Below are 556,874 nucleotides of genomic sequence, written 5' to 3'. Positions count from 1 at the left end.
CTTCCACTTTTAAAACGAATTTCTCTAGTGGATTTCGTTTTCAAAGTAAAAACGGCCGTAGTAAAGCATTCTTCAAAAATTCCTCTTAAGAGGAAAATCAGTATCTATCACTAGTAATTAGTAAAGTGGCGTATACGAGTGATTTTTGACGAAAAGCAATTAAAATGAGATATTTTCTTAAGGCAAATACGTCGAAGATATCAGTAAGAATAATTTAAATGTAAAGACAGCCGCTAGAAATAAAACAGCAAAGTAAAGGGCAACGCACATGTGACACTCGTGGAGTTGCAATCGTCCATAAGCTACTGTGGCCGTTGGCCGTTCAAACGCCTTTACGGTGCTTTTTGCTAAGATCGTCACATGTACTGAATTTATAGAAATACTAATCTTATAACTTTAACCTTTTGGACGCCAATGACCGATATATCCGCACCGTATGTTCAATGCCAAAGACCTATGAATCGGTCACAGACCACAGAGCAACATAGACCTACGTGCATATGCATAAAGTTCAATTTCAGTTTCGACACTTCGGTGACGTGGCGTCAGCGTGACAGCTTTTGTGTTTGACACGGCGTCGAAAAGGTTAAACGAGCAATTCTTGTATATTTATTTATTTATATGTATATATATTTCGGGGATCTTGGGAACGGCTCTAACGATTTCGTTGAAATTTGCTATATGGAGGTTTTCGGGGGCGAAAAAGCGATCTAGCTAGGTTTTATCTCTGGGAAAACGCGCATTTTTGGTCGCTCGGCGCTCGGTCTCCCAGATAATTAATTTAATTTCATGTGGCTGTCTTTACAGGTATTTAAAGATATATTTATATATTCGAAAGTCGGTCGGTCGGTGGTCAACTTCGTGACGTCCGTGACATTTGACGGTTGACATTTTGACAGGTCAAAATTGTCAGAATTTGTAGTCAAAGATGTTTATTATCCAATTTCGGTGACAATGTAATGGCACCATCAAGCTGGTCTGATGGCGACTGAAGCTAACAAAAATTTTGTAAAAAAAACGGCCAAGTGCGAGTCGGACTCGCGTTCAAAGGGTTCCGTACATTAAGGCCGATGCGCTTGACTGCACATTTCTAATAGGTTTTCCTGTCATCTATAGGTAAACTACTAATTTGTGTATTTTTTTCAAAATTTTAGACCCAGTAGGATAAGGGGGGAGTTGGTCGGACAGACAGACGCACGAGTGATCCTATAAGAATCGTCTCGATTAATACTAGTTGAGCGGCTTAAGAAAATTACAGTCGGGGATATAGCTTGTATCCAAAATGAAATTTTGACCAGAAATGACTATACAAAAATCAATTTTGAAATCATCTAATTAAATATTTTATGCTCAAGGTTTTTATATTGTTGTGAAATCAATTTGCTCAGATCGGTTAAAACCGATTGTTGAAATTTTAATGTTCCTGGCGTCTATAGGCTATATAGAGGTTTACTATAAAGCCGTACGCTTGTTTGCTACATATGAAGAAAACTGTAGATCAACACAAATTTTATAATATACAATATAAATATTATAAAAAATCAATTTATGAATAAACCTGTATGAAATGTCAACCGTCATTAGTCATGGCCACAATCCAATCACATTATATATTTGACTGTGATGCCTTTTGCTATGCCATAGTGTTTGTTAAGACGTCAACGCACATGTGACACCTTCATAAAGTGAAACTATTGATGATTTTGAATAAAAAAACCATTTGTTGATTGTGTAAGATGAGTGAAGTCAAAGACAAAGTTAGGTTAGATATTTTGCAAGCGTCCATATCCTGCGGTGTCCGCTTACTATAACACGGGCCCGTACGAAGAAAACTTAAGTAAATTGAAATCTTTGATGAATTTGTAAAAACGAGTGAATTTTGATGAGATGATCTAGAATGATCTACAAGTGAACACTATGGCATAGTGATGAAGTGTGCCGTTGGGCGATTCTAGTATTACTGGGACTATAGTCAGGGCGCTGTTCGTGTCAACTGTAGGTACAGTCGGCTACAATTTACAAAACCAGAGATAAGTTAATTGAGAAGACTGATAATCTCCAGTTTCCAATAATCGAATTTAAACTGTTGTGAGACATGCTAACATTGAATGCAGTTTTTTCATTGAAAAATACAGTAAAAAGACAAATAAATAACTTATGAACTAAATACAACTATGAATAATACTAAATTAAAACTAACAATCCTAAATATATCTAAAACACATTGAATAAGTCTAAACCGTAAAATTATTCAATCTCCAGTTTAACCGTTTCGTTGCGTGTTCAGTTTTCGAACACTTGGCTGTGGCGGCGAATAATTTTACGACAGGCGTGCCTTACGCCATAGAATATGATGGCACGCCTGTCGTGTCATACGCCACACGTTAGAAACATTGATGACACACCTGTCGTGCCATCCGCACCGAATCGGTTAAGTAACGCGAGTCACGATTTTGAGTGTTTATTTTGAAATGAAAATATAAGTGTTGATTTATCTTTAGATAATTGTTCGTATTTTATCCTTGGATATGTCACCGTAAGTTGTAAACACTCGTCAGTTTATAATCTCGCTTAAATTATAAACTGACGGTAGGGAGATTATAAACTAACCTAACCTACGTTAGATTGTAAACTAACGGGTTCACAATCTTACGGTGTCACATATATTGACTCTCAAAGCGTCATTACTCATTAATAAAATAAACTAAAAACTTGAAAAAACTGTGACTCGCGTAATTTTTGAAGTGAAAACTTCTTTAGCGGCGCTGTGCACTTTTTGTGATGGGGAAAAAATGTTAAACTCGCGACAGGTCACGTGACCGTATGATTCGTAAGACGTAAGACGGACACGTGACCTGGTCGAAAAACTGTTACAATGTCATTGAGTTTTCACTTCTGCCGGAACTCCCGGAGTGCAACCCGTTGTTTTTTTTTTTTAAAGAATGGCCATACTCCGCTGTATGATCATTGTTGTATATGGCGCTATTAATTGTGTATTTTAGCTTTGTGTGAATGATATCTGTCATTTATTCAATTACTTAGAATAGAATAGAATTTGTTTATTGTTTACCGTCCCAAACAAGATGTTAAAATGATACATAGTCACAACAACAACAACTTCAACACAACTTCAAAACATAAACTTTGAACTATCTTACCGTTTGCCACAGGCGCAAAGTTAAAATGTTATATATATAACTAGCGACCCGCCCCGGCTTCGCACGGGTTAACAAATTATATAAACCTCTTGAATCACTATCTGTTAAAAAAAACGCATCAAAATCCGTTGCGTAGTTTTAAAGATCTAAGCATACAGACAGACAGGGAAGCGACTTTGTTTTATACTATGTAGTGATTTTGTTTTAAGCATGATAATAGCGCCATTTAGTAAATAACAAAGGAAAGACAGAAAACTTAAATTTCTTGCCATTGTAAAAACCAAAATTAATATAAGATTGAATTAAGAAATCTCTGTCAAGAAACCACAAATATTCATATAGTCCAATGAAAAAAAACTAAAGTGTATTTCCAAAAGTAAAATATCACCTGATTTTGACAGCTGTCTAAAACGTTGACAGATGTCAAAGAAGTTGACACAGACAGCGCGTGTAGGTATATAATTGAAAGTAAAATAATACGGTTGTGCGTGACGTGAGTGAAAGAGAGAGAGAATGGTCATTTGTTCTGGTTTGTTGAATTTGACAGCTGTCACGAATGTTATGTAAAAAACGTGTTTCTTGTTATTATTTACTTAAATGCATTTTTACAAGATTTAATTAAAAGGAAAGGTTTAGAGAATTTATCAGTATGGTATGTCAGCTGTATCATCAAAACTACTGAGCCGATTTCGATGAATTAGGGGTCAAATGATTAGTTTTTTGAACCTAGGAACGGGCTACATTTTTAACCGACTTCCAAAAACAAGATTACAAATCTTGAAATGAAAAATAAGTGTTAGTTTTTGTCTAAATAATGAGACACATGTTTTTACATGCATTCTGTACAGTTGTCATACGGATGTAATTGTATGAAGTGTATCGTCGGACGAAATCGCGTCTGACTGTACTCTTGAAAGCAATTTAAACGATTTTTTGTTGAAATTCGTTGTTTCGCGTTTTAGCCACAAGTGGTCCAATCAAATAATTCCTGCAGAGATAGGTGACCCCCCTGCAAACAAATTTCTATGCAGGGGGGTCACCTATCTCTGCAGCTGACTGTACTATTTAGAGAAACTTGTAAAACTCTTTATTTACTATCAGCAACGAGTATGTGACACCTCTGAAGTTGCTAACGTTTGTAAGTTGTGGGTATTGCTTATTTACAGGCGCCGTACGCTCATTTGCCACAATCATGGAATAAAAATACTTTACCATCATAAAAAAACTACTGTATATCGTATTTGACATCTTTCAGTACGGGGGGCCTAGCCAAAATGACAATAGTTTGCAGAAAACGTATCGAAACGCTATTATCTCTGTCACTCTTCCATATTAGTGCGATAGAGACATAGCGTTTTGTTTCATTTGGCTAGGCCTTGTTGGGTTATTATTAAAACCCCTTTGATTGGACTACGTTGACTGGGCTACGAGCGCGTTAGTGTATGAATCTCAGTTAAGGGGCCTTTATATTTACGTTGTAAGTCACACGGGTCTATTGTTGACATAATAAAACTAATGCAATGAACTTATGGTCTATTGGGAATAGGTCACAGAACGCCATTGGCATCTATTATGGTCTATAGCTCAACATTTGAAGCCACTATAGTTGTCAATAAGGATCTAATTTCAATAACATTTAGCGCTGGGTGCGTAGCCAACATGCCAATCGTTTACGCTCCGTAGCGAACAAAACGCAAATATCACTGTCACATCAATATGGAAGAGTGATAGAGACACAAAGCGTTTTTTGTCGTAGCGCAAGCGATTGTCACTTTGGCTAGGCACCCAGGCGTCGAATAGAAAATTATGTTGTAAATACTGTACTTTGGGACAGTACGATATTTCTATTCATAGAGCGAATAACACACTGAAGTCGCGATCTGCCAAGTAACCACAATAACACTTATAATAACAATTTGTGTATGACACTGATTTAAACTTTCACGATTTTCACATATTAAATTGTACAACGGGACTTAATCGCGTATCTAAGTTTTAAGATTTACCTCCGACGTTTCGAGGACGGCGTTGTCCCCGTGGTCTTCTCCGAGACAGTGGTTCGTGGTCGTCTCGGAGAAGACCACGGGGACAACGCCGTCCTCGAAACGTCGGAGGTAAATCTTAAAACTTAGATACGCGATTAAGTCCCGTTGTACAATTTAATAATATGTATATGGCTCCCAGCAGATTGCGTGTGGTGTGTATATCGCTTAAAAATACAATGAAATTTAATATACCTGTTTTCTTTAGACTTGACAGTGGAAAAGTATAATGTTATATATCAGTTATTTCGCTTATGACATGTTTTGGCAAGACAAAAATAAAATAAACACACACCGACAGGTCGCGGGTTCGATCTAGAATAAGCATTTTAATAAAATAATACATTACAGCCTTCGTTACGCCAAAAACCTAAAAATAATTATAATTATCATATTTGCGGTCAAAGTAACAAAGTTGTTGGCGTGTGACTGACATTTAAATAAGAAAAAGATGAAAGCGTTTGAAGGGTTAATTATTGTGTAGTTCTTTTTAAACAGAGATGTGTATAAGGTATTTTCGGGTAATTGCAGAATGTCGGGTTATTTCGAAAATCTGTCATATACCATTCCATCTCATTAGAGAGCCCTTTCGTAATTAACTAATTACCCTAATTCACCTTATCTCTTGTCAAAACGTTGTCATTTGTGAAATATAATATTTACGAATCACATGAAATGGTAGATTGTAATTTTGAATAATTACTTTTACATTATTTCAGTGTTGTGTGTTGACTCGAAACTGTTCTTATATGGATTATATTTTACGCGCATTCAGTGCGGTTTATATACTTCGTAATACTTGAATTTACATAAATCTACAAAAATCTTAAAAGGGTCGGCAACTCCAATGTGTCACCTCTAAAGAGTTGCGAACGCACTTAAAGCTGTGTCCAGACTAGACAATTTTTCGCCAATCTGATGTAATTGTCCGATCAAATCAGGACGTGCGGACGCAAACGCCAATTTGGCTCGCCGATTATGACCGATATTACCGATAAAATGGGGTGCGGACGCAAGAATACCAATTTCTAACGTTATGGAGCATTTTTTTAACTTAGAGGGCTTAAATATCACCATAAATCTTAAATTGGTGATTAAATTGGAGATTGCCGCCAATTATTTTCCTGAATCGGTCGATTTGCCCAGCCCGTCTGGACACAGCTTACGGCTACAGAGTACTATACTTGGTCAACCAGATCTTGACAGTAGAAAAAGGCGGCAAATTTGAAAAATGTAGGCGCGAAGGGATATCGTTCCATAGAAAATTTGAATTTAGCGCCTTTTTTACTAACAAGATTTAGTTGACCAGCTATATTAACCCTTCGTACGCTTAAACACGGATCCGTGCGTGAGAATTTAAATCTATTGTTTTAAATGTCAAGGTCACTTTTTCAATTATCAAATTAGACGGGCCGCATACGAGGGGTTAGACGACCCGTGCGCTTGTTTGCAACCATTGATAACTTGAGATAACTTTGGAGGTATTTCATCTAATATAATAATAACAGTTTAGAGTCAACGTAACATATATTATAAAACCATTTTGTACATGTTTATTTTTACTAAAATATTGCATTTTATTTGTTAAAATCATGTTGTTTGCCGTTTGGATGTTTGCCGTTTGGGGCGTTTTTGGCCCCGAGAGTATCTCTGTATTAGATCTTATGTTAACGTGTTAAGAGTCATTTTCTAATGGCACATGTTTTATAGTTACTTTTCGTGGTACAAACTTGGTTGCTGAAACAGTAAAAATACTTTCAGATGCATTATAGGTACGTACAGTTATACCATGAAAAGTAATTTTTGAAGAACACCATTTTGAATAGAATCCCAAAAGGTAAAGGGACCATAGAGTAAACGATATTTTTTTTTTAACCCAAACGCTCCGACTTTTGCCTGTATCTTAAAACTGCTCGAATATAATATAGAATCTCTATAAGATCTGTGGTCAGAAAAATGTCGCTAATATAATAATAATATGTGACGTTCCATGGATAAAGGTACCTTATGGCGGTTGACACGCAATTATTAACGAAGCTCCAATACTAATGCGGTGCTACGTGACGTAACGAAGCGCCAACCGCCATAAGGTACCTTTTCTCTTGGAACGTCACATATTTACAGTACATATGGGTTTACTTTACGTGCCCATTTTGAAAATGTAAAGGGCCATATATAATGTAAAACGTACGTACGTGTATACGTGCGAATTTCCTACTTTTCGCAGTTGTATCGTAGTGTACTATTCTTGGCAGTATGGTAAAAGTTTTTCTGACATGTATGGAAAAAGTATATAAAGTCTTTAAAGATAAATAAGGTAAAACTAATATCTGTCAAAACTGTCAAATAATCACTATTTACTTAAAAGGCTGTATATACTTTTTAACCGCATTTTTAAATGATTGTCAGTAAATGAAATTTGTATGAAATGCTCATGTCGAGCTAAAGTGAACCTTGTTGTGTGGTGTTAAAGTCGAGTGTTGGGTCTCGAGTAAGCGTAAGTGAGTTCCATGAGCAGACTTGAGTCACGTGCAATATATAGCATAATTATTATTTTGTTTCCAATAAAATATTAAAATCGAAGCTCTGTTTTATTTTATTACATAACCACATATTATCAAACCTCAACAAATTAAACACTTAAACCTTCCTCAAGAATTACTCTTCAATCATTTAAATGGGTAAAATAAAAGTTTTAACACGCACGAAGCTAATATTATTATCACCACATAGTATAAAACAAAGTCGCTTCCCGCTGTCTGTCTGTCCCTATGTATGCTTAGATCTTTAACCTTTTGGACGCCAATGACCGATATATCTGCACCGTAGGTTCAACGCCTAAGACCGATTAATCGGTCACAGACCACAGAGCAACATAGACCTACGTCCACATGCATAAAGTTCAATTTCAGTTTTGACACTTCGATGTCGTGGCGCCAGCGTGACAGCTTTTGTATTTGACACGGCGTGGAAAAGGTTATATAGATGTGATTCAAGACGAAGGTTTATGTATAATTTGTAACCCGTGCGAAGCCGGGGCGGGTTGCTAGTAAATTATAAAGCAACATGAAACCAACCAGTAGAACCAGTTGTCAGCTTATGTTGGTGTTGCCAAAGTGTTGCACTAGACTTGGTTCATTCTAGCGACATCTATCATCTCGCTAGAATGAACAAGTCTCTACTCAACTTATTCGGGAAATTCAGTTTTTCAATAGACTATGCACTTGAGTTAATGGTCAATAGATGGCGTTCTGCTCAAATGCCAAACTATAGAGAATTATTCGTCAGTAGCGACATTACAATTCCAATTCCTGCATCCATTGCCCGAAAGATTGTAGATTGCACTAATTTAAACCTTAAATCCTACTGATAAAGTTAAAATTATATTGGCGCGTATGCGGTATAAATCGTACTATGCCTGGAAAGGGTTAAGGTGGAAAGGTTAAGTATTTTTTCAAGATTAGTAACAAAAACAAAACAGTAGGTAATTAGGTATACTTTTATTAGACACTTCTATATAACTACCTACACATGAGATGGCGTTAGCGTTAGTTTTTATCAATACCTATATACCTACGCTAATGTTTAACCTTTTAACCGCCAGCAATTTTTGATCGAGCGTGCTCGTGTCGCCTCCGACAGTAATTGTACCACGCAGAGTAAGGTTGGCATAGTTACGGGAGTTATAAATGTGCTGTAAAAACCAAATCAGATCTTTGTCTTATTTATCAGACTGTGGGTCACTGTGGCGAAATGAGCTGGATATGTAATGTGTTATATGTATATATCAGACTCTGGCGGTTAAAGGGTTAAATATAATAACGACAACATTAAGATTTAATCATTTGCTAACAAATAATTTCAAATTGCAATATTTATCCAAATATAGTGCTTGCTACTTGACGCTAGATGGCGATATTTTTCAGCATACAATAAAGACACTTTCCTAAAGTGCATGACATGAAGCTAAACATTTATTTTGCTTTGGCAAGAATATGTAAACTATGTGTACGGTCAGCAAAACTATTAGCTGAGCAGCTCTTCATACAAATGTATGTGCACGCAGAGGGGCAAAGCTAATAGCTTTGCTGACCGTACCTACAGCAATGAAAACACTGATATTTTACAATTTAGACTACATTTTAGAGAAAATAGGTTGCGTACTGACTGGTACCCACATTTAATTTTTTATACATAGTGATTTACTTTTTTACATTCAGGTAGGTATCAATATTGAAGATCCGTTCAAGGGCATACCTACAATATAGGTAGGTATAGGTAATAATCGTATTTCGACTATGGAAAAGTAGAAGGTCACTTTTTGGCGCAAAATAATCCAAATAGGCGACAAACCCCTATATATTTTTATACAAGAGTGATACCTCAATTATTATAGTTTGCATATACGTCCGAGAATGTCGACAATCGAATTTATCTTGAAGACACTACACCACTACACACGCACGACAATTATATCCACACAATACGAATAGTTTTTAATATAGTGCCACTACTCCGCAATAGATGGCGCTACCAATCCTACTGTTGTTTTTTTTAATAGTTAGCTTTTAGTATATTCTAGAAGGCTTTGTGCGTTTTATTACATACGTACATGATGCGCGCTTTACTTATTTAATTATCATTAATAATTCATACATACTTTAGAATTTATTAGACAATAATTTATAATAAAATATAATTTGTTTAAAAAAAAATAGTATTGAAAAGAAAGCAAAAATCCATACGTTCAAAGTTAGTTCTGTTTATGGTTAAGTGAAACAATATTCTTGTAAAAACAACATTATTTCCTTTATAAAGCGAGATTTTTTTTTTAATTAAATCATAACACTTATTATTAAGTACCTACAAGTTAACACTTAATACGATATTATGATATGATATTATAATATTTCCTTATAAATAGTAATTAAACTAGAGCTTATATCTAATTTATTTATTGGAAGACCTTTGTGATATTGTTTGTCGTGATTATTCTTGGTTGTCGTAAATCTATCCATTTACACACTCAGGCACACTATTAATTTAATTAAAAACATATTTTAATTATCTAAACTCATTGTTAAATAACGTTAAGTTCTATTATCAATTAAGAGTCACACGAACTCACCGGCCAAAAGCCGCTCCCATGTAATAAAATTGAAGTTACGCTCTGGCCCCGTAGCCAACATGCCAATCGCTAATGCTCCGTAGCGAACGAAACGCAACTGTCACTCTCACACTAATATGGAAGAGTGATAGAGAGATACAAAGCGATTCGATGGCGAAGCGATAGCGATCGTCACTATGGCTGGGCCGCCGATTTTAAATCGACATGGGGGGCGATTTATGAATTTCACGCGCCCGATTTCGTCACTCGAAAATCTGTGTAAAACGCAGAAATGCAAATTTTTGTAATACTTATGAGAGTTATATAAATTAGGAATCTAGTGGTATTGACCACTTGTTTTCAATTCTATTAGTAGAATTTAAATGCCGAGTTGTGGAGACAGCATTTGTGGAGCTACACGAAATCGAGGGCTAAAATTCAAAAGTCGTCCCCATGCTCTGTCATGTCTGGTATTTATTTTTAGTTGCTAAAAATAGTATACAAAAAAATACAGCTCGCTATTACGATTTTTAGCGTCCACTTACAATTGACACTGAGAATAAGACAAGGGCGCGACATTGGTGTGTTGATTTTAATTGGGATTGCAACTAGATTCATTAATAGTTATCAGGATAAGAGACGTTAAAGAACGTGTAGACATGGCGTCTGGCGACGCGTCGGTCTAAAATATCACTAAATTGTTAGGTAAACTAATTTCAAGATACTTATTGGTTGCTTGGCTAAAATAAAAGTGTAGCTTCCATAAATAGTAACAGGTTTAAATTATTAAAATAATATTTACCTGCTCTTCTCTTTCTACAAAATAATTAATCATACCACACGCACAACCCGTCCACATCCATACCTTATTCTAATTTTATTACTTACCTATGGAAGACTTACGAATATTTTTTTTTATAAAATAACTTCTTTGAAATAAAATAAATTATGTAATAAAACTATTAAACCGGATTATATCGCGTATATTGAATTTATATTACATCCATAGGGTTCGAAACGTCCGGATGTAGTATAAATTCAATATACGCGATATAATCCGGTTTAATAGTTTTATTTCGTGAATTTCACGAGTAACTATCGCGGTTACCGAAGACAATATTAAAATAAATTATTTTTATACTTATTTCTAGATTTTCTTAACTCTACGTCGTGGAATGTCTATATCTACCGTTAACAAACTAGACATAGACATATTGATGTTGTTAGATACTTTTAGTTTAGATTAGAAGCATGATGTGCTACTACATGTAGTTTTAGACGCTTTGGAAATAGTACGAATAAATCATTAGTGGATTTATAATGTCAAATGATGTAAACGTAAAGTGAGTGAATAAAATGTAGTGTATTTTGAGACGTAAATTGCAAACATTTAATATTAGTTAGTTGCTTTATGAAATGTGTATAATTTTGATTCAATATTTTTATAACTAGTATTTGAAGTTTAATGCACATTTTTGACCGTGAGAATTTATGTAAGTATTTCATTTAAGTAAGGATACCTACTACGGACTTGAACGAAGGATTTTAATTATTAATATTTTTTGTCGGCACTGTAGCTGGGTAGGTACATGTAGGTACGTTTCGACAATGTTCTTAGGTTATATTTAAAGATATATTTTAGTTATATTTATACAAAAGTGTAAATCTTTCAAACTCTACCTAATTTATTTTCTTAAGTGGATACTTATATGTTTACACTCCTGTATTATTAGTTATATTCGGTACACAGGATGTGGCTCCCTACTCTACATTTCGAACTGCATTTTTTTATAACCATATAAGTTAATTTGATTTTCGTCGAGCTAGTTTGATGATGGACACAGGAGGTGGCTTCAGGAACTCTGTGATAAAACAATGCAACCTTATTGCGTTAGAAATGTTAGAATTTGTTAATATTGTCTTGATAAGTATTAGTTGCCTGTTGGAAGAAAGAGGTACTCACTACTAAAAGTTTGTATCAAAAATGAAAATATTGACAAAAAAACTATTTTTTTTTATTGTTGAGCTACAACCTCTATGAAATATCCACTTAAGAATTTTACATTTGTATTTCCTACATAAACTGCTGCTTATTATTACATTACTAAAAATAAAACAAAAAATATACTAAAACTTGAATTTACAGGAGGTAAATGAGATGGTATCCATTAATGTATTTATTTTCTATTTAGTACCTATATCGCAACTTGGTAAGTGAATAAAGTGAACTTTTAAACTCAACTATTATTTATTGGTTCTAATTACTCAATTTATTTAAAAATCAATCAAAATATTAAAAGAATTTTTTTATCGTTAACACGGCCTACACACAACGACATCTACTTAACGGCATCTCCGTTATTAAGAATTATTAAAATTGAAGAATTTAGGGAGTCAACTTAATGTCTTAATTGACTGGTAGGATTACAAATTATAAATAAACAAAATAAAAAACCAAAATGAAAGTAAATATTTAATAAAATAATGGTTAGAACACAACATCTAAGTTACATTATGAATAAACGTATTATTACGTTATTCTTTTTAATTATTAATTTATATTGTCCTTCACACAGTATTTTTTATTTATATTATCATACAATTAAATGATATAATGTTGCTTAGCGTTATTCTTACTCTAGTGGTTACATTTATTAAAATTACAGTTTTAAATGATTAGTTTAGGTTTAATATGATTAAAAAATACATTTTAATATGTCAACGAATACTGATCATGAAAAATATAGTTGCTTAGTTCTTATCCTTACCTACATTTTCTTCAAATATAAAATATAACTTGTATAAAGTTGTTAAAAACAAAAAATAACTTATCCGTATAACGCAAAATATAATTAAAAAGAAAATAAAAAACAAATGGTCCTCGATCCAATGCACCTTTTTTTCGTTTGGTACCTAGGTACTCAATATAACGAACAAAAAAGTTATTATTGTTACATATATTTAAAATATATAATATTCTATTTAAAAAATAAAAACATATTGCACATAATTTCATTAAGCACCTAAAAAAGTGGCATGTTGTGTTGAAAACGTATAAGTTTTGAACGTTCTAGTTAATATGCTATTTTGTTTTAATTAAACAAGGGGTTGAAATTTTGCGTCAATAAACCTTAAATGGTTTAATAAATATTCAAAATAAAGACAAATAATTAAAATAATTGGTTCCATGGTTAACAGACTTATGGCTCTTGTGGCTACATGAATACACGGTGCCATGTTACTCGTACAGTCCACGTACGACCTCCATTGATGTTTGAGCTGGCAAAGTCATTCACCGAGCACGAGATATAAGGGACACGGCAGCGACAGGATTTTTCAAACTTAAACCCAAACGTATCCCTATTCATTTTCACAGACGATTGGGACACTAGCTAGAGGTGAATGTTAAATTGTTGGTTACTCTTATTGAAGGTTGGTCTTACGGGAGGTTGTTTACGGCTGGTCACCGCTGGCATGCCCTCCCATTCCGAAGGCCGTATAATTCTTTTTAAATCGATATCATAGATGGCGCTATATGTCACAATCGGCGATAACGAAATTTTTATCTTACAGATTAAGATGTATTAAGAGACATTTAAAGTGTCATAAATTAAAAACATTATAAATGAAATACAAACATTAATAACAACACGAATTCAATGCATTCATTTTCAAAATTTGAAATCACAATTATATCGCGACTGACTACGTTATGAACAACAGCGCAGGACAGTTATGTGGAGCTGTCGAAGTAATATTGAATATTGTCACTAGATGGAGCCACCACGGTTCTAATATGTGGAGTTTGATTTAGAATAATTACATTTGAGTTATGAAACTTATGAATTACGAAATTTAGTACATAATGTAAAAAAAATAGATCGGTCGATAAACATGCCTACTCTAAATGAGTACCTATTTTTTTTAAAGTAGGCCTGACGTTAAAATATAAATTTAAAAAACTCGTAAGCCGATGTTTTTCAAAAGAAATGAATGCTTTATTTTTAAATACAATGCAAGTTTTTATTTCGCTTGATGTCCAAGTCAAACGCACATTTTACTCCTTTATTGACCGACGCGTTTGCGAAGGTCTCCGTTTTAACTCGGGCCAAATTTCGTTTGAGGAGAACGTTCTCCTCGGTTTAATTCTCAACCGATTCTCATCAAATTTTGTGACCAGATTCTAGGATAAAATAGTTTTTTTTTTCAATGTGATTATTTCAAAATTGCGGAAACAAATATGTAGTCGTATCAATATTATAAGAGCATTTCTTTTCTTTTTGAGATATATTTACAGTGCTTGGCAAAAATGTAGAAATGTTGTAATGGTATAGGCGGTATTTAGATATGTATGTAGGTTTTTACTCGAAAATAAGTAGCCAAATTTCGTCAAATTGGCTAAGTGCTATCATGGCGCAGTTTGCAAACAGTTGCTTTGATGCATGGAGGTTCCAAGTTCGAACCCCAGTAAAGTGCGCTGCTAACTTTTTGTAAATTTTTACACTTATATTATTGTATTATTATTTGTGCAAAGCACGGGTTAAACGTATTCGTTTCATTTTTCCAATCTTTTATTAAACTTTTTGTTAATTTAGTTTTCCTAAATAATTCTAAACGGCGTACCCATATATTTTTTATTCAGTTTTAAGCTATGCTCGCGAGGTCTACAGTTTATTAATTTCCTTGTTGTAAACGACGATCGGCTTAAACCGCGAAAATCGAAGTTTGCAAACTTCATGAGGTAGAACAAACTAAATTGACAGCGATTTTGATAACACAGACTATGCAAGTGTTCTTTTAATTACATAATCTAATAGAAGTTTGATGTTTAAAATAACACTAATAAAATATGCTTGGTATGACTCATGCAACTATCTCTGTCACTCGAATTACAACTTAATGTTAGTAAAAGAGCCCAAAATTTGCAATATTCGGTGTTCGCGGGTCGCGGGGCCTGCCTAGTCGAATTTTTGTTGACGGACAAACTCCGACAATGACTGCACTCATGACTACGACGGGAAGTATGGGGGTGGTCATGATTTGGTCATGGACTGGCCACGGTGTGACATGCGAGTTACCCTTGAAAAAAATGCTACCTAGGTGTTCGTATTTCCAATGCAAGGTCATGACCGCCATGACTGGTCAAAAGTCGATGTTTCGTTTCTAAACTGAACACAGTGCGCGTTTGCAAACTTGAATTGACAATACGGTGTGTTATATCTATAGGTTTGTATTTATTTTTAATTTAATACGAGTACTTATGTTCTCAATCGCTCCAGCGTCTCAAGGCCGCACAGCGACGTGCACACGCACACTCGGATTAAGTACTAATTGTAAGGTGCGTCTGTGTGCTTACAAAAACTACCATACAACTAGGTACATAGGCGTGAACGGCCACAGTCATTCGTGCCGTCCTCTTCTTCTTTCTAATAGGAGCGACAGGGACAGCATGCACGGTTTGAAACTTCTAACAGTTCTAACCATGTTAATAAAAGAGGGACGGGCAATATATCTCGCCGCGAGATACTGTCGTGCCTATCATGGGCTAGCCCGGCTGTAAATATTTGTTTTTAGTGCAAATATTTCCTTTTTGTATTTTAAAATACTACAAAATAAATCGTGTTACTGCCGTTTGTACGAGAATGTACATTTTTAACATGAAATAAATGTTTAATAAATAAATAAATATTATAGGGACATTCTTACACAAATTGACTAACGATACAAATGTGTAATATACAATTAATACTTAAATACATAGAAAATATCCATTACTCAAGAACAAATATCTGTCTCATTATATAAATAAATTACACTTTATTTTCAATATAAAAAAATCGATCGAGTAGGTAATTCAAGGTCACTTTTTTTGTAACGTTGTGGACCTGCTACTTACGGGTTAAACACCCTGACCATGGAAACCGGCATACCCTTATTATTTTCCCTCCTCTTTTTTATTTCCGAGACTTGGTGCGCGACTGACACTATCAATAGCTGGCGCGCTCGAGTAACATTTTTAATAACTAATCCGTTTTGTATATATGTTTTCTTAGGTACAGTCAGCACCAGAAGTTGCTAAGCGGGCGAGGCGTTCATAATTACCTTGACGCGCTCTTATTCACTTAACAATAAAGTCGCGTCAAGATTATTTTGAACACCTCGCCCGCTTAGCAACTATTGCTGCTGACTGTACATGATAGGACAAGTACGGCTACCATTAATTGACATTTGACTTTTACGCCACCGACTGCGTGAACTCGATCGCACCAATACATCAATGCGAGTGCGAGCGAGATAGACTGCGATCGACTTCATGCAGTTGCTAGCGTACCTAAACGTCAAATGCCAACTCATGATAGCCGTAGCGAATAAGCTACAAAACTTTTAGTAGCTAAATAAAAAAATGAATAAATCGGAAATACAATTAGTTTATTTATTAATTTAAAAGCATGGCAAAAAAAAACGTTACACACATTTTTTATTGCAATATTACGAAATAGAATGTAAAACACGCAAAGCAACGTACATATATGGGGCATTATCTATGAAAAGGGACCTTATTGTCGATGGCGCTTACGCCGCACAGCGTCGCGCGGCATTGTATTTATATCAGAGCATCGTTAATAACGGCGTAAGCGCCATCGACAATAAGGTCCCTTTTCATAGATAACGTCACATATGCTACTTAGGGCGGTGCGCTTTTTTAGTATGGGATTGGCGGATTGGGTATCTGCATGTACTATGTAATTATGTATGTACTAGTATTTTATGGGGCATTATCTATGAAAAGGGACCTTATTGTCGATGGCGCTTACGACGCACGGCGTGGCGCGGCATTGTATTTATACCGGAAACCGGAGCATCGTTGATAACGATGTAGGCGCCATCGACAATAAGGTCCCTTTTCATGGATAACGTCACATATGATCTGTGATCCTTACAAAATACTTACTCCTTCCTTTCCTATATACATGGTCTTTTTAGGGTTCCGTACCCAAAGGGTAAAAACGGGACCCTATTACTAAGACTCCGCTGTCCGTCCGTCCGTCCGTCCGTCCGTCTGTCACCGTGTCACCAGGCTGTATCTCACGAACCGTGATAGCTAGACAGTTGAAATTTTAACAGATGATGTATTTCTGTTGCCGCTATAACAACTTAACAACAAATACTAAAAATAGAATAAAATAAAGATTTAAGTGGGGCTCCCATACAACAAACGTGATTTTTGACCGAAGTTAAGCAACGTCGGGCGGGGTCAGTACTTGGATGGGTGACCGTTTTTTTGCTTGTTTTGGCTCGACTCGATATTTGTTTATGGTGCGGAACCCTCCGTGCGCGAGTCCGACTCGCACTTGGCCGGTTTTTTATTTCATAATAAATCTAAGAAAATACCGCGTAGTATTATATCTATATCTCTAGGTACTAATATGGGGCATTATCTATGAAAAGGGACCTTATTGTCGATGGCGCTTACGCCGCACGGCGTCGCGTGGCCTTTTATTTATATCTGAACATCGTCAATAATGGCGTAAGCGCCATCGACAATAAGATCCATTTTCATAGATAACGTCACATATAAATTTAGATTTTAATATGCGCATATTTTTTCAAGTTAATACTTTCGATTTTATTTAACGGACGTTAAAAATAGATTGTTTCGTCGGCGCGACCTTGGGCTTTGGGCCTCTCAAGGCCATGTGGACGGCACGCGGCAATGCAACGCTTAGCTCCAAGAATTATTTTATTAAAACAGATCATACCGCAATGCCGTGTTCTTTCTGCCCTAATGTGAAGCATAGGTACGTGCTAGTAGTAGATACCTTCAAACCAGCATAAGAGTCCTCTTTGATTATGCATTATTATTGTGTATCTCAAAGTCACAGTTATGCTGGTTTACCCGAACGCTTGTCGTGCCGATTTGCCGAAGCAAGGTAAGCGATAAGAATACGACAAGAATATTTACAATACAAAAAATATAACAAAAAATTAAAAAGTCAAATTGATTTCATAATCGTAAATTATTTCAAAAAAAATAATAAAAATAAATAAATTTCAATTTTGTCGCCGATGGCTGAAACGCCCTCTAGTAATGATTGACCTTAAAAATGAATGTGATGTGTAGGTTTAGTGCGTGAAAGCTACAACAGATGTCGCGCGAGAGGTGTTTTGACGCCATTTCAACGCATGTTTGTCGTAAGAGTTTTATTAGCTCCGTGGGGCTCCGTGCGCCATCTAGTTTGTTACTGTGAACTAAAAAATTGCCTACAAGTATTTGCTACTTAGGACGGTGCGCGTTTTTAGTATGGGATTGGGTATCTGTACTAGTATTATATGATCTGTGCCGCTGGTGAAGTGTGCACCTATATGCATAACGTTGGCGTCGGTTGTTATCCTTATAGGAACTGGTTAGTTGTTTGTCGCAGTTGCAAGCCGGCCCGCCGTGTCCTTGCCTGCTGCGCTGCATGTTGCGCTGAGGTCAGTTGTTGGTTACCGGTTACTACAAGGGCTGGTTACTACAAGTGCTGATTACTACAAGGGCAGGTTATGGGAAGGGCTGGTTACTGGAAGGGCGCCCGGTCGCAGTTGCAAGCGGCCCCGCCGTGCCCCTGCCGGCATTGCACGTTGCACCACGCCGTCCAGCCATCGGTAGTCGACAACAGGAAGGCGGTTGCCACAGAACGGCTGGTTGCAGCTGCGGTAGGGGTCGTGATGTCGGTGGGACAGGCTGGACAACCTGGACAAAACCAAAAGATTTACACTTCATAGATTTAGACATATACTAGACACAAGATAAGCAGCTAAATATGATTTCTCTCATCTCTTCAAGTTGTTAAAAGGATCTCGCCTTTAAGTTTCCACTTGTCAACGGCAAAAGCCGTGCAGGCGATACCCAAGCTACCGATGGCTGTTAAGTTAGTAGGGCTACATATGTATAGTTCTCATATTGTGAAGGACCTCACCTCTGAGCTCATATTTGTCGGAGCAGAAAGCAGCACAGACGACGTCCCAGGCTACCGGCAGCTCCCCACTACTGCACGCACACAGCGGCTGACCTGTTTGACAAAATTGCATTATAATCACAAAGATGACAAACTAATTTGACAAATCGATCGAGATTGAATGGGAGTTTCATTGTCATGATCATACCTAGTAATTTGCTAAAAGACCCCACTGCTCTCCAAAAGTCTCCAATACGATTGATCACGAACTGCCCACATCCAACTATTTCCTACGGGTCTCTATTGTTTCCCATAAAGTTTTAAGTCATAATCCGCATTTTCGTTAGTCATAATTTGGTTTTTCTCAGAAACGCGTATCTTCTTTTCAGGATTGCCATAAAACAAACCTAACCTAACCTATCTATAGGATAACCTTACGAAAATCCTGAAAAGTTAATAACGGTTTCAGAATTATGACTAATGATAATCTGACAATCATTACATTATTACTTTCAATCATTATTTCAAACAAAGGGATCCAATTCATTACATAACCTACATTCTTGACCATATTGTTCTTACACTGCGTCGACTACTGTATGTACCCAAGCCATATTGATATATCTGTGATTTTGTCGTGTGAGTTTATCAGGTGGGTCTTGACTCAAGACTCAAGACTCTTGAGGGCCACGAGTGGTACTATAGAGAAATATAAGTAAAGAAAGAGGGGTACCTATATAACTCCATACATCCGTTTTCTTACGAAAACGCGAGTTATTTCGTAGTTGACATCTAGCGCCAAGTAGCGGACATTATCAGTTCTGTTAGTTCAATAGATGTTGCGGCAAACTAAAACTCTAATGCTCAACAATTTTCAGCTAATATTTAACTTACCCAGTCCGTATTGGCACAGTGCGGGACACACGGCCACACGAGGCTCGCCATATTCAGCATCTGTTATGTTTTCGTGTGGGTCTTCCATCAGGTGGGACTTGAGACCCACTGGAATCATGTCTGCGCATGTTTCGCCGCAGGGAAGCCCGCCCAGCCCTGTATGCAGTTATATAATAGTATTTAGACATCTTTACTTTACAATTGCTTTAATTAATTATTATTTTTTATATCTGGCATGTAATTTCAATTTAATTATACCTTAATAAAGATTTTTTTTATATATAGGTAGTAAAAAAATAGTCGAAAAACTAAGTATTCGAAACAAAAATAGTGACGGGTCATTGACTCTTACCTATTATCACTTTAGATTTTATATGAAGGTATTTGTTACAAAGTAAGATAAGTACACAACCATATTAAATATATGTATGTAGTTACGTAGTTGTAGATAGGAGGTGCATACCTATAGGCGTCAAGAACCCGAAAAACTTCAATGAATAGGTATGAAACTTGAATAAAAAGTTAAAAAAATAAATTAAGTAAATAGGTAAGCAGAACATTTAGGTAGCAAGAAACACGTCAACATTATTTATAAGTAATTGATTTTCTTATATTATGTATTATGTTTTTCGGATTGCTAGTGTGAAGATTTGATTTGATCAATTTGTCCTAAATAATCTGATCATCTACAGAATTTTGCAGCTTGGCACCCATTTAGGTTTCAAGTATTTGGTTGGTGATTTTTTTTATTAATTTATTTATTTATTTAAACTTTATTGCACAAAATATATACAACAATGTACAAATGGCGGACTTAATGCCAAATGGCATTAATGGCATTAATTATTAAATTTAATTACCTATTTCTATTAATTATTATAATATTCACATTGATGTGTACTTGGAGTTCAGTGTAGGTAGAATACGTATACAATTAAATTCATTAATAATTGAATAAGTTGAAATATGTAGTTTTAAACCATTCATTTAAAATAAAATAAAAATTAAAGTAAAAAAAATGATAAGGGCGTATTGAATTACACAAAACAAAAGGTTCCGTAGCTGCATAGTACGAAAAAAATACCGAATTAGTACGTTATTCATTGTTTCTCGTCGTTTTGGTATGCACTATGAAATATTATCAAATGTCCATTCATTATAATTCGTGAAAAAGCGCTGAAAAATCATAATTCATCTATGGGACAACCTTAATTATTTTTAACTTTATTTGTATTTTTGACGTTCTTCGAGAATTCGGAATCTTAATTCAAGATTTCGATTCTCTTACAACTATAGGTATTCTAACTCTAGTTGTAACTCTATTCTGAAATATAAAATACTCTTGATTAAACGTTATTGCTGTCTGTTTTTGGTCAACTAACACTTAGTTTTTAATCTTAATTGTTACTAACCATTATGGGCCATTGTTGTCTATTAAATAAATACATTGAATTGAATTAAATTAAACTACCCGTTAAAATGTCATTAAATAAGCGCTTAAAAACAATTAATTTATTGTAACCATAAACATCAATCATTAATAATCTAATAACCTATTATAACCGTTGCTAATAAATATTTATTTATTTATGCATGTTGATTTTAAGTACTTCGTTTTTATTATTTTAATGCTTCGTAGTGTAGATAAGTTCGATCTTTTCATAAAACTTCTCTATTAAAATACATATGTGTACTTCATTTGTTTTTATTTACAAACGTGTGTTAGGTAGCTAAAAGATTTGAACATACCCAAAAAAAACACATAACTTACCGTTTCCATAATCTAAAACAAATTTCCACAAACATAAAAACCATAAACACAAGCACTCACATCACTTAACTGAAACCACAAAAAAAAAAAAAAAAACCTGAGTGGCACAGGTCCGAGCACAGGTTGTCTGTGGCAGGCACTGACGGTGCCCAGCGTCCTTTGTTCTTGCGGAACTGCGCCAAATATATCCTATTCAGTTCCCCCCGGTCATATTTCAACTGCAGAACCACCTCCGGCGTCTCTATCTGCCTCTTTCCCTCGCCGAATAGCTGCTCGCTGATTGGCTGTCCCTCGGACAGCTCGAGCTGCGATTGGTTGGCGCGCGCCGCTAGGGGTAGTAAAACGCCCAGTATGAGGGTGGAAAGGATCCTCATTTTTATCTGTAAAGAGTTTGTAAGTTTTGGTTTTTCGGAGTTTTCCGTTTTCATGGATGATTTGGTTAGCGTGACGTGATTTGAATATGGTGGTCAGTTTGAGTAGGAAACATTTTAATGCGTATTTTCAGCACAATATATTTAAAGCAGCTAATTCTGCAACCAAATTTAAAACTTTCGCCTTTTTGACACAAAATTCGCGTTAGACCCGCTAAAATCATAATTTAATATCGGTTGACATGATATAGGTATCTTTAAAATTGAGACTAATTTTTATAAATTTTGCGTTTAGGTACTAGGGTAGTTAGGTCACAGATTATATAATAGTGTTAGGTACGGAACTTAGGGTGGTTGTTTCCTTTACAGTATACGCCACCCGCGTATGAATTAATTTTAAGTGAAAACTTTTTTCCCGTGGAAGGACGAATTCTAAAAAAATCTTCGTTCTGTAAAAACGATGGACTATTTTTAAGGCCTAGGTCAGTGGTTCCTAACCTGGGGGTAATTACCCCCGTGGGGGTAAAACTGGTATTTTACGGGGGTAATAAGCTAACCTAATTTAACAATACAACAAACGTACACGTTTTATTTTTTATTACCATTGGGAGGAGGGGTAAAATCAGGTTCCCTAGTTAGTCATAGGGGTGACCGGACTGAAAAGGTTAGGAACCACTGGCCTAGGTGAATAAGTAAAAAACTGTACTTTTTAGTACATATTTTGACTTAAACCATCTGTTTATAAATTAATACGACTAATTACTAAATTAATATCCTAAAGTAAATTCTGTTTTATTAATTAATCCACAAGATAATAATAACAAGAAAATAAATACTTAGGTCAATGGCTTCTTAAACAAAAGAAAATCATAAAATAAAAATCTCAAGACATTCTTTAACTCGTCGGGGTTGGACTTATAAATAGGTACATACTTACAACTCGCCTAAGTCCCAACTCAAAAGGCGAGATTAAAAAAGCTTGAACCGCCATCTTGGAATCACAAAGGCGTGTTTAATTTGACCTACTTTTGCAGATTAATTCCTCTTTATCTGACTTATCTTATCTTATCCGAGATGGAATTGACTGGACCACTTTAAAACTTACATTTAGCTTTATTCTTTCTTAATTCGCAATGTTTTCGTAATTTGAACTTTGTCTAATACTGAAATAGGTACCTATATACTTCAGCAGGTTGTATAGATTCGTTTATATTACACATAGGTACTTATATATAGGTACCTACAAACCCTTAATAAATCTTGAATTATTATAAAAATACATAAGTCGTAATTAACAAAGGTAATTGAAAACGAACGGCGTATGTCTCACATGAACTCTTACTCATAACTAAACCCTTAAAGAACGACAACGCGCATGTGCTACCCTTAACCTATAATTTCGTAATGCATGAAAAGTAAGTTAAGCGTTTTTCTACATTCTTCTAGACTAGAGGTTCAATGGAGATGAAAGTTTATATCGGAACAAATGTTTTTAACAAGCTTTTACTAGGTCGACCTGTATGTAACTAACATGTAATGGAATCTAAGGTAACTAATTTAACCATCTTCCAAGGATCGTAGCGTCATGAAAATTGGCAGCTGTATGTAGTTCTGATGACAATACAATAATATGGTACTGTCGAACTGATCTGATGATGGAGACAGGAGGTGGCCATAGGAACTCTGTGATGAAACAACGCAACCTAATTGTGTTAGGGGTTTTTAGAATTGTCTCGATGAGTATTAGTTGTCTGTCGTAAGAAAAGTACAGTCAGCGATAAAAGCTTGTACCAAAAATTTAATTTTTGCCAAAAACTTATTTTAGTTGTGAGCCTTGAACTTTCGCCGAAAGGCTTTCGTCACTTTCTACGAAAAATCATTTCTTAAAAATCTCTTTTTATTGTCCGTGAGTGTACTTTGAAGATGCGACCCGATAAAGAGAAAACTTCAGAAATATATTCTGGTGAGCGGCGAGCGAAATTGGTAAAGTTCTCGCGATTGTGAACATGCGATAAGGGCTGAAATTATTTGTCGGTTATCTTGGTCGTTGGGTCTGAAATAAAGTTGGCGAAAACTTGGTTCTTTTGTCGATATGGGTCGCTTTAGGCATGCTTTAGACATATGCTAAATCTAACTTGCTAAAAAATAAGTAATAATAATAACATTCAGCATATAAATTATAATTATTCAACATATAGTATTATGTCACTACTTGCGAGTTCCTATAATTGGCTTCCTGTATCTACTATAATCTTTATGTTAATGTCACAGCTGTTAGATCTCCAAATATGTAAATAAAATAAAATAATAATAGTAAAATTTGTACTTAAAGTACGAGTAAAAGTGCCATTTAGAAAGAGTTTAATTATTCACCAAAAGGTCCAAAGTTGGGCAATTTTGCTAAGCGCCACTTGCACCATTCATTAATCCGGGGTTAACCGGTTAAACCTGGAGTTACCATGGTTACCAGTACGATTTGACACTGGGTTAACGGTTTAACCGGTTAACCCCGGGATAGTGGGATGGACTCACGTTAGACTTACCGGGCCTTGTCCGGGCCGGAGCTTCCGGTGCTTACTCTTCTATGACAGATGACAGGTGATCACGTGATGCCTTTCATAGAAAACTAAGCGCCGGAAGCTCCGGCCCGGACACGGCCCGGTCTAACGTGAGTCATCCTTAATTGTTGCTACGACGTGGCGTAGACCCACTACGCTGAAGCTACGGCTACGGCATCTAGAGTCAGACCTAACTCTGTATGGACGTTTTATTAACAAAGTGTGTAAGTGTCGTTATTAACGTCAAACTTCTATAAATATACACGAAGGGTTTTTAATAAGATAATTTGATTTAGTACATACTTAACACATTCACCGCTGAGCTTCCCTCATAGCGCTACGTCGTAGCCAACAATCTTACATGACTTTTTATTGAAAAACGCTTTAAAAAATTGAAACTCGACCGAAGGGATTCGAATTACCTTTTCGCACGTGTATTGTACAACGTTTTACAGTACATATGGCCCTTTTAATTTTCGACACGCACAAGGGCGGTAAAGTAGCACCATACCTATGTAGGTACTGTAAAGAAAATACGAAACCCTTTCAAAATACAACAAAGGAACAACAAAGGAATTTCAATTGTCACTGATTGTGACAAAGACTGAGCCCTTATTTCAACTAGTACTAACAACATTACTAAATTAGCCATAAATAGACCTTGTTCCCTTGCAATAAGGTTCAAGACAGTAACTGTACCGACGATACATAAAAGCTAATTGCGTCAAAGCCTTCTACACAGAGAGACGTTAGAGTGAGACAGGTGTGCAGTATCGATCCGCGCTGCTATGTAATGTCTATGTGTTGGTTATGTATTAAGCGTGGGTTGGGTTGGGTGTTTTCACCGACTTATTTTGTCATTAGGATTAAATATATCACGTGTAGGTAAATAAAGGTGGTATTCTGTTCATAAAAGATAAGGGTTATAGTCTTTGTATTTATGAAGCTTTATAAATTCTGGGTTCTCAGTATAAAATATAATTTTATTAAGGTTGAAGAAACATAGAGGCTGGTAGTAAGTGAAATGAAAATCTTTAAATAAAATCTAGTTTTATGATTTACCTAATAAGAGTTTAATATGAAATCTATACCTATTTGAAATACTCGAGGGCTCTTTCACATTCTCAATAAAACATTTACTTACAGTGACATCATTTTAGTGACATGAAATATCACAAATAAATCTAATAGAACCCATCTGATCAGACGAGGGTTGGTCTCTTGGTTTTTAAGTTTTTTAGTGTGAGAGTACATTTAGTATCACATAACATAATATCATACACCGACTGTGGAAGGCAATCATTCACCGTCTCCCAATACTTCAGACACTCACGGTACCGTAAACCGGGGTTACTTTGATTTGCGGGTCGACTTTGATAACAACTTCCATCCGTTACTAAAGTGCTTGTTTTAACTAGTTGAAAAACACCTTAGCAGTTATTTTTTCTTTATTAGAAACACTGATAGTTGCTTCACCGCATAGTGACCGGATGCGCATATACAGGGTGTCCCAAGAAGTAGTGATATACTGAAGCTGGGAGGTAGAGGGCGTAGAGGGCTATCTGAATCACCCCCATGTATGTTCCGCGATTTTTCGTATTTTCGGAGTTATGACTTTTTTTAATTTTTCACCTATCGCCGAGTACGATGAGATTTTTATTTATGGTGACGTGAATTATTGCGGTAGATGCTTGATTTTTTTTGTGTTCTAAGCTGATAGATAGGCCAATTCAGTATGGTAACATTTACTATCGTTAGATCTCTGAATGGAATTAAAAAAGAAATTAATGCCAAGAAAGATAAAATTACCCAGTATGTTCACAAATTCAAGGGCGCTTAAAAAAATAAAACATACTGGGTAATTTTATCTTTCTTGGCATTAAATTTTTTTTAATTCCATTCAAAGATCTAACGATAGTAAATGTTACCATACTGAATTGGCCTATCTATCAGCTTAGCACCCAAAAAAAATCAAGCATCTACCGCAATAAATCACGTCATCATAAATAAAAATCTCATCGTACTCGGCGATAGGTGAAAAATTAAAAAAAATCATAACTCCGAAAATACGAAAAATCGCGGAACATACATGGGGGTGATTCAGATAGCCCTCTACGTCCTCTACCTCCCAGCTTCAGTATATCACTACTTCTTGGGACACCCTGTATTACTAGGTACACAGTCGTCCATCAACAAGCAAACAAATCACAATCAGGTTCTGACGTCAGGAGCGTGAACATTGGCAAGTAAACTATAGGGACCCGTTTAACGTTTATTAGTCCGCCGGACGATATCGGCCTGTCAGTTGTTCGGACTGTTCGGAGCTGTCACCTTTTGGGTTTAATTGACACCGATATCGTCCGGCGGACTGATAATCAGTGGGCCCATATACGGCCGGTCTTACTAAATAGGCTTCATTGGTGGAATCACCCACTATACCACGCCAGTTGCAGTACATAGTACCGAAGTTCCCAACTGTTCAGTAGAATACAGTCCGCAGCTCACAGATACAATGTAATATTCAACTCTATCGACGAGGTAATAAGAGCTATGATGAAGGCTTACTTTTGTCGCTGACTGTTCAATAGTTCGAGGTGACGACGAATTGCTCGGAATTATACAGTTGTATTTATTGAATAGGTACTCGTACCTACTCTTGGAACATGGTGATAATTCTATTGCGAAATTGCAGTTTAAGTAAAATTAAAGGTACTAAAGTCTATTTTTTAATTCGGTAGACGGAAATGACAGTTCATAGTATGAACATAAAATGTAATTTCATACTATGAAATGTCATTTTAGTCTACCGAATAAAAAAATACACTTTACTTCATCGACTCATTAATGCAATGGACACAAACAAACTTGAATTTTTGAGTGATTTGGTGGAAACACTTCGTTATTCAAAATTTATACAATTATTAGGTACCTAGTGGTAGGAATCAATTACATAGGTATATATTTTTTTAATAAAAACTAAACTTGATTACTAAACCTAAATGTATCTAAACTTAAACTACTTAAATTAGAAGGATATGTATAATTTATTTTTTAGTTTAATATTAATTTTATTCTGGAACACTTTTAGGTACAGAAATTAAATTAGTATAAAATAACTACGTATTCAAACCCGTCCCGGGCTGCCCCCGACGCAAAGGTGCCTATCACGCTCGCTGCGTTGCCGCGTTTGTACCTATCAGGAAAAACCTGGAACGGGGGTCAAGGCCCCTTTCTAGCAGGCGAGGATCCAGTTCCCAGAGGTAGGACTTTTTTTTAATGTATAAATAACTTATTTCTCACCTCATCTGCGTCCTTCGCGGCGGGCATGGTGACACTGAAAGGTTTTAGAATCAAAATACACCACTTCATATAGTATAATAGATTGTAGTTTAGATAATATACAGAGCTTTCATGAATTGATAATAAAGCTTTTTAAACGTAATGCAAATGAAAATCGTTTAATATACATACCTACATTATATTAGTTAAGTTAGTAGTTAGTGGGTACCTATTTTACAAGTAATTTATTATAATTGAGGGTTTTTCACGATACTGAATTCTGAATAGTTATGACAATTACTTATACGTTTTTGTTTACGACTTTTACGTAGGTACAGATTTTTTTTTTTAATTTTTTAAAGGTGATGCCTTGAAAAGTTAATTAAACTGCCACTCATCCAGGATATAAAAGTAAAAAGCTCTGTCATTCAGCGTTACTCTGAGCTTGCCAATTTTGTCCACTTCATGTTATCACAGACGCTTTTCGGCTTATCTGATATCCAGTCCATATCGCTTTTACAGTTAATTTGTAAATCAATAACCGTAGCGTAAACAAGAGGCGTATGATAATACAGAAGTCTGAGTAGGTAGTCTTTTAGAAATACTACTTAGCTATGACCGCGGCTTGACTCAGGCGGGGATCGGCCCTTGCTCTTCCTCTCTAGTGTGATTCCCAAAAATAATTTGTCTTCGGGGCTTAAGCTTAGAAAGCTGAAGAAATATTTTGTCCTAATGTTAAAATATTTCAATTCAATAAACAAAGACGTTCGGTCCAGTAGTTAGTTAACGTTTAAATGAGAAATTTTCGGAAACAGCTCCGATTTCGATGAACGATATAAGGGGCATTCCACGAGAATGTCGCTTACGTAACGCTTTCGCCTTGTATGGCAGCTACCTTAATCAAATCCCTAAAGTTCTAGAATATACTGCCAATTTCTTAGCCGTCGTGAAATATTAACAGACCCAATATAGCTTACTCAGCATTTTCAGAAGTATTAGATTAGAAAAATGTCGTTACGTAAGCGACATTCTCGTGGCCCCATAAGTTCTCCGAGCAAAGCTCGGTCTCCCAGACGTTAATCATGAAAATGCAACAGCAAAAAAGATTCTACTTTCTTCTATTACAAATTTATTTCTTTTCTTGTCTTCTTCTTGTCTTGTTATTGTCTCGTCTGTTGCAAATTGATTTCATTATTAAATCATGTCTTGCTTTCAATTTGTCCATGAAATAATTTACATGCCAGATTACACAAAAGGTAGTAAGCGCTTTTAAAATCCTGTGAAGTTCCAACCTTCTTACCAAAGCGTATAAGGCTGTATCGACCGAGTAGGCGTGGCCTTGCTGACGTCATTTCTTCAGGCAGCCATTTTGTTTGACCAGAGTATACAGAGAATGACAGTAACCCATCTCCAAACACTGAGGACATTCCATTCTCGGCCGTGTCTAAGAGATAAAAAATAATTTATTCATGCAACAACAGATAAAATTACAATCTAAAATTAAAAACTAAAGTTAAAAATAAACTAAGTACTTACTTAAAATAAAATTAAAAACTAAAGTTAAAAATATACGAAGTAGGTACTTATAATAAAAATTAAAAACTAAACTAATCTAAATAAAATAAAAAACCGGCCAAGTGCGAGTCGGACTCGCGCACGGAGGGTTCCGCACCATCAACGAAAAATAGAGCAAAACAAGCAAAAAAACGGTCACCCATCCAAGTCCTGACCCCGCCCGACGTTGCTTAACTTCGGTCAAAAATCACGTTTGTTGTATGGGAGCCCCACTTAAATCTTTATTTTATTCTGTTTTTAGTATTTGTTGTTATAGCGGCAACAGAAATACATCATCTATGAAAATTTCAACTGTCTAGCTATCACGGTTCGTGAGATACAGCCTGGTGACAGACGGACGGACGGACGGACGGACGGACTGGTTGTATCGACGAACTTTTTACAAAGTTTTTTGAAAAGAACATGAGCGCTTGGACCCAATCACGGCCCCAGAGCCTCGGTTCTACTGATCCAGGTTTATTTAGGTTGTTAGGATTCTTGCGTGCGACCCGCGAATACGCCTTTCTTGGGGGATAGACTACTCTTTAAATGTCTATCTTGGGTTGGGGCCAGATTACAGATGTGTTCAGACTGAGGAAGGGTTAAGCCTTTGAGAGGTGCATTTGTAATTTAGTGTCTTCTGTATGCTTCTGTATATCAGAAAGGGTTAAGAAATACATAGAATGTGAGGTTAAAATCAAAATAAAATTTAAATTAAAAAAAAAACCAACGCAATGAAATAGGTGGATGAACAGATTTTGACAAAGTATGTAATATGTCTAAGAACCACCGCTAAAAATCCTGCTTTCAAATAAAAAAACGCATCAAAATCGGTTCATCCGTTTAAGAGCTACGTTGCTCGGCGCCACAGACAAACACACACATATAGCGGTCAAACTTATAGCACCCCTCTTTCGCGTTTTGGGGCTTAAAAATATGAACACATATTAACTCACATTTATAGACGGGTCTAACGCGAAATTTATTCAATTACCTTTATATACCGACGTTTCGACACAGGTTTCACTGGCCATGGTCGCGGCCAACTGAAGTCCCAGCAAAATGTCAAAACAGATTAAATGTGAGTTAATATGTGTTCAAAACGCGAAGGTTTTAAATATTAAAAATATGAAGTCGTAAATTTCAAATCAGTGCCTAAAATGATCCAGCCAAATCCCAGATCAATTAAAATTCAACAGAAGTGACATTTAATTTCATTCTAACTTCCGATAGGTAGGTATAAAGGTATCGTCTTGGGTCGTCCCATTCGTTTTTCGTCAAGTCATAGTTATTCTGCTTTCGTCACCCATTCTACATTGAACACTACCGACGATTGTGACGAATGTAGAATGGGTGACGAAAGCAGAATAGGACTTATTTAAGAACTTGACGAAAAACGAATGGGACGACCTATATCTTGGAGTGATTTTAATCTTAAACATACAATAATATGCTTAAAATTTTAATCATTTCTACATATGTACATATGTTTTTTGCATGCCTGTTGGTCAAATATAGCGACACCACTTATTATAAGATTACCATCACTGTATGTACTACCTATATTTGCAAATAAAACATTTTGAATTTGAATTTGAATTTGACCTAAGACGATACCGGTATAAATGAGTAGAACCATGTAGAACAGAGCGTTGGGCCGCTGCGCTGCCAATCCGAAATGAGTGGGTAGATGTGTAAAGGTGATGTACGAGCGAAGCGAGAGTTCGAACCAAAATAACAAAGTCTCTACATACAGATTGGTTTTGCTATGTCTGACCGTATTTTGAGAGGCGAATATGTAGGTCAGAATACTGATTATGGTACATTTTTTATTAGGGGACCAAATTCGAAATGGCAAAAAAATTAGCTGTTCCATAAAAAACATTGACATCTGATCAACCAAAATGTATGAAACAGCTATGTTGTGTCGTTTTCGTAGTTGGGTCCCTAAAAATTTGCTCAGTTATGACATGACCAACCTCTCAGAGTATCAATCACAATATTGTTCTGTAAGAACATATCTACAACAACATTATAATATAAACGCATGTCAAAATTATATATACTGTACAGAATAAATAATAGTACTAGGTACAGAAGATTCACTCTCTAACAAAACGCGTCTATAACGAGAGCAGGCCAAGCCCGAGCTGGCGTCCGTTCCACCAAAATTGGTGCGGGCAGCATGTACTTGTAGGTACTTGTAGCAACGCAATCCAATCGCAATCGCAATCTTTGGTTTGTAGCAATGAAATCGCGGAATGTGCCACGCCTGGTACTGGTTTGCGTAGGCGAATGCTTGGCAAGGGATCGAAGCATCAGGGAAGGTAATATCGTGGGCGGGCGTGGGCGACTGACACTTCGGGTTGTGACCTTTAGTGAGCACCTCCCACGCTTTGCAAACTTTGCAATTACTGTTCAACCGGCTTTCATTGCAAGAACCAAGAATAATCTCTACAGCAGCCAGACAGCAGCCTAAAAACTTTTCTCTTTAAACATTTCTTTTTTAAAAGATATGGCTTTAAGGAGAAAGAACTGAAGAAAACTGCACCGACTGCAGAAGATATCAAGTTACAAATATAATATTGTATAATAATATGTATATGTATATATATCTATCTAATACCTTTAAACGAGCAATTCTTGCATATTTATTTATTTTTATATATATATATATATATATATTTCGGGAATCTCGGAAACGGCTCTAACGATTTCGATGAAATTTGGTATATGGGGGTTTTCAGGGGCGAAAAATCGATCTAGCTAGGTCTTATCTCTGGGAAAACGCAAATTTTTGAGATTTTATATGTTTTCCGAGCAAAGCTCGGTCTCCCAGATATTATACTCCTTAATTGACCCCCAATCGCGTATCAATTAAAAGAATAATAATTAAGTACTTATACTTTCAATCTGGAGGTCGTGGGTTCATAAACCCTTAGTTCCTCCTAATGAATTCTTCGAAAGGGCGATTTTGCTGTTTTCAGTTGAAAAGATTCTTACAGGACAGGTGAAAGTAATTGAGATATTAGAAATTAAGGGCAGATTTATAAGGGTTTTATTAGACGTAGGTGATACGGTTTTTAGCATGTCATGAAATGCAGACGTTTAATTAGGACCACTGGGGACAGCTGTTGGATAAAATAAAATTTATTTTGGCGTTTCAGAATCAACATAAATAAATATTATTTGCTGACCGCAGTTTACTTTACTTGCTGCTTACTTACTTTTACTTTACTTTTATAAAAAATTCAAGTGGGTAAAAATCCATTTAGGATTTGATATTATTTTATATTTATTATTAGGATTACTGACATTTATTTTTGATTAATGTTTAAAGGTAAAAAAGTTTTTACAACTATTTAACACGCAAAAAATGTTCTAACTAAAGAAATAAATTATTGACAACATATTATATATCAATAATATGTTTATTTAGCTTATACGTACAATATATTTTAACACATCTTGTCTTGTTGGAAAAAAAACGTATGCTATTATCTCAACAATAGATAAGGCAATCGATATATTACAATACAAAATGCCAGAAAACATATATGTACTTAACTAACTATCAAACGCCCGTCATATTCATACGTACATACCCCGTTTCCGTATCGATCCCCAAACTAGGGGGTGACCTGTATCTGGCCCTCCCCCATCCCCCCCCACCGCGCGCAGGCGCCACCAACAACCCCTGGAAGCCTTCGACCTACCCCCAGTCTCGCTCCAGTCGTCCCCAAGTCTGGGAACCTCACCAGCTTCCAAAAAAGCTGAGTTTCTAAAAGCTAATTTAAAAAATTAAACATATATGAAAAACATATATAAAAAGTCGAAATTGCGCGAAAATACGTTGTATATTTACAATTATATGAACGATCCCATCTGCCATATAGTCATTTGTTTCTCCACTAAAAATATCTCGTACAAATAGTGCTCGGCTTAAACTCGTAAATTAGATTTAAATTAAACTAGATTAAATTTAAAGTAAATAGATTTTCGACACTTCGAGTAAGGTTCGTATGTTTTAGACTAATATTTTATGTTAGATTATATCATTGTAGCTATATAGATTTTTTTCTAATTTCTCGTCATTGTATAGCAAAATGTCATTTTAAAGTCCATACCTATATACGGTCCCGAAGGCCGTTTGACCTTAAGTATGGATTTTTTGGGGCATGCGCAGAATGTCTGTGCTGTATATACCTATTAGCCTAGCTGTCATATTTCGATTACAAGGCCAACCCTTACCTATTATTAAAAATACTTGAATATAACTATTTTCCTACCTTTAATTAAGGATTAATGTCGTAAACTATTAGTATTTTGCATTTAAATTCAAACTAACTAAGGAATAGAATTTTATTCCGCTTTAATAAAATAAAATTTACTTTAAATTACTTTTTTTATTAATTTAAAGCCGCAAAATGCATCATTAACATACGTTTTTCTTTTTCCAGAATAGATAAAATGTCAAAAATCTCTCTGGACGGCTTTTTTTCCTACTGCAAGTCAATAGCTGAGCATATGCAACTGGTTCGTCCATTTTTATCCACCATCTTGTTTGGCCGCCATTTTGATTTTACGCTTTGCATGACTTTTGACATTTTAATGTTTCATAGCACGATTATTTATTTTCTTTTCTATTTTTTATGGATAGTTGTATAGTAGGTATGTGTTTTTAGATACAGATACATAATGCATTTCATATTCATGATTGAATTTGATTATGAATCTAATTAATTTTTTTTTTTACATTTTAGTAATTTTAAACAACATAAAGTAACCTAAATAAAATTAAAACTACCTAATATTAAATTTACGCATGAACGTTTCGAATCATTAGATAAACATTCATTAAGGTATAACTGACAATAATTTTATTTTTAATACGTTTAATGTTTGTGTTGAATTAAAATTAATGACAAAACGATAAATTACATTTTATAATTGTAAATATTACATGTATTTCAAATCAAACTGTAGAAAGAATTCTCGTAGCAAGAGCTACGAGTCTACGACCGCCGTAGCTCGCGGCCTAGCATCGAAACGTATATCGGCCACACTGACTTACTGCTCGATTCGAACTTTAAGATACGTCAAATATTACGTCTAGATACGATATGGATTAGGTATATCAGTGTCAACGTGTGACGTTTTTGTTTGAAGAAACGTCACTTTTGCCACTGATATATCATATATCTAATCCATATCGTATCTAGATGGAATATTTGACGTATCTTAAAGTTCGAATCGGACAGTACTCTATTGAAACGAATTAAGATCTATTTTAGTGACTTAAAAAGAGTGCCTTCAATTTACAGTTAAACATGAAAACGAAACGACTAATTTTATTATTTTAGCCTAATTATACCAATTTACATTTTAAGGTTATTTAAGGTTAATGATTGTATTTGAACAGCTCGTTAAATTTAGATTAAGGGCAACTATTGCAACAGTGAAAATCCTTTAAATGTAACGAATAATTGCATATTTTAAGCAGTAGGCCTCCATAACAGCTGTGAATAGGTACTTTTTGAAAAAAAACTCCATGATATTAGATTAGATTTATACGTTTGATGAAAATTATTGTATAATCATGCTAAATCTTATTAAAATATGTTTCTATTTGCGCAGGGCGAGAGAATGGCGGCACTTTCCGGACAAGGGACCCCTAGGCTGACCTCCTCCGTAGGCAACCTCTACTATGACTGTGAGTACTTAGATATATGTATGTACTATGTATAGACATGGTTTGTCTTAGGGTTTGCACGACGGATCTGAAATGTATGGGAAGATCAACGTATCCGGATCCAGATTGGGATAATTTCATACATTTCGGATCCGGATTGCAAACCCTTGTTGGTCTATAAAATAATAATCCAGCCTATATACAGTAGGCGCCCGATTTTTCCCCCTTTGCCGGATTGTTGGAACTGCCGGATTAGAGGGTTTATATGGGAAATAAAAGCAAACAAACATGTGGCACTACCGTACAATGCGATCGCTCTGTAATCCGGCGTATAGAGCAGGCCATCTAAGACGCTAACTGTCTGCCGGACTGACCATCGCCGGATTACCGAGCCACACACAGACGTCCTCTCATGCACTTAGGTTATATAAGTCTCCACGCTAGCTCAATACGAGTTGGGGACTTTACATACACCTTTGAATTTCTTCGCATATGTATGCAGGTTCCTCACGATGTTTTCCTTCACCGAAAAGCTGGTAAACAACAAATGATAAGTCGTAAGTTAAGTTACTTATCGTATGTAAGTTCCAAAAAACTCATTAGTACGATCCAGTATTTGAAACCCCGCTTCAGGGACTATTTCAGCTACAGCGCCATCTATTTTAGCTGCAAAATTTTTTTGCTACAATACTTTACAGCTTTAAAAATCTTAGTATTGTTTTGTCTAAGGTGCCTACTGAATATACTTAATATCGAATAACATTTCTTTTTTGACATCTGTTAGTTGAATATCCCTCTACCCAAATCATACTTATTACTTAACCTAAACCCACGTCATAAACCCACGGAACCCATTTGGAGTGAGTAATGCCAACAAACGTAAGCCACTGATCCCTAATGCTGGGGACAAACAGAGCTCGTAAAAAAACAATCTGTGTCTATGCGCGGTAAGCCCCGAATATATTACCTACTCATAGACTAGACAGGGATGTTAGGGTCCTGATAAAAAAAAAATTGAACTTTATTGCTCAGTAAACATTGTACAAAAGGCGAACTTAATGCCAGAAGGCTTGCAAAAATCCGGACATCACCCTAAAAAAATCCTTACATTACCGTGACAGTAATTCTATAAATATTGCAACATTTCAATCTCACGAAAAAAAGAATCGTCATCTTCCAAAAAGTTCCAAGTAATTAAATATTTACCTATTTCCTACTAACCTATATTCTTCTTATTATATCCGGTTAAACACATTTGTTGCAAAGGCGCCAAATTCAAATTTTATATGGGACAATTAGGCTGCGCGCCTACGTTTTTTAAATTTGCCGCTGTTACGTTGTTAAAATAAAAGAAATTCAAAAATCAGGATACAAATGGGCTACAAAATGAATAGGGATGATGACACATGTTGAATTTTATAACAAAATCTAGTAAAATAGATAGCAAATGTCTTTTGAAACTTTTAGGTCCTGTATTTTTGTAATTTTTCAATATTTTATTATAATGTAGATATTATAATAAAATATTGAAAAATTACAAAAATACAGGACCTAAAAGTTTCAAAATTTAAGTTTTTTTTTAACTTCCAAAAACGATAAAAGTAAGGACACCATTCGATTCCTTACATTTCATCCAAAAAAAAATTGTATAGCAACTATATACACAAACGCAATATTCCACGGACAAAAACGCAATTTTCTTGTTTTGTCCATACTACAAGATGGGCTCCCAGAGACCTTGACGTCACGTTCCCTTATCGTTTTGTTTAAGGCGTTTCGCGAGTGAAGTGCGACTGTCGGCCTTTGACTACAATCTCTGACTTTTGTGTTACTTTAATGCAATGGGTCCCATATAGACATTTGATCCTAAAAACAAACCCGATCGATTGATACCATAAATGAAAATTAGTCATGTAGCCTATTCTGTTCAGTTTTTTTTACGCAACTCTCTCCCTCGTGGCAACTCATTTTCGTTATCTACGGTAACTCGAGAGGCGTATTATCTATTTCCGCCGCTAGATGGCGGTAAACGCTGTCAGGAAACGGAAACATGCGCACGCGTCGGGAGGGGACGTTGAATAGGTTTAGGGTTGCGTAGACGTTCGACAGACTGCTTAAAGTTGAATATGATTGTAGAACTTTGTATTTAAGCCTCTAAAGTCACCAAAGTGGTATAAGTAGTACAAGAAATACCTAAAATACAAGATATTACAAATACAATTAATTGAGTCCCAGAGTAAGGAATAGGGTATTTGACTGTATTTAAAATAAATTATTTTTCACCTCAGCAGCTCGAACAAGGGTACTTTGCTACTTAAAAACAGTGAGCAAAATCGCATTTTGCTCACTGAGTGAGACAAAATGGGCAAAATGCGATTTTGCTCACTCAGTGAGCAAAATTCGATTTTACTCACTGTTTTTAAGTAGCAAAGTACCCTTGTTCGAGATGCTGAGGTGAAAATTTAATTGTTGGCATATCTTAAGAAAACATGAGTGAATAGAGGTAAGTGATGAAGAAGGAATACATTTTTCGGGTTCTCTAATATGTTCTCACTGCTGAGGTGAAAAGTTTTGTGAACTACACGAGATCAAAGTTATTTACATCTCGTGCGCTTTTGAGTCCCTTACTACGCTCAAGATTCTAAATTAGATTCACTCGCTACGCTCGTGAATCTATTATAGAATCTTTCGCTTGCACGGGACTCAAAATAAGCACTCGAAGAAATATCAAACTTTGATCTCTTGTTGTACAAATAACTATTACACCATGCATGAAATAAAGCACGGAAAGATTAAGAGAGAAACGTAGACGGCAGTTATTTTTCGAGACAATTTCTATTTTAAAACCGGTATTAAACTATAAATAGGAGGTAATTTGATTGTGACGTCACATGCTAGTGTTTCATATAAATTCCATAGTAGCAAAATCGTTTTGACAGTTCGAAAAAAGAAACTGATTTGACTATTAGTCAAATACCCTATAATTATGCACACAGAAAATGTCTAATTTGAGAATTCTAAGATCACTTCCTGATTAGGGCTCTATTTCTAAATAGTTTCTCGAAAATTTGCATGTGCAATCTTAAAAAGACTAGAAGTCTTGAGCTGCTCGTAGTACTTAAAAAGACAAGGTTATATTTCTAAAGTGCTTGTAGTTATCCACTAGAATGAAGATCGAATAATTTGAACTGTTGAATCTTTAAAGTATTCGTAACGATATAACTATGTATAATTAAATTACCAGAACATGTAGGTAGGTATAAATGGTATAATATTTACCTACTGAAGGTGAGAAAGAAATATCCGTGCCTATTTACACAAAATATGAATATATATTGAATATGTTTTACAAAAAATTCTAGCTCTTAGCTTACTTACCTCCATGTTTTATAAGACTATTTGTTTATAAATAAATAAGAAAAAAACGCTCTTACCGGGATTCAAACCCAAAACCCTAGCTTCGCAACAGTTCGCAACCAAGGTCGCTATCAGAACTAAAAATGCAGTTTAAAATCACTTTAAAAATAAATTCCCACTTCGCTCATAAACAGCATCCCATTAATTTTAAACGCTAAATTCATCAATTAATCACCAAACTTCAGACCCCTAAGCTGGCCCTAAAAAACTTATCAATTAGGGTACACGGAACCCCACTCGCGGGTTCGATCCCGGGCGAGGCACGTTCATTAACAGGGGCGCATGCGGAAAATACGGATAGATTTGGAATTGGTATTTTTACTATGAACATTTTGTATTTTATATTTAATAGTAGTTCAACGAATTTACACAAAATCTTTACAAATTATATTTGCACCAAAACCTTCCTCAAGAGTCACTCTATTTACAGGTGAAAACCGCATGAAAATCCATACAGTAGTTTTTGAGTTTACCGCGAACATACAGACAGACAGACGCGACAGGGGACTTTGTTTTATAATATGTATTGATATTGATATTGATTGATGTCATATTTAAAATTTGATAAATTTTTAGTCTCTTCTAGAGTGCAGTTTTCTTGTGGGACATATTGATATTAAATTGATGCCTTTTTTAAATGTGACTAATATGGATTGATTCTCCTATGTTAAAGACGACTAAAATGCGGCGTCTTAAGGCATATTTAATCCGATTGTATTTTATTGTATTTATTGCAGTTAATGCATGTTAGACACTAAGCATGCAATGTAATGCCAATTAACACGTAAGGTTTATCTGTAAGTGCTGATTGATTGAAGTGAATAAATGAAATGAAATGAAATATTTCCCTGACCCTCCATATAATATTTCTTATACTAGATATATTTGTATTAAATACGCACTTCTAACCATGGCTGATGGGCATACCCCGGCCGGCGAGAGCAAAAATGCGTCTGCTCCTAGTGCTTAATTAAATATCGACTATTCTATCGACATATGGATGTCGATAGAATAGTCGACTTTTAATTAAGCACAATTTTTTTTTTTAAACTGAGCCATTAGTATTTGTTATTTCAACTTGATACCTCCACGCGTTTCTAAGAATAACCCTAAAACAATTTTCTATCAACATAAAATTATTATTTACACACACACATTTCACATTATTATTTTTAAGCTTATATACTATTTCAATCAACTGATTACAATTATAATCAATTTATCATACTCACGGGAATGTTCGTAATAGATAAGAGTGACAGTTGTAAATAGATACTTTTCACATACTCGTAACTAATAGACCTCTTTCATATTATTTGTGTATTTCGCGATTATAAACAACTACTATTTGACATTGACTCAAATCAATCGGTGTCAATCGTAGAAATTACATTGAGACAAATTAATTTACCATCATTTAATTCATTTATATTATCGACCCGCCATGCCAATAGCCGATTACGCGGAATATATAGAAGATCGAACTGAACATTTATTTTGTAAAAAATGTGAAATCACAATGTTAAATTCCAAATCTTCCTTACAAAGGCACATCAGAAGCAAAAGGCACTGCGGCGTTTCAACAAAAACACAAAATTTATTCAATCTGGAACTGTTAAAGTTTATTTTGGCTTGCAACATCCCCTGGACCCAAATTAAGAACCCCATTTTCAATAATTTCATTAAAAATTGCATATCCGGAAAATTTTGTAAAGTTTGTATTCCCGATGAATCTTTTCTGAGAAGAACTACTTTGGACATTGCATATAAAGAGAAAATGCACCAAATCACGACTGAACTTGCAAATGCTAGAATTTACGTAAGCGTAGACGAATCCTCAGATGCAAACGGACGTCAAATCGGTAATGTAATGGTTGGAGCTTTATTAAAAGAAAAGATAAGTACCCCACACATCATATCGAGTTTTTGGTTAGACGAAGTTAATAACGTTACTATATGAAATGGATTTTATCGGCAAGGCGAAGGAGTTTAAAATCAGAAAATTTAGAAAAAATGCTAATTGTATATTACGAAAATTACATAAAATACTGAATAAATACAAACACTTGGTTTTAATTTTGTTTACAACAATAATTAATACTTCTGCATATCATAACGGTGGTCCAGTACATCGTGTTGTTTTTATCGACATCGACCAAAGTGTGTGTCCTCGCACTATTAAGCTGTCAACGCATTTTTGCTCTCGCCGGCCGGGGTATGCGTGATGGGCCTGCTGCGCTGAGGTCCCTATTACAGAACGGCACAAATGTTGTGAATGAAGCTGGGGTAGTTACTGGGCTTTACCTCTACAGGAACGGCGAGCTGGAAATTAATTAAACTTCAAATATAAATCAATTAAATTGGGTACAAGTAAGTAATGGTTCGCCCATCGTTGTAATGTTTATGGGGTGCTTTACTTTAGAATTCTTTGGATAAATGTGCATCAACATCGTAGTTAACTTAACGGTGGGAGTATTTATCAATTTGACCTATAAAAGTTATAAATTTAGTTCTGTTCGTATAAAATATACAAATACGTCCATAAATCCAATTAGAAATAAAATTAAAAAGCTATAATATGCTGAAAAGTGTAGGTATAAAATAAGACAATACATTCACTTCAAAACACTCCATCTGACAATAAAAAAATACATCACATTGATAACTTTTAAAGAATATACTCAAACCCCAATATTCTACATTTAATTTATCTTTCCCAAAAGAAAAACCCTTGTCTATCAAATCCAGCCAGTATCGTTTATCAATTGTAGGAGGGGAGAGCCGGGCAAGATGTAATGACCGGGTTTACCCGGGCCTCATTTGCGGGCTCATCCGGCTCCCTAAAGTGGAGTGGGACTTGTTTAAAACATTAGGCATTAATAACAGAAAATGTTATAAATGCACCCGGACGGGTCTGTGCCTTCGAATCCTAACCTGCTATTCCTGCTAAAACAAGACAATATGGTGAACGAATGTTTGAAATGTCACCGTATTTATTTAAGAATTATTCCGCTTAAAATTTAGTTTTTTCTTCGCAAGTGCTGATGAAAAATATTGTGTGTAACTCCGGGGGTAAGAATATTGATACTCGAGTCTTTTATTTACTCCAGCCTGCAGCTGTCGTGAATATATAGACTCTCGTACAATATTTCACTTACCCCCCCCCCCCCCCCCCCGTTGTCATTTTGACAATGTACTATTGCACACTAGTTGAGTGTGCAATAGTACATTTAATTTAAAAAAAATCAGAGTCCATTTCCACCCTATTTTGATAAAAAGCCCATAAGCCCACATGAGCCGCACTCTATCAAGCGAAGCCCGAGCGAGCGAGTGATCTCAGCCAGGGGGCTGTTTAATGCCTCAGAATAATGACGCGAATTCCGAGAAGAGCGCAATTAGAAAACTCCGTGATTGGCACTAATTGCGGATTTAAGACGATTACCTATACGACTTTTATTTTTATTTTGTTTTTGTTAAAGTTTCTGCCTCTGCGATGGACGTGTATTATACGTTAATCCCATTATTGTAGGTTAATTCTGAGCGCTTAATATGAATATATATTAAATCACTACCTTTAACTTTGAAGTTGACACATTTCTTAAGTAAGTAAAGCTTTTTCACACAAGATTTTTTTTAAATTCGCCCCAAAAAGGGTTAAAAGCTTAACGATTTCTACGCGGAAAATATTGTGGGCGGAAACTACCCACCAGCTCAAAAATGACCCCAAGTGTATTGTACCGCGAGCGACTCAACTGTACTGCGCGCAGCTTCACAACGTCAAATATTGTAATGCCGCGCAAGATGTTTACATGTAGAGTTTTATTTTTAGCCGTTAACTTCTGTCAAACCTTGCCAAGCAAAATGAAATTTAATTTTGTCAACACAAAGTTCAAATTAGAATGGAACAGGAGACCTTTTTATAGGTCTCTGGGCGGCTAGAGGTTAACCTCTAGCCTGCAAGTGGCATCGTAAGGACTCGATTCTGAATATTTTTTTCAGCCGTCGAATTAGGAGCGTAAGTTAAGTTATTCAGATTTTGAAGTTTTATTTTTTTCCAAAAAATCTGTCTTGAACGCCCGCAAATGACCTATCTATCTTGAATCAGCATGGTCTGCTGACATCGTTCTGCAAGTGGCATCGTAAGGACCCGATTCTGACTATTTTTTTCAGCCGTCGACTTAGGAGCATAAGTTGAGTTATTCTAATATTTAAGATTTATTTTTTTCCGGCAAATCTGTTTTGATCGCCCGCAAATTACCTATCTATATTGAATCAGTATGATCTTCTAACGTCGTCAGGCAAGTGGCGTCGTAAGGACCCGATTCTGACTATTTTTTTCAGCCGTCGACCTAGGAGCATAAGTTGAGTAATTCAGATTTTCAAGTTTTATTTTTTCCGGTGAATCTGTTTCGAACGCCCGCAAATGACCTATCTATCTCGAATTAGCATGGTCTGCTGACATCGTTCTGCAAGTGGCATCGTAAGGACCCGATTCTGACTATTTTTTTCAGCCGTTGACTTAGGAGCACAAGTTGAGTTATTCTAATATTTAAGTTTAATTTTTTTCTAGAAAATCTGTTTTGAACGCCCGCAAATGACCTATCTATCTCGAATAAGCATGATCTGCTGACATCGTGCTGCAAGTGGCATCGTAAAGACCCGATTCTGAATATTTTTTTCAGCCCTCGACTTAGGAGCGTAAGTTGAGTTATTCAGATTTTCAAGTTTTATTTTTTTCTAAAAAATCTGTCTTGAACGCCCTAACGTCCTAAACTTCTAGTGAATTAATCACAATTTTTTATAGCGGTATTGGGAGTTTCAATCGTCTATAATTAAATATAAATAATATATTCTTTGCTGGAAGCAACTGGAAGCTAGTATGAAAAACGTTTGGAATACCTACCCTATTATACTTACTGACCCTAAGTTGTTGCTTCGAGAATTCCATGGAATGCAATGTTGGCTGCATGTTGTCGGAATGTGGAATTAATATCGTCGCTCGCCAAATGCAGCTGCGACGCGATATATCACGGCCGTATTGCACGCGACAGGACACAGTCTATTACAGACAGTTCACTTCGAACAAATCCCTGCCCTGATACCCTACCCCCTAAGAAGACCCCCTCCTATACCTTAGCTTGCCTAAGAACCAGGAGGTCCCGGGTTTGAATCCTGGTAAAGGCGTTTATTTGTGTTTATTACAAATATTTGTTTCATCATCATCATCACATATAGCTATATGTTTATGAATATACATATAGCTATATGTCATGTATTCTGTGAGTGCCTACAGTACAAAGCCTTATTGTGCTTACTGTGAGACTAGATCAATCTATGTAAAATTGTCCTTTAATATTTATTTATTTAAATCAAACCTGCAATATAATGTACAGTCAAGTGTAAAAATATGGGTGCACGCATCTTACTCAAAAATAGCTCTTATGTCAGCGAATTAAGAACTATGGGACATATTTTTGAGTAAGTTATATGCACCCATATTTTTACATTTGACTGTAGGTAAGTACTTACAGCTGTGGTTTCGCTTAGGTGGTAGCTCTTCGCATGCACCAATCAGACTGAGCAATCGTGAAAGTCGTATAAAAATAAAATCAAAACCATAACAATTTATAAAATCTGAATCAGGTTCCAAGGTTACGATCCCGAAAAAGACATTTACCTAATTGTATAATAACGTTTAAAACTTAAAAAGTATACAACTTCGTCTCATTTAAAATTAATATATTATGAACTAACCGTTGCACTGCTGTGGCCCTGTGAAGTGTAACTAATCGGCAGGGGGAGGGTTAGGTGTAATTAAAACAACACCGCTAGGGTTACTGGCTCTGTTCGGAATGTCGCATTTGCATATAAATCTATTGCTATTGGTTTTATTAAAATTGATGGGTTTGATTATTCGTTTTGTCAAAAGAGTGTTAAATTCAAAATATTGGTTTAAGTAAATCAAGAGTTTTGTTTTACGAAAATTAGTTTATTAAATGTTTAGGAGGTACATTATAATACAATTTTTTAATCAGTTAAAATATAATAATCTAAATATAAAGTAAGCTAGGCAGAATAGTTTTAATGCGAATAAGTAATACATTAAAATCATTAAATGTAACACCTTAAAATGTGCGTTGATTATACCAAAAACATGTAAACAATTGTGTCTTGTGACCTTAGCTTGCTGTATATCTAATTAAATGTGACGTTATCTATGAAAAGGGACCTTATTGTCAATGGCGCTTACGGCATTATTGACGATGCTCCGATATAAATACAATGCCGCGCGACGGCGCGACGCTGTGCGGCGTAAGGGCCATCGACAATAAGGTCCCTTTTCATAGATAATGCCCCGAATATTATTTCCAAATTTTATTATTCCTTTCATTCAATTTTGTTCTGGCAAAAACTTGTATAAATAAGAAGATAAAAGACATTTTAAATTCGTCATGATCATAAACATGTACGAACATATACAAACAACAAAAGCAGGGTATCACAAAATAGCCAGAGAGAAACGGTAAAATCGTCATACAATATCTCCAGCCTGTTTGTCCGTATATCATACTTCTATCAGATTGCAATAGACATCAAGGGCCCGCATGTTGATATTTGCTCACACTTGTCGCCCCAAAAGCACAGTTCGCTTACAATCAGCTTAAACACTTTGAAACACTCTTCAAAAAAACACATTCCATCCAAAACACAACCCTAATTCAAAGAGTGACAACCCTAGTTGCAATGCCGCTTTGTGAGGAACCACAGAACATTATACACAGTTAAATATCAACTCTAACGTGAACACCTTAAGGTTGAAATTTCAATGACTATTTATTTTAGTGAGTCGTGGGTGAGGTAAGCCAAGTCAGTAATGCGAAAAGTGTATATTTTATTGCGATATATTTAAGGTTCATTTTAGAATAGTTGAACTTTTCCTTATTTTGGTGTTTCCTAACATCAGGAATGCGATGTAATGCTTGACAAATACTGTCAAAGTGCTTTTACTATTTGGTCTGTTGTGTTTAAAGGAAATTGGATCTTAAGATTTGGCGGGGAGGGTTGTTAATATCTCTTCGGGTTTATAATCTGTGTTTAACTTGTTGGATTTGGCATTACTCGAGCATTAGTTTTAGTTTTGGGGTTCTATATGACGAATTTATGAAACCCTCGTACACGTAAAACATTAAATTTTAAGCCAGTTCTTTAAAAGGTCTTATTTGTTTGGTGGTTTTGTACAGTGGTATCCACATTGAATAATTAGTTAAAAAATTATATTACTGTAATTTTTTTTTAAGAATTATACATACTTTTTGGCCGAGCGCTTTAGTCTGTCCGCTTGTGAAACCTTTCTTCGCTACAGGCTACAGGGCGCATTCTCGTGATTTTTTTTTGAGCAGGTTCGATTATTAATCTATATGGATTTTTTTATCAATTCAGTTTTTGTAAATTAACTGATTTGGACTCATAAAGTCCACAGAGCTCACAGACCCAGTCATATTTTCTTGATTCTACTATACTATATTTCGTTTACCTACATACATTAAGATTAGTCCGTCCTTAGTCTGGGACCGGTCTGAAAACCAGCGCCGGGCACCTAGGCCCGGCACACGCTGAGACTGGAACCCTTTGCCTAATACAAACATCTTCTCACTTTTGTTTTGTATATGATAACAACTGTTTTATTTTATTATGTAAGTAATTCTAACTCTATTTTATGTTCATGTATGTGGCAATAAACAATTCTTATTCTTATTCTTATTACTACTTATTACTCTTATTAGTCGTTTTTTACAATTGCTAACCAAAACATTTCTGACAGGAAAGATATTTCAATTTGAATTCCCACATCTGTTCCATCATCCTCATCTTATATCTATCCATGCGTTTGACAGGCCACCTTTCCCCGCTCTCCCCTCGCTAAGCGGGTTAAGGGCTTAGGGCCGAAACATTTGCTGAGGGCTTTTAGGGCACTTAAATAAGTGCACAGTTCAACTTTCGGACGTCAGTTCATTTCCCATTTGGATTTTCACACGGTTCTATGATTTTTTTTTGTCTTTCCAAATTCCAAACAACAGGTACTAAAAAAGTCTAGCTTTATTATTATGTCACATCACATATACATTAAGGATTTATCATTACATAAAAACTATTGAGCGATTCATTCGGCTTCAAATCGAAAAGAAAACTTAAAAGGTTAGAAAAATGTGGAGTTTGTAAACACCATTAAAAAAAACAACGGGTTGCACTCCGGGAGTGCCGACAGAAGTGAAAACTCAATGACTAGTCCAAAATGTCTGCAGCACTAAAATACGTGTTGGACAAAATGCAAATTGAAATATCATTTGGACGAACTGCGTATTGGACGTACAGCTAACAAATCGTATAATTGACCCATCCTCCTTTCTATTGAATAACTTTAGTTCAGAAATTGCTGGTCAGTGAGCTTAAATTTGTAGCGTTAATTGTTTAAAATTCGAATAGAAATTTTAAAGTTACCTTGCAGACCTCGCATCTAAATATATTTGGTCATGATATTTTGAGTTTTATTCACCAGTACTAGAGTTCACTTTTATTAGCGATTTCATCAAAATGTTAGCTTTATTGTAATTATATTTGAGTGATATAAAGAATTAGAACTGTGAGATCCTCGTATTTCAGCCCGTACAAGATTGGAACCTTTTTCATGTAATGTCATTGAGTTTTTCTTTATTGATTTAAATGTCATCTAAATGAGTGGTCATCTAAACCTTACAGTCACGTGATCGCCTTACGGTCACGAGATCGCCTTACGCTGTCTCGAGTTTATCATTTTTTCCCCACCTCAAAAAATGCCCAGCGCCGCTAAAGAAGTTTTCACTTCAAAAAAAATTAAATTGTTTGTAAACACCATTAATTTTTTTTTTTATTTAATAATATTGTAATTTATTAGGTGTAGTAACATTAGATGTCATTCTGATATCAGTGTACGTTCGAATTGACCTATAATACCTATTTAACTGAAGCAAAAATACAGATATCTTTGTTTTATTAAAAACCCTGTGATTTATTAGAATCAAAGAAATGAAAAACATTTTTGAACCTGCAAAGATCTGTCTATTGTTTTAAAAACAAAACATGGTCCTAACTTCTGAACATACAGACAGATTTTCCGCTACATGAGACTTATAGAAAAACACACAAAACCTTAATCAAGGTTCCCTAGTCCTATCTCGTTTTAATCCGTCAAAAGGGCAAACTCCAGACTTTGACTATCTCTTTACAATACACAATCAACAATTGTTGTTCATTTACAAATAAATTTCAACCATATGATGTAGAACATAAAGTTTAAATTCAAATAGAGACGTGGGCAAAGATTTTCAATTTTTATAAAGCTGATTTCAGCTTAAAAACGTCAAAAATAGAGTTGAAATTCCAATAACATTGTTTTCACCCCTAAGTGTGCTATACAATTTTATTGAAAACATTCTATTAAAATACCCGACGTCTTTACTGATAAAAATCTAGAGTTGAATTTCGTTTGGCAATCGTTTTACCAACGGCATAGCTTTCATTGTTGCCTCTTATATTGAAAATCAAAATGTACGCATTGTTATGAGCGGACCTTCATAATATTATAACAATTTTCCATTTGTCTTTAAACTCTTTAGATGACCACTCTATTTCAATGTACTTAGTACTATTTTTGCTAAACATTGACTCTTCTAGCGACTTTCATTATGTTGCATTAGCACCAGGGTAAAATGCGGTTGGTTTTTTACATGTGGACCTTACGTTTGATAAAATAAGGGTGATGTTAGCTTGGGTTTTATTATGTGGGGTGTTATACAGGTGAAGTGTAATTTGGAGCACAAATCACGAGCATCTGTGGACGGAAGTCACTGCAACATGATGCCAGGAATGCTGTTATTAGAAAAATAGTCATAAAAACTTCAGCAGAGCCATAAGTTTGGTTCCGTATTGTTCGATATAATCAGAAGTTTTCCATTTTTTCAAAACCTCCCAACTATGCATGGTCCAAAACTATAACTGAATGTAGGTTTTTTAAACAGTGGTTACTCATAGGAGTACATCTGAACGTCTGTCAAGTCAAGTTAAACCAGTTTGACAGCACTGGCTTCCCTCGAATGACGACTAGACGTTTAGATGTGACTATTAAAATTCTATAAGTAGGCCAAAGGTATGGCGCCATCGTTCGAAAAGATTGCACCATACCTTTGGCCTAGTCTCGAGTAGATGGCGTTAATTTTTGACATTTAACAAACTGACACATATCAATGAAAGAATAAGGATCAAAGTTAAATGGCGTTCTAACAGTTTTAATCTTCTGTCGACAGATGGCAGTAAACTTACTGTGGCTGCATAATTTACTTTGACAATGCTCTAAATCTAAATTCAAATTCTCTTTGCTTTAGCTTACTGGCTTAGACGGACTCTAGATTAGACATGTGTCGTTCGCGAGTCAGTGATTTAAATGAGCTATATCATTTGATTCAACTCGCTCACTCTTCAACTCACTGATGATTTAACTCGCTCAGTAACTCAGTCGCTTAGTGCTCCTTGCGCGCTCTTTCCCACTCATGGTTTCGGAAAAACATGGCGGGATCGTATCGCGTGATTCGCCATCTTGGTCGCACTTATGGCTGTATGTATCTGATTGATTGACTCTCTCTCTACTCACTCGGGAACAATATAGTCTACAGAGCCACTGAGCGAAATGAGCGAAATGAGCGAAATGAGTGATATATATCACCGCGAGCGAAGGATATGAATCACTCTTTTCAACTCAGTGAACGGTTTTGCGCATTTCTACTCTAGATTTATCAGCCACAAGCTGTTATTCAATGTTACTTTTCATCTGCAGCCATCCTGCCGTACCGCGAGGACTCCGGGCCCCAGACACGGGAGTTCCTGGCGCGCGTCGTGGACGTGCTGCTCGACTTCGTGCAACAGGTCAACGACCGCAACGAGAAGGTAAACATCTCTCTCTCTCTCTCTCTCTCTCTCTCTAAACCCGAGAGTTATGAGTCGACGAGCTGGTCAATGGCCGCAACGAGTAACTGTCATGGCGACCCTGCCGCCGCATGTTCAGTCAACATCAATTTAAATCAATAATAGCGAATGATTACAATAACGTAACGTAACGTAACATTAGGCAAGCCATTCATTTTCCCTGCATTTTTATGAATCAATTTATTCACAAATAAGATTACAGTCTTTGCCTAGGCATTTACAAAATTAAAAAAAATAATTAAAATACTTTTATTTCGGACCAGGGGCCGATTGCATAACAACTTGTAACTAATAATAATTAGCGGAAGTCTCTTTTCCATTCCTTTGATTAGAAAGAGACTTTCGCTAATATTATTAGTTACAAGTTGTTATGCAATCGGCCCCAGGTATCCATATTTCGTCAGGTGACAAGCAAAAGTTGTTTTAAGTAATTTTATGTATGTTTTAAGGTAATTTTAAGTATTTAGTTTTTAAGATTATCATGCTATACCCTATTCAGGGTCCATGCTGTTACAATTTAAATGATTATAACACCTATATGTACCATGGATTGCAGTAAATAAATGAAATGAAATGAAAAAAAAAGTCACTAAGTACCTCCACAAGTTCATAGCCATAGTGAACCATATTAGTACGAAAAGAAGGTGGATTTTTGTTTAAATATTTTATTTGTAATTAGTGACTTTTGCTTGTTACTGACTATTTCATACAACACAAATAAATTTACAAAAACAATACACTAACATACAACTTTAATAATTACATATAGTATTCGGAATGAGAATTAAATTATTGGAAATATCCATAGACGCCTTGCCTTATTTTCAACGTCTTTTCGTCATTGACTATCAAAATTCTGATTGTTTTGTTCTTCCAGATCTTGGAGTTCAAGATGCCTGAAGAGATGCAGAAGTTGCTAGACCTGGAGCTCAGGGACGAGCCGCTGCCGCTCAAGCAGCTGCTAGAAGATTGCAAGATCACCCTCAAGCATCAGGTCAAGACTGGTGAGTTTATTGTTGTAAGCTTTCAGAATCTACGAGTACCATCTTCACCTTGATAATAGCCTTACTGCTTCGAGAATGCTACTTCTCCCGGTCCTAGAGGAGACAACAACAACAAACATCACCAACAAACTGTTTTACAGTTTGGCGAAACTTTACACACAACATTCAACAAAAACAACATTCATCGCCAACAAACTGTTTAATGGCTCCTCTACACGATGGGCCAGCGCCGGCCACTCCAAGGGACGCAGCCATGCGGTAGAATGAGATAGCAATATCACTTGCTCCCGCTAACGCATAAATGCGTCCCTTGGAGTGGCCGGCGCTGACCCATCGTGTAGAGGAGCCATCAAAGCGGCCATCATGTATTTTGCTCCACTTGCCGTCACTTTGCCTGGCAACATGTCCCGCCAAACTCTATTTTGGTTGGATGACGCCACTCATTTCGCGCACTTGGTAGAAGTGAAAATTAATCGAGATGATCAATGCCATCGAAAAGTCACAGTGATAATGTCTATTTATTAAAGTTATGATTAGCGTTTTCTTAAACAATTGTCACTAGGCTAGCCTTTGTTATTTGCGAAGTCTCTAGCTAGCCTTTGTTATTTGCGAAATGGCTGTAATGATGACAGATGCGAACATGATGTGATCATTTTCGTCTATTAACTTTGGCGTTTTCTTGAAGTAGTTTGGTCCCTAGGAGCTACAAAAAAGCAATTTTCTGATTCTACAGTAATGTAGGCGCAGATTACTCCGATCAAAGATCACCCTAGCCTAGCCCAGCCCTACCCGCACGGAAGCTGCAATTTTCCGAGGCGTTGGCTCTCGTGCATGGACGAACATCGCTTGTTTGATGGCGGGTCGATAAGCGGCGATTTTTGAGTGACGAGACCCTTTAGAAATATAAGTGTGTATATGGGAATAATAAGGCTCTTGCATTCTTTGGTCTCTTTGTTATCATTTATTTTTGCTTTTGGGATAAGGAAATCGTTAAAATTGTAGATATGATTTTTCAATGTATTTCAAGATAAATATAAATGTAAAAGTCGTCGTGAAGTAACATCGCGAGGAAACTGTGGTGGTATGAACAAATAGACTTTTAATTATTAAATATAAGACTTTATTTATGAGAACACTGTAGGACCGTGACATGATAGAATAGACAAACATAGAGCATCTGTCATAGATAAACTAGAGTGTCTTAATATAGTATTAACATCAGTGATACCACCATAACATCCCCCTTATTTTATACAAAATTGCCACTTAGCCTCTTATACAAAATATGCATTAATATTAATTATACCAGTCAAATTACAAGTTTAGTTTTCTAGGTGGTTTAATTAATCGACCAAATCTAGAATAATTAGATGCAGTAGTCTGCGATGCAGGAGTCGGTGTAGTTGTATACTCTGCCTGACCCGTTGCTGACTCTGCCTCCTGGGATTGAGTTTCCTGCCTAGCTGCCTCTCGTTGTTGGGATACCTGCTTAGATGATGGTGATACTGACCTTGATTGTGGTAGAAGTATGTGCTGTCTGTTGCGTCTACCAACAAATCCATCTGGACTGCTCACGATATAGGACCTTGGTTCCGGACCGACATCTACTATTTCTCCTGGCACCCATACACTATCTGGACTCTTTTTATAGTACACTTCATCTCCTTTTTTAAGCTCTGGCAAACTTTTTGTATTTTTATTATAATATTTTTCTGAAGTTGTTTGATTTTGTTGTTTGGTAGTTAGATGTTCCTCAAACCTAACTGTTTTAGGCCTTAACTTTTCTGCTAGGGTAGGTAACTGAGTTCTAAGACTACGTGACATCAGCAATTGAGCTGGAGAAGCTAAATTTCCTCGTGGAGTGTTCCTGTATTGGAGAAGAGCAAGGTAAAAGTCTGCACCTGACTCATCACATTTAGTAAATATTTTTTTACATATTTTCACTCCAGACTCAGCTAAACCATTTGACCTGGCTAAGTATGGACTAGAAGTGGTATGTTTTATGTCCCATTCAGAGGTAAATTTTTTGAACTCAGTAGAGTTAAATGGTGGACCATTGTCACTCACTATTTCAAATGGAATACCATGACGGCTAAATATAGGTTTCAGTGTATTTATCAGAACATTCGCGCTAGTTGTACTAACACTACTAACTTCAATGTAATTTGAATAATAATCTTCAATTACCAGGTAGGTTTTATTTTTATAATACATGAAATCAATTCCAAGTTTTTCCCATGGAAGTCTTGGTAAAGTATGTGACATTAGAGGTTCAGGAGGATTGGAATTTCTGTGTTTTAGGCATGTAGGACAAGACTCTACTAAATTTTTAATGTCACTTGACATGAAAGGCCAAAACACGCTTCCTCGAGCAAAAGCCTTTGAACGCTCTATCCCTAAATGCCCACTATGTATAATTTTAAGAATATCTGGCCTGATTTTCTTGGGAATAAGGATACTGTTACTCCTAAACATGAGATCATTTTCAGTATGCAAGTCATGTCTATATTGCCAATATTCTTGTACTTGTGGCAAAACTTGCGATTTTGTTATAGGCCACCCTTCAAAGTAATATTTTTTCAGAATTTGCATATCCTCATCTGCGTTCGTGGCGTCCTTTAGCCATTGAAGACGCTCAGGCGACACAGGTAACGATTTCGTTAACAAGTTGACATGGACCACTATGTCCTCATCAAGCTCATCAACACTAGTTTCAGATAAAGCAGCTCTAGATAGAGTGTCTGCAATGAACATGAGTGTGCCTTTTTTATATATGACATTGAGACTATATGCTTGAATCTTAAGCATCATACGTTGTAAACGCGTTGGTACCTCTGCAAGTGGCTTTTTGAAAAGTGTTATTAAAGGACAGTGATCAGTTTCTACAGTTACTGTTTGGCCATAAATAAATTGATGAAACCTAACACACGCGAAGACTATTGCATAAAGTTCTTTTTCTATTTGAGCCATTCTTTGCTGAGTAGTTGTTAAGGTCTTAGAAGCATAATATATTGGATGGTTATTTTGCAATAAGACCGCACCGACCGCTGTACTACTCGAATCTACCGAAAGAACTATCGGGACTTTAACATCAAAGTGCGCTAGCACTGGCGCATGACAAATGAGATTTTTAAGACGGTTGAAAACTGCCTCATAGTTTTCATTCCATGTGAAAACACTATCTTTTTTTAAGAGATCCCTCAGGGGGGCTACTTCCTCAGCTAGATTTTTTATAAATGGACCTAAATAATTAATCATGCCTAAAAACCTTTGTAGGTCTTTAGTACATGTAGGTGACGGCATTCCTTTTATGGCTCTAATTTTTTCATTATCAGGTTTGACACCTTCGGCTGTAAAAATGTGACCTAAGTATTTGACATTTGTGACTGTAAATGTGCACTTGACTTTATTAAATTTTATATTTAATTGCTGAGCTCTCTCAAAGACCATGGTTAAACGTTCATTATGCTCATTTATTGACTTGCCCGACACTAATATGTCATCACTATATACTGTGACACCCGGTATATCACTAAAAGCTTCAGTCATCACTCTGTGAAAATACTCTGGAGCACAGCTTACTCCAAACGGCAAACGTTTAAACCTGTACCTTCCGAAAGGCGTATTGAAAGTTGTCAGATAGGAGCTTTCTTCATTAAGACGACACATCCAAAAACCACTGCTAGCATCCAAAGTGGAGTAATATTTAGCTCCAAGCACTTTGGAACGTACTATGTCTACAGTTGGTATAGGATAGTGACTACGACAAATGGCTTGATTTAAATTTCTAGGGTCAAGACATACCCTTAGTTGACCATTTTTCTTTTCTACAAGAATTAAAGAACTTACCCATTTAGTAGGCTCTGTGACTTTGGCGATGACATCCATCTGCTCCATCTTATCCAATTCCTGTTGAAGTTTAGGATAAAGTGCAAATGGCACCTTTCTTGGAGCATCTATCCTTGGCGGCACATCTGGATTGACAGTTATGTTACACTCACCTGGTAAACATCCTAGACCGACAAAAACATTATCATATTTTGACAAAAAGTTTTTCATAAACTTATCATTTGACTGTTTTGACAATTCAACTTGTGACTTTGACATAGAAGTTTTGCTTTGACTGTTTGACTGTGACATTTCATCATTTTTGGTTTTATTAGATTGACCTGACTTATTTTGCCATTCCAAATCTACATTATGACTTTCTTCAGACTCAATACAATATATTCTTTGTACTAGACCCAGTTGACGACATGTTATTCTTCCTAAGACTGTAGGAGAAGTTACATTTGCAATTACAAATGTTATGGGTCTTGTTACACACACATTATTCACTAACAATTTGCATAGAAATGTTTGCTCACCCAAAATTTCTATATTATGACTACCATATGCTGTAATCCTGTACGGATATGATGGTCGTTCTTGTCTACGTGACAGCGTGATAAAACGGTGTCCGTCACTTTCTTTCCCACGGTGTTAAACAGTGACAGTTATTTTATCACGTGGATAAAGATGGATAAAGCTATCCATAATAGGCTGGCTGGTCTGACACTTATCTAACTTTGTCTTGAGGTTGAGACTGTTGTAATCTGTAATATTCATTACATCTGCACCACTCCCGGTATCTAAAAGACAATTGATATCCACATCTTTTATGGTTACCTTGATTGACCATTCTGCTTCAGATTCTGATGTACTTGCTTTGATGTGTCCTATGAAGAAATCTGATGATGTAGCACCAACCTCTGGTTCTTCCATTGTTTCGACATAGTGAACTCGATTGCCTGATCTGCACATTCTTTTGTAATGACCTATTTTGTGGCAATTCAGACATTCCACAGTAGCAGCTGGACACTTGTATCTATGAACTTGACCACATTTACCACACAACGGCTGATGTTGTTGACCTGACTGTGCTTGCCATTGCCGACTTGACTGTTGCAACTTGTGCTGACTTTGTTGTGAATGTGAACGCTGTGGCCGTTGACTTGAAGATGACGACGTATATTTTGCTGGCGTTCGTGACCTAGACTTGTTCATATACAAAACGGTTGGCTCTTGCATTGTTTGCGCCTGTTTCTTGGCTGCAACCAGGCTCTTTGCTACTTGCAGTGCTGTATCTAACGTCAACTCGTCTTGTATAAGTAACTTTTCCTGTACATAGTTATATTTACTGTTCATATTACATATAAACATCGACTTGATCAATGTATCTTGTAAGGTTGAGAACTTACAAGTTTGACTTTTTGCCCTTAGGTTAGTCACAAACTCGTCCAGTGTTTCTTCATCACCTTGCTTGTAGGTGAAGAAATTATGACATTCATATGTTAAATTGGTCTTCGGAATGAAATAATCTTGGAATAGTTTCAATAAATCATCATATTTTATTGTCTCCTCATCTTTTTGGAATGAGTTAAAGATCTCGACTCCCCGTTCACCAATCATATGTAACAACAATGCGACTTTACGCTGATCTGTTTCGTCGTCTAACGACGATGCACGTAGATACAATTTAAATGATTGTACCCATTTTTTATAGTTCTCCGCCATATTGCCGGTCGTGCACATAGGAGCGCACCCAAGAATTCCATGTCTTCCTTTTGTTTTCGTTGCTACGACCTCTTCTGACATTTTTCATGACTTTATTTAGTTCTTTGATCACTTCTGACACCATGTGGTGGTATGAACAAATAGACTTTTAATTATTAAATATAAGACTTTATTTATGAGAACACTGTAGGACCGTGACATGATAGAATAGACAAACATAGAGCATCTGTCATAGATAAACTAGAGTGTCTTAATATAGTATTAACATCAGTGATACCACCATAACAGAATCACATCGGGTCACCACTTTCCCGAATGAAGGTTGAGGGAGGCGATGGCTGAGATACGCGTCGTACTCGTGAACGGGTGCTGTTTGTGGAGACGGGTCTGTTTAAGCTAACACGAATATATTTAGTAACTTTATTTTTTAATTTAATTGCAGTGAGACGCCTCATTCGGTTCTCGTATGTTTTTTTTTTTCTCGTAATGTGTTAATCATACAGGATTGTGACTCTTGGAGACCCTATACATCTCTAAGGATAATTTGATAAACTATGTTATTTTTTAGTTCTGACACTTAGAGACATTTACACCTCTAAATAAGTTTAGATTTTTTTTCCATGTATCTGTTTTGTTTTTATTTTAATATTATTATTATAGTTTTTTTATGTAATTCGACATTAAGAGACCTTATACATCTCTAAGTAATTGTATTACGTTAGTTTGATTTGGTAGTTGTAGTTGTATTTAATAATTGTTGATGTATAATTATTATTATTTTGCTTTTATGTAAATTCAATGTTGACGTGTAAAAGTGCCCTTGTGGCCTATTTGCTGAATAAATGTTGAAGTTGAAGTTGAAGTTGAAGAAACCAAGTACCCAGAAAGACTAATTTAATGCAAATATTATATTTTTATATTTATTTATTTCAGAAACAAACAGTCTTTTACAAAAAAGAGAATACATTTTTTTAAATATTTAAACTATATCTACAGATCTACACGCCAATCGAAACTTAAATGTACCTATCACTAGTATCGTAGTGATACCTTATGAAACAAAGTCACCCGCCGCGTCTGTATGTTTGTGTGTTTGTATGTTCGCGATAAACTCAAAAACTACTGAACGGGTTTTCATGCGGTTTTCACCTATCGATAGAGTGATTCTTGGGGAAAAATTGTGTATAATTTGTTAAGCCGTGCAAAGCCGGGGCAGGTTGCTAGTACGGAAATAATTAGTCACGTTAGTCACGTACTTATTCCTAGCATCTGTCGTCCTGATTTTTTTTCTTTTGTTTGGCGTTTGTTGATGTTCGATTGACATGTTGGCTAGACCCCAGGCCGCGTAGCCAACGTGCCAATCGCTTACGCTCCGTAGCGATCGAAACGCAACTGTCACTGTCACACTAATATGAAAGAGAGATAGAGAGACACAAAGCGATTCGATGGCGAAGCGATAGCGATTGTCACCTTGGCTAGGCCCCTGTTCTGTTTCAATGGTCTCGTACGATTGTAATTCCGTTTGCAACAAACAGCTATTAATTCCAGCATCCACGGAGGGGGCTTCCGCGCCGTTTGGCCACATGATTGCGACTCAATAGCGGCAATTACATCTACACACACTTATTCAATACTGGGGTTTTATAGAGTGTATTATTGGTGGACGAGGATGACGAACATTGTGAAACAACGCTATATGTGATACGTGCTACGCCGTACCGCACATTCAGTGCCAGCGCTTGCTACGCGCTACGAGCGTAGCCGATAACATGGGAAAAACCGTATGTAGCGAAAAGCGACTACGAACAGTGCACCCGCCTGGCGGGTTGCTGGTAGTGAATGCGTTAAAAACAAATATTCTTGCTATTGTAGATGTGGGTATGTGTTGACGCCTATTCGAAGTTTTACCATCTTAACTTGATGTGCTATTGACATATGCTGTATTAACTCATAAACAGGTTTTAAAATCATTTACCTGGAAAGAGTTTTAAAATATGTAATTTAAAACATAAAATAAGAAGCAAAATGCATGCAACGGGATATGTCCCTATACTTAAAATTGTGAAAGTTGAAATCAGTATCCCAGGGCGGACACGCCATACATCAAAAATGATTTGCGTTTATATGTACGTCTGTACACGCGTCATTGAGTTTCTGACGGAATCCTGACATGCTCTCAGTAGAGCGACTTACGCACACATTCATGTCGCGGCCTGTCGCGGGCGAGGTAATCCGAATCGGGGCGGGGCGGTGCGTGTCCGTTCTGTATGATAATACTATTACTTATTCTGTGTCAGTATGTATACTTACCATCAAGAATCATATCAACTCAGATGTACGACCCGTACAAGGTTATTATTATTATACTTATCATAATAGCCAAAAGAAGTGGCTCTATAAGGAGATACTCGTATGTCCATATCTTCAGATAACAGCACAAAGGACCGAACCCGCGGTCTATAGAATCAATCCGCGATGATCCATCATGGTAATCCTACTGGATGGGATGGGAGAGTAGGGTGACCACGAGAGGAATATTTAGCGGGAATTTTACATAAATATCAGTACTTACAGGCTTTAAAATTACTTGATAACATACGTTGAAGGAATAATTTCGCGTTTGTATAAATCATAGGTAGGTTTAGTTGTGTTTAGTAAAAAAAATAGTAGAGCGGCATTCATGTTACTGCTGACATTTCGTTTTAGGGCATCCTTTCTAAGAACCATTTGCGCCTTTTTACTTTTGTATGTTGTGAAGGTATCTTGATTCGCTATTGAAATACATATTTCTGTCAGTGTATCTCAACTAAGGCAAGCGTTAAGTTCGTGGAACTAACATCATATCAACAAAGAATTAGAATAACATTTTTTTATATCAGAATGCCGCTTAGATACTTACTTGCAACACTGCTGGAAATACATATTATTTGTGCTACCATCCTGGTACGTACAACCCCGATCTTTATCTATATCTCCTAGTAATCTAGAAGATTTGGTACCCTAGCGATAGAGACAGGAAATGAACTATCCTGTTACAACACATTATTTGGCCACCCTATTCAATAGCGCCATAATCCTGCGATTTGGGCACTCTTGTAAATCAAGGGGGCTCACCGGCTTTAGCTTATTTATTGTTTTAAACACACAGACCGACAGTCATTGCCGAGGATATGCTTTTCATTTACGTAATGATGATGGGATGGTTCCAATTGCCGAGGGTAAGATTTTTGGGAAATATGATTTTAAACAATGCGCAAAGGTGGATCGATAAATATGCAAATCTAGGTTAAAGTTAGGTTTTCAGTTTCATACTCTTTTTCTGCTTTTGACTGATGAAACAGACATGCATAAATTGATTACTTTTTACTTCCCAAATTTTACCCAGTAGATGTTGCTGTTTAATGATAAGAGAAGTTGTCTATATCGAGTATTGTTTTTGTGTACATATTTAATAGTATTTTTCTTTAATTAGTGATTTTAACGAACACCACCGAAATATACCCATAAAATATACTTGGTCATCCAGATCTTGACAGTAGAAAAAGGCGGCAAATTTGAAAAATGTAGGCGCGAAGGGATATCGTCCCATAGAAAATTTAAATTTTGCGCCTTTTTTTACTGACAAGATTTGGTTGACCAACTATATATAATTAATTTAAAAAATTTGAGCATGAAAGACCGTTATCCCGTAGTAGGGTAATTCCTTGCCATATTTGCCTGACTATTGGTATTTATCATGAACGCATCGCTAAAAGCAATCACAAGTATTTCCGAACGCGACCACAACCACGGCTGCCGATGTTAAATTTCTGAATGCACCACAACCGCTGACATTTCGCAACAATGGCGGCTGATGGCGCGCCACGCGCCTATCATAACCTCTAAACATCAACGCCGGGAATTAGTTTTAAACACACAATGGAATGTTCGGTGTATACTTGATTAGAGAGGGTTGGCCATAGAATGTTATTAGCTATTAACGATACGTGTAGGTATTACACGATAAGAAGAAGCCAAAAATACACGTCATGTTCCTATAATACATATATAAATAGACATCAGACTCATTGAAAATTTAAAAGAAATCTTATCTCCATAGACTCTGACCACGCTAACATTTTATTTTTGCAAGAAATTAACAATTCTAAAGAATATTACTTTTATAACTAACACGCCTTCAGTCTGCCTGTGACCATGAACGTAACGTCACGTTCGAAACGTCAGGCCATAAATAAACGTGTCTTACGCGATTAAGTCCCGTGTTAGTTATAAAAGTATGAGTGAGAATCGTGTTAGTTCAAATCAATATATTTATAAAATCGGTTAAAAAATACCTCTCATGTGTCGTGCCATAGGGTCCCGGTGCGATCTAAAGCTATTCCACTATTATCTGTAAAAAAATTCGATACCCAGGGGACAAGGGTGATACTAAAAAGAGACAGATACAGAAGGACCACTTTACAAAATTTCTAGTATATTTTTGCGCACAACGCGTCGATATGTATTAATTAATGAATTTACTTCTGACACAAAAATAGCCAACAATTTTAGTGTTAGTCTTTTTTTACATTTTTACATGTTATAGTAGGTAGCTGAAAATACTAGTATTTGATAAACACATTAAAAGGTCCCATAATAACGGAAACACCTAAATCAGAATGCTATACTCTTATGGGTTGATTTGTGCATGAAGACATTTTGGAAAAGCAAAATTCAACATTTTATTTTGACTTCATATCGGTGTAACACAAGATAGCGACAGAAAACAGGAATAAATAAATCATTCTGGACGTGCTGATGTTATGTGCCAAATAGCCGGTGTATGGGTTTGATTGAGGGCTGCCCCCAACGTTATCTGTCTATAAAAAGTGGCGTAATTTCCGCACAGACTTCGCGGACGTGTAGAGTATAGAACTTTACCCTCCCTCGCGTCAGTCGGTTATTTCCGTGGAGATTTCGCGGATGAACCAACAATGGGCACGTGATGATAAGATAGGTTAATGATTTTGTTATCAGACTTTTCAAAGGACAAGGGTCTTGTTTTACTTACTTATTATTTTTTAGATTGTGATGCAATAATATTGCAGTGTTTTGAGATTTTCTTTACTATTTATTTACTATTTATTTATTTTAATGGTTTTTTTTTTATGTAAATGTCATACTTACCTATTGATCTATTGTTGACATTATTATTATTGTTGTAGAAGTATTAAATTTTATTATTATATCAATTGAATTGTGTATGACATATTTTAATGGGAATTGTATGCAACTATTTTAAGGCCTCTTTTTTCAATATGTACTTGGTAGAGATAAGATATATTTGACCCAAGTTTTTAATGTTTTTAATGTATGTACTAATTATATGCATGTATTACTATTCGACACAATGTATATTGTTTAGAATTAAATGAAAATAAATAAATAAACTATAACTTTCAAATAAAAATTATACGTTTATTACTCAAAAACCCAGCATTACATAATATGTAATGTAATAAAAAGAAAATATAAGTAACTGCGTTTTCAGATTAAATTTAACCAATGTAACTAAAGACATACTAAAACTAAGTACAATTAAAATAACTAAAACTAAAAATTAAAAATACCTATCAAAATTTGGTGCCCTCGGGAGGGTGCCCAATACGCAGGCAGCGTTCCCGCGCTGGATTGCGATTGCAATTCTCTGCGCGAGAAAGCTGCCCGCGCGGGGGTCGCCCGTTGCCTCCCTCAGCCGTTTCCCGAGCTCCTTGTGGAGCATCTGTGCGCCTCTGCCCCACGAACCAAGCGTCTCGACGCCAAATGTAACAAAATAGTTTATCATATTTTACCAATATTCTACTATTTTTAAATCCATGTGGTATGATAGATATTACATTTTGTATTTGTTCCATAGGCTTCTCAATACCAATCTGGCTCAATATTAGTGCCTAAAATCATTAATATAAAAAAAAGTAATAATAACCAAGATGATAAAATATCCCATCGTATTTAATGTCACAATGCACCATTATTTTTAGATTCAATTTTGGCTAAACCGCTATCTATAGACCCGACACTTTCAGCACTCTCATGGGACGACCTTTTTATTATTTATCTTATCTTACTCACACTTTCAATGGGGGTATAAACACAAGGAAATATTCTTAAAATATGAATCGAATCGTCCTGCCGTCGTAAATTTGATGATGTAAGATTTATATTTAATCGTATTTACATTAAAGGAAAAATGAAAACAAAACTTTTTCCAAAGCGATATTTTTTTATAATAAAATAGTTTATTTCTAATGTCTTTCTCCTTACTTTTTTATGTTTTTTCGATACTTTAAATGAAACAAGTTTCCGTGTTTAAAATAAATTTAGAATTAATGCTAAATTACAAAATAAAATAGTAAAAAAAATATTAAAAATCAAAATTGTTAACCAAAATCTTATTGACACTCACTCCCCTCCGCAACTAATTTGAATTCCTAAACCAAATTCGATTTAATTCTGTTTACTCGCATGTGCGATGCGATAAACCGTCCCCTGGGCGACTCGTCCAGGGGACGTGAGCCAGGGGACTCCATCGTTTGACACTTTTAGCCCTGGGGGGGGGGGGGGGCATTAGAGGCATATTCAGTGGCAGTTTATATTTGATTAACATATGCTACTTGTTATCAGTTGTTGTTTAAGCCTTGCGCTTCATGAGATTTTAAATAATTTACTTTTGTTTCTGGGTGTGGTAATATAAAATATATATTTTAACATGTAAAACAAAAAAAACGGCCCTTTCAATTTATATAAAAAAAATAGTGAAAACGCTTAATTTTTTGAAAAAAAAATATTTTTACATAACATGAGATTGATTTTATAAAAAAAAATATTTTTTTTTAGTTTTATATTTTAATAGCCGACTTCGTTTTTCATTATTTCTGAGATTCTACATTAGGATAGGAAGTAAATAAAACATTATGTAAACATTTAAACTATTTCCATTTTGGTATTTTCATATCTGTAAAGACAAAAGTATTATAAGTAGACATGTTTCATGGCCGCAGTAACGCAGTCAATATTAATTTGACTAAAATGAATAACAAAAGGACCACCATAATTCCACCATTACGTCCATCAAAGTATTATCCGGAATTATTATCCGTGCCCCAAAGCCGAAAGCTAATGGAGGCGCTTGGAGCGCGCGAGTAATCCTGCCAGACGCGAATAACACAGGTGTTGCCAGTGCGGAATAATCTGCAGGGCAATGCAGGGTTGCCACTATGAACCTGTATAATTTTCCAAATGTGCATTAATCACAATGCTTCGTTTAAGACTATGTTGACCGTCCAGTGGCGCCTTCATTAGGGGAGTTGTGTTTCGGTAATGTTTTCTAATAAACCAATTAATTTATCTATAAATTGGTCCCTATATTAATATTCCTACTGATTCCTCAGCACGTTGCATCTTTTTCTCATTTTCAAGCGTATACTTGCCTCCTGTTACGGTTTTGGCATTATGATATTTGATACGGCCACATACGGTTCTAGGAGGTCGATTCTAATTTAACAATCTGTCATGGTTTGGAGTTGGTTGGACCTAGACCACCGTCTTGGCGAATAGCGCGCATCTCATGCACGATTTTCACTTCATTTCGTATGGATCAATCAGCACGAGAATAATATTTTAAAACATTTCACTCTACCACTACCTACCTTAAATATGGGTTATTAACACTCTAGATAATTATTTTCATATACACTACAGTAGGGTAAATATAGGGATCCTGGCTCACTTTAGGTATTTATCTTTTGTGGCTATTTCTATGCTTGTTTTGTATCGGTACATGTTCTGTATCACATGGGATGTGCCTCAACTCATGGGCAATTGAATCAGCTAACTTTGAATATGTGTTTCCATACAAGATTGTTTGTTTATTAAGGTAAATGTAAGACGAGTAGCTCATTATAGGTATTTTCAAATACGTTTGGTAGGTATATGTATTTCTGCGGTTGTTTTGTTATCAGTACATGTTTCCGTGTTCTAATATCTTTGTGGTTTTCATGTACTCGCGGACAATTATAAAACAATTAACTTCGAATACTTATTTCCATACCAGATGGTCCATTTTTGTTGCGTTCGGGTGTATGTGCGGTGAGCCTGTACTCGTGGGCAATTAAAACGACTCACTTTGAATACTTATTTCCATACCAGATGGTCCGTTTTTGTTGCGTTCATATGTACCTTTGTTTTAATCAAATATAGCGTGGGGGGTTGATTTGGCCTATTCTGTTATCAGTTACTACAACACATTTTATTCGCTTATCTAATTGCGTAATTGGGTCACTTGTTCCTCTATTTGCATCGGATGTGTTCTAACAATTTATTGTCTTCATTATTTTATAGACCAGCAGAGGCTGTGAACGTCTAAATTAAAATACCTACATAAAAAATGGATTACGCGATTGGAGTTTGCGTGCGTCTTTGGTTTGATAACGAAGGCATAACTTACAATTTTAAGCGTGCTGGAGATAACACAGAAAGCAATATACTCTTCATATCGAGCGTTGAGGCGCTTGCTCCGGACATGGACATTAACAAATGGGGCGCGGCGCGGAAGGAGCTGAAGAAGGTGCTGAAGGAGCAGCTGGTTGAGCATCCTGCGGTGACGCTACATTCAGATTATCACGCGGAGGGGATCCTGCGGGAGATACTGGTGAAGCATCAGATTAGGACATTCCTCGCTGTCCCCTGCCGGCAAACGACTACCATATGGAAGGAAGGAGCCATATGGTTTATGGAAGTCAAGAATCCGCTAATCGTCAAGAAGCTATATGTGTTTGTGGACTGTTAGGGTATGTGTTTGTGTGCGTGTGTGTATAAGTGCGTAATATAAGTTAAATAAAAGCGTAAGAGTTTTTAGCATTTATTTATTTTATAATGCCCCCATGCTAGGGTTTTGACACCATCATCTAAGATGAATCTCTTTTCATCTCTGCCACAGAGAATTTTTTTTCTTTTAATTTGAGTGAACATGTTATGCTTATCACTAATCAAGTTATACAAGTTATCATACAGCGGTTTTTGACTTAAATCTAAACATTTGTAGTATTTCTTAAAATTTAATCGTCTAACGGCGGCGGCGCTGACACCTTTGTTCTTTTTTATACACTTTCTTTTATTGTCCTTGGTGTATTCGTCTAATATATAAGCATACATTTTCGATCTTAATGCTACAAATTCTCTCACAATTATGCCTTTGTTTTCATCTTTCATCACGCCTACAACTTTTTTATTCACCTGTGGTAAGCCATAGACATTATTTTCCGCAAAGTCCGAAGTGTCAAATCTACTTTGTAAGTCTGGCTTAATATCTTCGTAAAAGTTGTTTGTTTTTATATCATAAACAAAAGAATCGGTGTCTGTGTATAACAGCCTCACCTTTTCACCATACTTAGGTAGCATATAATCATAATGAAAATTATACATTAAAGTTTTACTTAATTCTAGCACGGTAAAACCAACATAAATGGGTTTGTTATAGACAATTTTAGATTTCTTTAACTGCACTGCCACTAGCTCTTCGGAGAAAATAGAAGCGCTGTGGAAGTTTGGTTTTGAAATATAACGTTCCAGGCCATATTTACATTTTTTTCCTGTTTTTACACTGTTCCAACGGGTACACAACTTGACATCGACCCTTTTCTCAACATTTTCAATTGTTTTTCCAAATATAGAGTTATTCATTAGTTTAAAAAAATCCTTTTCAAAAGTGTTTTTCGCCTCTGTTCTCATTTGAGAATTCAAATCAATGTATGATTTTAACCAAGGTGATTGATTGAAAGTGAGTACTCTGTGAATTTTCTTACATATCAAACCTTTTTCAATACACTGTTTGAGGTTAGCGCAGTGTATGACATAGTTGGATTTGTTATCTAAAGTAAGTAATAACTTTTTAACTTTGCCTTCAAATGGTATTTTTGTTTCGGCACAGAAAGGGTAATCATTGTGATAATCATGTAATATGGATGGATACTCTAAGTCAACTTCTAATATATATCCGATATCAGAATCTATCGGATGTGACAATATATCAAACTGCTTAATCTCTTCTTCACTCATCCACCTGAAGTTATTGATTGGGAGTGGGCGTCGCATAGCGTCACCGTAAAGATTATTTATATCTAAATAGATAATAAAACTGCTGTCCTGGTTGATGTCATAGTCTTCCATAAATGTATTATTGGCTTTACCGTAACGATTTGACGCTTGGCTAAGCCCACCTCTAATCCCTTTCTTTATAAATTGAATAATTTCGTAGTCGGTAAGCAATTCAAGACATACATTGGTATGCTTTAACATTGCATCCCAACTCAAACCTGGAGCTGTGACATATTGGCAAGGATCTAGTTGGTAAGTATCTATGCACACTTGACGAAAGTTTTCAAATACTTCTGCTAACAGCAAAACGTCTGTTTTGAGGTATAGATCAGCGTACTCTCCGAGAGACTTTATGTTGAATTCGCGCCATACATTCTGCGCGTGTTGATAATCTTCAATGGAGACGTGTGAGTCGGTGAGTTTATTATAGAATGCAGAAGGCTCAGGTAATGAAGTTTCTTCTAACTTACCCCAGTCGCTCACATACTCATAAGGGAAAACCCCTTTGCGTGTTAACAGTTTCATATGTTTGTCTTGTTCGCTTTGATCGTGAGACGGCAAGAAATTTGGAAGTATATTGAACTGTTCACGTGAAAGGTTTTTAACTAATGTATCCAAGCTACTCGGCATAAATTTATACGAGTCTATAAATCTTAGCGCATAATCACCAATTCGCTTATCGATTGAAATGTATTTTTCCTTGTTGATGGGGATGCAATCCAAGTTTCCATCGGCCTTGGCTAATTCTTTAATGAACAAATGGCAATCGTAGCCACTCAGATTGTGGAAGATCACCGGTATAAACTTTGCTATTTTAAAATTTAAATTACACGAGTTATGTGCTTTTCCCCTAACTTCACCTGTCAAGTGACAGTGATCAATCACGTGAACATCATCTTTTTCTATTGTTTTGCTGCAGATGTGGCAAATGTCGGGAGCAACACCCCCATCATCCGGACTATTATTATTATTCATTTATTTATCTTTCCTCTTACGTTAGGTTATTTATAATATGAATATAAAAGTAAAATATAAAAACACTTACAAAACAATAAAAATATTATTATTATTATTATTCTTTATAGGTATGACTTTTTGCAAAACTTCTATAATCCTCCCCGCGTCTTCATAAATGCATTGTATGAATCGCTCTACACAGTCTTCACCGCGATAAATAACAAATTTTGATAGGCTCTTATCAAAATCGCAATGAAGATAGTAAGAAAAACTACACGGTACGTGTTTATGGGTGTTATAAGTAGTAGCAGTGCTATCACTGTTTCTATCTAAGGGAACTAAAATTGACTCAAAGTCACCATAAATTACGAATGGTACTTTCATCATATTTTTAAAGTTTTGAAAGCGCAAGAGTTTGTCACCTTCCTTAGGTAGCTCTATTAGCGAATATCCACAACCAATCGTCCTGTGAAGTTCAAGTTTGTTTTCACTCGGGAAGTGTTGTAGACATCCGCGACATAACCAAATTTTATTTTTACTTTGAGTTATTTGCGGGCGCACCAAGCGAGGTAAGTTCTTAATCCAACAATAATGCGCCAATGTTCCCTTCTCATAATACAATAAATCCACATAACGTTCGTAAGATACATCCGAAATTCTTAAAGGTACAATTATCAAATCTCCACCGTCCTTTTTAGTAAACTTTTTCTTAGAGTCAATACCGTACACATTCACACTGATCTTATTCAATTTTTCAAACTTTTTAATACCTAAATGGCAAACCGGAAGTTCTATACCGTTAATTTGTAAAACGTCCTCATGACACGGATACGAGGAGGGTCGATCACCATTTTTGTCCACGGGATATAGGGCGCTAACAACAGCCCAAAAAAAGCACTTATTGTCACTATTTTTCACATTAACACACGCTTTTTTCGCTTGCACTGCTTTCGGGAGGGGTATGTATGAAGATCCTTTAAGCGGTTGGTATTTGTTGATGTTGACTTCAATAAACTCAATTTTTTCAAGCGCCCACCCGCTGTCACGCTCTTGAAAGTCTTCGCACTTTTTTAAAATGCATAAAGTGATGTGTTCATAGAACGATGGGAAATCTACAGCATCCTTATGTAGACACACATTTTGGGTATTAAATGACTTCAAATCGCGTATTATCTCCCCTTCGGGGTCGGTCTTCATAAAAGTACAAAATAGTTCCACGTTCACTTTTACGTGTTTGTGGATTTTTAATTCGATATCAATCACTTTCTTAATCTTATCTCTAATATGTAACAAGTACATTTTAGGATCCAGTATTTTTGAGCTCCCATTAATTCGGTAACTCACAATTCTACATCTGAAGGCACTATTCACAATGTACACGGCGCAATCGTCAGACTTTTCTTGAGTACACAGTAACTTGTGACGTTTAGTTCTCGAATGAGCTATGAGACGGTTTGATAAAACATCTTCATTACAAAAGTCACAATGATGGTATGAGGATGACATGGCGCGCGCGCGATGTGTGTGTGTATGCGTGGATCAAACAAAGGTTTATTTGTATATAGGCATGAGCGCACACATCACCACACTTTTATAACCCAAAAAGTTACCTAACCATTTTGTGGTGAGAGCCAATAAGGGTTTCTATGCTAAAATAAATAGGTCATTTTTTTCTTAATCAGTAATTTATTTTATCTAACCGCAAATATTTACCATTGGAAAAAGTAGGTATTACATAGAAGGTCAGCAGCGTAACACTTTATTTCCGAGTCAACAACATCGTTAATATTGCACAATCCATGTATAATGTTGCGTGCCTCTTGGACGTTGGTGGGGCAGCGTGTCTTAAAATGCTTCTTAAAGAAGTTGAGGCGGTTCTCGTAGGTCGACTTTAGCTTGTTCAAGTATTCAATTCGAGCGTTAATACACTCCATAACGCGTTCAATAAGATGCCATTCCACGTGATTTATTACCAGAGGGTTATTTGAGTTATATGCAGTTTCCGAATCAACGAGGAAAATCACTGGTGGAGAGATGCACATTCGAATACGATGACGACGACGATGATGATGATCGCACTGAATCAGCTTTGGCGGCACACTTAATGGGTCTTGATAAAACTTTCCAATGACGGTAACTTTCTTCGCAAACATCGTGTCCCATTCTTCAGATGTAAGTTCGTGTTCTCCATTTAAATTGACGTAGGTTTGTAAGCTCATTTTACCTTCAATAAATTGCAGCTTCAAATATACATAGATATTTTTAATTAGAGTATGATGATGATGACATTTCACCTCCAGATTGTAAGCACTTTTACTCAGCTCACACCCGTTGCCATTCTCAGTGAAATCAATCGATGGCGTGTAAGAAGGTAAATAAATATTTGAATTATTCATTTTTATATTGTTTTTTTTTTCACACACACACACACACACGTTAACGCTTGCGGATAGTTAGCGGTGGAGTGCAGTGTGTGTGTGTGTGTGTGTGTGTGTGTTTTTTCTTTTACTGTATAATTTTACGTGTGGTACTCGTGAGGGCGTTGTACTCAAACAACGAATCGTTTATAATAAGACAGTATGCTGTGGTGGCAGCGGGTATGTTCTCTTTAAACTCCATTTCCAATTTAATATCGATAGCTCCCGAGTTGAAGCTATCACACTGTCTTGATGTGTCAATGACTATTAGTGGAGATTGTGTCTTGTAATGAGGATAATTTACTTGAGGGCTGGTATGATCACGGTTGTAGTACGTTCGTTGGAAATTGGTATATGCATCATACAGGAGCGCATAGTTATTGGTTTTAAATTCAGCCGAAAAGGGATCGTATGGATAATATTGAGCGTTCAAATACGCCCTGCAATTGGTTAGATTACAATGGTCGAATATACTCATATCTTTGGTCTTATCGTTCCTACGAGCCGTTTGGAAACCGACAATGAGATAGCGCGGTTTCTCCAGCTGAGTACTGGTCTTGATGCACCAAATGTGACGTTCTGAGGCAGGTAGTATGGGATATTCATACAGTTCCCACGTGCGAAACGCTATCTGAACAGGTATGCTCCCCTCAACGTATGACATTAAGCGCAGTTTCTCCTTATCAGATACTTTTATGACTGGCATCCTCCATATGATACGGGTGATTTCAACTGTCCCATTTGGAACCGGCGGTTTCGGTGTCTTATCCGGATCAACGGCTGCTAAATCTAAACAGTTTACATCTGTACTGGCTCGGTTTAATATCAACTCGTGTTTCCCATTCATTATAACCTTCTTATAGTCCTCGGCGAAACCCAAGAAATGAGATAGCGGTATAGTTAAAGTAAACTTATCATGTATCTTTTTAGCACCAACTTCCCACCCCGCATTCTGAAGACTATAGTCCATTTCCTTGGTGTATGAGACTAGCCCCTTCATAGTGGATGTGATACCGCAGTTTCTTGCTCGATCAATCTCCACACCGTTCAGTTCATAGCGAATGTCTTGAAATAAAAATGCCGCACCATTGTTGACCAGTAGACATCCTTTCTCCACTGTACCCTCCACTAATATTTGACTTTGACTCGGTAGTAGGATTAGATCTTGACGGTTGATGCATATGTGGACGTTATCATTATTTTTGAAAGAGTCATTGTACGGGGTGTAGGGGTGAAATTCTATACTTTCTATGGAGTCATCAAATGACACCCGCTCACCAATGTCTAAGATAGATGACGAGGACATACTTTAAAACCGATACTCTGTAAAAATGTGCTATTTTCTCTAGTCAATTTCTTTGGTTGTTGTTGTTGCTGTTGTTGTTGTTGTATTAGTGTCTGCTGCTGCTGTCTTAGAGGAGTAGTTTTCACGTCGAGAGCAAGACCTCGACTGATAGTGTAGGGGTTGTTACCTGTGCTTATATTCTTATTATGAATAATCATTTTTTTTTTACTTTTTACGAATATGCAAACGAAGCGAGATGTTTTCACCTCGGAAATTCACCGTATCACCGGACTCGTTTACTATGCGCACTTCAATGTGTTGTAGGTTGGTGTTACTCTTCTTGACAGGTAGATAGATAATGTTAGATGGTTGTTCAATTATTTGATAACCGGGCGGGACGTCAGGTGAAAACTCGTGTATTACATGCGACGGCTTGTTGTTTACAAATGAGCCCTCCACAATATTACACTCTATTCTTATAGTGTTTGTTATGAGTATGTTGATCGATTCGTCTGACCAATGCACTGTCTTGGCTTTCAGCGTTTTTTGTGAATAACCAAAGAGTGATCCGATGCTGTTTGGTTTATCCAAGTGAATATCTAATTTTGGTGAGTACATCATACACTTGGAGGTGTTGCTGTTTACAGAGATATCAATCAATTTTTCACCGTCACCATTGGCCAGCTTTATCATTTCGCGGTTCAAGTGATTTATTATATCATTGAGCTCGTACGAACCTTCTGGAATCGTGATAACCTTATCTCCATAATGAAACAGGTTATTGGTCTTATCAACATTTGGAATAGAGTTGAAAGTCTTAAAGTACACTAGCGCGCACTCATAAAAACCATCATTGTCCAATTCTAGAGCCGGTTGAAAGTCTACATTCAAAATGGACTCATTGCTGTTAAGACTTATTGTGAATGAGGTTAATGTCATGACGATGATAACAGTTGTCGTGGTGGTGGTGGTGGTGGTGGTAGTGATGGTTTACAGGCAACGATCTTAGCAAGAATGAAACCACACGTGTAATGCCTTTGGTATTTATTTAAAACAAACGCTTAGCGCTCTTACATAGGAATTCCAAACATAAATGTCCGCAGTTTACGGTATTAAATTTCTGTAATCGATTGTAATTATAATCCACTTGCGTGTTGATGAAAGATTTCTTAATATAATCAATAAACTCTCTAGGAGGCCTCAAATCGCCAAAGCTGTCAAAATACAAGCAATAATCACCCTTCTTAACATAAGCGCACCAATGTGTACCCTCCCCCTGTTGCGTGTCCAAATTAATAATGCCAGTTTCATAGTAGTGCGGTTTCGATGGAAGATTATCTCGCATGAAAACACCTCTAAAGAAGGGTATTTTCTCTCTACGCGCACATCTTACTATATCCAGATCGGTGAGGGCTTTACCTTTTGGCGGTAAATCTAAGTTCTTGTTTTTTTTTTTTTTTTAGCTGCTGCTGTTGCTGCTGCTGGTGTGACGTAAAGTCCCATACCACGTTTATATGGTGCTAAATATAAACCTTTACCGACAATTTTACTGCCATTATTATTATTATTATTATTATTGTTTCTATTCTTCACCATTTCATAGATATTTTTAGCGGCAGTAGTGACTCCACCGGCTAAAGTTCCCGTGGCTGCTAAAGCGCTCAGTAGCGGTATCAAAGGTAGGAAGCCACCACGCTTGGGTATCGGGATGACTCGTTGTTTGCGTTGTTGTTTTACAACTTTCCCTTTAACATATTGTTTTGCAGCTTTCACACCCACTTTGAGTAGTGTAGTAGGAGTAGTAGTGGGTTTCTTTTTTGCAATTTGTCTTTTAACCGCATCACGGCTCGCTTTTATAACCTTCGAAATTGGAACCATGCCCATTCCGTGTTTGACTTTAAATCTCATAATCTTATCTACCGCCAAAGAGGCTATTCGTTCACCGATAGAACTGTCAGTGGCGCTCGTGCGATTTCTAGCAGCTTCAGCCAATCGCAGGTCGGCTTGATGGCGTCCCTCTAATGTTTTGTCACGTGAGTAGGCAATATCGTGTAATTTGCAAGCTTCGTCGAGCGGGTTCACGCCTGGATCGTTACGGGCCAATCTCTCCTTTAATCTCGTACCGGGACCGCAATAATTGTAACCGGGTATGTGAACTTCGAATGGTAGATTATTAATTAAATTATTAATAATACCACCACCACTGCTGCTGCTGATGCTGCTGTGATGAAGATGACGATGAGATGTAGATGTCGCTCGATATCTCCGTCTTCGCTGTTTGGAATTATGATTAACACTAACCCCCTCGGTGTGTGTTATCATATTAAGTATCAATAATCGACTGTGTGCACATACAACATGTTCCCGCATATATATATATATCAATCACAACACACACACACACAGTCATCACAATAAAATAAATAAAAAAAACACTCACACAACACTCTCATTACATCCACCTGATGATGATGATGATGATGATGATGATGATGATGATGATGATGGTAATCCTCGCACTCTATCTCTGGCTCCGTCTCCGTCTCCGTCTCCGTATCTAGATCTAGCTCTGGCACCGTCTCCGTATCTAGATCTAGATCTAGCTCAATCTCTAGCTCCGTCTCCCGCTTCGACTCCGTCTCCGGCCGCCTCCACCGTCGCCGCTGCTGCTGTTCATCATTTAATTCTTGTAATGATGATGATGATGATGATGATGATGATGATGATGATGATGACATGTTTGTAAGTATGTATGTATGTATGTATGTATGCGTGTATGCGTGTATGTGTCCGTGTATATATATACACGTCTTTAAGATTGAATAGATCATAATAAAATGAAACTTAAAAAACAAAACACGTCGCTTACGGTAAAAGATTGGACAACGTCAGATGATTATGTGAAACTATGTAGTAATCAATCTACAAAAGCAGCAGCTGAAACCCGCGTCTTCAAACATGGACCGTTGTTGGCAAACAATATTAGATGTCTCATCTGTGGACCCTCCAACTGTGGCAAGACTAATGTCCTGTTGTCTCTACTTTTAGATCCGAACGGTATAAAGTTTCATAATGTTTATCTTTATTCGAAATCATTAAACCAACCGAAATACAAGTTTCTGAGTAAAGTTTTAGAGCGGGCGGGTGACATACCGTTTCACACATACAGCGATAAGAGTCAAGTTGTCCCACCGGCGGAAGCCTCGGAAGACAGCGTCATCGTGTTTGATGATGTAGCGTTGGAAGATCAAGATGCTATTCGTCAGTACTTTGCCATGGGACGTCATCGATGGCTAGATTGTTTCTACTTGTGTCAGACATACAGTAGGATACCTAAACAATTGGTACGTGATAATGCCAATCTTATATTGCTATTTAAACAGGACGAGTTGAATTTAAAACATGCCTATGATGATCACGTGAACACCGATATGAGTTGGGAAAAGTTTAAGGAAGTTTGTTGCGAGTGTTGGGAGAAAAAGTACACTTTTTTAACAATCGACAAGGAGAAAGACATTAATAAGGGTCGATATCGTAAAGGATTTGACGTTTTTATTATTGTATAAAGTTAAGTGTCATCTACGGTTTATTATCAGTTTTATGTTGTCAGCTACTGAGGAACAACCTCTTTTTTTTTTAATTTATTTATATACCTATAGTAACAACAACAACAACAACAACAACAACAACAACAGCAGCAGAATCAGCAGCACATACCTACACTAAAAAGAAAATATGTTTGGTAATAAAAAGTTGAAACGGAAACTCATAGATTCCATTGAGAGTGTAAAGAAAAAAGTAAAGGCATTGCGGGCAGATAAGTCATCTCTTGACACATCATTGGCTCAAACCTTTGAACCAATTACAAAACCGCTCAACGTTTTAATGAGTAAAGCGTTAGAATCTAAAGATAATAATGACAATGAAAATGCTAAACCAGCAGCAGCAGCAACAGCGCTAATAATGAATAACACCCCTCGTCGTCGTCGTCCTCATCCTACCATGTTAATAAAAAAAACCTCCACACCATTACCAACACCACAATCACGTAAAAGGATATATCATATGAAAACCGGAGTAGAAGAAGAAGAACCCCATAGTAAACTGATTAAGTGGAACGATAATCTTCAAACTAAAGCACAACAGTTGGATTATGATGATGATGATGATGATGATGATGATACTGATGATGATGATGATGAGGATGAGGAAACTATGAAGTCGGCTCTCGAGAGTGATGATAATGATGATGAGAATAAACATAGCAGTGTATTAGATCAAAGCGATTATCAAAAATATCTTAAACACTTTTCTAAAACACTGAAAATACCATTCGGTGTTTATCTCAAAGAAAATAAAATGTATATTGGAGATAGCCAAATTAAAATAATCGATGATTTGATACACATCAAAGATTCAACCTTCAAAATGACACCAGGGCTAGGTGAACTCATCTTTCAAAAAATACCAAACAAGGATATAATTTCGAAAGACGATGTAAAGGATTATAATAAGATTTTAGACATTACAAACGCTCACCGTAGAGGATTCACACCAAACGGTCAACTGAGCGGTGACAAAAGTTTAAAGTATAAACTTTTCATTAAGCATTCACAAGAATCTAAGCGACATAAAGAAGGTGGATGTTTGAACCCTCGTAGAAGCGATATATTGACTACTAAAACGTTTTATCCTAAAACTGATTATATCTATTGGGATGATCCAAACGAACTGGTTAGCCGTTTACAGCTTTTGGTCGCATCGCAGAGCGCCGGTAACACCTCCCATGCCAACGAGATAAACGCGATAGTTGAGGAACTGACTGAGGGTGGTATAATTTTAAAGTAAGAAATAGGATCCGAGGAAACAGACCCTCTTCTCCCGTTAGGAAACCTGTTCATCCGATCGGTTATCTGTTCTAAGCAGATCAGTTATCTGTTCATGTAGGCTAGGTACTCTATCTGATCTATATAAATATGGCTGAGGGTATCCTCCATTATTCACTTTCACAATGCCTCTTAACAAGTTTGGACAACACTTGGGCAGCAGCAGCGGCAGCAGCGCAACTCGTGACAAAATTAAAGTGGAAAAAGATTTAGTAATTTTTGAAAACAGGCGGTTGAGTGGAATTCAAAAAGCAATATTCAAAACGGATGCCATCAACAAAGCTCAGTTTGATGAACAAATAATATTATTACTTGGAAAGATAAAGGGCAATCGTGCTGATATAAGAGAATTACAAGCAAAGCTTGAAAAGTTATCAGCTAGAATTTCTACACCTGCACAGCAATCAGCATCATCATCATCATCAACCATACCAATAAAACGTATTACACCTACACGCATAAGAAACATCAACAACAACAACAACAAGGATGAGTAAAGCTCAAGTAGTGAATGAGATACATAAGTATGCGAGAAAAACATTTCCGCGACGCCGTTTCATTCAGAGGGGTCTCGATGATACATGGCAGATTGACTTGATCGATATGCAAAAGTACTCGAAAGCTAATAACAACTACAAATACATTTTAGTGTGTATTGATACCTTCTCGAAATATGCTCGGCTGCAACCGCTTAAATCCAAGAGCGCTGAAGATGTTACAAAGGCGATGCGCAAGATTTTAAGTGAAAACGAGAGAAATCCTAAAAATATTCAATCCGATGATGGAAAAGAATTTTTCAATGTCAAGTTTCAATCGCTTATGACGCAACATAATATTAATCACTACTCTACATTTAGCGTTATGAAAGCTTCCATAGTGGAGAGGCTAATTAGAACCTTAAAACATTGGATTTGGAAACAATTTAGCTTGAATGGCTCGTACAAATGGACACAACTGATAAAGGATGTGGAGTATTATTACAATAACAAACCGCATCGCACTATCGGCATGGCGCCAGCAAGCGTGACTAAAAATAACTCTTATCAGTTGTTACATAATGTTTACAATAACATTAAAATCAAACCACGTGCCAAGTTTAAGGTCAATGACCCCGTGAGAATTAGTAAATATAAATCAACTTTCGCTAAAGGCTACACCGGTAACTGGACTACGGAAATATTTAAAGTGCTCAAAGTGCAAAACACTAACCCAGTGACATATTTACTTGAAGATGCCCATCGTCAACCTATTTCCGGGTGTTTTTATGAGCAAGAATTGCAGAAAACTAAACATAGTGATATTTATCTAGTGGAAAAAGTATTGAAACGACGTGGGAATAAAGTCTATGTAAAATGGCTTGGCTTAAATGAAAAAAGTTGGATAGCTAAGGATAGTATTGTTTAACTATTTTCTTTTTTAATAAATAAACTAACACCTTGTGAATTAATTGGGTTATATTTTAATTAAAACACCCCTATTTTTATGCTGTATATATAAGATTTATTATACAAGAGAATATAAATGATTACAATTAAAAATGTACACTCGCAAAGGCAGCATCAGCAATTACATTGAAAAAATTACCTCAATATTCATCAGCATCATCATCATAATCAGGTGATGCTATGATGTGTGGTCCAATCACACAAAGTATCACATTTAGTAGGTAATTAAATGATTTTAATGTAAACATCACACGTGAAAACACTTCCGCTTCAATACACTCCAACAACACAATCCAATCTTTATAATTAATTAATACACTTCCCACCATCCCTCCCAATTCTTCATGTATATCATCCCACATTACAGTCATCAGGTAAACATGAATGTCATCGAGGTGTCCTTCAATATATAGACGCTTTAATAGCGTTGAAACATCCGCTCTAAAAATATGTAATGGCATTCGGAGGCGCCATCTACTCATCAGCATATTTGTATGGAACGCATGTATCCACTTGTCTTTGTTTCTTTGATTGTATGACCTCCTCCTTGCGGGGGTGTCACTCTCATAAGCATCTTCATCACAGTAGAGTGGGTTAAGATTTTCTTGCGAACTGGTGGTGGTGGTGGTGGTGGTGGTGGTGGTGGTGGTGGTGGTGGCGGAAGGCATGACGAGTGCTAGAGGTGCTTCCGCTGCTGCCGCTGCTGATTGTGGATGCTGCTCTGAAGAGATGATGAGGTGGCTCTTAGAGCTACTTTCATTGCTGCTGCTGCCATTGTTGGTGGTACCCTCGTTACCTGTTGGAGGGAAATAAAATAAAATATTATTATTATTATTTTCTAATTCGCTATACTTTCCAAAATGCTGAGGTAGGACAAGGTTAAAAACTAAACAGAAATTTTAATGTCTTAGGTTGATACTATTTAAATGGTATAAATATAAAGAAACAAAAATCTTACATTTATCATTAGATGATGGGGAAGAATCCATTTTAATATTATTATTATTATTATGGTAACTCGAGCAATCTGTAAAAAGAAAAAGACATATTACTTACATATTTACTTCGCACAGGTAAACTCGAACAGCCATGTCTTATTTTTTGGCCCCATACACACAATAGCCATAAACCCCTTCTTCAACTCTTGGACAGCATCATCCTCTAAATCGTTAAATCTACAAGGCAGAGTTAAATGTCCCTGTTGCAAGACAACTATAGTTTGCATCTTTTTATCATCAAATTGCGACTTCTTTTGGTAACAATCTAATATAGGATATGGTTGTTTTACCAACAAATTTTTAGGTTTAATCCAATTTACAACGTCATTAGCGCGCTCGTTTAAAAGATTCACATAGTTATTATTAGACATAATTATTATTTTTACGTGCTTACCAACGTGTTAGTAGAAGGGGTATGGCCAATTGAAAGAATCTATGACCGAATCTGCTTTTTATAGCGAAAAATGATGGGAACGATTTCATATGTGGTTTAGAACCGGAAGATATACCAACCAACATATTACTTCTCACGTGATAGTCTGATAAGAGCTGTTATCGAGACGATTGCGGTTTACAATTTTATAAAACATTTTTAAGTAGAAAAGAAAAATAAAAAAACGTACCTTGGCGCGAATTTCATTATTCTCTCCGTGCGGGTTTAGATGGCAGACGATCTTTACAGTAGAGATCTGCATTAGGATCTGATGATATAATAGTCATTTCTTCATCAGCCCACCGCCGCATATGCTCTAACATATACTCATACTGCTGACAGTCTTCACTCAATACTATAGGCTTCAGAGTACTTGTTGTTGTTGTTGTGGTTGTTGCAGGTGATGAGTTATGCCTAGTTGGGGTTGTATTGGTGGTGGTGGTGGTAGCAGTCATTGGTTCAGGCGTGGTAACACTTAAAAGAGTGCTTGAACCCTGTTTCTTTTTCATTACTCGGACAGTCATCTCTATTCCATCTCCATCTTGAATGACTTGATAATATTCGTTTTCCGTCCATGATTGTTTGACACTAGTTTCACGTCTTACTCGTCTCTCATGCACAATAGAAGATGAAGCATTCTCTATCGGCTCTTTTATGACCTCCATTTTAAACATTATCATATTACCATCATTGCATAATGGTAGGTCTACAATTTGATTATGTCGCACAATTTTCGATACGGTTTTTGATGTAATTGTTGTACCCCTTACTCCCATAAAAAACTTTACATACCATTCAAAAGAAGCCGCGTTGGAAGATGTACTTTCATCGAATACAATAGCCCTTTGGATATTCCAAGCACCCGCAGCACATGATGGGAAGTAAAAATCTTCCTTGTACGGTGATAAAGTAATATTTCTTACATTATTATCATATACTGCATGTAATTGCAGCATAACACTTAGATGTAAAAAATTGGAAATGAACATTATATTATATAATGTTATGTCCGTATTGTATTGAACTATTGCGTCTCCTCAGAGCTCCTAATTCATACTGAGCTTTAGTTATTTTATTAAAACCTAGATCAACTTGCATAAATGCATATTCGATAACAGCCATAGACCTTGATCTACCGGATACGCCTACATTTTAACTATAATGCAGTAGATGCAATAAACAATTTAGATGCGTATTGATGGATTTGCAAATAACATTACCGAGTCTACCATTTCATACATCAAACAGCAACAATGTAACTGATAACAGAATAGGTCAAATGATTCCTACGCTATATTTGATTAAAACAAAGGTACATCTGAACGCAACAAAAACGGACCATCTGGTATGGAAATAAGTATTCAAAGTGAGTCGTTTTAATTGCCCGCGAGTACAGGCTCACCGCACATACACCCGAACGCAACAAAAACGGACCATCTGGTATGGAAATAAGTATTCGAAGTTAATTGTTTTATAATTGTCCGCGAGTACATGAAAACCACAAAGATATTAGAACACGGAAACATGTACTGATAACAAAACAACCGCAGAAATACATATACCTACCAAACGTATTTGAAAATACCTATAATGAGCTACTCGTCTTACATTTACCTTAATAAACAAACAATCTTGTATGGAAACACATATTCAAAGTTAGCTGATTCAATTGCCCATGAGTTGAGGCACATCCCATGTGATACAGAACATGTACCGATACAAAACAAGCATAGAAATAGCCACAAAAGATAAATACCTAAAGTGAGCCAGGATCCCTATATTTACCCTACTCACTACCTATATGTAATATACACTACGTATTCACCTGTAAATGTTTTTGTAATTTGTACTATTTTCAAGATCAATTACTAAACAGTAAACACGTCTGACCTACATATAATTTTCTGTTCTTCCAATAATGAGTGCCAACCCTAGCCCCAGAGGCTGGGGGCTGCCCACATGTTGGAATTCGGGGCTGCTTGATTAAAAAATGCCTCGACATTTCCAATTTAAATAGTTTGAATAGCATAGACAGGGATTAATATATTATTCTTCCTCTCCTATTATAAGACATATTTGACATATTTCCGAATCTGACACAAGATTGCGTGCACAATCGGATTTGCTTGAGTGACGATTTTGAGTTATTAAGTTTAATCGTAAATATTTTAACAAATACTTATTTTACTCGTAATTTAACATCACGATACCACCAGAGATTAATATCCCTATTTTTTAGTCATAAAATCAGGCTATAAAAATTGATTTACGCCATAAAAGACGTCCGCGGCAGACGCGCCATGATAAAGTACCCAGTAATGGCCGCCTGTCAAAATGGGCAAGATGGCGGCCAAAATAGGCTAATGGCGGGTTCGAGGAGGATTTAACTTGTAAAACAAGCAATGCTGTCATAATGGGCATTATCTTTAACAAAATGAGATAGAGGTAATTTCATAAAAGGCGTATAATAAAAATGTGACAGGTGTGTTTCGAGGGTTCATTTTGTTGAGCTGCAGGTATTATGGATGGATCCACGTGAGAAAAAATCACTTTTTAACACAGCGTGATTGAAAGTGACGGATACGCTTTTATCACGCTGTCACGTAGACAAGAATGCCCATCATACCCATACTGACGTGATTAGATTAGTATTACTATAGCCAATGTCGTATCAAAACCAGTTCAGACACGTAACAAAATTTTAAATCCGAATCGGACTCCTGGAATCGTGGTTTTTTTTCATACAAGGAGTATAACATTCCGTTAAAATGGAAAATAATACAATTTGCAATTTTGTATATCAAAAGCCACAAAATGAAAAATGATTTCTACTGCTGCGGTTTTCCTAAATGATGTATGATCGATGGATCCGAGAACCACAGCCCCTTGTATTACAACTGAAAAGAACCTCAAAACAGAACTACATCCGGCATTCCTGTACCGGACACAATCGCGGTGTAATGGCGCTTGCTATTACTTCCGGGCGGGCCGAGGACCGCGAAATTGTAGGGGGAATTCGAACGGGACAGTGTTTGGAAATTGTTGATTGTTTTTTTATACATTATTATTTTTCGTCGCATTTCAGTCCTTCCGGTGAAATCGTGGCGTGGGTTAATATAATTTTATTTATACTTATACATGTTTCGGATACATAAAAGGTCAAAGTTTGTAAATAAGGTTAGCCGCCGAAATGTTAGTGGGAGTTCGCGTCATTTGAGTCTTAATTTGAAAAACTGGACTCGTTTTCAAGACCACACTACGAGTCTTAAGTCCTGATTCGAGCCTTTTATTGACTCTACTTTAAACGCAACTCAAAAGGCCTCTCGCTTCCGAATAAAGACCCCGTCAACAATTTTGTAGGTTGTATGATATACTTGGTCAAGCAAATTTTGTCAGTAGAAAAATGCGGCAAATTTGAAAAACCGCGGGTTAGCAACACTACGTTTGAATTGTTCGAAAATCGCGTGTCATTTATATCTTATCTGTAGAACTGTTTTGTTTACATTTCATCGTTGTTCGACATACCTTCCTAGGGATACCATTCCTTTAGTTTGCTTTACATTGCTACTGACATATCCGGCTTGACAAACTATATCTAACTTATTTGAATCTTACATGAACACAATCTATTTTAAAGTTTTATCAAAACTTCCTTGTCTGCAGGCCACCCCCACTTCTTCAACCAGCTGTCCTGCGGGCTGGACATCATCTCCCTGGCCGGCGAGTGGCTGACGGCCGCCGCCAACACCAACATGTTCACCTACGAGATCGCCCCCGTCTTCATTCTGATGGAGAACGTGGTGCTCGACAAGATGAGGACCATGATCGGGTGGAGCGATGGCGATTCTATCCTGGCTCCTGGTTAGTGCAATATGTTTTTGTAATATGTTGCTCTATTCGAGATCAAAAGACGGATTTTATAACGGAAGTCTTTGTGTCACTGGACTGGGTTGTTTAATAGTTTAACCCTTTAACGCGCAAGACTTAAAAAATCTTCAATTCAAGCCTCATCAACAATCTATAGTCCGAAATATACTGTACAAGAAAAAAAAATACAAAAAGATGATGTTATAAGGTGGTCTTTTTTGAGCCCTATGCTAGATAAAGGACGGTTTATATTTGTATTGCCCAAATCTTTGTTTTGACACTTTGCTGGGACATCAGTTAGCCGCGACCATGACCAGTGAAACCTGTGTCGAAACGTCGGTAAATAAAGGTATGTGAATAAATTTCGCGTTAGACCCGTCTATAAATGTGAGTTAATATGTGTTCAAAACGCGAAAGTTTTAAATATTGTATTTATCTTTTTCTACACCAGCGGCGCTTCAAAAAGGGATAGAAAACGAAACCTACAATGTGTAACAAAATATCTCGACTCTTAGAAAGTGTCTGTAAAGGTAAATTTAGTAAGGCCTAGACTTTTATAATTGTTTACAGGTGGTTCCGTGTCCAACCTGTACGCGTTCCTGGCAGCGAGGCACAACATGTTCCCGCAGTACAAGGAGAAGGGACTTACCAGCATCCCTGGACATCTGGTCATGTTCACCTCGGATCAGGTCAGTTTGCCAACATTTTATTAAAATATTGTTACAATGGGGTTGGCAACTGTCAAAGGTTTGCATAGATGGCGCCATCATAGCTTGCCCCTTTTTCTATGATATTTGGCTTAAAGAGCTGGCATCCAAGGCATTAAAAAAAATTGACACAATTCTAGGGATTGACAGGGCCAGCTACAATAGCGCCATCTGCTAAATACTTCGACCGGCCAACCCCACTTATGTTTATGATGATGCTAGCTATGCAGTAGACACTGTTACTCGCCAAGTTTAGTCCGACTACTTTTACACACTCTTTCTGTAACAGTGTCATTACTCCGTGAAGTCCTGCGCGTCGGTCTGCGGTCTCGGCACCGACTACTGCATCGCCGTGCCTTCTGACGAGCGCGGGCGCATGATCCCGGCCGAACTGGAGCGGCGCGTGCGCGAACATAAGGACAAGGGAAACGTAAGTTAACTTACCTATCATATAAGTTTACAGTCTGAATCAAAGAAGACCTGTATGTAAGAATTTGTGATTTACTTAGTTATGTTCTGGTTATTCAATCAATTTCATTCGAATAGTAAAATAAGATATTATCATGTCTGCATAATTATTTTGCGTAGAAATTGCTGTGCTTACCTTTTATTGGAACTTAATTGGATCGATGGTAAATTTTTCGATGAAAGAATATGACGTGAAACGTACCTATTTAAGATTTTTTAGGTAAATTAGTGCTGAGCCAACAAAAATATTGGTCATACATAAATATGGTATACCTACTTTCCGTCCATGGCAAAGAATATGTGCATGGTATTAATAAACTAATAGGCACTTAGACGAAATCAAAAACAATAAGATAGACGAACTAGCCAAAACTAGCCTTACAAGTATAATTTCCAATTTTTTTAATTTGTTTTTGTACAGGTACCATTCTTCGTGAACGCAACATCAGGAACCACCGTGTTGGGCGCGTTCGACCCGCTGCCCGAGATCGCTGACATCTGCCAGAAGTACAACATGTGGATGCACGTCGATGTAAGTACCATCAGCCACATTTCGTAAGCCATATTGCAACGATGGACTCCTAGCCAGAGGTCGGTAAACCCCGGCTCGCGAGCCACGTGCGGCTCTTCAAGTTACTCAAAAAATGAAGACTTGAAAGTTCTCAGACCCCTGAAATAAACATTTGCGGCTCTTTGAGCTTTATAACTGGTGATTTCTACTGCTGTTGGCTCTTTTTATCAAAAGTTTGCGACCCCTCCTAGCCTAGTCGATAGTAACCCTGTCTACTAAGCAGGAGGTTAATAGCATCAATGATAATAAAACTAAATTAATACTAATAACTAAATAAAACTAAAATACATCTAGAAAGTATCTAAATTAAAACTAATAACTAAATAAAACTAAAATACATCTAGAAATAATGGCCCCTTTGGCATGGTGTCGAGGATGCTGGCAGCATTTTCTCGCTGTATTCATATTTAACTATGTTGTCCACAGGCTGCCTGGGGCGGAGGCCTGCTTTTCTCCAAGAAGTACCGTCACCCGCGTCTCACTGGCATTGAGAGGTTTGATTATTCATCTATTTATTCTATTTTATTATAAACAAATGTATATAATTGACACCACGCGATTGAAAAATATGTACATGGTCTTCACGCTGCGCTGTCACGTAAATAAATGTGACCATCGTGCTTATCTGTACTGGTAATTAAAAAACCTACTATCTGAGGCTAGATAATTAGTGACCCAAAACATATAGGGTCTGTGCGGAAAGAGAGAGAAGAGAATACATTCCACGACTCTTCTCTTTCCACACAGTATTTATTATGTTTAACCTCCGATCTTATCCTATTTAGTCAAAAATCTACACATACCTAATAATCATTATTATCTCCGCGAAGCAGTGGTTAACTTTTAAAGCTAAATATGATGGTTTTAAAAACCTCATGTCTATTTTATTAGCTATAAGTTTACAACCTTGGTCTTAATCATTCTCCTAATTTCCGATGTGTTATTTTTCACCCTTATTCCACTGAAAGCTCCGGAATCTGAATGAACCATTAGCAGTGTTTCAACACGTCGAGGCATTAACGCATCGATCAAACGCTAACAGCCGCGCCCGCCGAACCGTGTGACAAGCCAATAGGGTTGCCACCGTTTGTCAGTTTTAAATTATAAACTGAAATAGACAACAGTTAACATTACTGCATAATTACCCTCTGCATAATAAATAAGTTTAAACATGTATTTCTCAGTAAGTGATTATTATTATAATATTTTGAGAAATAAATATCTTAAACCTAACAAGCCCTCCGGAACTCTTAAAAACACGAATCTAAAAATATATAAAATAATTTATTATGTTTTTTAGTTGTAGCTTTAAATTAATTAAAAGTCCTATTTCATGAAGATCCCGTGATATCGCGTGATAAATTACTAAAATTAGGGTTAATTTAAATTTAAAGGTTTTGTAGAAATAAGAGCCAAACAAAATGTTTATAGGTACTGGGACTACAATCATACTACAATATAACGCACTAACATTGTCTGCGTCGATAAAAACTTTTATATGTGCTTTCTCGGGTCTCACAGAATGTATATCTCAATACCAAATTTCATCTAAATCGGTTCAGCGGCTTAAGCGTCAAAGACAGACGTGCGGATTGCCAACCCTAGTGTGGATTAAGCCGGCAGCAGACGGTTCACACGTCACGTCAATCCCGAATGGGGATTCCGTGTACCGATGGGAACTGTCAATCTGTCACGTCACACTCTGAATACTCTGATCCCAATGACAGCCTATATTAATAGCTATATTTTTCATATAATTGCATTTAATAGCAATTTCGATAAGGTTTGTCAAAAAAAAAACAATTTCTCGTCGACTGGAATTTCCTTCAATTAATTACTTTTTACTGCTTACTCAACAAATTTTAAAATCTGATGAATTGCTGATGAACCAATGAGTTGCTTAGTTTTATAACAATCACATGGCTATCTTCGATTTTCAGTTTCACCATCAGATCAAATGTAATTATACTTAATATTGCATTGTTCCTCTTTTACATGTACTAAATTATTAGGTACATTACAATTTTTAAGCGACCTGCCTTCATAGTTAGGTACCTAGGCGCTCACTGCAATCCAAATCAAAAACTTTAAAAATAGGTCAATACAATTATACAACAATACGGCACAAAATTCACTTACGTCGTAGCACTTCGTAGCACAGCGGTGTTGTAAATATTGAGTTCGATTCTAATTTTACATTTTGTTTAGAACTGGTTTTGATACGGCCATGGCGAACGTCGTAGCGCATGATGCGCATCTCACGCTTTTTCTCGTCATTTCGCGTGCACCAATCAGCGTGAGCGATCTTCAAGGTCGCAATATAAGATCAGAACCGTAACAAGTTAGTAAATATGAATCGGGCTCAACGTTAATCAAATTCGTTTAACAACTACAGAATAAAAATTAGATGGCTCTTAAGAACCTAGCTTTTTTAGGGTCCCGTAACCAAAGGATAAAAACGGGACCCTATTACTAAGACTCCGCTGTCCTTATATACCCTATAGTCTTAGGAGCAGGACTCTGCTGTCCGTCTGTCTGTCTGTCTGTCACCAGACTGTATCTCATGAACCGTGATAGCTATAGGCAGTTAAAATTTTCACAGATGATGTATTACTGTTGCCGCTTTAACAACAAATACTAAAAACAGAATATAATTTATATTTAAGTGGGGCTCCCATACAACAAACGTGATTTTTTTCTGTTTTTTGCGTAATAGTACGGAACCCTTCGTGCGCGAGTCCGACTCGCACTTGGCCGGTTTTTATAGCACTCTTCCCCTATTAAGGCCCCGCTGTGCAAACATTCGAGAATATGTTTAAAGTTAAGTGAAACCCCCGGAGGGCCCTCGGCATTCATTAAAGCCCTATTATGTAAAAAACAAAGCCCGGTTCTCATCAATCACGCCGCGCTCACACCACAGCGAAATATTTCAAAAATGTTTTTATAAAATCATTTTTTTTTTTCAGAATCAGGTCGCTTTTTTTGGATTTAGATGTCCGTTTTGGAGGATTATCGTGTAGTCCAGATGTTTTAAAATATAGTTTGTCAAAGGACTGTCTCATTTCAAACATACCTAGACGAGACAATCACACTAGCTTTGTCTTACACTAGTACTAGTATCCAAAAGAAAAGGATGAGTATTAGTTTCCCTGGTTCTTACTGACTGACAAATTGGTTTGACCAACTATAAATAAAGGTAGGATAATAAATAGTTATTATTCTACCTTTATTTATTTTAAATACCTATTAGGTACTGTACGGGTCGTACATCTGAGTTGATATGATTCTTGATGGTTGATTGCAATCTTGATGGAAACACTGATTTCGGTATATGTATTTATTGATAACCAAGGTATATAAGTAAGCACTAGCTATAGGAGCACGTATAAACGTAAACTAAATTCATAATTCATAAATCGATGTATAGCATAATCGCAAATACCTACAGAGCAATTATTATAAAGTCATTAGATTTAATGCTGATGCGAGAAATGTTCGATGCTTGCATTGTACAGGTACATATTGAATTCTGCGTGTTGTAGAGCTCTACTAAAATATTTCTAAATAAAAAAAAATGAGGCAACACTCATTTACGAAACTTAAATATAAATATAAACTAAATAATATGTATAAAATAACTACCTTCTGAGGGCGTTCCGGGCTGCCCTGCTCCCGAATAAAAATGCATGCATGTCTCAAGACGATATACGAGGGTGAATCAAAAAGTCCTTAGAAATACGGTCAAAAACAAACGAATATCATTTTTATTTTTTTTACTTTTCAACATAATTTCCTTCTTGTTCTATACATTTATTATACCGTTTTTCAAGTTTTTTTAATCCATCATAAAAAAACGATTTTTCTTGAGCCTCAAAAAACTCCTCTACGGCACCCATGACTGCGTTGTTGTCGTCAAATTTAGTTCCGCGAATGTGCTCCTTTAGTTTCGGAAACAAGTGGAAATCACTAGGAGCTAAGTCTGGCGAGTAGGGCGGATGATCAAAGATCTCAAAACCAGCTTGGCGGATTGCAGTGAGAGCCATTTGTGATCGATGAGCCGGAGCATTATCATGGTGAAAAAGCACTCCCGCACTCAATTTTCCTCGACGTTTTTCTTTGATTGCTTGACGCACTTTTGGTATCAAATCGGTGTAATATGCACCTGTAATGGTTTTTCCTTTAGGCAGATAATCAATAAAAAGGATTCCTTCTGCATCCCAGAAAACTGAGGCCATAACTTTACCTGCTGTCGGAAATACTCTAAATTTCTTTATTGGAGGGGAGGATGGCCGTTTCCAGGACATGCTTTGCTTTTTTGTTTCAGGGTCAAAATGGTGAACCCATGTTTCGTCCATTGTTACGAAACGACGATAAAAAGTGTCCGGATCATGCAAGATTTTCTTTAGATTCCGCTTCGAAACTTCTAAACGCAAGTCTTTGTTAGCCTGCGTTAACATTCGCGGAACCCATCTTGCTGACACTTTTTTAAAACCCAAAACATCGGTTAGTATTGAATGTACGCTACCAAACGAAATCTTTAGAGTCTCTGCTATGTATTTAATTGTTAGTCGCCGGTCGTCCAAAACCATTTTCTCAATTTTTTCAACGGTTTTTGCGTTAACTGAGGTAGATAGCCGGCCGGAGCGGGGGTCGTCTTCGCAGCTAGATCTGCCTCTTTTAAACTCGGCAACCCAGAAAGCGACGGTGGAATAGGGTACAGCACTAGTGCCTACGGTTTGCTGAATATCCAAAAAAAATTCCTTGGTAGTCATTTTTTTCATACACAAGTACTTTATCACGGCACGTAACTCATTTTTTTCCATAATGGGACGTTTTAGTCGACTTATTTCGCAAAATATTGATTTACCATGTAACGGCGGGAACAATTCGAATGAAACCAACTGTCAAATATTACGTTATAATGACAGTTCAAAATAAAAAAAAAACTTCATTTAAAAACTTTTTATAAACAGCCAGTTCTAAGGACTTTTTGATTCACCCTCGTATCTATGAGACTTTTATAATAGATATTGCGCCATCAATTTAAAAAATAAAATAAATCATTTATTTCAAGCTACAAGGCTCATAATAGTCATAATCAGTTTAAAAGAGTTTTCTTATTGCTACGGCACAGAATACATATATATCATTCCAAAAATAAAATAAAATAAACATTAAAATTGGTAATTGGTATTTTAGATAATATGAATAATTATAAATAAATAAAAGAAAAATTTTGATGCCTTTAGATTGTTAGGTTACGGTGTGACAGACACCCTCAGCTTCACGTAGGGTTGGTCTCGTCTGAGTCAACACAGATAGAGCTGTTCAACCCTACTGGCACCTCGCAATACGTACTTAGCTCAAACAAACAAATTTCCATAAAAAAAAGTCTAAACTTACAAATTATTACTGGCCCCGAAATTCAATTTCTTTAATTTAGGCCTTAAATATAATGCACATATGGGTGTCAAAAAAGGACATTTGCTCAAAACCTTCAACAATACGAGTAGGTATAATAAAAGTTTTTGGCAAAAAAATCATTTTTGGTACAAGCTTTTATCGTTTTTCTTTCCACACACAACTAATACTCATCGAGACAATTCCAAAACCCTAAACACAATTAGGTTGCGTTGTTTTATCACAGAGTTCCTATGGCCACATCCTGTCTCCATCATCAGATCAGCTCCATGGTACCATAATATTGCTTTGTCACCCAACTGTGGGTCCGAGAAGTGGGTCAAATTTAACTTGCAAGATCGATCAGCCTGGGGCGTACCTCTAAGTATATATTTTCTCAAAAATCAATGGCAATAAATCTGAAGGTGTACGCAGAATGGCGATTGATCGAGCCCAGTAACAATAACTCGCCATAATCCGAGTCAACATTGAATTATCTCGCCACCGCCCTGAGGGTGGATTGCGTACCAATGGCGGAAGGGTGCCAATTGATTATTAATACAATTTTAGAGTCGCCACAATTTTTCGTATGGAACGTGCCTTAAATTCTACTTAGAAACGAGCGTTTATCTGTTTAAAATTCAAGTTTACTTGACTTGACTCACGCGTACAAATAAGCGCGAACGATCATTAATTAAAATTAGATTTTAAATATTGAATCCTTCCAAACTGGCACATTTTTGTTTCCATAATTAACAAATTAATGTCACTAACTTTTGAAAACGTTCTACAACGCATTCTTGAGAACATCTTTACGAGTTACAAGAGCTGGAATCAAACCCACAACTCGCCTTGATCCGAGTCAACATTGAATTATCTCGCCACCGCCCTGAGGGTGCATATCAATGGCGGAAGGGTGCCAATTGATTCCTGATTGTGAACGGATTGTGGCTTATGCCCTTAATGTGGTTTAGGATAGTCAAAGGAATACTTGCGCCGCTGTTAAAACCAGAGAAAAGTGATCAAGAATACATACATACATTACCTACAATGACAGCATGTCTCATTAGTCATTATACATATTGTTGTAGAAATTAAGATGGTGCTCTCGCTTATAAAAACTGTTTAATTACCTATATCAGGAGATTATTTTAAAATTTAAGATAGCGCCATATAGTTGTAGACAAATTTTCACCCTCTCGAAAGGTATTAACTACTTTGATCTCAAAGACTTCTTACCAAAATAGGTATTTAAAAATGTGGCCGTTGTGTAGTGTCAAAGGTCACTTTTTTCACTTTCTTAAAACTTAAGAAGAAATTGCCGTGATTCGTGATCCTATTAGATACCTTACCTCAAAGTTATGTTCTACGTGCTTCCTCCAGTCTTTATAATATATGCGTACCCATACCATCATAACCATACTGTTCTACCTTCGGGATGGCCAGGGGGCGCCATAAGCCTTCAGCAAGAAATGCAAATACTTGGTAAAATTCTACCTATGCCGCCGTGACCCGAATGGTTCAGGCACCTGCCGCGATAGCAGAGGACACTGGTTCGATTCCAGCCTGGGGCACTGGAGGCCTTGGTCACGTTTTCTTAGTACCTACTAGCGACCCGCCCCGGCTTCGCACGGGTTAACAAATTATACATAAACCTTCCTCTTGAATCACTCTATCTATTTAAAAAACCGCATCAAAATCCGTTGCGTAGTCTTAAAGATCTAAGCATACATATGGACAGACAGCGGGAAGCGACTTTGTTTTATTCTAATGTAGTATTCTATGTATATTACATTTATTTCAGTTGGATAAGCTTGTTCTTGTTGCTAATTTATTGTTTGTATTGTCGGCAGGGCTGACTCCGTGACCTGGAACCCGCACAAGCTGATGGGCACCCTGCTGCAATGCTCTACCGTGCACTTCAAGATACCCGTAAGTTCTTATTTCAACTGTCACGGTTTTCACATATATATTTTTGACTAAACTAAATTAAAATATGACTAAACAAAATCTAAAATAACTTATAATAAATCAAATAATGGCCCCTGTGGCCTGTGGCGTATTACCGAAGACGCTGGCAGTATTTCCTTGCTGGATTGTTAGTACGTTGAGCGAGGAACCTGCCAGCTTTTCGGTCTCCCGGCGCGTTTCTGAATCTCTTCGATTTATACATATTACTATAGGTATATTTACTATCCACAAAACTGGGACTTAATCACTTATAAATAAATCCGAAGCCACAATGGACTATTTTTGTGTGTGTGGTGTATGTAGTCCACGTAAGTAGTCTACAAATTTGTCGACTTTAAACACAAACTATTCATTATTGTCACAATACCAAAATGAATCCCGAATTAGCTTCATCACATTAAACACAAATTATTCGCGTCACATCAAACGCAGCAAACCTGCAACTAATATCCCTTTATATTCACTAAAACACGCAAAAACAAACTTTAACACAACCACAGAAGCTCCAACGTGAACGCAAATGAGAATAATAAAACAAATGATATTCTAAAATTTCTAAATGAAAAGCAACCTTAAGCGGGTTATAAAAACTCCAAAACCATTTGGCTGTAAATGCTGTAAATTCTTCAAAAGAAATTGAGCTTTGCGGTAAATTGGTAAGGTTGAGTTTTGGTTGGGTGGGGAGAGGAGGGTGGATTGGCAACATATGTTTGCAAGTGTCGGCGGAATTTCATTAAATGTAGCCGTTAGGGAGGGGAGTGTCGATAAAATGTTTATCGATAAGACTTGGCGTAAATACGTTTATTTTTCTTAGGTTACCTGCTAACGAGAATTATTTAAATTCTCTCACTGTTATTTTTATACGGCGTTAAAAGAGAGCTGTATAGGTACTGAGATAAGGGATCAGTGGGCAACCGAACCGGATATTAAATTATAACTGATTTGTTAAATTATTTAGTTTTACTTATTCTTAGGTTTATTTTAGTTTATAATTTGTATGTTTACTCAATATGTTAATAAAACTGATTTGACCATATTTTTCTATCGAGCCGATTTCATCCAATCGTGTATTACCAGGCGTGTCTCACTCCGCGATTTCGTCGCTTTGCTACAGGTAGCTAAAAGTACATCCGTTCGGCCCCAATTTTGGGGAAAACCATAAGCCGCGCGTGGCGCTGTCGCCACCTTGTGGCCATATCTGTGCTGATCGTAACAGACGCGTTTTGTTAGAGAGTGAGTCTTCTGTACTTAGTACTATTATTTATTCTGTGGTATTACTGGCATCAAATTAATGAACTGATGACCATCCTCCAGCCTAGTCGGTACGGCAGTGCAAAGCAGAAGGTGCACGTATTTGTGTGTCAGGGACATATATTTGTTCACGAGTTATGTATTAAAGTATTTATCGACATCTGTCTTTTATAGTTAATCGTCGTTTAATACCCAACCCACAACACAAGGCTTATTGAGCTTATAAGCTCAATTTTCAATTCAATCAATGTTCAATTTGTGTGAGCAGTACAGTATAATGTTAGACTAGGCGTAAGATTATCATTTATTTTATTTATTTATTATCTTAAAAGTCTTTCAACGGGCTCACTTAAATGTCTAATGACAATTTTATCGACAAAACTATTTCCCCACCCTCTCTACTTCATAACTTGAGGGGGCGGAGTTGCAAGAATTTATTATTCGGCATACTGTTCTGACATTTACAAGCTCTCTCTCATTACAAGGCAATTACCACCTTAACTCTTCGTAATAAGACTGAAAATATAATTGATACTTTATTTGGATGTGCATTGGTCTTATTTTGAATCGTATTTGTATTACATTAAGGTTTATTTTAGAGTAAATGTGTGTATTGGAATGTCCTGTAGGACTACAGGAGTAATTTAAAGTAGGGAACGGTTTCAATAAGAGAGATGATGCGCTTAAATTGTTTGTATTCAATTATTTGTGACTGAAAAATGGTAGCTGAGGTTTTATGAAGCAGAGGTGTTATATTACTGCTGAGAAAACTTTTGATAGTACAGCTTAGCAATTTAAACGAAGTTTGTTTTAATTTAATTGATTAAATTGAAAAAAAATACAGTACCTATATATTACAAGACCTATCTTATGCAAAACATTAAGGAGGTTTGTGTGCTGATACTGTATACATCAAACAAATTGGGTTATTTTAGAGGTAATCTAACGGCAATTTATTTAATCAGAGGTATTGAATTATGTTCTTTCAAAGATCTTACTTTTTTTTTTCAAAATTAGATTTCATTTATTTATGCGTAATTCAGATCTTACATTGCTCATGACCACAGGGAATTTCTTCAATATTGTTTTACCTAAGTTATACTTACAATACAAGAACCTCCCTAAGATACTTTCGCAATACAAGAAAAATAAAAACTAGTCGCTTTAAAATTGAAATTTAATACATATTTCGTAATATATGCGGCTGCATGAAGTCAAACAGACAGATTATGCAGACGCTATCTGTCACGGACAGATGTTTGCGGAGGGGACAACTGACATGTCTGCATGCTCTGATTTAGTGCGAGCCAAGTCTATACAAGTGTGAAACGACCAGATTATTATTCAAATTAAGATTTATAGTTTAAGCGCATCACATTGATTTACACGTTCACGAATTTTATTCATTTTTTAACTATAACACGGGACTTAATCGCGTATATTTAAGTTTTAAAATGTACCTCCGACTTTTCGAGGACGGCGTTGTCCCGGCGTGTCCTCGAAAAAGACTAGCTGAATTACTTTTTTAGGGTTCCGTACCCAAAGGGTAAAAACGGGACCCTATTACTAAGACTCCGCTGTCCGTCCGTCCGTCCGTCTGTCACCAGGCTGTATCTCACGAACCGTGATAGCTAGACAGTGGAAATTTTCACAGATGATGTATTTCTGTTGCCGCTATAACAACAAATACTAAAAACATAATAAAATAAAGATTTAAGTAGGGTTCCCATACAACAAACGTGATTTTTGACCGAAGTTAAGCGACGTCGGACGGGGTCAGTACTTGGATGGGTGACCGTTTTTTTGCTTGTTTTTTTTGTTTGTTTTGCTCTATTTTTTGTTGATGATGCGGAACCCTCCGTGCGCGAGTCAGACTCGCACTTGGCCGGGCTTTTATCAGCTTCAACGTTTATTTGCGCACAAGGGATGTTAGTCGGTCGACACATAACACTAACAATAACAATATTATATTTTTCTCGACTGTCGATATTCGTTTCTGCTTACATTTACTAAAATTACTAATTATACAAAATGTATCAAGGTCGGCCCGCCATCTCCGTTTGGGTGTTTCTCTGCCCCGAGATCCATCTGTAGGATCCAGCCTATGATGTGTATGGGCCCGATTCGGATTTTGAAATAGACATCTGTTAGATATCTTTTAGACATCACCAAGATACGATAACGATATGTTTAAGATCTAACCCGTCAAATTTGACATTTGCGCGATTCTGGAGATACTCTTGAACGATTTCCACAAGATATGGCTTAGAGATCCAATTCACATCTAATAGATATCTAACTCTATCTAACGTAAAAGTGACATTTGTTGCCCGAATTGCGCTGCAAAAGAGAACTAGTTGAAATCTAAACTATAACGTATCTAGAATGAATCTAGTACGTGTCGTCTCTTGTGAATATCTTGAAGTTCGAATACGGCAGTATGGCTAGTTTTGCCCAGTTGGTAATCCTAATCATGTATTTTCGTCATCAGGGCATCCTGCTGAGCTGCAACGAGATGGCGGCGGAGTACCTCTTCATGACGGACAAGATCTACGACCCTCGCTTCGACACCGGCGACAAGGTCATCCAGTGCGGACGCCATAACGACATCTTCAAGCTGTGGCTGCAGTGGCGTGGAAAGGTAGGCAGACAAACAGATACTGGTGACAAGGTCATCCAGTGTGGGCGCCATAACGACATCTTCAAGCTGTGGCGTGGGAAGGTAGGCAGACAGACAGACGGACAAACGGACAACCAGATAGACAGACACCGGCGACAGGGTCATCCAGTGCGGACGCCATAACGACATCTTCAAACTGTGGCTGCAGTGGCGTGGGAAGGCAGACAGACAGACAAACAGACAACCAAACAGACAGACACTGGTGACAAAGTCATCCAGTGCGGACGCCATAACGACATCTTCAAACTGTGGCTACAGTGGCGTGGGAAGGTAGGCAGACAGACAGACAGACAAACACAGTTGTCATGACGGACAAGAGCTTTAGATCCTCTAGATGGTCGTAACGTGGTCGTAAGGTCGCTAGGCACCCAGCTAGCCAAGATGCCAATTGTTTGCGCTGCGATAACAAAACGATTGGCATCTTGGCTAGGCATCCTGTACATTTAACCGCATTGCGATGCACTTCTTAAATTAACAACATAAATGCATTCCAATATTAATGAATTTACATAGGTAAACCGAACTTTAAAATTGATTTCGAAATTTCCCCAGGGTACGTCGGGCTTCGAGCGCCACATGGACCGCCTGATGGAGCTGACCGAGTACATGGTGCGCCGCATCCGCGAGCAGAGCGACAAGTTCCACCTCATCCTGGAGCCCGAGCTGGTCAACGTCAGCTTCTGGTACCTCCCGCGCCAGCTGCGAGGAGTGCCGCATGATCAGAAGAAAGAGATCCTGCTTGGAAAGGTACATATATACTGTCACAGAGTAGTTCCACCTCATCCTGGAGCCAGAGCTGGTCAACGACAGCTTCTGGTACCTTCCGCGCCAGCTGCGAGGAGTGCCGCATGATCAGAAGAAGGAGATTTTCCTTGGCAAGGTACATATATACTGTCACAGAGTAGTTCCACCTCATCCTGGAGCCCGAGCTGGTCAACGTCAGCTTCTGGTACCTTCCGCGCCAGCTGCGAGGAGTGCCGCATGATCAGAAGAAAGAGATCCTGCTTGGAAAGGTACATATATATACTGTCACAGAGTAGTTCCACCTCATCCTGGAGCCCGAGCTGATCAACGTCAGCTTCTGGTACCTTCCGCGCCAGCTGCGAGGAGTGCCGCATGATCAGAAGAAAGAGATCCTGCTTGGCAAGGTACATATATACTGTCACAGAGTAGTTCCACCTCATCCTGGAGCCCGAGATGGTCAACGTCAGCTTCTGGTACCTTCCGCGCCAGCTGCGAGGAGTGCCGCATGATCAGAAGAAAGAGATCCTGCTTGGAAAGGTACATATATACTGTCACAGAGTAGTTCCACCTCATCCTGGAGCCCGAGCTGGTCAACGTCAGCTTCTGGTACCTTCCGCGCCAGCTGCGAGGAGTGCCGCATGATCAGAAGAAAGAGATCCTGCTTGGAAAGGTACATATATACTGTCACAGAGTAGTTCCACCTCATCCTGGAGCCCGAGCTGGTCAACGTCAGCTTCTGGTACCTTCCGCGCCAGCTGCGAGGAGTGCCGCATGATCAGAAGAAAGAGATCCTGCTTGGAAAGGTACATATATATACTGTCACAGAGTAGTTCCACCTCATCCTGGAGCCCGAGCTGATCAACGTCAGCTTCTGGTACCTTCCGCGCCAGCTGCGAGGAGTGCCGCATGATCAGAAGAAAGAGATCCTGCTTGGCAAGGTACATATATACTGTCACAGAGTAGTTCCACCTCATCCTGGAGCCCGAGATGGTCAACGTCAGCTTCTGGTACCTTCCGCGCCAGCTGCGAGGAGTGCCGCATGATCAGAAGAAAGAGATCCTGCTTGGAAAGGTACATATATACTGTCACAGAGTAGTTCCACCTCATCCTGGAGCCCGAGCTGATCAACGTCAGCTTCTGGTACCTTCCGCGCCAGCTGCGAGGAGTGCCGCATGATCAGAAGAAAGAGATCCTGCTTGGCAAGGTACATATATACTGTCACAGAGTAGTTCCACCTCATCCTGGAACCCAAAATGGTCAACGTCAGCTTCTGGTACCTTCCGCGCCAGCTGCGAGGAGTGCCGCATGATCAGAAGAAGGAGATCCTGCTTGGCAAGGTACATATATACTGTCACAGAGTAGTTCCACCTCATCCTGGAACCCAAAATGGTCAACGTCAGCTTCTGGTACCTTCCGCGCCAGCTGCGAGGAGTGCCGCATGATCAGAAGAAGGAGATTTTCCTTGGCAAGGTAATACACCATCACCATAACCGAAATACCTTCATTAAATCTGTTTATATAAGAGGCTGCGCCGTTTTCATACTTCCTTTCAGTAGGAACGTCACGGCCATATGGGGTCGGCATCTAGTATGACCACAATTTTAGAAAAACTTTTATAGATTTCTTAGCAAGAGCATTAATTAAACAGACACTAAGTGGTAAGATGATCACAGGAGATCCTTCTTGGCAAGGTGTACATACACATATCCACCTCATACTGGAGCCAGATCTGATCAATACTAGCTCCTGCGAGGTTTTGCATGATCAGAAGAAGGAGATCTTGCTTTGCTTGGCAACGTCGCCTTGAACTTTTGCTACAGACCAGGCTTTTCTTTCTCCAGGTATGCGCCAAGCTGAAGGGCCGCATGATGCAGGCCGGCACCATCATGGTGGGCTACCAACCGGACGACCGCCGCCCCAACTTCTTCAGGAACATCATCAGCTCGGCCGCCGTCACAGAGAAGGACGTGGACTTCCTGCTGGCCGAGATGGACCGGCTCGGGCACGACATCGTTGTGGACTAAACTAAACTGGCAACGCTAGTCTTTCAACGGACCGAGGTTTTTTATTTTCTTCCACATGGTTAAGGCTTTCTATTAAACCGCTCTTGGGTTACCAAGATTCAGTTAACCGTTTCGTTGCGTGCTCCATTTTCGAAAACTATTGGCTGTGGCGGCGACAATTATTTCATGACACGACAGGCGTGCCTTACGTCATAGAATATATAAAGTGCTAAAGTTTGTCTTGATTTTTCTTCTACGAATATCTTTGAACAACGCTAGTTAGGCACTCTGTTGGGTTACTGGGATTCAGTTAAGGCCTCTACTGGCTCTACTGCGGCTTTTGAATTAATTCAATTCGTTATGCATACCTATCGTATGCGATTTGTTAAAACGTGAGTGAGGCCTTTAAAAAGAAACATGAGGTTTGCTCCTACAAAACTGTTTGCTGGACACTATTTAAGCGATTTGTAGGTATGCAATTGTATCAATAAAGCAAATGCGTTTCAATTGTTAATTATTGCAAAGTCTGTCAATCTAAAAGTCGGTCCGTTGAAAAGAACGTCAATAACTATGGTTTCCTTTCCAATGAATAAGTAGCGTTTGACTTGTATTTACAAACGTTAGTTTTTTCATTAGTCAATATCGGTCAATGCCACGAAATCGGCTACAAAATAGAATATTACCAAATATGTGCTAATCGTATCTATCTACCAAAGAAGAATGTTTTTTTGTTCTTTATTTGTTATAGAAGAAAATTGTAACAGACAATCGATCGGGGCACGAAAGTTTGACATCCGAACTAGATGGCGCTCTACGGCGCCATATGTTTTGTGGCGTTGTTAAAAAACTTTATAAACTAAATATAGCTTTGTGTTGGGTGTTGACTCTGACTTTGTAGACGTTGTATGATAAGCTTTTGGTGCATATTTTACGGGGTATTGGCTGTATTGCCTCCAGTAGATGTCTTCAGAGCTAAGTACATTGTAATACATGTAATGTAGTATTTAAAGTCGAAATTAACCTTCGTTTAAAGACTAGGATTGTGAAGAGAATGGTTTAGATGCGCTATTTTCAGGCAGATCCTTGTTAAAGTCTATAAATATATCGCTAAAATGTAATAAAAAATATATAAATACAATTCAAAAGTTGATACCGACATATAATATACATATATGTATCGTTAAAATAAAATTCGAATATATTGTCGTTATTATTGTTGACATAATGTATTTGACCTGTTTAATATTTAAGTTACGCCTTTAATTATTTTTACAACTATAAATGCTTGTATTATATATACATATATGTATGCTGCCTGAAAATGATACGATTGAAATTGCTGTAATATTAAAAGATTGGGTTGAAACTGCTCAAAGTGACACTGGATTTAAAAACAAAGTTGAAGGAATTGCAACGATATAGTCAAACACTTAGAGGTCCAATACTTGTTTCACGTTTAGACCTTAAACTCAGAACACTGTATTATGCCTAGCATTTCCAAAAATAACAAAATCTACTTTTATAAATCATAAAAGCTGAAGCTATATAGTAGTATGACACTAATATGGCTCTTAAAACCAATAAAAAATATTAGAAACGGTTAAATAACTTTTAAAAACATATCTAGTGTTCCAAAACTTGCATTTATTGATTGTCTAGTAGGTTCTATGTTATATTTGGCTAACATTTATATGAACCGTCTATTAAATATATTAGAATTAATTAATCATAATATTCATGAATCATAGACTTATTATAAATGTTCTAAATGTATTCCGGTAAACTAATTCTAAATGTTTAAATTGTTGACAATGGAAATATATTTTCAATAGTTAAGATGTTAAATAAAATTTAATATATGTATTGTAATTAGTAAGAAATTTCCATCATAAGGCCTAAATTATTTTTCATTTGCAGATTAATAATTTTCAATGTGCTAGCTGAAAGCATATTTATTTGCTTAAAATATATTTCTCGTTCGGAAAAGGTTGAAAAAATTACGCGTAGCGTGGCCTAGATATATTTAGAAATAAAATTAATATAATGATGTATCAGTCATATATATGAGACATATCTCCCATTTTGCCAATTAAAAGTATATTTTACATGTTGTGTCGTAGTCGCCATTTGGAATTAAATTCTTTGTTAAATATTAATTTAAGCTCATCACACATGGGATGACATTATTAGAAATTCAGCACCTGTATGGTCACTGAATTAATTCAAAAATGAATAGGGATTTTTTCCTTGCAAAACAGTTGCTATAGTAAATAATTACCTGAATTTATGACCTCAGAGATTTCGGCACTGATAGTTTCAGCCTATATGCGATGCGCCTTAAAAAGTCTTGATGAATTTATTTGATGCTTAAATCATGTCCTATTATAATAAAAATTGTGATCATCAATATCATCATTGTTTATTGGCTATTTATAAATTTATATTTTCAATGATACCTATAAAGTTTTTAAATTTGAACGATTGAATCTATCGTTTGACAATGTTAGGTAAAGTGTAATAAATAAATTATATTATTGTGTAAAAACGCAATAAAAAATAATAATAATAATGCATTGCGCCATCATTCGCCAGTAGATATTATAATGAAAAATAGATATAAGTAATAATTACGATATTGTATACTTTTTCCTTAAAAATAAAATGGTCTTTCATTTTGAACAATTTCAAAATTAAAGACCATTTTATTTTGGTTAATAATATTTTATTGTTTAAATTATTTTACAGTACCTACATATGGGGCTACTTTTCCGCACTAGTGCGTAAAATAGCGCTTTTCGTGCGTATGTCGAAACTTTAAAGTACCATATTATGTACTGTAAAACGTTGTTCGATACACGTGCGAATAGGTAATTCGCAACTCGTGTCGATTTAAAACACTCCCTTCGGTCGTGATTTAATTTATCGCCACTCGTTTCGAATTTCCTCTTTTTCGCACTTGTATCGAAAATAACTATTCCCCAAGGCCACTATATCTAAAACATTTTTTTAAACCACAGATAGATTATTTTTTTATAGTTTTTTTTTATAAAGTTTTGTTATTTCTCGCGGCGCTGAGTTACCCTTATTTTCAGTGTTATTCTCTGACATCAAACATTTTAACCTTACTATAGGATAATATGTAAATATAAGACAATACGAAATGTGACGATGACAATAGTAACAGTAGAATAGAAGAGTGAAGGAGATAATTATATGTATGTAACTCTGTCTGTATGTTGTCTCAATTTTTGGCTATCTTCGTGTTGTTGATGTATATTTTACTTTCTCAAATGTAATTTTATTTAATACTCGATGTATTTCTGCTACAGTAAGCTGTGTTCCCATTAGAACACGTAACTCAATAATAATACAGCTATAAATGAGGACATGGCATAATGTATGCTTCATATTTTCAACTGGTAGCGCCATCTAGTGGCCAGTAGATGAACTAAGCGTTTCGTTTCTTTGAACTAAGTGTTTTAGATAAAAACAATAATTGCGACTAAAAGTCGTTTATTTTCGATTGTTACGATGAAACTATCTGTCAAATTATAAATAAATTAAATGTAAATAGGTAGTGTGCCTGACGAGTGCGAGGGTGTTAGTATGCTAGATATTTAAATTTATTTTTGCGAATGTTTTATTGTAATAAGTTATTGCTAGATAATAAAAACTATGAGTATTATTGAAAGTATTAAAAGCATATAGTGTTTTGATTGAACATAGTATTACAAAAACATTTCTGCTTGTCGACAAAGGAGGGCGCTAAAGTCACTTAATTTTTAAAATAGTTTTTTTTTTACCAATACGGTACGGAACTAGAAGAAAGAGTAACACTTCTAATGCAAATAAACTAAAATAGTATTTCATAATCTAAGTTTCTCAATTAGGTATAATCTAAGTTTCTCAATTAGGTACTACTCAACAATAATTAATTATGTATTTATTTGCTGTTATGCTAAGGTAATGAAGTGTTTCTGTGTAAAAGAAAATATATTTTCAATGTCAAATTGAATAAATGGAATTCAGCAACAAAATACAAAAGTCTTCCATGGACGTCTTCCATTTATATTAGAGTAAGCGACCGTTCTGTGCTGAAAACTTCTAAATCGTACCGCTACTCGCCGGTAGATGGCAGAACTTTTAAAATTTAAAGCACTTGGTATTTTACAACGGTCACACCAGAGACACGTGATTAATAAGGACTGCTAATGTTCACTTAAAATTGCTTTGCTCTGTAATAAGTTTGTTACTTATTAGGTATCAGAGCAAATTTTTTGGGCCGCATAATTTGAAATTTTATATAATAGATGGGAGAAACGTAACTTCTTGTTGCGATTAGCAGTCTATTCTTTACACGTCTTTGTAATTATTAATTATTGTGATATTTTATGTTCATCGAATACTTAATCTAGACGTATGTTAGTGTTTCGACAAGTTTAGCGTTTAGAAGCATATACCTACCGTTCACTACGTCACTGTAACGTGTCACAGTTAGCCAAAATTGAATTATCCTGATTGTTGCTATATGTAAGAACCTGTATAACCAATAAATGGTATTGTTGTTAGTTTGTCGTCGTTTCATTTATGAGATACTTACCGTAAAACCAGTGGGGAGACTCCTGACTTCGGGCAAACTCGGCTCCGTTCGGCCATAGAGAAATATAAGTAAAGAAAGAGTGGTAACTCCATACATCAGTTTTCTTACAAAAACGCGAGTTATTTCGTTGTCGACATCTAGCGTCAAGTAGTGGACATTATCAGTTCTGCTAGTTGACAATAAATAGATGTAACGGCAAACAAAAACTCTAAGAATTGCTCGACAATTTTTGCTAATATTATAACCGGATTAACTGGAACTCTATTTTAGTAGTACATTTTTCGTCAGTAGCGAAACTTATGCCATCTGATGTCAAGTAGCGGTACTGATAGTTCCACTGCCTTGACTGACGAATAATATACTGCTAATATAATATAATTTACAACTAATATTATAAGCGGAAGGAGTTGAAAATAGAGTTATTCAACTAGCGCCACATGGTCAGTTTAGGAACTAAACATAAAAACCGGCCAAGTGCGAGTCGGACTCGCGCACGGAGGGTTCCGCACCATCAGCAAAAAATAGAGCAAAACAAGCAAAAAACGGTCACCCATCCAAATACTGACCCCGCCCGACATTGCTTAACTTCGGTCAAATATCACGTTTGTTGCGATGGGAGCCCCACTTAAATCTTTATTTTATTCTGTTTTTAGTATTTGTTGTTATAGCGGCAACAGAAATACATCATCTGTGAAAATTTCAACTGTCTAGCTATCACGGTTCGACAGATACAGCCTGGTGACAGACGGACGGACGGACGGACGGACGGACGGATGGACGGACGAACGGACGGACGGACAGCGGAGTCTTAGTAATAGGGTCCCGTTTTTACCCTTTGGGTACGGAACCCTAAAAACTAAAGTGCTGTCTATGACAGCAGCCAAATCAGCCAATATCAAATTTCTATATTCAATATCAATGGTACACCTATTGTTATGCCTTCAAAATGGGGCGAGATCAAAAAAACAGTGTCTCTAAAATAAGTCTTTATTACCCTTAGCAATACAATTTTTCAAATTTTGCAAAACATCAAAATTACTTTACTAAATAACAAAATCTTGTACAGTCAGCAGAAGAAGTTCCTAAGCGGACGAGATGTTCAAAATGATCTTGACGCGACCTTATTGTTAAGGGAATAGGACATGTCAAGGTCATTTTGAACACCTCGCCCGCTTAGCAAATTCTGCTGCTGACTGTACTAAAGCTCCTTTCACATCGAGAGCAAGGCTTCTGAAGTGTTCTACTGTGTCAATGAATAGGGAATATTACGTAAAACTCTGCATAGGGGGCTATTCATAAATTACGTCATTTCAAATTAGGGGGGGGGGGGTCTGGACATCGGATGATGGTAGCATGACGTAGGAGGAAACGGGGTCTGATTGTAGGGGGGGGTCAAAAATCGTCAAAAATAAATGACGTAATTTATGAACAGCCCCTAGGGGGCGCCACTAGCACAAACAGTAAACAAACCAATGCATCAATAGGTATCATATTTATTCCTAACAAATAATCTGTGAAAAATTGACAAAAATTAACAGTTTACGGCATAATAAGTTAGTAATAGGCATGATTTATTTAGATAATAATGTAACATTCAGACACAATTGTATTGTAGTTAATGAATAAATAAATGAAGTGAAATTACCTACTCTATACCTAGTTTACTGTTTGTGCTAGTGGTGCACTCTGGCGGCAGAACTTTGCAGTAATAGTCGATCCCTATTAGTATGGCGTCCCGACCAAGGTGACCTCGACCTTGGACCGTCGGAAGCAACCGTTTGATCGCCACGCCGCGTGCGGCGCGCCATCGTGAACCTTATCGGAATGCACGAAGGTTGATATTGCTCTGTAGCCGCGCGCGTCACTTGACGTCTGTGGCGTAAGGCCCGTAAGGGTCACAAATAGGGTTTGCACGACGGATACGAAATGTATGGGAATATCCGCGGATCCGGATCCTGATCCGGATAATTTCATACATTTCGGATCCGGATTGCAAACCCTAGTCACAAATAAGACGATAAGCTGGCTTTATAGCTAGCATTATGCTGAGTTGGGTTCATTTCGTGATGCACACATTAATTTCTTCTTTCCTTGCTGTTGTTATTGTCTGTACATGTCCGTGCATGTTTTGTGATCGTCACGAATAAACATCTTTTATCTTATGTTGTGGTCTGAAGGTTCAGTATTGACGTTCGACGCTGGAATAACCGTCGCTATTAAAACGCACCTCGACGACGTCCTGAAAAAAAAACAAATAACTATAATGTGATATATATAAGTATTTATCTATATAAGGTGTTATAAGGGTTTTTCATATGCCGAAGCATTACGGGCGACATTTCATTTTACCCCAAGCATAGAGAAATATAGTAAGACAAGAGTGCTGACTCCATACATCAGTTAGTTAGACTATTAATTTCAGAGTCTACATCTAGCATCGAGTAGCGGAACTATCAGCACTGCTACTTGACAATAGATGTAGCACCGACCGGAAAGTCTTATCTCAACAGCATAAGACTTTCCGGTCGGTGCTACATCTATTGTCAAGTAGCAGTGCTGATAGTTCCGCTACTCGATGCTAGATGCTAATAGTCTTTTTGGTACTAAAACTGATGTATGGAGTGAGCAATCTATGTATTTTTTTCTCTATGCCCTAAGGCACCTTACGTATGTATATCATCGCCTAGCACCCATAGTAAGCTTTGTTTAGCTTAGGTCGATCTGTGTAAGATTGTATCCAACTATTTATTAACTTAATTAAATTTTAGAACAAATGAAACACATCGAAGGCAGTAATACCTAGGTATAGTAAGTACATTATTGCAGAGGCCAGGAAAGGGCAATACGTGTAAGAGATTTGATTTTGTCGGACGACGCAACGCGGAGTCCGACAAAGAAGACGAATCCACGAATTGCTATTCCTGCCGAGGCATATATAGTGCTTTTCTCCAAACATGCGAGGAATTAAGGTAAAATAAGCATCAAGTATAACTCATTTTATTTTTTAACAAGCAGAAACGTCTACGAACGATGCTATTAAGCTTAGAATAAATTTAAAAGTGGAAAAATTACTGTCTTGGGTGAGACTTGAACTCACAGCCTCTGGAGTTCAAGTCTCACCCAAGACAGTAATTTTTCCACTTTTAAATTTATTCTAAGCTTAATAGCATCGTTCGTAGACGTTTCTGCTTGTTAAAAAATAAAATTAGTATGGGTAGCACATCGTAACTGGTGAATTTCCAATATGACTTGGAACTCCGGTAGCCGTTTAAGAAGTGTAATACTCTTACGGTAGATGTCGCTACGGTCCCCTTGACCCATAATATGGTGGAAAGATTTGCTGGCTATGGATGAGGTCTTGGTGGCTCAGATGGCAGAGCGCTGGAGTATCTATCCAGAGGCTGTGAGTTCAAGTCTCACCCAAGACAGTAATTTTTCCACTTTTAAATTTATTCTAAGCTTAAGTATAACTCAAATCGAACCTTCACATCAAAAATGTCAAAAACAATTTCCCTCTTTAGTTAATTTTTAACACGCCTTTATTAGGTCGACCTGTATGTAACTATGTAATGGAATCCTGCAAGTTAAATTTAATCCACTTCCCGGTTTCCGATTGAGCTGAAATTTTGCATACACATGTAAGTCGGGTGACAATGCAATATTATGGTACCATCGAGCTGATCTGATGATGGAGACAGGAGGTGGCCATAGGAACTCTGCGATGAAACAACGCAACCTAATTGTGTTAGGGGTTTTTACAATCGTCTCGATGAGTATTATGTAGTCGTCTGTCGTAAGAAAAGTACAGTCAGCGATAAAAGCTTGTACCAAAAATGAAAAGGCACAAACTTATTCTGCCATTCAGTATTCGTTCATTCAATATAATTGTGCAATACAAAATATTAATTGTGCCACATAAGCGTATAGCCCCCTCCACACACGAGTGCCCTTACCGGGAACTGATCCCGAGACCGTCGGCGACTCGTGTCGATTTAAAACACTCCCTTCGGTCGTGTTTTAATTTATCGCCACTCGTTTCGAATTTCCTCTTTTTCGCACTTGTATCGAAAATAACTATTTATTACAGAACCATTTTCTAAAATGGTGTACATATTTTCTATAAATATATAATTATATATGTAGGAAAATGGGGACTACCTACATTTGTATACAGAACAGAGCGTCCACTTTCCTCCCAAACGGTTTAAATCATAGAGAAATATAAGTAAAGAAAAAGTGGTAACTCCATACACCTAGCAGAACTGATAATGTCCACTCTCGCGTTTTGGCAGGCGTGGCTCACTCCACTATTTCGTCGCTTTGCTACAGGTAGCTAAAAGTACATCCGTTCCGCCCCAATTTTGGGGAAAGCCATAAGCCGCGCGTGGCGCTGTCGCCACCTAGCGGCCATATCTGTGCTGATCGTAATAGACGCGTTTTGTTAGAGTGAGTCTTCTGTACTTAGTACTATTATTTATTCTGTGGTTATGATAAGAAAACTGGTGTATGGAGTTACCACTCTTTCTTTACTTATATTTCTCTTTTTTTTTCTTCCTCGCGTTATCCCGGCATTTGCCACGGCTCATGGGAGCCTGGGGTCCGCTTGACAACTAATCCCAAGAATTGATGTAGGCTCTAGTTTTTAAGAAAGCGACTGCCATCTGACCTTCCAACCCAGAGGGGAAACTAAACCTTATTGGGATTAGTCCGGTTTCCTCACGATGTTTTCCTTCACCGAAAAGCAACTGGTAAATATCAAATGATATATCGTACATAAGTTCCGAAAAACTCATCGGTACGAGCCGGGGTTTGAACCCGCGACCTCCAGATTGAAAGTCGGACGTCATATCCACTCGGCCACCACCACTTCAACTTCACTCCATTTCACTTCACTCACATCTTCACTTCACTTCTTCTTCATTTTTTCACTTCATTTTCTATAATGTTCAAAATATTTTCTATAAATGTATATGTAGAAAAATGGGGACTACCTACGTTTGTATACAAAACAGAAAGTCCCTTCTCCTCTCAAATAGTTTAAATTAAAAAAAATAAGTACCTTGTAATCATCTGCGTCCCCGTAAAAGTCCCACCGGCTCATGGTGAGGGGCAGCGGCATGCGCAGGAAGGTGTCGGCGGCGAACTTGTGGTCGCGCCGCATGTCGCGCCGCGCCTGCGCGATGCGCCGCACCGCCCACTCCAGCGCCGGACAATCCGACAGGTCCAGGGACTGGACACAGTTGCGCACAATAGGGATGATGACACATGTTGAATTTTATAACAAAATCTACTAAAATAGATAGCGAATGAGCAATTTATCACGATACATTGGAAATTTAAAAAATATATGGGTATAATGAAAAAATACGAGGCCTTAAAGTTTTTTAAAAAAATTGTTAACTTCCAAATAGGCAAACGATAATGATACCATTCGATTCCTTACATGTTATTAAAAAAAAATTGTACAGCATATATACATAAACGCAATATTTCACCGACAATACAGGTTGAGCTCCAGAGCGGCACGGCATGTCTGTCAATAGTTACCAGTAGTTTGGGGCACGCGTACACACAGGCCGCCACGTCGTCGTCCGTGAGCAGGCTCTCGGCCAGGTTCAGCTCCAGCAGGCGCGGCCCCACGTGGCGGCACAGCGCGTCCAGACCGCGCCGCGTTATGTCTGACAATAGTAATATAGTTGGTTCATAAAAAACATATAAAGATCCAAAACTGCTGGGACAAGAGGCCTACACTTCACCCGAAGAGACCCCTTTTCAAAATACGAAAACACAAATTATTTGTTATTTTTAATCTTTTTTTTTTATTTTTTGGGTTCCATATATACCTGAATGAAAAAAACGAAACCCTCTGCGTCTGTCTGTCTGCCCGTCCGATCTCCCCCCCCCCCCCTCCCTTTACTTATAGATGACAGGAAAATCTATTAGAAATGTGCAGTCAAGCGTGAGTCGGACTTAATTATTTAGTTTTTGATCCGACCCCTAAGGGTTTTTTAAAGACATTTCATACAAGTTCCACATAAAAAATACATTGTTAAAAATTTAGTAATGTACGGAACCCTTGGAACGTGAGTACGACTCGTACTTGACCGGTTTTTATTTTACAGTGTAGAAGAATGAAAAAGGCATTTTGTTTTATTTATTTTAACCTTTTCCACGCCGTGTCAAATACAAAAGCTGTCTCAGACGCCACGTCACCGAAGTGTCAAAACTGAAATTGAACTTTATGCATATGCACCTAGGTCTATGTTGCTCTGTGGTCTATGACCGATTAATACGTCTTTGGCGTTGGACCTGCGGTGCGTATATATCGGTCATTGGCGTCCAAAAGGTTAAAGAACCATATAATTTAGATGCTAATAGGGTTAATCAACTTTTTCTTGTCACATGTTGCTATGGTTACGGTCTCCTGAGTCACTCTTAAAATTCTAGGTTTTTCGTATTTAAATGAACCAAACTTGCATTTTATGGTAGTTATAAGACCTTTTCATAATGGGACATCTACCGAGCATGTTAGTAGAACATGGTACAGCAGTTCTTCTAACAATCTATGCTACTATTGTCTCCTCGCTAATGGGACAGAATAACAACAAGAAATAGTTGATTGACCCAATAGTATAGGAACCATCGCCCACACTGTTAACTGACAGTTCATAAACCTTATTACAAAAGGCATAAGGTCCACCGATGGACAGTTAAGTGTTGTTTCTTTCTACTCACGATTGCATATCAAGTCGACTGCCATCAGTTCCTTACAACTGCTCGCTAAAGCCTCAAGATGGTTGTCCCACACTTGAAAATTCGCGTTCACACGACCCAACTTCTTCAGTCTACATATCGACTCGAAAAACACATTGCTCTCTGTCCGACGGCGCTCTTCGTCCGGCCTTCTCAGCATATCGTAGATTTCTATATCTATTTCCCTCAAATAAGGCATTTTCTCAAATAGCAAATGTAGTTTATCCCTAATTTCTATTTTGCTACGATTCCGTTTCCACAGCTCCAATACGGTGAGGTTGCTTAAACGATCTGCGACGGAGAGCAGAAATGGAAATCTCAAGGCCCTACAGTGTTTTAATGCGAGACTTTTCATGTTATTAACAGGTTTCAAATTGTTAAGAAATCGCCCCGTGACTCGCTTGTTATATGTAATTCGTAATTCCTCTAAGCTATCCGTTAAGAATTGACTGACGCAATCGTCTGTCACCTCCTGAAACAAATGAATAGTGTTTTTTTTTTTCAAACTCGGCTCCGTTCGGCTCAGCATTGCTCCGAGCAATTATTAGGGTTGACACAACTTGACGTCCCTTTGCGCGCACGACCACAGATAATGACTTGAATTTTGACAACCCTAAATAGCTGAAAGGGATAGTGCCATAAGTTAGAAAGGGATATCATGATTCGACCCTGAATCGCTGACAAACTTCGGTTTTGTAGGAAGTGTCCTTTCTGTACGGTAGTACTATTACTTAATCTGTGCCACGGTTCATGGGAGCTTGGGGTCCGCTTGACAACTAATACCAAGAATTGACGTAGCACTAGTTTTTACGAAAGCGACTGCCATCTGACCTTCCAATTCAGAGGAGAAACTAGGGTTTATTAGGATTAGTCCGGTTTCCTCACGATGTTTTCCTTCACCGAAAAACCAACCGGTACATAGGTTCCAAAAAACTTATTGGTACGAGCCGGGGTTTGAATACGCGACCTCCGGATTGAAAGTGGCACGTTCTTACCACTAGGCCACCAGCACTTCAAGTTCGCATATAGGATCTAGAAAGTAAACTCATAAGTGCTTGTTGCTAGGCCTACATGAATAAAGTAAATACCTATATTTTGAACTGAATTGAATGAATCAAATCGCAATACGGTACTCACATCGCAACAGTCGAATACGAGCCATTGAAGTTTCTGAAAGTGGAGCGCGTTGGTCGGCGACAGTTTCTTTTTTAACCTGCTCAGCTGAAAATAAATTAACATAAGTAGGTTTTTAAATAAATTTTTTGATACTTACAAGCTTTTATCGCCGACTGTACTTTATTTTCTTACAACTACATAATACTTATCGAGACAATTCTAACAAACCCAAACACAACACAATTAAGTTTAGTTGTTTTATCACAGAGTTGCTTGAAAGTAAAATACAGACAGTGATAAAAGCTTGTATCAAAAATTATTTTTTTGCCAAAAAAACTTATTTATACTGTACATATATTACTCCGTAAAGTGTCATTCTATGGAACTTGCTAACTATGTAAACAATCCACCATATTAAAATTGTGTCTGAATGTCAATTTACTAGTGACTATTGTTTACAATTTACATAGTTAGCAAGTTCCATAGAATGACACTTTAGACACACTTGTCTCAACTTACCTTAAGGCCTAGTAAATTCGGGCAGTAGTCTCTAAGGGTCTCCACGACATCCTTGTAATGTTTACAGTCCATGTCGAAGTCCTGGACGGAGCGGCCACATTTCCTCGCCCATCGTTTGAACGAACACCAGGCGTCACTCGATTGTCTTAATATTAGGGTATTCTCGTCTATTTCCATACTGTGGATAACGATTGGCCGATCTGTAAGAAAACATATATATAAAAAAACAGGTTTTTAGGGTTCCGCACCTCAAAAGGAAAAAACGGAACCCTTATAGGATCACTCGTGCGTCTGTCTGTCTGTCCGACCAATCATTCCCCCCCGCTCTTTAGTTCTTTACCTATCGCCAGCCGATGCCCTAAAGAGATTTAAACTAGATTAGTACAACTAAACCATATGATAATAATAGATTCTTACGTGATATGTGATCGAGCATCAACTTCTGCCAATCTCTGCATGTCAGCTCGGTCTGCAGGAGCTCCTTAACTGATAGATAGTCTAAGATGAGGCGCCAGCAGTCCGCATTCAAGGAGTTTATTATTGCACTATTGCTACGTTCTTCTACCTGTTGAAATAGAGATTGAGGTCTTTATTTGTGACCAATGTCTTTTGGCCCTAAGACTGACTGGTAGATATTACCAGGCAACCATAAGACATTCAATATGCCTTTTAGATTTATATTACTATAATGAAAAGGTAAAAACTATAACATCACTAACTTGTTGAATTTGAATATCCATTTCCAGTTCTGAGTCTGTTTCCTGTTACTCCATGAGGCACAAAATCTTCTATGTACTTACAAGCATGCTTATTTATGAAATGATATGATGAAATGTTGTAAGGCACTTGGATTCACACAATTATTTTATCATACACGGAGCAAATTTAGACTTCTACCTGTAAAAAAATATTATCATGTTAAGATTATAAGTATGTTGATACTTGCAAACGAAGAGCTTGTAAGTAATACGTTTTTTTTATAGTTTTCTACAAAGTTAGAACATCGAGTGCGTGTTGACTAGTTGGTTATTGGAATAAAGACTGATACCTAAATTCTATAGAGCTAACCCCTAGTTATATATACAAGCATATTAGCAAATTTCACAAACCCGTGTTATTTAAATGAGGTAAATGAGTTAAAAACTTACAATTCAGTTTCAATCGAGTCGTCGAGTTCAAAATATTTATTATTTTGACACTGACACTACTGACAGTGACAATTAACAGCTGTTTTTTTTATTATTTATTACGAGCAATGGCAACTTGGCCATCAGGCTCAAACATAAAACATAATAATAAAAAGAAAAGTTGCGTCGCGATATGTTCGCTCCGCGAAGTCGCGCCGCGATTCACGCACAGTCTGGAAGCGGCTTCTAAGTTCTAAGCCACCAAAGGACTCCACACTCACGTTCGCAGCTTCGTGTCGCGATCCACGCACGTAGTCTGGAGGGGACTTTATAGATCGACAAGAAGTTGTGGAAATTAGAAAGTGGCAACATCGTAGTGTCGTCCCTTTCAAATCAATCTAAGAAAACGGGACGACACTACGATATTGCCACTTTTTAATTTCCACAATCTGTCGGTCTACTAATCGATTAATCTAAAAACCGTAAAGCCTCCACTCGCGTTCGCGGCTTCGCGCCGCGATTCACGCACATAGTCTGGAGCAGGGATGTTGCGAACATCCGCATCCGCATCCGCAACCGCGGAACTTCCGCATTATTTTCAACATCCGCATCCGCATCCGCATCCGCATAAAATCGATGCGGAGCTTATGCGGATGCGGATGTCGAACAAGTCGGTACAGGAACGTCTTAGCGGCGGCGTAAGTGCTAGGTTATAGGTAATTTCGTCATTACCTATAACGAAATCGTCTAGATCCAGAAAAGTCGGCGAAGTTACTGTTTATTAAATATAACGCACCTATATTCTTGCTCAAATACTAAACGTTTCGTTTTTTTTTTAATAAAAATATACTAAAAATGTAATATTGGACGTTTTCTAAGTACCTAATCTTGACATCCGCATCCGCATCCGCATCCGCGGATGTCAAAAAATCTGCATCCGCAACATCCCTGGTCTGGAGGGGGCTTAACACGTACACTACCGCATCGCACGAAGGATATTATACTACTCTTTGCACCAAGGTCACGATGCGGTGCGGTAGTGTGTTGAGGCTATTACCAGTTAGACTACTGAGCGCCTACCGCGAACCACGTTCGACGTGTTGCCTCCCTGTCGCACTTGTAAATTCGTACGTAAGTGTGACAGGGAGGTAACACGTCGAACGTGGTTCGCGGTAAGCCCTCTGGTTAGCCAAAGCATCATATTGATCATCATATTAAAAAAACTCACCTAATTGTCAACTGTCAAAACATTTTGAAATATTTTGTCATTTTTTTCATGTAATTTTGTTGCGAGATGATTTAAAAAATTTCGATACGATTTGTTAGATAAAAGCAATCACATATTACATTACCATACATAAAAGCTAAAAAAGTGTTTTGCTTGTAACATGGAATATATGGAAGAAGACCCAGAGCTGGGAATGGTGGGTATCCGCTTAACAAGTACTTTCTAAACAATTTATCTCAGCTTTTATCTAGTTTATCCTTTATGGCTGCTATTAACGACCTTGACAATGCCGGCAGAAAAATAAACTTTTAATTTGAGGCCCAGACCAGTGTAACTTCTTATTTTATTTAATCTTCAAACCAAAGTACTCAAACAACACTTATGTTTTGTAATTTTATATACTAATTTACTAAATCACAGATTGTGGTGTAAAACAGAATATTTATTACTGAAACTGTCCCATCAGACTATCTTTTAATTTTTCTTGTTTATTGATGAAAATGATTTTTTTTTTATTTCCTTATTAAAACTTAATCTACAAATTGCCATCAGTGGTTGGGTCTTCCTTTTAGGTGAATGAACCTGTATCAGGATGCCTCGCTCCTCCATAACTAACAGTCTTGTTGTTTTAGGAAATATTTTACACATGAAAGTAATTATAAACTACTTATATAATTTTATTTATAAACTACTTATACCTAATATTGTTATAATCGGTAATTATTAATTTTCCAGGTATCAGAACCAGAATCTAACAGCGCAATAATAAACTCTCTAAATGCGGACTGCTGGCGCCTCATCCTGGACTATTTATCGGTTCAGGAGCTCCTGCAGACGGAACGTACCTGCAAAGACTGGCAGAAATTGGTGCTTCATCACATATCACGTAAGCATAGAGAAAAAAATACATAGATTGCTCACTCCATACATCAGTTTTGATACCAAAAAGACTATTAATTTCAGTGTCTACATCTAGCATCGAGTAGCGGAACTATCAGTACTGCTACTTGACAATAGATGTAGCACCGACCGGAAAGCCTTATGTTGTTGAGCATCGGTTTTGTAGAAAATGTCCTTTCTGTACGGTAGTACCATTACTTATAGTGCCACAGGCCTCGTCTTGTACAAAAAGGATTCAGCTATAATCTCCACACTGGCACAAAGCGGGTTAAGGGGTATACTAAACTTCTTTACAGATCGCAGAATTATGATTCAAGAGAGTGAATGTGACGAAAATACTTTGATATTAAGAAAGTCAAGCGACGTATGGCCATCGTTCAAACGTTGGCTCAAAAAATGTGGACCTTCAGTTCAGGAGTTTGATGCCGATGGCCAATATTTCAGGGGTGTGATGGAGGTTCTCAGGGACACCTGCCCGAACCTGGAAGTCCTCAGGGTATGTTCAAATTAAGCTTAAAATAAATCACGGCCTTAAATTTTAATTATTAACAAGCAGAAACGTCTGCGAACGTTGCTATTAAGCTTAGAATAAATTTAAAAGTGGAAAAATTACTGTCTTGGGTGTGACTTGAACTCACGGCCTCTGGATCGATACTCCTACGCTCTGCCATCTAAGCCACCAAGACCTCATCCATAGCCAGCAAATCTTTCCACCATATATGGGTCAAGGGGACCTAGGGGGGGTCTAGTGACATCTATCGTAAGAGCGTTACACTTCTTAAACGACTACCGGAGTTCAGAGTCATGTTGGAAATTCAACAGTGTAACGCTCTTACGGTAGATGTCGCTAGGGTCCCCTTGACCCATATATGGTGGAAAGATTTGCTGGCTATAGATGAGGTCTTGGTGGCTCAGATGGCAGAGCGTTGAAGTATCGATCCAGAGGCCGTGAGTTCAATGAAGTCTAACACAAGACAGTAATTTTTCCACTTTTAAATTTATTCTAAGCTTAATAGCATCGTTCGCAGACGTTTCTGCTTGTTAATAATTAATATTATGTTCACATTATTTAAGGTTCTCACTATTTAACCCTTTGACTGCCAAAGACGTCAAATGACGCGCCCATGCATTCCGACAAGGTTCATGATTAAACAGTTTCATTTCGTTTGGAATAAATTCCTCTACGTGTTGGCTTCGGCTCCGCGCACGCCTCCCAAAGATCCGGAGCACCATTGTTCCGTGATGGGAAAGACATCGCAATATAAGAGAGATTTTTAGAAATGAACAAACTTAATTCTTAAATTTTGTTTTCAGCTGACGAATTTAAAAAAGAAGTTGTCGCCAACCAACACGCTCCACTTCCAAAAACTCACGTGGCTCGTGTTCGAAAATTGTGATGTAAGTTTGTATTATACTATTTCGCGGCTTTGTCCACGTAGAGGTCATTAACCCTTTGAACGCCACGCCTATCGTGTGCGCGTCATTGTGAACCTTGTCGGAACGCACGAAGGTTGATATTGGGCTGTAGCCGCGCGTCATTTGACGTCTGTGGCGGTCAAAAGGTAAGGCCCCTCACCTTTTTGTATGAGTTAAAGCACCACTCTCTTCAGCTGTCAAACTTCCGCACCCAAAGGGTAAAAACGGGACCCTATTACTAAGACTCCGCTGTCCGTCCGTCTGTCTGTCTGTCACCAGGCTGTATCTCATAAACCGTGGTAGCTAGACGAAATTTTCTCAGATGATGTATTTCTGTTGCCGCTATAACAACAAATACTAAAAAGTACGGAACCCTCGGTGGGCGAGTCCGACTCGCACTTTTCCGTTTTTTTTTTTAGATTAAAGACATTTGATATAATTAACACCTAATATTTTATTCGACGTGATATGACGTCCTTGGCGTTAAAATAGATGTATTTGTTTCAGGAGATAACAGACGATTGCATCAACCAGTTCCTTACAAGCGATATGAACGAATTGGTGATCATATCCAACAAACGCGTGACAGGCAAATTTCTAAACAATTTGAAAGCTGGTCAAATGAAGCGTCTCATACTAAGAGACTGTAGAGCTTTAAAATTCTCCTTCCTCCTTACTTACGCAGATCGTTTAAAAAATCTGACAGATTTAGTGCTATGGAAGAAAAATCGTAGTAAAATTGAAATTAGAAGCAAACTTCATTTGCTGTTAGACAAAATGCCTAATTTGGAACAGATAGGCTTCAGTGTTGTGGACATGTTTAATAGGTATAACGACCAGCAGTGTCTTGAGGAGAGTAATGTGTTTTTCGAGTCGGTGTGTCGACTTGAGAAGTTGCATCGGTTTAACGCGAACTTCGATATGTGGGATCACCATTTGGAAGCGTTGGCGAGGAATTGTAAGGATTTGTTGGCCTTGCACTTGTCCTGCGACCGTGAGTTTGCACTTCACAATAAGCTCTATTTTTAACACACTTCCCTATAATAGGCTACATGACTAATTTTCATTTATGGTATCAATCGATCGGGTTTGTTCGGGATCAAATGTCTATATGGGACCCATTGCATTAAAGTAACACAAAAGTCAGAAATTGTAGTCAAAGGCCGACAGTCGCACTTCACTCGCGAAACGCCCTATACAAAACGGCCAGAGGCCGTGACGTCATCGCCCATCTTGTAGTATGGACAAAACAATAAAATTGCGTTTTTGTCGGTGAAATATTGCGTTTATGTATATAGTTGCTATACAATATTTTTTTGGATGAAATGTAAGGAATCGAATGGTACCCTTACTTTTATCGTTTTTGGAAGTTAAAAAAAAAACTTAAATTTTGAAAATTTTAGGTCCTGTATTTTTGTAATTTTTCAATATTTTGTTTTAATATCCACATTATTGTGATAAATTGCTCGTCTGCTATTGCTATATATTTTACTAGATTTTGCTATAAAATTCAACATGTGTCATCATCCCTATTAACTTCACTTGTTGACTGACACCATGCAGCATTTTGAGTGTGTCATAACCGCTACTAGGTGATAGATTGTTATTACTGTCTGTTTTTGTTCCCATTTAGTTTTTAATCTTAATTGTTACTAACCATTATGGGCCATTGTTGTCTGTTAAATAAATAAATTGAAATCGAATTGAAAATGTAATCAAAACTTGCTAATCGATTTTAACTTACCTACTTCTAATATCCGTATTTGTTTTGGGAATTGACTCGTGTACCTATATAATACAATAATCTGGTATAATCTATTTATACACTTCAGTGACTGCATATAGACCCCTGAAGACTGGGCTCATATAGAGATGTGTAACTATGTAACCGCCTGGGTAAATGGGAGTTGGCTTATGTTTAACAGATTACGGACCGAGCATTTAACCTTTTGAACGCCACAGACGGCATATGATGTCAACGTGAGATCGTGACAACGACGCCAAAGACGGCATTTGACGTCGATCGTTTTTTGATGAAAATCTACTGAAAAACACCGCACTTTTAGGTTGGCATTATTTATTCACAAAACTAAATTTTACCCCAGTGGCGTCAGTGGCACGGCAAATGGATGCGCCGTTTGGCGTTCAAAAGGTTAACCAGTAATTAAACCTTTTTTTTGCGTTCCTCTAAATTTGTCCATGAGTATATATATATCATTTTCCTGGATAAAGATAAACGTATAAGAATGTGCTATATAATTTAATTATCTACAGAAATAACTCGAGAGGGGCTGGACGCGTTATGTCGTCACCGGGGCCCCCAACTTTATGAGCTGAACTTGTCGGGCAGCGCGCTCGTCGATGACGACATAGTCGCGTGTATCTACGCCTGCCCTAAACTCCTGGTAATTATGCTGAAACACACTCATTGTCAGTAGAAAAAGGCGCGAAATTTATTTTTTCTATATGGGATGTCAAGTCGCGCCTACAATCTTTTAATTTGCCGCCCTTTTTCTACTGACTTAGGCCGCTGTGCCAGAGTTTATACGTATCATCTTCCTATCATTATCGCTTTTAGAACCTGAGTCTGTTCGTCCTTCGACGTGATATGACGTCTTTGGAGCTCGAAGGATAAATGCATACTAATATTATAAATGCGAAAGTGTGTCTGTCTGTCTGTCTGTTACATCTTCACGCTTAAACCGCTGAACCTATTTAATTGAAATTTGGTATGAAGATAGTTTGAGTCCCGGGGAAGGACATAGGATACTTTTTATCTCAGAACTCACCCCTTAAAGGGGTGAAAAGGTGGGTGGAAATTTGTATGGGCAATCAATAACCGCTGAACCGATTTAGTTGAAATTTGGTATGGAGATAGTTTGAGTCCCGGGGAAGGACATAGGAGTTTTTATCCCAAAAATTTCCCTTGGGGTTGAAAAGGGGGGTGGAAATTTGTATGTGGAATCGTTAAAAAGCATATTGAGTAAAAATAAGCTACCCAAATTACTAACTCCACGCAGACAAAGTCGCGGGCAAAAGCTAGTATAGACATCTACAGGGTGTAATCTAAAACGTGATACAAGAGAATCAAATCTGAATCTTTTCATGATTTTGAACAACTTTTACTATGGGGTCAACTTTGTAAATTAACAATAAAAAAAATCTTTGCCATACATTTTTGTCTACCTCTCCTTGACCATTTCTATGTTACAGCTCAATTATTTTTTAATATTACAAAATTGACCCCATAGTAAAAGTTGTTCAAAATCATGAAAAGATTCAGGTTTGATTATCTTGCATCACGTTTTAGATTACACCCTGTATAAACGTGGTGCCATCGGCACGACCACTTCGACGTGATATGACGTTGGGTGTGTGGTTATGTTTTCTTTACTACAAACTTATTTATTGTATGTATGGTTCGCAGTGGTTAGACATTACCTTCTGCCATATATCGGCGGGCGCGGTACAACGCATCGCGAGCGCGCGGCGCGACATGCGCGACAACTTGCGCGACAGCAAGTACGCCAGCAACGACCACAATAACCTCTGCTTCAAGCTGCTGTTGTTCATATATCGGCGGGATTTTAACGGGAACGAGGAAGATTTTAAGGTATACGTTCTGTTTATAGTTAGACCACAGAATAAATAATAGTACTAGGTACAATATAACACTTTAAACTCTCGCGTTTAGTACACATATAATCAGCTGAAACGTCGGAATTAAAGGTAAAAACAATTAAATTATATCGCGGTAGACCCGTTTGTGTAATTAAATATGAGTACCAGGTACAGTCAGCAGCAGAAGTTGCTAAGCGGGCCAGGTGTTAAAATGCTCTTGACGCGACTTTATTGTTAAGAGAATAAGAGCGTGTCAAGGTAATTTTGAACACCTCGCCCGCTTAGCAACTTCTGCTGCTGACTGTACAGAAGATTCACTCTCTAACAAAACGCGTCTATTACGACAGATATGACCGCTAGGTGGCGCAAGCGCGAGCAGGCGTCCGTTCCGTAGCGGTGCGCGGCAACTGCTATGGCTAGACACCAACATTGGTGTGGGCCGCATGTACTTGTAGGTACTTGTAGCGACGCGACGAAATCGCGGAGTGAGCCACGTCTGGTATACAGGGTGGAAAGATAAGTCGGGCCCTGGAGGGAAACTACCTTAAATCCTTAAGCTGGCTCATTTTACTTAAAGGAGGCATTCCTTTATTTTAAAAAAGAAACAAAACTGCATTCAAAGATTTTCTAAAACTCGCTTGCCTCGCCCGGGACTCGAACCGACTAAAAATTCCAAAAAATAAAAACTCGCAATTTTATTCTACTAGTCGATACAGTTAATGTTAATGATAACATTTCTCCAAGAAACATTAGGTCTTACACAGCTTACACTCGTCTGTCGTACAAAATATCCATAAAATCTAATATTTAGTACTCAAGATTTTTTTAGACAAGCCAAATTGAAGAAAAAAAGAAAAATACTTTGAATGCAAACTGCATTCAAAGTATTTTTCTTTTTTAAAATAAAGGAATGTCTCCTTTAAGTAAAATGAGCCACCTTAAGGATTTAAGGTAGTTTCCCTCCAGGGCCCGACTTATCTTTCCACCCTGTATAGTGTTATTTTAAACGTCCAAGCTTATTTAATGGTTATGGCTTGGCTTCGACTATTGAGCGACTTGCGACGGCGGCAGCGATAACCATAGGTTGGAGCGAGACACAGCGATCGGAACTTTAGTTCCCACCTGTTCAAGCTGTCAAAAAGTGACATCCGCTTGTATTACAGGTTACAAGCTTTTGAGAAACGGGCCCCTGGCCCATTAAAAAAAACGCGTAATAAAAAAAATCTACTTTTTCCTAATAAATATGCCCTACGGATCCCCACTAGTGGCAACGCCACGCCAATTCCTGGGATTAGTTGCCAAGCGGACCCCAGGCTCCCATGAGCCGTGGCAAAATGCCGGGACAACGCGAGGAAGATGATGATGATGAAACGGATCCCCACTATTTTTGTTACACCTTGAGTATACATAGTATAAAACAAAGTCGCTTCCCGCTGTCTGTCTGTCCCTATGTATGCTTAGACACAGAATAAATAATAGTACTAAGTACAGAAGACTCACTCTCTAACAAAACGCGTCTGTTACGATCAGCACAGAATCTGCTGATATGGCCGCTAGGTGGCGACAGCGCCACGCGAGGCTTATGGCTTTCCCCAAAATTGGGGCCGAACGGATGTACTTTTAGCTACCTGTAGCAAAGCGACGAAATCGCGGAGTGAGCCACGCCTGGCTTAGATCTTTAAAACTACGCAACGGATTTTAATGCGGTTTTTAAGTTTTTTAAATAAATCGAGTGATTCAAGAGGAAGGTTTATGTATAATTTGTTAACCCGTGAGAAGCCGGGGCGGGTCGCTAGTTTATAATATATGTTGATTATTATTTCAGGATGTCATCGATCTGCGATACAAAAACTACAGAGACGATGATTACACCAGTGATGATGAATATTAAGAGGAAACATTTATAATTACTCACGTTATAGCATGTTTCCTCTCTGAATTCTGACCTAGAGAGTTTAACCTTTTCGACGCCGTGTCAAACACGAAAGCTGTCACGCTGACGCCACGTCACCGAAGTGTCAAAACTGAAATTGAACTTTATGCATATGCACATAGGTCTATGTTGCTCTGTAATATGTGACCGATTAATCGGTCTTTGGCGTTGAACCTACGGTGCGGATATATTGGTGATTAGCGTCGATAAGGTTAAGAAGTGCAGGTTTAAAACTTTTAGTTTAGTTCACGAGTGATTCGTCGGCTGTGATTTAGTTATTATTTGAAAATGTTTAGATTGTTACTTATTGTTACCTCGAGGACCATTGCATAGGTTAAATAAAATATTCTTTCAGACACTGGTGTATTATTATTCGTGAAATTCATCAACCTACTCAATATACATACATATATGTATAGGTATATATATATATTTATGTTGAAAATCATAGAAAGTAGGATCCTATAGAAGGGACAAAACATATGTTTCATATGATTGGTCAAATTTATTTGTTGCCCACCATAATACATAGTAATTTATGGTGGGGAATAAAAAAAATGTGAGACTGTGACAAGGACAAACAATAATATCGCTTTCGCTGCTACCGTAAGAACTATTATATAATCTGTGCTGCTACTCCTACTGAAAGATACATAAGACTATCCCGTTCGGTCATTTCCCCCTACCCTTTATGCCTGGTCTAGTTAAAATACTAGGTTTATGTTGAAAATGGGGGGTTGACTTAAAGAGCCGGCATCCAGGACATAATTCCATTAAAAAAACAAAAATTTGACAATAGGGATGTTTCCTGTACTTAAAATAAATTATTTCAAACCTTCGATCAACACGGAAGGGATGCGGCATTCGCACTATTTCCCCTCTGCCTAGGTACAAGATCAACTGATCTAGCGCGGGTAATAAAACTAGTTGCGCTCGGATTTTTAACTAGACCGAGTCCAGACGCGCGAGTGAACACAGCAGCAGAAAAAATGCCTAATTGCTCAGTTTTTTGTTGTAAAAAGAGGTCGGGGACATCAAATTCACAAAAAGAAGGTGTTACATTTCACAAGTAATATTTTTTTTACATGTCATACGTTTAATTACATTTAAATACAATTATTATATTTTAGTCTCATGTAAATGTTGGATTTATCGATTTTGCTCGCCCAGTACAAATTGCGGATCGGTCGAGCGACAAATCCGACTTCTCATCTCTCAGAAAACGATAAAATTCTTTGACGAAAATGTGTTAGTGTGCGTGTTGTGACTCGTCCGCTCACAAAAACAGATCGAGGTGTGCACAGAGGCGTATTTACAAATTTGGCGCCCCGGGCCATTTTGATTTGCCGCCCCCCTTCATCAGTGACGATAAAGTATTTTATTTAGGAAAAAACCTGCAACAAGTACCTTTGGGGTGTGAATAGGGCTTGCAAATATTCGAAACTTTCAGATATTCGAATATTCGACTTTTCTGACGACGTATTCGAATATTCGAATAATTATTCGAATATTATAAAAAATAAGAAAAGGAACGAGAAATCCGTTTATTATTGTTTTATTCAAAAGCTTTTTTCACATATTGCTAAAACTAAGGATATTTGGCAGAAATCCACTTAATTGACTAGATTTATCATCCTACTATTAATAAGATGCCCACATTTATAAAAACAAGTAAAACGCCAAAATTAGACGTATTTAATATTTCTAGATAAAACTTATTATAAATGCGTCGTTGCGTGAAATAATATAACTTTAACCATCCAAACACTTAGGTATGTAAGATATTTTTTTAGTAGGTAATTATTTTCCGATTTAAATTAACTTGTAATCACTCAGAGGCCTGTAAAAAGGCCTTTAATTTAATTGTATTTTGAATCTTTATTGACTTTATTTGTTTTGGCAAGTTACTATTCCTAATGGTCGGCTAATTATATAATATTGGAACATTTAAGGGAAAAAGTTAGTTGAGTACTGGGTGAATTATTCGTCAGCTAAAGGTGCATGGTTAGATTACCAAGTTGGGCAGGTTTGGTATGATTAAATTTGAGAATTGCGATAAGTGGCAAGGTTTAGACTTCAAAAATTCGCTTAACGTACGCTTGTACTGAATAAACAGAATGACCCTTTAACTTAAAACTTACGCACCGTAAAAATAACATACTTTTTGATTTCGTTTTCTTTTAAATTGAGTTAGGTTTCACTGTATTCACGAAGAGGAATACAGTAAAAATATTATTTCCTTCGTATTTGGGTACCTACCTACCGTTCCTCATTCACTGTAAATACCCGTAAAACATACAGAAACTGTAACTACAGCGGATGACATAGATTTTTTTATAGTAATAAAAAATATTCGAATATTCGAAACCTGAGCGGCCGAATATTCGAATATCAAAACAGGTCGAATATTCGACAAATTCGAATATTCGAATATTCGAATTGCAAGCCCTAGGTGTGAAATAAAAAAAAACTAAACATTTACTCACATAGGCATTTACATTGTTTTCCTATGTACAAATTGGTTGATGAAATCATCAATGACGCTGTCGTAATTTAAAACGTTTGTCAGCTCAGCTTCTATATTAAGAAGAGCTAAGCTATTCAGGCGCTCTTCGCTGATGGGCCCGGCCACATGTCAGCGGTGCGACATCAGCGGCGCCGCAAACCGCTCTGCGGCGTCGCCCGCCGCACCGCAAAATTTAGCAGTGCCGCCCGGCGGCGCCACGGTGCCGCCGAGCGGCGTGCGTCGCCACGTGCGATGCCGCGCTGCATAGTAAAGAATAAAAATTCGACTAGGTACCAGTTGTTTGATCAGACATGAATCCCTTCACACGTGTTCTGCTCTTGCTGTTGTCGAGGTGATATTTTGCTTAAAAGTTCTTCAAAACACGGCACAGACATTCGAAAATATCTAGTTATAAAATTTATTTTCAGTCATCTTCAACGCCTCGTATTTTCTTTTGAAATGATTTCCATCTTCATTCATTATACGAAGATATGGGTTCACCCAATTTTTTCTTTTCAATTGTTTTTTTATTTCTTCGCCTTCTTAACAGCAGCAAGAGCAGAACACGTGTGATAGCGCTGGCAGTACACCGAGAAATTCAGTAAAATGCTGCAAATGATGTTAAATGTATGAAAATCGGTACGATTGATCTTTAGGACATTTGAAACAATTTGACCCGAAGCACCAACAAATAAAAAAACGAGATAAGGACGTCAACTATTTTTTGTATGGAATTTTAAAAAAATGTTTAGAAAGCTATCGTGTGTGCTATTAATCGAAAGGGCTTTCTGAGCCGATTCTAAAAATATATCATATCATTACACTTCAGTCATTTTTTTTAATTATAATAAAAATAATTTTCAAAACATACCAATAAGTTTGGGCTTCTCCAGATACAATACCATTCAATATTTTTTTGTAAAATATACCTCAAATTATACCTAATATGAGGATATTTAAAAATTAAAAAAAAAACTAAATGTAAATATTTTCAAAATTGCTTTATTAGGATTAGACATGTGGATATTAGGTATAATTTGAAGTATATTTTACAAAACAATTTTAACGGTATTGTATCTGGAGAAGCTCAAACTTGGTATGTCTTGAAAATTAGTTTTATTATAATTAAAAAAAATATATGTACTCAAATGTAATGATGTGATATATTTTTGGAATCGGCTCAGAAAGACCTTTCGTGTAATACCACACACGATAGGTTTCTAAACAATTTTTTTTTATTCTATACAAAACAAGATGACGTCATAAATCCTCTCGTTTTTTTTATTTGTTGGTGCTTCGGGTCAAATTGTTTCAAATGTCCTAAAGATCAATCGTACCGATTTTCATACCTTTAACACCATTTGCAGCGTTTTTTGGCGAACCGCTATCGCTATGAAGGGATCCATGTCTGATCAAACAACTGGTAGTCGAATTTTATATTTTACTATGCAGCGCGGCATCGCACGCGTCGCCGCACGCCGCTCGGCACCGCAAAGTTTTGCGTGCGGCGGGCGACGCCGCGCGGCGGCGGCGGCGTCGCACCGCTGACATGTGGCCGGGCCCTGGAGCGTAGATAATTTTTTTATTCTTTTGAGTGCAGAAAATGATCGTTCTGCACTGTAATTAGTCACTGCGGTGCAAAGAAAAATGCGCAATGCAATTTCTACATATGGGAATGCTTCTTTAAGGCCCTTATTTTTTATGAGTAAGCTTAGTTGCCTCAAGCTCATTTTATTTTCGTAGGCGGTGATCACGCCCTACATGCGCCGTACTAATACTTCTTGAACGAAAATGTTGCTTAATTTAGGTACTTGTTGGTAGATATTTTAAGCAATTGGTGGGGTTTGATGCGTTCGTTTGTTTATTAATTTAAATGTCAATTAAAATATAATAAAAAATATAGCTAAGTTTGATTATAAAAGGCGCCCAGAAAAAGCCGCGAGGAGGCGGTTTCGCCGCCCCCCGCGGTCTGCCGCCCCGGGCCATGGCCCCCTTGGCCCTAGGGTAAATACGCCCCTGGGTGTGCAAGATTTGTCTGTGTAGGGTGTCATTTTCTATGTATTTGTGTCGTCATTACAGATTGGATTTTATGTGTGTGAGAGGTGCGATTGTGTGCACGTTCCCCCCGCGAAAAATGGCAGAATGATTTGAATGTCAAGATATCGCTTGGGCCTATCCCTTCCGACGTGTCGGAAGCCCGTGTTGATCGAAGCCTGGTCTAGTTACAATACTAGGTTTATGTTGAAAATGGGGGGTTGACTTAAAGAGCTGGCATCCAGGACATAATTCCATTAAAAAAACAAAAATTTGACAATTCTAGGGATTGACCGGGCAAGCTATGCTGCTGGCGCCATCAGGGCAAGTTATGATGGCGCCATTGCTAAATACTTCGACCGGCCAACCCCATTGAAGCTCTAGGGAAAAACCATATAACTGCGAATGTGCAAGAAGTTTACACGATGGACCCTTTTAGTGATACACAGACGAATAAGAGAAAAGCCATACTCCTGTGAAACATGCAGCAAGCTAAGTAGGTAAAAGTACTTTTTTAAATAAAACTTATTTTAACTGTACTTATTTATTCATTTTAAAACATGACACTTTTTTATTATTTACTTATCAATTGCTACAAAGATATCTAAAAACGTCTATATACTTTTGTTACTCGCACCGATATGACGAAAAGTTTACTAGTTTATTTTTTCTTTCCGCAGACTAAAATGACAACCACAAATGTCAAACGTAGAAATAATGTGACCAGCTTAAAACATATAGTGCTGACCTTTGATTTCGGTTTGTAAATAACCGATATATATTAAATTAATTTTATATTCAAAATTAACAATAAATGTAAGTAATCTACTCACTACTAATCTACTCGAACATTAAAAAAATTACATTGACGTATCGCCGACCTGACGCAACGCCAAATCGCTTTAAAATATTAGAAATATTGTGTACAGACCTGGATACAACATTTCTAAATACCTCAAAATGATGACATTTTTACCTACACTATTTCACATTTTTAATACCTCTTCCTAGTGTCCCCTTTTAGCACGTCACGGGTTATCCATTCATTGTGTTACAGACTTACAGACACTTCATCAACGAATATGTATATGTACCTCCCAATAGTTTATTTTCGGTTAGTACCGGTTGTAGCACATCACTATTTATAAGACGTAAAAAACTAGCAACACATGAAATGTCGTTTTAGTCTACGGAAAGAAAAAATAGACTTTATGTACTATGTAGCACATAATCTGCATATTATGTTTTACTAGGTTAAATCTTTCTTGTTACTCACATCATATTCTTCCACATCACATATATCACTACTCTCAATGACTTCTTTTTTTACATCAATTTCAATGTAGAGTTCATTTTTTTCATCCCTACAAACTTTAGGCTTTTGTATTCTAGTTGAACCTATTTCAATTGTATCTTTAACTATAAAATCAAGCTTTTCATCATTATTAACTTCATTGTCAAGTGAATCTTCATTTTTTTGTCTTTTAGTGCCTTTAGCTTTCTTCAGGTTTCTATCTGCCACTTTAACTTTCCTTTTATTATTAAAAGATTTAATTGTGTCTTCAGCTACTTTTATTAATTCAGCTTCATTCGTATCATCAACTCGCACAACAACATCATTTTCATTAACTTGTTCATGTGTTGGTGACTCATCTTCAATTTTAACATCTATAGTATTTTCTTCATCTATATCTTTGCTATTAATCTCATCTTCTTGAATTCCATCTTCATCAGTAACATTGATAAGTGAATCCTGGGCTGCTTTGACAACGTTAACAAAATCAGCTAATTCTTGTAACTTAACATCACAATCTCTACAAACAGTTTTCGGCAAGTGATCATTACTGAAGTCTAGGTTTACACAGATACCGTTTAAGGTAAATTCGGTCTTATTGTTGTGGACGTAAGGCTTGTTATCGATGTAGAGGCAGTTTTTGGAAAAGTCGCCGCAGAAGCGACACTGCTCGAGGGACACTAATGGCACCAATTCGACATTGGTCACTTCTTGATCTGAAAGTAAAAAAAAACTGTATAGGTATTATTTCTTATAAAAAACATTCAATATGTATACATGCTTGGAGTAAAAGAATGAGTCTCTATTAAATATAAATAAATATTATAGGACATTATTACACAAATTGACTAAGCCCCACGGTAAGCTCAAGAAAGCTTGTGTTGTGGGTACTCAGACAACGATATATATAATATACAAATACTTAAATACATAGAAAACAACCATGACTCAGGAACAAATATCTGTGCTCGTCGCACAAATAAATGCCCTTACTGGGATTCGAACCCAGGACCGCGGATTCACAGGCAGGGTCACTACCCACTAGGCCAGACCGGTCGTCAATATTGTTTCCCAAATGTATTGTTTGCCCGTATTTTCGTTAGTCATAATTTATTTGGTTCAGAAACACGTCACTTTTCAGGATTGCCATAAAACAAACCTAACCTATCTATAGGATAACCTTACGAAAATCCTGAAAATTCAGTTTTAGGACGATAATATGATAAACACTACATTATGACTTAAAACTTTATGGGAAACAAAGGGACCCCAAAAAATTCATGATTTTTTATCGGTTGGGGGGCCTCCATTAATTGCGTGAAATGTTTTTGAGAAGTTTTTGATTCTGCTGTTCTCTACAGGTGAAATTTGTTAGCAGGCGGCCTAGCCAAGGTGACAATTAATCGCTTACCGCTCACCGCTCAATGCTCGCGAGCTCTTCAACAACACATCTTATACAATCAGTTATCTTTGGATAGTTTGGATGAATACTGGTGTGCCATCGGTCATATTATGAGTATGTATGAAACTGGTATGAAATATGTAGTAGTATATTAATTATATATATTCTAGTGTTTTTATTTGTGTATTCTACATGTAGTTTATCAGAATTATTAATTGTTTAGTTGTTTACTAAGTTCTAATAAGTAAATTCCTTTTTCTCATTGCACCAATTTTACATGTCTCTGTTTGGCCCGATGGTTGACTGGTAGAGAATGCCATTAGGCATTAAGTCCGCCATTTGTACATTATTTTTATGTATTGTGCAATAAAGTTTAAATAAATAAAAATAAATAAATATTTTGTTTCCTGTTAAATTTTCCTAACAGTTCCAACTTTTTCGAAACTTTCCATAACTAGTACCTAAAGTCTATTTTTTTATTCGGTAGACTAAAATGACATTTCATAGTATGAAGATCATGTGTCATTTCATACTATGAACTGTCATTTTAGTCTACCGAATAAAAAAATACACTTTACATGTATGGATGAACATACACATTTAAGAATAACCTGGCGCCACCCATAAGTTCTGTACTAAAGCTACACAAATCAAGCCCAAACATGATGGCAATCAAAATTTACAATAAAATCAGCGACGACCTTAAATTGCAAACTTCAGACGCGCTATTCAATAAGCAGTTGAAGGACTTTTTAATCAACAAATGCTATTATAATCTTTTTCTACTCCAGCACTTAAATGTGTCAATTAAATGACTGACAGTGATATCTAAAGCAATGTCATTTGAATGATTTGTCTATAGGCTCATAAGATGACTGCTAGCAGTCATCTTATGAGTATAATACAACTGCTTTATTTTTTTTAAAGATACAAGTTCCGATCATCTTGATTGAAAGAGGTATGTTTTCATTTACAATAATAACTCTTTTTTTTTTTAAATAATAACTCAATTTTTTTTAAATAATAACTCTTTTTTTTTTAATTATAACTCTTTTTTTTTGCTGCAGCTGTCATAGAAAAAGTAATGTATGCAACAGCTCATAATTGGTTCTTAAAATTCTCGGGTCTTTTTTTACAAAACTCGACTACGTCTCGTTTTGTAACTTCGACCCTTGAATTTTAAGAACCCTTATTATATCACTGTTGCATAAACTACTATAATGACTTCTTGGAAGATGAAATGTAATTATTATGTAGTTTAGTAGGTATATTTAATATTTATTTAGAAATTAGATTAAATTAACATTATATACCTATTGATATTTAAAAAAAAATAAGGATTTTCAATAAATTGCCAAACCACATAAAAAATGAGCCCAACCGAACGAAGTTCATAAAAATTTTAAAACAATTTCTTGTGGACAAAACTTATTACACAGTTGAGGAATACCTAAAAGACAATAATGACAGTAACTGAATCATAGTCCAAGCATGAGATAGTTCCATAATTTTAATTTTAATGCCCAATAATGACATATTAGTAATAAAGATAAAAATAAAGATTTCATGTAAGTCGGTAAAAGCACACTATTAATGTTTTATTATTATTTAAATTGTATTATTAATTATTTATATTTTATTAGTTTAGTTAGTTATTAAGCTAATTAAGAATGTAAATTGCAGTGCCCTTGCAGGGCTCATAGCTGATCTTGTTTTGTTGTACCACCATGTAATGTACCTATGAAAGCAATAAATTACTGAATTACTGAATACCAGAGCTGTCCGAGTCCTGCCAGGGAAAAGTTTCCGGAGCTTTCGTCGGGACGGACGGACGGACGGATTGTGCGTCCTTCCTAGTCATCTGTAAATAAACAGAGACACCTTAGCATTCAGTTTTCAGTTGTCGATTTGATGAAGCCTAAAGGCATCAAATTTTACAGCGAGTGCAGAGCGAGAGCGCCCGCTCTACATACAATACAAATAAGGATATTAAAGGAAAAAATGGAAAAAGTTACGCTTCCGGCAGGACTTGAACCCGCATCCTCCGCAATCCGTGCGTTGCTCTTAACCAATTGAGCTACGGAAGCCTACCAGGACCTCGCAAATCTTTCCATTCCTTCCCTTATGTATACACGATTACACGCCTTTGGGGTGGCGTAAAGCGACATCTGCCGAAAGACGATTACAACTTTTAACGGCACCAGAGTCTCAAATTGCAACTTTACTTACCCATTTTTTCCTTATATTAAAGGAAAATTTGGAATAAAATTAAAAATACTACAAGAATACATCCTAGACATACATCATCATTACATAATAGTTACTCTGGTGGTCAAAACTTAATGTTTTTTTTTGTTACCTAAACTCTTTAACTTTAGCTAACCCAAGCATAAAGGGAACCATTTGTGATGAATGAACTCGAACTTGCCGGGATTCGAACCCGGGACCTGCCTCGTGCTACGCTAGGAGGCCGTCAATTCGTCAGTAAAAGATGTGTAGTCTAATAAAAAATTGTATCTCGAATATAATAGCCGAAGGCTGAAGTAGATGGTGCCATAAGGCCCCATACATTTTTGGTAACTTTGACTGATAAAAGTTCACGTTCGACAAACCCTTTACCTTTAAAACAGGAACGGCTGTGCTGTTAAGTTTGGCGATGCCTTTCCGCGTCGTGTATTTGGATTTCTCATCGAAGTGTTGCGAGCAAACCCGGCTGTGTCTCGAAGGCGACCAGTCCGGGTCGCTTCGCTGCTTCCGAATTATCTCAGTCCATTTTTGATGCATTGATTTGTTACTTGGGAACCTGAAACATATATTCAGAATCAACGTACTATACTCTGTATATTTAGGTACTTAAATAAAAGTAAACAAATAATTTGTACATTTTCTGGTAGTTATTACATTTATTGATTAACCAACCAAATACAAAACCACCTGGATCTGTCACTGATCGACCTGACTTTAACCTACATTATTTGATCGTGTAATGTTTTCATCTACCCTCAACCGCACGGCTAGCACATGATTATCCGCGGGATAGCTCGCGCCGCGAGAGACGGCAGTCGCCCGTCACAAATTTCTATCTCTATCTGTCAATTCCTCGATTTTGGCAGCATGAGTTCGCACATCGAGAAAAGAGTTCCACGAGAGAGAGCCATCCCGCGCGCGACTTAGCCAATGTGGCCATTTATACATGGAACAAACTTTTCATTCGTGGCAACACTGAATCGGTAAAATAATAATCGGATAAGTAATTAATAGTCAGCCTTAGAAACGGAGCGTCCCTAGTCACGATAACTTTGTCTCTTTCTCGCAGTATGAAGAGTAAGAAATAGCAAATATTATTTTTAAGTCGAAAATGTCAGTGTCAATAATGTCAATCAAAAATTGATTCGCTTTGTCGTTACAAGTTGGAATATATTATTATAATTATCTAAAGATTACCTACCTATTCATTAAAATACAACTCCTTACGAATAATTGGCGTTTTGTTAAAAGTTTTGGCTAACAAAATACCATCTTTACGAAGAAGTCAAGTTGTAAGTAGTACACAATTCAATCTTCATAAAGCTCTTTTCCGTTGTCTTTTGCAAAAAAAATACATTCCTTTTAAATCTTATTTACAGACTAAATATCTTATGCTAATCCCCGACATATCTCCGTTATGGCTGGCTAGCCACTGCATTGCTGGCTTCGAAGATAGATTGAATGACAATCATGCACAAGCCTGTCATCAAACACGGAGGTATTCTCTACACCTAAGCATGCTGCTGCTAACCGCAGCCCTCCTGCCATCACGGAGGACATAGAAGGGCTCAAGTTGGGAACCTACTCCGTGCAAGGACAGTCGAGTGTTGATAACACTTCTCAAATAATGTGACTTTTAAATAAATACTACCAAAAACTTTAAATGATTTTATTTACTTTGACCTTTTTGAGATAGGTACTCAGATTTAAGTACGATTCGTCGGAGTCGGAGCGCATTTCACATTTGTATGCCCAAAGCCGGTCGGCTGCTTGCGGATCGGATGGCTCCGGACGGATTCTATCGCTTCTGCCACACATTATGTAAATAGGTACACTGAAAAAGCACTCCGGCGCGGCCCAACTCCAGCCGGTCGGTGGGAATCGTAACTTAAGGATTAGGCTAGTACCAACTCGTACACTACAAAGTAAGTATTACGGCTGTGGTCTTCTGTGAGGTGGAGGTTGAGTTGAGCTGCCAGATTCATTATTTGCATTCTTTGTGGAATGATGTTTCACAAAATTTCGTCTAAATCGGTTCGGCGGATTAAGCGTCAAGAGGTAACATATAGTCAGCAGCAATAGTTGCTAAGCGGGCGAGGTGTTCAAAATTACCTTGACGCGCTCTTATTCTCTTAACAATAAAGTCGCGTCAAGATCATTTTGAACACCTCGCCCGCTTAGCAACTATTGCTGCTGACTGTACATAGGTACAGATTCACTTTTTCATTTACTTATTATAAGTAAGGTTGATGCAATATTCAGGTCGGGATTGTGTTGTTTATATCCCACAATGAATGGAAACACCTAAGGAGCGACATAATATAGGTTGTCAACAATAATTGCATGTAAAAATACGCGTGTAAGTAAATATAACGAGTTAGCACTGATTGATAGCACGTAATTGTTTCGCGGATTAGCAATGTAATATTTTTGTATCAATTATTTATGTTTCTATTAATTATCCCCCGGTCAATTCGCCACCAACGGTTTGCTTTGTTGATGAGGTCGTGATCGTACAATCTTAGGCTTAGATTTTTTTCTATCGGATTTTCGTTTAACTTAAGAGAACAAACAAGTCATTGTGAAAAAATATAATCATTTTGATATTAATGGCATGATCATGAAACTCAAGATTCAAATTATACTTAAACAAAAAAGTGTTGTAGTATGAAATAAATATAAAATATGGAAAATTATCTTTCTTTTAGAACAAAAGTCAACAAAACTTCGACCAAATGCGCTTGTCGCGACCCTCTAGCCTCGAAGACAATTTCTCTCATTTTGACGTTCAAACGCGGGACATTTTGTCTCCCATAGTACACTCGTGCTACGATTTTCGAGAGTATCCCGCGTGGAACTGTCAAAGACAAAATTATGTCGCTTTGACATTTGTCCGCGAGACAGCGGGTTGTCGCGCGGCTCTTATGCTACCGATTCGCGAGAGAGCTCTATGTCGCGGCATTTTCTCGCCTGTCGACTGTCGCGCCCATCATGTGCTAGCCGTGCTGCCTTAAGAAGCCATTTGAGGGTAGATTTTTTTTACTCTTTTTTAAATACCTAAAGATACAGACTATAGAATAACTTTAACTTCAGAAGTCTGACTGAAGAGCGTTCGTGGCCTAGCGATAAGAGCGTGCGACTTTCAATCAGGTTCAAACCTTGGCTCGTACCAATGAGTTTTTCAAAATGTACGAAATATCATTTGATATTTACCATTCGCTTTTCGGTGAAGGAAAAAATCGTGAGGAAACCTGCATACATCCATGAAGAAATTCAAAGGTGTATGTGAAGTCTCCAACCCGCATTGTGCCAGTGTGGGGACTATAGCCCAAACCCTTTCACGCATGAGAGCAGGCCTGCCCTGCGTCCAGCATTGGGACGTATATAGGCTGAATTATACCAGGATTCGGACCCCGGACCTCCTGTTTCATAAGTAGGGTCTCTACGCTCTCTACCAAGCAGGCTAGGAGGCCGGTATATATACCTAAAAACATATAAAGTTAGACCAAGATAAGTCTGCAACGATTTTGATAGCAAACGCACTGGCAAAATAACACTATTTTAAATGAATAATCTTCAAACTTCTATTAAATTATGACGTATAAAATAACACATGTGCTGCGTGTCCTATCGTTGTAGACTCACCTTGGTCTAACTCTAGCTATTTATAATCTTACTTACGAATGATATGTGACGCCGGCTGCTTTGTTAGCAGTTTGCGGGTAGTTGCTGCACCACCGCATCACGCACGACGGCATTTTGGACACTCTTGCTCAAGTTAGTGACTCGCTCGTTGGTAACTCACGCGAGGGTAACGCGTTGGTGACTCGACACGTCCGGTACACTGCCTCGTTCAAGCGCTAATGAAACAAAAAGCAAGCAGTGAGGACAAAGTCCCAAAGCTTTACCCAGATGGCGCTGGTAGAGTCAGACCATGATAAATCTGCAGCGATTTTTATAGCCTAGGCTGTAGACATGTTATTTTAAACGTCAAACTTCTATGAAAATGTGTGGAAATGCAGCCTTTAGGTGCACTGCACGTGGACTGTTGTTATCAGTAATTAAGCTCCGGAACCTCTTTGGTCATAGAATAAATTCAAACATCATCTATGTATGATTTGTCCATACAAAAACACAGGTGCCAAAAACTAGCCCATGTGTGTTGCACCTTACAGTTAAAATATATCCCAGAAGATTTTATGTTTTATTAAGTATATTATACTTTTTATAAACAAGGATTAACTTAATTTGAGTAATATTATAATAATTTCAAATAAACGAACACCTGTGATTTAATTTAATTTTGATAATTTTACTTAAAATCGTAATGTAAAAATCTTGTCACATCCTTCTAAATATTGATGACAACTTATTTTCACAACTTTTTTGATGGCCTCCTAGCCTAGTTGGTAGTGACCCTGCCTACAAAGTAGGAGGTCCTGGGTTCAAATCCTGGCAACGGCATTTTTTTGTAAGTATGTTCATCACAGATAGATAGAATGTATTATATGTATAGGTATATTTAAGTATTTAGGTAGGTATATATATCCATTATAACTCGGAAATAAGGAACATGAGTTGTTAATAAAATTATCACTTAAAATTTGTTTTAAGCAATAATTAAATGTAATTTGAAATTACTTACCGATGAAATGTGATCCCATCTTTCTTTTGAACCTTTCTAAGATTGTTTTTACACCATCTAACGGCGCAACTGGCCATTATTATATTGTGCTGCGTGACTTGCTACGAATGGCTCCAAGACTGCAAAGAGCATTTATTTATATGATGATTGTGATAATTCACTACGTTCTATAAAACTGGCTCGCACTGGTGAGCAGAGTAAACGCAATTTACTCAGTAGTGCCCGTAAGGCCAGCTTTACGAAGATATAAGTTAATGTTTGTTTGTGATAAGGATTTACGGCAATAATAAATTACATTCATTAATGACACTTGACAATGACATGGCATTGACAACTGCACGTTGATTTTTAATTTAAGGTGCATTCGTGTATTGTCATAACTAAGTTTATTTTTTTTATTATAATTATAGCTGGTCAACCAAATCTTGTCAGTAAAAAAAGGCGCGAAATTCAATTTTTCTATGGGACGATATCCCTTCGCGCCTACATTTTTCAAATTTGCCGCCTTTTTCTACTGTCAAGATCTGGTTGACCAAGTATATATCCATTATAGTCATAACTATTATACATATTATACTACTTAATAATTATAAACATTGTATCTAGGACTAATTGTAAAAAAACTAACATTTGTATTCCGCGGTTAGACCCCGTTTCGATGTGTGGACGAGACAGCGCTATGCAGTTTATAGCTGTCCTGCACGCACACCGGACGGCTTCAATGCGGACAATGCGGCATACGGTTCCGCAGTAGAACAAGGTAATAATACCAAGACCGAACGAAATAGTCTTATGGAACTTACAATAGGTGTGAAGAAGGAAGCATTATAATCGATTGTCCTTGTCAGTCTCATTTTTTTTGCGGAAAAATCTCATACCATGCCAAGCTTTGGTGGGGAACAACGTCCCCAGTGTGGGAACAGTGATGTCTATAGTTTACATGGTGAATTTGTGTTTTTGCTTACAAAAATTATAATAATAATCAAAGAAATTACAAAGTTTTAACGAATTAAAATGGTTAGTTGCTCAATTTTGCACTGTGTTAGCGATAATCGGCAAAAACACGAAGACGTAACCTTTCACAGGTAATTTCAATATTTTATAGCACTTACTGCTTACTACGTTACTACACAATCATTTTAGAGACCGCATTTTTCGCAGTAATAATCAGAAAATCAAGTGTTTTCTGCCAAATTAACCTACTAAATTATGTACACTGTCGACAATAAGACAAATATTATATCTATGACAATAAGCCGTCAGCCATTTTGAAACGCATACGTAATTTAGTCGCATAATTACGTTTATTTTAGGGATACCAGCCAGCTATGCTTATAATTACCCTAAAATTGAGGTAGTTTCTACTATTTAGATTTTCAAGTATTTGGAAGATATTGAATAAGTACAAGTTGTTATAAACTCGCCTATGCTATTAATATATAAGTATGTATAAGTATTTTGCTCATCTTATCTTGCGTTTTACCGGCTTTTGCCAAGATTTCGCGCTGGCACTCGTTTTTACGCGAAGCGGAAGTTCGGTTTCCTCCCGATGCATTCCCTCACCAAAAACCGGCTGGTAAATGGGTGAATCAACTTTTTCTTGTCACTCGTTGCCATGGTTACGTTCTCCTGGGTCACTCTTTAAAACCTGATTTTTAAGCATTTAAATTCACCAAACACGCTTTTTTGTGAAACTTATGAACCCTTTCCATTGAGGGTCGTCTATGAAGCGTGTCAGAAGGAGGTGGTGTACTACTATTGTCTCCTGGCTGACCGGACAGAATAACAACAAGAAATAGTTAATCGACCCAAATATCACGTTACGTGTATATTTTCCAGATTTCCACGAAATAAAACAACATGTCAAAAGTGGACAGCGGCTACTGGAAGAAAAAATTGGAAACCAGCTAAGAACAGCCGCATATGCTCCAAGCATTTCGAACAGTTTCATTTTCGCAAGACTCCGCGAAAAGTATTCCTGTGGAAGTATGCGAGCCCAACGTTGTTGACACCGGCACCGGTAAGTGTTTATTACAGATTTTGAGTATAGTCGTTAGTTTGAATAGTTTGACGACTATACCTAATATTACATAATAATATATAAATATGTATAGTTGGTCAAACCAATTTGTCAGTAAATAAGAACAAAAAAAAGTATACTCATCCTTTTTTTTGGGTCTTAGTCTGTTTGATTGAAATAAGATGAGACAGTCCTTTGACAAACAAACTATACATAGTTTAAATAAATAAATTAAATCGCCAAATATAGGGTAAATTTTACCAACATGGTATCCCAGTAATTACGTTACCCTGCTCATGCTGTACTCAACATAACAGGAACGAGCGGGACGGGCATATGCAACAATCAATAGGTGTGACAGAGACAAAGGAAGCTATCACGCATGAGTGCGTAAGAGACAGACTACATTAGCGTCCTAACGCCCTTTATAACCTTATTTTAAATTTCGAAAATGTATTTGGAACAAAACTGATAATGATAAACCTATTGCAGTCAACATGGTGTCTTGTTGTGTGTTAGATTGTGATGTAACGCCTCGTAATAATCCAAGGGATTACTCATTTCACAGGTAATTATGATTATGTCGCAGTCGGATCGTATAATCCGCCGTATTACATTATGGCTAGCCGTTTTGAAATGCGGCGGTTCGACGATTAGCCTATGCTATACTTACCGGTCTAAATTCTGTCAAATGCATAGCGTAAATAGTGTATTAAGACTTGATTAAGCCCGTTTATTTAAATGTAAGTTTTTCTTTCGTAATGTGCTAATTCAATATTATAGATAATTTTGAGCAAAAAAATAAATAAATAAATAAAAAATGTTATCATACGCTAGGGCTTGACAACATGAATGACTAATGTGTATCGATATCGATGACTCCGATGACTCGTGATTTTTTATTGAAAAAAATCATGAAATTCGTGTGATGTAATTTATGGATGACCCTTAATTTCTCCTTCTATCGGACCGCTTTCTCTAGTCTCCTATAACCTGTCTTTCTCGGTGATAAGGGTCAATTTTGATTACCAAAAGTGACGGTTTTATCCGATTCTATATACATCCATGGTTGTACCCGACTTTTTTCCCTTCCCATTCCAGATTCCCCCAGAACCCTGAATTGCGCCAGAAATGGCTGCGTGCAGTCGATAGGAAAACCTGGACTCCCCAAAAATACTCCGTCATATGTTCAAAACATTTCGAACAAAAGTATTTCAGGGGAAAAGTACGAACTAAACTCAGAATCGACTCAATTCCGACGTTGTTTGTACCTGTACTAGTAAGTATTCTTATGATATCTTATACTCCCAGTCCTAGTCCTAGGGTACATTACCTACTGTTTACAATGTTTTAACATTTCTTATCCTCGCACGGAGGTCGTCCGCGGACTAAACTTGGCGTGTCCGAACCGTGACCCGACGAAGCGTCGAGGTCGGCCGTCGCGTCTGACAGTGACAGTAGTGACAGTCTGACAGTCCACGCGCGTCAGTCGTTGCAGCCGGACGTCCGCTATAACTATAATATATAAATGCCTCGTTGCGTGATTATTAACTGCAACAACCCAACAACTGTGACCCAAAGGCAAGGACATATTTCCTATCACAGGTAATTAATTTTAAAATCATATTATGCGTAAATTCATTTTAAAACAATCTTTTAAATAATCCAAGTTATGTTATATAATATAGTGACAGTCAGTGGTCCTAACTACTATCATAAAAATATAATAATAAATGATTAAGTTGTGATTCCAATAATATACCTAAGTAACTACAGATTAATGTTACAAAACTATATTTAAATTAATTACATGCCGCGTTTGCTTTGAGCGTTTGATCTGACGTTGTGTGTTAAGAGACGATGATATCGGAACAAGCGATACTGTCGCGCATAGCCTATACTTCGTGGTACAGGACATTTTTTATCATTCGTCTGTCAAATTTAGCGACTAGTGTTGTCCTACAACATATATCAGTAATCGATTCTAATCGATATCGGACAGATGAATGATATTAACTATTTATAAAAGGTAGGGTCAATGACTGTGCTATACTAAATTCTAAGAACATTAAATTTGTAACACCATGATTGCAATTTGCAGCTAACATATGATTTATGATTTAAAGAAAAACTAATTTAGTAGATATTGATAAAAAAAATCCCCATCATCCCCAAATTTAACACGACAGCTTTAAAAAGGAGGATTATTTGAACATATACGACAGTATGTTTTATACGTTTGGTATGTTTATAAATTTATATTTTGATTTATAAAGCTTTCATTATTTTAGTTTCCCACATGACCCAGTCGTAAAAGAAAAATGGATTGCAGCCACGGGACGGAAAGACTGGTTCCCGACCAAACACAGTACTATTTGTTCCGTTCATTTTGAAAATACCAGTTTCGTTGAAGGGAAAAAGTTGCGACTGTTGAAAAAAACGGCATACCCCACTATTAATATACTAAAACTCATTGACAATGATGATGAGGTTAGTGAATTGTTGTTTTTTTTTTAATTCAGGCAACAAGGCCCATATTACATATAAACTAACATACAGAGGCGTATTTACAAATTTGGCGCCCCGGGCCATTTTGATTTGCCGCCCCCCTTCATCAGTGACGATAAAGTATTTTATTTAGGAAAAAACCTGCAACAAGTACCTTTGGGGTGTGAATAGGGCTTGCAAATATTCGAAACTTTCAGATATTCGAATATTCGACTTTTCTGACGACGTATTCGAATATTCGAATAATTATTCGAATATTATAAAAAATAAGAAAAGGAACGAGAAATCCGTTTATTATTGTTTTATTCAAAAGCTTTTTTCACATATTGCTAAAACTAAGGATATTTGGCAGAAATCCACTTAATTGACTAGATTTATCATCCTACTATTAATAAGATGCCCACATTTATAAAAACAAGTAAAACGCCAAAATTAGACGTATTTAATATTTCTAGATAAAACTTATTATAAATGCGTCGTTGCGTGAAATAATATAACTTTAACCATCCAAACACTTAGGTATGTAAGATATTTTTTTAGTAGGTAATTATTTTCCGATTTAAATTAACTTGTAATCACTCAGAGGCCTGTAAAAAGGCCTTTAATTTAATTGTATTTTGAATCTTTATTGACTTTATTTGTTTTGGCAAGTTACTATTCCTAATGGTCGGCTAATTATATAATATTGGAACATTTAAGGGAAAAAGTTAGTTGAGTACTGGGTGAATTATTCGTCAGCTAAAGGTGCATGGTTAGATTACCAAGTTGGGCAGGTTTGGTATGATTAAATTTGAGAATTGCGATAAGTGGCAAGGTTTAGACTTCAAAAATTCGCTTAACGTACGCTTGTACTGAATAAACAGAATGACCCTTTAACTTAAAACTTACGCACCGTAAAAATAACATACTTTTTGATTTCGTTTTCTTTTAAATTGAGTTAGGTTTCACTGTATTCACGAAGAGGAATACAGTAAAAATATTATTTCCTTCGTATTTGGGTACCTACCTACCGTTCCTCATTCACTGTAAATACCCGTAAAACATACAGAAACTGTAACTACAGCGGATGACATAGATTTTTTTATAGTAATAAAAAATATTCGAATATTCGAAACCTGAGCGGCCGAATATTCGAATATCAAAACAGGTCGAATATTCGACAAATTCGAATATTCGAATATTCGAATTGCAAGCCCTAGGTGTGAAATAAAAAAAAACTAAACATTTACTCACATAGGCATTTACATTGTTTTCCTATGTACAAATTGGTTGATGAAATCATCAATGACGCTGTCGTAATTTAAAACGTTTGTCAGCTCAGCTTCTATATTAAGAAGAGCTAAGCTATTCAGGCGCTCTTCGCTGATGGGCCCGGCCACATGTCAGCGGTGCGACATCAGCGGCGCCGCAAACCGCTCTGCGGCGTCGCCCGCCGCACCGCAAAATTTAGCAGTGCCGCCCGGCGGCGCCACGGTGCCGCCGAGCGGCGTGCGTCGCCACGTGCGATGCCGCGCTGCATAGTAAAGAATAAAAATTCGACTAGGTACCAGTTGTTTGATCAGACATGAATCCCTTCACACGTGTTCTGCTCTTGCTGTTGTCGAGGTGATATTTTGCTTAAAAGTTCTTCAAAACACGGCACAGACATTCGAAAATATCTAGTTATAAAATTTATTTTCAGTCATCTTCAACGCCTCGTATTTTCTTTTGAAATGATTTCCATCTTCATTCATTATACGAAGATATGGGTTCACCCAATTTTTTCTTTTCAATTGTTTTTTTATTTCTTCGCCTTCTTAACAGCAGCAAGAGCAGAACACGTGTGATAGCGCTGGCAGTACACCGAGAAATTCAGTAAAATGCTGCAAATGATGTTAAATGTATGAAAATCGGTACGATTGATCTTTAGGACATTTGAAACAATTTGACCCGAAGCACCAACAAATAAAAAAACGAGATAAGGACGTCAACTATTTTTTGTATGGAATTTTAAAAAAATGTTTAGAAAGCTATCGTGTGTGCTATTAATCGAAAGGGCTTTCTGAGCCGATTCTAAAAATATATCATATCATTACACTTCAGTCATTTTTTTTAATTATAATAAAAATAATTTTCAAAACATACCAATAAGTTTGGGCTTCTCCAGATACAATACCATTCAATATTTTTTTGTAAAATATACCTCAAATTATACCTAATATGAGGATATTTAAAAATTAAAAAAAAACTAAATGTAAATATTTTCAAAATTGCTTTATTAGGATTAGACATGTGGATATTAGGTATAATTTGAAGTATATTTTACAAAACAATTTTAACGGTATTGTATCTGGAGAAGCTCAAACTTGGTATGTCTTGAAAATTAGTTTTATTATAATTAAAAAAAATATATGTACTCAAATGTAATGATGTGATATATTTTTGGAATCGGCTCAGAAAGACCTTTCGTGTAATACCACACACGATAGGTTTCTAAACAATTTTTTTTTATTCTATACAAAACAAGATGACGTCATAAATCCTCTCGTTTTTTTTATTTGTTGGTGCTTCGGGTCAAATTGTTTCAAATGTCCTAAAGATCAATCGTACCGATTTTCATACCTTTAACACCATTTGCAGCGTTTTTTGGCGAACCGCTATCGCTATGAAGGGATCCATGTCTGATCAAACAACTGGTAGTCGAATTTTATATTTTACTATGCAGCGCGGCATCGCACGCGTCGCCGCACGCCGCTCGGCACCGCAAAGTTTTGCGTGCGGCGGGCGACGCCGCGCGGCGGCGGCGGCGTCGCACCGCTGACATGTGGCCGGGCCCTGGAGCGTAGATAATTTTTTTATTCTTTTGAGTGCAGAAAATGATCGTTCTGCACTGTAATTAGTCACTGCGGTGCAAAGAAAAATGCGCAATGCAATTTCTACATATGGGAATGCTTCTTTAAGGCCCTTATTTTTTATGAGTAAGCTTAGTTGCCTCAAGCTCATTTTATTTTCGTAGGCGGTGATCACGCCCTACATGCGCCGTACTAATACTTCTTGAACGAAAATGTTGCTTAATTTAGGTACTTGTTGGTAGATATTTTAAGCAATTGGTGGGGTTTGATGCGTTCGTTTGTTTATTAATTTAAATGTCAATTAAAATATAATAAAAAATATAGCTAAGTTTGATTATAAAAGGCGCCCAGAAAAAGCCGCGAGGAGGCGGTTTCGCCGCCCCCCGCGGTCTGCCGCCCCGGGCCATGGCCCCCTTGGCCCTAGGGTAAATACGCCCCTGCTAACATACATATAATTTTATAAACTTAAAAACTAAACACTATTTTGGCGACAGAACGGCGTAGCTCCGTTGAATCGTCTGCTCTTGTGTCGGATCAGTTTGTATTTTAATGTGTAACTGTTTTCTTTTTATTATTAGCGTAAGTATAAACTAAAGTATCTGATGTATATTCATTTGTGCTTTACAGAATAAATACATATACACCGCAACAACCAAGCCCTTGTATTGGGCGATACGAGATTTTTTAGCATTTTATTTAATACTAATCTTTCGTGTTTCAATAAAATATTAACGAATATATTTTAATAAACTACTTTAAAATAAATAATTAAATATACATTACATTAAAAACTTACTTAGTAAAAAAAACGTACTATAAGTTAATTTTTTTTTACCGGCAAAGATTGACTTTGGAAAAAAGGTAGCAGGTACAGTCCGACAAGGAATTGTAGAAATTAAAAAGTAGTTTTAAGAGCAATATACTAGCATGAGTACAATAAACAATTTTGACCTGTCCTCACATTGACACTACTCGATTTTTGGCGTGGTTCACAGGGGAGCGGGGAGTGAGCGACCGAGACCGCAGATATAAAAGCTATGAGTATGACGAGCGAGACAGTTGCATCGTCTTTGAATCGGTTTAGATTTCCCATCACTAAATTTTAGCTGTGATGTCACATTAGGTGGTAAAAAGCCGTCGCTTGATTTTAGGGCGTTTTTTTTTGGTTGTCCCCTACACTTTCTTTTTCAAATTTGGGATTTTTTATGTTATTTTTACTCAGAATCACGAGCTCTTTCTATCCTAATAGGAGAAAAAAAGTGTCCTAAGGTTTTTATTTCCATTCCGTCACCATTTTTCATAGACTTTGTATGGCGGTCGCGTAATGGAAAGATCGAAAAATGTATGGAAATTTTGGGACACTTTTTTTCTCCTATTAGGATAGAAAGAGCTCGTGATTCTGAGTAGAAATAACATAAAAATCCCAAATTTGAAAAAAAAGTGTAGGGGACAACAAAAAAACGCCCTTTAACACAAATCGTGATATTTGCTTATCGCGAAATTCAAATTTTCTATGGGTCGATAAACTATGTAAACCCAGTCCAGACAATTGTTCCAAATACTTTTTCTCTGTCCCTCTCATCAGAAAGTCCGGCGACGGGATAAATGTACTTAATAATCCCCTTATTCAAGGATTTATATGTATGTATGTCTCTTTGTTTCAGGTAAATACGGATGATACAGAGCCGGGTCCGTCGAAGAGGACTCGACATGATTCAAACAGCTCAACCGACTCGGGTAGATTCCTTTTTATATTGTGCTGATCATAATTTAATATACTACTAACTCTTCGAACCTCACGGCATCCATTTAACCATACAACTTTTTTATTTTTTAAACAACAAATAAATAGGTACATAAGTAAATGCCGACAGTATTAGGAGAAAGCTCAATAAGGCTTGTGGGCGGTTAATTTTAAGGTTGCATTCCTGAGCTTTACTTTTATATATTTATTTTTGACTTTGCTCATCGATAAAAAAATTGTCGATGTTTCATTTTGTCAATCCCTTATTTTTAGTTATAAGTTTTTAAACTTTACTTATTAAACTTTGTATTGTTTTACTGATTTTAATCAAAACCTTTAATTTCAGATTCTAATGAGAAAATCATTGAGCAATGTCGCTTCTGCGCAGAATACAGCAACGACTGCATGGATACATGCTACATACCATCCCTTATGGAAAACAAGGCCTCCATAATCTTCAACGATCTAAGTGTAAAACTGGACTTTACAGATAATAATCTACCACAAACAGTTTGCCCTGACTGTAACAGTAAACTTCAAGAGATAATAAACTTCATTACACAAGTAACAGAAGCGCAAAAGAAATTCAAAGTTGAAGCTAAGAACAATAGAAAAGTATATGAATTCAAAAACGAAACAATCAAAAAGAAACAGACAAAGAAAAATAAACAAGCAAGTGAAAAACATGATAGCACCAGAGATGCAATTAAAAAAGAAACAATTATAAGAAACGATGATGATGATGAAGATACCAGAGATGCTTTTGAACATAGAGATATTAAAGTAGAATATGAATCACCAACGGATCAAGATAATGTCAGAGATACACATAAAATTAAAATTGAACCAGAACCAGATGATAATACAGAAATAACAGATTCGTTACCCGCCGAAGAACCTGTGCTCTTTAGAGGGTTGAAAAGAAAAAATGAAGATACAGCTGAAACGAAGAAAGCTAAAGTTATTTGTAAAGAAGAAGTTACATTTGATATGGATATAAAAGAAGAAGTAACAAATGACGCAAATGAAGATTATCCTGAAGTTCAAGTACAATATGACAGTGGGATAGCTACAACTGAGATTGGTACAACTGGGACTGTCACTACTGAGAATGTTACACCTGGGACAATTACGACTGGGATTGGTACAACTGGAACTGATTCAACTGGGATTAGTGCGTCTAATGCTTTAAAATATATTACTATTGATGGAAGTACTGGAAGATTTAGTGTTCAATCTGGAAATAAACGAAAGGATACACAGTGAATGAGAAAAAAAAAGAACACAAGTGAAAACAAAATAGTTTTGTGAATATAAAAAAAAAATAACTTTAATTTAGTGACGAAAATCGTTGGCCAAACTGCATGTATGCATGCAGTGCACTTATTTTTAATTTACTGATTTTTGTCAAAAAGATGGCTTGTACAAGCCATTTTTTTCTTCACCAAGTTTCTGTGCCTATTTGCTTGTGAAGTTAAGTAAAGTCATCATCTAATAGTAGGTACTAACAGCCTAAGCGGCGAAATACGTATGTATGTTAATGTTATGTTGCAACATAATTACTGTCTATTTGTCTTTATTTTTAATGGTCCAGGTTTTGGTCACTCCCTTGTAAATGAAGATAATCTACGTGTGATGGTGCTCGCACATGTTATAATATAACATCGTGTGATAGGGACAACACGATAGTATTAATAGTGTTTTTTTATTATGTTGTCCCTGTCACACAATGTTATACAATATTTTATAACAGCCAATGTGGTAGCACCATAATGAAGTACTTACGTACTATACCGTTCAGGACAGACATTGGCCGGCAGGTGTATTATACTTCGTGTTTTAGCACTCATTTTTCATTTATATTTCTGAAGTTCAGGTATAAATATAAAATAAATCAAATTTTTGTATGAACAACATCATTTACTCATTTTGGACATAAGTCTTATCTCATCCTAAGAGTATTTTAACATCCCAATTGCAGTAAGATCCACACAATATACCTTTTGTACCTTATTGTGTTAATTTTAGTCAAAACACTCTCTACTACTAGTTTTTTTCTCTTTAACGTGTATATCTTTTTGATACTCTAAATCAAGTTCTAACTCACCAGTCCCCGTATCACTAAAATCAACACTATCTTCACTATTTCCGTCATCATTGTCAACTATTTCTTCTTTTATGTCAATTATTAATTCAGTAACTAAATTTTTTTCACTTCTCTCTTTTTTCACTTTCTTCAGCTTTTTATCATCAACTTCATGTTTTCTTTTATGAGTTTCTTTCAAAAATACCGTTTCAGCGAGAGTTAATGAATCTTCACGAATCTCAAGTTTACTTTCACGTGAATCTTCATCCGTTGGCTCAAATTCAGCTTTGACTATGTGACTATCAATTTCTATGAATTGAAAGTCACTGTGATATTGGGCCGAACTGTGTGCATTTATAGCATTGTTTGGGCAGACGGTGACTAGTGAGAATTGTGCAGTGTTAACTTGTTTGATGAATTCTAAGGTGTCTAGTAGCTTGGTGTCGCAGTCGCGGCAGACGGTTTTCGGAAGAGAGTCTATGCCGAAGTCCAGTTCTGGAAGCAGGTAAAAAATAGTAAATATAAGTACAGTGAAAGAATTTTACTTTGGTGCCACGTCATACCTTGTCACGTAATAGCAACGAATCTCATATTTTGTCACTGTGTTTTACAGATGTCAATTGTACACATACCTAGGGCCACTTGCACCATCATCCCACTAACCCGGGTTAACTGGTTAAACCTAGAGTTACCACGGTTAACGGGGTAACTAGGGGTAGTGTCAACTTTTTTCTTTTTTAATTTTATGGCCTGGACGCTAGTGCAGCTAGCTAAAACTAGAGAAAGGTGTAACCTATTATATAAATTATGTAAGTGTGCCTTTTTTGAGGACCCACATAGCATCAATTCATCGAAAAATACCCTAGAGGAAGTTTATTCCTTCTGTTTGGTGGTGTCAGATACTTCTAGTGAAATGTGGGCTAGATAAAGATACGTACCAACTCGCAAATGATTGAGTGCAAGAGTAGTCTTGTTCATGAAATATGGCTTCTGAGCGACCGGGGAGCATTCCTTGTAGTCCCCGCAGAAACGGCACTGCTCGCCTCTGTTTGACTCTGGATGTGAAGGTTCTGGCCGTGTTCGCGTGGTGGAGTCGGAATCTGGAGAAAAAAGTAAGATATAGCTTATCACATGAATATAACTGTGGCGCAACCCTGGCGCCCACCACACACATTTGCACACATTAGTTTAAGAGTTAGACCAAGATAAGTCTGCAACGGTTTTGATAGCACACGCAGTGCAAATGTTATTTATACGTCATAATTTCATAGATGTTTAACGTTTAAAATAACACTTGCACTGCGTGTGCTATCAAAATCGTTGCAGACTTATCTTGATCTAACTCTAGTTATACTTAATACTAGTTGTGTTCATTCATGTGTTCACATTCACACTTTTGTTTGTTTGTCTTTGTACTTATACATACTACTGCTAATGAATGTGTAAGGACGATGTAATTTACGGAATTGTAGTCAAAACTTATAAAGTTGTTTATAAAATATATTACCTATTTTTTTTAAACGTTAGTTGTTTATTTTTGAATCAAAATAGCCTTTTTTTTAAATAGCCTATAATATAGGCCCTATATTGTGTCCCACTTTACTCATTTAATAAAAACGAATACAGAATGAATAAAACATAATCTTCACCTTTACATCGTTCCACCTTAGCCGAAGCCTCAACACCGCACCACACCCGTGACACTGCACGAAAAGTATGCCCCGTAAACAATTTAGCATCCGGCAACTTCAAAAACTCCGCAATCTCTCTAGGCATCGTACTAAATTTGTTTATCCCAATCACTTGGGCACGGCATTTGCCATTTCTGAATGCTTGAAAAAAGCGATTACTTGCTGAAGCTACACGTAAGTCTTGATATTTTTTAACTATATTATAATATTTCCCTTGGACTGCAAAAGAGTCTTGTAACTTGTTTTTGCTATGAGCTTTTATGATGAACATTTCTCCATGGTTCTCTATGTGGTTTGTTGTGAGTTTCGATAGTTCTTGCCGCCTTAGGCCCCCAGTGGCTCCAAGAATTAGGGCTACCTGTAACAACGAAACAAAAGAAAAATGTGATTACTGCTACGATTGTAAATAGGTTTTGTACTTGTTACTATACTGGCACTTAAGATGATTTGACAATAAACGTCAGTCAGCAATAAACCGGCTTTCAATTACTACATTGGCGACAGGATTTCGGATTTTATTTGTGTTTTCAGTTAATATATCGTGCTAGTTAGTACTTCAAAATGCCCTTCGGGAAGTTAGAACCGTTTGACTTGACATCTAAACAGTGGCCGGCATATATCCGCAGAGTGCAACAGTATATGGTATTAAATGAAGTCAAGGACGAACTGAAGGTGCCTCTGCTGATAACAGTTGTCGGGGAGGCCACGTATGCTCTTATGAGTGATTTGTGTTCGCCGACACTTCCTGAGGCCAAAACATTTGCAGAGCTGGTAAAGTTATTAACTGATCACCTAGAACCGCAGCGATCAGAGATCGCCGAGCGGCACGTCTTCAGGCTGCGCCGACAGCGAGTCGGCGAGCCGCTCGCCGAATATTTGCAGAACTTAAAGCATTTAGCGAGCACTTGCAGCTTCGGCACCTCGCTCGAGGAGAATCTGCGCGACCAGTTCGTGTCGGGACTGGCAAACGAGGCGATGCGATCTCGGATATTTGCTGAAAAAAATATTCAGTATAAAGAAGCGGTGGAGCTGGCTCTCGCCCTAGAGGCCGCAGAGAAGCACGCGGAGGTGAGCGGCGCGGTGGCGGCGCCGGCGAGCACCTCGGGCGGCGGCGGCGGCGATGTAGGGGAAGGTTTGCATCATGCGAGTGCTCGGCGCGACAGGCGCGGGCCCGGAGCCGGCGGCGGTGCGGTCGCGGCCCGGGGCGGCACGGCGCGCGGCAACCAGGCGCAAACGGCGCAGTGCTGGCGGTGCGGGAAGGCGCATCGGCCGGACAAGTGTAAATATATGCATTACAACTGTGATGAATGCAACACGCGCGGTCACTTGAAGGTGATGTGCGGCAAAGGACGCGATCAGGCTCGTCGACAGTTTGGACGGCAAAACTACGTGGATGAAGAATGAATGACGGACAAGATGTTGTTTGTGAGATCGATACGGGTAGTCGTATTTCTGCTATTAATGAGGACTTTTATAAGCAGAAGTTTGCTCATAAAATAATTAAACCTAATGATAGTTTCTTTCGCGGCTACTCTGGGTCACCAATCGAAGCCCTTGGATACTTATCGGTTGACGTTGCGCTAAACGGTAAGAGAGCAACTAACTTGCCATTCTACGTCATTAAAAACGGAGGGCGGCCTCTTTTGGGTCGTGAATGGTTACGTGCTCTTAAGGTCAATCAAATAATTATAAATGAGATCGTTGAGGAGGACAGACTGGTGACCCAGCTGTGTAGTGAGTTCCCAGAGGTGTTCGCGGATAAATTAGGCACGTGTAAAAAAAGCATTCAATTACAGCTCACAGACAACGACCCTGTTTATGCTCGCGCGAGGCCGGTACCGCTCGCGTTGCGCGAACGAATTGAACGCGAACTTGAACGTCTGGAGCGCGACGGAACCCTGTGCCGAGTTGATCATTCTGACTATGGAACCCCAATAGTACCGGTAGTTAAGCAAAACGGGGAATTGCGCATTTGTGGTGATTATAAGGTGACTGTAAATCCTAAACTTAAGCGTGATTATTATCCTTTACCTCGCATAGAGGAACTCTTCGCTAATCTTAGCGGGGGGCAGCAATACACTAAACTGGATTTACGTCACGCTTACGAACAGTGTTTGTTGACGGAGGACTCGCAGCCGTACACTGCAATCACCACTCATGTGGGTACTTTTGTGTACCGTCGCACACCGTATGGGCTTTCGTGCATTCCGGAGAAGTTCCAAAAGCTTATGGAGGAAACTCTGCGCGGGATTCCTAATTGCGTTGTTTTCCTGGATGATATTTGCGTGACCGGGCCTAATAAACAGGTGCATATGCAAAACCTGCGCGCTGTACTTGGACGCTTACGCACCATGGGAATGACCTTAAAATTGAGCAAATGTAAGTTTTTACAAGATAAAGTCAATTATTTAGGTTTCATTATCAACAAACATGGCTTACGGCCAGATCCGACTAAGCTAGAGGCCATTTCCAATGCTCCAGAACCGAAAGACGTAACGCAACTTAAAAGTTTTCTCGGGATGTTGAATTATTACGGAAAGTTTATACCAAATTTAAGTACTTTGTTGCATCCGTTGCATGCGTTGTTAAGAACCGGAGTTGAGTGGAAATGGGATCCCGCTTGTAAACAGGCCTTTTTAGAGGCGAAACAAGCTTTGTTAGGCAAACGCGTTTTGGCGCATTATGAAGAGGGGCGCGAACTCGTTTTGGCAGTTGACAGCAGCGCCTATGGCCTCGGCGCAGTGCTTGCGCACCGGTATGATGATGGCTCCGAGCGGCCCGTTAGCTGTGCGTCGCGGACGCTTAATGTACATGAGCGGAACTACAGCCAACTTGACAAAGAGGCTTTAGCAATATACTACGGTATTACTAAACATCACCAATACCTTTTCGGAAGACGCTTCACACTGAGAACCGACCATAAGCCGCTAAGTTATATTTTTGGAAAAAAAAGTGGAATTCCTCAGACGGCTGCAAGTCGTTTGCGGAGATGGGCTGCGCGCCTAGCGGCTTACGACTTTTCAGTAGAGTTTGTGCGTTCCGTAGATAATGGGCCGGCCGATGCTCTCTCCCGACTGCCACTGCCATGCGAGGGCCGCGCCTCGGACGCTGTAAGCTATGTTCAATTAGTTGAAGACTCGTTACCAGTTAGCTACAAAGAGGTGGCTAAGGAAACACAGAAGGATTCTGTGTTAAATAGAATTTATGGTTGTTCTGTTTGGGTGGCCGTCTGTCGCGAGCTGTGAGGAAGAGAAGGCTTATTTTTCAAGGAAAAGTGATTTGTTCATTGATATGGGTTGTTTGGTTTACAAATACCGCGTAGTGATTCCACTGGTTATTCGGAAGCGGGTGTTAGATGAGTTGCACGAAGGGCACTTGGGTATACACAAGATGAAAAGCATTTCTCGTCATTACGTATACTGGCCGGGTATTGATGGAGATATTGAGGCGGTTTGCCGCGCCTGCAGCGCGTGTCGCGCGGTGCGGGACGCGCCCCCGCACGCGCCGCTGCATCCATGGGAGTACCCGTTGAATCCGTGGAGTCGGCTGCATGCGGACTTTGCTGATTGTGGCGGTAAGCGGTATTTAATTGTAGTTGATTCACATTCGAAGTGGATAGAAGCTATTTTGATGAAAAACACGGACGCTCGTACAACTATTCTAGCGCTCCGATCGATATTTGCGCGGTTTGGTTTTCCTGAGCAGCTCGTGACCGACAATGGTCCGCCATTCTTATCTAATGAATTTCAGATGTTTTGTGTAGAAAATTGTATTAAGCACGTTACGTCAGCACCATACAGGCCACAAGGCAACGGTGCCGCTGAAAATGCGGTTAAAACAATAAAAAAGGCCATTAAAAGAGCTCTGCACGAAGGCGTGGACGTAACTACCGCTCTTAATATGTTTCTTTTCCAATATCGTAACTGTGAGCATGCGACGACTGGTGTGTCTCCGGCCGTAGCCCTGATGCGGCGGCGGCTGCGCGGGCGGCTGGACGCGCTGCGCCCGGACCGCGCCGCCGGCGTGCGCGCGGCGCAGGAACGCCACGTGACGTCGGCTGGCGGCACACCACGCTCCGTCAATGTAGGGGACGTGGTTTTCGCGCGTGACTACACTTTAAGAGGGGAGAAGTGGTCGGAAGGTAGAGTCAAGTCGCAAACTGGTCCGGTTTCTTATACGGTTGATATGGGCCAGGGAGTCGAATGGCGAAGGCACGTCGATCAAATGATTCCGGCCAATAAAGATCGATTCTCACTTTCACGGGCTAGTGTTTGTAATCCGGACGAACAATTTAATTCATCAGTTAATATACCCGAGGTGGGTGCTGACGAAGCGTTTGGGGATGCATCGGACGGTGAATTTCAGGCAGCACTAGAGCAGCCTCTGACGGAGCACCTTCCCGCTAGCGCGGGTGTCCGTACGCCACAGGTGGATGCTCCGGCCGCGCCACCGCCCGATGCTTCCGCCCGTGCGTTGCGCGCTTGGAAACGGGCCCATAGATCTAGCTAAGTGTAGTGCTAGCCAGAGTAGTCTAGGTACGTATTAGATGTATTGAAGTTTGTTGTTGTGTCCTACTGGTTTTTAAGTCGTTAAAATGTTTAGTTAAAAGTTTATTTTAATATATTGGGTAGCAAGCTTAAGGGGGAGAGATGCTACGATTGTAAATAGGTTTTGTACTTGTTACTATACTGGCACTTAAGATGATTTGACAATAAACGTCAGTCAGCAATAAACCGGCTTTCAATTACTACAATTACTATGTATACAATGCATACAGAGTTACTGCATTCCATCACTTTCAACTTTGAGTATCAGTGTGAGATTCGAGATTAATAATAGTTTAAATTTCATTGAAAGTAAATTGTACTAGTATCGGATTGCGGGACGCTAGAGGTTAACTTAAAAAGAATAATCTTAGATAATTCAACTTACCTTGGTGGCAAGATATTTATCATCGGGCGCCTCATCTATAAACTTCTCAACATTCTCGAATGTGAGCACTTTCTTCACTTCCTTCTCATACCCTTTAGATAATTTCTTCAAGAACGCGCGTAATTTGGAATATTCTTTAATATTAACATTATGCCTGCGTTTCAAACCACATTTCAACATGGAGTAAAAAGCCCATAAAGAAGTAGGTTTATATTTTGCGGATATTTCTTCAAAATACAACAATAATACATCCTCACAGAACGAAGTGATGTTCTTTTCTTTTCGCCAAGAAATAAAGTTTTCGTATGTTGTGATATACTTTTCTTTCGACTTCGTCGGTAATCCATCGGATGACATGTTTCCGAGAGATAAAAGGTCAAACACAGACACGTTTCTTGTTTCAAGGTAATGTAAATACAAATTCCAATGAATACAGCTTATAACGACGTTTATTAACACAACAAATGCAATCCAATAACAGCGATAATATGGCGATAAGCGAAAATATGGCGATAATGGAATGTGACTGACTGACATAAGAGACATGACATACTGACATATGCCACAGATAGTGTGAAGGTTTCGTTCAGAAACATAGCGGTTTGTCAAAAAAAAATAAAAGAAATGTCGCCAGCATCCTTGGTACAATGCCTCAAGGGCCTATTTTAGATTTAAGCTAGTTTTTAATTTCTTTTAGTAATACCATAGAATTAGAATAGACAAGAACAACTGTCAATCTTCAAAAGTGCGACCAAAAATGAAATGCGTGTGCGTAAATTGTCTATGTGAGATCAAAAATAGTGATGTCATGTTACAACATATTAATAATCTGTCGGTGTTTGATTGCTTTATCGACTACTTTTTCAAATGTGTTATTTTAAACGTTAAAACTCTACGACATTATGATGTATAAAATAACACCTGCACTGCGTGTGCTATCAAAATCGTTACAGCCTTATCTTAGTCTAACTCTTACCAGAGAATAAATAATAGTACTAAGTACAGAATACTCATTCTCTAACAAAACGCGTCTGTTACGATCAGCACAGATATGGCCGCTAGGTGGCGACAGCGCCACGGGCGGCTCATGGCTTTCCCCAAATTTGGGGCCGAACAGATGTACTTTTAGCTACCTGTAGCAAAGCGATGAAATCGCGGAGTGAGACATGCCTGCTCTTACTGTGTTGGAAAGTGAAGTTTAAATTTATTGCTAAACACCTGCACCTTCAAAAAGGGTATAACAATCGTTATTATTTGAAGTCGGTTATAAAGCTTAATATCTTAATTATGTCTTGTGAAGAAATGATTACATAGCTATTAATATACCGACAAGTTATCGATACTGTCATCTGAACATTTTGTCAAGCCCTAGCGTAAAGTAACAGTTTATGTTTTTACACAAAATATTTTAAATTATTGAGTAATATGATAAAATATTAGCACACAAAGGAAGAAATACTTATAATCAACTGTATAAACCGGCTTCTTACACTTTTTATGCTGTTAATTTGACAAAATATCGTTAAGAAAATTTCGCTCGGAATATCATTATTCCTCTGAAATGAGTATTTGCTAGGTTTATTTGGCCCCGTGACACTGAAATCCGGTACACTACAAGACACTATCTTCATTGTATTACTTTATCAAATAGTTTTCTTCCGAATTTGTGTATATTTTTCAAATTGAAAATTACGATGATACGCTCTTGGCCGTCCGCGGCCGTCGTCAAACTCAAAAATGGTCACGTTTTCTCATTTGTAGTCTAACTCTTTCGCACTCATGCGATGTTCATATACGTGATGGCTTCCCTTTCGCACACTTCAGCTGTCTGTCAAGCGCGAGCGCGAAAATGACAAGTCTGTGAGTAATACACTGTATATATCTTGTTTTGTAAATAAATGATTATACCAAAAAGAAATTGGAATTTATACTCAACACACCCAACTTGTCACTAGAAATAGGCACGAAATTCAAATTTTCTGTGGGAAATCAAGCCTTATTTTTCAAATTTGCAGATTATTCCACTGACAAAGTGGCTGTGCCAGAGTATATTCTATTTGCCGTCTGGGCCGGTTGACAGGAAGTCAGGGCATGCACTATATTATATCCGCTACGCTAGCTGGCGCGGTTACATGTACATGGAGCCGGTTAACGAAAAATAGTATGAGCAAAGCAACGCTAATGTCGCGAACGCGTGCGACGATTTTATTTTACTTACAATAAGTAATTACAATGGCACCCGCGTGCGTGCGCCCCATAGAAATAGTATGTATGTTAATGTTATGTGTCCATAAAGTATGTCAAGCGTCAGCGATGACAATGAGATGTCTGTGGTGCACCCGCGCCAGCAAGCAGACGCCGTTACTATGGTAATTTCAACTTTGGGGCTAGATCGATTTATGTAAGATTGTCCCCACATAATAAGTGGTATTTAAAAGATTTTTATCAGTTTATGCTCATATTTTATTGTAAAATCAACGAACGTATCGATTAGGTATATCAATAAGGATAAATCGGTTAACGGAAATTAACAAATTTAAAGTAAACATCAAATAGAAAGGTGACGGCCGAACAGGCCAAAATATATCGTCGCTTTACTTACTCAACCTCATATCTGCAACAATCGTTTGATGGAAATGTCGCTTTTCTTTCATTCGGAATACGGGTGTTTTTGTCATCAAATGAGTGTTGCAGATACGAGGTTGAGTAAGTATAGCGGCGATATATTGTAACACACTATTCTCCTTCGAAATAAGGAATGTGTTCCATGTGTTGGGATAGGAGTCCCTTTCTTTCACATAAAGTTTTAAGTCATAATGTATTTTTTGTCATATTATCATTAGTCCTAAAACTGAGACTTAACTAAAAACAAATAAAAAAAATACTGAGAAATAAGAGACTTTCTTGTCTTTTGACAATACTGTTCTAATTATACCTATTCGAGAAACTAATACTTTCTTACAAGAAGAAATAACTTATATTATTATATTAAAAGTAACTAGATATGTACATTTTGTGTTTCATTATCAATTATCATATTTCAAGACAATTGTCATTGTATTAAGTAAAGAAACTAAACAAACAAAATTAAAATATGAAGGAAAAATTCAGTCTTATACTTTTTTTTATGTATATTTTATATTCTCATGTGTTTGAAACATACTTCACCTACGTTATTTTAGTTTGGGACTCATCAGTCCTAGTTGATATTTTTTAGTTTATCTCATCCTAAGAGTACATTATTTGTAATATAATATGTACAATTGTGTGTAGCTTAACTACATTACATTTTGTACCATAAACCTTTTTTTACATGAAACATTTTCCACATAAAATGTTCTCTGGCAAAAGGTACGATTTTGTTTATTTTTATACTATAAATTTTGAAAATGTAAAATAATTAAAGAAATCACCTTATTTACATTACAACAAAGATAGACTTATTATATGAGAACATCAGTAACTTTAGTTCAAACCATCTTATTATGTTAATTTTAGGCAATACACTCTTCACCACTAGACTTTTAGCCTTTAACATGTGTATCACTAAATGTCTGCTTGTCGTTTTGATACTCAACAGAACTTTCTGCAAGTTCTAACTCACTAGGTTTCACATCAGTCCCCGTATCACTGAATTCAACGCTATCTTCACTATTTCCATCATCATTGTCAATCCTTTCTTCTTTTATGTCAATTATTAATTCAGTATTTACAATTTTTTCACTTTTCTCTTTTTTCACTTTCTTCAGCTTTTTATCATCCACTTCATGTTTCCTCTTGTGAGTTTCTCTCAAGTATATTGTTTCACCGAAAGTTAATGAATCTTCATGAATCTCAACTTTACTTTCACGTGAATCTTCATCCGTCGAATCATATTCAGCTTTGACTATTTGAGTATCAATTTCTATGTGTTGAAAGTCGGTGCGATTTCGGGCCGAACTGTGTGCATTTGTAGCATTGTTTGGGCAGACGGTGACAACTGAGAATTGTGCAGTGTTGACTTGTTTGATGAATTCAAAGGTTTCTAGAAGCTTCGCGTCGCAGTCGCGGCAGACGGTTTTCGGGAGAGAGTCTATGCTGAAGTCCAGTTCTGGAAACAGAGGTAAATAGGTAAAAAAAATAAAAAAACCAACATGATTTCACAAAACAAGAACAAACAAGCGAGTTACTAGATGTATAAAGACAACCGCTGAGTATTATAAAATTTATAAATCAAATTTAGTGAACTGTTCTGACAACATGTGATATCCCCAAAAAAAAAGTTTAAACCCAAAAATACTATGGAAATCACCCGTCCCTCGTGTGATACGTACCGACTCGTAAATGATTGAGTGCCAGTGTAGTCTTGTTGCCGATGACATATGGTTTCTGAGCGACCGGGGAGCATTCCTTGAAGTCCCCGCAGAAACGGCACTGCTCGCCTCTGTTCGTCTCTGGAGGCGACGGCTCTGGCTGCGTTCGCGTGCTGGAGTCCGAATCTGAAGGAAAAGAAAGTGTGAATAAGATAAAGTCATATAAATATAACATATAAATATACATGTATATGTATATTGTTTACCAGTGGTACCTACAGAGAAAAAAAAATCCCACCATTTACCAAACCGAGTTTGTGGTAACTACTGGGATTTTTTTTCCCAGTAGTTACCAGTGGTAAAAGGTGGGGGTAAAATCCTAGTATGTAGTTTTTTTTCAGACCACTGGTAACAACTTGGTGGTAACTAGTGGGAATAACCCTAAATACCACGTCGGTGGCAAATCAGCATATGGCCCGGCTGATGGTAACCGTCACCGTAGCCTACGGACGCCTGCAACTCCAGGGGTGTTTCATGCGCATTGCCGACACATTCATTTAGTTACAACAGTTGTTTTAACTATTTGAGTTTTAATAGTATGAAGAATTCATTCCAAGAGAGTTCACTTTTCTATTGGTAATGGACATAATGGTAACGAGTAAGGACAATGAAATACTACTTAAAATAATGTATATGATAGTTTTTATTACTGTTAGAATTTATACAAAATTCCAAACTAATACACATTCACAACTTAACTCATTTAACCCTTTGACCGCCAAAGACGTCAACTGACGCGTGCAGCTACAGCCCAATATCAACCTTCGTGCATTCCGACAAGGTTCACAATGACGCTCCGCGCACGATAGGCGTGGTGTTCAAACAGTTAAGAAAAACCAATACAGAATGACGAAAATATAATCTTCCTATCCCATTCTTACCATTAACAAATGGTTCACCCGCACACCGCTCAGTTTTATCCGAAGCACCCACACACACAGGCACCCGCGACCCCGCACGTAAAGTATGCCCCGTGTAAGACTTGGCGTCCGGCAACTTCAAAAACTCTGCTATCTCTTTAGGCATCTTACCAAATTTATTTTTCCCGATCACTTGAGCGCGGCATTTACCGTCTCTATACGCTTGGAAAAAGCGATTACTTGGAGCCGAAGCTACACGTAAGTCTTTATATTTTTTAACTGTTTTATAATATTTCCCCGGGACTACAAAAGAGTCTTGTAACTTGTTTTTGGTGTGAGGTATTTTTATGATGAATAGTTCTCCATGGTTTTCTATGTGGCTTGTTGTGAGCAATGATAGCTCTTGCCGTCTCAGGCCTCCGGTGACTCCAAGGATTAGGGCTACCTGAAATTGAGTAAGATGGTGATTTAGTTAGGATCAAGTAACATAAGAAATTACTATTTTTTTTGTAGGGACTGTGTTCAACTCATTTTATGTTAATTCATTTAAATTCACAAATTTTGTGGTATGTATGGGAAAGGTTAAGTATTTTGTTATACCCTTACAGGGTTCATGTGGAACTGACTGTTTTAAGAACTGTATACTAAACAATAAACAATTTTAATTTTGGAATAAATAGCTCCAATACAATAGTAATACTTTTTACATATAAAATAACAAAGAAAATAAGAAGATAATGACTTACCTTTGTCGCAAGATACTTGTCATCTGGAGCCTCATCTATAAACTTCTCAACATTCTCAATTGAGAGCGCCTTCAGCTTCTTACAAACATATCCCTTATTCAAGTTCCTCAACAGCGCCACGACCCGCCGATAATTCTCCATACATATATCATGGTTGCGTTTCAAACCACATTTCAGCATGGAATACATGGCCCACAACGTAGAAGGCTTGTATTTAGCCGACATCTCTTCAAAATAAGATAACATTATATCCTCATTCAATGAATCTGTATTCTTATCTTTTCGCCAAGTGAGAAAGTTTTCGTACGCGTAAATATAACGATCTTTTGATTTAACCGGATATATATCGTTTTTTGTTGTGTTTACGGATAGCGGTTCGGAATCGGAATCGTCGGACGACATTTTTAGTTTGTAACAACAGTTGCTGCTGCCTCCGAAACAATCTTTTCTTTTACAGTAACTTCAATTTATTGAAAAAACAAACTACACTAAATATGCCTTAGAACAACAAGTAAAAATTAACAGTACTTGTGCAAAGAATTAACAGAGCAGAGCGAGTTTAATTAGCACTCTTAGCAGTAGCCAACTAGCAGAGACAGAGAACTCGAACTGTCATAAATGTCATTGATCCCATACCACAGAGTGAAAATGTTTCGTTCGGAAATATGAGACGAAGTCATTGTACTTATGGGCTTGCACCAGAGTAAAAGTATGAATGCTTGCACGCGGCAAAATTATAGAATTTGATAAGACATTGAAGATCGCTCACGCTGATTGGTGCACATGCGAAATTACTTGTAAGCCGTGGGCGAGATCCGGCCAATCACCAAAAAGATCGTCAAGGTCATATAAAAACCATAGTTAGACCAAGCTAAAGCCCTTGCTACACGGTCGCCGACAAGCCCCTCAGACCGCGTGGCCTTGGTCTGGACGGACCGTGTAGACAGTTGTTTCCAACAAAATTTGACCAAAACTGGCCAAGGTCAGACCAAGGACAGACGGTTAGAAGGCTTGTCGGCGACCGTGTAGCAAGGGCTTAAGTTAGTCAAACACACGCTTGGCTTTGTTTTTTTGGTTATACCTTCCTATTACCACCACGGTGGCACATTACCACTAGCATGTTACTGGTAGTAACAACCGAGAAAAAGGTCTGCAGTAGTGGTCACAGCAGAATGTTGACGGTAGCAGAAGAAAATAGCCCTTAAACAATATTGAATAAGACTCAAAATTACACCAATAAAAAGCCGCTCCTTACCCATTGGACCATCTGTACAGAGATCAGCACTCAGCAGCATCCTTGGGCATTCAGCAGATGACGATGCTTTGCGAAAAGAATGGCCCGTGTATGCATTGGCATCCGGCAAATTCAGGTACTCCGCTATCTCCCGAGACATCGACCCAAACTTATTCTTACCAATCACTTGCGTACTACATTTACCGTTTCTAAATTGTTGAAAAAAGCGGTTAGTTGGCGCTTTCGTTGCGCGTAAACTTTGGTATTTTTTAACAATTTGGTAATATTTGCCTTGGATCACGAAGGAGGCACGTGATCTGTCTTTGGTGTGGGGTATGTTTATTACAAATACTTCTCCGTGGTTTTGTATGTCATCAGTTGTCAAGTCGATGAGATCTTGCTGTCGGAAGCCACCAGTGATTGCGAGAATCAGAGCTGCCTGTAATACATATAAGGTACTGATTTAAAGTTTCACGATTTTTACACATTATTAAATTGCACAACGAGACTTAATTGCATATCTAAGTTTTAAGATTTACCTCCGACGTTTCGAGGACAGCGTTGTCCCCGTGGTCTCAGAGAAGACTTTGTGGACTTGGGCATCTTAAAACTTAGATACGCGATTAAGTCCCGTTGTGCAATTTAATAAGATATAAAAAAAAATAGGTACATGGATACACCATTTAAACTTCTTAGGTTTTTAGATATGTAATCAAAAGGGCCACTTGCTCAGAGTAAACTGTTTAAACTCACGAGTTAACAGTACAGTTTAACCTGTCTGTATAAAAAGTTAACTCCGAGTTAGTTGGCTAGCCCTGGAACGCGTAAATGACCCTAAATAATATTTGATAATTGAACTTACCTTGGTAGCAAGATATTTATCATCGGGCGCCTCATCTATAAACTTCTCAACATTCTCGTACGTAAGCGCCTTCACTTTCTTACAAACATATCCTTTAGACAGTTTCTTCAAAAACGCGCTTAACTGGCCATATTCCTCCATATTAATATTATGGCTGCGTTTCAGACCACTTTTCAACATGGAATATATCGCCCATAAAGATGAAGGTTTATATTTCGCGGATATTTCTTCAAAATACAACAACAACACTTCCTGACAGAACGAAGTGGTGTTCTTTTCTTTTTGCCAAGAAATAAAGTTTTCGTATGTTGTTATATACCTTTCTTTTGATTTCTGCGGCAACACATAAAACGACATTTCGTCCGAGTTTGAGATGACAAGCCTCAAAAAGTAAGATCTTATTTGATCAAGTACAAATTTCAATCGATACAGCTTAACAAAATATTAAAATAACACAGTAAATAATGTAACAACGTCTCACGTCTCACTGACAAGACAATGACATTGATTGCATACCACAGATAACGCAAAGGTTTCGTTCAGAAACATGATTCTATGAATAAAGGAACAATTATATTTCCCGAGATTAAATCTTTACTATACTTGGTCAATCAGATCTTGACAGTAGAAAAAGGCGGCAAATTTGAAAAATGTAGGCGCGAAGGGATATTGTCCTATAGAAAATTTGAATTTCGCGCTTTTTACTGACAAGATTTGGTTGACCAGCTATAACTACCAAAGAATATCTAACTACACTCTGGCAAACCCACTTTCAGTAGAAAAAGGCGCGAAATTAAAAATTTCTAAGAGAAGTCAACTCTTCGCGCCTACATGTTTTTAAATTTGCCGCCTTTTTCTACTGAGAAACTGTATGTGCCAAAGTATACAAAGGAACTTAGATATTTTGCCTTCCTGCCACTATTTCCTTGAATAAAAAGAATGTATACGCATTTCAGTTATATTTTGCGGAAGCTTCATTCTAAAAGTATCGTTCTCAGCACAGTCCTCTAACTTTGGAGGAGAGAATCAGCAAGAGTGGTGTGCACATTAGCCATATACTCCCTGACAAAGCGGATGTGTGTGTGATGTATGAGGCTCTTTAGCGATAAGGTCGCCTTTTGTTTACCTCCGTCTTTATGTATGTGTGTTTCCATTAAATCATACACGACTTGAATTAAACTATTGTACTCACTAGAAGTTAAAGTAGCATCACTTTTTAAGCTATTCTCATGTTGTTCCAGCGCGTCACTCACTAATGCTTTTCTCTCTCTCTTTGCAGCGGCGGTGCGGACTTTAGGTGTCTTATTACGGTTCTGACAGTCAAATTTTGACGGGTAGCTTCCGGGTTTTACCTTAATTTGAAGAACGGAGCCCATAACATGATAACGCATGTAATTTTCCATATCATTTGGTAGCTAGAAATCAGAAAAGTTGGCAATGAATAATTATGCTAATGTCTAGAATAAGGAGTAGTAAATTGACAGCTGTATGAAAAGATATTTGAGTATTTAAGTTAAAATATGATTAAGATAACTTAATTTTACTCTTTAATGGGGTTATTCAAGTCTCGTTGCCTCTTTTAAAGTGTGAAATTCTGTATAAGATAGTAAATGATATCATAGGATGGTTATTTTTGCTGTATTATAACTAAGTGTGCCACTGAGCCCTATAAAGGGTTATGACATAAAAAAATATTAGTATTTATAAGATAACACACTACAGTTATCTCATAAAATAACATGCAATACCTAGTCAGTTTATTAATTATAATTTTGCAGTATTCATAAGCACAATTTCTGATCACATCCTGAATTTGATTTGTGTTAGGTTAGACCTTTATAAACAGACACACTATTTCATCTCAAATATTTTGAATTACTCCTTATTCATAGAAAATACTTACATCAAAGTGATCTTCACAAAACCAAATATTTCGCGCTGGGTCCTCTGGGTCTCGGTGAGCGAGTGATAACCACTTTTTTCTTATTGTTGTATTTTTTGGAATGAGAATAAATATTTTTTTAGGTGTTTTTGTTGTTGTGTTTTTGCACAGAGGGACCCCGCAACACTTGTAGTGAATTTTAGTCTTTTTGGAACTCATTTTACCAGCGAACATAAAAATATTCAATCACGACAAATCTATGAATGCGGCAAAATATAAATATACCCAAAGAGAATAATAATTATAATCATAACGTTCTATACAAGTATACCTTTTTTTTTTTTTTTGTTAGAATGGCTTAAGTATACCTAACCTATATAATTAAATTAATTGACATTGACATATCTCATTGATCATATTCCTTTTCGTTTCACGCGGCATTCAAACTGATTCAAACACATTTTAATATTATTTTTATTTATACTGGGTCAAGCAGATCTTGTCAGTAGAAAAAGGCGGCAAATTTGATCTGTTTGACCAAGTATAAATATAAAAAAAAAATTGGTTGTCTTTAAAATTATTTAATTAATTAAAAGTGCTAACACACTATCGCACCGCACCGCGACCTTGGAGCGGTTCTAGGAATACCTCGTACTGGCGTGGACTTCCACACTATCGCACCAAACTGTCAAAACGGTGCGATCCTAGCTTACCTGCCACTGCGGACGACCGTCCTCGTGGACAGAGGGCCTACCGCGAACCACGTTCAACGTGTTGCCTCTCTGTCGCACGTGTAAATTCGTACGTAAGTGTGACAGGAAGGCAACACGTCGAACGTGGTTCGCGGTAGGCCCTCTGTTTTCTCATACAATTTGGCGATGCGGAGCGATCCGCACGGATGGTCCGTGTTACACTGAAACCAGCCCTAGGTTTTTAATTTTTACCCAAATTCAGTAGTTTTTTTTTCTCCAACTCGCGACTCAATTATATCAGCCCAACGCTCTACCAATTGAGCTACCGAGACTTACCCGTTGACGTTATGTCCTTTATATTCTTCATATGCTATGAATCCATACTAAATATTATAAATGCGAAAGTGTGTCTGTCCGTCTGTCTGTTACCTCTTCACGCTCAAACCGCTGAACCGATTTAGTTGTAATTTGATATGGAGATAGTTTGAGTCCTGGAGAAGGACATAGGGTAGTTTTTATCCCGGAAATCACCCTTTAAGGGGGTGAAAAGGGGGTGGAAATTTGTATGGGAAGTCGATAAAAAGCAGATTGGGTAAAAATAAGCTGCCCAAACTACTAACTCCACGCAGACGAAGTCGCGGGCAAAAGCTAGTAGTATTATACATGTCATTATCATCACATACCTGAGCTGTCTAATATCCTGGGCTTCTGTTCATCGCTTGACGGCTGCTGATCCTACACGGAAAGGAAATAAAAGTTAACGTTGGCGTGGCGTATCCTCATATCGTGAACCTTATCAGAATGCACGAAGGTTGATATTGGGCTGTAGCCGCGCGCGTCACTTGACGTCTGTGGCGGTCGAAGGGTTATAGTTATTTGTACAACAAGAGATCAAAGTTTGATATTTCTTCGAGTGCTTATTTTGAGTCCCGTGCAAGCGAAAGATTCTATACTATGATATTCTATACACGAGCGTAGCGAGTGAATCTAATTTAGAATCTTGAGCGTAGTAAGGGACTCAAAAGCGCACGAGATGTAAATAACTTTGATCTCGTGTAGTTCACAAAACTTTTCACCTCAGCAGTGAGAACACATTAGAGAACCCGAAAAATGTATTCCTTCTTCATCACTTACCTCTATTCACTCATGTTTTCTTAAGATATACCAACAAATTAAGTTTTCACCTCAGCAGCTCGAACAAGGGTACTTTGCTACTTAAAAACAGTGAGCAAAATCGCATTTTGCTCACTGTTTTTAAGTAGCAAAGTACCCTTGTTCGAGCTGCTGAGGTGAAAAATAAATTACCTTGTTTTGAATGGAATTGTCAATGTAGTCTGTAACGACGCTCGTCCATTCTACTCTCATGACAGGCTTCTTTAAGGCAACGATGTCGCCTCCTGTATAAAAAAAATAGAGTTAGACTAAGAGGCAAGAAACATGACATGACAAACAATTTGCTTAGAATTCGTGAGTAACCCGTTTTAATATATTTAACACTAGCGACCCGCCCCGGCTTCGCACGGGTTAACAAATTATACATAAACCTTCCTCTTGAATCACTCTATCTATTAAAAAAATACCGCATCAAAATCCGTTGCGTAATTTTAAAGACAGACAGACAGTCAGCGGGAAGCGACTTTGTTTTATACTAAGTAGTGATGTCTTCTGTTACTAAGGCTACGTTTCCACCAGAGATGTGCGAGGATGCGTAGCGAGGGATGTGTTTGTCAAGAACCAATAGAATCACTTCATTTGTTTTCCTTCCTCGGCGTGTATCTATCTAATCTATCTATCTAATACCTTTAAACGAGCAATTCTTGTTTATTTATTTATATAAAAAAAATTAAGGTGTAAAATTAAGGGATCGAGTCCGAAACACCACGCTGCGCTCTAAGACTCGAATAATGGACGTAGCTCGGAAAGCGGCTAAGTTAAAATGGGACTGGGCTGGTCATGTCTGCCGAATGCCTGACGACTTGTGGGCCAAGTTAACCACAGAGTGGGAGCCCCACGAGTCTAACCGGGGAGCCGGCAGGCCTCGTCGGCGATGGCGGGATAACTTGGACTCCTTCTTGAGAGGCTGGCCAGATATTGCACTAAATAGAGACGAGTGGAGGAAGAGGGGGGAGGCCTTTGCCCAGCAGTGGGACACAGTGGGCTCTGAATAAATTATTTATATATATATTTTGGGGATCTCGGAAACGGCTCTAACGATTTCGATGAAATTTATATGGGGGTTATTTTATTTATTTGGGGGTTTTCAGGGGTGAAAAGTCGATCTAGCTAGGTCTTATCTCTGGGAAATAGCGTATTTTTGAGTTTTTATATGTTTTCCGAGCAAAGCTCGGTCTCCCAGATATTATTTATTTATTTATTTATCTCTGATGGAAACATTGAAAGCACTGCCTAAAATTTACCAACCTGCATCAATAAGTAAGGTAGCCGAGGTTCTCCGGAAGCAGTGGCCAGTATACAGCTCCGGGTTGGACAACTTCAAGTATGTTGCCACCATTTTACCCATATTGCCAAAATGGTTGATCCCCACATTTTGGAACGAGCACTTCCCTTTATAATACGTTAGAAAAAAACGCTCATTTTTACAATTCTTCGGCCTGGTGCCGATGAATTTTTTCACTATGTGATAGTATTTACCGGTGATGGTAAAAGTTCGGTCTAGTTTTTTATTTTTCATTATATTGACAAGTAGCATTTCGTTGAAATCTTTGACATCTTTGAACAGCAGTCTTTGCAGTTCCTGTCTTCTGCAAGCACCCAGCACGCCGAAAATGACTGCTACCTGAAAAACGACTAATACTTATAGTCTGCGTTGACATAGAGAAAAAAATACATAGTGCTCACTCCATACATCAGTTTTAGTACCAAAAAGACTATTAGCATCTAGCATTGAGTAGCAGAACTATCAGTACTGCTACATCTATTGTCAAATAGCAGTACTGATAGTTTCGCTACTCGATGCTAGATGTAGACACTGAAATTAATAGTCTGAACTGATGTATGGAGTGAGCACTCTTATGTATTTTTTCTCTATGGCGTTGATAAATATTAGGTAACTAAGAAGACATATTACATTACTTCATTGGTTTGCCAACTCATCATCATCTTCCTCGCGTTGTCCCGGCATTTTGCCACGGCCATGGGAGCCTGGGGTCCGCTTGGCAACTAATCCCAGCAATTGGCGTGGGCACTAGTTTTTACGAAAGCGACTGCCATCTGACCTTCCAACCCAGAGGGTAAACTAGGCCCGTATTGGGATTAGTCCGGTTTCCTCATGATCTTTTCCTTCACCAAAAAGCGACTGATAAATATCAAATGATATTTCGTACATAATTAAGCTCTGAAAAATCTCATTGGTACGAGCTGGGGTTCGAACCCGCGACCTCCGGATTGCAAGCGCTTCTTGGTTTGCCAGCAAATTAGTAATATTATATTGAAAAATAATTGTACCAAGCACTAAGCCCTAATAAGCATATTGTTTTCATAAAGTCAAAACACAATAAATATGGGCCATTTCCTATCTCCTTCGCACGCGCATATGCTTTCCCGCTCGTACCGTGTCATTAACTGCCATCATGGATGAGACAGCAATATAATTATGCGTGTGCGACTGAGATAGGAACAGGGGGGTCAATTATTTGTGCTCATCATCCTTACTTTAAATAAACTAAAATATTTATTAAATACAAGATGATGATGATGATGATTTATCACTATCACTACATAGTATAAAACAAAGTCGCAGCCCGCTGTCTGTCTGTCTGTATGTATGCTTAGATCGTTAAAACTACGCAACGGATTTTGATGCGGTTTTTTTTATAGATAGAGTGATTCAAGAGGAAGGTTTATGTATAATTTGTTAACCCGTGCGAAGCCGGGGCGGGTCGCTAGTTAAATACAAATGTTAATGTTACCTTCACCATAAGAAAGACTTCATCAGGTGCTTTCCTGATAAACATCTCAATTTCCGAAGGCGTAAATGTTTTCGACTTCTTAACTTTATACCCTTCTGACTTTTGCTTTAGAAACCGTAGTAGCTTGCCATATCTGGATATATCTGTCTTCTCATACAGCTTCAATGTCGATTTGATCATAGAATACTCAGCCCATAGCGACGAAGGTGCATATTTCGTGCTCATATACTGAAAATAGGCCAGCAAGACTTTTTCTGAAAACGATGATATATTTTCCTTCTTCCGCCACTCCATAAACTTGGTGTATCTTTTTTTGTATACCTTTTTAGTACCATCTGCAATATTTTCTATTTCTGGTGGACTCGGCACATTGTCATTATACTCATCAATAACGATGTGTTTATTTTCAGTTAGTAAACAATTTTCATCGCTGTCAGTCATTTTTAATTTCTTCTTTATAATAATATGTTTAGTATACAAGCACAATCCAACTGTATCAAAACTTTTGTGAATGTGTTTTTGCTCGGTACACACTGAGAAAATCGACCACAATAATACTTATTAAAGCTTAAAGGTAGTAATAGTCCTTAAACTATGTCGTATAGGTTAGTTTTAATATGTCCGTCGAGTATTCCCATCTCCGGTTATGTACTCATGTTATTATTGCGTTTATAACAAGAAATGGCCAGAATAAGATATAAACACAGAATCAAAGCACATTAAACCCAAAACATCGCGAACACACATAGAAGGCAAAGAGAATATAACCACTACGTTATAGGAGGTAGCATCCTATAGAAGTGGTCTAGACTCTACGCGTGCCTCCGTGAGGGACAAAACATAAAAGCGGTTTATAGCCGGTTTTAGCCAACTTAGACTCTCGCGCGAGCCACGAGACGAGCCCAGGGGGGGGACAGTCGCATATAAAGCCCTTTATTCAAAAAAAATAGCGCCACCTTTATCATTGAACAATAAACTTTTTTTTTAAATATGGCTACATTTTATTTCCTCAGAACGTCTTAAAAGTCTCGTATCTAGGACATGCAACAAACAAAAAACATTTAATAGAACAGAGTATTTTATGGCCTCGGAATAATAAACCAACAGGAACCGCCATTAACAGGCGTTCCCCTCTGCCAAAAGTCGGCGGCCGCCGGTCAAGGAGGTTATATAAAACTAGTTGCCATACGTCATACGCCATTCAGCAAACGTCAGTCTAAGCGGAATGTTAGGAGCAGAAAATGCCGAATTGTAGCGTTTTCTCCTGTAAAAACCGATCGGAAACATCTAGCGTACTTAAAGAACACGTTTCTTTTCATATGTAAGTACTATTACATGTAAATATTATCAAATAGTGCACTAATTTAGCAAAAAACTAAAAAACATTGTCAATCTGAAAGTGATACCACTTCATGGTACTAGATCTAATTTAGGGTAATATTTAAAGAAGACTTTCTAAATATTCATTAGGTATACCTAACTTCTAATTTGCGTTGCTTATTATTATATAATTTATATAACACATTATTTTTCTATAACACCTTATTTTTTATATCAACATAATCCATTCAATTAAATAAATAGTATAAATCATAAATAACGTGATATTACCGATATAGGGTCATTGTGCTTGTTTCCGTCCATGCTCTAGTCTCTAGTTTTCGTCCACATGACAGATTAGCAAATAACATATTTGATATTTAATTTGCTACTTGCCAAATACATTTTTTATGTAGATAGATACTCATATATTGTCTCGACATTAAGGATTGCATTAAGTCCAAATTTGTGCAGCAATGTAGATTTATATTCAATTTCGTCAAGTGGACGAAAACTAGAGATGGACGAAAACTAACGCACCTACCCTACTACTGTTTGAAAATTAATTTTTCTCTTAGTTTCTATCGTATATTTTTTATTTGACATGTCCAATATTTGTATTGTATTTTATTTATTTTAAGGTATTTACTGCCGTCATTTTCCATAAATAGGCACTTTTAATTTATTACTCTGGTATCACTCTACCATAGTTAGCGATGGGACACCATAAAAACCAATATCGATAAAATCTATATGAACATTATAAATATAGCTGGTCAACCAAATCTTGTCAGTAAAAAAAGGCGCGAAATTCAAATTTTCTATGAGACGCGATCCCTTCGCGCCTACATTTTTCAAATTTGCCGCCTTTTTCTACTGTCAAGACGTTTTAAAGATCTAAGAACTGCATAAGTAAGTTTGTAATTCCATATAAATATATGCTATTACAAAGTTACTGTTGCAGTTCCTACAAATAGTAGGTAAAGTAAAGGTGCACTACGATGTATGTACGATGTGAGTATGTGTTTAGTTATGATATATGTATACATAGTATGGGTATGAGTACCCGAAAAGAAGGACTGTCTACAAAAAATGAGATCCCATCAAAAACATTACATATAAAAAGGTGCAAGTCTCGCAATAAAAAGTTCTGAGATGTAACGTGAAACCAAGTCGGTTATTTTAATCAGTGCCAGGGGGTGTTAAAACCGTATCAATAAGATATCTTTAATTTGTAATACATATAATGACTTGGCAATCGCACATAATGCTTTACTCGTACCGTACTCGTAAATATGTGTAATGCTCAAACTGCAATTAGCGCTAGCGTTATGTTCAATTAGAATTATTTTTAATAGGTGACGATGATCCTTATGTCATTATGCAGCCGTGCGATGGCCAAGTCATTATACGTATTACAAATTAAAGATACCTATCTTATTGATACGGTTTTAACACCCCCTGGCACTGATTAAAATAACCGACTTGGTTTCACATTAGCATTACATCTCAAAACTTTTTGTAGTAGAAGCGTTGCGAGACTTGCACCTTTTTACATGTAATGTTTTTGATGGTTATAATTGACTAAAGCAGACAGTTAAAATTCAGTCAATAAAATATCGACAATATTATCGACAAGTCCCTCGCTACGTTTACTTAGAACTGACATCATCTCGTTCACGGACAGGGTTGTCTGTGTTTGTTCTTGTATTTGTGTGAATATAGTTTATGCTAGTGTTTGATAATTTTGTCGTGTGCGTGTGTAGCGACGCATGCAAAAAATGCATTAGTGTTTACATTATTTGTGTGCGTTCCTCGCCCCCCGCGCCGAAAACGGCAGAATTTTTCACATAGAAATTAGTGCGTGTCACCACTCCATATTGGATTATTCCTCCGAGTTTATGGCCATCGATGCCATGGAGGCGATTGTCACAATAAAAAACATCTTTGTCAAATAAAACTCAAAATATAAAATTTGCGTATTTATTGTACTACAACATAATTCAGATAAATAAAAAATACTTTCGGTTATACAATATTAAAAGAAACAAAGTTTTCATACGCCATCACAGTCGCTGAGAACTTTACAAGAAAATTCAGAAAAAACCATGGCGGGTAGATTCCCGACCTGCTGCGTGTAATTGTGTTTCGTGGTCAATTGTGTGGTATTTCAGCCGTGTAGGTTACGAGAGCAGAGAGGTCTCCACGAAGTCCACAATCAATTTATTTCAGATGCGGTGATGCACGTCTGTCCAAATTCAGACAAGTACCCTGATCGTTTTAAAGTTTGGGTTAAGCTTATTGGGGGCAAGTTGGATACCCCGTCAGATTATGAATTTTATAAGAAGAAGAGGATTTGTGATCTTCATTTTACATATGAACATAAAAATCGCTGAATGCAATATCAGTACCAACGCTATGTCTACTTGGTAAGTCAATTAATCAATGTGTAAATAGGCCCTGTAGAAAATCAGAATCAGAAATTATTTATTTGCATATAGGTATGAATATTGACGTTAATGTTTTGTGTTCAGATTTACAGATGGCGCTTCATAATGGATACAAAAAAGATTCGCGTACGAGTGTGGAGGGCCCTTTATGGAGAAATATATTGTCAATGGAATCGTGGCGGAGTTTGTGAGCAAACTAGCAAAGTCTAACTAAATGAGAGTCGGCTGTGGCCAGGGGGGTGTCACTCCGCAGTTTAGGTACATTTGGCCGGCGCGCCCATCGGACAGGCGTATCAGTGTTGCCAGATCGTACCTTTTAGTACGGTTTTGCGTACTATTTTGGATCCTTGCGTACCTTTTTTGTACGCAGCGTACATCGTACTAAATTCGTACCTTTTGAAGTACGATAGTTATTAAAAATTTTTTTCGATATGTTGGTTAATTCGGAGCAGAATTTCTAATTTGAAAATAATGGCCAACATAAAAAAGTACCATGTACGTGTAGGTACTATAAGAAAATTAAAATTATAGACAATATACGTCCAAACAATGTACTTACGTAATTACAAGTAGCAGTTGCAGTCGGCAGTTGTGTCCAAAGAGAATATAATCACTACGTTGTGTCTTAACAAAACTCAGATAGTCAAAATTCGGTTTTTCATGTATATCAATTTAACTTTGTTTGACAGAAATACTTAAAACAAATGAGTTGTATTGTGTACTTTAAAATACTTAGTTCTTTTTTTTATTGCAAATTGCAATCGCAAAATGTAGGCAAACACTGATGCTGTTTTATAATATAACCTTTTTGAATCTGAGGGCCTACCGCGAAAACCGAAATAAGCAAATTGCGGGGATCTTTCTTTTTTACTCCAATGAAGGCGTAATTAGAGTGACAGACAAAGATGCAATTTGCGAATTTTGATTTTCGCGGTTATAGCCCTGAGGGTCAACCGCGAACCACTTTTGACTTGTGGCCTCTCTGTCCCACTTATCAATTCGTACGTAAGTATGACAGGGAGGCAGGAAACACGTCGAAGGTGGTTCGCGGTAGGCCCTCTGGACTATTCAAGTTATTTTTTTTTTCCAAACAGGGCTATAACCGCGAAAATAGATGTTCACAAATTACGGGCATCTGCCTCTGTCACTCTAATTACGCCTTCATTGGAGTAAAAGAGAAAGATCCCCGCATTTTGCGAATTTAGGAATTTGCGGTAGACCCCCAGATTCTTCAGAAATATTATTTCTGTAAGAAATTTATCCTAAAAAAAATCCGTACTTTTTTTACCCAAATCGTACCTTTTTTGACGTACCTACGTTCAAAAGCTGGGAGCGCTCTGGCAACACTGAGGCGTATGGCAGTGGGCTGCCGCTCGGCTCGCACGATAGTCGTGTCACGTGGCGCTCGCGCAAAATTGAAAATACACAATGGCTTCGAAACTTACTTCCGTGAGAATCAGACATACTATCTCCGGATAAAAAATGTATGTTTACATAATCAAAGCTTGTAATTCCTACATATTTATCTTAAAAATAATAAATCGGTGGGTATAAAGTCTATTTTTTTATTCGGTAAACTAAAATGACATTTCATAGTATGAACATCATGTGTCATTTCATACTATGAAATGTCATTTTAGTCTACCGAATAAAAAAAATAGACTTTAGGTATAAAAACTTGTCAAGTGATAACCCCGTGCCGACACTCACAGCTCGGTCATAAAACTGCGGCGCGCAAAGGAGATTCACGGTTCGTGCGCGGTTATAAGTTTCAATTTTGCTTGCAGGCAGCGATATAGGTGTAATTTTATACCTAAATCTGACTTTTGTGAAGGAGTGAATTTTCTGTACGGTAGTACTATTAGTTATTCTGTGCTGTGGCTCCCGGTCCTCAACCACAGAATAACTAATAGTACTCCTCAACTCCTCATCCATTCAAGACCATCAAGTACTGCGGCAAGCGGCAAGTGACGAGCATACAACAACACAAACAACAACTTGCAAACAATACTGAGAACATTTATGAGAATGGCACAAGTCTAGTCAAGTTCTAATTATAACGCACTGACTTAATATACTATATCAATGTTATAACGTTATAAATTTCAGTGTATTTTTCAAATGGTGCACAATAAAAAAACCGTTTGTTTACTATATTTTGTTATTTGTATTGTTTATAATAAAAAAAATACATATGTATTTTAACAAAATCATCACGTGTCATTTGGAGATATGTCTTAATTAAACAATTTTGTTTTACTTACCTACATAAAAAACCTTTTAAAGAAAAGCAACAAAACGAGCAAAATCTTTTTGTTGCAAAATCCCCCAGATTACAAAACAAAACAGAAAAGCAAATGTCCTAAAACTTTACTGACATTTTAAAACACAATAATTACCTAACTTGAGAAACAACAAAGAAAAATACTGAAACATATTTAACAACAATTTGTTATCCAGTATTAATTTAATTAATTAAAATCACTTCGTGCTTATCAAACTAACAATAAAGTTCAGTCATTTTGTGTTATGTTTAAAAATTCACATCAACTGTTTTCATCGATTCTCATTTTATGCACAAAAAAACGTTTTGCAATTTTTTCATCACTAGGTTTATTTGTTCTCGTGTCACTATTAAACAAGCCTATATTATCATCATCATCATTTGTGTCTCTATCATTAACTTCTTTTCTATCACTCATAGTTTTAGTTTCATTAGCACTTTCACTTTTAGCAACTTTAGCTTTCTTCGGTTTAGCAGCACTTATTGCGACCATTTTCCTTTTTTGATCATTTCCTTTAATATACACAGTTTCTCCCGCAGTGAATAAATCTACTATTCCATCTTTTCTCTCTTCATCACTGTCTTTAAATCTATCATATGATTCATATGTTTCATCATCTTCATATTCATGTTTAACTTCTACCATCTCTTCCCCATCTTCAACATTCATTAGTAACTCTTGCGCAGCTTTCGCATATTGAACAAAATCATAAACTACTTGTAGTTTCACATCACAATCTTTGCAGACAGTCTTCGGCAAGGTTTCACTGAACTGTACAACAATATCGTTGAAAGCTAGTTTGGTTGTGAACGAAGCTAGATGGGTGGGAGTTATAGGAATGCAATCTTTATTGTATTTGCCGCAGAAGCGACATTGCTCTGTGTCTTGTCTCAGAGGGTCTTGCTGCTTTGTTGACGCGGTGGAAACTGGAACTTGTTCTAGAGGGACTAGCGGCTCTTCTGTTGACGCGTCGGAATCTGAAAAAAGCGTTTGTTAATAATACAAGACTTTTTATACATAGTGTTCCTTTGTCCATAATTTTAAATTGTTTTCTCTCAAGTGCTCAAAGGTTGACTGGAAGAGATCCCTAATCGAAATCTTAACACATTCAATGCCGAAAACCCGACTATCGGGTATTTTATGATTTTTCGTTCCCAGGCCGGACGACCCGATCCCGATAGTCGCGGGATCGTTGGTACTGTAGTAGCTGTAGCTTTATATGAAGAAATTGTTGTGGCCTGGCGCGGATGTCTTGTTTGGCTGGGTGGCAATTAATGTGTTAACCTGTCTTATGTAGGTACATCTACAAGTAGCTACCTATAACTACATCTACATAACAAGCAGTTAAACTTACCCCAGGTATCAGTATAAGGGCTCTGGCTGGGGCCTGGCGAATATTGTGCGATCAGCGGCGCTGTTGGTTCCGTCTGAAAAAAATATCAGGCATAAATATCATTCCAGACTCGTATAGTAGGTCAAGTAGGTGGCTAGGTGCAAGCACACAAGACCCTTAACCGCCCTCGCCTTCGCCCTTAACCTCGTGCCGCCACCATACAAAATTATAGCCAAGCAAGTTTGAATTCTGTTGTATTTTCAATTGGGTTGAATTTCCTTTGTTCGAAAATTTTACGAGACAAATGAAATGCTACCTACTTTTGTTTTTAATTAAGGTTGACATACCATCGAAACCGAGTGTGCATCCTAATGTACATTGGGCGGCACGAGGTTAGAGTTGGTCAAAGGTGCCTAGCCTTCCAAAGATAGCATACACCAGAGAAATTGGGACGGGTACAGCCGTGGCTGGGTGGTCTAGTGGTCAGGACCAGGGATGTTGCGGATGCCGATTTTATGACATCCGCGGATGCGGATTTTTAAAGGCTCACATCCGCGGATGCGAATGTCAAGATAGTACCATAAAAAAACGTCAAATATTACATTTTAGTAATTTTTATTTCAAAAAACCGGCCAAGTGCAAGTCGGAATCGCGTTCCAAGGGTTCCGTACATTAAGTCCCACTCACGCTTGACTGCTCATTTCTAATAGGTTTTTTTGGTTAATAACTAAATTACCTAGCAGTCTAGCACTTACGCCGATGCTAAGACGTTCCTGTACCGACCTGTTCCACATCCGCATCCGCATTAAATCCGCATCGATTTTATGCGGATGCGGATGTTGAAAATAATGCGGAAGTTCCGCGGTTGCGGATGCGGATATTCGCAACATCCCTGGTCAGGACGTTAGCCGCGTAAGCTGAAGACGCGGGTTCGATTCCCGCCTCGGCCACCGGTGGACTTGGTCCCTTTTTCTTTGGTTTCTTTAAAGGATTTTACAATAAAAAACAGAGGCATAATAGAGTATTATTTATTCATCATTGTATTTAATATGTTCAATTTCAATCCAATGTATAAAATAAGGTTCTCTGAACTCTTTGGGGCTTGAAAATGCTTAAGATAAAATGATTTAATTAACATTTTCTATCCCCACTTTTATGTACACTACGAGGGGCGGCTGAAAAGTTCGCGGACTTAAACAACAATTTAATAAGTATTAAAGTAAATGCACAGAATAAATAATAGTACTAGGTACAGAAGACGATCAGCACAGATATGGCCGCTAGGTGGCGACAGCGCCACGCGCGGCTTATGGCTTTCCCCAAAAGTGGGGCCGAACGGATGTACTTTTAGCTACCTGTAGCAAAGCGACGAAATCGCGGAGTGAGACACGCCTGGTAAATGTTAATTATTAATCGTTAATAATCGTTACTAATGGCGGGCGGCAATAAACTGCCAAAGAGGCGGGGAAAAAAATAGGCATAGTTTTTTTTATATACCTATAAAGATAGATGGCAGTAAATTTACTGTGACTTCAAAATTTACTATGACACCCCTCTATAGGTACTATATATTCTCTTTGGCGAAACTTACCCTCAACTTTCCAGTCAAACTATCATTTTCCGTCTTCAAAGTATTTGTACAACTCTCTGACAATGGCGGCCAACTCTTTCTCAAGTCAACCGAAGTCCTTTTAAAGCAATGCCCCGTATACAACTCTGGATTAGACAGTTTTAACTCTTTAGCGACAACTGTCCCCATAGCCCCAAACTTGTTGATTCCAACCTTCTGACCATGACAACGCCCATCAAAGTATCTCAAAAAGAAACAATTGTTTATCTTTGCTGCGCGTGGGCGTAAATCCATATATTTCTTGCAAATGTCGTAGTACGGTCCGCTTATGGTGAATTTACGATCTATTTGGTTGGTATTACAGTTCACAATACGGACAGTGAGCGTGTTATGTGAGTCGATGACGTCTTTCGCTTTTAGATTGTAGAGTTCTTGGCGACGGCATGCGCCCATGATGCCGAAAATCACTGCCACCTGCAACACGAAATCTGTACTTATTGCAGCTTTTAGCAATAATATCTGGGAGACATATAAAATCTCAAAAATTTGCCTTTTCCCAGAGATAAGACCTAGATAGATCGATTTTTCGTTCGCCCCCGAAGACCCCCATATACCAAATTTCATCGAAATCGTTAGAGCCGTTTCCGAGATCCCCGAAATATATATATAAATAAATAAACATACAAGAATTGCTCGTTTAAAGGTATAAGATTAAACCAAACTTAAATCCATTTCTATTATTATTATTCCGTTTTAGACGGCTTTACTACGGGAGTGCGACACACGCTTGCGACGTATGATTAGGCGATGTACGATTATACGACATGTCATTTGTGGGAATTATTGTTTGTGCGAAACATTATTAGGCGATGCACGACTATACGATGTGCCGTTTGAGCGAATCATCGTGTGTGAGAAATATAAATCAATATGTAGGTTAGGTTCGTTAGGTAGCTTCAGATGCCCGAAGGGCAAAGCGCCCAGAAATAGGAGCCCCGCGAAGCGGGGCTCCGTCTTGTTCAGTTGTAAAGGAATTTTTTTTTGAGAAGAAACAGTGTAAGTTCTGAGACCATGTTAAAAATAAATTACCCGTAGACCCACAAATACTGTCGTGCACTAGAAGTATTGTCGAGCCGTAATATGTCGCACAATTTAACTTCGATCAAAAATACTGCCGGACTATAGTTTGGTCGAATAGTGATATGTCGATATGTCGCACAATATCACTTCGCAGAATTGCAGTGTCGTTAAAAAAAATATGTCGCACAATCGTGCATCGCACACTTGGGGTCGCACTTATGTAATAATACCTTTTAGACAGGCAGCTGATGCTGGTACGTCTAAATCATATAGAATAGAAATATAGAATAGAAATTTATTTGCTAGAAATGTGGTAGGTATAGAAATTAGGTAGTAACATGCAATTTAGCGAGTTCAGCACATTTCGCCAATAATCTAGGCGTGCAAATTATGTTTTGTTTTAACCTATATTGTACTATACATTATGTACAAACTATTTACATAATATCATATACTCACCATCGCATTACAGTGGCAAATATAAATCACTAATATAAATCTTGATAAAATATTTCAAATTAAGCAAAAGTCAACTATAATAAAATAAGAATAAAAATAGTTCTTAAATGTCTAAAAATAACTCCTGGACTGAATAAAACGCTTTTTCCAATAACCACTTATGCAATTTTGATAGTTCACTTAGCACGATTTTCCTGTTTAGAATTAGATAGTTTGTCCAGATATTAGATCCACTTTTGGTGGGAATATTCTTCTCATTTCTAGCCGGGCTAGCACATGATTGGCGCGACAGTATCTCGCGGCGAGATAGACTACCCGTCCCTCTTTAATTAACATAGTCTATCTCGCCGCGAGATACTGTCGCGCCAATCATGTGCTAGGCCTACAGGAGCATAGATAAACAAGTTATTCTAGAGTGCTTACTCCATACAACTGGTTATTAGCAGTGAAAGCATGTTATTAGCCCGAAAGCTTGACATAATCATAGAGAAATATAGTACCTAAGCATTAGAGTGCTCACTCCATATATCCGTAAAGATGTAGTATCAGAATTATCAGTAGGTATAATTTAATATTTTTTATGCAGGGAGTGGCACGTGCCGTTTTACTTAACAATAGACAAAAGGATAAGCCGTTTGGGGCCTGCTTCAAATCTACGGACTATACCGCTACTTGATACTAGATGTCTCGAGTGTCTTTTTGGTCTATATGGGTAGTTTCACGACTTCGGTAAGGATAAAAACCATAAATAAATTACCTTAATATGTAGAAAAAACTGGTCAGACGCTTCTATAATAAACTTTTCCAATTGATCCTTGGTAAAAATCTTCGCTTTCTTCGCCTCAAAACCGTTACTCTTCCTTTTCAAGAATTCCGTCAATTTCTTATACTTCGATATGTCTATTTGATTATAAAACATCAAACACGACTTGAGCTTCGAGTATTCTGTCCAGAGGGTTGTTGGCTTGAATTTAGAATCCAGGTTTTCGTAATATTTCAGTAATACATCCTCTGAATACGATGTTATGTTGTTTTCTGATTTCCAAGTCATGAATGAGTCGTAGGACTTTTTGTATTTATGGCCGGACTTTTCTGGCAGTATAATTGCTTTAGAGATTGTATTGATGCTGTCCATTTTTGTTATGCTATTTGCTATTTTTTTTTCCATTAATTCTCTTTACACTCTTGTAATCTTCACGTTTGGTTGATTTATTTCCTTCTCACTCCTATAACTTTAGATTGGGAAGTATTTAGGTGTACTAAGAACAAATTAAATTACTTTCTATGAAAATATTTTAATTTGTGTTTTTCAAGTAGACACCTAGAGGTACTATTTATTTCGGTTTATTATGCACCTAGCATTGGGATAACTTCGAAAGCGAGGGAATTTTGTAAAATGGCAAATATCCTTGAAACCAGAAGCGCTTTTAGAAGATATTTGCCATTTTCCAAATTACCCCGCTTGTAACTTACCCCAATGCACCTTATGGCGTGATTGTAGTTTTTGGGATACATTGCTGACTAAGTACTAAGCTACAATGATTTTAATCGATCGATCAAATGCCGAAATATATCAAAGGTCTCAGTCGGGTTTGCTGAGCCCATTAAATTTAAAAAGCTCCTAATTCTAATCTATATCTAATATATATCTAATCTAAAAAATAAAAAAATATGCCCCTTATCGCCGCTTCGGGGTAATCTTATCCAAATTAAGAGTGACGGCCTAATAGGGATGGCCGGTTGAAGTATTTAGCAGAACGCGCCATCATAGCTTGCCTGTAAATCCCTAGAATTGTGTAAATTTTTTATTTTTTAATGCCCTGGATGCCTGCTTTTGAAGCGAAATCTCATAGAAAAAGGGGCAAGTGATGATGGCGCCATCTATGCAAACCTTTGACAGCTGCCAACCCCATTACTTCAGCTTTTTCTATTCTAAACACTTTCAGTTTGCCCCACGTAGAAGCGGTACTCCCGCTACCTCTTAATATCACTATTCACTACAAGTATAAAACAAAGTCGCTTCCCGCTGTCTGTCTGTCTGTATGCTTAGATCTTTAAAACTACGCAACGGATTTGTATGCGGTTTTTAGATAGTGTGATTTAAGAGGAAGGTTTATGTATAATTTGTTAACCCGTGCGAAGCTGGAGCGGGTCGCTAGTAAAGTATATAAACTTACAGGGAAGATAGAAGGCACAGCATCAGGTGTGACCTGTGGCCGCAGACCAGAGAACGTAAGCTCTTCAGGCCTGAAGTGGGAACTGCACACTACCGCATTTTTCCTTTTCGGGACATGACCAATAGCGTCTATCCACTTTTGTCTGATTGGTTCTTTTTTAGGGATACTGAAACAGAAAAATTAATACTTTAGACCAGCGGTCGGCAACCCGCGTCCCGTGAACCTGTCACTTGCGGCCCGTGAACCTGTCACTTGCGGCCCGCGAGCCTCCCTGGTTATTTTGTATGTAATATTGACACACGAAAATGTCTAGTCTAGTCATAAATATTAACAAAGTGCGGCCCGCGTCAACTTCGTTAACTACTATGTGGACCTTGGCTGCTAAAAGGTTGCCGACCGCTGCTTTAAACCACTGAAAACAACACTTGCGGCTGTTTTAGCTTCCTTACTGGTGATTTTTTTTATTACCACATCGGTGGCACACAAGCATACGGGCCGCCTGATGGAAAGCAGTCACCGTAGCCTATGGACGCCTGCAACCTCTGCCTGATTTCTACTGCAGTTGGCTCATCTTCTCAAAAGTTTGCCGACCCCTGTACTATGCTATACATTTTCCATGGGCAATATTATAACATTAAACAACACAGACTAAAAAGTTAAAAAGTAATACAAGCATGCATTATTAGGAATGGTATGATAAGGTCTCTAGCATTCAACCAAAGGATAGGGGATCAGACCTTACTCTATAGCCGGGGTCACCAAATAGAGGACTGCGGTCCGGGTCTGGACCTGACCTATTTTGTGCTGTGCATTACATTTTACTTATTTAATAAACTCAACTAAAAATGGAAAGCGATGGTAATTTTTTTTTTTTACCGGACCATTGCAGAAACTAATTGGTGACCCCCTGGTCTAGTGTCTGTATCAATATTTTTCTTAAACTTGTGTATCAATATCAGGAGTACTCTCATGAAGGATATCTCTCAACAGAATACAGACTTTATTGGTAAATATAAACATATAAGTTTTTGTAAGTGGTTTTGTATTTTATTTTTATATCCATGTTATGAAATAACCTAACCTAAGCTTAAAGACAAATAAAGATAAAACAAAAATAACTTACCGGTAAAATGATATGCCGCATCCACGAAATGATTCGCTTCTACAGTATTTAATGCAACAGGCCCTCATGATATTATACTTTAATAATACATATATTACACTAATAGATAGATAGTAGTGTTTCTACTTGAAATAACAACAAATTAAAATATTTTCTGAAAAATAATTTAATTTTTTGTAATATAGTAAAGTTATAATCCAAAATAAATGTAACAATGTTTAATAATCAATGTTAAAACTTGTTTTAAAACTTTTTTTCTCATTTGTCATTTTGGCGCCCCCCTTGCCATCCGGCGCCTAGAGCGGCCGCTCTACTCGCTCTACCCTAGATCCGGCCCTGCATAGGACTATAGTAAGTACGCGAGTTTACGGTTCCAATTTCTGCCTCCTAAGACCCTAAAAAGATCGCAGGTTTCAGCTTTTGTTAATGCTTAATCAACCCTTTTCAAAACAACCTGTGCCCTGTTTATCAAAAGCTTGTAACTTGTAATACAAGTGGAAGTGACATCCGCTTGTATTACAAGTTACAAGCTTTTGAGAAACTGGCCCCTGTACCTTTACAAGTGTCTAATTGATAAATAAAATTATGCTGATACCGTATAAGTAGGCGTATTCAACAATCTATTGATCAGAAATGCGATCGCTAATAAGCTAAACGAGCACTGTAAATTTTTGTTTTTAGTTCGTTAGATAACTTTGTATTTTTAACTTCGTAGCACTTATGAAGTGTGTTGTAATATCTGCAGTTTTGTAAATATGTTATTATTGCGTAAATGTAGAATGAAAATGCACTAACAACTAAACGGACTAAACCACAATACAAGCACAATAATATTTACGCATGGTATAATAATTAGACCATGATATTTACGAGAATTTAGATTTTTTAAATAAATATTGTCACTGTCACTACTGTCAGTGTCAATTGTCAACCAGTGTTGACAGAGCACATAATGCATAGACACATATATATATATAGTGTGTCAAAGGTCTGTTTGATTTCAAACATAGACAGAGTGAATCATACTATCTTTGTCTTACACTAGTACTAGCACCCAAAAGAAAAGGATGAGTATAGTTTTTTTTGTTCCTATTTACTGACAAGATTTGGTTGACCCAGTATAGACATAAAACTTGATTGGTTATATCCTCTTTGGATTTGCCATGCAAACATGCCATGCAAACATTCCATTGCTAGACAAATAGCATGTTATTGTTGGATTTGTTGGTACTTACTGCGCAGCGCCTTTGTAACGACATTTCAGAGCATATTGGCTTTTACGTTTTCGCTTCAACCTCAGTGATGCACTAGGTTTTCGCCCCTTCTTGTTTCCCATTTTTAACGCAATAAACAAAACAAACAACACAATGACAAGCAAAATTGGCAACAGAACAAGTCTGGCAAAAGTGGCAAGAAGCGTGTCGTCGAATGTCGAACAATGCACGAACTTGCAACGTCGCTTTATAGATCAGTCAAATCTTACAAAAAAATCTCCTTAAAACATTGCGTGATGTAATTCTATATTTTTGTGTATGTTGTTTGGAGTCCTTGGAGGAATGTGACACTATGTTTTGCAAGCAAAAAAAAGTTGTGCTCCCTTCGTAATTTACAAAAAACTGCAAAAATTTCGGACTTTTTTCAGTTTTTGCACTTTTATTATAAAACTATGGGTTTTTGGTCAAAGCTTGCTATGTAATGTTGAAAGAACATTAAATTTGAAACAATTTAAGCTCATCTACAGCGCCGTATGTCAAATAGTTCATGAGATATGGAACTTTAAAAAAAAGGGTATTTTTTTCCTTAGAATGAAATTTTTAGTTTTTCCTATATTTCAGGACAAATATCGGCACAACTGCTCATGCTATGAGATATATTGCGTGAATAAAGTTGTAGCAAATTTAATCACCTTTCATTTAAGTGCAAGAAAGGGTTAGTAAGTTCTACAGTTCTCTAGTTATAGTAAAAAAATGAAATTGCTATAATGAGGAAGGCAACTAATGTATTGTTTAAGGCATTGTCAAAATCCCTACAAAAGGCAGTAAGTACCATCGACGAGAGTGCCTTCTACGCTTTTACCGGCCTTCTCCGATAGCAGCAGAGCGATGTTAGAGATCAACCATTTTTAAAATGCACTCCCCTCTTACGAGTAAGCACTTCATTCATTCAGTAATGAAATCAAGATACAAACTGTAGTTTGGCTTGTTTTTCGGCTCTACTTTTTGGTCGTAGCCATTGATTGTAGTCCACGATACCGATTCTTATTTAAGAATTAGTTTTCGTTTTGATCTTGTTTTGATACGACCTTGACGATAGTTCACAGTGATTGGCGTGGTATTGGCGAAACGCACTGGGATCACTGGAAGTCGTGTCATTAGATGTCTAGCTGTCGCTTCTTGGTGCTCTTGAGTGTACTGTGAGTCGTGTTAATACAAGATCACGATAATATCCTAACCACAACAAATTGATACATCAGTATCAGCTACCATTACCCACATTAGGTATATGTTTGTGCTATACCACTATATTATAACTTCTTCAGTGGTTTACCGTATTTACAAACAATATTGCAAATTCTTTTCCAATGGCTGTTAAGGCTAAATCTATGTAGAGCTACTGCTCAGTGAGTTATCAATCCACGGGTTGTGACCATAAATACTTATTTCAGTCTTTACTGTACACATGTATTTATAGTCTGGACCAATTCAAAATTAGAAATAATTGGAAAATGATTGGACTAATTTGTCAATAGAAAATACGGCAATTACACATAATTTTTTGAGTTACAAATTAGACAAGTATTATTTGGCATAGTACAGCTATGTGTAATTCGTAACCAAATATATCTCAATGTTAACATGATTAACTAATTATGCCAAAAGAATGTATCATTGCTAGAAAGTAACAGATGTATGCAATCCGCCCGGCTTGGCAGATGCACACACACACACACTTATCTATACCTTACTGAGGTAGATAGGTGTTTCCTTTAGTTCTTCTTCTATTCCCGATTTGGTTTGTCAATCTATACACCTATGTATGTAGTTAAGACTCGTAGTAATAGGATAATAGCTAGTTAAAACCCGTAGATTATAACACAAACGTATACCTAGAGTGGGTAATGGTAGCTGATTCTGATGTATCAATTTGTTATGGTTAGGATACTATCGTGATCTTGTATTAACATGACTCACAGTACACTCAAGAGCACCAAGAAGCGACAGCTAGACATCTAATGACACGACATCCAGTGATCCCACTGCGTTTCGCCAACACCACGCCAATCACTGAACTATCTATCGTCAAGGTCGTATCAAAACAAGATAAAACCAAAACTAATTCTTAAATAAGAATCGGTATCGTGGACTACAATCAATGGCTACGATCAAAAAGTGGAGCCGAAAAAAAGCCAAACTACAGTTTGTATCTTGATTTCATTACTGAATGAATGAAGTGCTTACTCGTAAGAGGGGAGTGCATTTTAAAAATGGTTGATGTCTAACATCGCTCTGCTGCTATCGGAGAAGGCCGGTAAAAGCATAGATGGCACTCTCGTCGACGGTACTGCCTTTTGTAGGGATTTTGACAATGCCTTAAACAATACATTAGTTTCCTTCCTCATTATAGCAATTTCATTTTTTTACGATAACTAGAGAACTGTAGAACTTACTGACCCTTTCTTGCACTTAAATGAAAGGTAATTAAATTTGCTACAACTTTATTCACGCAATATATCTCATAGCATAAGCGGTTGTGCCGATATAACTAAATATAAAACTAAAAATTTCATTCTAAGGAAAAAAATACCCTTTTTTAAAGTTCCATACCTCATGAACTATTTGACATACGGCGCTGTAAATGGGCTTAAATTGTTCCAAATTTAATGTTCTTTCAACATTACATAGCAAGCTTTGACCAAAAACCCATAGTTTTATAATAAATGTGCAAAAACTGAAAAAAGTCCGAAATTTTTGCAGTTTTTTGCAAATTACGAAGGGAGCATAACTTTTTTTTGCTTGCAAAATATAGTTTTACATTCCTCCAAGGACTCCAAACAACATACACAAAAATATAGAACTACATCACGCAATGTTTTTTTATTGTAAGATTTGACCGATCTATTAGAAACATCAGTCTAGTGATTATATGCTCTTTGCATCAGTCATTCGACGAAGCCGTTTCTAGACAGGGTAATCGTGCGGGGTGTGAGGGGCGAGGGGTGGGTCGCGCGCACCCGAGCCCGACAGAGCTGCATAACATCGCCATTGTTAGTAGCTCGGTACTACTTACAGGGCTAGCGCGTTTTCAGGTGTCTTATTATTTTAAGTGTTTTGATTTCACAATTAAAATGGTGCGAACGACATGTGCTGTGCCAGCATGCAAGTCGTCAGCTTACACTATTAAAAAACTACGATTTCATCAATTTCCACACTCGATAGAAAGGTAATAAAATGGTTAATATTATTTTATAGTGCAAAATTTATTTTCAGTGTCTCTATTTTTTACCAGTTTCCAACATGTCTCCAAATAAAATTTGTATATCGGTAACGTCGTAATAGAAAACTAGTAGCTGTACGAAATATTGTATTAATAAGAAGTTGACTAGGAACCCTTACAGTTTCGCCATGTCCGTCTGTCTGTCTGTCTGTCCGCCTGTCCGAGACTGCTTCGTGACCGTTAGTGCTATAAAGCTGTAATTTGGCATGGATATATTATAAGTCAATAAATCCGACAAAGTCGTAGGGTGCATTGGGGTAAATGTGAAGGCGGGGTAAATTTCGAAACTGGCAAATATCTACTAAACTAGAAACACTTCATACTTTAGCAACACTTACGCCGCTGCAACGCTTACATGGCATCTTGCGTACTGTTACTGTTGCTACAGTAGAAAGTGTTTCTAGTTTAGTAGATATTTGCCAGTTTCGAAATTTACCCCGCCTTCGCATTTATCCCAATGCACCCTACAATAAAATCAGGAAAAAAAAAATACTTGTAGGGGTACAAAGTGGGGGTGTAATTTTTTTTCGCTTCAACCCTATAGTATGGGGTATCGTTAGATAGGTATTTCAAAACGAATAGGGGTCTACAACAAACATTTTTTGATAAAGTGAATATTAACGGAAATAATCAGTCCGAATAAAAAAATTGGGTCCTCCCCTAATAGTCCCCTCTAAATTTTGATCCATGGGCCATGGGTCAAAAAAAATAAAATAAAAACCGTAGATATATAGAGCTTAAGAAAGACAAGACAGGCAATAAGACAGCATAATAATATATTTATTATTAATAATATATTAATATTATTAATGGCTGTATATTTCCATTTCAGATCCAAATTGTGGGCGGAAGCTTGTAGCAGACCTGATTTAATTGGAAGAACTATCGAGAGTCTGAAGAATACATACATTTGCAGTTTGCATTTCGAAAGGCATATGTACGGCAAGAGAGCACTAAAGAAAACGGCTGTACCAACTTTACTTTTACCAAAAGACTCAACCCAGACTGTTCCTAAAGTCAACATTTTAGATGATGTAAGTATAGTTTGTATTAGCTTTCTAGTAGAGCCCGAAGGCTTATCCTATTGTCTATTGTTCAGTAAAACCGCACGTGCTACTTACCTGCAAAAAAGGGTCTTCATTATTCTATCTGGCACCTGAGCGCGGGCTAGTCCAACGCTCAAAAAACCAGTGTAGGTGCGCTCTCCGATAACGTGCCTTTGTTACGCATCTCGATGACACATTTTATACTGGTTCTGTAGCGTCCGACTCGCCGGCACTCAGTAACCGAAGTACCGATTTTTTATGCAGGTGGTTGTGGCACGTGGCACGAGCGGTTTTTCTTAACAATAGACAATAGGATTAGCCTTCGGGGTCTATTAGAAAGCTACAAACTATAATATTGGGTTCCCCGCGACAAACGTCTTATTTAAAAACTAAAAGCCGCACAGAGACTTGTCCAAAATAAGTAAAAAGCTAAAATTAACTGAAGAAAAATGTGAAGAGGTGACTGAGATTTAATTTTTAAAAGACTGCGATAATTTTTATCGCCTAATATCGCGATCCAGCAGTTTGTTTGCTTCTTGTCTTGAAGCTTTGAAGTTCGCTCATTTTATCACATAATAAAGAAAAAACAACGGGTTGCACTCAGGGAGTGCCGGCAGAAGTGAAAACTCAATCACTATTGCAAAATGTCTGCAGCACTATGTATAATTGAGGTTAACGCCATCTAGCGTTATTTCGTCGCATTACTTGAAACCCCTAAGCACATCACTGTTAGTACTCGAGTTATATTCATACCAGTTAGAACGAAAATCACTAGATGGCATTTAAATCAATAAAGAAAAACTCAATGACATTAGGTACATGTAACAGGCCCGTCTTACGGCCACGTGACCGTCTTAGTGTAAGGCCTAAGGAGCGATCGGCGGGGCGTGCAGCGTGGCGTCGGGCTCACAAGTGATTTGGGCAGCGTGCACTAAGGCCGCTCCTATTAGCAAGGTGCGCAGTCGGTGGAGGGGGAAGTGGCGCTGATCGTCACAGACACAGGTAATCTTATGGAATGTCTGACATTAGTACTAGCGGCACCCGCTTGAACTAATTTTACTCCATAAGATTTAACGTAGAAAGTCTGCCAAAATGAGGACAGCACCAGTCGTGGACCTAGCGAATAGGTTTGCATTTGTTTAACATGGACGCCGCACGCCCCGCCCCGCTGCACGCCCAACTCGAGCGTCCACTCAGGCCTTACACTTACGGTCACGTGATCTCTCGCGAGTTTTTTTTTTCCCCACCTCAAAAAGTTCACAGCGTCGCTAAAGAAGTTTTCACTTCAAACAGAAAATCAAATTACGTATAAGAAGATTCGATTATTAAATTATTTATCCTTATTGTCTTTACTTGCAGATGAACGAGCCGAGCGCTCAACCTTTGCCTGACCCGGGCAGAGTTCCGACTACGCAAACCTCGGGTAAAGTTCCGAACTCAGATTAACCAATCAGGTTATTAAGCTATCTTTTCGTGGGACATTTTCTGCTGAGAAATACAGAGAAAGGTTACGTCATATTTGGATAGGAATTTGACGTTCATGGTTGCAATGGGGTTGGCCAGTCGAATAAAGATGGCACAATGGTGCAATTAAATTACCTATGGGTAGCGCAAACAGAGAAATTACTCAAAAGCTGCAAAACTTTGATACATTTAACTATCAATTCAATTTATTGTAAAAAAAACATATTTTTCCAGGTAACATCGTCTTATCCAAGGATCAAGACCTTCTTAGCAGAGGCACAATCGACCAATGTCGCTTCTGCGGCGAATTCACCAAATGCGTCCCCGTTGCCAACAAGCCATATATCTCCAACAACACCACACTAGCCTTCAACGACATCACCGTACGACTCGACTTCAACGACGAAACATTACCTAAGACCGTCTGCCAAGCCTGCGACGCAAAACTAAGAGAGATGTACGACTTTGTGAAAGTCGTCAAAGCGGCTCAGGAGTCGCTGATCAATGTTGCAGAACCAAGACAAGTCGATGTTGAAATAGACCCTAGAGAAGATTATGAAACGTTAGTGGTTAAAACTGAATATGATGATGATGAAGGAAAAGATGAAGATGATGAAAGTATAGATGGAACATTAGATTCGTCGGCAATTGGTGAAACTATATTTATCAAAGAAGAAATAACTCAAAAAAGGAAAAGTAAAACAGCAAGTCCTAATAAGCCGAAGAAAGCTAAAGTGACTGAAGTTAAAAGTGAGAATGAAAATGAGTTGATAATTGATATAAAAGAAGAAGTTATTGAGAGAGACACAAATGATATTGAAAGTGATACAGGATGCTCTGTTAGTGATACAGAAACAGATGCTAAACCTAGTGAAGAGGAACTTACGACGTGCTTTAGTTTTTGAAATGAGAAGTGATGGTAGTGGATATGGTTAATTAGTTAGGAGAAATATGAAGTGTTTTTTTTACTTGATTTTAGTTAGATATAAGAAACGGAAGTACGACATTCAAATGTGTAAATTTATGAATTAATGAGAAAACCGGAAGCTGTGAAATATTAAACACTGAATAATAAAATCATATTTTATTTATATTTTTAAGAAACATGCTCTTATTGCCAAATAAAAAACAAAACACTCGGGATGATGTAAGAATTGTATCAATAGGTACATTTAGAAGTTATGGCAGATCAAACGCACATACATAAATAAATACAAGCATATTTTACATATGTATATGGAAACTAAAAACATTACCCTATTTTTTTGGGCACTGGGCAATTGTGTAAAAGTCTGTGACAACCCTACCGTGTTCTTGTGCGGTGTCGGTAAATTAAACATCAATGGCGTCGGTTCACTGTCCACTGTTACTTTTTACACAGTGCTAATAATGTAGGTTCTACTTACTTTGCAGCAACACCATCTGCTCGTTTACGAGCGGCTAGGGCGAACCCTTGCCGCTTTCGCAACATCCTGATCGAAACACGTGGTTTCCGTCCCTTTTTGTTCCCCATTTTAGGAATTACTTAGGTATACAAAATACGCACTAAGAGGCGGCGAGCGGCGACGATAGAAAAAGTACCTACAGTCACCGATAAAAGCTTGTACAGTACAGATGTACAATTTTTTAAATAATAAAACGCCAAACGCAAAATTGTATTTAAATAACACCTGTCAGCGTACCCTGTCAATGTACGCTACTTACAAAACCTCTTTTTCATATCAATTTGTACTTTCCTGTATCTTGTATTAAATTAAAAAAAAAAAAACAATATTTACGCATGATTTACGCTAATCCTAAGATTTTAAAACCAAAAATTATACCTTACAACATTTTAGAAAACAGCGGATACTCTTCAAATTGCAGGATCGATTTTTATCAAACATAGCTAAGAACTACCGCAAGGAGACTCGCTAAATTCGCTCTCACGAGAAAAAAAAGCATCGTAATCGGTCCATCCGTTTGAAAGCTACGACGCCACAGAGAGACAAATATTGGCCTTAACATTTAACACCCCTCTTTTTGCGTTGGAGGTTAAAAATACAAAATGAAAAGAGGACAAATTATTTTCTTTATTAGGTTTAAGGTTTAAAATGTAAAATAAACACGACTTGAACACGAATGTTCTTGACAAACACGAGACAAACAATGATATTTGAATTATATTCATAATTCATACAAAATTCTACAAACATAGTAGTTTGGAACTTGAACAAAACATTAATTCAAATAAAAAGATAATTTCTTGATAAAAGACAAACACTTCATACACCTAACTTAATTCAGTAAGTCAATGTGGCTAATTCCGTCATAGGGACTATTCCGTCCACGAGCGAATATTTCTTTGATTTTAAATCGTAGGAAAAAAAACTATCTGCTTTTGATTGCTGAAACTAAAAGCAATCGCTGCTTTGTCGATGAAATTATAAATTTAATTCGATGTTCGAGAAAAACGATAGTATACGGAATAGTCCCTACCTATGTTGAATTAGGCACATGATGAGAAAACAAATTGTTGCAATCTCACTAAGGTCAATGTGGGGAAGAACGAGATATAAAATGTATTGCTGGAAAAACCGTCATAGGGCAAGTAACTACTACGAGTATTTGTATACATACGTCTCGCTCGGACACGGTCAGAAAGGTAGAAATTAGTTCGTTCTGCTCTACCAACCTTCTGTAAGTGGAGTATGTGTACAAATGCAAGAATTAAAAGCGATGAAAGAGCTTGTAGACGGTCTTACCCACATTGACCGTACATAAAAGTCATAAAACTAAAAATACTGAACAAACAAAAAAATCCAGATTCTTGCTTTGATAGCCATTGAGAATTATAAATTGAGTACCTATATAAAGTAAAATAATCCAGGATTATTACAAATTACAAAATTTTCAGCTCATACTTTTTGCCAGTATTATATGAACAAAATCAATTAAACAGCATAAGGCAAAATGCACTTCCTTTTCTTATAATCTAACTAAAACCAAGTTTTAAAAAAAAACCACTGTATTGTTTAAAAAAACACTTCATCTTTTTCTTTAACTATATCCATACCCACTACCATCACCTCTCATTTCAAAAACTAAAGCACTTGTTGCAAGTTCCACTTCACTGGGTTTAGCATCCGTTCCTGTATCACTTACAGAGCATCCTGTATCACTTACAGAGCATCCTGTATCACTTACAGAGCATCCTGTATCACTAACAAAACATCCTGTATCACTTTCAATATCATTTGTGTCTCTCTCAATAACTTCTTCTTTTATATCAATTATCAACTCATTTTCATTCTCACTTTTAACTTCAGTCACTTTAGCTTTCTTCGGCTTTTTGGGAGCTGTCTTAATTTTCCTTTTTTGAGTTACCTTTTCTTTGATAAATATAGTTTCTCCAATTGTCAAAGAATCTACTATTCCATCTTTACTTTCATCATTACCATCATCATCTTTTCCTTCATCATCATCATATTCAGTTTTAACCACTAATGTCTCATAATCTTCTCTAGGGTCTATTTCGACTTGTCTTGTTTCTGCAACATTGATCAGCGATTCCTGAGCCGCTTTGACGACTTTCACAAAATCGTGCATCTCTCTTAGTTTCGCGTCGCAGGCTTGGCAGACGGTCTTAGGTAATGTTTCGTCGTTGAAGTCGAGTCGTATGGTGATGTCGTTGAAGGCTAGTGTGGTGTTGTTGGAGATATATGGCTTGTTGGCAACGGAGACGCATTTGGTGAATTCGCCGCAGAAGCGACATTGGTCGATGGTGCCTCTGCTAAGCGGGTCTTGCTGCTTGGATGACACGTTGGATTCTGGAAAATAAGTTTATTTTGGAGAAAAATGCATAGTTAAGAAGGGAATCACTTCTTGATACAAACGGACTACGTTTATGTATGGAAAGGCGGTTTCGGAGCTGTCGCTAACTTTCGTTAAGTTTACTAAAGTTTTACCCTTTTCGAGTAATTTCTCTGTTTCCGCTACCCAAAGGTTAAGTTCGTTCTGTAGCGATAAGACTGCCTGTTATCTGCTTCTATATTTACTCAATTATTTTTCCGAAAGCTGTATATTTTACTAAGGTGCACACCAAGGTGTATAAAGAGTATCTACCTACTTAGAGTCGGGCGAAGTTGCTCTGCTCAGGGCTCTGACTTTGCAATGACGGCACGCGGAATGGGGTTGGCAACTTGGCAACAGTTTGTATAGATGGCCTCAGCATAGGTTTTCCCTGTGAGATTTGGATTAAAGGGCATCGAGACCAAAAAATTCTTAAATAAAACGAGTGTTTGCGCCATTTGCAAAATAAAATTTTGACCCACCGACCCCATTGTAAATATAAACGTCAAATTCCTAATATGACGGAAGCTTTCTCTGTATTTCTCGGCAGAAAATGTCCGCCGAAGCATAGTTTTATATTGATTGGCTAAAGAGTTCGGATTCTTTAAGGAGTTTAAGGCATAACAACTTACCCGAGGTTTGCGTAGTCGGAACTCTGCTCGGACCAGGCAAAGGCTGCGCGACCGGCTCGTTCACCTGCAAGTAATAAAGAGAGATAGGGATAAATAATTATAGAATAGCATCCACTGGACCCAAGACAGCTTGGAAAGCACTGAGGGGCTACCGCGAAAACCGAAATTGCGAGATCTTTCTCTTTTACTCCAATGCAGGCGTAATTAGAGTGACAGAGAAAGATGCCCGCAATTTGCGAAATTCTATTTTCGCGGTTATAGCCCCAGGGCTATACCAGCCAGCTCTTCACCAGTGAAGAGTGTTCACATTCGACACGTCCCTCAGCCAGAATACGACAAGGAAGAAAAATAATAGAACCTTTTTCTTAGTCGTATTTCTTGCTGAAGGCATTGAAGTATAATGTACTACGTACATAGAACAGACGGCACGAACAAAATCTGGGTAGCAAGACTAGCAAGCGCGGCAGTGCGGGGCGCGGGGAGGGCGGCTAACTGTCATACGATGTCACCGTCGCAGACGCGACACTTGTATACATATATTCTGCCTATTTAATTATGTATGTAATGTATGATACTTTTAATATTAAGTTATATGTATTAAAATATTGAAATAAAACTATTAAAACGGAGTATAACGCGTATATTGAATTTATTCTACATTCCGACGTTTAATAAATGTAGAATAAAGTCAATATATTATATTAATATTGTCTGTTTATTGTCGGTTTCTTTTTTTAGGGTTCCGTACCTCAAAAGGAAAAAACGGAACCCTTATAGGATTACTCGTGCGTCTGGCTGTCCGTCTGTCACTACCTATTTTCTCCTAAAGTTCCTAAACTACTGCACCAATTAAGTTGAAATTTGACACACATGTAAGTTTGTGATCCAAAGATGGACGTGTAACGTGAATAAGTGAATTTTAATATGGAGGCCATTTTTGGGGGGTAAATGAGAAAATAAAAAAATAAAGTTGTTCACACCGTATCGCGTTACACATATCAAATGAAAGAGCTCATTGTAAGAATCTCAAATATATATTTTTTTATAATTTTAGGATAAATAGTTTAGCAGTTATTCAAGAAAATAGGCAAAAAATGACCAAACTACTAGGTCTAAAATTTTGAAAAAAATACACAAAGTAGTTCTTTAGGTACCTATAGATGACAGGAAAACCTATTAGAAATGTGCAGTCAAGCGTGAGTCGGACTTAATGTACGGAACCCTTGGAACGCGAGTCCGACTCGCACTTGTTGTTTATAAAAAATAAATGGTCAATTTTAATTAGGTAAGCGTAATAAATATCCTCCGAGGTATGTAGTCGCCATCAGATATATCGGAGCGGCCAGGGTGCTCACAAACATCTTAGCAGGCCTCTACTGTCATGGCGTTAGAGTGCATGTTCAGATATTTTTGAGCACCGTGGCCGCTCCGATGTATCTGATGGCGACTGTACATAATTATATTAACTGGTTCAGGGGGGTCATGGAAAACCTTTTGCTTTCATAAAAAAAAGCCGTATAGTTTTGTAGTAATATTATTTTTATTTAATTAGTTTAATTACCTTTAAACAATATAAGTTTTGTTAACTTTTGCCGCTTTGAGAAATAATTAGTTGTCTGATCAGTTTTAGCTTCGTGTTTCAAGCGAATAGATGTGTATTTATTTATGATGGCCCGTATCAAATGTGTTCGGTGATTTAAGGTGCTTGGTTGCCTGGTGCATGTTGTGATTAAATTGGCCTTCGTTTCAGCCGTTATGCCTGCTATTAAAAAGTAGCCCACAGGGAGCTTCCAATTTTCGGTCATCGATACCAACATAAACACTTAAGGCCTGAGACGCTACGTTATCTTTAACATCACCTTCTTGTGGGCCTGCCCCAAAATTAACGGCTCCGAGTTTGTGTTGGTTGTGAAGTAGTTTTTGCGTACGAATAGCCATCTCGTCGAAGACTAAATTGCACACGATTCACGATAGACTTGTTACTTGATGCACATTTTAGTTTTAGAGCGTCAAACGCTTCATTCGTAAATCCTGGCTCAGCATCAACAGTTCCATATCATCGGCAGAGTTCTTGGACTTCTTGGATGTGGAAGGACGTTGTTGTAAGTATTTCTCACATATTTGTAGGCTGCTGGCGAATAATAATTTAATGTTAGTGCGAACTTACGTAGTGCCGGTGTAAATTTTAACGAACTTCTACTCTGTTTATTTTTCTTCATGAGTCTTTTCTGTACTTCTACCAACTCTGCTTTAGCCAGCAAATTATTTTGGGCCATTACATAAAATGAAAATTTAGTTTTAGGGGATTTCACGAGATTTGTCAGAGATTCACATTTCTTCTTTAGCTTTCGGTTTTGGCGTTGGACTTTTTTAATTTTATCAGTTAATTTTTTTTTAGCGATGGTCATGTCATGTATTTTCTTCTTAAGAACAATTTTTCTCGGAGAATCAAAAATTTATTCAGACTCACTAACAGACTCAGAAATTTGTTCCATTGTTCCAGTGCTACTGTGACCAACTCTCGGCTAAAACAAACATAATATAATGTTAGTGGCGGCAATGATATTATATAACTATAGATAGGTTATACTCATACTTGAGGAGCACAAAAAATACTTCCATATTTATTTCTGTGCCTACGAAGAAATCTGTTATTTTTGATTAATTTTCTCATTCCATCCATCTTTGTCACACTCGTTGTTAAACATAAGGTCGTCTCTTTCTCTTTCGGTGTGCGGGAGCTCGTTAGCACGTGCACATTTCTCGCTTGACCAGGTGCGACTAAAGGCAACTTGTCCAATTTCTCACAAGTTAAGCGCTTCAATTTTGAAACGCCTATAACCTATCTTGAGTTATAAATCATTGAGTGGCGGCTGAAATAACTACTACTTTAATTAATGGTTACCTACTATTTTCATTTACCCTTTAACCCCCAGAGTCTGATATATAAGACATTACATATCCAGCTCATTTCGCCACAGTCTGATAAATAAGACAAAGATCTGATTTGGTTTTTACAGCACATTTATAACTCCCGTAACTATGCCAAACTTACTCTGCGTGGTACAATTACTGTCGGTGGCGACACGAGCACGCTCGATCAAAAATTGCTGGCGGTTAAAAGGTTAATGTTTTAATGTTACTTACATCAATACAAGGTACAGCAGACTTCTTCAAAAAACGCCTTCCCGCCTTTGATATATATATATCCTCTTCGCGAAAATGCAACGAACATACATAAGTATGATCGGACGGTAACCAGGTCTCTTCGCTGCGGTTGTTTTGGACAAATTTTATCCATTTTTCCCTATCTTTGCGCCCCAGACGTGGAAAACTTGAATAAAAAAGACAAATTACCTATATTAAAGATAAATTATCCACACAATGTCACATCTCTTAATTTTTAGTCTATGACAAATGACGCAACATGGCGTCCACTAATCATTTTTCTCGAATTAAGATTTAAAATTATTATATAGTTACTTACCGATGGAAAGTTACTCCTTTGCACTTCGACGTATTGCATGAATTATTAGTGCAATATCTCAGCACACACGAGGGCATATTTAATGAGTTTTTACACCGTTTCGTTTTAAAACAAATATGACTGCGGCGCATTAGAACTCGCAAGCGACTGAGTCCGAGTGACGTGCGGCCGGCCGGCCGCAGTTGAACGGAACACAGTAGTGATGGGCGATGTCTTCTCTCATATATATAATATATTTAAAGATGGACTCTAAGCGAGCTGTCACTGTTACCACTTTTGTTTAGTGTACGATTAAAAATGTGAATCCACCTTGCTGTAGCCATGTCGATAAAGTCATATCGATAAACTATCGACATTTCTTGCAATTTTAATTTTACTTGAAAGGTTTAACGACAACTAAAATAAACAAAAAACGCTTCTATTCTTTATGGAGGTTATCCGATCACGATTTTATCGTCACGCCACAGCAGGGAACAAAGGGAAAGTTCAGATTTTTAATTACAATACACAAATACCTACAAAAATATGTGTTCCGCAATAATTGAATTATATTATGATATTATAATATATTCATTATCCATTAGCATTTCAATTATGTTTATTTTTAACGAAGATATTGATGCTTCAATTAGTCGCTATTTCGTTCCGCTGTGTAGCGTTTATCGATATATAACATGATTAAAATCGACTTTTCACATCCCTAAAAGAGCACACATACGTTTTACGCACACATACACAACTTGACACCACCTAAAACGGTAACACCTTGATTTGAAGTCCATCTTGTTAACAGTATGGTTGTCCTTTTTTGACAAACGGCATTTTCACAAGAGCGAGGAGAGAGAAATGATACTAGTTGCTGCGCCGTCAAAGAGAACAGATAACGTGGGGGCCTTGTGTTCTCTATACGTTAGTAATAATAGCTCATTGGCTGAAGGCCCTGAAAACGTTATCTTATCCCCTGAAAGTATTTACAAGTTTCATACGAATTTTTGGCCATGACTAGATAAATAAAAGTAAACATATTTATTATCATATTTATTAGAAAACAAGAAGACCCGAAAAAAGGTAAGTTCATGTTTGTCGTTGCCACTTTGAATACTTAGTTTGAATCCAGCGGGCTCAGCACGGTTCCATTTTTATCGACTATCACTATGCCCGTCACTTTCGCACTTACATACTTGTTAGAACGTGACAGGCATGGTGATAAACGATAAAAATGCGACCGTGCTACTAGGGCAGGTCCGAGTTTTTTGTGATTGTCGCGGGGTGTAGAACAAGTACCAAGTACATTCATTTCCTTGCATGGTATTGAACCTTGTAGCACTGTATCAATGTCAATATCAAATTGACACCTTAAACTTGAAAACAAAACCTGAAATGCAAACATAACAAAAAATTTAAAGCCAAGATTTACGTTCTGTTGGGATTATGTAAGCTCCATTGGAAGTTTTTTTTAATACCATGTCGTTGGCAAACAAGCATACGGCTAACCTGACGTTGAAAAAAATTTTTTTTTATTTTATTTTAATGTCAAAAGGCAAAAGGCATTCTCTACCAGTCTAGTCAGTCAAGTTTAAGTCGTACGAAACTTTTATTTGTCTTATAATACTCGTTTTCTGTAAAATGAACACTACAGATTCGCGTGGAACGTGGAACGGCTAGGGAACCATGGTTCTTATCTAAGGACTCTGTTAATTAAATTAGGTATCAGATACAAAAAACATTGGCATATCCTAGTTAGAATTCATTCACAAAACGAATTGATTAAGTGACAAAACGGAAAATCATAGGTATTTCATGTTTCTTAATCTAAATAAAAAAAAAATTACACATTCGCATATCAAAACCAGATACAAATAAAAACAATCTTTATTTTCAAACTGTTAAAGCTTACCGTCTCCTGTTTAACAATTTTCAAATGTCCAAAAAACGCCTCCATATCGTCATTATCGAACACAGTTTGTCTAATGATATCCCCCGCCTTTCGTTGTACAAATAACAGCTGATGTCTATTCCTGAACGACTTGAGCCACTCCATACCGGCCATTTTAGAATTTACCCAACCCTGCGGTATTTTTTTATTAATAATTTTCGCCATTTCATAAGCGAGTCTTCGGCAGTCTCTCGAAGAAAAGCCTTCGGCGGTCAAACCTTTGAATTTCTCTGTTCCTTTTTTAATGTATTTCACTAAATAATGTTCCTCTTCAGCACTAAACACTCTGTTAACTGCGTAGTTAGGTGTTAAGCGAATGGGTTTGCCGTCGTTATTTTTCAGTGAGACTAAGTATCTGCGAACGGTGGCGTAGCTCAAGTGGCACTGCGCGCTGGCGTGTCGAATGCTTACGCCGGAGTTTATGAGGTTGAGAGCCGTTCTCATGTCGTCTTCATTGTGGTTGCCCATTTTTCTAACTCCTTTTCTAGCACGGCCCATCTGAAATACGAAATATTGAATTATTTATCAAACACACACACACAATCGTTAATTCAGATTTTTGATCAAGTTATTTAGTTACTAAGGTTTAAGGTTGCCTGGAAGAGATCGCTTCGCTTGCAGCGATAAGAACGCGAGAAGAATTTATTTACATTGTAAATCTGTTTTAAAATTTGTTTTCTATGTGCTGGTATAAATAAAATTTACTTATATTATTTATGTTCGAAGTCGGTCTAATAATCTCCAAGTAATCGGTGAACATGATATGATATTAAAAAAAAGATTAGGTACAACTAATTGAGAACCACCTCCTTTTTGAGAGACCTTATTTTCTTTCTCTTTAAGTACTCCTCTTACTATTAAAAACCACTGATCAACGTTACCAATTTTCGTTTTAGTGATATTTTCATTTAGCTAACGCTATCAGTAAATGTAATAATCTATGGTAATAATCAATAAGTAATCAAAAAATACTTACGTTTAATAATTCACAAACACAATCTAAAAATAACACTCAACACAGCTGACGCAAGGCAGGCACGCTGCCAACTGAGAGGGCAGCGGCCATTTTGTATCTCGCACGGAGTGGCAACGTCGCGGTCCACTGTGTACCACTGGCTAAAGTACGACGCACACGCGCCGACCGCCAATTCGGATAGTGAGTTGTCGATGAAATTGGAAATAATAATTTCGTGTCGTAATATTAATACGTGGTTTTTAACTTTTTATGACGCTGATTGTTATGAAATGCATAAGAATACATCGTAAATTCCTAAACATCTTAATTTATAAGAGGTTCTAATAGAAGCTCATTTGAACCCCGTTTTATTAATAATCTTGGTAAATCACAAATGCGATTTCTTTTTTGCGGTATTGGATCTTCATGCTCTTCAGCAGCTCTTTTTAAGGCGTTTAACGAAATTTCTGATAAAAAAAAAGTTTATTCAGAAAACTTGCTCTATAATTGAGTATACGTGGCATTATCATCTCTTCGTGGTTTCTTTACTGCTACAACTGCATCATATATGTAGTCTATATGATTTACATCTCGTTTTCGTGATGTTCCTGGCATATTTTGTATATCGTTGGGATCTTCATTTATTATATCTATTCTAGTATTGCAAGGTTTTTTTGAGCAATGTTCGGCCGAATCGTGAAAATCTGTTTCTCGTTTCTTAGGAGAACTGGGGTTCAATTTACTATCTAAATTAGATTGCTAAAAATTTAAAAATAAGTATATGATAAATTGCACAACATCACTTAACATGAACTTCATAAACCTGTTAAGACACAATACCTACTTATTATAATTACATTTATGTATTATAAAACGGGACTTAGTCGCGTATAATTAAGTTACTTAAAGTTAAAAAAAATAACATCTGTACCCATGAGTAAATTTCGTTCGATAGTGTTGAACATTCGAACGGACGTACGCGTTTGCGTTAAGTTTCATTTTGTATGGGATTTGGCGTATCCAAAAGCTCCTGCTTGGTGCGCTGTTCAAAATCATATACAAAAGAGACTTACGCGTACGTCCGTCATGATATCTAATGAAAATTGCACTAAGGGTTCTGACGTATGTAAAGGGTAAACGCTTATAAACTTATATGACATGTATACTTACGTTGATTAAGGCAACAATGTTTTTAGTTGGAACCGCCATGTCTTTTGTATATCTATAGCCCTTTTCTGATATGAAAATCTCATTCTGACAAAAATGTACCGAACATATCGTGCTCGTTCTTGTTGGCATCCAGTTCTGCCTTCCAGTGGCATTAATCCATTTACCTTAACGCAGCGAGCGTGATGGGCACCTTTGCGTCAGGGACAGCCCGGGACGGGTTTTAGTAAGTATGTATTTATTTTTTATATTTTTAGTTTGTATTTATATTTAAGTTTTTGCAATAAATGTTCTTATTGATTTACCTTTCTGCCACGGATCTTTTGGAAATCTAAATAGATAAACACAAAATCCTTTTAAAAGATGATTTAAATTTCCATTTCATAACAAAAATAAAGCTAATAAGGTGAAATTTCGATATTTCGAATACCACAACAATATTGTTTTGTAATGGCGCGAAATAATAACGTGCTAGCCAATATTTTTATTAAATCAAATGTTCTTATTCTCCCACCGCGATGCGTGTGTGCGTGCGTGAAAAATACGCAAGTTGCGTATTTTTTACCTGCAATATTCTCACTAGATGCGTGCGTAAAAAATACGCAAGTAAGTGTAATGAATTAATATGTAAGTGTAGTTAATAACTGTTCACAATACTTATTAACTAGCACGTTATTATGTTAAGGCATAACAAAGCAATAATGTTGTGTCATCCATCAATATGAATCTCCGATATAAGCTCGTATGCAAAATTATTAAAAACCGCAAATTAAAAACAATGGAAATATAGCTGGTCAAGCAAATCTTGTCAGTAAAAAAAGGCGCGAAATTCAAATTTTCTATGGGACGATATCCTTCGCGCCTACACTTTTCAAATTTGCCGCCTTTGTCTACTGACAAGATCTGCTTGACCATCTATAATTCTATATTAACACTATTTTTAGCACTTAGACGGTTATCATTATCACACTAATGCGGATACGAATGCCGCTCTGATGTACGAGCGAGATAGCGCTATGCACGTTTTTACCGGAGCATGGTGCGTAGTACGCACTGCGTACTCGCATCCAATGTGAAGACCTCTTTAAGATTTGTGCAAGAGTTTGGGCGGGCTTTAATAGGGCAAATACCCGGTAGTAAAATTATTGTGACCGCTTAAAACTGACACCTTACCTACTCGTATTTGATAGAGAAAATTTACAAATATGTATGGATACAATACTATAAGAAAAACTTTAAATCAAATAATCCATTGAAAGTAAAAACATATTTTGTACATAATATAAAATGTGCATAAGCGACGACTTTTTCGATATGATCATCCAGAGGCAAAACAAAAATAAATTATTAAGAACATGTATGAACATAAACAAAACGAACTGTGTATTTTATTTATACATGATTTATACAAACATCGACATCGATAACTTTTTTGATATGGTCCTCGCACTGTGGCCGAATAGCGCACCCGTACATGACTTTTACGCTAAGTAGATATCAACCTTATCTCATTTACATAAATTTGATTTTTGTACTAAACAATCCAAAAATCCTTGCGGAAACCGAAAATGTAAAAAATATTGAAATATTACATGAAATAATACTTACCGATGATATGAAATGCCATGTCTAAGATTTTTTGTCCCGCTAGTGTTTTTACACTCCAAAATGGAGCAGCACGGCATAAATTATTTGTAATTTTAACTGGAATCGTTTTCACATCTGACATGTCATAAGCGCCATACTGAACATCTATGGGTGAAAGTGAGTGCAGCTAATCTAATGTTAATGTTGCCACACGCTATATAGGTACACGTACGTTTCACTTCTATTACTTCTTTGTTTTGTGATTACCAAGAATGCCCTTAGCAGGATTTAAACCTGGGGCCTCCTGTTTCCTTTTAATCCGGAAGTCGCGGGTTCGAACCCCGGCTCCTACCAATGAGTTTATCGGAACTTATGTACGAAATATCATTTGATATTTACCAGTCGCTTTTCGGTGAAGGAAAACATCGTGAGGAAACCGGACTAATCCCAATACGGGCCTAGTTTACCCTCTGGGTTGGAAGGTCAGACAGATGGCAGTCGCTTTCGTAAAAACTAGTGCCCACGCCAATTACTGGGATTAGTTGCCAAGCGGACCCCAGGCTCCCATGAGCCATGGCAAAATGCCGGGACAACGCGAGGAAGATGATGATGAGTTGGTCAAACCAATTTGTCAGTCAGTAAGAACCAGGAAAACTATACTCATCCTTGGGTGCTAGTACTAGTGTAAGATAATAATCAGAGAGGTAATTAAGCTCTCTGTCTATGTTTGAAATGAGACAGTCCTTTGACAAACTATGCCTACTATGCTAGGAAGGAAGCCCTTAAATAATAAGTTTAATATTGCCACAATTTTCTTTTACTTACTATAGACATACTTACTTTAAAATTATACACCTCAACAGGTTCAGGTACAAATTCTTCACCGGTAACTACACTCGGATTGAATGGCCACACTCCGTTATCACTGAAACACTTCACTATCTCCTTCTTTGACGGCATCATTGCACATACGATGTGTGATATGTCACAGCCGGGCTCAAACAACACTTTTTGGGTAGGTTTTTTAATAAACTTTGCTAATTTCAATAATGGTTTCATACAGCCTTCGCTCTTCGGAATACAAAGGAGTGTAATCGAGTTTTGTTTAGCTTTCTTTAAAACATTCATATCAACATATTGGCAGTTGTCTATTAGCAACAGAACGGGATCAGCTACACACGGTTTAGTGCGGTTTATGAAATGGTTTAAGTATCTTGAGTCGGTGGCGTTTGAGATTTCCGTTTTACTTTCAACACAAATATTTGATTTGTCTTTCAGTTTGTATTCTTCCTTGTTCATCATAAACATCGGAGTCACAATGTCTCCTGAAGCATTTGCTGCCATAACCATACATACTGGTTTTAGGTCAGCCACACCTGTGTCGTGAATATATTTGGCTATTGGAACAGTAATTTCTTCTAAATAGTAAATTCTTGACGGTAAAAACTTATGTTTGTCCATTAATTTGTCCAAAATAGTGTAGAAATTCTTCATCGACTTTCCTTTCAACAACTTCACAGGCAAATTGTGCCTTTTTACAAACTTGTCGCCCCAATCTTTGCTAGCGGTACCATTTTTGACCCAACTCTCAGGTATCACATATTTCCATCGTCTTGCAAATTGGAAGGAGAGTTTTCTGACTTCATCTACAGATAATCCGCAGAAAACTTTAGCGTATTGGGCTAGTTGGTTCACGATTTCTTGTTCTTGTGAAGCGGTGAAGAGTAGCTTCGGTTTATAGCCGACGGTAGGGTTGTCACCCGACTTCAGTTTCTTTATGAACCGGAAGAGTGTGGCGTGGCAGATGTTGAGGGCCTTCGCTATTGCCCGAAGACTTTTCCCCTGATGCATGACAGCATGGGCGGCTGTCTGCATCAGTTCTTGAGGAGTTCTACCCCGGTTCGTTTTTCTTACATAATACCGCATTCTAGAAATATAATGGAAAAAATTAAGGTGGTTTAACAACAACAACATTTTTATTGGCAATAAAAGTTTAACAGGCACGTTAGGTATGGAAATAAACACAAAATATCGAGATTTCAACATAAATTAACCGTTAAGTATTCAGTTATTTATAAAACGTACTTGCTTTTATAACGCAAACAAATAACATAACATAACATAATTTATAATTGCTAATAACTGCCCAAAACTCAGTAGCACTAACAATATCAAGTACCTGGTCGTAATTATCGATCAGCATCTTAACTTTAAAGCACACATTGAGTCTCTGACAGCTAGAGTTAGAAAATTAATTTATGTTTTTAAAAACCTCAGACATGCGGCAAATCGAACTCTTATTAAATCCGTTTATCTTGCACTTTGTCAATCACTGCTAGTATATTGTATCACGTCCTGGGGAGGGGCAAACAAGACAATGATCATCGACGTAGAAAGAGCTCAGAGGGCAGTCCTTAAAGTTAGCACTTTCCGTCCCTTTCGCTATCCCACGACCCAATTGTTGTCCGAGTGTAAAGTTCTCAGCGTTCGACAGTTATTCGTCTTGAACACAGTATTTAAAAAACATTTACTCATACCCTATAACCCCCAGATTTTATCTGACAAGCGACGTGCTGACATCGTTTGCACCAAAGATTCATTCCGCTCCGCAAACACACGTAAGTTTTTCTGTTTCCTCGGCTCTTTCCTTTACAATAAATTCAATCTGCTATTGAATATTTACCCAATGCCCAGTAAAGTCTGCATAAAAGCGGTACAAACGTTACTCACTGGCAAGTCGTACGAGGACACAGAAAGGCTACTAGAAATAGTTACTTAGAAGTTAAGAAAAATAGGAAAGATTTATATGTACAAAAAAAAAAAATTGTTAAGTACCTATGCCACCACTTAGTGTTCTAAAGAGTAGAAGATAATCATAGTATATTAGTTATTGTTATTATTATGTAAATAATCTTTTTGTTGGTAAGCACTTCCCCACTTACACATTGACCTACAAAAAGTGCATACCTAAGACACAAGTAAATGTTTACTTAGTTTAGGTATTGTTATCAAATTTCCATTAGCGACAGAAAATACACATTTGTCCGGTATTTATAGTTCTTAACATGACCTTTACTTATTTTAAGTTGAATCTATGAATGTACTAGTATTTAAGCATAAATTGGATAATTACCATTGTATATCAATCAAATTAGCATACGTTTTAAATGAATAAATATTATCTTATCTTATCTAATTAACAGCATATACTTACACTACGTTTTAAAATGAAAAACAATGGAAAAATACAAATTTATAAGGCACATAGGTATACTTACGTTTTATATTCAGATAACACAGGCGTAATTAGATATCGTTTTTTTATGTGTTTTTATCACATATTGTTTCTAGAAATCCAAATTATACACAGTTCTTCCGAAATTATATTGCAGCGATATGTCAATAACACAGACCACCTATTTAGATTTTAGACGCCGCAAACATGCTCAATAATAGTATGGGGACCGAGCATGTAAATTTTTTGATGCCTACTATGATGTCACGCAAGCGATAGTGATGTGCAACGCTTACCGCCATGGTGATCCGATTCAAAGGCGTAGGTAATAAATCGACGTTTTTATGATTAATTTTCTATCGATTCTTTTATTAATTGTTTTTACCTGCCCTTCACTCATTATCCGAAGTATTTTTATGGTCGGAACTGCGGTTTTCGATAATTGGCGTCGCTTGTTTGTGCCACAGAAGTCATTTTTATTAAAATGTTCCGAACAAATCTTGCTAAACTTTGTAGGAAACCAATGTTTATTCCCCGTTGCGTCAATCCATCTTTCTTTTAAAATTGGATCATTTGGGAATCTGAAATATATATTTTTTAATATGAAGAATAATAATATTATATAATTTCTCACTTTATACTTAAACTTCATAAAGATATTCGTAACGTAACACGAAACCGTCACAAAAATCGATTATAAATCGAATTGCACAGTGATACTGCATGAAACACCGCAGTGTACAACACTAGTGGCTTAAAATCGACAGAATCCCTCCAACCATGCAACTAAACGATGTACGAAAGTATCGGCATTTTATTTGTAGGTCGCAATGGACAGCTCCATTGCGACTTGCGACCTACAAATAAAATGCCTTTATCATCACATCACGCATCGAATATAAGCCGCAATGGATGGCGATGGCGCACACTTCGTAAGGACACTATCTTTTGAGTATCTTGGTAGAAAACGTCACGAAATCATTACAAATTGATAATAAATTAAATAAGGCGATATCCAATACCAAAATTACTTACTTATGAAAAGAAATGTCACCTTTCACACGACTAACCACTCTCGTCGTATTCGTACAGTTAATTATGCAACAATGAGGCATTTTGTTGCGTGGCAATAAACGTCTGACACTTGGGATGTCATGAGCACCACTGAGCGAGAAGTGGTGCACTGCACTACTTAAAAACTCGCGCAAGTCTTGTACTGGCGGTGTCTAGTTAATCCTAAATCTGTGGTCAATACTGTTAGTAAACTCAACGTTCGGTAGATGCTAATAACGCTCAGAGCATTTTAGACATAAGAAATGTTTTGTACAAAAATGAACCGAAGCACTCCACGATAAGGTTCAATGTGCAATAACCCAAAAAGTATTAAATTATAAACATCTACGTCACTACGACCGATCACAACTCTTATAGCTAGTTTTCATTGCCCGGCGCAAAAAAAACATGATTGGTCGAACACAAAATGCTTGGTCGTAATTCGTGCTAAAGCTGACAATCAAAATGACAAGGGGGTTTAAGGGCTACTGAAACTGAATCGCATTGTTAGGGACGGTTTCATGCCATATATAGCGAGCAGTTTTTATAAATACATAAATGTTGTAGAGTAAAATTTCAAAAAAATTGTCTTTTTATAATAATGTTGGGCCTGTCTTATTTCAAACACAGATCTATAGAGAGAATCTATCACTAGCACACGAAAAAAAAAGTAACTAATTACTTAGCTTTAGTTTTAGTTTTTGTCAGGCCTTACTGAAAATCAGCGTCTCGTTAGGTATATATTATAAATGTCTTTCCCAATTGTAGGTACAGAAAACCTAACTTAACCTCCTACTAACCAGAAAATAAAATAAATCAATTTCTTGCACAGGTTTAACATTTTCATGATTGCCGCTACATGTCGGGACGTCTTCTGGTACTTGAATTTCATTATTGTCAAAATGTTCACTGGAGTTATTGCGAAACACCATCTGAAATTTACGAGGTTCTCAGTACAATTCTACTATTATATTATAATATATTACGGGTTGAGCGGTAAGCCATCGAAAATGCATCGAAATCAAGAAACGAAACTCGCTAAGAATTTCAACAAGAAAGGCGGTCATATGGAATTATGGATCAATTCATTGTCCGTTTGTCTAGTGGATAAAGCAGTGGTTCCTAACCTTTTCAGTTCGGTTACCCCTATGACTAACTAGGGAACCTGATTTTACCCCTTCTCCCAATGATAATAAAAAAATAAAACGTGTACGTTTGTTGTATTGTTATATTAGGTTAGCTTATTACCCCCGTAAAATACCAGTTTTACCCCCACGGGGGTAATTACCCCCAGGTTAGGAACCACTGGGATAAAGGGTTAAAGTTGAAACTAAGCTGTCTATCTTCGAATTAGACCGTCTTTTTGTAAATGTTATTGCGTTTTTAAAAGCCTTTATACGCATAACGCCAAATACGCTTTATGACATAAACGCAAAATGCCAAAATACGCATAATGCCAAAAACGCAGAAAGACAAAAACGCTTACATATAATTATATTATGTTAACAGGAACTATATATAATAATTAGGGCAGTATGGGCAATGGGCTTGCATGTTGCGGTAGTTATATGAAAAAACATTCGTTATTTATTTTTTAATCGAGGAAGGTGTGAATGGTGTGATGTGAAAATAATAGAATAACAAAAGTACAAAGCCCTGTATTCGACTTAGCTAGGTAACTATAGTTTGTCAAAGGACTGTCTCATTTCAAACATAGACAGAGAGAATCATACTATCTTTGACTTAAACTATTATTAGCATTAGCACACAAAATAAAAGGATGAGTACTTATAGTTTTTTTTGTTCTTAATTACCTACTGACAATTTTGTTTGACCAACTATATGTAATTATATAACAGATTAAAGGTGAACCAGGATCTATTGAGGGTGCACCATGTTGCGGAATTTCACTGGAACTAATTTTTTCATACTACACTGAATTGTCACCCTATACATGAGAATAACAGCGCCCTCTTGACAATTATCATATATTACTGGTCTGGCTATACATTTATGTGTGGAAGGTTTTGGATGATATCAAATAATTTGTTGGGTGTCATTAGCTTTTGGCATTATGCGTATTTGGTTTTTATACAGCTTTGGCATTCCACGTGTTTGGCATTAACATAATTTGGCAATACACGTCTTTGGCGTTTCGCGTATGAATGGCGTTTTGCGTTTTTGGCATTATGCGTCTAAAGGTTTAAAAGTTCTTTTAATTATGCCATTTGCTGTTAGAACCTAAGTTAACCTAACCTTCTTGCTGTACGTACTGGCAATTGAGAATTCGCGGTTCATATTTGATTAGAATATGACTTGGACAGGGATAGGTTTATGCCATACATTGAAGAACCAGTAAAATACACATATAATAATTTTGTGCAGATTCAAAGAAACTAGTTAAAATGTTGTTACGAGTGTTGAAATGAGTATTACTAACCCAACATAAGTAAATATTAATTGTTGTGTAAACATATTCCGCTATAATAAGTATTTTTTATGGCTTGACTAATTTTATTCAAAAATTCAAAATCAAAGTATTTATTTCCTTTAAAGCTTTTTGACAATATCAGTAATATGACAATAAAGTAGAGACTTCTTATTAGGTAAATAATACCTGTATCAGGAAATCCCGCTCCTCTATAACAATTCATCTAGTTATTATCAATCTGTATGGCATTTATACAACATTTTTAACCTTGAAATGTGATCAGGAATGCGCTGTTAGAATCTTCAGGGTTCCTCCCGAACACCAATGTATAGCACTGGTTTTTGGATTATATTATGGAAGATCGCATCTATTGGAATCCATAAGTGATTACTTCTTGAGTTATATTATTTCATCGAAAAAATACTTACAGTACAAATAGGTACAGCAGTTTTATTAAGCTGCGTAAACCCTTTTTTTGACAAGTAGAAATCTTCATCTTTGAAATGAATAGAACATATTTTAGACGTCTTGCCAGGCCTCCAATCCATATCATGTCTCTCTAATTGGACAGCTTTTATCCATAGTTCTCTGCGAGTAGCATTTTGTGGGAATCTGAATGGAAAGTATAGCAAATACTACAATGTAAATGACAATACCAAATTTGATTATTAATTTTAAATAACCAGCCATTATTATTATTATTATAGCTCCATCCCGTGGAAGTAAAAAGGAAAATACAAATCTGTAAGAAGGAATTTATTACAATATGTAAAATATCTAAATCAAACATAAGTTAATAAACTAGTCTACCTACTTCATTTGGCATAACATCATCCCTATTATCCTCGTAATCTAAAAAGTCGTATGTTGTTATGAAAGTCGTATGCAGTTGTTACGTTTTAGCTTAGCACGGTAGTATTGAAAAAATGTCGTCATATTTATTCCAAAATTTACTGAAGTTATCTGTCTACTTACACGTGAAACGTGATTCCACTTTTCTTGTTATGAGCAGAATAACTTTTGCACCACTTAACGGCACATGAAGACATTTTTAATTACAAAAAAACGTAGTTTTTATAAACCAATTCAGCCATCCGTCACTGGCTGTCATCTCGGCCGAACTGAAGTTGCCAATCGAATAGTCTGTAAGCACCGCCTACAATCGAATAGTTTACGTTGGGTCATAATTGAGCGGACAGTATGCTTCCATGGTTATATTCGTTCACTGATAATTTCAACGAGACTCGGTGGCTCCAACTGTGCCCCACCACATCATTGAGGGCGTGGCCAGACAACCAACTCACGCGCTGTGATTGGCCGAACCGCGCGGGGTAAAGGACAAGAGCGGCGACGCTAGAGAGTAGGACAAGTCGATAAATTTACAACAGCTATCGATATTTTGTATTATGTTCTAAACATGACTTTATTGTTTTGGCATTAAAATGTTTTAAGTAATAATTGCCATTGACTTAATTTATATATACCTACCTTTAAACATTTGACCTTATTTGCGAGTTAAGGTTTTTAAGGTACGATTAAGGTATATTAATTATTATTCGATCCATAAAGTTCTGTCACAAAGGTTTCTACTGATAGAATGTCATAAAAGCTTTTAATAAAAAAATAGCAATGATTCCAAAGCTTGTTATATGTTTATCAAAACGTACCTAACATAATTGGTATAAAATTTAGTAACGATTTTATTTATTGTTTGTTTATATTGTTTACTTTGGGATTGTCGTTAGACGCGAGCAGTCGCCTGGATTGTGAAAAATTAAACTCGTAATTAAAGACCATGAGTCTTCTCCGAGACCACGGGGACAACGCCGTCCTCGAAACGTCGGAGGTCAATCTTAAAACTTAGATACGCGATTAAGTCCCGTTGTACAATTTTAATAATGTGTAAAAATCGTGAAGTTTTAAATCAGTGTTAAATAATATTATTTTACACGATTTACTCTTATAGTGAACTCTCTATCGTATCGTATATATCGTATAAATAAGATATTATATAGTCAAAAACTCACTGCGATATTTTCCTTTGTTGAACTTGCAAGACCTAAATTAGAAGAATCCCTTACTAAAGTATCAGGGTTTGATAAATCCTAAAAGCAAAAAGAAATCTTAATTGTGTAAATAAATATGTAAGATATATTATGTTAAATTACATATACCATAACGACAGAGTTTAATAGTGTTGAACGTATAAACGTATATTTTAAATTTAAAATGTTTTTATTTACTACTTACCGAGACAAACACTTGACGGGTTTTCAACATTGGTATTGCCCAATCAAAAAGTCTGCGGCTTTTATTATGTAATTGGAAACATTTTTCTTGAAAATGATCCGAACAAATAACACTTTTCTCGCTCGGAAACCAGTTAGGGCCTCTACCTGTAGCATCTATCCATTTTTCTTTATTACTGGGATTTTTCGGGAAACTGAAAAATGACAACGATTTTTTTTGTATGAAAAATATTTTTGCAAGCATGAACATATTTGATCATACCTAGTGCAGTTATTAAAATCGTTGCTAAGAACCAGACTTTAATACCTATACTTATAGGTATAAACTACAATGTAATAAATAATATTTAAAACAGTTTTTTCTTTGACGTACCTACTGCATTTATATTATGCAGTATAGGTGCCTGCATTAATAGGTGTACTACTACAAAATAATAGTAAAATTGTAATTGAAAAATAATTACTTCCATACACACTATATCCAGATATTTTTATCGATAACGCTTAAACATCAATTATGCACGAGCGCCACTCTAGTTCCTTGCTTAAAGAAGGGAACCGGTTAGCGGTCGTACCAAGAAACAATAATGCCGTTGTGGATATCGTTAGCGGCTTAATGCATTGCGCCGTTGCCTAGTACACTACAAATAGTTTTCCATGCTAAGCCGTCAATGTAGAATGCATATTCAAATTGCCACGCGTTTGTTTGGCAGAATGGCCGACTCAGTAAAATCATTATGTCACTGGATTTATTTGTTAAAATGTGTTGTTTTATTGACTGATACGTAAAAAATGTACTCACATGTGGTATGTAACTCCATGATCCCTATAGTTTTTGCTAGCACTCCTATTTCTACACGAAACAACGCTACAAACCGGCATTTTGCCACGACAGCTAAATTGCGACTGTCTTACCGGTCGTACGGCGGGAAGAAAAATGGTCAGCCAGACCATGTTGCGGCGACACGCGCCACGCCTCCGTCAGATATCTAGTCTAGTACCTTCTATGATCTGAGTGTGCAACGCTACCGCCCTTGGAGGATATAATCAAACGGAGACGCCATGTCTGTAATTTTCTGTACAAAACAGTCTGCCGATTTTTGCGGGGGAGGGGAACGTCAAATGTATGCGTAACGTAAAAATAGCCATGTCAGATAAACGTCAGTCCATACATTGTGTATGACCGTTGGCCGCCTATTTTCGACAGAGGGGAAAGCCTGTTAATGGCTACTCCGTTTAGTTGTATCCTACAAGCCTATAGGTATCAACGGTTTGTTTCATCCTCGCCGCGCCGCGCCGCGCCGCCGCCGCGCCGCGCCGCGTTCGCGCGTTGTTGTAGCGTTACTCCAATGACTGCGTAATTAAAGTGACAAAGAAAAATGCTCGCAATTTGCGAACTTCGATTTTCGCGGTTATAGCCTCGTCGTCTACGTAGATGCGTAATAGAAATAATAGTTCAATGACTTCAAGTCTCCACGCGATACCTACAGCTTTTGAATAGCCATAGTCGTCGTAAGGCACGGCACCATTCTTGAGATACAGGCGACCTGTCTTTGTAAAGTATTTGTCTTCACTTCTGAAATGATCTGAACACATAAGTGTATGCTCGGTTGGTAGCCAGTCTTCGTCGCGGCGATTTCTTTGAACTAATTTAATCCATGCTTCTCTTTTTTCATGACCAGGTCGCGGAAACCTAAAGGAATACCATTCACTGTTACGTCATGATTTTTTTTAACTTAGGTAAGGTGACACTGATCATCTCAATACAAATTATAAGCTGAAAGGTCGTTTCATCTATACCTAATTTGTATTTTTATGACACGTGTCACCATACCCAACCTATTAAAATTACAAAAATACAGTCGAGGAAATTGGCGTTAGTATTTTTTACAGAAGTTCCATGCATTGTTAGAGCGGTTTCGCACTACGTCCGATCCGAATCCGTGAAAATATGGTCCGAAGTAGCCGTAGAACTATTTCTATGGTAATTTACGCACTCCGTCATCCGATTTCGGAAAGAAATCAGACGGATCTTTTTTTTATACCACATCGGTGGCAAACAAGCATACGGGCCGCCTGATGGTAAGCAGTCACCGTAGCCTATGGACGCCTGCAACTCCAGAGGTGTACGTGTATCTAGTGCGTAAATTACCATAGAAATAGTTCTACGGCTACTTAGGACCATATTTTCACGGATTCGGATGGGACGTAGTGCGAAACCACCCTTAAGTGGGTACCTATGGGTAGGTACCGTGTCCTATCTGTATGTGTCACATTTCACAATCTATGATTTCAAACAAAATGGCGGCATTCAGAAGAAAATAATATAAATTTCGGTTGGTTTTAGTTAACTTACCGATGATACGTAACGCCACTAGCTTTTTTCTTCCCAGTGGATTGATTTCTACAAGTTCTTAGCACGCAAGACGGCATTATTGCGTCGTTTGAGGCTCGAGTGAGGCGCGCGCACGGGCGTATTCTAAGACCGACGGCCGGCGACTGAACGAGTTGTTGCCGCACTTGCCGGCCAATGACCTTTACTTACATCTATGTTGCCGGCCGCATGGCGCAATAGTCAATAGTCAAAATATACTTTATTCATGTAGGCCTAGCAACAAGCACTTATGAATCGTAACATACTTATAAATTATCTTAAGCTAATTATCAGAGCAATTTATTGATGTTATTATTCCATAATAATATTGGATTATTATACAAATAAAATTTAACACAAATTTAAGAATTTCACAAAAGGATCGTCAAACATGAAAAAAAAATTGTATAAAAATACTAGTCTAGAATGTTTCTAGAATAAAATCTAAATGTCAAATAAATAAATAAAAAAGACAAAAGAAGTACAAACATCGGAATATCAATTTCCTCATCATTAATCAAATATACTTACCTACCTAATAAATAAATAATCATTTCGAATAACAATTAATCCCACGTTGTTTTATCATTCATGTAGTCTTGTGTTGTGTGGTATAATACGCTTTAGAAATAAGTTTACGCTTTACATAATTCTTAAATTTATTAATAGATAATTCAGTAATATGGTTTGGAAGTTTATTATAAAATCTCACACAATTACCCATGAATGTTTTTTTAATTTTATGGAGCCGAGTGAAGGGCACTGCGAGCTTATGTTTATTTCTAGTATTAATATCATGAATTTCACAATTTTTTCTAAAATCTCAATTCTCAGTGCCGGTTCTATACGTAGCTCGTATTTCCAACATAGAGGGAGTCACACTGTCGTTGTCTTACGCTAGTACTATGTAGCCTCGGAGTAATAATCCAATAAGGAGTGGAAACACGCACTAATTTCTATCTGAAAAATTGTGCCGTTTTCGGCGCGGGGGGCGAGGAACGCACAAAAATAATGTAAAAACTAATGCATTTCTTGCATGCGTCGCTACACACGCACACGACAAAATTATCAAACACTAGCATAAAATATATTCACACAAATACAAGAACAAACACAGACAACCCTGTCCGTGAACGAGATGATGTCAGTTCTAAGTAAAGGTAGAAGTGCGAGGGACTTGTCGATAATATCGTCGATATTTTATTGACTGAATTTTAACTGTCTGCTTTAGTCAATTATAATAATATGTAGTTAAATATCAAATCTTTGTACGAGCAATTTACTAACTTTCAATGTTTGTACTTATTGTATGCATGTTAGTTTGTCTATTTTAATGTGAAACTTTTATTCAATCGCTAATAGAACAGTTATTTAACCAGTAACGAAAGCCTTTTCGTTCCCGGGCTTTGAGTATATAGTATGGAGATGTGATAACGTAAACTCTTCGAACAAATTTTTTCGCCACTTTAAGCGGGCGGCGAGGTAAACACCTACAGCACACCACCAAAATATAAGTACCTAACTCAACAGACACAGATTTTGCTGTTGCGACAAACGCACACTACAAAAAAAATTCAACACATCAAAAATTTCACGCACATAGACAGAGTTTTCACATAACTATGCAGCATACACACGAACATGATAGTGATGAGTCACATCACATCTAAATAATGAGTCAAATCAGTTTAATAATGAATGAACTGAATTGTCTTATACTATTTATTGTAAAAGTGAAAATTCTGTATATTGAAGATATTAAGGTACGCAATAAAACATAAATGATTGTTTGTATGTATGGCTGTCTGTATTTATATATATTTCTGTCTTAGACCTCACACACAGCTAAACTGTGGAATGAAATTAACTGTCGCCCGCGGGTTTTCCGGGCTGATACATAGGTAAAGATATTAAAGTAGATTGGTATTTGTAAGAATCTATCTATGTACCTACCTATATGAAATTATATTATAATAAGGGTCATCTGTCATATAATAGTAGTTTATGTGTACCACAGACCACAAACAAGACACCCTCTAGAATGAGCATAGTAACTCTACCCCCTCTGCCACTATATACGGTAGTTTTACTCCATCTTCGAGTCAAAGTGTCAGAATCCCGTGCCGTGATTTGTCCGTGTCTTTGAACGGACCAATCACGGCACGGGATTCGCTCATCTCGTCCCCCCGCACCCCCGTATTTTTGGCAGCATCGGTTTCATGAAATAATTGCTCTAAAGTCTAAACTCCGTCTAGAGCAGCGGTCGGCAACCTTTTAGCAGCCAAGGGCCACATAGTAGTTAACGAAGTTGACGCGGGCCGCACTTTGTTAATATTTATTGACTTTATCAGACATTGTCGTTTGTCAATATTACATACAAAATAGCCAGGGAGGCTCGCGGGCCGCAAGTGACAGGTTCACAGGCCGCATGCGGCCCGCGGGCCGCGGGTTGCCGGCTTGCCGCTGGTCTAGAGGATTCCTAGTCTATGATGTGTACTACCATGTACTAATTATGTACATGACCTTATAAAAACCGATAATGTTATAATTATAACATTAAAGTACAGATTTTACCTACTACCACAGATATGAAAGTTCTCATAGTAAAATTGGTTGGTTGTAGTGGGTGTATTGGTTGGTTGTTGATTGGTTGTGTTATTGTGTATGCTGGTCATTTCCTACGGTTTGTGAACGTATTATAGAGCACTAATGATATTTACTCACTCCACAATGATATTTACGGCACTCCATTATATCACCAATGTACTGAATGTACCTTTATGTACCTTTATATTATTGAAATATTTTTTTTAAATAAATAATAAAGTAAGTGTGAGCATTGTCACCAATATAAATAAGTACTTATTTTGTGAAGCTAATGACAATTGTCACAAGAAACACGATAATTGTCACGAATTTCCGACACAGAACCACAGGGCGGACACGCCATACATCAAAAATGATTTGTGTTTATATGTGTGCGCGGCACGTCTGTACACGCGCCATTGAGTATCTGACGGAATCCTGACATGCTCTCAGACCTCTCAGTAGAGCGACTTACGCACACATTCATGTCGCGGCCAGTCGCGGGACGAGGTAATCCGAGTCGGGGCGGGGCGGTGCGTGTCCGTTCTGTATGATAATACTAAAATTACTTATTCTGTGACAGAGCTTTCAAACATTTCCTGTCAAGAATTTCATGAAATTCTTTGAAATCTTGTGACAATTGTCATAAACATCGCAAGAGAAATATCTGTTTTTTTCCGATACAATAAACATTTTTTAAATAATACAATGATGGTGGCAAACAGGAATACGGCCCGCCCGATGGTACGCAGTAACCGTTGCCCATGGATGCCTGTGACGTCAGCAGTAGTGATGTTTTACAATTCTCGCACCTGTCACCGTGGTGAAATAGGGGCCTGGTGTAATAGTTGACAGTCACATCGCACAAGGAGAACATATCAGTACCTACACTTTCCATGGTAAATCCACCTTGAAATCAAATCATTCCACAGTATGATTTTCTGAGATGTGTCCAATTACTTGTCACCATAGACTAGGAATCCTCTAGACGGAGTTTAGAGCAATTATTTCATGAAACCGATGCTGCCAAAAATACGGGGGTGCGGGGGGACGAGGTGAGCGAATCCCGTGCCGTGATTGGTCCGTTCAAAGACACGGACCAATCACGGCACGGGATTCTGACACTTTGACTCGAAGATGGAGTAAAACTACCGTATATAGTGGCAAAGGGGGTAGCGTTACTATGTCAGTCTAGAGGATGTCTTGTCTGTGCTTGTCACTTACGCTCTTTTAGAGTGACGAACTTTTGAAATTGATTTTTGAATTATAATATGGAATATTTTCTAAAATAAGTACAAAAAACGGGGCAATATTTAATTTTTATCCTTAATTTGATTTTATGGGAAAAAAGCCGGGTAATAAATTAAATACCTACTAGTATATTGAAGCAGTCATAGAAAAAAACACAAATTACTCACCAAACAAGGACAAAGTCGCAAAGAAGGCATTGCACCTTCAATCAATGTCTTTCTGTTATTAGCATTTCTGTAGCTTTCCGGAGTAAAGTGCTCCGAACAGATAACACTTGTACGTGTAGGTTTCCAATTATCGTTTTCGTTATTACAAAATTTTCTCCATTTCTCCTTTATATAGGGATCTTTTGGAAATCTAAAAGGACATACAATTATATTAAATAAAGTATATACATAATAGTATATGCATAACACATACACTCATAGTCCCGCACTAAATCTACCTATTCCTTTTATCTAGATACATTATATTTTTTAACCAACAATTATTTTCATTTGCAGACTAAATTTCAACATCGTATGTCCAGAGAAAAGTAATTTTTCTAATTCACCTTACAAGATTTAAATGTAACATACATCTCTTATACCTACTATTTATTTAAACAGGACTCTTATAAAAAAACTGATTATTAAACAAACTGCAGTGATTGAATGAATGAATGATTCATTCAAATGTTGAGTCGCTTTTTTGACTTTGTCACATCCCTTAAGACCGATTCGTCCCCGTACCACTGTATTCATGTTTACATTTTTCGGTCGTTTATGTATCGCAACGGTTTTTTCTTTAAATTGAGATTGTACTTGAATATACATTTAATAGTAAGTGTAAATACTTACCTGTGATAGGAAACGCGATCTTGTTGCGGACTTGAGGTATCAGATCGCCTTTTACACGACAATACTGCACAAGTCACCATTTTTTCAGAGAAACGTCACGCGACACGGAACGATGCAAAATGGCGGTGAAGCGACTTCAAGTAGTTTTATATAACGTGTTTGAACAGTTGATCAATGCACTTTGCCGGAGGGGGTCGCCTGTGTATCACATCTCCATATACTCAAAGTTCCCGGGTGAATAAACGAAACCGGTTTCCGAGCCCTGGGTGTGCGGCGTAAACAAAGATACCGAATAGGGCTTGCAATTCGAATATTCTAATATTCGAATTTGTCGAATATTCGACCTGTTTTGATATTCGAATATTCGGCCGCTCAGGTTTCGAATATTCGAATATTTTTTATTACTATAAAAAATCTATTTCATCCGCTGTAGTTACAGTTTCTGTGTGTTTTCCGGGTATTTGCAGTGAATGAGGAACGGTAGGTACCCAAACACGAAGGAAATAATAGTTTTACTGTATTCCTCTCGATAGACTTCGTGAATACAGTGAAACCTAACTCAATTTCAAAGAAGACGAAATCAAAAAGGATGTTATTTTTGCGGTGCATAAGTTTTAAGTTAAAGGGTCATTCTGTTTATTCAGTACCTACAAGCGTACGTTAAGCGAATTTTTGAAGCTAAACCTTGCCAATCATCGCAATTCTCAAATTTGATCATACACCAAACCTGCCTAACTAGGTAATCTAACCATGCACCTTTAGCTGACGAATAATCCACCCAGTAGTCAACTAACTTTTTCCCTTAAATATTCCAATATTATATAATTAGCCGATCATTAGGAATAAAAACTTGCCAAAACAAATAAAGTCAATAAAAATTCAAAATACAATGGAATTAAAGGCCTTTTAAAGTCACTCAGAGGCATGTAGCCTCTGAGTGACTACAAGTTAATTTAAATCGGAAAATAATTACCTACTAAAAATATATCTTACATAACTAGGTGTTTGGATGGTTAAAGTTATATTATTTCACGTAACGACGCATTTATAATAAAAGTTTTATCTAGAAATATTGAATACGTCTAATTTTGGCGTTTTACTTGTTTTTATAAATGTGGGCATCTCATAGTAGGATGATAAAATCTAGTCAATTAAGTGGATTTCTGCAAAATATCATTAGTTTTAGCAATATGTGAAAAAAGCTTTTGAATAAAACGATAATAAACCGATTTCTCGTTCCTTTTCTTATTTTTTATAATATTCGAATAATTATTCGAATATGTCGTCAGAAAAAGTCGAATATTCGAATATCTGGAAGTTTCGAATATTTACTATCCCTAACACCGACATAGGAAGAAACTTAGGTTAAGAAGAAAAATAGGTTGTTAGGTTGTGCTTAATTATGTAAAGTAGAGGGCCAGTAGTTCACCATGGAGAAAACACGGTGAAAAGGGAGAAAGAAAAAAAAACATAACATTCACCTGCGGTAATTCCAAAGTTGGTATGGAACACGGTTTCAATCTCTTCGTGTTATTAGATCGTGTTATAAAACAGTCAGTTTCAAAATGCTGGGAGCAAATTGTGCTGGTACGCTTAGGAGACCATGACACATGATTTCCACATGCTCGCATCCAGATATCCCGTTTTATTGGATCTTTTGGAAATCTAAAAAAATAAATTAAAATAACAATATATTTATAATGTTCATATAGATTTTATCGATATTTTTTATGGTGTCCCATCACTAACTATGGTAGAGTGATAACGGAGTAATAAATTAAAAGTGCCTATTTATGGAAAATGACGGCAGTAAATACCTTAAAATAAATAAAATACAATACAAATATTGGACATGTTAAATAAAAAATATACGATAGAAAAATGAATTTTCAAACAGTAGTATCGGTAATATCACGTTATTTATGATTTATACTATTTATTTGATTGAATGGATTATGTTGATATAAAAATATAAGCAACGCAAATTAGAAGTTAGGTATACCTAATGAATATTTAGAAAGTCTTCTTTAAATATTACCCTAAATTTGATCTAGTACCATGAAGTGGTATCACTTTCAGATTGACAATGTTTTTTAGTTTTTTGCTAAATTAGTGCACTATTTGATAATATTTACATGTAATAGTACTTACATATGAAAAGAAACGTGTTCTTCAAGTGCGCTAGATGTTTCCGATCGGTTTTTACAGGAGAAAATGCTACAGTTCGGCATTTTCTGCTCCTAACATTCCGCTTAGACTGACGTTTGCTGAATGGCGTATTTAATGACGTATGGCAACTAGTTTTATATAACCTCCTTGACCGGCGGCCGCCGACTTTTGGCAGAGGGGAACGCCTGTTAATGGCGGCTCCTATTGGTTTATTATTCCGAGTATGTACCTAGCACCCAAAAGAAATCCATTTTTGTTGAGGTCAAAAAACTTTATTATTGGGAGATTGGGACATAAAAAGACAAACTAAACAATTAAACTATAATGCGTTATAAAACTTAAAATAATCTTATAAATTTATTCAATGTTATTGTATGGAAAGTTTCATAGTAAACCGCCGCGGCGCGCCGGATGACGTTGAACAGTCTGTCAAGTGCGGATGCTGCAACTGGCACAATCTCACACACAAACTATAATAATAGCATGGTCTAATAAAACATGGTCTTCTCTTCCCAGAGTGTCACTTGCCTACGTCACAAAAACATTGCCACTTTATTTCAACATAACATGTTACATGGGTACATTATATCTATGGTTAATAAGTTAATTTATTTCTTTATAATTTAATCATTTTCATTTATATGTATTTTATCTTAAATTTTACAATAACACGTAATTTTTAATTATTCGTTAGCAATATCTTCCGATTCACGAAAGAAATTTCAGACGTTCGGGTAATTCTGTTTACACTACTGGCAACACAGGATAGTGCTGTCACATTTGACAATCCGCCATTTTGTCCCTGACCGACCGTCCTTGTCGAACGCGTGTTAATTGTTATTTCCTTCTCGCTCAGTGTCAGCAGTCGCAGTGTTTTCCAAACTTTTCACGTCGTAAGCTTCGTAATTAATGTTTTGTTACGAAAATGGTTGGCTGCTCTATTCGGAACTGTAAGAGTAGGAGTGAAAAGTGCAGTATAGATTTGTTTTATTTTACTATGTTTCTACATGAATAACTCAAAATTAATGCCGTTAAAATAATTTTCACCGTTGGTTAAAATTCTCCCACATTTTAAAGTTTGAGAACCTGTAAACAGCATGATGACGTAGGCAAGTGCCAGTTAGGTCATTCGCGAATCTCGGAAGAGAGTACCAGGCGGAGTATATTATTATACCATGAATAATAGTAAAAGAGAGCCACCTCGCGAGTAAATGTCAAAAAACGTCTACACAAACGCCCCAAGCTAACCTTTACGTATGTGTGCGTGCGCAGTGCACACATGCATACCTACTAATAAAACTATGGCGCCTCACACAGCAGTCATGCACAGCACTTACCACAGTTGGCAGGTGAAGCGTAGGAACGGCATTGATAGCTAACGTTCGCCTGTTGGACTTTGTTGATATGAAGCATTCTGGTTGAAAGTGCCGGGAACACACGACACTGGTCGGACGAGGTATCCAATCATGTTGTCGGTTTGCAGCATTCATCCATATTTCCTTCATTCTTAGGCATTTGGGAAACCTTAAACAAACGGAAACTACATGAACACAAACATGAACACTTTGTCAGTTAATGATACAGTCGCCATCAGATATATCGGAGCGGTCGAGTGTTGGCAAAATATCTGCACACGCCTCTGTTGTCAGAGCGTAATAGCACAGAATAAATAATAGTACTAAGTACAGAAGACTCACTCTCTAACAAAACGCGTCTGTTACGATCAGCACAGATATGGCCGCTAGGTGGCGACAGCGCCACGCGCGGCTTATGGCTTGGGGCCGAACGGATGTACTTTTAGCTACCTGTAGCAAAGCGACGAAATCGCGGAGTGAGACACGCCTGGTAATAGTGCGTCAAGTGCGTGTCCAAATATTTTTGAGCACCTCGGCCGCTCCGATATATCTAATGGCAACTGTAAAGCCCTAAGGTTTTGTTTGTGCCCTAAAATTATAAAACAGTAAAAATGCGTAGGTTTGGATAAAAGCATTATAAATTAAATTACACCACTTTAGATTAAAACATCACGGAGCAAAGACGCGTACGGACAGACAGACGGACATGGCCAAAACTATAAGGGTTCCTAGTTGACTACAGAACCCTAAAAAACAACCTGTTATATTTTTTGTTATTCAATTAAATGTGCAGCTTAAATTACGAAATCTATACCAAACATTTGTAAATTTATTTTTGAATTATCTTATCGATAGTAAACATAAACAATCACTAGTTCTAGGGACATCACTAGCTTGCACTTAGCTTAGCAATGCCACGTAAAGCCCCCTCCACACTCATGCGCGAAGCCGCGAACGCGAGTGTGGAGTTGATTATCGCAGACAGCAAAATCGACTCCACACTAGCGTTCGCGGTTCGCCTGCGATTCACGCGCATAGTCTGGAGGGGCCTTAATGAAAGACTGAGGGGCTACCGCGAAAACCGAAATTCGCAAATAGCGGGGATCTTTCTCTGTCACTCTAATTACGCCTTCATTGGAGTAAAAGAGAAAGATCCCCGCAATTTGCCAATTTCGGTTTTTGCTCTGAGCGCTGCTTCATTTAATTACATGCTCAGAGTTACACGCATAAATTAAATTTAATGTTTGTCAATGTCTCTCAAAATCGGCTTACCTGTGAAATGAAGTACCATCTTTTTGCACACCCGAGTTTTTAGTGTTCTTGCCGCACAATTTCACACAACAATAATGCATTTTATCACAACTAAAGCAATGCTAAAACTTTCTCGAGCGATGTTTCTCGCACGAACGCCGCCCGCAGACTGAAGTTAGCAACGTGGGCGCGTCTCGAAGATGGAGTGAATACACAGTATGCGTGGCAGAGGGCCCGACCGACCGACTACTCAGGCCGATAACCGCGAAAATCAAACTTCGCAAAGACATAATTAAAATATTTTTTTTTTTGGATTTTATGGCCTGGTTTAATTAAAATAATATACAGGATTAGGGTTGCCATATGAAAACATGGATCCTATTTTTTTTACTTATATCCTAATGTAAAAAAAAAACACACAAAGCAGAACAAAAACGTCAACAAATGTGAGTCCATTGTGGGTCAGAATGACATTTGCGATCCATGTAGGTAAATAATATAAGTAAATTTGAAAAATTCAACAGGTAATTCACTCTGTGTAAATTTGCAGGGAGAAGCAGGCTGACGAAACTAGGAACAAAAAATATTGTTGTATGGCAGTTGGTGACCTGACCATAGCCAAAAAAACAAAATAAAACATCAGTGCTATTTAACTGTCAAGTCAACTGTCAGCCATATTGCTTTGCTTGTCATGGCGCCTGGCATGTGTTACTCGCGTATTTCTTGGAGTTTAATTTTCAAAAGCTTTTACCATTTTCAAATACAATCAAATGTGATAAAAACATATAGTTACTCCATATCTTTTGTGTAAATGCCACCGAAAATCAAGGTCTTTAAATGCGAAATATGTGGCAATCGCTACACTCGCGATTTTCTCAAAAAAAGAAAGTTCATGGCGAAATTTCCGTTGGATGAAGACCGGTAAGTATTGCTTTAGATACTTTTAGCCTTATTTTGGTGTAGCAGGCTATAAAAACATCGAAAATTACATATTTCATATCCATTTTCATTGTCAACTAGGGATGTACTACAAGTATCGATAACTGCAGCTTTATTTGTTTATTAATGTAAATAATATAAGTAGTAATATGAGTGAAATATCCTGATAGTTTGGCCAAGAAAAGTCTGCAGCGATTTTGATAGTCCACGCGGTGCAAGTGTTATTTAATACGTCATAATTTCAAAGACTTGACGTTTAAAATAACACATGCACTGCATGGGCTAGGTATCAAAATCGCTGCAGACTTTTCTTGGACTAACTTTATCTTGCATGCGATATAACTATAACTAATTCTACGAAAATTTTCCCAGATGCATATCTTCCTTGCAGGAAATTTTCCTTTTGCCATTATACCTAGTCACATAATTTTTCTATTTTAAGAACCTCCTTTCACGCTACATTTTGCTTGCAAACTGTAATTATATAACACATTTAGATGTTTTTTGTATGTTTTCAGGTGTTTCAAATTACCTAATTGGGAACGAAGACCTGGGAAGAAAAGTTACATGCATTAAAATTTGTATGCGGAGACCATTTCGAAAAAAAAAGCTTTTAATAAAAAAAACATATGTCATTTTGCTCCATCCTCCAAAATATTTCTGGTCTAAGTACATTTAAGTCCAACCATATATTAGTCCACTCAAAGAACACTATAAAAATAACGTACGACTTAAATGTGGACTCGATCCTAACCTGAGTACGAAATTTGTTGACAGGAGCCTATGTTTCAACCATTATCGATATCGATAAAATACGCAAGCGTGTAGGATGCTACACTATTTAAGTCTGTTATGTTGGTAGTATTGTTCGTTGATAGTTCTTTGTCGTTCATGTTGGTAAGGATTGGAGAACCAAACGTACACATAGACTGGAAAAATTGATTCAAGTCGCTAGTATGGAAGTCCCGTCTAAAGTACTGTATTGTAATAGACGCCGCAAAGCATGGTTTAATTTTATCGGGAACCTTTTTTATAGGATCACTCGTGCGAGTCGTGCGTCTGGCTGTCAAATGTATAAATGTATAAACTTATACTAAGCATTAATCAATATATAAACAGGCCCTTGGCATTATCAGATTAAAATAAATTACTGATGATCTCCAAAATGGAGTTAGTCAGGAAACGGCGAGGTTTCTTTGAGAAAGTTACCTACTTAATTTAAGCACAGAATTCTCAGAAAGGAACCCTTGAAATTAACGGACTTTAAAACAACACCGTGTATCACCGTGTATATTAATAGTCACTTGTTGGGAATCATGATCATGGTGTAGCAAAATGTTCAAGAGGGTCACATGCTGATAATGAAAATATATTTTAGTAAAACGAATAGTTTAATCACGTTTTTCTCTGCGTGACCTCCCACTCAATACATATATGTATAGCTGGTCAACCAAATCTTGACAGTAAAAAAAAGCGCGAAATTCGAATTTTCTATGGGACGATATCCCTTCGCGCCTACATTTTTCAAATTTGTCGCCTTTTTCTACTGACAAGATCTGCTTGACCATCTATACCTATGTATGACCTATACATTAAAATAAATTTAAGAATGCAGTTCAAAATGAAGTGACTTACCTTTAAGACAGGTTTAGCATTTGCAGTTAGTCGACGTAGGCCCTTATTGGTGGTGTATATGTCGGAAGCAGGGAAATGGGCCGAACACACAAGTGCCGTTTTGTAGGGCTTAAAAAGGGCATCACCCCTATCTCTTGCTATAATAGCAGTCCACTCTGCACGTCGCATAGGTTTTCTTGGAAATCTTGAATTTAAACATAATAATATTCCTTACGAATTCTATATAAAAATTTAAAAAAAATATAGGCCTCACATCGACTCATTAGATTTTTGTTCCTTGACAGATTATTATTATTATTAACCATGAAATTACCACCAGATTACATAAATTCTGTAATCCTATCAAAAGAACTAACCGAAAGAAATATATTCCATCCTTTTTCCTTTTTTTATCGTTGTTATTTTTGCATATTTTTACTACACATTTCGTCATTGTTGACAACTTCACATTTGAGCGTTCCAAACAAGACTAAACGAAAAAGTAACGCGTGATCTGTTTTAACGTTACTTTTGCGGGGTCATTTTTTGCGGCTGATTGGGTATCCAGTTCTTTATATATCAAGGATTATACATAACTTATTGGCTTTTATATTTTCGTTTCACAAAACAAATAAACGAAAAATATGAAAATTTTTAATATTTACAAAATAAAACTTAGCCTGTTTCCGAACGCAAAACAAATGTCAATGACCTGACATTTTACTTGCCTTATCTAATTATCTTATCTGTACCAAAATCTTGTTTCGTAAAGCGAGTTCGCTATTAAATTTTGTTAATATTTATTGGAAGGAAATAATGTCTTTCTGTGATGGATAGGGCTGAATCAAACTACTGCCGCTTCTGCGCGGAGCCGAGGGATGAAGACAAGCTCTTCGACCTTAAAATGGATACAGAAATATGCCAAGCCACAGTCTCTAAATTGACATTCCTTAACGCAATGTATGTTGATATATCCGACAACACACTGCCTAAAACGATATGTTTCATATGCTACGACTCTCTAAATCGTGCATACGATTTTCTAAACAAAGTAAAACAAGCACAGGACGTGATTTCAAACCTTTATCCAGTGAAAAAAAGCGCTAATTATGATCTCGGAGCTGACGATAAAGTCTCTTTCGATGATTTGATTAACGACGATGCTGAATTACATATTAAACAAGAAACTTCTGGAATTAAAAAGCGTAAATCATCGACAACAGACTCAAAAGTTTCGGTTAAAGTTGAACCGAAGGAAGAACTTGAGGCCTACGGGCCTACAGATGATACTAGCAGTATGGGGCGCAGTCCGAGCCCTTCAAACTTCGATGATAGCCTTAACGTCCAAGATATCATCGACGCTGCCATGTCCGGAGGCCCCTTTACCTCTAACATAGCTATTTATGCTAAAGAAATGTCCGATGTTAGTAAAAAAGAAATAAATACTTGGCAGGAATACCCATGGCTATGTGCGCACTGCAACATAGAGTTTCAGGATATAGCAACGCTGCGGAAGCACTCGAAGCTGGTGCATCGCAAGTGTTCTGCGTTTACGTGTGTGGATTGCAAGTCGTATGGACACAAGAGTTTTAATGCCTTTGTTAATCATGTTATTAAACACCGGAAGAGCCTTCTGTAAGTATATAATGTGCATCTTAAAGACAATGGCCAGTCTTGATGATGATGATTCTAGGCTGTAATAAATAAATATGTTAATATTTGGGCACAAAGACACATGGTCACGACGGACATTTTATTATAAGAACCGGAGCCCTGTTTGTGTCTGTGTACTTATAGAAAGGTAGTTTACAACAAAACATAAAAAAGAGACATTTTCTAAATTGACAACTTTTTTTTTAAACAGTCACTTTGTATAAAAAATCTGATGATATTATAAATTAAAATTATATTAATTACAAGCGATCCACCCCGGCTTCGCACAGGTAAACCTTAACAAATTATACACCTAAACCTTTGTCAAGAATCACTCTGTTGATAGATGAAAACCGCATGAAAATCCGTTCAGTAGTTTTTGAGTTTATCGCGAACATACGTACATACAGATAGACATACAGAACATAAAGACGCGGCAGGGGACTTGGCTTTATAAGATGTATCTTATCTTATACCTTTAAACAAGCAATTCTTGTATATGTATTTATTTATTTATAGATATATTTCAGGATCTTGGAAACCGCTCTAACGATTTCGATAAAATGTGCTATATGTGATTAATGACTAAGAGTATTTAACTTTTTTTGGACATTATGTATTTTCAAAATGCAAAGTTTGGGTGAAGAACTCACTATATAAAGGATGTTTGGGAAGAGGGGTATAGAATATTTAGCATGGATTATCTATGCACCTGTTTAGTTCTTAACATTTTCAATACAAGCATTTATGGCCCAGGCCCACCTACACTTGGTACTCAGATGAGTACATACAAGCCATTACGTGTACATTAATATATTGACAACATGTGGACGCGCGCTAAGAACCGACAGCCGATGAATCCGGCACGAGCGCTACATGTAATGTTCGTAGTGCCGTCCACACGCAGAATTCGTGTTACATTACACGTTGGATTCCATTACACGTTACTGCCGTCTGGACCTGGACCTGGCTTAAACTTTACACATGTTTTTCGAAAACCTTTAATCCCTCAAAAACCATGGCATGAATAATTCTGTTAAAATGATTATAACCATTATTTTCAGAAACCAATGCTACTACTGCGACGCGGCCCCCGCCGAGCTGTCTCCCCACCTCGCCTCACACTTCAAGTCGCACCTCGCCTGCCCCGCCTGCGGCGACTTCCTCAAAACCGAGGAGGCACTGCAAAAACACCTCCTCGACTACAACTCCTCCAAACCCAAGCGGAAACCAAGGAGAAAACGAGGCGTTCCCATCACCATAGCCGACCTAACCTGTAATATCTGTGAAAAAGTCTATAAGAACCCTAACAGTCTCCGGGACCATGTAAAATTACATCGAAGCGACAGAAAAAGGGATTACACATGTGATCGCTGTGGCAAAACGTTTTACAGCAAAGGTACGCTAACATCACATATCATGTCACACGATCAGATCCGTCCACATATATGTAGGATATGCAATAAGTCCTTCTTATTCCCTAATATGCTTCGGAGACATGTTCAAATGCACTCCGGAGTCAAACCATATAGTTGTGAGCAGTGTGGCAGGTGTTTCAGGCTTCAATATCAGTTGAATGCTCATAAAATTATCCACACTGATGCCATGCCTCACGTATGCCAATACTGCAATAAAGCGTTTAGGTTTAAACAGATTTTGAAGAACCACGAACGGCAACACACAGGCGCAAAACCATACTCCTGCAAGCAATGCGGTATGGAATTCACCAACTGGTCGAATTATAACAAGCATATGAAACGCAGGCACGGTACGGATACATCTAAAAAGAAGATCACTCCGGAAGGTGTGTTTCCTATCAACCCTGAGACGGGGCAGATCCTGCAAGTACAGGATGCTGGTATGGATGAGTGGAAAAACAAGATTATGATACCGGCTAAAAGGGGAAAGAAAAAAGTTATAAAACAAGAGGACGATGAAATCAGGCCTGCACAGTTTGAGAGCACACACGCGTGCGAGAGCGAGAGGGATGATAGTAAGTTCTCTGGAGTACAATTCGTTGGAAATGCCGATGTGAATGACCTTGCCCCGTAACTATGAATGCGAGAGTGAGATAAACTATGCTGTTCGGCTTCTTTTCCTAGTGAAATATCATTACAAAAAGAGTTGTATTTTATTTGTGCTCTAGTTTGTAATATGTATTTAAAAGAAACTCGCTCAGTCTGAAGAACCTACATACGTAGGTACATATGTAATAAAAATAAATTGTAATGCAGCTACAAAAAATATTAAGGGCAAAGTATTTACGCCTAGTGTTATTCTATTCTAGAGTAATTTCTGTACAATACTTAAAACTTTAAAGTGAATGAAATAACTAAATGATGAACATTCACAAACAAATCTAAAGACTGAAATGAAATGCCATCGACAATGCAATATTTAAATATTGAAGGATATATTTTAAATAAAAAGCAAATAAGGGTTCATCCACATATTACGTCACAGGTAACAGGCGGAGCGGGGTTTCATGCCAAGTGTGGCAGTACATATTAAAGACATATCTTTTGCCTATGAAAAAGTGTGATAAGGGGGGGGGGGGCTAAAAATCGAAATTTTGTGTGATGTAATTAATGGACGACCCCTTAGGCAGGAACCTAAAAGCTTTTTCACTATCATGGTATAGTATTTAGTCTGTTATGGCATCCTATAGGAAATCACGTTTACCCCAATCATTTTCATGAATAGTGCCTTACACAGACGCTATTGTACATATGTATATTTTATTTATTTTGACAACATTACGCGGTCATCTCACTGATACCAATACGGACTTACGGACGTCGCTGCGTTGTAGGAGAGTGACAGCGCTATACGCGTATATAGCGATGTCCCTCTCGCACACCGGACCGGGGCGACGTGTAACTACTAAATACGCATCCAATGTGAAGACGCCATAATGGGCCTCTGGGGAACTGCTGCGAAAACCGATATTTCGTTATCTGCTTCTCCATCGCTCTTGCATATTCGAGCAATAGAGAGAAAGAACAAAAAAAACTTTTCATTTTTCGCGGTAGGACCTCTGAGCTAACGATTTTAGAGTTAGACCAAGATAAGTCTGCAACGATTTTGATAGCACACACAGTGCAAGTATTGTGTCATATTACATAGAAGTTACAGGTTTAAAATAACACTTGCACTGCGTGTGCTATCAAAATCGTTGCAGGCTTGTCTTGGTCGAACTCTAGGCGTTGATATTTTAACAATTAAGTAATATTACCCAGCATTTCATAGTGATAGTTGTAATACTTGTAATTATTTGAAGTGATTGTATTATATTGAAATAAATTACTTTTTAAGCAACGAGATGTCGTATTTCTGTAAATATATATATATACTCGTAATCATCACAGTATTTTTGTAATATGTAACTACCTAGCTAATAGTCTTAAAAGTTCAGAACTCCTAGTGTACCTACTTATGTAAAGCCTGACCAGTAATATAATTATGATCAATGATCTTGATCATTGTCAAGAGGGCGCTGTTATTCTCATGTATAGGGTGACAGTTCAGTATAGTATGAAAAAAATAGTTCCAGGAAATTCCGCAACATGGCGCGTGATCATATATTTCTGGTCAGGCTTTACACGGGTAGGTACACTAGGAGTTCTGAACTTTTGAGACCATTAGCTAGGTAGGTACGGTAAGGTAGTTACATATTACAAAAATACTGTGATGATTACGAGTATATATATATAATTGGGTTGGGTTTAAAATAAAAACGCTAGATTATATTACGAAATACATTTATTGACAACAAATAAATTCAAATTGTGCCTTTAGAGTGCCTTATAAATAATACATCAAGAACCAACCACCTCTTACAGAAGTTTTACCTCTTTTGTTCTCGCCATTATGTTAATGTTAAATATTATTTGAATACTAAAGTCTATTTTTTAATTCGGTAGACTGAAATGACAGTTAATAGTATGAAATGACATTTCATGTTCATACTATTAACTGTCATTTCAGTCTACCGAATTAAAAAATATACTTTAGCTACACATTAGAAAATAAAGTTATCGCAGGACGCAGAGACAAGTAATATAGTCATAATCATAAATTATTTAGGGGATCATTTCCCTCATTTTGAGAATTTAAAATATTTTTTTAAATATAATTTTAAAAAACATATTATAAGTTAGAATTTATTTAAGAAAACAACCAAAAAATTACCATTCCCCCCTTTATCACCGAAACTACTGTGTCTAAATTAAAATACACAACTTTACCTATAGATGACAGGAGAACCTATTAGAAATGTGCAGTCAAGCGTAAGTCGGACTTAATGTACGGAACCCTTGGAACGCGAGTCCGACTAGCACAAATTTATTTTACGTTTTCGTTCAGCGTTTGTCGATGTAAGATTGTCATCTTGATGAAGCCTAGAACCCCTGGAGTTTCCCGAATTACCCTTTTTCATATCACGTCAGTGGCAAACAATCATACGGCCCGCATGAAGGTAAGCGGCTACCGATGACTATGGACGTCTGCAAAGCAGGCTGATATTTTCAGTTTCACTTTTTCTTGGTGCTGTAAGCTCGCGACTTTTGGGTTAGTACCTATTTAAATTATTCTACAATTTGATACTCTCTCTATATCCCTATTTATGCCAACCACCATACGTTACATATATGGCACTAATAAACTATTTTTATTAATGTTAATACTTACAATAAACGTTTTATTTACATAAGTGTTTACACTTAATAACGTCTATATTATAAAAAATGGATATCTACAGAGGTGTGACGAGAAGGTATCAAGGTATGTTACTGTGTTGCGCAAAAGTTAGGCTGCGTTTCCACCAGTGATGTGCGAGGATGCGTGGGATGTTTCTATTTACCTATATTATGCCTACCTACGCATTTTCTCATTTCTGGTGTAAATACAGCCGTAACTGCGATGTGGATGCACGTATAGTACGACTAGAGATGTGTACAGTCACGCTCCGTGATTGTTACGCCATATAAGGTAGGCCATAGTCATAGAGAAGAAAATACATAGTATGCTCACTCCATACATCAGTTTTAGTACCAAAAAGACTATTAGCATCTAGCATCGAGTAGCGGAACTATCAGTACTGCTACTTGACAATAGATGTAGCACCGACCGGAAAGTCTTATGCTGTTGAGATAAGAGTTTCCGGTCGGTGGTACATCTATTGTCAAGTAGCAGTACTGATAGTTCCGCTACTCGATGCTAGATGTAGACACTGAAATCCTTTAGACGCATAAAACCACAAACGCGAATCACCAACTCTACGCAAAAAAACACTTAAGCGAAACACCAACTACGCAAAACACCAACTACGCATAACGCCAACATGAAATTACGCAAAACACAAATCACGCTAAATACCATGTATGCGGAATACCACCTATCACAGTACGCGCCAACTAACACGATACGCGAAATACCAACTAGATGCATGTCCGCCTTGCCGTCTGTAGACTACAGTTTCAAAATAAGTCTGCCGTTTTGGAAACCATAGGTTCGAAATCTTATGTATTAAAACTATTTATAGTTATAGCTTTGACATTCAAAGTCACATGAAATAAGAACTTCACTTCCTTATAAAATGAAACCTCTTTAGATAACGAATGGCTGTTGTTGATGAAAGGTATTATACTTCGATTGTAAATATTATATTTTACAAGTTCCAGTTGGTATTTCGCGTTTGTGGTATTGTAAGTGTTTGGTATATTGCGTAATAAATAAAATCGCCAAACACCACAACACGTCAGGTTGGTATTTCGCGTTTGTGGTATTATGCGTAGTTGGCGTTTTGCGTAATATTTTTTAGAAGTCCGCAAAATACCAAAAAACCTGGGATTGGTATTTCGCGTTTGTGGTTTTATGCGTCTAAAGGACTGAAATGAATAGTCTGAACTGATGTATGGAGTGAGCACTCTTGTCTTACTATATTTCTCTATGCCATAGCATATGTATGGAACAACCAACTTAGCTAGGACCCTAATTGGCGTAACAATCCGTGTGGTAACTGTACATAAATAGACGGTCATCTTTAAGGAGTGTCTCCCTTGCCTTTTTTGTGGAGGTTGACAGTTGTTATTATGCAATTGTCTCTGGATTATGGAATCATTCATAAACTTATTTTAGAACAAAATTCAATTCAATAGAGATTATCCACACTTGAATTTTGGTGTACATACCCTACACACCATAACATATCACCATATCAGATCTTACATAAATAAATAGACAATTCAGATTTTTTACATTTGCTCTTGACTGCATAATGTGTACATTCATACAATCAAATTAGTATTCCCATATAGATTTGTGCTATGACACTAAACCAATACCATAATTAAATATTTTGCTTCTAACCCTAATTAACAACCACTAACAAAAATACCGCTCGTAATAAAACTACATTAAGTGTATAATATAAAGGCGCGTACACTGAGTGCATATCGCCTCTGAGAGTCGATATCGATAGTAGCAGCCCTATTAATTTAGATTTAAGGTTCCGTCACACAGGCGCGTTTTCTGGGTGGTGCGTGAGTGGCGCGTGAGCGTTTTATATGTAAAAGCGGCGCGCCCCGCTCACGCCCCGCCCGGAAAACGCGCCTGTGTAACGAAGCCTTTAGGCAGGTGTTTGACCTGGGGTCCGTTTCTCAAAAGCTTGTAACTTGTAATACAAGTGGAAGTCCCTTTCTAACAAAAGCTGTTAAAAAGTGGCATCCGCTTGTATTACAAGTTACATGCTTTTGAGAAACGGGTTTCCGAAGTTTTATCATTGCGACAGTGTTTTTTCTTAACCCTTTCACCGCCTAAGACGTCAACTGTTTGCGGCTACAGCTCCATATCAACCGTCGTACATTCCGACAAGATTCATGATGGCGTCGCGCACGTTGGGTGTGGCGTCCAGAGGGTTAATACATAATATCTGGGTGAGGGTTAAAACATATAAAAACTCGAAAATGCGCGTTTTCCCAGAGATAAGACCTAGCTAGATCGATTTCTCGCCCCCGAAAACCCCCATATAGTAAATTTCATCGAAATCGTTAGAGCCGTTTCCGACATCCCCGAAATATATATATAAATAAATAAATAAATAAACAAGAATTGCTCGTTTAAAGGTATTAGAATATAATAATATGTATCTTCTAAATCCACATGGGACTGCCTTATCGCATAACACTAAAGCAATGTGGTTGGCCGATCGTAGCAGATGGCAGCATCATAGCTTGCCCTATCAATCCCTAGAATTGTGTCAAATTATTGTTTTTTTAATGCCCGATGCCAGCCCTTTAAGCCATATCTCATAGAAAAAGGGGCAAGCTATGATGGCGCCATCTATGCAAACCTTTGACAGTTGCCAACCCCATCGAACGTAACGAGAGACAAATCTAATAATAATATAGCTGCTGAAACCAAAACTTTTGAACATGAACATAATAATTCTAACACCCTTACCAACCGCTATTGATTCTGACTTTCAATGGCTTCACTCTTGAAATTCATCGGCTCTATTTGCATCGGTTCCATCTGCATTGGTTCCATTTGCATCTGCTCCATCGGCATCTGGCCTTCGGTTTCGATGCCCTGCTTTGGTCGACCTGGTCTCCGAGATCTCAGCATTTCCCTCTTCCACTCTGCAGTTTCCATGGTTTCCGGGGTTATAACTACCTCACCAGTAGCAGGGTTTATAGGGTATAAGCCTTCTGGAGTGTGCTTCTTTTTCGCCATGTCCATACCGTGGCGACGTTTCATATGTTTGTTATAATTCGGCCAGTTTGTGAAGTCCCGTTGGCAGAATTCACAAGAATACGGTTTAATACCCGTGTGCTGACGGATGTGTTGGTTTAAAATGGTTTTGAATCGGAAGCTCTTACCGCAGTACGAGCAGATGTAAGGGAGCTCATCCGTATGTACAATTTGGTGGGATTTCAGCTGTTTTGGTAACCGGAAACAACGGCCGCACTGATCGCAAGAGTGCGGCTTGTTGCCGTCATGGACTCCAACATGGTTCCGTAACTGGCCTAGCGTTTTAAAGCCAAACTTGCAGATCTTGCATTTGTACGGTCTTGTATCATCGTGCAGGAGCATGTGTCCGGCTAAATTCTGCTTGTTAAAGAAGCATTTCCCGCATTTCTCACAGGTGTGATCCCGTTTCCTATCCGTATGTGTCAGGAGATGAGACGTCAAGCTCCCTTTGCTTTTAAACTCCTTTTTACACAAGACACAAGTGCGGTCTTCGCTGACCAGCTCCGGTGGGACAATGCGAGGAGCTCTCTTCTCCCTATAATAAATGCTGGTATGTTCATTTAACTCTTCCAAATTAGGGAAGCAAGTGTTGCAGCCTTTGCAGATGTACTCTGAAGTTCCATGTTCATTTTTGTGATTACTCATTTGGTTCTGCTTGGTGAAACTCTTGTGGCACACGTAGCAGGACAATTTCAGGTTCCGTCTATGTCTTTTAACGTGGACTAAGAAACTGTCCAACTTCTGTTTCTTAAGGTTACAATCGCCGCACTTAAAAGCGTTGCAGCAGTGGTGGTACTGCATAGAATGTGTCTTCAGCTCCTCGGCAGACTTGTACTGCGTTTCACAGAAGGAACAAGTCCAGGAATAGTCCTTCCACGTCAGTTTAAGTTGAGACAGAGGTAAGGAATCCAAGCTTCGACATTTCGCAGTTTTCTTCTTCTTTTTCGGTTCGCCTTGGTGCGCAGAGAGCGCGACCGACTCCGACTCAAGTATTTCAAGCTTGACTTTAATGCTGTTCACTATAGATTCCGCTTGCTCTTCCAAAAAAGCCTCCTCTCTGTCTGAATCGTCAGACAGTTCCTCTTTCTTAACATTGCGCACTAATATGGTGTTCAACATCTCCTGGGCGTGTTCCACGTTCATAATAAACTCGAAGGCTCTGTCTAAAGAGCTGACGCACACGAAACAAACCGTTTTAGGCAGCACTTCATCAGTAAACAACCCTAATGTCCTTGCGTTAAGCCTTTTCAGCTTCTTCACGATTTCAATCCACTTGTCGGCCTCGGATTGCAAGTCGATGAGTTTATCAAGTGGTTTTAACTCGGCGCACAGTCGGCAATGAGCGTTTTCCATAGTCTTTACGGTTTAATGCGTAAATTAGACGAAATTAATAAATTATTTTTGTTTCTTGGACGACATTTGACGTTTACTTTTCTTTTAATCATGACATGACATTCATGACCTATTTGTTGTTTGGATACTAACGATTTAGTTAATCGATTACCCAGAAAAAAAAAATATAATCAAATTAATAGCCGTTTACTACTCTTATTCTGTTATGATTACTAATTACAAAATTAAGAGCACTCCGTGTTTATTGTAAATGTTTTAATTATTATTTTTAGGCCATTTATTTGAAAAGTAGTCGAGTCAAAATCGAGCGGGACGAATGAATCGATGATACGATAGCTGTCAAATTGGCTAAAGCACTTTACTTTCTTGTAAGAACAAAAAAAGTGTTAAATTAAAACAAAACAAACTCGAAGTCGTAATTATTTCCTAATTCATTCTTATATGGATTTTATTAAATTAACTGGACTCTAACTTAAGTTATCAACTTATCACCAAGTGAATATTTGATGGAACAAAATGAACGAATCAGACAAATCCCATTGCCGTCTTTGTGCCGAAATGAAACCAATAGAAAAGCTTATCAACTTGGAATCGGACATAACTAGGCGTCTAGACATTGTTAATAAACTAACCCGAATCAACTCACATTCCACGATTATGTTTGAAAGGGAAGTTCTGCCGAAAACTGTGTGTTTGATCTGTGTGAATTCTCTAGATAAAGCCTTTGAATTTGTTGAAAAGGTTGAACATGCCCAACAGATTCTTATCAACACCTATAAGAATGTGAAAAAGGAAGAATTCATATCGGATGATGACAATACAGAGCTTTTGCCTCCAGACACACCTATTAAAGAAGAACCTATGGTCCTTATGGATAATTTAGCAAAAGTTTCTAAGAAACCTCTTAAAAAGCGCGCACAAAAACCTCAACCTACATGGAAAGATTATAAATGGACTTGTGCAAAGTGTGGGAGCGAATTTACAACCATAGAAGAGTTTAAAACACACTCAATGACATACCATGAATGCTGCAATGCATTTAAATGCACAGATTGCAACACAAACATTCTACGACTAGATAAATTCTTACTCCATGTGAAGCGGCATAGGAAGCATTTAAAATTATCATGCTATGTTTGCAATACAAAGTTTTCGTCTGGTAATAAAGTTACCTTACACAAAAAGGTACACTCAATATCAGAAAATGTATGCTCGGGTTGTAACTCCGAATTCCAAAATGTGGACGACTTAAATCAACATATAAAGTTGTATTATAAAAACCGAGCAGGCAGCACTATAGCAGTCATGGACATATCAGACGGCCTGACATGTGTGATATGTAAAAAGACTTTTAAAAGTAAAGGTAGCTTAAATGGTCATCTACTTGTCCACACGCAGAAAAGCCCTAAGAAAAGAGCGCACATATGTGACCGCTGCGGTAAAGGGTTTTATAACAAAAGCGACTTGGCAGCGCATGTAGCGTCGCATGATGAAGCCCGTCCATTTCAATGTGAAATCTGTAAAGCAGACTTTAAAACCATAATCCGTTTAAAAGCTCATATCAAAGTCCATAATGATTTTAAACCGTACTCCTGTCTTCAATGCTTTCGTCGTTTTCGACTCAGGAAACAGCTAAAATCCCATGAAATTATACATACAGATTCCTTACCATTTGTCTGTCCGTATTGCAGCAAAGCATTCCGGTTTAAAAGTATCCTAGATTTGCATTTACGGCAGCATACTGGTGTAAAGCCATACTGCTGTGAATTGTGTCAAAGGAATTTCACAAATTGGTCAAATTACAACAAGCATATGAAAAGGAGACATGGGACTAGCATGGTCAAAAGAAAACCTAATATAATAGTAGAAAATAGCCCAGTCACTGGTATGGATTATGCACCTTTGCCAGAAAAAACATTACATTTGATGAATCCCTGAATGAAGCATTGATTGGGGCTACTTATTTTTAGTTATAAAGTGTCATAAAAATGTTTAACAATTCCAAAAGTACAAAAAATCATTATATTTTATACAAATGTTATTTTTATTTATAAGCCAATAAAGCTAAACACCTTGGGGATATTCTTTCATTTACAATTCTTTTAAACTGACAATTTTTCAGCCCCTTTTCCTTTAAATAAACTATTCTATCATACAAAATAAAGTTCTCAATCACTGGCTGCAAACAATTTTGGAGTAAAATAAAAATGGCGGCCTTCTTTTGGACCATAGAGCTTGAATTTTCCCGCCAAATGGATCTTATTTCGTCTAAATCTATACTTAAGTTTCCTGCTTCCGGAGAATCGACTTTATCTTTAAGGAAACTAGGTTCACTATTGTGTGACAAACTGAATCCAGTGCAGGCATCTTGTATGTAAGTCTCGAAGTTTCTGTCCATGGATTTCGTTTTAACAGCTTTTCTTTTGTTTCTTTTTAATTTGCAATTATCTGGAAATAAACCATAGTATTATTTTAAGAGTAGGTATATAACGAGTAACGTTCTGGTCCTTCGAACCGGATAAATGAACTAAGAAAAGTACTTCGTAATATTTTAACTTACGTTTGTTTGCATATAATTGTAACACTCCTCTTGCCAGCAAATTAAACACTGAATCTTCTAAATTATCCTCAACTAAGCAGGGTGGCTGCGCTCCCAGTCTCAAAAATGGCACTCCCATAAACTGAAATCCATTCTCCTTCTCAAAAACCTCCTTAAGACAATTACTTAACGGGAAATTCTTAAATATTCCCTCTTCCTGTTCCATTTTATGATAGCAACATGGCATTATGACCATCGCCTTCGCCTTTTCCATTTTTAAAAACAAATCCAAGGCCACAACTGTTAAATCGTCACAAGCATGGAGTCCGGCTATGCAAAAACCGTTGAAATTTAAAAACTTATCCTTCAAATACTCTCCTATTTGCGAATCGGAATTATCGTTTATGGTATGTTTTATGTATTTTACGTTTTCTGTGGAGTTGGCGTGGTATTTGCTTTGCCTTTTCTTTGCTCCGACGTAGTGTGAGGAGTTGCATTCAAGTCCTAATACTTTAAGGTGTGATGTTTCGAAGATTATCTGGTCTAAATAGCCCTGGAACAAAAAATAATAATATTAGAAACAAAGTTATAAATCGGAGAAACCTATTAGAAAGACGCCACACTTAGAGCGTCTTTCGAGCATTTTTGAGCGTCGGCGTCTAGTCAGCGCTATGGAAAATGGTGTCGCTGTGCTGTTGCGCCAACGTTGCGTCGAGCAGCAGCAGTAGGCATAGCATACACGCCGACGGGAGTCACTAGTGTGGGGTGGTCCTAACAGTGTGAAAGATGGTCACTAACTATGCATAATTTACATGTGATCTTACCAATCCAGAACCAAAATCCACAACCACATCGCATTCATTTTCTTCGCAAACACCTTTCACCTCTTTCGCCAAATACACTATTTCATGTCTCTTCTTCGGACTTACTGGCACTTGAACGGAATTCTCCAAACCATTTATCTCTTCGAAAACATTATGAATTGCTTTCAATCGTTCCAATTTAGAAAATAAATCTTCAAGAATGTCAAATGCGGGTAGTTTGAAGTTTTTGTCAAAAACGTCCACGTTTTCTAAGTTGTCTACTTCTATTTTTTCCAAAACGTTTTGTACGAGAATGTCGGTGTTTGGGAATTTGTATAAATATTGATATTCTTTTAAGAAAGCGATGCACTCGTCGAAGAAGTCTTTTGGATTTTGGAATGCTTTTGGTAACGCCATGGCTCTGGAAAAAGAACAACAAAGATATCTAATTACTGTGCCTCTCCAAAAGCTATATGAAAACTAACCTTTATATGAGATTTTCCAGGTAAAATATTGGGGTTGGTACATACATACATATATGTATGTACCGTCAAGTGTAAAAACATGGGTGCACTCATCATACTCAAAAATGTCCAATAGCTGTTATGTCAGCGAATTAAGAACTATGGGACATATTTTTGAGTAAGTTGTATGCACCAATATTTTTAGTTAGGCACCTACCAGCTAAGTACGAGTAGCTTGTAGTGTATCAGACACCCTCAGACAGTGACTCAGTAACGATTAGAGCGTTCATTCATCCGTTCCGTTGGGCCAGCTTTAATGTCCTACACGTCGTGACACTCATGACGTCACCGTTAGGTAATTTTAAAAGAAAATAAAACAGTTCATAAGAAGAATACATTTATTTACAACAGTATTTAAACTCCACAAATACTATAAATAACGACTACAATATCTATTTTAGAGAGAAAAATATCTTATAGAACAACAGTGAATAAATTGAACTACATACAATAACCTAGCAGACGCGTTTCATATCTTTTCTATTTCGGGTATTCTCAACTAAGACACTTGCAAGTCTTATATTATGCTCCTCAGACATCCACATGACTTTGAAATATGAAATATAAAACTGCAACTGAATTAAAAATTTATATTTTACTGTTGAGGCCCACTAAGTTTCTCCCAAGTTTCGTCTTGCTTATTTATCTGTTGTCCTGCTCCCTCACCGATAACGCACTTTCCAGCCCATTTATCAGGGGTCAAGTATTTCTGACACACCTCGATCAAATCCTTAGCGTTAACCGCCAGAACCCTCTCCCTTTGCGTCTTCCAAATGTCATATGACAATCCAAAGAGGAACAGATCTATTCCCTTCATGTATTCAGCAACGGGTTGGTCCATTTGCTGAAGAATGGACAGTTTGGATTCAAATAAATTCTGATCGTCGACTAGGGAAGAATTTTTGGCCATCCATTCGGCTGTTTCGTCAAAAACGTCAAGCGTAGTCCTGGAGTTAGGGTCTCTGTAGGAGTAATAACTGAAGATTCCGTCTAACGATAGGGCAGCTCCTCCGCCATATGCACCGTTTTGCTCTCTGACTATGGGATGTAGGTATTTTGAGGTCAAGAATTTCGATAGTACGCGTAACTTGGGATAATCTGGGTGAGTGTATCCCACAGTTGGTATGACTTTTGAGCAGAAATTGACTGGGATATTCATGAGGACTTGTATCCCGCGTTGCGTTTTCGGCATTTTCTCTGAATCGATCCAGTTAATTCGATTCAGCTCTTTGGAATCTTTGCACAGTTCTGTGCAGAATTGTTCAACAGCTGGGAGGACCTTTGTGTTTGTGTTGCAATAATGGAAAGCTGCCCTAAGATTGTTCCCATTTAAGACATTTGAAGCAATGTCATCCATTATATTTCCTACCTCGTCAATTTTATATTTCTTCTGGACTTCTTGCATGTTAATAACATGTTGTATGCCCTGAAGTTGCTCCTTGCATTGGTCTACAGAAGACACCAGCGATTTTGCCATCTGCATGGCGTATATATGTCCACTGTCAATGATTCCACTAGTCAAAGACGAGCAGTAGTTTGTCAAGAGCATACCAAGTCTCTCTTTATTCTGGAAGTTTGGTTTGGCGAAAATTTCTTTCCAAATATCCAGCATTTTTGGTAGATTCTCATCAAGACAATGACTTGATACGAGTGTGCCTTGTTCATATTGGTCTGGTTGGTCAATATGCTCCGTAATATGACAGTTGACAGTCAACCCTGATGTAGATTTGCTGATGTATTGATCAAACTCTCTGTAGTTGTAAGATTTTGTGTCAAACTTGTCCAGGATATAGTTGAAGAAAGGCAGCATTTCCAATTGATTCTTGTTGAGGCTCTCAGTTCCAAGTACACCTTTGAAATATGTGACTCCATTGGTATTTGCCTCTAATAGTTGTAAGGGTACTGTGCCAGACATGGTGTGTTTGATATTTGGAGCCGTTTTAGTTGCTGTAATTTCTTCTAGCTTCAGACATGGCAGGACGTCTAAATTCTGCTCTTTCTTCTGAGCTCTTGAAAGAGCTATTCCATCTTCAAATATAGATTTCTTATCTTCATCTGTAAGAGCAGCCGTTTTGGTCTTTAGCAGTTTAATTTCAGCTTCATTAAACACATCATCAAATTTTGCATCTGGTTGCATTGTCATTACTAGTTTATGGTTGTTTTGAAGGAAATATTTCTCAATGGTGTCTTTAATATAACTTGGCTTTGTCAAGTTTTGCTTAAGTTCTTTAAGCAAGTTGTTCATTTTGAGGGCATCTAGGACAGATCCATTGTGATTCCACATGGGCATCAAATTGAAAAGCAGATTGAGTCCGAATTTTGGAGATTGGTGCTTAATAGACAGCTCAAAACCGTGAAGTACACTCTCAATGTGATCCTTTTCAAAACCCTTTTCGTGTATTTCTTGAATGGTCTTATTAACAATATCTTCAATCTTTCCAAAGTTTGAAGTTTCTACATCTCTCAATCCAACTACAAAGAGAGTGTCTCTTATTTGGTTATCATAACCTGTAAGGCCGTTGTAACCTCCAGAAATATTCTTCTCTATGAGGCTTTTGTAGAAAGCAGAGTTGGGTCCAATCATCATCAGTTCAGCTAAGGCAGTGAGCATGAAAGTATCAAATATGTTGGTAATATCCGACATAGCAAAGCCTATAGCTATTTGGTTTTGCTTTTCAGTAGGACCCCCATATTGATCAACTCTGCAGCTTATCTTAGCATGTTTAGGCTGTTTCCATCTTTCTTGTGGCGGAACTACGGTGTTTGATGGATTTAAATACTCATAGTTGTTCAGATACGTCTCGTTTAGCATTTTCAAGTTAGATTCTAGAGGGAAGTTACCATAGGAATATATTTTGGCATTGCTTGGATGGTAATGTGTAGCGTGGAATTTCTTTAAATGCTCATGGGTTAAGTCTGGAATGCACAGCGGGTCTCCTCCGGATACATAACCATATGTACCTTGTGGTAGAATTGTGTTGATAAACTTCTGGCCAAATAGTGAATTAGTCTCAGAGAAGGCACCTTTCATCTCGTTATAGACGACTCCTTTAAAGTTTAAGCTAGAGCTTTTATCCTCCAAATTACTGTGCTCTAGTCGCCAACCTTCTTGTAAGAAATCTAACCGTAACAAATTAGGTTTGAATACTGCATCTAAATACACTTTTTGGAGATTTCTATAGTCCACCTCATTCTGTGATGAGAACGGATAAAATGTATAATCCGGCCCGGTTAAAGCATTCATGAATGTAGCTAAGGATCGGTTCAACATTTTGAAAAATGGGTCTCTGACTGGATACTTCTCTGACCCGCACAAAACTGTGTGCTCTAAAATATGTGGAGTACCCATAGAGTCTAGAGGAGTAGTTCGGAACCCGACTGAAAACACATTATTAGCGTCATCTCTTTCTAAATGCAAATATTCCGTTTTAGTTTTCTCGTGGGTGAGCAAGTATGCTGTCATGTTGTATTCAGGAATAGGCTCAACATTTTTGCACAGAAAACCTTGCAGGACTTTGCCTGGCAACACTATTCCGTGGCAATTTTCTTTTTTCTTCAATATACTTGCGCTGTAGTTTTTTGCCGACGTGAGACGAGTTTGAATGCCTTTCCAACCGCAATTGTGGAGTCTGGAGTACATTTTCGAGCTTTATCCCTTCGGGGCTCACTTCTCCTGCAAATACACACAGCACTGACTGGTTTTAGTGATTTTGGTAACGCGATATGGTTTATGAAATCGTGAAGACACGAAGTTTACGTAAAATCCACTGTTAGTGCAAAATACGTTACATAAATGTATTTTGTGGTAAGGAACAATCGTACTTATTGTACTTGAGATATAAACGACTATTTTAGTTCAGATAATCATAAAATAATTGGGAAAAAAAACATTTATATCGGCGAAAACAAATGAATAATGATGCAATATTGTTATACTTACATGAAATAATAAAGGTAGCGAAAGTATTGTCTGTAGTCTTCTGAGAAGAATTAGTTGTTTTCCTTATGGAATATGAAGTTTACGACATTTTAAGTTTATATTTTAGTCTAAATTCTTAACCTTTTACAGCCTATCGGCACGAGCAGTTCCTGATGACAGCTCGTTTTGATGTTGCCTGGAAGCATAAATTGCATAAAAACTAAGGATCAAATATCATCAAGTAAAGGTAACTATCTGGATGTCCTAAAGTTTCTATGCACTAAACTGATATAATTCAATGTTTAGACGGATAAATAAGTTATAAATATATTCAAACGTATTTATTAAACTAAATTTTATACTTATTTAAATGGCAGTTTTAGGGAATTTTAAGCATAGATATGGCAACATGCTAGTCCAGTTAAAGTGCGTTTAGATACTGCACAAATGAAATAAAATGCAAGATTGAAGTATACCTATGAGTTTGAATTATATCAATAGTTTTTTTATTTAAATTGATGAAATAAACACATGTTACAAGTATACCTATTTTCATCAATTTTATGACTAAAACTATCGAATAAATATTATAAATCCAAGTAACTTTTAATCTGACAACTAAATAGCAGTAATCGAGACGTAATATTTTGACATTTCTTTCTTTTTAAACACGTGTTGTACGTGTGATGGACTCTTTCCGAGTCCAGTTAATATTTACTAGAAAATAACAACGTTACAATTACAAAATGAGTTTGTACAACTTTAAAAAGATCGCCGTAGTCCCTACGGCTAAGGTAAATATTCAAATATATATTTCTCAAATAATATTTACGTGTGTTAAAAGTAACCTCAAAATGTGTTATTTTCTGTGTTTTACAGGACTTCATAGATATAATTTTATCAAAAACACAAAGGAAGACTCCTACAGTAGTGCACAAGCATTATAAAATATCACGGATACGTGGGTTTTATATGAGAAAAGTGAAATTTACGCAGCAGAACTTCCACGACAGACTGTCCCGTATTATTCAGGTTTGTGTCAGCAATATGTTATATAAAAAGTTATTATACAGTTAAAACTTACTGATTTGAGCTTGTACAAAGTTTTACGTTTACAATTGACATGTTGCACAATGTTAACTTCTTATATTTATACATTTTTTGAGACAGATAAATAAAGATAAGGAGGCTATTATCTTTGTTTGGTTCACTTGAAATATGTCTCTAGATAATTTAGCAATATTTAAATATTTTGCTATTTATCTTTTATTTAATGAGAATAAATCTGCCCTCCTTATCGCGGGTGCAGTACTTGCATGAAAACCCTCGTGCAAAGTACTCCGTTTGCGATAAGCAGGGCAGAAATAGCAACAACTTACTCAATATTTACAGATACTTGTTAGAATGTGCTAATAACTAAAGATATAATGTCCATAAATACATACTTTATAAGTATCATACATAAAAAGAAAAACATGATAATGATTGATAAAAACTATCCCATTTATTTCCCCATGCCTTAAAGGATCTATATCTGAATCCCTAAAGTCTTTTCTCCTATCTTTGCATTCCCTAATATTGTTTGTCATAATGATCAGTTGTCCTAACACTAATTTTGGTTTCCCTAATTATTGATTGCTTATCCTAATGTTATTAAGCATATTTTCTTTTTTGCGAGGGTCGCAGTTCTAACCCTAACCTAACGCACTTTTGTGGCAGCATGTTCTAAAACCTAACCATTTTTCAGAACCTTACATTATGGAAAATAATCGTTATGACAATTGATCGTTAGGGCATGTGCCCATTAGGACAAACCAGTTAGGACAAGTGACTTTAGGACAAACATTGTTAGGGATTCAGAATGACAGCCTGCCTTAAATTATCTCGGTACCGAATTTCATTTAAATAGGCGGTTTAAGCATGAAGCGGTAACAGACAGGCAGACAAAGATACTTTTATATATTTATAATTAACCTATTTCTATCTATTTGAATTTATTTTGGCAACATATAGGGATGTTATTGTTTATAAACGCTGTAGTTTTAGCGATTACGTAATTGACTCTTATATGTCACTTATCTCAACCTGTTTCCATAAAAAAGTCCTGTTACCACTTGATGACCGTATCTTGTTCTGCAGGAATTCCCGAAGCTGGACGATGTGCACCCGTTCTACGCTGACCTGATGAATGTGCTGTACGACAAGGACCACTACAAGCTGGGGCTGGGCCAGCTCAACACCGCTCGCCATCTCATTGACAAGTCAGTTTACAGTATTTTCTTTCAACTGCCAAAGGAGGGTTACTTTTAAATCATATTATTATGCATAAAGTGGTTTCTAGTGATTGGCAAACTTTAAAAGAATTGCAAGAAAAATTACTAACGCTGATGTGAGAAAGACCGGAATATAAATCTTATTGCTGAGAAGACCAAGAACTCTCGTATTTGTATGTATTTTGCTCAGTCAGAAAGGATGAGTACGAATGCAGGAGTTAAAAGCGACAAAAGAGCCTGTAGATGGCCTTCCCTTATGGATGGTCTTTCCTACATTGAATTGACCGTAGTTCTAGAGATCTCAGGTGCAAATGTTGTTCTCAGCACTCGTAAGAACTGCTAATTTTTTGGGTTACCAATCTGCCCTCTCCACCATTTTGACTGGATGGTTTCCAATGATGATGTTTCATCAGATTTTTCTATTATCATTCTGTATCAATAAAAATCATCTATTTAGGGTACAACGGTTATTAAGTCGATATTATTATCTTTTTTCTTTTTACTACAATAAGTCCCGCAGTTCGGCGTGCCTTTTGGCATAGGCCTCCTCCAACCTTCTCCACTGTACTCTGTTCTTTTGACGGATTCGCTTTATTTTTATTTTTTATTGTCATAACCGTCTCGACTGCCTTTTGATTGGTTGCTTGAAATTCCAGTGTAGCAAAAGACTACGTGCGCCTGCTCAAGTACGGTGACTCGCTGTACCGCTGCAAGCAGCTGAAGCGCGCGGCGCTCGGCCGCATGGCCACCATCATGAAGCGACAACAGGCCAACTTGGCTTATTTAGAACAGGTTAGTACCATGGAATCATCTGTTTGGATCGCTGGTTGACTGGTAGAGAAGGCCTTAAGGCATGGCCACCATCATGAAGAGACAACAGGCCAACTTGGCTTATTTAGAACAGGTAAGTACCTCAGGGAGCTGAGTTTGTTTGGGAAATGTCAAATACGGTAAAATTACTAAACTAAACTAAATTAAACTTTACAGCAAACATTCAACAGGTAGGTATATACAGTGTAAAGGTACAAAACATAGAAAGATCTATTTGGCATATCCACATCAGGGATGTTGCGGATGCCGATTTTTTGACATCCGCGGATGCGGATGCGGATGCGGATTTTTAAAGGCTCACATCCGCGGATGCGGATGCGGATGCGGATGTCAAGATAGTACCATAAAAAACGTCAAATATTACATTTTAGTAATTTTTATTTCAAAAAACCGGCCAAGTGCGAGTCGGACTCGCGTTCCAAGGGTTCCGTACATTAAGTCCCACTCACTCATTTCTAATAGGTTGTTTTGATTAACGACTAAATTACCTACCAGTCTAGCAGTTACGCCGATGCTAAGACGTTCCTGTACCGACCTGTTCCACATCCGCATCCGCATTAAATCCGCATCGATTTTATGCGGATGCGGATGCGGATGCGGATGTTGAAAATAATGCGGAAGTTCCGCGGTTGCGGATGCGGATGCGGATATTCGCAACATCCCTGATCCACATAGCCACAATTGAAAACACAAGAAATAAAATAACAACATTCAGTATTTTTAAAAGTCGTGTATAGCTTTATTATAAATGAATATTTGAATTTCCTTGCTTTGTTGGCATAATTAACAAAAATCCAAAACTCCCCAGGGAGTAAATTAAGTTACAACTCCCGTTAAATTTGCGTGAAGTCCCACACTTTAGAGCAAGTGTGATAAAAATGTTTTTATCATTTGTCCAGGTCCGACAGCACTTAGCCCGTCTGCCGTCCATCGACCCGTACACGCGCACCATCATCATCTGCGGGTTCCCCAACGTTGGCAAGTCCAGCTTCATCAACAAGGTATGTACATATACGATATGCAAACTCGTACTTCAACCTTATACTGTACAAACAAAGAACGCTTAAATATTTTACATTACGCATAATATTATTTCTAATTTCAGGTTAGGGTTACCTGTATCACATAGGGTTAAATATGTTGAGGTTAAACACCCACCAAACAAAAGCCTGTAGTTTATTGTTAAAGTCTCTTTGAACTGAGCTATTTACCTAATGTTGAATCACCAATGCTCGTTTCACCTATTTTTTTAAATACCTAGTTAACCTTTTAACTAGTAGAAATAGACTGATATACAGGGTGCCCAGTAATTAATGGATAACCATCTAACCACCAACAGGGCACCTCAGGCTGGTCCAGAAAATGCACTTATAGGTCTAGTAAAAGTTTCGTGGTTTTCGAGATAATCGAACTTTTCTGTCTTTTTTAATAGCTAGCACCATACTTTAAATTTAGAAAAGTGTGATTATCTCGAAAACCACGAAACTTTTACTAGACCTAGAAGTGCATTTTCTGGACCAGCCTAAGGTGCCCTGTCGGTGGTTAGAAGGTTATCCATTAATTACTGGGCACCCTGTATAAGACATACAACATGGGGCTCATTTCGCCGCTGTCTGATAAATAAGACAAAACTTCGTACCCCCCGGCGACAAAAGCACGCTCGATGACGTATTCTATGGCGGTTAAAAGGTTAATGATCAATGAACCTGTAGTAGTTTTGAATAAAACACTTGCTGAGAGTCTTCAATGATGGTATATTTATAAAACAACTTACTTATCAGATAGATACATATTTTAATAAAGGATCTAGATGCAGTCCCGTAGCCGTCAATAGTGAAAGTGAGGCGGGGCTAGATGTCATAGCTGTCATAGATTATTTTCTTAAGGCAACGTCACACTGTGTCTATTAAGGTGGCTTTACACTCTACTACAGAACCTAAGCTTGAATAATAATGTTTCAGATAACTCGCGCCGACGTGGAGGTTCAACCGTATGCGTTCACGACCAAGAGCCTGTACGTGGGACACACCGACTACAAGTACCTGAGGTGGCAGGTCAGTTCCATCCTGATATTACCAGGCGTGGCTCACTCCGCGATTTCCTCTCGTCGCTACAAGTACATGCGGCCCACACCAATGTTGGTGTCTAGCCATAGCAGTTGCCGCGCACCGCTACGGAACGGACACCTGCTCGCGCTCGCGCCACCTAGCGGTCATATCTGTCGTTATAAACGCGTTTTGTTAGATAGTGGATCTTCTGTACCTAGTACTATATTTATTCTGTGATATTACTACTCAAAGGTTAACATTTATTGCCACCCAGCCAAACAAGACATTCGCGCCAGGCCACAAAAATGTCTTCATATAAAGCTGTAGTACCACGATCCCGACTGTCGGGTCGTGCGACCTGGGAACGAGATCATAAAATACCCGATAGTCGGGTTTTCAGCACTGAATGTGGCAAATGTGCTTAGAAATGTTAAAATAGTTTCTGTTTTTACAGTACATATGGTCCTATTTTCCCGCACTAGTGCGTAAAATAACACTTCGTGCGATGTCAAAAGTTTAAAGGGCCATATGTACTGTAAAACGTTGTACGATACACGTGCGAATAGGTATGTAATTCGCAACTCGTGTCGATTTAAAACACTCCCTTCGGTCGTGTTTTAATTTATCGCCACTCGTTTCGAATTTCCTCTTTTCCGCACTTGTATCGTAAATAACTAAGAGAATTTTTTTGCAAGCAAGCTTATTTTTTGGCAAGTGTATAACATTCCCGCACGCAAAAAGAGGTGTTAAGTTTGACGTCAATGTATGTCAGTCCGTGGCATCCTAGCTCTCAAACGGATGGACCGATTTCCATGGTGTTTATTTTTGCGTAAAAGCGAGTTTTCTTGCGATAGTTCTTAGTTCTTACCTATGTTTGATAAAAATAGATTCAGTAGTTTGAAGAGTATCAGCTCTTTTACAAAATGATGAAAACATTTTTGGCATAAAAAGTTTTTTTTCTTTTTAATAAAAAAAAAATTTAATGGGTTTTGTCACACAGTCATCATCTTCCTTGCGTTGTCCCGGCATTTTGCCACGGCTCATGGGAGCCTGGGGTCCGCTTGGCAACTAATCCCAGTAATTGGCGTGGGCACTAGTTTTACGAAAGCGACTGCCATCTGACCTTCCAACCCAGAAGGTCAACTAGGCCCGTATTGGGATTAGTCCGGTTTCCACACGATGTTTTCCTTCACCGAAAAGCGACTGGTATTAAATATCAAATGATATTTCGTACATAAGTTCCGAAAAACCCATTGGTACGAGCCGGGGTTCGAACCCGCGACCTACGGATTGCAAGTCGCACCTTCTTACCGCTAGGCCACCAGCGCTTTGTCACACAGTGTCATTTTTTTTATTGAAAGCAACGATAAAGGTTGTAGACGGTCTTCCCTTATAGACGGTATTCTCAACATTGACATTATGTAATTTATAAAATATCGTATTGGCCCGATCGAAGCTGAGTCAAGCTACTTGTTTGTCGTCAGTCAAAGCGCGGCCGACACTAAACTTTGGTAATATGGTCGCACGACGTATCATTAATATATGATCGTGCATTACCCATATCAAATACAAGCTTAAAAAAAACGGAAGTGCAAGTCGGACTCGCCCACCGAGGGTTCCGTACTTTTTAGTATTTGTTATAGCGGCAACAGAAATACACCATCTGTAAAAATTTCAGTTGTCTAGCTATCACAGTTCACGACCTGGTGACAGACAGACAGACAGACGGTGGAGTCTTGGTAATATATTTTTACCCTTTGGGTACGGAACCCTAAAAACATGCTCATACTATTGTACCATACAGAAATAATTAAGTAAACTTAGTGCTCACTCCCATACATCAGTTTCCTTGCTTAATGAATAATAATAACTTGTATGGGAGGTATGGTAAAAAGTAATATTACTAGTTTAAAACTCGCTTAAAACGTATTATAATATTAATATATAGACGTATATAAGTATGTAGACTGTACATTTTGATGCAAGTGTGCAAGGTGTATTTTATGAGCCGTAGACGAATGAAAGAGACGGTAGAGTACAAATGACATTTACGCACGTACATCGAACAATGATTTTAATTTAATTTTTTAACAAGCAGAAACGTGTGCGACCGATGCTAATTAAGCTTAGAATAAATTTAAAAGTGGATAAATTACTTTCTTGAGTGAGACTTGAACTCACGGCCTCTGGATCGACACTCCAGCGCTCTGCCATCTGAGCTACCAAAGCCTACCCAAGGCAGTAATTTTTCCACTTTTAAAATTTATTCTGAGCTTAATGATTAATACCTTTTTTTTCAGGTGATCGACACCCCCGGAATCCTGGACCACCCGCTTGAAGAGCGCAACGTGATAGAAATGCAGGCTGTGACAGCGCTAGCGCACCTCCGGGCGGCCATCTTGTATTTCATCGATCCCTCAGAACAGTGCGGACACAGCATCGAGGAACAGGTGAGACCAACGTTATTACAAGCTGAAATAGATGTGGCCATTCCAGTGGCCGTTTGAGTGGAGGGGTTATTCCCACTAGTTACCACCAAGTTGTTACCAGTGGTAACTACTGGGAATTTTTTTTCCCATCATTTACCACTGGTAACTACTGGGAAAATTTATTCCCAGTAGTTACCACCAACTCGGTTTAGTGGTAACTACTGGGAATAAAAATTCCCAGTAGTTACCACTAAAATTTTGTTAGAGTTAAATACTAATAAAAATAGTATAATTAGTAAGAGTATAAATACAGAGTGATTTTGAATTACTTAATAAAAGCACTTGAAAAATAATCTAAACGGATTATTAAATTTATTCTTACATATATTATAGTTTTTGTACTAGTACCGGTTAAACTGTTTCAATACTTTTGGTCACTTTTAAGACAGTTTACTAAAACACTAATCGACTAACAATTATTTGTTAAATCAGTCGATATATATACTATACTAATTATACTGTTTTTATTAGTATTTATCTTTAACAAAGTTTTGGTGGTAACTACTGGGAATAAAAATTCCCAGTAGTTACCACTAAACCGAGTTGGTGGTAACTACTGGGAATAATTTTTCCCAGTAGTTACCAGTGGTAAAAGGTGGGAAAAAAATTCCCAGTAGTTACCACTGGTAACAACTTGGTGGTAACTAGTGGGAATAACCCGAGTGGAGATTATGCGGCCCTGACCACTAGGCTACCCGGCCACGGCGGTACCCGTCCCAAATTCCCTAGTTTATGCTATGCTAAAAAAATTGCTGCTCCCCTGGATTTCACATACAATGTATTTCCGTCCTCTTCGCTTAACCTTTGATGGGGTTATTCTACTTCTATATTTTTAACCGACTTCAAAAATTCTCCCAACACAGGCAAATATATTGCTTAGGAGACACCATCCCTCAAATTATATGAGCAGTTTTTTTATGAAATAAAGAATTTTGTAAAACAAACGGTGTACGAGAAACAATATAGTATTTTTTAGGGTTCCGTACCCAAAGGGTAAAAACGGGACCCTATTACTAAGACTCCGCTGTCCGTCCGTCCGTCCGTCCGTCTGTCACCAGGCTGTATCTCACGAACCGTGATAGCTAGACTAGACAGTTGAAATTTTCACAGATGATGTATTTCTGTTGCCGGTATAACAACAAATACTAAAAACAGAATAAAATAAAGATTTAAGTGGGGCTCCCATACAACAAACGTGATTTTTGACCGAAGTTAAGCAACGTCGGGCGGGGTCAGTACTTGGATGGGTGACCGTTTTTTTGCTTGTTTTGCTCTATTTTTTGTTGATGGTGCGGAACCCTCCGTGCGCGAGTCCGACTCGCACTTGGCCGGTTTTTACTAAATCTTTATTTATAGTTGGATGGTTTTAAAATGTCGGGATCCACTTGACTACCTGACGATGAGGATAGAGTTAAATTACAGGCCCGTTCGAAGCTGTCAGGCCAAATGCCTGTCGTCAGTCAAAGCGCGGCCGACAGCATTCTTTGATATATGGTCGCACGACGCTTAATCAATATGCGATCGTGCATTACCCATATCAAATACATTTACTTCTGTCTACTTTGATTACTTAATTTTTAACATAATAAATTATTCGATTGTAATAAGTTTCTGGATAAAATTAAATTTTTGGTATAAGCATTTATCGCTGAATGTACTTTTCTTTCCACAGGCAACTAATACTCATTGAGACATTTCTAAAAACCCCAAACACAATTAGGTTGCGCTGTTTTATCACAGAGTTCCTATGGCCACCTCCTGTCTCCATCATCAGATTAGCTCGATGGTACCATAATATTGCATCGTCACCCGACTTACATATTTATGCAAATTTTCAGCTTCATCACAAACCGGGAAGTGAGTCAAATCAAATACAACTTGTAAAAATACATACATACATATAATCACGCCCATTTCCCGGAGGGGTAGCCAGAGACCACGGATTTCTACTTGCTACGATCCTGACATACCTCTTTCGCTTCCGTTACTTTCATAACATTCCTAGCCTAGTCTGTGGTCTGGCCTAGTGGGTAGTGACCCTGCCTGTGAAGCCGCGGTCCTGGGTTCGAATCCCAGTAAGTGCATTTATTTGTGTGATGAGCACAGATATTTGTTCCTGAGTCATGGTTGTTTTCTATGTATTTAAGTATTTGTATATTATATCTATCGTTGTCTGAGTACCCACAACACAAGCCTTCTGAGCTTACCGTGGGGCTTAGTCAATTTGTGTAAAAATGTCCATTAATATTTATTTATTTTTATTTTATTTATTCCTCATACACGCTCGCCGGTTTAGGGTGCTCTTGACCTGGCCTTTCTCCAGGATTTCCCCGATCTGATAAAATAAAATAAACTTGTAAGAATCTTTTTTTTTTCATGTAGATATCTCTCTTTGAGAGTATAAAGCCACTGTTCAGCAACAAACCGCTGATCGTGGTCCTGAACAAGATGGATGTGCTCCGGCCTGAAGACCTCGCCCCGGCCAAGAGACAGCTCATCGAGGAGCTGGTGGCCCGCTGTGCCAAGAACCCCGTCAAGTGAGTACTGTAGTGTACTTTACCATAAGTGAAAAAAATACATAGATTGCTCATTCCATACATCAGTTTTGGTACCATAAAGACTATTATTTTCATAGTCTACATCAGGGATGTTGCGGATGCAGATTTTTTGACATCCGCGGACGCGGATGCGGATGCGGATATTTAAAGGCTCACATCCGCGGATGCGGATGTCAAGATTAGGTACTTAGAAAACGTCAAATATTACATTTTTAGTATTTTTTTATTTAAAAAAAACGAAACGTTTAGTATTTGAGCAAGAATATAGGTGCGTTATACTTAATAAACAGTAACTTGGCCGACTTTTCTGGATCTAGACAATTTCGTTATAGGTAATGACGAAATTACCTAGCACTTACGCCGCCGCTAAGACGTTCTTGTACCGACTTGTTCGACATCCGCATCCGCATAAGCTCCGCGTCGATTTTATGCGGATGCGGATGCAGATGCGGATGTTGAAAATAATGCGGAAGTTCCGCGGTTGCGGATGCGGATGTTCGCAACATCCCTGGTCTACATCTAGCATCGAGTAGCGGAACTATCAGTACTGCTACTTGACAATAGATGTAGCACCGACCGGAAAGTCTAATGCTCAACAACATAAGACTTTCCAGTCAGTGCTTCCGCTACTCGATGCTAGATGTCGACACTGAAACTAATAGTCTTTTTGGTACCAAAACTGATTCATAGAGTGAGCACTCTTGTCTTACTAGGTATATTTCTATGAAAAGGGACCTTATTGTCGGTGGCGCTTACGCCGCACAGCGTCGCGCGGCATTGTATTCATATCGGAGCATCGTTAATAATGGCGTAACCGCCATCGACAATAAGGTCCCTTTTCATAGATAACGTCACAAATATGTCTTATGAAAGTTTAATCTCGATATGAATCCTGTAGTTTGCTTTCAGTTATACTGTTATACTGTCGGAATTGTATGTATGTATGAATAGGGATGATGACACATGTTGAATTTTATAACAAAATCTAGTAAAATAGATAGCAAACGAGCAATTTATCACAATAATGTGGATATTAAAATAAAATATTGAAAAATTACAAAACAGAACCTGAAAGTTTCAAAATTTAAGTTTTTTTTAACTTCCAAAAACGATAAAAGTAAGGGTACCATTCGATTCCTTACATTTCATGCAATAAAATATTGTATAGCAACTATATACATAAACGCAATATTTCACCGACAAAAACGCAATTTTCTTGTTTTGTCCATACTACAAGATGGGCGATGACGTCACGGCCCTAGGCCGTTTTGTATAGGGCGTTTCGCGAGTGAAGTGCGACTGTCGGACTTTGACTACAATTTCTGACTTTTGTGTTACTTTAATGCAATGGGTCCCATATAGACAATTGATCCTAAAAACAAACCCGATCGATTGATACCATAAAAAAAAACCAGCCAAGTGCGAGTCGGACTCGCGCACGGAGGGTTCCGCACCATCAACAAAAAACAAGCAAAAAAACGGTCACCCATCCAAGTACTGACCCCGCCCGACGTTGCTTAACTTCGGTCAAAAATCACGTTTGTTGTATGGGAGCCCCACTTAAATCTTTATTTTATTCTGTTTTTAGTATTTGTTGTGTTATAGCGGCAACAGAAATACATCATCTGTGAAAATTTCAACTGTCTAGCTATCACGGTTCGTGAGATACAGCCTGGTGACAGACGGACGGACGGACGGACAGCGGAGTCTTAGTAATAGGGTCCCGTTTTTACCCTTTGGGTACGGAATCCTAAAAATTAGTCATGTAGCCTATTGTTGTCAGTGCTGAGTCTAACTCCGCGCCACGAGACGCGAGTGTAAGCGGTGGGCTCGGGGCTCGTCTCGTGGCTCGCAAGCTCGTCGAGCTAATATAATTTAAACACTAACGGCACGGCATAAGGTTTATAACCGAATGACAAGCCGAACGCGAGTGTAAGGCCCTGGTCTCCTATAAACGCCATCGGCCGCTTACAGCGTCTGCGTCACGATGCTTACTATAGAGATGTACTGTTGTGGTCTGTTTTAGACGTCGACGTCAGCGTCTTTTTTGTTCAAAAACGTTGACGCTGACGCCAGTCGCCACGTACAGCATAAAATAGGAGACCAGGGCCTAAGCGGTGGACTCGCGTCTCGTGGCGCGGCTCGCGGCTCGTCTCGTGGCTCGCGCGAGAGTTTAAACCGGGGGTAAAAAGAAATGAGTCATGTAGCCTATTGTTGTCAGTGCTGAGTGTAACTCGGAGCTGTCGACGGTGCCCGTGATGCGGACCTCGACGGTGACGGACGAGGGCGTGCAGGAGGTCAAGATCGAGGCCTGCGAGCGCCTGCTCGGGCACAGGGTCACAGAGAAGATGCGCACCAAGAAGGTATACCAACACTTCATACTGTTTAGACGGAGCCTGGCTCCCGCGGGCCGGATAGGAACGGGCCGGATTTGACCCGCGGGCCGGGGCTTGGAGAGCCCTGGCCCCAATTTCACCACGGTGACAGGTGCGACAATTGTAAAACGTCACTGGCATCCATGGGCTACGGTTACCGCTTACCATCGGGCGGGCCGTATTCCTGTTTGCCACCATCAGTGTATTATTTAAAAAAAAAAATTATATTGGAAAAAAACAGATATTTTTCTTATCAAGTTTCTGACAATTGTCACAAGAAACACGACAACTGTCACATAATTCCGACACAGAACTCATTTCCTGTCAAGAATTGCCGACAATTCTTTTAAATCTTGTGACAATTGTCAGAAACTTGGTAAGAGAAATGTCTGTTTATTTCCCATATAATAAAGTTTTTTTAAATAATACACTGATGGTGGCAAACAGGAATACGGCCCGCCCGATGGTAAGCGGTAACCGTAGCCCATGGATGCCAGTGACGTCAGCAACAGTGATGTTTTACAATTGTCGCACCTGTCACTGTGGTGAAATTGGGGCCTCTGGTCTAAACAGTTTAAAATATGTCTCACGAAAGTTTAATATCGACTTTTCATACTCGTATTATAATAGGGTATTCTGGGTATTTGACTGCTAGTCAAATCGGTTTTTTTTTTTCGAACTGTCAAAACGATTTTGCTACTATGGAGTTTATATGAAACACTAGCATGTGACGTCACAATCAAATTACCTACTCTATAGTGTTATACTCGTACGGGTTTTAAAATAGAAATTGTGTCTAAAAATAACTGCTGTCTACTTACGTTTCTCTATTAATCTTCTGGTGCTTTATTTCATGCATAGTGTAAAATAATTTATTTTAAATACAGTCAAATACCCCATTGATTGCATCAATAAATTGTTCTAATAATATGCTACTATTTAGGAATTATTTATTAAGAAATTATTTTACAAGGAAAAGTTCCATATTTGTTCCTGCTGTTACTATCTATGTCAGGGTTCACCAATTCGTTTTTCTAAGGGTCCGGTTTTTAAAATAATATGTGACGTTATCTATGAAAAGGGACCTTATTGTCGATGGCGGTTACGCCATTATTAACGATGCTCCGATATAAACACAATGCCGCGCAACGCTGTGCGGCGTAAGCGCCATCGGCAATAAGGTCCTTTTTCATGGATAAAGCCTCATATGACCATCGCGGTCCGTTTCTTCTTGAGTTTATTAAATAACTAAAACAAATATAGTGGGTCCGCGGGCCGGATGCGGGCCGCGGTCCGCCATTTGGTGACCCCTGCTCTATCTCCTCAGGTGGACGGCATCCTGAACCGCCTGCACGTGGCCACAAAAACAAATAAATTTTCAAACAAATAAAGATCAACTCTATTCCCTGCACTATAGGTTTAAATTTAAGTGGCAAGTTTTGGGTTTGGCATTTGTATGGCTGGGCCATTATTTATTTGTCAATGCTTTTGCCGATTATGTTTGTCCCACAGACAAGACATCCTCTAGACTGAGCATAGTAACGCTACCCCCTCTGCCACTCATACGGTAGATTTACTCCATCTTCGAGCCAATCCCGTGCCGTGATTGGTCCGTGTCTTTGAACGGACCAATCACGGCACGGGATTCGCTCACCTCGTCCCCCCGCACTCCCGTATTTTTGGCAGCATCGGTTTCATGAAATAATTGCTCTAAACTCAGTCTAGAGGATTTCTAGTCTATGGTTTGTCTCTACAGGTGGACGTAGACATGGGTAACTCCGGAGTGATAGATAAAAAAGATATATATCTTTCTCGTTTCATGAATCACTCTTCTTGTCTTTACGAATCCGAATGTATCAGTATATCCGTACGTCTCACTCCCTCGGCAACGATTTATGAAAGCGATAAGCGAAGTCTCGGTCGCGCATCGACCGAAGTAACACGAACGAGCGACAGCGGTCGTTCGGACGGATTCGGACTCGTCATTATAATTAATATACTCTCTCTCTCTCTCATGACTCAAAGTCAGCAAGTGCCGATGTTGCGAGCGGGACGACTGTTACACACGGATATAAAGATATAAAAGAGTGATACATATCCCAATGATAAAATAGTATTTTATGCAACCGTTGTTTAAGAGAGGTCAAAAAAGCCGAGTGGCGTGAGTAACAATTTGAGGTGAAGCCGAAAATTGTTAATAAAGACGCCATGAGTATTTTTTGACTCAGTTAAACAACGTTGCATACAATACTTTTTCTACGACCAAGCACTTACTTTGAACTAAAATTGTAAATTTAACAAATATTTTTAATTCAAGAAGTAGCAAAAATGTAGGGTACGGGCGGGAAAAGAATGAATGAATGAAATTTAAAAAAAAACATGTCTATGGTTCACTTATTTGTCAGAGATAACATTTAAAATATGGTTGGCAACACTGTATTTCATTCAATATTTTTTAAGTGTTCATTACACGAAGTATCGTAAAATCGCCAAAAAGATACTGCGTGTATGCACAAATTCTTTTTTGGGGAATAGACTAAAGACTTGACTACTATAAGGTAGGGGGTTAAAGGTGTGTGCACGACCCTTTAAATGACAAATAAAAGTACGGGAGTAGAAAAAGATATATATCAATCTTTTCCCTCTACTGATACATTTCGCCCATGTCTAGGTGGACGGCATTCTGAACCGCCTGCACGTGGCCACCCCCTCCCCCCGCGACGGCAAGGCGCGCCCCCCCGTCATCCCCCCCTCCGTGCTCGCCAAGAAGCAGCAGGCGGCAGACAGGGAGGCTCGCAAGAGGAAACTGGAGAGGGAGATAGAGGTGGAGGAGGGAGACGACTATGTTTTGGGTAAGATCTTCGTTAACCCGTCGTATGCGGCCTGTCAGATTTGATAATTGAAAAAGTGACCTTGACATTTAAAACAATAAATTTAAATTCCCACGCACGGCACGCACGGATCCTTATCTAAAGTAGACGAAGGGTTAAGTCTCTTAACCCTTAAATGCATAATGATGTAGATCTACATCGTATATGTGACGTTATCTATGAAAAGGGACCTTATTGTCGATGACGCTTACGCCATTATTAACGATGCTCCGATATAATTACAATGCCGCGCGACGCTGTGCGGCGTAAGCGCCATCGACAATAAGGTCCCTTTTCGTAGATAATGCCCCATATTTTGTAGGCCTGTGGCCTCAATATGCATGTATTTATTTTTAATTACTATGATTTTTTTCTTTATTCTTCCCACAATCTATACAACATTACCCATCTATTTCAATTTATTAGGAAATTATACAAAAAATCATGCATTTAAGGGTTAAAATTCCTAGTTGCATCCTGAAAAGGCCCGGGGTCCGCTTTGGCAACTTAAGATTTGATGGATTTAAACATGATATACTAAAATGTGCCATTCTCGACCAAAAGGGTACTTACTGTCGAATGTCAATAAGGCGCTATTTCCTTATAGCTTCAATTTGAAATAAACCTTATCGAAAACCAAAAATGTAGTACCTAATTAAACGTCACAAATTACAGTTCAATTGACTAACTTCTTACTCAACCACTTTCATTACCTTGTACTTAAATAACAGAGAAATTGGAAAGTTAAACTGTCATTTTAGTATGTAGTTATACTCAATGGCATCAACTTGGCGAATCCAGGGGGGGAGGGATCCATGTGACCACGTGACCCCCATGACCATAAACCTGGATCCGCTCTTTAAGGTTGGGGTTGGAACCTGCTGTTATTCGTAGCTTCTTGTATTCTTGGAATTAAGATAAATGATAGTAATTGTTTGCTTCTAAACGGTTCTGACATTTCTCTGTTTGGCCCTATGGTTGACTGGTAGAGAATGCCACTAGGCATTAAGTCTGCCTTTTGTACTTTATTCGATGTGCATAAAGTTTAAAATAAATTAGTTATTTGGCCCGATCGAAGCTGAACCAAATCACATGTTTGGTGTCAGTCAAAGCGCGGCCGACAGTATAATAGTTTGACATATGGTCGCACGACGCATCACCAATATCAGATCGTGCATTACCCATGTCTAATACACATTATTTATTATTTTCTATTACATAAACTTGATACTAGAACATTGAGCATGGCAGGACTGAAATAGCGGTAATATTCCCGAATTTTTTTATGTGAGACATTTTAATTTCGATTTTTTCCACGTGTCTTTGGTTACTTAGATACAGACAGACAGCATAGTCTTATATAAATCATCATACTTTCGATTTAGAAATTAAGAAAATAAATTAGTCGTGCGTCGTCGAAAGTCGAAATAAACTTGAATAATAAAAAACAAACTGGTAGTAACCGGTATATTATAAACCGGTTTCGAGCCTTGAAACAAAAATCCTAATCCAGGGCTTCCCGAACTTTTTTTTACTGTGACGCCCTTGGGAATTTGAAATTTTTTGCGACGCCGCCATTGACTTATATCTCTGGACTGGCCTTACGTACACTAAAAATGGTACTAGTTCAGCTCACTCACGTTTTTTTCGTTCGAGCCAATCGTGTAGTCTAACGCAACTAGTTGCGACCAATCGCGCGCGTGATGCGAACTCATCAACCAATCGCGTTGCAGCGTTTTCACACCACTGTACTGGCCCCATTCATGCTCCATTCTTATTGCCCGTCCTGTGATATATATATATATATGTCAAGGGAATGGACGCCCCTCTCCGATCAAAAACTACCTACCATACAAGTTGTAGTTGCCAACACATGGCTTAGATCGCCTCACGACGTCCTTGGGATAATTAGGGAAGCCCTGCCCTAATTTAACATTAATTTTATTCGTATTTCCAGACTTACAGAAGAACTACACAGAAATCGCGGAAGAGGAGCGCCACGACCCCATCCCCGAGTTCTGGGAGGGGCACAACATCGCAGACTACATCGACCCCGACATCTTCGAGAAGCTCGCGGAGTTAGAGCGAGAGGAGGCGCTGAGAGAGGAGGGCGGCATGTACGCCGTGCCCAAGATAGAATTAGATGAAACTATGAAGGAGATTAAACAGCTGGCTATTCAAATCCGGTGAGTTTTCTATAAAAAAATACTTTTTTAATGCCTGTCAATGTTTTTTGTCACTGGCGATCGATGCTGCCAAGCCGTGTGGTTATTTACCACCATCGAAGTTGAAGTTTTTTGTTTTGTAATTCGCAGTGCCTTAGTAGTAAGAATGTAATGCTGTGTAACTAATTTGAATAATAAATAAATAAATATGGTATAAGACGAAGTGTGGCTCTGACCACTGTGGAGTCTGAATATATGGGCATACAGATATAGACAAATCTGGTAAGATTTCTATATAAAAACTATTTTAAGAGGGTTGACAACGCTCATAAGACAGTTTGTTTGAGTCACTGGTGATTTATACTATCAAGTCGTGTGCTTTTTTGCTTCCATTATTTTATCTTAATATGGTACGACTCTTAACACATTCATTGCCATAAGGAACAAGACATCCGCGCCAGGCCACAAAAATGTCTTCATATAAAGCTGTAGTACCACGATCCCGACTATCGAGTTGTCCGGCCTGGGAACGAAATCATAAAATACCCGATAGTCGGGTTTTCGGCACTGAATGTGTTAAGTGTGGCTTTCACTACTAAGGAGGTTGAATACATGGCCACACACTAAAGTGGGGTTCGATAGAAATTTTATTAGATATTGGCATAAATTTCGTATACTAAAGAATCCTTAGTTAGTTCAGTTAGTTTTTAAGTAAGTTGTCAAGTAAATTTAATTTGGAGAGGATTCAACATCTTTTTGAAGTGAAAACTTCTTTAGCGGCGTTGGGCACTTTTTGAGGTGGGGAAAAAATGATAAACTCGAGACAGCGTAAGGCGATCACGTGACCGTAAGGTTTAGATGGCCACTCATTTAGATGGCATTTAAATCAATAAAGAAAAACTCAATGACATAATTCAATAAAGCTACATTTTGATGACATCGCTAATAAAAGTGAACTCTAGTACAGGTGAATAAAACTCAAAATATCATGACCAAATATATTTTGATGCGAGGTCTGCAAGGTAACTTTACAATTTCTATTCGAATTTTAAACAATTAACGCTACAAATTTGAATTTCGAATTTTAAACAAGCTCACCAGCTGACCAGCAATTTCGGAATTTAAAGTTTTTCAATAGAAATGAGGATGGGTCAATTATACATAGTGCTGCAGACATTTTGGACTAGTCATTGAGTTTTCACTTCTGTCGGCACTCCCGGAGTGCAACCCGTTGTTTTTTTATAGACAGCAATATATTAATCACATGTCGTTTGTTACAGCAACAAGAAGGCGGTTCTTAAAGACGAATCCCGTATCAACAAGCAAAGCACGAAGCCAGTCATGCCGAGGAACACTCGCGCCAGGCAGCGGGACAGATCCACCACCAAACTCAGAGACGAGATGGAGAAACTGGGTATGTTATGAATTAAAAATGAAATAATGTTTTATTTCAGATCATAACGATCCAGGAAATACACACTTTATACAGGTAAAGCTTTGGATTCCTCCGAAAACGGTGCCGTCATATAGCGGCCGCAAAAGACGGCCGTCTTTACGGTGGCGACATGTGGAAAGTACCACGGCGTCACAACACACCGTCATCCACCAAGGTCAAAGCGGGAAATTTGAAAAATGTAGGCGCGATGGGATAACGTCCCATAGAAAATTTGAATTTCGCGCCTTTTCCTACTGACAAGATTTGCTTAATCATCTATAATTTACTTGGAGGATGAAATATCATCAGAAGAGGAAAATAATCGTAGTACGGAATCATTTATTTAAATTTCGTGTCATTTATTCAAAATGGCGTCACCGCTATCTAATAAAACGTTCACGAAACTATCGGCAAGGTCATGACGGCCGTCATCTTACGTTACGTTGACAATCAACGTAACGTAACGCCGTCTAGGAAACCGCGCCATCTTGTTTACATAGACAACGTTCTAGTGACGTCAGTCAACGCTATATAGCGGCCGTAATATGACGGCACCGTTTTCGGAGGAATCCAAAGCTTAAGAGTAGAAAGAGAGAGAGAGAAGCCAGTCATGCCGAGGAACACTCGCGCCAGGCAGCGGGACAGGTCTACCACCAAACACCAAACTCAGAGACGTGATGGAGAAATTGGGTATGTTATCTCTTTTTAGGGTTCCGTACCCAAAGGGTAAAAACGGGACCCTATTACTAAGACTCCGCTGTCCGTCCGTCTGTCACCAGGCTGTATCTCACGAACCGTGATATATAGACAGTTGAAATTTTCACAGATGATGTATTTCTGTTGCCGCTATAACAACAAATACTAAAAACAGAATAAAATAAAGATTTAAGTGGGGCTCCCATACAACAAACGTGATTTTTGACCGAAGTTAAGCAACGTCGGGCGGGGTCAGTACTTGGATGGGTGACCGTTTTTTTGCTTGTTTCGCTCTATTTTTTGTTGATGGTGCGGAACCCTCCGTGCGCGAGTCCTACTCGCACTTGGCCGGTTTTCTTTCCTAGTTGTATATGAGAAATCCCACCAAAAACATTTTCATGTAAAATGTTGCCAAGACGAAACCATAAGGCTCGCACTGACAAAAAGTTATCAGATCTCTTGTAGAGCCAAGCTTCTAACACTACAGGCCCTACCTTCACAGACTCTACACCTTAGTCCAAATATGTGGCTTGACCGTTTCGTCACATGGGCGTTAGGTGAAAAATGTATTCACTATTCATTATTTTTTATTATAAAATAGTTCTTGTAATATTGAAACGGCCAAGCCACATATTTTGACTAAGGTGTAGAGTCTGTGAAGGTAGGGCCTGTAGAGTTAGAAGCTTGGCTCTACAAGAGATCTGATAACTTTTTGTCAGTGCGAGCCTTATGGTTTCGTCTTGGCAACATTTTACATGAAAATGTTTTTGGTGGGATTTCACATCTTTTTGTAAGTTGCTTATGACAATCTTCTGATTTAAAGGGTTGCGGGTGATTTACTATTAAAAATCCTGAAATACGTACCTGGGCATATTTTATATACAATCTGCTTTTTACTGATTCCCCATACAAACTTCAACCCCCTTTTTCCCCTAACGCCTTTTCCACCCCTTTTCACCCTTACGGGGTGATTTTGGGGTTGAAACTATTTTATATCCTTCTCCATAACAATAACTATCTACATACCATACCAAATTTCAACTAAATCGGTACCGCGGTTATTGATTTCCCATGAAAAATTTCACCCCCCTTTTCACCCCCTTAGGGGCTAATAATTTAAAGTTTTTGAATTTTGTTGTTGTTTGTGGACTAATACTCACATACCAAATTTCAGCTTCTTAGGACTTGAGGAAGTACCCTAGAGGTTTTGATGATCAACAGTGAGTGAGTGAGTCAGTGACGAAATCGGGGTTTTTTAGACATTAATAAAATCTTAAGTATAAGAGCTATGCAATTTAAAATTTTTATGCTTATTAAGTCCACTCTTGACATCATATCCCGAGAGTTTTGTTTATCTGGTATAATCCAAACCCAAGTTAAGAGGGTTCAATAACTTAATATAATATCTTTTTTTAAAAAAGGGAACCGCCTTCAAAAAACCAACCCACTGAAAAGTACAAAATAATTTTTATATGGCACCCGGCCCTTTACGTGTCCAGTCCCTATCCCACGGCGTAAAGCAATTTTTTGCCAAAAAGTAATTAATACCTAATAATAAGAAAATTAATAATCATCCGGGTAAATACTTAGTTTTTGAAGTCGGTGCCAAACCAAAATTTTTGAGAACCGATATTTTAGACAACGAAGAACGCTGTACTTACTTGCATTATAAAGACATACTTAGTTTACTCATTAATTTAGTTCTTGAAGGTACTACGTACCTACTCGTATTGTTTTTCTGATTGGTAGTAAGTAAAGACTGTTTTTGTTGGTTTGGCACCGCCTTCAAAAACTAAGTAATTACCCGGATGATTATTAATTTTCTTATTATTAGGTATTAATTACTTTTTGGCAAAAAATTGCTTTACGCCGTGGGATAGGGACTGGACACGTAAAGGGCCGGGTGCCATATAAAAATTATTTTGTACTTTTCAGTGGGTTGGTTTTTTGAAGGCGGTTCCCTTTTTTAAAAAAAGATATTATATTAAGTTATTTTATTTTGGTTTTATTTTTGTTTATTTTAATTTTTTAATTATTTTTTATTTATTTTATTTTATTTTTTACTTTTTAGTGATAGGTAGATACTTCATTTATTTTAGGTTTTGGGCTAAAATACTAGTTTGTTAGGCTCTCCATTTAGTCTACTAATGTTGGTGATGGCCTAACTCGATGATAATCGCGACACAACATAATATGACGTTTTGGTGCTAAACGATTTGTATGTATATTGCTCCCACTTCCACTCCCATTCCCAGTCCCAGTCCGAGTCCGACTCCCACTCCCACTTGTTTATCTAAATCGGTTTTAGCAACATAAATTTGTTGGTAGGTATACCGATACCGGGTCCAATTGGTTTTTCAAACCATCCATGTACTGTACACTAAAACCTTCTCCAGAATGTAACAAACACTTTTCTGAAAACCGCATCAAAATCGGTTCAGCCAAACGCGAGATAATCACGAACAAACATACACACATACATACGTATACGTAAATACATACGGGTCAAACTGAGAACGTCCTTTTTTTAAAGGCAGTTAGAAAAAAGTTCATCGACCCACCTAGTGGAACTCCGCAACATAGGCACACGACGACAAGTCGGTTAACCAAAACAAAGTGTGCCTATGTTGCACCAAACCTAAGTTCCACTAGGTACAGCAAGGGTTCAGCATCAGCTCTATCTTGGGTACTGCTCTCCCAAGTGCTCATCAAGATGTGACAGATTACCAAAATAGCGTGGGCCTATGTTGCACCAAACCTGAGTTCCACTAGGTACAGCAAGGGTTCAGCATCAGCTCTATCTTGGGTACTGCTCTCCCAAGTGCTCATCAAGATGTGACGGATGACCAAATTAGCGTGGGCCTATGTTGCACCAAACCTGAGTTCCACTAGGTACAGCCAGGGTTCAGCATCAGCTCTATCTTGGGTACTGCTCTCCCAAGTGCTCATCAAGATGTGACGGATGGCCAAAATAGCGTTGGCCTATGTTGCACCAAACCTGAGTTCCACTAGGTACAGCCAGGGTTCAGCATCAGCTCAATCTTGGGTACTGCTCTCCCAAGTGCTGATCATGAAGTGATGGATGACCAAAATAGCGTGGGCCTATGTTGCACCAAACCTGAGTTCCACTAAGTACAGCCAGGGTTCAGCATCAGCTCTATCTTAGGTACTGCTCTCCCAAGTGCTCATCAAGATGTGACGGATGACCAAAATAGCGTGGGCCTATGTTGCACCAAACTTGAGTTCCACTAGGTACAGCCAGGGTGAACCCTGCCAGCCAGGGTGGTTTGGTGCATCAGCTCTATCTTGGATACTGCTCTCCCAAGTGCTCATCAAGATGTGACGGATGGCCAAAATAGCGTTGGCCTATGTTGCACCAAACCTGAGTTCCACTAGGTACAGCCAGGGTTCAGCATCAGCTCTATCTTGGGTACTGCTCTCCCAAGTGATCATCAAGATGAGACGGATGACCAAAACAGCGTGGGCCTATGTTGCACCAAACCTGAGTTCCACTAGGTACATCCCGAGTTCCACTAGGTACATCCAGGGTTCAGCATCAGCTCTATCTTGGGTACTGCTCTCCCAAGTGCTCATCGAGGCGTGTCGGATGACCAAAACAGCGTGATCCTATGTTGCACCAAACCTGAGTTCCACTAGGTACAGCCAGGGTTCAGCATCAGCTCAGATCTATGTATACTAAAACCTTCTCCAGAATGTAAGAAACACTTTTCTGAAAACCGCATCAAAATCGGTTCAGCCAAACGCGAGATAATCGCGAACAAATATACATACATACATACATACATACATACATACATACATACATACATACGGGTCAAACTGAGAACCTCCTTTTTTTTTGAAGGCGGTTAAAAAAACGACGAAGCGCTTCGAGAAAAGGTAGGTAGTGCCCTTGCGCTTCGCTTTGCTCGTCTTGGCGGGGGCACTACCGTGCCCCCAGATATCCTACACACAAAAAACACGTCCGTATGGTATTGCATAATGAACTGATGTGAAATCTACTTTCTATAGTAGAAACATGAGTCTACCGATGCGATCGATCGAGGGTCGATTTTTCAAGGCCGGAGGTTGAATCTAGCCATTTTGCGGTGAAAGTTTCCTTTAGTTGACATATACAAGATAACACACTACGTACTTATACTGTTAATAGTGTTATTACCAGGGATGTTACGGAGCTCCGTTTCCGTTAAGTCTGAACTTCCGTTTGGTATTACACATCCGTTTCTGTTCCGGTTCCGTTACTTTTGAAACGGAAGTTATATCGGATGTCAATGCTTAGCGCGGCAGCGGGACATGAGCGGTGTACATCAAAAACAAACAGGTTTATACCAGTCATTCGCTCATAGCCCCGCTTGCCACGTGCTGCAGTAATTAGATGTTCTGGTTTATCCGTGTTTTTTTTAATTTAAAGTACCTATTCGTATGTATTGTGTTGTGTAATGTATACCTACTGATAGTACTGACTCGGGCTCCGGTTCTGGTTCCGGTTCCGTTTTCGGTTCCGATTCCGTTTCTGGTTCCGATAAACTAAATTTAAAACATCTGGTTCCGCTTTCGGTTCCGATAAAACCACATCCGTTACATCCCTGGTTATTACAGTAAAATGTTTCAGTAACCTGTATACTTACTTGTATACTTTCCAGGTGTGGACATGTCCGAGACGAAGCAGGCGCACTTCACGCGCACGCGCTCTCGCTCGCGCTCGCTGTCCGCGCCGGCCGTCAAGCGCGCGCGCGTCGACGTGTCCCGGGCCCGGTCGGTTTCCCGCCCCGCCAGGGATGAGCAGGGAGTCAAGGACACACAGGTGAGAGATGCTACACTTTGTAACTTTGTTATTGAGTGGGATTTAGTCTAGCGCCAATCACGACACCTATGCGTTCACACTCACAGAATACAATTTTTATTTTGACTCCAAACTTTCGAATTTTAGGCGTTATTGGGTATATTTTTGATGATTGTGATACTATTTTAGTTTTAATTCTATTTTTCACGTATGTCTATATTGTCTATTATGTGTCGTTTAAAATCTAAAAGTCAAAATGTTTTTTTTTTCTTATTTCGAGTCTGAATTGATTTGTCTTCTAACAAGCAAATTTTCTTTTTATATTATGCGAAAAATTAAAGACAATCTCCATCACCCATCACTCACATTTCATGGGGACTCATTAACCTTTTGGACGCCAATGACCGATATATCCGCACCGTAGGTTCAACGCCAAAAACCGATTAATCGGTCACAGACCACAGAGCAACATAGACCTACGTGCATATGCATAAAGTTCAATTTCAGTTTTGACACTTCGGTGACGCGGCGTCAGCGTGACAGCTTTTGTGTTTGACACGCCGTCGATAAGGTTAATTTTGATCCCAACACCAACAATTCCATGGACGAATGCCCTTGAAATATTCTTCCTTACCATATTTAAAATCCTTATATCTTCCTCTCCAGATGGCGAAGCGCGCGAAGAACATGGCCCACGTGGCCATCGCGAAGAAGACCAAGAAGATGGGCCTCAAGGGCGAGGCCGACCGCTTCATCGGCACCAAGATGCCCAAGCACCTGTTCTCCGGCAAGCGCGGCGTTGGCAAGACGGACAGGCGATAGTTTTAGGGTTAACTTCGAGTTTAGAAGTATGGAAGGAATATTTAGTTATATTTTTATCACATGGTTCATTTTGAATTATATTGTATCATGGAAGCAGATCTTGTCAGTAGAAAAAGGCGGCAAATTTGAAAAATGTAGGCGCCTCTGTAGGTCGTCTTATAGAAAGTTTGAATTTCGCGCCTTTTTCTACTGACAAGATTTGCTTGACCATCTGAGGAGGGTCTTTTCAAAAGGGTTTATTTTTTTCTTAGCGGTACTTCTAGAGAGAACCTTGCTCAAGAAAATTTAAGGTCCAATTTAGAAATAGATTCCCAGAAAAAATAACCCCTTTTGAAAAGACACTCCTCATCTATAAATGCCAATAACGACACAGGTGCGTTTATGGTTTGCGCTCCAGTGCGCAATTTTCATATCAATTTACTTCTGTTCTTTAATACATTTTTTATGTAAAATGCCTATCTTATCTGGTGTTACTACGAGTATTCAAGAGAAAGTGACTATTTATGCCTAAAATAAAGTTGTACAAAATGATTCTGTGTCTCATTTTAACCCATTTCTTCCACTAACGACCAAGGGCGAAGCCGACCGCTTCATCGGCACCATTATATTTGTAAGAGCGAGATAAACTTACATTAACCCTTAAATGCGTAATGATGGATGCAGCCTACACAACAATAACATATAATTTTTCACCACACCAGCTCGGAAAGGCTTACTTTGCACTTCAAAAACTGATAGCAAAGTTGCATTTTATTCACATGTGAGGCAAAGTAATCAAATGCAAATTTTGAGTTGTTTTCTTATGTTTGCTGGTAGAATTGACTTATGATGATTTTGGATGATAAATATTTAATAACATTCATTTGGATTTGATTTTGTTTGATATTTTACATTTAATGTTTGCTTCGGGTTGGTGTGGTGAAAAAATCTGTGTTTCACTCGGGGGGAAATTTTGTTTAACCCTCGTGCTTTGAAACCCTCGCAACGCTCAAGATTACATTTTTCGAACCACTCGCTACGCTCGTGGTTCAATTTTGGAATCTTTCGCTTGCTCGGGTATCAATATTAGCACGAGCGTTAAAACAACAACTTTGCCCCCTTGTAAAACAAATAACTATTATGCATACCTAATCAGATAAAATCAATTTTGTTCCTGTATGATTATTTTGTCAGTAAATTAATACATTATCCGATTTTGTACGGCTACGTTTAGGTAGCAAAATGACTTCTTACGACTAATACAAAACACAAATTTATTTTTGTAAGTTAACACCGTACGGTGAAATAAAGTCGGCTCTGGCGCTCACCGGCCGCTGGCTGACGTCAAGGATTTTGACAGTTATCGGGTTAACCTTTTGGACGCCAATAACCGATATATCCGCACTAGGTTTAACGCCAAAGACCAATTAATCGGTCACAGACCACAGAGCAACATCGACCAACGTGCATATACATAAATCCAATTTCAGTTTTGACACTTCAATGATGTGGCGATGGCGTCTGTGTGTGACACGGCGTGGAAAAGGTTAATCAAAAATAAAACACAAAATTAGCAAAATGAATGGCACATTTATATTTAATTATAATTATTCATTTTTATAATTAGACCTTTTGTTATATTTTAGACTATACATTTGATTGGAACAGATCAAATGCTTCACGAGTCGGAAACGAACGTCTCCAGGACGATGCGCAGTGCCTTCTGAGCCACAAACAAGTCAAAAAGAAACTTAAACATAATCTAATTGGAAGAGAAAGTCAACTAAACTAAACTAAAAGTGTGAACTAAGCTAACTAAGTTATTTGAACTCGACGCAAGCGAAAATCGCGGGATGTCTTCATATAACGCAGTCAAAAGACCTTACATCTATATAATACATTTTAGAACGAAATATGCCTCTTCGTAACATCTAACGTGCGAAACAACTATTAATTTTATACTTTACACATAATATAATTACTATACCAGTACAAATTATAATTGTCGCACAATACTCGTTGGGTATTACCAAGAGGTTACCTTATAAAGATCGTCATGATACGGTACAAAATAATTAATAATAATTTATTATGCTTAAATGAAAACCAGCCAATAGCGAATGTAAATAAAGTATGGCCGACATTGAGCGATGTATGTACATTATGCATTCACCGGGGATACCGAAATACTTTGGGACATTAATAAATGGAGTTATATACCATAAAAAATGAGTATAATACTATAATAAATTTAAATTCGTAATATTTTCCACTGTATACGTAAATCACGACAATGTGTCGTCACTGGCAATGAGAACACTTTTAATTTAAAACATTGAATTCACGTGAGATCAAATAACGAAATAATTGTATTATAAAAATAATCATTCATCATATAATTTGATTATTACGTTTTTATTATATTTTTACAATAACAATTTAAGACAGGCTAGAATAAACTGTGGTTACAAACGTTTATTATTAATTTATGTTTGAAATAGAACGCTCCACAATAAATTCTAACGTGTCTTTTAGTTAATTGTAAATGCAATCGTATGATATATAACTCTTTTTATTACAATAAAAGGGGTAACTTACAACAATTTCGTTTAGTTGCCTCATCTCCGATAGCTACCGAATAAAAACTAAAAAACGTGTATAAAAAAAATAACTACGAAATCCGTAGAGCTCCAAAAATCACTGGAGTCCTCAAAACTAAGTACGATCTTAAGTTAGCGGCCTATGCGTCATGCTCGACCCAGCATGCTCAGAAATCATCAAACGTGACTTACAATAAAAAAATCACGTCAAGAATCCCGAATACATTTTCGAGTATTTTATTGTCAAGCGATTTTTGGTGAGAGCAGTGGCGAATAACTAAAGAGGGGGGGGGGGGGGGGGGGGGGCCTAGAACACGCATTTACAAAAACAAAAATGAGTATTTTAGGCCTCGTCTGAAAAATGTACTCGGAACTCCGCCTATACTAGGTACGCTTATGGCAGCAAAAAAGAACTTTAAAATCGTAATTAAAAATATCTTTTTTCCGTATATCCTATCAATTAAACTATATATACCTATACATACGCTAGGCTAGTAATGTACAATTCTGCTGTCTTTGGGGTGAAGACATTTTTAATCTCGTTTCTGGGGATGTGTGTTTTAGAAAACTATCCTTTTTACACTTAGTATAGTCCGAGGTAAATGCCGCTACTTTCTTTGGGACATATGCATCATTTGGCCTTCTATGTACCAATTGTATATGAGAGTACCAAGTGACTGACAAAAACAAACAAAAAACCTAGTACAGATGAGCTTGCAGAAAAAAATACAAATAAAAACATGCTTTCTATTTTTCTCCAATATAATAAATACAAATTCATCTGTAATAGGTTTTGAACTAGCCATACACAAAAAAAACATAAAAATTGTACAGGTAATACAGGTATACAAAAATAAAAACGATTACTTTTTTGACAACAGTCCAATTTAACCAAATATTTAAGTACAGAACTTTTAAAATGACTTTAGTAACTCGTCACTGGGTAAGAAAATAAAAACCGTTTTTATCAAAAAATATTAAGGCAACTATGTGTGTATCTTTATAATTACTAGATTTTAAATACAAATATATTTTGCTTGAGTGCCATATGATTTAATAACAACACTTTATAAATTACAACAAAAACACAAAATAAATAAAAAATATATCAAATTCTAATTAACGTATTTGATCATATTTATTCGGAATTTTCTAAATATTCAAGATTTAAACATGTCAATAGTCAATAAAATTCAATTACAAACATTTCGTAACGGTCAGCGATCAAAAACATGTAAACACGTTAAGCCCGCTTTTTGTGAAGGTTTTTATCAATCAAAACATCAAACTCTGATCTGCCACAAACTGTAGAAATATTTTTACGCAATACCAACTTGGTTTCTAACATTTCAAGACATTGCTATACCCGATATAGTAATACTCTAGCAATGCCTTAAGGACACCCAATTTCAAGCCGATATTTCAACTGAAAAAAACCTAAATTCATATTTACATATAATTGAACGCGGACCGTTCCGATACGTTTGATTTGAACTTAAATAAATTAAAGAAATACACACATAGTCGTCGAGCGAGGGCAAGCCTATACATTAGCTTTTAGCACTTTAATAATGCCCTAATCCGGCCAATATTTAGGATTTAGGGTCCACCCCTGTGCCTTCAAGGCTTAAATCATATAATCATAGTACGAGATACTAACACAGTCCCTTAGCAAAACACATTAGTGTTCAATAATCTATTTAAATTAAGTTTACCGTGACAATGACATATGGCTATAGGTTATCCTTGTCACTAACTACATTTAAATAGCTTCGTTGGCTACCTCAAACTTCAAAACAATATATTATTTGCAACTCGTCTCATTTGGCAAACTTTGAAATGCACTTCAAATATAATCAGTAAAAATTAATGTAAGAATAAATACACTAGATGGCATTTTAGGGTGCCCGGGGTCTAAAACATAAAATGAGGAGTGTCTTTTCAAAAGGGTTTATTTTTTTCTTAGCGGTACTTCTAGAGAGAACCTTGCTCAAGAAAACTTAAGGTCCAATTTAGAAATAGATTCCCAGAAAAAATAAACCCTTTTGAAAAGACACTCCTCAAATGTCATCCAGTATACTCTTCGTCGCGATTTTTTTTAATTACCTTTATATTAAATTCTATTTGATATTAAGGTGATAATTGCGCTTCGGGGGCAAGAATTTCTTATCTTTATACCCCTTTTAAATGCGAACGCACATGTGCGTTTTCGGCACTGAACATTTTTAAGCTTGACCATAGAGAAAAAAATACATAGAGTGCTCACTCCATACATCAGTTTTAGTACCAAAAAGACTATTAGCATCTAGCGTCGAGTAGCGGAACTATCAGTACTGCTACTTGACAATAGATGTAGCACCGACCTGAAAGTCTTATGCTGTTGAGATAAGATTTTCCGGTCGGTGCTACATCTATTGTCAAGTAGCAGATGTAGACACATGTATGATGCTAGATGTAGACACTGAAATTAATAGTCTGAACTGATGTATGGAGTGAGCACTCTTGTCTTACTATATTTCTCTATGGCTTGACCTAGCGAGCACTAAGTCTTAATACTTTAGTTTTACGCTTTTCAAAGTGCATTCCAAAGTGGCACCGAACGGGACGAGCGACAAAGCCTCGCCTGGAGTTGAAGCCGCACTAGCTGACCACCGGGGAACCTTATCGTCTGTGTGGTAAGGTTCAGAATGGTCAGTTAACGGTGTGGTGTGTGTGGTGGGGCGCGCGACGCGGGTGCGCGGGCGCGGGTCGCTATTGCGGGGGCCCGGAGGGGGGCTGCCCCGGGAGCTGCCCCATGCCCTGCTAAATAACAAACATATTATTATAATAAGCTTTGATGAAACAAAAGGCTGTTTCTTTTCCTACCTAAACCTCATTTTTTTAGCATTAGAAATAAGGTAAACAATCTTGATGTGCCTTTTAATTGAAAAACACATTTTTAAAATAAGTTACGGTAAATATGTAACAATTATGAATCTAATACGATCTTTTATTGTCTTCTGCTTTCATAAGTAATAGTTATTGATTTTTAAAAAGTGTTTTTCAATTAAAAGACATGTCAAAATCGCTTACCTTCTTTCAAGTTATTTCTAATGCAAAAAAAACGAACTATAAATAATCTTGATTTCGTCGGGTGACAAGCAAAACTCACTAATTATTAAAAAAAGATTTAAACAAAAATCAACCTTCTTTTAGTACTAATATGGTTCACTATGTCTTCGATCTTGTGGTGATAATTAGTGAGTTTTGCTTTTACCTGACGATACGTTTTATTGAAAAATGCTTTAAAAAATTACTTATGAAATCAAAAGACTGTAAATGAACATTATACTATATTATTATGCTATATTATTTATTTATTTAATTAAACTTTATTGGACACATTTACACAAAAAGTACAAATGGCGGACTTAACGCCTTGAGACATTCTCTACCAGTTAACCATTGGGCTAAACATACATATATCATATTAAATATATTAAAAAACGGGTCACTCACGTATTTTAAGTCGAAAAACGCTCGACATGTTTGACGCAGTTTGCGCCGGTCCGTCACCGTAAACGCAAGCTCCTGATGACACTTCTCGGTACGAAGTGAAACATGTCGAGCGTTTTTCGACTTAAAATACGTGAGTGACCCGTTTTTTAATATATTTAATATGTCTTTGTCACACGGAAGTTTTGTTATCAAAATACATATATCATATTATATATTATTATACATTTGTTACATATTTGCTGTAGCAGAAATCTGTTCAAGACATTGTTATCTGTATTGGGGTGTATATTACAGAGTATTTGTATTGTATTGTATAGTACTCACCGGCATGGGTTGGTAGTGGTGTAGGGGGGCTGCGAGCAGTTTGGGCGCCTCTTCCGCCTTCTCTTCCTCGCGTCGCTTCAGACATGCGGCTTTGGGGTTTAGGTTACGCTCTGTAAGTACACAAAAAAGACACATTTTTTTTTTCTTCCTCGCGTTGTCCCGGCATTTTTGCCACGGCTCATAGGAGCCTGGGGTCCGCTTGGCAACTAATCCCAGTAATTGGCGTGGGCACTAGTTTTTACGAAAGCGACTACCATCTGACCTTCCAACCCAGAGGGTAAACTAGGCCCGTATTGGGATTAGTCCGGTTTCCTCACGATGTTTTCCTTCACCGAAAAGCGACTGGTAAATATTAAATGATATTTCGTACATAAGTTTTGAAAAACTCATTGGTACGAGCCGGGGTTCGAACCCGCGACCTACGGATTGCAAGTCGCACGCTCTTACCGCTAGGCCACCAGCGCTCTCACAAAAAAGACACATTAAATTAATAAAATTAAAATCAAATTGAGAGTGCACGAAGTGTAGCCGCCGCGAGCACTCGAGCCTGAGAAAGGACCCCCGAAGGGCCCGAAACATGTGTCGCCGATAGCGACCAATAATTCAAGTGAGTGAAACCGTTGTCATCTAAACAGTTTAAAATATGTCTCACGAAAGTTTAATTTCGAATACTCATCAACACCATTGTTTATTAAAATAGTAATCTTCAAAAAACATTCTTCACAATAAATTCAGGTGAGCCTGGGTAGCCTTTCAATTTGAGAGCCTTGAGAAATTTTGAGCTAAATTTAACTTACAGCCTTTTGGACCCATTTCCTTGAAATGTTAGAACATTATATGTAATTTAATTTCAAAAATCGAGTTACATAGTAGAAAATTCATTGATTAATTAATTATAATGCAAAGTTGTAATCCGGGAGCCCCCGCCAAGACGAGACAAATGGCAAAAGGCAGTGCAGTTTTCTCGGCACGTTTCGTCGTATTTTCGAACCCTCGTAGTTTCGGCTTGGATAACATATAACAGACACATGAATGACGCGTGACTCACCTCTGACTTGCTGCTCCAGCGTCATGATGACTTCCACCGCCATGTTCAGGATCCCCAGCTTGGTCTGTGGCTTGTCGCTCTTCAGGTGCGTCATGCTGAGCTCCTACAAGACATGAATGACGCGTGACTCACCTCTGACTTGCTGCTCCAGCGTCATGATGACTTCCACCGCCATGTTCAGGATCCCCAGCTTGGTCTGTGGCTTGTCGCTCTTCAGGTGCGTCATGCTGAGCTCCTACAAGACATGAATGACGCGTGACTCACCTCTGACTTGCTGCTCCAGCGTCATGATGACTTCCACCGCCATGTTCAGGATCCCCAGCTTGGTCTGTGGCTTGTCGCTCTTCAGGTGCGTCATGCTGAGCTCCTACAAGACATGAATGACGCGTGACTCACCTCTGACTTGCTGCTCCAGCGTCATGATGACTTCCACCGCCATGTTCAGGATCCCCAGCTTGGTCTGTGGCTTGTCGCTCTTCAGGTGCGTCATGCTGAGCTCCTACAAGACATGAATGACGCGTGACTCACCTCTGACTTGCTGCTCCAGCGTCATGATGACTTCCACCGCCATGTTCAGGATCCCCAGCTTGGTCTGTGGCTTGTCGCTCTTCAGGTGCGTCATGCTGAGCTCCTACAAGACATGAATGACGCGTGACTCACCTCTGACTTGCTGCTCCAGCGTCATGATGACTTCCACCGCCATGTTCAGGATCCCCAGCTTGGTCTGTGGCTTGTCGCTCTTCAGGTGCGTCATGCACATGCGCCCGAGCTCCTTCAGGGCTTCGTTTATGTCCCGTATTCTTATCCTGTATACAACGTATTCATTAGACAAAATACATAGAAGATGGGCAAACGGTGAATCGGGTTGGGTTAAAATCTAGGCTTGTTTTGACATACGCAAACGAATCACGGGAATCGAATTCGTGATTTTGATCTTAATACTAAAATAAATAAACATAACAACCTTTTTCAACTCTTAGTATCACGGAGCAGTATGTAAAATATTATTGTGACAATCTATCAGTTTCATTTAGGGTCGTATCGTGACTACAACGCCTCTGACAAAACGGCAAGGAAAGCTGAATTTAAGCTAAGTCACAGAATAAATAATAGTCTACTAGGTACAGAAGGTTCACTCTCTAACAAAACGCATCTATTACGAGTTACGAGAGATATAAGCGCAAACGCGAGCAGGCGTCCGTTCCGTCCGGCCGATATTTCGACGCAGTTACATGCATTTTATAACTGAAGATAGCGGGCGGGTGTCAAAATATCGGGAGCTCGAAAACAATGCAAAAGGTAATCACGGTTTATATCCCGGTCGATATACCTAAGTCTAATGAAACTAACCGTGAATCATTCAAAACTGTTAAGCATACGGCCAGCTTGAACGTAAGCGTTCACCGTTGCCTATGGACGCCTGCAACTCCACGAGCTGACGCTTCCTTTATTGAAAAAAACTCCATACTAGCCCCTCGAGAAACCCTCGCCAGGGAGTTTATTCCCCACTCGGCTCGTGTCCCACGACAATGGCATGATCTCATCGCTTAAGTATATTTCCGAAAACTAAAGAGCTAGCGGCTACCTCGCACAACGTATCAGCATTGCGATACAGCGAAGAAATGTCGCCAGCATTCCTGGTACAATGCCTCAATGGCCTATTTTAGATTTAAGCTAGTTAGGGTTCCGTACCCAAAGGGTAAAAACGAGACCCTATTACTAAGACTCCGCTGTCCGTCCGTCCGTCTGTCAACAGGCTGTATCTCACGAACCGTGATAGCTAGACAGTTGGCCGCTTTTTTTTAATTTCTTTTAGTAATACCACTGTATATATCTTGTTTGTAAATAAATGATTTTCCGAAATGATACTCCTAATTCTACTTCCATCTCATTCGCACTTACCGTTCCCTCGCATTGTTGGCTTGCCGCCTCTCTTTCTCGCGCATGGCCTTGGCCTGAGGGTCCCCCTCGTCGTCTCCCTCGTCCGCAGACGAACAGCTGTATAACGAGCTCATATATAGCTGGTCAAGCAAATCCTGTCAGTAAAAAAGGCGCGAAATTCAAATTTTCTATGGGACGATATCCCTTCGCGCCTTCATTTTTCAAATTTGCCGCCTTTTTCTACTGACAAGATCTGCTTGACCAGCTATAACTACTATTCTAGATTATTTAAAGATACCTCCCATTGTTTAACAAGCTTTGAAAAAAAAAAATAACAAAAAAAAAAGCTTCGAGTTGAATAAAGTAGAAAAGATACTGAAAAAATCAGTTTTTTTTATTAACAATGTTCAAGTATATCCCAAATCCGGTTATTTGTATGTAAATGTGACCTTGATCTTACTTAACCGGTATCTAAGCATATTGAATAAAAACCGGTTTGCATTACCTTCGGTCGCATGTCAATTGGTGTAATATTTTTTGTGTTCATTGTTTAAATATAGAATTTAAGAAAAGTGACTTTTTTTAAACACAAAATTGTAAATCTAAATTGTTTTGTCTTCTTGTAAACAGTATTCAGATTTAGACTGTTTCAGACAGTAACTTTAGTACTCTAGTTCCAGGTTTAACCGCTAAGGAAATTATCATTTAGGCCGTAAAAACAATGGGAAATACCTTTTTACTGAATTGCCTGGATTAATCTCTAATGTTTGAGACAATATTGCACTTATTCTAACCGTGTAATTGTTTAATATCAAATGAATTGATAAATCTTCTTAACTAATAAATAACTTTTGCAATATTTCTCTTCCACTAAAATGCTTTATAAAAAATTCGCCGTTTTTTGAACAAAAACTTAGTAACCGACTATGGAATTACGACTTAGGAGCAAAATATATAAGCGGATGAGTAGTTCAAAATGATGTGCACAGGCTCTTGTTCTCTTAACAACAGTCTTGAGATATTTTGAACACTTCGTCTTAATTTTTTGTTCAAAAAACGGTGAAACAAAACATTAATGTTACCTCGGACGAAGGCGGCGCGCGAGAGAGACAGCCGATCGCCTGTTTCAACAAAATACCGAATCCCAAACGGAAGCCAGAGTGAGAATGGAATTTTGCAATGATCGCCCCCGTACAAACATTTTACATATTTAAAGCACAGTCAGCTCTTGCCTTTTTAGGCAAAAAACAAAGAAACATAACAAAATTTAGTATCTAAATTGTATGTAAAATGTTTGTGTCAAATTGATATCAATATGAGTTGATGTTAGTATTAGTTCAGAAGTTAAACTCTAAATAGCGTATCTATTGGTATTTTCGATTTGAATTCCTACTGAATCAATGATTAAAAAAAGATTTTTATTATTAATTAAAAAACAGTGCACTAAAATGAGACCGTGCACAATTTGTATGTTGTAATTTAATAACAACATTGCTAGGTACCTATGTATAAAAATTCAACAACATTAATTTCTTATCGAAATTATAATTGTTTCTGATAGAGTAAAATGTATTTGTGTTAAGAGTTGTTTTAAAAACTCTATACTTAATTTCATAATAATATGTTTCATAATATAATTACCGATTTGAACCCCATATTAGTGACAAATGGATGGAAAATGATAGAAAACATGCAAATACCTTGTTGTAGTGATAGCCAATAGCTAATGAACCAGCGTACCCAATGTCCTATAATATGTACATTACAGTACATGTACTTACCTTTACTGCTATGAAGTTACAAGTAGCTAGTAGAAACGAAACCACTACATGCATCAATTTTACTCATGTTAAAACATTTTTGTGACCTATTGTTATATTTCTTGGCCACGCTTTTAACTATATAGCGTATAGTTTTGATTTACATGTATTTATTAAGATTTACACCAGAAGAAAACCTAGGAAAAACGTAAACCATAAGTACCTAATATAAGAAAGAGTTGCACACGAAATTGGGCCGTAACCTAATAGTGAGAAGATCGTAAATGGCGTAATATTTTACATACTGCGACCGCATTGTTAAAATGGAATGCTGGAACTATAATACAATACATATGTTAGTTTATATACAAGAGACACCTAAAAGCAGAGTTCAAACATAAAAGAATCTATTTTTAACAATTGCTAAATAAATCATATCATAAACACACTTATTTATTATTAGGACTGTATAAAATTGACACAAGTAAGAATTAATTGCAATGCGTTGCATCTGTAAGATAAGATTACTTTTATTAAGATGTTAGCGTATGTGCTATAGAGGGGCTGGCAGTTAAAAATAGTCCATCTTTAATTGCTAAATTCACGGAAAAACAAAGTCAAAAAATTTAATTTCTGTACCACTTCGAACCTTGTCACAGTGACAATCAATATGAAAGTAGCTGGGGGACTTCAATTATAGACACTGTGACAAGGTACCAAGTGGCTCAGAAATCAAATAGCTTGACAAGAGGATTATTATGTTTGGACTCGAGAAGCAAGGGATGAAAACATGGTATAGACAAGGACAAGTAACACAAGTTTATAAATGATAAAACGCAGGATACAGATGGTTTTATCGTGTATACATCAATTTGTCATAATAAATTACTACGAAAGCCTGTGGAAAAATCAACGAGATGTGTATCAATAATTAATAATGTTGGCATTAGTGTAACCGATAATAAATCGAAGAAAACAATTTTAAGATAAGATATTTTCTTGTTAAAATTGTGTAAACATAAAAAGTATTAAAATAAGTATTAGTAAATAGTTATAATTGATATAAAGATATCGACAATTTAGATTAGGTTTTAGGTTCATGCTATGAGCGGAACCGGTGATTGTTCATACAAATTAACCGGTTTGCGATTTAGATCTAACCGGTTTACGGTACTTACATGTGAACATCGTTTTTCTGAAAAATTTTGACAACTCATTATCAGAAAGTAACGTTTTTGACACAAGATGTATTAAATATAGCTTCAAAGCCGATAAATGACGATAAAACCATCCATCCTTAGGCCTTTTCGCGAAATCGAAAATAGAAATTTATTTATCTGCCTCTATCGCTCGAATATGCAAGAGCGATACAGGCAGGTAACGAAATGTCGATGTCCGTTGTTCGCGGTCGACCGTGTTGAGTCTGTGCGGAAAGAGAAGAGTCGTAGAATGTATTGGATCCCATACATTTCACGACTCTTCTCTTTCCGCACAGACTCTAGTAGTAAAAGTCCTTACCTCTCCCTCACGTTGTTCGCTTGCCGGCGCTCTCTCTCTCGCGCCGCCTTCGTGTCCGGGTCCACGTCGTCCTCGTCCGCCGACGAGCAGCTACTTACAACGGGACAGTTACGCACAGTTCACAAATAGGAAATTGAATAATTTACCCGTTTAGACCACTGACAATCCAACCTCTAGACTGAGCTTCGGCCAATTCTTTCATGAAACCGATGCTGCCAAAAATACGGGGGTGCGGGGGGACGAGGTGAGCGAATCCCGTGCCGTGATTGGTCTGTTCAAAGACACGGACCAATCACGGCACGGGATTGACTCGAAGATGGAGTAACGCTATCGTATGTGTGGCAGAGGGGGTAGCGCGACTATGCTATGTCTAGAGGTTGGATTGTCTGTGGTTTAGACTCACTTGTTTCAAGTCACACAAGTGCGTCGCGGCGCGCCACAGTACGCGATACACGGCCGTCGTGAACGCTGCTCGCACTGTTAGTGCTTGAGAAAGGAGACCTAACACGAAACATGTCGCACGAGTGACTTAAAACAAGTCTAAACTGTAAAATTATTCAATGTTAGTATGTCTCACAACAGTTTAAATTCAAATAGGAAATTGTTGGAGATACAAAATTGTTGACCATTATTAGAAACATCCAAAATTAATAATGTCTTCGGTTACCACGATAGTTACTCATGAAATAAAACTAAGGAAACGGATTTAGTCACCCGTTAACCACGAATGCTGTTCGGGTTCGAACGGGATGTATTATAAAATCATTATACGCGATATAATCAGTTTCCATAGTTTTATTGCATTCCAAAATTAATTTTGATTAGCTAGGGACTTACCGAGCATGTTTAGCATACAAAGGTCCTTAAATATTTGTAATAGTTTTTATCAACAAGTTTGTATCTCCAAGAGCTTATGCTCACACATTTCGATTTAATTTCGTTCAAATTATACTGTTTTTTTCCATTCAATTACTTTCAAATGTTGAGAAAAATATAGTAAGTAAATGCTATCCAGAGTTTTTTGTATGTTCTGTATACCTATATTTCTGGTTACTTTCTTTTATAAAACATGTGTAACATGAAACCAATTTCCGGTTATTTAATACATATATCTATACCGGTACAAATTGGTTATTGTACAAAACCAAATTAAGCTACATTACTTAATACTTACAAAAATAGTCACTACAAAATTATTTGACACAAACAACTGCATTGTACGTACCAGTGTTGGCCGAAACGTTAATGCAATTGAAAATGTTGGCCATTAACCATTATAAATTGAACCGTAAACTGTAATCGTCCGTTACGGTTTAAGGTTCAATTTATAATGGTTAATGGCCAACATTTCCAATTCCAAAACGTTAATGCAATTAAAAATGTTGGCCATTAACCATTATAAATTGAACCGTAAACTGTAATCGTCCGTTACGGTTTAAGGTTCAATTTATAATGGTTAATGGCCAACATTTCCAATTGCATTAACGTTTCGGCCAACACTGGTACGTCCTTTTTTGAGATATCAAAAAAAAACTGGACTGCATTTTATATACGAGTATGTGAGCAATGTAACTTACATTGCATCGGGGCCGGGGCCCGGGCGACACCGGCCGAAGTCGGAGGCCGGGGCGGCGGGGACGCTAGAACGAACACACACTACCTATACAGTCCGAACTAACTGTATCACACTAATCAACATCAGCTTTATCACACGAGACTTGATTCGTCTAATTATTCATAGCTAAAACGAAGTAAATATCAAGTTAAATATCACAGGAAAATCGAGAAGATAAATAAATATAACCCTGAAAGAATTAATGCTTCAAAAATGATAATGATTAAAAACGTAAATTTTTAGACAATCTCCCAAATTATACGTAGTAATATAACAAAGTGACATTTGTCCAACAGAGGGGCACTTAAGGTTAAATAAATATGTTCCATAAACTCGTTTCTTCATATTTGTAGGATGCAGATAAATTGATATAAATATACATGAATTCGCAACTCGTAAAGTACTCGTGAATATAAATAATTAAAGAAACAATTTAATCCGGTTTTTTATTGAAAAATCGTGGTAGCAGTTAACCGGTTTTTTATATAGTAAACCGGATTGTATTTTTTAACTGATATTGGGTTCGGACTGCGTTTGAAAAATATCGAGCGTCGGCCGGCGTCGCGCGGGTCACTCCGACCGACTAGCGATAGATTACAATTTTAACCGGTTACAATATTTACCTTAACGTAATTGTGAATCATATACAGTGTGTGGCCTATAACGCGGGCGAAAAATTAAAACGTAGATTCTACTCCTCAAACAATAAAACTTTTATACAACAACTTTTTGAAATTATGTAGTCTTAAAATTGTCCCTTTTTCAAACAAACGAAATAATATTTTCAATGTACTTTAAATTCCGTCTAATTGACATTGCCCGTCAGTCTTGTCACCGTACAGGCATAATCAATTTCGTAATACATTGCGTGTTCGATTAAATTTTAAAGTGTTTTAAAATACAAACCACAAGTTATTTTTAAAAGTCGCTGAACAAACATTGTCTAGTTTGAGGAGTAGAATCTACGTTTTAATTTTTCGCCCGCGTTATAGGCCACACACTGTATATGATTTAAATTATGTTGAGCTGTAACTATTGTAACCGTATGTACGAATCATATTCATACACATTAAAAAGTGAATAAAATTACAGTCAGGAATATAATTAGTCGAAAATATTGACATATCCTTGTTATTCGAATATGATATATACATTATAATATGTTACGAGGTAAATTTTAAAGCTTATTTTATAATATAATTGTGATTACAAAACAAAATTAACGTGAGACACGTTTTTGTCATCAAAGTTAAATGTAAGCAGAAGCAGAGCAGTTAATAATGAAAAGAAACTTTAATATATGATTAGCATTGAATGAAATCACGTTATTACAGTAATCCATTCCACACCATTCGAGACGTCGAAACAACATAATATGTCTAAAAGATTTTCATTTTTAACCGCATACAAAGGAATACTAAGAAAGCAATAACACAGATTCTTTCAAAAAGCTCTTGGCAATCCATATCATATAACATGACATCATACAGGGCCATATAGTGTCAAATTTGTCTGCGATTCATAAGTATTCCTTTGGTAGTGAACATAGGGAAGGTATGAATGGAGTATACGATATGTATGTATGTATGTGTATGACTCACTATCTCCGGGAGCGCTTGGAGCCGGGCTTGCCGAGGTCGGCGGAGCCAGACGACGAGGGTTTGGAGTCCAGCCCCGAATCCGGTGGCTCTTTACGCTTCTCTGTAAACAAACAAATATATATTCTGGTAAGCTTTTGAAAGACTTAGGGCTCATTTAGACGGCGCGCGAACTCGTACACGATTTTAGTTACATTGCGGACCATGGAGGTGAGGTGACATCAATTCAGCCGACCAATCAAATTACGCAATGTAATGAAACTAGCATGGGAGTCTGAATGAGCCCTAACGTGTAGAGGCGGAATATTTGAAATGGGGTCCCGTTGTTTCCCAAGTTTTAAGTCATAATGTATTGTTTGTCATATTATCATTAGTCATAAAACTGATACCGTTAACATTTCAGGATTTTCGTTAGGTTATCCTATAGATAGGTTTGTTTTATGGCAATCCTGAAATGTGACGCGTTTCTGTACCAAATGAATTATGACTAACGAAAATGCGAGCAAACAATACAGTATGGTTTAAAACTATTTGGGAAACAATAAAGACCCATTTGAAATATATTATGTAGGTACTTTAGACTTCTATTTTTTTTATTCAGACTTATTTTTAGTGCCTTAAATCTACGAATTAAATTACTTCAACTACTTTAAAGATCTTCAAAAGTGTTGTAAATAGCTATTAACTTAATTAGAAAACCGGTTAATTGTATTACGAATTCCGACCGATTACATAAAAAAACTACAGAAAATTAGCTCTGCCTGCCACCGCCGGCTTTGTACAGGTTGAAGTAAAAATCGAAAACGGCTAGCAGTTACAGGTTATCTTTGTCTATGTTTGATGACATTACCAAACTAAAATGTAGTTGGGCGGGACATGTTGCTAGGCAGAGTGATGGCAGGTGGACTAAAATGTTAACCCTTTATAAGGCATAAGGGTGTCAGAAATTAAGCAAAATAGAACCCTATCACATTGCAACAAAGTTCAAAATTATGTGGGAAATATATTCCCTCTGCCTTATAAAGGCTTAACAGAATGGTGGCCGCTTTCGGATGATAGAAGCGCCTGGCGTCCGTTGGCTCGTTTCATTTCATTTTCTTTATTTACGATTACCAACAGATAATACATCTTACATACTCTTGAATCTACATAACAATCATGACTGATGCTTATCTAATTATTGGTAACCACAACTTATAAATTATAGGTAACTACAACTCATTGGGTTGAGATTGCGGGTCACTTCTGGATGAGATTAGCTCAGGACCGGGACAAGTGGCGTACTAGAAGAGAGGCCTATGCCACAGGGCGGACACGCAATACATCAAAAATGATTTGCGTTTATATGTGTGCGCGGCACGTCTGCACACGCGTCATTGAGTTTCTGACGGAATCCTGACATGCTCTCAGTAGAGCGACTTACGCACACATTCATGTCGCGGGGCGAGATAATCCGAGTCGGGGCGGGGCGGTGCGTGTCCGTTCTATATGATAATACTATTACTTATTCTGTGCCTATGCTCAGCAGTGGGTGATAAAGGGCTGATATGATGATGATGATGTTCGATGAAACAGCCACTTACTTGGATACGTACTGGTGTTGGGGAGCACGTGCCGCTCCATCTTGACGGGCGGCTCGCTGTGGAGCTGGGGGATGCCCGGGCCGGGGCCCAGCCGCGATACTGAAATATAAACTTGCTAAAGAATCATCGCAAAATACACCGACATAAGATACTCAGCGTCTAATTCATGTAAGGTACAGTCACCTGCAATAATATGTTACACCACGAAGACCGCAAAAATATCAGACACGATCTTATTTGTAGAGCCATAAGAGCGTCTCACATATTTTTGTTGCCTTCATAGATTAACATATTATTGTAGGTGACTGTACAAGCACAAATACAAGATGGATTCGTAGACATGAATAACCATATGAGACCAGCCTGAATACGTTTTAAAAAATCATTATGGATTCTATTCTAATGGTATCTTTTTATTTTCCTCATCCAATGACAAATAAAACGTAAATCTAATAACGTCAAACAAAAATCGATAGTAACCGGTTAGCTTTTAAAAAGAAAAATTGAAACCGGTTTTTTAGGATAAACTGAATTCGTTTCATCTTATTTTATCACTATTTCTAAACTAGGTATTCATTGCCTGCCATCGTTTTAGAGTGGATAGTAATACTCTTTATTTAACTTCTAATAAATAAATATAAATAGGTAACAGTAAATTATTAGTGGCTTTCCATCAGAGAAGGGTCCTTATGCACATGGAGCGTAAGGACACTTTAGGCATGAACGCCACATTAAAGGAAGTGGTAGACGTAGACTATAGGCAATTTTAGCATAAAATATCACTCAGATCATCCATACAGTTAAAAAAACGGAAATTAGAAGCAAAAATAAAGGAAATTCTAATATTTTATGAGTACCTGGTGGCTGGTGGTGAACATCCTGGGGGTACAGCTCTGGGGCTTCCGCGTGGTTACGCAGCACGTTGATGGCGTCATCCAACCTCTCTTCCATTCTCGCGCCCTGGTCATTTTAGAACAAACATCAAATGACGCCCTCAACAATAGAACCTTCACTACATAGTACAAAACAAAGTCGCTTCTCGCTATCTGTCCCTATGTATGCTTAGATCTTTAAATATACGCAACGGATTTTGATGCGGTTCTTTTAAAATAGAGTGATTCAAGAGGAAGGTTTATGTATAATTTGTTAACCCGTGCGAGTCCGGGGCGGGTCGCTAGTCTTAAATATAACTTTCATTCATGTTACTTTAAATTTGACAATGCGATGTAACTATGATAGTCAACCGTTCAGTTAGGTACAACAGTATATATGGCGCCTTCTCTTTTATTCTCGGTGCGTTTTTTTTTCAGACGTTACACATTTTCTACAATCATATTAACCTAGAATTGGCTGTAAAGTTTAAAATTTAGTTATTAACAAATGTTACTGAGGAGGGGTACGATTACTAAAGAAAAAATACTTCAATGTCACTAAGTCATTTTAGATTTGCAAAACAAAAATGTGAGCTCAAAACCAAACCATGCCACGCAATCACTAAAAACTTACTTTTTGTCAATACTTAGTCAGTTTAGAATGATATCCAATGGAATTCGGAAGATAATTTGATGAATATGATGAATATAGCGCAGCATAGGTGAAATTAGATAATCATACCCTGAATACTTCTTACTTCCCGTAGTATCGCTACAACTCTCCCATTTTTCCGGTATCGGTATTCTAAATGCTGTGTTTTAATATTAAAAATGTAGAAGTGGCTCGGGAAGCGGCGGAAAGTTGAAATGGAACTGAGCTGGAAATGGCTTGTGTGCCAAGATAACCACGGAGTAGGATTGCCGCGACTCAAGCCGTAGAGCAACCCAATATCAGCGTTGTAGCGCTTACACAATAGAGGGTATTACTGGAATGTTCTGCCGCCAGAGTGCAGCACTAAACCCCATCGTAAACCATAACTTATATATACTGTGCCTTAAATTGTTTTTTTGACAAGTTTTCACAAAGGGCCTACCGGGTAACGCAATCGAAACTCAGCTATCTGCCTCTTTATCGCTCGAATATGCAAGAGTGATATAGAGGTTAGATAACAAAATTTCGACTCTCTCGTTTGCGATAGACCCTTAGACTGTGACGGATTGTGAAGTGCCCCCTACTCAGAGTTTCGCGTAATATTCCCCATTTGTACCGTACTAGCGTTATTAAACTAGTTTTCAGTGGGTGGTATTTGAAGTGAATATACCGCTTGCGGCCGTAATACTTACACCAACGTCGGAGTGCTCCCGGAGGAACACCATGGCCTCGTCGAGTTGCCGCTGCTCCGCCGGCGCGCCCTACGACACGACAGGTTACGGCGATGTTCGTACACGACTGGGAGCCCGCACCATATACCGATCTATCACCTAACTTGAATCCCATATACTCGAGGAAGGAAAAAAAATGTCATTTTTTATTTGGCAAAACTTGGTATTATGTATTTTTTTTTTTACGTGGTACTTGTGGTAAGTGAATAACAAGAGTAATAATTATGAGTGATAACAGATATTTAGAAGAAAGTTACTTATTTAATAAGAAAGATAAAATAACCCCTCTTGCTTTAAATCATATTCGTTACTTTTGTTGAAATAGAAATGTGTTAGTATTGAACGTTTAATTTTGACCGATTTATTCACTTGGTGTGTGTATTAGGAACACATTACATTAGATTATTTTTCCGCAATGATAAACGTAAAAAATGCTAAACGCATCGACTCATGTTACATTACATTGACATCAACAGTAGGTAAATAAATTAAGATATTTTACGCGGATAGATGAATGTATTAGGCAGTCAGTGGCTGTAATGATGTATGTATGTTTTCCTGTTAGAACATGAGAAGCTAGCTACTAAACCACACTATCTACTACATCTAGGGCAATGGTAACAAGCTCCACACGGGTCGCTAACATTAAAAAAAAAAAGTTTCAATGAACACAGTATGACTTTTTAGGAAAATAAGAAACCGGTTATTTGTTTGAAAAATAACCGGTTTCTGCCCATGAATAACATATATTATGAGTATGACTCCTTAATAGTCATAAAAGTGAAGTCATACTGTATTAAGTTGAAACCGTAAACAAAACAAATTAAACATTAATTAAAACATTGGCTTGTTTCGCAACGTCAACGTCACATTTTAAAATAAAGGTGACGCGTAGAAAACTACAATAAGTGCAGTGAAAATATGGTCGAAAGTATTAATTTATGACCCATTTCGTACCTTGTCACAGTGACAATAGTATGAGGTCTCTAGCGACTTTCATATTGATTGTCACTATGACAAGGTACGAAATGGGTCATAAATTAATACTTTCGACCGTACGTTGTGAAAGAAGCCAGTATGTAACAACTCTATAAATGGCAACCAAATGGTCCAGAATCAAAATATTACTTGCTAATTCGATTTAATAAGTTGTATCGGAGTATAATTTGCTTATAATGTTTTCGATTCATAATATTTTGATTCGGATCATATAAAACTGTAAAATATTAAAAATTAGATTCATCCATGCTGGGATCCATGCTCGAATAAAAGAAAAATAATTAAAAAACACTGGAAAATCTTATTATTTCAAAAAGCTTATGTTTTTCAAAGTTTACGTCTAAGTTAAAATGGATATGTAAATCAATGATTGCAGGTCATCGGCCATTGGCATAATCTATACATACTTTGATAAACACTTAATTTATTAAAATTCATATCATGTACGTTAACAGAAATTTTAAACCCCATAGTAAACAAGATAATAGTAGTAACAAAACAGTAAATAACAGCCTCGCCTGCGAGATAGACTACCCGCCCCTCTTTTATTAATACAGTTTGAAAAAGACGGGTAGTATCTCTAGGGTGAGATACTGTCGCGCCAATCATGTGCTAGGCCTACTATAGATTATACCTTGACAGATGACCTCACACCACCCCTAAGAGCACCCCACACTAGCGTCTTTTGAGCGTCGGCGTCTAGATAACTCTATGGCCGCTGCTCGCCGCAACGTCGTCGCAGCGACGCCATTTTCCATAGCGCTGACTAGACGCCAACGCTCAAAAGAAGCTAGTATAGGGGGGGTGTCTAAGGGCTCATTTAAACGATGCGAGAACTCGCATGCGAGTTTCATTACATTGCGTCATTTGATCGGTCGGCTGAATTGATGTAACCTCAATGGTCCGCAATGTAACTAAAATCGTATACGAGTTCGCGCGCCGTCTAAATGAGCCATATCAGTGAGTGGGGGGTACTCACCATGACATTGGGTGGGAATACGGCGACGTGCTGGTGACCGTTGGGCAACACGACGCCGTGCGGGTGCGGCGTGCCCGCGCTGCCGGGGGATGAGACTCCGCTGGCGACCCAGTTGGGGCCCTGGAACATTACAGTAACCGGTTAACTCTTTAACCGGTAGAGAATGTAGCGATGTCAACATTAACCGGTTAACTCTTTAACCGGTACAGATGTCAACTGACGCGCGCGGCTACAGCCCAGCCTTCGTGCTTTCCGACAAGGTTCACGATGGCGCGCCGCACACAATAAGTGTGGCGTTCAAAAGAGTAAGAGGGGGTAAAGCCTAGAAATTAGAAAGATATGGCGCGCGAGGGAAGGAATGGTCATCGCGCGGATCACCTTTTATATCAATTACCTACCGTGGGCGTGCTTGTGATGACTGACCTGCGTGTGGTGGTGCATGTGGGGGCTGTGCTTGAGAGGGGGGTACAGCCGCGCGGGCAGCGGCGGGGGGGAGTGCACGGGGGTGGACGGCGAGGAGCCGTACGAGGAGAGGCTGCCGGCCTCCCCCGCTACCGTCGGCGTGCTTGCTGACGCGTACATCTGCAAGTTATGGTTAAGCTTTATGAGTGCGTTGAATATGATTACCCTCACTAATAAGATAAAATTGTGATTTTAAGACGCTTGCTTCGTGATTTTGCGCCAGCCGGGCTAGCACATGATTGGCGCGACAGTATCTCGCAGCGAGATAGACTACCCAGTTATTAACACAGTTAGAAAAAGATGGTTATAGTCTATCTCGCCGCGAAATACTGTCGCGACAATCATGTGCTAGGGGTGCTGAAGTACATATTAAAATAGGTTATTTATACGTGACATAGAGCGCTGTAGTACAGGATGCGACTCCTTGGTCATAGTTCGATATGCAATAAAGACCAATGATTTCATGACACGCTTCGGCAAAAGTAACTGTGAATCTAAATCAGTTATGTAGTATTGTTTATTTTACGTTGCATGCTTGTATTTTGTTTTCTTTGTAATGTTATCAAGTCTATTTCACGTGTTTTCACAACAACTAATGTTTAAGTAACATATTATAATATAGGAATGTTAATATCCAACAATACTTGTACGGCATGGCCTTGTAAGTCATCATGACATTTTGACATGTACGCGCAGGCGCAGTCGGCGCAGAGCGCAAAATGGACGCGTTCGCGTTCATTTACTTATAGGGTCGTGTTGTACGGTTGCGTTCGTGGCCCACAAATGGTCTCGCCGGAAGACCAGCGCTGACTTTCGGGTTAGCATTATGCTGAGGCGAGACCATTTCGTGGCAAACTATAATTTCTGTTGTTTAAAATATACTTTTTGTAATACGTTTGTATTGAATGTAGTTTAGTTTGCCATGAATAAACGAATTCTTATTCTTATTCTTATTCTTATTCTTATTTTGCGCCAGCCGGGCTAGCACATGATTGGCGCGACAGTATCTCGCAGCGAGATAAGACTACCCGTCCCTTTTATTAACACAGTTAGAAAAAGATGGGTAGTCTATCTCGCCGCGAAATACTGTCGCGCCAATCATGTGCTAGGGGTGCTGAAGTACATATTGAAATAGGTTATTTATACGTGGCATAGAGCGCTGTAGTACAGGGCGCTCCTCCTTGGTCATAGTTCGATATGCAAAAAAGACCAATCTCACCGGAGTTTCTAGTTGAGCTGCGGTATCTGCCAGCCTATGTTGCACGCATGATATATACACTCACTCGTAAAAAATCCTATACATATAAATACACTGCACACACGTTAAGACTGACATTAATCGCGAAGTTTAGAAACTATAGTGCGTTAGATACAAGCACGAAGTAACGCGTTACGGAAATTCACTCAGACCGTCGGTCGGCAGTTGAACATCTGGCGGTACAATCACGGGGTCTATTGACTCTATTGTTTTGCTCGGGCCTTTTACAACTTTTAGGAGATAAATAAATGCCCCTAAGGGTGCAATGCGACCGCCGTCGACGGCATCCCGGACGAGACTCGTGCATTTGGTCAATATTTTTGACTACGGGAGACACGGGAGTGTAAGATGTTTAAAAAGCCTTTAACTTTGGTTGGTTCCTTGAAAGATTCTCTGCTTTCCAGAAAGTAATGGTTGCTCTTTCAGTGGCATCAAATGCAACAAGGTGCAATCCAGATTTAGTGCTGCAATGCACACGAACAATTACTCGCAGTCACTAGTTAGTCGTAGGCGCAAAATCTTGGATGTTTCGTTTGAATCTATGGGTAATAAGAATATCTTACGGGCTGCAGGGGCAGGGGAGTGGTGGGGACGACATGGGAGGAGGGGAGGGGGAGCTTCGCCCCGTCTGGGGGCTACTTTCAGGCAGGGGCTTGGAGGCCAGCATGGCTACTACCACTACCCTCTATTAATGTCCCGATATGCAGTTTTTCATCAGGGTGGATACTTACAGGCTGCAGGGGCTTGGACACGAGCATATCGGTGGGCGAGTGGTGGGAACGACATGACAAGAGGGGAGGGGGAGCTTCGCCCCGTCTGGGGGCTACTTTCAGGCAGGAGCTTGGAGGCCAGCATGGCTACTACCACTACCCTCTATTAATGTCCCGATATGCAGTTTTTCATCAGGGTGGATACTTACAGGCTGCAGGGGCTTGGACACGAGCATATCGGTGGGCGAGTGGTGGGGACGACATGACAGGAGGGGAGGGGGAGCTTCGCCCCGTCTGGGGGCTACTTTCAGGCAGGGGCTTGGCTGCTGTTTTCTATCAGGGTTATGGATACTTACAGGCTGCAGGGGCTTGGAGACGAGCATGTCGGTGGGCGAGTGGTGGGGCGCGGCGGCGCGGAACGACGACATCGGCGGCAGGGGGAGCTCCGCCCCCGCGGGCTCGCTCGGCGCGCCTGGGAGACCTGCAACATGGACACATTAAGGGTTATAGTGTGGGTAGGAAAAGGTAAAAACAGTATTGTGAAACCATCCAACTATAGTACAGAAGTTCCTAAGAAAATAATTTGTCAGTTTTGGTCATGATAAGATAAGAAATAGGTATCACCATCGAACTCAACATCCCAAGATCTTGAAACCCAAGCAACCCAGCAACGAGCAGCGTCTATCATCTCATTCACATACAGCATCGAATTCTCACCTTTAGGTACTCATAACTGGACCACGGTCCAGGGAAGGGATGGTACTAGGTCACAGGTAAAACCTCCAATGGGGTGTAAAAGATGAAAAGGTAGAGGGCTCGTCAGAATGCGCACGGAAGGCAACCATTAGAGTAGAATGGTGGCATGTTCTGTGTGCAACCAAATGATCCCGATCACGGTGTCTGTCAAGAGCGCACCGAGAAAGAAAAGGAATCATAAGCTGGGGCCCGTTTCTCAAAAGCTTGTAACTTGTAATACAAGTCGAAGTCCGTTTCTAACACAAGTTGTCTAAAGGCGACATCCGCTTGTATTACAAGTTACAAGCTTTTGAAAAACAGGGCACTGATCTCGTGCTTGTAATATGGTAAGGCGGATAATTTCCTGCCCGCTCAAGGGGTCACTCTGCCGGTTGGGAGTCTGTATAGGGTAAAAGATAAATTCTTACCAGGTGACGCCCCGTATGTGTCATGTTGGTAGGGCGGCGGGGGCTGGTAGTACCCGCCCGCCCACTCGCCGCCCGCATAGTAAGGTTCTTGATACGCGCCCCCACCAGCACCTTTTGGTGACGCGTACCGGCTCGGTGAGTCGTGGCCGAATTCGTCGCTGCCATACTGTGGAAGAACAGAAAAAAAAATGTTATAAAATTGTCATCATTATAGGAAAAAAACATTTACAATACGTAATTAAGTAGAATTTTAAACGATATGCAATAGAAATTGATACAAGTCATATTTAAAAAACGTACGTTAAGGCCGATACAGACGGACTGCAATCCGAACCTTATCTGTACCGGCCCTTAGTGACATCGTAGCTAAAAACAAACCCGACACAATATCAATAGATTTTATGAGGATGGCTGAATTTTTAATATTTATGGAAACGGTTAAGCTTTTGAAGAGGCTGTGGTTCTTCAGAAAAGGAATGGTATTTTATTCGAAGAAAAATTGTATAGTTACTTTGTTGATTTTTTTTTATTATGAAATTTTGAGTGTGGAATAATCCTTCAGTTCAAAATGTGCAAAGACTACGGAAACCGTTTAACGCCAGCTGGGCTGTATGCTTGTTTGTCACCTGCAGGTTTTAGTTAACTCGTGTTATATAACAAGTACAAAAGTACGTTAGCTTGTCCGTGAGTCACAGTTCTCGGTTCAGACCAGTGGTGGCCATTTTGAAAGCTTTTGTGAGCTTCATAAGGAACTGCTCTTGCGCAAGCCACGTTACACACGGTACGGTACAATTGTTCATTATGGACCTGTAATATGGGAGAATTACTGCAATGTTCTGCCGCCAGAGTGCAGCACTAGCACCCATCGAAAACCATAGAGTTGCATATTCGATGCATAGCTGAGTTTCGATTTCGCGTTTCCCGGTAGACCCTTTGTAAACAAACCGCTTTGATGTATCAATGTCATATTTTATTGTCTGTGAAAACTTTTCAAAAAACCGTCTAAGACACAGTATGTATAAGTCACTCTATGGTTTACGATGGGGGCTAGTGCTGCACTCTGGCGGCAGAACATTGCAGTAATACCCTCTATTAAGGAGCTTTTCTTATACTAAAGGTTTCAGTGATTCCTAGACACTTTTTTAAACGATAGTTTTGAATACCTAGGGGGCACGGTTATAATACATTTATAATCCGTTTGTTTAGTAAAGCAACATAAAAAAAGTAAAAGTTATTTCAACTCCATAAAAATATAGTCGACATTAGAAGTTCTTAAAAAATCGTGTCAATAAAATGAATCATTTAGTTAGGCTGTTGACCATACTCGTATACAAAATAAATGACCCCGATCGGTCCGTCGGCATGTCCAGCAAATTATCCATGTATTATTGGAGTTGTTTTTTTTTTGTAATGGTGTTGTGTGGATAAAAAGGCTGAAAATGCTTTATAAAGATATCGCTAAAGGTTAATTAGTCTCGGCGCTAATTATGCTATTAGTGGGGCAATCCAGGGTTGTCACCCAACGATTAAAAAAAAAAATTGAGACTGGCATAAAAGTTAATTTTACTATCTTAAGGTTGTTTTTCTTAATTGGCAGGAAACGGCGCAGGATCGGGAAAAGTGTGTGCTCTCGTCTCGGAGGCCAAGACCCTCTCCTCTTTGGGTCGCTGAGCCATATTAGTTTGTAGTTTGTTTGTTTTTCTATAGATAAAGTAAATTTATTACACAAGGGAATAAGTGGATCAAACAACTACAATTGAATTAATATTTGAACAGATGAAATAAGAAATAAATATTAGGGGACCATTGATCACTATCACTACATAGTATAAAACAAAGTCGCTTCCCACTGTCTGTCTGTCTGTATGTATGCTTAGATCTTTAAAACTACGCAACGGATTTTGTTGCGGTTTTTTTAATAGATAGAGTGGTTCAAGAGGAAGATTTATGTATAATTTGTTAACCCGTGCGAAACCGGGGCGGGTCGCTAGTTTAATTATAATTTGAAGATACAATAGCTGCTATTATTGCTTCAGGACATAGGTTTTATGAAGCAAGAATGATACTTGCTTCTTTTAGTCAAGGCGAAATTAAAATTGTTAAATGATTGTAAGACGAAGTGACAACCCCAGCGCAGAAAGCTGCGCGCGCGCGGCCGCGAGCGAAAGCTCGCAGCGAGTAATTGAGCTTATTGTAGTTATACAATCGGAGACAATTATTATTTATATTTGATATAATTATATATTATTCATCATAATCACTAATGAACGAATAATGATTATTCATGTATTATACTATGTTTTTTTTAATAGGATTACAGTGCCCCGTCTATCAAAAGCTTGTAACTGGTAATATAAGTGGAAGTCCCTTTCTAACAAAAGCTGTCAAAAAGGGACTTCCACTTGTATTACAAGTTACAAGCTTTTGATAGACAGGGCACAGGTCATTCAATCATATTAAACGTAATTTGCTGTTTATTTTATGTCAGCAACATACAACATATAACATACTTATTAGGCAACCGAAAATTATACAGCGAACAATAACGTAACAACAAAACATATACATACCTACATTTTTTCACAACTTAGATTGTATATACCATATAATACAATATATATTTATCAAACGCTTATTGATATTTGATATCAATAACTGGATAATCAAATTAAAAGTGAGTCACGTCACCTTGAAACACAAGCTTATCATATTTCTCGTATGATGACGAATCTGTCTGTACTTCTGTAGGCTTGTCCACAGTCCTAAGTCATAATCGATGAATATTATATAAAAAACAATAGATGGACGCATGCATATTATGTACGATTAATAAGCAGGTATCATAATGTGATTTTTTGTGTTTTGTTATATTTTTATAATATGTATGCTAGTTTTAAGGTATTTATTTATGGGCCTGCCTGAAATAAAGATATCATTCATTCATTTCATTTATTCATTGGCTGTATGGGGAAATTAAAAGCGTCCAAAATTCAAAGCTTGACAGTTAGTGAACTTTCGTAGGTTCTAACTATGACAAATATTATCCGTAACATATTGACAAATAGTTAGCACCATAAAACCATGTATACATTCAGCATTAAACAGATATAGAGAGTGACAGCCAAACTACCACAGGAATAATGAATGATCATTCATTCATTATTCCTGTGGTGGTAGAATAACATTCATATGTTATTCTTTAATCAGGCAATATACCCATCGCAGGCCGGCACAAACTTTACTGAGGAGCTACCGCGAAAACCGAATTTCGCAAATTGCGGGGATCTTTCTCTTTTACTCCGATGAAGGCGTAATGTACCTAATTAGAGTGACAGAGAAAAACGCCCGCAATTTGCGAACTTCGTTTTCCCGCCCCTGTTTCCACTTTAGTTCCAGAAACTTATCCGTTGGGCAAGCCGGAGCTAAATCAGTAGAATGAGTGTCATTGTCTCAAAATAATTTAGTAAAGCCGCTAGGAACTAAGGTACCGAAATACTTACTCATCATCCGTAATGAGATTCTTATGCATTTATGTTACGAATTATACAGGAATCGCCTGCATTTTCCTTGTTTTGACGTGATAACGAAAAAGTGTCACGTTATGGACGTATCTTCATGGTAACGTTGTGGACGTATCTCCATGGTAACGTTGTGGACAGATCTCCATGGTAGCGTATAAAAGTATGCAATTTTTCATCAATGTTTTCTTATGACGTTATCACGCAAAATTATCGTCCGTATACCGACTTTACAGACAACCATATTTTTTCGTTCTACTAAATATCATTATTGTTTTTAACAATCTTGAATAATAATCAAAAGCATAACGCGACATAAACTGGTTTAGACGGAGTAGAAGACAATAATATATCCATCCTCCTAAGGCCCAAGGTCCTACCTAAAGTACTTATTCAGTTCGATGAAATTTAAACCATATTCAATTGGAACAGTTTCGTTCAATTTTGAAACAACGCAAAATTAACTCTATTTCCTACATTGCAGGTTCAAATTTCAGTGGCAAATTTTAGATTTTTTATTGGTATGGCTGGGGCTTAGGAGGATATGAATTTTAAATTTGATTATAATTTGTTTGCATTGTTAGATCATCATCATCATCATCCTGGCGTCAATCCCAGCTGTGCCGGGGCGCGGGGCGCGAGGACCCGGGGTCCGCCTTCCGACTCCTTGGTGTCCACTTTGCCCGATCTTCGGCGTCCCTGGTGGTGAGTCCGTTGGCACGCATGTCCTCCTTAACGACATCAAGCCATCGCTTCCTGGGCCGGCCTTTTCTTCCCGTACCGGGAGGAGGCGGCATGTCCAGGCATTTGTTACCCACGTAACTTGCCGGTCTGCGCGAGACGTGGCCATACCAACGAAGGCGGCACTCTTGCAGTTTGTCAGCGATGTCACGGACGCATTGTTAGATCATTATTATAAATAGATGTCTCTTTGTGTTGATTTTGCTACTATTCAACAATCATAAATAAATCGACAAATCTTTTCGTGACTATAAAGTTTAAATGGTCGGCAATTTGCATAGTTAGGAATATTTTAGGTACGTCAACATTTTTATGAAATTAAATTTGTCTCTTTAAATACAATAATTTAATTTACAATCCTAAACGGTCATCATTAATTAAATATATGTTGGAATATCTTATTTTGATTACCTATTTGTCTTATTTAACAAATGGCTATGAATATAATTAACTTCGGGTATGTCCCATAATATCACGTCAATATATCTAAATTCTTATTTCATTTCTGTTCTTATGCGAACCGAGATCAACATATTTATGTTGTAACTAAATGAATAACCGATATACAGAGTTATTTTTGGACCGTTAGGCATATTGTGCGAGGAGATTAGGTAGGCCATACTGAACAACTTTTTTCATGGGACCAACTCCGAAATCACAGAAAATTTTATGGCGTTTCATAAATTTTGGTCGAGTGGATGTCGACGTTTTCTATGGGAAGGCCAATTTTTTTTTTGGGATTTCCGGGTTGGTCCTCCCATAGAAAAAGTTGTTCAGTATGACCTACCTAATCACCTCGCACAATATGGCTAACGGTCCAAATATGACCCTTTATGTTGTAAGTAAACTAATAACCACTTTACCGTGTCCGCGAGTGTACGCACAATAAGGTGCTATCTCAATTGTCCGCGTTAGTTAACCCTTAAACGTACAAGGAAGCTGGTTATGGTCAAGTCTATATGAGAAACTCTTTGTACTATAGACCACACAGCTGAGCCATTGTGAACCTTAATGGAAAGAGATAAGGTTCACGAATTGACCAGCGTATATTACTACATTGTCATGTGACAGTGTGTGTGCGCAAACGCATACGATGAAATCGTTGTCATATATTACGTTAGGTATGTCGGTACTTAGCCGACATGGCAATCGTTATCGCTCAGTAACGTAGAGTAGTCATCTCTCTCTAACACTCTTTTAAATTAGTTCGCACTAATAAATTCGTTTCGTTCGCTACGGAGCGAAAACGGTTGGCATGTTGGCTACGCACCCAGATGTTTCTTTTTAATAATATAGGATAGTAAATACATTTGTATTGCCAAATCACTTGTATTTTTAGGGTCAAAGGCAAAATAACTAACCCTTATAAGGGTCAGTGTGTCTGTCTATCTCACTGTCTATCCCAACCAAATAGCTTCGAAACTATTTAATTCATTCAATTTGCTATAACACAAGTTGACAGCCTGATTTATTTATTTAAACCTTTGGGAAACAAACAGGCAAAAACAACACACATAGTAAATCAGACAACACATTCACAAGCCACCCAGTTTCCACTAATGAATAATAACAGTTATGCTGCTCAGAAGCTAACATTAATACAATTTAAACTTAAACCTATTTTAACATTAATAGAATTTACAACATGCAAAACTCAAATACCTAACTTGAATTGTTGAAAAAACACACATAACAACAACATGTAAACGTTGGCAAGTATGATGTAATATAATTACTAAATATAAATGGATATTATTTTTATTATTAACTGTACTTTTTATTGCAGAAACAAACTGATGCCTGATTACCGGACATACACAATTCTAGGGGTCTCCCATACACATTGTAATAATATGTTACACAAAAATATCTATCTGACACGGTCTTACGTATTTGTAGAGCCATAAGAGTGTGTCCACTTATCATATATTTTTGCGGCCTTTGCAGAGTAAAGTATTATTGCAGGTGACTGTACCGAGCTTTTATAATAGTATAAAACTGCAGTAGTCTTGAAAAACCTTTCTTGTTCATCTTTATAACTTGCGTGCGCACTTGAATGTTTTTTACTAAAGAAATGCGGCAGAGAGTGATATAATTTCTTAGCTCTTAGCGTGCTCAAGAGGCAGCGATTATTGCATGAATCATAATCATAACACTACATCCTGTCCCCAGCTCGCTCCTTCGTTTCCTGTGGCATCCCAAGTCACAAGAGGACGCGATTGCTATTTACTAAAGAATATCTGGGTGAAAACATATAAAAACTCGATAATGCGCGTTTTCCCAGAGATAAGACATAGCTAGATCGATTTCTCGCCCCCGAAAACCCCCATATAGTAAATTTCATCGAAATCGTTAGAGCCGTTTCCGGGATCCCCGAAATATATATATATATATATATATATTTAAATAAATAAATAAACAAGAATTGCTCGTTTAAAGATATTAGATATAGACAATGCTATAATTTCTTAGTGAGCTCAAGAGGCAGCGATTATTGCATGAATCATAATCATAACGCTACATCCTGTCGCCAGCTCGCTCCTTCATTTCCTGTGGGTTCCCAAGTCACAAGGGGACGCGATTGCCGTTTACTAAAGAAATGGGGCAGAGACAGTGCTATAATTTCTTAGCGAGCTTTCCCAGCTCGCTCCTTCGTTTCCTGTGACATCCCAAGTCACAAGCGTAACTGCTTTCAGGGCAAAAGGTTAAGGGGTTATATGACAATTCTTTTTACATGACTGTAAGCCCCCAAGCTACTGTATATGGTCTGCCACATGTCAGTTGCGTTATTGTTATAAAATAATATATATATTTTATATGAATCGACTTATTAAATTATATGTATTTGCATATATGCCAATCTCATTACCCGTGTAAATTATGTAAAAAAATATTATATATTGTACATAGTTAGATAATAAGAAGTTATTTCGTACGCCAAAAGGCACATCATGGCTGTTTCTTAGAAGAATAAGTTATCACCTATGTATGTCTGCGATGAATTTGATAGCTACAGCAGAAAGCAGAACACTCAATTACCCAAACGCTGACTTAGTTCACCCAAATCCTCATTTATTTTCGGGCGTTTTAATATTTTACTGTTATTTATTTTTACGTCAAAATTGTAATATGCTGTACTGTTTTTTTGTGAATGGGCGTTTTTTTCGGTACCTAGAAATTTGTTATAAAGACTATGTTGTCATGGCAATTAAGTTCCCCCACGATTTCCATTCCCGCTGCCGCTTATGTCTTCCACCGTCTGTACCAACGGGACTTTCTTCTTGTGCAGGATTCACGACGCTTTATTGTGAGGGCTCTCATTCATTCTAATTGTTATATTATCAGGAATTATATTAAACAAAAACTAGCGACGGGATGTCTCACGAGAAGAGGATCAAGCACATAAAGTACAATAACTAAGACTGAAGTATAAGAAAAAGGATAATGACCTATAAGTGTCTTGTAACTAACAATCTATGGATCTGCGGAATCTGAAAATATATATTTATTTTTTTATATGAGGTGATGTAGAAAAGATGAGATTAAGTTTTCTTAATTTTCTCAGTTTCATTACGAATGTTAGCTATACAAATTTGCATTTTTGTATGGTTAATTTTCGTTACGAAACTGAAAATGTTAAGAAAAAATTAGACAAAGGTACAATAAATTTGCAAATGACCCATAAATAATTCTACCATTTACTAATACCTAGCACAGAAACACAGAACAGCGGAATGTGTAAATACATCAACTCAAAAATAGGTACTAAATTAATTTTTAGGGTCCGTATCCAAACGGTAAAAACGGGAACCTATTACTAAGACTCCGCTGTCCGTCTGTCTGTCACCAGGCTGTTACTCATGAACCGTGGTTGTTGTGGCAGTTGAAATTTTCACAGATGATATATTTAAATTCTGTTGCCGCTATAACAACAACAAACACTAAAATCAAAATAAAATAAATATTTAAGTGGGGCTCCTAGATATAACAAACGTAATTTTTTGCCGTTTTTTTTGCGTAATGGTACGGAACCCTTCGTGCGCGAGTCGAACTCGCACTTGTCCAATTTTAAAAAAACGCTTACACGTAAGATTGGATTCAAAACTTTATTACAGTTTGCTAACGCATCCTTGAAACGGTACTGGCCTATACAAACTATATAAAAACAAAATCCAAAATCAACCCTTGACGTTACAACTGAACTACCTCGACTGGCTCGAATCTCCATCTCTTTCACTCTTGCGTTACTGGAGCCATGAAAACAAGGACAGACGATCTTCGATTTCAGCTCCATCTCTATCACTCTTGCGTTAGCAGACAAAGACAGCCGATCTTCGAATTCTGTAACCCGAAACTTGACGCTCGACGCCCCCTAATGGATCCGTCATGTGATACGCCGTCAAATACTTTAAAAGGGACTCGGCTCTACATGGTACAGTCAGCAGCAATAGTTGCTAAGCAGGCGAAGTGTTCAAAATGATCTTGTCGTGACTTTATTGTTAATTAAGAGAATAAGAGCGCGTCAAGTTAATGAAGTTAATTTTGAACACCTCGCCCGCTTAGCAACTTCTGCTGCTGACTATATAATAAGGATTTTAACGATGTATTACGACCATTTTATTTACATTTGTACTACATACAAATGATTTCACGCCTCGGACACCAGTGGATTTGGTCACATTTTCTTTAGTGTGTGAAATCTATTTAAGTTTATAATTTGTACTACTTTTCTTTCAAATTTGGGTTTTTTATTGTATTTCTACTAAGAATCACAGGTCTGTCGATCCTAAATACATAATAGGAGCAGAAAGTGTCCCAAAATGTCCATATATTTTACGTCTTTTCCATTCATTTACCTTCATACAAAGTCTATGAAAAACGGGAACGGAATGGAAATATCGGGACAATGCACCGAAAGTATTGTCCCGATATTTCCATTCCGTTCCCGTTTGTCATAGACTTTGTATGAAGGTAACTGAATGGAAAATACGTAAAATGTATGGAAATTTTGGAATTATATGACCCCATGTAAACGTTCAACTGATGCGGAATGCAATTAAGCCTTTTTATCAATGAATATAATCGTTCACTCATTAAATGACACTTTTATCCAAAGAATCAATTATTTTGGCAAATAATCATTATAATCAGTAAAATTTTAGGATAAAATAATGAATATTGTAAACAAATCAATTAATATCGTCGCTTTAGTAGGATATAGGTACTTTTGTTTTGTTGTTTTAGGTATATTGTCGGCAGAATAAGAGTTCTCTAGATTTCTCAGGGATCCCATCATCAGAAGTGGGTTTTGACAAAATCGGGACCAACTTGGGATGGGACTATATCTATATGTGACGTCCCACAGGAAAAGGTACCTTATGGCCGTTGGCGCTTACGTTATTATTAACGCCGCTCCGCCGCCGCGCGCTATTACTATTGCGGCGCTATGCGACATAAGCGCCAAGTGCCATAAGGTACCTTTTGCCGTGGAACGTCACATATACATTCAAACAAAAAAAAAAACCGGCCAAGTGCGAGTCGGACTCGCGCACGGAGGGTTCCGCACCATCAACAAAAAATAGAGCAAAACAAGCAAAAAAACGGTCACCCATCCAAGTACTGACGCCGCCCGACGTTGCTTAACTTCGGTCAAAAATCACGTTTGTTGTATGGGAGCCCCACTTAAATCTTTATTTTATTCTGTTTTTAGTATTTGTTGTTATATCGGCAACAGAAATACATCATCTGTGAAAATTTCAACTGTCTAGCTATCACGGTTCGTGAGATACAGCCTGGTGACAGACGGACGGACGGACGGACGGACGGACGGACGGACGGACGGACAGCGGAGTCTTAGTAATAGGGTCCCGTTTTTACCCTTTGGGTACGGAACCCTAAAAATAGTTCTGACTTCTGAGGTAAGGTAATAATATAAGGTAAACGTACTGGTGCTCCCCGCGGTCCCAGTACATGTCATCTTGAAACTTAAGTCATTGTCAATAGAGGTAACAGCAGGGTGTCATCTATTGGGCATTAGTATGCCGAGCACTAGTACGTTTACCTTACATACAAAATAAAAATACGGCCGAATTGGTAACGTCCTCCTTTTTGAAGTCGGTTAAAAATAAAGCAACAGTAATGCAGATGCATTACTGTTGCGGCGTCGTTGCTGCCGCCGCTGCATCTGTCAATTTCCTTGATAAGATGACTGAAGAACGAACGTCATAATCGCGTAGCAGTATTTTTCGAAACAAACGTCCAATTTTATCAACTAAATTGATGGATACTGCTTCGGCAACGACGCCGCAACAGTAATGCAGCTGATGTTGACATCGGAACATCACCTTGACCCGAAAGCTACTTGCAGGCCTATTGTGGATAGCTTTATCCACGTGACAAAATAACCGCCACTTTTTAACACCGCGCGATTGAAAGTGACGCATACCGTTTTATCACGCTGTCACGTAGAGAAACCATCATTGTGGCTGTGGCTACCACCAGTTTGGCACTGACGCCACTGACATAAACGCCATCGAGAACGTAATTTAATTACTTTCTATTCATCTCGCTCGTACTCGCATATTAGTACGAACGAGATGTAAAGACAGTAAATTACGTTCTCGATAGCGTATATGTCAGTTTTGACACTGTCAATGACTCATGGTACGGGCTCATATCCGTACTGAAAGAAGTGAAAAACGTATACTATGACTAAATACGCAATACTCCCAGTATTATATCATAAGACACTCAACGCTTAGCTAATATACTATATTTTTAGACAACTATTTACGTGAACATATATTTGGCTGTTAGAAGAAAGTGGGCGTTAGTACATGGCCGCTCTAAATATATATGTAGTTAATCACAATATATAGATATACATAACTAATGTATTTGAAATATTTTACAAACGATTATTGCAATTTAAACTTTCTTGCTTTGACAATAAGCTTTTTGATTGTTTGTTAAAAATCGACCTACACAATTTATATCAAGTATAATATATGTAGTTTTAATTTCTTTAAGTGTGGGCGATCTGACACGCTTAAGGCAATAAATGTAGAAATTTACATTATGCATATGATAATAAATATTTGTGTTGAAATATAATGTATGGTAACATAAAAATACAATATAATATGATGACAGTTGAAGTAGACCGTCATTTAGTTAAACATAAACACTATTTAGAGAAATCTTCGTTGTTCTAAAAATAATTAAAATAGAATAACCTTCAATGAATATGTCAAATAATTCTAAATTTTAATAACAAATTAATCATTACGAGTATGTACGTAAATTTTGAATAATAGGTATTCGGTATAGGTATTCTAATCTTTCAAACTACAAAATCAACACAAGTTTTTGGCAAAAATTTCATTTTTGGTACAAGCTTTTATCGCTGACTGTACTTTTCTTACGACAGACAACTAATACTCATCGAGACAATTCTAAAAACCCCTAACACAATTAGGTTGCGTTGTTTCATCACAGAGTTCCTATGGCCACCCCCTGTCTCCATCATCAGATCAGCTCGATGGTACCACCCATTGGCATTGTCACCCGACTTACATGTGTATGCAAAATTTCAGCTCAATCGGAAACCGGGAAGTGGATCAAATTTAACTTGCAAGATTCCATTACATTAGTTAGTTACATACAGGTCGACCTAATAAATGCTGGTTAAAAAGGATTCTTTACCTTCTGTCAAATTTGATTGTCAATCTTTGAACTGTGCATAAAATGTGTGTCATACTGTCAAGAAATTTGATTTTACACTCCGTTCGTACCGCCGCCATCAGATATATCGGAGCGGCAAAGGCGTTCACAATATCTGAACACGCACTCTAACGCCCTGACAATAGAGGCGTGTTCATAATATATTTGTGAGCACCTTGGTCGCTCCGATATATCAGAGGGGCTACCGCGAAAACCGAAATTCGCAAATTGCGGGGATTTTTCTCTCTTACTCCAATGAAGGCGTAATTAGAGTGAAAGAGAAAAATGCCCGCAATTTGCGAAATTCGGTTTTCGCGGTAGCCCCTCTGATGGCGACTGTACATTGCACAGTGACAAATTGTACAATGACAACCAATACGAGTATGAAGGCCGCTTACCTAGCGTACCTTTGTCACAGTGACAATGATGTCGCGTGATCGTCACTGTGACAAGGTACGAAGTGTCACAAACATCAAATTACTTGACCGTACAGTAGCCATCAGATATATTTGAGCGACAATGGTGTTCACAAATATCTGAACAAAGTCTATTATCAAAACGTCATAGTGCATGTTGAGATATTCATGAGCATCTCCGATATTTCTGACGGCGACTGTACTTTATAAACTCAATAACAACTAATAAGTGTAAGGCCTGAGTGGACGCTCATGTTGGGCGTGTAGCGGGGCGGGGCGTGCGGCGTGCATGTTAAACAAATGCGCACGTATAGGAGCGGCCTTAGTGCACGCTGCTCAAATCCCTTGGGAGCTCGACGCCACGCTGCACGACCCGCCGAACGCTCCGCTCCGAGCGTCCACTCAGGCCTCCACTCGGAGCGGAGCGTTCGGCGGGGCGTGCAGCGTGGCGTCGGGCTAACAAGTGATTTGAGCAGCGTGGACTAAGGCCACTCCTATACGTTTGCAATTGTTTGACATGCACGCCGCACGCCCCGCCCCGCTATACGCCCAACATGAGCGTCCACTCAGCCTTACACTAAGCGGTCGGCAACCTTTTAGCAGCCAAGGGCCACATAGTTAACGAAGTTGACGCGGGCCGTACTTTGTTCATATTTATGACTTTATCAGACATTGTCGTTTGTCAATATTACATACAAAATAGCCAGGGAGGCTCGCGGGCCGCAAGTGACGCCGCAGGTTGCCGACGCCTGGACTAAGTAATGCGTCATGTATTTATGAATGTGATACATTTGATACAATTATAGAGCATTTCTAAGAAGAATACCCTCTTTGGGCAAATCTTAGAGCATCCTGTTCAACTGACTCATTGGTGCATTCTTGTTTATATTTAGAAGCACAATTGATTCGTCCAGAAATAAAAACGACGAAAGAGATTGGTTAAATTGATGACTTTATTTTGACGCAAATATATGTAAAAGGTCATTGTGGCTAATTCCGTCATAGGGACTATTCCGTCCACGAGGGTACATTTCTTTGTCGATGAAATTGTCAATTTTGTTCGTTGATCGAGAAAAACGCTAGTAGACGGAATAGACCCTATGACGGAATTAGCCACATTGACCTTATGCAAATCTTTTCCATTATTAGAAAGGGGTCAGTCACTTCTCGCTACGACAGTTAATTTTTACAGAGAAACTGTTACGGAAAATGTTTATAGACATTTTTTGGAATTTAAAACATAAATTTACCTAAAAATGTAACATCAGTGATAAAAATACGAATTTTTTTTCGACTACAAACCAGTTTGAATTTCGACTTTTTTACGCGAGAATACGGTAAACCTGGGGCCCGTTTCTCAAAAGCTTGTAACTTGTAATACAAGCGGATGTCACTTTTTGACAGCTTTTGTTAGAAAGGGACTTCCACTTGTATTACAAGTTACAAGCTTTTGAGAAACGGGCCCCTGCTGCAAAGTTTTCCATTCAATTCCTCCGCTTAAACGTTGACATTGAATCCAAGCTGTCAAAAAAGCAGACCCTGAAAATAAATACAGCGTATATTCTCCAACTTACCCCACTTTCTTGACTGGTGGCCGCCTGCGGCAAGCCATGTTCTTCGTTAAACCTCCGCCGGGCCCTATGCCTCAACAGCGCCGAGGCATCAGGCTGCCCGAACTGGAATATCTGCTCCTTCCCGTTCAAAAACCTCTCCACATCATTCACTTTGTCAGAGAAATCTGTCGTTATAAACTCCGATCTAACCCCGTCTAAGATTTCAGAGGACAGTCTTAAAGAGTCCGAAGTTTGCCGCAAATTAACGTCAGACTCCGGTCTGTAGTTGTCACAGATTTGATTGAATGTGTTGAAGTATTCTGTGGCTAAGTCCGTTTTAGGTTGATAGTCCATGTCGGTTATAGGTGGAGGGTCGGCTGTGAGGAAATTCGAGTCCATATTTGCGTCGTGGCGCAGCATTTTCACTTTGGACACTTGAATTTCACTTTTTTGAACTTGTTCGCACGCATCACCGCGGCATTATTGCACTATGTTTTGCACTTTTGGGTTTATTTATTAGATATTGCACTTAGGTCACTGGAAATAAGAGAAATAAGTTTGCGTTTCGTTTATGATTCGTTTAAAATTTTAAATTACTGAGTGTTCGGTTTTTTAGACAAAACATCGAATTTTTAAATGAATTCATGTAGGTACTAACAAAAATGTAGGTGTATAATGAATGAAAAAAAATGGCAAGTATACAATAAAAAAAATTAAAAAAAAAAAACAATCGATCGCGAAATAAGCTGCGGCGGCATAAGACTTAATGCAAAATTGACCACCCAAAATCAAAAGACCGTAACCGCAAAATCAAACAAATGACGGATTACTTTTTTTTTTAAGTTCAAAGACACCTTGCGATGGGAACCGACCAGCACCGAACCTGGGACAATGAGAAAGCAGGTATGGGTCAAAAGCCAGGGGAAACGGAATCTTATGACGATGATATAAAGACTGGATTGTGTAACTTTGTACGCATCCGCTAGGGAGCGTCAGAATTGAACACCTATAGAAATTATAAAAAAGATTTGGCGGATACGACTTTCTAAAGCAAGAATAAAATACAAATTGGAATTGATACTTTAAAATCAAAGCGATAAGTGCATATTTCCTTTAAATAAAAAATAAAAAAGGACAGTATCCTTACGAAATTGATTTTTATAAGGAGTTTAACGACTCCAATTTGAAACTCGAGTCGATTTTGATGGAGTGATAGTATTGTGTCGAGGGTCACACCATTAGGCGTAAAAGTAACAAGATATTTTTGGGAATCAAAACAAAATTGAATACAGACTTACAAAAAAAGTAACAAAAATAGACTCGTTACAGTTTTTTAAAAGCGTACAATGATTGACATTTAAAAGTTTGACAAGACTTATGGTATTAAGTTACTTTAAAAGTTAAATGAATGAGAGTGCCACGGGGCTAACTTCAGGCTATTATTGAATTATATTTTCAAACAGCAAGAAATGTAATTATCTCGGCACCATGAAATGTATTAAAAAAATCTAACATAATAATCCCATTTCTATGTCCATTGGAAATGTTTTTAGGTCCATCCTTTCGTTACAAATGTAGTTCGTAATTGTTTTCCATCGCATTTTCTCGGAAACGTTCATTATTTACGTATTTGTCATGCTACTTCAGTCAACCACAGTACCTTTTGTAACGAGACTGACTGAAATAGCAAGACACGTTCGTACGTTTCCGTGACAAATACGATGGAAAATAATTATGCACATCTGTAATACCGACAAGTTTTAGATTTTCTGTAATGAGCGATTTTAAATCGCTTTTTCCTGTCTTATCAATCTCGCTCTTGTTACCTACTTTTTTAAACTTTATAGTGCGTAATACAAACTATTTACTAGCTCTTTATGCTTCATTGGTGATCATAATTCAACATAAGGTGTCGAAATGAATTAAAAAAAAATTGCAACGCACCTTGCCAATTATACCTACAAATTCGCCTTAACCCATATAAATCGTTACTATGACTTTGAGTTTTATCAAAACGGAATACACCCCAAAATCCACTACAAAATTGTGGGATTTACTCACTCGTATGTAACTCAATTGTTACAGAATTGTAAAGATTTCAAACTTCACTACATTTCTCAGGTAAAAATTTCAACACTTCAAAAAAAGCGCCGAAATTTCAAGTTGCGTTCCTACATGAAGTATTATTATGAGATCGTAAAAATGTCAATTACAGAGTTATGTCCTTTCTCCCGAGACTCGTATTTATAAACATCTGCTCGAAATGGTAAAAAGTTGACTTGGATACTTTACCAGTTGTTGAAATGAGGAAGACTGATGTATAGATAGTTGGCTTATTTAATATTGAGGGTAATTAAAACGACATATGTAATGTTTATCATATTATCATTAGTCATAAAACTGAAACCGTTAACATTTCAGGATTTTCGTTAGGTTATCCTATAGGTTAGGTTTGTTTTATGGCAATCCTGAAAAGTGACGCGTTTCTGAATTAAATGAATTATGACTAACGAAAATTCGGGCGAACAATACGTTATGGCTTAAAACTATTTGGGAAACAATAGAGACCCCGTTTTCTTATATAAATTGGTTTGAAAGGGACGACAGTACAATTTTTGCGGCCTTCGAAGAGTAACATATTATTGCATTTGACTGTACACACGAAATAAAACAAACTCACAACATAACCCTCCTGTTCACCGTTGGGTAAGGCACGCTTTCGAAAGGCAGGTGGAATCAGAAGTCTTTAAAGCGTTTTCGGTTAATAGCTCAAAACGTTGTAAGGCACACGTATTTAGTACTGAAAAACGTCGTTTCTTGTGACTCATCGGTAACCTACATACGCTTACCAACTGTTAAGGACATTTTAACCTGTATTACTTAAATATGGGAAATTCAGCTTTATAATGAAAGAGTAAATTCCAATTTTCGGTGGATTTGACAGGTGTGAAAAGTTTTTACGTGTATTTGTTTAAAAATGTTTTTCTACTCCAGCACTTAAATGTGTCAATTAAATGACTGACAGTGATATCTAAAGCAATGTCATTTGAATGCTTTGTCTATAGGCTCATAAGATGACTGCTAGCAGTCATCTTATGAGTATAATACAACTGCTTTATTTTTTTTAAAGATACAAGTTCCGATCATCTTGATTGAAAGAGGTATGTTTTCATTTACAATAATAACTCTTTTTTTTTTTTAAATAATAACTCTTTTTTTTTAAATAATAACTCAATTTTTTTTAAATAATAACTCTTTTTTTTTAATAATAACTCTTTTTTTTAATAATAACTCTTTTTTTTAATAATAACTCTTTTTTTTTAATAATAACTTTTTTTTTTTTTTTTTTTGCTGCAGCTGTCATAGAAAAAGTAATGTATGCAACAGCTCATAATTGGTTCTTAAAATTCTCGGGTATTTTTTTACAAAACTCGACTACGTCTCGTTTTGTAACTTCGACCCTTGAATTTTAAGAACCCTTATTATATCACTGTTGCATAAACTACTATTTTGCTAAAAATACGGCTTCTTTATAATAAAGTATAGAATCGCAAATGAGCCATTTATATTTTCGTATTCGTAAGGTCTAGTTTGTAAATACATACTTATTATACATTTTTTCACCTTGTCCCATTGCAATAATTAAAGGTGAAAAAATGTATACATGTTAGGAACTCGACTGTACCTCTTATTTGGATTAAGAATTTAAATTTGCGAAGTCGGGTCTTATTTTTACTGGTTATTTAATTTTATCCTGCTCCTGTTTTCCTGATGCGACATAAAAATGAACTTGATTACAATTAGTGCAACGCCCTTCGACGACATAGTATTAATTTTGCTCACGTAAGCAGCCAGCTGTGTCAATTATTGACACGTATCAGACACCGTGCGAATCTGCCGACGGGCGGTGTCGGGTGTCGTCGCTGGTGGCGACCACACAGCGGTGGGAATCACCACAAATACCATAAGAAGTGTCATAAGAAGAGCAACTGGACCTAGTGTTACAGTCACTACATAGTATAAAACAAAGTCGCTTCCCATTGTCTGTCCCTATGTATGCTTAGATCTTTAAAAGCAACGGATTTTGATGCGGTTTTTTTTTAAATAGATAGAGTGATTCAAGAGGAAGGTTTATGTATAACTTGTTAACCCGTGCGACGCCGGGGCGGGTCGCTAGTATATATACATGTATAAAGAGATGACTGGAGTTTTCAGAAGCGATTTCTGATATTATTCTAATTTTCATTGAGTTCATTCGATAGCGGGACGTACTTAACGTACGCGTTTGCGTTAAGTATCATCTTGTATGGGATTCTGTGTTTCCAAAACGTCCCGCTAATCGCGCTGTCAAAATCCCATACAAATAGACATAACGCAAACGCGAACGCTCGCTATCGGATGAAATTTACACTAGGGGTTCAGAATGTCGTTTTAAAATGAGAACGTAACTTTGATTATACAGCGGCTAGGTTATTGTAACTCGTAAAGGCTGACCTTCCAACGACGCTACAAACGCTTTCAAAATAAACATAAATAATGAATGACAAAAACTACAGCCATATGGACAGATGGCAGGTATAATTGTACACCTGATTTGGCCTGGCCTGACCCATCTGACAGGTGTTCCAAGGTTGTTGGCGAAGTCAGCTGATTTTACACACTTGTTTTCCTATTTTCCAACTGTCTTTTGTTTTGGAACCAAATGTCAACAAAGCTAACGGGGGGCCTAGCTCATGTCTCTCTGTCGCACTAGACTAGACTGATACAGAGACATTACCGTTACATTTGCAGAAAACGAAACGAAACGCTAGCTATACCTACATAAATAATGTACCGAACGTATGTTTTACATACATACATACATATTATAATCACGCCTATTTCCCGGAGGAGTAGGCACAGACCACGGATTTCCACTTGCTACGATCCTGACATACTTCTTTTGTAGATGTTTTACTCAGACGAAAAGAGATTTTACACTTTACAGTTTGTACCAGATGTTCGCCCATCTTGGGTTACCCACACCGTGGCTGTTTTGGCCCACCTCTGTGGGTGAAACGGCAGATATGGCCGACCCAGTCCCATTTCAGCTTGGCCCAGGCGGAGATGGCGTGGCGGGACGACCTGAACGCATATCTCAACGACTGGCCGGAGATTGCTCAAAACCGAGACGGATGGAAAATTGGAAATCGAGGGGGGAGGCCTTAGCTCAGCTTTGGGACACCATATACATAGATAAATTAAATTATAAATACATCACAAATTTCCAAATCAGTGATAAAACCAACTATAAGGAAAACGTACATAAATAGAATTATACCGATCAGATCATCTATTAATTTTTGTCCCACACGCCATAACTTGAAAAATGGCCTGTTAGTTTGTTTTTTCCTTATTGTCGGGTCCGCGCCGACCGCACCGGGCAGGTGTGTCGGCATCTTTCATTCAGGTTTATGGGTTTAAATACCTCAAGCGTACTTTGAACTCGATAAATAATAACTTATTAAGCGAGACATCAATGATGCACCACGCAATAGGGTATTTGACTACTAGTCAAATTAGTTTCTTTTTTCGAAATGTCAAAATTTGATACTATGGAATTTATATGAAACACTAGCATGTGACGTCACGATCAAATTACCTACGGGGTTTAAAATAGAAATTGTGTCTAAAAATAACTGGTGTCTACGTTTCTCTATTAATCTTCTGGTGCTTTATTTCTTGAATGGTGTAAATTAACTTCTTGTAAATACAGTCAAATATCCTATTCATATGCAAGATTTTGTATCTTGTTAAAAATCGTAACTTAGTATAAATAAGGCCAAGCGCGCACCACGATTTTAAATTTTGCGAAGCGATTTTAAAATCGCGCTCTAATACATATTTTCTTGTCGCATGTGCGCGCACTGGCATATAAACACATACGTTGCATTTCTGCGACAAAATAATCGCGCGACAAAAAATCGTGGTGCGTTCTTGGCCTAAGACATTTTTTTTTTCGATTGTTACTTGTTTTTCCAGTTGTCGTCTAGTTGTAGTTGTGATTGTCACAGTTGCGTGTTAGAAAATTTATACCCGACAGCCGAATGAGACAGAGAGGTTTAAGTTTTTTCAATTGTATGACTATTTGACACTTTGGCATCGTCACTTACAACGTTTGACGAATTTCAGGTATAAAGGTGTATATTAAATTTTGCCTAAGTTGTGAGAATGCCATGCATCTATACGGTATATAAAAATATTACAATGGCGAATTTTTACGGCAAAATCAATGTTCACAAAAACACAGCCGTTTTTAGGGTTCCGTACCCAAAGGGTAAAAACGGGACCCTATTACTAAGACTCCGCTGTCCGTCCGTCCGTCCGTCCGTCACCAGGCTGTATCTCACGAACCGTGATAGCTAGACAGTTGAAATTTTCACAAATGATCAGAGATGTGAATTATTTGAAATACTTGTATTTAAAATGCAAATACAAAATGCAAAATACCTATTTTGTATTTAAATACCTTTTGAAGAAAACTATTTTGTATTTTATTTGAAATAGTTTTGGGACCTATTTTCTATTTTCAAAATACAAAATACTTTATAGTAGGTAGGTAATGTAGGTAGGAGTTACAATCTCTTCTGATGTTACAATCCTGGCAACTCTCTCATTCTTTTAACATGGAACTGTTGAATCTGTTTAGTAACGTCGCACATAAAGTGTAATCTTGAGTGTTGGGAGGGTTTCAAGGCACGAGAGGAGAACAAACTTTTCTGCCCTGGTGAAACACAATCGAGACGTTTTCATCACACTAACGAGAGGCATTATACTAGCTGTGAAACATTACAAAGTAATGCTTTTAAAAGTTGGCCGATATAAAACATCATTCATACCTACATCCTACCGGTTAATATGAGCAACTAGAAATTTGCACTTTAGATATGGGATTGACTTCAAAGAATAAAGAGAGTCTTTTCAACTCGGAAATTCCGAGTAATACTTCTTAATTCAGACTAGGTATTCACTACTCAGAATACCTTTTATTGAAAAGTATTTGTATTTTAAAAAAGTATTTTGAAAATACCTATTTCGTATTTTGTATTTAAATACAAATTCAAAAACTATTTTGTATTTTGCATTTGAAATAGTATTATCAAGGAAGTATTTGTATTTTGTATTTAAATACTTTTTATAAAGTATTTTTCGCAAATGATGTATTTCTGTTGCCGCTATAACAACAAATACTAAAAACAGAATAAAATAAAGATTTATGTGGGGCTCCCATACAACAAACGTTATTTTTGACCGAAGTTAAGCAACGTCGGGCGGGGTCAGTACTTGGATGGGTGACCGTTTTTTTGCTTGTTTTGCTCTATTTTTTGTTGATGGTGCGGAACCCTCCGTGCGCGAGTCCGACTCGCACTTGGCCGGTTTTTTTTAATTTATTTATATATTGAGTCCTTGTGTTACTCTAGTAAAATAATCGCATGTATCCCGTGTACTTACTATGAAGGTTTTAGCGCCAAAATGCATGTTTTAAAAAGCGCAGCCGAGTTTATCATTATTTCTTTTCAATTGAACTTGTTGTATTGCTCTAGTCTAGTAAGATTGTCACGTGTGGTTCACCGTCCGGTCTGCGCATACCCGCCGAGCCTTGAACACGTCGGACAGATGCGCACGCGTCGACAGGTGCGGGTTCGGCGCCCGCGCAGGCCCAACGCAAACAGCACAACTTATACCAAATTAACTGACGCTTACGACTTTCTGGAATTACTGTCGCATATAAGACGCTTAGGACTTGTATGTACAGTCACCATCGTATATATCAGAGCGGCCAAGGCGCTCACAAATATCTGAACACGCCTCTATTGTCAGGGCGTTAGAGTGCGTGTTCAGATATTGTGAACACCTCGGCCGCTCCGATATATCTGATGGCGACTGTACAAGATAAAACAGCCTAACTTATATGGGAATAATAGACGTATAAGACCTTTTAGTATTACGTTATTCTAAGCGGAGGATCGCCTCCCTCCCCGCTAATTCAACCCATAGGGGATGAAACGGGGACAAGATAAAACTTATGTGTTATTCGAGGTGTTATTACACCCTTACACCCTTACCTGTAAGTATGCCAAATTATATCTAAATCTGTTCAGCCATTATCATTATCACGTGATAAAGCAACAAAGTACACTATACAGTAACTGAAGGTAGAATATGTCCATAGGAATACGACGTCTATAGATAGCGGCGGTTGTAAGTACAGTCTGCTCTTACCAAATCTGTGCAGCATTACTACATAGTATAAAACAAAGTCGCTTCCCTGTCTGTCTGTATGCTTAGATCTTTAAAACTACGCAACGGATTTTGATGCGGTTTTTTTTAATAGATAGAATGATTAAAGAGGAAGGTTTATGTATAATTTGTTAACCCGTGCGAAGCCGGGGCGGGTCGTTAGCATATAAATATGAACTTTATAATATGTATATATGGATCTATATCTGAATCCCTAAAGTCTTTTCTCCTATCTTTGCATTCCCTAATATTGTTTGTCATAATGATCAGTTGCCCTAACACTAAAAACCCTAATTTTGGTTTCCCTAATTATTGATTACTTATCCTAATGTTATTAAGCATATTTTCTTTTTTGCGAGGGTCGCAGTCCTAACCCTAACCTAACCCACTTTTGTAGCAGCAAGTTCTAAAACCTAACCATTTTTCAGAACCTTATATTATGGAAAATAATCGTTATGACAATTGATCGTTAGGGCATGTGCCCATTAGGACAAACCAGTTAGGGCAAGTGGCTTTAGGACGAACGTTGTTAGGGATTCAGAATGACACCCGTATATATACATACGAGTATATCTCGCTAAAAGTATGGAGATTTATCATCTTTTAAATATTGTATTATTTATTATATGAAATGTATCTGTCCATTGAGTTTTCGGCCAGTTTTTCATCGAAACGCCCGGGAATTCGGGTCACGCCCGCGGCGCCCGCAGGTGCCGCGAACGAGTTATAACAACCTATCAATGAAGCATAAACTATATACAGTTTTTATTTTTCAATTATGTAGTTCAATAAAGTAATAATAAGTAAACCATAATAATTAATAACCACTGGATACCTAATATTATTTAATTGCCATTTGGCAACTTCTGTTCATACATTTTAGCACCCAAGAAACCCAATATATTTGCAACTTTTCGAGTGTCGCCAGGCGTGGCTCACTCCCGAAATCGTCGCGTCGCTACGCCCATGCGGCCCACACCAATTTTGGTGTTTAGCCATAGTAGTTGCCGCGAACCGCTACGGGTAGGGTTGCCAGATGGTCGGGATTTGGCGGGATTCTCCCGATTTTTAGCATGTGTTCCCGATTCCCGACAAAGTGAAAATTGTCCCGAAATAACAGCTTTACGTTATAAAACAATAATTTCAAGTCGAGCCCGTCTGCGCGGCATGGCGAGATTAGGCAGAGCAGTTGACGTAGTGCCAATAATGTAAAATATCGTTGTTTTTACAATTACTTCAATTTGAATGTTTCTTTTTTCCCGACTTAAGTCCCAAAATCCCGAAAAAAATATATTTTTTTCCGATAATAGCGCCTTTCGATCGAGCAACCCTAGCTACGGGACGGACGCCTGCTCGCGCTTGCGCCACCTAGCGGTCATACCTGTCGTTATAAACGCGTTTTCTTAGAGAGTGAATCTTTTGTACCTAGTACTATTATTTATTCCGTGGTGTCGCCCAGCAGCTTAAGACGAAACAGGAGCTGAGATTTAAATATTTTAGGTAAATATACCCGTCTCGCTAACGGAAGCGGCTCCTAAAACTAGTGCGATAAGGACAAGGCGAAAAATCCTGCGTAAAAATCTCAAAAATCGAGGTTTCGTACTCGACTGTTTCCTCCTCCAAAATTTAACTAATCGTAACCAAATTTGGAAATAATTTAGATTATGAAATTATCTGTATCAGACCGTTTTGCTTTTTTGGCTAATTGATATGTATCAGTTTTGAATACCTATCACGCCTCTCATTGCGGCATAGTCAGTTAGGCCATTTTGGCCATTTTTGAAGGGCTCTAGCAGCAAAAAGCAAAACGGTCCGACACAGATATTGACAATATTATTCTGTGTTGAAAAAATCATTGCTCTAGCTTCAAAACCCACGGAGAAAACAGTCGAGTACGTTTGTATGGAGAAATGACCACTCCTGTTGGCTCTTAAGAGCCCATTAACGTGCACACTAGCGCCACTGCTAAATAATCATGATTATTTAAATTTAACGAAATATATGTAAAAAAGGGGGCCGCTACGTACTGTATCTTGTATTAAAGTACCTTTTGAATACATCAAACTAGTTTATATGTTGCTTCGGATTCGTCAATCTATGCGTCCAAAATTAAAACGGCCGTTTTTGTTGTTTCCCTTTTTTAAATATCTTTCGTTGAATTGAAATAATCACGATTATTTAGCAGTGGCGCCAGTGTGCACGTTGATGGGCTCTTAACAATTTCCAAGTGGCAACACTTACAATAATAAACGCTTAAGTGAATGCCAGGGCAGAAGCTAACTGTATACATATTAATGACAGCGTAGGCAGATCGGATTCCGATGGTTGCGATTCAATTCAGGTCCTTGAGCTCATTAGACGGACATACATACATATATACAGTGATTACACATGCGGAACAGACCGACTGACGCCTAAACATACTAATGTCTGTAAACAATTCCTTGTATACAAACATTTAGAGTATTTTAGAGACACACGAATCTAACCGCCGCCATACAATAAGTTATGCTCTCATTTTAAAACGACATTCTGAAATATCATAGACATGAACATTCAAAGAACATCTTTACACCTAACCTTATAAAACAAAGTCCCCCGCCGCGTCTGCTGTTTGTGTGTATGTATGTGTCGCGTACCACTCCAGCAGGGCGACCGCGGCGTGAGGTTCGAGTGGGGGGCAGCCAAGTGATCACGTGACTTACTTACTAGCCACCGCGGCAATGACTCGGCTGCATTACATTTTTGTATATTTTTTATAATTAAACTCATAGTAACTACATTGGAGTTCATATTCAGCATCCAGACACCAGGATAGCCCCTCAACATTGGTCTTCGAGCCTACAAATCAAGAACCAGCGAGTAACTACGAATTAACTGTCCAGCCAACGTGTCCGTGCACCGCCATTGTCACAGCGCAGTTAACTATTCGAAATTACAAGCTAAGTTACGTCGAGTTCGCCGCAAGAAACAAGCTAAGTCCACTAAAAATACTTCAAGAAGGGATCTACAAGCCTTTATGGACGGATTTAAGGAACCAGAAGCCCAGGATTACTAGAAACCAGCTAAGTTCCCATCCACTCCCTTTCTTATAAGTGCCTACTTAGGTAATCATTTCAAAATTACTAGCGTCAGAAATCATATTAAAAACTAGATTACAACGTAAAACATACCTTACTTACATAATAAACAGTGAATTAAATACGAATCCTCATAAAGTGCAACTATAGATATCTACTTAGCCATCGTTATCTTGTTGCAGCTAACGGTAAAAATCACATGTTTACGCCGTCAGTACTAGTTGCCGGCTCATAGAAATTACAACTAAATTAACTAAAATACTTGCCTATTGTGATTAAAGTGCAGTTATTTTAACTTCTAGTGCATAAAACAAGAACATTACATATATTTTCGATCAATACAACTAGTGTTCAAAGATATTAGTACCTACAAAGAATATAGTGCAAATAATCTTAACCTAAAATTACTAATTACGAGTAAGTGTTGTTTACATTCGTTTCCTGTTGATTGTTTTAGCATTGCAGTGTCGTTTTTGGAGGTGAAAAATGACTGAAGCCATTTTGAAAGAAAATGTTAAACGTCGTGGTACTTGTAAGGCTCAGTTAACTAATTTCAATACCTATTTGAGTGAATTACCAGAAAAATTAACTCCTCATCAAAGGTTTGAGCTCGAGCTGCGCATTTCGAGGTTGGAATTAGTGTTTAATGACTTCCATGACGTACAATTACAGATCGAATGTGCCCATGAGGATGCTGCCGAGCAGTACAGCCAGCGAAAGGCTTTCGAGGCAACGTACTACTGCAGCATCGCCCGCGCCCAGCTCCTGCTGAGCGAGGCGGAGGGACCTGCGGTCAGTAATGCTAAATCATCACCAGCCGATATGAAGGTGACGGATGTGAAGCACACAAAGGTAAAATTGCCTGAAATAAACCTTACTAAGTTTGACGGTACGTACAGTCAATGGTTGGAGTTTCGTGACATGTATGAATCTATGATTCATAACGATACTAGCTTATCCGATATTACGAAGTTTCATTACTTACGATCTTACTTAGAGGGCAGTGCATCGCTCGTGATTAAATCAATCGAATTTAGTGCATCGAACTACCAAATTGCATGGGAGCTCGTGTGTGACAGATACAATAATAAACGCTTGCTTATATCTAATCACGTTAAAGCCTTATTTAACGTATTTGCAGTGCAAAAAGATACAGCCTTTCAGCTACGCAGGTTAATTGATACTTTCGTAAAAAACCTAAAGTCCTTGCAAATATTAAAGGAACCAGTTGATAAGTGGGACACATTATTGACTTATATTGTGTGTACCAAGCTAGACACCCAAACATTATTTGAGTGGGAAAAATACAAATTAACATTAGAAGGCGATTCTAACACATTTGACGATTTGGTCAAATTTGTTAGGATGCGGGCCGATTTACTAGAAACTCTCGAGCAAAGAAATGTTAGGCAAGAGAAGCCGCGAGCCTTGGTCACTTATGATTCACCTACTAAAACTAATATTACTAATAATAATACCAAATCATGTCCTGTATGCAATTCGAGCGTTCACAACATTTACAATTGCAAATCATTTCTAGATTTGAATGCTAAGGATAGGGAAAACAAGGCCCTAGGTTTGAATCTGTGTCTCAATTGTCTCCGCCATGGGCATCCTACCAATAAGTGTCGTTTAAGCCCGTGCAGAGTTTGTAGGAAAAAACATAACACTATTTTGCACTCGACTAAACCGACTGCGCGGGATAACAACGCGCCGAGTACCTCGGTACCTAGCACAAGCGGTCTCGCGCTGCCCGTCGCGGTAGCGCCACCTGCGCCCGCGCCGGCCGAACCGGCCGCGTCTGCGCCTGCTGACCGGGCGGACGGCGCGACCACCGCACCTGCGCCTATTAGCCTGGTTTGCGCCGAGCCGCAAGAAGGGGTATTGACAACCGCTATAGTCGACGTGCGCGCTGCTGACACTAACGCTTATCCAGTACGTATTATGCTAGATTGTGGTAGTACTATAAATTTTATAAGTGAGCGATTGTGCACAGAGTTGAATCTGGAAACGAAAGAAGCTTTAATTTCGATAACAGGAATAAACGAACATGAATCAATTCTAAATAAAACTTGTATCGTTAATTTAAAATCAAAATATAGTGACTATTCCATTGAAATACGCTGTACTGTCATACCTGTAATTAGTAGGCCGTGGCCATGTGAACCAATGAATATTGAATCATTCAATATACCCAAAAACATCAAATTGGCTGATCCTACTTTTTATGAAAAGTCCAATATTGACATCCTACTAGGGAACAAGGTATTTTGGGGTTTATTAGGCTCAGAGCAAATCGACTTAGATAATACAAATTTAATTTTGCATGAAACAAAATTCGGTTGGGTCCTAGGAGGCTCAGAACCAGGCATGACGGACATATGCGCGTTCGCACATGCACAAAATATGACAAGTACACAATTACAAAACAAAAATAACATAGAAAATTGCACAATACAAAAACAATTAGCAAGGTTTTGGGAACTAGATTCCATAACAAATGATTCTACGTCTTTGAGTGTCGAGGAGATGGAATGTGAACAAAGCTTTGTACAAAACACGACACGTTTACCTGACGGTCGATTTTTACTTACCATTCCACTCAAAGAATCGCCTAGCTTATTAGGTGATAGCTATGGCTTAGCAAAACAAAGATTTCTTTCTTTAGAAAATAAACTACAAAAAAATCCTAGCTTAAAAGAATCCTATACAAAGTTCATTCATGAATATATACAATTAGGTCACATGAGTGAATCACATAACGATAGGTCGCAAATTACCTACTTTGCGCCACATCATGCTGTTTTAAGCGACAGTCTCACTAGCAAATTAAGAGTCGTTTTTGACTGTTCAGCTAAATCGTCATCTGGCTACTCGTTCAATGATTTGCAGCAAGTCGGTCCGACTATACAAGACGATTTGTTTTCAATTTTAATGCGTTTTAGACAACATGACGTGGCATTGACTGCGGATGTCGCAAAAATGTATCGCCAGTGCGGCGTCGTTGAGTCGCAACGACCATTGCAACAAATATTGTGGAGGGACGACCCCTCCCAACCTATAAAAACATTTCAATTAAATACCTTGACTTATGGTACGTCGTCGGCGGCTTTTCTAGCCATCCGCTGTCTACGACAATTATCAATCGAGTGTGATGATCCTATTGTTAAAGAAATCATAGCTAGGGATTTTTATGTCGATGACCTTATCACCGGGTGCTCCTCTGCAGAGGGCGCCACTAGTATATATACAAAACTTACAGAAGTCTTGAATAGTGCTTGTTTTCCACTGAGAAAATGGAGATCAAACGACACTAGCGTACTTCAAAATATAGCTAATGACAAGACTGTAGACGCCGAAGGAAACCTGGACCTATGCCCCGAGCATAGTTCCAAGGTTTTAGGCATTACCTGGAACAGCATCTTCGATAGCTTGTGCATTACAACCAATGTAGACCTTAAGGGCTCTGTCACTAAGCGCAGCATATTGTCAACTATCTCTAAGATATTTGACCCTTTAGGTTTGGTCGCACCAACTATTTTAGAAGCCAAGGTCATGATGCAGAAGTTGTGGTTGCACCAGTTATCGTGGGACTCAGCTGTTCCTGATGACATCAAAGATGTGTGGCAAGCCTTTGTGCTCACGTTGCACAATCTCAACGAAGTACAAATCCCTAGACACGCGATATGTCACAGTCCTGTCAATTTACAATTACATATCTTCGTGGATGCGTCCGAAGTAGCCTACGGTGCTTGTGCATACGTGCGTTCAACAAACGAACATGACGAAGTGACTGTCAACTTGCTGTGCTCAAAGGGGAAAGTGGCCCCACTTAAACCGTTGACCACTCCCCGTCTGGAATTATGCGCAGCCCTACTAGGTTCTCGGTTGCTAGACAAGATTTTGACATCCATGAGACTGCAATTTGACAGTTGCTTTCTGTGGTCTGACTCAACTATCGTATTGGGTTGGTTGAGCATGCATCCAAGTAAGTTGCAAACATTCATTCGTAACAGAATTGCCGAGATACAGTCCACTTGCGCCAACCATACTTGGAGACATGTTCCAACCAACGAAAATCCCGCAGACCACATTTCACGTGGATTGACAGCCAACGAAATAGTGCACAACCAGTTATGGTGGAACGGTCCACAATTTTTGTCCCAGCCAGAGCACTCATGGCCTCAATTAAAATTAAAACTAAATACTAGTAACTTACCTGAAGTTAAAACCCAAAATACATGTCTGGCAGTGAGTTCCGGCAATGATGAGCCATTTCCTTTTAACAAGTTCTCGGACCTAAAGCGCATGCAACGCACGTTTGCTTATATTACACGATTCATTCACAACACGCGCTTTAGGTCCAACAAGAGAAGTGGCCCACTCAGTGCCGAGGAATTAGACAACGCGTTAAAACATTTAATATTAATTTCACAAAAGGAATCGTTTCCCACGGAATATACTAAGTTAAAATCGGGAACGTCCATCAAAAAATCTACAATTTCGTCACTGAACCCGTACATAGACACAAATGATTTTAATTTAATTAGGGTAGGTGGCAGATTGTCGAATTCGGATTATGATTATGACAAGGTTCATCCGATTCTATTAAGCAAGGGTCATCGTATAACTAAATTGTTATTCGAATGTCAACACAAAGCTCTCATGCACGCCGGTCCTCAGCACTTGCTCTATTCAATAAGGGAACGGTATTGGCCTATTGGGGGACGCGGTATAGCGAGATCCATTTCACACCAATGTGTAACTTGTCGTCGTTTTGGTGGTCGTACCGTAACTCCAATCATGGGCAATCTACCCAAACAAAGACTTCAACCAGGCTCTCCGTTTTTGGAAGTAAATGTAGACTACGCTGGGCCCATAATGATGGCTAATCGTAGGGGACGTGGTTGTCGTCTCATAAAGGCCTACATTTGTATCTTTGTGTGCTGCAAAACCAAGGCCATACATATCGAGCTGGTGGGCGATTTGAGCACAGCTAACTTTATTGCCGCTCTCAAGAGGTTTATTGCTCGCAGAGGAAAACCTTTAGACATATTTTGCGATAATGGCTCGAATTTTGTAGGAGCGGCTAACGAGCTCAAATCTTTTATTGCACAAAACGCTTCTGACATATTAGGCGCTACAACTTCGGAATCAATCAATTTTCATTTTTTGCCTCCACATGCGCCACACTTTGGTGGCCTACATGAAGCCGGTGTACGATCTATAAAGCATCATTTGCGCCGCGTATTAGGTTCGGCTAATCTAACTTATGAGGATTTGTATTCTACACTGACTTATATAGAGGCACTTTTAAATTCTCGACCCTTGACCCCACTTAGCTCGGACCAGAATGATTTATTGCCACTCACACCTGGCCACTTCATAATCGGGCGAAGTATGACAGCGATCCCAGAGGCAGATCTCACTTCACGTACCAGATTAGTGGACAGATACCAGACGATCCAGCAGCTACGCCAGCACTTCTGGGCACGCTGGCAACTGGAGTACATAAGCGAGCTTCAGATCCGAACTAAATGGAGGCAATCGACGAACGGGCAACTAAAGATTGGGACCCTCGTCGTTATTAAAGATAAGCAACAGCCTCCAATAAAATGGCTCCTAGGGAGAATACAACGAGTCTTCCCAGGGCGCGACGGTGTTACCAGAGTCGCCGAAATTCAAACCGCCACTGGACTGCTGCGCAGAGACTTCACCAAAATCTGCCCCTTACCTGTGGACACTGCAGTTGAAGACGATACTTCAAGGTCCGCCGGCATGTCGCGTACCACTCCAGCAGGGCGACCGCGGCGTGAGGTTCGAGCGGGGGGCAGCCAAGTGATCACGTGACTTACTTACTAGCCACCGCGGCAATGACTCGGCTGCATTACATTTTTGTATATTTTTTATAATTAAACTCATAGTAACTACATTGGAGTTCATATTCAGCATCCAGACACCAGGATAGCCCCTCAACATATGTTCGCGATAAACTGAAAAACTACTGAACGAATTTTCATGCGGTTGGCACCTATCAATAGAGTGATTCTTGAGGAAGGTTTAGGTGTATAATTTGTTAATGTTTTGTGTAACCCGCGCGAAGCCGGGGCGGGTCGCGACTCGCGACGTCGATAGTATATCTATATGTATGTCTGGATTGTCTGGGGTCTGGGACTAGACGTTGCTAAAATTTGAAATACAAAGAAAATAGAGCGAGTAGAAGGTTTGTATGTAAATCTTTTACCGGCTCTAATTTATTTGTATGTATGCGAGGTGAAGAAAGAATATTGATTTGAATAAGAATTCTAACAACACTTTTATAGGTACCAGGGCTGCCTTAGCAATGTCATACTGACATATTCGCTATATAACGTCTACGTAACTTACTTTCGATACATCTCGCTCGCACTAATATGTGAGTACGAGCGAGATAAATAGAAAGTAAGTTACGCAAAGACTAGCGATTGTCAGTGTCAATCTGGTGGTAGCCGTACTGGAATCGAACCTACAGCTTTATTAGAGACTGCCTTTAAGTTACACATCGTTAATTTACATACAAATATGTATGTATCAGTGTCGGCCATTAACGCGGACACACAGACACACATACAGATAACCGGACAGACGGCACGACGCCGCGACGAGGCGATGCATTCCTGACCGATAGTGATACTTCGTTGTAGTCACATATCTTCATAATAGACTTGGAATAAGGTAATAGTTATTTTTTATAAGGGGGCAAAGTTGAATAACCCATCGTTCTAATACTGATATCCGAGTCATGCGAAGGATTCCAAAATTGAACCTAAGTGGTTCGAAAAGTGAGGGTTTCTAAGGGTCAAACTAACTTTGCTGCCGAGTTGAACACAACATTTTTCACCAATTTAATTAAACACAAATCGAATTGTATTTATTTTGAGTTGGTATCTTATGTTGCCAGGAGGAAATTTTGGTAACAATTTTTTTTAATAAGTGATTTTTTTTAATTAATTTCTAGGTATATAACTATTACGTAACTGTAAAAGCTGATTCCCGGGTGGCGCCATTTGTACTTACAAACTAAAGATCTTACTGAAATTGATGCTTTACAAACTTAAATAACTTAATTACAACACAACGGACAGTTTATTTAAACGTACTTACACAGTAATTAAGTAGAAGATCGGAATGTGTCCGTACATAGACAGACAGACACACATACATACGGGAGATATTTACATCACAGTTGGAATAGCTTGCATTCCGATGCACACACGTTCCGTATACTTAGTATACCTACTGGGAGATGAGTGATAAAGATGACAACTAGAAAAGTATTACCATATATATATTATAAAGTGTGTACGATTAGATACTTAATTCCTATACAGAGTGCTTCCTGTAACAGGAGCAATAAATTAAACTGTAGGCTGTACTCCTCAAACTGACCAACATTTGTTCAGCAACTTTTGAAAATAACTCTGGTTTTGATTTTTATTACACTTTAAAGTTTATTCTAAGACGCAATGTATTGCAAATTTTGTTATGTTTAAGCAACGTCAAACACACTGATGTCAGCGTACATTGAAGGCAATATTTATTTTGTATGAAAAAGAGGAAGTCTAAAGGATTCATAATTTTTAAAAGTTGCTGAACAAATGTTGGTCATTTTGAGGAGTACAGCCTACAGTTTAATTTATTGCTCCTGTTACAGGAAGCACCCTGTATTTTAAGCCTTTATCGACGTAAGTATGTCCCTTGGTGTAGCTACATATTTGCGGCGTTAGGGGTTAAAATCCTGGGGCAGGGGGACCTATGAGGAGCTATCAAAACTTCTCTATAGAGGCTTCTGGTGATCAGAGGGCTGGTCAATATTTCGCTCAGCGGATCAGCACTGCTATCCGGCGGGGCGGGGCAAGGCGTCCTGCCCTCTGGGTAACCCCCTACCGAGCTTTATGTTTTTAATTTAAATGTTTTTATTATATTTTATCTACACACATGTCATTAGTGCTCTATAATGCGTTCAGAAACGGTAGGAAATGACAAGCTTTATTACAACCAATTTTACTATGAGAACTTTCTTATCTGTGGTAGTAGGAAAATTTTTAATTTAATGTACGAGTACATAGGTAACGTTATAGATTTTTGTAAGGTTATGAGTTTAAATTTGGAACAGCAGTCAAAACTCAAGTGGGTCTCTATTCTAGTATCCATAGATATTAAAACAGTTATCGATACGAAACGTCAATTTATACTTGGTCAACCAGATCTTGACAGTAGAAAAAGGCGGCAAATTTGAAAAATGTAGGCGCGAAGGGATATCGTCGCATAGAAAATTTGAATTTCGCGCCTTTTTTTACTGACAAGATTGGGTTGACCAGCTATATATGTATGTTTTTTTAATATAAACCGCACGATATTTGATCTCGAGTGACATGAGAATAGGAACTTCATTCTATTGTCTAGGAATTAAAAAAACTACGGATGTGTGACATGCGTGAAAAAAGTTTTCATTCGCCGCCATTTGACGTACAGTTTATCTTTTAGTTAGTTTTAAGTATGTGTTTAGATAAAGTAGTGTATGTAACTGTACATAATTAGGCATTAAAACACTCGTGTGATCCTTTTAAGAAACTCACTAACGTTCTTAAACCCACACTCGTATTTTAATGCCTCTCATTATGTAGCAGTCACATAAACTACTATTACCTACTTGTATTTCGTTGTATCAATAAATCTAACTTCTTAAAAGCTTAAAAGTATCATAGAATGTCTTTTACGTATAGATTTTTTAATCTAAATACAATTTAGTGCAATGTATTTAGTACATTTATAAATAATTCACCATTTATACTCGTCCTCAATTAAAAATTAACCGCCGCGGCCTCGTGCGAACAATTAAAAAAGTAACCATTAATAAAAATATACGTTTTCTTTAAAGTATATCGAAGGCCACGTGCACATGCTTAAATATTAACCCTGTTTCGCACTAACCATAGAGAGCCACGTCAGGGCGTAAAATACTTATTATTCTATATTTTCAACCCCATTTTATAAAAAAAACAGCGAACTAAAAAAATACGTAAAAGCTTTAGGAAACGTATTGATAAGTAAATAAGGTTTATTTTAGCTTATGGTTATTTAAAAGAAAGTATATCAATAAACAAAATAGTTCTCAATTGTAGGGTGTTCCATTTTGAGTCTTAAGAAAACAGCAGAAGTTTGATATTCTTTTAACTTTTTTAAAGGAATGTACTACCCTTTTAAGGCCCACTTGCACCATCCCACTAACCCGGAGTTAAGCGATTAAACCGTTAACCAAGTGTCAAATTGTGCTGGTAACCATGGTAACTCTAGGTTTAACCGGTTAACCCCGGGTTAGTTAAATGGTGCAAGTTGGTCTAAGGCATTTAAGATTATTTTGTGTGACGTGGTTTTTCAACACTTTCAACGTTTATTTGGGAATTTAATCGTAGGTATATAATTTAGTCATATTTTACTGGATTGTTTTTAAGGGCGTGAAAAGATAATAGACGACAAATTGGTATCATTTTAGGGGAGGTTCGGTACACGTGGCTATGCTTGTTGAAAATGTTTCACGTATATGATCATTTTATATGATTTTCCTTACAAGTGGGTAAGTAGAAAAACTGTGGGCATGTTGCCAAATGTACATAGATTTAGTTAAAATTAAAAGTTTTCATAAACGTCCGTCAAATCTAACAAGCCGTTGCGTTATTTAGAAATGTGTGTTTGTTAGCGACAAAAATAAAGTGTTTTTTTTTTATTTACGAATAAGTTGGTTAATCAATCTCGAAGAAAGGCCAGGTCAAGTAGAGCACCCTAAACCCGCGAGCGTGTATGAGGAATGTTATGAAAGTAACGGAAGCGAAAGATCATAGCAAATCATGTCAGGATCGTAGCAAATGGAAATCCATGGTCTCTGCCTACCGATCCGGGAAATAGGCGTGATTATATGTATGTAATCAATACTTTAGATCACTGATCCTCACAATAAACCGATCTTTTGGATATGTTACTAAATCGATATTCGACAGTTCATCAATCGCGGCAGACAGTGCGTCGTCGCGCGCGCAGACGCGCACGCTCTCTGAATATGTAATATTATTGATATTGTTCGCGAGACTCATTTACATTGTACCGGGAACGGACGTGCTGCCGAATTGTGAATAAATATATTATTTATTTAATCTTTATTCCACATAAGAAAACACACTGTACAAGAGGCGATATTAATGCCATAAGGCGTCGTCTACCAGTCAACCAGTACCAGTAAAAAAAACATTTATTCAGACGAAATAAACCCTATTCGTACAATTTCTTCTTCTGCCAAACTGCAGGACAGTTTGTTGGCAGTATTATGTATGTGTACTATTAGGATTTTGCTGGGCCGGCCATGTTTGCCGCATGCACTCACAGAGGTGGGCCAACGCAGCAGCGGTGGGCAGCAAAGATGGCGGGATGACCTGCGCCCTGTTTATCAAAAGCGTGTAACTTGTAATACAAGCAGAAGTCACTTTTTGACAGCTTTTGTTAGAAAGGGACTTCCACTTGTATAATAAGTTACAAGCTTTTGAGAAACGGCCCCTGGACGTATCTCCACGGCTGGCCAGAGATTGCTCTTAACCGAGACAGAGGCCTTTGCCCAGCAGTGGGACTTCATTTACCCTGTATGTTAGTGTGTGTTTTCTAAGTACAGTATGTAGCAGTGGCGGCGCGTCAAACATATCCATAGGCAAGCCGGGGTTAATTTGGCTTACATATTTCCTTTACAACTCTGCTCAAACGTCCAAAAACAGACAAGCCGGTGGGAATCGGCTTTTAAGGACACGCCGCCACTGGTATGTAGTCACATTACTATCTAATTCAATTATAAACATACTTTAGGTAGGTTAGTAGTAATAAACATAGACAACACATCTAATAACTACTCTTTCAAGATGAAAGCTCCTAACACCATGAGCTTTGTAAACAGTCCCGGGTTCGAACCCCGTGCCGTGACGCATCCGGCGTCACGTCACATCCGGTGGGGATAATGCACTTTTTCTGCAAGTGTCGTAAATGTAAATTATGGTTAGTGATCTTTAAGGATCGATCGTGTTACAGATTTTAAGGAGGCTTATATCAGAATTTATTATCATTCAAATTATGCTTGCTATATAATTATGCGGATGCATGTTTCGCTTTATTTTTTTGTTATTTGTATACTTATTAAAGATTTTTTAACGGCTTGTGCTTGTGCTGCATTCTGGCGGCAGAACATTGCAGTAATACTCCCTATTTGCATTGCAGACATGATGATTTAGGAATTTAATTCGAAAATTCTACAAGATAACAAGATAAATACAATACCTAATACTTACTCGTAGACAGTAGATAAGTTTTGATTAAATTAATTGGGAATGAGTCAACGACAGGGAAATCTATTGCAATATTTTCTAAGGTCACGTCAAGGAAAAACTTAATCAATTAAAGGCCATTTGATCAAAATATGATTTATTATGAATGGGGTTGTCAACTGTCAAAGGTGTTCAGAGATGGCGCGAGCATAGGTTTTCTTGTTTCTAGGCCAGGCCAGAAAAAAAAACTTGACCCTATTCGTAGGACTCACAGGTACAACCTTAACATAGGTAAGTAAATAAGTTGATAAGATTCAAATATCCTTTCTCGTTCTAAACTGCGTTTAAGTTAACTGAGTTTCTACTCAACTACTCAAGGACAATAATAACAGGACACTTAGCAAGGGAATTTTCATAAAGTGGCTTATCACTCGATCGATATTCAGCCGCAGTGACATATAACCTCGATTCTTGAGGTGCCAAACCAGTAATTTACCGGCCACGTGGTAATGCCTGCTTTCCCGGCCCGCCGATACTAAGCCGCCACGTCAGCTACAGAGTGCATATTTAATGCGGTTGCGAATAAAAATCGATGCAATTTGCGGGTAATTACAGAGGAGGCCTATAATGGGAGTAGGGAAAAATATTACTGTCGTTTTTTGAAAAAGGAAATTTATTTTCTGCAGATAGGCGAAAAAGCTGACTATGCATGACATTTGCGATGATAAAGTGTGGCAATGTCATCATTCATGTCAAATTTCTATGAAAACGTGACATTGATAATGACACTACATACTTCACTTTTTCTCTTTTAGTCGGTTCAACCTTTATTGGACAAAAGATAACCTTTAGTCCTACAAAAGGCGGACTTAATGTCATAAGGCATTCTCTACCAGTCAACCTTAAGGCAAACGTAAGCCGTAACTATGGCCGTTGGTCTAAAATTAATCCATGTACTTGTTTTATAATGTATAATTTATTTAATAATCAACTAACATAAGTTTAAAAAGCTATCTTCCCGATCTTGTCAAGTCAAAACCTGATTTCATAATACACTATTACCGAGGGGAGACCGCGCCAGAAAGGAACGCCTGACACTTGCCATAAGAGTGAACGGGAGGGGAGATTTTATTTGAAAGTAACCCCTTTTATAGCTACATGGGGGTAGGACCACCGTGTCAGGTTGACAACACTATGTTTTAAAGTGGAGCGCTTCCTTTGCAATTTAAACACAAACATGATAATTGCCAATATTTACACTAATTTTAACGTAACCGATTTTTTAATTATTTTATGAGTTGGGAGCGAAAAACGAACTCCATACAAAATTTAATAACTAACTCTTATTAAAATTAAAAAACCGGAAAAAATCAAAAGAGCGGGCATAGATGTGGTTGATATAGCCTAGACTGTGCAAGTGTTATTTTCGTCAAACTTCTATGAAATTATGACGTAAGTATATAAGTATATAACACTTGCACAGTATGTGCTGTCAAAATCGTTGCAGACTTGTCTTGGTCTAATTCTACGTCTCTCGTTTAAAACAAAATTAATTTATTGAAGCTTAGTATATAATAATAATGAAAAGTCTTGTATGACAATTAAAAGACTAACTTCCATGTAATAATCACCGGCACGCGAACCTCAGACCTACAATTATTTAGTTTAATAATTACCTGGACTCATATATAATGCAGTAACGACGTACGATTTATTACTGACTAACGGCACAGAATAAATAATAGTACTAAGTACAGAAGACTCACTCTCTAACAAAACGCGTCTGTTACGATCAGCACAGATATGGCCGCTAGGTGGCGACAGCGCCACGCGCGGCTTATGGCTTTCCTCAAAATTGGGGCCGGAACGGATGTACTTTTAGCTACCTGTAGCAAAGCGACGAAATCGCGGAGTGAGCCACGCCTGCTAACGGGCACGGTTCTGGCCGAGGCCAGGCAAGGGGACTTAGCCCAGATGTCAATTAATCAACCAACGGAAATAAATAATGTAGTTACCAAGAGCAGTGTCTGACCCAAGTTTCGGTTTCAGCATAAAAATCACGTTTCGGTCGAAGGGTCTGTTTGGCCAAAACTAGAGCAAAACCGAACCTTCTGTTTCAGCAAAAAGTAATGTTTTTTTAGGGTTCCGTACCCAAAGGGTAAAAAACGGGACCCTATTACTAAGACTTCGCTGTCCGTCCGTCCGTCCGTCTGTCACCAGGCTGTATCTCATGAACCGCGATAGCTAGACAGTTGAAATTTTCACAAATGATGTATCTCTGTTGCCGCTATAACAACAAATACAAAAAAATAAAATAAAATAAATATTTAAGGGGGGCTCCCATACAACAAACACGATTATATTGCTCTATTTTTTGTTGATGGTGCGGAACCCTCCGTGCGCGAGTCCGACTCGCACTTGGCCGGTTTTTATTATGTGATAATCAGCAAACGAGCAGACGAGCTGCCTGAGCGGTCATCGTCGCCCATGGACATAAGCAACATCACAGGACTGTTACGCATAAAGAGAATTATCCGAATACTGACTTAGTTTATCCTTAACCCTCAATTATCCACCTTTTTCAGATGTTTTGTTTATTTAAGGAGTAAATAGAGCACATATATGTTTGCCTTTTCAGTCACGTTTATTTGGGGCTTCTGGTACCTTTTCCGTCACATGGTACCTTTTCCTGAAACCGTCACATAATGACACGCACTTGGCCATTACAAAAGCCGTATTGAAACATATTGCATAAGTTTTAGTCACATGTTATAATATTATAATTAAACTATAATAATATTATCGTTGGCGAGATGTTATCTCAACTCAATAGAGTGACTGAGCGTGTTATAATAACTAAAACTAGACTAGCGAGGTGCATTAGGGAAATTTCTAAAAGGGCCGGTAGAGAAGAACTGCAACCCGACTGCAACTTGTATGGGAACTGCACACTGACGTTGCAGTTGGCGTGCAGTTCCCATACAAATTGCAGTCCGTCTGTATCTGCCCTAATATTTAAAATAAAAGCACTTCATACTTAGGCAACACTTACGGTACTGAAACGTTCACCAAGGTAAGAGTCCGTCTTAGCTATTTTTGCGCCGACTTAAACAGATCAAAGTGTGGCGGTGTCATTATGAACGCCCTTTTTTCATAGAATTTTGACATTGTGACATTGCCACACTTGGTCGTTGCAAGTGCAGAGTCAACTTGGTCCTTTCTTGCAAGATAGCTATCTTGGTACTTGGTAAGGGTTAAACGAAAGGGCTTGTAGAATATAATTTTCCATTTTAAAATCATCCCGCTTTTGCAGATCCCTAAAACATCTTACACTAATCAATGGACTTTCAAATCTTTCAATTTTTACATGTCTTCTTTGACTGGGGTAAATCGAAATTTCATGTATTTCCGTCTATCTGTATTGGGGTAAGTGGTACCGAAATTACAGGTACAGATTTTCTTTTGTTAACTCGTAGGGAATGTCTTGTGGAATTAAGGCTGCCTTTTTAGGGTTCCGTAGCCAAATGGCAAAAAACGGAACCCTTATAGATTCGTCATGTCTGTCTGTCTGTCCGTCTGTCTGTCCGTCCGTATGTCACAGCCACTTTTCTCCGAAACTATAAGAACTATACTGTTGAAACTTGGTAAGTAGATGTATTCTGTGAACCGCATTAAGATTTTCACACAAAAATAGAAAAAAAACAATAATTTTTTGGGGTTCCCCATACTTCGAACTGAAACTCAAAAATTTTTTTTTCATCAAACCCATATGTGTGGGGTATCTATGGATAGGTCTTCAAAAATGATATTGAGGTTTCTAATATCATTTTTTTTCTAAACTGAATAGTTTGCGCGAGAGACACTTCCAAAGTGGTAAAATGAATGTCCCCCCCCCCTGTAACTTCTAAAATAAGAGAATGATAAAACTAAAAAAAATATATGATGTACATTACCATGTAAACTTCCACCGAAAATTGGTTTGAACGAGATCTAGTAAGTAGTTTTTTTTTATACGTCATAAATCGCCTAAATACGGAACCCTTCATGGGCGAGTCCGACTCGCACTTGGCCGCTTTTTTTAATATGTTGGGCTTCAGTCATCTAAATAAGCTAATAACTTTAACTGAAGTACATTTACTCCAGTCAACAGAATGTTTCAAGTATAAACTTTTAGCAACATAAAAAATATCGGGTCTTCAAGTTATTTATTATTTAAAAGAAAATCCCAGATTTAGAGAATACAAGTACGCCAATAATAATACCTACGTCATTATTAAAAAAAATAACTTTCCAGAAAATTAAACATTAACTTACATGCCCTGTTTCCAAAGAATGTATGAAACGTATGAAAGCATTCACCTAGTTTCGAAGATTATAGAGAAACCGACAATGGTCATACAAAACGTTTTTTTTTTCTAACGCTCGCCTATGCGTATCCATCCATTGTGCCAAGCGTGCGCTACCACAAAGAAAACTCACTTTTTTCTCAAAAAACCACTGCGAAAACAAATACGCACTAGCAATCCGAAATAGAGAACAAAGATATTTCATAAAACAACAAATATGAAGATATTTAAGTAAATTATGATCACTAAATTAAAAATAAACTAAAAACAAAAAAATTTAGCAAAAATACGTAAAAAGGAACGTTTCAATTTTTAAAACACTCGTTGTGGGTTGATTTATTTTTTAAATTTCCGAAACACTCAAACTTGCTGGCTGAAAAACTTACACTCATCACAATTCGAAATTTAAACCACCGCGTCCTCACTACACACTGAATCAGAAACGAAACGTAAACACTAGGAGAGCAGAACTGTAGTAGTTTAGGTATAAACAGTTTGATAACGTTCAGTTACATCACAGAAACTTTGTACATTCGTTGAGCGCGGACGACGCGTGCGAGCGGTGCGCACGCCTGAGGCCGACTGCCGCTCACTCGTTGTGTTGCCAGATGGGGGATTGGTTACCCTAGATCTAGAATATCGTCAACTTGCAAAAAAAAAACAATCCGAGCTAACTCTGCGTGGAATTTGCAATAACAAAGTGTGGCCATGTCATCATTAATGTCAAATTTCTATGAAAATGTGACGTTTATAATGACACCCACACTTTGTTTTGTTCAGGTCGGTACAAACTATCGTAGCATAATAGAATCCAACTAGACAGTCTTAATCACTGACTTAATATAAAAGAAATAGACACACAAAGCAGAACAAAAACGTCAAGAAATGTGGATCCCAATGACGTTTCGCACCATTTGCATTGATGATAAAAACGCTTACGTAAATTTTGAGTCAAGATAAATGTTTCGTACAGAAAAGAGCTTAATGTCGTAAGCATTAAGTGTCAAATTTGCAAACATAAGTACCAACACTGTTAAAAAATTTAGTCCGATGGCACTAAACGTAACGTATTTACGTCAAACAACGTCAAACGAGAATAATGAACGAATAGAGTCACTTTGGTACACTTTAATATGTATTACTGTACAGGAAAATATTAAAATTGAAGTAATAAATAAAACAAATTTAATTTAATCGGGAGCTCAAATAAAACTAATTCGTGGTTCAAATTCAAACAAATTAAATTTTTAATTCGTAAGTATACGTCTTTAAATACTAATTTCCTTGAAATAAATTCTACTTATTAAATAACTGTGTATTTAAGATCTACATTTACTCATAGCACGGGTGCACGGGGACATTTAGATACTGATTAGATTTTTTTTATAAAGTCTTACCTATACTTTATAAAAAAAAATCCTGTGGTTGTCATTGTGTTCCGACAGGTTTAGCATTTACAGTTAGTCGATATAAGCCCTTATTGGTGGTGTATATGTCGGAAACAGGGAAATGGGCCAAACACACAAGTGCCGTTTTGCCTTGTTTAAAACTGCATCACCCCTATCTCTTGCTATAATTAAATAGCAGTCCACTTTGCACGTCGCATAGGTTTTCTTGGAAATCTTCAATTTAAACATAATATTATTTCTTATGAATTCCATATAAAAATATAAAAAAATATTGACCTCACATCGACTCAATAGAATTTTGTTCCTTGACATCCCTTCTTTGGTACTAACAAATTAATTTATTCAAAACCATAAAATTACCACCAGATTACATAAATTATGTAATGCTATCCAAAGAACTAACCGAAAGATATACATTCCATCCTTTTTCCTTGTTTTATCATTGTTATTTTTACATATTTTAACGGCACATTTCGTAATTGTTGACAACTTCACATTTGAGCGTTTCAAACAAGACTAAACGAAAAAGTAATGCATGATCTGTTTTGACATCACTTTTGTGGGGCCATTTTTGGCGGCTGATTGGGTATCCAGTTCTTTATACTATATCAATGGTCTTAATAAAATAGCACCATATGTTGCTGGCAAAACACAACGAATTAGAGATTAGAGCAGGGCTCTCCAAACCCCGGCCCACGGGCCAAATCCGGCGGTGGCCCGCGCGAAAATTCTGAGGCGCAATATGGCCCTCAGGAAAAAAAGTTTGGAGACCCCTGGATTAGATCATGCAAAGTTAAGTATAGGGCTCTATAAAACAAAGATATGTTTAGATGTTGTAATAAAAAGAGTAGGATTCATTGATTTATTTAATTTATAGTTTGATTAATGATTAAACAGCTGCCGGTAAACTTAATAAACCTTAAAGGTAAGTATTACAAAAATGTATTTAAAAAATATAGTAGTTCATTATTATAATGCCAGGAAGCCCCTACATTTTTAACAATGATAGATAAGTTGGATGCAACTTGCTTTACACTAATAGTAAACAATGGACTTATTAAGTAACAAAACGTGTGTTATCGCTGTTTTTATATCACACCCGTGCCCCATATTTAAAAACCAATAACATTTCACAACACGTCTTATCGTATTATACTAACCTTTTGTTAGTTATAATTTAGTAAACTAACCTACATAAATTCTGTATTTTTTCATTATTGCACAATATTTTTATTTTAACCCATATTTTTTTTTTCATGGAATCATTAATTATTTTCACAAGAATACCTACATATTTACACTCTTAATTTTTAAGCACTTCACAGTTTTCACGGTCCCGAGCAATTTCTGAGTTCCGAGAAATTACCCCATTGTGGGGTAAATAAAAGCTCTCCCCGCTCTGGCAGCCCCGCGACGCGCGACGTTGCCGCTCCGCCGCTAAATGCGCGCTCAAGAACGCGAACGTTACTATAATGAGGTTAAAGTTTCTGAACGCAACTTTTTTTTCTTAAATTTCAGTGGCTTAGGCGTAGGCGTTCATCCTTCGGCCGTATTTCATTCACGTTTTATGAAATTCGCTTTACGAAAGCTTTTTAGGATAAAAAAGTGTACTGTAACTTGGAAGTAAGTTTAATAGAACGCTTTCTTTTCCGTCGATTAATTATAAATTGATGAACTTGACCGCAGTGACATAAGTAGGAAAATATGCAAATGAAATATCAAGATTTCTAACAGAATCACTACATAGTATAAAACAAAGTCGCTTCCTACTGTCTGTCCCTAATATGTATGCTTAGATCTTTAAAATTAGGCAAAGGATTTTGATGCGGTTTTTTTAATAGATAGAGTGATTCAAGAGGAAGGTTTATGTATAATTTGTTAACCCGTGCGAAGCCGGGGCGGGTCGCTAGTTAATAATAAATCTAGAACGGGTTGGCTTAGAGAATTTTTATTTTCAAAAACATCAATAAAAACTCAATTGCTATAGGTTTAAGGATTTTAATATGGTAAACTCAATCGTATTTTTATGTTTTAATTTAATATTATAATATTGCAAAAGGTCCCGCATCTTCGATTTTTCTTAGCTTACTTTTCACCGTTAGCATCATACTTTGGACGACATTCAAAAAGGGGAAAAAGGGATTTCGAGGGCAGTGGTAAGAGACTCGTCGGGTCCAGCAATAAATGCCGACGTGTATCAATGTGACTGCTTACCTACATCTGTGCTGCGGCCATATCTGTGCTGATCGTAACAGACGCGTTTTGTTAGAGAGTGAGTCTTCTGTACTTAATACTATTATTTATTCAGTGCTATTACCTATTCTTTTTATTTAAAGTTTTATGGCGTTATTGATAAGAGAAATACAGCAACTTGCTGAGATTGTAACTTGTAATACAAGCGGATGCCACTTTTTGACAGCTTTTGTTAGAAAGGGACTTCCACTTGTATTACAAGTTACAAGCTTTTGATAAACAGGGCACTGGGGCCCGTTTCTCAAAAGGTTGTAACTTGTAATACAAGCGGATGTCACTTTTTGACAGCTTTTATTAGAAAAGGACTTCCACTTGTATTACAAGTTACAAGCTTTTGTGAAACGGGCCCCTGTACGTTTTCCTTTCATGTATATTGTTTCTTTTGTTTTTAATTCTATTCATAGTTTTCTTTCGTGAAAGAATATTGATTAATTTAGTTACATAAATGATCGATTTTCTGACAGTCGCTTATTCCTCCGATATTGTTTTACTATTATATCAGAGCTGTCAATAGCACGCCATTGCAGAGTTGGGTAATGTTTACATCATATAAGGGCAAGGAATAGTCCACCTTCACGGGCTCTTTATATGATCTGTCCTTCTATCAGTTGCTAGGTGACAATGAGAAATGGGAATCTCACCCAAGACAGTAATTTTTCCACTTTTAAATTTATTCTAACGTAATAGCATCGTTCGCAGACGTTTCTGCTAGTTAACTACTTAAAATTAGAAATGAGAATAAATGGACAAATCAAAAACATAATAAAATCGTATACATATTTGTGACTCCTCTACATTGGTTGTTTTGACCGATTCAATGACATTTATCGTCATATTCGGTATTTCACTGACAATTAAAAGTATCTTTGACCGTATCAAATTTCCAGCTTAACTTATCTGTGTGACGCATGTAAACAAATGTTTTAATGATTTCAATACGTTTCAATGTTTGGGCATGTACAAACAGTAAAACACTTAACTCTCCATCGGTGGACCTTATGACTTTTGTAATAAGGATTATGAACTGTCAGTTAACAGTGTAGGGTCTGTGGGCATGGTACGAGACACCGAGTACCTAAATGAACTTGGGTCATACACTTTTATAGTATGCTTAACTCATTAAACATCGCAAATTTAAGAGAATCCAAAACTAGTTTCTCCGCTGCTTCCTTTCAGGCGGGATGCATTTTTTAAATAGGTACTTGAGATGCAAATAAGCAAAATATGATAAATTTAAGGACTGTCTTTTTAAAATGGCTTATTTTTGTATGTGTTATAGAGAAATAAGAAATAAGCCCTTTTGAAAAGAGTCTCCTCATATGTAGTTGGGTCGTTAACTCTTCGTTTCGTCTACAGAAGTGACCTTTTACTTTTATCTGAATTGCGTGGTAGGCGAAAAACAAGCAACGACGTGCGAAAACTGTAAACTTTAATGGGACGTAATCTTCTACTATTTGACAGCTGTCAACTGTCAGAATAGAATCTAGATGAAGTTTCTGGTCAAGACAAACGCAACAGTTTTACACCGTCCTATTTATTCCACAACTAGTGACCCGCCCCGGCTTCGCGCGGGTTTACAAATTATACATAAACCTTCTTCTTGAATCACTATCTATAGTATCTATTAAATAAAACCGCATCAAAATCCGTTGCGTAGTTTTAAAGATCTAAGCATACATACAGACAGACAGACAGGGAACCGACTTTGTTTTATACTATGTATGTAGTGATGAGTTAATAATGGCCGAAAGTGATGCGGTCGAGGCGCTCGTAAAAACCACATTACGGTCGCGTAAAATTATAGGAAATGGATACACGAAAGAGTTGAGCTTGATATTATACACAAGATCATTCAAAACTAGTAGTTTTGTATGGAGATGTAATAAATGGTGATCAGTTTTCTTTGCTCTCAAGTTTACTGGTTAAGTACATATTCAGTTTTTGTTAGACTAATATGAGGTTAGATTGCTTTTTATTCAATTTACTACATATGCTTTTAATATCTAATTACATGCTTTTTAGAGTCCGTCTAAGTCAACTCTGCATCGACTTGAATGGAACAAAGTGAGGAAATGTCATAAAACGTCATATTTTCATAGATATTTCACATTAATAATGACATTATCACAATTTAAAAGTGGAAAAATTACTGTCTTGGGTGAGACTTGAACTCACGGCCTCGGCGGAGTGTAACGCTCTTACGGTAGATGTCGCTCGGGTCCCCTTGACCCATATGGCGGAAAGATTTGCTGGCTATGGATGAGGTCTTGGTGGCTCAGATGGCAGAGCGCTGGAGTATCGATCCAGAGGCCGTGAGTTCAAGTCTCACCCAAGACAGTAATTTTTCCACTTTTAAATTTATTCTAAGCTTAATAGCATCGATCGCAGACGTTTCTACTTGTTAAAATTAAAAAATTATCACAATTTGTCGCAGTCAATCAAAAATTAAACTAAACAGCACTCATACACTTCATATTATGGATAATGCGAGACCGAACAATAACATATCATACAAATAGGTATTAGGTACTCCTAGATACTGATTCCTGAATCTTCTATCACAACAATTCGTTGAAATAATCCCACCAAATTAAAAACAAAACTCAAACGACTCTTAAACTTAGCATCACTATTCATACGTTAAAACTTTAAAACCAAACCAATACATGTTATCTACACTTCCATTTATCAAAACGTCATTTTAGAAGACAAAACTAAACTTTGCAAAAAGTTGTATCTAAATAAATGAATCATTTATACTTAAGTCACTTCAGAATTAAAAAGTTTACAAACAAAAGTTCGCAAGAACGTCGTATGTCCATAATTGTACATTTACACTTAGTACGTTTTGCGCGGCGCGCGCGACGTTGCCAGACTTCTCCCCCCCGTTTTGTGAGCGAGAGGGCGCGGTGTGCGACAGAGACGGGCGTATGGGGTGTTTTCTGTTTTCCGAGTATGTGCGTGTGAGTGGAAAACGTAATCTGTGGGCATAATTGATAAGATTGATAAGTTTAAGTGATATAGAGATAGTTAGTTGGAATTTAATAATAATTATGTGATAACTGATAATTCAAAGAGCTTAAGGGCCCGATTCGGATTTTGTAATAGATATCTATTAGACATCGCCAAGATACGATAACGATATGTTTAAGATCTAACCTGTCAAATTTGACATTTCCGCGATTCTGGAGATACTTTTGAACGTTTTCCACAAGATATTACTTAGAGATCTAATTCACATCTAATAGATATCCAACACGATCTATCGTAAAAGTGACATTGGTTGCCCGAATTGCGCTGCAAAAGAGAACTAGTTGAAATCTAAACTATAACGTATATAGAATGGATCTAGTACGTGTCGTCTCTTGTGAATATCTTGAAGTTCGAATACGGCAGTTAGAGAAAAGTTTGTTATATTGTAGTATTGACTGTAACTGACAGGTAGAGTTTTAACAGTAGACAAGTATGACTTCTTCGGAGCTTTGCTAAAGTTCTTTTTTTTAGCATTAGAAAAAAGGTAAACAGTCTTGACGTGTCTTTTTATTGAAAATTATTGAAAAATGCTTTATAAAAATTAGTTTATCTAATCTAATTTCTTTAAACGAGCAATTCTTGTTTATTTATATATATATTTCGGGGATCTCGGAACCGGCTCAAACGATTTCGATGAAATTGACTATATGGCAGTTCTCGGGGGCGAAAAATCGATCTAGCTAGGTCTTATCTCTGGGAATACGCGCATTTTGATATTATTACTTATGAAAGCAAAATAATGTAAATAATCGTATATAATATATACCTAGATATGTAAAGTAATAGTATAGGTAGTTTGTGTTACAAGGGATCAAAATGATATATTTCCGTCAAGGGCGTACATTGAATCCTGAATGAAGCGATGGATTCTACAATAGAATCCCGAACGTAGTGAGGTATGAATGTAAAAATAGTGTGCTAGAACAAAAAAGTGTTACTTTGATCCCTCCTAGCAGGGAAGAAAATTGTATGGGAGCGGCTTTTTGGCGGCGGGTTCTTGAGACTCGTAACTCAAGTTAATAATTATGACTCGACCATAAAACATTACTTGTATTTACACTAGTTTTCACATATAAATGCAAGCAAACCCGCATGCAAAAGCTTGTCCACCAAGCCCCGAAACTTGCACAAGTCTAATGAAACAACTTGCCTTCCCATCCCGTTCGCACAGGGCGCGAGGGAACGAGACAGAGAGCTATAATAGAAAGGGAACTTGCTTGACTTATTATAGTTGTTGCTTTATTTGTTCTAGGCTACGAGGGGTGTTCAAAATATTCTCGGTATGAGAATGAAAACAAACAAGTACGAAAAGTTTGATATTTTTATTTTTCAATATACTCCCCCCCTATGTTCATACACTTAAAAGATCGATCAATTATTTTTTTTAATCCCTCGTAAAAATATTTTTTATCTTTCGTGTAAAAATGCTCCTCCACTGCCGCCTTCAATGCTTCATCGTCAGAAAATTTATTTCCACGCAGATCCTTTTTAAGATTGGGGAGCAAAAAGAAGTCGCTGGAGGCTAAGTCCGGACTATACGGTGGGTGAGTAACAGTTTTAAACCCACATTCAACAATAGCTGCCTTGGCAATATGAGCAGTATGGACGGGGGCGTTGTCATGCAGAAGCAGAATACCTTTGGTTAACTTTCCTCGCCTCTTTTCTTTAATTACATCCTTTAATTGACGTAGAATGTTAGCGTAGTACTGTCCTGTGATATTTACACCTTTTTCTTTATAATCGATTAGTAATACTCCTTCACAATCCCAAAATATCGTGGCCATGACCTTGCCAGCTGAAGGGATGACCTTGAACTTCTTGGGATGAGCTGAACCCTTAATGTGCCACTGCATCGACTCTTGTTTACTCTCTGGGTCATAATGATGAACCCAGGTTTCATCTCCAGTAACTATTCTTTGCAGCACCTCATCAGGATTTTCACCGCACAGGTCAATAAAATCGGAACAACAAGCTACACGCATGTCTTTTTGAAGCCGAGTCAGCATTCGCGGAACCCATCTTGCACTTACTTTTGACATATTAAGATGGTCATGTATAATATCATGTACGGTACCAATAGAGAGATTGGTTACTTGTGCTATAGATTTTACCTTCACTCGACCATATTCCAATATAAGTTTTTCCACTTTAATCAATATTTTCTTGTGAAGTAGCTACTACAGGCCGGCCAGGTCTAGGGTCATCTTCAATACTCTCCCTTCCGCGTTTAAACTCGCTTGACCACTTTTGAATGGTAGATAAAGAAGGAGCAGACTCACGGTAAACACAATCCATTTCCTCTTTTATGGTTTTTTGATTTTTACCCTGTTTTGTCAAGAATTTTATCACGCATCGATGTTCTAATTTAGTTAACATTGTCAATTCGCACAGGATGTTCATGTTTGTTCAGCAATTGCAGAAAAACAAAAGACTATCTCGGTTCGAATTATACTTTTTTTTAATGTCAATGAATAAACCTTAGCGGCCAGTAACGAAAGAAATTTTAGAAGAGGTCGTAAGATATCAATACCGAGAATATTTTGAACGCCCCTCGTATGTTTTCCTGGTACATTTGGGTCAGTCCCGCGGACTAATTGTGTAGTTAAACAATCTATTTAATAAAATAAATTGTTTTCAATTTTGATATTAAAAACCGGCCAAGTGCGAGTCGGACTCGCGCACGAAGGGTTCCGCACCATCAACAAAGAATAGAGCAAGAAAATCGTGTTTGTTGTATGGGAGCCCCCCTTAAACATTTATTTTATTTTATTTTTAGTATTTGTTGTTATAGCGGCAACAGAGATACATCATTTGTGACACGGCCTAGCTATCACGGTTCATGAGATACAGCCTGGTGACAGACGGACAGACAGATGGACAGCGAAGTCTTAGTAATAGCCCCGTTTTTACCCTTTGGGTGAGGAACCCTAATAATTCGAAACTCCGAGGTATTGTTGACCGAGTGTTAGAAAAGGTCTCCGTCAGCTTGAATAAAAATTCTTTCGTATTCGCAATTCGCATATTAGTGCGAACGAGATGTATAGAAAGTAAATTACGTTCTCGATAGCGTATATGTCAGTTTTGGTTTTGACACTGTCAGTGACTCACGGTACAGACTCAGGTCGCTTTTCTTAACCGATTTTCGTGAAATTTGGTGAGCAGGTTTGATAATTAAATTAATGAAGTACAGGTAAGTACGTACATTTTTTAAGTCGATTTAGTTTTAGGAAATTGTTCAAAATGGCGCAGCCATGGCGGTTGGCGAGTTCAACAGCTCACAGAGCCACTAATATGACACTTACACACTTTGTCACGCCGAAGTCGGTGTAAAGTTAACTTAAAAGACTGAGTGAGTACCTATACGACAGTCAGGCAAAGTTGCAATTGAACCAGCCAGCCTATTATGGATAGCTTTATCCATCTTTATCCACGTGATAAAATAACTGTCACTGTTTAACACCGTGGGAAAGAAAGTGACGGACACCGTTTTATCACGCTGTCACGTAGACAAGAACGACCATCATATCCGTACTGATGATAGGGTGATAAGTATCAAAACTACTTTCCAAACGAGAGTGTTGCACATATATGACATACATATAGTGCATATGAAATTCATATGCACTTAGATAACGCTGATTTATGACTGCAACATATGACTGCCATGTAATGAATAAAATACTGTCTTTATTATCAAATAATATCTGGGTGACCGAGCTTCGCTCGGAAAACATATAACAACTCGAAAATGCGCGTTTTCCCAGAGATAAGACCTAGCTAGATCGATTTTTGGCCCCCGAAAACCCCCATATAGCAAATTTCATCGAAATCGTTAGAGCCGTTTCCGAGATCCCCGAAATATATATATATATATATATATATATAAATAAATAAATATATAAATAAACAAGAATTGCTCGTTTAAAGGTATTAGATAGATATCCCTGTACCATAAATGTCAAAAAACTTGACATTCATGATACAGGATATTGTTACGTGGACTTGACTAAATGACGGACTCTGTAGGGCTAACATGGCCGGCTCTTTATCATTTGTCACCATGGCTGTCACGTTCTAACAAATATGTAAGTGCGAAAGTGACGCATGGCATGACAGGTGGTAAAAATGCGACCATGATAGCTAGTCTGGTCTGGGTTAGGTAGTGTCATAATTTCGAAAATTGAGTTATTATCTACCTACTTGTATACTTCGTTTTTTTAGGATTAGAAATTTGGTAAACAATCTTGACGTGTCTTTTAAATGAAAAACACATTAAAAAAAAAGTTACGGTAAATATGTAACAATTATGAATCTAATACGATCTTTTATAGTATTCTGCTTTCATAAGTAATAGTTATTGATTTTTAAAAAGTGTTTTTCAATTAAAAGACACATCAATATTGTTTACTAAATTTCTAATCCTAAAAAAAACGAAGTATAATCGAGAGTCTTTTGTAGACTAAAACAAAACTATGCTACTTTTTGCCCGCCTCTTTGGCAGTTTAAATATTGCCGCCATTACTAACGATTATTAACGATTTATAATTAACATTTACTCTCTTTAATTTTTTTTCTAAGGCCGCGAACTATTCAGTCGTCCCTCGTATGTCTGACCACTGCTTTTGGCTAGATACATAACAAAGGTATATAACATAACTAGGTACTGTCCTCCCGTAGACGCCTCTCGCTCGATATTCCACAGACGCCGTCGAGACGATCTACCGACGAATGGACATGATTACGGAAAGCTTTCAAGGAGGTCGCGGGTTCGAACCCCGGCTTGTGACAATCACGCCGTTAATATTTACTAATTGCTTTCCGGTGAAGGAAAAATCACAAAAAGGCCTAACCATTATACTTTATTACATACATTACACTATACTTAACAGTACATATGTACATTATACTTTTTTTATAACGGTACCTAACCTATGGGTCTCTATTGTTTCCCAAAGAGTTTAAAGTCATAATGTATTGTTTGCCCGCATTTTCGTTAGTCATAATTTATTTGGTTCAGAAACGCGTCACATTCCAGGATTGCCATAAACAGTGATCGGAATTGGTAGTGCCATTTCACGGGACTTCGGTGCGTAAGCTTAGTATGGATATACCTTTTCACCCCGGGATTTCATATTACCTACTTCAATTAAAGACATGCCAAGAAATATTTTTGTGAAAAAAACCGGCCAAGTGCGAGTCGGACTCGCGTTCCAAGGATTCCGTACATTAAGTCCGACTCACGCTGACTGCACATTTCTAGTAGGTTTTTTCTGTCATCTATAGGTAAAGAACTATTTTGTGTATTTTTTTCAAAATTTTAGAACCAGTACTTTCGGAGATAAGGGAGGGGGGGGACTATTATCTTGAATAACGGCTAAACTATTAAGCCAAAAATTATTAAAAAAAATATTTTTAAATCCTTACAATGAGCTCTTTTATTTGATATGTAACACGACACGATATAGTTTGAAAAACTATAATTTTCTCATTTACCCCCCAAAAATGGCCTCCATATTTAAAATTCATTTATTTGCGTTTTACACGTCCATCTTTGGGTCACAAACTTACATATGTGTGCCAAATTTCAACTTAATTATCCAGTAGTTTCGGAGAAAATAGGCTGTGACAGACGGACGGACAGACAGACGCACGAGTGATCCTATTAGGGTTCCGTTTTTCCTTTTGAGGTACGGAACCCTACAAATAAGAGTCTTGGAATCCCGAGTCTTATCCATGTTAAGTACAATGTTTGAGGTCATTCACCCCAAATGGCACTACCTATTCCGATCATTGGCCATAAAACAAACCTAACCTAACCTAACCTATCTATAGGATAACCTTAGGAAAATCATGAAAAGTTAACGGTTTCAGTTCTATAACTAATGTTAATATGACAAACAATTAGTGTTGTTAAAAGACTAGTCTTGAAGACTTTTAAACCTTAAAGACTTGCAAACCTTGAAGGTTCAAGCTTTGAAGACTCAAGCGTTAAAGGTTAGAGCTCAGAAACGGTTCAGAACCTTAACGACTCAAGCTTTTTATGAGCTCTTAAGAGTAAGTCTTTAAGACTCGGGCTTCATAGAGAGCTCAAGCTTTAAAAACTCGGGCCTATTGATAGTTCAAGCCCCCGAACCTCGAAGGCCTGAGTCAAGCGTTAAGAGCTCAAACAACGAGCGTTATAGGCAGAAAGAATTATTGTGTATTTATTTTTAACCGTTAATTTGACGGTGTCCGGTGTGGCGGTCTACCTAGTTTTTAGGGTTCCGTACTCAAAGGGTAAAAACGGGGCTCTATTACTAAGACTCCGCTGTCCATACGTCCGTCCGTCACGTCACCAGGCTGTATTTCATGAACCGACCGGCTATAGACAGCTGAAATTTTCACAGATGAGGTATTTCTGTTGCCGCTACAACAACAAATACACGGAAACCTCAGTGGGCGAGTCCGACTCGCACTTGACCGGTTTTTTTACTTCTAACGACCTCAGGATTATGCTGTTAGAATCTCTCGGGTTCCTCACGGGCACCCTGTATAACTATCAGATATGGCATAGATTAATCTAATTTGTTAAAAGCTTTTAAGACTTAAATGCAACAAACCTTATAGACTTAAACCTTCAAAGCAGGAGGGTTTAAAGCTTGAGGCCTAAAAACTCGAGGTTTCTGTGCTCGTAAGCAGCAACGCGAACTTATTAAGTTAAGTATTATATGGTCGAGGCTTTAAGTTTCGAGGCTTCTAGACTCAGAAGTCGCGACTCGAGTCTTGTAGTTTACGCCTCGAAGCTTAAATTCACAACACTACAAACAATACATTATGACTTAAAACTTTACGGGAAACAAAGGGACACCGGTAAGCTATACTTATTGCAAGTATCCATAATTTAACTGGTAAAAATTAAGAGCCATATATGTATTTAGTATCGTCTGGCTTACAAAAGAGTATTCTCAAAAAGCATCGACTTTTCGTAAAAAGCCCGGCTAAGTCTAAAAACGTACGTGACACGGGCAAGTTCATAAAACATGCACGCCCGAACTTGCATAGGCCCCAACTTGGACGTTTAAAACTTTGCTCTGCCGAGACCCCTATTGTTTAACACGTATTGCTATCAAGGCAATTGCTATGAAAGATGAAAGCGTTATTTGTTCATAGCCACAAAATAAAATTCGTTAATAGATTTTTTCTACTCCCGTACTTTTATTTGCCATTTAAAGGGTCGTGCACATATCTTTAAAACCCTACCTTATATGTAGTTGTCAAGACAAGTCTTTAGTCTAATCCCCAAAAAAGTATTTGTGCATACACGCAGTATCTTTTTGGCACTCTTCGATACTTCGTATAATGACCACTTAATTTTTTTTTATGAAATTCATTGTTGCCAACCTTATTTTAAATGTCATCTCTGACAATTAAGTGAACATGTCTATACATGTTTTTTTTAATTTCATTTCATCTTCATTCGCCATCAGATATACCGGAGCGGCCAAGGTGCTCACAAATATCTGAAAAAAATCTCTATTTTTAACACGTTTAGTTGCATGTTCAAGAATTTTTGAGAACATTAGCCATATATCTAATTGGGAATGTATGATTGTCATCTTGGCTAGTCCCCTTGTGGGTGAACTCTTTATATCAAATGGCACACGTAATAAGTCCACAAGTTCCGTATTCTTTCAGCATCGATCCCGTAAGTGTAGTTGGGGTGAGTTTTTAACTTTTTTCCTCCGTTTAAAGTCTCGCCCCACTTTCGTTTCGGCTTCATATTTTATTAATTACATTTAAGTAACCTTGGATTGTTTCTAAAACAAATGATAAAAACAACGGTTTGGTTTTTAAAGTAGTAATTTGCAATCTACAATAAAGTAGATGTGATACTGGACTAGGCTAGGCCGCAAAGAATAAAGGCTCCGTCACGCAGGCGCGTTTTCCGGGCGGAGCGTGAGCGGGGCGCGCCGCGCGCTTTTACATATAAAACGCTCACGCCCCGCCCGGAAAACGCGCCTATGTGACGGAACCTTTAAGGGTAAGGTATTATAGATAGTAAAAGTATGTATGTATGTATGTAGAGCCATTCACACGAACCTTCACGGCATCGGCCCAAATAACGCGGTGCAATAATAATAAACCCATCAGGGCTGGTACTCGCTAAATCAAGTAGTCTGGCTGCCCAACAGTATCAACTGTTCATTTTAGGATTATTTTTAAAGTGAAGGTCTTTATTTTTCAATTTAGATATAACGCGGATTTCCTAGATATAAATGCATTATTTGTAAAATTATTTAGTGATAAAAATATTGAATAAATGTTACGTGATGTGTAATATCAAATTTAGATATACATATGTACAGTGGCCATCAGATATATATCGGAGCGGCCGAGGTGCTCAACAAAATATCTAAACACGCACTCTAACGCCTTGACAATAGAGTCGTGTTCAGATATTTGTGAACACCTTGGCCACTCCGATATATGGTATAAATGTCAAAAACTATCACCGGTTCTAACCATATTATGCCACAGCACCGAGCAGATAATGCATTATCTGGTGATGCAAATCATGATTTGATTTACATGTAAATCAAATCATGATTTGCATCACCATTGCTGAAAAATACAACAATCAAATTTCAAAAAAATATACAGAGTTATACTCCATTCAAAATATTTCAAATATACACAAGTAAATGTTTCGTGCGTGATCGTCTCGTGTGCTTTAATTAGGTAATCCTAATGTAAATATAAAACAATTGTTTTATTATGCATATTAATATTATTAATCTTATGTTATGACTGTTAATTATCTTTTTTGCTAGACCTCCCGACATAAGTTAGTATCATTTTACATAATTAATAAAACGCAAAACAAATACTCATTATTTAAACTGGGTCGTTTCGCTACTTTTGCGTAAATTTTGATTTGCCGATTTTAGGATTTTGTAGTCAAAATGGTGAAAGCAAATCCAGTATCATACTGTCAGTTCTACTACTTATCCGTTAGAATGCCTGATAAAAAAAACACAATGTACTTAAGGTACTTATAGAAACCTACAAGATTGTTTTTTTTTTTTAATATAGTGTAAATGTAGAAATCGACAACCCTACACATCAAACCGATGCAGGGGTATTAAAGAGTTCCACCGCGTAATTGTTATTTGAATCATTTATTTCTTGTTTGTGTTACGATCCAACTTTATTACTCGAAAATGGCTTTGTTTATGATTAAGTACGATGATAATTGCTTATAAATATTGTTATTAAACTCGCAACCCTAAAAACCTGTACGTTCCCGAAAAAACGTCTTTTATTTATAGTTTGTCAAAGCCTCAAAGGACTGTCTCATTTCAAACAAAGACAGAAAGAATCATATTATCATTGTCTTACACTAGTACTAGCACCCAAAAGAAAAGGATGCGTATAGTTTTTTTTTGTTCTTATTTACTGACAAATTGGGTTTGACCAACTATAGTTTGGCTTTTCCTGCTCAAAACTATGCTAAAAATTGTATTATTTTACAGAATCTGTTCAAACAAATGATGGCCTTATGTACTGGCATACAATGTTAAATTTTCAATGACCAATATAGGTACCCTGTCTCCAAATGTCCAAGTGACAAAGATGGTCAATCAATTTTTGACCTTATTGTTTCACAGAAACGGTTAAGAATACCTAAAATTTAGCGCTACTCTCTCCAAATCTAGATATAGACTACTTACTTAGCTCAAACAAAAGTTAACCTTATCGACTTGCAAACACGGTTTAATTCGCAATAACCGAATAGATTAATTGATGTTCTTTATACAGTTTCTATTGCCTGGGAGAGGACACTGACTTCTGTAAAGGCGCCCACTGATTAACTGTCAATTGATCGGAACTGAAAAATTTTAGTTCTAACTGACAGGCCGATACCGTCCGTCCGGCGGACTGTTAATCAGTGGGCCCCTTAACAGGTCTTTACCTAGCTCAGACTGTCTAGTTGCGTTCTGGCGCGCGACTCCATACTTGAAGTCGCGCCAGATGTATGGAGTCGCGCGCGAGAACGCAACTCATGCTAGACCGCCAGAAGTCAGGGTCTTCAACACCTACCTGTAACTTGTTTTTGTCAATAAAAATATTTTATTTTATAATAACCAAAGGCACCCCGCAACCCTAAAGCCTTCAATCAGAAGCTTCAAAAGCCGGAGACTGCCGAGCGGCGCCGGAGATGGCCGAAGGCGCGCATCTGTCGCGACTCGCGGCGCGTGCGCAGGTGGGCGAGTCGACGACCGGGGTGCGATAACGTGTACGGAGATATCGAGAAATAACCCCTTATGCTTCGATTAAGTGGGGGCTATTTCTTATGTGATAGGATTAGATGTCCCCGGTACAAAAATAATTAAATATCTTCGTAAGTAACAGTAATTTTTGCAGTTCTGAATTTGCAACCTTCTTTCATTTCATTGTTCAAAATTCGATATGATTTTGTAAGGACATCTGAACTTAGGAGGATAGAAAGAAAACAGAAAATATCTTTATTACGAGGGGCGTTCAAAATATTCTCGGTATTGATATCTTACAACCTCTTCTAAAATTTCTTTCGTTACTGGCCGCTAAGGTTTATTCATTGACATTAAAAAAAAGTATAATTCGAAGCGAGATGTTCTTTTGTTTTTCTGCAATTGCTGAACAAACATGAACATCATGTGGGAATTGACAATGTTAACTAAATTAGAACATCGATGCGTGATAAAATTCTTGACAAAACAGGGTAAAAATCAAATAACCATAAAAGAGGAAATGGATTGTGTTTACCGTGAGTCTGCTCCTTCTTTATCTACCATTCAAAAGTGGTCAAGCGAGTTTAAACGTGGAAGGGAGAGTGTTGAAGACGACCCTAGACCTGCCGGCCTGTAGTAGCTACTTCACAAGAAAATATTGATAAAGTGGAAAAACTTATATTGGAAGATGGTCGAGTGAAGGTAAAATCTATAGCACAAGTAACCAATCTCTCTATTGGTACCGTACATTATATTATCCATGACCATCTTAATATGTCAAAAGTAAGTGCAAGATGGGTTCCGCGAATGCTGACTCGGCTTCAAAAAGACATGCGTGTAGCTTGTTGTTCCGATTTTATTGACCTGTGCGGTGAAAATCCTGATGAGGTGCTGCAAAGAATAGTTACTGGAGATGAAACCTGGGTTCATCATTATGACCTAGAGAGTAAACAAGAGTCCATGCAGTGGCACATTAAGGGTTCAGCTCATCCCAAGAAGTTCAAGGTCATCCCTTCAGCTGGCAAGGTCATGGCCACGATATTTTGGGATTGTGAAGGAGTATTACTGATCGATTATAAAGAAAAAGGTGTAAATATCACAGGACAGTACTACGCTAACATTCTACGTCAATTAAAGGATGCAATCAAAGAAAAGAGGCGAGGAAAGTTAACCAAAGTTGTTATGCTTCTGCATGACAACGCCCCCGTCCATACTGCTCATATTGCCAAGGCAGCTATTGTTGAATGTGGGTTTGAAACTGTTACTCACCCACCGTATAGTCCGGACTTAGCCCCCAGCGACTTCTTTTTGTTCCCCAATCTTAAAAAGGATCTGCGTGGAAATAAATTTTCCGATGATGAAGCATTGAAGGCGGCAGTGGAGGAGCATTTTTACACCAAAGATAAAAAATATTTTTATGCAGGATTAAAAAAAAAATATTGATCGATCTTTTAAGTGTATGAACATAGGGGGGGAGTATATTGAAAAATAAAAATATCAAACTTTTCGTACTTGTTTGTTTTCATTCTCATACCGAGAATATTTTGAACACCCCTCGTAGCACAATAAAGTAAAACTAACTAAAAATAATTACACAAAATTATAGTTGCGCTAAATAGCTTCTTATCACGGCAGGACCCACAGTCCCACATGGCACACTCCGCAACGCTGATTTTCAGTATTGAAATAATTACAGTCCAGAAAATCTCGGAATTTCTAGGGTGACATCCGGACTTTTGTCAGAATATTATTCATAAATAAAGTATATTTGAAGTTTGAACTTTAGAATATTCAATTTTTCATATGACAAGCTTATCAGCAGTGGCCTTTCGTCAATTACATAACTAAGCTAATATATTTATGTTCAAATACAATTACAGCAGGTGGAAACTCAGAAATAGAGGTAAGCCGAACCAACTTTGGCTTCCTTCATGAGCTGTAGAAAAATTGCTGTATTGTCTGAAAAAAAGAGCGCTGGTGGCCTAGCGGTAAGAGCGTGCGGCTTTCAATCCGGAGGTCGCGGGTTCAAAGGGTTCAAACCCCGGCTCGTACTAATGAGTTTCTCGGAACTTATGTACGAAATATAATTTGATATTTACCAATAGCAAGGACACCATCGTGAGGAAACCGGACTAATCCTAACAAGGCCTAGTTTCCCCTCTGGGTTGAAAGGTCAGATGGCAGTCGCTTTCGTAAATATTAGTGCCTATGTCAATTCTTGATTAGTTGTCAAGCGGACCCCAGGCTCCCATGAGCCGTGGCAATATGCGATGAAGATGCTCCATTATCTGAAAATTAGGCAAGCTGATGGGTTGTCAAATCATGTACAAATAATTGTGATTCGATATATTTTCCGAGATGGTAACAAAAATCTTATCTACACATCTATAAGCGATGAGTAAACTGAAGAGATGTCACCTAATCGGGCCCCGTCTGGGTCAACCAAAGTCAAGCCCATAAGCCACCTGGCTACCAACTGACCTTTCATACACCTTCACCCGTCGATATAAGGCTCATGATCGAGCAAATATTTACATTAGCATATATGACTAGTCGAACTATTAGCTGATTATTTATGGCAACAGGTGAATAAAGATCGGATTTAATTTTGTAGATTGTGGTATATTGCGGCTTCCTTCCTTTTATAAATGGTTTAATTGACGTATTGATTGACGCCTCTGCCATTTTACCTGGTTATTATATGCGAAGCGCTGGTGGCCTAGAGGTAAGAGCGTGCGACTTTCAATCAGGCCCCAATTTCACCACGCCGACATTTGTCAGTGACATATGTCGGGTGACAATTGTCAAGTGACAGGTGACAAGTGACAACTTCGTAAACTGTTTTTGTATAGAAGTGCTTATAAACATGACAGGCATTTAGTTACAATTGTCCAATTGACAATGATTTGGTGAAACAAGAGTAGTTTTTATAAGTCGACATATTTGTCAATTTGTCGGTAATTCTTGACATGAGATCGGAGCTGTGTCAGGCTTGGGTGACAATTGTAGTGTTTTCGTTGTTAGCAAACCCCGTTATCATCGTTGCAGTTCATTGAAAATAAACGTTCGCAAAACTGTGTACCCTAAATTCGCCTTTAGGGTACAAATAAAAATCGCTTTAAATCGCTTTTAAATTCTTCTTAACTAGCATTAAATCATAATTCCATTATAAATTTTAATTGTTGCCTATGAAGGCGTTTAGTAATTCAACATTTAGGATTTGGAATAAGTCTCAGTATAGTTTTCATAATAAAAAAAAAATATAATGCGAAGTTGGGGACCGGTAGCGAAATTAGGTATGTTTAGATAGGTATTGTAAGTTAAATTTCGGACATGATTGTAAAGTTGTTATGGAATAAACTATCTTATCTTATCTTATTGTTTTTTTAATAATTTACTTGGGCGAAGTTGGGCACTAACAGTAAAGTTAGGGTTTTGGTTAGTTAGAAAATGAATCTCCGCGAAAGCAATAGTGGTGATATTCTTATACAAGGGAATATATAAAGTACGAATAGATTCCTACTTTGACGTCACTGACTTTGCATTTGCAGAAAAAAATACTTAAAACTAACAAAAAAATAATGCTTTGACGCCTTGTCAACAAATAATGTAGGTATTGTAATTGTAATAGTAATTAGCATTTATTATTGAAGCTGGTACATAACATATATTAATTTGATTTATCAACTTTAGCTTCAACTCGTCCTTTGACGTAGGCCTCCTCCATAGCTTTCCATTTGTTTCTTTCTTTTGCTGTTTGCATCCATTTACCTCCTATTCTTGTTAAATCATTCGACCATCTAAACTTTTGTGGGCCACTCTTTCTTTTATTATATCTAGGGCACCACTCTACAAGGTCTCTTGTCCACTTATCCAAGGTTTCTCTCATCATATAATGTAGGTATACGCTGCATTAAATGGGGTCGGGACACAGATGGGATCTCAATCAATATCATGTTAGTGATGACAACACGGCACATCGAAAGCAATTAACGATCTCTTGTGAAGAATTGACAAATATGTCGACTAGTAAACATTACCCTTGTTTCACAAAATAATTGTCATTAAATTTAAGATGGACAATTGTACTAAACTACCTGTCATGTTTATATGAAGTTCTATACAAAACAATTTACGAAATTGTCATCTGTCACCTGTCACTTGACAATTGTCACTCGACATATGTCACTGACAAATGTCGGCGTGGTGAAACAAAGGTCTGTCATTTTTTTGACAATTGTCGTACCTGTCAGCTTGGTGAAATAGGGGCCTGGACGTCGCGGGTTCAAACCCAGGCCAATGAGTTTTTCGGAACTTATGTACGAAATATCATTTGATATTTACCAGTCGCTTCGTGCGTTCGTGCAAGCATCGTGAGGAAACCGGACTAATCCCAGCAAGGCCTAGTTTACCCTCTAGAGTAGGAAAGTCAGATGGCAGTCGCTGTCGTAAAAACTAGTGTCTACACAAATTTTCGGGATTAGTTGCCAAGCGGAACCCAGGCTCCTATAAGCTCAGGCAAAAAGCCGGGATAACGCGACGATGATAATGTTAACATCATTTCGGTCGCTGGACACTTTCTGCTGAGACGGATACTGAATATATATATAGGTATAGTTATTTGTTTACAAGAGGGCAAAGTTGTCGTATGTAGGGATATTGATACACGAGTAACACGAGGCACGAGCAAGCGAAAGATTCCAAAATTGAAACGACCGAAATCGAACCTTCGGCCGAAAAATGATTTTTTGCCGAAATCCTCACAAGTCTCCACCATTGGAGTAAATATTTTCAAAACTAGGAGTATAAGAAAAGGCGATGAGAGATTTTTATGATGCCTTCATATTGTCAGGTCCGTTCGAAATATGGTGTATTATTTAAGTCTTATTTTTAGAGCGCAGTTTTTAGAAATACATAATATTCTTGCAATTTCTGATAACTTATTGTAAATTAATTTGTTTTTCTCATAATATATCCCATGCGCCCGCCAAATGTCATTCATTCATATTCGGTTACACATAAAACCGAACTTAATAATAACTTTAACCGAAACCTGTATCCGCCGATAATGTCCGTTAATGCGGACATTCGTATGCCTCTCGAGTAACACTATATCCCACCAAAAACATTTTCATGTAAAATGTTGCCAAGACGAAACCTTAAGGCTCGCACTGACAAAAAGTTATCAGATCTCTTGTAGAGCCAAGCTTCTAACTCTACAAGCCCTAACTTCACAAACTCTACACCTTAGTCAAAATATGTGGCTTGACCGTTTCACTACTGTCACATGGACGTAAGGTGGAAAATGTATTCACTATATTCGTTATTTTTTATAATACAGTAGTTCTTGGAGACGAAACGGCCAAGCCACATATTTTAACTAAGGTGTAGAGTTTGTGAAGTTAGGGCTTGTAGAGTTAGAAGCTTGGCTCTACAAGAGATCTGATAACTTTTTGTCAGTGCGAGCCTTAAGGTTTCGCCTTGGCAACATTTTACATGAAAATGTTTTTGGTGGGATTTCACTTCTTTTTGTAAGTTGCTTCCATCCCCTAACTTAAAGGGTTGCGCGTGTGATTTAAGGACCTACTATTAAAAATCCTGAAATACGTACCTCGGGGCATCTTTTATACAATCTGCTTTTTACTGATTCCCCATACAAACTTCAACCCTCTTTTTCCCCTAACGCCCTTTTCCACCTCCTTTTCACCCTTACGGGGTGATTTTGGAGTTGAAAAGTATTCTATGCCATTCCCCATTACAAAAACTATCTACATACCAAATTTCAACTAAATCGGTTCAGCGGTTATTGATTTCCCATACAAAATTCCACCCCCCTTTTCCCCCCCTTAGCGGCAAAAAATTTCAAGTTTTTGAATTTTTTGTTGTTTGTGTACTAATACTATCTTACATACCAAATTTCAGCTTCCTAGGACTTCAGGAAGTACCCTAGAGGTTTTGATGATCAACAGTGAGTGAGTCAGTGACGAAATCAGGGTTTTTTAGATATGAATAAAATCTTAAGTATAAGAGCTATGCAATTGAATTTTTTTATGTTTAATAAGTCCACTATTGACATCATATCCCGAGAATTTTGTTTATCTGGTATAATCCAAACCCAAGTTATGAGGGTTCAAAAAAACGACGAAGCGCTTCGAGAAAAGGTAGGTTAGTGCCCTTGCGCTTCGCTTTGCTCGTCTTGGCGGGGGCACTACCGTGCCCCCAGATCTTGTCATTGTGACGTACTATGTAGAGAGCGAAATTGTAGTTTTTAGGGTTCCGTACCCAAGCGGTAAAAACGGGACCCTATTAAGACTTCGCTGTCCGTCTGTCTGTCACCAGGCTGTATCTCATGAACCGTGATAGCTAGGCTGCTGAATTTTTTTACATTACAGATGATGTATTTCTGTTGCCGCTATCACAACAAATACTAAAAACAGAATAAAATAAATATTTAAATGGGGCTCCCATACAAAAAACGTGTTTTTTTTGCCGTTTTTTGCGTAATGGTATCCCTTCGTGCGCGAGTCCGACTCGCACTTGGCCTGTTTTTTATTATACATTTAACTATTATTACTAACGTATAGAACACGAACAGGCACAGAGAACCAGTATTTTGCGCCATGAGTTGCTGTCGTTTTGACAACAAACCATGAAGCGAAGCGTTAATCTCGCGACCTAAACGCGTAAGCGCCATGAATTTTTCGGCACTTACGACGTTTTGGTCGCGTGGTACAGGTTGCGATTGCGACAATTTCATTGTTAATGGCTTCTCTATTGTAATCACTGTCACTCTAATTACGCCTTCATTAGAGTAAAAGAGAAAGATCCCGGTTTTCGCGGTAGCCCCTCAGATTCCAGCCAGAACTTCAACAGATAAAATTCACAAAACACGTCGTTAAAAGGATTTTAATTTTAAAAAATTATATCCCTTTTTTAAAAATGTTTATTGTATTTTTCCATTTTTTGTATGAATAGGTTAAATTAGGAGTGTTAAGACAAAGGACAAATGCTTGTTATATTTATTATTGAGCATACCTACTATTGGAGCGCTGGTGGCCTAGCGGTAAGAGCGTGCGACTTTCAATCCGGAGGTCGCGTGTTCAAACCCCGGCTCGTACCAATGAGTTTTTCGGAACTTATGTACGAAATATCATTTGATATTTACCAGTTGCTTTTCGGTGAAGGAAAACATCGTGAGGAAACCGGACTAATCCCAATAAGGCCTAGTTTCCCCTCTGGGTTGGAAGGTCAGATGGCAGTCGCTCTCGTAAAAACTAGTGCCTACGTCAAATCCTGGGATTAGTTGTCAAGCGGACCCCAGTTTCCCATGAGCCATGGCAAAAATTCCGGGATAACGCGAGGAAGAAGAAGACCTACTATTATTTCATTAAATCCTAAAAATTTTGACAATTCTTTATTGTTATTCATTACATAATACAGCATTATGTCAAACAAAAATCCAATTAAAATACATGAAAAGTAGAACACCCATCTCAGCAGACACATAAAAAAGGGAACCAGTTAAAGATTGAATTCACATTAAACGTAATTATGCTAAAAGGTACCCCTTTACTACACCAAGTCCGACTTATTGCCAAGGCCGTAAGGGCGATTCTGAAAAGTATAGTTCTCAAAGGGTATAAAGAGCTATAGTGAGCAGTGGACGGGTTGAATGACCGTGCTTTTAGTAGGTGAGTGAGAAAGCTTTTTTTAAAAGGGTTCTTTCATTTTAATCAAACAATTGAAAAGGCTGATTTTTCTCGTTTAGTCTTCTAAATCCCATAGACCCTTGGAGGATACAACTAAACGGAGTAGCCATTAACAGGCTTTCCCCTCTGTCGAAAATAGGCGGCCAACGGTCATACACAATGTATGGACTGACGTTTATCTGACATGGCTATTTTTACGTTACGCATACATTTGACGTTCCCCTCCCCCGCAAAAATCGGCAGACTGTTTTGTACAGAAAATTACAGACATGGCGTCTCCGTTTGATTATATCCTCCAAGCATAGACCTAAAGGACAAAAATAAGACTATTTTCAGTTGAGTATTTCTTTACCCTGCATATAGCAGTATAATTTTAACATAATATAGCTAGAGATATAATCGAGGGATTTGTCAATTTTCTAAGAACCGTATTAAGAGTTTAAGACCCAGTTTCCCCTCTATTAGGCTGAGAAGTCAAATGACAGACGCTTTCATAAAAACTAGATCCTGCGTCGATTTTTAGGATAAGATTGTCACGCTAACATTTCCTCCTCTTCATTAAGAGGAAAACGAAAATATGAGGATGTCCGTTCTTGTCTACGGGTCTCTAAAGTAAGCGAAGGGGAGCCTTTTTTAAGACCTCGGACAAAGGGCCCGCGGTAATTGCGCGCTGCGCACGCGTCTTCCGCGGGACCCATACAAATTTCAATGGTTAGGCTTTTGAAAAACTCTAAGAAACCGAATACTTTACACTTGATATAGAACTACTAATAATTATTATTTCTATAGTAACTTTGTCTGTCTGTCTGTTACCTCTTCACGCTTAAAACGCTGACCCGGTTTAGACGAAATTTGGTATGGAGATAGTTTAAGGCCCGGGGAAGGCTATAACATATTTTTTGACAATCATCATCATTTTACGTAGATGAAGTCGCGGCTAGAAACAAATTTTTGAATATGATCTGCATTTTATACACCGAATGGTATTCGTGCAAATTTCTAGAAGCCATGGGACAAATGATGTCTTTTGCAGAGAGAGGAGGAGAACTATAGTTGTTTTTTTTTAGCATTAGAAAAAAGGTAAACAATCTTGACGTGTCTTTTTATTGAAAAACACTTTAGAAAGATAAGTCACGCCAAATATGTAAGAATTATGAATCATATACGATTATTCATTCTTTTGCTTTCATAAGTCATAGTTACTGATTTATAAAAAACTTTTTACAATTAAAAGACTCGTCAAGATTGCGCAAAGTGATGGAGAGTGAGCACTGTAAACATCATAGATATTTTCATAGAAATTTGACTTTGTTATTGAAAATGCCATGAATAGTTAGCTTAGTCCGACTTTAACACTCCTCCGTTCTGGGTTCTCCTTAACTTTGTGCAAGAAGTGACTGAGTGTGACGTTCTAAGGATTTCTGAAGTTAGCGAAGGGGGGCCTTTTAAGACCTCAGACAAAAGGCCCGCGGTAATCACGCGGCCCTGCGCACGCGACGGTACGGTACTGTACGGCATTTGAAAAGATATAAGCAAAATACTAAATATACTTTGACAAGCCAGCTGTCAGTAGGAAATGACGGAAATTTTTTAAAATGTAGGCGCGGTGTGAAGTGTGAAGGATCGATAAATCAATATAAATTTTGAACTTTTTGCATTGAAACTGTGCCGGTGCGGTCGGTCACTACCACTTATGTTTGTCGTAGCATCATCATATCAGCCCTTTATCGCCCAGTGCTGAGGTGCTGAGCATAGGCTACATAATAGCATAGCATAGCATAGGCTGCGGGGTTGCGTAATACATCGCAATCATAATGTGATTTTGAAGTGTTTAGTTTATATTTTTATAAGATGTATGCTAGTTTTAAGGTATTTATGTATGGGCTATATTCATAGGCCTTTTTTCTAGTACGCCACTTTTCCCGGTCCTGAGCTAATCTCATCCATATCGTAGCACAGTAAACTATAACTACTAGGGCACAAAATACTAAAACTATCTGCCTTGCTACAATTCTTCGTGTCCACTTTAAAAGTTCGCAATTGCGAAGGCATGGCATTAGCTGATGACAGGGCACGTATAAAATAAACCACGTTGTTATGCGAGCTACTAATCAGGTTGAATATTAGATGCTCTAGGTACTTGACAAAATGGAGTATCTTTCAAGGATATGTGAGGCCTCCTTTCGATGCCTAAATAGTTTACGCCTCGTACTATCGCCCACACTATTAATTAACTGACATGGTTCGTAAACCTTAATACAAAAGGCCTTAGGCCTTATTATCCACCGATGGGCAAAGAGTGTTGCTGTCTGTACTTTGGTGCCACTTTAATTTGATAAATCAGATTGTATTCTGTATATAGTCATTCTCAAAAACTATTATATGGTCAAGTCTTTATATTATGTATCTTTAATTAGTAAGTACAGATGACGAAATAATTTGCACCCATCTACCGAACAAATTGTATGACAAATCGTGCAAATACGGACCATTTGCACGATTTGTCATCAACATATAACATGTAGAAATGTAAAAAAATAACCCTTAAATAGTTCTACGACCTCTACGAACCTTCAATATTTGCTTATGATATAAACAGACGAATAAAGGTGTCTTGGATTTTTTCATCCGTGACACGTGCTAACTTGAATATTTGCTGATAACCTTATCAGTGTTGGGACTTAATATAAAAATGATGTGTGTTTAAGGGTGAAGGGGAGATTTCTACGCACAAGTTGACAGTATAAACATTGTGTTGTATTCAGGGAAATTTCAGCAAGTCGTAAAGTCTGGCCATGGCCTAGCCAAGTTGACAATCGTACAGTCGCCATCAGATATGTATATCGGAGTGGCCGAGGTGTTTACAATATCTGAACACGCACTCTAACGCCCTGACAATAGAGGCGTGTTCAGATATTTTGTGAGCGCCTTAGCCGCTCCGATATATCTGATAGCGACTGTACATATACAAACGCTAAACAAAAATGTATCGGGATGTGTGTACCCCTACACCCCTAGTGTAAATTTCATTCGATAGCGTGACGAGCGTTTGCGTTTTACTATTTTTGTACGGGATTTTGAGTAGCGCGCCATGCGGGACGGTTAGGAAACTCAAAATCCCATACAAAATGACACTTAACGCAAACGAGTACGTCACGTCACGCCGTCGAATGAAATTTACACAAGGGGTTCTGAAGGTGTAATGTGTATATCTAACAGAAGAAAAAAAATCCAATCCTATGATATTATGACTGAGATATGTTAAACAATCGATATTAAACTTTCGTGAAACCGTTGTCGTCTAAACAGTTTAAAATATGTTAAACATCTTAATAAATCAGGTTGTCTTTATTAAGGATACAAACGGGATAGCGGTAAGATAAGACAGAGTGCACGTTGCATAACAGAATTAGCATGCACATGCACCGCCAATTCGAAACGGTCGCATATTTTTGCGGCGGTTGACCGGCTATTTCAGCCGGGATCGAACTGTTCACTATGTCCAAAGGCACAGGAGGCAGCGATTGAAACACACAAATATTAACCACAAATAACCATTTCGGCTTAGAACTATTATATAATCTGTGCCACTGCTTTGTTTATCTTTGCCTTGTATTTGCTATATGTGTTATGTATTTGTTTGTATTGATGTGTTGTCTGAATAAATGATTTTTATTCTATTCTAAATACCACAATAATGAGAATGTAAAGGTTTTCCAGTCTTCTCTTACATTAAGGGTAGTATTTTCAGACGGCAAGTAAATTCGTTGAAGAAACTAGCAGTTAAGGCGAACGAAACTTGCGCTTATAATTGGAACTGATGAAAAATTGAACTACCGGTCCTTATGTCGGCCGTACACACTGGTCGAGAGCCTCTCGCCGAGTCTCAGCACCGCTCCGATCCGATCAAATCGGAGAAGCGCGACGCGAGACGAGACGAGAAAGAGCGAGACGAGAAGGTAGCAGTATGTAATGTACACACTCGTTCTCGGCCTGTCTCGACGACTGTGTACAGCCCGCATTATATATTTCCTTAAATCGCTTCCGCCTGTAAACGCACTTACCTCTTCGCAAGTCTCTCAACACTTACGTCGCGCGCCCGTTCCGTTTACCGCTGTAATGACCAAATTGGCACTTACCTGCAAAGAGACACAAAAATCAGTGGGTCGTCGGCGCGGCTGGCACCGTGGCACGTGCCAGGTGCGCACGTGCTTATGTTATGTGCAAACATTTATACAGGAATATTGTACATGTCACCATCAAGACAAACGATTGATAGCTAATTCAGGCCAGTTACGCGTTTAGAGTCTGTTCGGAAAGAGAAGAGTCGTGGATGGGGCCCAATAAGTACATGAAAAAAAAAATGGTTCTTGTTCAAGTTTTGTTAAGACCTACCTATAGTAGGTTGGGATCTTCTTTTAAGCAACTCTTTTAAGCAACAGATATGCTTGTGACAGAAAACCCCGCTCTCCAAAAATGCAAGGGTTTAAACTAATATGTTTGTGTATATAAATCAAATACTTAAATATGCATATACATTCCACGACTCTTCTCTTTCCGCACAGACTATGAATAACGCCACTAGTATTTCTACTACTTCAAGCGAAAAAGAAGGGTAAAAATTGGCTTTACTACGTATGACTACGTAATAAAAATTATATTTTAGATCTTCCCTTCTATAAAAGGGTAGGCATAAACAAACATGCAAATATGTATTAAACATCCATTGCAAATCGCAACTAAGTAATCTAATATGTAAGCGGGTGAGATGGTCAAAATGATCTGCCCACAGTCTTATCTCTAAGAATGTGAGTGTGAATATGTGTATGGGAATGTGTTAAATTATTTTTAACTATGAGTTATGCTTAGATCATTTCCAACACCTATCCAAGTATCCACTTAGCAACTTCTCATTTAAATGGAAAGTAGACGACCGACCCTCCGTAGAAGCGCAGTTCCCATTTCCCTCTACACCGAAACAAAACTTGACAAAACTTAATCAAAATCAAAGGAAAATAAAATACCGACTAAACTATAAAATAAACTATCACCGTTAAAGTCGTTAAAACTGATACTAAACCCAATAATCATAACCGCTCCAAAATATTCGCGTACCTGTACCTTACCATATGTCTTAAAAGCGCGCGTCCATTGTATGAACTCAAAAAAAAAAACAATCTTCAGAACATCTGGCGCATTACACCCCCATAGCTACACCCTCGCGAGACGGCTATACGCGTTAACTTTAAGTTAGAAAGGGACGGATAAACAAAGCTCCCTAGAGAGAGCAAAAAATGGGATTCGACGCGCACACGCATATAAAATGTTCAGTCAATACGACGCAAGCGCCGCGTAAATCTAATACTTATAAGTCGTTTTATTGAATTTGGCGCGGTTCCGTTTCCGAGTTTCGAATCTTTCGTTCTGATACGGTTTTTTTCGTGTAGTTAATAAGCTTGGGGAGTTGGTGAAAGGTCATGCGATGGTAGAATGCCCATGTTAACTTGACCACTCCTCGCTAAACCTTGTTTTATTTGTATATCCCACATACTAATTTAGCAGCTTGATTGCCCTAATTTGGCCGACCATTCCGTCATTTTAGTATACTCAACTTACTCAAGTTTAACCCGTGGAGCGCCCTAACAAGACACGTGTGCTAGTAACTAGTATAGGAGTCCATACTACGGTAATTTTGGGGCGCTCCAGGGGTTAAAAATATGGGTGCACTCTTCATACTCAATAATATGTCCCATAATCCTTCGAGAGATCCAAGGGAAAAGATCATCCGGACGAAGACGTAACTCATGGCTCAAAAATCTCCGAACATGGTTCAAGCAGAGCACACGCTCATTATTCCGCGCAGCTGTGTCTAAAGCTCGTATAGCCATCATGATAGCCGACCTCCGGTAGGAGATGACACTGAAAGAAAAATATAACTCTTATGTTGTAACGTTGCGACGTAACATTTTAAATTCAAGACCGTCGGCCGACAAACACCATCACCACCTCGACGGCAGGGTTGGAGCCATAGCCGTTCGCCCGCCGTCGCCCCTGCTCCTCTTCAGCGCTGTCGAGTGACACCCACTTGCTGCGGACCCTCGACCAGCCAGGGCAGTACCGGATCTCGGGTGCAAATTTAGACGGGCCTTGACCACCCACGACCCTATTCAAAACTTAGTTTTTTTATTCAAATAAATATTTAATTTGTTAACGAGTTGGTAGTACTTCTTTTACCTCCCCTACCAACAGGGACGTACTTCCCCCTTAACGTTACAATGTCAGCGAATTAAGAACTTTGGAACCCGTTTTACACTTGACTGTCCTAAGTTTGATACAGTCACCTGCAATAATATGTTACTCTTCGAAGACCGCAAAAATCTGTGATACGCTCTTATGGCGTTACAAACAAAATCGTGTCAGATATTTTTGCGGCCTTCGTTGTGTCACATATTGTTGCAGGTGAATGTACAAAAGGAAAGGGATAATTGGGTACTAAGTTACCAACCAAAAATTTTCAGCCTGTCAGCGTTTAGAGTCCTACTAAGCTAATTCTGCACCAATTGAAATAGAAAAGTGAGGTAGTGATATTATAAACGACATATTTTCATAGGAATTTGATATTCATGATGACATTCCACACTTTGACATTAGCTTGTGAAATTTAAAGAAAAATTCAATAAAGTCAAGCAAATAGAAAGTATAAATACACTTATTGTCATTTTAAATTAAGAAGATATATGTAGTAAAATTGACAAATCTTGCATACAAATGTCACGCACAATGATTAAACAAGAACACGCTGTATAACATAACCTCATTTGTTACTCAAATAAGCTCATAAACAAAGCTACAGCCTCAATTTAAATGTAATAAATATCTAATTTAACTACCCCGATAGTTCAGATTGAATTTAAATTTACATAAGAACCTGGTAACCCTGTTAACGACACAGTATACGTATGTAGAATTGTCGATGTGTACAATTGTATATAGGTATATATATGTATAAGTCTACCGTTTAACTGAGGCAGATGATAAATGTATTTAAATAAATAAATAAATGAGAACTTATGGTCAGTTACAGGCCGGTTGAAAGCTCGACGATATTATATGAAGCTGATTTGTATTATATTAAGTAGAAAAGTAACATATACCTAAACTAGTTATTCTACTCGTCAACTTCAATGGTTGAATTAAGTGTTCGTAAACTATAATCTCGTACTTTTCATAATGTGCTCCCGACACAATTATAATGACTTCATTACGAAACACTTTAGTGAACTATAATGAATTTATCGTGTCTCGCCGCGGTCAAGAGGACTAAATCAAAAGATATAAAAAAAGACATCAAAGAGCCTCTTTGAGGCGCTCTTATTCTCTTAACAATAAAGTCGCGTCAAGATCATTTTGAATACCTATTAGCTGCAATTCCTGACTGTACTTAACTAATTTTATTTAATTATTCTTTCAATCTCGTACCTTACTTAGGCCACGCTTACTGAGAATACGGTACTCGACTGAAAAGCTCTCTATTATATCCAGGGTTGGGCAAAATACTGGCTTCCACGTATTTGAAATACAAATTACAAAATACATTTTTAAAAGTATTTGAAATACAAAATACAAACTACTTTGGTGACGGGTATTTGAAATACAAAATACAAATTACAGTGTTTAAAATAATGTATTTCAATTACAAAATATACCTTTATTTATTTTTTTGTTTAGCATTTAGTTTTAACGTTAACGAATATCCTTTCATATAAACTTATAGGGTCATTGCGCTAGTTTTCGTCCAGCTCTAGTTTACGTCCACTTGACGAAATTTGAATATATACCTACATTCCTGCACAAATTTGGACTGATTTCAATCCTTATGTCTAAGGCGTCTAAGCAATATATCTGTCTACATATAACAATGATATTTCGCAAAAAGGAAGCGCTGGTGGCCTAGCGGTAAGAGCGTGCGACTTGCAATCCGGAGGTCGCGAGTTCGAACCCCGCCTCGAACCAATGAGTTTTTCGGAACTATGTACGAAATATCATTTGATATTTACCAGTCGCTTTTCGGTGAAGGAAAACATCGTGAGGAAACCGGACTAATTCCAATTACGGCCCTAGTTTACCCTCTGGGTTGGAAGGTCAGATGGCAGTCGCTATCGTAAAAACTAGTGCCAACGCCAATTACTGGGATTAGTTTCCAAGCGGACCCCAGGCTCCCATGAGCCGTGGCAAAATGCCGGGACAACGCGAGGAAGATGAAGATTTCGCAAAAAGTAGTAAATTAAAAATGAAATATATATTTGATAATCCGTCAAGTCGTCGAAAACTAGTGCATGGACGGAAACTACTGCAATGACCCTATCCCCTAGACTTAAACGAAAAGTTCTACGCAGAAGTTGACCTAATATAGATCCAGTATCCAGCCAATGAAAATTGTATCTCGGCTGGATCGGAGGTTCGCGGTCGGCTCACAGCTTGTGCGAGAGATTAGACATTTTAGGATTATAGAATTTAATAAAATGTATTTATAGAAATGTATTTTGAAGCTTGAAGTATTTGAAATACAAAATACTAAATACATGTGAGTGCAGTATTTGAAATACCAAATACAAAATACTTTTGAGGTAGTATTTGAAATACAAATACAAAATACTAATTTGTATTTCAAATACATGTAATTGAAATACTGCCCAACCCTGATTATATCACGATTGTATAAAATGCTATTAGCTGCTTTCTACTTTTAAAAACAACGTGCACTTCGTTGCCGCCTGAGATAACCTATAGAAATGACTATAAAATGTATAACATGAGGATTATGCTAAAACGCATTTTATAGATACATAAAAAGGCGTATTAATGCATGACACATTTAGATAAGAAGCAAGGTTTACAAGCAGAAATTGGAATAAAAGTAAGAAATAGGGCCTAGTTACCAGATTGTCTATTAAATTCCTGATATTATAGGTACTAACTGTCAAATATCTGCCGTTTTATGTTAATATTTGATTTTAAAATACACACTTGTTTCAAGCTTGAATCATTCGAAATACATTTTAACAGCTAAATTTATAATAGAAGGATTAAATTCGTTTTTATTTCAGTTGCTATGTATGTACCTATGTTTGTATGTAAAGTGTCATTCAATAGAACTTGCTAACTATGTAAACAAACCGCGATACTAAAATTGACACTGAATGTCAATTTACTAGTAACTTTTGTTTACATAGTTAGCAAGTTCTGGTCAAATCTTGCAAGGTATAGTTGGTCAAACCAATTTGTCAGTAAATAAGAACAAAAAAAATACTCATCCTTTTCTGGTGCTAGTACTAGTGTAAGACAAAGATAGTATGATTCTCTGTCTATGTTGGACATGAGACAGTCATTTGACAAACTATAGTTGTTTCCCACCTAAACCTGCAATCTCAACCCTCAATTGGCACCAGTGTCATCCCATAGACAATTCCCACGCCGCCAGGAAGCGTCCATAGACCCTAAACCTCTCATTAAAAAAAAACACCCGCATACGACCGAACATCTGTCGCACCCACACATTCGTGGTACCTGTCTCTTTCTAACCTGTTGTAACCCCCATATGTGCGTCTTTGTCAGGTGCAAGCTATTTAAATTCGAATAAGGAATTATATTTAACGGTAGGGTTATGTAAGGTAAGTGTTCGATGTTTTTAAATTTATTCAAGTTTTTTTATTAAAATTATATTATGTATATAAGTATTATGTATTGTACAGACAGCAACACTCTTAACTGTCCATCGGTTGACCTTATGCCTTTTGTAATTAGGTTTACGAACTGTCAGTTAAGAGGCCGGCATCGATTTTAGTCGCAAAAATGTAAAATTGATAGATTTAGTCGATGAAATTGTACTTTTGTTATGTAATAGAAATAACAAGTACTGGTATTTATTAGCATGTCTTCTTATCTTGCACTTTAACAGATTATTTTTTTGAAAACAGACTCACTAAATTAGTAATGATTTTTTTTCTGATGGACGTTTAGGCAAACGCGCGTAAATCACTGATTTTGTCGATCTTATTTGTAAATTTTGTAAAGTTTGGACTGCTAAAATGCTAATTTTGTATTACACATATGTATGCTGTACTCCACCTTTAATAGACTACATTTTTGTTATAAGATATTGAACAAGAGAAAATGAAAGTTAGACGAAATCAATTTTCACCAGAAATTACTTCAAAACAAGTGAAAATTTTTCGTGAAAATCGACTTAATTTCAACGTGATTTTGATACTTAAACAATCTACAACATTTCCGGTGAAGCACGCTCGGGACCTCATTATTAAAAGGCAAGATGAGAAGACGTGCTAATAGAAACCATTGTTATTTAGATATTACGTAACAAAAGGTGTACAATTTCAACGACTAAATCTATCAATTTTACATTTTGGCTCTAAAATCGTTAACGGGCTCTTAACAATGTGGGCGATGGTATGTAATATGTATGATAACGGTAATCATGAGACATTATTGAGAAATTTTAGAGTAGGTATTTTAATACCTACCTATATCACTGATATCTGGGCGTTTTTTTTTTTGTTGTCCCCTACACTTTTTTTTTCAAATTTGGGATTTTTTATGTTATTTCTGCTCAGAATCACGAGTTCTTTCTATCCTAATAGGTGAAAAAAAGTGTCCTAAAATTTCCATATATTTTTCGATCTTTCCATTCCGCGACCGCCATTGATACAAAGTCTATGAAAAATGGTGACATAATGGAAATAAAAACCTTAGGACACTTTTTTTCTCCTATTAGGATAGAAAGAGCTCGTGATTCTGAGTAGAAATAACATAAAAAATTCCAAATTTGAAAAAAAAAGTGTAGGGGACAACAAAAAAAAACAACGCCCACCTGTAAAATTTCTACAGTTTTGCGCGTTTGTGGAATGCCGTGTAATTGGTTTCAACATACGACATATTATAATTAACGAATAAATTAGGGGTGTAAGAATAGTCGCAGATACCATTTTATTGTACAATAATAATTAAACTTACAATTACACAGTTAAAGTGGCATTACTGTAATTAACGACAGGTCCCAAACACCTGTGGGACGGTGGCAGTTCCAGTTTCATTTTTATTGCATTCGTTGGTTAATTAGCTGCCTTATAATTTTTCCTAATTCCTGCAGCGGACATGCGACATTGTAATCTAATTAATTGACATAAAGCTAAAATTCCAACAAGACAAAACAATATACAGGTGAAGGTTAACTGACTTCAAAATGCGTAGTGATCTCTGTTTTTATTTGGGTACGGTCATAGACTAGGAATTCTCTAGACTGAGTTTAGCTGCCAAAAATACGGGGGTGCGGGGGACGAGGTGAGGGAATCCCGTGCCGTGATTGGTCCGTTCAAAGACACGGACCAATCACGGCACGGGATTGACTCGAAGATGGAGTAAAACTACCGTATAAGTGGCAGAGGGGGTAGCGTTACTATGCTCAGTCTAGAAGATTCCTAGTCTATGGGTACGCTACTTATAGCTTCTGCCCGCAACTTCGTTTGCGTGGAGCGATGATGATGATTGAATTTATTCTACGTCCTTCCCCGGGCCTCAAACTATCTCCATACAAGATTTCATTTAAATCGGTTCAGCGGTTTTAGGGTGAAGAGGTAGGTGCAGGTAACAGAAAGACACTGACAGATAGAGTCTGTGCGGAAAGAGGAGTCGTGGAATGTAAGATTCCATACATCCTACAACTCTTCTCTTTCCACACAGACTATAGATAGAGTTACACACAGAGGGGCTACCGCGAAAACCGAAATTCGCAAATTGCGGGGATCTTTCTCTTTTACTCCAGTAAAGGCGTAATTACTAATTAGTGACAGAGAAAAATGCCCGCAATTTGCGAACTTCGATTTTCGCGGTCTTATAGTCCAGTAAGCTGTTAGACCACGGCTTACGTAGGCGGACAACGCGCGAACGCGGCGCGGCGAGGCGAGGATGAAACAAACCGTTCATACGTATAGGTATGTCCTACTCGTACATGAGCGATTTAGACGCGAAGCGGCGCGGCGGCCGCGCGTTGTTCGCCTACGTAATGCCGGAACCACACTTCGCTATGCGTTATTTGTTATGCGCGTTATTCGGCCGCATACGACGAAGTGTGGAGGGTTCATTCGTCTATATTTGCTATATTTACCCGCATAACGCATAAGCGCGAATAGCAAATACGCCTATACGTCCACCTGTCGGTTTTTTGACACACTTCAAAGGACACGAATAAGCCGAATATGCGTCTCGACTGCCCACACTTCGTTCACTCATTCACTCGCTTACGCTTTTCAAAGTCAAAACGCACCACATATGTTTGGCACACCGGCACGAAGTGTGGATGCCGTGTTTGTTGTTCGCTCACATAACACAATACAATATTATGTTATTTGTTATGCGAATACAGCGTAGTCGCATAACAAATAACGCATAGCGAAGTGTGGTTCCGGCATAAGACGTAGCGTTAGGTAAATGTTATCCAAAATAGTGGCTACTGGCTACTTTTGTTTTAAATTTTAAAAGCTGATCAATTATTCAAATAAAGAATTTCAATTTGACTGCTACCTTGACATTTTAATTGACAGTGATTTGCGAAATATAAACAGTTATGCCCTTATGCCATAAGAGCAGGTAGGAAAGGTGCAAACTGCCGCTCCCATGGGAAAGGTACTTTCTTTATACAGCGAAAGGTGTTTCATACCGTCAAAATTGAACACCTACATTCTAATAATAAGTTAAATGTTTGAAAAACTATAACCCTGCCATGTTTTTTTTCGTATAGATCCTTTAGACGTCGCCGAAATATATAGGTTTTTAAGCCATCACCGGAGTCATAAAGACAAATTGACTGACACTTCATTAGAGCCGATTTTGATTTTGCTGTCGATTTTTTTTATTGACCGAAGCGTAGCGAAGGTCTACGTTTTGACTCGGGCATTTTGCTTTTGTATGTCCGGATGTTCTCCTCTACAGGTCGCAATTCTTAACCGATTTTCGTGAAATTTTGTGACCGAATTCTATGACTAAATATTTTTTTTTGTCGATCCGGTTTTTGTAAATTTTTCAAAATGGCGGAGTCGTGATAGCTCCCGCCTAAACAAATAGTCGTATCGGTATCATAAGAGTTTTTTCTTTTTGAGATATGTTTATAGATTAAATGGCCAAAAATTCAGAAAATTTGTATCGCTGGTTTTGGCGGTATTTAGATATTTAGTTTTTACTTGAGAATGAGTAGCTAAATTTCGTCAGCTTTAGTAAGAACTATAATGGCGTATTTTGCAAACGTTCGCTTTTTTCGTTTGCATCGGCAGAGGTCCCTGGTTCCATCCCCAGTAATTGTATATTGCTACATAACTTTTTGTATTTTTTTTATACTTAAATTTCGTATAGTTGTTTTTTATTTAATTTTTTTATTTTGAAAAAATGAAAAATTTCGTAATTTTTAAATATCAAGCGCGGGTTAAGCGTATTCGTTTAATTTTTGTTTGTAGCTTTATGTAGTTCTTAATTTTTTGTTTATATTACATGTACTATACCTATATTTTAATAAATATTTTTGCCATACATTTATTCAGTTTTAAGCTCTGCTCGCGAGGTCTACAGCGCACAGAGCCACTAGTCGATTCGTTTTAGACAAAATTTGGCTGGTTTGAGGAGCTTCCTCATTCTGGGCGGAATAAATACGAAATTACAAATTGTCTCAATAAAAGTACATATATAATTTTCCGTCGAGTTATGTACGAAAATACCAACGTTTTTGTAAATCTCGTTTATAAACAGTTTTTCAAATAAAACATTACAACTTGTCTTGAAACTAAGCCAATGAACCATATTTAACTCGCATATTTCACCCCTCATTTTTACACACATCTTTTTCAACCCATTTCCGACCATATCACTATAACTTTACAAGCTAAAACCCCAAAACGTGCTGTACATGCAGAAAAAAATATTCAAATCGGGTTCAACCAAATTACCAAACTAAAAGAATCTTTAAAACTATAGTCATAAAAGTTTCGTACTTTCACGAGTCGATGCTCCAATTTAAACTAAACTTTATACTGTACGCTATAATGTTGATATTAGATTAAAGCGTGTAACAGGTTGCCATTTTGCTTATTTAATGCGAGCTAAAGTGAATCTTACGCAGTGTATATAAGGTTGATTTTTGATTGTGTTATAGTGATCTATATAAGGGTCGCCTGCGCAGTGCGCACCCTACTTGTTCAGAACAGGGTGAGTCTCGAGTATTCAATATTGTTGGAATTCCTAATTAAATCGAGGGTTGAAAGAGTTGTGTGCATTCAATTGATGGTGGTAAAAAATAATGAACATCGGACGCATCTATGGTTTATTTTTATTTTTATTATGGTTTCACTTGCGTTAGATTGGGAATAAATTTTATTAGGGTGATAGGGTGGTCAACAACTCGACACACATCATCCTGGTATTATTCTTGACAAAAAACTTATTATCAATATTATCATATCATATCATTAAATGTATTCAGTAATAGTACTACGAGTACAGTCAAGTGTAAAAATATGGGTGCATACAACTTACTCAAAAATATGTCGCATAGTGCTTAATTCGCTGACATAAGAGCTATGGGCCATATTTTTGAGTATGATGAATGCACCCATACTTTGACACTTGACTGTACCTATCTTTTTTGGGTTCCTGTATCGTTCAAGTTTGTATGCTTAGATGCCTATTCCTCCAACTAACCTAAAATAGATCATAAGATACTCTTCATCCCGGAATTCATTCCCAAAAGTAGTGCAAATGTAATGGGATCTAGTACCAGTGTCATAAGATGGAGTTGTTCGGGACGGTTAAACGCAATATACATGCGTTTTACTTATAACTTTTGTAGGTTCATAAATAATTTACGCTCTAACCTAGCGCTAGCCTAGATTAAGCATAGATTAAGTATCATAGCTAAATTATGCATGTTGTTTTCATTTCTCAAGTAAGTGAATTATTGTTATTCTTTTGAGAAAATAAAGATCTTTAAACCGAATAAGTGTCCATCCCTGAATCGCCGCTGAACACTTCCACTTGACTCATGTACGGACAGTCCAGCCTGCTTGAGATCATTTTCACGATACTGTTCGTGGTGGTGCAGCACCTCTAGCACGTGATGGCGCGACAGTATCTCGCAGCGAGATACACTACCCGTCTTTTTCTATGTTAGTAAAAGAGGGACGGGTAGTCTATCTCACCGCGAGATCCTGTCGTGCCAATCATGTGCTAGCCCGGCAGGATACCCTTGGTGTTGATCCTGCGCACCATCGTCGCATCATCTCAGTATTTTATTTTTCGAAAGTCCCCTTGGACCCTTTGGGGTTTATATTCGAAGTTCGAATAAAGCTAAGGTTGTCGGTTGAAAGTTCCCGGGAATATTATTATTAGCGTGATATCGTGTGCGCGGGAGTCGGCACGCGATTGGCGCGCGGCGCCAGGTGCAGCGCCAAGCGAGTAGTGGTGGGACAGTTAGGAACTTATCGATATTATATTTGGGCGTTTTTATTTTTTTAGCCTAAGTTGATAATACTTAAAGTAATACACTGTTTAGGATACATGCATCTATTAGTTTTGTGTTAACGAAAAGTTTGCAATTAAATTTGAAGTTAATCGTCATGTTAATCGTTTCATGTCAAAACCAGGCGTGTCTCACTCCGCGATTTCATCGCTTTGCTACAGGTAGCTACAAGTACATCCGTTCGGCCACAATTTTGGTGGCGAGCCATAAGCCGCGCGTGGCGCTGTCGCCACCTAGCGGCCATATCTGTGCTGATCGTAACAGACGCGTTTTGTTAGAGAGTGAGTCTTCTGTACTTAGTACTATTATTTATTCTGTGTCACAACCCAGGTCATATGCCATTATGCATTTGTCAATAAAGTTAGTCTTACTGTTGAAATATTACTCTGTCCAGATCGATATTTACAACGTTAAGAGTATAACATTAAAATGTAAAGTGAACCAATAAAAAGTAATTATTTAAGATTACTTTACACAAATACAAAAAAAATATCGTGTTACACAAAAGCTCCGATAAATAAAATCTGCTAAATCAGAACTTTCATCGACAAGTAAACACGAGGGCAGCACAAGAAATAAACCGATTCGAGAGCACACGATTATAAAACGCTTACCAAGTCGTTTACAAAAACAAGCAAATTTCTTAATCACTCAATATTCAGATCAGACCACACACGGCAGGACCCCATCAACAACGAGACGCATTACAATTTGGAGTAATGCAATTATTAAGATTGCATTTTTTATGTCATCAATTGACTCAATTATTTATTTCGCGTAGCTGACATACTTTCAATTTATATTGTACACAATTTGAAAGTTAATTCGTTGACTAAATATAATCTGTCATTTTTGGTTCCTAGTATTTAATTATAGAGCCCATTAATTCTGATAAAAGTGTGTTAGTTAGAAAAGAAAAACATATTTAAATTTTGTACACGTTAAATTAAGCATTCACAGTGTAGGCGCATTTAATTTTTATATTAGCACTATCGACCCGCCCCGGCTTCGCACGGGTTAACAAATTATACATAACCTTCCTCTTGAATCACTCTATCTACTTAAAAAAAAACGCATCAAAATCCGTTGCGCAGTTTTAAAGATCTAAGCATACATAACGACATACTATGTAGTAATGTTCGTTATAATCTCACAGTAAATGTTATTACAGTTACTTATTCAAAATTCAAGTCATAATCCTATAATTTTTCTTCCTTTTTCATCCCCTCCAACATTTTTGTAGTCGATAATCTTCGACAACTCGATATCGATGCTCAAACCATCATTACACTTAAGGAAGGGCGCAAAAAACTGGGAGCGTGCTACACAGCACAGGTATAAATGATACACATACTCGTAGCGACGGGACAGGGATTCCACGACCACGACTATTCGCTGAAGCGATCATACGTAACACTTACATATTCGTTTTTACTGCAGGGGCCCGTTTCTCAAAAGCTTGTAACTTGTAATACAAGTGGAAGTCCCTTTCTGACCAAAGCTGTCAAAAAGTGACATCCGCTTGTATTACAAGTTTATACAAGCTTGTGAGAAACGGGCCCCAGATCTGCACTCGAAAGCAATGAAATGGGTCGCTTTGTGTAGAATTTCCAGATAATAGATCGCTTTTAAATGGGCTTTAGAGTGGATAGTGAAGTCATTTAGTCGTTATTCGTCCGTTCTATGACCTGGATGTCCCCTCTCGCCAAAAATAGTGTGTTCCCAGGAACTTATCTTCTATTTGAATTTCATAAACTCAGTACAAAATACATCTTATGAGTTTCCCTATTCTATACAATACAAATGCAATTTTACAGTATGCTCTAAAAACTTTTCTCTACTTCATGAAAGTTACATACACTTTTTTGACCCAAATTGGGATTTCGTAAGATAAAGATAAGATAAGATAAAAGATAGTTTATTCAAGTAGGCATAATTACAATGCGCTTATGAACGTCAAATAAAGCTAGGTAGACCGGCTCCAACCCTACACCTCTGCCCCGAGAAGATTTAAATCCCCCCTCAATTGGAGGAGGGTATCCCAATATGGGACCGGCAACAAACTCGGCGGGACACATCTTTTCAAAAATAATTACATCTTATAATTAACATGCATTACGAGAAAATAAGGGAAAAAATACTGGAGCTGTTAAAACTTAAAACATTTTATCAAATCTGACTGAACTGAAACTACAATAAAATAAAAATCGGCGTGATTTCTGATTTGTACCTACTTAATACAGTTTTCTTTTATTGAGGTGTGCAATCAAATGAAGGGTCCACGAAAAGAACATGTCTAGTCACACTAGTGATATTTTGAGTAATCGCGGTTTTAAAATTTGGGACAATGTCGAAACGTATGGTAATTCCGTGACCAGGTAGTATTATTTAACTAAAAATAAAGTTGTGTTACATTTATTATACAGTGGTAGCAAAAGATATAACTAATAGTTCATTAAGAGCTCTTCATTTTGTTTTGAGATAAAAATCTCAGTTTCCGAAAAATGTGACTAGACATGTTCTTTCCGTGGACCCTTCAAATATTGTATTATTTGACGTTCGTGGTGAGTTTGGTGATACCTACTTTCACACATAGTTTTAATAAATAATAATACATGGGTAAAATGTGCCGTGTCCCTGGTCCGACGCTATCATCCTGTTTACCTACTAAACCTACTTGCACATTTCGCCATCAGATATATCGGAGCGGCCAAGGTGCTCACAAATATCTGAACACGCCTCTATTGTCAAGGCGCTAAAGTGAGTGTTTAGATATTTTGAGCACCTCGGCCGCTCCGATATATCTGATGGCGACTGTACTACCTAAAACGTATTCCCACGTGCTGACGCTGGATTCGAACCCACGTACGGAAACACTTCCTCTACGTTACTATGTTATTATTGACGTTATCATGTGGGCGTGCACGGGTTCGAACTCGTTACCCTTGCGTTGGCATTTCCGATGTGTTTCTCGCCTAATCTTTATTTAAATATACAAAATTTCACGCATAATAAGATTAATAAGTATGTCATAAAACGGAAGGTAGTATTAGGTACAAACATTAACACTCTTAACTGTCCATCGGTAGACCTTATGCCTTTTGTAATAAGGTTTACGGTCTGTCAGTTAACAGTGTGGGCGATGGTACATATACAAGTATATGTATACTAGCCACTTTTAGGGTTAGGTATGTTCAGTCGAGTTCACAAACATATTTACAAGCCAATGTTCCAAAAATATAGTATATATAGTACAGGGTGCCATCTGAGTCGTGATCAGTAATATGATTTTCTAACTCCATAAACAACGAGCAATTGAATGCCCCTACTCTTACCAAAATCAGACAAGATATTTTTTATTTTTTGTTTATTTTTTGTCATTTATTTTTCTTTTATAAGTGGATTTAGGATATTACAACGGCTTATTAAGATATTTAAATTAGTAAATTGAATCGCCTCTTTGAATCGGAACTGTCATTGACATCAATTTTGTCATTTGTCCCAGTTAGAAATAAAATTTACTTAATTTTTCATTTGAAATATCTTACAAAGCTGTTTAAATACCACATTGCCACTTGTAAAAGTAAAATAAATGACAATAAATAAACAAAACAAAAATCTTGTCTGATTTTAGTAAGAGTAGGGGCATTAAATTGCTCGTTGTTTATGGAGTTAGAAAAACATATTACTGATCACGATTCAGATGGCACCCTGTATAGTATACACTAATTTGTTAGTCAAATCAATCCCAGGTCATTCCGGGATACGTGGCAAGGAACGGAGGTCTTTGCTCAGCAGTGGGATACTCTAGGCTCATATACAATAAAAAATTTAGTCAAAAGGAGGGACGGAGAGACAGACATGGAAAACTATAAGGGATTACGGGGCCCTATTTCGTGCGAGACACCACGGATTTGTACCAAACCCTAAGGTAAGTAAGACGAAAAGCTGTATTTAGGAGTGGTGGGTGATTATATCTTGGAATATAGTGCTACGACTGCTACATGTATGCAATTTCATATTATTTCTAAATTTAATTCTTCCAATGACACTTGACATCATTCCGATTTTGGTCGCAATTTTGATATTTGACGGGCAAGTCAGGCAATCTACATTGTACACCGCGTAATTTATTTATTTATTTATTATTATTTTTTTTTATTAAAAATGGGCTTACTCATGGCCACAGACTAGCCGGGGCGAAGACGTGGCGTGGTGTGGCGTGTTTTAAATAAAAAATTGCGGTGGTTTCACACTACCAACCTGTCATGTGACACGTGTGACGGTCACGTGACAGGTTGGCAATTGTCACGCGATCAAGTGTGACCCGAACGCGACCTATCAGCGCTACCCTATCGTCACGTGACTGTTTTGATATAACTTACGAGTTTCCTTCAATGGAAATTGTGGCGAGTCAATGTTTTGAAATATGATCGAAATTCGAATTAAAGTATATGTATAAATATATTTCATTTAATAATACAATATCGGGAAGACTGAGCTATGCTCGGAAAACATATAGAAACTCAAAAATGCGCGTTTTCCCAGAGATAAGACCTAGCTAGATCGATTTTTCGTGCCCGAAAACCCCCACATTGCAAATTTCATCGAAATCGTTAGAGCCGTTTCCGAGATCCCCGAAATATATAAATAAGTAGGTATACAAGAATTGCTCGTTTAAGGGAGTCAGGGAGGCTCGCGGTCGGCAACAGGCGGCCCGCGAGCCTCCCTGACTATTGTATATGTAATATTGACAAACGACAATGTCTGATAAAGTCGCAAATATAAACAAAGTGCGGCCCGCGTCAACTACTATGTGGCCCTTGGCTGCTAAAAGGTTGCCGACCGCTGGTTTAAAGGTATAAGACTTATAACTAATATTTACCCTTTTAATATAACAAATTAACAAGCAACAAATCGAAGACCAAACGCTAAGAGGCAGTATTGTATTTTTTCATTATGAATCAATCAATACGATAGTTGAATGAAATCACGCGCGCGCGCATATAGCAACACAACGTACCTGGGTACGTTGTACACGTTATCGTAAACGCCCACACGGAGGATAAGGCACGTCGCGACCTACAGACTTACTTATGCACTACGAACTTTGTTATATGTGACGTTATCTATGAAAAGGGACCTTATTGTCGATGGCGGTTACGCCGTTATTAAAGATGCTCCGATATAAATATAATGTCGCGCGACGCTGTGCGGCGTAAGCGCCATCGACAATAAGGTCCCTTTTCATAGATAATGCCCCATATGTACCTACTTATATTCAGGGCAGTCTAGTATATTAGAAGAACTAAGTCCGTCTAAGATGTATGATGTACCGACATTGACAGAATCAAGTTAAGAAATTTGACATTTATGATGACATTCCACACTTTGTCATGAGAAGGAACATATCAAATTATTTTATGAAATATTTTGATTTGTGGTTTTTAAGTAGGTTCCCGCCTCGGCCTACGGTGGACTTGGTCACTTTTTCTTTAGTGTATATGATATCTATTTCAGTGTGGTAAATGTAGGCATAAAGCTTTATAATTTTTCGTTTTACAAGAAACAAAAACAGGACAGTGTACTTACTTACAAATTACAAACTAGTACTTACGTGTACTCGAACATCGCTAAATAAACAACACATCATACTAAATCAACAACAGATTGAAAATTTGAAAAAAAAAAACTTAAAAGCCACACACTACGACATCAAATTACTTACGTTCACAAATAAAACCATCAACCTGTAAAAAAAATAAAAACAAAGCTAGTGCCAAAAAACAACAATGAAGTAACAATTTCTTCTTAAATTCTTGTTATCCTAAAAACTCAAAGCAAGTGCTAAATACAAGGTGTCCCAAGAAGTAGTGATATACTGAAGCTGGGAGGTAGAGGACCTAGAGGGCTATCTGAATCACCCCCATGTATGTTCCGCGATTTTTCGTATTTTCGGAGTTATGATTTTTTTTTAATTTTTCACCTATCGCCGAGTACGATGAGATTTTTATTTATGGTGACGTGAATTATTGCGGTAGATGCTTGATTTTTTTTGTGTGCTAAGCTGATAGATAGGCCAATTCAGTATGGTAACATTTACTATCGTTAGATCTTTGAATGGAATTAAAAAAAATTTAATGCCAAGAAAGATAAAATTACCCAGTATGTTTTATTTTTTTAAGCGCCCTTGAAGTTGTGAACATACTGGGTAATTTTATCTTTCTTGGCATTAATTTTTTTTTAAATTCCATTCAGAGATCTAACGATAGTAAATGTTACCATACTGAATTGGCCTATCTATCAGCTTAGCACACAAAAAAAATCAAGCATCTACCGCAATAATTCACGTCACCATAAATAAAAATCTCATCGTACTCGGCGATAGGTGAAAAATTAAAAAAAATCATAACTCCGAAAATACGAAAAATCGCGGAACATACATGGGGGTGATTCAGATAGCCCTCTACGTCCTCTACCTCCCAGCTTCAGTATATCACTACTTCTTGGGACACCCTGTACAGGTGCTGAAAATCAACAAAATGTGCCAACATGGTGTACAAACAAATTACAGTAAATGATCAGCGTTGTCAACGTCATCTCAAATGGTGAACGAGGATTTTGGATATATGTATTGTCTACGGGTGTCGTCGGTGGCTCAATTTGGTAAAAAGATGAGTTTAAACAGGAGACTGTAGAGAGGTGTTAAAGCAGTTCTGTAAATGCCTCGGGTTGCCTAGAAATTATTAGGCAGTGAAGAACACTTGTGCTCGAGATGCCAGGGTTGGTGGTGGCCGTTGGACACCTTCCATTGGACAAGCAGTCTATTTTACGGTATTATTGTGCAGGACAAGGAATGAGTGAGGGACCAGCAACTTAACGGTGACAAACAATAAAAGCATTCAACTCCTAGGATGTTCCTCACCCGTTGAGGAGGGATATCTGCATGTTGGTGGTGCTTGAGATGCCGGCGGTCCTGGTGGTGGGCATTGGGCACCTTCCATTGGACACGCAGTCTATTTAACGGTACTAGGGTGCAGGACAAGGAATGAGTGAAAGGACCAGCAAAATCAATGCTTTGCAAATTACAAAATTAACGGTGACAACTATACGAAAGCAACAACAACTCCTAGGATGATCCTCACCCATTGCGGGAGGCACGTCTGCGTGTTGGTGGTGCTGGAGATGCCGTCGGTCCTGGTGGTGGCCGGTGGACACCTTCCATTGGTCAAGCACTTCATTCTACGGTACTAGGATGCAGGCCAAGGAATGAGTGAAAGGACCAGCAAAATCAATGCTTTGCAAAAGACAAAATTAACGGTGACAACTATGAAAGCAACAACAACTCCTAGGATGCTCCTCACCCATTGCGGTGGTACGTCTGCATGTTGGTGGTGCTGGAGATGCCGTCGGTCTTGGTGGTGGCCGTTGGGCGCGGCGCAGGTCGCCGCCACGCCGTACTACGTGCAAACGTGAGGTTAGTGACATTTACAACATTACAGTGTTAGTGACACGGGGAAATATTTATTAACCCTTTGACCGCCAAAGATGTCAACTGACCGCGCATTCCGACAAGGTTCACCATGACGCGCCGCGTACGATAGGTATGGCGTTCAAAGGGTTAGGATGGAATTGAAAGTCACATCATGGTCACGTCAGAATCTGTGCGTTACATCAGGTATATGTATATGAGCAGATAGTATAAAGGTGCGGTTAATAGGTTTATATGTGGTAATTAGTGGGTATGTAAGAGAATCATAATTGTGTAACTGAAATTGCCATTGTGATTGTACATTTATAATAATATTTATAGTACAACTTTATTAAGACAACGCCTATCAATATTTTGACAAATTCTTAGCTGCTAATTGTCAAGTTTTACTTTTTTAGTAAGTCCATACTTAAATGTGTGTTACAAACGTTACAATAGGCGAAATTAAATGTATTTAATTAAAATCGGTACATAAAGACTAAAGAGATTTAAATTTAAACAACCCGGAGACAAAGGTTATACCAGTTTCAAAGGACCAAAGCCCTGAAACCTTGCACTATCCACCAATATAAAGTAAAAGGGTGTTTAAAAAACGCCCTTCCCTTATCGCCAGTACCTTAAGGGTCGTAAAAAGGAAGCACAATGTAGCCCTACAGAAGGCTCACTTCGTATGTAACTGCCCATTTTCATGTTATATTTATTATCCAAATCTAAACTGGCATCTAGTCTTCACAAAAGTCAAAATATTTTCAAAATTATTAATGGGCATGGTCCCAACCTAGTCCCCTGAGGCACACCCTTTATTTTTCCTAGTTGTTGAATAATAGGTACCTTCCCTTTTTACAGTAGGAGATTAAAAGGGAACTTCCATGAGCGTGTTTGCTTAATGTACATTTTTGTCCAAGCAAACATACTGTAGAATTTCGCCCAGCGTCACATCTGGATCACTTAAGACTTAAGAGAATCAAAATTAAGTATCTAGTAAATATTTGCAAGATGATATAAAATTATACATGAGGTCCCTAGATACTCCCCTGTGGCACCTTAGGTATGTCCTTATGTCTTTTATTTCTTCTAGTTGTTGAAGAAAACGTAATAAACAATGTCAAATGCATTAAAAAAATCTCTCGTTTATTGCACTACGATTTTGAAAGCCAAATACCAAGAATATGTTTGTTTAAATGCCTAAATTAAGTCCTTGTCCAAGCAGACCTACTGTAGAACTTCGCCTGCCTATCCGGATCACTTAAGTGAATGCGACAGTAAAAACGGTCGTCGACCTTTAGTGTTATGCCTCCGCAGTTCGGGACATGTCCGGTCTTATGGCTACTTGTAGTCCTCTTTTAAGACGGAAATTATCTTCCTTAATAACGGGAGATTTTCCCAATGCCTTTGATACTGTTAAAGTCAAAAATAGCATACTAGACTTTTTTATCAGCATGCTTATGATTTAAGAGTCATACGCCGCCAAAAAATCGCTCCCAATCGAAGTAACATTTACATAACATATCTAACTATGTCTGGTATTAGTTTTCGTTGCTCAAAATTGTTATACAAAGAAAATAGTGCGAATATAAATGTAAAACTTGTAGTTTTGTATGTAAGCTTCTAATATATGTCAGGCACTAGCTATATGTTACTTGAATGTTCATGTACTTTACTCTATCGGCCAAGTAATTAGTGCAATTAATGACCAATATACAAAAGGCAATTTTCTTCTCTCAAAGAAAAGAAAAAAGTCATCTTATTTCGATTCCTATTAAAGTGTTTTCTTGTTAAATAGAATCGCTTGTAATTTCCGATCAAAAGTCAGTACTAACAGCTTAATTACGCAGAACCCGTCCGTCTGTCCGCCCGATATACCGAACCACCCAAACCTGTCCGTGACAATACGGCAGATGTTTATAGTAATCCCTCACCATAATACACTATAGTTCAATAAAAACGGGCCACTTTGACTAGATTCTTTATAGATAAAGACCGGATTTTAGTGCTCGTAAGTGTATGCCACAATGTAATTTTAAAAATGCAAACTAGTTCTGTTTGATGAGGGTTATTGTACTGAAAAAACAAAGAGTAGACTGAAAATAAATGATAAATAAAAGCTGATAAACATTCCTACACATCTCTTTAATTGTAAAGTAACGATGTAGTTATTTTAAAAGGAATCTATTAAATAGATCATTAATAAAAGAACACGCTTTTAGATTAGTGCTGCTGGCAAAACCTCGAGTTTCGGAAATTCGGACTATTCTGAGTTTAGTCGACTCAGTTTTTACACGACCGTCCAAAAAAGGAGTGTATGGTTTTTTAGACTATCAGTCATTGTTTAGAAACAACATCCATAGTTTTCGGAAATTCGGACTATTCTGAGTTTAGTCGACTCAGTTTTTACACGACCGTCCAAAAAAGGAGTGTATGGTTTTTTAGACTATCAGTCATTGTTTAGAAACAACATCCATAGTTTTCGGAAATTCGGACTATTCTGAGTTTAGTCGACTCAGTTTTTACACGACCGTCCAAAAAAGGAGTGTATGGTTTTTTAGACTATCAGTCATTGTTTAGAAACAACATCCATAGTTTTCGGAAATTCGGACTATTCTGAGTTTAGTCGACTCAGTTTTTACACGACCGCCCAAAAAAGGAGTGTATGGTTTTTTAGACTATCAGTCATTGTTTAGCATCATCCATCCATAGTTTTCGGAAATTCGGACTATTCTGAGTTTAGTCGACTCAGTTTTTAAACGACCGCCCAAAAAAGGAGTGTATGGTTTTTTAGACTATCAGTCATTGTTTAGAAACATCATCCATAATTTAATACAGTAAGCTATAAAAATTATTTATTTATTTTACTTTTAAAACTTAAGTATACACGGTTAACGAGTAACGTTTTTGTTTGAAGACACGTGACTTTTGACACTGACATATGAAATACATATCGTATCTAGATGTAATATTTGACGTATCTTAAAGTTTGAATCGGGCCGTAAGTCCCCTTAAAATAAATAATAATGTGTTGAAATCATGAATGTTTAAATCAGTATTCTATCTTCCACTCTAGACTTATAACAAATTGTCTTGCGTCTTTAATCCCCTAGACATAGTTATCTACCTACACCCTACATAAGCTACGTATACAAAGTACAGTTGCACACATTATCCTCCGTCTTCCATTTTATGTAGGGTTGCCATATATCGCCATCAGATATATGGGAGCGGCTAAGGCTGTCACAAATATCTGAACACGCCTCTATTGTTAGGCGTTAGAGTGCATGTTCAGATATTGTGAACACCTTGGCCGTTAAGGGGCACGAGGAAAAATGGAATATCCTGACATCACCATAAAAATCATGACATTTCCTGGACGGTCATTTCTCCAAACCCCACTTTCTCATCTCATTAATAAGTCGCTTCCGTATCTGGAAGCTTTTAAAATCTACCATAGATACAAGACATCGCCACCATATGCTGTAGCGACAACTTCAAACTTGCATCTAGGTTCTGGGGCCCGTTTCTCAAAAGCTTGTAACTTGTAATACAAGCCGATGTCACTTTTTGACAGCTTTTGTTAGAAAGGGACTTCCACTTGCATTACAAGTTACAAGCTTTTGAGAAACGGGCCCTAGGTGGTTAAGTTGGATTTTCTAAAAACCCTAACCACTCGCGAAGTCCCCCCGCCCTGACAAAAGTGACAAATCAGGGGAAATCGTAACGTATGGCAACCCTACACATACCTACATATACAAAGTACAGTCGCGCACATTATCTCCGTCTTCCGTTTTATGGCCGCCAGACTCTTTGTACAGTCACGCCCAGATTTACGATCTCTTACGAAATATACATATTTAATGACTAGCGTAGCGTCTTTTATTGGGATCAGTTTTGTGTCACCGAAGACGATAAGTATGGGAAGTTTAATGCTTTTGTAAATACTGAAGAGTGATGAAACGATATTATATGGAATAATAATCTCATCATAAATTTAGATGTGTCATACTAATATTATAAATGCAAAACTGTTTCTGTTTGTCTTTTACTTCTTCACGTTTTAACTGCTGAACCGATTTAATTGGAAGGTAGAGTTATAGTTAAGAGTGTTAAGACCCAGTGCCCGTTTTTCAAAAGCTTGTAACTTGTAATACAAGTGGAAGTCCCTTTCTAATAAAAGCTGTCAAAAAGTGACATCCGCTTGTATTACATGTTACAAGCTTTTGAGAAACGGGCCCCCGGTCCCATTTTACAATAACTATTAAAATATTAGTAATACAGATATACAATATGCACGGTAACGTCTCGACAATTGGGTCGTGATCGAGTATTTAAGCACCTGTTTCCAACATAATCAGATATGTCAGTTCTGACAACATTTCAAAACCATCCTGTATGCGACCAAACCCGTAACGACACCTGTCTATCCGGCGAGTATATACAGGTACTTTAATTGCACTAAAACACAGCCCTCAGGTCAGTCATCTAGGATAGTGGCAAAAACATGTCCTGTGGTAAACCTACAGAACAATTTATGCCATTAAAATTATACAAATACGAGTATAGTCCAAACCAATTTTGTCAGGAAAAGGCTCCCGTACAAACTATACATACTATACATGTGTAATACTAGCCCCGATGCAGTGGAATTCGTATAAAAACTTCGAAAATATAATAAGGTTTTGGCAAAAATTTCATTTTATACAAGCTTTTATCGCTGACTATACTTTTCTTTCCACGGGCAACTAATACTCATCGAGAAAATTCTAAAAACCCCAAACACATTTAGGTTGCTTTGTTTTATCACAAAGTTCCTATGGCCACCTCCTGTCTCCATCATCAGATCAGCTCGACGGTGCCATAATATTGCATTGTCAGTTTGTCACCCGCCCGACTTACATATGTATGGAAATTTTCAGCTTCATTGGAAGTCGGGAAGTGGGTCAAATTTAACTTGCAAGACCCGTACAAACATAACTGCATACATAGGTAAAGTGACATTCTAGGGATCTTGCTAACTATGTAAACAAAAGTCACTAGTAAATTGACATTTAGAGACAATTTTAATATGGTGTTTATTACATAGTTAGCAAGTTCCATAGAATGACACTTTACAGTTTACATTGCAAGTTAAATAATATCTTGTGAGTAGGCGCGAACAATCTATTTCCCGTACGTATTTCAAATATCGCGCCTTTTTCTACTGACAAAGTTGGTTTGCCGGAGTATAAACACAGAATAACATCATACAGCCAGTAATATTAGTTTATAATTCAACCCCTACAGAGCCCCCTCAGTATGCAAAACCAGCAGTTTTTACCGAAACAGCGGTATATCGTGATTTATTCCTGGTGAACGCTGAGCCGGCGCCCTTTTTACGTTTCCTTTTTGTCCCATTTCTTTATGGTACTATATTTTTTCCCTCGTTGGGAACATGTAAGAAATACTAACTTTTATAAAGCGTTTTATATTTTAGCGATATTTTTAGTGAAACACGCTAAACACGTAGTTGCTTTAGACGTTATAAAAACCTAGTGATTTTCTATAATCTATACAGCGGTCGGCAATCCGCGGCCCGCGGGCCGCATGCGGCCCGTCAACCTGTCACTTGCGGCCCGCGAACCTCCCTGGCTATTTTGTATGTTATATTGACAAACGACAATGTCTGATAAAGTCATAAATATTAACACAGTGCGGCCCGCGTCTATTTCGTTAACTACTATGTGGCCCTTGGCTGCTAAAAGTTTGCCGACCGCTGATCTGTAAGATTCATTGGTTAGTTAGATGATGTAGTCAAAGACAAATTTATCCTTCGAATTTCTCCATCTTCCAATATTTTGTACGAAGTTTATTTTTTTTATCTTTTATTCGTTTTACCAGAATTTAGGCTATGTTCAAAGTACGTCGTGGCGTGAGGGAACTAAAAGTACGACTCACGGGGCGAAAAACATACAGGGTGGAAAGATAAGTCGGGCCCTGGAGGGAAACTACCTTAAATCATTAAGCTGGCTCATTTTACTTAAAGGAGACATTCCTTTATTTTTAAAAAGAAACAAAACTGCATGGCAAATAAATGTCAACGGTAAAATAAAGTCCGTCAACCAAATCTTGTCAGTAATAAAAGGCGGCAAATTTGAAAAATCGCGGGTTAGCAACACTGTGTTCAAATAATTCCAAAACGCGTGTCATCAGTGTTTTATCTGTGGAATGTGGATCGTGAATGACAGCCGTCACCTTATTTGTTTTCATTTGGTTTTCATTCTGAATCGTTTCTGTTTCAAGAGATATTTCTGCTGTCACCATTAAATACCAATACATTAAATAAGAATAAGCAAAGCTAAGGGGCCTACAATGTACAATCATGCTCGTTGATGGTAAACATTACTAAAAATGGAGGTTATGACAAGTACTGGAAGAACTCTTTCGAACTTTTAAGATTATGTTCAGTTTTTTTGTTTTAGAGTTAAAAGACATAAATAAAATGAAAACGTATGCCTAAATCTATCCAACAAGACCATAAATTGTGTCCTGGAAACCGTCCATAGGCCCACATGTCTAATATTTTCAGCAATCAGTTGTGACTATTTACAAAGGTAAACCTTTTAAACAGTATTAAGAGCCTTGATTATATCGCCGTTCTTTCGCAATATCTACCTAATCCATACATGTTTGTTGCAGGATTAAATCTTGCCCAATATAAGGCGTTCGTAGAAAGTATCTCTTCAGACAATACTTACCTATGGCGGTTTATATACGTGTACAACGCAACCAAGTCGAAAAGTGCCCCTTATCTTATTTACCTTTAAATTAAATAAACACCCAAATATCAGTTGTTTTATTTTTAATATGTATATTGTACAATATATACCAATCAAAAAAATTACACGGGTATGTCATATTCATTCAGAACAGTACACTAATTTACATTAACAAGTGGCATATTATATTGTAAATAACAAATATATGCACTATCTAATTATCTGCATTTTGATATGATTTTATTTTAGTAAACTTAGAAGACATAGGGAACAAAGAGAATATAAGCACTACGATAGGGAGTTGTTTTTGATATCTTCAAATTTGTTCATCATTTTGATTAACATTGTTTTAACATCGCTTTTAAATTGTCCGTCCATGTTTCAATTTTTTTCAATAAACCGCGAGTGACAATTTGAATTGACGTACGCAGGGCGCGCTCAGCGGAAAAAAAAATCTTATGGTTCGATGTACATTGCTGCTTTTCTTAGCGCAATACTGCTCTTTGAGTGTTGCCCTACTTTAGTTTGCTTTACATTGCTACTGACAAGATTTGGTTGACGGACTATAACTAATGTATCGCATAGCTGCCATGGTGGCAGACTAGGGTTGCCAACTATTTTTTGGTGGAATATAGTATTTTCCAGAATAAGGCATCAAAAATATAGTACATTTCAAAAAAATATAGTACTTTTAGATAAAATACTAAACATAAGTGTAATATACGTTTAATCGGAAATATAGTATTTTAGCGTACTATATATTTTTCCAAAAGTAGTCCAGAGAGCCAAAATATAGTACAATACTATATAATATAGTACGGTTGGCAACCCTATGGCAGACACACATGCACGTAGCCAATATACATATTAGCCGTAAGAGGAAACGTTAATTTTATTAACCTGTGAATTTTTTATACGGCATGGATTATTTTATTTAATATGACTAATAATATGATGATTTATGAATATTTTAAATGAAATTCTCATATACAAATAAAATGAAAAACTCACCATTCCATTGTCCATTCCTCCATACGGTGACTGGTAGCCTGCTTTTTCTGTGACTGCAAAAAAAACTGCACATTTATACAAAAATACAGGACAAAACTATAAAATAATGACGAAACTAAAGTAAGGACAGTAAGAATAAATTAGTACGTTGACCCACCGCACAATGTCATTGACCGCCAGCATCATGGGCGGGACAGCAATAGGTAGAATTACGCGCGTACGATAGAGATAGGAAATGGCGGATCAATGTACAAAATTCTTCTAGCTTAGCGTCCTTAGTTTAAAGTCGGAACGGAACAATTTAACTTTGCCCAGATATCGCAGTGACGGAGTATGGCAGTGCCAACTTGAAAGTCAAATACCTATGAAAATATTACGTTCATAGCGGCACTGCCGCACTTTGTCGCTTCATTTGTGCAGAGTTAGACAAACAAAATAAGGATTTTTGCCATTTTGGCAAAGGAACCCTAAAAATGTATGGTTTGGTTTCTCGATTGAGGTATGGTGAAGTGTTTCGACTTACCGTTCACGTGTTATGCCATTTTATATTACAAACCTACAGTTTTAGTTTTAATTTCCGTCAAGTTTTTATTATAGGTATGTATAATTCTAAAAATCTGAATCTGCATTTCTCAAACTATGGGTCGCGTGGGTCGCGAGCGAATATTGAGTGGGCCCTGAAACTATACTAGGAAATTTAAGGGTCCCAATACTTATTACCCCCTTTTTTAAGGCGGCTAAGAGTTGGGCCCCAAAAATAGCAGTTTTTGTTAGATGGGTCGGAGAGCCCAGCCAACTTTGGGAACCCCTGATCTGAATCATTGACACCCAATTTAAGCATGTCTACAACTTTTAAGATTACAGGTGCTAATTAATAAGGTAGTGTCAAATACTGAGACATTTACCTTAACGCAAATAAGCCCTAAAATTAAACTATGTTAGCGTAGGTAGATTTTGTAGCAGATTGTGCAAAACATACGACTGCAGATTTTTATTATTAGGGTTGTCCCTGGCTTAGTTATTTAGTAATTTAATAATAACAAACCAGGTTAAATAGAGACCAATGTGGTCCATTATCTGACAAAAATCAATTGTCCGTAAAATCAGCGAATATGTAAATCAGATTCTAATCCCACAACAAAAAACGTATCAAAATCTCTCTCGTACACATTTAAAATGATCTGAACTGAAAATAATTTATAAATTTCGACGTTACATTTTAAGCCTACTGGGATAGAGATTAAGGTTGATTTTAATATGATAATTTCAACTCAAATCAAGTATTTCTACCAGCTTCTAAAATTGCAAGTCCATAACAATTGTGTGTGCTATAGAAAAATGTGCCTTAACATTACGAAATAATGCTCCTTTCCCAAAACACACTGTATAAATATAATTAAACAAGTACCTACAGATCCCACTGTCATGCAAATTAGGAATTTCATCTCTATTAAAAAGAGATAAAGTTGTTTCTGCAATGAAATTTGAAGTTGAAAGGTCGATAACAATAAAACTAATCCGATAGGGAGATAATAAAAGAGTATACTTTTGTGACAACCCTATGTTGACGGCAGTACGAAAAGAGCGTATCTGCGTCGAAATTACTATTAATTTCAACGTTTTTATATCAGAAAAGCATAAATTAAGCTGTTTCAAGTTTGGTTAGCTGTTTCAAGTTTGGTTAGACATAAGATTAAATCTCTTTTGTTAATAAAATTGCGTTGAAAGCAATTGATTTAATCATTATTTTTAATACAGGGTATCAATAAATACCCCACGCGCCACGTTTTTGACAGTAATGTATTATATTTGAGGTGTTTAAAAAAACAACGGGTTGCACTCAGGGAGTGCCGGCAGAAGTGAAAACTCAATGACTTGTGCAAAATGTCTGCAGCACTATGTATAATTGAGGTTAACGCCATCTAGCGTTATTTCGCCATCGCGACGTGCATTGCATTTCGCCTGTATGCTTTTTGGTATTGTAAGTACAATGACGCCACAATATCTTTACGAAAAATTAACTTTTTCACAAAGGCATATTAGGGGAGCTACTCGTTTGCTTTGTCCACGGCACAGCACCGCCGCATTTCGTGGCAGCTTTAAATACTCTGCCATTAAATGCTGGAACAATATACCGCCTCCTCTTAGGAACTCATTGTCAGTGAATTCGTTTAAAAATAATTACAAAAAAATCATTTTAAGTGTACAGAAAAACCGTGGTTAGAAGCAGGGATGTTACAGAGCTCCGTTTCCGTTAAGTCGGAACTCCCGTTTGGTCTTACACATCCGTTTCTATACCGGTTCCGTTACTTTTGAAACGGAAGTTATATCGGATGTCAATGCTTAGCGCGGCGGCGGGACATGAGCGGTGTAAATCAAAAACAAACAGGTTTATACGAGTCATTCGCTCATAGCCCCGCTTGCCACGTGCTGCAGTAATTAGATGTTCTGGTTTATCCGTGTTTTCGAATTTAAAGTACCTATTCGTATGTGTTGTGTAATGTATACCTACTGATAGTACTGACTCAGGCTCCGGTTTCGGTTCCGATTCCGTTTCTGGTTCCGATAAACTAAATTTAAAACATCTGGTTCCGCTTTCGGTTCCGATAAAACCACATCCGTTACATCCCTGGTTAGAAGTCTGTGCTAATTCTTCTTTTAGTGTGCCTATGTGTTTCTTTCTTCTTTGTGAAACTAATTTTACAAGTAACACAAACACAAGTATGACTTACTGTTACTGTACGGGTCAATAGTTTTTACAGTTTTATTGTGGATCAATTATAGTCTTAATAATTTAACTAAATTATATTTAATTTAATTTGTATAGCTGTAGTATTATATTTAATTTAAATTGTATAGCTTATAGTTGCGCTCTCTCGAAAGGGTTTCCACGGAAGACCAGCGTCGGGGACTTCAAAGGTTCCTTGACATGAAGCTGAGTGGAGACCATTTCAGGAACGCTTTATAACCAATCTATGTCAGTGTTTTTATTAGTTAAGTTTAAATTAAGCGTTTTTGAATAAAGCTTTTTCTATTCTATTCTATTCTATTTCGTCGCATTACTTGAAACCCCAAGCACATCACTGTTAGTTCTCGAGTTATATTAATACCAGTTAGAGGGAAACTCACTAGATGGCATTTAAATCAATAAAGAAAAACTCAATGACATTGAAGTAACAGTTTTTCGATCAGGTCACGTGTCCGTCTTACGGTCACGTGACACCTGTTACGAGTTTATGTACATTTTCATGGGACGTCCTTTTCATATAATTTGACGACCAAACTCTGTTATCAATGAAATCTCGAATATCTTGATTTAATGCTAATTAAGGGGAATTTTTTGACAACTCAGATTTTCAATGAATTGCAACAACTGACAATGTCGCACATGAACATAGCCTAACCTGTGTATATCAGATGAGGACCTCGGGAGGGGGAAGCAACGGGCTTTAGCTTCAATTACCCCCCCATTAGTTAAGCTAGTCTAAATCAGCTAAATCGCCGTGCAAGTGACAGGAGGGGTGAAGCCCTGACGCACTGAGACGCGAAACGCGACAATGTTACCGAAAATAGCGTCAATGTTGCCAATATACATAGCAGGGATGTTGAGGATGCCGATTTTTTGACATCCGCGGATGCGGATGCGGATTTTTAAAGGCTCACATCCGCGGATGCGGATGCGGATGTCAAGATAGGTACATAAAAAACGTCAAATATTACATTTTAGTAATTTTTATTTCAAAAAACCGGCCAAGTGCGAGTCGGGCTCGAGTTCCAAGGGCTCCGTACATTAAGTCCCACTCACGCTTGACTGCTAATTTCTAATAGGTTTTTTTTGGCTAATGACTAAATTACCTAGCAGTCTAGCACTTAAGCCGATGCTAAGACGTTCCTGTACCAACCTGTTCCACATCCACATCCGCATTAAATCCGCATCGATTTTATGCGGATGCGGATGTTGAAAATAATGCGGAAGTTCCGCGGTTGCGGATGCGGATATTCGCAACATCCCTGATACATAGATATGGACTTATATAATAATATTAATAATTGATTGTATTAGTATTATTAATTAATTGATTTAAACGTTATTGCACAATGCTGGAAAATACAAATGGCGGACTTAGTGCCAAAAGGCATTCTCTACCAGCAGTCAACCATCAGTCAGTGTTATTGTTAAAATATAACAACAAATATTCCTCCACCGTCACGTATAGCGTACAACAGCAGTTTAGAGAAATTTCATGTCTTAATTTTATGCGAAAACATTGCATACACGTAATTATGTATGTATAGGTAATACTATACATAGTTTAAAATAAACCCGCTTCCAAAAAAGGTTTATTTTATTTTATGTATCTATACTTCGATCGATTTTTGTCGACTCAATTTTTCGATTTTTATTCAAAATGGCGTGTACTACGCGTATTTAGATTCGCGAGGTGTACTTTACAGAGCCACTAGTTAATAAGAAATAATCATATTTTCTCAGCAATGACCAAAGCAGCTCATCTCCTCGCAATTTCCTAAGCCATTCCGCATACTTGCCTTTCGTCAAAATATTTAGCCAATTTTCCAAATTAAGCAAAACTGAATTAGCTGAAGTTACTCCATCAGAGCAGAAGCGATTATGGTAATATTCCTCGTAATCCTACCATTTAATAGCCCATTGTCAGACTTTGGCAAATTTACCTTCCCAGCATCTCCACCAACTTAGCATCTTTTACCAATTTCAACCGTAATTTTAGGTACTTAAGGTTGATTTTCAAGTGGAGTTTCCGTATAGATAAGAGGATGTAAAAGTGCGATTGTAAACAAAAGACGTTAGGGTAAATTGTTGGTTTTTGTTGTGGTAAAGAGTTATTAAGAAAGCTATCTGTCCTTGGTGTTGGGTGATTAACATTGGTTATTTCGAGATTTTCGAGTGTTTTCCTTCCAAAACGCTGCTTGCTGACATGTATTAAATCTATAGTTTTATTTAATTTGGTGTCCGGTCGAAAACGGATTTTTTGCCGAAACCGAACCTTCGGCCGAAACATGATTTAGATGCCGAAACAGAAACTTCGGTCGGTCACTACCTAAAATAAAATTTTGCAAGTTTTATTTTTAATTTTCGGCCCGGCTAAACACGAGTTAAAAAACCAATAAAACCGGCCAAGTGCGAGTCGGACTCGCGCACGGAGGGTTCCGCACCATCAACAAAAAATAGAGCAAAACAAGCAAAAAACGGTCACCCATCCAAGTACTGACCCCGCCCGACGTTGCTTAACTTCGGTCAAAAATCACGTTTGTTGTATGGGAGCCCCACTTAAATCTTTATTTTATTCTGTTTTTAGTATTTGTTGTTATAGCGGCAACAGAAATACATCATCTGTGAAAATTTCAACTGTCTAGCTATCACGGTTCGTGAGATACAGCCTGGTGACAGACGGACGGACGGACGGACGGACAGCGGAGTCTTAGTAATAGGGTCCCGTTTTTACCCTTTGGGTACGGAACCCTAAAAAACGAGATATTTTGTAAAGATTATTTTAATAGTGAATAACCTGTTAGCGTAGTAATTGTATATATTTACAGCCACTACTAATACAGCAGATAATGACACAATGAATGAAACATCAAAAGTTACACTTTGATTGTAACTTACATTACATAACCTCCGTGGGGTAACCACCCCAGTATTCACCCTCGACAATCCAAATTATACACTCACTCATTCCCTTTCCGCTTTGTCTATTGTATTGTTGATTAATATTTTGCGAAAGTGGGGTTTTTACGTGACAGAAAATTAGGAAATTAAGATATTACTTAACTAAGCCACACTAAGAATTATTGTGGTGCTAAATTGGTTAACTTATTAAGATTAATTAAAAAAATATCTATTAAGTTTGCGTCAGTTTCATTGACTTATATTTAAGGTATGTTTTGGACGAATATCCAGTACAATTTTATGCACTTTAGTGATCACTGATCAGACAAAAAATTATAAAAATCAACAGCGACTTACGTGTAAGAATATTACTTACATTGTGAATAAAAATCTCTGCGATTGTTAAACAAGAAAAATATGCATCGGAATATAATCTTGTAAACAGATTTGCTAATGGAACATAGCATAAATAAATAGATCTCGTTCAAACCAATTTTCGGTGGAAGTTTACATGGTAATGTACATCATATATTTTTTTTAGTTTTATCATTCTCTTATTTTAGAAGTTAGGGGGGGGGGGGACACACATTTTACCACTTTGGAAGTGTCTCTCGCGCAAACTATTCAGTTTAGAAAAAAATGATATTAGAAACCTCAATATCATTTTTGAAGACCTATCCATAGATACCCCACACGTATGGGTTTGATGAAAAAAAAAAATTTGAGTTTCAGTTCGAAGTATGGGGAACCCCAAAAATTTATTGTTTTTTTTCTATTTTTGTGTGAAAATCTTAATGCGGTTCACAGAATACATCTACTTACCAAGTTTCAACAGTATAGTTCTTATAGTTTCGGAGAAAAGTGGCTGTGACATACGGACGGACAGACAGACGGACAGACAGACGGACAGACAGACAGACATGACGAATCTATAAGGGTTCCGTTTTTTGCCATTTGGCTACGGAACCCTAAAAACATCAAATCTACGACTGAGTTACAAAAAACATTTACGACACATTTATACTTCTAATGGCTCCACTACACGATGGACCAGCGCCGGCCACTCCAAGGGACGCAGCCATGCGGTAGTATGAGATAGCAATATCACTTGCTCCCTCTAACGCATAAATGCGTCCCTTGGAGTGGCCGGCGCTGGGCCATCGTGTAGAGGAGCCATAAAAATGCCCTAAAACAGAGAAACGGCACCAAAAATCCAAGCCGCAGACGAAAATTCCCCAAAAACAGACACGCTAACAAGTAGCAAAAAGCAAGCTACAAAAAGCCAGCCAACTCGCGACAACTCATCCCAACTTGCGCCAAAAAGACATCCCGAGATCCCGACTGTTGAATGCGACCCCTCGACGTGTATTCCGATCGCCACCCAATACGTCGCTCCGGGCGATTCGAAATGATACTAGATATGGTTAGTTGAACTTCAACCTTCGATTTTTGCCCTAGCTTCCTCTCTTTGTGATCAGCCTAGGTCAAACAAATGCACGTAATTTAAGAAATTCCCAACTTCAAACCCAAATGAGGAGTTGCAACCGAAAGTAACATTAAAAAACCGGCCAAGTGCGAGTCGGACTCGCGTTCCAAGGGTTCCGTACATTAAGTCCGACTCACGCTTGACTGCACATTTCTAATAGGTTTTCCTGTCATCTATAGGTAAAGAGCTATTTTGTGTATTTTTTTTTCAACATTTTAGACCCAGTAGTTTCGGAGATAAGGGGGGGAATGGTCATTTTCTGCCTATTTTCTTGAATAACTGCTAAACTATTTATCCTAAAATTATAAAAAAATATATATTTGAGATTCTTACAATCAGCTCTTTCATTTGATATGTAACACGATATAGTTTGAAAAACTTTATTTCTTAATTTTCTCATTTACCCCCCAAAAATGACCCCCATATTTAAAATTCATTTATTAGGGTTCCGTAGCCAAATGGCAAAAAACGGAACCCTTATAGATTCGTCATGTCTGTCTGTCTGTCTGTCCGTCCGTATGTCACAGCCACTTTTCTCCGAAACTATAAGAACTATACTGTTGAAACTTGGTAAGTAGATGTATTCTGTGAACCGCATTAAGATTTTCACACAAAAATAGAAAAAAAAACAATAAATTTTTGGGGTTCCCTATACTTCGAACTGAAACTTAAAATTTTTTTTTTTCATCAAACCCATACGTGTGGGGTATCTATGGATAGGTCTTCAAAAATGATATTGAGGTTTCTAATATCATTTTTTTCTAAACTGAATAGTTTGCGCGAGAGACACTTCCAAAGTGGTAAAATGTGTGTCCCCCCCCCCCCCCGTAACTTCTAAAATAAGAGAATGATAAAACTAAAAAAAATATATGATGTACATTACCATGTAAACTTCCACCGAAAATTGGTTTGAACGAGATCTAGTAAGTAGTTTTTTTTATACGTCATAAATCGCCTAAATACGGAACCCTTCATGGGCGAGTCCGACTCGCACTTGGCCGCTTTTTTACGTTACACGTCTATCTTTGGGTCACAAACTTACATAATTATGTGTGCCAAATTTCAACTTAATTGGTCCAGTACTTTCGGAGAAAATACCGTAAAAGGAAAAAACGGAACCCTTATAGGATCACTCGTGCGTCTGTATGTCTGTCTGTCCGACCATTTCCCCTCTTTATCTCCGAAACGACTGGGTCTAAAATTTTGAAAAAAATACCCAAAATAATTTTTTACCTGTAGATGATAGAAAAACCTATTAGAAATGTGCACTCAAGCGTGAGTCGGACTTAATATACGGAACGCCTTGGAACGCGAGTCCGACTCGCAATTAGTGGTTTTTTTAGGGTTCCGTAGCTAAATGGCAAAAACCGGAACCCTTATAGATTCGTCATGTCTGTCTGTCTGTCTGTCCATCTGTCCGTGTATGTCACAGTCACTTTTCTCCGAAACTATAAGAACTATACTGTTGAAACTTGGTAAGTAGATGTATTCTGTGAACCGCATTAAGATTTTCACACAAAAATAGAAAAAAAAACAATAAATTTTTGGGGTTCCCTATACTTAGAACTGAAACTCAAAATTTTTTTTTTCATCAAACCTATACGTGTGGGGTATCTATGGATAGGTCTTCAAAAATGATATTGAGGTTTCTAATATCATTTTTTTCTAAACTGAATAGTTTGCGCGAGAGACACTTCCAAAGTGGTAAAATGTGTGTCCTCCCCCCCCCTGTAACTTCTAAAATAACAGAATGATAAAACTAAAAAAAATATATGATGTACATTACCGTGTAAACTTCCACCGAAAATTGGTTTGAGATCTAGTAAGTAGTTTTTTTTTTAATACGTCATAAATCGCCTAAATACGGAACCCTTCATGGGCGAGTCCGACTCGCACTTATCAAAGATTGTCATCTTGGCAAGGCCTCCTGATGTATCCAAATTTTATATCAAAGGAAAAAATGGAAAAATTACGCTTCCGGCAGGACTTAAACCCGCAACCTCCGCAATCCGTGCGTTAGCTCTGCCATATAAAATTTGGAATATCGCTCGCAGACGTAATTTGCATGTTTAAAAAAAAATTGATTTAGTACGGGTTAGCACATTGTTACTGGTGAATTCTCAATGCAACTTGAGACTCCCGTGCCGTTAAAAAGATGTAATCGTCTATCGGTAGATGTCGCTATACGCCACCCCAAAGGCGCGTATGCATGAGGGAAGGAATGGAAAAATTCGCAAGATTCTGGTGGGCTTCCGTAGCTCAATTGGCAGAGCTAACGCACGGATTGCGGAGGTTGCGGGTTCAAGTCCTGCCGGAAGCGTAATTTTTCAATTTTTTCCTTTAATATAAAATTTGGAATATCGCTCGCAGACGTAATTTGCATGTTTAAAAAATTGACTCCTGATGTAATGTTATACCGGGACTTCTGTATTTAAGCATATTCCGTTTTTACACGAGACCTCGCGTCGGTAAGCTTTCGGAATAGCACCCTGTCCCCAACAAATGACACGGTAGAGCAGAGGGTACGACTTGATTACAGTTCATAGATTTGACGTTTCTGGCTGTCAGGAGTCGGGACCAGGGATGTTGCGGATGCCGATTTTTTGACATCCGCGGATGCGGATGCGGATGCGGATTTTTAAAGGCTCACATCCGCGGATGCGGATGCGGACGCGGATGTCAAGATAGGTACATAAAAAACGTCAAATATTACATTTTAATAATTTTAATTTCAAAAAACCGGCCAAGTGCGAGTCGGACTCGCGTTCCAAGGGTTCCGTACATTACGTCCCACTCACGCTTGACTGCTCATTTCTAATAGGCTTTTTTGGCTTATGACTAAATTACCTAGCAGTCTAGCACTTACGCCGATGCTAAGACATTCCTGTACCGACTTGTTCGACATCCGCATCCGCATAAGCTCCGCATCGATTTTATGCGGATGCGGATGCAGATGCGGATGTTGAAAATAATGCGGAAGTTCCGCGGTTGCGGATGCGGATGCGGATGTTCGCAACATCCCTGGTCGGGACTTGTATACTTGTATGGGGACAATTTTGCTGTTTTGATGAACGAAAGAACGATCCTTTGCACATTTTTCAGCCGCCTTTTCTACTGACTAAATTAGCTTGCCAGACATGAATGAATGAAAGAAAATATTTATTATATCCATATATTATACGTAGATAGGTAATAGGTACATTAGGTACTATTTCTGCTATTTAACGACAGTGAAACTTATGACGAGTTACGAACGTAAAGCTTTTATAAAGCCAATAACTGAACTATCAACTAAGCTCAAACTTTAAAAATCCATTAAAAGGTTGGAACACAGTTTAAAAACTTCAACTAACAAAACAAGTAACAAGTTACAACATGGAAATACTTAGGTATTACTTGGGTTGGGGAACATTAAAACGGAACTTGTTTTTTTAAACTTTGACCTGGTTAAAGAAACAAACATCAGGGAATAGGGATGATGACACATGTTGAATTTTATAACAAAATCTAGTAAAATAGATAGCAAACGAGCAATTTATCACAATGATGTGGATATTAAAATAAAATATTGAAGAATTACAAAAATACAGGACCTGAAAGAAAATTTACGTTTTTTTTTAACTTCCAAAAACGATAAAAGTAAGGGTACCATTCGATTCCTTACATTTCATCCAAAAAAATATTGTATAGCAACTATATACATAAACGCAATATTTCACCGACAAAAACGCAATTTTCTTGTTTTGTCCATACTACAAGATGGGCTCCCAGAGACCTTGACATCACGTTCTCTTATCGTTTTGTTTAGGGCGTTTCGCGAGTGAAGTGCGACCTGTGCGACTGTCGGCCTTTGACTACAATTTCTGACTTTTGTGTTACTTTAATGCAATGGGTCCCATATAGACATTTGATCCTAAAAACAAACCCGATCGATTGATACCATAAATGAAAATTAGTCATGTAGCCTATTAAATTATTTTCAAGATATTATTAAGTTTCTATGATTTTTCTAATTCCACGACTTGCTGAACATATTTCAATAGCCGAGAAGGAAAGTTTCAGCGAAAATGTCCGCCTATTACATGAAATAGACTGTAAGGTAGTCAACGGAGAAATTGTAAATCGAATGAAACCTGAATTACAGAGAGCTCCCGCCCACTGGAATTACAGAATTACAGATTGTCATTTACATTAAAGACAATTGGACAGTTAAGTGACAGTGTCAGTGCAGGTTACAAGCGATGAACGGTAGTTGGACCAGGTTAACTCTGCATCGCATTTGCAATGACATTATTTATGTCAAAAGGTATATGTGCTAGCTACATCACTATTTGCTAGACCTTTAAAACTACGCAACGGATTTTAATGCGGTTTTTTTAATATATAGAGTGTTCAAGAGGAAGGTTTATGTATAATTTGTTAACCCGTGCGAAGCCGGGGCGGGTCGCTAGATATAAATAAATACAATTTTTGATATAAAAATATGACGTTGATAATGAAACTCCCGTTAATTTGTTCTATTCAAGTCTGTGCAAAGAGCAAAGTTAGCTTAGTTAGACGAACTATAATGTTCAATGACATCATACATATAAATATATGACGTTAATAATGACACTCCCATAGGGAAAATTAAGCAAAACTCTAGGGGGCGCCACCGGCAAAAACAGTAAACAAACCGCTTTGATGCATCAATGTCATATTTATTCGTAACAAATAATCTGTGAAATCTTGTCAAATACTGTTTACAGCATAGTATATAAGTTACTCTATGCCATAGAGAAAACAATACATAGAGTGCTCACTCCATACATCAGTTTTAGTACCAAAAAGACTATTAGCATCTAGCATCGAGTAGCGGAACTATCAGTACTGCTACATCTATTGTCAAGTAGCAGTACTGATAGTTCCGCTAGTCGATGCTAGATGTAGACACTGAAATTAATAGTCTGAACTGATGTATGGAGTGAGCACTCTTGTCTTACTATATTTCTCTATGTCTATGCTTTACGCTTTGTGCTGCACTCTGGCGGCAGAACATTGCAGTAATACTCCCTATAGTGATAAGTCCATGACTTGCGCCAAACCTATGGCTCAAATCGATACGAAATAAGCGCTTAGCACATTTATCGATAGTCGATATCGATGACGACGCTATTCACCACTAATTGGCTCAAGGTCTAGCTAAAATCTAAACTATTTATTAATAACAGTACTTAAAACAGTTTAATTTTATACTAGCATTTGCATTTACGAGCTTTTAGCTGAGTAGACGATATTTTTATAACCTTTTAATAAGTCAATAAAGAAGTGAAAAGTAAATATACGGTATCTAATATCATATTAGTAATATGGTTAGCATTAACATAATCTGTTGTGTCTATTAGCTCAGTAAAACAATGCCTTATTGTTAAGGTAAGTCTCTGACTTAAATAACTCCCATTCAGGCCATAATTATAACTTAAAAAATACCTAAATCTTTTTTTTAAAGTGAGGTACGTCTTTTTTATACACAAATTATGTAATTGTCAGTCAATTTCAATATTATTATCGTGGTAGAATTATACTCTTGGTATTTGTATTAATTTGATTAGTCTCCGAGATATTAGTTAGATTAATTATGTAAACATAAGCAGATTACATGTAAACTACAAGTACTACAACCTAAGTAAACATGTAGCGATCGCATCTAACCATGCTACCCGATGCCACTTCAAAAAAACTAGATTGACCGATAAAAAACTTCTATAACGACAAATATCCTAATTAATTCAATAACAACAATTAAGTCTTATCTGTAATCTACTGCTCCCCTAAAAATAAAAAATCCACCCTCAAAAGGATACCAAATAAATCCGTCAACGGTGAATTAGCAAAAAGAAAACAAAAACTTACCGATAAAAATTTAAAACGACATAAATACCATAGTCAAGCCTAAGTTTTTACACTTTTTTTTACTGGCCGCTAAAGTCCGCGTTTCGGTTTAAAAAGAAAACAAATTTGGCGCGAAAGCACGTGTCGGTCGCGCGCCGTTTCGAGATCGCAATATGGTGGGGTTGCCAGTGTAGGGGTCAGTAATTTGTGATAATAAATGTTCTTATTGATGACAAATGGGGGTAATTTATTTAATAATATTATGTGAGGATGATTGTAAAGGCTTGAGAGTGTAAGTTTATATGTAGTTTGACAGACCGAAGGATTTGGACTTTGGACTAAAATTAATATTTGTCATACTTGTATTTTACGTGGCATTTTCAACTGGACAAATTCCCACAACGTGAGGATCTTAAAAGTTTAAGAAATGCGGACTTCCAAATTCAACAGTCGGCAAAATGAGATAAGAAGTGCCATACTGCGAATGGGAAAGGAAAGCCACGCTTTTCCCCTCATTATAACAAAACCGAAATGACACCAGATGAACTTCAACCTTCATTTTTTGCCTTAGCTTACTCTTTTGTTTATGTTTAATGTGGATCAACCTATGTCAAACCAAATGCTCGTAAGAAATTCTCACCTTTATAGCCTACTCCCGAATTGTTTCAACACCAAACGAAGAGTTGCAACCGATAGTAACATTAAAAAAAAACATTTTTTTTTCTTCGATTAGGACAGCAACAAAAATATTTTCATTCGGCAAATTGCCTCACCCACTCATACCATAAGTAATCGTATCAAGCAAAATCTACCATCAATAAAACCCCGTCTATGGTCGTTGACAATATGGCCGCTGTTCCCACCGCTGTACAAACTGTTCAATGGGACGAATGGTGGCACGTGTCTCGGATATATTTGGTGGCATGTGCGTGCATAGTCCAAATATGCGATGACACATTTAATATGTCTTTTTCTGACTGGATTTCTGATTTTTTCTGCCAATTACGCTCTTTTTACGTTAACACTTCAGCCATGTGGTAAGTTCCGTACGTTATGTAGAGTTGCAAATGCCATGCAGAGTTTAGTACCTCTACAAGTACCAAAAGTATTTTTTGGTTGGTCTCGAGTATGGATTTTTAGTTTCTAATAGTGCCCTGTTTATCAAATGGTTGTAACTTGTAATACAAGTGGAAGTCCCTTTCTAACAAAAGCTGTCAAAAAGGGGCTTCCACTTGTATTACAAGTTACAAGCTTTTGATAAACAGGGCACGGATCTAGGTTTACGTCATCCGTACGTCCGATCGCAAAAACAAATGACCAAAAAATTACGCTTTTTGTATGGGAACCCCGCTAAATGTATAATATAATGTTTTTTTTTGTTCTTATTATTTGTTAAATTTTTTAAATGTTCTGATTGTCAATTTCGGGTATTACCTACGGATCTACGGACTTGTTACATTTGTTTAGATTGCACTAACAAAAACTATCTCTCAAACTCCCCGACCGCCGAAAATCGAATATAATCGCGTGCAAAACTCCAACAGATGCAATAAATAAAAATCAAATCGTAGCGGTAATTTTTCGCTACGCTGCTTCCGCCTAGCTCTACCGTTAGGGGGTGCGTATGGGGGTGAAAGGGAGGGGGATATTTGTCATTACACGTTAGTGATATTGTAGCGTGAAGTGATTATGGGGTAGTGAGGGGAGGTTTGAATGATATTCGCCTTTTTGCAAGTCGGGGTGAGTCGATGTTCATATTATTTATTATTATACACAGGGTGAAAAGTGAATTATATTAAGTCTATTTTAGACGCTAGAGGTTAAAATCGATACAAAATTTAAACGCTATACGTATTCTATTTTTTTTATCTTTGACCGGTCATATACGGTTTATCAATGTTGTAATAGTCTCATATGTTTACCTAATTGGCTCTCTTTCAATTGCTCAAAGGATCACTGCAAGAAATCCTTTCTAGGGATAAGTTCGTCTTTGTACGAATGTTATGTTATGTTATATATTTATTTTGTAAATTTAAGGGTGAACTACTAGAACCTCGATATTTTGATATTTCAATATTTATTCCAACTGGCCACCCTGACCTAAACCACAGATACAAGTTACCCCATCACTGGTCCCGTATAATCGGTCCCCTAGGGGCGTATCGGCTCTATGATTAATGCCTCAAATTTCACGCTTGGACTTACCCTAGCTCCGAGCGAAGCGAGCACAACTGTGACCCCGACAGTCCTAGCAAATATTCGTTTTCGAAGCTCAAACTCAACTGGTTTATGAACGATTGAATGCAATATGCGTTGAGAATATTCAGCTAAGCCGCTCACTTGGAATAGACACATTGCCAGCTTAAAATAAAACGGCATAGCTTCATATGTATTCATGTAGACTTACGCCCTTTTGATAGTGAGGAGATAACTAAGTTTACGCACATAATGGCGTATTTAGCGATGTTTTTAGTGGGAGATACGACATTTTCTAAATACGAAGCGTTGTAGAGCAGGTCGCAACGACTTATGTCCTTTTATAAGTAGAGATACCTAGTTTATTAACAGAATGACGTATGTCACGTATGATTTTAAGAGGGTTAACACGTTATGTGTGTAAGGTGTGTTAGGAGGGCCGTAGCTTGTGTAATGTGTGTGTAAACTTTTATTACACGTGGCGACGATAAACATCGACTTATAGTCTGATTTTATTTCATGCTCTTCGTAATATGTGACGTTCCACGGCAAAAGGTACCTTATGGCACTTGGCGCTTACGTCGCATAGCGCCGCAATAATAATAGCGCGCGGCGGCGGAGCGGCGTTAATAGTAGCGTAAGCGCCAAGGGCCATAAGGTACCTTTATCCGTGGGACGTCACATATTTCATATTTGTAGATCTACAGACAGAAATCATAATTTTAGGATGGCGCTATGTAGGTAAGCACTGACTATCCGTACGTATCATGAATTATTCAATATCATATCAAATAATCAATAATATCATCCTGCCCTAGTAGCACGGTCGTATTTTTATCATTTATCACCATGCCTGTCACGTTCTAACAACTATGTAAGTGCGAAAGTGACGGGCATAGTAATAGTCGATAAAAATGGAACCGTGCTGAGCCCGCTGGACGATAATTTCTCTATCTGTATATCGTATCGTATCTAGAAGTTTCTAAAATCGATTAACTTTATCGAGCTTCCGTTTTTACCAAAAATTCGATGTTTTGTGAGTCCGATGACTTCTTTTAGGTCCCAATTTTATCAGGATTTTCCATTTGTTTATATGACATTGACAACCCCATCTCTGCTTCACTCCGGCAACTCCAAACTTTTATTAGCTAGCTTCTAAGTGGTTAGTTGATGTTTCTAAAACCCAACACACGCCAAGTCCCACCGCAATCCTGACACAGGACCAAAAATCCTGACGTATCAGGGGAAATCCTGACGTATAGCAACCCTACAGCAATAACAGATAAGCGACGTTCTATTAACATCTTGATTAACTCTCTGCATATGCATTCAAGCATTTATAGACAAAACTCATACCTATGGGCCATACACAGATTTTAAACAAAACCTGTCATTCTTGTGAGTCCTGTGACAATAGAGTAATTATTTTATGACACTGAGTTTAATAGGAAAGGAGTATGTACCGCGCTTATCGTGAATCTTGTCGGAATGCACGAAGGTTGCTATTGGGCTGGGCTGTAACCGCGCGCGTCTTTTGACGTCTTTGGCGGTCAAAGGGTTAACCGGTTAAAGGTTCAATCATGAAAGTACTAAAGTAGGCTTTATAGCTCTTAACTTTGGAAACATAAACCTAATTGGGAAATTAAAAGACCAACCCCCGCTTTATTTCCAAACTCGCGTGCTACGGTTGCCCTTAAAGCGGGCAATATTTGCCCCGGTCACCCGAGTGTTTGCGCGCCTAAGCAAACAGGGGGCGCTAATGTAAACGTCACTTCGATTAAGCTATAAAAACTGGAAGCCAAATCACTGCCGTCGGTTCGGCGATTTTTTTAATGGGACTCTTTAGTACTCTTGCTATGACAGCGTTGCTCTGTAGCAGCTACCTCAACCAAATTCGTAAAACTGGAGAATATACTCCCAATTTGTTAGCCAAGTCATGAAATATTACCAGACCCAATAACTTTTTCAGTGGCGTTACGTAAGCGACATTTTCGTGCCATGCCCCGAATCGTCGTTTTGTGAGAGTTAGATTTTGAACCCAGGGCTTTTCGGTCCCCTTGATCCTTGGTGCAAAAGAGTATTTTCATGACTTTCCTTTATCATTATTTAAGGCATTTGGCGCCCCGCTAAGTTACATATGTGAGTTTATGTGACCCACTTCGTCAGAGGAAAGGACAGATTAACTATTGGTTAAAATTGGGAAAGATCATATAACAAATTTGACTTATACCTATGCCAGTGCTATGCCATGTAGATATGAGCGCCGATAGGCATATAGCCGGCGGCGGCGCGCCGGTCAAAATTGGTCGGCGGCGGCGGCGAATCGGCGGCGTGGCCTTGAAACACCTTCGATTAATGAAAAAAGAATTAAACCAAAATTTTACCGAAAAAACATGTTTTTGCTGTAAGAAAGTTATGAAATAAATGCATTTTTTATTTTCAAGGGTAATTTATTGAATAATGGTACGAAAAAAATTGATATCGTATAAACAGTGGATAAGCGGTATCGCGCGGCATCAGAGGCGGACTTAATCTTGGAGAGGTTCTGGCCGGAAGATCTTAGCGAGGCACTCTTTTGTGCTAATGCTAAGTTAAAAATTGCGGATTGACTGTATCAGGGAAACGTCTTGTCGACAGACTCGACAGTCCAAAGAAAATCGAGCTCCGTCTCCGTATCGATAACCAATATCGATAACCATAGTGAGGCCCAAAGTGAGGCCCAACGCCGAGCTCCATGTAACACCGAAGACTTGATTTCGACGCCTCCCAATGCGAGGCCAGAGGATGAGCTGCAGGTAAGTATACAGCTAAGAATCGAACGCCAAGTGTTAGATTGGCTGACGGCCGAACACCTGGAGCGCCAATTGCGGCGCGCTTCTGTGCGAGGCCGAGCTGCATGAGAGCAGAGCGAGGGCGCAGGCCAATAAAGACTGAAGCCATAGTGTTAAAGATCTGGAGCTTTCCTGCGGGCGCATTCGTGCGACGCCAAAGGCCGAGCTGCAATGGAGCTAAGATCGGATAAGGACCAAGGCTCAAGCGTTTTAAAACAGGCCGAAAGTTGAGCTCCAAACAGGGCCAAAAACTTGCAGGTTCAGATAGCGGCTTAATTCCATGGGAGCGATGCAAGGCCATATATTGAGCTGCGAGAGAGCAAAGCTTGAAATTTGAACAGTGGCCAAGTTTAATTGAGACCCGATTCCGACGCCCTTCCGTGCGAAGCCAACGGCCGGACATTTGGACTTGGACGTGGAAACGCTTAATATCTTAAAATTAACCCCATTTTATACCTTTTAAAGACGTTTAACCATGCTTGCAATGGCTAAATTCGCGGTAAATGATGGTTAGCTGGCAAAATTAAGATCGGTACGGTAATGCAAAGATGTGGGTTCGAGTTCGAGCTCACGTTAGCCAGAATTGATCACAGTTAATTTTTTCATTGTGATTGACATATGTCTAGTGTATATATACACTCTATAAATTGTAATGTGGAACGTTCCACCATAAAAATGGAAGGGAATCAGTATGTTTATTACAAGCATATTGATGTTAAAATTGATATTAAATAATTTCGTTTCCCCAAGACTAGTAGCGCGGTTACTAGATAGATAAGTTTGCATTTGCCTTCGATATTTTTGAATTATATGGGCCTAAAATACCTTTTGAATGCCTATAAACTATTCGAAGTGGCGCCGTTAATGATCTAAACTCGATTAAAAATATATTATCTGATTCCGAAAGTAGTAGTAACTACCAAGGTCACGCCGATGCCACGCCGATAGCGCAGCGTCGGCGGCGGCGGCGCGAAAATTTTGTCGGCGGCGGCGGCGCGCCGGCGCGGCGCTCATAGCTAATGCCATGTGCTGACTGCTGGTCATTTGAAAGTTGAGCGTTGTGAAAGTGTTATGGGATAAATAAATAAATTGCGTGGATTTAGTCACCTAAAGCTTTGTTCGTCTAAACAAAGTACCTACTATTAAATTATACAACGGGACTTAATCGCGTATAATTTAATAATGTGTAAAAATCGTGAAAGTTTAAATCCCGTTGTATAATTTAATAATGTGTAAAAATCGTGAAAGTTTAAATCAGTGTTAAAGTACCTACTTTTTCTCTCTGCCTATTGGTAAATCAAAGCCTGAGAAAAAAAACAGTATCATATCGTAAATTTATTACAAAATTACAAACATTGGCAGATGTGTACAGTCGCCATCAGATATATCGGAGCGGCCAACGTGTTCACAATATCTGAACAAGCACTCTAACGCCTTGGAAATAGAGGCGTGCTCAGATATTTGTGAGCACCCTGGCCGCTCCTATATATCTGATGGCGACTGTACAACATGTTAAATAATTACTGATCATTACTTACTGATCTACTTAGAATTGATCGTTTTACTGCAGTTTAATTTTATTTCTAAATCATTAACATAACCAACAACTAGACAACAACATACTTAGCATTATACTAACACAAATAGATCAGGCATTATTGACATTTTCAAAGGCACCACAATGTAGATTATCAGTAAGGGCGACTATACCTTTTGCTTAAAGCCCGTCAAAGACAGAGCGATAATATATCGGCAGATACCGTAACATACGGCATCTTGCGATATCATTTACGTACTACTTGACACAGTCCACAGACGAAGCTGTAATATATTTCGGTATCTTACGATATCGCAAGACATCTTATCTTAAGATTAGCTATGAGCGCCGCGCCGGCGCGCCGCCGCCGCCGACAAAATTTTCGCGCCGCCGCCGCCGACGCTGCGCTATCGGCGTGGCATCGGCGTGACCTTGGTAGTTACTACTACTTTCGGAATCAGATAATATATTTTTAATCGAGTTTAGATCATTAACGGCGCCACTTCGAATAGTTTATAGGCATTCAAAAGGTATTTTAGGCCCATATAATTCAAAAATATCGAAGGCAAATGCAAACTTATCTATCTAGTAACCGCGCTACTAGTCTTGGGGAAACGAAATTATTTAATATCAATTTTAACATCAATATGCTTGTAATAAACATACTGATTCCCTTCCATTTTTATGGTGGAACGTTCCACATTACAATTTATAGAGTGTATATATACACTAGACATATGTCAATCACAATGAAAAAATTAACTGTGATCAATTCTGGCTAACGTGAGCTCGAACTCGAACCCACATCTTTGCATTACCGTACCGATCTTAATTTTGCCAGCTAACCATCATTTACCGCGAATTTAGCCATTGCAAGCATGGTTAAACGTCTTTAAAAGGTATAAAATGGGGTTAATTTTAAGATATTAAGCGTTTCCACGTCCAAGTCCAAATGTCCGGCCGTTGGCTTCGCACGGAAGGGCGTCGGAATCGGGTCTCAATTAAACTTGGCCACTGTTCAAATTTCAAGCTTTGCTCTCTCGCAGCTCAATATATGGCCTTGCATCGCTCCCATGGAATTAAGCCGCTATCTGAACCTGCAAGTTTTTGGCCCTGTTTGGAGCTCAACTTTCGGCCTGTTTTAAAACGCTTGAGCCTTGGTCCTTATCCGATCTTAGCTCCATTGCAGCTCGGCCTTTGGCGTCGCACGAATGCGCCCGCAGGAAAGCTCCAGATCTTTAACACTATGGCTTCAGTCTTTATTGGCCTGCGCCCTCGCTCTGCTCTCATGCAGCTCGGCCTCGCACAGAAGCGCGCCGCAATTGGCGCTCCAGGTGTTCGGCCGTCAGCCAATCTAACACTTGGCGTTCGATTCTTAGCTGTATACTTACCTGCAGCTCATCCTCTGGCCTCGCATTGGGAGGCGTCGAAATCAAGTCTTCGGTGTTACATGGAGCTCGGCGTTGGGCCTCACTTTGGGCCTCACTATGGTTATCGATATTGGTTATCGATACGGAGACGGAGCTCGATTTTCTTTGGACTGTCGAGTCTGTCGACAAGACGTTTCCCTGATACAGTCAATCCGCAATTTTTAACTTAGCATTAGCACAAAAGAGTGCCTCGCTAAGATCTTCCGGCCAGAACCTCTCCAAGATTAAGTCCGCCTCTGATGCCGCGCGATACCGCTTATCCACTGTTTATACGATATCAATTTTTTTCGTACCATTATTCAATAAATTACCCTTGAAAATAAAAAATGCATTTATTTCATAACTTTCTTACAGCAAAAACATGTTTTTTCGGTAAAATTTTGGTTTGATTCTTTTTTCATTAATCGAAGGTGTTTCAAGGCCACGCCGCCGATTCGCCGCCGCCGCCGACCAATTTTGACCGGCGCGCCGCCGCCGGCTATATGCCTATCGGCGCTCATATCTACTTAAGATACCTTAAGATGTTAGAGCTCGGTATATTACGATATATTTTGGTATATTTTATCTCTCTTTGTAATGTAGGTGCTAGACAGAGACCGATATATATTTTGGTATCGTTGTCGCTGGCGTGTGTACTTGTGTAGTGCGTAATAGAATAGCTATAATATATCTGTCGGTATCTTAAGGGGCCCACTGATGATCAGCCCGCCGGATATCGGCCTGTCAGTTGTTCGGAGCTGTCACCTTTTGCGTTTAACTGACAGGCCGATATCGGCCGGCGGGCGGATCATCAGTGGGCCCCTTAAGATACCGACAGATATATTATAGCTATTACGCACTACACAAGTACACACGCCAACGATACAGCGATACCAATCCGATCTGCCGATATATTATCGCTCCGTCTGTGACTGGCTTAAATACGGCACATTTATTTTAGAACTCAGCAAGAACTCGCCCTAGTATCAATTACGAGCAAGCAAAAACGATACCAATTAAAATATCTCTCTACGTACACTGTTCTTCGCACTTCGGAATAAGGTAAACTATGTGATGCGTTTTTGTACGTATTAATTAGATTTCTTTAAGGGAAATAGTATAGATAATGGCTGTGGTATGGGTTATTTTAATTAGGGAGGCTTAAATAGTTGCCAGTAAATAAAAAAAGAACTAAAGCTGTAAGTCCTGGCAGTCGAGAAAAAAGGTAGTGTTAAGTATGCTAACTGTAGTGTATTTTGTATTGTCCATTTATTTCCAAATAATTATTCCGATTCAAACAACAAAAAAAATGATGGCTAAGTTTCGTACTTTTATCTAGCCCCAGGGCACAACTTTTAAAACTAATAATTTTGACTACAAGATTTAAAATCTAAATAATTCACCCTTAACTAAGACTTGTAGAAGTTGTAGACAATACTTTTATTATAGAATGTTCAGAAAAACATAGTAATAAGCATAAATAAGAGCGGTTTCGCACTACGTCCGATTCGAATCCGTGAAAATATGGTCCGTCCGAAGTAGCCGTAGAACTATTTCTATGGTAATTTACGCACTATTAGATCCGTCTGATCTCTTTCCGAAATCGGATGCCGGAGTGCGTAAATTACCATAGAAAATATAGAAATAGTTCTACGGCTACTTCGGACCATATTTTCACGGATTCGGATCGGACGTAGTGCGAAACCGCTCTAAGGCTTGAAAAAGACGATCTTGAATAAAAGATTTTAAATAAAACCTCTTTACAGTCTTTAATGGCTTCAAAAAACCTTAATTAAATGCATTTTATTCTGTCCATCGTAAAATAACTTAAAGCTATTTAAATACCTATTTAATTGTAAAGGGCAATAAAATAATCCTAATATGGTTGTCTATGTTAATTTAAATCTATCAGCGGGGTATCATCGTCAACATTGTTAACTTACTTTACGTTATTACCAAGTCATAAGGTCCACCGATGATCAGTAGCCTTATTGTTAGTACAGTCGGCAGCAGAAATAGCTAAAAGCAAGCTATTCAAAATAAAATACACACATCTTTCATTGAACCGATCGAAGCGTCCGTCTCCGCATTAGCTTGAGCCAAAATTCATTCCACTTTAGGCAGAGATGAGAGAAGCCGTGCGGGAATCAATCAATTGCGGCTGGTAAATCGTCAATTACTGGCTACTGTCAGGCGTGGCTCACTCCGCGATTTCGTCGCGTCGCTACAAGTACATGCGGCCCACACCAATTTTGGTGTGTAGCCATAGCAGTTGCCGCGCACCGCTACGAAACGGACGCCTGCTCGCGCTTGCGCCACCTAGCGGTCAGATCTGTCGTTATAAACGCGTTTTGTTAGAGAGTGAATCTCTGTACCTAGCAGTGTTGGCATCAATCTGAACTAAATCAATCCGGATTGATCAATCGAATTGACGCGTCAATCCGAATTGATCAATCCGAATTGATTCAAGTCTGATTGACGCGTCAATCCGATTGAATCAATTGGAATTAACGCATCAATCCTCAATTCGGATTAAATCAATTCTCAATCTAGATTGACCATTGATCGTTGGCACTTTAAAACGATATCTGAGATTTCCAAAGGTAAATAAAGTATATAAAGTAAATGAAATAAATTATATAAATAAAATAAAACAAATAAATAAAATAAAACAAAATAAATTAAATAAATAAAGTCAATAAAATCAACAAAATATAAATAAAATAAACAATTGTTACCTAATTGATAGGATTAAGCGTAAAGAGGGGTTTTCCGGTCCTTGGGTACATACAAAGTAATCGTCAATCCGAATTGATGATTAAGGATTGACCGATCAATTCGAATTAACGATTAGTAATCGTCAATCTTCAATCAGTAGATTTAGAATTAGTTTCGTCAATCGTCAATTCGAATTGATCGGTCAATCCTCAATCATCAATCGTCAATTCGAATTGATTTTTTGCCAACACTGGTACCTAGTACTATTATTTAATCTGTGCTACGTACTGTTTAATAACTGGCCACCTTATACTAAAAATATTTTTACAGCACCACACTTTAAACATATTTTTACACTTGACTGTACCATAGGTACAATGTAGATGCCAGACTTGCAGGTGATGCGAGATTTTATGTTTGGACAGCTATGGTGGAGCCGTTAAGGTTCCGTCACACAGGCGCGTTTTCCGGGCGGGGCGTGAGCGTTTTATATGTAAAAGCGGCGCGCCCCGCTCACGCCCCGCCCGGAAAACGCGCCTGCGTGACGGAACCTTTAACCACGTATTAGTACGGTCAATTTTATTGATCTCCCCCATACGAGGGGCGTTCAATAAAAAGTGAGAATGAGTATGTTATATACAACTTTTATTAAATGTAATTTTATTTTTCGACATAGTCACCTTTTAGCATAATACGCTTAGTATATCTTTTTTCTAAACTTAAAATTCTATTTCTAAAAATGGTTTCATCTTAAGTACTTAAAAAATCTTGTACTGCAGCGACTACCGCGTCGTCGTCTTCAAATTTCTTGCCTCTTAGGCATTCCTTCAATCTCGGAAATAGGTAGAAATCACTAGGGGCGAGGTCTGGTGAATACGGAGGATGCTTAAGGATATCGAACCCAGCATCACGTATTGCAGCCATTGCAACGGCGGGCTTGTGTGCCGGTGCATTGTCCTGATGGAACAACACAATTTTCGAGAGTTTACCTCGCCGTTTTTCACGGATCTCATTGCGCAATGTTGCTATTTGTTTGGCATATAAAGAGCCCGTAATAGTGGCTCCATGCTCGAGATACTCAATCATGACGACCCGTTTACCATCCCAAAAAACAGAGCCCATGACCTTACCGGCAGATGGGCCCACCTTGAATTTCTTCGGAGTTGGAGATGATGGCCTTTTCCATGTCATAGACTGCAGTTTCGTTTCAGGGTCGTAATGGTGGAGCCATGTTTCGTCCATTGTTATAAATCGCGCCAAAAAAAGTTCCCGGTCTTGCTGTATCAGGTCCAAAGCTTCTTGACAAATCTCGACTCTAGTTTGTTTTTGTGTGTCAGTAAGCATTCTGGGTACCCAACGCGCTGATACCTTTTTCATACCCAAGCGTTCATGTAAAATATTATGCACGCTCCCCGTTGAAATCTTTACATTTTCAGCAATAAAACGAACCGTGACACGACGATCCGCCAAAACTAAGTTTTCGACTTTTTTCACAATTTCTTCAGTTACTGCTGTAGTAGGGCGTCCGGAGCGGGGGTCATCCATGGTCGATGTTCTTCCACGTCTAAATTCGGCGCACCAACGTGCGACTGTCGAATACGGAGGAGCATTAGGCCTTAAACTGTCCCGTAAATCTAAATTGACTTGGTCCGTAGAAATTTTTTTCAAACGGCAGTATTTGATAACGGCGCGCAGTTCAATTTTCTCCATTTTCGCTAACGTACTCAATAGCATCGCAAAGAAATCGCCGTATTTTTTTTTTAAACAAAAAACAGTTACTTTTTTTTTCAGGGCAATCAGCTAGGTAGATTAGCTTTACCGGCCAGTATTTACTTTCCTAATATTTAAAGAGTTTGCGTTTCATTCTCATTATATATTGAACGCCCCTCGTACCTAAGTTTTTTTCCAACCATATTTAAATTGCACCCATACATACAAAAAATATACGGTCGAATTGATAACCTCCTTTTATTAAAATCGTTTAATAACAGTAATTACTCCTGTAACCCAGAATGTGTAGAAAGTTTAAAACAATATCAGGTCATATCACTTTTAATTGTATTATCATTAAATAGGCAGTGCTCGACCAATAGGAGTCCAGTATTTACAGCTGTGTACACATGTGACGATATTAGGGTTCAGTTTAGTCAAGTTAGTAAATAGTGGCGGGCGTATATAGAACTCGGTATCCACCGGCTTGACCATCTTGTTACGTTTGAGTACAAACAGTAACACTCTTAACTGTCCATCGGTGGACCTTATGCCTTTTGTAATAAGGTTTACGAACTGTCAGTTAACAGTGTGGGCGATGGTACTTAAGAGGCCGGTATCGATTTTAGTCGCAAAAATGTAAAATTGATAGATTGAGTCGATGAAATTGTCCACCTTTTGTTACGTAATAGAAACAACAAGTACTGGTATCTATTAGCACGTCTTCTTATCTTGCATTTGTACAGATCATTTTTTTGAAAACTGACTCACTAAATTAGTAATGATTTTTTTTCTGATGGACGTTTAGGTAAACGCGCGTAAAGCACTGATTTAGTCGATCTTATTTGTAAATTTCGTAAAGGTTGGACTGCTAAAAATGGTAATTTTGTATTACACATATCCTGTACTCCAACTTTCATAGACTACATTTTTGTTATATGATATTGAACAAGAGTAAATGAAAGTTAGACGAAATCAATTTTCACCAGAAATTACTTCAAAACAAGTGAACATTTTTTGTGAAAATCGACTTAATTTCAACGTAATTTTGATACTTAAACAATCTACAACATTTCCTGAAACTGTTCTTATACATAATTTTTTATAATTTATAACTATAATTTTTTTAAGAATTTTTAAAAACTGCCCCTTCTCGTCATATATTTCCGGTGACGCACGCTTGGGACCTGATTATTAAAAGGCAAGATGAGAAGACGTGTTAATAGAAACCAATACTTGTTATTTAGATATTACGTAACAAAAGGAGTACAATTTCAACGACTAAATCTATCAATTTTACATTTTGGCCCTAAAATCGTTAACGGAGCCTTAAAGTAAAACACTACGCCGTTCCCTGTTTATCTTTGACGGCGCCCACTGTCATTTAGAGAAAACTTTCTTTTGTTTTTATTAATAGGGATGATGACACATGTTGAATTTTATTACAAAATCTAGTAAAATAGCTATTATCACAATAATATGGATATTCAAATAAAATATTTGTTTCAAAATTTAAGTTTTTTTCGACCTCAAAAAGAAAAAAGCGGCCAAGTGCGAGTCGGACTCGCCCATAAAGGGTTCCGTATTTAGGCGATTTATAACGTATAAAAAAAAAACTACTTACTAGATCTCGTTCAAACCAATTTTCGGTGGAAGTTTACATGGTAATGTACATCATATAATTTTTTTAGTTTTATCATTCTCTTATTTTAGAAGTTACAGGGGGGGGGACACACATTTTACCACTTTGGAAGTGTCTCTCGCGCAAACTATTCAGTTTAGAAAAAAATGATATTAGAAACCTCAATATCATTTTTGAAGACCTATCCATAGATACCCCACACGTATGGGTTTGATGAAAAAAAATTTTTTGAGTTTCAGTTAGAAGTATGGGGAACCCCAAAAATTTATTATTTTTTTTCTATTTTTGTGTGAAAATCTTAATGCGGTTCACAGAATACATCTACTTACCAAGTTTCAACAGTATAGTTCTTATAGTTTCGGAGAAAAGTGGCTGTGACATACGGACGGACAGACAGACGGACAGACAGACGGACAGACAGACAGACAGACATGACGAATCTATAAGGGTTCCGTTTTTTGCCATTTGGCTACGGAACCCTAAAAACGGAACCCTTACAGGATCACTTGTGCCGCTCGTGCGTCTGTCTGTCTGTCCGACCATTCCCCCCCCACCCCTTTATCTCCGAAACTACTGGGTCTAAACTTTTGAAAAAAAAAAAAAAACAAAATAGTTTTTTACCTATAGATGCCAGGAAAACTTATTAGAAATGTGCATTCAAGCGTGAGTCGGACTTAATATACGGATCCCTTGGAACTAGGGTTGCCAGATGGTCGGGATTCGGCGGGATTCTCCCGATTTTTAGCATGTGTCCCGATTCCCGACAAAGTGAAAATTGTCCCGAAAAACAGCATCACGTTATAAAACAATAATTTTAAAGTTCTGAACTGTCGTCGAGCGAACCGTCGAGCCCGTCAGCGCGCGCGCGGGGCGCGATTGGCGAGATTTGGCAGAGCAGCTGACGTAGTGCCAATAATGTATAATATCGTTGTTTTTAATACAATTAATTTAATTTGAATGGTTCATTTTCCCGACTTAAGGCCCAAAATCCCGAAAAATTGATATTTTTTCCCGATAATAGCGCCTTTCGATCTGGCAACCCTACTTGGAACGCGAGTCCGCGACTCGCACTTGGCCGGTTTTTAATAACAGATAGAGTCCGTCTACGCTAACTCTGCACCGTGTTTGATAGCATAGAGTGTGAAATAGATTTTAAACGTCATAATTTCATAGAATATTACGAGAAACATGTCACTAAGTATCATTATTAAGTGCGAGTTATATCGGTTATCAGACTATATTGACGACGCATAAGATGATTTATGCGAACATTATTTAGAAATTAGCGCATGTATTTGATAATGTGAGTACACTAAATAAACATTTGTAGTTGGAGTCGGGCAGTCTCGGGTGTTATCTACAAGTCAGTAGGGATGGGTTGGTTGGATTTTACCCGGCTGGTTATGAAAAGAGAGTCATGTTCTGAGTCCGACCGAGATAACTACGCATGTCATTTGCAGTGACAAAGTGAGGCAATGTCGTTTTATAATATACTAGCGACCCGCCCCGACTTCGCACGGGTTAACAAATTATACATAAACCTTCCTCTTGAATCACTTCTATCTATTAAAAAAGCCGTATCAGAATCCGTTGCGTAGTTGTAAAAATCTAAGCATACATAGGGACAGACAGACAGCGGGAAGCGGCTTTGTTTTATACTATGTAGTGAGGAGGCAAGCAAGCAGACAAATCGCCTGACGGTAAGCGATTACTGTCTCCCATGGGCACTCCCAGAGGGGCTGTAAGTGCGTTGCCATTTAAGATAGGAGTACGCTCTTTTCTTGTAAGTTTGGAGGTCGTATTGGGCCGATACGACCATTTCAAATGCAAGGAAATGTTGACGCGTAATAGAGCGAACAACGACGTTGTATTTGAAGCAAGAGATCCCCCCGGGTTCAAATCCCGGTAAGGACATTTATTTGTGTGTTCATGACGAATATTTGTTCCTGAGTTATGAGTTATGAATGTCATCTGTGTCTAAATAAGTATGTATTTATGTATCTATATTAAGTTCCTCTGTATATCATCGCCTAGTGCCAATAGTACAAGCTTTGCTTAGTTTGAGGCAAGGACCGGAAAACCCCTCTTTACGCTTAATCCTATCCATTCGGTAACCCAATCAATTCGGTTACCGTATCATTCGGTAACCCTATCATACTGTTACCTGATTGTAACGGTAAGCTTATTGAAACGGTAACCTTAACCTTTAACCGAGTTAATCTCAAAACCCCATCGCGTTAGGGTTTTTGTTAGGGGTTTTTAACCGGTTTTTATTCAGTTATGGTAACCTTTATTATCGGTTGCTTATTGGTTTGCTACATTCGTATTTAGTGATGTGCCGTCAGTCAAATACCTACTAAAAGAAAAAGTTAATTTATTAATAGAACTAATAGTTTATTTTGTTATTTTTGTATATTTTTTTTAATATTGCTTATTTTAATGTTTTTGTTTATTTTAATGTTTTTGTTTATTTTACTTATTTTGTCTATTTTATTATTTTGTTTATTTTACTTATTTCATTTATTTAATTCGTTATTAATTTTGTTAATTTAATTTTTATAATTTATTTTGATTATTTTGTTTATTTTGTTTATTTTTTTATTTTTTTATATATTTTATTTGTTTTATTTATTTTATTTATTTTATTTATTTTATTTATTTTATTTATTTTATTTATTTTATTTATTTTATTTATTTTATTTATTTTATTTATTTTATTTATTTTATTTATTTTATTTATTTTATTTATTTTATTTATTTTATTTATTTTATTTATTTTATTTATTTTATTTATTTTATTTATTTTATTTATTTTATTTATTTTATTTATTTTATTTATTTTATTTATTTTATTTATTTTATTTATTTTATTTATTTTATTTATTTTATTTATTTTATTTATTTTATTTATTTTATTTATTTTATTTATTTTATTTATTTTATTTATTTTATTTATTTTATTTATTTTATTTATTTTATTTATTTTATTTATTTTATTTATTTTATTTATTTTATTTATTTTATTTATTTTATTTATTTTATTTATTTTATTTATTTTATTTATTTTATTTATTTTATTTATTTTATTTATTTTATTTATTTTATTTATTTTATTTATTTTATTTATTTTATTTATTTTATTTATTTTATTTATTTTATTTATTTTATTTATTTTATTTATTTTATTTATTTTATTTATTTTATTTATTTTATTTATTTTATTTATTTTATTTATTTTATTTATTTTATTTATTTTATATATTTTATTTATTTTATTTATTTTATATATTTTATATATTTTATTTATTTTATATATTTGATATATTTTATATATTTTATTTATTTTATATATTTGATATATTTTATATATTTTATATATTTTATTTATTTTATATATTTTATTTATTTTATATATTTTATTTATTATTATTATTTATTTTACTTATTTTTCTTATTTTACTTATTTTACTTATTTTACTTATTTTACTTATTTTACTTATTTTACTTATTTTACTTATTTTACTTATTTTTTTTTTTTTTTTACTTTATTTTCTTTATTTTGTTTATCTTGTTTATTTTTATTTTATTTATTTTATTTGTTTTATCTATTTTATTTGTTTTATTTATTTTAGAAACGTACAAAATTAAAAGTAGTAGTATGTAACTACAAAACTTAAATTAATTCAGAATAACATTCTAATTGAATAAAACGTTATTTAGTATAATCCTACATCTGGAATAAATATTCCGTTTTGTCTTTTTCATTTAAAATAAAAGTGTCATGATTAATTCACTTTCATTTTATTCTAAAATAACGAGTGCAAGAATTATTCTTATTCAAATCGATTGGAATAAGAATGAAATTTCTGTTTTTATTCTTATTCTTATTCAAGTTATTTTTTGCCCAACTCTGCTCTAGATTACTCTCGTGTTGTTGAAGGTGACTATTGAACAAAATCTGCAAAATATCTTTCATGTATGAAGTCAATTATTTGCACTTCCTAGTACCTAATAACATGAAGATAATAAATATACCTACACAGGCGAAGCAACATGCGTATTTAAATCGAAACGCTGCGCTCCGCTGGCACGCGCTACAAGGCAAGTGCACCGAATGTTTAAAGGTCGTGGTATTTTCTATTGTATTAGGATATTTAGGATTAAGCAGAATGCGGTGAGAGTCATAGTGACAACAATAAAGCCTTATTATTGTACATACTACACTACAGTATTGTTATCAGTGCTCTGCCGTGTCATGACTAATTGATGTAATTGTAGATACATGAGTTAGTGGTAACAAGGTTAAATGGCATTTATTTGGTCATATTATACGTCATATTATATGTAGTACAATGTATATAGATAGTAAAATGAATTTCACCCCTCTTTTCAATGGTCGGATTGATTTGAATTTTTTGAAGCCTTCGAAACGGTGATGATAATTTTATAATGAAGCTACATAGAAAGTAAACTGCGAAATTATAATTATGATGGTTCAATGTATATTTCTTTGCGTATTAAGTATGTATTTTGTTTATTATTCCTACCAGCCTTGAGGTCTTACGTATGCTATCTCTTTCACACCTACGAAAAGTGAATGAGATAGTAAATTACTGCAGGTAAGAAAAGAGTCCTACGCTTATCACTATAATTAAATAGATTTGCAGAAAGTTGCAGGCGTGTTTCCACTTGAGACCGTCATTTATTACTCATTGGCAATAACAATAGGATTAAGTCGTGGCGTGGTGAATTCTTTGTCAGCATTTGCTAAACACGTGCGGCAAGCGTTGTGTCAAACGATATTAATACCTGTTAATTTCCGTCTAAATAATACATGCAAATTTTAAATATCAGAAGAGCTTTTAAAAACACCTTAAGTCTTGGTAGTAACTCGGATACTGAAACCACATACTATAGTTCATTTTTTTTTAGCATTAGAAATAAGGTAAACAATCTTGATGTCTCTTTTAATTGAAAAGCACATGTTAAAAATAAGTTACGGTAAATATGTAACAATTATGAATCTAATACGATCTTTTATAGTCTTCTGCTTTCATAAGTAATAGTTATGGTTATAAAAAAGTGTTTTTCAATTAAAAGACATGTCAAAATCGCTTACCTTCTTTCAAGTTCTTTCTAATGCTAAAAAAAACGAACTATAAACATAATTCGAAAACAGAAAAAAATTATGAGTATTTTCCCCATTTGTTCCTGCCCAACGTGATCGCCGCGATACATGAGGCGGGGACATATGGGAATGATTTAAATGAAGCGCCTATTCCCATCAGTACCCGGCGGGGAGAAATAGGAATACACCATATCGAGCCATTCCTTATCCTACCTTTAAAAACATCTTTTTTAGGGTTCCGTACCCAAAGGGTATAAACGGGACCCTATTACTAAGACTCCTTTGTCCGTCTGTCTGTCACCAGGCTGTATCTCATGAACCGTGATAGCTAGGCAGTTGAAATTTTCACAAATAATTAATTTCTGTTGCTGCTATTACAACAAATACTAACAGTATATAATAAATATCTAAGTGGGGCTCCCATACAACAAACGTGATTTATTTGCTGGTTTTTGCGTAATGGTGCGGAACCCTTCCTGCGCGAGTCAGACTCGCAGTTGGCCGGTTTTTTATTTTTTACATTAATTTAGGCACAGTGAGCCATTGAAGAGTTTCGCTATCCACCATCCGTTCAGAGCACCTGAATGAATAGTACCTGATGATTTAGTTATCACATTAAAATAAATACGGGTATCGTCCAATACCAAGACTATGCGGCAGTCAATTAAATTTGTAAGATTTTATTGCATAAAATCAGGTATAAATTAGTCAAGAAACATAATAGTTTCTTGTCTAATTTACTTCTATCTATACGTAACGCCTATACGGCACGCAGACTACATGTTTAATCCAGGAATATTATTTAGAATATAAAATCATGATTATATTTATTTGATTAAGAATGAGATTATTCTTATTCAATTTTTTCACATACGAATTATTTCCGATCAAAATTATTTGAATAATTTTGACGGGAATAAAATCAACATGATTTTATTCTTAGGAATTCTTATTTAAATAATGATTTTATTCTTGAATGCCCAACACTGCTTACTAAGTATGTATGTATCTATTTAATTTAATCAAAACTATTTCACCTACCAATGTTATAGATACCCAATGAATATGTATAATAAATTCTGCCCTAGTAGCACGGTCGCATTTTTATCGTTTATCACCATGCCTGTCACGTTCTAACAAGTATGTAAGTGCGAAAGTGACGGGCATAGTGATAGTCGATAAAAATGGAACCGTGCTGAGCCCCCTGGTATTAATGAAAGATTTGTAGTATTAAAATAAGTTTATAACTGCTATAGATATATATTTTCTGATCGCTGCATTAAGCGGTACAAGGTAAATTACGACTTAGCTCATACAACTCACCGCATCTGAAAACTAAAGTCTATTTTTTATTCGGTAGACTAAAATGACATTTCATAGTATGAACATCATGTGTCATTTCATTTCATACTATGAAATGTCATTTTAGTCTACCGAATAAAAAAATAGACTTTAATTGCTTATTATAAAATAAGCTCATAATAACTAGTACATATGTCATTTGTTAACAATGGTAAAATATCTACCACAATCCGCTAGCGCATGTATCTTTATCACAAAGTGATTTTTTTTTAATCACTTAAGATAAATTATACCTAACTAGGTACCAGTAAAATTACTAGTTAGGTGAAAAAAATTCTTTAAATCAGTCTTTAATCTGTAGGTACCAAGTGTGAACCCGAAAATAAAAATAATAATCTAAGTAGCATAAAATATAACTAAATAATAGCAGATATTACTAGGATATGATGTTGTTTACTTGCAACCCCTTTTCTAAAAATTTCTAAACTAGAATTGCTCCGAAATTAACAAAAACAATAGGAACACACAGGTATAAAGATAAACAAAGGAATGGCCGCGCTGCGGCTGACGCTCGAAAATAATACTGTAATCGCTCACTTATGTTTTCAATTTTAGCTTAAGGACTCAAAGTACAATATTGTTTGAATTGACAATAAGCGAAGTTACCGGCAAAAAAACTTGTTTGTGCTGGAGGCTTCATAGACCGCCCATGCCAACCACGGTTATTCAATAATAAGTCGAATTTAAGTCTGCGTAAAGATTACAATCGTTTGAACTGGTTGAAAACCTTATTATGAGGTAACAGAATAGACTGGGTTTTTATTTCGGTTACCGGTAACAGGGGTTAACTCGATCTGATACGGTTACCGAATCAAAGTGTTACCTTATCAGACGGTTACCGTTATGGTAGGGGTTTTTATAACCACTTCTAAAATAACCCTATAAAAAACCCCGGTTAAGGTAACCGGTTCCGGTCCCTGGTTTGAGGCTAGATAGTAGATTGTGATCTCTCTGTGTGTAAGAATTGCCCTAAATATTTTTATTTTGAAAGTTGTCGAATTCAGGGAGACTTACATTATGATTGTGCCGTGTGGTGGCCGGCTTTAGAATAGCGCCAACCCTCACATGGGATAAGGGTGTCGTACGAGGCGACTAAGTCCACAAACGAAGCAAAAAGCAGTTTCGTCACAGGGGAGATGGACCTCTTAGCATTGGCTTACAATCCATCTAGGAGAAGGATACTCCAAAATTAAATCCCGGAATGGAGTTATCGTAAGGCGCGAGTAGGGTCCAACCTGAAATAAGCGGCAGATTCCTGCAGCCGACCTGCCTCCACACGTATTGGCTCGCCTTTCCTGTGGGTTAAGACAGTGAAGCCGAGAGGGTAATGCAGGTGCTGGGCATCCCTGCGTTTCCTTAGTTCCGTCCCAGGCGGTGTTAAGTCTGGAGAGGTCATTGTCTCTCCGATTTGCACCATAAATCGTCTGCAATAGACGCAAAGGCCAATGGATGGGACATTATGATTATGATGTCTCATCTCTATTGACTACTCACAATAAAACTTAATAACTCGCCTACAAATCATATCATGTAAACCGATAACCCGGGGTTACTACGTCTGTCGGTCGAATGTCAGCTTATCAGGCGTGTATGCTAATTAAATTATTACTTATGGGTTCTTTGTCTTTGCGTGTGTCATTACTCGATCGAAAATAAGTATAATTACTTAGTTGTTTTATTGTTGTACAACTGATTACGAGTACTACACTGTATTAAGATCAATACTCGTGAACTATGATTTCAAGGGCCAGCGGCGGTAGCACGGTCGCTTGTCACCTGTCTCACACGTTCTAACAAGTAAGTGCGAAAGGGACGGGCATAGTGACAGGCGATAAAAAGGAACCATGCTGCGGCCGCAGGTCAGGTATCACTGGATCATAGACAGAGAGAATCATGTCTTATTGTTACGCTAGTATAGTAACCATTACGACCACAAAAAATAGGACGAGATTAGTTTTTTCATTCTACTGTTACTGTCAATATCGGTTTACCGGACTAAAAAACCTTTAGGTATAGGTTATTTTCGAAAATTAAAATCCATGTTCGTGCTTGACTTTGTAACAATTTGAATTTTCGTCATCTAAAATGTCCAATACTATTTGACTATTGTAGGTACAGTTGCCATCAGATACATCGAAGCGGACAAGGTGTTCACAATATCTGAACACGCACTAACGCCTTAACAATAGAAGCTTGATCAGATATTTGTGATCAGATGGCGACTGTACAATAATCTATATGTCCCGTAACTCCCGTAGCCGCCACGCGGGAGCCACAATGATGCACACATCCAATAGGTGAATTTGAAAAATATTTTCTAGTAACGATCGGGTTGATATTATTATAATTAAAGGTCGTATAAAAATAAACAAAGAGTTTTCGCCTGTTACACATATAATGAGAAAAATGTCAAAGTCGCGCGATCGCGATATAAGGTCGAAGGGTAATTGAACTAATTGACGATAACAATTAACGCGCGTTATTGGTGTGATAAAAATATTGTTGTGACATTAATCACTTTAGGTACTTTTAATGATATAAAACTATGTATTTGTAAACTAGTGAACGGAAGTTGTAACCATATAATTTTGACAACAAAGTTCAGGTTTTCTTGTAATGTTTTCAAAAGTTTTAGATTGATATAAACCGGTTTACTTTTCGATGAAATTGACTATTTGTAAAGAATTAATTATTTTGACGACCGGCCTGGCCTAGTGGGTAGTGGCCCTGCCTGTGAACCGCGGTCCTGGGTTCGAATCCCAGTAAGGGCATTTATTTGTGTGATGAGCACAGGTATTTGTTCCTGAGTCATGGTTGTTTTCTATGTATTTAAGTATTTGTATATTATATATATCGTTGTCTGAGTACCCACAACACAAGCCTTCTTGAGCTTACTGTGGGGCTTAATCAATTAGTGTAAAAAGTGTCCTATAATATTTATTTATTTATTTATTTATTAAACAGTGTGATGCAAACTTGAAAGTGATGATTGCGTGTTAGGAATAAAAAAAAATATATTTTAGTAGTGACTAATCCTTTCAGACAACAGTGTCTTCACTGTTGTCTGAAAGGATTAGTCACTACTAAAATATTTTGCTTGGATATTTATACTCTTGTATATGTACAGATGTAGTGCATAATTGTTTTCCATCGTATTTTCTCGGAATCGTTCGTAGTTTTCATGCTACTTCAGTCAACCTCAGTACTTATTGTACCGAGACTGACTTAAATATCAAGACACGTTCGTACGTTCCCGTGAAAATACGATGGAAAATAATTATGCACTACATCTGTAAGCAATTATACCAAAATAGGATCCAGCTAAGCTTAGCTTCGTAACTAACGTTGAATTATTTTAGTATTGAAAGTATTTTTTACTAATTTCTCTTCTATCAGAAAACAATTGTTTGACATTCATATGTGATCTATAATAATAATTCCGTACACGGCGGGAAGAAGTTGATAACTCGCGGGAAAAAATTGAAGAAATTTGAACCTTATGCAATTTAATTTTAAGTTCAAATTTCTTCAATAAAATATCTCGAGTTATCAACTTCTTCCCGCCGTGTACCGAATTTATTTACATATGGTATTACTAAAAGAAATTAAAAACTAGCTTAAATCTAAAATGTGATTAAAAATAACTAACATTTTGAAAGGTAAAGGTACTATTTATTGGACTAGATTTTCTCAGATCATAAAAATGATAAAATCATCACTTCTTAGAACTCAGAGCACGATAAAAGGCCATGCCCATAATAGTGAGGCGACAAATGATAAAAACGAGATCAATCAAGATCTCTGATAGCTGGAGCTAATAAATTTGTCAATCATAAGTCTAAATTGGCAGTGAAGTCTTATAAATAATAAATATTTAAGGTCCTGTGTTATACGAATACCTAATGGCACGAACTGCGAACTAGTGCTTTTTACAATTGAGTTAAGTGGCAGAAAGATAATTTATAAAATCCGTCTAAGTGTAAGGCCTGAGTGGACGCTCGAAGCGGAGCGTTCGGCGGGGCGTGCAGTGTGGCGTCGGAGTCAGGAGTAATTTTTGAGCAGCGTGCACTAAGGCCGCTCCTATACTATACGCCCAACTCGAGCGTCCACTCAGGCCTTACACTAAGGGCCGGTACAGACGGACTGCAACCCGATTGCAATTTGTATGGGAACTGCACGACGAGTTGCAGCCAGAACCATCTACATAAATTACTCGAACTAAATCGAGCTTTAAAGAAAGTCTCTCAGTTAGCACTAGAGGGAAAAGAACACATTAAAGACTTGCCTTTGAACACATAATGTATGTTTTAAGTTTAACTACTTCGCAGTCTTCGCACTTAAGTAAGTACAGTCACCTGCAATATTATGTTACACAACGAAGGCCGCATAAATATCTGACACGATCTTATTTGTAGAGCCATAAGAGCGTGTCACATATTTTTGCGGCCTTCAAAGAGTAGGTAACATATTATTGCAGGCGACTGTACGCGGCTAACTTTAAAGCTCCAATCTAAAGCATGTAGTGTTCTTACAATGTACATTCTAACCATTACTGCAACCTAATTAACCAAGCAACGCTCAGCGTACCGTAAAAAGGCAATTATCTGGTACAAAAGCGTGGCGGTTAAGCCGTTAGATTATGTGCTATGTATAGGCCATGGCGGCCTCGTTCGAGATAGCCTAGCTTTTAGTTGATAAGGTACTGAGTGAAGGACATATTGACTATGTAGTGTTCATTAACCCTTTACATGTTATTAAACTGTTGAGGTTAGCGTTGTTAACTAAAATCACTACATAGTATAAAACAAAGTCGCTTCCCGCGGTCTGTCCCTAAGTATGCTTAGATCTTTAAAACTAAGCGACTGATTTTAATGCGGTTTTTTTAATAGATAGAGTGATTCAAGAGGAAGGTTTATGTATAATTTGTTAACCCGTGCGAAGCCGGTGGGGTCGCTAGTAAGTAAATAATCCCTACTAAAATAAAATTATAAATTCGAAAGTAGCTCTGTCTGTGTTGCCTCTTTAAGGTTAAACTTCTGAACCGAATAAGACGAAATATTGTAGGGAGATAGATATGTTTGAGGTCCAGGGAAGGGCATAGGATAGTTTTTATCACTCACACAGAATCCCTAGTGTACATTTCATTGGATAGCGTGACGAGCGTTCGCGTTTGCGTTATGTCTATTTTTGTATGGGATTTTGAACAGTGCGCCAAACGGGACGCTTTGGAAACTCAATATCCCATACAAAATGACTGATTTTTTAAATGTTGACTGTACCTATTTACTCGATTATTCATATTAAGTAGGTATCTATTAGTTATTTAAGCAAGTGTGCGCAACGTTTGACAGACGCATGATGGATGCGAGGCCTGTAACACTTTCCATGCCGTGTCGGGCCTTGTACGGAGCATAGTCACAGGCTGCTTAGGTCTAGTGGTAGTAAGACTCGAGTTCTTTAACTCTTTTCGTCTTGGTAGTCACCTATACTAGCCACCTAACGACTCGGCCACGACATTGAGCGACTTGCGACGGAGGCAGCGACAACCACTTTCGTTATATATCTCCAACGTTTCGATATATCTCCAACGCTTCATGTCAACATTCTATTCTAAAAGATCAGAATCCAAATCAGATCAGAAAATCCTAACAGTAAAACTAGTTCATCATCTTCCTCGCGTTGTCCCGGCATTTTGCCACGGCTCATGGGAGCCTCGGGTCTGCTTGGCAACTAATCCCAGTAATTGGCGTGGGCACTAGTAAAACTAGTTGTAGGTAGAAAATAAATCGTAACATCCTGTATATGACTAAGTAATGCAGTAAATAAATTAATATTTACAGGTACAAAATATGTCAAACGATGGTAAAACTTGTTAGAAGGTCGCAAGTTACAGGCGGTAGCGATAAATAGTAATATCAAAGATTATATGCAGAATTGTTATTAAGTATGTTGTTACTAGCTGTGCCTCACGGCTTCGTCTGCGAAGGAGTCGGTCTGTGCCCTTGCCCTAAGGGGTACATTTCAATAAGTCCCAGGAAGCTTTCTACTTCCCAATAGTCTCAAAATTATCTCAGTAATTTAGCCATGAATGGTAACAGACTTAGACAAAGTTATTTTCGCATGATTGCCACACAACACATTGCTACCGCTTCCTCTTTTATCTTGTGTCTGCCGCCACCGGTGTCCACGGATAAGGTAAGATGTTCAATGGCAATGATTGACGCAAACGACGCATTGCAATTTGACAATTATTGGCGCGATATTGCTTTTCTCAGTCCGCTACCGCCTCCGCTCTATCTCTTAGACTGTGCCTGCCGCCATAACGGGTGTGTACGGATAAGGCAAGATGCTCAATGGCAATGATTGGCGCGACACGACGCATTGCTTACATAGGGCATATCAGGTCACGTTCACTAATGTACCCTAAACAAGATTTTAAAAGACCATATTTCTGATCTTGATTTTATGAATTTGCTAGTTTGTGATTATTGCAATCTCATTGAAGGGTAGATTGTCTATTGAAAATACAAAACCTCACAAGCTTGTATAGAAAATGGTATTGTTGAAGATAACTTCGAATCGGCTGGAGTGGGAGATTTTGTTCTAACATTTTTCGACGCTGCATGGCAGGAATCATGGCGCCATCATAGCTTGCTCCTTTCTCTAGTTTTTTAGATAGAACAATTTTAGGGATTAACAGGAATGCTATGCTGGCGCCATCTGTAAAATACTTAGAATGGCCAACCCCATTGACACCTGACACTGACATTTCCTGTCAATTTCCGAATACTTACTTGTTGCACCGGCAATGTACGTCGTATTGTCACTGTCAGGTGACAATTGTCAGCGCGGTGCAACAGGGGCTAGGGTGTCCTATGACCTTTATGTACAAACTTAGTAGAATACACAAGGATCTCTCCTGTGACCGTTACTAAATTATTTTATTTGGGAAATAAACATACCTTAGTACATACGTTGTTTTTTTTTAAATCGAGCTTCCGAACCTTCCCGAAGACAGAATAGAGGGCGTGACCAAATCGTGTGGATTTAGTCGGAACAAATTAATAACACTTGTGCAAACACGCAGTAAATATGTAAACACCGCGATACGTTTGGAGTAATAGCGTTACGTTGGTAATCATGTTATGAAGAGGCCAAAGAATTTACGGGAGTTATGGTGGTGAGGTACCTAATGAGGCTCTTATTATCCGAGGAGTCAATATAAGAATAAGAATAATATTTATTAAAAGAAAAACCTTATTAATAATACATAATGTCCAGTGGCCCCCACACTAGGCTATATAGTCTGGCAAACTCCTATTTTCACTACTAAAGGCGCGAAAACCAATTTTTAGGCATTTTTTTATGAGTGGCAATAACTTAGGTATGTAGACTGTAGAACTCGATTTCCACAGCGGATTGCCTAATTTGAGAATTAGGCCAATTGGATTAAGAAGATCCTAAAGGAACCAATCGCAAAACGTTTCTTAAGCGGGAAAGCGTACTTATTAAACGGGTTAAACTGTACTTATTCTGTGAATTTCTGTGGTTCAGTCCGTCCAGTATAGACACATATGGCGGCCTTCGATCGCAGTACATAGTATCTATTAACCGTGATTCATTACGAGCGCAATTAAACGCTTTCCCACGGCGCCTGCGCAGGGCCACGAAACTGGCGATTCACTACATACCTAGTATAAAACAAAGTCGCTTCCTGCTGTCTGTCTGTCCCTATGTATGCTTAGATCTTTAAAACTACGCAACGGATTTTGATGCGGTTTATTTTTGTGAGCATTTCTAAAATTGAATATAATTATTATTTTTATATCAATGTAAAAACATACTAGTTTATTTTGAATGTAACTTTAATTGGCGAAAAATAGAGGTTGCGCTGGCAACACGGTAAAAGTGAAGCTACGACGGTTTTAATCTGTGGGTAGATGAAGAAACTAACGGTCAAGTGTCGGGAAGTTAACAGAAGAAAATATCGAAAAGGCTGCTATGTAAAGGCTTTGATTATAGTTTGTATATCTTTCAATAGTTGTTTTATTTACAGAGTTTACAATCAGAAGTGTAGGACGACTGAAAACGCTCATCATCGCTTTGGTATGTACATTTGAATTTACTTGTAAAGGAACTGTCATATTTGCTGTGACATACATATTTGGCGCAGGGAATAAAACTTAATCGGTGTTATTTATTTAAATCTTAATTAGATAAACTGAACTATACGTTACCATCGGCAATTCATGATTTCTTTTATTTTATTTCTTGTATGTATTGGTACGTTTGTACTACGGCAAGTTAAGTGCTGACCTACCCACAATTCTATTTTTCTTAATATGTGTGATATTAAATTTCTAAACAGAGATGCTATATAAAAATGAACCTAACGACCTTACGAATAAGGTTTCTTTTTATAGATTGCGTAATTGATAAAAGTCTTTGAACTAAGAGATCATTTTACAGATTCGTACTAGATATGAGCGCCGATAGGCAGTTAGCCGGCGGCGGCGCGCCGGTCAAAATTGGTCGGCGGCGGCGGCGAATCGGCGGCGTGGCCTTGAAACACCTTCGATGAATGAAAAAAGAATTCAAACCAAAATTTTAACGAAAAAACATGTTTTTGCTGTAGGAAAGTTATGAAATAAATGCATTTTTTATTTTCAATGATAATTTATTGAATAATGGTACGAAAAAAAATGATATCGTATAAACTGTGGATAAGCGGTATCGCGCGGCATCAGAGGCGGTCTTAATCTTTGTATTTGTATTTGTATTTGTATTTGTATTTGTATTTATTTATTGCAATTCACATGTACATTACAGGTTTTCCAAGTACTTAAGAGTATAGGTAGGTACACAAATGACACATGAAACCCTGATGGGCGCAGCAATCAGGTAGATATGTAAACAATACTAGTCGTTTCGAGCATAATTTCATCAATTGCAGGGTGGTTGAATGGTAAATATTCTAGAATTATACAAATAAGTAGGTATGTAAATTTTTCTTTCGCACCGAGACCGTGGTGAGGCTCTGGCCGTAAGATCTTAGCGAGGCCCTTATCTTTTGAGCTAAGTTAAAAATTGTGAAATGACTGTATCAGGGAAACGTCTTGTCGACAGTCCAAAGAAAATCGAGCTCCGTCATTAACCAATATCGATTCAACAAAACCGATTTATGTCAAAAAGTGAGGCCCAACGCCGAGCTCCATGTAACACCGAAGACTTGATTTCGACGCCTCCCAATGCGAGGCCAGAGGATGAGCTGCAGGTAAGCATACAGCTAAGAATCGAACGCCAAGTGTAAGCTTGGCTGACGGCCGAACGCCTGGAGCGCCGATTGCGGCGCGCTTCTGTGCAAGGCCGAGCTGCAAGAGAGCAGAGCGAGGGCGCAGGCCGATAAAGACTGAAGCCATAGTGTTAAAGATCTGGAGCTTTCCTGCGGGCGCATTCGTGCGACGCCAAAGGCCGAGCTGCAATGGAGCTAAGATCGGATAAGGACCAATGCTCAAGCGTTTTAAAACAGGCCGAAAGTTGAGCTCCAAACAGGGCCAAAAACTTGCAGGTTCAGATAGCGGCTTAATTCCATGCGAGCGATGCAAGGCCAAAGATTGAGCTGCGAGAGAGCAAAGCTTGAAATTTAAACAGTGGCCAAGTTTAATTGAGACCGGATTCCGACGCCCTTCCGTGCGAAGCCAACGGCCGGACATTTGGACGTGGAAACGCTTAATATCTCAAAATTAACCCCCTTTTATGCCTTTTAAAGACTTTTAACCATGCTTGCAATGGTTAAATTCGCGGTAAATGACGGATGGTTAGCTGGCAAAATTAGTTAAGCATTGGATCGGTTAATCGGTAATCCAAAGATGTGGGTTCGAGTCTCACGTTAGCCAGAGTTGATCACAGTTAATTTTTTAATTGTGATTGACATATGTGTAGTGTATATTATATACAATCTATAAATTGTAATGTGGAACGTTCCACAATAAAATGGAAGGAAATCAGTATGTTTATTACAAGCATATTGATGTTAAAATTGATATTAAATCATTTCGTTTCCCCAAGACTAGTAGCGCGGTTACTAGACAGATAAGTTTGCATTTGCCTTCGATATTTTTGAATTATATGGGCCTAAAATACCTTGTGAATGCCTATAAACTGTTTGAAGTGGCGCCGTTAATGATCTAAACTCGATTAAAAATATATTAACTGATTCCGAAAGTAGTAGTAACTACCAAGGTCACGCCGATGCCACGCCGATAGCGCAGCGTCGGCGGCGGCGGCGCGAAAATTTTGTCGGCGGCGGCGGCGCGCCGGCGCGGCGCTCATATCTAATTCGTACCTATGTGGGTTTTTTTTAGCAGGAAAATACGTAGATGTTGTACGTATGTAGTAGAGAGGGCTGAATCGGTACTTTCGGTTTCGGTATTTCCCGGGACCAAATGTATGCATGGTTTGTATTGTAAGCAATCGATCGAATCGATTAATTTGGTTTTGAATGAATACATTCTGTTTGGTTTGGTTATACACATACATTGCTCTTTTAAAATATTATTTGGGAATAATAATTCTTATTTATACACATCCAATAATGGACTAAAATAAATGGTGTTTATTGTTTATTTGTCTCATTGTCACAATGTCACTACAATACACTGTAATCATACGATCTTCGATACTGTAATCATAGTAGTTTATTATACTTACGAGTATCCTAGCCGTTTAGCATAAGTGTTTACAGGTTATAAAAAAAAAAAGGTGAATTTTATTAGTATTACAATGACAATAGAACTCATATTCATTCGCAACTTTTAAGTATTCAGTAAGTAAAAATAATGCAAACGGCACCATTATAAACACAGAATGAAGGACATTTTGTAATTTTGCTTGCGCTCGCGTGTTTGTATGTAAGTGCACTGTTTTAACGCAGTGTCGTTGCATTCCATCTTGCTCTTACCCATTCAGACAGGTTACACGTTTTTTGGCGGGCGATCGATAAGTTTATGTACCTAATGTACTAAAGAACGGAATCATCATTTTAAGATGCACGATGAATATCTTATGGCATTTTATGCATACCTAATACTTTAATATTGCAGTTTAATAATCTAGTTACCCAATAAATTAGGAATAATAATATAAATCAAATAAATGGCCGCGCTTTAGGCCAATCATACACTCTTGAAATATAGTTTCGTTGTAGCCATCGGAATGCTGTACCTATACATTCTATATCTAGATTTGATAAGCAATTGAGCATCGTCGTAGATTATTTAGTGTGTGATTTATATGAAACTAGCGACCCGTCCCGGCTTCGCACGGGTTAACAAATTATACATAAACCTTCCTCTTGAATAACTCTATCTATTAAAAAAAACCGCATCAAAAACCGTTGCGTAGTTTTAAAGATCTAAGCATACATAGGGACAGACAGACAACGGGAAGCGACTTTGTTTTACACTATGTAGTGATAAATTCCAATCAAAGACTTGAGTTTGCATTATTTAAATTATTTCATTGAAAATTCCAAAATCAATAGTGAAAAACTTCAGCATAGCTATTATTTTTTAAATCTTAATTGGCGCCAAAGCAAACGGACGAAAAAAAGTTAAACAGTTCTCGCTGGCAATAGAAATTGCCTAAAGAAACACACCCATGATAAAATGGAATCTACTGAAATATTAATATTAAACAATATTTTGAACATATATATATATTTACGTCAATCTTACTTAGTCAATCAATTAAATATTTGCATTTGTAACTTTTCTTAAAAGTAACACCATCATTGGCATAGACAAGATTTTGCTAAAAACATTGATCGCTATTTTCATGACCTTGTTGTTTACAAACTGATGACAATTAATGCTGTACTTAATAAGTTGGTTTGTCACTCGAATATAATGTTAATTATATATATTTTATTAGCAAAACATGCAATATCCATACTTCAATTACATAATTCCATACGTCATTGTCAACATATTGTCATTATTCTTACATATACCTATATTAACTACCTAATTTTTTTCCACAAATATACTAAAACGAATTAATTATGTATTGTATGAAAATAGACATTGTCGTTATATCCGGTGTGGATAGTGATCGCTAGTTATGAGTACGCTTTCCCAATACCTGATAAATAATCAACGTAAGTCGTAAGAGCTTAGGACTCGGAGTCCTTCAATAACTCGTACTGCTAAGAAAACTCGAAGACATATTTACTCGTGATAAATCTGCGTCGTGCACTAGGATCAGAAGAGGGGCGCGTATTAGACGCCGTCACTCGTCAGCGTCACTCATCTATTAGGCATTCAAATTCACGCTGTATGGGCCGATGTCGATCACGGCACGTTAGAAGAGTACGGCGTACTCGCCGAGCTAGTACTAGTTTACCTAGTACGTGTATTTCCAATCGAAATACTTATACGACATATTTTTTTTATCAAGGAGATAACATAGAAATATACAGGGAACGTGTAAGTACAATAAAATGCACATACGTATTTCAATACAGATGTATACTCAAAAGTGTCTCACTGCGAACACACATACCATGACAGAGAGAGGTTATAGTTATACATGCTGAAGATAAATTATTTTACAATGTTAAAAATATTAAGTATTGTCTTGTATACCGACACAAGACAATTACATGTGTAACAGGAAAATAGGAACTAATTAAAATAAAATAAAATAAGTAACTGCTAGAATCACTGGTAGATATAGATCTATAGACGATTATAAAAGTTAAATTGTTAATAACTTACGCCTTGAGAAATAATGTGGCTATATTTATAGAATAAAAATAATTAACTAAAATTATGCATGCTTGGCATATTAAAAGAGGCACTCGTAGTGAAATAAACTTTTTTTTCAAGTTTTTTGAAATAGTTGCCTTAAACTGGGCGTGAGATTTGGAGAACAGGTCAATTTCATTTAGGGATTTGTTGTAGTAGTTACATAGTCTGTGTATGGGTGCATGTTTTCCAGAATTAGTTCTGGCTTTAGGGAGGCTAAAATATAATTTAGATAGGAGTTGAGGGCAGTCAATATCGTCAACGCAAATTTCTCTCTACATTACAACGGCAGCTATCAAACGTATGTCGTGAAGGGATGGCATGTTGTGTTTAACTAAGAGCTGATCATATGAGCAACATGGAGATTTCATTTTGATGTTGAGGCATACTCGAGATAAGATCTAACTAAAGACTAAAATAGGCGCGCGTATACGCGTTACATTACGATTCCTAGCATTTGGTATGATTTACTAAGAACGTGATTGATATGGGCGTCCAATATCAGTTTTGTATCGAGAATGAGACCCAAATCACGTATATTTGGAACTGTTGGAAGTGGGTGCTCATTAATCATGTATCAGTTTTGCACAATGCTACATGTTTTTTTGTAAATATATTACATTAGCTGTAAGCCAAGAATAGCCGTATATTGAAGGTAATTATTTATAAATTCAATAAATAATCACAGTAAAAATAGCTTCATATGTTTGCATGACGTTATACACAAATTCGATCCATGCGAAAAGACTTTGTCTACCCAAAGACTGGCTCAGAAAAGTAAATGAAACAGCAGCTATATATAAATGGAGTGATAAGCAAGCCACCTTTCAGTCATTTCCAAAACTAACGGGCCTTGCAAAGCAATGGTACGAGTATGAAGGTCTGTCAACGGTCAAAATTAAAAAAATCTGCAAGTAGGCCTCAAGGGCTCTTTTACAAGTCAATACAGCATTTACAGTAACATCATATAGTGACATGAAAAATACATAGCAACATTCATAAATACAATAGCCAATAACTGGGTAAACATTATATTATAATAATCTTAAAATAAATAATTACTACAATATAACAGACAGATGTATAGTGTGGTTAATAAAAATAATTATACGTACATTAAATTTGAAGATGTAATTGGTCCTCAATGTCAGAGTATTAATACTAATAAGATTTGGAGGTGTAAAGTCTCTCCAAGTCTCAAAACGAAATTTATATTAAATAAATCGAGTCGAGCCTGTTAAGTCTCATAAACTAACGCTACAGAATTAATATTCGTTGAATGGCAACGCAAAATGTCTCATAGTTTTCTAGATGATCGTTATTATGCTGATAGGTTTACTGAAATGTTGGCTATATGTACTAGGACAAGCAGACGAGAAAAATCTCTCGAGGAATAATTTTACAATAAATCCAAATTAGTCAGACGTTGCAAGATACTGTACACATGGCATTTAAGACTTCAACATAAAATTAAATGCTCCGAATCTAGAAATATCGCGCCTGATTGCCTTAAAATCTCCACAAATGCACTTAACTAGGACATTTGTCCGAATAATGTTGGCGGGGTACGGAAAACTTGATTCCAAGTTAAACACGGCCAATACTTATAACTAACTAACTAACTAACTAACTTATAACTAGGTAAATATAAAAATCTAGGGTATTATATGTTATTAGGCCATAGGTACCCGGCTAAATGTACCTAGCACGCTTGTAATTAAAAAGGTATGTAGTACAGCTCAAAATATACAAAGTAATATTTATAAAAAAAATGTCTACATTAACGATAAAATTAAAAAGGATTTATTGACTTAAGTAGTGAATGCTCCGTAATAAAACAAAGTTCAATAGAAGAATTGAATCTAAAAATGTGTACAAAAAATATTCTTATATTGAAAGGAATCGCTTTAGGTACATTATAAGCTATGGGCAGAGTTTATTTCGATATAATGGTAGATTTCGTTAGAATGGAAACAGAAGCACATTATGTTGTTTCCGCACAGTATTTGAATACGGATCTGCTAGTTCGACATAATGTCACAGAGATGCCTAAAGTGAAAGTTTACAAGACTAGCTCAAATCCGGTACATTTCTCTGAAAAATTAGAATTGGATAAAATTATTGTATAGGTACTTACGTCGAGTACGTTACATTTCTAAATTTACAACAGGTCAATTTATGTACCCTGAAATGTGTTTCTCAGAATTTATGATTTTGCCAGGATTTTATCATATTAACGATGGTTTTGAGGAGATCCTGGTGATGTCTATAACAATCAAAACGTTTTACAAAAAAAAGACAAGACTTCTTGTGCGTGCTATAATGGTACCAATTAATATAAAAACAATGCAAAATCATAACCCTGATAAATGTGTGGTAAATTCATTGATTTATCAAATTGTCACTGTTTTGCGATCCTAAATAGACTTGTATGTCACATTAGAAATGCTCAATATGGGAGAAGACTAAACATGAGAAAAACAACAAGGTTTGTTAGACTTAATAGACTACATTTTACCTAGTCAAATCAGCTTCTTTGTTAGAGTTGTCAAAAACGATTTGCTATAATATGGAATGTATATGAAACATTACACAATGACGTAACAACGGTCAACTCACCTACTTTTTACATTTCTATCCGATTTATTAAATAGAGATTGTGTTTACAATAACGCTATCTATGTTTTTCTAATAATTAACTGGTGCTTTATTTCGCGCACGGTGTGAAATAATTTATGATTTATTTTAAGTAGAGGAAATATCCCTATTAACGAGTTCAGGGATTGTTTTTCATTAAATTTAAATGAATTGGATATGACTAACGTAACGCTAGCCCTCAAGAAGGTCCTGTCCTAAATTTAGAAGACTGTAAAAAAAACTTGTTCTGTTCTAGCAAATGATCTATATCGAAATTATGTATCAGCATTGATGGACATGCTAAAAAAAATAACAAAAGTATCTATCCACTCTATCCAGTGGATGCTTCAAAGACATGACCTTTTCATCACCAGATGGCCAGGATGATATTGCTAATAACACTATCGATCGTAATGACAACGATATTAAACTGACTGAAGATGAAGACAATTAAGTACATTTAAAATTTAGTAAAAGTGATATATTCCACTAATAACCATTCTTTCATGTTTTCCTTTTCATTAAAAAATGTTTTTCAAATAGCAAAGTCCTATTCATAGTGAATGTTACAACAACAAAAAAACAGTTGCTTTGCCTTGCTGACTCATGTCATTAATGGAAATGAAAAGTGTTAGTAAAAAAAAAGGAGGGGTACTTACATGAATGATTAGATTACAATAAGCGCAGTTTGCGTTACATGCAGTGTTTGCTATGATATTTAATACATTAAAAAATATAATACAATATATTATTATTCATTAGTTTAAATTAAAGAGATATACTGAAATATGCCGTGTAATGCGGTGATCAGTGATAAAATGAAAATTAATGTTTGTGCTGAAATATGCCGTGTAAATGCGGTGATCAGTAAGAAAATAAAAATGAATGTTTGTGCTGAAATATGCTGTGTAATGCGGTGATCAGTAAGAAAATAAAAATGAATGTTTGTGCTGAAATATGCCGTGTAATGCGGTGATCAGTGACTAAATAAAAATGAATGTTTGTGCTGAAATATGCCGTGTAATGCGGTGATCAGTGACTAAATAAAAATAAATGTTTGTGCTGAAATATGCCGTGTAATGCGGTGATCAGTGATTAAATAAAAATAAATGTTTGAGCTTAATATGCCGTGCTATATGGAAATTAATGATTAAATGACAACGAATGTGTCTGCTGAAATATACCACATACTGCTCAGTAATCAGAATTATTATTTAAATTTAATTTTCATTCTATAATTACAGGTTACGTATTCTAAAAGAAGAGCAGCAAGCGCCACTGAAGCAGACCATCGAGAATAGAAGAAGAGGACTTTATTACGATCGATTTCTATAGAAGTAACCATTGGATAATTAAATTACTTGAAAATTTTCAATATTTAAATGGTTATTCAGTTTTGAATAATATTGTTTCACACAATTACATATTTGATTGCATGGTAACATAGAGTATAGAGACATACATCGTTGTGAATGGCCGAAACGGAATAGGGACATTCCGGCTAACAGGAAGGCCGTCTGTGAGCATTTCTAAAATTGAATATAATTATTATTTTTATATCAATGTAAAAACATACTAGTTTATTTTGAATGTAACTTTAATTGGCGAAAAATAGAGGTTGCGCTGGCAACACGGTAAAAGTGAAGCTACGACGGTTTTAATCTGTGGGTAGATGAAGAAACTAACGGTCAAGTGTCGGGAAGTTAACAGAAGAAAATATCGAAAAGGCTGCTATGTAAAGGCTTTGATTATAGTTTGTATATCTTTCAATAGTTGTTTTATTTACAGAGTTTACATTTTAATAGATAGTGATTCAAGAGGAAGGTTTATGTATAGTTTGTTAACCCGTGCGAAGCCGGGGCGGGTCGCTAGTATCAAATAAAACTCATTTTATAACGAACCGAAATTAAAGTTGTGGCTGTGTGAGCTTTAGACCACGCCCCTATGGCTTCGCTATTTTGAAAATTAAAAAAGTTAGATTGAGTTAGACCAAGATAAGTCTGCAACGATTTTGATAGCACACGCGGTGCAAGTGTTATTTTAAACGTGAAACTTCTATGAAACAAAAAACATAACGCTCCAGAGTGTTGTGGAGACCTTCATTTTGAACATGTTTCTACCTCAGATGTAATAAAGGCGTTTAAATCAATTAATGTCAAAAAAACTAATGACCTCTGGGGAGTCTCTGTCCATGCTGTCAAATCCTTAGTAGAAATTGTAGCGCCTGACTTGGTAGTTATATTTAACAACAGTGTTGATTGCGGCGAGTTTCCTGATTTAATGAAACATAGTAAAGTAACTCCTTTATTTAAATCTGGTAGCAGCTCTGACCCCACTAACTTTAGACCGATATCTGTGCTACCAACATTTAGCAAGATTTTTGAAAAATTAGTTCTTTCTCAATTAGTACGACATTTTAACGTTAATAATTTAATGCATAATAAGCAGTTTGGTTTTACGCGGGGTCGCTCAACAACCGATGCTGGTGTTGAGCTAATTAAGCATATTTTCGATGCCTGGGAGGAGTCACGAGATGCTTTAGGTATCTTCTGTGATTTGTCTAAGGCCTTCGACTGCGTTTGTCATGAAACATTAATCAGGAAACTTCATTATTATGGAGTTAGAGGATCGGCACTGAATTTACTTAAGTCCTACTTAAATGGTAGAATACAAAGGGTCGATGTGAGTGGACAGCGATCACCGGGGTCATTGGTCTCTATGGGTGTACCGCAGGGGTCAATATTGGGGCCTTTCCTGTTCCTTATCTACATAAATGACTTGCCATTCCTTGTAAAGACCCACCATGATATAGTGTTGTTTGCAGACGACACCTCACTTATTTTCAAAGTCAAACGACAGCAACAAGCTTACAATGATGTAAACGATGCTATTTCAAAAGTAGTAAATTGGTTCAATGTTAATAATTTATTGTTAAATGAGAAAAAGACTAAATGTATTAAGTTTGTCACTAGTAGTAACGTTAGGCATGTGCAAACAAGTGTCATTGTGAAGGATGAGGAATTGGAATTAGTTGATAGTACAGTTTTTCTTGGTATAACTTTAGATTCTAAACTCCAGTGGGGTCCCCATATTGCTACTCTTTCGAATAGACTGAGTTCTGCAGCTTTTGCAGTGAGCAAAATCCGTCAGTTAACTGATGTGAAAACAGCTCGATTAGTATATTTTAGTTACTTCCATAGCATTATGGCATATGGTATTTTACTATGGGGTGGTGCTTCAGAGATAAATACCATTTTTGTTCTGCAGAAGAGGGCTATTCGAGCAATATACAAAATGAACCATAGAGACTCACTTAGAGATAAATTTAAGGAAATTGACATAATGACAGTGCACTGTCAATACATTTATGAGAATATTCTGTATGTACATAAAAATATTGTAAATTTTAGAAAAAATTGTGAAATTCATAATATTAATACTAGAAATAAACATAAGCTCGCAGTGCCCTTCACTCGGCTCCATAAAATTAAAAAATCATTCATGGGTAATTGTGTGAGATTTTATAATAAACTTCCAAACCATATTACTGAATTATCTATTAATAAATTTAAGAATTATGTAAAGCGTAAACTTATATCTAAAGCGTATTATACCACACAAGACTACATGAATGATAAAACAACGTGGGATTAATTGTTATTCGAAATGATTATTTATATATTAGGTATATTTGATTAATGATGAGGAAATTGATATTCCGAATATTCCGATGTTTGTACTTCTTTTGTGTTTTTTATTTATTTATTTGACATTTAGATTTTATTCTAGAAACATTCTAGACTAGTATTTTTTATACAATTTTTTTATCATGTTTGACGATCCTTTTGTGAAATTCTTAAATTTGTGTTAAATTTGATTTGTATAATAATCCAATATTATTATGGAATAATAACATCAATAAATTGCTCTGATAATTAGCTTAAGATAATTTATAAGTATGTTACGATTCATAAGTGCTTGTTGCTAGGCCTACATGAATAAAGATATTTTTGACTTTGACTTTGACTTTGACTTTGAAATGATGACGTATAACACTTGCACTGCGTGACGTGCTATCAAAATCGCTGCAGACTTATCGTGGTCTAACTCTAATAGACAAAAATATTCAAAAACGATTACTTTCAAACCTGTAGAATTTAGAACGAGAGTAGGGGGAAAGTAGCACGAAAAAACCACTCGTATTATTTAGGTACAGTCAACTGTAAAAATATGGGTGCATCCTCGCACATTTCTGGTGGAAACGCAGCCTTACGCTTAATAATGCTGTGTCTACGTGAGGTAATCTATGCCTATAGCGCATCGTAAGCACCCATTATAGTTTTTATTGTTTTTAACAACCGCGATAATTCACGGGAACGTAAAAACTTATTTACGACGTCTACGAAACCGCCGGCACTAACGGAAACTAAATTGACCATCGGTGAACCCTATTGTCTATAAAATAAGGTTTATAAATCGTCAATTAACAGTGCAGTTTTAGGCACTAACGGAACCTCAACTGACCATCGGTGAACCCTATTGTCTAATAAGGTTTATAAATAGTAAATTATCACTGTGGACCAGTTTTCTAACATTTTTAGCAGTTTTAGTCAAGTGTCCCACCGCCGACGAGACGAGCAGCAGCGTGTAATTACTGCAATTATTAGGCTGCCTATCCACTGAGGCGGAGATGAGAGACGTGCTACTGAATACTTTATGTTAACATTGAAAATTAAAAGGAGTAACTAAAATGTTCTTCTTGAAATAATTTACACTACCCTTCGAGTCCATACTTAAAGTCGCGCAAGATGTATGGAGTCGCGCGAGAGAAAGCAACTCATGCTAGCAGGTCTGGTCTACTGTGCCACGTTACATACATACTACGGCCCCTTCCTGCCTTAAGGCTTCGGCACACAGGCGCGTTTTCCGGGCGGGGCGTGAGCGTTTTGTATGTAAAAGCGGCGCGCCCCGCTCACGCCGCGCCCGGAAAACGGCCGTTCCGCAGCCTTTACACAGTTAAACTGTAGAATGAACTGTCACCCACGGTATTTCCGGATTGATGTGACCTTCAAACCTACAGGACAAGAGTGAACTTCCATCCTTGGCTGGAAATACACATGCAACCCCTTTGGTGTTGCAGGTGTCCATGGGCGATGGTAACTGCCTATCCATATTAAAGGGAAATCAAATCAAAAGGGAAAACTGTCAAAGTATTCATAGATAGAACTGTATTGCCACTACAAATACACAACACAAAGATATTATTAAAGTGAAAACTTCTTTAGCGGCGCTGTGCACTTTTTGAGGTGTGGAAAAAATGTTAAACTCGAGACAGCGTAAGACGATCACGTGGCCGTAAGACGGACACATGACCTACTCGAAAAACTGTTACATGTAATGTCATTGAGTTTTTATTTATTGATTTAAATGCCATCTAGTGAGTTTCGCTCTAACAGGTATTAATATAACTAGAGTACTAACAGTGATGTGCTTAGGGTTTTCAAGTAATTAACGCTAACGCTAGATGGCGTTAACCCCAATTATACATAGTGCATTTTGCACTAGTCATTGAGTTTTCACTTCTGCCGGAGACTCCCTGAGTGCAACCCGTTATTTTTTTTCTGATATTTGTATCATTTATAATACTAGTCCATTAAAGCTTAAAGTTACTCTAAAAATGAGAGCAAGGACATATGACTGATTGTCAGCTCATATTGATTTCAATAGGCTAGCTCTATGACAATTATAACATGTGCGGATGACCTGAATAAGACCTTATTATGTTCAGTTAAGGTATATTGTAGAATGATGGCTGTGGCATATAAAATTTTATTTCGTTTAGCCATGTTGGAAGAGAAGGTTCATGCGTTTAGGATAGTTTTGGTTTACAGGTATGTCCAAATGATCTGCTAAATAAATCATCCGATTTAGTGGTGGTTTTCTGTAACTAGCGATTTTTTTTTTCTTATACAATATCTGCAGCGCTGGTGGCGTGGCCTAGCGGTAAGAGTGTGCGACTTGCAATCCGAAGGTCGCAGGTTCGAACCCCGGCTCGTACCAATGAGTTTTTCGGAACTTATGTACGAAATATCATTTGATATTTACCAGTCGCTTTTCGGTGAAGGAAAACATTGTGAGGAAACCGGACTAATCCCAATACGGGCCTAGTTTACCCTCTGGGTTGGAAGGTCAGATGGCAGTCGCTTTCGTAAAAACTAGTGCCCACGCCAATTACTGGGATTAGTTGCCAAGTGGACCCCAGGCTCCCATGAGCCGTGGCAAAATGCCGGGACAACGCGAGGAAGATGATAATATCTGCAATCAGTCGCAAGACTATAATCAAATTGGTTCAGGGAAGTATACAGGCTGTCCCTAGCCATTGGATTGGACAAAGCCAAAATGTACATATGCATTAGGGCAGCGGTCGGCAACCTTTGATATATAGATCTATAATTATATGTTGTTATTTGTGTGTGTTTCTGTCTTTGGTAGTTAACTGGTAGAACTATAATAAGCCTTAACACAATGTATTAAAAGCTATTTTGGAATGCATGTATGTACATGAGACAAAGTAAGAAAACAAGTACACCATGTTAGAAAATACATAAAAAAATCAATTGAACATTAGGCATGTTGAAAATTGTTTTTATGCTAAAAAATAGACCAAATCTGTCAGTAACCATAGAATAAAAAAAACCAAACCATATATGAAAGAGACAGAATACTTAAACAAGTAACTGAAATATAGTGAGTCAAAGGACTGTCTCATTTCAAACATAGACAGAGAGAATCATACTATGTTTTTCATAAGAACCCATAAGAAAAGGATGAGAAATTGGTTTGACTAGCTATAAAACAATAGATTCACCTACAAAATGCAAAGGTTGTGAAATTATACAGCCTATTTAAAATATATGATCCATAAAACAAATCCATTGTTTATCTCTGCCCAGCCAGCAACAATAAATCAAACAAGTAGATAAGTGTCCATAAATAAAGTTTCGATATTTTTGTTCGGCATTAGAATAATGAAACCGCTTGTATATTTTTTTAAAGTTTGTTTATGACTCCTCAACTCTTAGTACGTAACTATGCGTGCTACCTATAGCGTCCGACATTCGCGTCTCTAGTCAGAGCGTACGATGGGTAAATAAACAAATTCATACTGTAAACAAGGGCATAAAGAGAACATAAAAACGGCAATTCGCCATCTATGTATCAATATACCCTAGAAACGACTCTATCGTTTTCATCCCAAGCGAGAATGCATAGACAGAATACATAATTTAAACACGAATTTTCGGCAGTTTTAACAATACTGCCGGTCAATAAAGCCTAGTTTACCTGCTCGAAGCGTCAGAGTTTACGTCAAAGTAAATAAAACTCGCGAAACAATTCAGCTTTGCTCTGAAAACTAACTGAGACACAATGGTAAGGCACATTTTGACAATACACTCTGTGATCAAAACATAGCCTTTTCAGGCTTACAAACCCGTGTAGAAACCTTTTTGATGATCATATCACCTTCATTGACTAATGTATATACTAAAACTATTCATTTCTACCATGTGAAGTGAAGATTTTGGGCGTATTTTGAAAAAATGCTGTTGCGTTTCAACACTGAAAATGGCATAACACGCAAACACTTTGGTCCAATTTCACAATGAAACACTTCACTTGACCGCGAATGTTCAATCGAGAAACGCGAGACGATCCACGGTATGCATTTTTTCACTCACCTTGTTGTTTATTCGCTATTTTATTGAAACAGTTTTGAAAAACTTCATATAAATGCATAGGCTCGTCATCGCTCGTCGCCATTTTGGATTTTACTGCCAAATATATCACAGACAATATAGAGGTTAATTACCCATTCAAAAAAGTTTTGTTTTATATGTCTATGCATTCACAAAATATGAGTACAAAAAATAAAGATTTGAATAAATTTTCCAGTAATTAAATACTTTTATATTTAAATAAAGTTAATATTTTCGCCAAAATAGTTTTTCCGTTCCATCTGAAAAGTCATGAAGTAAATTTTTAAACAAAATTTAAACGTTATTCTCTCTTTCTTAGCCTCTGTCAATGTTTAGTAACATTGCATTATGTTAATATATTACTTTTAAAATAAAATACATCAATAATTCGTTTAATTATTCAATGTTTTTGTCGAAAAATTTAATATACTATTCAGCGAGTGGCAGCATATTATTATCCAAGTCTGACCCATAGAGGTCATAGAAGAATATTTTGCTACGAAAATTAAGTTTGACGTAAGAGCCTACAAAATTTTCGAGTGCACTCGCAAAACACAAATCCAGCTACATGTAACATGTTCTCACTGAATTCCATAAACACCCAAAATCAGGTAAAGTATTCCCGTAATTGTATATTAAGTATAATCTGCTAAAATCGTGAATTTGTTTGTCATTAACATAACCTTTGTATCGTTGCAGATTTTAGTTAGTTTTAGCCAACTATCGGCCCGCTACTCCAGTGTTTTCAGGCACAGAAAGCACAGTTATGGTAAAAACAAGAATGTTAAACGGAAAGAGAGCGCGGCGTTGACATATGATGCAACAATTTGCAAGGAAAGCTTTCAAGAGGCCATCAAGAATTTGGACAAAGATGTATTAGTGGAATTGAAAAAAGTGGACATCCGCTCGCTTGCATCATGCCCTCGCGTCTCAAGGGACACAGAGCGTAGTCTATCCCCTAGAAAGATCTCTTATGTATCAGCAGATTCCTTTGAGAAAAATAAAAATGGTTGGTCGGCCCAACCTCCACAACGAGGTTTTCTCAGCTTCACTGACCAGTTTGTGGGGTTATTAACAAGTAGTATCCAGCAGAGGGGCTTCGATATCCAAGTGCGAGGCTTCAAGACAGAGAGAGGGATCCATGCAGACTTGAAACGGAACCCGAACCTGATTAATAGACTGCGTAAGTTCTTCGGTCAGTATGAATAAGATAAACTCGTAGGAATGTTGATTAGAGAGAGACCAGTCTGATAACTGTGTGAGTATTTAGATGGAAAAATAGTTGTTATTAATTTCTTTATGGTTGATATGAGTTCTGCTGTAAATATTTTGTGTACCTAATATAACATAGTTTAGCTAATTTTCCATAAATAAATTCCTATTGTTATTGAATCCATATATGGCCTATTTAAGGTCAGATCCCAATTTCATGTTTTCAAATTCAGCATTGTTCAATAAAAGAAAATTGAAAGAAGTGGATGTGTTGTTTTGGGGTGTGTGTGTATTAGAAAAAGATAAATAGATATTGAACTATTTTTTTCTCAACTTGTTGACTTGTTGAATAATTGTTTTGTACAATAATACTATAATTGGGTGAATCAACTTTTACTTGTCACTAGTTGTCATGGTTTTCTCCTGGGTCACTCTTTAAAACCTGATTTTTAGGCATTTAAATTCACCAAACACGCTTTTTTGTGATACTTATAAACCCTTTCCATTGAGGGCCGTCTACAAAGCGTGTCAGAAGAAGGTGGTGTACAATGTCTTCTAACAAACTGTGCTAGTATTCACTCTTGGCTGACCGGACAGAATAACAACAAGAAATAGTTGATCCACCCTCATGCACAAATGATAGGTTACATGTTCTATGTTGAGTAATTGTTTTGTACAATAACACTATATTTAACAAATTATCTATTTAATAATCCACATAATAATTACTGCCATACCAAAACACCAGGGTTTGCAGCGGAGCCCCCAATCAGTAAGGACAAGCAGGCTTTAGGACCAGACGTGGCGCCACGCCTTGAGAAGCTGCTCGGAGATGACTCGCCACTCACTAGTCAGCAGAAAGATAAGATCAAGATCGCCTTCGCTGAGGGATATTTAGCAGGTAAGTGGATTTTTTTACAAAACTTTCAACTGACAACTATACTTTGTCGAAGGACTATCTCATTTCAAACATAGACAGAGAGAATCATACTAGCTATGTCTTACACTTGTACTAGCACCCAAAAGAAAAGGATGAGTATAGTTTTGCTGGTTCTTACTGACTGACAACGTTCTCCCGGAATATTGCCACGGCTCTTGGAAGCCTGGTGTCCGCTTGGCAACTATCCCAGGAATTGGTGTGCACTAGTTTTTACGAAAGCAACTGCCATGTGACCTTCCAACCCAGAGGGTAAACTAGGCCCTTATTGCGATTAGTCCCAATAGGGGTGTGGTATGGAAAGATATTATTCTAAAGGCCTGTCTCCATATTGCGCGGCAAACTATCGAACATTGGCTCGCGAGGCAGCCGTGCGCAATGGATACCGGGTTGGCTCGCGAGCCAACTCGATCAGATGCCGCGCATAATGGAGACGGGCCTTAATGTGTCAAAATAAAGATTCTAACTACAATGGAATGAAAATTAATAATAATAAAATAATTTCGTACATAAGTTCCGAAAAACTCATTGGTATGAGCCAGAGGGCCTACCGCGAACCACGTTCGACGTGTTGCCTCTCTATCGCAACTGTAAATTCGTACGTAAGTGTGACCGGGAGGCAACACGTCGAACGTGTTTCGCGGTAGGCCCTCAGGATTTGAACCCGCGACCTCCGGATTGAAAGTCGGACGTCATATCCACTCGGCCGCCACCACTTTTTACAATGGAATGTTTTTTTTTTTATTCTAGGTTCCCACCCGGACAACGCGCGCGGCACCAAGGCCTCCAAGTACCTGAAGGTGGTGCAGCAGCTGCTGACCATCGTGCTGTTCCTGGCCATCTTCGTCAGCCTCATGGCCTCCGTCAGCGGCACTGTGTTCCGGTAACTATCTACAGTAGTTCAGGTTCTCACCCGGACAACGCGCGCGGCACCAAGGCCTCCAAGTACCTGAAGGTGGTGCAGCAGCTGCTGACCATCGTGCTGTTCCTGGCCATCTTCGTCAGCCTCATGGCCTCCGTCAGCGGCACAGTGTTCCGGTAACTATCTACAGTAGTTCAGGTTCTCACCCGGACAACGCGCGCGGCACCAAGGCCTCCAAGTACCTGAAGGTGGTGCAGCAGCTGCTGACCATCGTGCTGTTCCTGGCCATCTTCGTCAGCCTCATAGCCTCCGTCAGCGGCACTGTGTTCCGGTAACTATCTACAGTAGTTCAGGTTCTCACCCGGACAACGCGCGCGGCACCAAGGCCTCCAAGTACCTGAAGGTGGTGCAGCAGCTGCTGACCATCGTGCTGTTCCTGGCCATCTTCGTCAGCCTCATGGCCTCCGTCAGCGGCACTGTGTTCCGGTAACTATCTACAGTAGTTCAGGTTCTCACCCGGACAACGCGCGCGGCACCAACGCCCCCAAGTACCTGAAGGTGGTGCAGCAGCTGCTGACCATCGTGCTGTTCCTGGCCATCTTCGTCAGCCTCATGGCCTCCGTCAGCGGCACTGTGTTCCGGTAACTATCTACAGTAGTTCAGGTTCCCACCCGGACAACGCGCGCGGCCCCGAGGCCTCCAAGTACCTGAAGGTGGTGCAGCAGCTGCTGACCATCGTGCTGTTCCTGGCCATCTTCGTCAGCCTCATGGCCTCCGTCAGCGGCACTGTGTTCCGGTAACTATCTACAGTAGTTCAGGTTCCCACCCGGACAACGCGCGCGGCCCCGAGGCCTCCAAGTACCTGAAGGTGGTGCAGCAGCTGCTGACCATCGTGCTGTTCCTGGCCATCTTCGTCAGCCTCATGGCCTCCGTCAGCGGCACTGTGTTCCGGTAACTATCTACTGCCACAACTATTAGCTTTTATTTTTTAAAGTAATAATAATAATTAAGTATAGAATAAATTTAAAAGTGGCAAAATTACTGTCTTGGGTGAGACTTGAACTCACGGCCTCTGGATCGATACTCCAGCGCTCTGCCATCTGAGCCACCAAGACCTCATCCATAGCTAGCAAATCATTCCACCATATGAATTTCCAATATGACTTGGAACAGTTGGAACTCCGGTAGCCGTTCAAGAAGTGTAACGCTCTTACGGTAGATGTCGCTCGGGTGAAAAGCTAAGTGAAAAATACTATAGATTCTATGCATAATTTTACAAGAAACACTATGGCTTTGTGGCACTCTACAAAACTTGTTAGAGGCAGGGGCCTATCATGGCAATTGATCACGAAAAATCCTAGATTTTCTTGGAACGTTAGCAACAAAAAAGTTGTTTTTAATTAGTATCACTATTCTAATTTCAAATGGTGTTGTCTCTGGATTTTTTCTCTTAAAATACTCGCTATATCCATATAGTGCAGCGGTCGGCAACCTTTTAGCAGCCAAGGGCCACATAGTAGTTAACGAAGTTGACGCGGGCCGTACAATTGTTAATATTGATGTAAATCATAAATCATTTATTTTTCGTGATAAACTACTTAAACATACAAAAGTAACATGATAAAGGTTAGAAATTCATAATTACATATTGTTTACCACGAAGTGGGCTCGCCTCAGCATAATGCTGACCCGAGAGTCGGCGCTGAACTTCCGGCGAGTCCATTTATTGTGGGCCACGATCGCAGCTGTACGGCACGGCCTCCTAAAACTGAACGCATCCACTTGCGGTGGCTGCCAGCGCCATCTGGCCTACGGGTGTGACAGATACTGATAACCTAAAAGGCAATGCCGTACAAGGTGCTAAAAATAACAAACAGTTTGAGAAATACTAGAACATATCAAGCATACAACACATTAAATAACAGCGAAAACATTACAGATATTTCGATACAAACATACAATATAAATACCAGACATTGTCGTCTTTATCAGACATTGTCGTTTGTCAATATTCCATACAAAATAGCCAGGGAGGCTCGCGGGCCGCAAGTGACAGGTTCACGGACCGCAGGTTGCCGACCGCTGATATAGTGTATTGTATGTGATGAATCAAAGTCCTTGGTACAATCATTTACTTTTATTTTACTCCGACTACTTCTACGTACACTCTTAAACAATCTTAAGTTCACAAGCAGTAACCTTCGTGCTAAATTTAGTGTTACTCGTTCCAGCGCCGAGCGAGAATGAATCTTCCACCCCATGGTACATTATATTGATACTCTTATCATTACAATCTGCGGGTAAGAGAAAAGGGTCATTTTCGCGACGACCGACAGATTAATTAACAAATATTCGGGTATACACAGATCATATTTTTAATCACTACCTACTGAATACCATTATTTTAACCTAACTCACACTAAATAATTATAATTTATTCTCGAAATCTTATGAAATATCACATGTATGACCTAAATAATCAGTCTGCCATCCCCTCCGAGCAGGATCCAGCTGGGCAACCAGGTGGAGGTGGACCCTGAGGACATCTCCGTGACTTTCGACGACGTCAAGGGTGCCGACGAGGCCAAGCAGGAGCTGAAGGATGTGGTGAGTGGGCTGCTTTACAATAAAAAAGCGGCCAAGTGCGAGTCGGACTCGCCCATGAAGGGTTCCGTATTTAGGCGATTTATGACGTATAAAAAAAAAACTACTTACTAGATCTCGTTCAAACCAATTTTCGGTGGAAGTTTACACGGTAATGTACATCATATATTTCTTTTAGTTTTATCATTCTGTTATTTTAGAAGTTACAGGGGGGACACACATTTTACCACTTTGGAAGTGTCTCTTGCGCAAACTATTCAGTTTAGAAAAAAATGATATTAGAAACCTCAATATCATTTTTGAAGACCTATCCATAGATACCCCACACGTATGGGTTTGATGAAAAAAAAAATTTTGAGTTTCAGTTCTAAGTATAGGGAACCCCAAAAATTTATTGTTTTTTTTCTATTTTTGTGTGAAAATCTTAATGCTGTTCACAGAATACATCTACTTACCAAGTTTCAACAGTATAGTTCTTATAGTTTCGGAGAAAAGTGACTATGATATACACGGACAGACAGACATGACGAATCTATAAAGGTTCCGTTTTTTGCCATTTGGCTACGGAACCCTAATAAAAACCGGCCAAGTGCGAGTCGGACTCGCGCACGGAGGGTTCCGCACCGTCAACAAAAAATAGAGCAAAACAACCAAAAAAACCGTCACCCATCCAAGTACTGACCCCGCCCGACGTTGCTTAACTTCGGTCTAAAATCACGTTTGTTGTATGGGAGCCCCACTTAAATCTTTATTTTATTCTGTTTTTAGTATTTGTTGTTATAGCGGCAACAGAAATACATCATCTGTGAAAATTTCAACTGTCTAGCTATCACGGTTCGTGAGATACAGCCTGGTGACAGACGGACGGACGGACGGACGGACAGCGGAGTCTTAGTAATAGGGTCCCGTTTTTACCCTTTGAGTACGGAACCCTAAAAACGGCCAAGTGCGAGTGAGACTCTGACCCTGAGACCAAAAGGGTAATCACACTGGGTTTGATTGATTTGAGCTCGAGCGACCTTTATGGTAGATTTCCCAGTAATCTAAAGAACTATTTTGTGTATTTTTCTAAAATTGTTGACCCAGTTGATTCGGAGATATGGTCATTTTTGCCTATTTTCTTAAATAACTTCTAAACTATTATATGGGGCATTATCTACGAAAAGGGACCTTATTGTCGATGGCGCTTACGCCGCACAGCGTCGCGCGGCATTGTATTTATATCGGAGCATCGTTAATAATGGCGTAAGCGCCATCGACAATAAGGTCCCTTTTCATAGATAACGTCACAAATATTTATCTTGATGATGATGGTATCCTGTTATCCCTCATCAGGGACATAGGGCTCTCAGAAGGGATTTCCATTGATCTGTGATTATTTATTTTAAAATTATAAAAAATAAATGTTTGGAAATTTCACAATGAGCCGTTTTATTTGATAAGTTTATAATTACACATTCTAGTTCAGTTAGTTTTTTTTATTTTCTCTTTTAAGTACCTCCTAATAGTGGCCCCTATATTAAAAATTCATTTATGTACAAACATCAACACTTAACTGTCCATCGGTGGACCTTATGCCGTTTGTAATAAGGTTTACAAACTGTCAGTTAACACTGTGGGTCATGGTACGCTGAGTCACAGACTTTCATATTTTGACCAAGTTCTCCATTCAACTTCAACTTCAACATTTATTCAGCAAATAGGCCACAAGGGCACTTTTACACGTCAACATTGAATTTACATACAAGCAAAATAATAATAATTATACATCAACAATTATTAAATACAACTACAACTACCAAATCAAACTAACGTAATACAATTACTTAGAGATGTATAAGGTCTCTTAATGTCGAATTACATAAAAAAACTATAATAATAATATTAAAATAAAAACAAAAAAGATACATGGAAAAAAAATCTAAACTTATTTAGAGGTGTAAATGTCTCTAAGTGTCAGAACTAAAAAATAACATAGTTTATCAAATTATCCTTAGAGATGTATAGGGTCTCCAAGAGTCACAATCCTGTATGATTAACACATTACGAGAAAAAAAAAAACATACGAGAACCGAATGAGGCGTCTCACTGCAATTAAATTAAAAAATAAAGTTACTAAATATATTCGTGTTAGCTTAAACAGACCCGTCTCCACAAACATTCCCAGGTGGAGTTCCTAAAGTCCCCGGAGAAGTTTTCATCCCTCGGGGGCAAGCTGCCCAAGGGCGTGCTGCTGGTGGGCCCCCCGGGCACGGGGAAGACGTTATTAGCCCGAGCGGTGGCCGGCGAAGCGAGGGTGCCGTTCTTCCACGCCGCCGGACCCGAGTTCGATGAGATACTGGTCGGGCAGGGGGCGAGGAGAGTCAGAGATTTGTTCAGTAAGTTTTTACCACTAATTTTAAGCTGTAAGGTAGACGGAAACGTCAACATCTTTTTATTATATGTAAAGTGTCATTCAATAGAACTTGCTAACTATGTAAGGGTGAATCAACTTTTTCTTGTCACTCGTTGCCATGGTTACGTTCTCCTGGGTCAGTCTTTAAAACCTGATTCTTTGACATTTAAATTCTCCAAACACGCTTTTTTGTGATACTTATAAACCCTTTCCATTGCGGGTCGTCTACCAAGCGCGTCAAAAGGTGGTGTACAATGTCTTCTAACTATGAAAATGAAAATGAAATGAAAATGAAATGAAAATGAAAATGAAAATGAAAATGAAAATGAAAATGAAAAATGAAAAATATTTTATTCAGTAGCTTAAAAAACAAATTACAGTATCTGCACTGGTGCCTCTTTTTAAGTGAGCATACACTTGTGCTAAGAGAACACCGCTCTTCCACGCGGTTAGTTTACAATAAGTATCTTAGGAATAATATGTAATATGTAATAATAATAATAAACTATGAAAAAATTACAAATTCTAGCATTAATATAAGTATTAACTAGACCTTATATTATATTAATATAAGTATTAACTAGACCTTAGTGTGGTTTAATGTGGTATAGGGTACTTAATATAAAAGAGGTGTGTGTGTGTGTGTGTGTGTGTGTGTGTGTGTGTGTGTGTGTGTGTTTTGTTTCAGTCTATACTAATATTCTCTATACTTATATATTACTTATTTTGATTAAGTTATTTTGATTAACTATGCTACTATTGTCTCTTGGCTGACCGGACAGAATAACAACAAGAAATAGTTGATCCACCCGTAAACAAAAGTTACTAGTAAATTGACATTCAGTGTCTATTTTAGTATGGCGGTTTGTTTACATAGTTAGCAAGTTCTATTGAATGAGACTTTACTGTTTACTTTATAGTGGGCATCATGGTATCACCGTGGCGGGGTGGCCAAGGGTTTCAAGGAGTTAGCCCGGATTGCTAAAGACGCTGGTTCGAATCCGGCCTTCACCACTGGAGGGCTTCGTCACTTTTTCTTTAATATATGACATCTATTTCAGTTTATAAATCATAGTGTAAGTTTAAACCAAATTATTTTGAATTCTATATTTTCAACACCTCAAACGTGGAAAAAAAATTGCTACAGAATCAAGTCAAGTGCTACTTTGAACTAATATAGTTATGTCTGAACTAATGTCTGAGATTTTTTATTTGACTAACTTCTGACAACCTGTTTTTTCCAATACAATAAAATATTAGAATGTAGCAGTCAATATGCATTAAAAAATTTGGTAATTTTTCAAGATTTCAGAAACAACTCGACTGACCAAAATTTTTGACCGTAGCAATACTGTTGTCACAAAAAAATACGCTGTTAAACTTTCTAATTTGATGCAATGATTTATAAACTCAAGATAGGTTATAGGCGTTCCAAAATTGAAGCACTTACCTTGTGACAAATTGTACAAGTTGCCTTTTATCGCAGCTGGGCAAGCGAGAGAAATGTGCACGTGCTACCGAGCTCCCGCACACCGAATGAGAAAGAGACAAGCTAATGTTTAACAACTAGTATGTCAAAAATGGATGGAATGCAAAAATGAATCACAAATAACAGTTTTCTTCCTGGGTATAGAAATAAATATGGAAGTATTTTTTGTGCTCCTCAAGTATGAATATAACCTATCTATAGTTATAATATCATTGTGGAAGCGCTGGTGGCCTAGCGGTAAGAGCGTGCGACTTGCAATCCGGAGGTCGCGGGTTCGAACCCCGGCTCGTACCAATGAGTTTTTCGGAACTTATGTACGAAATATCATTCGGTATTTACCAGTCGCTTTTCGGTGAAGGAAAACATCGTGAGGAAACCGGACTAATCCCAATACGGGCCTAGTTTACCCTCTGGGTTGGAAGTCAGATGGCAGTCGCTTTCGTAAAACTAGTGCCCACGCCAATTACTGGGATTAGTTGCCAAGCGGACCCCAGGCTCCCATGAGCCGTGGCAAAATGCCGGGACAACGCGAGGAAGAATGATGTGTTATAATATCATTGTCTTTTTTACAGAAGCGGCGAAGGAGCGTGCGCCTTGTGTGATATTCATAGACGAAATCGACTCGGTCGGGGCCAAGAGGACCAACAGCGTGTTGCACCCCTATGCCAACCAGGTGAATACACTTCATTTATAATAATTCATAATTCATCTATAGCATAGAGAAATAAGTAAGACAAGAGTGCTCACTCCATACATCAGTTCAGACTATTCATTTCAGTGTCTACATCTAGCATCGAGTAGCGGAACTATCAGTACTGCTACTTGACAATAGATGTAGCACCGACCGGAAAGTCTTATCTCAACAGCATAAGACTTTCCGGTCAGTGCTACATCTATTGTCAAGTAGCAGAACTGATAGTTCCGCTACTCGATGCTAGATGCTAATAGTCTTTTTGGTACTAAAACTGATGTATGGAGTGAGCACTCTATGTATTTATTTCTCTATGTCTATAGAAAGCTTCACAGAGTTCATAGTAATATCAAACTTCAACATTTATTCAGCAAATAGGCCACAAGGGCACTTTTACACGTCAACATTGAATTTACATACAAGCAAAAAAAATAATAATACATCAACAATTATAAAATACAACTGCAACTACCAAATCAAACTGACGTAATACAATTACTTAGAGATGTATAAGGTCTCTTAATGTCGAATTACATAAAAAAAACTATAATAATAATATTAAAATAAAAACAAAACAGATACATGGAAAAAAGAATCTAAACTTATTTAGAGGTGTAAATGTCTCTCAAGTGTCAGAACTAAAAGATATTTAAAAGGTATTTTATACAATCCTGATAATTAAAGAGCTTTTCAATCGAAGCGCTGGTGGCCTAGCGGTAAGAGAGTGCGACTTGCAATCCGTAGGTCGCGGGTTCCAACCCCGGCTCGTACCAATGACGTTTGATATTTACCAGTTGCTTTTCGGTGAAATAAAACATCGCGACGAAACCGGACTAATCCGAATAAGGGCCTAGTTTATACTCTGGGTTAGAAGGTCAGATGGCAGTCGCTTTCGAAAAAACTAGTGCCCACGCCAATTTCTGGGATTAGTTGCCAAGCGGACCCCAGGCTCCCATGAGCCGTGGCTAAATGCCGGGACAACGCGAGGAAGATGATGTATTGGAGAGCTTTTCAGTCGAGTACCGTGTTAAGGCCACGAAGCTTGCTGAGTGGCCTTAGTAAGTACGAGATTGATAACTTTATAAGCTTGATTATATTACTATTGAAGGTATACATGTTTCCACCACTCCAGCTCGTAAAGGCTCTATTCTTCAAAAACTGATGAAACAGTTACATTTTATTCACAAGAATTAGTTGTTTCTTCATGTTGGCTGACGGTGTTCACTTTTGTTTTAATTTAAATCTAAATCTTTTGTTCGCAGACCATTAACCAGCTCCTGTCAGAGATGGACGGGTTCCACCAGAACGAGGGGGTCATAGTGCTGGGCGCCACGAACCGCCGGGACGACCTGGACCAGGCGCTGCTGAGGCCGGGGCGGTTCGACGTTGAGGTAATATAGTGGAACTAAACTAACCAGCTCCCGTCAGAGATGGACGGGTTCCACCAGAACGAAGGAGTCATAGTGCTGGGCGCCACGAACCGCCGGGACGACCTGGACCAGGCGCTGCTGAGGCCGGGGCGGTTCGACGTTGAGGTAATATAGTGGAACTAAACTAACCAGCTCCCGTCAGAGATGGACGGGTTCCACCAGAACGAAGGAGTCATAGTGCTGGGCGCCACGAACCGCCGGGACGACCTGGACCAGGCGCTGCTGAGGCCGGGGCGGTTCGACGTTGAGGTAATATAGTGGAACTAAACTAACCAGCTCCCGTCAGAGATGGACGGGTTCCACCAGAACGAAGGAGTCATAGTGCTGGGCGCCACGAACCGCCGGGACGACCTGGACCAGGCGCTGCTGAGGCCGGGGCGGTTCGACGTTGAGGTAATATAGTGGAACTAAACTAACCAGCTCCCGTCAGAGATGGACGGGTTCCACCAGAACGAAGGAGTCATAGTGCTGGGCGCCACGAACCGCCGGGACGACCTGGACCAGGCGCTGCTGAGGCCGGGCCGGTTCGACGTTGAGGTAATATAGTGGAACTAAACTAACCAGCTCCTGTCAGAGATGGACGGGTTCCACCAGAACGAGGGGGTCATAGTGCTGGGCGCCACGAACCGCCGGGACGACCTGGACCAGGCGTTGCTGAGGCCGGGCCGGTTCGACGTTGAGGTAATATAGTGGAACTAAACTAACCAGCTCCTGTCAGAGATGGACGGGTTCCAAGAACGAGGGGGTCATAGTGCTGGGCGCCACGAACCGCCGGGACGACCTGGACCAGGCGCTGCTGCGGCCGGGCCGGTTCGACGTTGAGGTAATATAGTGCAACTAAACTAACCAGCTCCTGTCAGAGATGGACGGGTTCCATCAGAACGAGGGGGTCATAGTGCTGGGCGCCACGAACCGCCGGGACGACCTGGACCAGGCGCTGCTGAGGCCGGGGCGGTTCGACGTTGAGGTAATGTAGTGGAACTAAACTAATCAGCTCCTGTCAGAGATGGACGGGTTCCAAGAACGAGGGGGTCATAGTGCTGGGCGCCACGAACCGCCGGGACGACCTGGACCAGGCGCTGCTGAGGCCGGGCCGGTTTGATGTTGAGGTAATATAGTGCAACTAAACTAACCAGCTCCTGTCAGAGATGGACGGGTTCCAAGAACGAGGGGGTCATAGTGCTGGGCGCCACGAACCGCCGGGACGACCTGGACCAGGCGCTGCTGAGGCCGGGCCGGTTTGATGTTGAGGTAATATAGTGGAACTAAACTAACCAGCTCCTGTCAGAGATGGACGGGTTCCAAGAACGAGGGGGTCATAGTGCTGGGCGCCACGAACCGCCGGGACGACCTGGACCAGGCGCTGCTGAGGCCGGGCCGGTTTGATGTTGAGGTAATATAGTGGAACTAAACTAACCAGCTCCTGTCAGAGATGGACGGGTTCCAAGAACGAGGGGGTCATAGTGCTGGGCGCCACGAACCGCCGGGACGACCTGGACCAGGCGCTGCTGAGGCCGGGCCGGTTTGATGTTGAGGTAATATAGTGCAACTAAACTAACCAGCTCCTGTCAGAGATGGACGGGTTCCAAGAACGAGGGGGTCATAGTGCTGGGCGCCACGAACCGCCGGGACGACCTGGACCAGGCGCTGCTGAGGCCGGGCCGGTTCGATGTTGAGGTAATATAGTGGAACTAAACTAATCAGCTCCTGTCAGAGATGGACGGGTTCCACCAGAACGAGGGGGTCATAGTGCTGGGCGCCACGAACCGCCGGGACGACCTGGACCAGGCGCTGCTGAGGCCGGGCCGGTTCGATGTTGAGGTAATATAGTGGAACTAAACTAACCAGCTCCTGTCAGAGATGGACGGGTTCCAAGAACGAGGGGGTCATAGTGCTGGGCGCCACGAACCGCCGGGACGACCTGGACCAGGCGCTGCTGAGGCCGGGCCGGTTCGACGTTGAGGTAATATAGTGGAACTAAACTAACCAGCTCCTGTCAGAGATGGACGGGTTCCAAGAACGAGGGGGTCATAGTGCTGGGCGCCACGAACCGCCGGGACGACCTGGACCAGGCGCTGCTGAGGCCGGGCCGGTTCGATGTTGAGGTAATATAGTGGAACTAAACTAACCAGCTCCTGTCAGAGATGGACGGGTTCCAAGAACGAGGGGGTCATAGTGCTGGGCGCCACGAACCGCCGGGACGACCTGGACCAGGCGCTGCTGAGGCCGGGCCGGTTCGACGTTGAGGTAATATAGTGGAACTAAACTAACCAGCTCCTGTCAGAGATGGACGGGTTCCAAGAACGAGGGGGTCATAGTGCTGGGCGCCACGAACCGCCCGGACGACCTGGACCAGGCGCTGCTGAGGCCGGGCCGGTTCGACGTTGAGGTAATATAGTGGAACTAAACTAACCAGCTCCTGTCAGAGATGGACGGGTTCCAAGAACGAGGGGGTCATAGTGCTGGGCGCCACGAACCGCCGGGACGACCTGGACCAGGCGCTGCTGAGGCCGGGCCGGTTTGATGTTGAGGTAATATAGTGCAACTAAACTAACCAGCTCCTGTCAGAGATGGACGGGTTCCAACAACGAGGGGGTCATAGTGCTGGGCGCCACGAACCGCCGGGACGACCTGGACCAGGCGCTGCTGAGGCCGGGCCGGTTTGATGTTGAGGTAATATAGTGCAACTAAACTAACCAGCTCCTGTCAGAGATGGACGGGTTCCAACAACGAGGGGGTCATAGTGCTGGGCGCCACGAACCGCCGGGACGACCTGGACCAGGCGCTACTGAGGCCGGGCCGGTTCGACGTTGAGGTAATATACTGGAACTAAACTAACCAGCTCCTGTCAGAGATGGACGGGTTCCAAGAACGAGGGGGTCATAGTGCTGGGCGCCACGAACCGCCGGGACGACCTGGACCAGGCGCTGCTGAGGCCGGGCCGGTTCGACGTTGAGGTAATATAGTGGAACTAAACTAACCAGCTCCTGTCAGAGATGGACGGGTTCCAAGAACGAGGGGGTCATAGTGCTGGGCGCCACGAACCGCCGGGACGACCTGGACCAGGCGCTGCTGAGGCCGGGCCGGTTTGATTTTGAGGTAATGTGCAGAAATAAACATAACAAAAACCGGCCAAGTGCGATTAGGCCGCGCGTTCCATGGCTCCCGTGCATTAAGTCCGACTCACGCTTGACTGCGCATTTCTAATAGGTTTTCCTGTCATCTATAGGTAAAGAAATATTTTGTGAACAAAATTGTAGACCCAGTAGTTTTGGAGATAAAGGGGGGATGGTCGGACAGGCAGACGCACGAGTGATCCATAACGATTCCGTTTTTTCCTTTTGAGGTACGGAACCCTAAAAAAGTAGAACAATGAGACTGTAGCAATTTTACACTAGTTCGTTTTTTTAGCATTAGAAAGAAGATAAGCGAACTTAAAATGTCTTTTAATTGAAAAACGCTTTTTAATCATCAGTAATTACTTATGAAAGCAGAAGAATATAAATGATCGTATTAGATTTATAATTGTTACATATTTGCCATTATTTATTTTTAAAACGTGTTTTTCAATAAAAAGACGTCAAGATTGACTTACCTTATTTCTAATGCTAAAAAAAACGAACTATAGAATTGTAGGGACTTCTATTTGGGAAAGTATTAGAGGATGGCAGATATTTTTGGCACGTTGTTTCATGCGCTGCTATTATCGCTGATTGTACAGTCAAGTGTTAAAATATGGGTGCATGTAACTTACTTGAAAATATGTCCCTTAGTTCTTAATTTGCTGACATGAGAGCTATGGGACATATTTTTGAGTATGATGTGTGCACACATATTTTTACAGTTGTCTGTAAACCAGGGATGTTACGAATGGATATGGCAATCGCGGAACTTCCGCATTATTTTCAACATCCGCATCTGCATCCGTATAAAATCGATGCGGAGTTTAATGTAGGGCTTGCAATTCGAATATTCGAATATTCGAATTTGTCGAATATTCGACCTGTTTTGATATTCGAATATTCGGCCGCTCAGGTTTCGAATATTCGAATATTTTTTATTAAGGCCGTGCATCGAAAAATAACAGGATCTTAGAAAGGTGGCAGTGGCTAGCCCCGGAAACAAACAGTAGTGATTTTCGGATATATGTTTCTTGACTATATGATAAGACATTTCGTAGTAGTCGAAACACGAATGCTTACAATTTTCTCGATAGAAAATAAATCCAAACTTACGTGTTCATTTTTCGGTTTTAGCTTCGTGCAACTAGAAAACACATCCATATCCAGCACAACCCACCTTACAGCAAAGGTTTTCATCTCGTCTTAACTTTCAAAGAACTAAATATTAACTTATTATCCTTTACCGATGGATTTATTATCGATTTTTGATTTTATGAATTCAACAGCAAACGCCCATTTTACGCAGTTCCGTTTCTCTTTCTGTCATGCGTCAAAGTCATAAATGCATCCTTTATGCCAGTAATGTTAGATGGCCGTCGTGCCTCAAAGAGGTAAGACCTATGTCACTTCGCGCAGCGCTCCGAATTACGTAAAATTTTAATATCCAATAAACGTTGAGTCGTAACTCCATTGAGTAGTAACGGAATCGGAGGTAAACCTATGATGGTGCCTTCTTACAGGCCTATACGTTACGCATGTGTGCGTGTTTGCTAGGCTACGTCATGCTACGTCGAAATCTATACTCTTTGTCAGTTACAACGGGTTAGGAAATTTCGACAGATATTGAAATGTATCGGTAGCTGTTTGGTATTTAGCCATCAGAATCTAACCGTAACTTTTTGCTTTATTTTTGTTTGAAAATAAAATATCTATAAGAATATATTTTTTGCTTTTTTTCTATTGTAATGATAAAAATAAATCTAGTATGTTTCATGCTCAAATAATTTAAAATAATTGAATAAATATTAAAAACTAATTGATATTACTCGTTTTAATTATTATATTATTAAGTTTGTTTGAATAAAATATTTTATTTCAATAATACGAAAAGTTATTATATTTAAGTACCACTAAAAAAGGTCTCTACTTACAAAAACTCACTTGCACGGGCCGGGGTTCGAACCCGTGACCTCCGGTTTGAAAGTCGCACGCCACTACAATTTCACATAAGTAATTTACAATGACATGATACCGTGGAAAAAGTGAATATTACAATGTACTGTGTTACTATCATTTTATAGTTTATTTTGGCTTGACAAGGAGGAATGAGAAAAACGTGCAGAGCGAGAGGATTAAATCTCTCTGTCCCTTTCTTAAAGTAGCCAATCCTAATTATGACATCTGTTTTGATATTAATTCTTTGAACATAATTTGTCGATGTTCTTTTTTATATCATCGAGAAAGATTTTTATTAAAAAAATGTGTTGAATTTATATGTTTTATTTATGTTTTTTTTGCATAAATTTCATTACTTTTGACAAATTTTGATTGTGATGACAAACGATTTGATGTGATGTGTGAAACGAACCATGTGATCAACGATTTATCTAATAAAACTTCATTTAGTCGAAAAAAATAGTTGTCTACTACCGGGTGGAAAAAAATTATGGGCCCTGGAGGGAAAGTGCCTTAAAACCTTAAGTTTGCTCATTTTACTTAAATGAAACATTATTGTTTTTTAAAGAAACAACTGCATTCAAAGATTTTTGAAGTGAAAACTTCTTTAGCGGCGCTAGGCACTTTATGAGGTGGGGAAAAAATGATAAACTCGAGACAGCGTAAGGCGATCATGTGACCGTAAGGTTTAGATGGCATTTAAATCAATAAAGAAAAACTCAATGACATTACATGAAAAAGGTTATAATCTTGTACGGGCTGAAATACGAGGATCTCACAGTATTATAACTTTATATCACTCAAATATAATTCAATAAAGCTACATCTTGATGAAATCGCTAATAAAAGTGAACTCTAGTACTGGTGAATAAAACTCAAAATATCATGACCAAATAAATAAATTATTATAATTAATAAATTTGATTTTCGAATTTTAAACAAGCTCACTGACCAGCAATTTCGGAACCAAAAGTTTTCAATAGAAAGGAGGATGGGTCAATTATACATAGTGCTGCAGACATTTTGGACTAGTCATTGAGTTTTCACTTCTGTCGGCACTCCCGGAATGCAACACGTTGTTTTTTTTTAAATTCGCTTAATCGCGCCCGGGAATCGAACCTACTTTTTCCACACTATTAAAGAACACAAATGCTTTTCTTCTGGTAACTTAAATGTTCTATCTATCTTGGTGATATGTCAATGCAATCAAATAATCTGAAAAAATAACAATAACCCAATTTATGAATTCCGTTCCTTCAGAAAAATGCGAAATGTACGTACAATTTTTAGGGATATCGTACTTTTCCCAGAGACAAATTTAGTTGGCTAAGACACATTTTCACTGATTTGGGGTCTGTACTAAAAATCTAACATAATATGATAAGGACTTAATCGTTTTAAGCTCAAGAGTGAGTTTTCCTAAAGCTTTTTCTAAAAATTATGTCTTTATTAACGTTAGGAGTGCACTGCAGCATGTCAAATGTATGCCAAAATGTCAAGGGAGAGAACAATAAATTAAGTTTAAATTCCACTTCCACTCATCAGCAAAGTGATATAAGTATATCAGCAGTTTAAAGTTATTTTAGATTACAAAATTAGCGCATCAAAAAAATCAAAGTGCATAGAAAAAAAGTCTCCTGAGTCATAATAAAATTGATGTCTCTTGGGTCACCAGAAAAGTCACCAGGGAGAACGATGACCCAAATCACATTTAAAAGAAAATGTAAATTTTGTGTACTACCTACGAACATTTTTCAAAAAACTATGTTTTTATAACATATTAGACCCAGGATAGATCTAATACCTCTTTTCCTACCCCGGATAAAATGGTCGGCGACTAAAAAAGTAACTGAAACGTTACGTTATTAGGTTCACGATGCCGCGTTGTACCCTTGCCTTCGTTGCGATATGTTTGGTAAGTCAGGAGACTTAAAAAATGAGCCATGATTTTGGGACATATTAACAAATATTTTTTTGAATATATATTAATTTTAGCGGGCTGTAATAATTTACCAGTTAAATTAGATGTAAATACCTTTTTAGTTAATCGTTAATATGATATATTAGTAGCAGTAAAACACTTTATTGTACAAAAAGACATATAAAACATGAAAAAACACACATCCTTCGTATATGGTAGAATATATTTTTCACACTTATAAGTAAAAACCAAAACCGATACGCGATTGGGATACGCTCTTTTTGTATGGGATAAAAAAAAATCTCCTGGGTCACCAAGAAAAATCGACATATTAAAATAATTCAGTTCGTTTTTAAGTTCTAGTCAGATTGACTTTTTGGTTATTTGAGATAAATTACAATAACGCTTAGATTTGAAAAACATGATTTTCTATTTTGTTGCGATCGACCCGGGTAATAAAAATACGGCGAATTTGAACTGTTGTTTGTTGTCGTTGTAAAATGTATTAAAAAATAATGTAGGCACCCCTGACAATTGAAATTCAAAATTATCCAGAAAAAGCGGCCAAGTGCGAGTCGGACTCGCCCATGAAGGGTTCCGTATTTAGGGGATTTATGACGTATTAAAAAAAAAACTACTTACTAGATCTTGTTCAAACCAATTTTCGGTGGAAGTTTGCATGGTAATGTACATCATATATTTTTTTTAGTTTTATCATTCTCTTATTTTAGAAGTTACAGGGGGGGGGGGGGGGGGCACACACATTTTACCACTTTGGAAGTGTCTCTCGCGCAAACTATTCAGTTTAGAAAAAAATTATGTTAGAAACCTCAATATCATTTTTGAAGACCTATCCATAGATACCCCATACGTATGGGTTTGATGAAAAAAAAATTCAGTTTCAGTTGTTCTAAGTATGGGAAACCCCCAAAAAAAATTTTTTTTTTCTATTTTTGTGTGAAAATATAATGCGGTTCACAGAATACATCTACTTACCAAGTTTCAACAGTATAGTTCTTATAGTTTCGGAAAAAAGTGACTGTGACATACGGACGGACAGACGGACAGACAGACAGACAGACATGACGAATCTATAAGGGTTCCGTTTTTTGCCATTTGGCTACGGAACCCTAAAAATGAGTGTTTCAAAAAGGCACCCTGTATTCCTTACATACCTAAATAATCTCTTATTCAATAAAACATATAATTACTAAACACTGTGATTTATTTCAAATAAATGCAAATCGATCGGATAAAAGATATTAATACCTACCTATACAACAATGAATACGAGTACAGTCAGCTGCAATAATATGTTACACACCGAAGGCCGTTTTGCGGTAGATCATGTTAGATCTTATTTGTAGAGCCATAAGAGCGTGTCACATATATTTGCGGCCGTCGAAGAGTAACATATTATTGCAGGTGACTGTACCTATGAAAAATTCGAGGGTTAATAAAAAGCATTTCAACCAAAGCATTTATAATAATAACGACCATGGACGCCTGCAACCCCAGGGTTATTGTAACCCCATAACAATAAGGTTGAAATTTGCATTTAGTGACCGCAAAGTCAGGTGAGCGTAATCAAGTAAATCTGTTTTCATCATATTTTATCAAAAATAATCTCTTTTCTGTTCTTGTGCTATTTTCTTATTATCAATACTCTTAACTTATATGCTATATACGCTGCTGCTTCTATGATGTTAACATCTTCCAAAACAACAATAAATATGCAGGTTTATGAATTAATTATTTTATTGTTTGCTATTATGAACAAGTAACAACGCCATCTGTTTCAATTTTTTCCGAATTTAAGTTTCTGGCCGACCGCAGCGACCACGTATAATGGTAGTTAACTTCTGTAACGTTAGATGGTGCTAAAAGGTCACACAAACTTCACGTGCGGCGCGAAGCGTTTCCATGTGTGCGTGTTAGCGGGGAGGGAAGAACTAGCGGGCGTGGTTTACGAAGCGCCAGACGCGGCTGCAGTAGGCCCTTAATATAAAAAAAATCTATGTCATCCGCTGTAGTTACAGTTTCTGTGTGTTTTACGGGTATTTACAGTGAATGAGGAACGGTAGGTACCCAAATACGAAGGAAATAAGTAATATTTTTACTGTATTCCTCTCGATAGACTTCGTGAATACATTGAAACCTAACTCAATTTAAAAGAAAACTAAATCAAAAGGTATGTTATTTTTACGGTGCGTAAGTTTTAAGTTAAAGGGTCATTCTGTTTATTCAGTACAAGCGTACGTTAAGCGAATTTTTGAAGTCTAAACCTTGTCATTTATCGCAATTCTCAAATTTAATCATACCAAACCTGCCCAACTTGGTAATATAACCATGCACCTTTAGCTGACGAATAATCCACCCAGTACTCAACTAACTTTTTCCCTTAAATATTCCAATATTATATAATTAGCCGACCATTAGGAATAATAACTTGCCAAAACAAATAAAGTCAATAAAGATTCAAAATACAATGAAATTAAAGGCCTTTTTACAGGCCTCTGAGTGATTACAAGTTAATTTAAATCGGAAAATAATTACCTACTAAAAAAAATATCTTGCATACCTAGGTGTTTGGATGGTTAGTTATATTATTTCACGCAACGACGAATTTATAATAAATTTATCTAGAAATATTAAATACGTCTAATTTTGGCGTTTTACTTGTTTTTATAAATGTGGGCATCTTATAAGTAGTAGGCTGATAAAACCTAGACAATTAAGTGGATTTCTGCCAAATATCCTTAGTTTTAGCAATATGTGAAAAAAGCTTTTGAATAAAACGATAATAAACCAATTTATCGTTCCTTTTCTTATTTTTTATAATATTCGAATAATTATTCGAATATTCGAATACGTCGTCAGAAAAAGTCGAATATTCGAATATCTGAAAGTTTCGAATATTTGCAAGCCCTAGTTTAATGCGGATGTGGAACAGGTCGGTACAGGAACGTCTTAGCATCGGCGTAAGTGCTAGACTGCTAGGTAATTTAGTCATTAACCAAAAAAACCTATTAGAAATGAGCAGTCAAGCGTGAGTGGGACTTAATGTACGGAACCCTTGGAACGCGAGTCCTGTGGTGTGGGACGTTAATTAAGACAACCAATATATTTGAAGTTTTTATGTACTTACCTGTCTTGACGTCCGCATCCGCGGATGTGAGCCTTTAAAAATCCGCATCGGCATCCGCAACATCCCTGCTGTAAACAGTGAAGTAAAAACGCCCATAACCTAAAATAGTTATTTGTACAACAAGAGATCAAAGTTTGATATTTCTTCGAGTGCTTATTTTGAGTCCCGTGCAAGCGAAAGATTCTATACTAGATTGACGAGCGTAGCGAGTGAATCTAATTTAGAATCTTAAGCGTAGTAAGGGACTCAAAAGCGCACGAGATGTAAATAACTTTGATCTCGTGTAGTTCACAAAACTTTTCACCTCAGCAGTGAGAACATATTAGAGAACCCGAAAAATGTATTCCTTCTTCAACACTTACCTATTCACTCATGTTTTCTTAAGATACACCAATAATTCAGTTTTCACCTCAGCAGCTCGAACAAGGGTACTTTGCTACTTAAAAACAGTGAGCAAGATCGCATTTTGCTCATTTTGTCTCACTCAGTGAGCAAAATGCGATTTTGCTCACTGTTTTTAAGTAGCAAAGTACCCTATTTCGAGCTGCTGAGGTGAAAACGTTTTTGTTATAGGTGACCGTGCCAACACCGGACTACGGCGGCCGCCGCGAGATCCTGGAGCTGTACCTGGGCCGCGTGACGGCCCACGCCGACGTGAGCAGCGACGTGCTGGCCCGGGGCACCACCGGCTTCACCGGCGCCGACCTGGAGAACATGGTCAACCAGGCCGCTCTCAAGTTAGTATAGTTATAGGTGACCGTGCCAACACCCGTCCTGGAGCTGTACCTGGGCCGCGTGACGGCCCACGCCGACGTGAGCAGCGACGTGCTGGCCCGGGGCACCACCGGCTTCACCGGCGCCGACCTGGAGAACATGGTCAACCAGGCCGCTCTCAAGTTAGTATAGTTATAGGTGACCGTGCCAACACCCGTCCTGGAGCTGTACCTGGGCCGCGTGACGGCCCACGCCGACGTGAGCAGCGACGTGCTGGCCCGGGGCACCACCGGCTTCACCGGCGCCGACCTGGAGAACATGGTCAACCAGGCCGCTCTCAAGTTAGTATAGTTATAGGTGACCGTGCCAACACCCGTCCTGGAGCTGTACCTGGGCCGCGTGACGGCCCACGCCGACGTGAGCAGCGACGTGCTGGCCCGGGGCACCACCGGCTTCACCGGCGCCGACCTGGAGAACATGGTCAACCAGGCCGCTCTCAAGTTAGTATAGTTATAGGTGACCGTGCCAACACCCGTCCTGGAGCTGTACCTGGGCCGCGTGACGGCCCACGCCGACGTGAGCAGCGACGTGCTGGCCCGGGGCACCACCGGCTTCACCGGCGCCGACCTGGAGAACATGGTCAACCAGGCCGCTCTCAAGTTAGTATAGTTATAGGTGACCGTGCCAACACCCGTCCTGGAGCTGTACCTGGGCCGCGTGACGGCCCACGCCGACGTGAGCAGCGACGTGCTGGCCCGGGGCACCACCGGCTTCACCGGCGCCGACCTGGAGAACATGGTCAACCAGGCCGCTCTCAAGTTAGTATAGTTATAGGCCATTTATGTGAGCTTTCCTTTCAGGCCGCTCTAAAGTTAGTATAGTTATAAGTGACCGTGTCAACACCCGACTACGGCGGCCGCCGCGAGATCATGGTCAACCAGGCCGCTCTCAAGTTAGTATAGGCCATTTATGTGAGCTTTCCTTTCAAACAGGGATGTTGCGGATGCCGATTTTTTGACATCCGCGGATGCGGATGCGGATTTTTAAAGGCTCACATCCGCGGATGCGGATGTCAAGATAGGTACATAAAAAACGTCAAATATTACATTTTAGTAATTTTTATTAAAAAAACCGGCCAAGTGCGAGTCGGACTCGCGTTCCAAGGGTTCCGTACATTAAGTCCCACTCACGCTTGACTGCTAATTTCTAATAGGTTTTTTTGGCTAATGACTAAATTACCTAGCAATCTAACACTTACGCCGATGCTAAGACGTTCCTGTACCGAACTGTTCCACATCCGCATCCGCATTAAATCCGCATTGATTTTATGCGGATGCGGATGCGGATATTCGCAACATCCCTGCTTTCAAACACAAGAAAATAACTTGCCGTTTTAATTTTAGAACTAAATTTGGACCTTCGTGAGGTTAATAGTATTTTTTCTACTCCAGCACTTAAATGTGTCAATTAAATGACTGACAGTGATATCTAAAGCAATGTCATTTGAATGATTTGTCTATAGGCTCATAAGATGACTGCTAGCAGTCATCTTATGAGTATAATACAACTGCTTTATTTTTTTTTAAAGATACAAGTTCCGATCATCTTGATTGAAAGAGGTATGTTTTCATTTACAATAATAACTCTTTTTTTTTTTAAATAATAACTCAATTTTTTTTAAATAATAACTCTTTTTTTTTAATAATAACTCTTTTTTTTTAATAATAACTCTTTTTTGTTTAATAATAACTCTTTTTTTTTTTTTTTTGCTGCAGCTGTCATAGAAAAAGTAATGTATGCAACAGCTCATAATTGGTTCTTAAAATTCAAGGGTCTTTTTTTACAAAACTCGACTACGTCTCGTTTTGTAACTTCGACCCTTGAATTTTAAGAACCCTTATTATATCACTGTTGCATAAACTACTATAATGCAACCGTTGTTTAAGAGGGGTCAAAAAAGGCGAGTGGCGTGAGTAACAATTTGAGGCGAAGCCGAAGACGCCACGAGTATTTTTTGACTCAGTTAAACAACGTTGCATACAATACTTTTTTCTACGACCAAGCACTTACTTTGAAATAAAGTTGTAAATTTAACATATATTTTTCATTCAAGAAGTAGCAAAGAATGGAGGGTACGGGCGGGAAAAGAATGAATGAAATAAAAAAACATGTCTATGGTTCACTCATCTGTCAGAGATGACAATTAAAATTAGGTTGGCAACAATGTATTTCATTCAATATTTTTTAAGTGGTGATTACGCGAAGTATCGTAAAAGTGCCAAAAAGATATTGCGTGTATGCACAAATACTTTTTTGGAGAATAGACTAAAGACTTGTCTTGACAACTACATATAAGATAGCGGTTTAAAGGTGTGTGCACGACTCTTTTTTAAATGACAAATAAAAGTACGGGAGAAGAAAAACTTTTAACAAAATTATTAAATTGTACAACGGGACTTAATCGCGTATCTAAGTTTTAAGATTTACCTCCGACGTTTCGACGACGGCGTTGTCCCCGTGGTCTCGGAGAAGACTGGCTTAAGTTGACATCAGCATCTTCTAACCGCGCGAGTTTTTCCAACTACCCGCACTTGGTCTTGTTTATCAGCTTGAACGTTTTGCGCACTATAGGGATGTCACTCTGTCGACACACAACACTAACGATATTCGTTTTATCGACTGTCGATATTCGTTTACATTTACTAATGACTGGATTCCATGTGGATGAGATCTTGAAACCCTCGTCCCGATTGAAATTACTATGTTTTTTTATTTCAATGGCTTCCCGTACTTTCCTACTGTAGAAATGACGATCCGTGGACAGGATTTTAGGGTTAGGGGCGTTGTACAATTTAATAATGTGTAAAAATCGTGAAAGTTTAAATCGGTGTTTAACAAAATTGTTTTGATTGCAGGGCAGCGATAGACGGCGCAAAGACAGTCACAATGAAGTATCTAGAAGACGCGCGCGACAAGGTGCTGATGGGTCCGGAGAGACGCTCCCGGCTCCCTGATGAAGAGGCCAACACCATCACTGCGTACCATGAGGGCGGACACGCGCTTGTAGCTTACTACACCAAGGTCAGTGGACATTATTGTGGGTCCAGAGATGTTCCAGGTCTGATCAAGGACACGACAAGGTCCTGATGGGTCCGGAGAGACGCTCCCGACTACCTGATGAAGAGGCCAACACCATCACTGCGTACCATGAGGGCGGACACGCGCTTGTAGCTTACTACACCAAGGTCAGTGGACATTATTGTGGGTCCAGAGATGTCCCAGGTCAGATCAAGGACACGACAAGGTCCTGATGGGTCCGGAGAGACGCTCCCGACTACCTGATGAAGAGGCCAACACCATCACTGCGTACCATGAGGGCGGACACGCGCTTGTAGCTTACTACACCAAGGTCAGTGGACATTATTGTGGGTCCAGAGATGTCCCAGGTCAGATCAAGGACACGACAAGGTCCTGATGGGTCCGGAGAGACGCTCCCGACTCCCTGATGAAGAGGCCAACACCATCACTGCGTACCATGAGGGCGGACACGCGCTTGTAGCTTACTACACCAAGGTCAGTGGACATTATTGTGGGTCCAGACGTTCCAGGTCAGATCAAGGACGCGACAAGGTGCTGATGGGTCTGGAGAGACGCTCCCGGCTGCCTGATGAAGAGGCGATGAGGCGGATGAGGGCGAATACGTGCCTGTAACTAATTACACTAAGTCGGATAAGTTATTTTAGAATAAACTGGTCCGCGTCCAAATCTTACATTTTAGGTCAACGTTTGGCAGTTAAGCTTTGGATTCCTCCGAAAACGGTGCCGTCATATGACGGCCGTCATATAGCGGCAGCAAAAGACGGCCGTCTTTACGGTGGCGACATGTGGAAAGTACCACGGCGTCATAACACACCGTCAGCCACCAAGGTCAAAGCGGCAAATTTGAAAAATGTAGGCGCGATGGGATAACGTCCCATAGAAAATTTGAATTTCGCGCCTTTTCCTACTGACAAGATTTGCTTGATCATCTATAATTTCCTTGGAGGATGAAATATCATCAGAAGAGGAAAATAATCCTAGTACGGAATCATTTATTCAAATCTCGTGTCATTTATTCAAAATGGCGTCACCGCTATCTAATAAAACGTTCACGAAACTATCGACAAGGTCATGACGGCCGTCATCTTACGTTACGTTGACAATGAACGTAACGTAACGCCGTCTAGGAAACCGCGCCATCTTGTTTACATAGACAACGTTCTAGTGACGTCAGTCAACGCTATATAGCGGCCGTAATATGACGGCACCGTTTTCGGAGGAATCCAAAGCTTTAGTATTTTTTTTTTTATTTATACATATATCGTCGTTGTCAAATGTACCTATATCGTAAAAATGGCATTCCCTTTTTATTAAATCTGTAAAAAATTGTGGAGGTATATATTTGATGTATTTAGTTATAAGATTCACCCATCACTACATAGTATAAAACAATTAAAGTCACGTCCCGCTGTCTATCCCTATGTACGAGGGGCGTTCAATATATAATGAGAATGAGATGCAAACTCTTTAAATATTAGGAAAGTAAATACTGGCCGACAAAGCTAATCTACCTAGCTGATTGCCATGAAAAAAAAACTAACTGTTCTTTGTTTAAAAAAAAAATACGGCGATTTCTTTGCGATGCTATTGAGTACGTTAGCGAAAATGGAGAAAATTGAACTGCGCGCCGTTATCAAATACTTGTGTATGAAATTTTTTTCTATGGACCAAGTCAATTTAGATTTACGGGACACTTTAAGGTCTAATGCTCCTCCGTATTCGACAGTCGCACGTTGGTGCGCCGAATTTAGACGTGGAAGAACATCGACCATGGATCACCCCCGCTCCGGACGCCCTACTACAGCAGTAACTGAAGAAATTGTGAAAAAAGTTGAAAACTTAGTTTTGGCGGATCGTCGTGTCACGGTTCGTTTTATTGCTGAAAATGTAAAGATTTCAACGGGGAGCGTGCATAATATTTTACATGAACTCTTGGGTATGAAAAAGGTATCAGCGCGTTGGGTACCCAGAATGCTTACTGACACGCAAAAACAAACTAGAGTCGAGATTTGTCAAGAAGCTTTGGACCTGATACAGCAAGACCGGGAACTTTTTTTGGCGCGATTTATAACAATGGACGAAACATGGCTCCATCATTACGACCCTAAAACGAAACTGCAGTCTATGACATGGAAAAGGCCATCATCTCCAACTCCGAAGAAATTCAAGGTGGGCCCATCTGCCGGTAAGGTCATGGGCTCTGTTTTTTGGGATGGTAAAGGGGTCGTAATGATTGAGTATCTCGAGCATGGAGCCACTATTACGGGCTCTTTATATGCCAAACAAATAGCAACATTGCGCAATTAGATCCGTGAAAAACGGCGAGGTAAACTCTCGAAAATTGTGTTGTTCCATCAGGACAATGCACGGGCACACAAGTCCGCCGTTGCAATGGCTGCAATACGTGATGCTGGGTTCGATATCCTTAAGCATCCTCCGTATTCACCAGACCTCTCCCCTAGTGATTTCTACCTATTTCCGAGATTGAAGGAATACCTAAGAGGCAAGAAATTTGAAGACGACGACGCGGTAGTCGCTGCAATACAAGATTTTTCAAGTACTTAAGATGAAACCTTTTTTAGAAATGGAATTTTAAGTTTAGAAAAAAGATATACTAAGTGTATTATGCTAAAAGGTGACTATGTCGAAAAATAAAATAACATTTAATAAAAGTTGTATATAACATACTCATTCTCACTTTTTATTGAACGCCCCTCGTATGCTTAGATCTTTATAACTACGCAACGGATTTTGATGCGGTTTTTTTTACTAGATAGACTGATTCAAGAGGAAGGTTTATGTATAATTTGTTAACCCGTGCGAAGCCGGGGCGGGTCGCTAGTACAGTATACAGGGTGATTCATGAGACGTGAGCAGGACTAAGCCTACACAATCAGTAAATGTAAAAGAATCGTTCACCACAATATTTAAGTAAAATAATTACGCTTTTTTCTGTTGTTATACTTTTTGGTAAGGACAAATTTAATTATCTACAATCATGGATACCCTACAACATTTAATTAACAAAGATAAAACCTTTTGAACCGTTTTGACAGCACTTTGAGTATGAAGAAAATAAAATGTCACACTTGAGTGAGATACGATTTTTCAAAAGCAACCAGACTCCGATGACATTCAATATGGTATTTGTTATGGATAAAACAAAGAGGGTGACCATACATGTTGTAAATAAATCAAAATTTTTGTTAAATAGTATAAAATTAATTAAAGTTAAAGTCGCAAATACTGGTACGAAACAGTTGTTTATACCTTACTGTATGCGTAGGCTTGATCCTGCTCACGTCTCCTGAATCACCCTGTATAAAGTTCCTCTTGCTTGCAGGACGCGCACCCGCTGCACAAGGTGACCATCATCCCGCGCGGCCCGTCGCTCGGGCACACGGCCTACATCCCGGCCAAGGAGCGCTACCACGTGACCAAGCAGCAGCTGCTGGCCATGATGGACACCATGATGGGAGGCCGCGCTGCTGAGGAGCTGGTGTTCGGACCTGACAAGATCACTTCAGGTTAGTGTAGTATACAAGTTACTATACTCCATACAGCAGGCCGTCGCTCGGGCACACGGCCTACATCCCGGCCAAGGAGCGCTACCACGTGACCAAGCAGCAGCTGCTGGCCATGATGGACACCATGATGGGAGGCCGCGCTGCTGAGGAGCTGGTGTTCGGACCTGACAAGATCACTTCAGGTTAGTGTAGTATACAAGTTACTATACTACATCCAGCAGGCCGTCGCTCGGGCACACGGCCTACATCCCGGCCAAGGAGCGCTACCACGTGACCAAGCAGCAGCTGCTGGCCATGATGGACACCATGATGGGAGGCCGCGCTGCTGAGGAGCTGGTGTTCGGACCTGACAAGATCACTTCAGGTTAGTGTAGTATACAAGTTACTATACTCCATACAGCAGGCCGTCGCTCGGGCACACGGCCTACATCCCGGCCAAGGAGCGCTACCACGTGACCAAGCAGCAGCTGCTGGCCATGATGGACACCATGATGGGAGGCCGCGCTGCTGAGGAGCTGGTGTTCGGACCTGACAAGATCACTTCAGGTTAGTGTAGTATACAAGTTACTATACTACATCCAGCAGGCCGTCGCTCGGGCACACGGCCTACATCCCGGCCAAGGAGCGCTACCACGTGACCAAGCAGCAGCTGCTGGCCATGATGGACACCATGATGGGAGGCCGCGCTGCTGAGGAGCTGGTGTTCGGACCTGACAAGATCACTTCAGGTTAGTGTAGTATACAAGTTACTATACTCCATACAGCAGGCCGTCGCTCGGGCACACGGCCTACATCCCGGCCAAGGAGCGCTACCACGTGACCAAGCAGCAACTGCTGGCCATGATGGACACCATGATGGGAGGCCGCGCTGCTGAGGAGCTGGTGTTCGGACCTGACAAGATCACTTCAGGTTAGTGTAGTATACAAGTTACTATACTCCATACAGCAGGCCGTCGCTCGGGCACACGGCCTACATCCCGGCCAAGGAGCGCTACCACGTGACCAAGCAGCAGCTGCTGGCCATGATGGACACCATGATGGGAGGCCGCGCTGCTGAGGAGCTGGTGTTCGGACCTGACAAGATCACTTCAGGTTAGTGTAGTATACAAGTTACTATACTCCATACAGCAGGCCGTCGCTCGGGCACACGGCCTACATCCCGGCCAAGGAGCGCTACCACGTGACCAAGCAGCAGCTGCTGGCCATGATGGACACCATGATGGGAGGCCGCGCTGCTGAGGAGCTGGTGTTCGGACCTGACAAGATCACTTCAGGTTAGTGTAGTATACAAGTTACTATACTCCATACAGCAGGCCGTCGCTCGGGCACACGGCCTACATCCCGGCCAAGGAGCGCTACCACGTGACCAAGCAGCAGCTGCTGGCCATGATGGACACCATGATGGGAGGCCGCGCTGCTGAGGAGCTGGTGTTCGGACCTGACAAGATCACTTCAGGTTAGTGTAGTATACAAGTTACTATACTCCATACAGCAGGCCGTCGCTCGGGCACACGGCCTACATCCCGGCCAAGGAGCGCTACCACGTGACCAAGCAGCAGCTGCTGGCCATGATGGACACCATGATGGGAGGCCGGGCTGCCGAGGAGCTGGTGTTCGGACCTGACAAGATCACTTCAGGTTAGTGTAGTATACAAGTTACTATACTCCATACAGCAGGCCGTCGCTCGGGCACACGGCCTACATCCCGGCCAAGGAGCGCTACCACGTGACCAAGCAGCAGCTGCTGGCCATGATGGACACCATGATGGGAGGCCGGGCGGCCGAGGAGCTGGTGTTCGGACCTGACAAGATCACTTCAGGTTAAGATAAGATAAGATAAGAGATAGTTTATTCAAGTAGGCATAATTACAATGCGCTTATGAACGTCAAATAAAGCTAGGTAGACCGGCTCCAACCCTACACCTGCCCCGAGAAGATTTAAATCCCCCCTCAATTGCAGGAGGGTATCCCATTATGGGACCGGCAACAAACTCGGCGGGACACATCTTTTCAAAAATAATTACATCTTAGTTAGTGTATATACAAAACGTTTTCTAGAAGAGTTGTGTTAAGGCCTCACAAGATTGCTGCTGCGGATGCTGACCCCCTTCCTTCTTCCCAAAGGGCGCTTCTAGAAGGTCGCCTGGCTACTGGGTACACGTTTTTGGCTTTTGAAAATTAAATGGATCTTTTGTTTCGCTCCTAAATCATATACGAGGGGCGTTCAAAATATTCTCGGTATTGATATCTTACAACCTCTTCTAAAATTTCTTCCGTTACTGGCCGCTAAGGTTTATTCATTGACATTAAAAAAAAGTATAATTCGAAGCGAGATGTTCTTTTGTTTTTCTGCAATTGCTGAACAAACATGAACATCATGTGGGAATTGACAATGTTAACTAAATTAGAACATCGATGCGTGATAAAATTCTTGACAAAACAGGGTAAAAATCAAAAAACCATAAAAGAGGAAATGGATTGTGTTTACCGTGAGTCTGCTCCTTCTTTATCTACCATTCAAAAGTGGTCAAGCGAGTTTAAACGTGGAAGGGAGAGTGTTGAAGACGACCCTAGACCTGGCCGGCCTGTAGTAGCTACTTCACAAGAAAATATTGATAAAGTGGAAAAACTTATATTGGAAGATGGTCGAGTGAAGGTAAAATCTATAGCACAAGTAACCAATCTCTCTATTGGTACCGTACATGATATTATCCATGACCATCTTAATATGTCAAAAGTAAGTGCAAGATGGGTTCCGCGAATGCTGACTCGGCTTCAAAAAGACATGCGTGTAGCTTGTTGTTCCGATTTTATTGACCTGTGCGGTGAAAATCCTGATGAGGTGCTGCAAAGAATAGTTACTGGAGATGAAACCTGGGTTCATCATTATGACCCAGAGAGTAAACAAGAGTCCATGCAGTGGCACATTAAGGGTTCAGCTCATCCCAAGAAGTTCAAGGTCATCCCTTCAGCTGGCAAGGTCATGGCCACGATATTTTGGGATTGTGAAGGAGTATTACTGATCGATTATAAAGAAAAAGGTGTAAATATCACAGGACAGTACTACGCTAACATTCTACGTCAATTAAAGGATGCAATCAAAGAAAAGAGGCGAGGAAAGTTAACCAAAGGTGTTATGCTTCTGCATGACAACGCCCCCGTCCATACTGCTCATATTGCCAAGGCAGCTATTGTTGAATGTGGGTTTGAAACTGTTACTCACCCACCGTATAGTCCGGACTTAGCCCCCAGCGACTTCTTTTTGTTCCCCAATCTTAAAAAGGATCTGCGTGGAAATAAATTTTCCGATGATGAAGCATTGAAGGCGGCAGTGGAGGAGCATTTTTACACCAAAGATAAAAAATATTTTTATGCAGGATTAAAAAAAATAATTGATCGATCTTTTAAGTGTATGAACATAGGGGGGGAGTATATTGAAAATAAAAATATCAAACTTTTCGTACTTGTTTGTTTTCATTCTCATACCGAGAATATTTTGAACACCCCTCGTAATAATTAAAAAATCGAAAATAGTCAAAGGGCCGTAGCTATTATGGTAACATCTAATACCTTTAAACGAGCAATTCTTGTATGTATGTATATATTTCGGAGATCTCGGAAACGGCTCTAACGATTTCGATGAAATTTGCTATATGGGTGTTTTCGGAAGCGATAAATCGATTTAGCTAAGTCTTATCTCTGGGGAATCTCTTCTCTCTTTTTATATGTTTTCCGGGCGGAGCTCGGTCTCCCAGATATTACAACAATTAATTTTGTAAAAATATTTTCTATAATGTCAATATCTGACTACTTTGGAAAAGCGGTCCTCCACCATCGTCTTAAGTAATAACTTTTTTCTACTCGTCGACTGCAATGTCCATTACTGAGTGCCACCTAGTCCATCCACTGGGCCTTACTGAAAATCAGCGTCGCGGAGTGTGCCATGTGGCTCGTACCGTGACACCTAGCTGAGTGAGGACCATTTAGCGCAACCTCTCATTTTGTGTTCTCTTTTGTTAGTTTTTAAGTTTGTTATTGTGCTAATAAATGCTCTTTCTTTCTTTCAATGCTTGAATTAAGACTTCGTATACCAAAGTGAAATCGCATACTTTTTTCACTATGGGACCCAAACTCAAGTATAATATTGATTGTATGATTTCTAGGGGCCTCGTCGGACCTGAAGCAAGCCACGTCCATCGCGCAGCACATGGTCCGCGAGTGGGGCATGAGCGAGCGCGTGGGGCTCCGCAGCATGGAGCCCTCGAGGGGCCAGCCCTCGCAGCCCGCGCTGGGGCCTCAGACCAACGAACTGGTAAGACCTTGTTTCCATACATACATCCATCCATACATACAAGCATAGGCCAAAGGTAAAAGCGCCATATAGCCGAGAATGGCATTTTCTTGATTCTCGAGCCACGTTTTTTCCTTAGACTTTATTCATTTTATACGAAGTTATAGTGACGTCCCACGGATAAAGGTACCTTATGGCCGTTGGCGCTTACGCTATTATTAACGCCGCTCCGCCGCCGTGCGCTATTATTATTGCGGCGCTGCCATAAGGTACCTTTTGCCGTGGAACGTCACTATAACTTCGTATAAAATGAATAAAGTCTAAGGAAAAAACGTGGCTCGAGAATCAAGAAAATGTCATTCTCGGCTAGATGGCGCTTTTACTTTTGGCCTATGCTTGGCTTGGCTAGATAGCGTTGATGACACCGTTTGATATTTAAAAATTTTAACATATATCAGTGAAAGAACATGGGTGAAAAACAAATAAAAAATAATTTATCCATATAAATATAAATACATTTGAAGGAAAACATCGTGAGGAAACCGGACTAATCCTAATACGGGGCCTAGTTTACCCTCCGGGTTGGAAGGTCAGATGGCAGTCGCTTTCGTAAAAACTAGTGCCCACGCCAATTACTGGGATTAGTTGGCAAGCGGACCCCAGGCTCCCATGAGCCGTGGCAAAATGCCGGGACAACGCGAGGAAGACAATGATAAATATAAATACATTTTTGATATTTTGATACTTTTCTATTTTAGTTTTAATCGTGTGTCGATAGATGGCAGTAAATTTACTGTGACTACAATTTCAATTGGAGGAGGGTATCCCAATATAACTGAATCATATAACTGAATTGAGGAAAAAAACCCGACACGATCGATTACGTAACTTAGCCAACCTTCCGACATTTGCAGTTGCAAAAACAAACAATGTATACGGACAGAGAGTGTGGAAATGCGTCTTACCGAGCACCTTGAATAGATTTTCAAAGGAACTATTAAAACTTATAGAAGGACGGACGAGTAAACAAGCTAGAAATATTATTAAAAAATACCTAGTTAAAATGAGAGGGCAGTGCACCGAAATCACTTAATTACGGTCTTGTCTATTATGTACCTAACCATTAAAAATGAATTTGTAAATAATTTAAGACTCCTTAACTCAAAAATCTTTTTAAGTTAAGATTAGTAGTAGTAGTTTTTTTTTATATGGGACCGGCAACGAACTCGGACAGATGGAATGGCACTCTAATATGTGTTTGGTTGTCAGGTGGACACGGAGATCAAGAAGCTGTTGTCAGAAAGTTACGAACGCGCGAAGACCATCCTCCGAACACACGCCAAGGAACACAAGGCGCTCGCCGAGGCGCTGCTCAAGTACGTATATTGTGCAATATACAGGGTGGCCAACTTAGAGGTGTATACCTTTTTTTTGCCGCCATTTTATTTTGGCGGTAAATATGACAGTTATTGCATGAAAATTAGTTTGTGTAGATACGGCAAATTTATTATGGAGCGTTTTACGATGGAACGACGTGTTTTAATCATTAAAAACAATAGAAACATTAAAAATAACGTTTCCCGGTCGATTAATTTCGAGAAACGGTGACATTGACTGGCCCCCAAGATAGCCCGATTTAACAGCTCCTGACTTTTTTCTGTGGGGCTATCTAAAGGGACGTGTCTATGCTAATAGGCCAACGAACCTTCAGCAATTAAAACAAAATATTCGAAACACTGTCGCTGAGATAACACCAGAAATGTGTGAAAAAGTGATGAAAAACGCGATGAAAAGGGTTCGCATCTGCCATGCTGCTAGAGGTGGACATTTGTCTGACATTATTTTCCATGTGTAATTGCTGACCCTGCATATTATATTTAACAAGGAATACTTAATATTTTGTATGTTTTATAGAATAAAATTTCAAAAATAAAGTGTATACCTCTTATTTGGCCACCCTGTATATGTGGGTCGGGCGAACTCAAACAACTCAAAATTACTTTAGAAACTTATATTATTGGAAAAACACAGAAATATTACACGGTCACATCGTACGTCCGAAATCAGTCTCCCCGAAGTCCCGGTTACAATTCAAAATCTGCCCATGGCGTTTTGCTGTCTCGCTCACACGCACTGACACTCAGCATCATACTCTCTCATTCACACATCGTTCATTCCACAGTTCGTTCTCTCACTCACTCGTTCACTCTTTACGTTCCAATCCACGCATCCTCCAGATATTTCCTTTATTTCTCTTCAAACCTAAGGTAGGTTAATTTATAATCCATACCAGGCGTGTCTCACTCCGCGATTTCGTCGCTTTGCTACAGGTAGCTAAAAGTACATCCGTTCGGCCCCAATTTTGGGGAAAGCCATAAGCCGCGCGTGGCGCTGTCGCCACCTAGCGGCCATATCTGTGCCGATCGTAACAGACGCGTTTTGTTAGAGATTGAGTCTTTTGTACTTAGACTATTATTTATTCTGTGTCCATACTAATATTATAAGTGCGAAAGTGTGTCTGTCTGTTACCTCTTTACGCTTAAACCGCTGAAGCGATTTAGTTGAAATTTGGCATAGAAATAGAGTCCCGAGGAAGAACATAGGATAGTTTTTATGCCGGAAATCATCCTCGAAAAGAGTGCAAAGGGGGGTGGAATTAAAAGAATTAATGATTTGCCTAATAATTAAAGTAACCAATGTGCAAATTGAATGATTGCTATTAACAGTATCCAGGCGCTAACTTACTTCCGGTCAATAATTGCAGTTTTTAGTAGGTAATAAATACCTAAATGAATCATGAATCTAGTATTAAACTGGATCGGGCACGAGTAGTGGGGATAACTGACAGAACGGGATAGTCTTATGTATCTTTCAGTAGGAGTAGCAGCGAAAGCGCTATTATTGTTTGTCCTTGTCACACATTTTTTTTATTCCCCACCGTAAATTAGAATGGATGATCGGTCGAATTGATTTGTTGCCCACCATAACAAATAAATTCGACCAATCATTGCGTCGCATTGCGTATGTTTTGTCCCTCACGGAGGCACGCGTAGACCACTTCTATAGGATGCTATCTTCTACAGTGTCATTCAATAGAACTTGCTAACTAGGTAAACAAAAGATACTAGTAAATTGACATTTAGTGTCAATTTCAGTATGGCTGTTTGTTTACATAGTCAGCAAACTCTATTGAATGACACTTTATGGTCCCTATCAATGATATTATATAACTATAGATAGGTTATACTCATACTTGAGGAGCAGAAAAAATACTTCCATATTTATTTCTGTGCCTACGAAGAAATCTGTTATTTTTGATTAACTTTCTCATTCCATCCATCTTTGGCACACTCGTTGTTAAACATAAGGTCGTCTCTTTCTCTTTCGGCGTGCGGGAGCTCGTTAGCACGTGCACATTTCTCGCTTGTCCAGCCGCGTTTGAAGGCAATTTGTTCAATTTGTCACAAGCGCCTCAATTTTGGAACGCCTACAATCTATCTTGAGTTATAAATCATTGGTCCCTATAATGTTCGAAAAAGGTAATAAATATTGGATGTTTTTTTTATAGTGAGGTGAGTTTTCACTTCTATCGGCACTCCCGGAGTGCAACCGTTGTTGCTTGTTTTTAATAGAGTGATTCAAAAGGAAGGTTTATGTATAATTTGTCAACCCGTGCGAAGCCGGGGCGGGTCGCCAGTTACATATAAAATAGCCAAGGAGGCTCGCGGGCCGCAGATGTATGATATCTATTTCAGTTTTTTTTTTGTCGTAGATACGAGACTCTGGACTTGGAGGACATCAAGGCTATAATGAACGGGGACAAGCCGGCGCACGATAAGGGCCGCGCCACGCGCGAGCCCGCGCCCGCGCCCGCGCCGCCGCTGCTGCCGCCGCAACCGCAGCCCCAGCCCGCGTAGCCACAGGTACAGCCTGACCAGTAATATATGATAATCATACCTCGCAACCGAGCTAGCAAATCTGTAGCAGTTGTACGTCAGGGTTATCACTACTACGCATAAACTAAAGTACAAAAAATATATTTTCTTTGTTTTCAAACACACCAATATTATCAAGCAATAAAAATTCCATGTTAATATTTGAAATAAATGCGAAAAAAAAACGTGATTTTATAAACAAAATAACAGATACATTGAGACGCATCTAATATTGACATTGACCTGTTAATTTATATTATTTGACAGTAAATTGAACCGGGTTATATCGGAAGAGGGTCAACAAGGTTCTCGATCAATTTTATTAATCTTACATACAATAAAGTTAAAGCAAAATGTTTCATCATAATCGCCAACCCTGACACAAAACTGTCATATGCTACGGTTTTGCTAGCTCCGTTGCGGGGTATGATGATAATTGTCAAGAGGGCGCCGTTATTCTCATGTATAGGGTGACAATTCAGTGTAGTATGAAAAAATTAGTTCCAGTGAAATTCCGCAACATGGCGCACCCTCAATAGATCCTGGTTCACCTATACAGTCACCATCAGATACTCATACTCATAGGGAGCAGGGATGTTGCGAACATCCGCATCCGCAACCGCGGAACTTCCGCATTATTTACAACATCCGCATCCGCATAAAATTGATGCGGAGCTTATGCGGATGCGGATGTCGAACAAGTCGGTACAGGAACGTCTTAGCGGCGGCGTAAGTGCTAGCTAATTTCCTCATTACCTATCACGAAATCGCCTAGATCCAGAAAAGTCGGCGAAATTACTGTTTATTAAATATAACGCACCTAAGTATATTCTTGATCAAATAAACGTTTCGTTTTTTTAAATAAAAAAATACTAAAAATGTAATTTGTGACGTTTTCTAAGTACCTAATCTTGACATCCGCATCCGCATCCGCAGATGTGAGCCTTTAAATATCCGCATCCGCAACATCCCTGATAGGGAGCGTTCAAGTATTACGTGACGCAATTTTTGGACATTTTTGACCCCCCCTCCCCCCCATGTAACGCGCCGTAACGTTTTTCTATACCCCCCCTCCCCCTAGTAAAACGTTACGTAACCACCGGGTGACCATTTTTTTACGTAAAGGCCACAATTATGTGGCGTAAAGTACCTGCCGGCCTAGCCAAGGTGACAATCGCTATCGCTTCGACAACGAAACGCTTTGTGTCTTTCTATCACTCTTCCATATTAGTGCGACAGTGACAGTTGCGTTTCGATCGCTACGGAGCGATAACGATTGTCACTTTGGCTAGGCCGGCTGAAGGGTTAAAATCAATGTTACGTAACGCGTAGTTCAAAAATCAGGTTTTAGAGAGTGACCCAGGAGAACGTAACCATGGCAACGAGTGACAAGAAAAAGTTGATTCACCCACATATTACACGTCAAAATTGAAATTGAAATTAGATAAATTAAGTTACAATTACAATATTATTACAGTTTTGGTTCGTATACTTAAATAAGGATATATCGGAGCGGTCAAGGTGCTCACAAATATCTGAACATGCCTCCATTGTCAAGGCGCTAGAGTGCGTGTTCAGATATCGTGAACAGCTTGGCTGCTCCGATATATCTGGCGACTGTACCGACAACACACTTTATTAACCCTTAAGGACCACTTACACCATGCACTAACCTAAGGTAAACCGGTTAAACCTGGAGTTACCATAGTTACCGGTACAATTTGACACTGAGTTAACGGTTTAACCGGTTAACCCCGGGTTAGTGGGATGGTGCAAGTGGCGCTTATGAACGTCAAATAAAACGTTACCGGCTTTCGAGTTGAGTGAATTGTCACTACAAAATATTGCCATAATAATGATACCATCCAGCTAATCTGTGTCCTGTTTATCGAAACCTTGTAACCTCAAAAGAAGTCACTTTTTAACCTTTAAGGTGGAGGTCACTTTTTGTCAGCTTTTGTTTGAAAGGGACTTGAACTTCCACTTGTATTACAAGTTACAAGCTTTTGATAAACAAGGCACAGATCGTGGACACAGGATCGAGGTGGCTATAGGATCTCTGTGATAAAACAACGCAGCCGAATTGTGTTTGAATTTCTTCAAATGGCCTCGATGAGTATTAGTTGCCTATTGCAAGAAAGATTCAAAGATTTTATTTGTTCAACATAGGTAAGTTACAAGATGTTAAATAAATGTTTCAGTATCACTATGTCGTGCCTATTGGCATACAAATTCAATAAAAATACACACTAATAATATCACAGATAAACAATAATAGTCAAAACAGGGTTATCTCATGCAGTAAATCTTAATATAAATAATCTTAATATTATGTGATAATAGTGGTCAGGATTCATTGTCAATACATTTTAATTTACAAATCATTCAAAAATTCTGTTATAGAGTAGTATGCTTTCTCGGTAAGAAAAGCTTTTAGGTTTTTTTTAAAAACATTATCCTTGTCCTTACATGCTATTATATTCGCCGGAAAAGTACAGTCAGCGATAAAAGCTTGTATCAAAAATATATTTTTTGACAAAAATCTCAAAAAACTTATCTTGTTTCAGCCGGGCCACAGTGCAGCTGGATACGTTAGAAGTGTCTTTGAAAATTTTGCAGGCGCCACAGGAAGCTTCCAAATCAATAAAAATAGCAAAACCCACGAAAATAACACCACGCAGTGAAACAAGACATGTAACACCACAGACAAGACATCCTCTAGACTGAGCATAGTAACGCTACCCCCTCTGCCACTCATACGGTAGTTTTACTCCATCTTCGAGTCAATCCCGGGCCGTGATTGGTCCGTGTCTTTGAACGGACCAATCACGGCACGGGACTCGTTCACCTCGTCCCCCGCACCCCAGTATTTTTGGCAGCATCGGTTTCATAAAATAATTGCTCTAAATTCCGTCTAGAGGATTCCTAGTCTATGTGTAACACCGATTATTTGTTAAGGACTGATATTACATATTCATATTATTTTATCCTGGTTTTTATTTAGACAAAACTTCAATCGTTTCGACATTGGCCTAACATTGACTGGCTTTAATCCTTAACACCGGATGCAATATATTTTTCTATTGGGAAATAAATATTTAATGAATAAATAAAACAAATATTAATTGCAATATAAATTGAGTTTTAGGATGTTTTCGAAAATATAGCAACTATAAAGAGTCGCCGTTTCTATTCTACGATTCGACCACTTTAAGCGTCATAGAAGCCTTAGACATTTGAAGGGTTAAGTATTATTTTTTGACTTACATACACATTTTTACTTTACGTATTATAAACAGCACATTTCACAATTTGTCATGTAGGTATAGTTTTCATTTTATTTCATTGGATTATGAAAGTACTGTTAACAGAAATTGTATAAACTATTATTGTCATAGTTTCATCATATTTCTATGTATAGATAAATCATTAGTAATTTTCCATATCTTCGAGCATTATTAAATTAATATACCATTTAATATGAATATGATATTGTAATATCAGCCTAAAGTTGTAAACATTATGAGAAAAATATACGAAATAGTTTTCATAGTTGACATTATTTGAGATTATCGAATTGTAACAAAAAGTCTGTCTAACTAAACGATAGATATCAGATCATAACAACTTTTTTGCAATTTTCGCTCGTCTCAAGAAAATCAAATATAAATAACAGGGTTTTAATTTTGGTAGGTGTAATATCATTTGATAATTATCATAATTAAAGTGCTACTACCCATAAAATTACATGAACTTTTAGTCTCGAAAACATCATATTTATTCAGTTCCAAATATAACATTCCTTAGGCAAAATGTAACATGTATTCCGACCGAGTGAAACCTTTTGCCTGAGAACTACACAAATTAAGTTAAAATTATAAAAAGGAAATTACCTACTGTAAATCCTTATATAACCTCGTAAGGCCCAACGTGCATTACAATGTACACTTTGTTTCAATCTATTTCGAACCTTTCAAAAACGAAATAAAGTAGCATTTCCTTTGTTTCATTTTTTCTTAAGCAAACTAAAGTCACCCTAATATTCTATACAACAAGGTTCACATTAAAAATAGGGAATATTTGTATGGTGGGTCTTATGAGGATAAACTAAGGCTGAAGAAGTCACTTTTCAGGCTTTACAAAATTCGTCAAAATTACTGGATTATTTGTTTTGAGGTTTTCTTTGTTTACTTCATTTTAAATACCTAAAAGAATGTTTTCACTTAAAAAGCGAAATAGATTTTGTCAAATACTTTCTAAAAACTTCATCTTAGGACCCATCTATCTCTTCCAAAGTTATATCTTCTTAGACTGTATATAATATATTATTTTAATAAGGTTATAGGATGCAATATTACATGGTGAAATATTATTTACTCCGAAAGTTACAGGAAATAGTAATCTAATATCATAGAGAAATATAAGTAAAGAAAGAGTGGTAACTCCATACATCAGTTTTCTTACCAAAACCACAGAATAACTAATAGTTAGTGTCCGACCGAAGGTTCGGTTTCGGTTTCGGTTTCGGCCAGTTTCGGCCAAAAAATCATGTTTCGGCCGTAGTTTCGGTTTCGGCCAAAAAACGGCCGAACCTTTCGGCCGGGCCGAAACATACGCAATGTACTTCGTTCTATGAAACTAAACTATGTGACAAAGACCAAAAGTTGTGGAACAAGTAGGACAACAACAATATTAATAGTATTAATACATATACCTACGGATTTATGTATACAGAAATTAATCGGTTTATTATTAAACACAATTCCACTGATGATGGGGCCATTGAACGGTCGACGCAGTCTTAAGAGGCTGTCAATACCTAAAACGCGCACACCGTCTAATTGTATCGTAGTAAATGAGATAGCACTGTCGCATGTTACTGGGCCTGGGCAAGGGAATAATAAGAAAACTCATCATCTTCCTCGCGTTATCCCAGCATTTTGGCCACGGCTTATGGGAGCATGGGGTCCACTTGACAACTAATCCCAAGAATTGGCGTCGGCACTAGTTTTTACGAAAGCGACTGCCATCAGACTGACCTTCCAATCCAGAGGGTAAACTAAATTGTTCAACTTTGATGCCAAATATCTCGAAGACAATGAACTTTGAAGTAAATATGGAATACTATTTATTGCTTAACCTGTCGAATCCCACGATATGACGTCACCATAAGCGTTCTGGCTCATATATGAGCCGTGGGAGCTGAGAGATTAAAGCCGTTGCTGTTAATATGATAAGCTACAAAAAACATAAGAAAACTAAGAGATTCAGATCGAAGGTCATTGGCGTGGCGGAGCCCCTTAAGTAACATCAATTTCAAAGACATTGAGTGTTGACAGTTGTTAATATGAGTTTAAAAGCGGTTTTATGACATTTTTTCAACGATTTTAACAAGTCTTCAAAAGTTTCGGTTTCGGTTTCGGTTTCGGCCGAAACTAGAGCCAAAGCCGAACATTCGGTTTCGGTTTCGGTTTCGGCAAAAAAACATGTTTCGGTCGGACACTACTAATAGTACTACCGTATAGAAAATTCACTCCTTCACAAAAGTCAGATTTAGGTATAAAATTACACCTATATCGCCGCCTGCAAGCAGAATTGAAACTTATAACCGCGCATGAACCGTGAATCTCCTTTGCGCGCCGCAGTTTTATGACCAAGCTGATGTGAGTGTCGGCACGGGGTTATCACTTGACTAGTTTTTATACCTATACCCACTGATTTATTATTTTTAAGATAAATGTGTTGGAATTACAAACGTTGATTATGTAAACATACATCTTTTATCCGGAGATAGTATAGACATACTATTCTCACGGAAGTAAGTTTCGAACTTTTCGAAGCCATTGTGTATTTTCAATTTTGTGCGAGCGCCACGTGACACGACTATCACGCACGCCGAGCGGCAGCCCACTGCCATACTAGCGATGGGCGAGTCGAGTTATCTGATTCGAATCAGTCTACAGATGAGTTAATTCGAATCAAGACTATTGGCAATTCGAATCAACTCGACCACTAGCTAACTCGGCGAAATCGCCAACTCGCCGAGCCAACGCTATCACACTGCTACTAAGGCCATTCAAAAATAAACCTTAATACCGTAGCCCGAAGGCTCTTTTTACAACAACTGCCGCTCGATTCGCTATTCCAAGTATACCAACTCGAGTTCACTGCTAGTATGGCCATTCAAAAATAAACCTTAATTCCGTGCTCTGAAGGTTCTTTTGACAACAACTGCCGCGTAACTCGCCGTCTCAACTCGCTCCGTGCCTGTGACCTTGTCGCGAACCACGCGAATCGTCGAGTCGAGTTAACTCGATTTTGAATTCGAATCAGCGGCCGAATCAATTCGAATGATTCGAATTGAAAAAAAGTGGACTCGTCACATCGCTATGCCATACGCCTGTCCGATGGGCGCGCCGGCCAAATGTACCTAAACTGCGGAGTGACACCCCCCTGCCAAAACGCAAGTTACTTCGTAGTCGACATCTAACGTCAAGGTAGTACCTCTTCCGCTACTTGACACCAGATGGCATAAGTATCTGAGATACTGAAATCAGAAATGACAGTTCAATTTGTCCTACCAAAATTGACATTTTAGTATAAAATTTATCCAAAAACGGGATTTGGTACTAAATTGAGCAAAAAATTGTCATATCATATCAATATCTCGGATCGGATATGAAAACATTAGCATACGCGGTTAACTTATCACACTGATGCGAATTGCTACGTCGCTCCGGTGAGCGTGACAGCGCTATGCACGTATATAGCGATGTCCCGCTCGCACACCGGAGCGACGTGCGAATTTGGATCCACCGTGTAGACTGTCTTAAGGTTCAGTCACACAGGCGCGTTTTCCGGGCGGGGCGTGAGCGTTTTATATGTAAAAGCGGCGCGCCCCGCCCGGAAAACGCGCCTGTGTGACGGAGCCTTTAGTTGACATTTTTTTTTTTTTTAGTCTAATCTGCAATCGGCTGTTCTAGCCATAATCAGATGGTTTGTTTTTTTTTTTTTTTAATTATTATTTAGGGTGGTGTTCCACTGAGCACCATCACCAGTTTGCGTGGGGGCTTATTGTCTCTGATCTAGTTGACATTTGGAGTAAATAATATTTCGTCGTTTGACTGGTGAACTACCTACTGAAATGTTGAGATACCTATACCATGATATACATAATAGTCGTCGATTAGTTCCTATAGTCACGCGGACTGTTCACTAGTCGTAAATAAACCGTTGACGAGTTGTGTTGGTTTTATTTATGTATCTAACCCAAATCTTGCAAGCGAGTCTTTAACTCACTTCCCAAGGTTCCGATACGGAATAACGTCTATGCGATATCATACACTTTGTAGATAATTATTATGTATGTTTATATATATATATATTGAATTTGTGTATATACCACAGGGGAGATGGTCCTCTTAGCATTGGTTTTCGATCCAAAATAAAACCCGGAATGGAGTTACCGTAAAGCTTTGGTTTCCTCCGAAAGCGGTGCCGTCATATAGCGGCCGTCTCCATACAAATACTACGACATCCATATTTAGCCGTATTATTTAGTATGGAGACGGCCGCTATATGATGGCACCGCATTGATATAGTATAAAGAACTGGATACCCAATCAGCCGCCAAAAATGGCCCCACAAAAGTGATGTCAAAACAGATCATGCATTACTTTTTCGTTTAGTCTTGTTTGAAACGCTCAAATGTGAAGTTGTCAACAATTACGAAATGTGCCGTTAAAATATGTAAAAATAACAATGATAAAACAAGGAAAAAGGATGGAATGTATTTCTTTCGGTTAGTTCTTTGGATAGCATTACATAATTTATGTAATCTGGTGGTAATTTTATGGTTTTGAATAAATTATTTTTTTAGTACCAAAGAAGGGATGTCAAGGAACAAAATTCTATCGAGTCGATGTGAGGTCAAATTTTTTTATATTTTTATATGGAATTCATTAGAAATAATATTATGTTTAAATTGAAGATTTCCAAGAAAACCTATGCGACGTGCAAAGTGGACTGCTATTTAATTATAGCAAGAGATAGGGGTGATGCAGTTATAAAAAAGGCAAAACGGCACTTGTGTGTTTGGACCATTTCCCTGTTTCCGACATATACACCACCAATAAGGGCTTATATCGACTAACTGTAAATGCTAAACCTGTCGGAACACAATGACAACCACAGGATTTTTTTTTATAAAGTATAGGTAGACTTTATAAAAAAAATCCAATCAGTATCTAAATGTCCCCGTGCACCCGTGCTATGAGTAAATGTAGATCTTAAATACACAGCTATTTAATAAGTAGAATTTATTTCAAGGAAATTAGTATTTAAAGACGTATACTTACGAATTAAAAATTTAATTTGTTTGAATTTTATTTGAGCTCCCGATTAAATTAAATTTGTTTTATTTATTACTTCAATTTTAATATTTTCCTGTACAGTAATACATATTAAAGTGTACCAAAGTGACTCCATTCGTTCATTATTCTCGTTTGACGTTGTTTGACGTAAATAAGTTACGTTTAGTGCCATCGGACTAAATTTTTTAACAGTGTTGGTACTTATGTTTGCAAATTTGACACTTAATGCTTACGACATTAAGCTCTTTTCTGTACGAAACATTTATCTTGACTCAAAATTTACGTAAGCGTTTTTATCATCAATGCAAATGGTGCGAAACGTCATTGGGATCCACATTTCTTGACGTTTTTGTTCTGCTTTGTGTGTCTATTTCTTTTATATTAAGTCAGTGTGGCACCGCTATCCTAGGAAAACCGATCTTAAAGCTTTGGTTTCCTCCGATAGCGGTGCCGTCATATAGCGGCCGTCTCCATACAAATACTACGACATCCATATTTAGCCGTATTATGTAGTATGGAGACGGCCGCTATATGACGGCACCGCTATCCTAGGAAAACCGATCTTAAGGCGCGAGTTATGTCCAACCTGAAATAAGCGGCAGATGCCTGCGGCCGACCTGCCTCCACACGTATTGGCTCGTCTTTCCTGTGGGTTAAGACAGTGAAGCCGAGATGGTATACAGGTTCTGGGCATCCCTGCGTTTCCTTAATTCCGTCCCAGGCGTCTTACACCATAAATCGTCTGCAATAGACGCTAATAGGCCAATGAATGAATATTTAAAATGTATATTTGTGTAAGTATAGTATCATAGTAGTCTCGACTTGTGTCTATTTTCATATCCACTATTTACAATCCTGCACAAAACTGTCTCAGTTTAGCCCAATGGTGACTGGTAGAGAATGCCTTAAGGCGTTAAGTCCGCCATTTTTATTCTTTGTAAATTTGTGCAATAAAGTTTAACACCTTCATTGCCACCCAACCAAACAAGACATTCGCGCCAGGCGTCAAAAAATTCTTCATATAAAGCTGTAGTACCACGATCCCGAATATCGTGGGGTCGTCCGGCCTGGGAACGAAATCATAAAATACCCGATAGTCAGGTTTTCGGCACTGAATCACAGAATAAATAATAGTACTAGGTACAGAAGATTCACTTTCTAATAAAACGCGTCTGTTACGATTAGGACAGATAAGACCGCTAGGTGGCGTAAGCGCCACGCGCGGCCTATGGCTTAGTCACCAAAATTGGTGTGGGACGGTTAGGTATTTGTTGCGACGCGACGAAATCGCGGAATGAGCCACGCCTGCCGGAATGTATTAAATCAGCCATACTCTAGGTGTGTTCCGCGGAACCCTAGGGTTCCGCGACACCCCTGCAGGGGTTCTGCAAGAATTTAGAACACTATGCTTTAGTCGCCTCGAAAATTTTTACTATGCCGCCACCGTATTGTAGGGTTCCATCAAGTATTTCGCTTTCCAAAAGGGTTCCGTCAAAAAAGAATATTGAGAACCGCCGTATTAAATAAATAAGTAAGGTTGGAGGTAGGGTTGCCAGATGGTCGGGATTTGGCGGGATTCTCCCGATTTTTAGCATGTGTTCCCGATTCCCGACAAAGTGGAAATTGTCCCGAAAAACAGCTGCACGTTATAAAACAATAATTTCAAGTTCCGAACTGTCGTCGAGCGAGCGAGCGACCCGCGTCGAGCCCGTCAGCGTTATAAAAACGTCTATGGGCAGAGCAGCTGACGTAGTGCCAATAATGTAAAATAGCGTTGTTTTTAATACAATTACTTTAATTTGAATGTTTTTTTTCCCGACTTAAGTCTCTAAATCCCGAAAATTGTATATTTTTTCCCGATAATAGCGCCTTTCGATCTGGCAACCCTAGTTGGAGGTGTAAATAAGAGTCTCAATATAGTATAAATAGGCATTATAATTGCTCGTCGGCATGTTTCCTGGAGGCCCCGCAGTCCCGGTTGGTGACGGCCGCTAGTCGCGCCCGCGCGGCGCCGAGCGCCACGCAGCGCGGCGGCACGGCCGTGCCCGTCGCCCAGCTGCAAACATAAAGATCCAAAAAGATTCAAAGATGTATTTGTTCAACATAGGTAAGTTACGAGATGTTAAATAAATGTTTCAGTATCACTGTGTCGTGCCTATTGGCATACAAATTCAATAAAAATACACACTCATCAATCACAGATAAACAACAGATATTGTCTGTTTTTTAAATTATACACATGGACAAATTTAGTGGAATGCAAAAAAAATACTTCATTATAGTTCGTTTTTTTAGCATTAGAAAGAACTTGAAAGAAGGTAAGCGATTTTGACATGTCTTTTAATTGAAAAACACTTTTTAAAAATCAATAACTGTTACTTATGAAAGCAGAAGACTATAAAAGATCGTATTAGATTCATAATTGTTACATATTTACCGTAATTTATTTTTAAAATGTGTTTTTCAATTAAAAGACATCAAGATTGTTTACCTTATTTCTAATGCTAAAAAAAATGAACTATAGATATTGGATTATAGCACCTAAAGTAATTTCAGAATTATTTTTGTGTTCCTGTAAATTTCTCCATGAGTGTATAAAGCCCCTATGTTTATTGCAAACAAATTACTTTATAATTAAACAAAAATAAGAGGTCCTTTTGTACCCTTTTTAGTACGAAATCCTAAAAATATAGACCTGTGAAATTACGTACAAGAAACAAATTTTAACGTATATACGAGCCAAACGAAAACCAATTGGACCTGCCAATTTAAGACAACATACTCTCCGTGACTCATTTTTACCCCCCTCCCTCACCTCTATGACCATCCGTAGTATATGCCAAGACCCCACCCCCCTCTAGTGAAAATCCCTAATCCCTAAGGGCCACTTGTACTATCCCACTAACCCCGGGTTAAGCGGTTAAACTATTAACCTAGTGTCAAATTGTACTGGTAACCATGGTAATTCCAGGTTTAACCGGTTACCCCGGGTTAGTGGAATGGTGCAAGTGGCACTAAATGACATTAAGTGAGAAAATATGTGATTTTCCATGCCAGAAAGGTCATGGTCACAGACCAACCCCTATAGACACGAGCTTATAGGACGACTCGCGGTCATCACCCGTATGGTGCATAGGTCAAATATAATATTGCACGCGCGCCGCTCCGATCAGTAGCGACCAAGCTTACGACCCGTTAGCAGTGTGCACGTGTCTAAGAAAATAAATCGTAAGCTATTGAATTCTTGAGGAAATCATGGGATATTGCAGCGTAATATGGTGTGGCATGTCATCTTTCATCTTAGACTTCTACTTACAAAACAGATGGAATTACCTTCGACGGGAAAGTCAAATTCGATATTATTACGTTGAAAATTGTTTCTTGTCCGCGGGGTTCATTTTATAGTGGTCAATAAGCTCAGGGCGAAGTATGTCCGTCCCTTTTCGTCAACTTGAAAATGCAATGTGCTATCCCTTTCACGTTACGACTAGGGATGCGACGATGATGGTTTCGTCAGTTGCGCGAACTTCGTGCCTTCGTTCGTACCGTATTGTACCATTTTAAGAAATATAAAACAAAACTGTGATTCTCTTTTACTTTTAATTGAATATAATAATGTAATTAATCTGTAGTTTTAATATAATGGTAGTTTATCTTAAATATTAAGTAGGTATACGTACGTATTTTCGTTTTTTGCTAGTAGTATAATCAATTAATCATTATAGAGTTCTAGTATTAAAATAAGAAATCGGCGAGTTTTTTTAGAATCGCGTAGGTGCGCAGTTAGGTCTCATGTCACCAGATGGGCCTCATGATGAACTTCAAAGAAGTGCGAGGGAACTCGGTGTTGGTTTGTGATAGGTATATGTTGTATGGGTTTTTTAGAATCCTCTAGGGGAGCAGTTAGGTCTCATGTCACGAGATGGGCCTGATGATGAACTTCAAAGAAGTGCGAGGGAACTCGGTGTTGGTTTGTAATAGGTATATGTTGTGTGGGTTTTTTAGAATACTCTAGGGGAGCAGCTAGGTCTCATGTCACGAGATGGGCCTGATGATGAACTTCAAAGAAGTGCGAGGGAACTCGGTTTTGGTTTGTGATAGGCATATGTTGTGTGGGTTTTTTAGAATCCTCTAGGGGAGCAGTTAGGCCTCATGTCACGAGATGGACCCGATGATGAACTTCAAAGAAGTGCGAGGGAACTCGGTTTTGGTTTGTGATAGACATACGTCATCATCTTCCCCGCGTTGTTTCGGCTTTTGCCACGGCTCATGGGTACCTAGGGTCCGCTTGGCAACTAGTCCCGAGAATTGGCGTAGGCTCTAGTTTTTACGAAAGCTTCTGTTATCTGACCTTCCAACCCAGAGGGTACACTAGACCTTATTGGGATTAGTCCGGTTTCCTCACGATGTTTCCTTTACCGAAAAGCGACTAGTAAATATATAATGATATTTCGTACATAAGTTCCAAAAAACTCATTGGTACGAGCCGGCGGGTTTCGAACCCGCGACACTACTCAGAATAACAAACCATTTCCATTTTTACTGAGAAAAAAACAATGTACCCAATTTTTTTGGCCTATTTCATTATGTTTTTAATAGAACACTCTATAATGACCGTAACAAAACGGAAAGTAAATTGTATGAACTTTCGGTGACAATTTTTTCTCGTATTAGTATTGAAAGAGATCGCGATTTTAAGTGGAAATAATATAAAGATCTAAAGTTTAAAATGCAAGATGCGGGAACAACTTTAAATATAAATGCCATTATGTTAAGTAAAATTGTTAGGTTTTACCTACATTTTTACATTGCTAAAATATTATTAGTCAATAATATTCTTAAATAAGTTTACTTTAAGTACCTAAACTAAATGATAACAATTTTACCACAATAAATTACTGTACCACTGTACCACTGTCCGTAATGAACGTGTCCCATCCCTACGCTGACACGTGACATCGCGCCATATTTGAAACGACCAATCGCAACGCCGTGAGTACCCCTCCCGTACCTCACAGTTTGGTGAGTTGCGTCGCGAACAAAATGACCAATATTAGGTTTCTATAGGCGGTATTCTATGGGTCATGGTTATGCTTTATATGCAATAAGGACCGTTCTGTTGGAATTTCTGTTGGAAAGGACCTTATTGCACATGAAGCATATGGACCCTTCTGTGATGGAAAGCCACATAAAGTTCATACCCGGTCCACACGGCGGGCCCCTGGTCGGGCGGCGGCGCGCTGGCCTGCAGCACGGCGGCCGCCAGGGAGCTCCGGGTCAACTCCTCGGCGAAGTTCCGCAGCGCTGACAACAGCACGGCATGCACCGCGCTGGGAACAGAAACCACATCATATCGTTTACTAAAGTCTCCGTCAATAGAACTTGCTAACTATGTAAACAAACCGCCATATTGGAATTGTCTCTAAAGATGAATTTACTAGTGATGGGCAAGACTCTTACTTACTACTTTACTAATGTCAAACCATATCGAATAATAAAATACCAAAAGTAAAAAACAAGTAGTCACTTATTTTAATTTGTTTAATCACGATCAGAAGACAAATTGGTACTTAAAAATGATGTATTGATGTATTTTACAACCGCGGCGGTAGGTACAAAGCGTGAGTTGGGTAGTGTGTAGCGGGTTTATATCACAAACTTTAGTCACAACACTACCCATCATAGACAATTGTAGAATTTAAAAGAAACAAAAACATCATTCCATCAGGTCCTAATAGCCTAACTTATGAAACGATTTTAAACTTTTAACTAAATATCTAAGATACAGTTATATATTTATGTATTTTACGGAACGGACCGTTTCAATAGTGTATATGTGTATGGTTTCAATGGTGTTTGATGGGGTAGTGTGAAAATTCAAAGAGAAACAGTGATAAAACAAAGTTACGTTGTTTGTTTACATAGTTAGCAAGTTCTATTGACGGAGACTTTACATAATAAACAGCCGGCCTAGCCAAGGTTACAATCGCTATCGCTTCGACAACGAAACGCTTTGTGTCTCTCTATCACTCTTCTATATTAGTGCGACAGTGACGGTTGCGTTTCGATCGCTACGAAGCGTAAGCGATTGGTATCTTGACTACGCGGCCAGTTCCTTATTGATAGTATAAATGTAAAGAAATCCTTTATTACGAAATAGTTATTTACCGGCGAATTATTTAGTGGCGATAAATTAAAACACGACCGAAGGAAGTATTTTAAATCGACACGAGTTGCGAATTACCTATTCGCACGTGTATCGTACAACGTTTTACAGTACATGTGGCACTTTAAACTTTCGACATAAGCACGGAAAGTGTACTGTAAAGAATATATAACAAACTTCGTTCCATATATCACAAGAGTAATATTCAGCCACAATCATCGAATCGGATTGTGTAAAATTATTCGTGCTTCGGATTTACGTAGCTTAATTTATTGGTCGATAACTCCGACGTGCAGTGATTCCATCATGCAGTAAGCGATAAAGTGACAAAATGACTAGTGAAACTCATAATGGCATGCGTTTCATGCTTCTCTCGCACCCCGCTTGCGGGCCCTATTGTTTAATCAAACCAGTTCCCCGAATGCGGGCCTTATGGTACGCTGTCTGGAAATCTCCCGTAACCCCGCATGCGGGCCCTATCCACCAATGAAACTGACCCCGTAGCCAACATGCCAATCGCCTCGCTCTGTAGCGAACGAAACGCAACTGTCACTGTCACACTCATCATCTTCCTCGCGTTGTCCCGGCATTTTGCCACGGCTCATGGGAGCCTGGGGTCCGCTTGGCAACTAATCCCAGTAATTGGCGTGGGCACTAGTTTTCACGAAAGCGACTGCCATCTGACCTTCCAACCCAGAGGGTAAACTAGGCCCGTATTGGGATTAGTCCGGTTTCCTCACGATGTTTTCCTTCACCGAAAAGCGACTGGTAAATATCAAATGATATTTCGTACATAAGTTCCGAAAAACTTATTGGTACGAGCCGGGGTTTGAACCCGCGACCTCCGGATTGCAAGTCGCACGCTCTTACCGCTAGGCCACCAGCGCTGTCACTGTCACACTAACATGGAAAAATGACAAAAAGACATACAGCGATTCCATGACAATCACCTTGGCTAAGCTTACATAACTTTCGGATAAATAAAGAACTATTCGACTCACCTATAAGAGTACCCGTTCCCGACATCTTCGTTCCTCAACTCCACGCCTATGTCCGCGCACGTCCGCTCCAGGAACAGGAACCGCAGTCTGTCCTCCTCCCTCGCCACCGGCATGACGGAGAGGCCCGACGGTTCCTCTTTCCCCACACCCACACGAGACGGCACCTCGCCTACCACCTGGAAACAAGTACACGGATCAAACATACATTTTTGACGACCGGTCTGGCCTAGTGGGTAGTGACCCTGCCTGCTAAGCCGATGGTCCTGGGTTCGAATCCCGGTAAGGGCATTTATTTCTGTGATGAACACTAATATTTGTTCCTGAGTCATGGGTGTTTTCTATGTATATAAGTATGTATTTATCTATATAAGTATGTATATCGTCGCCTAGCACCCATAGTACAAGCTTTGCTTAGTTTGGGGCTAGGTTGATCTGTGTAACATGTCCCTCAATATTTATTTATTTATTTATTTTAACTAGAGATGGGCCGAATACGAATATTCGGTTTGGCCTGCCTGTCAAAAATGGACTCTATCTTAGAAGTCTTAGAACACAGAGTGCTTAGTTCCTCAAAGATAAGAACGGTTTCACCTATTATATATCTTAACTCTTAACAGTAATTTAAATAAAATAATTTTGTGTTTTTGAAATTGAAATCGTTTATTTCAGGCATATAACCCGTAGTGTAGTTTTTTAAATAGTCACACTACTATAATAAATATATAAATTATAAACTGAAATAGATGTCATATATTAAAGAAAAAGTGACGAAGCCCACCAGTGGTGAAGGCCGGATTCGAACCGGCGTCTTTAGCAATCCGGGCTAACGCTTTGAACCCCTTGGCCACCCCGCCACCACTGACATCTATTTCAGTTGCTTATTTGTTATTTAACTGGGTTATAAAAACAGCTTAATCTAGAGAATAAATGTTTTAAAGTAATACAAACCTCAACATCTTCATCGTCCGACACATCCACTGTATCCGTCAAACTGTTATTGAAGTCCTCCGGGTTGAACACACTAATGGTGGCCGGGTCTGTGGTGATCTCCGTGCTGTCCCAGTAGTCGGTGAAACTATCTTAATAGTAATTTAGACAAATGTAAAGTAATACATACCTCAACATCCTCATCGTCCGACACATCCACAGTGTCCGTCAAACTCTTATTGAAGTCCTCCGGGTTGAACGCACTAATGGTGGCCGGGTCTGTGGTGATCTCCGTGCTGTCCCAGTAGTCGGTGAAGCTGTCTTAATAGTGATTAAGACAAATGTAAAGTAATACAAACCTCAACATCCTCATCGTCCGACACATCCACAGTGTCCGTCAAACTCTTATTGAAGTCCTCCGGGTTGAACGCACTAATGGTGGCCGGGTCTGTGGTGATCTCCGTGCTGTCCCAGTAGTCGGTGAAACTATCTTAATAGTGATTTAGACAAATGTAAAGTTATACAAACCTCAACATCTTCATCGTCCGACACATCCACAGTGTCCGTCAAACTGTTATTGAAGTCCTCCGGGTTGAACACACTAATGGTGGCCGGGCCTGTGGTGATCTCCGTGCTGTCCCAGTAGTCGGTGAAACTAACTTAATAGTGATTTAGACAAATGTAAAGTTATACAAACCTCAACATCCTCATCGTCCGACACATCCACAGTGTCCGTCAAACTCTTATTGAAGTCCTCCGGGTTGAACGCACTAATGGTGGCCGGGTCTGTGGTGATCTCCGTGCTGTCCCAGTAGTCAGTGAAGCTATCTTAATAGTAATTTAGACAAATGTAAAGTAATACAAACCTCAACATCTTCATCGTCCGACACATCCACAGTGTTCCACAGTGTCCGTCAAACTCTTATTGAAGTCCTCCGGGTTGAACACACTAATGGTGGCCGGGTCCGTGGTGATCTCCGTGCTGTCCCAGTAGTCAGTGAAACTATCTTAATAGTAATTTAGACAAATGTAAAGTAATACAAACCTCAACATCTTCATCGTCCGACACATCCACAGTGTCCGTCAAACTGTTATTGAAGTCCTCCAGGTTGAACACACTAATGGTGGCCGGGTCCGTGGTGATCTCTGTGCTACCCAGTAGTCGGTGAAGCTATCTTAATAGTAATTTAGACAAATGTAAAGTAATACATACCTCAACATCTTCATCGTCCGACACATCCACTGTATCCGTCAAACTCTTATTGGAGTCCTCCGGGTTGAACACACTAATGGTGGCCGGGTCTGTGGTGATCTCCGTGCTGTCCCAGTAGTCGGTGAAACTATCTTAATAGTGATTTAGACAAATGTAAAGTAATACATACCTCAACATCCTCATCGTCCGACACATCCACAGTGTCCGTCAAACTCTTATTGAAGTCCTCCGGGTTGAACACACTAATGGTGGCCGGGTCTGTGGTGATCTCCGTGCTGTCCCAGTAGTCGGTGAAACTATCTTAATAGTAATTTAGACAAATGTAAAGTAATACATACCTCAACATCCTCATCGTCCGACACATCCACAGTGTCCGTCAAACTGTTATTGAAGTCCTCCGGGTTGAACGCACTAATGGTGGCCGGGTCCGTGGTGATCTCCGTGCTGTCCCAGTAGTCGGTGAAACTATCTTAATAGTAATTTAGACAAATGTAAAGTAATACATACCTCAACATCCTCATCGTCCGACACATCCACAGTGTCCGTCAAACTGTTATTGAAGTCCTCCGGGTTGAACACACTAATGGTGGCCGGGTCTGTGGTGATCTCCGTGCTGTCCCAGTAGTCGGTGAAACTATCTTAATAGTGATTTAGACAAATGTAAAGTAATACATACCTCAACATCCTCATCGTCCGACACATCCACAGTGTCCGTCAAACTGTTATTGAAGTCCTCCGGGTTGAACACACTAATGGTGGCCGGGCCTGTGGTGATCTCCGTGCTGTCCCAGTAGTCGGTGAAACTATCTTAATAGTGATTTAGACAAATGTAAAGTAATACATACCTCAACATCCTCATCGTCCGACACATCCACAGTGTCCGTCAAACTGTTATTGAAGTCCTCCGGGTTGAACACACTAATGGTGGCCGGGTCTGTGGTGATCTCCGTGCTGTCCCAGTAGTCGGTGAAACTATCTTAATAGTGATTTAGACAAATGTAAAGTAATACATACCTCAACATCCTCATCGTCCGACACATCCACAGTGTCCGTCAAACTCTTATTGAAGTCCTCCGGGTTGAACACACTAATGGTGGCCGGGTCTGTGGTGATCTCCGTGCTGTCCCAGTAGTCGGTGAAACTATCTTAATAGTAATTTAGACAAATGTAAAGTAATACATACCTCAACATCCTCATCGTCCGACACATCCACAGTGTCCGTCAAACTGTTATTGAAGTCCTCCGGGTTGAACGCACTAATGGTGGCCGGGTCCGTGGTGATCTCCGTGCTGTCCCAGTAGTCGGTGGGGAAGCTGTCTCTCCGGACGGGCTGGTAGCCATGAAGCCGGGAGAAGATGAGGATCTGCTTGGTGCGCCAGATGGGTTCGGTGGTGCGAAGGTGTTCCAAGAGGATTGTGTTGATTAGCTTTGCTCTTGACCACTGGAAAGGTACAATAATTATTTTATTAGAATTACATTCAGGACACACAAGTTGGCAGTAACAATGCTAACATATTTCATAGGGGCGCCATATTAATTAGACTAAGTTAATGTTCTTTCCTTCTTTTTATCCAGTAGAAAAATGCGTAGCACAGCGATCATCTATTTATGCTCCTAAGGCCCAAGGTCCTACCGATAGTACCTATTCAGTTCGATGTAATTTAAACCATGTTCAATTGGAACAGAGTCGCTTTTGCTTTGTTTCGTTCAATTTTCAAACAACGCAAAATCAACTCTATTTCCTACAGTTTAGGTTCAAATTTCAGTGGCAAGTTTTGGATGCTTCGTTTGTATGGCTGGGCCATCCTGCGAGAACGTTCAATGAACTGTAACATTGGTAACAGGATAGTATCATTGCAATGTTTTACAAATTCTTAGTTAGTTTGTAGACAATCATATCTCAGTTTAATACATTGATTGCCACCCAGCCAAACAAGACATCCACGACAGGTCACTAAAGCTGTAGGACCACGATCCCGACTATCGGGTCGTCCGGCCTGGGAACGAAATCATAAAATACCCGATAGTCGGGTTTTCGGCACTGCATCACAGAATAAATAATAGTACTAAGTACAGAAGACTCACTCTCTAACAAAACGTCTGTTACGATCAGCACAGACATGGCCGCTAGGTGGCGACAGCGCCACGCGCAGCTTATGGCTAGCCACCATAATTGGTGTGGAACGGATGTACTTTTAGCTACCTGTAGCAAAGCGACGAAATCGCGGAGTGAGCCACGCCTGACTAAATGTGATATAGCCAATGATATTATATAACCATAGATAGGTTATACTCATACTTAAGGAGCACAAAAAATACTTCTATTTTTTTTTCTGTGCCTAAGAAGAAATCTGTTATTTTTGATTAATTTTCTCATTCCATCCATCTTTGTCACACTCGTTGTTAAACATAAGGTCGTCTCTTTCTCTTTCGGTGTGTCTTTCTCGTTAGCACGTGCACATTTCTCGCTTGTCCAGCCGCGTCTAAAGGGAACTTGTCCAATTTGTCACAAGTTAAGCGCTTCAATTTTGGAACGCCTATAGCCTATCTTGAGTTATAAATCATTGGTTATAGCAAAACAAACTCACCTCTTTATTTCTCCGCTTAGCAAAATCCATCTTCCAAAACCGCTCATCGCTGTCCACCGCAAATGGAAAGCACTTCCTAAACTCCGGGTCTCTCGCCAACTCCGTCACTATCGGCACTTTCCGCAGCAGATAATTCACCGCCACACGCACACACGTAAACCTACTCACACACGCACACAAACTGTCGTATAGATTACTTTCTCTTTTCACTAACACTTTGTCCGGAGCACTGAAAGTTATACTCTTCGCCCACGTCACTCCCAAGTAACAATGATCGTTCTGTATATGTGTGAAGCTTTTCTTTAACTTTTCCTTGTTATTTATCAAGTTTTTAACTTCCGGCTTCAATAATGAAACGCCTTTTTTTACTTTTTTCACTCCGTTCTGCTTTACGGGACTCAATTTCGCCGTTTTCATGTTTCCTTTCGAGTTGATTACTATTTCCTGCACTTTGCTTAAGTCTAAGTTCCTGTCCATTTCTAGGTAATATATTTTCCCTGTTTTCGGGTCTAGATATTTCATTATTCGTTTCTTGGGTGACGCGGGCTGGTTCAGTATTTCGTTAGGTATGGTCTCCGCAGGGTTTTCTACAGTTTTGTCGAGCGACCAGTCCACTTGGTCGTTTTCCATTTTAATGGTGTTTTCGAGGTCGAAAATGTTTGGTTTGATGTCTTTCGGCTCCAGGTCCAGATGTTGCTCTATGTGGTTGTCTAAGTCCAGGTGGTTTTCTGAAATCAGAGGTTGATGTTAAACAAGTGTACTAAATGGTGTCAATTGCGTGGAAACTCGCGCTCGAATTGCAGAAATGTGGTAAGATTAAATTACTGTTATTATTTTAATTTGTGTTATTTCAAATAGACATTTCAATTTCAAGTAGACTAGGCTGGCATTTCGAAAAACATAAAGTAAACATTTGTGACGTTATCTATGAAAAGGGACCTTATTGTCGATGGCGCTTACGCCATTATTAACGATGCTCCGATATAATTACAATGCCGCGCGACGCTGTGCGGCGTAAGCGCCATCGACAATGTCCCTTTTCATACCCCATTTGGCTTTCCGTCGGGCCGTCAACAAGCTGTACTGCTCTTACCTATATGGTTGTCCTGCTTCTTCTCCGGTTTAATGATCATCTCATCGACATCCAGCTTGGTGTTCTCCGTGAAGAAGTCGAGCCAGCTGTCTGGGGCTGGTGGCTCCGGCTCGGGTTCCGCGGGTTCTTGTTTGGGCACCGGAGCGGGTTCCGGCAGGGCATCTTGTTCCTCCTTGTACTCGCATTCCAGCATGTCCGGGGTGCTGTAGAGCCAGACGTCTACTAGTGTTTCTGCACCTGGAATGAAAAAATAGGGTAATTCAATTGGGGTTCAAAAGTAGGAGTTTCAAATTTAATCTGTCATCGTTTTCTAGCTTTTTGTTAGACTCACGTCCGCTTGGCAACTAATCCTAAGAGTTAACTTAGGCATGATAAGCTCTAGTTTTTACGAAAATCTAACCTTCCAACCCAGAGGGGAAAATAGGCCTTAACACATTCATTGCCACCCAGCCAAACAAGACATCCGCACAAGGCCACAAAAATTTCCTCATATAAAGCTGTAGTACCACGATCCCGACTATCGGGTCGACCGGCCTGGGAACGAAATCATAAAATACCCGATAGTCGGGTTTTAGGCGCTGAATGTGTTAATTGAATTTGTCTGGTTTTCTAACGACGATTTTTTTCACCGCATTTCAGTAAACTTTCGTCCTAACACTCATCGGTACGGGCCGGGATTTAAACCCGCGACATCTGGATTGACACTTATGCTCTTACCGTTTCATTACAATTTTTTTCTACTCCCGTACTTTTATTTGTCATTTAAAGGGTCGTGCACACACCTTTAAACCCCTCTCTTATAGTTGTCAAGACAAGTCTTTAGTCTATTCCCCAAAAAAGTATTTGTGCATACACGCAGTATCTTTTTGGCACTTTTACGACACTTAGAATATTATATGAAATACATTGTTGCCAACCTAATTTTAATTGTCATCTCTGACAGATGAGTGAACCATAGACATGTTTTTTTTATTTCATTCATACTTTTACCGCCCGTACCCTCCACTCTTTGCTACTTCTTGAATTAAAAATATTTGTTAAATTTACAATTTTATTTCAAAGTAAGTGCTTGGTCGTTGAAAAAGTATTGTATGTAACGTTGTTTAACTGAGTCAAAAAATACTCGTGGCGTCTTTATTAACTCACGCCACTCGCCTTTTTTGACCTCTCTTAAACAACCGTTGCATAAAATACTATAAGTTACCTAGTGTCTGCAGTCCAGTGTAGTGTCTGTCTAGTTTAATAGTGTGTTCCACGGTGGCCGGCCGGTTCCTTTCAGGCAGCTTGAAGTGCAGCCCCACTCTGGAACTGCCAGCGACATGTGGTACTGGTACACTTACCTAGTGTCTGCAGTCCAGTGTAGTGCCTGTCCAGCTTGATGGTGTGTTCCACGGTGGCCGGCCGGTTCCTTTCAGGCAGCTTGAAGTGCAGCCCCACTCTGGAACTGCCAGCGACATGTGGTACTGGTACACTTACCTAGTGTCTGCAGTCCAGTGTAGTGCCTGTCCAGCTTGATGGTGTGTTCCACGGTGGCCGGCCGGTTCCTTTCAGGCAGCTTGAAGTGCAGCCCCACTCTGGAACTGCCAGCGACATGTGGTACTGGTACACTTACCTAGTGTCTGCAGTCCAGTGTAGTGCCTGTCCAGCTTGATGGTGTGTTCCACGGTGGCCGGCCGGTTCCTTTCAGGCAGCTTGAAGTGCAGCCCCACTCTGGAACTGCCAGCGACATGTGGTACTGGTACACTTACCTAGTGTCTGCAGTCCAGTGTAGTGCCTGTCCAGCTTGATGGTGTGTTCCACGGTGGCCGGCCGGTTCCTTTCAGGCAGCTTGAAGTGCAGCCCCACTCTGGAACTGCCAGCGACATGTGGTACTGGTACACTTACCTAGTGTCTGCAGTCCAGTGTAGTGCCTGTCCAGCTTGATGGTGTGTTCCACGGTGGCCGGCCGGTTCCTTTCAGGCAGCTTGAAGTGCAGCTCCACTCTCGCGGGGAACTCGCCCCAGCCGCGCCGCGATATGTGGTACGGTGGTTTACTGTAAGTAATAACAAGTAACAATTAACTAATGTGACATTTTCAATAAAAAAGTACCACTTTGTCGCTTACCTTAAGGACGAAATTTGCTTGTATCTTTATACGACTAACCTGTCAAAGCGCCCTTATGGCATGCGACAATGTGGTACCTTTTACTTGAAAACGACACAAATGTGTATTATTAAGAAGTGTAGCAGTATTTCATAGTAAACTGAGGGTTAAAAAATCACCAATAGGGTATTTGACAATTTTTTATGAATGGTAAGTATCAGTCAGTCAGGTTTGTTTTGAGGATCAAATGCCTGTATTCTGTATGGGACCCATTGTCTTAAAGCAATACAAAAGTCACAAAGGATGGTCAAAGTCTGGCGCCCGCACTTTACTGACGAAACGCTTCTAAGAAAATGACAATACACCGTGACGTCATCATGTAACGTTAGAAGCCGTTTCGATGTATGGAAAACAAGGAATGTGGTTTATGTTAATGTTTATTTAAACATTTATGATATTCTAACTCACTCTATATGCACTATGTGGTGCGGCGCGTACGAATGATGCAGCGTCACGACCACGGCTCGTAACAGCTTGGACGCGTCATGGCCCGTGGGTCCGCGCACGTAGAGCAACCATTTGTGGGTGGAGCGGTCCATGGTCGACGCTGGGGCATAATATAATGGTATTCCAACTCACTCTATATGCACTATGTGGTGCGGCGCGTTCGAATGATGCAGCGTCACAACCACGGCTCGTAACAGCTTGGACGCGTCATGGCCCGTGGGTCCGCGCACGTAGAGCAACCATTTGTGGGTGGAGCGGTCCATGGTCGACGCTGGGGCATAATATAATGGTATTCCAACTCACTCTATATGCACTATGTGGTGCGGCGCGTTCGAATGATGCAGCGTCACAACCACGGCTCGTAACAGCTTGGACGCGTCATGGCCCGTGGGTCCGCGCACGTAGAGCAACCATTTGTGGGTGGAGCGGTCCATGGTCGACGCTGGGGCATAATATAATGGTATTCCAACTCACTCTATATGCACTATGTGGTGCGGCGCGTTCGAATGATGCAGCGTCACAACCACGGCTCGTAACAGCTTGGACGCGTCATGGCCCGTGGGTCCGCGCACGTAGAGCAACCATTTGTGGGTGGAGCGGTCCATGGTCGACGCTGGGGCATAATATAATGGTATTCCAACTCACTCTATATGCACTATGTGGTGCGGCGCGTTCGAATGATGCAGCGTCACAACCACGGCTCGTAACAGCTTGGACGCGTCATGGCCCGTGGGTCCGCGCACGTAGAGCAACCATTTGTGGGTGGAGCGGTCCATGGTCGACGCTGGGGCATAATATAATGGTATTCCAACTCACTCTATATGCACTATGTGGTGCGGCGCGTTCGAATGATGCAGCGTCACAACCACGGCTCGTAACAGCTTGGACGCGTCATGGCCCGTGGGTCCGCGCACGTAGAGCAACCATTTGTGGGTGGAGCGGTCCATGGTCGACGCTGGGGCATAATATAATGGTATTCCAACTCACTCTATATGCACTATGTGGTGCGGCGCGTACGAATGATGCAGCGTCACAACCACGGCTCGTAACAGCTTGGACGCGTCATGGCCCGTGGGTCCGCGCACGTAGAGCAACCATTTGTGGGTGGAGCGGTCCATGGTCGACGCTGGGGCATAATATAATGGTATTCCAACTCACTCTATATGCACTATGTGGTGCGGCGCGTACGAATGATGCAGCGTCACAACCACGGCTCGTAACAGCTTGGACGCGTCATGGCCCGTGGGTCCGCGCACGTAGAGCAACCATTTGTGGGTGGAGCGGTCCATGGTCGACGCTGGGGCATAATATAATGGTATTCCAACTCACTCTATATGCACTATGTGGTGCGGCGCGTACGAATGATGCAGCGTCACAACCACGGCTCGTAACAGCTTGGACGCGTCATGGCCCGTGGGTCCGCGGACGTAGAGCAACCATTTGTGGGTGGAGCGGTCCATGGTCGACGCCGCCGGGGCGTATTTTGATGTGTTTCCTGTAAATTATAAGTCGGTTTTGAGTCATTGGTCTAAAACCTATTTTATGGAAGTCACATAACAAGGAGTCTTAAATAAAAATTAGAATTTATAAAACGAGGCATAGACAATTGTTGTACAAAAATTTCAAACACTAAGGGCCAGTTGCACCAACCACAATTGACTGACTGATCAACGTCAGCCGGCGCGCCCCGGCGCTTTACTATGAAACATTCCATACATAAAAAATTACCGAACTCTTTAACGATACGAACAGTTTGGTGCAACCGACCCTAATTTAATTGACAAGTACTTAACACATATTTTTATTACATTATGTAGTCGGCCGGATATGCAAACTGATTTTACAAAACGATGTAGGTAAATAGAAAAATATATACGCCGACTAGCTGTTTTGGTATTAGCTCTACCAAAACGTGACCCAAAAAGTGCTTGCAAAAGAGGTACACACTATTTACAGACTCACCAATAATGATCCTGTAGCGGTGTTTCATCTTGTTTCTCGTAACCTCGTATAGTGTCAGTACGTTCTCGGGTCTCAGTTCGAAGTCTCGAGGCATCTCGATTGGTTTGTGGGGCTCGTGGGGCTCCAATATTATCTACAACTCACCAATAATGATCCTGTAGCGGTGTTTCATCTTGTTTCTCGTAACCTCGTATAGTGTCAGTACGTTCTCGGGTCTCGGTTCGATGTGTCGCGGCATCTTGGTGGGCTTGGAGTCGGGTTTAAACTGTTTAGTTAATTAGTTATATAATACGTATCTATAGGAATAAGAAACTCACCAATAATGATCCTATAGCGGTGTTTCATCTTGTTTCTCGTAACAGTCGTAACCTCGTCTAAAGTGAGTACGTTCTCGGGTCTCGGTTCGAAGTCTCGAGGCATCTCGATGGGTTTGTGGGGCTCGTGGGGCTCCAATATTATCTACAACTCACCAATAATGATCCTATAGCGGTGTTTCATCTTGTTTCTCGTAACCTCGTATAGTGTCAGTACGTTCTCGGGTCTCGGTTCGATGTGTCGCGGCATCTTGGTGGGCTTGGGGTCGGGCTCCGCTGGCTCGGGCTCCTCGGGACGCAGCGAGCTGGAGCCGTCGGCTTGGATCGTGTAGTTGCGGGCTTGTAACATTGCCTGGGGAAAAAGACGTGTGTTATAAAATTGTAACTACAACCGATATCAAAGAGGCGAATTAGCAAACACATGGTAAAATGTGTTTTAACAGTTTTAACCATAAATCTGTATGAATGTGTTTGACGAGCCGTCTGGTCTAGTGGGTAGTGACCCTGCCTGTGAAGCCGCGGTCCTGGGTTGAAATCCCAGTAAGGGCATTTATTTGTGTGATGAGCACAGATATTTGTTCCTGAGTCATGGTTGTATTCTATTGTATTAAAGTATTTGTATATTATATATAATCGTTGTCTGAGTACCCACAACACAAGCCTTCTTGAGCTTACTGTGGGGCTTAGTCAATTTGTGTAAAAAAAAATGTCCTATAATATTTATTTATTTTATTTATTTAATTATTTTATCTAGTATGTAACTGGATCTGGCATGAGGGGTGGGGAAATGACCGAACGGGATAGTCATATGTATCTTTCAGTAGGAGTAGCAGCGAAAGCGCTATTATTGTTTGACCTCATTCTCACATTTTTTTTTATTCCCCACAGAAAATTTAGTATGTATTATGTGTCGCATTGCGTATGTTTTGTCCCTCACGGAGGCACGCTTATACCACTTCTATAGGATCCTACCTTCTATGGTTTTAACATTACATTACATTCGATTGTCATTTTTGAACTGTCAGTTCCGATAGGGGAACCTCTCACTCACTTCAAAGGTGCTACTTTGTTAAATGATTTAGATAAGCGGTCGGCAACAGGCGGCCCGCGAACTTTTCGCTTTTCGGCCCGCGAGCCTCCCTGGCTATTTAGTATGTAATATTGACAAACGACAATGTCTGATAAGGTCACAAATATAAACAAAGTGTGGTCCGCGCAACTTTGGCTGCTAAAAGGTTGTTTATCGCTGATTTAGATTTATACACATCACTTAACTGAATGCCTAACACCCCAGGTTAGACCGTTAGCGGTTAATTCATAATTCATAATGATTTATTGATAATATAAAATTACATGTCAAATAAATACATAGGTTACAGTGTGTAACTACAGTATTATGTTTAAGTACCTTAAATAATTAATTAATTTAATAGCTCCTTGTGGTCGTAGAACGTCTGCTCGAGAAGCCATTTTTTAAGTTTTGATTTAAAAAGTGACGCACTTTGTGCTGTTATAATTTAACCGTTAACCCAGTGTCAAAACGTACTGGTAACTCCCGGTTTAACCGGTTAACCCCGGGATAGTGGAATGGCGCAAGTGGGCCTAAAGAGTAAACCAAATTTAACACACAAGGAAAAAACAAGACCGAAGTACTTAATCCCATAAGTGTTCCATGAGCAAAGTTCAAACATTGAAGTTGTCGCCAAGCATGTAATTAGATGTTTGCAACATTTAATTATATTTATTGGTACTCAAAATTGAAATGTTATTCCTACTATTTTTCTTCGTTACACGCGATTGCGATGCGCTTCTCCAATCAAAAAAAAAAAAAAAAAAAAAAAAAAACGTTTATTCAGAGATCTTGCTTACAACTAATTACATATATTCTTCTGCCAAACCACAGAGTGGTTTGTTGGCAGACAAGGCTCCTTTATGTATATGCAAGCTAGGTAGTTAATAGGTAACTTAAACTTAGGTATCTACTTAACCCTTTACCGCATGCGCAGCCCTATATAGCAACTATTAAAGTTCATTTTTAAACAAATACTTTTTATTTATGACATGAAGTAAGGGGTTAACTCTATACATACACATAGGGGTACATTTGGCGTGGAAGACGATTCTTGGACTATAACATCCTTACTTGCTGTATGGATTCTATTCTATACGGAGCCCTAGAAACATCAACTTACAGAGTAATCCCTCCTCTTGTTCCTGGTGGCCAGCGGTCTGAAGATGTCCTCCATGTCGGCCGTGGTCTTACCGAGGAGCTTCCTCACGGACGGGTGCAAGCGGCGCTGCCCGCTGCGCAGTGATGACGACTGTGGAACGGAGCGAGTTAAGGCCTGTGCACACCGGCTTGCGTGTGCGTGACGTGCGCGTGCGTGTGCGCTAAAATGTTGGAGCCGCACACGCCACGCAAGCGGTGTGCCGTCTCTCAGAAGGATCTGTATACTACAACGCGCACGTGCACGTTACGCACACGCAGCCGGTGTGCACAGGCCTTTATTCACTTTGCTTGGCAATATTCATCATCTTCCTCGCGTTGTCCCGGCATTTTGCCACGGCTCATGGGAGCCTGGGGTCCGCTTGGCAACTATCCCAGTAATTGGCGTGGGCACTAGTTTTTACGAAAGCGACTGCCATCTGACCTTCCAACCCAGAGGGTAAACTAGGCCCGTATTGGGATTAGTCCGGTTTCCTCACGATGTTTTCCTTCACCGAAAAGCGACTGGTAAACATCAAATGATATTACGTACATAAGTTCCGAAAAACTCATTGGTACGAGCCGGGGTTCGAACCCGCGACCTCCGGATTGCAAGTCGCACGCTCTTACCGCTAGGCCACCAGCGCTTCTATTACATCTGCTTGGCAATATTATTAACATAATAGTCAATAGTCAAAATATACTTTATTCATGTAGGCCTTATGAATCGTAACATACTTATAATAATTCTGTGGCCCTAGTTAATAAGGGTACAAGTCTCGAGCAGCTCAGGTGTCAAAGGGTTTTTTATTTTTTTTTATTTTTTTTTATTGATATTTAGGACAACAGCCGTAAATAAAAGTTTACATATTAATACTTACATAACAGATGGCCAATAACAGTTATCCATAGATTACATTTAACTTAAAATAACGTAAGTAGTATCTAAGTATTGCTTAACATATTAAACATTTAAAAGCTAAAAAAGACAGTGTGCTAGTCGTACAAAATGCTCATCATTAATTTAATTATGAGGTTTTGATAATATTCAGGGGTTTACGGTACACCCTTTTAAACCTAAGCTGGGCGAGACTTGTACCCTTTTTCAATAGGGCCACATAATTTGAGATAAGTTCAAGAGTGGGACAAGTGGAGTTCTTTACTTAGCAGTGGGCGACAGAACGCTGAAATTGTAATGAGATAAGATAAGATAAAAGATTTTTATTCGTGACGTTCACAAAACATGTATGGTGATTAACATATTTTATACTTGGAATCAGGGATGTTGCGAATATCCGCATCCGCATCCGCAACCGCGGAACTTCCGCATTATTTTCAACATCCGCATCCGCATAAAATCGATGCGGATTTAATGCGGATGCGGATGTGGAACAGGTCGGTACAGGAACGTCTTAGCATCGGCGTAAGTGCTAGACTGCTAGGTAATTTAGTCATTAACCAAAAAAACCTATTAGAAATGAGCAGTCAAGCGTGAGTGGGACTTAATGTACGGAACCCTTGGAACGCGAGTCCGACTCGCACTTGGCCGGTTTTTTGAAATAAAAATTACTAAAATGTAATATTTGACGTTTTTTATGGTACTATCTTGACATCCGCATCCGCATCCGCATCCGCGGATGTGAGCCTTTAAAAATCCGCATCCGCATCCGCATCCGCGGATGTCAAAAAATCGGCATCCGCAACATCCCTGCTTGGAATACCTATGAGTATTTGATGGAAATTTCTATTTTGGAAAAGGAAACCTCGAATCTCCATACATGCATATGGTATGAGAAGTTAATGAAATTTTCCTTTGTAGAATTTTCGCAATTTTAGAAACTTCATCATTACAACGGCACATCAGTACTGGTACCTCTACCACAGAATAAACAATAGTACTAGGTACAGAAGATTCACTCTCTAACAAAACGCGTCTGTTACGATTACGATAGATATGACCGCTAGGTGGCGCAAACGCCACGCGCGGCCTATGGCTAGCCACCAAAATTGGTGTGGGACAGATGTACTTGTAGGTACTTGTTGCGACAAGACGAAATCGCGGAGTGAGCCACGACTGCCTCTACCTACCTCAGGTTCTTCAGGCAGTTGCAGCTTCTTGTCACGATAGTACCGGGAGACCAGCACGCAGCGGAGCCGGTGCAGCATCCTGCGTGCCGTGGCCATGCTGCAAAAAATGTATCACTTTTAACCTAAATATGTTTGTCATGAGCAAGAATCATTGTCGAAGAGGCCACAGCTTAAAGATTATTCAAGTTCCCAGCACAAGCAATCCTAGGAAGCACTTTCTATTAAACCGAGTCGCACGTGAGTGGAATAAATTACCAGAAGCAGTAATATGTTCTCCTTCAGTGAGCAGTTTCAAAACCAGACTTGACAAACGCTTAAAACAACTAACAAAATGAACATTAATCATTAAAAAAACAGTGCAGTGATATACACGCTTCAGCTATCAGCTGCTAGTGTATTAAACAATATAATAATAACAAAATATGATGAACCTAAATAATAAGGTGTATTCACTTATTTATTTTACTATAAATATTAACATGACGTAACTATTAGTCAAACCCGTTCCTTATCGCTTCCAGTGCAAAAGCGCTCATAATGCTCACTGGATGGCTATGGACAGCCTCTGCACCAGAAACGATTCGGAGCGGGGATCCTCTCCCTTTTGCCTAAGTCGACGGCCTATGTCACGCACAAATTGTTTCGCGTCAGCACCCCAGCAGCCCGCCGTTTCCACCGCAAAAGGTGTATTTGTGTAATGCCGAATTATGATGATTGCGTTTACATGCATCTTGATTCTTGTCCACGGGAAACTGAAGTTCAGGCTGTAACTGCGTTGAAATATTGGGAGCTCGAAAACGATACAAAAGGTAATCACGTCCATATTCTGGTCGATATAAGTCTAGTGAAACTAACAGTGAATCATTCAAAACTATTAAACAAGCATGTAATACAAGCTTTTTCTCTTACCTAGTAGTGGAGAACAATCAATTTCATATTCAGATCAATAAAATATTAAAATGTCTGAATCAGAACTATTATGACTCATAGACCATTTAAAGGTGTGGTTTGATTGAATCTGTTTCAAACAGTCCTATATTATTTAGATATCAATGTAAAACTGTTCAATTGGCTAAATTACTATGATTGATTAGAAACATTTCTGTACAAATCCTAGCATATGTATTGAGATATTATTACTATAGAGAAGCCATACCAAACAATATGTAATATGTAGTCGCAATCGCAACCTGTACCACGCAAGCGCCGGCATGGACACTTTATGGCACGGGCGCTTACATGTTCTATAGTTTGTTGTCTAAACAACATCAACTTGTGGTGCAAAATACTGGTTGTGTGTCGGTTCTATACGTTTGTAATAATAGTTCAATGGCATACAGTTTTAGTTTGATGAAAAACTACTTCTTACACAGATATACTGCATGATGATTGTCTGTCTGAACTCTGAATGTGTTTTGAACAATTTTTTCAGTATTAAGTTCTTTTATTTGCTAATATAGACAAAAGCCATGCAAATACAATAATAAAATTACTACATAGTATAAAACAAAGTTGCTTCCCGCTGTCTGTATGTATGCTTAAATCTTTAAAACTACACAACGGATGTTGATGCGGTTTTTGTAATAGATAGAATGATCCAAGAGCAAAGGTTATGTATAATTTGTTAACACGTGCGAAGCCGGTCGCTAGTATCATATAAATACCTAATCATTCACAAGGCAAGCAAACATCCATTCATTTTCTATGTAAGCAATCATTTTAGTCTTTCCTTTAACATCATTCTACTTTTTTACTAAATAAGAGGTTGAAAGGTAACTAAACATCCAATCATAACACATGGTTATTATCAAATGCATCTCTACACTTTTGCAACCTTTTATTTACATAAATACAAGTATAAACATATGCGCGTCAAAACAAACACAAGTGCATCAAGTGCATGTCAAAAGTTATCAACAAAACAGCAAACTTACCGCTGATCCGCCAGCATTACTTCGTCCTCACGAACATCGATTTCATTCTTAAACTCCCTCTGGATTATGCTTCTTGTCTTCTCTTCTTTTTCCTCCTCTGTCAAGCTGTCAACCTCTACCTTCACCTGCACCGAGGCCTCCGGGTAATCCGGATCGTGATACTCCTCGTTCTTTTCCATTTTTAACTCGTACTAAAGCAGAAAAATAACAAAACGCCCAAACGGCTTTCACACTAACGATTTAAACTCTATACATAACAGCACTTTATTCGTATTACTTATATCACAGTTGTTCACAGCTACGGCGGTTTAGTCACTTATTAATCTTAATATTAGACATTTCTGTAGAAAAATGTATTTACGGTGGAATTAGCCAATTTCCGCATTTGACAGTTACGAAAGGTCAGCAGCCGATTCATTCAATCGTTTTTTTTTCACACACATAAACAGAGGGCCTACCGCGAACCACGTTCGATGTGTTGCCTCCCTGACACTTGACGTGTTGAAGTGTGACACTTATGTACGAATTTACAAGTGCGGCAGAGAGGCAACACGTCGAACGTGGTTCGCGGTAGGCCCTCAGCTTATATGCCTACACGCTCCGCGGCACGTGTTTTTAAAACGGTACTACTGACAGTTTGTTGGCGCTAGTGTACCGTGAATCTATGCGAGAGTGAAAGAGATAAAAGATAGTTTCAAAATAAATCCGCAGTGTTTTATAAATACGGCACGCGAGTAATCGTGAAAGTGCGTTCCTTTATTGATTTTGATGATTCATACTATAAAAATTCAACTTTACAAACCAAAATTACTTCGTTTAGTTATTATTATTTATTTATTTATTTTTAACTTGTAACAACGAAAAATGTTTGGTTATGTAGAATAACTTATACATGTATCAATAGCAACCCTCAAGTTATTATAGTCCTGGCTACATTTCGACATACTGTCAAACATTTCTCGCGCAAGTTTCGAAACGAAATATAGTGTGTCAAAGGACTGTCTGATTTCAAACATAGACAGAGAGAATCATACTATCTTTGTCTTACACTCGTACTAGCACCCAGAAGAAAAGGATGAGTACCTATAGTTTTTAGGGTTCCGTACCCAAAGGGTAAAAACGGGACCCTTTTACTAAGACTCCGCTGTCCGTCCGTCTGTCACCAGGCTGTATCTCACGAACCGTGATAGCTAGACAGTTGAAATGATGATGTATTTGTATTTCTGTTGCCGCTATAACAACAAATACTAAAAACAGAATAAAATAAAGATTTAAGTGGGGCTCCCATACAACAAACGTGATTTTTGACCGAAGTTAAAAGCAACGTCGGGCGGGGTCAGTACTTGGATGGGTGACCGTTTTTTTTGCTTGTTTTGCTCTATTTTTTGTTCATGGCGCGGAACCCTCCGTGCGCGAGTCCGACTCGCACTTGGCCGGTTTTTTTATTTTGTCCCTATTTACTGACAAACCATCTATAGTCATTTACAATAGTCTGTGCGGAAAGAGAAGAGTCGTGAAATGTATGGGATCCAATACATTCTACGACTCTTTTCTTTCCGCACAGACTCTACAAGTGCGGAAAAGAGGAAATTCGACACGAGTGGCGATAAATTAAAACACGACCGAAGGGAGTGTCTTAAATCGATACGAGTTGCGAATTACCTATTCGCACGCGTATCGTACTAGTTATTTTCGATACAAGTGCGAAAAAGAGGAAATTCGAAACGAGTGGCGATAAATTAAAACACGACCGAAGGGAGTGTTTTAAATCGACACGAGTTGCGAATTACTTATTCGCACGTGTATCGAACAACGTTTTACAGTACATATGGCACTTTAAAGTTTCGACATACGCACGAAAAGTGCTATTTTACGCACTAGTGCGGAAAAGTAGCCCCATATGTACATATGTAAAAAGTTTTACAGTACATATGCCCCTTTAAATATTTGACATAGCAACGAAAAGTGCTTATTTACGCTAGTGCGGGAAAGTAGCACCATATGTACTGTAAAAATGATTTTTGAAGGGTATCAATTGACCCTTATGCATATGTAGCTAAGGTCTACCGTTTGAACGGATAGCTCTCATGCGGAAACTAGGGACGAAGAGGGATATTTACAAAGAAAAATACCATATATTCTCATTGGACATCGTTTTATTTTTAATCAACTACTAGCGACCCGCCCCGGCTTCGCACGGGTTAACAAATTATACATAAACCTTCCTCTTGAATCACTCTATATATTTAAAAAAAACCGCATCAAAATTCGTTGCGTAGCTTTAAAGATCTAAGCATACATACAGACAGACAGCGGGAAGCGACTTTGTTTTATACTATGTACTGATAATATATAAATCAACAGAAAGAACAAAAACATAACTTCTAAACTTTAGTATTCTATACAACAATGTAAGATTTTTAGTGGTATTACGGTATAGATGCGATAAAAATCCGTATGTCTTGATTTCAAGCTATTTATATTTTTTAAATGTTAAAAACTTAATTTGAATAAAATGCCCTATTATTATGTTCTAGACATAAGTACCGTCCAAGTATACAACTTTGCCTATTAACATAACTTTGCCCACCGCTTTACAGTTCAGTAAAAGCGAAATAACTTAAAAGTAGAAAGTGTATCGGTAATACTTTTAAGTTAAGTTTTTCGCTTTTACTGAACTGTGCCGTTGTGGGCAAAGTTATATTAATGGGCAAAGTTTTATACATTTACGGTACCTACACTTATTTTGAACGACTCGGGTGTATATATATCACGTTATTCTTATGCGAGTCTCAATTAAGTAGTGAAAAAATGCATCCCGCCTGTTGCCGCCGCGAGGGAACAGTCAAAAAATTACCTTTGATTCTCTAACTTTGCGATGTCTACAGCAGGGCTCGGAACCGGTTTTTTGTAAAACCCAAAATAGGCCAATATTTTTAATTATTTTATGCTATTTACGTAGGACTGAATCATGTATTTAGGTAACAACTACGTATTATTAGATTGTCCCATTAAAAATGAAATAATAAGCCAAAGAACGAAAAAGTCCGTATTAACACCGGTATTTTTTGAATGAAGAAAAAACCGGTTCCGAGCCTTGGTCTACACAGGAAAGACGCGAACAGGTTAAGCATACTATAAGATATGTATGAGTTGTATGACCCTTAAACAGCCCTTAAAGGGTCACCCTTTTATGAAAGGTAACAAATTACCTATATATATAACAATATGGAACCAACTTTAACTTTGCCCATGTGGCAAAATTATCGTAAGTACAGGTTAAATATTCTAAACTTAAATAAAAAATCAACAAACACAATCAACAAATAACAGTCAGTCAGACTTTCCGCCCAAATTATAATTAAATCTAAAATCTAATACAAAGCTTAGAAACACTAGGTGTTTTCATTTTCGTACTCCATACCAATATTATCTACATATTGGCTGCGAAAGTAGAATATTTTCAAATCCACTAATTATTTAGAACTACTAACATGAAACTATGTTTGGCATTATAATGCACAGATTCAAATGCCAAAAAGACGTACTAGATAACTAGACTTTCTTACCAAAAAAATTTAAATCCGGTAGGATCTAATCAAATATACAGGTACCTACCGGGACATGTGCATGCAGCACTTACTATTTTTAACAAGCTTTTATTAGGTCGACCTGTATGTAAATATGTAATGGAATCTAAGGTAACTAATTTTTTCTACTCCCGTACTTTTATTTGTCATTTAAAGGGTCGTGCACACATCTTTAAAACCCTACCTTATAGTTGTCAAGACAAGTCTTTAGTCTATTCCCCAAAAAAGTATTTGTGCATACACGCAGTATCTTTTTGGCGATTTTACGATACTTCGTGTAATGACAACTTAAAAAATATTGAATGAAATACAGTGTTGCCAACCTTATTTTAAATGTCATCTCTGACAAATAAGTGAACCATAGACATGTTTTTTTTTTAATTTCATTCATTCATTCATTCTTCTCCCGCCCTTGCCCTCCATTTTTGCTACTTCTTGAATTAAAAATATTTGTTAAATTTACAATTTTATTTCAAAGTAAGTGCTTGGTCGTAGAAAAAGTATTGTATGCAACGTTGTTTAACTGAGTCAAAAAATACTCGTGGCGTCTTTATTAACAATTTTCGGCTTCGCCTCAAATTGTTACTCACGCCACTCGCCTTTTTTGACCTCTCTTAAACAACGGTTGCATAAAATACTATAACCATCTTCCAAGGATCGTAGCGTCATGAAAATTGGCAGCTGTATGTAGTTCTGATGACAATACAATAATATGGTACTGTCGAACTGATCTGATGATGGAGACAGGAGGTGGCCATAGGAACTCTGTGATGAAACAACGCAACCTAATTGTGTTAGGGGTTTTTAGAATTGTCTCGATGAGTATTAGTTGTCTGTCGTAAGAAAAGTACAGTCAGCGATAAAAGCTTGTACCAAAAATTTTTTTTTTGCCTAACACTCTATTTAGGGTAGACTTTAAAATATTTCTGTGGTCGCAGTCTCACAGTTAAATGCAAAGTACTGTCATTATGAATAACTTTTGAATTTGCTCCCAAAGCTAGTAGTAGTATTTTAATTATTAGATATACAGACTACGACTGTTTAAGAATAAAATACATTCTTTACTTAACAATAGGGCGAGGTAGTGTTAAACTTACATGGATCACTTAAATCAGGTACATTTAGTTATTTAATAAATAATACTAAATTGAGCTTTATCTATACCACAGTACAGAGAGAAATTTTCATCGGAAATATACTTGAAAGATTTCTCGTCCACGGTAACTATAAACATAACAAAAGCACTAGATGTATGTTTGTATGAGACCGTCCAAAATTTAGTATCCAACCCGACATTGTAAATTTCAAATTTACGTAATATTTTCTTAGTATCCAACGGGATGTAACTGTTAATTTTGATAAGCAACTCTCGACTTCTGTTTTTTAAACCAAAATCTTTATAAGGAACGATTTCTAAATCCAAGTTGGCATCACTGATAACTTTTTTTATCCAGGCAACATCGTCGTCGTCATGGCAACTGTACGTCAGTCCGCCATTTTGAGCGCCATGACATTTAAGTAGCGGTAGAAACCCACCGGGTTTATCTAACTCTTTAGCCATTACTGTTTGTACTTCTTTTATGATATCTTCCGTCAATATCTGGCCTGGATTAATTGGTTTTATTATCACTACATTTTCATCACTTTCTGTGTTAATTTTAATTTTTTTAGGGTCGAGTTCTTGTGAGCAAATTGAATTACTGTGAGATCTTTTACCACTCGTATTTGAGTCTTCGTTTTGTTGCTTTATTATAAAGCTGAGATCAGTATCTGATATCGCCATTTCTGTATTACTAGCACAATCATTAGAATCATTTTCTGTCTTCACATTACAGGCAACATCAGAGTCTAAACTTTGAATAGTCATCTCTAAATCCTGTATGTCTTTATTTAAATCAGATAGTCCCGCTATATTAAGATTATCAGCTTCAAAATCAGTCTTTTCCGTCTTAATTTCTTCAATATTTATCAAAATATAATTTTCCTTATCTTTATTACGTTCTGTATTATAATCGGTTCCAATTTTAATCTCCAATCCTGATATATTAGTTTCTGTAGATTCAATCAAATTTTGACTATCGCATTCTACTTTTATGTCTTTTAAATTACCGTTCTGAATAGTTATATTACTGTGTTTATCTACGGTTTTATTTTCAACATTATTGGTTCCTAAAATTGTTCTTCTCATATCGTTTTCATAAGATTTCTGAGTCAAATAATCATCTTTATTATTATTATTAACGTCCATGTCATCTTTTACAGTTTTCACTTTTTGTGCCTGAATAAATATGTTACTTTCATCTAATCCATCGCTTTTAGTACATTTCTTATTCATTATATTATCTTTAATGTCAATTTTAGCGCTGGCTGTATCTTTAACGTCACCTCTCGCAATCCCATTACATTTTGAACTGTCAACATTTCCAATAACATTAGTGGTATTGGTATTTAATTCTTTTGAAATATCTTTTTCATGGGAAGCGTTTTTAATATTATCATTCACATTTACATGTTGGTTGCTATTGTTTGATTTGATATTGCTGTCGTTATTTTTGTCACTGACTTTGATTTTAGCAAAACGATTAGTCAGGCTCTCTTCTTTAATAGTTCGCCTCCTGGTGAGTATGAATTTTCTGTAACAAAGTAGGGAATTATAAAGATTCGAGGAATTACACAACATTGTGACAATATTCAATTCAAAATATAGGTTACTGCTTTTCTATTTATTAGATCTACTAGCACTGTGCGCTGCAACCCTCGTGTATCCGGCACCAGCAATTTAAAAAAAAAATCTATAAATAGACTTTAAAAATATCCTCGTCACAAAATTTCACGAAAATTGGTGAGAAATACAACCTGTACTGGAGAATAGACGTCCGTCTAATAATATATCCTCCTAAGGCCCAAGGTCCTACCGATAGTACCTATTCAGTTCGATGTAATTTAAACCATGTTCAATTGGAACAGAGTCTCTTTTGCTTTGTTTCGTTGAATTTTCAACTTTGTATGGCTGGCCCTTAGGGGGACATAGATTAAACGGACGGACATACGAAAATTACGAAAGCATTTTGTTCAACCTAGAATGAAGACCTTCGCAATCGCTCATGTATTCTTAAAAAAAAATTACTTCTCAAACAAACTCTATTAATGTCAAATGTGAAGATATTCATATTAACATACCAACTCACATTTATACAGCGAAATTTATATACCTGACCTATCCCGATATGTCCGGCCGATAGGTCTATAAATGTGAGTTAATGTGTTCAAAACGCGAAAGTTTTAAATGTGAAGATATTCATTATGTAAAAACCTACGAATGTCGAATACAGAATAGAGAGCGTTTATTCGTGACAAAAAATAAAAGAAAACAACAAGTAACACAACAACATAATAGTCACGAAATGGTCCCGACTCAGCATGGCGCTAGCCTATCTATAGGTACCTAAAGAACTATTTTGTGTATTTTTTTCAAAATTTTAGATCCAGTAGTTTCGGAGATAGAAGGGGGGATGGTCATTTTTTGCCTATTTTCTTGAATAACTGCTTAACTATTAATCCTAAAATTATTAAAAAAAAATTGAGATTCTTACAATGAGCTCTTCATTTGATATATAACACGATATAGATTGAAAAACTTTATTTTTTAATTTTCTCATTTACCCCCCAAAATTGGCCTCCATATTTAAAATTCATTTTTCACCTCAGCAGCTCGAACAAGGGTAATTTGCTACTTAAAAACAGTGAGCAAAATCGTATTTTGCTCACTGTTTTTAAGTAGCAAAGTACCCTTGTTCGAGCTGCTGAGGTGAAAACTTAATTGTTGGTATATCTTAAGAATACATGAGTGAATAGAGGTAAGTGATGAAGGAATACATTTTTCGGGTTCTCTAATATGTTCTCACTGCTGAGGTGAAACGTTTTGTGAACTACACGAGATCAAAGTTATTTACATCTCGTGCGCTTTTGAGTCACTTACTACGCTCAAGATCTTTCGCTTGCACGGGATTCAAAATAAGCACTCGAAGAAATATCAAACTTTGATCTCTTGTTGTACAAATAACTATATTAATAAAGCAATAAAGAGCAATAAAGAGTATTTGTATTGTATTGTCGTATTGTATATTTAAATAAGTTATACGACCATCTTTGGGTCACAAACTTACATGTGTGCCAAATTTCAACTTAATTGGTTCAATAGTTTCGGAGAAAATAGGCTGTGACAGACGGACGGACAGACACACGAGTGATCCTATTAGGGTCCGTTTTTTCCTTTTGAGGTACGGAACCCTAAAAATCACACATTATAAAAAAGAAAAATGTCGAAACTTACGATGGCTGATTAAAATCGACAGCGAGCGTGACCCCCTTAGCCTCGAACAAGGTGCCCAACATGTCCTCGAACACCGGGACCTCGGCGCCGTACAGCGTGAGGCAGCGGTCCCTGTGGTTCAGGTGCACCACCACAGTGCTTACGAAGGTCTGTATAGGCTTTGCGATGTTGCCTTCATTATATCTGGGAAGAAAGAAAGTCAAGTCAATATACTTGGTCAAGCCACAGAATAAATAATATGGCGGTGGATGTGCGGAGTTTCACGCAAGGATCGCGTCCGAAACGCCCACATACGGGGTAGTCTTGGCGTCCGTGACATCGCTGACAAACTGCAAGAGTGCCGCCTTCGTTGGTATGGCCACGTCTCGCGCAGACCGGCAAGTTACGTGGGTAACAAATGCCTGGACATGCCGCCTCCTCCCGGTACGGGAAGAAAAGGCCGGCCCAGGAAGCGATGGCTTGATGTCGTTAAGGAGGACATGCGTGCCAACGGACTCACCACCAGGGACGCCGAAGATCGGGCAAAGTGGACACGAAGGAGTCTAAAGGCGGACCCCGGGTCCTCGCGCCCCGCTGCTGGGATTGACGCCAGGATGATGATGATGAAGCCACAGAATAAATAATAGAACTAGGTACAGAAGACTCGCTCTAACAAAACGCGTCTGTTACGATCAGCACAGATATGGCCGCTAGGTGGCGACAGCGCCACGCGCGGCTTATGGCTAGCCACCAAAATTGGTGTGGAACGGATGTACTTTTAGCTACCCGTAGCAAAGCGACGAAATCGCGGAGTGAGCCACGCCCGGTCAAGCAGATCTTGTCAGTAGAAAATGACGGCAAATTTGAAAAATGTAGGCGCGAAGGGATATAGTCCCACAGAAAAACTGAATTTCGCGCCTTTTTTTACTGAATAGATTTGATTGACCAGCTATAGGGAATATTACGTAAAACTCTGCGTAGGGGGCGCCACTTCCACAATTCGTCACAATCTAAGGGTCTACCGCAAAAGAGAGAGCCGAAATTTTGTTATCTATATAACCTCTCTATCACTCTTGCTCAGATAGCTAAGTTTCGATTTTCGCGTTTCCCGTTAGGCCCTTTTTAAACAAACCGCCTTGATGTATCAATGTCATTTTTTATTGTCTGTGGAAACTTGTCAAAAACAGTATAAGGCACAGTATGTATAAGCACAGAATAAATAATAGTACTAAGTACAGAAGACTCACTTTCTAACAAAACGCGTCTGTTACGATCAGCACAGATATGGCCGCTAGGTGGCGACAGCGCCACGCGCGGCTTATGGCTTTCCCCAAAATTGGGGCCGAACGGATGTACTTTTAGCTACCTATAGCAAAGCGACGAAATCGCGGAGTGAGACACGCCTGGTATAAGTTACTCTATGGTGTACGATGGGGGCTAGTGCTGCACTCTGGCGGCAGAACATTGCAGTAATGTCCCCTATTTCACCAGCCAAAATGAGGAAACAACTCAACATTTGCATTTATTTACTTTTCACTTCTCATTCTCGTAGAGTTCTACTTTTAAGTCGTGCGTAATAGACGAAATAAAAGCGCTTTTAAGCTCTAGTCACTTTAGTGCATAAAGTAAAATCATCTGTTACGACCCTTTCGAACCCAGGACCACGGCTACACAGGCAGGGTCACTACCCACTAGGCCAACCGGTCGTCAATCCATAACTTACATGAATGTAATCTGATCCCACCACTCCCAGCCATAACTTACATGAATGTAATCTGATCCCACCACTTCCAGCCATAACTTACATGAATGTAATCTGATCCCACCACTCCCAGCTACAACTTACATGAATGTAATCTGATCCCACCACTCCCAGCTATAACTTACATGAATGTAATCTGAACCCACCACTCCCAGCCATAACTTACATGAATGTAATCTGATCCCACCACTCCCAGCTACAACTTACATGAATGTAATCTGATCCCACCACTCCCAGCTATAACTTACATGAATGTAATCTGAACCCACCACTCCCAGCCATAACTTACATGAATGTAATCTGATCCCACCACTCCCAGCCATAACTTACATGAATGTAATCTGATCCCACCACTCCCAGCTACAACTTACATGAATGTAATCTGATCCCACCACTCCCAGCTACAACTTACATGAATGTAATCTGATCCCACCACTCCCAGCTACAACTTACATGAATGTAATCTGATCCCACCACTCCCAGCCATAACTTACATGAATGTAATCTGATCCCACCACTCCCAGCCATAACTTACATGAATGTAATCTGAACCCACCACTCCCAGCTACAACTTACATGAATGTAATCTGATCCCACCACTCCCAGCTACAACTTACATGAATGTAATCTGATCCCACCACTCCCAGCCATAACTTACATGAATGTAATCTGATCCCACCACTCCCAGCTACAACTTACATGAATGTAATCTGATCCCACCACTCCCAGCCATAACTTACATGAATGTAATCTGATCCCACCACTCCCAGCCATAACTTACATGAATGTAATCTGATCCCACCACTCCCAGCTCAGCGCTTCTGCTAATTTCGTCAGGTACACCAACCGGAGCGCCCTCTTCATGATCGCCTGCAATATAAATTATCGATCTTTTTCAGGTTTTCATAATCTTGTTCTTCTTCTTCCTCGCGTTGTCCCGGCATTTTGCCACGGCTCATAGGAGCCTGGGGTCCGCTTGGAAACTAATCCCAGGAATTGGCGTAGGCACTAGTTTTTACGAAAGCGACTGCCATCTGACCTTCCAACCCAGAGGGTAAACTAGGCCTTATTGGTATTGGTCCGGTTTCCTCACGATGTTTCCTTCACCGAAAAGCGACTGGTATAAATATCAAATGATATTTCGTACATAAGTTCCGAAAAACTCATTGGTACGAGCCGGGGTTTGAACCCGCGACCTCCGGATTGCAAGTCGCACGCTCTTACCGCTAGGCCACCAGCGCTTATCTCAGGTTTTAATAATATTAACTCAAATTCATTCATCATACGTGTAAATTAGTTTATAAATAAAGTATTTGAATAATAAATAAACGAACAAGTGCGAGTCGAAATCCGTATTTTATATTGCCGCAATACACTTTTTTTACAATAATACCGAGTGTGAGGATTGAATTTTTAATATAGGTGGCAAACGAGCAGACGGATCACCTGATGGTAAGCGATTACCGCCGCCCATGGACACCCGCAACACCAGAAGGGTTGTACGTGCGTTGCCGGCATTTAAGATGGGAGTACGCTCTTTTCTTGAAGGTTTGAAGGTGGTATCGGGCCGGAAATACCGCAGGTGACAGTTCATTCTATAGTGGAGAAAGTAGAAACGCACATTTGAGGACTGCCAACCATACAAGTGGTGAAGATGGTAATGTAATTCATATTTTGAACTTGAAACTTTGTTTCAAAGTGATAGGGTTCAATTTTGCGTAATTTCTGACACCCCTAAAAAGGCGCAAAACGTTCAAGCGGATAAACAAGACCAAGTGCGGGTAGTTCGAAAAACACGCTTAGAAGATGCTGATGTCAACTTAAGCCAGTCTTCTCCGAGACCACGGGGACAACGCCGTCCTCGAAACGTCGGAGGTAAATCTTAAAAACTTAGATACGCGATTAAGTCCCGTTGCACAATTTAATAACCCTTATAAAGGGTTAAACGTTTTAAAATATGTACCTGTGGGGTAGACGCGCCTCCCATCTGAGTGATGTCTACGTGCGGTATGAGCCTGGTAGCGTCAGCTTTACATATCACAATCTCCACATCGGCTTTAGAGGTGTTAGGGGCTGGTTGGGGCTGAGGCTGGTTTTGGGGCTGGTTTTGGGGCCGGGGCTGGTTCAGGAGCTGGGTCAGGGGCTGGTTTTGGGGCTGAAGGTCCTTAGGTTTCGGTATTTTGATGTTAAGCGCTCGAAGCGGACGGTCGAGAAGCTTTTGTAGAGTCACTGTTCTGTGGAATAAAAAGGAAATTATGCAATAACTATAGTACATCAGTCACCAGCAATAATATGTCACTCTTCGAAGGCACCCTCTTATGGCTCTACAAATAAGATCGTGTCAGATATTTTTGCGGGCTTCGTTGTGTAACATATTATTGCAATTTTAGGATTAACATTTGTTTACAGATTGCAATATCGCAACAAATTTCTTTAATTATCTAAAATTTATTTGGATATTATAAAAATGTGATCAAAACCCATTCTCCATTTCAGCTTGAGCAAAAATACTTTCGAATTCCACCAATTCTCGTGACATTTTGTGAGCAAGTTCGAATATAAGTAGATTTTTTCTTACGATTCAGTTTTTGGATTTTATGTAAATAGCGGACCATAAAGATAAGATAAAGATAAAAGATAGTTTATTCAAGTAGGCATATTATGAACGTCAAATAAAACTACACCGGCTCCAACCCTACAACTCTGCCTCGAGAAGATTTAAATCCCCCCTCAATTGGAGGAGGGTATCCCAATATGGGACCGGCATCAAACTCGGCGGGACACATCTTTTCAAACATAGGAGTTCCAAAGAAAAAAAACAAATGGAGACCTTATTAAATATATTAAAAACGGGTCACTCACGTATTTTAAGTCGAAAAACGCTCGACATGTTTCACTCCGTACCGAGAAGTGTCATCAGGAGCTTGCGTTTACGGTGACGGACCGGCGCAGACTGCCGCAGTGAGTGACCCGTTTTTAATATATTTAATATGTCTTTGTCTCACGGAAGTTTTGTTATTAAAAATGAAGACCTTCGTTTTGGATCGGTCAATTGAGTAAGGCTACTTACTTGAGGTCTTTAGCTATCTCTGCCCTGAGCTCCATAGTAGGGTAGTCAGCTAGCCTGGTGTATATTCTCGTTATAAGTTCGCCTTCCGTCTCAGTGAGTTGTATCTTGTGGCGACCGTTCACGGATGTGAGAAGAGAGCGGAGGAACTTGCGCTCTCTCTCTACCAGGGGCTCCTGGGAACAAATAGTATATTACGATACAAGTGCGAAAAGTACGACGAACGAGTGGCGATAAATTGAAACACGACCGCAGGGAGTGTTTTAAATCGACACGAGTTGCGAGAAGTCGCTTCCCGCTGTCTGTCTGTCCCTATGTATGCTTAGATCTTTAAAACTACGCAACGGATTTTGATGCGGTTTTTTTAATAGATAGAGTGATTCAAGAGGAATGTTTATGTATAAATTGTATAAATAAATTGGAGGGTTCCGCACCATCAACAAAAAATAGAGCAAAACAAGCAAAAAAACGGTCACCCATCCAAGTACTGACCCCGCCCGACGTTGCTTAACTTCGGTCAAAAATCACGTTTGTTGTATGGGAGCCCCACTTAAATCTTTATTTTATTCTGTTTTTAGTATTTGTTGTTATAGCGGCAACAGAAATACATCACCTGTGAAAATTTCAACTGTCTAGCTATCACGGTTCGTGAGGCACAGCCTGGTGACAGACGGACGGACGGACGGACGGACGGACAGCGGAGTCTTAGTAATAGGGTCCCGTTTTTACCCTTTGGGTACGGAACCCTAAAAATAGAAAAATAAGATACAATGATATTAATAATCTACCCACCTTAAAAAGAATGTCCTTTTTCCACTCGTCGTGCAACAGGAAGTCGAGCAGATTATGCAGCAGCGTCAGCCGGAAGTCGATCGGCTTACGAGGCACTATCTTAGGAGGGGGCACGTGCCCTAGCCCGCCTCGTTTAGGCTGTTAACAAGAAATTCAACTAGTATTATTTTACACAACTTTGGGAACAAATCAAATTATTTTATTAAATATTTTGATTTGTGTTTTTTTAAGTAGTCACACTACTAATTCATAATAATTCATAATTTATTGCATAATAATCATGTGGTACAAGACAGATATTACATTAGGGTAAGTTCACACATGAACCCTGTTAGGGCACAGCAAACGAGTGTATATAAATTATAAACTGAAATATATGACATCTATTTCAGTTTATATAGTATTATTTTGTTTTTATTTTAAAATGCAGTTACTGCCAACAAAAATACGGTTTAAGTACATAACGTACAACTAGGGATCAAATAAAATTATTTTACAGTACATATATGGTCCTATTTTCCCGCACTAGTGCGTAAAATAGCACTTTTCGTGCGATGTCAAAAGTTTAAAGGGTCATATGTACTGTAAAACGTTGTACGATACACGTGCGAATAGGTAATTCGCAACTCGTGACGATTTAAAACACTCCCTTCGGTCGTGTTTTAATGTATCGCCACATGTTTCGAATTTCTTCTTTTCCGGACTTGTATCGTAAATAACTATTATTAAACGTAAATACTGTAAAACTTACTTGATGACTACCGAAATCGATCTAATGAGTTCCATACGGGATGGCCTAATTTAATTATTAGGACAAATTACCGGTATTAGTTAATCAATACCGGCATATACCTAGAGTATTAGGGGTCCCGTTGTTTCCCATAAAGTTTTAAGTCATAATGTAGGTATTGTGTGTCATATTATCATTAGCCATAAAACCGAAACCGTTAACATTTCAGGATTTTCGTTAGGTTATCCTATAGATAGGTTAGGTTAGGTTTGTTTTATGGCAATCCTAAAAACTGACGCGTTTTTGAACTAAATGAATTATGACTAACGAAAATGCGGGCAAACAATACATTATGGCTTAAAATTATTTGGGAAACAATAGAGACCCCAGTATTACCGTGAGTACCGGTAGGTAGGGAACGGGTCAAAGATTTTCACGTTTCACGATATGGCTGGGAATTTCACGATATGCCTGATCTTACGATCGGCCGCCGACATATAGACCGGGATATGAACCAGGGATGTTGCGGATGCCGATTTTTTGACATCCGCGGATGCGGATTTTTAAAGGCTCACATCCGCGGATGCGGATGTGGATGCGGATGTCAAGATAGTACCATAAAAAACGTCAAATATTACATTTTAGTAATTTTTATTTCAAAAAACGGCCAAGTGCGAGTCGGACTCGCGTTCCAAGGGTTCCGTACATTAAGTCCCATTCACGCTTGACTGCTCATTTTTAATTAGGTTTTTTTGGTTAATGACTAAATAAGTAGCAGTCTAGCGCTTACGCCGATGCTAAGACGTTCCTGTGCCGACTTGTTCCACATCCGCATTAAATCCGCATCGATTTTATGCGGATGCGGATGTTGAAAATAATGCGGAAGTTCCGCGGTTGCGGATGCGGATGCGGATATTCGCAACATCCCTGATATGAACCGTGATTACCTTTAGTACCTATTGTGTCTCACCTGATCGATGTTCGGCATGACGGGCTCCATGATCCCGTCCCCGCGCGCGCCTAGGGCTCCGCCCCGCCACCCCATCATCATCATCATCCTGCGACACACAACTGCCTTACCAACAAACACACTGTATTCACGTGAAAAAAGGGTATCTTCTTGGGTCGTCCCATTCGTTTTTCGTCAAGTTCTTAAATTAGTCCTATTCTGCTTTCGTCACTCATTCTACATTCGTCACAACCGTCGGTGGCTTTCAATGTAGAATGAGTGACGAAAGCAGAATAGGACTAATTTAAGAACTTGACGAAAAACGAATGGGACGACCCAAGATGATACCGAAAAAAGACGCGGTCTAGATTTCGAGATAATCTCAACATAATCAATAGTACATATTAGATCAAATTAAATTATTTTCAGAAAATATTTCAATTTGTTTTTAACACGCTTTTATTAGGTCGACCTGTATGTAACTAACTATGTAATGAAATCTTGCAAGTTAAATTTGATCCACTTCCCGGTTTCCGATTGAGCTAAAATTTTGCATACACATGTAAGTCGGGTGACAATGCAATATTATGGTACCATCGAGCTGATCTGATGATGGAGACAGGAGGTGGCCATAGGAACTCTGTGATGAAACAACGCAACCTAATTGTGTTAGGGGTTTTTAGAATTGTCTTGATGAGTATTAGTTGTCTGTCGTAAGCAAAGTACAGTCAGCGTTAAAAGCTTGTACCAAAAATTAATTTTTTGCCAAAAATTTATTATTTCAAGTAGAAACACTTATATATAAATCATATACTAAGAAAAAGTGACCCAGGCCTCCAGTGCCCCAGGCTGGAATCGAACCAGCGTCCTCTGCTATCGCGGCAGGTGCCTGTTGCCACTCGGCCACCGGGCCACAGCGAATTTTTCAAGTATATGCACTTCTTACTGAAGGCTTCAGTATTCAGTATTCATTTAATCATTGCTTTGTGTGTACAAAAAGGTCTTATGAATATTATATTATGTTACAACACAACCCTGTAAGGGCACTGCAATAAAATTACAAACTAATCAACTACTTAACCTAATAACACTATTAAATATACATATTTACATGTAATGGCCAGCCGTAGATAGGGTGGCAGAGAGGTTGACACGGGTAAATATTAAACATTACTTCAGGAGTCTAGATATTCACTTACAGAGTAGAGTGCTTTGTCTATGAGAAATGCCTTTAAATTTTTTAGAAATTTACTATAATTTAACTCATTTTTTAAGTGATCAGGTAGTTTATTATAAATTCTAATTGACATTGGGTAGGGACCATTTTTATGAATGACTAATTTAGACGTGGTTTGGATCAAATTGTTTTTGAAACGTGATTCGAATCGTCGGGGCATATCTCCCGGGGCTTATGTCGCCCCCTGGCTTTTTTTCTTAGTATATGACATTTATTTCAGTTTATTCTCAACTAGCGACCCGCCCCGGCTTCGCACGGGTTAACAAATTATACATAAACCTTCCTCTTGAATCACTCTATCTATAAAAAAACCGCATCAAAATACGTTGCATAGTTTTAAAGATCTAAGCATACATACAGACAGACAGGCAGCGGGAAGCGACTTTGTTTTATACTATGTATAGTAATAGTGTTTTTTATTTAAACTCTCAACGGGTGTGGACAAGTCTTCCAGCAGATTGGCCGTCCGCCTGCTCGTGCTGCGGCCGCGCTCTAGTGCTGCTTCCTTGTCTATGGTCGCGTCTGTGTCTGTGCTAGCCTTACCGCCCTTTACTAAACAGTGTTGTTTATTTAAATAACGAACCTCATCCCGATATCGCTCTCGACGGGTGTGGACAAGTCTTCCAGCAGCTTGGCCGTCCGCCTGCTCGTGCTGCGGCCGCGCTCTAGTGCTGCTTCCTTGTCTATGGTCGCGTCTGTGTCTGTGCTAGCCTTACCGCCCTTTACTAAACAGTGTTGTTTATTTAAATAACGAACCTCATCCCGATATCGCTCTCGACGGGTGTGGACAAGTCTTCCAGCAGCTTGGCCGTCCGCCTGCTCGTGCTGCGGCCGCGCTCTAGTGCTGCTTCCTTGTCTATGGTCGCGTCTGTGTCTGTGCTAGCCTTACCGCCCTTTACTAAACAGTGTTGTTTATTTAAACAACGAACCTCATTGCGATATCGCTCTCGACGGGTGTGGACAAGTCTTCCAACAGCTTGGCCGTCCGCCTGCTCGTGCTGCGGCCGCGCTCTAGTGCTGCTTCCTTGTCTATGGTCACGTCTGTGTCTGTGCTAGACTTACCGCCCTTTACTAAACAGTGTTGTTTATTTAAATAACGAACCTCATCCCGATATCGCTCTCGACGGGTGTGGACAAGTCTTCCAGCAGCTTGGCCGTCCGCCTGCTCGTGCTGCGGCCGCGCTCTAGTGCTGCTTCCGTGTCTATGGTCGCGTCTGTGTCTGTGCTAGCCTTACCGCCCTTTACTAAACAGTGTTGTTTATTTAAATGACGAACCTCATTCCGATATCGCTCTCGACGGGTGTGGACAAGTCTTCCAGCAGCTTGGCCGTCCGCCTGCTCGTGCTGCGGCCGCGCTCTAGTGCTGCTTCCTTGTCTATGGTCGGGTCTGTGTCTGTGCTAGCCTTACCGCCCTTTACTAAACAGTGTTGTTTATTTAAATAACGAACCTCATCCCGATATCACTCTCGACGGGTGTGGACAAGTCTTCCAGCAGCTTGGCCGTCCGCCTGCTCGTGCTGCGGCCGCGCTCTAGTGCTGCTTCCTTGTCTATGGTCGCGTCTGTGTCTGTGCTAGCCTTACCGCCCTTTACTAAACAGTGTTGTTTATTTAAATAACGAACCTCATCCCGATATCGCTCTCGACGGGTGTGGACAAGTCTTCCAGCAGCTTGGCCGTCCGCCTGCTCGTGCTGCGGCCGCGCTCTAGTGCTGCTTCCTTGTCTATGGTCGCGTCTGTGTCTGTGCTAGCCTTACCGCCCTTCTCGAACTGTATTCTGCGGGAATAGGGAGTATTACTGCAATGTTTTGCCGCCAGAGTGCAGCACTAGCGACGTAATTATACCATAGAGTAACTTATACACACTGTATCCTTAAACTGTTTTTTGATAGAGAGGTTAGATAACAAAATTTCGACTCTCTCGTTTACGGTAGACCGGTACGGTACTGATACGGTAGATTGTGATTTATTGTGGGAGTGGCGCCCCCTATGCAGATTTTCGCGAAATATTCCCAATAGGGATACGCTGTCGAAAATCTTTGTTTCAGAGAAAAAACAACGATAAATACCTATAGTCATGGATAAATTTATAGGATCGCAAAAAAAAAGTTTAAAGACTTAATTTTGAAATTACTTTAGGTGCTGTAAACCAGTAAAAAAAACTTTTTTATGCGTTCCTCTAAATTTTGGTATAGATATTACAGCCTGGCAAACAATCTTTGTCAGTAGAAAAATAGGACTTTTTTCTAGGTACTGTAGTCAGTACAAAATAGGAGTTTAAAAAAGTAGGCGCAAAGGGTCGAAAAGTGTTAATGTTGTATTAATTTTCGCGCTTTTTTAATTTTCACCCCTTATTGATTCCCCCATCAAATACTGTAAAATGAGAGTACGCGCGATAGAGATACATAGATAGAAATCCAAGAGAAGTAGGGATATTAAACTTGTGAAATTAAGCATATTAACACAGTCACTGCCAGGAACACGTAGGTATGTGTGTTCATTTTGGCCTGGCACTGAAAGTGTTAGGTCTTTAAGAATCCGGGATAAGAATTAAATTGTATACCTATTTATTTAAATTATGAACTCACAGTCTGTCTCTACTCAAAGACCGGTCTCTCGTTTTCATCGGCACCATCGATTTGCTCCTGGCCCCTGTTGCGACGCTAAAATTACAACAAAATAACATGAACTCGGAAAGGCCCTTTTTAGACTCAAAAAAGAAAAAATAAGAAAAGAAAGAACTCATTTTGACGGTGCGATAACACGCATGCAAGTTTCATTAGGCCTCCTACTAACGAGCGCTTTTTCAACGCGCGTTAAAAAAGCGCTTGAATCCGTCCACACGCTAAATTCGATTTAACGACCAACGCTTAAAGTCGAAGATCCAACAACGCTTGATAAAAAGCGCCACCGCTCACCGCCGTGTGAATAAATACTCATGTATCCATTTGTGTCATACAAACGCTTTTTTAACGCGCGTTGAATTGATGTCATTGATGTCAGTCAGCAGAATTGATGTCACCTCAATGGTCCGCAATGTAAAGGCCCCAGTGCCCATTGTGTACTGGGGCCTTAACTAAAATCGTATACGCCCTTAGAGCCACCCCACACTGGCGTCTCCCGAGCGCCAGCGTCTAGTCAACTCTATGCTGGCTGCTGCTCGACGCAACGTTGGCGCAACTGCGCAGCGACGCCATTTTCCATAGCGCTGACTCCAACGCTCAAAAGACGCTAGTGTGAGGTGGCCCTTAGGGTCAGTTGCGCCAAACCATCTAACACCGTTAAGGCGTTCGCTAAAATATTTTTGTATGTGAAGTTTCATAGACCAGTGCTGTGACGATGATCGGTCCGTTAATTGAAGTGGCTGGCTAAGGCGTACGTAGCCAAGATGACAATCGAAAGGTAATTCTAATTGGAACTTCAATTTTTATACATAGTTAACACATATTTAAAAGCCAAGGGTTAATTATTTATTTACTTACTTTGGCTGGACTTTTGGTGGCACTGGAGCTGGTGTAGCAAATTTCGGCGTTTTCTTTAATGTTATGCTTCTGAAATAAAAATAGCAAAGTAACTGATAATACAATTCTCATTCTACAATTATTATTAGCTGCTGGTTAGCTGGAAGAGATCCCTTATTATTAGCCTTTATACCTTGCCTATGTAAATCTGTGTTTTATACAATAAAGTGATTACTAGTACTATTATTATTTTCACTAGACTTATATAGACCGGGATATGAACCGTGATTACCTTTAGTATTGTTTGTTTGTATACTTTGACACCGACCCGCTATCTTCAGTTACCCGTGACGTGATCAAGATGCATGTAACTGCGTCGAAATATCGGGAGCTCGAAAACAATACAAAAGGTAATCACGGTTCATATCCCGGTTGATATAAGTCTAGTGAAACTAACCGTGAATCATTCAAAACTGTTGCTATTATTTTTAAATATTTTCCGTGATTTTTAAGAGAGATATGAACAACGAAATGCCCTGGAACGAAACGGGGCAGGTTTAAATTGGGGAATTACCTACCTCAATTTAATATTTAAGGTTAAACGAAAACCGTAACAAAAATGCTACCAATAAAAATAAAAAATCAGTTACCTATGTTCTTTTATCGCTTGCTACCCAGAATGTAACAACTCGTTACAGATGTACAGAATAATGAAGACTGACTGAAGTAGCATGACTAAAACCAACGGATTATACATCTGTATACGAGTATGTGTAACGTTTGTGACATTTTAGGTACCTAACAGTGGCGGCGCGTCCATAAAAGCCGATTCCCACCGGCTAGCCTGTTTTTGGACGTTTGAGCAGAGTTGTAAAGGAAATATGTAAGCCAAATTACGGCTTGCCTATGGATATGTTTGACGCGCCGCTACTGGTACCTACCACATAGCCGATCGGTAACAAATACGAACGATTCCGCTAAAACACGACTTGTTACTGACCTCTCCTTGTCGTTGACGCTCGTGGTTATCTTACAGAGTTTAGCAGCCTCGTTGATGCTGTAGTTGAGTCTCCAGAGCAGATCCCGGTGCTGCGGGGCGAATAGGTCGCGGACCTTTGTGGACCCTGTCGGCACCAACGTATTGGGAAATTTAAATTTCTTGATGTTCGCTCTTCCCGTAGCCTTACGCTCATTGACCAAGACCAGACGATTCAACGGAGCCACGCCGTTTTGTCGCCTAAATAGTGTTTAGTTTTTTAAGTTTATATAAAATGCATATATATGTTAGTCTGTAAGGTATTTGTAATATGGGCCTTGTTGCCTGATTTAAAATGTTAAATAAATAAATAAATAAATATTGTCCCCCAGCATCGAACGGGTTTCATGTCCAATTCTTTCACTATTCAGGCTATCAGACTTTGGAACATTCTCCCACTCCCTATCAGACAAGCGCAGACCAAATTCACATTCAAGCGCATGCTGCGCAAGTATTTCCTTGACAAACTTTCCTCTTCGTCAACTTAATGATTCACACTAGGTGTTTATATATATGTATGGTATATATGTAGGTTTATTTGTATTAAGTATATGTGTAAGTTTATCAATATAGTTTATATTTATAATGATATAGTCCTGTTTTCAAATTAATTTATTCTAAAAGACACTGCACCTACATAATCTTTCTGGTTTGACCCATTGGTTGACTGGTAGAGAATGCCTTAAGGCATTAAGTCCGCCATTTGTACCTTCATGTATTGTGCAATAAAGATTAAAATAAATAAATTAGGGCTCATTTACCTAGTGTAAGGCCTGAGTGGACGCTCGCTCGGCGACGCGTGCAGCGTGGCTGTGGGCTCACTTGTGATGTGAGCAGCGTGCACTAAGGCCGCTCCTATACGTGCGCATTTGTTTAACATGCACGCCGCACGCCCCGCCCTGCTGCACGCACAACAAGAGCGTCCACTCAGGCCTTACACTTAGCGCTGATTTAGACGGCGTTACGTCCAATAGGGATTACGCGAAACTCTGCGTAGGGGGCGCCACTCCCACAATAAGTCACAATCTAAGGGTCTACCGCAAACGAGAGTCGAAATTTTGTTATCTAACCTCTCCATGCGATAAAGAGGCAGGTCCTTTGTAAACAAACCGCCTTGATGTATCAATGTCATATTTGATTGTCTGTGAAAACTTGCCAGAAAACTGTTTAAGCTCTTAGGTTATTAACACAACTTGTGTTACGTGTGTCAAGTTGTTTTGTTGTCGAAATTGAAGTTTAGGTTTCGACAGATTTTGGCATAAAATCATGTTTCGGTCGAAGGTTCGGTTTCGGACAAAATAGCGCCGAACCTTTCGGCCGCGTCGAAAACAGAATAAAACCGAACTTTCGGTTTTTCGGTTTTGGCAAAAAAACTGGTTTCGATCGGAAACACCAATTACTTGAGGAGTATCTTTTCAAAAGGGCTTATTTTTCTATGACAATCATACAAAAATAAGAACTTTTGAAAACACACTCCTTACACTTGTAATAGAAAGAATCTAAAGAAATGAGATTTTCCTTATGTCATTATTGATGACTTGGATTTCAAGGCCTCGCTCAGATAAAAAACCGGCCAAGTGCGAGTCGGACTCGCGCACGGAGGGTTCCGCACCATCAACAAGAAATAGAGCAAAACAAGCAAAAAAACGGTCAAGTCGTCGATCCAAGTACTGACCCCGCCCGACGTTGCTTAACTTCGGTCAAAAATCACGTTTGTTGTATGGGAGCCCCACTTAAATCTTTATTTTATTCTGTTTTTAGTATTTGTTGTTATAGCGGCAACAGAAATACATCATCTGTGAAAATTTCAACTGTCTAGCTATCACGGTGAGATACAGCCTGGTGACAGACGGACGGACGGACAGCAGAGTCTTAGTAATAGGGTCCCGTTTTTACCCTTTGGGTACGGAACCCTAAAAATCGGGTAAAACCGTCCAAACTTTTTAAATTTTTCCAAAAAATCCTCAACTGACCTGCCAACTGCCTAACATTCTTCACGAACAGTATCTCATCTTCCCTCAGCCGACAGAAGGTGCGGCTACAGAAGCTTGCGTCGTCCGCGAACTCGGTTAAAGCGGTTATGGTTTGTTTGAAGAAGGACTCCGAGATATTCGCGAGGAGTTCTAGTGGGGGAAGGGATTCATTTTCTCTGAAAAGGTCCATGTCATATTAGCTTATAAATACGAGTTTCTGGGAGAGCTCGGAAAACATAAAAACTCAAAAATGCGCGTTATCCCAGAGATAAGTCCTAGCTAGATCGCTTTTTCACCCCCGAAAACCCCCATATAGTAAATTTAATCGAAATCGTTAGAGCCGTTTCCGAGATCCCCGAAATATATGAAAATGAAAATATTTATTTACATTAATAAATGTTACATAACAAGGTAACAGGTTGGGACTCCCTATTAAGTATATTATACCTGTATCAGGAAGCCCCGCTCCTCCGTAGCAACAAGTTGTAGATTTAAGAAATATTTAACTAGCATACAGAAAGAAAACTTAAGCTAATAGTACAATTTATTCTAAATCAATATATTTATAAATAAATAAACAAGAATTGCTCGTTTAAAGGTATTAGATAGATAGATATTAGGTATAGTCAGGCGTGGCTCACACCGCGATTTCGTCGCGTCGCTACAAGTACATGCGGCCCACACCAATTTTGGTGTCTAGCCATAGCAGTTGCCGCGCACCGCTACGGAACGGACGCCTGCTCGCGCTTGCACCACCTAGCGGTCATATTTGACGTAAAAGACGCGTTTTGTTAGAGAGTGAATCTTCTGTACCTAGTACTATTATTTGAATCAATCAACTATTAACTGCTTCTACTAACATGCTCAGGAGATGTCCCATTATGGAAAGGTCTTATAACTACCATAAAATGCAAGTTTGGTTCATTTAAATACGAAAAACCTAGAATTTTAATAGTGACTCGGGAGACCGTAACCATAGCAACGTGTGACAAGAAAGAGTTGATTAACCCATTTATTCTGTGGTATAGTCAAAGATATATGTAACTCCGTATAAGATACCTAAGTAAAGTCTAAGGAAAAAGCGTGACTCGAAATTCGACAAAAAGTTATGAATCATAACGATTATTTACATTATTTTGCTTTCATAAGTAATAGTGATTCATTTTTAAAAAGCGTTTTGCAATTAAAAGACACGTCAAGATCGCGTAGTCTTTTTCTAATGCTAAAAAAACTAACTTTAGGTACTTACGGAAATTTTGAGATGGCACCAGCAGGTTTTTGGATTTTAATCCATGTTACACTGCTGAAAAAAAAAAGTTACATCAAAGTTTGCTATAACAGAATCCTTAATAATTATAATATTGTGATAATAGATCGAGCGCAACACCGGGCCGTGCTCGTTGACATCACCATCCCCCATGATGAGAATCTCGTGAAAGCCGAGAAGGACAAGTCCAGTAAGTACCTAGACTTGGCTCACGAGATAACCGCCATGTGGGATGTTGATTCGACGATCATTGTCCCGATAGTCGTTTCAGCGAACGGTCTAATAGCGAAGAGTCTCGACCAACATCTTGAGAGACTCTCGCTAGGTGGTTGGATCAAGGGCCAGATGCAGAAGGCGGTGATCTTGGACACGGCGCGGATAGTCCGCCGGTTCCTCTCTCTGCGGCCCTGACCACCGGCAGCTTGGGCCTTGCCCCGCTGCTGGCGGCACCCTAGGTTAGGTTTTTTATAATGTGTTTATATGTATTTTTTATTGTTTTGTAAGTGTTTTTATATTTTACTTTTATATTCATATTATAAATCACCTAGCCTAGAGAGTTCAAGTAAATAATTATAAGAATACAAAGAATATGTGTTCTCATTTATTGTTTCTGTTCCCGAAAGTAAAAATTGTTAGTATTCACTATAGATGCCCAAATTTTTAATATACAATACCTACTCTTTATTGCGCACCTCACATACACGTAGTTTACAATAAATGTACAATAACATAAACAAAGACAATAGAGGTAACAACAGGCGGTCTTATTGCTTAAGAGCGATCTCTTCCAGACAACCTTTGGGTATCGGAGACAAAAGAATTAGAATATACGGTAGGTGGCGCAAAGAAAAAATATGAAAAGTCGAATTGAATATAACCATAATCTTTAATAGAAAAAAACCGACTTCTCTAACTACTAGCCTGGACCCACTTAACGGCGCTTATACTTTATTTGGTAATATGTATACATTTTATGGTAATCATAGTGGTTTGTTTAGTTTAGGTATCATAGTGGTTTTCCAGATCAAGGTCCGGGTCCGTGTCCGGATCCGGGTCCGAGTCCGAGTACGGGTCCGAGTCCGAGTACGGGTCCGAGTCTGAGTACGGGTCCGAGTCCGGCCGAGGCGGGCCCAGTCCAAGTCAAAATCGAAATTCTGAATCACAAAACGTGTACTATGCGTCGTTGAAGAGTTCTGTTCTGATCATCATCAGCAGTTCCGCATCATCAAATGCCACAGTTTGTAATGTAAATGCTTGATTTTCTGATGAAAATATATAAAATTATATACGTATGCCTTTAAGATTTGAGGAATTCCCTCAATTCCTCATGGATCCCATGTTCAGGACTTGAGATTGACATAAATGTGCCTAAAAACCTAACTTGCTTAACAAACATAACGAAAAGGACAAATCGCCAAATGCGAGCTATGCGTCGTTGAAGAGTTGCGTTATGATCATCATCAGCAGTTCCACTGCATCAAATGCGACAGTTTTTAATGAAAATGCTTAATTTTTTGATGAAAATACAAAAATCTCTATATGCATGCCTTTATGATTTGAGGAGTTCCCTCGATTCCTCATGGATCCCATCATCAGAACTCGAGCTTGACAAAAATGTGGCTTAAAATCTTAACTTGCTTAACAAACATAACGAAGAGGACAAATCGTCAAACGTGTACTATGCGTCGTTGAAGAGTTCCGTTCTGATCATCATCAGCAGTTCCACTTCATCAAATGTCACTTTTTTAAATGTATATGCTTGATTTGTTGATAAAAACACAAAAAATCACTATATGTATGCCTTTAAGATTTGAGGAGTTCCCTCGATTCCTCATGGATCCCATCATCAGAACTGGGTTTTGACAAAAACGGGACCAATCTGTATGTATATACATACAATCAAAAAAAAATTTTCAAAATCGGTCCAGTAATGACGGAGATATGGAGTAACAAACATAAAAAAAAAAATAAAAAAAAAAAAATAATAAAATAAAAAAAAACAACCGAATTGATAACCTCCTTTTAGATTTGGAAGTCGGTTAAAAAAACACAAAACATTAATAAAGATAATCGGGAAGGAACAGAGATTACGAGACTAGTAACAACCATTACCTACTGATCACTGACTTAATTATTTGAGATAGATGTATTTTAACACTACACATTATTATAACTGACCTGTCTTTCTCAACGACGGTGTAAGTCAATTCACACGTTTTCAACGCCTCCTTTACGACACGATCTAGTTTCCACAGCAGAATACGGTATTTCGACATGAACATGTCTCGCAACGATATGGTTTCTGTAAAAACAAACGATTCACTTCTTTGAAACTATCCTGGAGTGGCGGATAGGACGCAAGCGGGGTAGTGGAAAACCCAGACGCAGTTTTTAGAACTAGTGAGAGAAAAGTTTTTGGCAAAAATTTCATTTTTGGTACAAGCTTAATTTTATCGCTGACTGTACTTTTCTTACGACAGACAACTAATACTCATCGAGACAATTCTAAAAACCCCTAACACAATTAGGTTGCGTTGTTTCATCACAGAGTTCCTATGGCCACCTCCTGTCTCCATCATCAGATCAGCTCGATGGTACCATAATATTGCATTGTCACCCGACTTACATGTGTATGCAAAATTTCAGCTCAATCGGAAACCGGGAAGTGGATCAAATTTAACTTGCAAGATTTGATTACAGACAGACAACGGGACAGGTGAAACTAAATAAAAGCTTGTAAAAAGTAGGGGTCGTGTCGTATCAAAAAGTCAATCACTCTTAAGTTAATGATGATGATGATGAAAAACAAAACACAGACAGACGGGCTTCTCCACTTTGACCTTAGATTTTGACCTGAGAAAAAACGATTTAAATTACAAAAAAACCGGCCATGTGCGAGTCGGACTCGCATTTCAAGGATACCGTACATTAAGTCCGACTCACGCTTGACTGCACATATCTATTAGGTTTTTCTGTCATCTATAGGTAAAGAACTATTTTTTCAAAATATTAGACCCAGTAGTTTCGGAGATAAAGGATGGGGGGGGGGGGGGGATGGTCCGACAGACAGACGCACGAGTGATCCTATAAGGGTTCCGTTTTTTTTCCTTTTGAGGTACGGAACCCTAAAAAACCATAATAATCAAACTAAACAAGCGCTGGTGGCCTAGCGGTAAGAGCGTGCGACTTTCAATCCGGAGGTCGCGGGTTCAAACCCCGGCTCGAACGATTGAGTTTTTCGGAACTTATGTACGAAAGATCATTTGATATTTACCAATCGCTTTTCGATAAAGGACAACATCATGAGGAAACCGGACTAATCCCAATAAGGTCTAGTTTAGTGGGTTGGAAGGTCAGATGGCAGTCGCTTTCGTAAAAACTAGTGCCTACGCCGGGGGTCACCAATTAGTTTCTTTTGGGGTCCGATTTTTAAAATAATAGGATACCATGCACGGACCGCGATCTATTTGAGTTTATTAAATAAGTAGAAAAATAAAATAGGTCGGCGGTCCAGATCCGGACCGCGGTCCGCCATTTAGTGACCCCTGGCCTACGCCAATAAGTCATGGGATTAGTTGCCCAGCGGACCCAAGGCTCCCATAATAATCGTACTAAAAAATAACAGAATAAATTTAAATGTGGAAAATTACTGTCTTGGGTGAGACTTGAACTCACGGCCTCTGGATCGATACTCCAGCGCTCTGCCATCTGAGCTACCAATACCTCATCCATAGGGGACCCTAGAGACATCTACCGTAAGAGCTTTACACTTCTTATACGGCTACCGGAGTTCCAAGTCATATTGGAAATTCACCAGTTACGTTGTGCTACCCATACTAATTCACCATCGTTCGTAGACGTTTATGCTTGTTAATAAAAATTTAAAAATAACTTATCAAGTGACCACAGACCTGCTAAAGATAATACCTCCTTCACAAACTCTATATCTCCCTCCGATAGCTGACTGAACGTCTTCATCTTGCAATTCTCATTGTCCACAAATTCTGTAAAAAAAATGTAAAAAAAACAATTACAATAAAAATAAAAATACAGGTAAAATTTTACAAAAGCACAGAATAAATAATAGTACTAGGTACAGAAGATTCACTCTCTAACAAAACGCGTCTATTACGACAGATATGACCGCTAGGTGGCGCGAGCGCGAGCAGGCGTCCGTTCCGTAGCGGTGCGCGGCAACTGCTATGGCTAGACACCAACATTGGTGTGGGCCGCATGTACGTGTAGGTACTTGCAGCGACGCGACGAAATCGCGGAGTGAGCCACACCTGACTAAAGTTAGGTTAATAGGTTTTTGAAGTGAAAACTTCTTTAGCGGCGCTGTGCAGTTTTTCTTTATTGATTTAAATGCCATCTGGTGAGTTTCCCTCTAACTGGTATTAATATAACTCGAGTACTAACAGTGATGTGCTTAGGGGTTTCAAGTAATGCGACGAAATAATGCTAGATGGCGTTAACCTCAATTATACAGACATTTTGCACTAGTCATTGAGTTTGCACTTCTGCCGGCACTCCCGGAGTGCAACCCGTTGTTTTTTTTTCTATTATTATAGGTTAATAGGTATAAATTACCTGTGAGAGCGACCACAGTTTTGGTGAAGAATTTTTCAGTGATGTTTGAGAGGAGGCCGAGCGAAGGGACAGCGGTGGCGGCGTCGGCATAACAATGTTCTAGGAAACGGTTGTTTCTGAAAGGAAAACAATATTATCATTATTTCATGCGACGACTGGTCTGGCCTAGTGGGTAGTGACCCTGCCTGTGAAGCCGCGGTCCTGGGTTCGAATCCCGGTAAGGGTATTTATTTGTGTGATGAGCACAGATATTTGTTCCTGAGTCTTGGGTGTTTTCTATGTATTTTGTATATTATATATATATCGTTGTCTGAGTACGTACCCACAATACAAGCCTTCTTGAGCTTACTGTGGGACTTAGTCAATCTGTGTAAGAAGTCCTATATTATTTATTTATTTATTATTATTTCATCAATTTAAAGATATGCACTTTTATTTAGAACTGGTATGTTACAGTCGATGAATGTATCTGATGCTTGATAATGTACTCGAGTACGAGTTACTGCGCTGTTACGGCAAAACGCGCATCTTATTACATATTTAATACTTCCTATTTAGATACATAGTACATACGTTGTTTTGCCGTAACAGGATTACAGGACAGATCAAGGCCTTGTCAGTGATTGCAATGTGCCTCTAGTCGGTTTTAGATTCCAAGATGGCGCCCATATGGGTACTTTTGCAATAAATCATCATGGCAATCGTTTTAAAGGTTCTCAGGGGTGGGTGGTGTCAAAATTTCAAAAGTGATGACTGTTTTGGCATCTTTGATGTCTGATACGTAGATTTACGTAAAATATGTCATGGATGTCGTTATTTGCTTGCCTGTTACTTAACTTACTAGTACATAATATTAGATTTTTAGATAAGTACTTACAGAGACTGATCAGGTTGTATATTAGAATCTTTATTTTCTTTATGCGATCTATTTGACACATTTTTGTCCTTGTGTGTTTCATTTGTATTCTTTTTCTCACTAACTATATTGTTAGTTTTTTCTTTGTCTTTTTTAGATTTGTTGGTATTCTTGGGTACTTTTTCAAGCAGTAAAGTCCTGAAAGTGAAAATATTTTCTACAGGTCAAACTATTTACAAGTACCAGTAGATTTACATATGTATGTTAAGATTATTTTTTTCGGGATTATTTTTAACAGTGTGATAAGGGAAAAGTGTGGACTGAACGAAGATGTAGTGACAAAAATTGAGAAAGGTATGTTGAGATGGTTTGGACACGTGGAAAGAATGAGTGAAAGAAGGCTGACAAAGAGAGTGTATAAGGGAGAAGTAGAAGAGGGAGTTGGAAGGGGCAGACCTCGGCGGACTTTCTTCGATCAGATCGGGGAAATCCTGAAGAAAGGCCAGGTCAAGAGCACCCTAAACCGGCGAGCGTGTATGAGGAATATTATGAAAGTAACGGAAGCGAAAGAGGTGTGTCAGGATCGTAGCAAGTGGAAATCCGTGGTCTCTGCCTACCCCTCCGGGAAATAGGCGTGATTATATGTATGTGTATGTATGTATGTATTTTTTTCGGGTCTTTTTTGCAGCTGAACATAATCATGTTATTTAGTAAAGAAGAATTTTATTAAGATCACTAGGTTAGTTATTAAATGCAGCTCATAATTTTTACCGAACTACAGCAAAACAAAATCAAGCAAAAACTTACGCTGTCTCTCTCCCACTAGTTTCCTTAAGCGTCACCTCAAACGTACAATCGACACATTCCTCCATGGCCTCCCAAAGCGGTGCGTAAAGCGAGTTATACCCGAACCCAACATCCTTGTCCCGATGCTTCAACAGATTATATATATACTCCGCTTGGCTTAAATGCATTTCTTCATAGGACAATTTGGTTTGAGTACTTTTGATGAAGCGTAAAGTTTTGTCTAGGAAACGGACTTTGATGGTGCCGGTGGGTTCTGGAGGGCGGAGAGGGGTTGCATGTGAGTGTGGTAGCATGGTGGCGGGGGGATGAGGCAAGAGAGCGCGTGTGCGAGGTTGTCGGAGGCCGTGAGGTACGGGGGCGGGTGGGTTTGCTGAGTGAGGTGGTCGGATAGCTCGTGCTTGGATTAAGCGGTCGGCTATGGCGCTGTGAAATGTTAAATGGGTTTTAAGAAAAGCTTATTATGTTGTAAGCAGAAACCGAGATGTTTTGTTAATTTATTCAAAAGGAATGACAAGTGATGAGTAGTGTTGCTTTTTGCAAATGCAATGCACGATGCAACATGTATAATGGTGTGTTGGAACATTTTACAAAAACCATCGCTATACTTTATGATATTTGGGCAATTTCATTCTCAGAAACATGAGATCTATTTTCACATATTTTTTAATCAAAAAATTTATAGAATGGGAAAAAAATGTAAAACTTCTCCTTGTAAGGTCAAAAGATGAAAAGAGCTTGTAATTCTAATTAGAAATAATATAAAAAGCGGGAGGCACATTATTATTAATTTATTAGAAAAGATAAAGTAAGCAAAGTAATCAGTTAGATGGTTAATTGAATTATATGAAAAGTAAACCATAATAAAATAAAATAAGCCTTACCTCAGCTTGACTGGCTTTTTCTTAATCTTATTAGAAAATATCTTTTTGTACACTAAGAGCCTGTAGAAAAAAAACAAAGTATAATTTTACATAAATTTACCCTGTTTAAAGTTGGTCAAGTTGGTTGGTTGGTGGTTGGTTGGTTGGTTGGTTGGTTGGTTGGTGGTTGGTTGGTCAAACCAATTTGTTGGTCAGTAAATCAGGAAAACTATACTCATCCTTTTCTTTTATATTTATATATTTAAATTAAATTATGTATAGGTGGTCAAACCAATTTGTCAGTAAATAAGAACAAAAAAAAGTATACTCAACCTTTTCTTTTGGGTGCTAGTATACTAGTGTAAGATATGAAATAAGACAGTCCTTTGACAAACTATAGATTGTTTCCTATAAGACATTATATCTATCTAATTAAGCATTATTTTAATTCCGTAAACTTACTTTCCATTCTCATAAGCATGTGTCCACCGAAACACCTCACGAGACATCTCCAGAACTTGAATGATCTCCTCGGCAAGCACTCTGTCCTGATCCTTGAAGGCCTTGCTCTTCAAGTTCCTCGTATCAGTGACCAAATTTACCAAAAACCCCTCGACGTAAGGCGAGATGGAGGGAAAGTATACTTCGCTGTTGTTTCTTTTCAAAAAGTCCAGTGTTTTTTGAAGATAATCGTTCACTTCCATGGGTTCCATGTATTTCATGGCTTTCTCAAACTCTATTAGGTTTTTTGAAGCCATGTTGATAGTGTTTTGGCAATTGCACAAAAGTTTCTTGAGGATTCAATTGTATACTATATTTCAAGGATGCCTAAAGTTCCGCGTGTCCATATGAATGGTGCATGATTACAGACATTTTTACTACTCATACCATCGAAGAGAAGTAGTGATAGTTGTCATGAACATATTGTAAAAGCAAATTCGTACTTGTGGGTACCCACACTTCCGGAAAATTGAAAGAACCGCGTTGTCAGCGAAATAAACAAACAAAAAGTAATTAAGATACCTTTATATAACTTGTAACTCTAGTCAAGTAAATTTAAGGTATTACCGACAGTATTATTGCTGAATACAATGAGATTTTTCTGAAAAACTGCAGGATTTCCACAAAACAACAAACAGCGAACTGTCAAGAAGAAAATTTCAAAAATCAAAAAATCAACGTTTTGTTTCCCATTCTTCCAAAACTAATATTGAACTAGTAATGCAACCAAATAACACCAAAACGAAACCAAAATACCCTTTTTATAAAATAATCATCCAATTTTACTAAATGTAAAAGTTTATATGAGAGTAAATATTTGCTTTGTATGAGATATCAATTCGTCCAAAAATATATAATGGAATAACAAAACGCATTAAAAGTTGTTTGAAGCATTGTTTTTACCGTTTTTACTTTATAATTATTTCATATGGCAACATCGTTTTGAGGTTAGAAATGTCAATTTGTGTTTTACAATATGTACACAAATTATTTCTGGAATTATCGTTTAATTCTAAATTAAAGTGCTACAATTAAATAACCAATTCATTAATAATGTCTTTCGACGTCAATTGGGACGTCGAAAGTCAGAGAGAGGACCACGAGTGCGAAGAACATTGGCAGTTAAGAAAGGCGTTCATAGAACGATGGAAGAACGAATATCCTAAAGACAGGCTGGTTTGCCTAGCTAGAGTCTTCGCTAACATGGAGTTCATGGGCTGCCGGTACCCCACAGAAGTGATGCAAGAAGTTGCAAGGCTCTCACAAGAAGTAAGCTAAATTTTCCCTCTTGATTTTGATGTTTGTCTAACCATAGCATCTTTTGAATTGTTTTTAATAAAAAGCACATTAAGTATAATTTCCCGCATAGTACGCAACTTTCCGTTTGTCCATGGCCTGTTCTCATTCAATCTCCTGTTTTAGGCGATTTTTTGGTGTATTTAGATTTTATGACTCAGTAGTAACTTACGAAATTATTTCATAGGTAGCAAGCATCTACAGAAAGTCAAAGAAAGGCAAACTCCAAAGGACATTTGTATCAGCTTCTGATGCTGCTGAGGACCGAGCGCGAGGTGTCAAGCGTGAAGGCGGCGTTATCAAAGATGGCCCGGCACCAAAGTCTTCTAAAATCCAGTTTGTGAAACAGGGCCAGGGCGGCAAAGAAGAGGAGACTGAGGATACGGATGTGGAAAGTAGAATAAGGAATTTGATTAGTTCAAGGTAAATCAAATATAGAAACAGACAAAAAAATTCTATTTATAAAAACCCTAATAAGGATTATTGCAAGATTTTTTTTGAAACTTTGGTGAAATTCTAAACTCAATCTTTCCCCATTTCAGGTTCCCAAATGTTCTGATTAATTCAAAACTTAGCATACCATTAAAACCTTGGTCACAATGCAAAGTTAGCAATAGAAACATTTTATCAAACAAGAAACCTCATCAAGTTAGGGTCTTGATAAGTTTATATTCAAAGACTCAGTTTTTTACTTAATTAATTTAATTCAACTTAATTATTGGCTGGAGGAAGCACAATATCGGGAGGTCTGGAGAACCAGGGGAGAGGCCTTTGCCCAGCAGTGCACTCAAATAGGCTAATAACAAATTAAAAAAAATTTATAATTCTATCAAAAACATCTTTACACATGTTAGTACTAATAAAGCCAAAAATCAAATCTATCGTTTGTTCATTTCAGCATATCCAGTAAATCACCCGAGGAATCCCGGAAGCCCCTCGGGGATCTTAACGAGTACCTGAAGGACCTGAGCGGCGTGCGGTGCTTGGACGCCCGGGCGTTCGACGACAGCATGTTTTTCAGCAGCTTCGGGCAGTTGGTGCTGCTCGTCAGGCCCTGGGCGGGGAAATGGTGGAATATACAGAGTGAGTACTACAAATTAAGGGGCTCCATAGATAAATTACTGATTTTTGACAAATTTCCTTGTACAAACTCTTAAATAAGTAAATATTCTTTATTGCACCAATTTTAACGGAAAAGCAGGAAAGATTCCGTCACCCAGGCGCGTTTTCCGGGCGGGGCGTGAGCGTTATATAAGTAAAAGCGGCGCGCCCCGCTCACGCCCCGCCCGGAAGCGCCTGTGTGACGAAGCCTTAAGTGTGCAGTAAAAATGGCTGGGACAAACACACAGATGGATGGACGGAGATGAAAAAGCAATGCACAGGTTTGTAATGGGGTCAGCAACACGCATGTGATACCACTGGAGGTCGCAGGCGTCAGGCGTCCATAGCCAGCATTTAAATTTCCACCCTGTATACAAAGTTTTGTTTATGTAATTTTTTAGCATGGTTCTGTACGACAATGTTGTTGTCCTATCGTACCCCATTTGTACAGAGGACCTTGGTAAAATTGATTAAATGTCCTGTTCCTGTTCCGGGGGATTAAATCTTCTCGGGGCAGAGGTTGGAGCCGGTGTAGCTTTATTTGACGTTCATAAGCACATTGTCCACCGGTTTGACGACCGGTCTGGCCTAGTGGGTAGTGACCCTGCCTGCGAAGCCGATGGTCCTGGGTTCGAATCCCGGTAAGGGCATTTATTTGTGTGATGAACACTAATATTTGTTCCGGAGTCGGGTGTTTTCTATGTATATAAGTATGTATTTATCTATATAAGTATGTATATCGTCGCCTAGCATCCATAGTACAAGCTTTGCTTAGTTTGGGGCTAGTTTGATCTGTGTAAGGTATTCCCTATATTTATTTTATTTATTGTGATATGCCTACTTGAATAAACAATCTTTTATCTAACCAAGAAATCTGTCTGTTTCAGCAAGCTGTCAGGTGTGCAACGTCCCGTTCAGCTCCACGTTTGAGGACGGCGCCATGTCGATGCTCATCAACGGGCTGCTGGTGGCCCGGGCCACGGGAGCTTCTAAAGCGGACGCCAAGTGCAACGTCGAGGTCATGGCTTGGAACGTAAGAATTTATCTTATCTTATACCTTTCAACGAGCAATTCTTGTATGTATAAACAAGATATTTCGAGGACCTCGGAAACGGCTCAAACGATTTTGATTATATTTTCTATATGGGGGTTTTCGGGGGTGAAAAATCGATCTAGCTAGGTCTTATCTCTGGAAAACGCGCATGTTTGAGTTTTTATATGTGTCTCCCAGATATTTCCTCTTGTAAGTGAGGCTTTTTCTTCTCACCATTTATTCAACGAACACTTACGCACACATAACACACACTTAAACACTTGCTTATACGCAGAAGGTTTTGGGTTTAAATTCCAGATTCCAGTAAGGGCATTTATTTGTTTCTTTAGAGGTATTTTTCCAGAGTTATATAGACTGACGTCCTAGCAAATGTCAACGACCCGACCCCCCCGTTGTGTAATATCTATCTATCTTATCTTATCTATTATAAGGAAAATAGCTCACCCCCGCCGAGCTCTGGTTATATGTTATTGATTGCAGAGGTTACGCGAGGAGGTGGTAACAGTGGTAGTTAAGGAGCAGTTCAGGGCGGACGGTGGCGCCATCTCTGTCAGCGAGGTGGCGGGGCGGCGCGACGACGAGTTCGGCGCCCCCGTGGAGAACAGTGTCGCCACCAAGTGAGACCATCTGTTTCTCTGCTACTACCTTTCTACCTTCGATAATTATGCTTATTTGGCCCGTTTTATTTAAATTTTTTTTTTTTTTTGTGTTATTTCTACTCGGAATCACGAGCTCTTTTGTAGAGATGCCACGAATATTTTGCAACTACATATTCGGCCTATACGGCCACTTTGCCGAATATTCGGCCGAATACCGAATATCTATTGCCTCTGCCTAAAAAGAAAAATTACACAATAAAAATAACCAAGAACTGGGTAAATATATTTAATATTTAAAATGTATTCTTGGAAAGTTGAAACACCCTTTTTTGAGCGTTTGCTGATTACAAAATACATTATTTTATTTTTATCATGGGTCTGATTTGATTAATTCTGTTGAACAAAAAATATATGTGATAATTATTCATAATAAGTAATTGTGACTCAAAATGCCTAATATTCGGTGCTTCAACCGATAGAATGGCCGAATATTTGGTATGATATTCGGCCAAAACCACTGTTCGGGGCATCACCACAGAATAAATAATAGTATTAATAGTACTAAGTACAGAAGACTCACTCTCTAACAAAACGCGTCTGTTGCGATCAGCACAGATATGGCCGCTAGGTGGCGACAGCGCCACGCGCGGCTTATGGCTTTCCCCAAAATTGGGGCCGAACGGATGTACTTTTAGCTACCTGTAGCAAAGCGACGAAATCGCGGAGTGAACGCCTGGCATCACTGAGATTTTAAAAGGAGGAAAAGTCTCCCAAAATTAGCAGGGTATGATTGTATCTGTTTATCGTGTAGGATGATGAAGCTTATGGGGTGGAAGGGAGGCGGGCTCGGCGCCGACGCGCAGGGCATCGAGGAACCCATCAAGCCGCACCTGCAAATGGTGAGGGATACTAGTTAGGGTTCCGTATTTAAATGGTACCTAAAAATCTAAATTTTGTGATGTACGTAAAACGGGGTGACTTTAGTAAATTTTGGAGATACTTTGATAGTTTTAAAACGGCCACTAAATTAGCATTATCCATTATTTTCACGAAATGTTCGTGTATGATTATTTATAAGTATATAAGTTAGATTATTATACATTCTTGTTTACCTACTACTAAATATTCCGAATAAAAATATGTTACGGCTGAAAAACTGAAATTCCGAAGTCGCCCCTGCATTTCAAAGTCACCGCGGTTTACCGTAATTAATGGACGACCCCTAAGGGAAACTGTGACCAAAATAGTATTTGATACAATTGTGAGTGATGTGATGAACTCGTCGAGTAGAATAGCGTGTTTAGGCTACGAAGCGTGCTGAGTGGCCTAAGTAAGGTGCGAAACACATCTTTCATTTGGCATTTTGAATGGGGTTGGCAGCTGTCAAAGGTTTGCATAGATGGCGCCATCATAGCTTGCCCCTTTTTCTATGAGATTTGGCTTAAAAGGCTGGCATCCAGGGCATTAAAAAAAAACAAAAACTTGACACAATTCTTGACAGGGCAAGCTATGATGGCGCCATCTGTTAAATACTTCCGGCCAACCCCATTGAATAGATTCGTTTGCCCAGGTGAACCGCCAAGGCCTCGGCAGCACCTGCTCCGACGCCCAGAGCCTCCGGCGGGCGGCCTTCACCCTCATGAGGCGGTACTTAGCTTCAGACTGTCTCGACGTGGACCTTATCTTCAGCAGGGACTTCTCTAAGGAGGAGCGGGCTTCCTTACATCAGGTAAACTGTGTCATACGTCAAAACCTTGTCATGTCATGAGGCGGTACTTAGCTTCAGACTGTCTCGACGTGGACCTTATCTTCAGCAGGGACTTCTCTAAGGAGGAGCGGGCTTCCTTACATCAGGTAAACTGTGTCATACGTCAGGTAAACCTCGGCATAAAGCGGTACTTAGTTTCAGACAACATCGATGTGGACTTTGTCTTGTAGGGACTTCTCTAAGGAAGAGCGGGCTTCCTTACATCAGGTAAATTGTGTCGTACGTCAGGTAAACTTAGGCATGAGGCGGTACTTAGCTTCAGACTGTCTCGTGATCTTTTATTCAGTAAAGACTTCTCTAAGGAAGACCGGTCTATCAGGTAAACTGTGTCATACGTCAGGTAAGCCTTGTTATGAGGCGAGTCCGACTCGCACTTGGCCGGTTTTGTGATTTTACTCAATCTTTTGTGTTTCCAGGTCGCGCAGAAGGTCGGCTTGGCCAGCAGGAGCTACGGGGCTGGGGAAGAGAGGTATGAAGTGGCACAGATATTAAATCCCATCATAAAGTAAGTATAGTATAGAGTAGTCTGCCCATACAAGCCTCGCTTAGTTCCACAAAAATTCAAGAGATGTCACTCAGAGCACCATTGGGCCTAAATATATATTTGTGTTATTTCAAATGTTGCCAATTTTTAAATTAACATGTATAGTTCTAATTTCTTTAGCATATTATAACAAAAACCTTTTAAAACATCCATTTACACATAGTAAATCGACGCAGAAAAAAATAAATAAATAATGGCAAGAACTATTCTAAGCGCCATCTATCGCATTACTAGACAGTTAGTTTCTTGCCGTTGTAACATACCATAACACACTAAATAGCTCGATTGTTTGAGAAAGACTATCAATAGATGTCACTGTAGTAAATCCTCATCATAGACTAGGAATCCTCTAGACGGAGTTTAGAGGTTTAGAGCAATTATTTCATGAAACCGATGCTGCCAAAAATACGGGGGTGCGGGGGGACGAGGTGAGCGAATCCCGTGCCGTGATTGGTCCGTTCAAAGACACGGACCAATCATGGCACCGGATTGACTCGAAGATGGAGTATAACTACCGTATAAAGCTTTGGATTCCTCCGAAAACGGTGCCGTCATAT

At 38.3% G+C, this 556,874-nt stretch overlaps 25 protein-coding genes, 1 long non-coding RNA gene and 4 other non-coding genes across 42 annotated transcripts in view; 12 read left to right on the top strand and 18 right to left on the bottom strand.

The window, feature by feature from the left end:
* Positions 1-18,865: 18,865 nt before the first annotated feature.
* Positions 18,866-28,158, bottom strand: LOC134659331 (uncharacterized). 2 transcript variants are annotated; one of them, XM_063514997.1, is made up of 5 exons: positions 28,141-28,158; positions 22,009-22,291; positions 20,141-20,296; positions 19,268-19,360; positions 18,866-19,041 (listed from the first exon to the last, which is right to left on the bottom strand). In XM_063514997.1, exons 2-5 carry the CDS (start codon positions 22,283-22,285, stop codon positions 18,866-18,868), a joined length of 702 nt encoding a protein of 233 aa, XP_063371067.1. In that variant the 5' UTR covers positions 22,286-22,291; positions 28,141-28,158. The 2 variants fall into 2 exon arrangements, with proteins under 2 accessions (XP_063371067.1, XP_063371066.1); XM_063514996.1 differs by lacking the exon at positions 28,141-28,158 and having other exon boundaries at positions 22,009-22,398.
* Positions 28,159-33,391: 5,233 nt separating this feature from the next.
* Positions 33,392-98,603, top strand: LOC134659026 (glutamate decarboxylase). Its single transcript, XM_063514634.1, has 14 exons — positions 33,392-33,689; positions 34,134-34,209; positions 35,311-35,386; positions 49,650-49,759; positions 50,676-50,802; positions 82,577-82,774; positions 83,351-83,469; positions 83,777-83,917; positions 84,377-84,487; positions 84,953-85,020; positions 91,780-91,858; positions 95,640-95,789; positions 96,381-96,575; positions 98,414-98,603. The coding sequence occupies exons 2-14, from the start codon at positions 34,144-34,146 to the stop codon at positions 98,594-98,596; spliced, it is 1,623 nt and encodes a 540-aa protein (XP_063370704.1). The 5' UTR covers positions 33,392-33,689; positions 34,134-34,143; the 3' UTR covers positions 98,597-98,603.
* Positions 98,604-105,339: 6,736 nt separating this feature from the next.
* On the bottom strand, positions 105,340-112,419 carry LOC134659330 (uncharacterized). The gene is made up of 8 exons (XM_063514994.1): positions 112,283-112,419; positions 111,981-112,128; positions 111,564-111,763; positions 111,066-111,149; positions 109,911-110,400; positions 108,723-108,853; positions 108,235-108,405; positions 105,340-105,414 (listed from the first exon to the last, which is right to left on the bottom strand). The coding sequence occupies exons 1-8, from the start codon at positions 112,301-112,303 to the stop codon at positions 105,355-105,357; spliced, it is 1,305 nt and encodes a 434-aa protein (XP_063371064.1). The 5' UTR covers positions 112,304-112,419; the 3' UTR covers positions 105,340-105,354.
* Positions 112,420-114,064: 1,645 nt separating this feature from the next.
* On the top strand, positions 114,065-121,754 carry LOC134659328 (uncharacterized). The gene is made up of 8 exons (XM_063514992.1): positions 114,065-114,114; positions 114,654-114,804; positions 115,115-115,314; positions 116,133-116,216; positions 116,742-117,228; positions 118,509-118,639; positions 119,662-119,847; positions 121,681-121,754. Exons 1-8 carry the CDS (start codon positions 114,079-114,081, stop codon positions 121,744-121,746), a joined length of 1,341 nt encoding a protein of 446 aa, XP_063371062.1. The 5' UTR covers positions 114,065-114,078; the 3' UTR covers positions 121,747-121,754.
* A 5,823-nt stretch (positions 121,755-127,577) lies between these two features.
* Positions 127,578-136,025, bottom strand: LOC134659094 (THAP domain-containing protein 5-like). The gene is made up of 4 exons (XM_063514701.1): positions 135,917-136,025; positions 131,644-131,827; positions 130,798-130,885; positions 127,578-128,338 (listed from the first exon to the last, which is right to left on the bottom strand). The coding sequence occupies exons 1-4, from the start codon at positions 135,991-135,993 to the stop codon at positions 127,578-127,580; spliced, it is 1,110 nt and encodes a 369-aa protein (XP_063370771.1). The 5' UTR covers positions 135,994-136,025.
* Positions 136,026-136,788: 763 nt separating this feature from the next.
* On the top strand, positions 136,789-146,285 carry LOC134659093 (uncharacterized). The gene is made up of 6 exons (XM_063514700.1): positions 136,789-137,001; positions 137,756-137,936; positions 139,038-139,215; positions 140,228-140,426; positions 144,940-145,012; positions 145,366-146,285. Exons 2-6 carry the CDS (start codon positions 137,840-137,842, stop codon positions 146,283-146,285), a joined length of 1,467 nt encoding a protein of 488 aa, XP_063370770.1. The 5' UTR covers positions 136,789-137,001; positions 137,756-137,839.
* Positions 146,286-148,704: 2,419 nt separating this feature from the next.
* On the bottom strand, positions 148,705-154,088 carry LOC134659092 (uncharacterized). The gene is made up of 2 exons (XM_063514699.1): positions 153,729-154,088; positions 148,705-149,154 (listed from the first exon to the last, which is right to left on the bottom strand). The coding sequence occupies exons 1-2, from the start codon at positions 154,083-154,085 to the stop codon at positions 148,705-148,707; spliced, it is 807 nt and encodes a 268-aa protein (XP_063370769.1). The 5' UTR covers positions 154,086-154,088.
* A 3,118-nt stretch (positions 154,089-157,206) lies between these two features.
* On the bottom strand, positions 157,207-160,248 carry LOC134659321 (uncharacterized). Its single transcript, XM_063514975.1, has 4 exons — positions 159,687-160,248; positions 158,962-159,385; positions 158,042-158,206; positions 157,207-157,818 (listed from the first exon to the last, which is right to left on the bottom strand). Exons 1-4 carry the CDS (start codon positions 160,086-160,088, stop codon positions 157,253-157,255), a joined length of 1,557 nt encoding a protein of 518 aa, XP_063371045.1. The 5' UTR covers positions 160,089-160,248; the 3' UTR covers positions 157,207-157,252.
* Positions 160,249-160,848: 600 nt separating this feature from the next.
* On the bottom strand, positions 160,849-162,188 carry LOC134659091 (uncharacterized). Its single transcript, XM_063514697.1, has 3 exons — positions 161,783-162,188; positions 160,942-161,359; positions 160,849-160,886 (listed from the first exon to the last, which is right to left on the bottom strand). Exons 1-3 carry the CDS (start codon positions 162,137-162,139, stop codon positions 160,849-160,851), a joined length of 813 nt encoding a protein of 270 aa, XP_063370767.1. The 5' UTR covers positions 162,140-162,188.
* Positions 162,189-165,091: 2,903 nt separating this feature from the next.
* LOC134659090 (uncharacterized) lies at positions 165,092-168,738 on the bottom strand. Its single transcript, XM_063514696.1, has 4 exons — positions 168,286-168,738; positions 166,778-167,153; positions 165,662-165,753; positions 165,092-165,205 (listed from the first exon to the last, which is right to left on the bottom strand). The coding sequence occupies exons 1-4, from the start codon at positions 168,724-168,726 to the stop codon at positions 165,092-165,094; spliced, it is 1,023 nt and encodes a 340-aa protein (XP_063370766.1). The 5' UTR covers positions 168,727-168,738.
* An 8,499-nt stretch (positions 168,739-177,237) lies between these two features.
* Positions 177,238-179,917, bottom strand: LOC134658972 (uncharacterized). Its single transcript, XM_063514577.1, has 2 exons — positions 179,540-179,917; positions 177,238-177,717 (listed from the first exon to the last, which is right to left on the bottom strand). Exons 1-2 carry the CDS (start codon positions 179,915-179,917, stop codon positions 177,238-177,240), a joined length of 858 nt encoding a protein of 285 aa, XP_063370647.1.
* A 9,064-nt stretch (positions 179,918-188,981) lies between these two features.
* On the top strand, positions 188,982-190,015 carry LOC134659089 (uncharacterized). Its single transcript, XM_063514695.1, has 2 exons — positions 188,982-189,045; positions 189,363-190,015. The coding sequence occupies exons 1-2, from the start codon at positions 188,982-188,984 to the stop codon at positions 189,989-189,991; spliced, it is 693 nt and encodes a 230-aa protein (XP_063370765.1). The 3' UTR covers positions 189,992-190,015.
* Positions 190,016-192,104: 2,089 nt separating this feature from the next.
* Positions 192,105-206,065, bottom strand: LOC134659324 (uncharacterized). The gene is made up of 4 exons (XM_063514978.1): positions 205,960-206,065; positions 203,522-204,608; positions 193,550-193,613; positions 192,105-192,895 (listed from the first exon to the last, which is right to left on the bottom strand). The coding sequence occupies exons 2-4, from the start codon at positions 204,605-204,607 to the stop codon at positions 192,126-192,128; spliced, it is 1,920 nt and encodes a 639-aa protein (XP_063371048.1). The 5' UTR covers position 204,608; positions 205,960-206,065; the 3' UTR covers positions 192,105-192,125.
* A 5,076-nt stretch (positions 206,066-211,141) lies between these two features.
* On the bottom strand, positions 211,142-212,531 carry LOC134658970 (THAP domain-containing protein 3-like). Its single transcript, XM_063514576.1, has 3 exons — positions 212,452-212,531; positions 211,651-211,843; positions 211,142-211,159 (listed from the first exon to the last, which is right to left on the bottom strand). The coding sequence occupies exons 1-3, from the start codon at positions 212,529-212,531 to the stop codon at positions 211,142-211,144; spliced, it is 291 nt and encodes a 96-aa protein (XP_063370646.1).
* A 14,302-nt stretch (positions 212,532-226,833) lies between these two features.
* On the top strand, positions 226,834-229,752 carry LOC134659195 (zinc finger protein 99-like). Its single transcript, XM_063514823.1, has 2 exons — positions 226,834-227,662; positions 228,745-229,752. Exons 1-2 carry the CDS (start codon positions 226,857-226,859, stop codon positions 229,730-229,732), a joined length of 1,794 nt encoding a protein of 597 aa, XP_063370893.1. The 5' UTR covers positions 226,834-226,856; the 3' UTR covers positions 229,733-229,752.
* A 5,356-nt stretch (positions 229,753-235,108) lies between these two features.
* LOC134659109 (zinc finger protein 121-like) lies at positions 235,109-236,899 on the bottom strand. Its single transcript, XM_063514720.1, has one exon. The coding sequence runs from the start codon at positions 236,783-236,785 to the stop codon at positions 235,148-235,150; it is 1,638 nt and encodes a 545-aa protein (XP_063370790.1). The 5' UTR covers positions 236,786-236,899; the 3' UTR covers positions 235,109-235,147.
* A 346-nt stretch (positions 236,900-237,245) lies between these two features.
* Positions 237,246-238,743, top strand: LOC134659347 (gastrula zinc finger protein XlCGF46.1-like). Its single transcript, XM_063515011.1, has one exon. It carries the CDS (start codon positions 237,302-237,304, stop codon positions 238,721-238,723), a length of 1,422 nt encoding a protein of 473 aa, XP_063371081.1. The 5' UTR covers positions 237,246-237,301; the 3' UTR covers positions 238,724-238,743.
* A 50-nt stretch (positions 238,744-238,793) lies between these two features.
* On the bottom strand, positions 238,794-240,560 carry LOC134659348 (uncharacterized). Its single transcript, XM_063515012.1, has 3 exons — positions 240,149-240,560; positions 239,346-239,877; positions 238,794-239,233 (listed from the first exon to the last, which is right to left on the bottom strand). The coding sequence occupies exons 1-3, from the start codon at positions 240,542-240,544 to the stop codon at positions 238,830-238,832; spliced, it is 1,332 nt and encodes a 443-aa protein (XP_063371082.1). The 5' UTR covers positions 240,545-240,560; the 3' UTR covers positions 238,794-238,829.
* Positions 240,561-241,240: 680 nt separating this feature from the next.
* On the bottom strand, positions 241,241-244,734 carry LOC134659223 (presequence protease, mitochondrial). Its single transcript, XM_063514851.1, has 2 exons — positions 244,588-244,734; positions 241,241-244,321 (listed from the first exon to the last, which is right to left on the bottom strand). The coding sequence occupies exon 2, from the start codon at positions 244,289-244,291 to the stop codon at positions 241,247-241,249; it is 3,045 nt and encodes a 1,014-aa protein (XP_063370921.1). The 5' UTR covers positions 244,292-244,321; positions 244,588-244,734; the 3' UTR covers positions 241,241-241,246.
* Positions 244,735-245,229: 495 nt separating this feature from the next.
* On the top strand, positions 245,230-270,029 carry LOC134659322 (nucleolar GTP-binding protein 1). 2 transcript variants are annotated; one of them, XM_063514976.1, is made up of 14 exons: positions 245,230-245,364; positions 245,450-245,602; positions 246,710-246,831; positions 247,500-247,635; positions 248,574-248,675; positions 249,636-249,728; positions 252,023-252,172; positions 254,594-254,748; positions 256,991-257,132; positions 259,816-259,996; positions 261,972-262,200; positions 263,460-263,593; positions 268,975-269,135; positions 269,781-270,029. In XM_063514976.1, the coding sequence occupies exons 1-14, from the start codon at positions 245,317-245,319 to the stop codon at positions 269,934-269,936; spliced, it is 1,962 nt and encodes a 653-aa protein (XP_063371046.1). In that variant the 5' UTR covers positions 245,230-245,316; the 3' UTR covers positions 269,937-270,029. The 2 variants fall into 2 exon arrangements, with proteins under 2 accessions (XP_063371046.1, XP_063371047.1); XM_063514977.1 differs by lacking the exons at positions 245,230-245,364; positions 245,450-245,602; positions 246,710-246,831; positions 247,500-247,635 and adding an exon at positions 247,701-247,747.
* Positions 251,162-251,296, top strand: LOC134659377 (small nucleolar RNA SNORA16B/SNORA16A family). The gene has a single exon (XR_010097810.1). It is a non-coding gene; the product is annotated as a small nucleolar RNA SNORA16B/SNORA16A family (small nucleolar RNA).
* LOC134659376 (small nucleolar RNA SNORA16B/SNORA16A family) lies at positions 253,629-253,760 on the top strand. The gene has a single exon (XR_010097809.1). It is a non-coding gene; the product is annotated as a small nucleolar RNA SNORA16B/SNORA16A family (small nucleolar RNA).
* Positions 270,030-276,395: 6,366 nt separating the features above from the next.
* Positions 276,396-448,468, bottom strand: LOC134659325 (protein daughterless). 11 transcript variants are annotated; one of them, XM_063514989.1, is made up of 16 exons: positions 448,364-448,468; positions 391,642-391,694; positions 383,757-383,852; positions 295,167-295,332; positions 294,360-294,484; positions 291,997-292,155; positions 291,574-291,693; positions 289,557-289,625; positions 288,198-288,300; positions 287,341-287,439; positions 285,761-285,860; positions 284,122-284,184; positions 282,545-282,634; positions 279,288-279,383; positions 277,386-278,191; positions 276,396-276,447 (listed from the first exon to the last, which is right to left on the bottom strand). In XM_063514989.1, the coding sequence occupies exons 1-15, from the start codon at positions 448,443-448,445 to the stop codon at positions 278,017-278,019; spliced, it is 1,596 nt and encodes a 531-aa protein (XP_063371059.1). In that variant the 5' UTR covers positions 448,446-448,468; the 3' UTR covers positions 276,396-276,447; positions 277,386-278,016. The 11 variants fall into 11 exon arrangements, with proteins under 11 accessions (XP_063371059.1, XP_063371060.1, XP_063371049.1 ...); XM_063514990.1 differs by lacking the exon at positions 383,757-383,852; XM_063514979.1 differs by lacking the exons at positions 383,757-383,852; positions 391,642-391,694; positions 448,364-448,468 and adding exons at positions 309,138-309,653; positions 336,675-336,763.
* Trnad-auc (transfer RNA aspartic acid (anticodon AUC)) lies at positions 342,088-342,160 on the top strand. The gene has a single exon. It is a non-coding gene; the product is annotated as a tRNA-Asp (tRNA).
* A 394-nt stretch (positions 448,469-448,862) lies between the features above and the next one.
* Positions 448,863-485,696, top strand: LOC134659088 (ATP-dependent zinc metalloprotease YME1L). Its single transcript, XM_063514693.1, has 14 exons — positions 448,863-448,992; positions 449,081-449,576; positions 450,342-450,494; positions 451,281-451,413; positions 453,897-453,999; positions 456,164-456,374; positions 458,453-458,553; positions 459,834-459,962; positions 470,722-470,885; positions 473,778-473,943; positions 477,305-477,488; positions 481,652-481,800; positions 483,049-483,155; positions 485,552-485,696. The coding sequence occupies exons 1-14, from the start codon at positions 448,957-448,959 to the stop codon at positions 485,694-485,696; spliced, it is 2,277 nt and encodes a 758-aa protein (XP_063370763.1). The 5' UTR covers positions 448,863-448,956.
* Positions 452,435-452,507, bottom strand: Trnad-auc (transfer RNA aspartic acid (anticodon AUC)). Its single transcript has one exon. It is a non-coding gene; the product is annotated as a tRNA-Asp (tRNA).
* A 10,322-nt stretch (positions 485,697-496,018) lies between the features above and the next one.
* On the bottom strand, positions 496,019-518,604 carry LOC134659087 (uncharacterized). The gene is made up of 22 exons (XM_063514692.1): positions 518,169-518,604; positions 516,166-516,331; positions 514,133-514,261; positions 512,097-512,292; positions 510,994-511,159; positions 508,959-509,107; positions 507,075-507,311; positions 505,982-506,709; positions 504,573-504,834; positions 504,404-504,538; positions 504,235-504,369; positions 503,897-504,031; positions 503,559-503,693; positions 503,394-503,524; positions 503,222-503,351; positions 502,841-503,008; positions 502,536-502,670; positions 502,367-502,501; positions 502,202-502,332; positions 501,254-501,429; positions 499,288-499,416; positions 496,019-496,142 (listed from the first exon to the last, which is right to left on the bottom strand). The coding sequence occupies exons 1-22, from the start codon at positions 518,345-518,347 to the stop codon at positions 496,019-496,021; spliced, it is 4,011 nt and encodes a 1,336-aa protein (XP_063370762.1). The 5' UTR covers positions 518,348-518,604.
* Positions 518,605-544,525: 25,921 nt separating this feature from the next.
* On the bottom strand, positions 544,526-547,016 carry LOC134659289 (uncharacterized). The gene is made up of 3 exons (XR_010097791.1): positions 546,932-547,016; positions 546,253-546,345; positions 544,526-544,643 (listed from the first exon to the last, which is right to left on the bottom strand). It is a non-coding gene; the product is annotated as an uncharacterized LOC134659289 (long non-coding RNA).
* A 788-nt stretch (positions 547,017-547,804) lies between these two features.
* On the bottom strand, positions 547,805-550,377 carry LOC134659086 (uncharacterized). The gene is made up of 3 exons (XM_063514691.1): positions 549,917-550,377; positions 549,476-549,535; positions 547,805-547,985 (listed from the first exon to the last, which is right to left on the bottom strand). Exons 1-3 carry the CDS (start codon positions 550,210-550,212, stop codon positions 547,805-547,807), a joined length of 537 nt encoding a protein of 178 aa, XP_063370761.1. The 5' UTR covers positions 550,213-550,377.
* A 524-nt stretch (positions 550,378-550,901) lies between these two features.
* The window catches only part of LOC134659326 (uncharacterized), a 9,891-nt gene continuing 3,918 nt past the window's right edge, over positions 550,902-556,874 (top strand). The window contains exons 1-8 of the mRNA XM_063514991.1: positions 550,902-551,224; positions 551,439-551,674; positions 552,150-552,334; positions 553,240-553,385; positions 553,887-554,023; positions 554,817-554,904; positions 555,576-555,734; positions 556,190-556,242. Coding sequence (XP_063371061.1) covers positions 551,009-551,224; positions 551,439-551,674; positions 552,150-552,334; positions 553,240-553,385; positions 553,887-554,023; positions 554,817-554,904; positions 555,576-555,734; positions 556,190-556,242 — 1,220 coding nt within the window. The 5' untranslated portion in view covers positions 550,902-551,008. The remainder of the gene's footprint in view (positions 551,225-551,438; positions 551,675-552,149; positions 552,335-553,239; positions 553,386-553,886; positions 554,024-554,816; positions 554,905-555,575; positions 555,735-556,189; positions 556,243-556,874) is intronic.

Source organism: Cydia amplana, chromosome 24 (assembly GCF_948474715.1).
Source record: "Cydia amplana chromosome 24, ilCydAmpl1.1, whole genome shotgun sequence".
NCBI lineage: Eukaryota > Metazoa > Arthropoda > Insecta > Lepidoptera > Tortricidae > Cydia > Cydia amplana.
This window is presented reverse-complemented; position numbering and strand designations above follow the sequence as displayed.

Bases quoted from the DNA above. Each gene is read 5' to 3' on its own strand.
- LOC134659087 (XM_063514692.1), bottom strand. From the start codon at position 518,347: ATGGAAAAGAACGAGGAGTATCACGATCCGGATTACCCGGAGGCCTCG. The intron at 516,332-518,168 runs GTAAGTTTGCTG...CATTTTTTGCAG, and splicing joins GTAATGCTGGCGGATCAGCG to CATGGCCACGGCACGCAGGA. The intron at 502,333-502,366 runs GTATTACTTTAC...ATTACTATTAAG, and splicing joins CGATGAGGATGTTGAGGTAT to ATAGTTTCACCGACTACTGG.
- LOC134659328 (XM_063514992.1), top strand. From the start codon at position 114,079: ATGGAATATATGGAAGAAGACCCAGAGCTGGGAATG. The intron at 114,115-114,653 runs GTGGGTATCCGC...TTAATTTTCCAG, and splicing joins AAGACCCAGAGCTGGGAATG to GTATCAGAACCAGAATCTAA. The intron at 116,217-116,741 runs GTAAGTTTGTAT...TATTTGTTTCAG, and splicing joins TCGTGTTCGAAAATTGTGAT to GAGATAACAGACGATTGCAT.
- LOC134659223 (XM_063514851.1), bottom strand. From the start codon at position 244,291: ATGTACTCCAGACTCCACAATTGCGGTTGGAAAGGCATTCAAACTCGT.
- LOC134659093 (XM_063514700.1), top strand. From the start codon at position 137,840: ATGCTCCAAGCATTTCGAACAGTTTCATTTTCGCAAGACTCCGCGAAA. The intron at 139,216-140,227 runs GTAAGTATTCTT...TCATTATTTTAG, and splicing joins CGTTGTTTGTACCTGTACTA to TTTCCCACATGACCCAGTCG. The intron at 140,427-144,939 runs GTTAGTGAATTG...TCTTTGTTTCAG, and splicing joins TCATTGACAATGATGATGAG to GTAAATACGGATGATACAGA.
- LOC134659330 (XM_063514994.1), bottom strand. From the start codon at position 112,303: ATGGATATTCAAATTCAACAA. The intron at 112,129-112,282 runs GTTAGTGATGTT...CTATTTCAACAG, and splicing joins TGGATATTCAAATTCAACAA to GTAGAAGAACGTAGCAATAG. The intron at 111,150-111,563 runs GTAAGTTGAGAC...ATTTATTTTCAG, and splicing joins CGAATTTACTAGGCCTTAAG to CTGAGCAGGTTAAAAAAGAA.
- LOC134659094 (XM_063514701.1), bottom strand. From the start codon at position 135,993: ATGGCCAGTTGCGCCGTTAGATGGTGTAAAAACAATCTTAGAAAGGTT. The intron at 131,828-135,916 runs GTAAGTAATTTC...TATATGTTTCAG, and splicing joins GATGGGATCACATTTCATCG to GTTCCCAAGTAACAAATCAA. The intron at 130,886-131,643 runs GTAAAGGGTTTG...GTTTATTTACAG, and splicing joins CAGCCGTTCCTGTTTTAAAG to ATGACTAGGAAGGACGCACA.
- LOC134659086 (XM_063514691.1), bottom strand. From the start codon at position 550,212: ATGGCTTCAAAAAACCTAATAGAGTTTGAGAAAGCCATGAAATACATG. The intron at 549,536-549,916 runs GTAAGTTTACGG...TTTTTTCTACAG, and splicing joins CATGCTTATGAGAATGGAAA to GCTCTTAGTGTACAAAAAGA. The intron at 547,986-549,475 runs GTAAGGCTTATT...TTTCACTTTCAG, and splicing joins AAAAAGCCAGTCAAGCTGAG to GACTTTACTGCTTGAAAAAG.
- LOC134659347 (XM_063515011.1), top strand. From the start codon at position 237,302: ATGAACGAATCAGACAAATCCCATTGCCGTCTTTGTGCCGAAATGAAA.
- LOC134658972 (XM_063514577.1), bottom strand. From the start codon at position 179,917: ATGGACAGCATCAATACAATCTCTAAAGCAATTATACTGCCAGAAAAG. The intron at 177,718-179,539 runs GTAATTTATTTA...TTCGTGTTGCAG, and splicing joins AGTTTTTTCTACATATTAAG to GTGGCAGTGATTTTCGGCAT.
- LOC134659348 (XM_063515012.1), bottom strand. From the start codon at position 240,544: ATGGCGTTACCAAAAGCATTCCAAAATCCAAAAGACTTCTTCGACGAG. The intron at 239,878-240,148 runs GTAAGATCACAT...TTTTTGTTCCAG, and splicing joins TGGATTTTGGTTCTGGATTG to GGCTATTTAGACCAGATAAT. The intron at 239,234-239,345 runs GTAAGTTAAAAT...GTTTATTTCCAG, and splicing joins ACAATTATATGCAAACAAAC to ATAATTGCAAATTAAAAAGA.
- LOC134659091 (XM_063514697.1), bottom strand. From the start codon at position 162,139: ATGTCGTTTTATGTGTTGCCGCAGAAATCAAAAGAAAGGTATATAACA. The intron at 161,360-161,782 runs GTAAGTTCAATT...TATGTATTACAG, and splicing joins ATAAATATCTTGCTACCAAG to GCAGCTCTGATTCTCGCAAT. The intron at 160,887-160,941 runs GTAAGGAGCGGC...ATATTGTTTAAG, and splicing joins CTGTACAGATGGTCCAATGG to GGCTATTTTCTTCTGCTACC.
- LOC134659321 (XM_063514975.1), bottom strand. From the start codon at position 160,088: ATGTCGTCCGACGATTCCGATTCCGAACCGCTATCCGTAAACACAACA. The intron at 158,207-158,961 runs GTAAGAATGGGA...CTTTTCCTTCAG, and splicing joins GGGTGAACCATTTGTTAATG to ATTCGGACTCCAGCACGCGA. The intron at 157,819-158,041 runs GTACGTATCACA...CTCTGTTTCCAG, and splicing joins ACTCAATCATTTACGAGTCG to AACTGGACTTCAGCATAGAC.
- LOC134659026 (XM_063514634.1), top strand. From the start codon at position 34,144: ATGTCAAAAATCTCTCTGGACGGCTTTTTTTCCTACTGCAAGTCAATA. The intron at 82,775-83,350 runs GTTAGTGCAATA...AATTGTTTACAG, and splicing joins CGATTCTATCCTGGCTCCTG to GTGGTTCCGTGTCCAACCTG. The intron at 91,859-95,639 runs GTAAGTTCTTAT...TTTCGTCATCAG, and splicing joins CCGTGCACTTCAAGATACCC to GGCATCCTGCTGAGCTGCAA.
- LOC134659088 (XM_063514693.1), top strand. From the start codon at position 448,957: ATGTTCTCACTGAATTCCATAAACACCCAAAATCAG. The intron at 450,495-451,280 runs GTAAGTGGATTT...TTTTTATTCTAG, and splicing joins CGCTGAGGGATATTTAGCAG to GTTCCCACCCGGACAACGCG. The intron at 473,944-477,304 runs GTCAGTGGACAT...TCTTGCTTGCAG, and splicing joins TTGTAGCTTACTACACCAAG to GACGCGCACCCGCTGCACAA.
- LOC134658970 (XM_063514576.1), bottom strand. From the start codon at position 212,531: ATGCCGGTTTGTAGCGTTGTTTCGTGTAGAAATAGGAGTGCTAGCAAA. The intron at 211,844-212,451 runs GTGAGTACATTT...GTCATTTTTCAG, and splicing joins CATGGAGTTACATACCACAT to TTTCCCGAAAAATCCCAGTA.
- LOC134659109 (XM_063514720.1), bottom strand. From the start codon at position 236,785: ATGGAAAACGCTCATTGCCGACTGTGCGCCGAGTTAAAACCACTTGAT.
- LOC134659324 (XM_063514978.1), bottom strand. From the start codon at position 204,607: ATGCGGTATTATGTAAGAAAAACGAACCGGGGTAGAACTCCTCAAGAA. The intron at 193,614-203,521 runs GTAAGTATGTCT...TATTACTTGCAG, and splicing joins TTGAGGTGTATAATTTTAAA to GTGAACGAGCCGGTCGCGCA. The intron at 192,896-193,549 runs GTAAGTTGTTAT...CTTATTTTCCAG, and splicing joins TCCGACTACGCAAACCTCGG to AATCCAACGTGTCATCCAAG.
- LOC134659331 (XM_063514996.1), bottom strand. From the start codon at position 22,339: ATGAAAACGGAAAACTCCGAAAAACCAAAACTTACAAACTCTTTACAG. The intron at 19,361-20,140 runs GTAAGTTAAATA...TTTGTCAAACAG, and splicing joins ACTGTGCCAATACGGACTGG to GTCAGCCGCTGTGTGCGTGC. The intron at 19,042-19,267 runs GTGAGGTCCTTC...GGTTTTGTCCAG, and splicing joins CGACAAATATGAGCTCAGAG to GTTGTCCAGCCTGTCCCACC.
- LOC134659325 (XM_063514979.1), bottom strand. From the start codon at position 309,536: ATGCTGCGCCACGACGCAAATATGGACTCGAATTTCCTCACAGCCGAC. The intron at 288,301-289,556 runs GTAAGTATTACG...TAAAATGACCAG, and splicing joins GGGAGCACTCCGACGTTGGT to GGCGCGAGAATGGAAGAGAG. The intron at 287,440-288,197 runs GTACTCATAAAA...TTTATATTTCAG, and splicing joins TGTTCACCACCAGCCACCAG to TATCGCGGCTGGGCCCCGGC.
- LOC134659089 (XM_063514695.1), top strand. From the start codon at position 188,982: ATGAACGAGCCGAGCGCTCAACCTTTGCCTGACCCGGGCAGAGTTCCG. The intron at 189,046-189,362 runs GTAAAGTTCCGA...TTCTTAGCAGAG, and splicing joins TCCGACTACGCAAACCTCGG to GCACAATCGACCAATGTCGC.
- LOC134659092 (XM_063514699.1), bottom strand. From the start codon at position 154,085: ATGTCATCCGATGGATTACCGACGAAGTCGAAAGAAAAGTATATCACA. The intron at 149,155-153,728 runs GTAAGTTGAATT...TCGTTGTTACAG, and splicing joins ATAAATATCTTGCCACCAAG to GTAGCCCTAATTCTTGGAGC.
- LOC134659322 (XM_063514976.1), top strand. From the start codon at position 245,317: ATGAGTTTGTACAACTTTAAAAAGATCGCCGTAGTCCCTACGGCTAAG. The intron at 246,832-247,499 runs GTCAGTTTACAG...TTGAAATTCCAG, and splicing joins GCTCGCCATCTCATTGACAA to TGTAGCAAAAGACTACGTGC. The intron at 259,997-261,971 runs GTAAGATCTTCG...TCGTATTTCCAG, and splicing joins GGGAGACGACTATGTTTTGG to ACTTACAGAAGAACTACACA.
- LOC134659090 (XM_063514696.1), bottom strand. From the start codon at position 168,726: ATGACTGACAGCGATGAAAATTGTTTACTAACTGAAAATAAACACATC. The intron at 165,754-166,777 runs GTTGGTAAATTT...TTTTTTATACAG, and splicing joins TACCTTACTTATTGATGCAG to GAGGCGACATCGTTGCCTTA. The intron at 165,206-165,661 runs GTAATTTATTTT...CGACCGCCACAG, and splicing joins ACAATTCCATTCAAAACAAG to ACGTCAAGTGACGCGCGCGG.
- LOC134659195 (XM_063514823.1), top strand. From the start codon at position 226,857: ATGGATAGGGCTGAATCAAACTACTGCCGCTTCTGCGCGGAGCCGAGG. The intron at 227,663-228,744 runs GTAAGTATATAA...CATTATTTTCAG, and splicing joins AAACACCGGAAGAGCCTTCT to AAACCAATGCTACTACTGCG.